Source organism: Choloepus didactylus, chromosome 17 (genome assembly GCF_015220235.1).
Source record: "Choloepus didactylus isolate mChoDid1 chromosome 17, mChoDid1.pri, whole genome shotgun sequence".
In the NCBI taxonomy this organism is placed as follows: domain Eukaryota; kingdom Metazoa; phylum Chordata; class Mammalia; order Pilosa; family Megalonychidae; genus Choloepus; species Choloepus didactylus.
Window position 1 is genome coordinate 66583785 of NC_051323.1, and position 543665 is coordinate 67127449.

Sequence of the window (543665 nt, forward strand, 5' to 3'; positions counted from 1 at the left end):
TCATCGTTTCATGTGTTCCTTTGGGCTAGACCAGAGGTTGCCAAACTACAGCCCTGCAGCCAAATTCCACACCTCCCCCCCACTCCCACTGCATCCCAGTTTTGGTAAATTTTAATCGGAACAGAGCACACCTGATCACTAACGTATTGTCTCTGGCTGTTTTCACACTACAGCAGCAGGGATGAGTAGTTCCCACACAGACCTCCTGGCCCCAAAGCCTAATATATTTACCGTCTGGTCCTTTCCAGAGAAAGTTCACCAACCTATGGTCTAGACTCTTAACTATCAATGATGTGCAAACATCCGTGACCTGCCCAAGGTGAAATTCAATCCTCACAGCCATAGAGCTGTCAAGGGCCCCCCAGGTTCAGAGTTTCAATAGTTTCCATCAAGGACATTGAAAAGGCTTTGCATTTAAAACTCAGTATGACATTCATAAAAACAAACAAACAAATGAAAACCGCTTTTGAATTCAGCTCATTTTTCCTTAAAATCTGGTACTACTGTTTGGCACTGGTACCCTTACTTTAATCTGGTGCTTTATCTCCATTAGAATAGAAGAGGTAAAATTTCATAAATGTGAGACTTACTTCTCTCTAGTTACCTACAGAGCAATCAATCATTCTGTCAACTCAACATTTAATTGCTACATTCCTAACTGCTAATTGTTTAAGTAGCTGCAAAACAGAATTATACATTACTGAAGGAAATGTAAGAACCAATTTGTAAACATCACAGTCAAGTGTGTTGAAAAAATTCAAACTTTTTTCTACTTCCCCAAAGGACTACACCTTTCAATTTATTACATTTCAGATTATTGGAATAGAATGTAAAATATTTGACTTATTCAAGTCTGCAAAAGATCAACTGAGCATACATAGATCTCCCCAGCAATGTCTGGCATCCCCTATAAAATCTCTCTGAACTTTTCTGGCAGACAGGATTTAGAATAGTTTATCAGCATGGAAAGCCTTGGAAAACATCCTGGAGAGACCATGGAAAGAGTCAATTCGCTCCAATAACTTGACTTGTCCTTTCACCCATCAGATCCCCGGGCATCTGCTGCTTGTCAAAACACGCGCCGGGTGCTAGAGATGCCCCCAAACGAGTCCGCACCTCCCTTCTAGAAGCTCATAGAGGCTTTATAAAGTCAAATCCATGGTACTACAGAGTAGATGGTCAGTGGTGCTCGTGGAGTAGATCGGTTTAGGAATGACAGTCCCTGGAAACAACGTTCCCCCATTTACCGAGGGAAGGAGTTGGCCAGAAAGGGCTGTTATGTGACAAGTGCTACATTATTTCCTCAGTCTACAGGATAGGCCAACTCTAAACCTTGGTCTTATTAGAGGGCCGTGACCACACAAGACATGGTTTTAACTCTTCAGATTTCGGGACATGGGGACAAAATCATCTTTGTTTTTTGGAGGCGGTAGTCTTCAGCTCCAGTGAGCTCTTGCTGGCATTACATTATTGTCTGGAGTTTCAAAGCACTTTAAATCAGGTGCTGTCTCAGCCCACCCAATAAAGCCGTGATAAAGAAAGGAAGGCTTGGGAAGTTTCAGTGGTTTGCCCATGTGCAGCTGGTGAGATGCAGATCAGGGACGGGAACCCGAGCCTCCTGCCCAGGCCCGTCGGCCTCGCTGCCCTGTCCACAAGGAGCCACAGAGCCAAGGAGGGGTCCAAGCTGCTTCCAGATTATTATTAAAAAGTCCAAGCTTCCTCTCTTACTTTTAACATTTGAGACCAATACTTAAAAAGGCAAGTAAAATGAGATCTTGTGATCCCACAGCAAAGCCCCTGCCATCCTAGCCAGTGGGTGCTGGAAGCCAGGAGAGAATGAAAAGGAAATAAACCAGTTAAGTAGCATCCAAAGCTCCAACGCTGGGTTCCTTTAAGAAAGAACTTCAGAAGGGGCTGAAGTTGGGGCCCCAGGAAATGCTGGCTGGAGAGCCATGAGCAGGAGGCCTTTCAGCTCTTCCTCACGCCAGGGACTCCAGGGGCAGCTCGGGCAGCCCCCCAGAAAACCAGCGCCAGGCCAAGCAGACATCAACACCTTCCTCTCAGCTCTCCGCTCCCTCTCTCCCCAGTCCCAACCACTGCCCTGGAACCCCACCTCTGTCTGACTTCCTCCTGCAAAATAGAGAATCCTCCAGAAATTAGAGAATCCCGGAGCCCTGCCCACCTTACTCCAGCCATAACCCCCCAAAGGGGGGACCACAAATGACTGACCCTCACACATAAACTAGGACATTTTCTTGGAAGAGGGAAACAACATCATCAAATATAAATAAGGAAAACCCAAATCTTGTCTCCGTGTCCCCCACCTCCAGCAGAGGAGGGAAGGGCAGGGGAGCGGTGAGCACAGCAGCCTCTCGCCTACCAAGATGTGGCCAGCGCCACGGGAGGGTGGCCTGGAGTTCCTGTGCGTGCAAATAAGAAGACTGCTCAGCGGACTGGTCACTTTAGCAGGTTTTTCCATGCATGGGGTTTCCATTTAAAGCCTCCACGAAACCATCTCTGGAAAAATGTTCTCTTCTATTTATCCCATCCAATTTGCTGAAATTAATGAATATGCAATTGTCCTCGCAGCTGGATGATGGGAAAGAGTTTCTAAGAATTGAGTTTCTTCTAAGAACATGAGCTCATTTGCTTATTTGATTTGTCAAAAGCAGCAAGGGAGAATTTTCCCTACACTTTCCCAAAATTTATTACAAGTCTACTAATTTATTCTCTGTTAAACCGGGCGTCTCTAACCTGAGAAAGTTGTTAGAAAATGAGTAAGAAGAGAGAGGCATGTGATCAGACTGTGTGAATATAGAGTTTACTTGAATTGAATGAAACTTTCAATAAAGTCTTCCAGAATTTTAGAAACACCAGTAAAACAATGGGAGATGGAGCATGGGATAATCTGATACCAACACAGTGGTTTTTCCTTCTTCAGGAACATGCAGTTGGCAAGTTAATTCCACCTTACCCCACCCTTACCAAGCAGGCAAAGAAAAAAGCTCACTAAGTCATCTGTAAGGGGAAAAGAAGTTAAGGTCCTGGCTGAACACTACCAAGCCTGATCATAGGTTGTTTCTTAAGAATAGCAGCCCTGTCATCTCAAGACTCAGGCACAGTGGAGGTAAAGAATAGAGGCTTGGGAACCCGTGTGGCAGGGTTCAAATCCCAGCTCCACCACTTACCGAGAGGCCCTGGGCAGGTTAGTCCACCTCTCTGTGCCTCAGTTTCTTCACAGGTAAAATGAAAACGATAATGGTGTCCCTCATGGGATGCTGTCCTTGAGCTAATTTACCTGGGCTGTTTGAACAGTGCTGGTATGTGTTTGCTAGTATCCCACACCTCTGGTAACGGATCCCTAAAAAGGGGGACCCTGGGATCTCTACAAAGAGGGGCTCTGAGAGCACCTTCAATGAATAGGTCACGGAGAGGCCACTTGATATGCAGATGGGATATGCAGCAGTGGAGTTTGGAGGGGCTTTCTCTTAAGTATTTGGAAACTTCTTTTTTAAGTCGACTAGTCATCAAACTGGTTTAGGTATTAATTTCTTTGTAACCCCATTCTCTTCATAGAAGGTACAAAAATCATTGCAAATTTCAAATCACTAGGGTCTGAATTATGAAGATTTTGTAGGTTCCTATTTTGCCTGGTTTATACGTGAGAAGGATTTTAAAGTAGGGAAGAGACAACCATATACCCCAGAAATCACCATTGTATGGACTCTTTGTAAAAGATGCAGCTTATTGATTTTATTTACATTTTAAGAGCAAACATGTCTATTATAGAAAATGTGGGAAACTTGGAAAAGTCAGTAATACAAAAGAAGAAAAAGTACATTGAAGCATCAGCTTCTAAAACAATTACCAAAGACGTTGTGGCTGTGTTTCCTTCCAGTCTGTTTTCCATACATAGATTTTACAGCTTTTGTTGCTTTTATACCACAGAAGTCATATTAAATACACAATTTGCCATCTTAACCATATAGCATAAGTGGGTCTCCATATTAGTACAATTCTTCAAGTCTTGTCATAGAACTCAAGATTTAAAGGTAAGTGTCCTTTCTATTCCTGCACCAAGACCTCTTTCCATTAGAGACGACCACACAGCCCTGCTCCATCCTCCAGGTGCATGGGAGGAAAGAGTGTGGCTTAGGGCACAATAAACCGAGGTTAATAACACGTTGTCTTTAGAGTTCCCAGCTCTATCATGCATTCATTAACACCTCTCTTTATGAGCTAAATTTTACTTGCTAAATGCTGTTTTGAACTGAGTGTGGTGGTACTGGTGTCCAAGAGATCTGTCCTGGTGGAGCATCTATCACATGGTTATACCTGTGAGTTGATTTTGTTTTGTTTTAACAGAGGCAGAGAATTCTTTTCAGTGGCATCAACTGTGGATCTAGAGCAGCTGAGCACGGGAGCCGGGTGTTGGTTTGGGCATGCCTTCTCAGCTCGCGCATCACGTCTGGCACCTAATGGGCAACCAAAGAGAGAAGCAAAGGTGGGAGGGGATGGAGCCCACAGAGCAGCAAACTGTCTGCTCAGGCCCTCCAAGACCTGGGGAGGGAAGCTAAACACCCACTGGTTTGCTTTCTAATCCAGCTCCTAAATTTATCCTTAGCCATAAAGACGAGTAGTGACACATCTGTGCTGAGATGGGGGAAATAAAACACATTACTTCGTTTTTAGTCTGAGGGAATTTTTTTCCTCTCTGCCTTCAAAAACACTTTCTTGTGTGAGTTTAGTTTTAAGAAGAAGGAGGAGGAGGAAAAAGAGAAGGAGGAGGAGGGAAAAAGGAAAAAGAAAAGGAAAAAAAAAACAGAAGTCATTGTCTTCTGTGTCTTCCCACCTTTCAGGCTATTAGGAGCATAATGGGGTTCACACACATCATTTCACTTAATCCACCCATCACCCCAGTAGGGTAGGTGTCATCATCAACGTTTTTCACTGGAGGAAAGCAAGACTCAAAAAGGTGAAGGGATTTGAACAAATCACACAGTCAGTGGCACCATCAGAGCCTGAGCAGCTGTCTTTCAAACCCAGTGCGCTGTTTATCTCAACACTTGGATCTCCCCACCAATAAGAGATTCACATGTCAGGCTCCTCATGACTTTTGCACCTTGAAAGAGAACAGTGGTGAATTGGGGGAGAACCATAAACCAAAGGTTGTGAGAGTTGGGCTCTACCTCAAACTAACTGTGTGATTCCAGGCATATTACTTTCTAATTATCCTGGGTTCTCATCTGGAAGGTGCACAAGGTCATCTTTAACGCCCTGTTATTTCTGTGTGGTTCTATAAAGTGAACGTCCATGCGAGGTTATGTGATGTTCTACGACGGGCATAAAGGAAATCCACATACCCCTGAGAAGGTGACACCCTCCCAGAGGCGCTATTTGGCAGCACTCAATAGCACCTGCAGCTGAGTTCTGATAGGTGCGTGGGCCATTTTGCTACCAGCAAGACAGTCTCATTACTACCACAGCCTCAATGAGAGACGTGTCAAACATAAGCTTTGCCATTTCACACTTTTTTCTCCGTTTCACTAGGTCCCTTTGTCAGAGAACTCTGCCTAGTCTGTGGACAGAACTGTGCTTTCCTAGAATTTGTTCCAATGTTCATTTAGCAGGTGTTTATGGGCCACCTGCTACATGCCAGCACTAGATCAGGTAGAGAAGATGAAACCATGGGTTAGAATTGATTCTAGCCTTCACAGGGCTTGCATTTTGGTCCAGGAAACAGCCATGTAAAGAAATAACTGAGAGACTGGGCTTCTGGAATGGCAGATTAAGGATCTCTGTATATCCACCCCTCCATAGAAACAACTAAAACACTGGAAAAAAAATTGCCAAAATCAACTCTTTTTATAACTGTGGACTTTAACCAAAGGCTTGCAACAATCTGAGTAGCATTTATTCAGGAAAAATGGCTGAACTTCGATAAGAACGGCACAGTTTGTGCCACTGTAACTCAATCTACTCCCATTCTTCCCTCCCAGCTCCACAGTGGCCTTGAAAACCAGCAGCCTCATGAATGCAACGGTTTTGAAAACGAGCAGCATTGCAGCCTCCATGGGGGAAGACCAGGTTTGGAGCATCTCAAAAAGTCTGATTCCCAAAGCATTGTCACTTATCTTCTGTCTCAGCACCCCTGGAAGAGCCCCATTGACAGTCTTGTTATTTGACCTGACTCACAGCTTGCTCTATGGTAAAAGCCTATTCTCAAAGGATTTGTTGAAAAGTACCAGCAGCAATTATTAAACACTGCAACTGCCTGAAGTTTCTATACAATGTGGAGCAAACAAGAGCCTGACTAAACGTTTAAAAGGCAGATCTTCAGCAAGATGTCTATGGGGGTGGGAGAGGGGGGTTGAAAACCCCTGAGGAAGTCTATTTCTGTGGACCTAGAAGGCTGCACACATGTAAAGGACTGCACAGGCCTGGAAAATACCTGAAAGAGCCCCAGTCTCTCACTTCCTGCTGAAGTTACCCTGCACAAACAGGAATGAAGGCTAAGGCAGCGTAAAACAAACTGCAGGCTTGAGGGCTGCAGCACGCACCCAGATTTCCTTGGCAAAGGGTAGAAGACGTCTTGGTTCAAGGCATTTAATGAAATCTCTGACCAATCATTAGCTGATCACAAAGCTAACCAAACAGAGACTTCACAGGTCAAAAACTACAGGAAATACAGGTTTTAAATAATTATTCCAAGAAAATCACTGAAAATATAAATGGCAACAATAACAACAAATAACATAAACAACAACAGCAAATCCTGGGGAGGAGGCTAATCTGATTTCCAGCATTGCCATATTAGATTATCTAAAATGTCCAGTTTTCAACAAAAGCTTATGAAACATGAAAAGAAACAGGGAAGTATGGCCTATGCCTATGAAAAAAGAGAAGTCAATAGAAACTGACCCTATAAGTGGACAGATGTTGAACTTACTAGTCAAAGAATTTAAATCAGCTATTATAAATATGTTCAAAGAACTAAAGGAAACCATGTCTAAAGAACTAAAGGACAATGATGTCTTAGTAAATAGAGAATATCAATAAAAAGAAAGAAATTGTTTTTAAAAAGATCCATTTCTGGGGTTGAAAAGTACAATAACTGGAAATGATAAATTCAGTAGAGGGACACAATAGCACTTTTGAGCTGGCAGAATAAAGAATCAGTGAACTTAAAGAAAGGTCAATTGAAATTATCCAGTCTGAGTAACAGAAAAATAAAAGAAAGAAGAAAATGAGCAGAGCCTCAGAGATGTGTGGGGCATCCTCCAACATTCCCACATATGCATAATGGGAGTCCCAGAAGGAGATGAAAAAGAGAATGGGGCTGAAAAAAATATTTGAAGAAATAATGGCTGAAACTTTCCAAATTTAATGTAAGACATTAATATATATGTCTAAAAAGCTCATGAACTCCAAGTAGGATGAACTCAAAGAGACCCACACCCACACACCATAAACTGTTGAAAGACAAGGACAAAAAGAGAATTGTGAAAACAAGAGAAAAATGACTAATCATATACAAGTGAGCATCAATAAAATTAAGTCAACTTCTAATGAGAAATCATGAAGGCCAGAGACAGTGGGATGACATATTCAAAGTGCAGGAAAAAAGACTATCAGCCAAGAATCTATATACAGCAAAATTGCCCTTCAAAAATGTAGAAAATTAAGACATTGCCAAATGAACAAAAACAGAGCAAATTCATTGCTGGCAAAACTGTCCTATAAAAAATACTAAAGGGAGTCCTTCAGGCTGAAATGAAAGAATAGTAGATGGTAATTGTGGATCCAGATAAAGAAATAAAGAGCACCAGTAAGAATAACTACATAGGCAAATACAAAACAGAGTATAATTGTATTTTTGTACCTCTTTTCTCCTCCTATCTGGTTTAAAGGACAACTCCATAAAGCAGTATTTACTAACTGTATTGATGAGGTTATAATATATGAAATGTAATATGTATGATAATTATAGCACAAGAGGGGAGGAATGGAACAGAACTATATTGGAGCTAAGCCTCTGGAAACTATTAAAATTAATTTAGTCTTAATTTGAACTTAACTGTTTCAGGTTATGATGCTAATTGTGATCCCCAGGGAAGTCACTAAGAAAATAACTTTCTCTAAAAACAAAGAAAAAGAAACAATAACTGAATTTAAATATCACACTAGAAAACGTCTATTTAACACAAAAGAAGGAAGTAATGAAAGACTAGAGGAATAAAGACATAAGACATATAGAAAATGGGACATATATAAATCCTAATTATCAGTATTACAATAAATATAAATGGATTAAACACTCTTTAAAAAGGCAAATTGGCAGAAGGGATAACAAAACAAGATCCAAACTGTGTGCTATCAACAAGAGACACATTTTTGATTCAAAGACACAAATAGGTTAAAATAAAAGGATAGATAAAGGTATATCACCCAAACCATAACCAAAGATAGCTGAAAGAGCTGGAGTGCCTATACTAATATCAGAAAAAAATTGACTTAGACACAGAGAGGGATATTATATAATGATGAAAGGGCCAATCCATCAGGAAGATATAATAATTATAAACTCATATGCACCTAACAACAGAGGCTCAAAATGCATGAAGCAAAAACTGAGAATTTAAGAGAGAATTAGACAATTTAACAATAATACTTGGAGACATCAATACCTTTGTTTCAATAATGGATAGAACAACAAGTCAGTAGTCAACAAGGAAACAGAAGACTCAAAGAATGCTTTAAATCAATTAGACCTGGCAGATATTCAGAACACTCCACTCAACAACAGAATAATACATATTCTTCTTAAGGGCACACGGAACATTCTCCAGGATAGACCAGATCTTAGGCCATAAAACAAGCCTCAATAAAAGTAAAAGGACTGACCCCAAAAGAGCAGGATATACAGTCTTCTCAAAAGCACCTGGACTTTCTCCAGGATAGACCACATGTTGGGTCACAAAACAAGTCTTGATAAATACAAAAGATTGAAATTATACAAAGCATCTTCTCTGACCATATGGAATGGTACTGGAAATCAATAACAGGCAGAGAACTGGAAAATCAAAAAATATATGGAAGTTACATAACACACTCTTAAACAATCAGTGGGTCAAAGAAGAAATTGCAAAGGAAATCAGTAAATATCTTGAGATGAAGGAAAACAAGAACACAACATATCAAAACTTATGGGATGCAGTGAAGGCAGTACTGACGGCAATTTATAGCCTGAAACACTTATATTTAAAAAAAGAAAAAAGAACTAAAATCAAAGACCTGGAAGAACTAGAAAAAGAACAGCAAACTAAACCCAAAGCAAGCAGAAGAAAAGAAATAACAAAGATTAGAGCAGAAATAAATAAGATTGAGAATAAAAAAATATAGAGGGTATTAACAAAACCAGAAATTGGTTCTTCAAAAAGATCAGTAAAATTGACAAACCCTTAGCTAGATGGACAAAGGAAAAAAAAAAGAGAAGATAAAAATAAATGAAATCAGAAATGAGAGGAGGGACATTACTACTGACCCCACAGAAATAAAACAGATCATAAGAGGATACTATGAACAACTGTATGCCAACAAATTAGACAACCTAGACGAAATGGACAAATTCCTAGAAACACACAAACTACACTTACTCTAGAAGAAATAGACGATCTCAACAGACCAATTACAAGTAAAGAGTTTGAATCAGTCATCAAAAACCTCCCAAAAAAGAAAAGCCCAGGACCAGATGGCTTCACAGGGGAATTCTACTAGTCATTCCAAGAATTAATAACAATCCTGCTCAAACTTTTCCAAAAAATAAATGGGAGGGAACATTATATCACTCATTCTATGAGGCTAAGATCACCCTAATACCAAAGCCAGATAAAGATACTACAAGAAAAAAAAAACCACAGACCAATTTCTCTTTTGAATATAGATGCAAAAATCCTCAACAAAATACTTGCAAATCAAATCCCACAGCACAGTAAAAGAATCTACACTATGAACAAGTGGGTTTTAACCCAGGTATGCAAAGGTGGTTCAACACAAGAAAATCAATTAATGTAATACACCATATTAACAGTATGAAGAGGAAAAACAAATATCATCTTTACTGACACAGCAAAGGAATTTGACAAAATCCAGCACCCTTTCTTGATAAAAACACATAGAAAAATAGGATTAGAAGGAAAATGTCTCAACATGATAAAGGGCATTTATGAAAAACCTGCAACAAACATTATACTCGATGGTGAAAGACTGAAAGCTTTCCCTCTAAAATCTGAACCAAGACAAGGATGCCCACTGTCACTGCTGTTATTAAACATTGTACTGGAAGTCCTTGCCAGAGCAGTTAGGCAAGAAAAATAAATAAAAGGCATCCAAATTTGAAAGGAAGAAATAAAACTTTCCCTTTTTGCAGATGACATGATCCTTGTTCTAGTTTGCTAGTGCTGCCAGAATGCAAAACACCAGAGATGGATTGCTTTTATAAAGGGGGCTTATTTGGTTATACAGTTACAGTCTTAAGGCCATAAAGTGTCCAAGGCAATTAGCTTTGTTGCAATTGCAATCAGGTACCTTCACTGGAGGATGGCCAGTGGCGTCCGGAAAACCTCTGTTAGCTGGGAGGGCACGTGGCTGGTGCCTGCTCCAAAGTTCTGGTTTCATAATGGCTTTCTCCCAGGACATTCCTCTCTAGGCTGCAGTTCCTCAAAAATGTCACTCTTAGTTGCACTTGGGATATTTGTCCTCACTTAGCTTCTCTGGAGCAAGAGTCTGCTTCCAACGGCCGTCTTCAAAATGTCTCTCATCTCCAGCTCCTGTGTTTTCTTCAAAGTGCCCCTCTTGGCTGTAGCTCCTCTTCAAAATGTCACTCACAGCTGCACTGAGTTCCCTCTGCCTGTCACCTCATTTATATGGCTCCACTGATCAAGGCCCACCCTGAATGGGTGGGGCCACGCCTCCATGGGAATATCTCATCAGAGTTATCACCTGCAGTTGAGTGGGGTGCATTTCCATGCAAACAACCTAATCCAAACGTTCCAACTTAATCCCCACTAATATGTCTGCCCCACAAGCTTGCATCAAAGAATATGGCCTTTTCTGGGGGACATAATACATTCAAACTGGCACAATCCTATATAGAGAGAATCCTGAAAAACCCACAACAAAGCTAATAAACAAATTCAGCAAATTGGCAAGGTAAAAGATCAACATGTACAAGTCAGTAATGTTTCTATTCACTAGTAATGAACAATCCAAAAAGGAAATTAAGAAAAAAGCTCCATTTGCAATAGCAACTAAAGGAATCAAATATCAGGAATAAATTTAACCGAGGATGCAAAGGACTTGTACACAGAAAACAACAAAACATTGCTAAAAGAAATCAAAGAAGACCTAAATAAATGGAAGGACATCCTGTGTTCATGGACTGGAAGACTAAATATCATCACAATGTTGATTCTACCCAAAATGATTTACAAGCTCAACACAATCCCAATCAAAATTCCAAGAGCTTATTTCGCAGAAATAGATAAGCCAATTATCAAATTTATTTGAAATGGTAAGGGGCCCTGAATAGCCAAAAGCATCTTGAAAAAAGAAGAAAAAAGTTGAAGAACTCACACTTCTTGACTTTAAAGCATATTACAAAACCACAGTGGTCAAAACAGCATGGAACTGGTACAAGCATAGCTATATTGACCAATGGAATCAAATTGAGAGTTCAGAAATAGATTCTCACATCTATGGTTAATTGATTTTTGACAGGGGCCAAGTCCACTCAATTGGGAAAGAATATTCTCTTCAACAACTGGTGCTGTGAGAATTGGTTATCCATATGCAAAAGAATGAAATAGGACCCCTCTCTCACACCATATACAAAAGTGGCTCAAAACAGATCAAAGACCTAAATATAAGAACAAGAACTATGAAACTCCTAGAAGACAATGTAGGAAAGCATCTTCAAGATCTTGTGATAGGCAATGGTTTCTTAGATGTTACACCCAAAGTACAAGCAAAGATGAAAAAAAAAAAAAGAAATGGAAACTCAGCAAGATCAAAAACTTTTGTGTTTCAAAGGACTTTGTCAAGAAAGTAAGAAGGCAGCCTACTCCACGGGAGAAAATATTTGGAAACATCATATCTGATAAGTGTGTAATATCCAGAATATATAAAGAAGTCCTAAAACTCAACAATAAAAAGACAAACAACTCAATTAAAAAGGTGTAAAAGACTTGAATAGACATTTTTCCAAAGAGGATATACAAATGGCTTTAAAAATACATGGAAAAATGCTCAACATCACTAGCTATTAGGGAAACGCAAATCAAAACCATGATGAGATATCATTTCGCATCCACTAGAGTGGCCATTATTAATAAAACAGAAAACTACGACTGTTGGAGAGGATGTGAAGAAATAGGAATGTTCATTCTCTGCTGGTGGGAATGTAAAATGGAGCAGCCATTGTGGAAGACAGTTTGGCAGTTCCTTAGAAAGCTAAGCATTGAATTACAATATGACCAGGCAATCCCTCTACTAGGTGTATACCCAAAAAAATTGAAACAGGGACTCAAAGAGATATTTGCACACCAGTGTCCACAGCAGCATTATTCACAACTGCCCAAGGATGGAAGCAACCCAAGCCTCTATCAACCAACGATGGATAAACAAAATGTGGTATATATGTGCAATGTAATATTATTCAGCCTTAAAAAAGGATGAAGTCCTGATAGTGTGACAACATGCATGAAACTTGAAGACTCGGTTCATCATTACGCTGAGTGAAATAAGCCAGAAACCAAAGGGCAAATATTGTATGGCCTCACTGATATGAAATAATTAGAATAAGCAAACTCATGGAGTCAGAACCTAGAATATAGGTTACCAGGGACTAGGTTGGGGATTGAGAATGGGCAGTTAATGGTTAATTTGTACAGAAGTTCTGTTTAGGTTGATTGTAAAGTTTCGGAAATGGATAGTGGTGAGAGCAGCATATTATTGTGAGTGTAATTAACAGCACTGAGATATATATATGTGAATGTGGTTTAAAGGGGGAATTTTAGATCATATATATGTTCCTAGACTAAAAATCAAAAGATAATACATAGGTCTGTATAACACAGTGAGCCCTATTGTAAACAATAGACTATAGTTAATAGTACAAGTATAAAAATGTTCTTTCGTGATTTATAACAAATGTACAACACTAATACAAGATGTTAATAATAGGGAGGTATACGGGAATAAATGCACCTAATGTTAACTATGGACTATAGTTAATAGTACAATTTTAATATTCTTTCATTAATTCTATCAAAGTTACCACATTACTGCAAAGTGTCAACAATGGGGAGGGTTATATAGGAGCATTGCATTTTTTACATGATTTATCTGTAAACCTACAACTTCTCTAACTGAAAAAAAATTTTAAGTAAAAGGATTAAAATCAAAAAAGATATATTCTCCCACCACAGTAGAATTAAATTAGAAACAAATACAGGAAATTTGAGAAATTCACAGAAGTGGGGATTAAACAATGCATTACTAGATACATACCCAAGAGAAACAAAAACATATGTCCACACAAAAATTAAACATGAATGTTCAGTGCAGCATTATTCATAATAGCCACAAGGTGGAAACAACCTTGATGAACACATCAATTGATGAATGGATAAGGAAACCATGGCAAATCCATACAATGGAATATTAGTTAGCAACAAAAAGAAATGAAGTCCTGATTCCTGTACTGCATGGATGACCCTGGAAAACATTGTGCTAAGTAAAGAAGCCAGCATAAAAGACCACTTACTGACCATTCCATTTATAGGAAATGTCTTAAATATACAAATCTATAGAGACAAAAAGTAGATTGGTAGTTTCCTAGAGCTGAGGAGGGGCAAGGATGGGGAATGACTGCTAATGGGTATGAGTTTATCCGGGGTTTTCTGTGTGTAATGGAAATATCCTAAAATTGGATTGTAGTGATGGTTGTGCAACTCTGTGAATATACTAAACACCATGAAATGGCACACTTCGAGTGGGTGAATGTTACGGCATATAAATTGTATTTCAACAAAGCTGTATAAAAGTGGGGGGGGGGTACTAATACCGAGCTCTGTGATAAGACAGTAAAGGAGAAGAGCAGCTAGTGACAGTATTTGCCTTTCTTCCCACTTTGCCTTGGGCCAGCCCTGTCCATGCTTCTCTATTCCCCTACCCCCAGCGAGATGAGTGCCACGGAGAGAAGATGAAAACCATGCCGCAGGGCAAAGGGGACGAAGGATGTGACTTTGGAGTTGGAATGTAAGGACTGACTGATCTGAGAGGCGGAGAACAGCAAGAAAGGCTTTCCGCACAAAGAAAGGAGCCCCTCCTGAGAATGGAGGCTGGCAGGGGCGAGGCACGCCTGGGGAAGGGGGGAGGCGGGGGGTGGCTGGAAGGAAGGATGAGCATCAAGGGACACGGAAGGAGCCCTGGAGACCTGGCAAGACACTCAAAGGAGGCTGCATTTCCTCCTGGCCAGGCAGAAGTCAGCCCTGGCTCTTAACAAGAGCACCCAGTGTGGCTTCCGAAGGCTCCTGCTGGCTTCAGAGTAGAAGCTAATTTGGAGGGGTGGAGGGGTCAGGAGACAGGCAGCAGGGGGACCTGACACCACAGGCCAGGAGAAAGCAGAAGGCAGCAAGAGAAAAATACATTCTTTGGAAGTCATTCATTTATAACCTAAAATACTTTATTTTGGGCCCACGATTCCATGATCCAAAGGGTGCATCACTACTTTGATAAGAAGTTTTGGAAGGAGAAGCTGTAATAAGAACATAATAAGCTGAGAGAAAATGCACTTCTCCAAATCCCCCAGAGTCTTATTTTGTTGGATACATTTAGAAGTTCTGTCATTAAAATAAGTTTAGATTCTGCGATGGAAAGAAATGTCGTTTCATCGCTGCTTTAATGGAAAAGCTCATCTTTGATGCAAGGAGTTGCTCTGACAAATGGAGGAGGCTCAGTGGCTGTAACTTGGGGGAAGATGGTGTGGATTTTTGCAGGCCCAGTGGCTCTGGAAGACAATGGTCTTTATTTTTCTAATTGCTAAATAGATCATGGAAATTTGTCACACGTAATTAAATATCCTTGTGAGAATTAATAAACTTCCACTGGTCAAAAAAAAAAGTGTTGGGGCCCATAAAAACAAGGTGATAGCAGATTATTGCCATCTTTTATGGAGACTCAGATTCCCAGAGAAACTAAAATTCACCAAAGAGACTGTATGGAGGCTAAAGGAAGCAGTTCCACTGCAGTTAAACCCAGAAATAGAATTCTGGAAGCTTTGAAAGAGAGGAAATCAGCTGTCAGAAAAACACTGCTAAGCAGCTGTGTGCATTCTTCACAGGTGAGGCGGCAAAATCCTGGAAGCAGAAGCACCAGGAACTATCATGTCCCTATAAGAATTTCTCTAAAGAGAAGATCAGCATCATACCCTTGTTTTGATTTGTTATGGCTGGGAACAGAGTGCTGTTTGAATGACCTCCAGAAATAGAGGAAATTTGATATTTTATTATGTCGAATGTTTTTATGCACTTACCAGGTGGCAGGAACCGTTCTAAGCCCTTTAATTTCTCATTTCAGCCTCACCAAGCCCCTATGAGGTTGGCAATATTGTTCCTCCTATAAAACAGCTGACGAGACTGAAGTTCAGAAAGGGTAAGGGCCTTGCCTGAGGTCACACAGCTTACGTGTGGCACAGTCTCTATTCAAGTCCAAGTGTTTGAGACACTGAGACCAACTCTTCAAACAGCATTGTCTATTTGATGACCTCGGCAGACAGTGAGACAAGATGGTTAGGAGCAAGGACTCACAAGGACAGGTCAAAATTATCAACATCAGTCCTCACCTGTTCTGGTTTGCTAATGCTACTGTTATGCAAAATATCAGAAATGCATTGGCTTTTATAAAGGGGGTTTATTTGGTTACAAAATTACAGTCTTATGGCCTTGAAAATGTCCAAACAAAGGCATCAACAGTAGGGTACCTTCACTGAAGAACATTGGTGGTGTCTGGAAAAACCTCTGTTAGCTCAGAAACACGTGGCTGGCATCTGCTGATCCTGGGTTGTGTTCCAGCTCCTCTCTCAGCTCCCGTGCATTCTTCAAAATGTTGCCCTTGGGGTGTTTTGTCCTCTCTTAGCCTCTGCAAAGCGTCAGCAAAAGTCTGCTTTCAATGGCCATCACCAAAATGTCTCTCTTGGCTGCAGCTGCTCCAAGGTTCTTATGTTTGTGAGCTCTTTTATAGGACTCCAGTGATTAAATCAAGACCCAACATGAATGGGCAGGGTCCATGTCTCCATGGAAATTATCCAATCAAACATTTCACCCACAGGTGATTGAGTCATATCTCCATGGAAACACTCAGAGGATTCCAACCTAATCAACACTAATACCTCTGCCCCCACAAGACTGCATTAAAGAACGATGGCATTTGGGGGACATAATACATCCAAACCAGCACATTCACCCCACACTCAATGACTACATTTGTGTTGGTATCTTTTCTTCCAATCCCTCCAACCTAAAACTTCAGTTCTTACTCTACTCCTTCCTGGGTTTCTAAGACTAATTAGGGGCTTTTTGTTTGTGTGCTTTTTCAGTTCTCCCTAAAAATATCTCTAGAATCCATACCTGGTTTCCATATCTTTAGTACTGAGTACAGGCCCGTTTCTCAGATTACTTCCACTGCACAAGTAATAATAACCCAACAAGAACAACAACTATGCAGTAGGCCTAATTTTACTCCCTTGAGCCCAGAGAGGTTAAGTAGCTTGCCCAAAGTCACACATCACAGAAGTAGTGGGCAAGGGCTCAGACACCAACAGGCTGTCTCCAGAGCTTATGCTCTTAACGCCTCTGCCTGAGAGCCTAGCTCCTGCCAAGTGGTGACCCTAGCAGATAGGGGTCTGCCCTCCCAGAGCATACAGTCTAGTGCACAAAACAGATCACAAGCAAAGAGACACAGAGATAAAGTTCTAATAACAAACCATGCAGAAGAGAGGTACCCGTGCAGGCTTTGCGAATGCTATCCCAAGAGGACTGTGGCAAGATGGTGGAGGGGGGGACTCCAGGACTCAGTCCTTCCACCAAAACAATTATGAAACAGGCAAGAACTGTCTGAAACAACCATTTTTAAACCCCAGAGGCCAGAAGAACACTGTATGGCATCCAGGGAAGAATGAAAGAGACTGATAAATTACAGTAAAGAACTAGAAATTTCTCTCTCCGCACAGCAGCTCCAGTGCCCGTCCCCCACTCTCAAATTTATATGGAAGAGTAAGGGGCTCCAAATAGTTAAAGCCATCTTGTAAAAGAAGAATGAAGTTGGAGGACTCATATTTCCTGATCTTAAAACTTATTACAAAGGCACAATAAGCAAACCAGCAAGGTGGTGGCACAGGGAACAGAATTGAAAGCTCAGAAATCAACCCCCAATTTTACAGCCAACTGATTTTTGACAAGGGACAAAGACCACTCAATTGGGAAAGCATATTCTCTTCAACAACTGGTGCTGTGAAAACTGCATCTCCATTAGCAAAAATAAAATGAGGACCCCTACCTCACACCATATACAAAAAAAAAAAACAACTGAAAATGGGTCAAAGACTTAAATACAAGAGCTAGAACTATCAAACTCCTAGAAGAAAACATAGGGAAGCATCTTCAGGACTTTGTTTAAGCAATGGTTTCTTAGACTTTACACTCAAAGCACAAGCAACGAAAGAAAAAAATAAATAAATGGTATCTTATCAAAATGTAAAACTTCTGTGCCTCAAAGGACTTTATCATGAAACTAAAATGACAACCTACACAATGGGAGAAAACATTTGGAAATCACATATCTGGTAAAGTTTTAATATTCAAAATACATTTAAAAAATCCTTCAATTTAACAACAAAAAGACAAGCAACCTGATTAAAAAAAAAAAAAAAGGTTCAAAGACCTGAACAGACATCTCTCCTAAGAAGACATACAGAAGGCCATGAAGCACATGGAAAGATGCTCAACATCACTGGCCATCAGGGAAATGCAAATCAAACCACAGTGAGATACCATTTCACGCTCATAGAATGGCTGCTATCAAAACAAACAAAAACAGAAAATAACAAGTGTTGGAGAGGAGTGGAGAAATAAGAACACCCATTCACTGCTGGTGGCAGTGTAAAATGGTGCAGCCACTGTAGAAGACAGTCCAGCAGTTCCTCAGAAAGCTAATTATAGAACTACCACACGACCTGGCAGTCTCACTATTTGGTATATACCCAAAAGAATTGAAAGCAGGGAGTCAAGCAGATATTTGCACAATGATGTTCATAGTGGCGTTAGTCACAGTTGTCAAAAGATGGAAGCAACCAAGTGTCTATTAACAGATGAATGGATAAACAAAATGTGGTATACAAATACAATCAAATATTATTCATCTGTAAAAAGGAATGAAGTACTGACACACACAACACAGATAAACCTTGAAGACATCATGTTGAGAGAAATAAGCCATACACAAAAGAACAAATACTCTATGATATCACTGATTTGAAACAATTAGAATAAGCAAACCCATAAAGTCAGAATCTAAACTATAGGTTACCAGGGGACATGGGGGGATAGGGGATGGGAAGTTAAGACTTAAAATGTCCAGGATTCCTATTTGGAATGACAGAAATATTTTGGTAGTGGATGGTGGTGATGGTAGCACAACTTTGTGAATGCAATTAACAGCACTGAGATACATATCTGAATATGATTAAAAGAAAAAATGTTAAAGATTGCATATATGGTAACAGAATAAACATTTTTTAAAAAGAATAAAAGAAAACATAAAGTCCTTTTTGCAAGTCTGGCCCTTGGCTGGCGTCTGGGAACTTGGCTCTCCGTGTCCCAGTCAGCAGTTACCTGATGAGGCTGGTTTGCTATGCCTGGACCGGGCAAAGAGTGTGCTTTATGCTGAGCACCTGCTTTCTTTCAGGGTGTCTGGAATTTGGGGACTGGCTGGGCAGAGGGTGCCTGCATGACCTGCTCTCGGTAAAATCCCTGGGCACTGAGTCCCAGACGGACTTCTCTGGGCAGAAGCATCACGCCCCTGGTGCAGCATTTTCCTCACTGTGGAAGCATGTGCCCCATGTGTCCCTCCTGGCAGGCAGGGGGCATGAGAAAGCACATGTGGGTCCCTCCGGACTCTGCCTCTTTTTCCTTACGATCCGGCCATGTGTCCTGACTGGGTTACTGTAATAAATCTTACCCGAGTTCAGCTACACGCAGAGTCCTGGGTCCTTCTAGCAAATCTCTGGAGGTGGAGATGCTCTGGGGGACCCTCGACAAACAGACCATGACAAATGCTTGAAGGAAGGACACAGTGACATGAGGGAAAACAGCAGGAGCCTAATGGATGTTGGGGCTCCAGAGAGGCCCTCTCTGGAAGTCCTAGTTCAGCCGGGACCTGCAGGATGAGGACAGTTAACGAGTGAAGGGTGGGAGGGACGGGGCTCACTGGGGGAACTGAAATGGGCCAGGAGGGGCTGTGGGGGCAGAGGATCCCTGAGCCCCAGTCGTGGAGTTGAATGTTATTCTAAGCCCACTGGCAAGCCACTGAAGGATGCCAGCAGTGGAGAAACACCATCGACTTGCTCTTTAAATAATATCATCCGGCTGCCATGCAGAGAGTAGATTATACTGAGAGGTGGAAGCTGGGAGGAAGCTGGAGGCCACTTCCTGGCCAGATGAGAGGTGAGATGCTGTTGCTTCCCAGCTGCTAAAATCAATAACCATCCAGCGAGTGGGCTGAAACCATGGCCGTGTGTTAGCTCACGGTTTTGAGTCTGGGAGCCCAAAACCGAGTGGTCAGCTAGGCAGTGCTTGCTCCCAGAGGACTGTGATGTTCCGGGACAGCCAGGCCCGAGAGCCCTGGTCCCCCACTTTTCTGTCACATGGCGAAGCACGTGGCACCCCTCTCCTTTCTCTTCCAGTTCCCTTGGCTTCTGGCTCCTGGCTGGGCCCAGAGCTTCTCTCCGTCCGATCCTCACTCTGCTCATAAAGGACTCCAAAAATCCAGATTAAAACCCAATCTGCTAAAAAAGAAAAAACAAAACCAACCTGCTGCAGCGGGGCTGCCCTTAGCTGAGGTGACATCCTGAAGCCATCTGATCTTCAGTGGGTGCCCACGTACCAGAACGAGGACCAAGGCCAAGGAGGGGTCCAAACCGAGGCCGGCGATTCTGCCCCATCAGGTGATTCGGGAGGCGACGGGGGATGGGGGGTGGGTCCAAGAAGCATGTTGGGAGAAGAGGGTCAGACGCCCAGGGCTCATCCCATCCCCACCTCCTGCCTCCCCCAGACGCTGCCTCCTAGGCTCCCCGCCATCCCCCCGTCCCCACCCCCTACCCGCACCCCCAAACCCCAAACCCCCATTGTCCATGCCAGTGCTGGTCTGCATGCCGTGCCTCTCTGTGATGATGTTCTCTGTCTTTGGCAAACATTTGGTCTCAAGTTGCCAGCTGTCCTTTCTCAGAAGTATTGACCTTTATTTTGACATTTGTTTCTCCCTATTTTTTTTCTGAAGGGTGTTAAAATATACTTTCATTTATGAAAGCAGGTGATAACAGATGGGAGTGAGGTGTGTGTGTGTGTGTGTGTGTGTGTGTGTGTGTGTGTGTGTGTCCTTAACCAACAAAATAAAGTTGGTAACCCACTTACCTCTCTTCCCACCTTAGCCCTCAATTTTTTTTTTTTTTAATCAGTGATCTGTGGACTCCTGAGGTCTGGTGACCACTTATCTCAGGGTAAAGTCCGAGCTCCCGAGCCCGGCCAGGGGCTCTGCAGCCTGACCCCCACACACACACCTTTCCAGCCTTCTCTCTCCCCACTCCACCCCCTGCTCCTGCCAAGGGAAGCTCAGGGGCCGCAGACCACCCCTCCTGGGTGTCCACCTCCTTCCCACATCGCCACAGCCCAGGGCAGTTTCTTCCTCTTCTCCATCAACTCCCCCCTCCTCCCACGCCGACCACCCGTTCCTCCTCCTGACTGGCAGATTTAATCTTTGCTGCCTTCCTGCCTGGGTCCCAAACCCTGCCCTCCTGGGGGCTATAAGCCCCCAGCCCTGAGCTGCCCTTCCTGCCCAGCACCTGCCCGCGCACCCCACACAGTAGGTTTGTGGGGTGTAGATGTGTAGGGCTGTAGGTGCTGTTTCCATTCCATTTGAAGCATCACCTTCTTCTCCCCCTGCAGGGAGAGCCAGGAGAGGAAATGATTTCAAGCCTTGAAAGGAAGTATCCACAATCCTTGAGAGGGAAGGCAATCAACAGTCACTCCCCCTTGTTCTCCAGTGCCACCACCTCAGAACAGGGGTCCCTCCCAGGAACTACAGGGACATCAACTTACACACAACTAACGAAGGGAGAACACAGTTTATAGACCCCACCTATCAGGGAGGTCTTGGAGCACAGTTTAGATGATTCTAGGGCTGTGGAAATAGTTCTATGACATAATTGAAGTTATGCAAGCTAGAATCATGATACATTTCCTTAAAAATGCAGATTTCAGGTTATAAACAAGTGCATTCAAGAGATCAGAAAGGAGCTTCCTACATAGGCCTATGTGCTCCCCCAGCAAAGCCTCATTTGGGAGTCTGGGAAGCATCGTTTTTCTCAAGGGCCAATGACATTGTCTGCTGCCACTACGCAAAATAGCAGAAATGGATTGGTTTTTATAAAGGGGGTTTATTAGGTGACAAATTTACAGTTCTGAGGCCATAAAAGTGTCCAAATTAAGACATCAACAAGAGGATATCTTCACTGAAGAATGGCCGATGGCATCTGGAACACCTGTGCCAGCTGGGAAGGTAGGTGGCTGGTGTCTGCCTGTCCTGCGCTCCCAAACTCTGGGTTTCATCTCTTAGCTCAGCATCTCCAAACATCCTTCTGTCCACAACTCCAAGCATCTCTAAGCATCTGGAATCATCAGCAAGCATCTGGGCCTGTGTTGGCTCTTGAGCTCTCTTAAATACTCCAGTGAACTAATCAAGACCCACCCTGAATGGGCGGGGCCACACCTCCATGGAAATAATCTAATCAAGAGAGCTGGGTAAGTCACATCTCCCAGGGAAACACTCAATCAAAAGGTTTCACCCTAATCAAAAGACTAATAAATCTGCCCCCACAAGATTGCATTAAAGAACATGGCTTTTGGGGGGAGGTAATATATCCAAACCATAACATATCCACATTGTCCTAAGAAAAAAGTAAAAATAAATAATTAAAAATAAAAAATCAATTTGGGAACAAGCCAACCCTATAAGGAGCTCTAGTCTATACGTGATTAGAAATATAGGTTTAGTTTTAGTGGGGGAGATATGAAAACAATATTAAAAATGTCAAACTGCATAAACTTAAATTTTTCTGCAAAACTGATAATGAAGGCATTGTCCCTTGTGTAACTCAATGCCGTTTACATGAAGATTTAGTGATAATTCTGCTTCAAATATAGAGCCAAGAAAATTTTCTAAAAAAGAAAATAAACAAACCTTCCCCAAATGATGACCCTTTGACCAGGCCAGCTCTTGCCCCTCAGCAGGGCCACGCAGGCTGCTCCTGGCCCGGGGCTGGTTCCGAGTGGTGGAGCCTCCTCCGGTGTAGCAACCCTCCCAGGGGTCACCCTTCCCCGGCCCCCTTTGGAATCTAATGCTTCTGGCTTCTCCTCTGCCTTGGTTCTGTCTTTGCTCCTTTTGGCTCTTTGGCCACGTGGCTGACAGCAGAGGTGAGCCGAAGCCGCAGGGCCTTTGCTCGTCCACGACGGCAGATGTGTAGTTGGTTGAGGCACAGGTAAAGGTAATTTTCAACCCCTTAAGTGTTCAAACAAAGGTTTCTTTTCCTTCCTCCCTTCCTCCCTCCTTCCCTTCCTCTCTCCTTTTTACTATTTTATTGTTAAATTAAAAAAAGAAAACACAGAAAACTGCACAAAACAAATGTTCTGCTAAATGCATTAATGTAATGTAAGGTGAACCCCTGGCAAGCAGCCCTGCAACCCTACTTCTTTCCAGTCTCCAGACCTCAGGATATAGCAGCTCCACTTTTTCTTGAGAAACTTGGGTGCCTTCTCCACTCTGCTGTTTCTGCATCGCCCACATCCGGCCCAGCCCCACCGCCTCCATCTTTGAGGTTGATCCTCCAGCCAATCTTCCAGCCAGGTCCTCCACCTGGTCCTCCATCTGGGTCCTCCCCCGGGTCCTCCATCCAGGCCCTCCCCCGGGTGCTGTGCCCGGGCTGAGCCCCCGCCACCCCTCCCGTGGGGAGCAGACTCTTTCCTGGGCTACAAGGTCAGTGTTTTCCTGCTGGGTTCATGATTCCAAAATTATCCTGGCTGGGATGAGTAATCCACACTTCATTCTCCACACGGCAGCCAGAGGGATCCTTTAAAACCACACAGCCGATCACGTCACTCCTCTGCTCAAAACCCTCTGAAAGCTTTCCAGCAAATTTAGAATAAAATCTGGAACTAAACCTAGGTCTTAAAGAGACTCTGTGGCTGCCCCTCCTGCCTCTCCCACCACCCCCACCCCACCTCCACACCTCCTTCTCGCTCCCCCAGCTGCCTCCCATGGCGGGCACTGGGCTTGGTCTGCGTCCTCCCCCTGGAGCCTCATTGGCCCTTCCCATGGCTGGGCTGCTGCTGAAATCGACTTCCTCCGAGAGGCCTTCTCTGATGGACCCATCTTGAACAGTTTCTCTGCTCTGTCCAACTCTACTTCTTACTGAGTGGTGTGAATTAAAACCACACGTGGTCAAGGAGTTGGGGGTGGGTGGGTGGAGGACAGCTAAGTCAGCCAGGGGAGTGGGGAAGATGGAGAAGATGGGCTGAGCTTCATCAACGTGGGCCATCAAAAGGAAAGGCAAAATGACAAGCAGGAGCCATGCAGATGGCGGCAAAAGTGGCTGGGAGGTTCGCGGGCCTCCGTGGCATCTATAAAAATTACTCAGAACATTGCAGATGCCGCTTTTGATTTGTCTGACCTTCAGATCCAATTTCTCCACATAGTCTATGTCACATTCCCAAATATGGTTCCACGGCTGAAAATGCCCTCCCAGGAGAGTGTGCTTCCTCTCTTAGACATGCTTGTGGGAAGGAAGGAGGGGGCAGAAACCCTGCAGAGAAGGAATCTGGGTTGTCAGACCAGGAAACGATGGAAGGTTCTGGATCTCAGAGCAGTCCATGGCTCCAGGGGAAGATGTGAGATGTGATTTCCGGTCAATCCAGCCCATCTTCTCTGAGTTACTTCTCAACCCCTAGAAAAACAGATTCTGATCAACTCCCAGCTGAGATCCGTCAGCATGGCTCTCCAGGGGTGGTTTCTCACCAGACAGAATGACAAATTCAGAACATAAAGAAAACAAGAGGGAAAACCTGGTCCAACTTTGTACTGAGCCATGTAATCCTTCCTTAATATTTAAAGGAGGAAGCAATTTGACTACCAGAATCCAAACGCCTAACTGAAAAACCGTAAGAACAACCAACGTTGTTAAGCTTCTATCATGCACCAGTCGCTTTACATCCATTTCCTCTGGATCTCACGAAAACCTTGCATGGTGAGTATAATCGACTTTGTTCTTCAGAACAGAAAACCAAGGCTCCGAGGGGCTCAAGAACCTGCCCGTGTTCTGACTGTAGAGCCCGTTCTCCTTGTTCTTGGCCATCAGCAGGTCCCAGGACAAAGGCCTCCCTGTGAAACCCTATGCACAATCCAAGTTGGCACTTGAAATACAACATCAACCAGCATAGCTGACTATTTTGCTGGGTTTATAATTTACAATGTGAACTGTCTGTCACAAGGCTGACGCATAGCTACCTATGAGGCCTGGGAATAGATTCGTTACTAGAGAAGATATTCGTGGAGCATCTCCGTGCAAGGAAGACCCTGCTAGAAGTTGTGAAACCTGTGAGAAAATTCAAGCCATAATTCTTGCCCTCAATCTGGCTCTCCCATCTTGGTGTACTGGATGTTTCCACCACCCTCCACAGCCAGGTTGTCAGTCTTGCCCTGTGGCCCAGACCTCATCAATCACGGGTCCACAGACACCTGCCCTGGGTCGCGTCTTCCCCGCGGCACCAGCGACATCCTGGCGAACTCGGCCTAAGCCTTAGCTGCTTTATCCATAAACTGGGCTGACGCTCTTCGCACTACCTCTCCCATGGGGTTGCAGAAAGAGAAAATGAGGGAATAGGGGCAATAGCACTACGAAGTAAAAAGCATCATATACGCCTGAGATGCTGTTTATTGTCATTTTCCAGAAACTGGCAAACTTTGTTATTTGCTTAATTGCCAGACTCACGTGATTCTGATTTAAGCCGATGCGGTTAGTACAGAGCAGATTCCCCTATGCGAGCTCCTGGTTGGTGCCAGACTGGGTTATGTCATCTCACCTCGCAGCAGCTGCACCATGTGAGTATGGCTGTTTCTCTCCCCATTGAGCCAACAAGGAGGTGAGGACCCAAGGAGCTGAAGTAACTTTCTGAAGGTCCAGGAGCCACCGAAGGGCAGAGCTGCAATGTGGCTGCAGGTCTGGCTGATTCCAGAGCCCACGTCGAGCAACCAGGCCGTGTGGCTGGAGCAGAAGCAGCTGCCTGGGGACTGGGGCATTTTAACCCCCTAAACACAGGCAAGCCAGAGCCCCCTTGCTGTGGGTGCTTGCTCAAGGGGGTGCCTCCCTGGCATGGATGATTCTTCAAATACAATCCTACAGACAAACAAGGATGCCAGATTTAGACTAGCAGAGGTCACCTGAAGTATATCACTGCTCAAACACCAGTGACTCACACTTCAAAACACACACGTCAGGCGTGAGCAGCTGGCATAATCTCACCAGGATACTCAGAACCTATTCTGTCTGTTCGGTCTGTATCTCCTTAGAGGTTTGATTTTGCTTACAAGGTGGGTAGCGTTGTTGGGATGAATTATTTTTTGGCACTCACAGGTAATGATGCTTTCCCATTATTAAAGGCACTCTCCTGTCATCACTATATGGCAAGGCTTGTCCCTGTGCACTTGATCCCTTCATCCTAACTGAGACTGTTCAGCTGTAGAAAGATTCATCCTCAACTTCCAAAAAAATCTAGTTGCTATTTTGCCAAATATGCACAGCAACCAGAAAAGAAGGTCAAATTTTAAAAGAAGCAACACAGGATGGGACTGTAATTAAATCCTCTTTGGGCTGGGCAGGGATGATTCATTTCAAGTCCATAACATTCTGGAAAGCATGTGACCAAAGGTATTTTTCTAAATAATCTCAAGTGTTAGTCAAGTTGTTCTTTAAATTGTTTGCCAGCAACATTTCCCAACTGGTCCTTCACTTGGCAGGCCCTGAGCTACCTGCACACCCGGGTTTCCCTGCTGGCAGGGCCTGGCCTCGTTCTGACAGTTGTGCCTGCTGCTCTCTGCTCTTGCTGGGAAGGACTGCACAGCTGCAGGGGCCCGGGGAGGGATGCACGTGGTGGGCTTCACACTGGCAAAGGAAATTCTGCTTGGGTAAGGGGTCTCCTCTGTGGCCTGTGGAGCTGGAATGACCAGGGTCGTTCTGTGATCAACTCAAAGCCTTTGGGTTTTCTCCATGTCTGGCACTGCTAAAATGCTACCTAGGCCAGGAAGCTGTCATCCCAAACAACCACAAGACCCCAGGGGGTTCTCTGTCCCCAACCCCCTCTTCTTATAGTAACAGTGCCCCACCCCACCATGCCATGCCCATTGTGCAGATGGTTACCACGCTTCTCAGCCAGGGCTCTCCAGAGGAACAGAACCAATTTAGAGATAGATAGATGATAGGACAGTCGGTAGGTAGATAGATAGGTAGATGATTGACAGATAGATAGATGATAGATAGAAGATGATAGATAGATAGATGGATGGATAGATAGATGATGGATAGATAGAAGATAGATGATGAATGGATATACAGATAGATGATGGATGGATAGAAGATAGATGATATAAAATGGATGGATAGATGATAGGTAGATAGATGATGGATGGATGGATGGATGGATGGATGGATAGATGGGTACATGGATGGATGGATAGATAGATAGATAGATAGATAGATAGATAGATAGACAGATAGATAAATAGATAGATTATATAAGGGATTGGCTCACACAACCATGGAATCTGACAAGTCTGACCCCCTCAGGGCAGGCTGCAAGCTGGAAACTCTGATAAAGGTGATGCTGAACTCCTTCATCTGAATTCCCCAGGGGAAGCTGACTGACTGGAAATTCTGGCAAGAGCCAATGCTGATGTTGAGTCTGAACTCCTCTTATGACTCTTGAAATCCTCAGTTCTGGTTTTTAAGTCCTCCAACTGATTGGTTGAAGAGACTCTCCACCTCACTGAAGGCAATCTCTTTGTTGACAGTAGATGTGATCAACTGACGATAGATGCAAATCTAAATGCTCTCACATTAACAATCAGGCCAGTGCTTGACCAAACAACTGGACAGTTGCGCAGTTGATACTTGAAAGTAACCATCACACTAAGTTTGCAGTCATGTGGTACATGGCGGCTCTGCTCTCTGGATTCATTGGTTGGTCCCAGCATGCCGACCTGATCGAAGCTGAGCCAATCAGAGTTCTTCCAAAACCAGGCTCCCTATTTTGTGAGCCAGAAAAGTGGAGGGCACTGATCTCAGGAAGAGAGGGAGAAATAACAGATAGGCAGAGAGGAGCAGGGCTAAAAGTCAGAGGGAGAGAGTCCTCATGGTGCCTAGGCCTGGTGGTCCCAATTTTCCCTGGAACCAAGCTATCCTTAGGTTCTGCAGACACCGGAGGGTCCTTAAAAATAGGTGTTTTTCTCCCTTAAGCTAGTTCAAGTGTAGTTTCTTGCAGCACAAAGATTCCTAATCTCTTTCCCTCACCACCTCACCATGAGTATTTCATTTGGAATCCCTCACTGCACATTGTCCACGTGGGCAGCCATCTTATTTATAGGAGGGTCTCACCCTAAGCCTGATGTATTAAAATGCAAACACTCAAATCTGAAAAATAAATGTGTAAGTATTCACACCCCAAAAGAATTGTTTGTTCTATGAAAAGAATTTACTAGAAGGGGTACTTTCAATTACAGATTCCCACTGTTTTAAAGATATTCTTTTGAAACCAAAGTTTCAAAATTATTAAATTATGAAATTAAGTAAAATTAATCATGACATACCCATACAAAAAATATTACGCAGCCAAGACAAAAAATGCAGTGAGGCTGCATGTGCTGAGAGTAAAAATCTGCAGGAATATTAAGTGAAAAAAGCAGACTTTTTACCTGTATATTTTGTCCCCCTGTAAATTATATGTGTGTGTGAGTGTGGGTGCATGGGCATCAGCTGTTATACTTAAAGGTGTATTTTTTTTTTTAATTTCTGGAAGGAATCAAGAAAGTTCACAATAGCTGCCATTTTGAAGAGGGGCTTAGGGGAAGAAGGAAGGAGGGTTTCAGTTTGCTTTTGTCCTTTTTTGACTTTCTATGTCTACATTGCTTGTCTCTCATGTATATATGAGTGTGTACATGGGTGCAGGTACTTCTTTTCTTCCTTATGCTTTTCTGTATTCTACGTAAAATGTCAACTCTGTATTGTCTTAAGGAGATGAGTGGATTTGTACATAAGTTTTCAGGGACTGATTTTATGTGCTAAGCTCAGTCCGCAGCCTGGGTGTCTGTCTGTACCTGGAAGCTCTTCAAAGGTTTAGTTTGCATCTCTCCCACACATAGGGTGTCTGTCATGATCTGCCAGGAAATTAGGTCCCTTCTTTGTGTTGGGGGTACAGTGATTGGGGCGGTGGTGAGGGGGGTGATGGTGATGACAATAATGAAGAAAACAAGGTTGTTGATAATGTGGAGGCCCGCTGGAGCTGCTTCCTGTGATGAGGACACAGAGCCTTTCTCTTCTCTACCAGATGGGCTTGATCCAAAGCTCAGGCAGACCATCAGCTATGGCTCCATTCTGATACTTGTGGGGTTTTGAAGGTCCCTGTAAGGAATGAGGAGGTTAGGATTCAGTGCATACTTTCTTACTTTTAAAAGCCTTCTCTTTAGACCAGTCTTTCTCAACCCCACTTCTGGAAAAAAGTAAGCCTAAGGACTGAAGACATCTATTGAACATAATAAATTCGCTTTTCTCTTAGGCACCTAGAATGTTCCTAGCTATGTGCTTCTTTGAGGAATATTGAGAAAATAGTCACTTAGATTACGTCCTGACCCCCATGACCCCTCCCTACCTAGTCAAACATCTTCTACTTCTAAGAAGGAGTCAGAGCTCACTGCAGCCAACATAACAGATAACGGCCAAGCAAGAACCATCCAGAGAGTTCCAGGCAACATCTGGAAGACATGCACTTCCCGGCTCACCCGCTCTGGGCACTGTCCAAAACGGTGGGCACTAGCCACGTGGCTGTTCAAACTTAAATTTAAATAAAATTTGAATGCAGTTCTTTGGTCACACCTCAGGTATTCAGTATCACCATATCATACGGCACAGATTAGAGAACACTTCCCTCAACACAGAAAGTTTTACTGGACAGCCCTGAGAGGCTGTGAGGGTGAGATGGGCGCAGATAATGGCCTACATGTTATCAAGAAGGGGTCCTAGCACCAGGCTTCATAAAGTCGATGGAGAGAACGCTTAAGAATGTCGAAGCCCACGCCGTGGGATGCGAACTATGCACAGCTTGTGAAATAGGTATAATAGTGAATAATCACATAACAACACAATACATAGCTAACTTAAGCCTAGACCCAAAGGCTAGAAACTATAAATTCTAAGCAAGAGAAATCACCTGATGTTCATTTCCTGTCTCTGCAGTGTGATGTGGGGAAAGGGCCTGTGCTATTTGGGGTCCACTCCAGTCTCCCCTTGTCCTTCTGCCCCTGATCTGGCTGCTCCTTTTGTTCTACTCCAGCTATGCTGGATGACCGCTTTTTACACACACGGCAGAAAGTTCTCAGGCTCTCTTTCTGCAATGGCTCAAGGTTACGTTTTTCTCTTCTTAGCCTGTTAAAGAAACCTGGAAAAGGTTTCATAGAAATGTGGATACTCCAGCTCTTACAATAAAAGTTACCTTTTTTAAAAGTAAGGCTTATTTACAGATTCATGAATAAGCAATGTGTAAATGCCAGAATGTCAGAGGCCTCTACTTGCTGATTCCCACCAAAAGACCCAGCTCCTTCAGGGGTTGGAGGAGCTGAGCTGGGCAGGGAGTGGCCCAGGGGAGGGGACCGGTCCCCAAGGCCTGCAGCAAGCTCTGGGACATCTCAAGACTAAATTTAAGATGAGTGAGGGGCTTTCTCTGCCCCTGCCTTCCTGGACACTATGGAACCTCGGCCTTTTGTCCGTCCTTGGGGGGCCCTCAGCTCCTCAGGGTTTCAAGAGCTCTGAAGCCTGGGCAGATCCCTGCCCCGCTGGAATTTAAGAGCCTTTGTTTTCATCTGCACAGACCTGAGTGCCAGCCATACCCACGGAGCCAGGAATGGCACTTCCGCCTGGTTCTCCTGACCCATGCCACCCGCGGCCTCTCTCTGAGTCTCACAGAGGGGGAAGCATGGGGGTCCTGGCATTTTAACAGAAAGAGACCCACTCCCAAGCGGAGTTTGCCCCTGCATCAAAAAGTAGTGCCCCACCCCCCCGCAGCAGGGAAATTGAGGGTTCTGTAGATTCCTGGTTGATGTGTCTGTTTAGTTTCCTGGGCTGCTCATGCAAATACCATGAAAGGGATCAGATGAACAACGGGAATTTATTTGCCTACGGTTTTGAAGTTAAAAGAAAGTCCAAATCAGAGCATCGTCAAGGCGATGCTTTCTCCCTGGAGACCAGCATTCCAGGGCTGGCTGCCGATGATCCTTTGCTCCTCTATCACACGGCAAGGCCATGGTGCCTTCTCCTGGCCTCTCCCTTCTCTTCCAGTTTCCATCGATGTCCAGCTGCTTGCTCCCTGTGGCTTTCTCACTCTCTCTGTCTGAATTTCACTCCCTTTTAAAGGCCTCCAGTAAAAGGATGAAGATCCACCATGACTGAAGTGAGCTACACCTTAACTGCAGTAGTCTCCTCAAATGGTCCACACCCGCAGGAATGGATTAGATATGAGAACATGCCTTTCTGGGGCACATACAGCTTCAAACCACCTCAGGGTCCAAAGTTGATAATCTGTTGTGATGTCATCTTCCCTCTGTCACTGGTGTCACCCTCCACCACCTACAGCCAGCATCACAGAGGCATCCTTTCTCTCTTGCCTCCCTGTTTATTCTCCTCTTGCAGCATCTCTGGCTCCACCCCTCTTCTCCACCTCCAGGACCATTGTCTGATGTCAGGCCCTTGTGTTCATCTCAGATTGTGGCCACAAATACGACTGAGCAGCAACTGTGCAGCTGATGCTGGCCATGGCCTGTGGATTGCCTCGGGAACAAGACACCATCTTTCTCTCGAGAAACAGATCGATACAGTATGACAAAGGCCACCCAGGGAGACCTGCCCCACCTGGCCAGGGAGATGGAGGAGGTGGCAGCCAAGCCGAGATCAGAGGGACAATGAGGAGTCCTCCTGGCAGAGTGAGGTTTGGGGAGGGCAGGTTGGGAGAGGGATGGGGAAGCACATCCCAGGCTCAGGGAACAGCCAAGCCCTGGAGGTAAGGAGGAGCCTGCTGGGAGACTGAGCACAGCTGTGAGACGAGAGCAAGGGGAGGGCATGTGGGGACGGGAAGGGACAGTGAATGGTGCCCAGAAGCAGGAACTTATCCTACCGACAAAGGGGAACTCCTGAGTGATATGCCTCCAGGAGTGACATGTTAACATTTTATTTTGGAAAGCTCCCTCAAACAGCAATGCTGAGAAATAAACTGCACGTGGAGTCAAGTCCCTCCCTGGCTTGAGCCTTCCGGGGGCCCCCCACATCTTTCAGAATATGGCTCAAGTTTTTGACTTGGCTTTCAGGGCTCCTGGGGATCTGGTTGGGATACTTGGCCAGTCCCACACCTGCCCTCTGCTCTCAACTACCAAGCCCCTCATCTGGCACTAAATGCTCTATGCTGTCACAGGCTCGTGGCTTCTCACATGCTCCACACCTACGTCCTGGAGAATGATGCCTCCTTCAGAAGGTTCCAGACTGCTCCCCCGGCCTCCCTGCCAAGGGCATATACATTTTGTCCCCCTGTATTAGTTAGGGTTCTCTAGGGAAACAGAATCAATGAGAGGTGTCTATGACTATAAAGTTTATAAAAGTGACTCACGCAACTGTGGGTTTGCACGAGTTCAAATTCTGTAGAGCAGTCAGCAAACTGTCAACTCCAAGGAAGATGTCTGATGAACTCCTCAGGAAACGAACTGGCAACTTCGACAAACTCCTCAGGAAATGCTTCACTGGGCAGCTGAAGAAGAAGTGAAGGTCCTCTATCTGTCTTGCTTATAACTGTTCAACTGATTAATTGGATTAAATCCAGCCAATTGCATTCTCTCATTGTGGAAGACACACCCTTTGCTGAGTCATCAGTCACAGCTGCAGTCAATTGACTGATGATTTAATAAACCAGCCTGTTGGTTTATTAACCAGCCACAAACCTCCTCGCAGCAATTGTTAGGCCAGTGTTTGCTTGACCAGACAGCTGGGTACTATCACCTGGCTGAGTTGACACATGAACCTAACCATCACACCCCCCAAAGCCTCCTGATTTCCCAATCCATAACAGAAGAGGAAGACCTAGTCAGTTTAGATAACCCAAAGGAAGAAACTCTGGAAACCAAGAAACAAAAGCAATTTCATTCATCTAGTCCAAAATCCTCATGGGGCCTCTCCGTCTACTCCATGCCTGGCCCACTGCCGGGTCCTGAGTGATGATGGTGAGCAAGGGGCATCCGGAGCTGCCCTCAGGGCTCTGATGGTCAATAATCACACTGACCACCGCGAGATCACAACCCTGACATGGGCGATGAGCCCATGAGGAAGGCCAGAAAGGCTTCTGGAAGGCCGGGCTCGAGTCCTGGAGGCTGAGCAGAGCCAAGCAGGCAAAGAGGGACGGGAAGAGGGTTCTGGTGGGAGGAACAGCATGTGCGAAGGCTCTGAGCCCAAAGGAGCGGAGAGAGTGGGAGGGTGGGTGTGGGCGGGGTCTGTGTGCTGGGGGGTTGGGGGGGGAGCTGCTGGGAGAGGAGCAGAGGGGGCGGTGGAGGCTGGGGAGGGGGCTTTACTCATCCAAGGAGATATGTCTGTGTCCTGAGGGTTCTCAGATTTTCAAGGCTTCAAGCAGGGAAGGACTTTAAGCAGGAGTATAAATGACCTCATTTATGCTTCTCAAAGGTCGCCCTGGCTGCCGTGGGGGTGCAGGGAGAGACCAGGGACCCAGGAGAGACTGCAGTTGCCCAGTTGGGAGATTAAGGGGACAGCAGTGGAGGGAGTGGGAAAGAGGCAGCTGAGAAAGGTGCTCAGGTGGCAAAATCAACAGAAGTCGGCGATGACCTCAGTGTCGGGGAGAATGTATCCCAAAGCCCAGCCTCCGGCCCTGATGCTACCCTAAGAAATGGAGAGAAAGCTGATATCCGTATTCAGCTGCTTTGGAGTGTGGATCAGGTAATTCTGATCTACTGAGCCACCATACCCCACCCTCACCGTCTCTCTCTAAAGGGGAGGATAACACAGTCATATAAAAAGATGCAGCGGGATCCGTAGGTCATGCAATTTCTTCTTCGGGGAAAGCTGCAGTACAGACCCAGATCAAGATCCTCGTTGGTGTGTTGGGTTGGTTAGGATACTTGATCACAGGGGTCGTTTTCCCACTTGAGAAGAAGGTCAGAGATCGGGCACAGCTTAGTTCAGCTGCTCAACAAAGTCACCAGGGCACAAGCTCTTTCTGCCTCTTGAAACTGCCACACTGTGTACTGACTTGTTTCTAGGCTCGTTGCTTCATGGTCACAAAAGAGGGTTCCATGGCAACGCATGCAGTTCCAACAACATCCAGCCCAAGCCAAGGGGCATGCTCCTCTGTGGTTATCCAGTCGCTTGCGAATCTTTGCAGCAGCCCAGCACACACACCTTGGCAGTGGCACTGGCTTGTCTGGATCTCAGGGGAGTTTGAGGAGCCAGGGCTGGGGGTGCTGAGGGCAGGCCATCAGTGGGGCTGGCACTTTTTGACCTTCAGAGGGTGATCTGAATTCTTCAGAGCAAGCAGTGTTTTACAGGGAGTGATTGACTCAGAATTCTCTCTCCTCTTTTCTCTCTCTCTTCCTCTCTCTCTCCCTCTCACAAATTTTCACAGAAAGGCCTGCTCAGGATGGACTTTCTAACAGATCCCTTTACCGAGTCCAATAGAAGAGAGGTCCCTTAGCTATCCTGACCCTGGAGTGCTCTAAACAGGTTGAAGTTTGTTCCCAAATCCTCCTAGCATTTCAAGTTGCTGGTTTGGAACAGAGTGAAATGCAGCAAATAACCCAAGAGCAGAAAACAATCACCTTACAGGCTGAATAACACTTCATCATTGGTGAGCTCCTGGAAACGCCCTGATCCCTGAGTCCTGGGAGCATGGCATTGGGCGAAACATGTTGTCTTCAGCCACCTTTGGACTGTGATTATTCTCTCTATGAAACCCTCAGGGCTCCTCTTGAGTTTCATTGGCCTGGAAGCTCCAGAAGGGCTGAGCCTGTTTGGGTCATTGCTGTATGCATTCAACCAACATCTGCTGAATGAATGGATGAATGAATGAATGGATGATGGATGGATGAATGAGTGAATGGGTGAATGAATGAATGGATGAATGGATGGATGGATGGATGGATGGGTGGGTGGATGAATGAATGAATGGATGAATACGCCTCCCCAGTGGTATCCATCCCTGCCCACCCCTCCCCTGGCCTAACTTCTTTTGGGTTTCCTCAGAAACAGCCCCTGAGATAAGGATTCATAGTTCGAGTGGTTTATCTGGGAGGTGATCCCAGGAAACCCAAGGAGCACAGTGTGGAGGGGCACAGAAGGAAAGGCAGACCACAAAGGGACATCTGGTTACTCCTATGGGCAACTTAATCCCGCTGGAGAACTAGGGGCAGCCCCACCACAGAATTATCCCACCTGAGGGTCAGGAGCAGGGGTATTTATGAACCAACTTCCATCCACCATTGGTTGAGCCCTGATCCCAGAGCCTTAACTGTCTGATGCTTCTGTCCTGCACATGGGCGGAGAGAGGTCAGTCCCTGGACAGCCCCAGCCTCTGCCACACACCTGAGCAGCAGAGAAAGAGGGGCTGCAGCCCCTTCCTAGACTCTCCAAACCTTTACCAAAGCCTCCCCAGCAGCAGACGTCGAGGATAGGCCCAGGCTAGCATTTGCCAAGAGGCTGAGTTGCCTCTGCAGGGTTTCAGTCTCTGCACAAACCTCAGCCAGTGATGGAGGCCGAGTCAGCTGAAGTCAAAGACAGCAACAGGGAGCCTGGTGTGTGTGAGTCAGCCAGTGGGTCTAGAGTTATTCTGGAGCAGCTCCCATATGCTGGGTCTGTGCGTCAGTTAACAAAGCTAGATGAAGTTGGAGGCCAAAGCAGAAGCAAAAATAATTAAAACAAATAAACAGTCGCCCACCAAGTCTTTGAAGCTCCAAGATCTTTTTGGTGAAACTCTTAATACTTTCAGAAAGGATGGGTACAAAACAAAGATATCCATTCACTCACTCATTCATTCATCCTGGAACCAGGTGCAAAGGGTGGTGTTGATTGTATTCCTCAGCCCGTGGAGCACTGCTGTCACCAGCCAGGGTAGGGCACCCTCCTGTTGTTTTTATTGATGCCCTTTTCTCCCTCTTCACCCTCCTGTCCTTCTCTCCCTCCTGATGTCACACACCCATTCTGCTTTAATTGTGCACATTCTATGTGGGCATCTGGAGGCCAGGCATGTTTGGATGTTATGTGAGCATGCATTTGGATTTGGAGTTGTCTATCTTATTCTGTTCCTTTTCTCACACATCACTCTACAATGGAAGATACGAGCTAGGACTGAATCAAGGCAGGAAGGTAAGGCCAGTAAAGGATGGAACTTCCCTCAGGAAGTGAGGCTGAATCCAAGAGAATATGTGGTGCCCAAGATGCACATCTTCCCTGGTCCTCTCCACTAGGGACCCGGCCCCCCGGCACCCACAGTGTACATCCAAACCTGCCACTGAACACCTGTGGGGTGCTGGGCCAGTGACTGTCCAGGTCGGGTTACTGTGTAACTTATAGCAATGCTCCCTTCTCCATTTGGGGGTGACTCAGGCTTGACATCCTGGTTTTCCTTCTTCCTGGATGGGGTCGTCTCGGCCTCCCCCCTGCCTGCCCCTTTCTCCTCTTCTTTCATCTCAAGCTCCCATCATCCCAGGCTCAGAAACGACCCTGCTGACCCTGCACCGAGTCTGTGTCCTGGGCCTGACAACCCCATTACTGATTTACCCAGGTGGCTGAGCCCCCAGCCAGCACCACAGTTCCACTATCCTCAAGCTATCCTAGAGGATCGTTCCCTCTATCCTCAACTGAATCACTGTCACACTACCTGGGAGAAGAAGACACCTCCCTCTTCTGAACTCAGGTTTGGCCATGAGACTGAATGCAGCCAATGACATGTGAGCAGAAATGGTGTGTTACTTTAGGATAGAAACTTTAAAAGCTGTCATGCTTTTTGCTATGCTCTCTTTTCCCTCTGCCACAATGACCACCAGACAGAGGCTTGACTTCCAGAAGCAAGATGACAGGGATCAGAGTCATAGCCAACACAGCGGGCATGCCACAGGAGTGAGAATTGGGCCTTCGTCACTGTAAGTCACTGAGATTGGGGGCTATTTGTTACTGCACAGTTTGCTGTTCTAGCCTGACTGATACACCCTCCAAACCTGAGCTGCCGCTTCACAGTCACACCTCTCCCATTTCTGTTGCTGATAACACATTCATTGGGCATCTACATGCCCTACACACTTTACTTCATTCTCATGGTCAGTGAAAGTTCAGATCTTAATTCATTCTGCGAATCTATATCTTTTAATTGGGGAGTTTAATCCATTTACATTCAACATTATAACCGTGAAGGCATTTCTTGAATCAGCCATCTTATCCTTTGGTTTATGTTTGTCATATTTTTCCCCTCTCTCTATTAATATCCTTTATTGTACCCATACTGAATCTCTTTAGTACTGAACCTTTCTCCATGTCTCTCTGTCCTTTCTTTGTTTCTCTGTCTGTAGGGCTCCCTTTAGTATCTCCAGTAGGGCAGGTCTCTTGTTAGCAAATTCTCTCAGCATTTGTTTGTGAAAAATTTAAGCTCTCCCTCAAATTTGAAGGGGAGCTTTGCTGGATAAAGTATTCTTGGTTGGAAATTTTTCTCACTCAGAATTTTAAATATATCGTGCCACTGCCTTCTCGCATCCATGGTGGCTGCTGAGTAGTCACTACTTAGTCTTATGCTGTTTCCTTTGTATGTGGTGAATTGCTTTTCTCTTGCTGCTTTCAGAACTTGCTCCTTCTCTTCTGTGTTTGACAGTGTGATCAGAATATGTCTTGGAGTGGGTTTATTTGGATTTATTCTATTTGGAGTTCGCTGGGCTTTTATGATTTGTGTATTTATGTTGTTTAGAAGATTTGGGAAGTTTTCCCCAACAATTTCTTTGAATACTCTTCCTAGACCTTTACCCTTTTCTTCTCCTTCTGGAACACCCATGAGTCTTATATTTGGACATTTTATATTATCTATCATATCCCTGAGGTCTGTTTCGATTTTTTCAATTTTTTTCCCCATTCTTTCTTTTGTGCTTTCATTTTCCATTTTGTCATCTTCCGGGTCACTGACTCGTTGTTCATCTTCCTCTAGTCTTGTACTATGAGTATCCAGAATCTTTTTAATTTGGTCAACAGTTTCTTTAATTTCCATAAGATCATCTATTTTTTTTATTTAGTTTTGCAATGTCTTCTTTGTGCTCTTCTAGGGTCTTCTTGATATCCTTTGTATCCTGTACTATGGTCTCATTGTTCATCTTTAGTTCTTTGATTAGTTGCTCTAGGTACTGTGTCTCTTCTGATCTTTTGATTTGGGTGGTTGGGCTTGGGTTATCCACATCGCCTGGTTTTTTCATATGCTTTATAATTTTCTGTTGTTTTTGGCCTCTTGGCATTTGCTGAACTTGATAGGGTTCTTTTAGGATTTGTAGACCAATTGAAGTCCTTATCTCTAATTTATCAGATCTACAGCTTTGTGGAGTACACTTTCTCTAACTAACCAACAGGTGGCGTCCACGAGCCACCTGTTCTCCACAAGCCAGCTCTCCCAATTTGCCTTTGTGGTGAGTGGGGGAGTGAGTCTTGTGGGGTCTGTCCAATTGCTGTACCAAGCTTGCGTGTGTAGTTGGTGTTCCCCGCCCTGTATATGGGGTGTGTGTCTGGGTGGTCAGGGAGAGGGGGTGGCTCTAACAATCAAATCTCCCTGGTGTTCCTGGAGTTTTAAAGCTGCTGGAATAGTCTAATCCTTCATTTCAGTCCTGCCACAGTTTGTCTCTGCCACTGACCCACAAGTCCTTGGTATTGGTGTGTGGCCCCTGAGACTTGCGAGTGGGTCCCTCTTCCAGGCTGTACACCCCCTGGTCCTTTGTTGAGGGATGACTGTGCTATGTCACAGGTGAGTGACATCCTCCCAGGGCGATTCCGGGCTGCTGGGCTGTGTAGGGAGGCTCCCAGTCTGCTGAAATGATGGCTGAATGGGGCTTTGTTAATTCCCACTGCTCCACCTTCCCAACTCTGGGACAACCAGCTGAGGGTTCAGGGAAGGCTAATGTCCACACCCAGTTTAGTGGTGTATGCGTGTTATTTGAAGCACTTCCGTCACACTGGATTGTCTGGGGCAGCTCTGGGCTATGGGGCTGGCAATGGGCAGGAGTGTTTCCTGTCCAGCAGGATGATGGCTGTGAGTGGACACCCCCCTTTTCTTGGAAAGTTGTGGTGTTTAGTGAATTTTCTCAGCCACTGGATTATTGCCTTTTGTCTCAGAGCTCTCTTAGTTCTGCTCTTGTCTTGACCTGCCCAAATTGCAAGTCTTTGAGGCTTTCTGTATTGGGCTTCTTAGAGTAATTGTTTTAGAAACAGGAAAAAAAAAGAAAAAAAGAAAAAAAAGTCCTCCTCCTAGATCTAATGGGTTATTGAAATGCTAAGAGAGAAAGCAATTAGGGCCATTAAGGAAAGATCCAGGGGCAGAGAGATCAGTTTTTCTTCAGGATTTGCATATGAGCCTCAGGGCCTGAGCTCTGCCCTTCCCTTTTCTATGTTCACCAGAACTCCAAAAAGCCTCCGCTTTTATTTTGGAGTTTTTCTTGCTGTTTTTTGCTATGCCTGTCTCCTCTCTGCTGGGCTGGCTGCTCTCAGATTCTCTGGTGTCTGGTCTCAGTCTATCTATGGTTGGAGTTTGGATCAGTAGAATGAGTTTCCGATAAGAGCTGCAACTGCAGTTCTCCCTTCTCCTTCCTGGAGCTGACAGCCCCTCCTCCCACGGGACTGAGCCTGGCAGGGAGGGGCGCGGGTCCCCTGGCCGCAAAAACTTACAGATTTCGCTGATCTCAGCAGTTCCACGTTTTCATGAGTGTTGTATGAAGTATGCCCAAAGTCGGATTGCTCTGCGGTGTCCAGTCCACGCAGTTCCTGGCTTTCTACCTACTTTCCTGGAGGAGTAACTAAAACATACAGCTCACCAATCCGCCATCTTGCCCCGCCTCCCACTCAGATCTTCTTGACATTTTGCAGATGAGGAAACTAAAACCAGCTAACTTGAGTGAATTTCCCAAGGTCACAAAACTATCAGGACTGGAATTGGAAGAACTGCCTGACTCTAGTGCCCAAGGTCTTAAAACCGTGAGGCTCTGCAACTTGAATTTCTTCCAAGATTGACCATAGGCCTTTCTCTCACAATTCTCCATCATGACACCCTGCACCATCATTCTAGGGCATGATTCTTGACCTCCCAATGGCAGCCTCATGTCTTAAGGTCTCCCCTGCTGCTCTAACTCTGCTAGGACCCCCACCCCTTGTTTATTCTGGTGGAACTTCAGGATACTGAGAACCTTCTGCTCAGCCAGACCCTGTCCTCCTGACCTTCCTTAGCTGGATCCATCCCCAAGCCCCAGCCCCTAACTGGGGCTATGTCTGGTCCCCAGGACTTGGACAACCTCAGCTGGCTTGCCCTGCCACCAACTGAGCTCTAATGCAGACATCAACCCTCATACAACTCCATCTCATTCTTCTCTGGCTGTCCTTCTTCTGCCATCCCCTAAATGTGGACATTTCCCACTGTTCTGTGCTCTCAGTATACAGTCCCTGTCAACAATTCCATCAGCCCCCAAACTTCAGCTATCATCTCCATGCAGATGCCTCTGAAAACTGGTACTCCCACTCTGACCTCACTCTTGAGCCCTGGTTTTGCCGTTCACCTTCTGATGCCACCATCTTTCTGGCTCCTTGAGTTCAGTATCTCAAAAACAAAGCTTGTCATCTTCTATCCCACTCCTGCTCCAATCAGTTTCTCCTGTTTTCTACATTTCTAGAGGGCACCACGATTCTCTCCTTTACTGTTCATTCATTCATCTAACGTCTATTGAGCTACATTCTATGAGCCCAAAGAATAACTCCGCTTTCCTCTCCTCCCATCCTCACATCCAATCTATCGCCAAGTCCTATGAGTCTAGCTCAGAACTAGCTCCTCTGTTCATTCCTTCCATCTCTCTCTATCAGTACCCCTTGTCCCAGCCCTTTTCACTGAACCTATTTCCATGACCTTCCATCCAGTCTCCCAAGTTCAGACTTCCCTCTTTAATTCTGTTTCAGTCTAGTCCCACTGGATTATCCATTGTTTCCATTATACACCTCCTGGTCCTTCATCATTCTGCTCCTTTAAAAGGAATGAGCTTGTGTAAACAGAATAATTTGGGCTCACTCTTCCAAAAAGGAAAATACAAAATCAGAATTATGAGTCCCCATCAAAGAAGGAAATCAGTTCTAAACTGAAGGGAAATTATGAAACAAATCACTTAAACTGAAAAGCACTTCATTTATTTGGATGCTGTACTCTAAAGCTTCTTTGTATTACTTTTAAGGAAGTAGAATATATAACCTAGTGAATCAAAGAGCTTTATTTCGCCAAGTAAGCTGTTTGAAACGCAGGACTTTATATCAGATTAAATTTTCTATTTGTTATCATAAGTTCAGGTTTTTTTCTCTGTTGTGTTTTTCTTTCCGCTCAATATGAAGTGATAAGGACAGGACTTTCTTGCTAGAAAATTGTCTTTTACAAGACATTTCTTTGCCTGAATTAAGAATCATATTGCTATAGAGTCAAGATTCATGAGATATGCTTTATGTAACTGGGGGAAGTCATAAAACATAATTTATAAATTTTTGTTTATCATCACTTCACATGAATCTAAACTTAATATGAACTTACCAGATATATTTTTATTTTTCCTGGCTAAGGTGAGCTCCTTTGTCCTTTAGTTCACTAAAAACTAGTGTGATTTCCAACAGTTGAAACTGCCTCTTTGCTTCATTGTGCTTGAACACTAGTAGGTTTTCGTTGTTTCCTGAGAGTCTCGAAACTTAAAATACAACATGGAAGGTTTGTCTTTTTTTTTTTAATACTTTTTTTTAATACTTCAACATACCCCACTCTACCTCTCCCAATCCCACCTGACCTTTCAGGCTTGGCCTAGAGTCTACCGTTTTCCTGACAATTGTTACAGTTTGCTTTATATCCTGGAGGGCTGGGAACTTAACATCTTCAACCATTCCCCGGAGCCTGAAAGTATGAAGAGAACAGCGACCTCCATCTCCTGTGTCACTTTTCCTTTAGGGGGAAGAGGCGCTCACCCCTCATCATCCTCAGGGGGAGGGAGCTGCGGGCTGAGACCTGGCCCTCCTGCTGACCTGCCCCCCAGATGCCCACAGAGCCCAGGGACGCGACATCTGTGACCACCCAGGCTCACTCCCACGGCTTCCTCGCCAGGCCCTAGATGCCCACAGAGCCCAGGGACGCAACATCTGTGACCACCCAGGCTCACTCCCACGGCTTCCTCACCAGGCCCACACTGAGAATACAGGTGGAGCAGAAAGCAGGTAGAGAATCCTGGCAGGAGGGTGGGGACGGCGTGACACAACGAAGCCACCTGCTGGTGGACAGTGTGCCACGGTCCTGCCCACAGGCCATCCACAAAGTGGGCCAGGAAGGCATGCCATGTGCCACATCAGGTTGCAGAACTGGGGGAGAGTAGGCTTTGGGTAACTGCTGGGAAAAATAAAATTAAAACTAAAACAACTATGTCTCGCCTACTCTGCTTTTCTTTTCCTCCCATTAATCTAATCTTGCTCTGGTTGGAAACCATCAGCTACTAAAGGAATCGAGAGTGCTGGGGCACAGAGCAGAAAGAATATGGTTGCGTCTAGCCCCTCCGAGCGTTCAAGATTCTCCGTAGGAAGTGATTATCCGCCTGCCTTTTCTGCCTCCAGAAATTGTTGTGCAGACCAAACCAAGTTCCGCAAGTGAAAAATGCTTTGTGGGTTGTAGAACGCTACACCAATGTGAGCTGTTATTTCCTATACTTGTTATCATCCAAATCACAGTCCCTAGAGCTCCTCAAGTGCAGGCATAGTTTGGCAAGGGTGGAAAGCATGGGCTGGATGCTGCACGAACGTATGATCCTCCTAAAGTATCTGCTGCCCCATCTCCTCCCTCCACAACCTCTCATGGCACCCGCTGGGCCTTTGGTTCCGACTCTTGGCCCCTTTCCTTGGGGACCAGCCCTTCTCAGGAACCTTTGCCACTGACTGAAGGTGCCACCCCTGTGAGGACTGAAACACAGGAAAACGCTGCTGGGGCCCCACAGGGTTCACTCCAGACCCGGCCAGGCCCCTCACTCACCAAGTGACCTTGGGCAAGTCACGCAGAACTCTTCTTCATTTAATTCACTGGTGACACGTCCAGGGTGAGGGGTGGCGCAGAAAAGTCAGGGAATATTCATTTTCCAGACAGATCTCCAGAGCCTCTGACCTCATCCTGGGCGGATCAGCATTTTCCAGCTGCCTGGAGTGTCAATTCCCTCCGGGCATTGTGCAATTGGCCCCATGCGGCAAATAAAAGGCACGTGTCCCATCCTGTCCTGATTCCTTCCACTACCTTTGTGTCGTCATGGTAGAGCAGTGGAATAACGATGGTATAACTTGGCAAGTTGTAAGATCTCAATTGAAAATGCAGTATTCTACTTTCTAGGTTAACATGTGGACATTTCTGTAACATGTTTGTGAGTAACTTTTCAAAGTCACTTGAGAAAATATTCTATTTAATTCATGAAATCTGCATGAGCCCTTCGCACAGACAGACAAACACATGCATCCCTCAGCCCAACACCACACCTCCGCTTCTGTTGTTCACATTATCAAGCCGAGAGAGTAAGCTAGGTGGGAAAAGGTCCTCCAGCTCGGAAGGCGCCAGAGGAGTGCTGGGTTACCACAAACAACTCACTTCATCTCTCTGAGCTTCCGTTTTCCCATATACGAATAGAGGACAGTTAAACCTAGCCCTTGGGATCATTGTATATGCAAAAATATTACAGAGATAAAAGCATAGCAAAAATATAATGTTATCACCACTGTTACTTGCCTCATTCAAAAATATCCATACTTCTCCTAAAACCTGGTGATTTTTATGAAAATCCAAATAAAGAGATAAGCAAAGAAAGCAGAGAAGGCCTAGCAACACCATCATGGGATGGCTTTCTCAGGCTACACATGGAAATAAACAAGCCTGATCTCCATTCCACTTTAGACTCTGAGGCAGCTCCTACCGGGCTCCAGCTTGGAGGAGAAGCGGCTGCCAACTTCCAAGAGCCAAGGCCACATGGAGTCCTGCGCATAGGGGAGGAAGAAAAGGTGGGAAAGGGGGATCCAGAGGCCTCTGGATCCCTTTAAAGGAGGAGAAGAAGCCACATGCCTCTCCAGGCAGAAGCCCGAGTGGTAACAATGGTCTCTTCCGGCCACTCGGCCTGCTGGGGGGCCTGGAGAGGTGCCAAGTGGACCCTGAGCTGGTTAGACCCCTTCCGATGTCATTACCAGGGAGCAACCCTGGCTTCTCCACCAAGTGGACCCCTCTGTGCTCTCCATACCAGGGGCCATGCACTGCCAAATTCTTCAAAAGAAGGGTGTCTTTCCTTTGACCAGCACGGAGCTGCCTGTTGATTCCCCCTCCCTCCCACTCACCCCACCACATGTGGGGCCGTTTCCTGCATCCCCATCACCTGCCCAACTGTCAGAGGCAAGGGAGAGACATGGATTGACTTCTGCAGCCCCGTTCTATCCTGTATTCACATGCCTTCCGATCCTGAAGGAGCTGAAATTTATATCTCCCAGACATCCTTGCAGCTAGGCTTCTGGGCAACACTTAGCAACCACAGACCAGGTGCAGTGGCAGGTGAGCTCGATTCCAAACCGATGGACAGCTTTGCCTGGAGATACCAAAGGGGCAGAGATGGCATGGCTGGCGGGTTCCCGGTCATGACAGAGGCAGCCACTTCCTCGGCAGTCTGACTCTGTGGGATGATTTTGGAAATCGTTCCTGTAAGTTTACTGTAGAGACTTTTCATCCTTCCCAATAATTCCGAAGGCTAGTTACATCCCTTCACAGAGCTCATTCTGCTTAAAGAGTTGGAGTGAATTCAGTTAGCTGCAACTAGGAACCTGGACCAATACGGTGACATTTTAAAGATCCCTGAGGAAAAACAGCACATCCTTAGTGTACGAAGGAAGCTGTTGCTTAGAGAAACATTCTAGGAATGTTTCTGTGAAGTATTTTTTTTTTAAATTGTAACCTGACATCAGCAGGTTCATATACTACCATTTAGTGTCCAAGGTAAGGAAATGCAACCAAGACTTCAAAAGAACATCACTTGGCCTCAGCCCTCAAGTTGAAATAGTTTACCTTACAGAGGCAATAAGAAAAAAGCCGCAAAAGCCACGGGCACAATTACATTTGAAAGGGCTGGTTTTCATTTACCTTTTACATGAAGTAGCCAGTCGGGCCAGACATGTAAATTCCCTGCCTTTTACGAATGAAAATTCACAGTTCTAGTTGGGCGGGCGGGCACGGGTGGGGCAGCGGAGGGAGTGCCAACCATCTCACAGGTTCTGGAGCACCAGGCTGACAGTCTGCTTTCACGTCAGGCATTGTACACACTTGAGTCATTTCTGGAGCTCGTATTCTCCTCGTGATCGTCTTTGTTGTCCCTACAAAGCATGTAGATGTCATCTCCTCTGCAGTGAACATCACGCATGGGGGGAAACCTGTGCTACTAAACAAGGTTTTAAGATTCTTCTTTGACATCTTTAGGAATAAGGCATTTTGGACTTCTGTCAGGGAGCAGCCCTGCTTGAATGAGAGTCATTCTCTGCATGGAAAAAAAGGGTTTCTTTCTGGGGCCTGGCTGCCTCTGCTCTGGCAACACCAACAGACAGAATATTTCTGGAACTGGCAAAAGTAACCTGTGGAGATTCAGTATCTAAGTCCCTAAACCACCAGGATGGCGTGCCCAGTGTTGTCCTTTGCCTGGATTCCGTCCCTCTTTCAACGCCTTAACACTGCACATGAAAAGATGAGACAACTGTGGGACTGGGGACAGAGATGCCTTTTCAAGATGAGTAACGGAGAAAAAATAATGACTTCCTCTCTGAATTTTACAGATTGAAAGCTGGATGAAGTTCTCCTTACCATTAGGAATTTAACATTAAAAGTTGCCAAGCCACTAACGATTGTAGCAGAAACTACCATATGGAAAAGTTATCAACATGTCCTTTTAGAAGCAGAAAATCACTGCAATGTTTTTAAGTAGCAAAAAAGAAAAAAAAATCCATTAAACCTGTTTCTGGGTATTTTTCCTCCCTTTTGGGTGAGAACAGCCTTCCCATTAGCGAGGGCCTGAGTTATTCTTGTGCTCAGAGGGACATCGGGCTAATTGCAGATGGCGAGTGCCGGAGACGACAGGCGCTGCTCCCACGCCACCCCGAGGCCCGTTCCTTTCGGGGCCTTCCCACGGTAGCGCTCCTGCTTTATTCGGGAAACTCCACGGAGCAGTGCGGGCTGCAGCCACGAAGGGGCGGGAGATGGAAGGTACCCTCCTTCCCTCCCCTCCACCATCTACCGAGAGCGGGGGGGATGGTGGGTGTTTGGGGTTCTCGGGGTGAACCTGGCCATGAGAGCCAGTGGTTACCGGGCAAACAATGGGCTGTATGTGCAGCCGGGAGAGTCAGTTGTTTGGAAAGCCTTTGGAAGGCAGGAAGAGGGCCACGGCGGGCGATCCGAGCGGAAAAGTCTTCACTGGGGGCTCAGAACACACTGCAAATAATTGACTCCCCCTGCCCAAGTCCCACTCCAAGAGCGAGGTCCCAGCCCCAGGTCCCATGCGGGGTGCTAAGGACAGTGCCTGGGGCTGCGAGTCACCCAGGAAGACATCTTCCCAAGGCGGAGGCCCCGGGCGTCCTGGCTGCCCACACAGACCTCTGGCTTTTCACGACAGATTCCTTACCCACCTGCACAAGGATTCTCCGAGCTAAATACAGGCTGCTCTTGGTTCCTTTATTTTTCCTGGTGAGAATCCAGCATTGATTTCTTTAAAAAGATAAAAAGAAAAAGGGAAGGAAAATGAAGGGAGGGAGGGAGGGAGGAAGGAAGAAGGAAGGAAGGAAGGAAGGAAAGAAGGACCAGCTCTAGGTTGCCAATGATTGCTTCAGAGGAAAGAGTAATCATTTCTTGGGAATGGGAAACAAAAGTGTGCTAGATCAAAAAAGCTGGAAAACACATGTTGCATCCTGGGGATATTGAACACACATCTGCAGGACGAAACCGTCACCTTCTGGGGTGGGAGCCGGAAGCCCCTCTCTTCTCAGAGTGGTACTTGCTGCTTCACTCCCGAGGACTGTCTGACCCTAACTGGTGCCTCCCCAGCTTCAGCAGAGAGCGTGAGGCCTTTTGTTCCCATCTCCTCTGAGCAGACAAAGGAATTTCCATCTCTTTGCCCACAACAATCTAGAGAAGCTGCCACAAAGGAACCAAGGGAACCAAGAGAAGATGTTCATGATTAATTTTAAAAATACAGGTGCAGCTGCAGGAAGCCCTTTGCACTTGGCTTGGGATGGTTAGGAATCTTCTGGCTGGTCCTTCCCTGCTGAGGATGGAGTGGGATGATGCAGGAAGTCAGATGCCTGACACCCAGAGCCAATGGGCCGCCCAGAGAGGATAAAGGCAGGGCTAGCCCACATGATGTGCTGTGAAGAGCTCCCAAAAGCCCATTTTAAGAAAAGGGACGTGCATTTACTGCTGGACTCTGCTGGGTTCCTCACCCATATTTTCTCATTATCTCCTTGAATCCTCACCGCTTGCACCACAACCCTGAAAAATCTTCCCAGCTTCCCTTTTACAGACTCCAAGAAGTTAAGAAACCAAATGGGATGATCCAGCTGATATGGGGACAAAAGGACAAGTCCATGTGAATACAGCTGCCGAGTTGTGCAGTGCACAGCCTGCACAGCTGAATGGGAAAACTTGGTGAAGATTTTATGTTACTTAAGAAAGCTAAGATAGTAGCTCGCCAACACGTTAACAGGGTCCTTTTTTGCAGATACTTTTTAACCACGTTATTTTCCCTGGTAGAGAACAGGGTTTGCCTTAAAGAACAAGGACATGGGACAGGCAAGTGCAGAAAACAAAGTTCAGGAGAAGGCATGAAGCAATGCACCAACTAGCCACACTACTTCGTGCATCTGCATAGGTTCCCTGCATGGTGATGGAACTCTCCGTGCATCCGCACCTGCGTTCAGACCAGACGTGAAATGCCCCAAGTGGCCTCTTGCCCCCCTTTGCCCAACCCACCCCCCACCTTGCTTTTCTTTCATTCAGTAATAAATACAGTATTGAAGCGCCGCTTCAGTGATTTCTCAATTCACTCATTCGATTTCAACAGAATTTCCAAAAGTTCATGAACCGTCTCTGCCAAAACCTTTGCATTAGCAAAGCTGAAGCTGGACAACCCAATGAGTCCAGAGCTGACCTGAGTGGAATTAAAAACAAAGTGGATGTGGCTGGACTATGGTTCTACGAGACAAATGAGGGGATGGATGTGTGGAACGAAAGGCGGAAGATGTTCACAGACCCGGAGGACCAGGTGGGCTGTGAGCCCAGGCCTCCCGATCCCAGGGGCTCGAGAAGGAGCGAGGGAGGCTGCGAGGAAGGAATCCTCTGAAGGACTCACTGACGGGAAGGCAGAGGGAGGCTGAGGGCCCAGGGCCGGTTCCACTTGAGACACCCCCAGGGCTGCAGCTTGCATGGAGCAAGACATCGGAAGAGCACAGAACCTCTCCACACCACAGTTTCCTCATCGTTAAAACAGGAAAATACCTGCCTTGAGAGCATTAATGGAGAACATACGTAACACCCCGCACAGAAAGAACTCAGTAATTTTTTAAGGTCTCTGGATCTTCACACAACCAAAGAGACATGTGTGTAGTGCCAGGCCCCGAGACTGCACTGAGAGGAAACGAATCACGGGCAAGTAGCACGCTCCGGGCCCGAGAATGCCAGAAGAGGTCATTTGAGCGGAACAGACTTTAAAGTCCTCTGCTCTGTTTCTGTGATATAAAATGGGGGCTTTTTAGTCTCTTTGGAAGCCCCCGTGGGAGCCCGCTGATTTGTTTTTTCTTCTTCTAACTGGGCAACGACTTTATACATGGAACATCCTTTCTGCTAATCCAGTTCAGGAAAGGTGGGACAGCCACTACTTTTAAAAAATAGAAGCTGTTAAAATGTTTTGCACACAGACATATTACAACGTACAACCCAAAGCGCATGAGGTTTAACTAGAGAGAAGATATTTAACCATGAAGCTCAGCAGGGAAAGACTATGAATTTGTACCTGTTGGATCTGTTCTTGCTGCCTGAGTTAGTTCAGGAGGTTTGCTGGCTAAATTCAAGTTTACAAGCCTATGAGTGAGCAGTCACTAGAGCTGTGCCCAGGGTGGGGCAGGAGTTTATAGCCAGGGCCCTGGTGCGAGGGAAGCATGTTGTGGAACGAATATCATCACAAATTCGTGCAACCATTACCAAGGTCAGTTTTAGAACATTTTCATCGCCCTAAGAAGACACCATGTAGCCTTTAGCCATCACCCCCCAATCTCTCATCCCTCCACCCCAGACGCTGGCAACCACTAATCTACTTTCTGTCTCTATGGATTTGCTATTCTGCACCTTTCATATGTATGCAACCCTACAATATGTGGCCTTCTGTGACTAGCTTCTTTCACTTAGCATAATGTTTTCAAGGCTCATCCATGTGGTAGCAGGTAGCAGGACTTCATTTCTTTTCATGGCCAAATAATACTCCGTTATATGACTATATCACATTTTATTTATCCATTCATGAGCTGATGGACATTTGTGTGGTTTCCTCCTCTTGGCTACTATGAATAATGCTGCTATGAACATTTGTGCACAAGTTTTCGTGTGTACATATGTTTTCATTTCTCTTGGGTATACGTCTGGCAGTGGAATTTCTGGGTCAAATGGTAACTCCATGTTTAATTATTTTTGAAGAACTGCCAGACTGTTTTCCACACACCAGCAGTGTATGAGGTTGCCAATTTCTTCACATCCTTGTCAACACTTGTTATTATCTATTCTTTTGATTGTAGCCATCCTGGTGGGTGTGAAGTACTATCTCATTGTGCTTTTGGTTTGCATTTCCTTAATGGCTAATGATATTGAGCATTTTTTCATGTGCTTATTGGACATTTGTATTCTTCTTTGGAGAAATGGGTATGCAGATCCTTTTGCCTATTTTTTTAATTGGGTCATTTTTCTTTCTATTATTGAGTTGTAAGTGTTCTCTATGTATTTCTGGATACAATTCTCTTACCAGATATATGATTTGCAAATATTTTAGCTGATTCTGTGGCTGTCTTTTCACTTTCTGAATGGTGTCTTTTGAAGCACAGAATTTTTAATTATGATGAAGTCCAGTTTATCAATTTATTTTTCTTTTGTTATTTGTGCTTCGGGTGTCATAGCTAAGAAACCATTGCCAAATCCAGGGTCTGAAAATTTCCCCCTATATTTTCTTCTAAGAGTTTTACAGTTTTAGCTCTTGGTTGGTTCATTTTGAATTAACGTTTGTATATGGTGTGAGGTAGGGGGTCCACCTTCGTTATTTTGCCTATGGTTATCTGTTTTAGTTTCTTGGCTGCTAAAATCAATACCATACAATGGGTTGGCTGAACAACAGGAATTTATTGGCTCATGGTTTCAGAGGCTGGAGGGTTTGTTTTTCCCGGGGTCAGAATCTTCTGCTGATGGCCAGTTTTGGGGTTCCTTGGCTCTTCCACCACATGGCAATGCAAATGACGTATCTTCTCCCTTCTCCTCTGGGCTCTGTTAACTCCCAGCCTCAGGCTGTTCCCCATGGCTTCTTTTTCTGTGTCCAATTTCCTTTGCTGATAAGGACTTTAGCCTTGTGGGACTCAGGCCCAACCTCATTTGGTTTGTGCACAGCTTAACTGGTAACATTTTCAAAGGTCCTATTTAAAATGAGTTCCCATCCTCAGGACCAGGGGTTGGAACCTAAACTTGCTTTTTCTGGGGGACGTGATTCAATCCCCAGTGCTATCCATATTCTTTCCCCATTGAATTATCTTGGCACCTTTGTCGAAATTCAATTGACTGCAAATCTGGAAGTTTATTTCTGAATTTTCCATTCCATGCCCTCGATATTTTATACTTGCTGCCTGTTGTGGACTGAACTGTGTCCCCCCAAAAGATCTGTTAAATTCCTAACCCCAGGACCTCGGAATGTGACCTTCTCCTGAAATAGGGTCATTGCAAGTGGAAGTAAAGTTCAGATGACATCATACACGGGAAGGGTGGGCCCTGACTCCAAGATCTGTGGTGTTCTCATAAGAATAAGGAATTCAGACACCGGCAGACAGAAGAGAGGAGAAAGCCAAGGGACAACTGAGGAAGAAAACCTCACGGGTTGCCAGCAAGCCACTACCAGAAGCCAGGACAGAGGCATGGGACGGATTCTTCTGTACAGGCTTAAATTAAGTATGGACCTGCTGGCACCTTGACTTCAGATTTTTATCCTCCAGAACCAAGAGACAATACCTGTAGTTTGAAGCTATCCAGTTTTAGCACTTTGTTAGATGCAGCCCTGGGAATGAAGATACCCATGCACCATGTCAACTTTCTAATTTTTATGTGAGAGTGTAAATGCCTACTTCCAGGCTCACATCATTTCTCCTAGGTGACCAGCTAGCTCCTTCTGCAGCCCAGCAAGCCTGTGAACCTGCCTTACGCCGTGCAGGGACAGCCCACCGGGCTCAGTAACTCTCCGTGGTGATAGGCCTTTCCACTTCAGGTCCCTCCCTGCCAGCTTTCCCTTGTCTAAAAGCCACAATCATGCCGACTGGCTCTGCACACAACTCAGAGTCACCAGGTCTTGTCTCAGCTATGATTTAGGTTTGGATGAACTGGACTCTGAGGAAGAGCTAAATAAGAAAGGATGATGATATTTCAAGGCAGCTTGTTTCCATGGAGAGGGGAGAGTTGGGAGCGAGGACGTGAGCGTGAGAGCAAGAGAGAGAAGAAATGACTAGGGGCTCCTGAGAGAAACGAGAGGAATAAGGCAGGTGAAATAGGAAAATGGGGGGAGAATTGCAGAAAGGAGCTCCTTAAAACCCTCGACACTCACTTGCCTTGGTGTCCTGTAAACTACCACAACTGCACAGTGTTCAAAGCGTGGGACTGGGTGGCAGAGAGACCCGTGTCACTGCCCTGGCTCTGTTCTCTGCTAGCAACATTACCCCTGTGCAAGCAGCTCAACACTCCTCAGCCTCAGTTTCATCATCTGCCAAATGGGATCATTTCTAACAAATTCCTGGGTGACACTGATGCTGCTGATGTGAGGAACACATTTTGGGAAACACTGGCCTGAACTATTAGGGGACAAGAAAACAAAACGCCACCCAGTGGCGTCTTAAATTCTGAAGTGAAAAGTCTTTGAGTAAAGGCCCTAGGACTCAATCAATCCTGGACTGACTCAGTCTGCACCATCTGAACCTAATGAATATAATAAAAAGGAAAGGTGACTTTAATTATGAATTTCTGGCATGTAAAAATGCAATCAAAGTGACATCATCAAGATGGCAGTATAACACATGCCCTATGAGCATTCCCCCTTTGAGACAGCTCCATGAAAGGGCAGATTCAACTCTCTTGGAATTGTGGAGAGTGATCGAGACTGGAGAATGATGCAACAAATGCTGAATGAAAAGAAAGAATCTAAAATTGGCAGAGAGCTGCAGGACAAATTTACCAGTCCAGACCCCTCCCCCACCATCAGACCTGCAGGGTTGGTGGGCTCAGGACAGCGACTCCCCAGCCCACGCACCTGCACCACAGTCTTTAACTCTGATCCACCCACGGCACTGGTTTAATAACCCACGCACATTCAAACACAGGGACCCAAGGCCACGCAGACCCACGGCGGCGCCTTACCGGTCTGCGTGTACACGGTCGAAGTGACTCCCTGAAGCTGGAGTGACCCTTGGAGGAACTTTGGCAGGCTGTTCCCACTCCCAGTCCAGACCCTAATTGCTGACACACCTAACAAAACTACTGGGTGTCTTGGTCCATTGATCTCTCCCCATTCCAAGGAGGACAGACTCAGATCAGGGCGCAGGTTAGTTTCCCCTTATGTGGAAGTTACAAGAGGCAGCAGAGCCATGTGGGAAGGACGAGCAGAGCCCCTGAACAGCAGTGTAGACTCAGGGCTGAAAGCTGGAGTGAAAGGTTGATCCTGAGCACGGAAGTGGAGCTGAGCAAACTGCAGCCAGAGGGGAGGAAAAGTCGTATAAAAACGAAGGCAATGGCTTCTGACTCCCAGAGGAGGAACGGGGGGAAGGAGATCCTCTCCTGGAGGAGAAACAGTCACACATACCGGTTTCTGCACATGCCCAGGGCAAGATATGGACTCAGAAAGACCTGAGGAAAACCACACTGTTAACCACACCCTGTGGATAGAAAAGGATGGCCCAACAATGTGCTGTTTACAAGAGACTCACTCATCTTAGACCCAAAGACACAAACAGGTTGAAAGTGAAAGGATGGGAAAAAATATTCCATGCAAATAGTAATCAAAGAGAGCTGGGGTGGCTATATTAATATTGGATAGACTGTAAGTCATAAAATGTTACAAGAGACAAAGAAGGACACTATATATTAATAAAAGGTTCAATACACCAAGAAAATATAACAGTTATAAGCTTATGTGTACCTAATCACAGAGCCCCAAAATACATTAGGTAAACAATGACAAAACCGAGGGAAGAAATAGATAATTTAACAATAATAGTTGGAGACTTCAATACACCACTTTCATAAAAGGGTAGAACGTCTAGACAGAAGAAAAATAAGGAAACAGAGGATAGGATTTGAACTATAGAATAAACAAACTAGACCTAACAGACATACACAGAACACTACACCCAACACAGCCGAGTACACATTCATCTTGAGGACACATGGATTGTTCCCAGGATAGACCACACACTAGGTCACAAGAAAGGCTCAGTATATTTTAAAAGATTGAAATTATACAATGTATCTTCTCCAACCACAATGGAATCAATAAAAGCCAGAAATCAATAACAGAAGGAAAATTGGTAAATTCACAAATAGGTGGACGTTAAACAACACACTCTTAAACAACTAAGGGGTCAAAGAAGATATTACAAGGGAAATCAGGAAATATCTTGAGGTGAATGAAAACAAAAACACAACACACCAAAACTGAGATGCAGTGAAGGAAGTGCTCAGAGGGCAATTTATAGCTATGTATGCCTACATTAAAAAAGAATAAAAATCTAACTTTACTTCTGGAGGAATTAGGAAAAGAAGAGCAAATTAAACCTGAAGTAAGTAGAAGGAAAGAAACAATAAAGACTAGAGTAGAGATAAATAAAATAGAGAATAAATAGAAAAACAATAAAGAGAATAAATAGAACAAAAGTTGGTTCTTGCAAAGATCAACAAAATTGAGAAAACTTTAGCTAGACTGACAAAGGAAAAAAGAGAGAGGACACAAATGACTAAAATCCAAAGTGAAAGGAGGGACATTACAACCAATCCTACAGAAATTAAAAGGATTATAAAAGAATACTATGAAAAAGTGTATGGTAACAAATCAGGTAATCTAGAGGAAATGGACAAATTCCTAGAAACACACAATTTAACTAAACTGACTCTAGTAGAAATAGAAGATCTCAACAGACCTATAGCACATAAAGAGATTGAATCAATAATCAAGAATCTCAAAAGCGTAGCGGAATGAATTCTTCCTAACTCATTTTAGGAAGCCAACATTACCCTAATACCAAAGCCAGAGACATTACAAGAAAAGAAAACTACAGACCAGTTTCCCTATGAGCATAAATGAAAAAAAAAAAAAAAATCCTTAGTAAAATACCAACAAATCCAATCCAATAGCATATCAAAAGAATTATACGCCAGGACTAGGTGGAATTTATTCCAGGAATACAAGGGTGGTTCAACATAAGAAAATCAATTAATATAATATACCACATTAACAGAATGAAAGAAAATATTCATATGATCATCTCAACTGCTGCAGAAAAGGCCTCTGACAAAATACATCACCATTTAATGATAAAAACCTGCAGAAAAATAGGAATAGAAGGTAACTTCCACAACATGATAAAGAGCAAAAATGAACAAGCCACTGCTAACTTCATACTCAATGTTGAAAACTGAAATCCTGGCCCCTGAGATCGGGAGAAAGATAAGGCTGCCTGCTTTCATCACCCTGTTCAACACTGTACTGAAAGTTCTTTCCAGAGCAATTGAAAGGAGGAAGTAAAATTATCTCTATTTAGAGATGATGTGATCCTTTATGTAGCAGATCCAAAAGAATCCACAAGAAAAATTCTAGAACCTATAAATGAGTTCAGCAAAGTTGCAGGCTACAAGAATAACATGCAAAAATCTGTTGTGTTTCTATATTCCACTGAAGAATATTCTGAAATGGAAATTCTAAAAAGTGTCCCACTCATATTAGCTCAAAAAGAATAAAATATCTAGGAATAAATTTAACTAAGAAGGTGAATGACTTGTATACTTAAAACTACAAGACATTGCTGAAAGAAATAAAAAAGATCTAAATAAATGACAAGTGTTCATGATAGAAAGATGGCATTATTGAGACATCAATATTACCCAAAGCTATCTACAGATCCAGCAAATACCTTTCAAAAATGCAGCAGCTTTTTTTTTTTCTTTTTGGGGGGGGGCAGAAATGGAATAGCCAATCATTAAATTTATATGGAATCACAAGGAGCCCTAAATTGCCATATCAATATTGCAAAAGAAGAACAAATCTGGAGGTCTCAAACATCTTGATTTCAAAACTTCCTACAAAGCCACAGTAATCAAAACAGTGTGGTACTGGCATAAAGATAGATATATAGACAAATGGAATGGAACCGGGAGTTTAGAAGTAAACCCACACATCTATGGCCAACTGATTTTTTCCCCCACAGCTTCAGCTATTTCCATTATTGTAAAATTTTTATACATATAAAAGGTGCTAACTTTTGATGTACAGCTTGACAAGCAGTTATATAGGTAATTTCAAAAATTGTTATGGGTTACAGTTCCACAGTCTCAGTTTTTTCCCCATTATGCAATATAAGGTATCCACAGAAAGGTGAAGACTTTCAGAGCACAATTCAATGAGTAGTTATAGAGCAAATTCCAAAGCTTTTATAGGTTTGAGTTCCACCACGTCATTTACCTTCTCCCAGCTATTCCAACACTCTAGCATCTAAATATATTGACTATTCCTAGACGTTTGTTAAATCTTACCTTGTTTGTTGCTACCCCTTCCTCTCACTTAATCTCTTTCTCCATCTTCAGGGGTGTTTAGGCAGTGAGCACCCTAACTTATTCATAATGAAAGTGGGTGTCAACAGTATGGGGAAGGGAGCTGGATCTGATTGCTGTTCTTAACGAGGTTGCTGCCTCTGGGTTTTCGGACTTGTCTGGCATAGGAATACTCGCGGATTTAAGTTTCTGAGAGATAAAACTTAGTGAGTGAATCTTTTATAGAGTCTCAGGTAGGGACCTAAGTATTTGGGAACTATTTTTGGGAAGGGCATGGCATACTGTGGCCATCTGGGATGTCTAGCTAGAGCTTGCATAAGAATAACCTCCAGGATAGCCTCTTGACTCTATTTGAGATCTCGCAGCCACTGTGACCTCAGCTTGTTACCTTTCTTTTTTCCTCTTTTGGTCAAGGCATTTTTAGTCCCTCGCTGTCAGGGACAGGCTCATTCCTGGGAGTCGTGTCCCACATCGCCAGGGAGATTCATTCCCCTGGGAGTCATGTCCCTTATGATGGTGGTGGTGGCGGTGAGGGGCTAATGAATTTACTTGCCGAGTTGGGCTTAGAGAGAGAAATGGCCAACTGATTTTTGACAAAGGTGCCAAGTACATTAATTTGGGGAAAGAATAGCCTCATAAACAAATGGTGTTGGATATCCACATGCAAAAGAGTAAAGTTAGACCTCTACTTCACACTGTATACAAAAATTAACTTTAAATGACTCAGGAACCTAAACATAAAAGCTAAAATCATAAAACTCCTAGAAGAAAACATATCCTTGGTAGTGATTTCTGAGATATGATACCAAAATCACAGGCAACAAGAGAAAAAATAGATAAAATGGATTTTGCCAAAATTAAAATCTTCTGTACATCAAAGGACACTATCAGGAAAGTGAAAAGACAATCACAAAATGAGAGAAAATAATAGTGAACCATATATTTGATAATGGTTTAAAAACAATATATAAAGAACTTTGCAACGCAACAACAAAAATACAAATAATACAATTAAAAAGTGGGTACAGGACTTGAAAAGCATTTCTGTAAAGATACACAAATGGCCAATAAACACATGAAAAGATGTTCAACATCGGTTGCTCATCAAGAAAATGCAAATCAAAAGCACAATGAGATACCATTTCACACCCACTGGGATGGCTACTATTAAAGAAAAAAATCATTGACAAGCCTATGGAGAAATAGGAACCCTTATAGATTGCTGGTTGCACTGTAGAATGGTGCAGACATTTCGGAAATCAGTTTGGAGGATCCTCAGAAAATTTTAAAATGAATTAGCATATGATGTGGCACTCCCACTTCTTGGTATATAACCCCAAATAATCGAAAGCAGAGACTCCAACAGATATTTGCACATCAATGTTTATAGCAGCGTCATCCACCACCAAAAGGTGGAAGCAACCCAAGTTTCCATCACTGGATAAGTGGATAAATAAAAGGTGGTGTATACATACAATGGAATATTTTTGGTCGTAAAAAGGAATGTCGTTTTAATGTATGCTGTAACATGGATAAACCTTGAAGACATGCTGATTGAAATACGCCAGACACTAAAGGACAGATATTATATGATCTCATGTACACGATATATCCAGTAGAAGCAAACTTCATATAGACAGATGGTAGCTTATAGGAACCAAGGGGTGGGGGAGAGGCAGGGGGTCAGAAAGAAGGACTTAGAGCTTAATGGGTGAGTGGTTTCTGTTTCAGGTGGTGAAAAAGGAATGAAGGAATGTAGCACAACTAAATGTTCACATTGAAAAAAATGCAGTAAAGCCTAGTTGCCATGATGAAAGCATTTTTGAAGCCTTTGTTTGCAAATAAAGGAAGAAACTTGGAGTAACATGCAGAACGTGTGCATATTAAAAACACTGAATGAGGGCGTCTTTATTATCGAATCATGTTCGCTGTCAACTCAAGTGTTAGACTGAGGCCATTGATAAAACCGCCTTTCTCACCCAAATCCTGCAAAATAGCATACAGATAAAATAATCCTTGCCCATATAGGAAATGCTTATCTGCTGCCTATGTGGAAGGGGCTATAAATAGTTCCCTGGAGAACATTTTTCTATAATTAGTTTTTCACTTCAAGTGAACTCCCCGCAATATATTTCATATCACTAAACATTCTTCCTGGGCAAAGTACAGGGCAGATTATGCATTTGTTAGTGTAGCAGCTTAAATACAGTAACTAATCAAACAGTGTTGCTGGAAAGTTGGAGCATTTAAAAAGGAAACAAAAATGGAAACCATTCTGGGCAACTAACTGGCAGTGCACATTTAGTGTCGATATGCTGTTACAAACCGACACATGTAAACACATTAAATTACCTCTTCTTCCCTGATGTTGAGCTAAATGGGACAAGAACTGAGAACAGCTAAAGACAATGGCCATTTGTGTGTCAACACAGCTGTTTTTCTACCCTTTGGTTAAAGGGTGTTTCAGGGACTTGATGGAAAAGTGTTATCGTCATAGCTTGGCTGCACCTCCACAAATGCAGGCAAGAAGCAAACGCCTTACTGAGTCGAAGTGGTTTCTTCCGTGTTGTATGTGATTTATCTCCAACTCTACAATTATTTCTGAAATCCTCTTGGCTAATTGCAGGAGCTGAAAAGCACCTCGTCTCCCTCTGGTACATTTATAGTTCACCCACATTGGCTTCTCCTGGACCTTCCCTTTCCCAATTCCCAGCACTCGCTACACAAGATTTCTTTTCCATTCTATTTTGCACATGCCTTGAGGCCAGTGTGTCTTCCACATCTCTCAGGCTCCTTCAAGATGGCTGGAAGCTTAAGGTGGGGTAGTTTAAGAACCTTGGAGCACTCACAATTTTAACCGAGCATTTTCCCAAGAACGCACTCCTGCTCCGGTGAGAACAGCCACATCCCCTCCCAGTGCATGAATCAGGATGACCAGAGGGAACAAAGCTTCCTCCTTGGGCTGCTTTGCACTGTCCCCACCCGGGGGCCAAGAGACGGAGCTTGGCCTGCACCAACATGAACTCCCTTTATCAACATGAACTTGGTCCGAAGACCGCATGTTGACAAAAGGACACTTGCATCCAGCCCATAATCCAACAGAACCAAACCCCTGGAGAGATGCCAACAGCACACACATTGCCCCACTGACTTTATTCATCAGGACCACGTGCCGTTCTTTTGCCACCCCCAACCCTTCAACCTGAAATTCTATTTCAAGTACTTGGAAGACAGCCACTTCAGGGACAGAATGAAGATATTATTAACTGATGTGTTGAAGGGAAAACAAAAGATGCAGGGACAGTCTGTGCAGCGACGTATGTGGCACATGTCTGCTTTGGCGTCAGTTCATTACACAAGATCTCGTGGAAATCGTGAATGAGGCCATGAGTAGCTTTGCGTGGGCACCCGAAGAAGCTGAGTGGTGGGCCGGGCAGGAGGGGAGCAAGGGCTCAAGAGTCATCTGAGCCGGGTTCAAACCCTGCTCCGCCAACTAGTTGCAATTACACCGAGGGCACCTTGAACCTCTCCCAATCAGACTCTTTATTTGTAAATGGGAAATAAGAAATCACTTCCTTATGGGACCTTGTGGAGATGAAATGAAATAATGTAAATCCTTGGCACATAACTATTAGACAAACATTACCATTTATTACTGCAAATGCTATTTACTAAAATATCATTTTAAAAAATCCTCTTAGAAGACAAAGAAAAATGGGACCTACAATGAAACTTTATTACTAGAGAAAACATACATGTAGGAACGTCCTCAGGGGTGTTAACTATAGTGAAAGCTTATTCTCAAGCACATATGTGGTCAACAGTCTCACCGCCTGTTTTGCAGATTTGGGCATGTGTGTGCTTGCACACACACACACACACACACACACACACACACACACACACACACAATTTCTCCCAGTGGCCCTCGGAAGCCCTGCAATTAGCCAGAGGGATTAGCTGAGTGAGGCTTTGGGGCTTCAGCACCTCTAGTATTCTCCACTCAGGTTTCCCTCCCTGGACCCTCCACGTTGACTTTGAAAGGAAATCTTACTTCATTCTTCGGTTTGCCAACCACATGATCTAATCGGCACAAATGCCAAGGCAAGTGTTAACTCTACCAGCAGGCTGCACAAGGCTGTACAAGGCGTTGATTTTCTCCTCGGGCCCACGAGTCACCATCCTCCACTTTCCATAGCTAGGAAGCTTCTGCAGAATGAACACGTCTAATTCCAACCCTGATCCTTCAAACCCAAGGTGGATATTCTTGGATTTTTCCTCTGTAGGCACTCATTCAAGCTCAGGTTACTGGATTCTGAGGCCTCTGCTTAGACTGACCCAACCTTCCCCACTGCCTCAGTTGCTACATTTTGCTGCCCTAGCATAATGCTATCCTACTTAATGATGCGTGATACTGTGTTTTTTTTTTCTTTTCAATTTTGAAGTGCAAACTGATACAGAGGTAAGAATCCACAAGTCCTTCCCATCTTGTGACTTGTTAGAAAAACTGTGATAATATTGTCTGGCAGAGAACCCTGTCTTTGTTGTCTTATCTTGAGTTTGCATTGAAATCACTGGCTGTATGCACCTTTTGTGGATCCCAAGCCCTGGGCTAGCCCCGTAGTTACTGAAGTAGCTCCCACATTGCAGTTGCTTGTGGATAGCACAGCAAATGGGCACCCATAGTCTCTTAATACATATTTTGAGAATTTAATTGGATAGAGTTTTAACTAGGATTAAGGCACAAATTCAACCTCTATGATGGTAAAGACTAGCCAACTAAACTGCAAAAGCTGTGAGTTAACTCACTAATATCTTCAAAGATTGATATAAATAACTATAATTAAACATTTTCCTCCTCCCCTCCATAAACGTTGATTCTTTGAAAATTACCTGTGTTTTCTGGATCCATCACTGCAGCATCCAGTCAATAAAGTCATGCTGTTTTCAAGCACGGACCACATGAGAATTTCCCAATGGGCAAGGCACTTTTGAAAGAGTTCTTTTTCTCTGTGCTGCTCATTTTGAATAATGCATGGATTACAATCTAGCTTGGCTTTGCTATCTGGTTAATGAAAAAATCCTGGCACCAATGCCCTTTCCTCCAGGAAGTCCATCCTGATTCCTTCCTTTGAGCCCTGTGGCATTTCGTCTTTTGGTACAACCCTACTTGACCTCTGCCTCTACACTCTAAACCCTTCAAGGACAAAAACAAAAACAAGTACAAAAACAAAAAAACAAAAAAAACCACAACTGCCCAACTGGTTCCTCTGATCCCTCACATGCTAAGCCCAGCCTTGATCACGGTCAGCCTCCTGAAAAATGGCAGTAAAAGAAACTGAATTATCAAATGCATAGAATAAAACAAAGGCAAACTTTCCTCTTCAATTCTCCTCTCAATTTGGAGGGTGTGGGAGGGGGGATATTCTTCTGGGAACTCTTGTCCTCCAGCCTGATTGGGTTCAGAGCTGCAAATTCAACTCCTTATGATCAGAAAACCACCCTACCCTGGTGGGATTAAATAGGAGATGGGATGGAGTTTACAAGAAGTAAACAAGAAATAAACTCCATGATTACAAAGCAGAAACTACCCAAACGGACCACCACAAAATACTTGTTGCCCTGTGGAATTCTGAGATACATCATTCTTGCAGGCTGTTTCAGTTTCCTCAAAGATCACTCAAGCATTGTTCAACTTGTTCCCAAAAGGGCGTATAGAGGGAGGGAGCTGGAACCTCTTTCAAAGCAAGAAAGGAAGGGAGGTGGCTTTAAATTCTGCGTGAAATCCGGTTAAAAGTACACAGCTTTATCATCTAGTAGATATTAGTCATGGGCACCCTTGAAGGGCAGGGTGAAACCTACTTGCCTGAGGGAAAAAGAGGAGGTGGAAAAACAACAAAGCAAAACAAAACAAACAAAAAAAATTTTTTTCCCTCTTTTTGGAAAAAGGAGGGACTTCAAAACTCTCATGTGCCAAATGCCTCCTTTTTGAAAAACCCCTTAAATCAAAAGCAAGCTTAAGAATAAAAGCTCTTAGGATGCTCAAAGCTCCTTGCAGCTGATTATTTTTCAGGAAGAGAATTAGACAAAAATAATACAAATGGGAAATAAAGAGAATGACCTAGTTTACAGGGGGGAAAAAGGAGCTCTGTGTGAGCGTTCTGATCTAATTGACGTGTGGGATTGCATGACCAAATAAGGCGCCGCTGGCCCTGCCTAAGCCAGAGAGGGCCTGTCTTGAATTCAAGAACCGAGAGGAGAGACCGAGGGCCCAGGAATCGGGTGGGGGGGACCCACGGCTGCCGCGGGGTGGGGGTGGGGGGGATCCGAGGAGACTCCTTGCCACAAAATCGGAAAAGACAGAAAAGAACAAGCGGCACCGCTTTCCTTCCCAGGGCCACTGGCCGGCAGGGCGCGGGAAGGAGGGACATCTGGAGAAAGCTGCTGCGTCAGGCACTGTACCTAAGTGACGTCAGGGAGCGGGTGACCTCCAGGTGCGGGGCACCTCTCCCGTCCTTCGGGCTTCTCCCGGGGCGCCTCCGCGCGGTGAGGGGAGGCTGCGGGCTAGGTGAACCCCGCCAGCGTTGCGGGCCTCGGCCGGGCGCGGGTCTCCCCTTTTCCCCGGGACTTCGTCTCGGGAGCACTCAGCGGGAAGCAGCAGCGCCAGGCTCCCGGGGGCTATTTGTGTGCGCGTGTCTGCGTTCGCTGTTTGCGGGAGCCTTTGTAAAACCTCCCTGTGTGCTCGCGCGCCTCTCCAGCTTCTCCTTTTCTTGGATTCTCGCCTGTCTCCTCCCAGAGAGAGAGAGAGAGAGAGAGAGAGAGAAGGTCACGTATGTTTGGAAAAATATGTAGGTCAGTGGAACATTTCCTGCACTGGTGCAAAAGGAGAGGAGGGCAGCGGGGGAGGGGCGGGGAGGCGCGCGCGCTCGGCGCCTCTGGCAGCAGCCCCGCACCCCCGCACCCCCGCGGGGAGGGGGCAGCCAGCGGGTTCCCTGCCACCCTTGACCCATTTTCCGGACCTTCGCTTTAGAAGAGACGCCCATCGTTTCTCCCCAGCAGCCGCTGCTGCTCTCCCCCGAACGGCGCTCACCCGGCGCCTTGCGGCCCCCTGCCATCCCCTCCGCCCCCCACCCGCAATCGGAAATCGTGGTGGCCCCTGCCCAGCCATGCCCCGAGCCAGGGGTCGGGCCCCGCTTGCAGACTCGCCCCGCCTGCTGACTCTCCCTCCGCGCGCGGGACAGTGGGGTGGCGGCGGGCATGGCGGGGGTCGGCCCGGGGCGGGGGAGGAAGAGTCCTTCCCATCCCCCGGGTGGCAACTTTCACGGGACCTTGGCTGGCCGCCCCCGCATCTCCTTGCCTCCCCTCTTCACCGGGTCTCTTCGAAGCACGACACCTGCACCCCCACCCCACCCCCAGCCCCGACCCCAGGCCCGACCCCGCCGCAGGGCCTTCCTAGGCGGCAGAGGCGGCGGCGGCCTCGGGGCGCGCGAGGGTCTGCGCCGCACGGGGAAGTCAGGGGTCCCGCTGCCCGCCGAGCGGAGGCCAGGAGAAACAGGAGGAGGAGGAGGAGGAGGAGGAGGAGGCGACGAGAGAGGAGGAGGGGTGGAGAAGGGCGGCGAGCGGGGAGGAGGAAGAGGCGGCGGCGCTCCCCGCCGGCTCTGCGTGCGCCCAGAGTTTGCCGCGCGAGCAGCCGGCCTCCCGCAGGAGCCGAGGGACCCGCACGCCAGCGGCCCCGGAGCGGCGGCCGCGCAGCTTGGAGACCCGCGGCGGCGGCGGCGGCCGCGAGAGCAGCGCCTCCTGCCGCCGCCCGGGAGGAGCTCGCCGCGCCCGCTCGCCGCCTCGGCTCCCAGTGGCGGCGGCGGCGGCGGCGGCGGCGGGCGGGAGGCGCGGTCTCCCCGGCCCATTCCTCGCCCGGCCCCGCGGGGGCCGCCCCGGCCCACTCGAGGTAAGGGGCCGCGACCCGAGACGCGGGGGTCGCCCGGGGTGGGCGTCCGTGGGCGCTGGGGGGCGCGGGGCTCTGTCACCTGCTCGCCGCGCTGAGGACGCGCAGGGCCGGGGAGGGGCGCTGGGGGCGGCGAGACTGCGCGGCGGCCGGGACCCGGGTTGCGGGGCCGCGGAGGTGCGGGGAGGTGGGTCGGAGCCCCGGTGGCTCCCACCGCCGGGGACATCACGTCCTGCGGGACCCTCGCAACGGTGGGGCTGGTGAGGTCCGTGCGCGTCTCGCCTGGGAAGGCGGAGGAAGAGGCACCCCGAATCTCGAGATTTGGGGTTACCGTCGGGGCGGATGGGGGTCGTGCCCCCAGACAGCAGCCTTGGGGGTACCCGCTGCACTTTTTCGGGCCCCATCGCGCGCTCTCCTGAAGCGTGGGGAGCCCGGGACCCCAGGAGAGTGCGGCGTGCGCGCCCTGGCTCCGCGGGCCCCCCGGGTTCCGGGCCGGGTGGGGGGCTCAGCCTGGCCCCCGGCCGTGTCGCCTGGCTCCGCGCGCTGCGTGACAGCACGTTGTTCTGTTGGGCCGAGGGGGGGGGGGGTACACCTTTGACCTTTCCAAAGAGCCGCGCTGGATGGGTAAGCCCCGGGGAAGAAGCAGGTCGAGGAGCGAAATTCCAAGCCTCCCGCCTGACAAACAAACCCCCACTCCTCTACCTGCCACTCCTTAACTGCTCAAGGTAAGAAAGTTTGTTTTCAGCACTGTGATTCATAAATAATTAGTAACCAGTATGGTTGATTAGGTAAGATGGAAACCTTAAAAACACACGCACTTCCAGAAAGTCTGAAAACTCCCAAGGATGTATCCGGAAGACTTTGCTTCTAAAAGTTGAACGCCCTCGAGTTCAACAGGTTTTTCAACAGGTTTGTTTAGAAGGGGCCGAGAGGGCAAAGTGCCAAGTGTTTCTCTAGTATTTACTACCCGCCGTTTTGGTATCCAGCCCCGAATTCAGTAAGTTGCTTAGTCTGTTTCTTTAGAGGTGAGAAATAATATTGAGTAGTTTTAAAATGAACTTATAAGCAGAGACAACCGAAGCCAGTCTTGATCATTTAGAACCAAGACCTCGTTTCTCTCAGAGGAGGGTTTTTCCTGTTTGGACTTCCCAGTTAATTGGTCCTAAACTAAAGCAGTTCCCGGCAGAGGCTCAGCTCACACGTCCGCCCCTCTCCCAGTAACTCGTCCCCACCCCGTGAGCTGACCAGAGGCTTTCACGGCGTGCATTAAAAACAGGAGCGTCCCTGCTTGGGAACCGCGTTCAAAATTCAAGGGCAAGTACTAGCATTCTCTTTCTGTCAATCATTTCTTTATAGGTAAACACTTGCCAAAAATAACCCCCAAATTAATTTTTTAAAAATAATTCCCAAAGAAATATAAATATAATATTTAAGAGTTATTCCTAATTGGGCCTCTATTTTACAAAAAAAAAAAAAAAAAAAAAAAATCCAGTGTTTCATTACGCAGCCAAGCTAGGGACCGTACAAGTATTGACATTTTCTCAGCAGTCTGCTTTAAAGATTTAGTTAAAAATAAAGTGTGCAACATAAAGACATTCAATAATTATCTTCCATCTCACAGAGAGATGTGGAGTGTGGCTTAGAAGAATGGTAAATGGGCTGCTTTTAGCTATTTCCTTTTTGGAAATTGATGTCTCCATTTATTTGCTGATCTGTCCCACTGCGTTCAAATGTAGAATTGGTTTTATTCTCATTACTCCCCAGAGTGACTCCTGTGGAGGAAAAAGAAGGGGATACATTCTAGAGGAAATATGTTATTAATAAAATGTTACCCCCCCAAAGAGTTAAACATTGCAAGAAAGGAACCAAGTGAGGCCTGAATAATTAGTGTAATGAAAAAACTTCCCTGGTCTGATGGGAGAGTGTTCAGATGGCACTAAAGAATTCATCAAAGAGTTCTTCATGGAGAAAATAACAATTGTTTTAAAGATCATTCCGTTCTTTTAAAAGCATTTGGACCCTTTTTGCTATTTCTGGCTATTTAATAATGAAAATGGTAAAAAACAAAATTCATCTGATATGCATTGTTAAGTTGAATTCATCTTTTTTTTTTTGAGCAATCTCTCTTAAGTCTTTATAGCTGGCTCTTAACAGTGTTATTTGATTTGAGGTAAAAGATTCAGAATTAAAGATTTTTTTTTTCAGATGCAAATAGTAATGCCTGCGTATACCTTTTATATCACTATCTTTACATATTTTTTTTTCAGTCTTCCTTTTCACACCTTAAGAACCAAAAGTGCTTAAATCCTTCTTCTTAACTTTTAAGACATTTATATGTCTTGGTCCTTAAATGAGCTATTAGTTCCTCCTTCATGCTCATGACACTGGCTGCTAATTCCATGCACAGATTGACATCTCTTTCCCAAGAGAGGTCAGACTAGGAGGTGTTGAAAATAGCCCAGTGACTCAGGATTTGTGGCTGCTTTATGCCAACGGTTTAATTGACTGCATCATAGCAAGCATCTAATTGAGTTTCACATTTAAATAGTGGAAATGATACTTGATGCATTATTTGCATCTGGAAGTATTTGATTAGCACGTCCCCCGTCTTTGTTCTAGTTGTAGCAAAGACTGGAGGTCAGGGCTTGTCATATTCATATTCTCCATAGCATCTCATCCCCATGGGGTCTTGTTCAGGATAGATGCTTGATAAGGAGGTATGGGGAATGAAAGGAAGTCTCAGTGATACTTACCCAAAGGCTAGAAATTTCTAACTGGTAATGGGGCACTTTGAGTAATTCTGTGGAAAATCTGGTGATGACTAATGGTACCTTAAAGAACGAAATAAACAGTTATTAAATATGAATGTGTGCTTTTTTAAAAAAGGATAGGTGGATTTTTATGCAGTCTTTAGCTAAGACACTGCTATTTTTTTACCTTAATTGTTCGACAGAGATTGGGGCCCACTTGGCACTTTAAGTGAAGTAATTTCTTGGATAAAGCTCCCCCAGAGACGTCTGAAACTTCTGCAACTCGTAAAGCAGTGGTGTGGTTCCATTTGGTGATTCAGGTAGAAAGGAGAGAGTTTATCGTCTACACTAGTGTGAGAAAACAGTGTCTATAGGCAGTTGGAGGGCACCGCCCAGAGCTTCTCAAACTTTCCAGCACCTCTGAGGCTTGGGGACCTTGCTAAGGTGGGCTCTGGTTCAGTGGGTCTGGGCTGAGGCTGGAGATTCTGCATTTCTCACATGCTCCTGGAAGCTCCTGAAGTGGCCACACGCTTTGGGAAGCAAAGTTCTGGAACACTCTTAATTCAATTCTGCATACGTATACTGGGCATCCAATGTCGGGTAGGCCCAGATGATGCAAAAATAAAAGGTCAACCCTGCCCTTGATGAGGAGGAGAGAGAGTGAGATTCTTTCCAGACTGGAATTGGGGTCTGGAGGTCCCACACTCTACAGTGTGATAGTCAGCAGGAGAGCATGTGTCCCAGGAAAGGGACTTTTCTGGTAGAGCTTTCACCTTGACCTTAGTCTGATTTGGATGGAGGGCTTTGTGACTTGGCAGGAAAGAAAACACAGATTTTGAAGTCACACAGACCTGGGGTACTGCTGTGTGACTTGGAGCAGCAACTTGACCTCTCTGAGCTTCAGTGTTCTCGTCAGAAAAGCAGTGCAAATAATGTGTACCTTGCCAGGTTGTTCCTGGGATTGGAAATAAAGGACACATGTTTGGCATAACACAAATGGTACCTTTCATTACTGTCCATGGGGGAGAGGAGGCTGGAAGGAGAGGAGGAAGGGGAGGTCCCTAAAGTAGTTCTCCATGTGGCTCACCTGTTGGAGATCCAGCTTGGTTAACCAACAAACCCAAGGCCTGCAGTAGGGAACCAGGCTAGAGCTGGGGGGCGGGCAGCTGTGGGAGTTATTCCCACAAAATGGAATTATCACGGGCATGCCACTCTGCAGCCTTCCCAGCTGCCTTTGCCTATATCTCTTGCTGAAGTTTTGGTACCTGCGCTCCTCCTGGTATCTACCCCCGAGGTTCTGTTGACCAGGATGGATTGGTGTTGGTCAGTAATCAGGCACCTCTTAAAAACAGCGCAGAGGGCAGGGCACGCGCCCCTTCTCCTTGGCGGGCACTTTTTACGAATTAAACCCATCAATCTGTCCTTCGCGGTTCAGTATGAGATACCTGAAATTAGTGCAGGATGTGTCAGACTCACCTGGCACACTTTTTATGCTGCACACCCAGAGTTGTGCTTGACAGCGGCTTAACACACAAAAATGACTGCTGCTTCCAGCATTGGGGGAGGACGGATGTTTTGTGGTGGTGGCTTTCTTCACCCTGATCTTAGGAGGGGTAACCTGTATGATTCTCAAAATGTTTTCCCCAAAGTTACTCTGCTTTTCTTTTTTGTATTTTGGGGTGCTGCTTACTATTGGAAAAGGAGATTTATCTGCTACCCTACTCCCCAATAAACATGAAAAATCAAGTTCTAAGAGAATGGCAATGGCAGTTGGATATTTGGGGGAGGGAAAAGGAGAGGAGGGCAGCCCCATCCAGGGTACCCCAAGATGGAGTTGGAACAGTGGTGATGCTAGAGGGTGGGAGGTGGGATACCCAGAGGGACCCCTGGGACCCGGCCATGTAGGTGAGGTTTCCAGGTCACTCCACATCCTCCAGGCCTGCAGTAGACACAGCGCAACGTAAAGAGAAGCAGGGGACAATGCGATCCTTCCAGCTTTTTCTGAGCCAGAAATGACACACAATTTTACAAAGGATATTTGTGCTCCTTGAAGATCAAAATAGCAAGTCCTGGAGAATATGTTTAAAATAATTGTTTTCCTGCTTATTAAAATGCATTACATAATTTTTGGAAAATATAGAAAAGAATGAAGACAATGAGGATTACCACAATATCAAGGTTATATCTCCTTTCAGTCATTTTTTTTCTATGCATCAAAATGTTTTAGTATTAGATTTTTTAAACAACCACATGGATATAATCTTGTCAGTGTCTTAAATACTACAGAATGGTTCTAGTAAAAAGAACAAGATTCTCTTCCTTCCCCCTGTATCCTGGTCACTCGCCAGCAGAAACCTGAGTTGTTGGGGAGCCTTCCCCGCCCCCACTCCTGGGGTAGCTCCCGATTGGTCGAGCAACCCTGGTGGGTCTGCTGCCCTTGCCAGTGATTGGCTTGGGGTCAGCAGGTGGACCCTGCCCTGGTCAGTAGAACATGAGGGGCAGGTTCCTGGGAGCCTTCTGGGAAAGTTTCCCCGGCTCTTAAACAGGCGAGGGGAGCCCCATAGGCCCCTTCCTTTGCCTGCAATCTGGTTCTTGCGTGGGGCGCCTGAGAATGGGACAGCAGGCGGCGGCCAGAGCAGGTGAGGCCGAATCACGCCTGAGTTGCTGGGGAATGCAGAGGGCCGGGATGGGGTCTCCATGGTGCCCGTCCCTTCTGGAGTATCCAAACAGGAGTGCCTGCTTCACAAGGCAGGTGAGATCCTGAATCTGCCTCGCCACTGAAAGCAGGTGCTTAGGTTTTTCTGTTACTGCAGCAGAAGCGCCTCACTTGTGCACTGCCCAGCTCTCCTTCCCACTTAGGAAGGAGCCACAGTTAATCGTAGGAGTGTGTTTTTCTAGTCCTTTCTTTGTGCATTTATGTAGATATACCCCTACATGTACATTTTCTTTTTAAACAAGCACGACTCATTTTATGCATGTTGTTTAGTGCCTTTTTAAAAAAAAAAATAGAATAATATGGCACAGAGACTTTGCCTATTGCTATTATTTTTATCAACTTCATTCTCCTTTAAGGCTCCCTACCATTATTGAGGAGAATGGATGAGCCATCCTTTATTTAACCCCTCCCTGTTGATAACCATTTACTTGTTTTTGTGTCCACTTCTTCACGATCACAGCCTGTGCTTGGGTTAGCTTCCTTGTACATATATCTCTATGTACATGTTCAAGTTTGTCTCTGTTAGAGACTTCTAGAAGGTGATTCCTGGGTGAAAAGGTACATCTGTTTGAAATATTGATAGATGCAGCCAAATAGACAACTAAAAAAAGCTGTGCCTTTGTACCTTCCCTCCCGCTGTGTAAGGCTGCCCTGCCTCCATGGCTTTACCAACACTACATATTATTAGTCTTTTAAATCCTTTTTATACATTTTCACATCATGAGTTAATACTATTTTCAGTTTTCTGTTCTGGTTCTTTGCCTTAACCCGAACATAAGCGTTTTCCCATGTCATTTAAAATTCCCTGTGAACATCATGTTCATGGCTACACAGTAGTCCATGATAGTGGTTTTGGGGATGTTTCATTGGGTTTTGAGGACACAGAAGGGAATACTTGAAATTGAGACTCTTGATGAAAATTAAGTAGACATGATCAACCTTGCAGTACCTGGGAAAGACTTTCTACAAATGGTGTTAGGAGACCCGCCCCTCCCAGCCATGTGTTTCCGAGAAGACCCTGAGGAGGCAGCCTTCCAGAGACTTCTCGATCCAGTCACATGGCTGGCAGATGGGTGGACTCTTTGCCCCAAGTGTTTCTAAGCAGCTTTCTTGCTTCCCATCTCTGTAGAGTCTACAGTCTGACACACGTTCTTTGTCTGAATGTACAGTGGTCACTTAAATACTTTGTGCATTGCACATACCTGACATGCAAGTCTGCTGTATTATTTGCAATCTTTCAATTCTGCAATAGAAGACAGGGAAGCAAATGGGATGGACAATACCCAGAAGAAACGTGAATCACCATTCTGGGAAGTCCACATTTGAAAAACACCACTTACATTCATGGGCCTTCTGTTCGTCCCCCTACTTCTGTACTCCTAAATATTAGTGTGTGGTGCAGAACTTGTCATTTGATGAAGTTCTTGATATAGAAAAAAAGGTGAAACCGCAAAAGAAAACAGCTTCCTGGAGGAAATAGAGACCATGCAAGAAAAAGATACTTAAAAACAAACAAAATTATCAGGGCCTCAGGAGGCACACAATATAGCTCTTTGGTCCTTGCCGTGTTCACCAAAGCATCCCAAACATCCGGACAAAATTAGACTTATTAGCCATTAAACTATGTACAAAAACATGGCAGGTCACGGAGGAAACTAAGAGACCACACAAAAAAATATATACTTCCACAAAATTTTATTAGTGTCTGTATTGTTGGCATACAAACACAAACGTATTTTTCTCCCTAACGCAGAGAAGGAAATCTAAAGTTTCATGGAAGTTCCCCAGGACAGGTGAATCCTGTTTCAAATCTGGTTCTGAATCACTGGTTGTCCGTGTGGGCTTACAGTCCCTTTGGGGTCAGTTTACAAAGCGTCCGGTTCAGTGGAATTCAGATTTTTCTCTAGTGTTATGTAGAGAGGTCCAGGATTTCTTCAGTTTCTGGACTTGGGTCAGTTTTCCCCTGGTCCACCTCACAAGTTAGAAACAGGCAGCAGCAGAGGTCTACACGTCCCATGCGGTTGGTTCTGATCCACCTGCCTGTTGGCAGGATGAGGCAGGGGTAGAAATTCCTCGCTAGGGACACCAGCCTGTGTCCTTGTAGCTGGGGAAGGTTGCTTTTGCAGAGGAGGGTTGGAGTGAGAATTGGGAAATCATGGATTTGCCACGTCACCACGTTCATTTTTGCTGCCTGCCTTTGTCATCACTGGTTACTGCATTAAAATGTCTGTTTCCTTGGAGACCTCCACGATCCTATAAAAACATGGGGAAAAATGTAAAATCCGAGCTTGGGTGTGTGTTTGTGGTGGGGGTGGCAGACAGATGTGTTGAGTGGAAAGTTGCCAGAGACTGACTCCTCTGTAGCTCTGTTAACATCAGGTTAAAAACCAAAGAGGTCACTCTTTATGGCCTCTCCAAAGCCTTCGTAATGGCCAGGGAGGATTTTATTTTTATGACTTCTCCTCCCTTCCCCTTCAGTAATTGTCAAGAGAGAGAGAGCGATTCATTCACAGCAAATTTGCATGGTAATTTTGTAGAGGTTTTATGATCTTTCAAAGAAGAAAACTTGCCCCTGTTTGTAATCATATGTATCCCTTCACTAATAAAAATCTCTGGGGCTTATGGCTTAAGACAGACTGATTTCTTTCCAGTCTAGGTAAGAGAGCTTCTTATGTTTTCACTGCTTCTGAGACTTTCTGGCAACTTCTCCACCCTGGGCCTCTGCCTCTCAGTTCTCTGTGTAGAGAGTGGGGAGGGGGCTGGGTTCCACCTGGTCCTAGGATAACGGAAGCACCTGTCGCCTGTCACTTCCCCTCTTCCAGGATCTGCCACTCACTCCCATAAATCAGGTTTGCCAACAGGGCTGGCAACTCATAAAAAAGCCTCCCCCCGTATCTTCCTTTCATCTGATCTGAAATGTACTGCTGTTTGGAGCTTGTGTTCAGGGGAAGGATGGGGCTCCTCAATTTGGGGGTCCCACTGACAGCCACAGATGGCCTTGTTGAGAGCAGCCCCTGTCCTCCATTGCCTTCTCATTCCTGACTTTTCTGGAATCTCAGGCTTGCAAGCTTCAGCTCCTTTTCCACCCTCTTTTGCTGTCGCTCATCCCTCATCATGCTGACTCTCGGAGCCCCCAGATCCTTGAGTCCTTCTTTTACTCTCCAGTTTTTCCTGGGATGCTTCCAGGCAGGGCTTCCGCTCTCTTCTGGTTCAGCCTTGAAATCATCTCCCTGGTCAACACGTGTGCATGTTACTCTCGTATCAAGCCTGGGCTCCGGCCAGCTCTGTGAGCCCTATGGTACCCTCAGCACCTGGTGCAGGACAGGCAAGTGGACGCCCCAAAACATTTTGCGGAGAGAAGGAAAGAACTTATCCTCGTTCCTGGTTGCCAGACAACAGGCGTGGTCCGTTCAGCCGCGTGTCTGAGGAGACGGCCCCAGCACCCTGACTTCTCTGCAGAGACCTCTTGCCCACACAACTAAGCAGCTTGCTTCTGCCTTCACACCCTGAGTAGGTTCATTGGTCATCCTTGTCCCCTGATTTCTTTAGACTCCTGCTCAAAACACTTATCAGCGAGCTACCTAGACTTTATTTGACCTGGTAATTGTTCACTCCTCCTCAACCAGGACTTGCTGCTATTGCTGCACAACTGCAGGGGGCACTATTTCCTTTATGTTCTATAAAAATAGCAATGTCTTGTGCAGCAAAGCTATGTATCCTTAATATTTTTCTTGAGTTTGTGCACCATTTATTTGGACTTGTGCTGTTTGGCGTGTCTATGTGCATTTTACATGGAAGTATAGACTGTGGGTGTCTTGTGTTTCTCTTCCCAACTTATGATGGGTTTTCTCCTCCTTTCTCCCCTCCTTGCTTGGACTCATGGCCCCCTCTAAGCCTTCTGTTGGCCAGCTCAAGAGACCCTAATTGGTGCCTCACAGGCAAAGACCTGGGAAACAGCAGTGGTGCCTGGTGAAGGAGCGGTCATGCTTACATTTAAAAAAGAATCATTCATTAGGGACTCCTAATTTAATAAGTCAAGCCCTCAGTCTTGGGGCTTGCCCTTATGAAACTTATTCCTGCAAAGGAGAAGCTGAGCCTACTTACAATTGTGCCTAAGAGTCTCCCCCGGAGAACCTCTTTTGTTGCTCAGATGTGGCTTCTCTCTCTTAGCCAACTCTGCAGATAAACTCACTGCCCTCCCCCCTACATGGGACATGACTCCCAGGGGTGTAATTCTCCTGGCAACGTGGGACATGACTCCCAGGGATGAGCTTGGTCCTGGCATCATGGGATTGAGAAAGCCTTCTTGACCAAAAGGGGAAAAAGAAACAAAATAAAGCTTCAGTGGCTAAGAGGTCTATCTGGAGGTTATTTTTATGCATTATATAGATATTCCTTTTTAGTTTCTAGTGTATTAGAATAGCTAGAAGCAAGTACCTGAACCTGTTGAATGGTAATCCAGTAGACTTGATTCTTGATGATAATTGTATAACTATATATAGCTTTTGTTGTGTGACCATGTGATAGTGGAAACCTGGTGACTGACACTTCCTTTACCTAGTGTATGGGCAGATGAGTAATAAAATGATGACAAAAAGTATGTAAATAATAGGGGGGTAAGGGGTATGGGATGGTTTAGGTATTCTTTTTTCTTTTTTTATATATTTTTTTCTTTATTTTGGAGTAATGAAAATGAAAATTGTGATGCATTCACAACTATATGATGATATTGTGAGCCATTGATTGTATACTTTGGATGGATTATATGGTGTGTGAGTATATCTCAATAAAAATTGCATTTAAAAAAGAGAACCGTTCTATTTATATTCCCAATTTCTATGAAGTTGTGTTGTGTTTGCCCAAATTAGGTATTCAGAGTTGTCGGCTGTCTAACCTCTATGTCAAAAAGTCTCCTTGTGTTTCAGCCTGAAGTTGGGTCTAAGGACCCATCTCAGAGAAGCAGCAGCCCCTTGTTGCCCATTCTCGCTGCTTTGGGTGGGCTAATTAGGATGTACTTAACTGAGGCTATGTTTGTGTTTTCCAACAATTCAGGCTTTGGGAGCCCTTGAGTACATTGCCACCTTCTTATCTGAGTTACCCATTTGAAAAAAACTCACCTGTTCCTCAGGTGTGCCCGCATTGACCTATGACCTGAAGTTAAAGCCCAGCCTGTGGGGTCCATCTCTCTGTGGGTCAGCAGCATCCTCAAATGGTTTAATGACGACAGCTTGTGGCCAGTGGAGAAAGCCTTGTGACCCAGTGACCTTTGCAGTCACATACGCTCCGAGACTCAGTTTCTTCGTCTGTAAAAGAGAGATACTAATGCTGAAGCCTGAAGATCAAGAGGAGAGAGTGTTTTTAAAGAATTTCATAAAAATAAAAAATAGTGTTATGATTACTCACTGCTGTGATGAGTTCATCACCAAGCACCCAGCTGGGAAAATGCTGGCCAAGAGGAAGTTTTTTTTTTTTTTAATGAGTTGTTCTTGTTTTTTTCAGATAAGATACATGCTAGCAATTAAAAGCACACTATACCCGGTGTTCTTTTGAAAGCAGAAGTAGTGGGAGAAGGTGAAATACTTAAACCAAAGAAGCCAAGTCCTTAGAATCTTGTCTTGGCAGTTGCTAGGTTGGGCGGTTTGCTTTCTGAATTTTTTTGCCGTTTATAAGAGCAAAGTACCCTGATAACCTTTTGTGTCTGGGAATTCAATCCAAATCACCGATATTCCTGTGGATTCTGAGATTTTTTGACATGTGTGGGGCCATTTTGTCATGATAAACTTGACGTGCTATTTCGTGTGACCTTTCATTTTTTTCTAGGGAGGCTTGGCCTGCAGAATCGGGGCTCAGCTCCCACCACCCTGAAAGGACCCCATTCCTTTCTTCCTGTGTCAGAATCTCCTACAGAGCAGGGAGCACCTGTTTTCCAGTGGAACCTGGAATTTATCATTGGATTGGAGAATTAAAACACCACCACCAAACCCAAACAAACAGAGCCTGTTTAACACATTTGTTTTGAGATGGAAGGAAAGGGTCTCAGGGATCACCTGGCAAAACTGTGGCTCACGTTTTCCAGATAAAGAATTAGATGTCCAGAAAGCAAAGGGCCCCTTCCCTGGCCATGGGGCTCACAGGTGGCCCACCCAGGCAGTTTAATACTTCCGTTCTCTGCCAACACCTGCAGATATTTCTTCACCTGTAAAATCAGCAGCTTCTCAGGCTGAAATCTCACCAGAACAACACGCTCATCACCGAGCGGTACTCGAATACGCTGCAGACAGAACCGCCAACTTGACCCTGAATTGTGTTCTCTCTCTGCCTGTGTTCCACAATCTGCTCTTCCGACACGAGTCAGATAAGGAGGCTACGTAGGGGACTGGAGGCAGCCCGGGACAGGGCGAAATTGGTCCAAGGTTGGACACAGATAGTCCATTTCACTCTTTTCAGCTTTCGCATCTGACTTCCTTCAAATAAACAGTTCACTCTTTTCGACTTTCGCGTCTAACTCCCCTCAGATAAACAGAATAAACACACAAACTCACTCATGCCTGTGCTTAAGAATAAAACACCTGTTTATTTGGACACCTTTTAATAGTGCTTCTCCTTCTTATCTGTATGGGTCAAGATCAACAGGAGGACTTTCCCACGTGCAGTTTTGTTTTTTTACTCTGTGAGCTTGTTACTGTCATTCCTTAGCCATCGTTTATCATTTTCCCTGATAAATTAGGCAAGGTAAAATCCCATCAGGTATTCTAATAAGGGGTTAATTTGGGGGCAGAGGGGAGTCTGTGTACCACTGTCACATATGCTTGCTCAGTTGATTTGATGACAATTTCTGGAGAGAAACACTAGTTTATTCCCATTTTCCCGCAAGATAACTGAGGCTCAGAGAAGTTAAGCGACTTAGCTGAGGACAGTCAGCGCCAGAATGTGAGTTTAGCCCTTTAAAGAAGAACCAAAAATAGAACAGCCAGTTTTTTTTTCTTTTTATGAAATGCCACTTGCAAGAAAATAGAATGTGTACAAAGTAAATTAAGCACCACTCTTTTCGTTGAAATGTTAAATGGTTCTCTTGAGCTCAAGGTGGTGGTGAGGCCGTTGGGTTCACGCTGGGGTAGAAAACAACTCCAATTTGGTATTCATTTTCAACCCAGCCCTTAGGAGGAGAAGGCTGGTTGTGAAAGGGTACAAATGAGGAAAGCTGGCAGAAAGATCTTTTTTAGAGCAAAATCATTATTCTGTTCCTTGCCATCTTTTAGTAGCTAACCTGCTTTTCAAAATTGTTTCTTTTGCTGTAATAAAGACTGTTAAATCAGGACACTTGTTATGTCTTTCCTTATTTTCTCTGGAGCCAGGCACATTTTTCTGTGGCTGAGTTCACCTGAGACGTCAGTATGAAAAGCTGGGGCCACTCGGTTACCACATTTGGAAACTGCCAGTTCACCTGTGTGTCATCCGTTCCAGGGCCTGGAAAGACCAGAGATGGGCTTACTATATTTATAGAGAAACCTCTTAGGAGTCACCCAGGGCTTAAACTGTAACTTATCCCCCACTTCCCTCACTGACATCCTCCCCAATACCCCAGCTTGTATTATGCGTGAACCTCAGTGGCCAACATTATAAAGGAAAATATATGCTAGCAAAGTATTAAAGGCTTTTAGTAACAGGGTTTTCTAAAGTCGTGGCTGCTCAGTGTGACTCACTGGCGATGTCTACACAGTGGCCCTCTTAACTTAGTGGGGACTGCTGAGGAAAACCCAAACCCTCCTCTCCCTTCCTCTCTCCCAGCTTTGGAGTCCCTTGGAGCCCTGAAAGAGCAATCATCTTTGTCTGACTTTCTGCCCCCACCATTTATAAAAACAAAAACAAAACCCCCAAATAAACATCAGTAAGATGAGTTGGTTTGTCCTATGACGGACATACGCATGCACACAGAAAATCGAATTTGTTCTCACGACCTCGTTTAGATTTGCACCCCGCCACATCCAAGGGGCATGGTTAGTGGGCCAGTGCCTTCTCAAGGGGATGTATTGCCCTGACCTGAGCAATCTCTGTTGCTTGTTTAGAGTCCTTTGAGGACTTCTATCTGAATTGTTCCGGTCTCTGTAATAGGTTCATTGAGTTCTAGGAAACAGACTCTCAAAACGATGTAGGTAGGTATTCCAGCTTGAAGTAATGGCGAGTGAAAACTGGTGTCTTGGTGCTGGAATGGCAGGGGATGGTGGGATTAGGGTTCCTTGTTGCAGAGGCCACCTGTGGAATCAATCCGGTTGGGAGTTAACAGTGATTCAAGAGGGACCTCACAGTTCTGGGTGAAATCCCTTCTTCAGCAGTTACAGATGCACAGGACTTTTCTCATCCTTGTTGCAACACCTCCTTGGTTTGGCAGTGTGCTGGTTTGGATGTGTTATGTCCCCCAAAACGCCATGCTCTTTGATGCAATCTTGTGGACCAGAGGTATTAGTGTTGATTAGGTTGGAATCCTTTAATTGAGTGATTCCATGGAGACTGGATAATTTCCATGGAGGTGTTACCCCACCCATTCAGGGTGGGTCTTAATTGAATCACTGGAGTCCTATAAAAGAGTTCACAGACAGAAGGAGGTGCTGCAGCCAAGAGAGACACTTTGAAGAACATGCAGGAGCTGAGAGTGGAGCTGGAACACAACCTGGGCTCAGCAGACACCAGCCACGTGCCTTCCCAGCTAACAGAGGTTTTCCGGATGCCACTGGCCTTCCTTCAGTGAAGCTATGCTTGTGTTGATGCCTTCATTTAGACATTTTCAAGGCCTTCAGACTGTAACTTTGTAACCAAATAAACCCCTTTTATAAAAGCCAATCCATTTCTGGTGTTTTGCCAAATGGCAGCATTAGCAAACCGGAACAGGCTTTGCTTCCATCGTGAAGGCGAGTCCCCGGCCACAGCTGTAGTCGGGGGAGAGAATTACACAGGGCTTAGTAGGAAGGTCCTTTTCCGGCTTCCCAGGTGGGGCAAGGTTCTGGTCAGAAATATGAAAGAACTTCGAAAGAAACTTGAGATGTGGTCTGGATGTTTTGAAACATGGTGATTCTGTTGGTTCTGGGGCAGGTTTTGCAGGGTCAAGAATTAAACCCAAAAATTCCTTTTGGCCCTGTGGTGTAACTCAACTGGTGGCCACATTTGCATCACCATTTCCTGTAAACTGTGGCACTGCCAGACACCTGACTGGTACAGCAGCGAGGCCCCATCCTTCCAGGGTTTATTAAAGGTCTCTGGCAAATCTAGTGTGCAAAGGAGATGTTTTTTAGCCAGAGTGAATTCAGGTAGAATAGCTCATTCATTCAGGTAACTGGACCCCCAAAGTGAATCTACCTTTACTCTAAAAGTTAGATTGCAAAATGTCATATTTATCTGAATGTCCTGTTTTCTTCATTCTACCTAACCATGGACTGCCATTTTTTTGGACAAGCACTTTACATTTACACTTTCGTCTTTTGGTAACTATCAAGAAACTTCTGGCAGTGTTTGGGGTTAGCTTTCAAAGTGATTGAAGATTAATCGAATATTCTTCCAATCAGTCTTTTTCGTCAAACCGTAGCATACGTGGAGAGGAGGCAACATAGAAGAGAGAATCTGTCATCCTGGACTTCAATTCTTATGACAGAGTCTCCCCCAGGAGGGTGTCCTCTAGAGAGGACAGTCGGGGCCCCTCGACTGGAAGATCTTAGAGGTCAGGTAGCCAGAACCAGCATTTTACAGATGGGGAAACTGAGGCTGGGACTTGACCATGGCAGAGCCCAGTGCGGAAACAGGTCTGCAGCCGCTATAGGGGGATTATCCTCTGCCTCTTCCCTTCTTTCTCCACCTCTTGTCTGTCCATCTGCATCAGTGTGGGTGCTCATCCACTTTAGGAACAGGAACAGGGTCGTTGCTGTGAATATCTTAAGTTGTAACCCTAAGATGGGCATCACCGGTGCAGCTCATTGTTATGATTGCCATAAATCGGATGGCTAACAATAGGGATGCTTGTTTGCTTTTCTTGATTGCATGGACTGAATTTAATTTATATTCTCTGAAAATTAATTTATACAGTCAGTGAATTGAGGTGGAGAGAGCTCTGAGGCCAGAGCCAGAAGCCCCCTGGTCTAGCCCCTTTTAGCCCCAGGGAAGTATTTTACTTCCCTGTATCCACTGAGAAATTCAGATAACAGGCCTTCAGCCAAATGGGGATGATCAGCTGAAGTGATGAAGGGGAAATCAGTTTGAACGCTTTGCAGTGCTTGAGAAGTGTGAGGGGTGCCTCAGTACCTTGCTTTGGAGAGTAACTTTTTAATATGCAAAAAAAAATTCAGATTGAATTTTTGAATTACAGGTATTATTTACTACAAATCAGTGTCCCTTCAGACTTTTTCTCCTTTCATTTTTTTTTTCTATCTTGTCAAAAATCAGTACCAGACCTGTCTAGAATTTTTGTTTCATATTGGTTAAGAATATTTGTGCTTGACTTTTTAAGTCCATCTTCTTCTATAGATTCACTTTGAGCAGTCATTAAAACAGCTAGTATATATTTAAATAACAAGTTTTTTATTCTTGACAGAATTTAAGATTAATTAAAAACTGTTTCATGACTAGTAAATAGAAAATGTGTTAAGGCATACTTTTCTCACGTACATCCAGAGAGCTTATCTTGTGATGTAGTCCATGAAGAACGAATGTTAATGGTGTTACTTAGTTCACCTCCCCGGGCCTCTGGGCCTTAGTCCATTCTGTTCCCTGTTACTGGAACACCCTTCCAGCCATCGTTGCCTGCTGATACCTGATCACTCTTTTAGACTCAGCTCTGGTTTCTAAGAGCCTTCCCTAGGGAATTTAAAAAATATCTGTTCTCTGGTTCCTACAGAACCTCTTGCATGCTTTTTTCCTGGCAATATCTGAATTTTACAGTTGCAAAATGATCATCTTGTGTGGCTTTCTCCCAGTGGACTGTAGGTTCTCTGGAGTGGAGATCAGATCTTTTGCTCTCTGTTTTACAGGAGCTGCTGTGTAGGAGATGTGCTCCATCTCTGTTGAACTGAATTAAAGGACATTGTTCGTTTAAACTGGGACCCATTTTTAAAAAGTTACGTCAATCAGCCATTTTTAGGGCCTTGAGATGTTCCATTTTACTAGTGCTCTTCCCAGCCGAGAGCCAATCCACTTGTGTTCACAGGCCCCAGTTCCTTAAATTAAATTAGGGGTAATGCTACCTTCTGTTGGCCGCTTTATATCACAGGCAACCTTCTTTTTCGGGTTTTCTTCTTGTTCTTAATTCTCTGCAGCCTGATGGTTCTGACACTTTGGGGTTTAAAATCTGGAGTTTCAGATTCAGTATCTCAAAGAACATCAGATGCTGTGAAATCGCAGGGCCCAGAGTGATGGGGGAAGGAACACCGAGAACCACAGCTATCAGAGAAGGTCACATATGCTGAGGGGAAAGAGCAAGGACAGACGGCAGCCGGATTCCATTTTAGTTAAAAAAAGAAAACCGGCAGGAACGGTCTGTCAAAATGTAAGCCTGGGGAGATGGTGGAGTGCAGATAGTGCTTAGTTGTCAGGGATTGGAAGTCCGGCTGTCCAAGTGCTAATCTCAGCTCTAGTCCTCACCAGCTGTACCACGTGGGCAAGTTGCTTAAACCCAGGGCCCCCGTCTCGCCTCTCCAGTGGGGATGGCAGTAGTCCCTACTTCCTAATGGGTTCTAAGGGATAACCGAGGCCCAGCCCCTGGTGTGTGCCTGGCATACAGGAAACCAGCTGTGACTCTCAGCTGCCCCTCTTAAATTGGCTGCAGCGAACATGTATATTCATGCCAAAAATACCTTTAAAAATTTTGGAGAAAGTATTTAAGGCTAAAAGAAAGAAATAAACACAATCCCTACCTGTGTGACATCATCCTGATGTAGGGTTGTGTAGGGGAATGGCCACAGGAGCCAATGACTTACACACATGCACACACACACACACACTCACAGACACAGTTAAGCCTCAGGTGTCAAAAAGAAGGCTGGAGAACTCTTTTCCTTGGTATTTACATGTCATAAGGGATGAATCCAGATCTTTGAGATTTCTCTGGGATCTAGGGCACATAGGGCTCTCTGACCCCTGGAGATATTTAATTTCCATTCAGAAGGTCAAGGTAAGAATCCAGGATCCTTTCCACCCAATTTCCAGGGAGCAAAGGTTTCTCTCCCTCCTTTCTAGAGGGTGCGGGAGGCGGCCGCTCCTCTCCTGCATGGAAGTAGCAGCCACCCACTGTTTCCATCCATGTCTGGAGTGTCATCTTCCATCCATGTAGAAAGTTTCCATCGGCTCGCATCACATTGCCTGCGGTTCTAGGTGTGAGGGACTGACTCTTTATTGTGACTTGGGCTAGGGAAACCTGTGTCCTGGATCCCAGCATGCGTTGGAGGAACTGTAAAGGTAACCCGGCACAGCCCACATGGACATCGTTGGCCAGGATGCCCAGGTGGCCTCACCTGAGCTCCTCCTTCTAGCAAAGGGACCCAGTACAGTAAAACAGCCATAATTTTTACAAACTGAAGCTGGATTCTTGTTCCAGAAAAGTACAGTCCTAAAGAAATGATCCTGTCCCAAGCTGTTCCTGAAAGGAGCGGAAAGTGCTGGCATCTCCTGGTGTTTCCCCTTGTGATCAGCCACATCTGGGGATTTCGTGCATTCTCTGATCAAAGTCCAAAGTCTCTGCTTTCTCGAGCTTTAATCATTGGCCATAAAGCCTCCCTACTATTGCACACGCACATTAAAATCAGGTTACAGCCAAACAGTGCTTTATTGGGGGTGGGGTGGGAAAAGTGCCCATATTTAGATAAACAGGGAATCAGAGTGTTCATTCAGGGAAGAGTTTTGACTGCCTCAGGTAAAGGTTACCTTAAAAATTTTTTTTCAATGTGAGTTTTCAGTATGCCTGAAATATTTTATCCTATATACTGATTTTAGCTACTCATTGAAATAGTCCCGACCTGTGTCTTCTGTTATTTTTTATTGCTTATTTCAAACAAAAGAGAAAAATAATTTAAGTTGAAATGTTTTCCAAACTCCAGTATTAACTTTAACTTCTTTTAATATTTTATTTTGAAATAATTTCAAACTTGTAGGACAGTTGCAAAAATAATACAAACCCCATACAGAGAACTCTAACATACACCAGATACCCAGATTTACCAATTTTTAACTATTGCCACCTTTGCAATATAATTCTATTTATCATCTTCCAACCTGTCTATCTGTCCATCTTTCTATTTTCTGAACATCTGCAAGCAGGTTGCACACATCATACTCTTTGAACACATAATACTTCCATGTGAAGTTCTTATGAACAAGGATATTCACTTACGTAAGTGCAGTTATCAAGTTCAAGAAAATTAATGTTGCTATAAAGCTTACATTCTACATTCCAATTTTTTCTTATGTCCCAATAATGTCTTTTTGAGCCTTTTGTCCTCCATTCTAGATCCCATCCAGTATCATGTTGCATTTAATTGTCATTATCTCTTTAGTTTCTCTTTCTTTTTTTAAAAAAATTGTGGAAACATATACAACATAAATCTCCCCATCCCACCCCCTCCCAAGCTTATTCAGTGGGATTGATCACATTTGCAGTGTTACAGTGCCCTTATCACCATCCTCTGCTAGAACTTTCCCTTCACCCCAAACAGAAACCCTACACTCTTTTGCATTAACTCCCCATTCCTGGTAACCTGTTCTCTACTTTCTGTCTCTGTGAGCTTGCATATTCTCTGATACTTTCTTTGTGGCTACCATGGGGCTTAAATTTAACTTCTTAAATCTATAAAAATCTGGTTTACTTTGGTACCAACTTAATAACTTTAATAGCATATGTAAACTATGTTCCCCCACCCAAGTTTTATGTAGTTCTTGTCACAAAATTACATATTTATACATTATGAGTCCAAAACCATTGAATTTTCATTAAATTTTATGCATTTGCCTTTTAGATCCTACAGGAAGTCAAAGTGGAGTTAGGAGTCAAAATACAGTAGTACTGGTATTAATAGTTACCCATGTCGTTATCTCTACTAGAGACCTTTATTTCTTTTTGTGGCTTCAGTCAATTGTCTAGTGTCCTTTCAACCTGCAGACTCCCTTAAGCATTTATTATAAGCCAGTCTTGTGGAGATGAAGTCCCTCAGCTTTTGTTTATCTGGGAATGTCTTATTCTTCTGTTAATTTTGAAAGACAGTTTTGCCAGATATATGATTCCTGTGACAGTTTTTGCTTTCAGCACTTTAAATAAATTTTCCCACTGCCTTCTTGCCTCCATAGTTTCCAGTGAGAAATCAGTACTTAATCTTATTGAGGTATCCTTGTGTGTGACATGTTCTTCTCTCTTGTGACTTTCTGAATCCTCTCCTTATCTTTGGCACGTGATAGTTTGATTTTACCATGATGTGGTGTGGGTCTGTTTGGATTTATCCTGTTTAAAGTTCACTGAGCAGACTTGGATGTGTATATTCATGCCTTTCATTAAATTAGGGGAGTTTTCAGCCATTATTTCTTTGAATATTCTCCCTGCCCCCTTTTGTCATCTCCTTCTGGGTCTCCCACAATGTGTTTATTGATACACTTGATGGTCACCCACAGGTTCCTCGGGCTCTGTTCACTTTCCCTCATTCTTTCCTCTTTCTGCTCCTCAGACTGGATGATTTCAGGTTTTTATTTTCAAGTTCACTGATTCTTTCTTCTGCCAGCTCCAATCAGCTGTTGATCTCCTCTAGGGCATTTTAGATGTCTGTATTGTGGTTTGCAGCTCTGTTTGGTTTCTTTTCAGAATTTGCATCTCTCTATTGGTACCCTGTGACCACTTATCGCTTTTCTGATTTCCTTTAGTTCTTTGTCCATATTTTCCTTTAGCTCTTTGAGCATATTTAGGACCATTTTTTAAAGTCTTTGTCTGAAAGTTCCCAGATCTGAGCCTCGTCATTGATGGTTTTTAATGCTTCAATCTTTTTCTTTGCCTGGGCCATTGCTTCTTGTTTCTTTGTGTGTTTTGTAATCTTTGTTGAAACCTGGATATTTCAGTATTTTAGTGTGTTATTGTTAGAATTTGGACTCTATGTCATTGCTGAAGTTCTTAAGCTTATATCCAGCTAGTTTTATGACAGAGCTTTCCTTGAGTGGCAAGAGTTAACAAAAAAAAAAAAAAAAAAAAAAAAAAAGAAGAAGAAGAAGAAGAAGAAAGAAAGAAAGAAAGAAAGAAAGACAGCACCTTTCCCAGTCTTGGCAGACTTACCTGTGGGAGTGTTCTCCTTTAGGGCTTATCCATACGATGAGTTTAGAGAACAGCTCCAGGCCAAAGCTTGGGGGCCTCCTGACCCTTCCTGTTCATGCCTCTTGTCTTGGGCATGAATGTGTGGCCCTAGGAATCCCCTTATTTACACAGATAACCAATGTCTCTTCTTCCCTAGGAAACAATTTCTTCACAGCCACAGGCACTGCACTGTGTGTCCAGCAGCCAGCAATCTCTTGCCCAGGCAGCACGACTTGACTGCCATCCCACAGGGTTCTGTTGGAGAGCTCGGCAAGCCGCTTTCTACATGCAGGGCAAATTCTGGGACAGTGAGTCCCTCAGGCCACCACCCGACAGATTGGACCAGACATACAAGCTCCCAGTACATGCATAAGGGTTACCCTGCTCCCTCCAGAACCAGAACCAAAGATCCAGGCTGGTAGTGCAGGCCAGTTCCACACTGAGCTGGTGAGGGGTGGCAGAGGGGCCAGCGAGGAGGCCAGGAGATCCTACTGTTCTCAAGTGTCTTTTCCTTGACTTAGCAGTCACCCTATTACTGCAATCCTTTAACTGTTTTCTGGAACTTTTAGAAAAATGCTTCTGCTAGTCCTTGCTGGTTGCTCAAAGCTTCTTTGCGGGAACAGGGCCCTGGAGTGTTGTACTCTGTGCTGTTTTGATCAGGGTGGGGCCACTTTAACTTCCTTTTTAGGAAAAATTTTTTTTTTCCATTACCTTTAAGATGATAGGTGACACACATAAAGATGAATAAGGACCCCTTAATAAAGAAAAGTGGATGAAGTTTGCAAAGGATTCCTGTAGAAAGGAGGCTGTCCTCTCAGAACTTCCTTTCTCTTGCCCATTAATTGTTCAGATAGTTTGGAAAATGGGAAGAAGTTGTCCTGAGAACCCTAACAAAGGAATTCTCACCCTAAAGCCTTACATTCACCCAGAAGAAAACAGAAATGGAAGATTCTGGAAGGTAGATATTTCAGGAGGAGATGAGAAAAGAGAAACTGCCACAGATGTGCCAGGCCTGGCTTGGAGTCCATGGCACACAGACTAGGCCTTGCTGTCTGTGTTTTTTTTTTTTAATTTTCAATACTGAACTAATTAATGTATAGTTTGTGTCATTAACCCCCTAGGTAATGAAGTTGCTTAATTACCCAGCATTGACCCACCATGGACCCGACGTGGACGTCGCTCCCACCGTGCTGAACCCAGTGCTGGGCGTGGGAAAGCAGCCGAGGGGGCCATGGGGAGCTGGGGGTCCGTCACCTGCCCTTCGCCCAAGGAGTTCAGAGGGTGAAGGGCCTGATCAACCAAGCATTTGATCATTCTCCTTAACCAGCTATTCCTTCCTCTCAGAACACCACGGACTCTCCTGAAGGGTTCGCCTTTCTCTGCACGGGGCCGAGGAGCCCGTGGTGAAGAGCGCGTTCCGCTGGAGTTGCCATTGGCACTGCAGGAATAAAAGCAGAAGGGTGCAGCATCGATGCAGCCGCAGATCCCGAAGCGTGCACTTGAAACAAGTCCTTCCTGTTTATTCAATTCCTTTCCCTTAAGATCTTCCATCATTGAGTCTAGGGGAACTTCCGGTTGTTGGAATTCTCGATTCCTGTGCATTTCCTTCTGATGCTCTCCAGGCAGGTTATATACATTGCTTGAAAGTGAGAAGAGAGTTTTTTGTGGTGGTTTGTATCGGTTTTGTGTGTTGCACTCTTTTCCAGAGCAATAGTTGACCCTGTCATTAAAATAATTAATTTTCCTTACGTCACTTTGGTTAGAGAAGAGGAGAGGCGAGGTGATGGGGCAGGAGGGAGCCTGTGTCGTTCTGGCTGAAAATAAATGGCAGCCCCAGCCCACTGTTGGCCTGGGGAGGTCCTCAGGCCATTTAGCGCACAGTGAGGGGCTGAGTGCCCACTGCTCTGGGTGGCTGGGGCCCACGCCGTGACCTTCCGACACCTGCCCTGGTGGGCGGCCGTGTCCTTGGTCATGAGGTTCATAGACACCGCAGTGTTCGTATGCTGTTGGCAGACTGCTTCTTGGAGGAACACGCCATTTTATGGGCCTGGGTAGCCCCATCCCAGTTTCAGTCCGTATTCGGTAGTGACCTGCTGTCTTCCCCATCAAAGGGCTCCCCTGACAATAAGTGGTTCTAGGAAGTGTCATTTCACTCCTGCTGTCATCATAGGGGTGCAGCCAAATTCCTTGACATGGTGGTCTGCTATGGCAGAGCATTTTCTGGCCCAGAATGGGTTATTCCGAGCAGCTCTGGAATTCCCATCTTCTCCTTCTTCAGTCTCTTGACACCCCCACCCCCTTGAAAGGTTGGTCTGGTGGTTTCCCAGCCCTGTGCCCAGTGTCAGGCCTGAGGGGAGTGAAGCCGCACTGAAATGACTTAGCAGTGTCTTTCCAGCTAAGAAAGAAAATGATGGCTCTTGGTCCAGGACTGGCAGGGAAGGTTCACAGTGGGCCTCTGAGGTGGGTTCCCGTGCTCCTGTGATTGTGTGTGTGTGTGTTTGCTCGGTGTTTCTGGAAAATTCTTGGTTGGCCACATGATTGACAGTCAAAGGAGACACTGGCAGCTTTTACTTTCCTAGAACTTGAGAAAAAAAGTTTGCAGAGTTTAAAGCATGAAGTTTTCCATAAAGTAAATGTAAAGTATTTAAGTTTTATAAATAAACTTTAATACTATTATGTAGGATCTTGAAAGACATCTGCAATATTTGAAAGAGGGATGGTTTATAAAAGGCGTTTATTCTCTTGCCTTTGTCTGTGTGTGCTCTTTTAAATGAAATGACTTCCCTCCGAGTGTAGGCGCTAAGTCGGAGCTGTCAAGATTTTTTTCCTCCTAATGACAACTCTTGTACCATTGACTACCAAGAATAACAATACGCCTTTTTTAAGTTAAAAAAGAGTATTTATTTTTGTCACTAAAAGAACAATTATTCATGTTCTTATTTAAAGTATTTTTATGAATTCTAAGAATAAGTCATTGTGAGGTTCAGCTACACAAAACAAAAATGCTTTTTTAGTAGGTACATCCCCTAACATATTTTTGGTTGGTGAGTCTTGGACTTTCAGTAATCACCAGCTATCATCTAGCGAGGACTTACATGTGCCATACACTGTTGAAAGTGTTTTAAACATTTTAACTCATTGAATTCTCACCCTATCCTCACCTTATAGCTTGGAGGTTGAAGCTCAGAAAGGTTCAGCCACTTACCCCAGGTCACACAGCACAATTTGGAGCTGTGCCATCAGGCCCCAAAGCCTGTGCTCTTCCCACTCTGCCATAGAAGTTCAAGTGTTAACTTCACTCTTGTCCCCAAAACATAAACTTGGGAAGGAATAGAACCCTATGCGGTGCCCACTCTTACCTCGGCTCAGAACACTTGGAGTTTTGCAGTATACGGAAATAATAGTGAGTCATGAGATTCTTTCCTGGAATTCGATCTAAACTGTTACAGGTGTGGTGGCTGCTGCTGATTTGCTAAACAGACAGGTAAGCATGGGGGTAACGAGAATTTGTGATTATCGTCTTACATTGCAGTTCTTAAGGAGGTTATTTATGAAAGAGGAAAATTGTTTTTCCTGGTAGTTTGATCCCCATAACAATACACTTTAACCCAAGCCCTCTCTGCTGCCGTTGGGCCAGGCTTGGGGTGGGGAGTGGGCTGGAAAGCTGACTCCTGGTGCGTGGGGCTGGGGGAGAGAAGGGGCCTGCTGCCCGCCGGAACCCGCCTCCAGCCAGCCTGAGTGCCCAGATCTCCCAGGAACCAAGAAGATTCCACAGCACAGGGCCCAGGACACCTGCAGTGGAGAACCGCTTAGGTGAAGGAGCTGTTCCAGAAAGCCCAGGTTTCCATGTGGGAAAAGCCCATCGCGCTGCAAGGCCTGCTGCTTCACCGCCCGTCAGCTCTCTGGCGACTGTTCAGTGGGGCCTGGTGGCGCAGGTTTGTGGGTTCAAGAGTGAGGCTCCCCCAACATGTCACCGCTTTGCACTCATGAGGGGCTGGCTCTCTCACCAGTAAAGAGAAAGCCTTAGCGATACATGAAGGCCTTTAGAAGAAAGCCCAGAATGGCATCCAAGTGCCTTCTTCAGGTGCAAACTGGCTGTTTAGTGCATTCCAGAACCATTTGAGTTTCTATTGTTTGGGGCGGCTATGAGTGCAGCTAAAGACCCGGTGAGGATATTTCCTCCTGTGCTTAAAAAAGTACAACACAAAAGGATTGATAAAGAATGGATCCCTGGACTGTATTTTCAGTTTTAATGAATCTGTTCTTCTAGGAGTGAACATCTTCAAGGACTTTCCCCTCAAATGGGGACGCGCGAGCCCCAGGGACGAAAGCTTCACTATGGAGCTCTGTAACACCGTGGACTGGGCCAGGGGCAGCTTGGCTGTACTTGTCTTTAGTAGGCCTGTTAACTGATTTCCTCTCAGGGACTGAGCTAGAGGTAGGTGATCCCGAGGATCCCTTCAGCTTTGAAACCTCTGTCTCAGCTACATTCTCATCATGACATTCTTATAAAGCGGTAAACGTGATTCTGTCATACTTATTAAAAGCCATAATGCAGATCCTAACCATCTGTAGGAAGAGATTAAGATTGGTAATCTTTACTTTGCTGTAAAGCAAGGTGGTGAAAGATTCAGGCACCAGGAGCTCTGCCAGGGCTTGAGTTTGTAGCAGAGAGGCTTTGAAAAATCAGGGAGAGGTAGAAGGGAGAGAGAAGAGAGGATACAGCCAGGTTCTGGCTCATCAGAAGCCCTGTTGATTTGGGCTAGAAGAGGTATCATTCTGTAATGGTTGGGAAAATGGTTAGGCAACTTGAAAACCAAAATCTAAAATTTTACACCTCACTTTACTCTCTATAACCAACTTCAATACCGGATAGATTTAAAGGTGATTGCAGAGTGACCTGGGAAAATGCATGTAATGCCCAGTGAGAAAAGACCTGTGCAAAAGTTAAATCTACCTGATCTCAGCTGTGTAAGATCCTCCCGGGCCCAGGAAAGAAAGTCAAAATGGTAATAGTGATTGTCCTGGTGAGAAGTCCATGGAAGGTTTTTAAATTTTATTTTTTACCTTTTTGTGTTTGCCAGATTTTTGAATGAGACTGCATTCTTATTTATATGGGGGTGGGGGAAAGACATGCTAAAAAATGAACTTCAGTACAATGAAGGAAAATGAAGGAAAGAAATCAACGGCCTGCTGTAGATAGACTCCAGTGGAGCAGGCAGTTCATGGAGGCCTGTGTTGGCTTGGGTGGTTCTGGCAATAACCAAACAGGGTAGATGTGGGTGTTTCCCCCTTTTTAGAGAAGAGGGAGTGAGGCTCAGGCAGGTTAAATAAGTTGTCTTGGGTCACTCAGCAAGTAAAATTTTGGGGGAGCCCCTGGGAATGGCCATTTTTAAAAATTATTTATTTATTTTTATTGTGGTAACATATATAAGCCATAAACTTCACTTAAACCATTTTTAATTCAATGGCATTGATTGCATTTTCTGTGTGCTACCATCACCACCATCCATTTCTAAAACGTTTTCATCATCCAAAACAGAAACTCTGCACCCCTCAAGCAATAGCTCCCCCTTCCCCTCTCCCCCAGCTCCTGGAAACCTCTAATCTGCTTTTCATCTCTATGAATTTGCTTGTTCTAGATATTTCACATAAATGAAATCACAATATTTGTGCTTGTGTCTGGCTTAGCATAATGTCTTCAGGGTTCATCCATGTTGTCTCACGTATCAGAATTCCATTCCTTTTATGGTTGAATAATACTCCATTGTCTGAATATACCATATCATGTTTATCCATTCATCTGCTGGTTATTTCCACCTTTTGGCTATTGTGAATAATGTGGCTATGAAAAGTAGTGGACAAGCGTCTGTTTGAATCACGGCTTTCAAAGCTATTGGATACATACCTAGAAGTGGGATTGCCTGGTCATATGGTAGTTCTGTGTTCAACTTTCTGAGGAACCACTAAACTGTTTTCCACAGCAGCTGTACCATGTTGCATCCCCACTAGTAGCATACAAGGGGTCCAGTTTCCCCACATCCTCACCGACCCTTGTTATTTTCCATTTCTTGTCATAATAATCGCCTTAGTGGGTGTGAGGTGCACCCTGGCTGTTTTGCGGGAAGGATTTTCCCTTCTGGAACTCTACTTACCCGTGTAAGGACGGGGCCTAAATTCCCAGATGCCCACCTCATCCAGCATTGGGGGGCACAGAGCAACCCATTCAGACCCGCAATCCTGTCCCTCTCCAGCTAAAGGGAAGAGGGGAGAGCTGGGACGGGGCCACGGGAAGGGGTAACTACCTTTATATGCTGTGGTAAGAGACGGAAGACACCTTCCTTTCTGGACGTCTGCCATGTTCAAGGCTAATGAGAATAAGGAGCGAAACAGGATGAGTCAGCCTTCGTGGGATGTGCTCTTTCAGGCGGCTCGGGTGGGTTAGCACGAGCTCCCGGCAGTGGAGTTCAGCAGGAATAAAAGCCACTAATGGCTCAATATGGATTTCACTCATTATTTTTCCATCCCTCTTAAAAAATTAAGCATGTTGAAACATTCGTTAGTGCACTGAACTTCATAAGAGGTGCAGGGATAATTTGAAACGTGCATTTTAATTACGCTGCCTTGTAATCTCCTTCTTTCACTGGGGGGCCAAGTGAACAAGCCCACCTACCCCACGGGGACCCTCGGGGAGGCTGTTTAATATTTCATACAATTATCCATTCTCACCAGAGTGAATAAATTGTTGTTATGGGACTATGTTGATCAAGAACTTGAAGAGAAAAAAACTCTCAACTTCTGTCTGAAACTTGCTGAGAAGAGAACAAGATCTAAACTGGAGGGCGAGTTGATAAGTACTTAGCTGAACCATGAATCTTCCATTTGTTTTTTAAAACATAGTATTGTGTGTAAATTTAAATGTATATTTATTAGAATTCGCTCAGTAGCTCCTCCTCTAGAATGGGGTCAAGGCCAAATTGGGGCGTTCTTCCCCCAGCCCCTCTGAGGGGTGACCCCCGGGCTCCGTGGAGCCCTTTCCCGGGGAGGATAGTTCATGCCTGCCGGCTGCTGGGCACATCACTGAACAGCTCATGCGTTCGCGAGGACGCGATTGTCATCTTTGTGTTGAAAACCTCGGGCCGAGACAGGCTCCTTTTACGTTCAGTTGATTCTAAAAGGTCAGCGTTTCAGAACAGGCCCTTCATACGGGTCACGAGGAGGCCCGTTGGATCCTGCGGTGGAAAGGAGCTCACTGCCCCGTCGGCTTCTCGAGGTGGATGCTTGAAGGGGATAAAAGCAGCGAGTGGATGTGGAGGAGCACAGAGGGAGCACCGGGGCTTCCTGCCTCACGCCCATCCCCTGGTGGGAGGGTGGGTCAAAGAGATGGAAACAACGGGGCAACATGGGGAGGGGACAGGAGCTTCACAGCAGAGGGGTCATTTCCCTGCTGGACGTCCTGCCTCTTGAGTCCAGCCAGCGTCCATCTGCGGCTGGTCAGATCCGAGGCCTGCAGGGTAATCTGGGCCCGGGCCGGGGCTTTGCCTTTGCCCTGACGCAGTCCAGCAGGTGACTGCCACCCAGGTCAGATGCCCAGGAGAAAATCCTTGAAGGACGAAGGGTGGCTGCAGAATCCACGGAGGGGAGACCCAGAGCAGGGCCCCGGGGCTGGGAGCTGGGACTGCCCTTTGCCTCTCCATCGGGACAGGCTCTCCACGAGAGCCCCCGAAGCCCACCCCAGTGGCCCCAGGGGAAAGACAGAGCCTTTCCGTGGCCTCCATGGACTGACCCTCCTCCCGGATGACTGCAGTGGTGGCGGTTATCCTTGGTTATCCTTGGAGGGGCGGGATAGTGCGCTCGCCCCGGGGTAGACCCAAATGTCAAGCCACAAAGGGGGTGCCCTCCCAACCAGCCGCTGCCTTTCCCGAGGCTCCTCGTAGGTGCTCATCTAACGTTCTAGACCTGCGCCTCCCGGGTGATGGCCACGGACGACGCGGGCTAATGAGCTCCTGGGGTGTGTAAGTGTGAAACACAACTGGGGTTTCAAAGATTTGGTAGGGAAAAACGGGACACTATCTCATTAATCTTTTTTGTTGTTGATTATATGTTGAAATGATAAAATTTTGCATATTTGGGTTAAATATAATATATTATCAAAGTTACTTCCACCTGTATCTTTTTCACTTTTTTTTTTTTTTTAACAGGGCTGCTTGACATTTTAAATTACACATGTGGCTCTCACATTTGTGGCTCAAATGATATATTTCTTGTGTTAGCGCTGTTCTAGACCATGTTAGTATTTTCATTTGTGCTTCCACCTGGAGTAACGAAACCCTTGGGTTTGCTGTCCTTTGGGTCATATGCTTTAATTTTCCTTTAAGTTGTCTCCTTGAACTTTAGGGTGTGCTCTCTGGTTGGTTGGGGACTGTTCTAGTTTGCTAATGCTGCTGGAATGCAAAACACCAGAGATGGATTGGCTTTTATAAAAAGGGGGTTTATTTGGCTACACAGTTACAGTCTTAAGGCCATAAAGTGTCCAAGGTAACATATCAGTAATCGGGTACCTTCACCGGAGGATGGCCAATGGCATCCGGAAAACCTCTGTTAGCTGGGAAGGCACGTGGCTGGCGTCTGCTCCAAAGTTCTGGTTTCAAAATGGCTCTCTCCCAGGATGTTCCTCTCTAGCAAGCTTGCTCCTCTTCAAAACGTCACTCATAGCTGCACTGAGTTCCTTTTCTTTGAGTCAGCTCATTTATGTGGCTCCACTGATCAAGGCCCACCCTGAATGGGTGGGGCCATGCCTCCATGGGAATATCTCATCAGAGTCATCACCCACAGCTGGGTGGGGCACATTCCAAGCAAATCTAATCAGCACCAAAATGTCTGCCCCACAAAACTACATCAAAGAATATGGCTTTTTCTGGGGGACATAATACATTCAAACTGGCACAGGGACTTTAGTAAATAAGTTGCTGTTTAACACTTCATGCTTCCCAGACACAAGTTTCCTCAGTCGTTCAGCCTGACTCACAAAGGCCTGCTCTGTGGGTAAAGTTGGGGCCACATCACATCCAGGGGGAAAACAGTGCCTGGCAAGTGTCACAGCTTATGGATTGGTGTTCTCAGATGCCATCAGGGAAGGTGTGCACATCTCTACTAAAACCACCAGCATTCTGAGTTTCTCTGTGTTTAGCTCTTACAGAGATAGATGGATGGATGGAGGATGGATGGATGGATGGATGGGTGATAAATACATTTATATTTTGCATCTGTTGACTTCATCAAACGTTTGATCTGCAGTCCAGATGTGGGAAAGCATTTCAGAGCATAATCAAAATGGGAGCTATCTCCCCACTTGTAGGTGTCACTTTAGCCTCTGTCTGTCCATCCTCCCGTCACCCAACAAGTAGTCAGGAGCCCTGGTGTGGGTGCTGGGAGCACAGCGATGAGCCACCCCAGCTGGGTCTCCAAGCTTATGGAGCCAGCGGAGGGTAGCAGCCAGCCTCCACATACTCCACACCTGATGGCTCAGAGGTTCTAAACCAGTTTTCCTCAGAGCCCTTGCTGGGATGGAAGGTCTCAGAACAGCTCAGCCTGAAGGGGGAAGGTTAGGCTGGGGTGGGGGTCCATGCTGCCCCTCCCAAAGACCGGATCTGAGCATCCCTGTTCTAAGTCATCCTTCTCCTTCTGAACACGCTTTTGTTATTATGACTTTCCATAGTACATTTTGAGTAGATCGATTAGAGCTCAGATCCCATTTAATCAAGCAAAATTAAGACACTTTTCCTGAAAATTGACATATTGGGAGAGACACATCCAAAAACAAAACAAAAAACAATGAAAATACATCTAGGTCTGCCTGGCTTTTTAGGTATGTTTTCTCTAGGACAGGCAATAAGTTTCACAAAGCTTTCCCTGTGGCACCTACGTTTTCAGTAAGAATCAGTCCAGATCATAAATTAGGATTTCTTTTAAGTGTCACATACTTATTTTGTTTGCTAATTACTAATCTTTCTTCTCCTGAATTAAACACAGTGTTAATTTGGTTGAGTGCCTGAGAACTGTTTTCATTAAGCCAAGCAGCAGCTCCCAGAGCTGTTTGCTCTTACGCTCCTGTCTTGGTGGCACGATGGCCCTGCTCGGTGGGCTCACCCAGTTAGAGGGCACCCGCTTTACCTGCCAGTGCAAGGTGGAAGGTGAGTTCTTCGATGAACATTTGAATACCTTCCATTTAGACTTTAATGGCACTAAATTAGGGAAGTCTCAGGATGAAGACAAAAAGGAAGCGTTTCCCCCAAGCCTATCTGAAGTTGATTTTTAATTGATTTTTTTAAAGAAAGAAATTGAAAATAATAATGCTCATGGAATTAAAACCACTTAGCATGCTGTAATTGAGTGGAACTCAGTGTGTTATGTCTGCTTAACAACTAGGAAATCGGAAGCAATGTGGAAGGAATGGGTGCCTGTGTCTGGGGAGGGCTCTTCCACAGATCATAATTAACGGGAATCAAAACGAAGCATCCGCTGGGTCAGGTGAAGATGGGGTGATAAGAAGAGGAAACTTGTCTTCTGTTTTGCAGTTGGACTACTGCATCCTGAACTTTTTGGTTTAGTTGAGTCATCCACGCACTCAGAAGACACCTGGGTGCATTTTTGCTGGGATTAAGAGTATATTTATGAATGGGGTGGAGTGGAAAGGCCAGGTCTTCCAAGAATGGCTTTAAGATGTTGTCGTTCCCTGAAATCTCCCTGAGCTTTCATTCACTGGAAGCTTCCATTGAGCCCCACTGTAGTAGGTGCAAAGATACAGCAATAAAGGCTCAGTCTGTGTTCTCGGTAAGAAGCTGGCTCATGGGAGAGCTGGCCGAGGGGACGGTCACCGTGAGTTGGCTGCTTCCGTCCCCACTGCCCAGGATGCCCTCGGACACGGCTGTCTCACCAGATGACTTGACTTTGTCTCTCTGAAATCACCACTTGCATGTATTTTGTGTGTATAAAACTTGGTCTTCCTCTTTTTTTTTTGAGAATTCAAGCTGCCTCCTTGCCTTAAAGAACAATCATGTTTCCCTGACATTTTGTATTTTGCCATTATTGATTACAGGCCAGAGGGAAATCTGACTCTCAGACATGCTCTTCTTTAGGAGTTGGGGGAAAAGTTGGTACGCAAGAGGAAGAAATAATGCATTTAGAAAACAGCAACAACAAAAACAACATGATTTATTCTATGCCAACCAATCATTCTATGACTGATGGGCCCAGTCAAAGAGGCAGTGAAGTTATGTCAAGGGGGAAGGGGACTTATTTGCTTTCTTTTGCTTCCTATAAAGACTCCGGCTGTAACTCAGTTTTTCTCACCATAAAAGTCTCCATCCAGCCCCTCCCCCAGTAACCTAGATTCTAGATTCTGACTTGATGAGTTTGCTTATTCTAAATTTTTCAGATCAGTGAGATCATACAATATTTGTCCTTTTGTGTCTGGCTTATTTCCCTCACCATGATGTTCTTCACGGTTCATCCGTGTTGTCGCGTGGATCAGAACGTCACTCCTTTTGGGCTGAATAATGTTCTGTTGTGTGTATCACCATTTCACAGTGGGACAATGGAGAAGTTTTGGTAATGGATGGTGGTGATGGTAGCACAATGTTGTGGACATAATTACCACTGATTCATGTATTTGAAGGTAAAAGGGGGGGAATTTTAGGTTGTATATATGTTCCTAGAGTAAAATTTTTTTTTGAAAAATTCCATGGAGTGCTTCTGGGGGTGTGACCTGGGGTGCACGGGCTGGAGCACTTTGGACATGGTGGAGTTTTCTGGCTCCTGGCTCTGGACACACAGGAGCAGGCCAAGTTGCAGAAGCAGGTGGCACAGGCCGCCGGGGAGTGTGAAAAACTTACTCCTGGAGCACATCCCCCGAAGCCTTTCAGACCCCTGCTTCATGCATATTTCTCCCAGTTTGGGGCTGTCAGGACCTTCCAGAAGTAAAAAGACTGGAAATGGCTATACCTTTGTGGAGTTTGAGGCTGATGAGGTTGACCAGGTAGTTGCTGAAACATGAGCAACTACCTTTTCGGGGAAACGCTCTTGGAGTATGAGTTCATGGCATCTGAGAAAGTACACGGAAAACTTTCCAGAGACTGGGATGTTCCATCTGCAAAGCCATCTCATCCAGCAGTGAACTAGTATAATAAGAAACGGACACTTATGGAAAAGCTACAGATGGAGAAGCGATTTAAAAACAAAGAATGACTCAGGAGGAAATTAGCTCAAAAAGGAATAAAGTTTAATTTTCCTTGATTTTGCAGAAATAGAAAAAAAGAAATGCTTCAAACATTGCTCTTTGGAATTCTACAAATAGCCAGGTTTTCCTAAACAGAAGAAGCAAGAGGTTTCAATAACTCCTGACACTTCTAAGAGCACTGGGGATAGCCAGGGCCCCACACCAACATTTCTGGAGAGGCAAAAATCTGCAGTGGCTGCAATGAATGATGATGATGAAGATAATGAAATAGTTTTCAAACAGCCCATAGCGGGTACAAAAGAAGAAACGCAACAGATCCAAACTCCTACATGTTCAGGAAAAAAAAAAAAAGACCAAGAAAAAGCAAACAGTGATTCTGAATGTATTATGTATAATGTTTCTTCTGAAAAATGTGATTGTGTTATTAAGGCTGATTCTTTAAATTTTACCAGGTGCAATGAACTGCAACCTTTGCCAAGATTTTCAGAGGAAAAAATTACTCTTGGTTCAAGTAAATAAGAAAAGCAATCAGTAATGTTGGCTTGCCTACCCTTGGTGAAATACAAGGTGCATCCCAACTGAGAGCAGCTCAGCTCACACAGCCTCTTTGTCCTGTTGGATGTCTCTGTCCTTAGTTATTCTGCTCGATAGAATGGTCACTGTTAACTGCTGGTTTATGTATAAACTGTATCTTTTGTTGTAACCACCAAATGAAGACCACCAATCTTGCTTCCCACCTACACAGATCTCTGTGTTAGGAAGAGCACATTTAACCAGTAAGGTTCAACATCAGATGGTTGAAATTGAAAGCTAAATTAACCTTCAGAGTGAGAGCATAATCCAAGTGGTAATACAGATTCATTACTCATTTATTGCAAATATATTACTCATTTTTACCAGTAATGTTAAATTAGGTTTTGAAGGTCTAGTGTGGATTAATAACTGACATTTTGTATCTGTTATCAGTGTGGAATTATATTCCAAGATTCAAACAGTGGCCAACAAATGTTTCTATAATTTATTTGTATGTAAGTGGGACTTGGGAGTCTTGAAATAAAATGACAGGTTTCCACTGTCTCAAAAAAAAAAAAAAAAAAAAAAATCCATGGAACTACACAGCACGAGCAGTGAACCCTAAGTTAAACCAGGGACTCTAGTTAATGGTACAATTATAAGAATGTGCTTTCATCAACTGTAACAAATGTACCACATAATGGGAATCCCATATGTTATGTCTGATTGTTCTGTAAACCCGCAACTTCTCAAATTAATTATCCAAACAAAGCCAAACAAAATAAGGCCAAGGTCCTCTGATTCAGCTTCTGCCTTCAAAGGAAAACTGTGACAAGCGAGACCTAGAGAAAGAACATGATTGGCCAGGCTAGTAAATGGTAGCTGCGGTTACACTTGAACTCGGCTCTCTCGCTTCCCCTTTCCCTGCCCTGTATTTGGTGCATGCCGTCTTTCACCCTTTTGTCCTCAGATTTACATCTTTAAAATTGCAGGGAAAAGTACAGCACTTCCAAAATGCGTGCTTGCTTGTATTGATTATTTAATTTCCTCTCTGAGCAAGGAAAGCCTCGTCAAATTAAAGTTTAGCTTCGTGGTATCTGTTTGCCGTTCTCTATGTTTTCCTTTCTTTTCGGAGAAGGCTGGGCTGGTATAGGTGGGGCTGGAAGAGTCAGGTGTGCTGATCAAGGAGCAGTTCAGAAGAAGCTGCTGGGACGCCCCCAGGATGGCACATAAAAATTAATTACAGAAAAGAAATACATCGTTCGCATCAGGTCTTATAATAAGTCCCAGTGTGACTATTATGTGAAATTAATTACTCCTTACTTAACTTTTTTTTTTTTTAATCACCTCCTCAGTACTCTGAAAATAGTCCTAATTACCGACATCAGTTGTTTTAAGCTGTTCAGGATCATCATTTTGAATGTCAGTGTACTCATTTGGTTCTGCTTATTTGGACTCAAATATAGCGACCCCTTGCTCCCATGAGGACATTTACTGGCAGAGTGACATATTTGGTAAAACTAAGGTTGTCAAGATCAAGGTCTCAGAATAAAATAACATAAATCCATTTATTTGTTTTTGAGTGGCTCCTTTTTTCCAGAAACTGAATAGAAGGTTAGGAAAAGTAGGAGCTTATTGACAACCAGCAGGGACAGATGCGAAACTGATAATCACACCGGTCAATGGAGAACGTCACGTCGTGGCGCCTGTTGAAGGCAGACCTCCAGGAGAGAGGGTGACGGGGAATTTGGTCCGGTCTAGGGGACAGAAATGGCCTTGGTGAAGAGGGGACATTTACACCCAGGCCTGATGGAGTGGGGAATAGGCTTCAGTGGGGCAAAGGGGAGGCGGAGCTCTCCAAGCCGAGGGGACAGCAGGTGTAAAGGCTCTGAGATTGGAAAGAGCTAAATGGGGCTTCAGGTGGAGTAGGGGGAAGGGTGGCACCCGTTACAAGGGGTCTGGTGTGGCGCTCTGCTCTAGGTGCATAGAAAACGGTGACAGCAGTTTGTTTGTTTTTTAACTTTTTGTTTTGAATAATTTCAAACAAGGAAAAGTTGCAAAAAGAACTAGCTTCTTTACACCCATCACTAAGAATTCCTGTTCAGATTTCATCACACTTGCCTTATCATACTCTGTCTTTGTATATTACTATTTTTTACTGAATCCCTTAAGAGCAGGTTGTAGATATGATGCCCTTCTGTCCCTACGCTCTCCTATGTATGTATCCACAGAACGGTCATCAGAATGAAGCACGTGGCACTGATACCACCTCCTAATCTTCAGACCCCACTGACGTGTCACAGATGGTCCCAGTAGCAAACTCTGCTGGGTCCAGGACCCAGTCCAGGATCACATGGGCCTCTGGTGGTTCGTGGCTTGGTCTCATCAGCGTGGGACAGGTTCTTAGTCTTCATGTGCCTTTCATGAGCCAGACGCTTTTGAAGCTTGCAGGTCATTTCCTTTCTAGAAAGACCCTCCTTCTGGGTCTGTCCGATGTGTCCTCATGACGAGGTTCAGGTTCTGCGTTTTTGTCAGGACTGTCACAGAAGCAGTGGCATGCCGTTCTCTAATGTCAATTTGTCCCATTACTGATAATCGCTTGATTAAGGTGGTATCTACCAGCTTTCTCCAATGTCAAGTTACTCTCTTTCCTTTGTAATTAATAAGTATCTTGTGGAGATATTTTGAGACTATATTAATACACTGTTTGCGGTCGCAGTTGATTCGTCTGGGGGGGGGGGGGTGGCGGCCGGTTGCTAAATCCTAGGCTCCCAGGCTTGCTCTGAGGGTACCGGCGGCGGGGGCTCTTTCCCGGAGGCGAGGGCGAGGCGGGGGACTTGGCCAGGTCCCCGGCGGGGGGGCGTGCAAGGTGTGGAGGGCGGCGAGAAGGAACAGGCAGGACACGGTTCTTTTAGGGTCATAGAAGAAAACTAAGAGAGCTTTATTAGGCGAGAGCACAAGCTTATATTGGGCGATTAGAGGGCGGGGTAGCTGTAGAGGTCAAAGGCTTGGATTGGTTCGGAGAGGGCGCGGAGGTTGATGGACAAGGGGCGGGAGTTGTTCTGGTAACTGCGCATGCGCACTGACGGTGGGGGAGTTGCTCTGGCAATGGGGAGTGTCAGGGGCAAGATAAGGGGGTGGGGAAAAGGCGGTTCCCTCCGGCAAGCCTCCCCTACGGTGGTATTTTGGGTGAGGAAATGGGGCCTGCCTCCGGCTCCACTTTCCCAGGCCTGGGGGGCTGTGGAGGGCGCTGTCGCCCGTGCCCACCACCCTCCCCAGGGGCTGATCAGGTCCCCCAGCCCAGGCCCGCCAAGTCAAAGCACGTAATCAGTGTCCCGCATTTCCCCCTTCTTTTCAAATTAAAGGAAGAAGCTTACCGGAGAGGTCCGCTAAGGGATGAGGGAAGGGGAAGGTTGGGGAGGGGAAAAAGGGTTGACGGTAGCTCAGCAAGGCTGGAGCTCAGCGTTGGTGTGGCACCCGGGTGCTCGACAGGAGCCTTGTTGCTTGCGGGATGGACGAGGATGGGAGGTTTAAAGTTGGAGGTTCAGATAAACTGGAGCTCAAGGTTGGTGTGATGTCCAGGCGATCGAGAAGGGCCTCGCGGTCGGCGGGTTGACCGGTGGCGGTGAGGTTGCGGAGGGTTGGTTGTCATCTCGGAGTAGGGAGCGTCAGAGGTGGCAAGTCGCTGGTACTGGACTTGCACGAACGAGGAAAAAATAGCATCCGTTTGTTTCCTTACAAGCTGGACAATTCTGCGGATAATGCAGGGTCCTAAAGTGAGAGCTAGAATAATCATTAGTAGGGGGCCGAGGAGAGGGAGAAGGTAAGGAAGGAGGGGAGTAAAGATGTGGGACCAATAGCTGGTGGCTTCACGGTCTCTTCTACGTTGTTCCAGTCCCTCTCGGACCTTCTTTAGGCTGTCCTCGGCGAGACCTGTGGAATTGGCATAAACACAACACTCTTCTCCTAGGGCGGCGCAGAGGCCTCCTTCTTTGAGGAGGAGAAGGTCGAGACCTCGGCGGTTTTGGAGCACTACCTCAGAGAGGGAATTGACAGAATTTTTAAGATGGGAAATAGCGTTCTGTAGGTGACGAATGTCTTCGTCAACCGCTGCTCGGAGGTGAGTTAGGGCGGAGCTTTGACTGGCTAATGCAGCGATTCCGGTACCAGCGCCTGCAAGACCTAGGAGGGAGGCAATTGTGAGGGCGGTGATGGGCTCTCGCTTTTGTAGAAGGGCAGGATCTGCAGTTCTTTCCAGGCGGAGGAAGAAGTCTTCCTCACTGTGGTATAGGACCCTAGGGATGAGGACAATCAAGAGGCAAGTTTCATGAGTTGTATTGAGGGTTTGTACATTAAGGCAGGGGGGTAAGTCCTGTAGAGGAGCAGAGCCATTGGGAGGAGTTGTGGGGAATAAGAAACTTGGCAGAGCTGCTGGGAGAGGAGTAGTTGGCACAAGCTGTGAGGCTGGGAGAGTTACTCGAGCGAGGGCGGATGCACTTTCCTGTAAAGGAGACTGAATGAAAGGTTAAGGGGACGGCAGAGGTATTCCAATTGCATTCCGAAGGGCTGTCCTCTGTGTTTTCTGAAAAGGAGAGGTTGGAGGCAACTGGCTCATACAGGGGAAAGGAGGTGGAGAGGCAAAGCCAACAAGAGGAGGTAAGATTGGGGTTGGAGGAATTCACTGAGGTGAAGGCCGCTTGGATAAGGCCGAGGAGGGGAGAGGAGTAACGAGAGGGGGGTAGGAAAGGTTGGGGTGGTGGGGTTGGCGATGCGTTGTTTGCAGCTGAGGTGCGGCTGGTTGGAGCTGAGGTGCGGCTGGAGGGCTGTGGAAAAAGGGGGTTCACTCGGACTGGGGTCCAGGCCCAGGTGTACTGTTGTCATCTGGTGCACCAGGTTGCGGAGACGACGGCGTTCTCATCTCGTTAGACGCGTGGTTGCTGGTGGCGGGCCGGATTGCCCTTCCTGGGATCCAGATTGGTTGTGCTGCATCATCTGGAAAAACACAAGCAAACCCGCGCCCCTGGGCGAGGAGTGGGGAGGGACCCTTCCAGGCATTAGTCTCTGGGTCCTTCCAGTAAACCCTCGGGGCCTGGGTGGGCCTATACGAGGGCCCCCAATGTTTATGTAGGGGCGAAAGCCCTTCTTTATTGAATGTGAGTAGATTAAGGTGAATAAGGGCTGCTATGATAAGGTCCCCTGGAGTTGCCTGGGGGAGCATAGCCCTCTCTTTTTCAATTTGTATTTTTAAGCGGCGATGGACTGCTTCCACAATGGCTTGCCCCTGAGGATTATAGGGGATGCCGAAATGATGGGTGATGTTATATAACTGAAGAAAGGCCGCAAAGGAGGCACTGCGATAGGCAGGCCCATTGTCTGTTTTTAGGTCCCAGGGGACTCCCATGAAGAGAATTCCTTGTCTCAGGGCCTTGATACAGTGTTTGGCCGTTTCCCCGGCAAGGGGGACTGCATAACACATAGTGGAGAAGGTGTTAATTATTACATGTACATACTTGAGGTGTCTAAAGGACAGAACGTGAGTTACGTCCATTTGCCATTTAGAATTGGGTTTTAGGCCTTATGGGTTGACTCCCTGAGGTTGCAGGGGGCCAAGCGGCGCGAAGGGCGCACAAGTTGTACAATTGCGGACAAGATGTTTACAGGTATCTAGGGGGAGGTCACATAAATGATGCAATGACGTAGCCGAAAAGTGAAACCTGGAATGCAATAACTTGGCCTGGTTAACAGCATCCCCCGGAGGGGCTGCCGTGTGGGTTAGCATAGCTTGGGTATTCTGAGCTGAGACCGCTTGGTCTACTATACTATTGCCATTAGCCAGGGGCCCCGGAAGGCCTGAATGACTACGAATGTGGCTAATGAACCAAGGATCCTGTCGATGCTCCAGGATGCTTCTGAGGTCAGAAAGCGTTTTATCAATGGCCGAGTCTCCCGGGAAAAAGGTGGAAAACGCGAGGACTCGGCAGACCTGATACGTGTAGAGGCTGTCTGTGAAAATGTTTACTGGGTGGTTGCAGTGGGCGTTTAGCGCGTATGACACTGCCAGAATTTCCCCCACTTGGACTGAATGAAGGTTAACATAACTGAATACGCGGGGTTCAGGGTGGTCCTGGGAATAAGAGAGGAAGGCAAAACGGGTTTTGGAGGCGTCAGTGAAGACGGTAGTGGCACCCGGGATGGGTGCAGAGGAGGGGAAAGGATGGAAGGGGCTGCGGAAGGGAAGCTTGGCGAGCCCCTGTAACAGTCAATGGCTAGGATAGTGGCAGCTGAATTCCCCCTGAAATCCTTTTAAGAGGATTTGCATGTCACGTATAAGCAGGCGGGTTTGGCCTGCGTTCAGGGGCTAAACAATTTTTTCCGGCGGCTCTCCAAATACATGAACAGCCAGGGTGACTAGATCTGAAGCTAGGCTGATCCAGAGCCGCACTGCGGGGCAAATTTTCCTAAGCCGGCTTTTAGCAGGGTGCATCAAAGTAGAGGGCCTGGCACGGGAGTGGGGGTAGGGGCAGCGCTGTTCTAAGGGTTGCCTTGAGGTGTAGAAGGCAGCCAGGGGTTGTTAGTCGGCGGGGTGGGAGGGGCGGCGGCAGCTGCCGGTAGCGGCTCCGAGGGGGAGCTTGTCGAAGGGGGAGGCGGAAGTGGGAGGCCCCAAGCGTCGCAAGATGGCGGCATGGTGGGCGTGGCTAAGACACAAGATGGCGGACCAGCCCCGCCCTGTGAAAGGGCGGGGTCTAAGGCACAAGATGGCGGACTAACTCCACCCTGTGAAAGGGCGGGGCTTAAGGCATAAGATGGCGGACTAACTCCGCCCTGTGAAAGGGCAGGGCCTAAGGCATAAGATGGCGGACTAACTCCGCCCTGTGAAAGGGCGGGGTCTAAGGCATAAGATGGCGGACTAACTCCGCCCTGTGAAAGGGCAGGGCCTAAGGCATAAGATGGCGGACTAGCTCCACCCTGTGAAAGGGCGGGGCCTAAGGCATAAGATGGTGGACTAGCTCCGCCCTGTGAAAGGGCGGGGTAAAGCGCATGCGGTTTCCAGCCCAGCTTAGGGCTGACGTCATCACTAGAGCACTTCCTCCCCTCAGTAGAAGAAGAAGGAGGAAGTTCGCCATTTTGGAGCAGTCTGGGGGGGGCAGTTGCAAAGAGGTACACGGCGCCAAACAAAGAAAGAAACACACAAAGGACTACAGCAAAGTAATGGAGGGGAAGAGGGAGAGCGTTAGGAGGAATGGGGGTCATAGAAGAAAAGGACGAGAGGCAGACGGAAGAATGGGTAGTGGGGAAGGGAGGAGCGGCTCCAGAGCGGCGAGGGAGAGGCGGCCCCTGACGCGGAGCGGCGAGGGAGAGGCGGCTCCGGGAGCGGCGAGGGAGAGGCGGCCCTTACCTTGCAGGCGAGGAGAAGGAGAGCTGGAGAGGCGTCCGGGCGAGCGGGTGGTGTACTGGATCGCTGCGTGGAGAGGTCGCGCCCCACGTTGGGCGCCAGTTGCGGTCGCAGTTGACTCGACTGGGGGGGGGGGGGTGGCGGCCGGTAGCTAAATCCTAGGCTCCCAGGCTTGCTCTGAGGGTACCGGCGGCGGGGGCTCTTTCCCGGAGGCGAGGGCGAGGCGGGGGACTTGGCCAGGTCCCCGGCGGGGGGGGCGTGCAAGGTGTGGAGGGCGGCGAGAAGGAACAGGCAGGACACGGTTCTTTTAGGGTCATAGAAGAAAACTAAGAGAGCTTTATTAGGCGAGAGCACAAGCTTATATTGGGCGATTAGAGGGCGGGGTAGCTGTAGAGGTCAAAGGCTTGGATTGGTTCGGAGAGGGCGCGGAGGTTGATGGACAAGGGGCGGGAGTTGTTCTGGTAACTGCGCATGCGCACTGACGGTGGGGGAGTTGCTCTGGCAATGGGGAGTGTCAGGGGCAAGATAAGGGGGTGGGGAAAAGGCGGTTCCCTCCGGCAAGCCTCCCCTACGGTGGTATTTTGGGTGAGGAAATGGGGCCTGCCTCCGGCTCCACTTTCCCAGGCCTGGGGGGCTGTGGAGGGCGCTGTCGCCCGTGCCCACCACCCTCCCCAGGGGCTGATCAGGTCCCCCAGCCCAGGCCCGCCAAGTCAAAGCACGTAATCAGTGTCCCGCACTGTTTTCATCAGACTTCCACCCCCTAGTTTTAGTATCCAGTGATGCTTCTTGCTTGCAGCAGTCATTAATGGTGGTTGCCAAATTCCATCATCTAATTCCTTCATCCCTTCTATGTCTGCTAGTTTAGAATCTACTGTGAAGAAGAGCTTTCTTTCTCACCTATTCATTCATTCATTCATTCTTTTGTATCAGTAGGTTCATGGATTCCCATTTTATTCTATGGGTTATAATCGGTTGCTATTGTTATGTATTTTGATGCTCAAATTGCACCAGATTTGGCCAGTGGGACCCCTTTTAAGCAGGCTTTTGACATGTCCCCATCATTTGTTGAACACTTCTTATTTCTAGCAAAATCAGATATTCCAGGCTGATCTTGTACTTGCCCTGCTCCATCCCTAGAACAGCCTGGCTCTTTTCAATGAAGAGCAGTACACTGAAGGGTTTTGAGCTGGAGATTGGCCTGATCTGACCTGATTTGCATTTTAAAATATTACTCTGGCTGCCCTTGAGGATTGTATTTAAAGGAGAGGTGAGACTGGAATCAGGGAGGCCACTTGGAAAACTTTTTGCTGTAGTTCGGTATGGTGGCAATGCTGACAGGGAGAAAGAGGGGTGGACTTAGGTAGATTTTGAAGATAGAATTGACACATTGGTGATGGGTGGGATGTGGGGCAGTGGCAGAGGGGGAGGTGTAGGGAAGGGAGAGTGAGTCTCCTTTCCTGAGATAGGAAGCAGATTTTGGCAGGGAAGATCAGAATTTCCATTTTGGACCTGTGATACTTGAGATTTCTGTGCCAGCCAAGCGGTGAGGGGGAGAAGGCAGGTGGTTGTGAGAGCGGAGAACTCAGGAGAGAGGCTTGGGCCAGAGATGTGTATCTGATAATTGGGAGATCCTACCACACTTTGAGGACTTCTTTGAAAAAAAGCACTTCCCCTTGACTGCCTCCCCTGGTGGACTGGGGAAAAGGTCAATAGCAGTTGTCACATTTTTTTGAATTAAGGGATCTGGACTGAACTATGCATGTGTTAAAGAAATAATAACATATATACATATATATACAAACATATATACATGCATATTTATTATATGTAGTATTTTAAAGGCTGGGCATCAGAAAAGGTATTATCTCAAAATTAAGATCGAAATTAAGATCGGCAAGAGGCTGTGGAAAACTGAATGTAATTAAAGCATCCATGACAAGGAGACTATTAACAGTGGCATTCCCACAACCCATCAGATGGGTAAAACGAATTTTTAAAGGAGAATGCATACCAACCAAGGAATGCCAGAGCCAGAGCTGCTACAAAGTAGCTGCACGGTTTGGAAACACACAGTGGTTTTGTCACCAAAGACTTGCTCGTCAGGCAGCCCTTAAGAGAGGGGTCAGTCTTTCACGCCTTAAACACAGTCATCTCAATAGAGATGGAGGCTGTTTGTTTTGGCATTTCGGTCATGTTTACTAAGTTATTTTTGCCTCTAAGAAGCAGCTGGTTTTGCGGATGTCTGTGGGACTGCTTTTCATTTTGACTCTTGTTTGAAAAGCTAAGTTGGGCGATTTCACTGCCTCTTCTTTTAAATCAAGGACTGAAGTTGACGGTAGCCTGGCAGTGAGGGACGTGGCTAGGAGGCCAGTGCGGTGCCACGGCCGGTGCCGTCGGTGGGCTGCAGGCCACGTGGGACCTATGGTGGTGGCGTGGGTCGTGGTGATGTAACCCACGGCCCAGCTCTGCTGTCCCCAGGTTTTCCTTGCTGAATCTTTGGCATCCTTGGCAGACTGAAGAGGAGATTCTCAGCCCCCTTTTGCGCAGACATTTCACATTTACCGTAGGCCTGTTTTTTTTCCAGCAAGTCAGCAAACTTGCCTCTCCATTTTGCACAACGCCTAAAATAAATATTGGGTCTGGTTTTCACATAGAGTCATTTTGGCTGGAGGTTCTGTGGAGAAAGGGGCAGTCGGCGCTTAGTCCCTCTTAGTCCTCCTCCTTTGAAGGGTGTCACCATGTGTGGCTCCCGTGTTGGCCTCCTCACCATACTGGAAATGGCAGCTGTTTGCAACCCACGTGACTGTCGCCTCACAGTAGTAGCGTTAGTAGGAGCTGCTCTTAGCCTTGGCAGTGAGATGGTGTGGTGGGTCCTAAAGGAGCCAGTTGGCCTTGAAAAACGTTGGCATCGTATCCAACGAGAAAGGGTGTGTATCCATCTCTCTACCGGGGACCATGGCTAAATCAGAGCAGCGGATCATGGCAGCTGCTGATTCATCTGGTGGTTCTGATGCCTCTGAAAGCTGACAGAGAGGGAGAGCAGAAGGGACCAGCTTCACACCTGGTAGGCACTTAGGACCACAAGCGTTTCTCCCAGGTGACTGTGCCAGCCTGCCCCTCTGGTCGCTTTCCAGCAGCGCCCGCACCTTGCTCCCTTTCCCCACACGTGGGTGGTTTGTCCATCTGTGTGATGAGAAGCCCACGTGGTTACCCAGGAGACCCTTCCTGAGTTACTGATTGTGTCTCAGAGCAGGTGGATCAGGGAGGCAGCAGGAAGCTCGCATCAGTGGCCGTGCTGCACGTGGCACCCAAACATCCTTATCCCATGTTCAGTTGGTTTGCTTTATTTATTCAACATCCCGGTGGGATGTGAAACTCAGCCCTCGCTTCTTATGGGGGGCAGGATGTCTAATGGATCAGAGAGGTACTGTGAATGTTACACTGTCAGAAAGCTATTCTTTAAATAGCTTTTCCATCCCTCCTCCTACTAGCCTGAACACAGAAATGGGAGATTGTGGAGCTTAAAGAGTTGCATATTTAAATACAGCTGGACCGTTTTCCCACAAATGGTGAATTTTTTTTGCGTGCAGAAATTTTATAGCTTTGCCATTTTTGACCGCTCTTATTTTAATCTCTTCTTCTGTGAACTCTAATAACTCCTATTACCTATATAATTCATATAGAACTCCCTAAAATTCCATTTTGTAGTGTGATTATCGCTGTATATCACTTTCTTTCACAGACTGTGCCCTCCATGAAGGAAAGCTTTGGACGAAAAGCATATTTTAATTTGTAACACTGCCTAATCTGAGCCGAATACAACTTCAGTACTCGGGAATTGCCTCAGTGGAATGAATGAAAACATTGCTTTCATCTCAATATCAGTCTACCTGTACAGGCTGTGCTGAGATTTTGTCAAAATGGGATGTGTATTGTGCGTGAGATATTGGTAGCTAGATGCTTAGTGGGGATCTGGTTTACTTAGATTATTATGTTTTAGTACCCTATTTCTTTGTAAGTTATAAATAATTCAGAGCACATATGGGATAGCTTTTATCTTTTCTGGCTTGTTGATTTATATGTAGTTATTGTGCTCAATAAAATATGAAAAGAGGAAAGAGAAGGCTCCTCTGAGTGTCAGCACATTTTGTGGTTATTGCTTTAGTCGTTTTTCAATTTTCTTGCATTCTAGACCTGGTAATCCATCAAGGTAAAATACTAGGAGTATGTCTAAATTGCTCATAAATTTCCTTGCTATTTTCCGAAATATTGTGGTGAAATAAGGTTCTGTGCTTTTTAAGAGGGTGGAGATAAAGCCTTCACAGCATATAAAGGTGATGAGTTGAGAGGTAGATCCAATTTGATCATCCAGTAAGTCTCAGAATAAATAACTCAATGAGAATCCTGCTTTGTGTCCGGCTTCGAAGCCACAGAGCCATTTCTGAGGCATAAGGAAAATGACCTTTTCTGAAAAATGGTTGCTGAGTCATTTATATTGCTCGTCCACTTACATAACCAAAAAAAAAAATGTGGCAGACAACCACCTTATTCTCTCAAGTGACAACAAAAGAATAAGAAGAGGGTCTCAGGCTGGTATTAAGGCTTGTGATGGAGGGTTTATGGTGAAAACATAGAGCAACAGTTCTCAAACTTGTTGCTCTCAGAACCCCCTTAACATTCTTAAAAGTGATCGAGAATCCCAAGGAGTTTTTGTTTATCTGGATTATATCTATCATTATTTATTATGGTGGAAATTAAAACTGAGAAAAACATTTTAAATCTTTATTAATTCATTTAAATATAGCAATAATTATTCCATTGCATTTGGATGTAAAAATAACTCTGTTTTCCAAAACAATATAATTTAGTGAGGAGAGTGGCATTGTTTTCATTTTTTGCAAATGCCTGTAATGTCTGGTTTAACAGAAGGCAGATACCACATGTTACTAGCCCCTAGAAAACTCTCCTATACACTCATGAGAAAAAGAGATTGGAAAAGACAAATCATGCCTTTAGTATTATTATGAAATAGTTTTGACTGTGCAGACCCTTGGAAGGAGTCTCGAGGACTCCCAGGGATCCCTGGGCCACACTTTGAAAAGCACCAATATTGAGTAGCTGAACCAAGGGTATTTGTGGACAGGAAGAACCCAGAACCCAGTTAAAAATCTGTTATCTGTACCCAGATGGTGGGCGTCCCTGGCGAGGAAACCTGCTCTTCTGCCTCCCCAAGCCTGCGTTTTAGCCTTTCCTCTTGACCTCCACTCGGGGGGCACAGCCTGGCCTCCTGACTGCTTACGACAGTGCCAGGGTCCTACGTACCTGACACTGGATTCTTTTGCCATTCTTTTCCACCCACTGTTGTCCTCTGGGGAGCTCACGTGAGTCACCTGCTGTCCTGACTAGTGACCGCTGACAGGCTCTACTTTGTACGTATACTACATATGGAGTTGAGACCTTGACTCAGCTCGGGAAACCTGGTCACACAAATCACCACCATGGCACAAATTAAAATAGGAAGGTGAGCTGTTGAACAGCCAGAGCCCTCATCAAACAACCAACCCTTTTGGCCTTGTCTTGAGAAGACTTTAGAAAGGGGGCAGTTCAGTTATTCAGTTATTCACTGATCTTCAACTTGCCTTCAAAAGGTCATGCTTCATCTGACTTAGAAACCAAAGGCATGCTGTCCAGGAAAGATAACTGCTGACTTAGGAAAACTACGAGAATTCTGTTTGGACCAATACTCTCTGTGTTCCAGAAAGCCAGCCCTGGAGGAGGGCTGTAGAGGGGGACCTTGAGCTCTCTCCAGCTGAAATTGTTAACAATCCCCGGTGCTTGCCTGGCCTCTGGACTGATACCTGCTCATCCATCCCTCTTCAGCCTCCCCCTTCCTCCTCACAGATTTTGAATCTAGCCTCTGACCCACCACTCAGCCTGACTGCCCAGGGTGACCCTCCCAGCCCCCATCAGTGCTCACACCCAGCTTTTGCCCCCATGAATGGACAGCAGCATCTTTCCTCATTGCCTGGTGTTGATCTCGGCCCTCTCGCCTTGCCCTCTGCCGGAACCCAGTTATGCCATCAGTTAAGGCAGGAAGGTTAGAACAGGAGTGAGTGTGTGACAGAGAAGTCAAGGCCAGAGAGGAGAAAAGGAGAACAATTAATCAGTGCAAAGGACTCCTGTCCATCTGCTGCTTTTCTCCTCTGGGCACTGCGGACATAGTTTGTCAAGAGTAAGCACCTCATGAGTTACTTGTTTGCTATATGATCTCATTCCCCACCTGTAAGAAAAATACTAGGGAAGGAGAGCTGAGTTCCTTTGCATTTTATCAAGTCACCTTCTGCTTTTCCCAGCAGGCTTTGCCCCCGTCAGCAGGCCAGGGTGTTTCCATTGAGGCATCCCTCTGTCCGGCTGTCTCAGATACTCAGCCTCCCCGTGGTATGTGGAGCACAAGAAAGCAATGCAGATGCTGTGTGCTTTCTTTCTGAAATAGCATGTCTGAACCTGAATGCAGCCTGGTTTGATTAGTCACTTGCCAAAGAGAAAATATGTCACACACTATTTGGAATTATCCCAGTGCCCCAAGGAAAGGCAAGGGAACATCTGGTAGATGTTCATTCATTTATCTACCCAAGTGTTTACAGCGATTCATTGAGTACTTAGGTGCCAGGCGCTTGCTCTCATTTGCTTGCATGCCAGACAATAACAAATCATCATCCATCCTCAAAATTTTGAATCAAGTGAATCTTTCCCCCAGATTCTCAGTGGCCTTTTTGGTTGTAGTTTCTAAACTGTTTCTTACTTTGGAAAGATATCCAGGGAGCTGAGAGTAAATAAAGAAAACAGCGTTTCTTCTCTTTGTTGGTATAAGGCACACCATTCTAAAGGCAACCATTTACAGGTTAATTCATTTACTTTGGGGTCAGTGCAATATCTTACTATCAACAAGTAGTTGAATTTGAAACGGTTGCCCCAAATCCTCTGTTAGAAGGACAGAAATATAGTCTCCCTTGACCTAAAAAAGCATCTTTTTGGATGGCCAATATTTGTTCATTTTGTACTTGAAAAGAATGTGTATGCTCCCCTTTGCTTGGATAAAAACACACATTATTGGGAGAATATGTGTCCTTGGAGCGGCGTTCAGGGTTTATCTAACTAATTGCTGGGTTGCCTGATATTTCAGTTATGAAATGAGATGTGTAAAAATTTCTGACTTTTTTTGGAGGATTGTCGGTTTCTCCTTGTGGTTCCGTCCATTTTTGCTTTATGTATTTTGAGGCTTTATTGTTAGGTGCATACAGGTTTAGAATTATCTTCTCCTCCAGGTGAATTGAAGTTTTTATCCCTATTTTGTGACCTCTTATCTCTAGTTATGTTTATTGCTTTACTGTCTGTTTGTCTGATATTAGTAGAGCTCCATCAGATTTCTTCTGTTGCTATTTACCTGGTATTTGTTTTTTTCTCCTTTTACTCTCAAGTTTTCTGTCCTTACATTTCAGATATGTTTCTTATAAACAGCATTTACTGGATTGAAAAAAATCTACTCTGATGATCTTTTTAAAAAAATTGGAGGTAGTCAGAAGGAGATGGAGGCCTAGAGAGGAGTGGAAGCTAGTTAGTCCCCCTGGAACTACTAATAAACAACCAGGAACAACTAGTAAATAATCTGGAATAACTTCTGGGGACAAACGTGATTGTCCACACATCATACACCAACCTGGATTAGGAGGAATGCCCGAGATCACAGCATAAAATCTGTAAGTAAAAACTGTGGGCCTGAGCCAAGAGCCTCTCTCCCATGGCAGCCCAAACTGCAAAGCCTCACTGTGCTAAAGAGCAGCACTCTCTGAACAAGCGAATATCCCTCAGCCCAGCTCCAACTGAGGTTTTACTTAACAAATGTTGACTGCTCAATACAAGTTATGAATCCCCAACAAGCAGACAGAGGCTTTTCGTGATGACTGACCTTGGAGAGCTGGAGGACCTCTCTGGGAGGGAGGGAGAGCCCAGAGGACCAGGTGCTATCTCTGGCCAACGGGTGAAACTGAGAGTGGCCATGGATTGGCCCTGAAAGGGGGCTTTCTGTCCCTTTTTCAGCTGAGTGGAGACAGCCTCAGCTATTTTCAGTTCCCAGTGTTCTGACCCAGACAGGGGTGGAGATAGCAGAGTCAGAGACTATTCAAATGCAAATGATATCTCCCCAGGTGGTGTATCTTCCCTAAGAGTAAAGAGGTGCTGCCAAGCTCTACTACCCGCCTTCCATTCAGAACCAGACCCCAGAGCCTGGGGGAAAACAGCCACGGGCCACACCTCCTTACACCAGTCTGGAGCTACAGGCTGACAGGCGCCATCTGCTGGACAGAAAAGCACAGTGACTTGAGGCCTCACAGGGTGCAACAATCTTCTAAGACACACCCTCAGGGAAACCTGATACTATTGCCTCCTTCTGAAACCTGAGCCCCTTCTGGTCTGAGAAAACCTGATTGGGGTAACCAAGGAAACCAGATGCCTAGACAACAGAAAACTACAACCTACACTAAGAAAAACAAAGTTATGGCCCAGTCAAAGGAGAAAACTTACACTTCAACTGAGATACAGGAATTCAAACAACTAATGCTAAATCAATTCAAAAACTTTAGGGAAGATATGGCAAAAGAGATGAAGTGTATAATGAAAACACTGGGCGTACATAAGGTAGAAATTGAAAATTTGAAAGAACAACTGACAGAATCTATGGAAATGAAAGGTACATCACAAGAGATGAAAGACACAATGGAAACATACAGCAGATCTCAAGAGGCAGAAGAAAACACTCAGGAACTGGAGAACAAGACACCTGAAAGCCTACACACAAAAGAACAGATAGAGAAAAGAATGGAAAAATATGAGCAACATCTCTGGGAATTGAATGACAACACAAAATGCAGGAATGTACATGTCATCGGTGTCCCAGAAGGAGAAGAGGAGGTTAAAGGGGCAGAAGCAATAATAGAGAAAATAATCAATGAAAATTTCCCATCTCTTATGAAAGACATAAAACTATAGATCCAAGAAGCACAGCATACCCCAAACAGAATAGATCTGAATAGGCCTATGCCAAGACACTTAATAATCAGATTATCAAACGTCAGAGACAAAGAGCTAATCCTGAAAGCAGCAAGAGAAAAGCAATCCATTGCATACAAAGGAGGCTTGATAAGGCTATGTGCAGATTTCTCAATAGAAACCATGGAGGCAAGAAGGAAGTGGGGTGATATATTTAAGATACTGAAAGAGAAAAACCACCAACCAAGTATCCTATATCTGGCAAAACTGTCCTTGAAATATGAGGGAGAGCTTAAAATAGTCTCTGACAAACAGACAATGACAGAGTTTGTGAACAAGATACCTGCTCTACAGGAAACACTAAAGGAGCACTACAGACAGGAAAAGATGGGAGTGAGAGGTTTGGAACACAATTTTGGGAGATGGCAGCATAGCAATGTAAGTACACTGAACAAAGATGACTGTGAGTATGGTTGAAAGGCGAAGGTTAGGAGCATGTGGGACACCAGAAGGAAAGAGGAAAGTTAGACACTGGGACTGTATAACTCAGTGAAACCTAGAGTGCTCAACAATTGTGATAAAAGGTACAAATATGTTTTTACATGAGGGAGAACAAATGACTGTCAAAATTGCAAGGTATTAAAAATAGGGTGGGATTGGGGGGAAAAGACAGTCAGTGCAAACTAGAGACCATAATTAACAGAAACATTGTATTATGTTCCCTTTAATGTAACAAAGGCAATATTCCAAAGCTAAATGCATATGGGGGTGGGGACATGAGGGAAGGGGGGAAGGGTGTGGGACTCTTGGCATTGGTGATGTTGTCTGACTCTTTATTCTACTTTGGTTTAATGCTATCTTTCCTTTTGTTGCTTCCTAGCTGCCATGCTTTTCTTTTCTCTTTTGTCTCTCTACCTTCTTTGACTCTTTCCTCCTCCTTTGTGGAAGAAATGGAGATGTCCTTATATAGATAGTGGTGAAGGTGGTGAATACATAAATACATGACTATACAGGGAGCCAACGATTGTTTACTTAGGATAGAATGTATGGTGTGGGAACAAAACCACCTTAAAAAAATGGATTGATGAAGAAATCTTGAGGGCACTATATTGAGTGAAATAAGACAGACACATACGGACAAATATTGCAGGGTTACACTGATGTGAATTAATTATATTATGTAAACACATAGACATGAAATATAAGTCAACAGGATAGAGAATGGGGCTAAAGAATATCACTTAGGCCCGAGAGCAGTGGCTCTGTCTCTGCTCTCCTGGGTCTGGGGGTATCCACCACCCACACAGCACCGGGCACCCCATTGCCCCATGCTCCAGCAAACCTCAGCCTGTGGAGCCACATCTCAGCTGCAGCCAGTTTTGCAAATAAAGTTTTATTGTAACTAAACCACACCCCTTGGTATTGGCTTTGGCTGGTTTAGCTCTACAGTGACCCAGAAGGTCAGAAATATTCACTGTTTGAGCCTTTACAGAAAAGTTTGCCAGCCCTGCCTGGCAGCTCCTAACCCAACCCTGGAGCGTCTTCTACCCAGACTTTTCTCTCTTCCTTAACCGCGCTGTGATCCTCCATCTCCGGCCCTCTCCACTGAAGGCTCCCTCCTCTCGGCAGCCTGGTCATAATTGCCCTTTGAAACACTAGACCTGCACCACTGCCTGTTAAAAGACAGATAGTAGCTTGCCCTGGGGAACCTTTGCTTGATTTAGTGAGACACTAAATTAGATCAGGAGCCTTCCTCCATCCTGGAGTTGACCTTCAACTTCAGGCCCCTTTGGGGAAGGCAGATAGTTTGCCTCCATCCCATTTACTCATTTGCTAGAAATACACCTTCCAAACAGCAGACAGAGTCTTGGAAATAAATCATCAACAGACATGTGAAACAACATTTTAGTGAAGTTAAATAGCACTTAGTAGTGCTAAAGAAGCTCTCCTTTTAAAGTAGTATTCTGAGAAGTAATGAATTAATTGGTACCAGAAAACAATCGCCACCACATATGTCGGTTTTGTATAAGAGACTCATCAATGAAGCTTTATATAACTGAGAGAGCGTGGGCCTTTGATCACGACTGGTGGGGAGTGTGGAATGTGGAGCCAGACTGCCAAGATGGGGCTCCCGGCTCTGCTTTGCCCACCCTGTGATCTTGGCCAGTGACAGCCTCCCTCTACCTCAGTTTTCCCATCCCCACAAAGGGCTCATAGGATTGTTGAGATGATGAAGTGAGATAAAATATTGAATAGTACCTAGAACAGTGGGGAGCCTTCTGAGTTAGCTATTACCTCCATACGTTGTTTGATCTGTGTGTCCTCGTCTGCAGGATGGAAATCACAGTAACAAACTTCCATTTGAGGAGTAACCACATGGATTTATAGCACGTAGAACAGGACAAATCGTAGAAGCCGCGTAAAGACAGATAGATGTCACTTTCTGGGGTTTCATTACTATCTCCCTTTCCTTGCTGAGGCTTGAAATTCCTTTTTTAGAAAGAAGTGACCACTAGAAATTTCTGGAACCTGGTGGCAGTCCTCGGTGTCGTGGGCCTTTGCTTGTTCCTTCAGTGAACACCAGGACAACCAGAAATCCTGAAGCAAAGCATGTGGCTGGTTCCACGTGTGGGATCAAATTCGTCGTGTCAGAGAATGCACGCATTCGGCGGCTTCCATGACCCAGCGATGTGTGTGCCGCACTTTCTCATTTCTGCTAAGCTCTCGAGAAAATGAAGTCAGGTGTCTGCCTTCCTGGCGTGGTCATCTCCAATTGCTGGGAGGGCCCAGGAATCTGTATTTTAGTGACTCTCTAAGTAATGCCCGGCCAGATTTGGGAACCATCGCCTCAGTTATCTTCCATCAGTGGAAATAATTATGAGTGAGCGATCCTGGTGTGTGTATGGCAAGGAGGGGAGTCGTTCACATCTGGGCTGTTGGTTACTGTTGGCAGTGTTGTAGGTTGCTTGACGTAGTCCTGGGTTTTTTGGAAAGCCTCACTGAGCTGAAGTTCATCTCTTTGGTCATCTTACCTGTCTGGAAAACACAGCAAAACAGAACTGTCCAGCTGAGCTCATAAAGAATTCAGGAGAGCCTCTCAGGCCCACCTTGCCTGCAGAGACCCTTGCCTCGGATGTGACTCTGTGGAGGTGGTTATCTGCCCTCCAAGTGCACCGAGAGAGGTGATGCAAGGGCAGGAACTGCAGCAGCCGACGGAGGCAGTTGGCCATCCAATGACCAGAGAAAGGACAGGAAAAGGATAGAAAGTGGAAAGAATAATTAGTAGGTTTGGTGTTCCAGTGGCATTGGCCTCAGAGGCCCCGGCCCACCCACCTCAGGTCCCCCACCCCCACCCCAGAACAGCACTGACCCATGCCCGTCTTAATGACACTGCTCCGTCAGGAAAGTGATAGCTCCGTTCAGTGTACTCTGCTAAGGAAGACAGGGAGGGGTGGTACCTATATGGGAAGTGCTTCATCCAAAATGGCTGATAAGAGAACTTTCTAGAACAGTTGGTTATTGACTGGGATTTGTTTTCTTATACCGCTGAGCCTCACAAAGATTGTTTGATCAGCGACGTCTGATGTTCACTGGCCTCTCCTCCGTTCACTGTGGTGTCCCCAGCACCCCGGAGTTTTGCAGGATGTTATCACACCCATTTTACACAACCCACACACTTATTTTCTGATATTTGTGCACTCTGTATTTACTGTGCAAACCTGCCATGGTAAATTAAATGTGCTGTGAATCTTGGCTCAAGCGGCTCATTCCGGCATTATCCTCTCAGGGACCCCCAACATTTTGCCACAATGCAGTGATATATCATCAACACATCATTTTGATTTTATTCCCGTGAACCTCCTTGTAGGACGCATACAGTACCAAGAACCAAATAATGCTAAATTGCCAAAACACTAACTGGAATGTGTTAGAAACACCTTGAGTTTGGGGGCTTCAGAATGTATGAATTACTTAGTATTTCTGAGCCCCAGAAGCTGTATGTTTGTAGGGCCTCCAGACTCCCACATGGGTTGCAAAGAGTGGTGACGAGTCAGAGTGAACGTCTGCGGAAGGTTCTTTGGCAGCGGCTGAGACAGGCTGCCTGTGGCAGAGGGCAGCCTGCAGGAACCGGGTCAGTGCGGGAGGACGAGCGAGGTCCAGAAAGAAGTTAGGGAACGGCCAGGAAGGGGAAAGAAGGGTTTAGAGACGTGTCGCCAGAGCCCAGTATTCCACAGCATTTATGCCTAATCAAGAGTTATGCAGGCCAAGACAGGACTTCCAGCTCTCACGTAAGAGCATGGGCACACTTTGCGAGTAGCTGAGAACATGGGAACCCAGCAGCCCAGCTCTCCAGCGACAAGCTAGAGGAGAAAGGCCATCTCTGTAAAACTTCAGGAATAACACCTGGTTTTAGCCATCACCTGAAATGTCCCCGGGTGGAACGTTAGGCTCCGTAAGAATGAACACCTTCAGTTATCTACCAACAGAAGCAAGGTAACGTAGTGGTTTTATTTGCAAGAAAGATTTTCTAATTGTGTTAATGTTTTGATTTTGTAGGTTCTCATTGATACCCAACTTTACAGGTCTGGTGTTTACCTGTTTGAGCTCAAATAATGTGACTTATGTTTTAACTGTTAGCCACAAATTAAAAAAAAAAATAGTAAGTGCTATAAATTCTTTAGGAGAAAGTGCCTTCTAAATATTTTCTTGAAGGTGCAGCAGAAAGTATCTCCAGGGCATATGCTGGTGGGCATGGATACTTTGCTTTATTTCTTGATAATATTTAAATGTTTGAGATTTGGTGAGTCATATTTTTCCCTCCAAATCTGTGGTCACAGTCTCTGTTTAGGAAAAAAAAATTAATCACATCTTCAATATTTTACTTGTAGCCATGAAATGCCATAAATTAAGTGTAAGAACTAAGGGCTGCACTTGATTTAATGTTGAGGTGGTGCTGTGTGCTGGGCAGACTCAGTGATTCTTCAGAACAGCTGAGACGGCCATTCGAAGGTGTCTGCGTAGCCAGGGCTGTCCTCACGTCTTTGGAATCAGCTTCCCTGTCCCCTCACTTCTTTCCCTGTGATGCTTCTCCCATCCAGGAGCCCCCCACTCACCCCTGCCCTGTCTTGGGAGCTGCTGACTTCTCCCCAGCTCGCTCAGACCCAGCTGCAGTGAGTGCCTGTTTGCGGGGTACCAGCGGCCAAGCCAATCAGTTAATAATATCTTGCTTTATCTGGCACAAAAGCCTGTCACTTTTTTTAGGCTAGAAAACCCGTGTTCACCAGGAGCCAGGTGGGGTAGAGCATCCTTGGATCTGAGCCTGGGAGTGACTTGGCCCTGGGTGGTGGCTGCCCTCGAGCCCACGTTGACAAAGGCTGGTGTGCCCGCAGCTGGGGAACTGAGGATGTGCTGAGAAAGGGGAACCTCGGGGACACGGTCGCCCTTCTCTGTCTGCTCTCTGAGGGCTGTCACTCTATGCAATCACTGGGCACGGAGCGAGAAGAAATGAGAAGCCCCAGGGAGGAGAGGGGACGGTGGTATTTTCACTCAATAGGAAGAACTTTCTAGTAAGTACAGCTAGCAGGAAATAGGAAAGGGCGCCAGAAGAAGCAGGCAGTGCCCCCTCTGAGGAAGGGGCTTCGGAGCACTCCCGGGAATGCCATGCACGGGGCTCGAGCTTTGAGCGAGTGGCCCTCAGCCCCGGACGCTGCCGGAATCACCTGGGGAGCATCCCCAGAAGGGCACTGGGTCCCAGGCCCCCAGGTCACATCTGCCTTGGGAGGAAGCAGGTGGCCGTTGGTGTCCACACCCCGGGGGTCTCTGTTGGAGTGACGGTGGCACTTGCTGGGCTGGAGAGCCACACTGAGCGCTGGCCAGAGAGGCAGACCCGCAGCCCCGTCCCGCCCACCGGGTCAGAATCCGCACTTGAACAAGCCCCTGGGTGATTGTGTGCCCGCTGGCGTTTGAGAAGCACTGCTCTGGACCTTGAGCACTTTGGCCTGCTTTTTCTCATTTTCTCTTCTGAGCAGTCATGAAGGAGGCACTGTGGGTGACAAGATGTTGCTGGCCGAGGGATGAGGAAGTCGAGGCACGAAGGGCTTCCCCCTGGCCCCGGCTCTCCCTGTGAGGCCCTGGAGGCTGTTTCATTTGTCTTTGGTTCCCACCCTCCTCGCTGGTGCCTGAGAGCCCAGGCCAAGTAAATATTTGATGTGTGAGGGGGAAGAAGCTGACAAAAGAATGGGGATGAAACTTGGGCAAAGTGCTCCTGAGCTGAGCCGGAGCTGAGCCCCTGTTTCAAGGCCTCGGCTCAGTAGACCCCTCAGCTGTGATGTTGGGTGTGGGCTGAGGGTACGACTTGGGTGAGAACGAGGGTGACACGTTGGCTCCCCCAGAGGTGGGAACGGGGGTCTCTCCCCTCAGATTCACTGAGGACTCCTTCCAAGCTTCACTCCTGGTTGGGGAGGTACAGTGGCTGCTACTACCACCGGCTCATGTTTCTGTCACAGTGTCATGCTCCCCCTTTGCCCCAGGTCCCAGCTGGAATGGGAGAGCTCCCCCTGACCTTGGTCGACAGGGAGAGCAGGGTCTTCGGTCATCAAACCAGTTCCTTTCCCCGAGGCTCAGGTCAGAGCTCCCCCAGAGGACTGCTCCCCGGGCCTGGACTCCCCATTTTATCAAGGAGATTGAGAAAGCCGCACAACCAGGCAGCCACCAGCCATGGCGTTGCACGCTAGCCCCATGTGCCATCGTGTGAGGTCAGGAGAGGGGAGACAGAAGTCCTCAGGGATGCCGCAGTGGCCCCTGATGTCCATGTGCTTTTTTTTTTTTTAATTAACTCCTTACCATTAAACTACTTGCCCCCAAAAATGCAGCCTTGCAGCAAAGCTCATTTGCCAAGCACCCTTTGGCATTCTGCAGACACTGGGAGTGTTTTCAGTACTTAGTAAAACTTGGAGTCTGAAGATGAATCAATAGATTATGAGCAATGAACAACAGGCGGTGCTCAAGCCTCCGGGCCTTGTCCCAGCAGTGTTCACGGTTCCCAGGCCGCCCGCAGCCCGAGGAAGCAGATGGATGGCTGCGGGGTCGGTGTGCGCAAAATCTCGTTCTCCACACCCAAGACCCAGGGGGTGTCAGGCACCCTCGGGGCTGCAGGCTGGATCCCGGCTGGAGGGAGGAGAATGAGTGGAAAGATCCATCTCCCAGCCCTGGTGCTGGAAGCTTGCACAGCACTCTTCCTGCCACTGGCCGGGCCCTTCATTTTTTTTTTAACTTTTATTTTGAAATAATTATAGCTCCACATCAGGTTCCAAAGTTAGGCTAGAAAGGCCCATGTAGCCTTCCCCGTTTCTCCCAGTGGTTCCATCTTACATCCTGTGATACAATGTCACAATCAGGACTTTGACATTGTTCCCGTGTGAACGTGTAGGTAGGTGGTATTTAATCACGTGTGGATTCCTGTAACCACCACCACCCTTTCCCTTGATTAAAAAAATAATCATTGTGGGTTCCTCACAAATGCACCACATAAAAACTAATGTTAGCGTGCTTTCTTGGTGGCACGAGGGAGCTGCTGGGTGTCACAAGTAAGGACAAAATCAAATTATATTCTAGAGTTTTGTAACACAGTGACCCTATATCTTATTTTGCCTATAATGAAGTCATTCTCATATTTGCATATATATACATAAAGATGGAGAGAGGAAGAGGAGAAGGGGGAGGGGAGGGAGAGAGAGAGAGGGATCCAAAAGAATACCAAAGTCGAGAGTGGATTGGTTGAGAAAAGGCTAGGAAATACGGTATCCAGAAACCACAGTAGCAGAAGGCCCACAAAAAATGCTACTTTACCTCTTTAATAATAAATAACCGACCCCAGCCCCCCAAAACGAAGGCCTGGCTGGCATCCACCCAGGCCAGATGTTTCCGCTAGCACCTGCACGTGTGCCCCGGCCGTCAGCAAACCCTGTCTGAGTGGTGCCAGCCAGATCCTGGAGTCAGATGGGTTCACTGGCCCGTCGTTCCCAACTGAGAATGTCAGCACCTGATGGAGGGTGGAATCAGGTCCCCGACCTGCATCTGACCCGTCCACAGAGAGGCGTGTCACAGGCACACGCAGTCACAGCATAAACCTGAACTTCAGGTAGCCACCTGCTGCAGGATGTTGAGGATTTAGGTGCCCTGTGTTAAGACGGGGAGACCTGTCCCAAATGATTTATCATCATGACATAGTCATGGACGGGGAATGCTGTGCTGCAACCAGGGCTTCTGCTCTCCAGTGGTTCCTAACACGCATTCTCAGCCCACCTCCTTGTTCACCTGTGTGCACACCTGTATGCAGGTAATTCTTACCCATTAGAGTACAGGGGCTAAACGGCCCATCTTCAAATAGTTATAATACTTCAGGTGTGTATACAGTTCACAATTCACAAAGTTACTTCATATTCCACACAGTGAAGAAACCAAAGTCCAGAGAAGGTAGGTAATTTCCCCAAGGTCACACAGCTGAGCAGGGATGGAACAGAAGCCATAATTCACACCTTCTGATCACACCTGCCCACTGATTTAGGCCTTGTCACATGGAAAACAGTCTTTCCATTTCATGCCTGGAGTGGCATGTGCTGCCCTGAGCGTTTTGGGAGTTTGTGGAAAGAAGGGAAAGGAGCAGCCTGTGCGTCCACAGGGGAGCTCAGGTGCTGTGCTCCTCTCAGGTGCCGTGCTCCTCTCAGGTGCCGTCCTCCTCTCAGGTGCCATGCTCCTCTCAGGTGTAGTGCTCCTCTCTTGCCCTCCTCCTTCAAAGTGCCCCAAGGGCGGAGGGCAAGTGCTGGAGAGAACTTGACTAGACTGTGGGGTTTTCCAAACCCAGTGCTATAGCTACGGTCCCATGGGGCATTTTGCAAGCTGTTTGCTTTATGTATTTGTGTAAAACCACTGGATTTTTTGATATTTTAAGTTTCTGTGAGCCTGTTCTTCCTGAATTCAGATCCTCCTTCTGTGTCTAAATCCAAGACTCACTTTCATCTTCTTCCTGTGGTCTTCCAGGAGATTGCAAGGATACTTAGGAACTTACTAGAAAGCAGACAGTACCTTCTAAAGATAGAAAGCTTATTGCATTTGTTTTTCTGTGACCAAGGGATAAGAGAAAACAAAAAAGGGAAAGCACATGCTCTTTACAACTCATCGCAATTCCATCTTTAATATTTACGAGTTCTTCCTGTCTCTTGGATTCTTGGCCCTGTGATTGTGTGACTTGTGTTACCACTTGACACAGACAGACACATAAATTAAGATTTCACTTATGATCATGACGAAGGAAGGTCTTTTGTTCTTGTTTTTAATATAAGTTTTCATGACCTAAAAAGGTTGGGCAGACAAGACAACTCCTCAGATGGAGTCTGGGCCTTCCTTACACAGGCGGGAACTTGGTTTCTACTCTGCAGCAAGGCCGGTTATGCAGCATAAGAGCCATGCAGAGGAGGACAGAATAATTTCAAAGGAATAATTTAGTGAGAATTGGGTAAAGAAGGGAGAAAACATTTCTAGATGAAAGAGCTAGAGAGAACTTAGTTCTTACTGCTGTATGATTTTATTTTTTAAAAGGATGTCATAGAGAACTTGACTTTAATGAAAATTGGCCTAAGATTTTTTACCTTTTTGTTCTTAATGAAAGAAGGAATGAATTACAGTGAATATATATTGCTTTGCCCACAGAAAACAATGAGAAAGATTTAGAATGTTTTCTTTTTATTTAAACCAGAATATTTCCTTTGTTTCATTTTATTTATTGGCTGGTTCTTTTTTTCTGAACAGTTTGCAAAAAAATGAAATTTATTTCTCATAATGTTTGTAACATCTAAGATTGTGTGTATGGTCTTGGAATGATGAATTCTAAATGATTAATTGTGTTCTAAAGAATTGGACCCTTTTTATCCTCCAATACTTGAAAATTGAGCACATCATGGGGATTGAAAACAATATGGCTTTCTTCAGATAAAGAATATAACATAAGATGAGACTATAACACCACATTAAATATGCTGAATGGCTTACTTAAGTCAATCAGCCATTCTTTGAGATAATGCTGTTATATGAATAAATGTGTCGACTATTTCTGGTAGTAGATTAGACTAATGTGTAGCCCATGTAGTTTAGTAGTGCTTCACTTTCAACTTTGTTAAGTTTAGCTAATAATGTAAAATTAATTACTTAAAATAAAAAATTAAAAAAATTAGTCTCTTGGAATCAAGCTACAGGATACTCTGTTATGCAGATAACTGGTGGTGATTAGTTTTGCATTGCAAATGATCATTAGTGATGGCGGGATTCGTGGCTGCCCCCTCAAATTAGTGGCCCCTGAGCCCCTATTACATGTAAAATATGATTCAGTTCTCAGATATCTTTTTGCTCTCCAGCACTTCAGAAAAATGCTGTTACGCAAGTTGAGGACCCCCGTACAGGAACCTTAGTCTCCCTGGGTGCACTTGCAGGATCACCGGTAGCTGGTAAATATCTTTGGAGTTTAAAGATTAATATAATTGATGTCCATGGGTAGGATCTGTTGGGGTTGTTAAATGTAGAACTAGACCTTTGGAATTGCTCCTGGTTGAAGATAAGGACAACAACAAAGGGTGAATATTTATTGGGCTTTTGCCCTGTGCCCCTCCTTTGAGGTACTAAAGAGGTTTGTTGTCTTCAAGTCTCATAGCCACCCATGAAGGCGAGAAACTGAGGCAGAGAGACTGTAAAACCTGCCAGAGGTCACTCAGCTAGTTAAATGTCAGCGTTGGCATTTGAATTCAGGGTCTTCCTGGAGTGTTGCCCCTTTGCCAGCGGATCCTCATTTATCTTGGCCAGTGGTGGGGCTCCCGCGACAGAACTAGGATGATGGAGGATGGGGCGGGGGGAGGGAGGGGGGGTGCTGTAGAGGCAGGGGAGGGGATGATATGGCCTCTGACCTTCAGCTCTTGAAAGTGCTGGAGAGAAAAGTTCTCAGTGATTTTCTGAAAGAGATTGGGTGAGGGGTCCATGAGTCATGGGTTTTCAGGTGTGAATGTATTGTAAATGATTGCATGAGAAAGCTCCTAATACATCGTTAGAGAAAGAATGTAAAGAGGAACCAGTGTGAATCATTTTAGAAGAACGGCCTGTAAACATTGCATTTACAGATTCCATCACCGCGGCCTTGGCCTGTGCTACAGGCCCCCGCTAGCCCACCGTCTAATGCTCACCCGCCCCTGCGCCAGGGGCTCCCCTCGGGCTTTTGGGGGTGGGTGCGAGGCCCTGCCTCTCCTAGGAGCCCTGGGGAGCAGGAGTTGGCCCCAGAGGCATCTGTGTTGGGACCCCCTGGAGCAGCTGGATGGGCAGGGGCCTGGGCCAGGGGGATTTTCCACTAAGTATCTGGGGCCTTGTCCAGCCTCCTTGCCCAGGCCTCCTTCCCCGTGGAGGCTGCTGGCCGCTCCCTGGCCTTCCTGGCTCCCTTCCATCCCCATGAGGGCCAGTGAGGAACCAGTCCCCCTGGGGGGTTGAGGGGAGAGGGGAGGAGGCTGGGTGCTGGGAGGCGGCCCCACTCCCCCCAGCAGCGTAGAGGCGACTCGTGAGGCCCCTGCACCTGTGCAGGTGAATCGGGTCACCTCCTTGCAGTGAAAACAAATCGATTTGTCTGTCATTTCAGGGACACGGCAGGGGCTGTTGGTTGAGTCTGGTCTTTCTCGGCTGTCTTTTCTTTGAAGAGCCTTTTCCTCAAGCTTTCTTCGGGTTTTCCTCGTTAACCAGGTCCTCTCCCCTCCAGGCCGAGTCGGCACTGCCCCTCTCCTCCGCATGGGTGACCGTGAACCAGCCCTGTGTCTTCATCATTAGTTCATCGCCCCATTGAGAAGAGGGATGCGGAGCTGGCTCACCTTCCCTGTTAGCTCCCAGCAGGCCAGACCCCTCAGCCTCATCCGAAGGGGAGGGCAGGGCAAGGAGCTTTCTGAATTGTGCAGATGGTGGTATTCAGAGTGAACGCTGGTTTAATCTGTTTGCTGTTTCCTGTTAGTCTAAAGGGTTAGGGCCCAGTGCCAGAGGCGATACCAGGGCCTGGCGGGAGCACAGGGGCATCCCAGGTCCCACATTCAGACGTTTTTCACTGGAGATGATAGTTATTGCTGCAAATCAAAGGCCTGAGGTTCTCTCCAAACTTTAAAGACAGGCGCCTAAGGGGAAACTCTTCTGCCGTGCTTATTCCACACTGCAAACCTGTCCTGGGCCCTGAAACCACCTGCTGCGGCTGGGGTGCAGGGAGCCGGGGAGCTGGACCTGCCCTGGGGGTGGTTGCCATCTGGTGGGAGGAGCTGTGAACAGCTCAGGCTGAGGATAGGCAGAAATGGATGGATGTCACTCAGGTCCCTGACGGCCGAGGTGAGTGGGGGCAGGAGGAGCCCTTCCCTGAAGCGTGGAGGGGAGGGGGCTGGGAGGCGGAGGGATGACATGGCTGGGGTGGGGCTGAAATCCTAGATGGGCAGCACGTCTTCCAGGGCTTGGGAATTTGGGCTCCGACCTCTGACCAGCGGGAAGTGCTCATTAGCAAGTGGACATGTTATCCCCACCCCACACAAGCTGACACTCAGGTCCACTGCTTTTGTTCTTTGCCAAAATATCACTGTATTGCTGCTCGTGGGTGTAAGATAATATCCATTAGAGGCGTTCAGGGGAGAATGTTATGATCAGATAGATGTGATTAAAAATGCTGATATATAAGAAAACCATAAGCTGTAGCTTTATTTGTAGTACAGTTTCACCAACTCATCTATTTTGTGAATAGTGAAATGCTGTGGGAAGGGTCTTCGAGCCTCACTTTTCTGATTCTGGATCAACGAAGGGACCGTCTGGCTGCAGGGCCCACGTCCTGGACCCCCCTCAGCAGCCCGAGCCCACCACCCGGGGCTTCGGAGCTGGTGGTTAAAGGGGATTCGGGCCAGTGGGTGAACTGTGCATTTATTGGAGCTGCTTCACTAGACATTTTTACATGGAGAGAACTCAGACTTTATTTTAAAAAGAGGAAATCACACCTCTCATTACTCTTGCAGTTTCTTCAGCATTATCCCAGGGCAGAGTGAAAGACACGAGTCAGCAGAGATCTTAGATATCTTTAATTTAATTAAAACACGAATATCTGAAGGTACAAAACCAGGAAACTGGGTTTCTAGCTCTGCTGGGGCAAAACCCAATTTGCCTTTGAAATGTGTAAAAATCAGCTGTTTCTAGAACTAATGACCTCCTTCTGCTTGATGCACACTGCCGCGGCCAGGGGTTTTCTGTGCCCGCCATTGGGGTCTTCCTGGTTTCATGCTTCGAGTTTGCTCCTCTGGCGCTTGAGAGCTGTCTCACCCCTTACCTGCTCTCAGGCATGTCTTGTCTTTCTCTTGGCTTCAGAAGACCACTAAGGACAGGCGTTTCTTTAGACTTTGTATGTGGCAGGGCCTGGACCCAGCGGGAGAAATCTCCCAGTACCTTTCAGCCCTGGTTTTCTGAGATCCCAATAGTTCCCACAGACCATGATGTGAATTTCTGAGTGGAAGCAGGGAATTAAATAAGAGGATATGTAGAAAGCTCCTGGAAAACTGTGAAGCACTAGACATATTCAAGTCGGTGTTGTTAATGCTGCTGGAAGAGGGGTTGGGGTGTTTCTGGTAAGAGGAGGAAGGACGTGCCCCTGTACTGGAGATCCTTCTGTCTTCCAGAGTGGGTGGGGCTCCTGGCAAAGCAGTCGTTTCCGTGGGCCCTTCCTGGGTGGGTGTCTTAGGTCCCACGGCTTTGCTCTGGGTGGGACTTCTTACCTCAGTGCTTAAAACACACCTCCCCTCTCTCTGGACTTCCAGCCAACACCTGCTGATCGCTCACACGCATCCCTGAGTCTCAGTGCTCTAGAATCGAGGAGGGGTAACAACAGCAGGCTCTCGACTGGGTCCCCACAGCCTCATCAAGAGAATCGCAGGCTGTTGGTGAAGGGCCTGCATTGGGGGCATTCGGCGATTTCAGTTCCACCTTCATTGGGTGGCTTTCGCGTGTCGAGCAGATGCGTGCCCAGCAGATGCGTGCCCCTTCTCGTCACCACAGCCTTCCTCTGCCACTCACTGTTTCTTCCCAGGCCTTGAATCCCTGCCCACGTCTCCACCAAACTCTGAACATCCTGAAGTCGGGCCGGTTGTTGGGCAGTGGGGTGGGGGCCCGGCAGACATTGTTTGCCCTGTGGGTTGGGGTCTGGTTGTCCAAGCCCAGGCGAGAATGGACGGATCCCAATTCCCCCTTGCAGTAACCACCAGGCAGCCAGGCCTGTAGCAAACCAAAACAACCCATCTTTTTGGCTAATCAGATTGGAAAAAAAAAAAAAAAAAAAAGCCCGTCAGTTGAGTGACCCATCAGATATATCTCAGTGCTTTATTTCAGACTTAACTTTTTAACAAATGGTGACTTGTGCCCTCTCCCCTATTGCGTGTTGCTCCTTGGTTGCTCTAGGCTGATATATTGATGTACATTGGGATCTCCAGTGAGGTTTAGGACTTAGGGTGGCCACGCCCTGATCGGGTGCTAATGCCGAATAACCAGACGAGTTGAAGTTTTCCTTGTCTGCATACCCCCCTCTCAGGGTGGTGCTGGGCTCTTGGCTTGAGTGGCGTGAGACGAGGCAGTGAGATTGCCGGAGAAATCCTCCATGTCTGCATCTGTCTGTGTGTTGCATGGGGTGGGAGGCTCTTGCCGGGTCCCAGTGTGACAGACACCCTTGGATGACTGCAACGAGCTCACACTCCCCGAGGTTGTCAGAAGGGCCCCGTGTGGTTATGAAGCAGCCTCAAGGCATGCTGGGGCCACAGCAGGGGGCCAGCCCGAGCGGGGGGAGCAGGCTAGACGCAGAGGCAGCAGTGGAGGGCTCCGCTGGCCGTGTGTGGCTGTAGCAACAGGTGAGCTGGGGGAGAGGGACAGCCAAGGAGGGATCAGGGACATCCTTGACAAGCTCTACCCCTGAGTGCATCTCCACATGGAACCCCGAGGGCCTGGCTGTGGACCTGGGCCTAAGGGGTGTCCCATGGAGGGGCATGGCAGAGGAGGTCTGGGCAGAGATGCAGCCACTAGACCAGTCATCAGAAGGGTTTGCAAGCCCCCAAACGGGCCCTGTCTTCCATGACCCAGGGCCTTTGAACAGACAGTCCCTTCTGCATAGATGCCTCTTCACCCATCTGCCCGTCCCTGCTCCAGCCCCAAACCCTCCTGCTCCTCCTGCTGAAAGCAAACATTCATTGCACCCTCCCTGTGTGCCAGGTTCAGTGCTAAGTGCTTTACATGTATTAACTCATTTCAGTCTCATAATCTTGTGAGTCGGGTGCTTTACTGCTTGTCTTGTATGTATGAGGAAACTGAGGCACCAAGAGGGGAGGTCTGTGGACCCAGATCCTCTGGCTCCAGCAGCTGTGCCTCACCCCGGCACTCCGCACCCAGCCCCGTGTCAGCGTTCCCGGGAGCCTTGTCGGCACCTGGCGTGGAGCGTACTGGAAGCAGCCTGCGCCCAGCCCTCCCCCAGCCCTGTCACCTTGTGTCCTTGTCTGGGATTAATTGGCCTGGCTCCTCCCCCAGCCCCCGAGCTCCTCAGGGAGGGGGGCCCGGCCCCCCCAAGAGCCGATCAGGGTACGTGGCTGTTGTAAGAAATCGATGGTGTGAAGGCGCCAGTGAACAGACGCTGTCTGGCCTCGGCACACGGGCTGCCCGGCCCTGCCGTGGACAGGGTCCCTGATGGACCACCAGGTGGATCCGGGTGGGGCAGGGGTCAGGCAGGGGCGACTCTATGTCAAGACCCAAGTGGCAAGTCGAAGTGTCCTGGATCCACCGTTCGGGGGACCCCTCCCCGAGGCAGCGTCCACCTCTCTGCTGGTCCCGAAGGGGATAGATCTTCAGGTGAATTGTATCTTAAGACCCAGCAGGAGAATCTAGGTTTCATGGATAACTTTTGAAAGTGAATAGGGTCGTGCCCTGTGAAGGGAGAGAGCACCTTGCTGTCAGGGGTGTTCCAGAAGCTTCTGGGCCTCTTGCAGCTCATGCACTGTGGTCATGGAGGTGGTGGGCAGGGGCTGCCAGCATTGCAGGGAGGACAGACAGTGCACCTCCTACTTAGACAGGAAAAGAAGTGATGACAGCAGAAGAAGAGGGACGGTAATACACAGTAAGGCAGTTGCCTACCCAGGAAGGGTGTGGTAGAAGGTGGCTGCAGAGTCCCTGGCCGGTTCTCATTTTAAATACATGATTTCTGACCACTGGACTGCAGACGAGAAGGTGACCGACCTCCCTTGCCCAGAATGTTATTGTGTTACATACATTCCTCCATGAGTGATTAATTCTCATGGATTCTCCTATCGCTTGCGGAAATGTCCGCTTCATTTTCTAGTTGGAGGCTAACGGTTCCTGAGGCCACCACACTACAGGAGGAAAAGAGGGTGGAGGACGCTGAGCCCTAGGTCTGCTAGCACCCAAACTAATTTTGCTGCCTCCCGCAGATCACAGTTCACATGAAACATCCCATATTTTTATTAAACATTATTTGAAACTCTGCTGTTAAACCCCAAATTTCACAGCCTGAGTATCCAAAACTAATTTGACTTCTTATTTCAAGGACATCTCTTGATTTTGCTCTCCTTTTCAAACTAGAGTGTAATTAGATGCAGGTTGAGCATTTGGTTGAACAATGGAAGGGATGGAGCGGCGTTTGCAGGATTCACTTTGGTTTGTCTGTGGCAGCTGAAGAGCTCCCAACCCAGGCTATTTACTGACTCAGCTCCGGGATGACTCATAAATCTCCTTTTCCCTCTTGCTGATTTTTATAGGCATCTATTGTCCACACCCTGACCACACACTATCACCACTGGATTTCTCTCTTTGGCTCAGGTTTTTACACCGGGTGGTCGGAAGTCTTTACAAAGGGGCCCCCCGCCCCCCCTTCCCCAAAGGAATCTGAAGTAGTTGGAGCATAAGTTTCAAAGGTTTGGGAGAATTACTTGTAATGCTAAGATTACCTTTCGTTCCGGATCTCATTATAATCTCTATTTTGAAAATTCTTGGCTGACCAAACTATGTCCTTGTAAGTTTATTTAATAACAAGTTGTCTAACTTTCTCCATCCGTTCCTTCATTGCATATGTCACCGTTTCCCTGAACAGTGACTCATCAGACCCTTGGGAAAAGGAAAGCCTGGAGCAGGGCTCATGTCCCGAGGCAGATAAAGCCTCAGCGTTGGGTTCTTGTAGAACGAGCTCGTGGTGTTGTCTGTTTATGGCTGCAGAAGCCCCATGAGGTGGGGGCCTTGCCTTGGTTTCCACTGGGAATCCAGCACCCCGCCTTGCCCTGTGCCTCCCAGGGGCCCGTCTCGGTTCTTCCCACAGGAGTCCCCAGGATCTGGTGCAGACCCCCTGCCATTTCCCGTCACTCCCTGGGCTGCACCTCCGGCCCTAGCTCTACTTGCGGGTTTGGTTCTCCTAGGCTGGGTCTTTGTTCTGCTCTTCAGGCTTGTCTAACCCCATACTCCCCATTTCCTGGTCCTAGCTGTGGCTCCTCCTGGCTTATCCTCCTTTGACTTAGCTCCACCGCCTCAGCCTGATGGGGTTTTCCTGCGTCCAGCCGTGCCCCTAGGATTGGCTCTGCTTCTTTTGGCTTTTCCCAGCCTACTTATACTACTCATCTTATCATGGGTCCTGAAGACCCCCTGTGGTCTCCTTCATCCAGCCAAGGGAGGGGCTCCTCCCGACTCTCCAGGCCCAAGATGGCGCCCCTCCCTCTTCTCCAAGCCAAGATGATGCTCTAGGCCCAAAAGCACCCTTGGCCCACTCTCCAAATACAAGATGGTGCCCCACCCACTCCCCAGGCTGAAAGTGGCCCCCTTTGTCACTCGGGGCCCACTACAGCCCCACCTTGATGCTCTCAGCACATGACACCATTTTGCAGATGAGAACCACATTCGTGGTGTCCACTGGGGAGGCCCCTGGGTGTTAAAAGGACTTGGGGTTCTGTTTCTGCTCAGAAGCTAGGGTAAGCAGCCTCTTCCTGCTCCTACTAATCTCCTCCCTCTCCTGGCCCCGTTCACATCCCCCCTCCTGGCCTTGTGCACCCCCTCTTTGATCCTGAAGCTAAGACTTGAGCCCCCATGTTGGAGACATGGGAAAGAGGGCTCTGTGGTAGAGACTTAAATCCCGGAGCACTGAACTGCTGAGCTCGCGCTCAGGCTGCACCCACCCATGCTGCACCCACCCACCCCTGCTTTTCCCGGGCGCAGAAGTGGGGAGCAGGGCGAGATCGCCTTGGCCGGCGGGGAATTGGGATTTCAGGCGCCAGCAGCTCTCAGGTTTTCATTGTCCGTTTCCTTTAGAAAAACTATTTTTTTTCCCAATGAATGAATCATTGCAACCGAAAAGATGTTCCTTGGAGAGGAAGAATGAAAATAGGGAAGTTATTTCCTGGCCTCCTCCACCTGACAAAAGGAGAAAAGTAAGCCTTGTGGCTCATCAGGGACTGTTTTTATTTCTTGAATGTAATGAGGAAAAATCATCATCAGGCTCCCACATGGAAGATAGAGACGCTAATGTGAAATGACATGGGGTCCCCTCCCCAGAGCCTGGCTGAGAGGACATAGGGCCGACACGCTGTGGGCAATAAACAAACCCCAGTGGATTGAATAAATGTGGGTGTCGTTTTTACCTCTTTTGATTTCAACTTGTTCTTGTTCTTGTTTTCAATCATTTTTCTTTTTTATGAAATGAACCCACCAGGTTTGATTAGCATGGTGGAGGAGGGTTGGGGTTTTCCAGCTAACTTGGGATCTGTAACTCAAATGATTTTTCAGCCCATGTGAAAACATCATGCTTTTATCCTGGAAATGCATTGGCCTTCCAACACGTCATTTCAGGGAAGATTGATGATGTACAAAGTGACCCAGTGGGCCCACAAAGACTGAATGAAAAATTCAAAATTAAAAAGCACTGAAGAGGTAGACTGAGTCATCATTCTCATGATTCTTTAACTTGGCCTGGCACACCACAGCCTGTAGGTCAAATCCGGCCCACGGCCTGTTTTTGTAAATAAAGTTTTATGGTCAGTCAGCCATGCCCCTTCATTTACATATCGCTTTGGCTGCTTTTGCCACGCAATCTCAGAGTTGAGTGGTTGCAGCAGAGACTGTGTGGTCCGCGTTGAAAAGATTTACTACGTGGCTCCTTACAGAAGAACCTTTGGGAACCCCTGCTTTAGCAGAACGCAGTGCCTCTTTGGGAAACTGCGGAGCTCCCAGCCCCAGTCCCCGACACCTGGGTGATTCATCACTCTCCCGTCTCCGCTGACACCATGTGGGGCCTGGGGCAGACGTGGCACCAGAGAATAGTCGCACTGCTGTTTGCCGAGGGTGGCGTTCCCGTCAGTCGTCTCGTGGGTGTCTGCAGGAAGGAATGTCCTGGAGCCCTGGAGCGGAGCTTTACCTGGGCAGCATCCGTGTCCTTGGCAGGTGTCGTGTTTGTTCTTCGGTTCAATTAAAATCAGAAGATACTTGTTGAGTGCTCCTAGGGGAGGATGGCGTCAGTCCTTGCCACCTGGGTTTGTTTCATTCTCTTCTCTCCTTTTTAACCTCACAACCTGGATCAACCTGCTGAGTGTCTGTTTAGTTATCGCAGGGCCCTGTGGGGCAGCCCCACCCCTCCAGGCAGCTCCACAGTGTGTGTGTGTCTTTCCACCATGCTTGCACACGTGTGTCTGTACACACGTACACACACATGTACACACAGACATTTCAACACTGATAGATGGGAACCAAAATCCTGCTCCAATCATAGACATTTTATGGGCTTCAGTATCTCCATACAATACTCATTATCATTACTGACTGCTCTGCTTTGCTAATGCTGCCCTTTTGCAAAACACCAGAAATGGACTGGCTTTTATAAAGGGGGATTATTTGGTTACAAAGTTACAGTCTTAAGGCCATAAAGTGTCCAAGGTAAGGCATCAACAAAGGGTACCTTCACTGAAGGATGGCCATTGGTGTCTGGAAAACCTCTGTTAGCTGGGAAGGCATGTGGCTGGTGTCTGCTGATCCCAGGTTGCATTTCAAAATGGCGTTCTCCAAAGTGTTGTTGCTCTTGGGGTGTTTTGTTCTCTCTTAGCTGCAGCTGCTCTGCATCTGGGCTTGTGTGGCTCTTTTTAAAGTACTCCAGTGATCCAATAAAGACCCACCCTGAATGGGTGGGGCAGTACCTCCATGGAAATTATCCAATGAAAGGTCTAGCCCTTTCACATCTCCATGGAAACACTGAACCGATAGGCTCCAACCTAATCAACACTAATAAGCCTTCCCCCACAAGACTGCATCAAAGATAATGGTGTTTTGGGGGACATAATACATTCAAACCGGCACACTGATATTGGTGTTAAAGGAACTGAGATGTCCTGACGACTTCGTTGTGCCAGGGCCTGTGCAGGGTTTCTCACCTGTTCCTCCCACAAGCACATGACAAGGGAGGCCTTTCTGCCACCTGTGCTTCATGGACGGGGGCCTCAGGGTGGGAGGAAGCCCCCACCCAGGGCCACACGGAGCCATTAAATGGCAGCTCAGTCCCCCAACTCGGGGCCACCACTCCCGTTCCCCTTCCTGGAGGTGGCGCCACCTGGTTCAAAGGGGAGGAACTGCAGCCCAGTCCAGTCGGGAACCAGATGGAGGGCAGGGAGGATTAGGCTTTTTAAGGGCCCTGGAAACCCTGAAGCCACCGAAACAAAGGGAGCCAGGGGACCCCCTCCCGTGGAGCTCTGGTTTTCGCTTCCAGCTGAGTGGATTTTCCCTTTAAGTCAGTAGCTGCACACACAGCAATTTTTGTTTAAATTTTCAGTCATCAGCATATAATTGTACCTTCCAATATCCTTAGTAAGTGCTGTAACCCCGGCTCAGTCGTGACCACGGAGAGATTTGTGGGAGTAGGTGCTGGGCCAGCAAGCGTGCAGCCAGACAGGGTTCCGTCCTGGCCGTGTCCCTCCTCTCACCCCCACCGCCCTCCCTTCTTCATCCCTCTTCCATTTATTGAGCACCTAATATGAGTGAGGAACTCGGCCAGGCGTCATGAAATGGTGCAGACGTGTTACACCTAATCCTGGCCATCAGGATAGAGACGCTTTCTCGAGGGGCTGCTGTGGGCCCAACTTGTGCTGGGCACGTCCATGTATGTTGACTTCCTTACGTTCATCTTAGAGCCGCAGCTGTCCCGTGAGGGGGTAACCCACTTCACCTGGTTATTCCGTCTCCTCCTTGGTCTCTCCGGCTCAGGGCACCTTCGGCTCTGAGCCGGGGCCCTGCAGCCACCTCCTAGCCAGGGTCTCGGCTTCCACCCCCATCCCCTCTATTCTCAACACAGAGCGACTGTGTTGAAATCAAATTCGGCTCACAGCCCTCCTCTGTCCAGACCCCCAGGGCCTGCCCAGCTTACAGCTCGCAAAAGCCACAGCTCTACAGGCTCCCCGATGGACCCCCAGCCCCAGCCTCCTTGACCGCGGTTCCAGCTGTCTCCCACCCGCTCCCTCCACCACACTCGCCCCGTGGCTGCTGCGTGCTCTTCTTGCTGTCCAGAGAGCTCTTCCCAGGGGTAGCTCCTGGCTCACTTCCCCCCATCTCCAGGTCACCGCGCAACTGTCTTATTGACAAGGCCTTCCTTGACCCCTAAAATGCAAGAGCAAGGCTGCCTGAGCCCAGCACAGCACTTGCCCTTTCCCTTACTGTGCTTTATTTTTCTCCACTGAGTGACGGGCTCTATGTTTACATATTTACTTGCTTTCTGTTCACCCCCACGTCAGCCCCCCGGGAGAAGAGCTTTGTTGCTGGGGACCCTCATTGCCCAGTGGACGTCTGTGGGTTCTCTGGATGTCCCACAGTGATGTCACGTTTCATGCTTTGGGGTTGACACTTCAGTGCCTCTTCATAGAGCTGGAAGTTTTGAAGGAGAGGCAGAGAGAGAGAGGGAGGGCCAGGTGCCTGGAGCAGTTCTCCCCCACACAGTCCCCGTCAAAATCCCAGCAGCATTTTCATAAGAATTGACAAGCTGATTATTTACTTGACGTGAACATGCAAAGATCTAGAACAGCCAAGACCGTTGTGACTAAGTACAGAGTTGGAAAGCCACACTGCACTGATAGCAAGAATTCCTACAGAACGTGCAGGAGTTAAGATATTGGCATAAAAACAGACAGATACAGGGTGCCCCAGAGGTGGGAAACAAAGAATAAATTTATTCAAACAGCACATGAGCTATATTTTCAAGTAAAAAGCTCTTCGTTTTCAGGTAAAGTACTTCTAAATTTAAAGCAGTGGGTCCAATTGTTAATCTGATAAAAATTTGATAATTAAATATCAGAGTGTGAAACACACAGGGAAAGTAGTATGCTTTTGTGTGTTTTTTTTTCCAGATTAATAATTTGATCCATGGCTTTAAATTTAGAGATTCTTCACCTGAAAGGGGTCTGGAAGTTGAAGAAAAACATACTGCACAAATTATTTGTAAATGTAAAAGTAACATGGTTTAGAACTAAGCTGACAGCACCTCCGCCTGGTGGTCAAGGCCCGCATCAGTGGGGAGCGGTCGTGGGGTCCCCTTGATGTCACATGAAAACGGCACTTTGCCCCTGTGGCTTCCTCTCAAAAACCCAAATCTCCAATCGGACCATGAGAAAAGCGTTAGACAAATGCCAACTGGGGGACATTCTGCAGAATACCTGGCCAGTCCTCCTCAAAGCTGTCAAAGTCATTAGAAACAAGGGAAGTCCGAGAAACTGCCACCTCAAAGAGGAGTCTCAGGGGACTTGACGACTGGATGTCACAGATCCTGGATGGGCTTGTGGCAAAGACAGAGGACACTGGGGGGAAACAAAGGAGCTCCGAATAAAGCATGGCCTCTAGTAATAATGTATCAATAATGCTTCACTAATTGTAATAGGTTCCCATACTCCTATACGATGTTAATAGTTGGGGAACCTGGGTGCAGGATATATGGAGACTTCCTGTGCTATTTTCACATTTTTTTGTGTGTGTGTGAATCTAAAACTGTTCAAAAAAATAAGGTTTTTTTAAAAAATAAGTTTATGTACATGTCCCAACTCCACAAACTTGCTGTGGATAAATGAAACTGAATAGAGTTCGTAAATACACATGTAGGATCATTCAATATCAGATAAAAGTGTGAGTGCAATTCAATGTGGAAAGGGCCATCGGATTAATAAGTGCTAATGGAGTAACTGATAAGCATGTGGGAAAAAATACGACCGTTGACCCCTCCTCCATACCTTACAATATACGTTAATTTGCAATGGCCTGTAGATCTAAATGTGAAAGCTAAAATGATAAAGCTTCTAGAAGAAAACATAGGGTAATATTTTCATGACAGGCTGACAAAGATTTCTTACAACATACAAAAAAACCGCTAATCATAAAAGAAACAATCGGATAAATCAGACTTAATCAAAATTATAAACTGCTCATCAAAGCACACCATCAAGAAAGCAGAAGGGCCAGCCACAGACTGGGAGAAAATATCCACAGTACAAATGTCTGACGAAGTACGTGTATTTAAAAGAGAGAAACTTCTACAAATCAGTAAGAAGACAAATGGCCTAATTTAAAAAAAAAAAAAAAAAAAAAAGGAAAGGAAAGGAAAAAAATGAGCAAACACTTGAGAAGACCCCTCAGAATGAAGATTTATAAATGGTCAATAAACATGAAAATCTGCTTAATATTATTAGTCATTAGAGAAATGCTAATTAAAATCCCAGTGAGATCCCGAATCTATCCATTGGAATGACTAAAATTCAGAAGACAGACAATACTGACTGTTTGTGAGAATACGAAGCTACTGGAACTCTCACACCCTATTACTGCAAATGTAAAACTGCACAGCCATTTGAAAAACAGTTTAGCAGCTTCTAATAAAGGAACCTCCACCAAACTGCTTAGAGTATGTGTCCATGAGAAACAAGTGTTTATTTCTACTTGTACTAGTCACTGGTGAGACTTTGATCACTTGGTTAAGGTGGTATCTTCCAGAGTTCTCCAGTGCAAAATCATTCTCTTCTCTGTAATTAATATCTTGAAGGAGATACTTTGAGACTAGGCAAATATCCTGTTTTTCCTCAAACTTTTCCCCAGTAATTTTAGCGTCCATTGGCGGATCTTACCTGCAAAAATTTTCACCGTGGTGCACTGATGGTGATTTTCTATTTCCCTCATTCCTTCTACATTTATTAAGTGGAATTCTTATGTAAAGGACAGCTGTCTTCTCCCCACAACATGCTACTTATTTGTTTAATCAGTTATTTGTCTCCATATGGACTCATGAATTTTTTTTATACTATGAGTTATAATCAATACTCTCATTATTCTTTCTTTGGCTCAAATAGTTTCAGAATCCCCCCCTTGGGCTTTCTGATCTACCAGGCTCTCGTTGTTATTGCTGATCATTATTTCTCCAGTGATTAGTTACTAGATGCAGATTCCAATATTCAAACTCGGGGAGGTGCAACAAGGTTTAACAAGACTCCAAGTGGTCTGTGTTCTGAGAAAACCCAAGAAACCAAGACCTGGAAGAGCCCCTCGGAAATGAGCCCTGCTGGGTGTGCTGGGCAACTTCTGTTTGCCCCTCACACTCTTCACCTGCCCTTCGCCCCCAGCAGCTCACCTGTGCGGAAGCTATAACTAGGTTCCCTGCCTCTGCCTTGGGAGTGACAGGGTTAATAGGAGACACAAGTGGGAGATGAGGGGTGGATGAAGACACTGCCTTCCCCTGAGTGTCCTCGGGCTGGCTGTGTCCCCACACCGAAGGCCACCTCTCCTGTATGACCTGCTCCTGCCAGGTCTGGGTGATTTCCCTCCTGGTCCCTTCACACTTGGCGGTGTTGAAAGCTCTGCTGCTCTCAGCCCCAGCTCACTGACTAGCCCTCTTGGTTCTCCTACACCCCACCCAAGCTTCGCAGAGAGCCCCTGAGTAAATAAGCCCCTCTCACCCCATCTGTTTCCTGGTGGCACCCGGAGTAGTTTACTTCGTAAGTGTCCACCCGTCTAGAATGCAGGGTGCCCTGGAGTACAGGGTCTGCTGCTTCTCTCCATTGGTCACTCCTGGGACTGGTCACAGCGATACTTCATTTCTCAGATTCAAGCGGATCCCCTGTCTTCATTTAAGCCCTTTTCCTCCTCTCTGGCACTCTGTGGTCATAAAAAAATAGCTGTTCAAAATCCTCCTCGTTGGAAACTCTTCATTTAACTGAGAAGAGTCGCTTTCGCCCCATTCAGCCTGCCCGTTGTTCCTTTACCTTGTCGTCAGAGGACTGGTTTTCTTTCCTCGGGACTCTCAGATGTTGGTTTTAGGACCCTCTCCAGCTCCTCCACTTTGTGAAGTAAGTAAAAGGGAGACTCAAAAACACATGGGTGTGGCATCGAGGACTTGAAAATGCCTTCTAGACCAAAAGAGGGGAAAGAAAAGTAACAAAATAAGGTTACAGTGGCTAAGAGTTTTCAAATAGAGTCGAGAGGCTGTCCTGGAGGTTTCTTTTATGCAGGCTCTAGCTAGACATCCCAAATGGCCACAGCATGCCACGCTCTTACCAAAAGTAGTCCCCAAATACCTAGGTCCCTATCGGAGATTCTGTAAAAGATTCACTCATTAAGTTTATTTTTCAGAAACTTAAATCCTCTCGAGTGTTCTTATGCCAGATAAGTCCCAAAACCCTGAGGCAACAGCCTCTTCAAGAACAATAATCAGATGCAGCCCCTTCCCCATAACGTTGACACCCCCTTTTCAATATGAACAAGTTAGGGCCATCACTGCCTAGACACCTCTGAAGATCGAGAAAGTGATTAAACAAGAGGAAGGCGCAGCAACAGACAAGATAGGATTTAACAAAGGATTATGAATACGGAATCTTTAAATTATTTTTTTTAGATGCTAGAGTATTAGAATAGCTAGAAAGAAATAACTGAAATGGTGGAACTGTAACCCGTAACATTCTTTGAAATTTGCTCTCTACTTGTTAAATCGTACTTTGAAAGTTATCACTGTTCTGTATATGTGTTATATTTCACAATAAAAAATGTAAAAACAAAACAAAAAACGCATGGGCGATGCTACGAGAGACAGCGAGGGACATGAGGGGCGTGACGGGACACTCAGGACCCCGTGTGCACCTCCTTGCGGCACTAGCCACGGGAACACCGCGTGGGAACTCTCTCAGAGGATGGGGTCACGTGCCAGGAGTGGGCCAGGAAATGGGAAAGATGAGGAAACCAAGGAAGTAGGGGTAAATCATGGAGGCTTCATGACTTCAGGAAATGTTTAAGGATGAACAGGTAGAAATCAGAGATGATGTGGTTGAGAAAGAAGAGCTCTTAATCACGTTTGATGTTTATTTTATGACTAAGCAGCGCTAGTCCTTCAAAGAGGATTCCAGAACCTCAGGAAAGCAGACTGAGTGGCAGAGCTGTCCTCTGAGCATCCTCTAGCTGGGGGCATCGGGTAAAGGACTGAGGGGCTGGACCCTTGCTCCTGGCCTGGAGCCCATTTGCAGCCTCTTCCTCTTAATGTGCATCATTAAATGAATTCACACTGCATTTTTCGTGTCATAAAGCTTTGAACAGATTCCATCTGGAAGACATTAAACACATGCCTTGCAGATGCATTAACCCCATTTGAATCATGACAGAGTCTTCAGCTACTGAATGGCGTGTCTTGTGAATCCCATCGCTGAATGTTTGCTATTTACTGAATGGGACGTGCACGAAAACGGGAGCTGTGGCTACAGAATTCCTCTCCCCGTCCCTGTGCACGTGGGAGACCGAAATAGCAAAACTGAATTATCTCGGAGAAGGATTCATTTGCCACATTAACATATTTTTTTATTTAAAGCTTAACATTTTGAAGCTCATTGTTTTCCTGCGTTTGCAGAGTACGGTTTTGGAGTTCTAACTTTAGGCCCTCTGTTTGGGGAACAGACGAGTGTGGGCCGTGGTGACTCAGCCCCTCAGTGGCCCCAACCTCCTCGCCATCCCACTCTGCCTCCTCAGCCCTGCACCCGGCCCTAGACACCCTGAAAATGTTTGTGCTTGGGGGGCTGGCTAATGGGGGAGCACCTCCAGACAGGCGGGACTCTGGGGAATGTGTAAATGAAGGAAGGAATCGTGGATGTGGGTCCGAGGGTTGTAGGAATCACAAGTCTGGATGTGGCCAAAGAGGCCCCTGGGCCAAAGGGGGCTGAGAGGCACCAAGCCAGGGCCTGGGAGGGCAGGGGCTCAAGGTGGTCGCCAGCGACTTGGGCCTGAGAGCATTCCTGGATTGTTGCTTAATTTTTTGCAGCTGGGTCCCTTGACTCTGTAGGGGAGTGCAAGTGCCTTAAGAGAAGAACTGTGGCTTATACTCCTTTGGGCCTGGATTGCTCTGTTCTGCATGGAAGAGGACTTTGTATGTTTCAATGAGCAAGTGAACAAATACGTGCTGCCCTTTGGAATGTCAGGGGCAGCTGGCTTCAGGCAGAGGAGTGAATGAGGCTGAGGCCGGGTATGATGTTACTAACGGATCAAAGCCACAGGAAGTGCTGTTAGGTTTAAGGCTTGAGATAAACAGATGCCTTGCTGAGTTGGGTCAAAGCAGCACTTCTCAAAGTATGGCCTGGGGACCTCCAGGGCCTGCAAATAATGTGTTTACTAACACATTATTTGCCTTGTGACTCTCATTCTCCTATTGTCCGACGCTATATGACATGTAATGACTTCATCCCTCTGATTGCAAATGGAATAGGAGCTTGTGTGTGTAAATGTCTCCGTTTTGACCCACATAAACCAAAGCTCTTTACAGTCCTCCGTGGATTTTTAAGAGTGTAAAGGGGTGCCAAGACCAAAAAGTTTGAGAACTGCTGAGCTAAGGTCTGTGGGATGGGTTAAGACCACAATGGCTGCAGCCAGAAAGTTCTGTAAGAAAGGTCTAGGAGCAGGTGGTAATCATCTGTTCTTTTTTGCAGGAAAGACTGCATCGAAAATCTAATGGATGAAGATGAGAAAGACAGAGCAAAGAGGTAAGAAGGGCCACTGTCCCGGCACTAGAAGCTTCTGTGAGGGTCCTTCAGTCTGAATCTTGCTTGTCCTCAGTATAACTGGAAGCACCAGCAAAACAGTCAGCCATGGGATATTCTCTAGGTTCACACTCTCCTCAAACTATGGCAATGCTAATGTTAAAAAAGTTTTACCATCTCCCTCAACTTTGTTCCTTACCCTAAAATTACTCATTGTCTGGAATTTGCTGGGTGGTTTATAATTTTAATACAGTTACGTCTCAACCCTGTTAACCCCAGGCTTCTCTCCGAGACCTCGGGTTACTGTTTTTCCAGGACAGGCACTGCCAGGCAAGGCAGCCTGATTGGAGCCAAACAGGCCTGGGTTGAAATCCTGCTTCCATTGTTGAAGCGTGTTGGGGGTTCGATCATGTCTCCCACAAAACGCATGTTCGCATCTCCACCACTGGTCCCGTGGGCGTGAACCCATTTGTAAATAGGACCTTTGAAGATATTAGTAGTCAAGATGAGACTAAATTGAATGAGAATGGGCCTTAACCCAATATGGCTGAAGCCCTAATAAGCAATGGGAATTGGGCATGCAAGGAGAAGCCACAGGAAGTGGCCAGAAGTCAATGGAACCCAGAAGAGAAAGGAGAAGATGCCACCATGTGCATCACTGTGTGATGGAAAAGTTGAAGAACTGCACAGAATGCCAGCCAGTCAGAAGATCCGACCTTGGGAGGCCTCTGAAACTGTAAGCCAATAAAATCCCGTTGTTTAAGCCAAAGCATTGTATGATATTTCTTCTAGCAGCCAAGAAACCAACACGAAGAGCTATCTGACTTTGGACACTAATAGTCATAAAAATTACCACACATTGAGCACAGAATAATCATCAGACACTGAACTAAGCACTTTCATGTACAGTTTCTCAGTTTCCTCATCTGTAAGTGGGAAATCCCATTTGTACCCACCTTGCACTGTTGTTGGGTCAACGAAAAATGCTGATGTGGAAACTGGCAAATAAGGCACTGTTATAATCCTTTCACTGCTCATTCCATCATTGGACATTTGTTGACCGCCTACTCTACTAAGGTGGAGTCCTAAAATTGACATTTGGAAAGGTAGTGGACTGTCATCAATTTCACATTTGCTTGGAATCGCGGGATTTGTGGAAACTCTGAGGAAATGAAGAGGAGTGAGCAGTGTCCTGTTCCTGAGGAGCTCACAGGTGAATGCAGGAGATGGGTGGCGACCAGTCGTCCCAGTGCAGGATGACAGGCCCACCATCAGAGGCTGTGAGCACACAGAGAGTCCTCGATCAGGAAAGCCTTTGTTGTGGGCCTGCAGGACCAGCCTCCTTCCCCCAGTCTTGTTGCTTTCTGCTTCTGCCACCATTTGTACATGGTAGGTGTCATAGTTTGCCAGGCTGCAATTAATAAATGCCACACAATGGGTTCACTGAATGGGAATTTATTGGCTCACAGTTTTGAGACTAGATGAATTCAAACAGCAAGATTTCGGCAAGGCTTGCCTTCTCCTGGAGTCTAGAGCATTCCTTGTAGGCGTTCCTTACAGGCGCTCCTTGCCCTGGCACATGATGATGTCTCTCTCTCCCGTTCCTGCTTCCGGCTTCTTCCAGTGTGGACTTCTTCAATTTCTGGTTTCCAGTTTCTTTTCTTTTTAAGGCCTCTTCTCTTATGGATTAAGACCCACCCTCATTCACTTGGGCCACACCTTAACTAAAAACATCTCCAAGAGGGCCTACTTATGATGGGCTCACACCCACAGGAATGCGGGTGAGGATTAAGAGCATGTCTGAATTGGGGTATGTAATTCAGTCTGGCACAGTGGGTAGCTCCATCCTCCGTTACAGCCACATGTCAGCCTTCGTACGGAAGGGTTTGCCCATTTCCCTTCAGCAGAACCCACTGCTGGGTTCGTCCCTTACAGAATCCTCGACTTGCACATGGCAGGCCCTCCGAGCTTACGCTGTTCATCGATTCCTGGGATCTGGGATCTTCACCCGAGGAACAGTGGGTCCCAGCGCCCCCAGACCTGCTAGAGAGGAATCTGTGGACCATAGGAGGGAAATCTGTATTTCTTGAACCCCCTAAGTATTTCCTTTAATCAAAAATTCAGGAGCAGGGGGAAGTGGCCGGAGGGGCAGCTGGAGTAAGAGTGGCATGTGATGCTGATGGTTGACACTGGGAGATCAGCACTGAGGGCTCATCATACTCTTATCTTACTTTTACGTGTGTGTGAAAATTTCTGTAATAAAAATGTAAACAAACAGCAACACAAAAGAAAATTCCTCAAGTTATTCTGAAGTAACAGGTCCCTCCCTTGGCATTTGCCAACCACAGCTCCCTCCAGCAGTGGTTTTCACACCGTAGGTCACAGCCTATGCAGATTGCAAAATCAGTTTGGGTCCCAAGCAGTGTTTAAATGAATAGACTAGACCAGACGAGGATAGGATAGAATCTTGTCCTTGTTTTGTGGGTAGGCTGCCTTCCAGTTCTTTCCTCTTTGGTGTTTTGCCTTTTGTTTTCCTACTGGGTACCTGCAGGCAGAGCGCTGTGTAACGGCATAACAGGTCCTCCTGAGTCACCAACTGGAGGCAGAGCGCTGTGTAACAGCATAACTGGTCCTGCTGGGGAACTAACTTCAGGCAGAGCGCTGTGTAACGGCATAACAGGTCCTCCTGGGTAACCAACTGCAGGGAAAGTTCTGTGTAACAGCATAACAGGTCCTCCTGGGGAACTAACTGCAGGCAGAGCGCTGTGTAGCAGCATAACAGGTCCTACTGGGGAACTAACTGCAGGGAAAGTTCTGTGTAACAGCATAACAGGTCCTCCTGGGTACCTGTGGGCAGAGTGCTGTGTAACAGCATAACAGGTCCTCCTGGGTAACCAACTGCAGGCAGAGCGCTGTGTAACAGGATAACAGGTCCTGCTGGGGAGCTAACTGCAGGCAGAGTGTAACAGCATAATGGGTCCTACTGGGGAACTAACTGGAGAGAGAGTGCTGTATAACAGGGTAACAGGTCCTACTGGGTAACCAACTGGAGATAGAGTGCTGTGTAACAGCATAACAGGTCGTACGGGGTAACCAACTGCAGGCAGAGTGCTGTGTAACATACAACAGATCCTGCTGGGGAACTGTGGAAAGAGCCTTGGAGCCAGAGACTGGAGCTGCCTTCCTGGCTTCCCCTTTGCCAGCTAATGAATTCTGACAACCACCTTAATCTCTCTAAGCCTCAGTTTTCTCACCTGCAACACAAGGCTAACAATTTCTGTCCTGCCTTTCTCTTGGGTTGTTTTAGGGATCAGCCCATAAAATATGTTAAGAAGCAGTTTTTCATTATTAATTGCTTCATGTATGTGAAAATGCATGACGCTTTACATTAATGCATTCCTAACTTATTCTTATTAATAGTGGAGAGAACGGCAGTCCTACCCAGCATTCCCTGGGCTACCTCCTTTCATGTGTATTATCATGTCTCAACATTCCTTTGAGGTGTGTCCCTTTGTTAACTCCCATTTTACAGATGAGGAAACTAAGGCTCAAAGAGGCTAAATAACTTGTCAAAGATCACAAAGCTATGAAGTGGCGGAACTGGAAGATAAATACAGGCTTCCTTAACTTTGGATTCTGCTCTTAACCACCGGACCAAAGAGAATCTCTTCACATAAAAACGAATTTAAACTATGTGCCCAGCCCAGACTGCGAGCTGCCTTCCAACGTGACTTTGGGGTCCACAGGAGTTTTACCTTTGCCATTATCTTCTTCACTGTCACCCTCCCAGTCCCCTGTAGTCTCTCTCTTGTACCCCTTACCTCTAAATCAAGAAGAAATAAAAATGGATGTTTCGGCTTTACAGTACTCAGAGATCAGCAGATATAGACATTCCCAAAAAATCTTGGCGGAAAGCTCTTCCAAATAGATTGTGTGCAGTTTCTTTTCCTTCATTCCCCATTTCTGTTTGTTTTGGGCTGTGGGCATGCACACCCCCCAAACTTTTCCTCTTGGAAACCTCTGCACAGAAAGTTGGTGTCCCATGCCATGGGCTGCTGGCCCTTCGTCTTCCTTTGGTCCTCAGATGGGGAAGCAGGTTTGGAAGGTTTGGTAATTCCAGATCTCCTGGCAGGAAGAGCAGCTAAATGCAATACCTTTCATGACATGCAGGAAGCTCAAAAACAAAACAAACGCAAACGCACCGTTGTATCAGTTTCAGAGCCCCTGGTTTTGCAGGTTTTGTAGCTGCAACATTGCCAGAGGCTCTGCCTGAGTCTCTCCTGGAGACCTGAAGTGAATTGTTTTCACTCACAAGATATTTTTTGATGAGATTGAAATGTTTAGCTTGAGATCAAAACTCTCGCTGCCCCCAGAAAACAAGCTCTGTGTTAGGCAAGGCCTTCAGAGCTTTAGGGAATTGATGGTTTGTTGGTATTGTTTTATCAAGTGTTCCGAATCAGGCACGCTTTCATTCTTCTTTGAATTTCCATAAATCCAATGAGCTTGAGCCACCTATTGTGTGTTCAAAACTAAAGCTGCTTTCTTTAGGGAAGATGCAAAAACATGGCCTTGTATTCAAGAAGGAAACAATTTGATTGAGAGACATTTGGAATTCTTTGGTAATAAGGTTCACAGCGTATCATTTTATGTTCTAGTCATACTCAGGTCTTTCTAATTCCTATGTGACCTACTTTTGTGGGTTGTTGGGGTGCGTGTGACCATCCAGGAAGTGGTTATATGTGGGGGGGGTGGGGTACACAGGCTTAGAATCAGGCAGGCCTGGTGCGATCCTTGCCACTTTTACTTTCTGTCCTTGGCCAAGTTACTAAATCTCTCTTAGCCTCAGTTTCTTCTTCTGTAAAATGGGGATAATAACAGCTGCACCTTCTTCCCAAGGTTAGTGCAGGAATTAAATGTGGCTGTGTCTAAGCATCTGGCACGGTGAAGAGCTAAAACTCAGGGAAATTTTGGATATGGTTTGTTAATTTTCTTGGGGTAGGGTAGGAACATGTTGGAAGCAATATAGTTATTTTAAGTTGTTTTTCTTATGCCTTTGTTTTGGTTTTCTTTGAAATGTCGTTTTTTTGTTTGTTTGTTTTTTAATCTTTTGATAAATAGAGTTAAAAAAAAAAAACGTAGGGAGCACTCACTCTGTGACAGGGGCAATTTACAGGCATTACCTGTTTAATCTTTACAGCACCCCCTCGAGGTAGGAACTGCTATTATCCCCATTTTATAGTTGAGGAAATTGAGGCTCAGGGATCACACAGCAGTAGGCAGAGCTGGGATTCGTATTCACACATAATTTCTAGAGTGCAGGCTCCTGAGGACCATGTTATGTTGCTTCTCGTGATGTTTAGTAAAAGGAGGCTGCTCCTTTTGATTCACAACAAAGTGTCCGAGGCATTGGGAAATAAATACTGCTGGGAATCCCTGTTTTCCAATGAAAGCCAGTTTCCATCACTTTAAGGTATTGTAAAATACGGCTTCCTCCACTTCTGGATAGCAGTAAACACCTGTGGTCGAAAGTGCTGCATATTAACTCCTCCTTTAATCTGATATAAAGGAGCTAATCAGCATTAGGTAAAATTACCGTGATGTTCTGTTTCTACCCCATGCGCTTTAGTTGAGGCTGGTGAGATTCTGGCTGCACTGCTTGTGTTAACAAGAATCAAGAGTAGGAATCAGGCAAGATAAGCTGCTTCCTGGAATTCTCGATAGAGGAATGCTTATTCTGAAACACAAACCAAACAATTTTATTATTCATTGACCCTAATCCTTATTCTTAACTACCAATAAACCAGTTCAGGCAAAAGGGAGGAGTTGAAATACTACAAACAAGAAGTCTATACATGCTAATTTTAAAAATTTTATTAATTACAATACTTATAAAATTTGCCATTTTAACCATTTTTAAGTGTACGATTCAGTGGCATTAATTGCATTTGTCCTGTTGTGCAAGCATCACAACTATTTCCAAAACTTGTTCATCACCCCAAACGGAACCTCTGTCTGACCCATTAAGCAGTAACTCCCCATACCTTCCCCCAGCCCCTGGTAACCTCTCATCAACTTTCTGTCTCTATGAATTTGCCTTTTCTAGATATTTCATATAAGTGGAATCATATAGTCCATGTGCTTTGTGCCTGGCTTATTTCAGTTAGCTTATTGTTCTCAAGATTCATCCATGTTGTTACATGTATCAGAACTTCATTCCTTCTTATGGCCGAATAATATTCCATTGTAGGTATGTACCACATTTTGTTTATCTGTTCATTTGTTGATGGACACTTGGGTTGTTTCCACCTTTTGGCTATTGTGAATAATGCCACTATGAACGTTGGTGTACAACTATCTGTTGGAATCCCTGTTTTCAATTCTAGGAGTAGAACTGCTGGGTTATTTTGCAATTCTGTGTTTATCTTTTTGAGGAACTGTATACATGCAGTTTTTTCAGAAGGAAGAGCATTAGCCATTTGGAGGCTGGTTATTTCTTCTATGGATAGTTTGCTGATGTGGATCAATGACTAAGACTATTCCCATCTGTATTTAACTAAGTCATGCAGTAAGCAGGTGGAGGATACAGCCGAGGGTGTATAGCATCGCCCTACCCTCAGAGAGCTTGGCAAGTTAGCGAGACATTTGCAAAAAGAAACATAACAGAAGAAAGACTATCATTGATTGCAGAAACTGCACGCTTCAGCTGTATCCTGCAGGGTCTGTGCTAGGCGAAGCCACGTTGCTGAGCAGAATCTATGAGCTCTTCGTAATCAGCTAACTGCTTCCAGGCCTCTTTGGTGGAAGGTAAGATGATTAAAGGAGAGAGTGCAGTCTTTTCCCTGTTGCGTTTCTTTGGATGTAAATTCCAGAGTTCTGAAAGGAAAGGATGGTAACTGAAGATGGTTCCCAGCTTCAAGGACCTCAGCCCCATGCACACTTGGGGCGCAGCCCCTGCTTGCCCTCCCGCATCGTACGGACACGTCCCCAGCTGGAGCCTGCCTGGCTATTTTTGTTGTGATTTTCTTCGATGGGCTTCCGATTGGGTTTTATGTACATCATCATAAGCTCCAGCACAGGGAAAAAATGGCAGAAAGCATTTTGGGGGCTTCCCTTTGGTTCATTTTGTTTAGTGATGAAGCTGATCATTGGGGTGAGTACAAGAGGTGACAGGATTCTTGTTTCGTTTATATTACATTGTAATTTTCAGATGAGTGATCCCGTATTCAAAACAAAGGGGAAAGGAGCTGCCCTTGCAGGCAGAAAGCTGTTCTCACCAGGGCCCAGTAAACAGCAGCGTGGAAAAGGGGCTTCGCTGTCTAGAGCTTTGGACTTTTATCCAAGGCTTGCTCATTTGGCTGCCAAAGAGGAATCGTCACCCTGGGAAATGTATGCCTGGGAGGCTTGGAAATTTGGGGAGGTTTAGCCCAGGGGAACACTGAACCCCTCTAGGGCATCCAGGGCAAAGGGCAGTTTACTAAGAGCCCTCTCAATAAATTTTAAGTGGAGAAGGAAAGTCAGAAGAGCACCATCTTGAAAATGCTGCCTTTCTTCAGAAAAAGTTAAACGGCCCCTTTAGAATTTGGGTGAGAAGTTCCCAAGGATTGTGCTCCAGGTGAATTCTCTCTGGGTGACCGGTAAGTAAGACTCTGAAATTAAGTCTGGGGGCTGCGGTTGAGAGTGGAGGTGGCCTGGTGAGGTCTCAGGAGAACAGCACAGCCCCTGCTGATCTCAGAGGTTCCCAGGTGACTACCCCATGTCTCCACTGTGGATAACAGATGGGGTTTCCTGAGTCCTCCGTGGAGCCTGGAGATGACAGTGGTGCCAGTCGGGCCCATCCTGCCCCCCATGGGGTGGCTTTTCTCCGCACACACGCAGGTGACACCCTCTCCTTGAGCTGAGTTCCTCAGGGCTCCTGAGCTGAAACCCCGCTGCACACGTGTGTGGACATGCTACCTGCTCTTAGGAATGGGACGTAAGTGCCTCTTCCCCAGGACACGCCTGGCATGGCAGGGCATTGGCTACCCTTATATGAACCTTGCTTGATGCCAGATATCTCAAAACATATTCCAGGGAATGCTAGCCCCACAAAATGCCTCCAAAAACAAGTTTAGGTGATGCCATGTACCAATTCCAAGCCTTCTGGGGAGTTCCAGGGCTCGTTAGCACATTGAATGTGCTAAGATTGCAATTAAGAAATAAACAAAAATCAATTCAGTTTTGTTTTAAAAAAGTATCTGGAGAAAAAATAGCAACAACAAAATAACCTTCTCTGGCAGAGTCCTTCCCTTTTCTCCAGGTAATTCTTCTGTGATTTTCCAGGGATCCTTTGATGAACATGGTCCTATCCAACAGATGCATCAGTTTTTCTCAACATTTTTGTGTATCCCCTCATACATACAAAAAATGCCAAAACAACATTGGGAAACCCCAGGAAAGTTTAGAAAAGCAAAGAAAGATTATCTATAATCATAGCACCTAGAGAAAGCCACTCTTAGTATTTCCCAGCAGTCTTTTTCCCTACTTTTCCATCAAATTTTAGCAATACTCTTATAAGATCTTTCTCAATTGACTAGTCAGACTCTGATTTATTATTTGTGAAAGTTCAACTCTCATGGACAAGATCTTGTACCTGTAAGGTGGAGAACGTATTTCATGCTTAGGGGCGTTACCTGCCACAGTTGGCTCACAGTTGTTGACTGTGAGCTCCTATTTGGTACATTTCAATTCTACAAGAAATTCGAGTGCCCTCAAAATGCCCCCCAGCCCTGTTTCAGACACTAGAGATGACAAAAGATGGATAAGCTCTAGTCCCAGTTAGCCTTTTCATACAGGTTCAGTTTGTTTGGTTGATAAAACTTAAGATTTGGAAGTTCTGGTCCTGCACCCTTAATGGTTTCTGTTTTATTCTGTAATATGAAACTAGTTACCCATTTAAGATATGCCAAAATTCCCACTCTGGAAGGGGCCTTAGGCATCAGAGAGTCTTTATTTTTAAGCATCAACTATTTTACTTATCTATTGCTGTGTACCCGAAAGTGGATGAAAGCAATGACACTTATTTTGCTCGTGCTTCTGTAATACGGGTCAGGCTTGGCAGGGACGATTTGTCTCGGTTCCATGTGGTACCAGCTAGAATGGCTCAAAGTCTGTGGGCTGGATCATCTGAAGACATGCTCACGGCATAACTAGTGGTTGATGCTGGCCATTGGCTAGTAGCTCCATGGTGGCTGCAGCCAGGAAACCTGCCTGTGGACTTTCTTTGCGGGATTGTGGCTTCTTCACAACATCGTGGCTGGGCCCAAGGGCAAGTGTCACAAAAGATAGTGCCATCTGGGAGCTGTATCTTCTCTTAGGACCTGGCCTTGGACATCAAGCATTCTACTCATCAGAAGCTTGTCACTAAAGCCAGCCCATATTCAAGGGGAGGGAAACTAGAATCCACCTTTTGATTCTGGGGAGTTTCAGAGAATTTTTAATTCTCTGGTTTCAAATTGCCATATTGATTTTCTCTCTTTATAGGAAGACACTGGGGCCTGTGGAGGTGGGAGTGACCTACCTACTCTCTCTGGGCTTTGGGTGCAGGACTAGGATGAAAACTCACGTATTCTGATTCCTGGTCTAACACTCTTTCAATTAGGGTGCACCATCCCAATTCTCCTGCAACCCCCAGCCACTTTTCAACTGCCAGTGATGATCACGAATGTGAAAATAACATGCCTTATAAAGTGCCTTTAGCTCCTCACCATGGAGACCCTCTAAGGGCAAAAGGCCACTTTTCATAGAACCACATCCTCCTAATCATTATACTTGCTATTCAGAACTTGACGCAGCTGGATTGAGAACATCTTCTTGACCAAAAGGGGGATGCAAAATGAAACGAAATAAAGCTTCAGTGGCTGAGAGATTTCAAATGGGGTCGAGAGGTCACTCTGGTGGACATTCTTACACACCATATAGATAACACTTTTTAGGTTTTAATGTATTGGAATAGCTAGAAGTAAATACCTGAAACTACCAAACTCCAATCCGTAGCCTTGCCTCTTGAAGATGATTGTATAACAATGTAGCTTACAAGGGGTGATAGTGTGATTGTGAAAACCCTGTGGATCGCACTTCCTTTATCCAGTGTATGGATGGATGAGTAGAGAAATGGGGACAAAAACTAAATGAAAAATAGGGTGGGATGGAAGGGTGATTTGGGTGCTCTTTTTTTATTTGTATTTTTTATTCTGATTCTGATTCTTTCTGGTGTAAGGAAAATGTTCAAAACTAGATTGGGGTGATGAATGCACAACTGTAAGATGGTACTGTGAACAGTTGATTGTACACCATGGATGGTTGTGTGGTATGTGAATATATCGCAATAAAATTGAATGAAAAATAAAAAAATAAAAAACTTGACCCAGCTGCTCTTGGCAGCAAGGGGAAGCCCATGTCCATCCCCAGTTCTGGCAATAGCTTTCCACTTTATTGGGAAGCATTTGATTTTATTAGCCTTCTCTACATTTGACCAGGTGAATTTGATTCAGAGAGCATCTTCTATTTTCCCTCATCAAGATGTCCTGTTTGCTCCATCTATTACAACTGGATTTATTGGGGCCAGTTTATAAGATGGCAGCTGCGAAATTAGATATCCAGAAAAACGTCCCAATATTTAAGTCTGTTAGGTGTTATGGACATTTCCCAGTGGATGTTAGGGAGGCTGAAGCCAAAGACATTGATGGCCAGACCAACCTGCACACAAAAGGGATTAAAAGGACGATGGTTATTTTTCCTCTTTTCACTGACTTGAGTTTCATTCTGGTCAGGCTCACATATCTGAAGGAGTTCTGGTACTGTGATTTTTAATTTTTTTCCTTTGGGGTGATCTACCACTGTCCATGGGTCCTTGTGAATTTCTGGAAGAGAGAGGACCAAGGACACAAATCTGGAGGTGCAGGTTCACACTTTCCCATCTGCTCACACTCCCCTTTCCTGCTGTGGGGCCTTTCCTGCTGTGGGGCCTCTCCAGCCAGAGTGGGAGACCAGCCTCTCCCATCCTCATCTGTGCCTGCAGGCCCCTCAGAAGGAACTGATCCCCCTTCTACCTACGGCCACCCCTCCTGGGCACTGGGTGTGAAGCCCAGTCTTGCACGCTAAGTGAGCACACCAACGATCATCTTCCCACCATAAAAGAAAGGAGAGAAACCCTGAGCATGGTTTGCACAATGTTGGTTTGAAATCTCCCAAGAGAAAGACCTTCAAGTTTCCACCTCTTAGAGAAACCCCAGGGTTGTTGTGTGTGTGCACACTCTGACATGTGTGCATGTTTGCCCTCCATGATGCTTTATCTCGCAACCATGATCCTCACTTGGCTTGCTCTTTTCAGTGTCTTTCCTTCCTCGAGTCCTCTTGATATGCCATAAGAACAGTTACCTTGTCAGGGGGCTGGTCTGCTGGGTTAAGTCTCACTTACCTGAGCTACAAGCACAACCCTTCTCTGGAATTCCAGAGCTCTGGGGTCTACCCCTCTGCCCCACTCACACCCTAGCTAGGCCATTGTGGGAACCCAAATCAACCGAAGTGTGTAGGGAAGCATGGAGCAGTACAGTTTTGTTGGCTAATAGAGCTCTTAATATGACATCGCAGTTTCCTTCGGATGCTTTTTCAATGCTGGATCACACCTGAGTGTTGCAGGGAAGAGGGGCCTGCCTAAATAATCTGTTGACTTCCTTCTCCAGGAGCCACCCGGAAATATGTTTCCTCAGAAGTCTCTTGTACAATTAAGCATCAATTCCCCATTCTCTACCCTCATTCTGTCTCCTGGCAACTTGTATTCTAGATTTTAACTCCATGAGTTTGTTTATTATAATTAGTTCTTATCACTGAGATCATACAATATTTGTTCTTTTGTGTCTGACATATTGCACTCAACAAATGTCCTCAAGGTTCATCGATGTTGTCACATGCATCAGGACTTCATTCCTTCTTACAGCTGAATAATATTCCATTGTATGTGTACACCACAGTTTGTTTATCCATTCATCAGTTGGTGGACACTTGGGTTGCTTCCATCTTTTGACAATTGTGAATAATGCCGCAGTGAACATTGGTGTGCAAATATCCGTTTGCTTCCCTGCTTTCGGTTCTTCTGGGTTTATACATAGTAGCAGGATTGCCAGATCATATAGAAATTTTCTACTTAGCTTCCTGAGGAACCGCCAAACTGTCTTCCACAGTGGCTGCACCATTTTACATACCCACCAGCAGTGAATGAGCGTTCCTGTTTCTTTACATCCTCTCCGACACCTGTGGTTTTCTGTTTTAATAGTGGCCGTTCTAGTAGGTGTGAAATGATACATCATTGTGGTTTTGATTTGCATTTCCCTAATAGCTAGGGAAATGTAGAGCATCTTTTCTTCAGCCTTTTAGACATTTGTATTTCCTCTTTGGAAAAATGTCTATTCAAGTCTTTTGCCCACTTTTTAGTTGGGTTGTTTGCCTTTTTATTGTTGAGTTGTAGGATTTTTTTAATACATTCTGGATATTAAACCCTTATCAATATGTGTTTTCCAAATATTTTCTGCCTTCTTACTTTCTGAACAAAGTCCTTTGAAGCAAAAAGTCCTGTACTTTGAGGAAGTCCCATTTATCTATTTTTTTCTTTCATTGCTTGGGTTTGGGGTGTGAAGTCTAAGAAACCATTGCCTACCACAAGATCTTGAAGATGTTTCCCTATATTTACTTCCAGGAGTTTTATGGTCCTGGCTCTTATATTGAGGTCTTTGATCCATTTTGAATTCATTTTTGTATATGGTGTGAGAAGGGGTACTCTTTCATTCTTTTGGATATGGGTATCTAGTTCTCCCAGCACCATTTGTTAAAGAGGCTATTCTGTCCCTGTTGAGTGAACAAATCAGTTGACTACAGACGTGAGAGTCTATTTCTGAACTCTCAATTCAATTCCATTGGTCAATATATCTGTCTTTATGCCAGTACTATGCTGTTTTGACCACTATAGCTTTGTAATATGGGTTTTTTTTTTATTTTTTAATTGAAATATATTCACATACTATAGTGTAAAACAGTTGTTCACAGTTTCATCATATAGTTGTGCATTCATCACCACAATTTCATTACTCCGAAAAATAAAAATAAGAATAAAAATAAAAGTAAAAAGAGCACCCAAATCATCCCATAGTCTTCCTCCCCTGTAATATTCATTTACTTTTTGTCTCCATTTTTCTACTTATTTGTTCATACATGGGGTGAAGGGAGTGTGAGCCATAAGGTTTTCATAATCACGTGGTCACACCGTATAAGCTATATAGTTATACTCTTGCCTTCAAGAATCAAGGATACTGGATTACAGTTTAACAGTTTCAGATATTTCCTTCCAACTATTCTAATAAACTAAAAACTTAAATGTGATACCCATATAATACATAAGAGTTACCTCCAGAATGACCTCTTGACTCCATTTGAAATCTCTCAGCCACTGAAACTTTATTTTGTTACATTTCTCTTCCCCCTTTTGATCCAGAAGGCTTTTTCAATCACATGACGCAGGGTCCAGTATCATCCCGGGAATCACATACTATGTTGCCAGGGAGATTTACACCTCTGGGAGTCATGTCCCACGTAGTGGGGAGAACAGTGAGTTAACCTGCTGAGTTGGCTGATATTTCTTCTCTTTCTTCAATTCAGCATTTGAAGGGTCTTTCTCCAGTCTATATCCTCCTCCAGAGTTTCAAACAATTCAGAATTATCCTTTTGATCATTGAATCTCTGGAAAGAAGTTTTCAGTAGCTGTTTTCATTGCCATGTTGATGATGTCACCCTGTAATATGCTTTAACGTCAGCAAGTGTGAGTCCTCCAACTTCTTTCTTCTTTACCAAGATGTTTTTAGCTATTTGGGGCCCATTACTGTTCCAAATAAGTTTGATAATTGGCTTTTCCATTTCTGCAAAATAGGCTATTGGAATTTTGATTGGAATTGCATTGAATATGTAAATCAATTTTGGTGAAATTGACATCTTAATGATATTTAATCTTCCAATCCATGAACATGGAATGTCCTTCCATTTATTTAGGTCTTCTTTTATTTCTTTTAGTAATGTTTAATTTGTGCCAAATTTTTAATTAGGTTGATTGTCAATGTTTGAAGATGGATAGAGGTGATGGTAGCAGATTATTGTGAGTGTAATTAATAGCACTGAATTATGTGTGTGAATGTGATTGAAAGGGGAAGTTTAGGGTCGTGTATGTCGCTGGAAGAAAAGCTAGAAGATGAGACATGGGACTTTATAACAGTGAACCCTGTTGAGGACGATGACTGAGTTTAATAGTACAAATATAATAAAGTTATTTATTTCATGAACTAGAACAAATGTACATCACTATTACCAGTGTAAACAATAGGGTGGTAGATGGGGAATATATACCTAATACAGACTATGGACTATAGTCAACAGTAATATTTTCATATCCTTTCACTGATTGTAGCAAAGTACCACACCAAGGCTAAGTGTCAATAATAGGTGTATAAGGGGTATAGGGGTTTTCTTTTTGGAGCAATGAGAATGTTCTAATATTGATTGTGATGATGAAAGCAGAACTCTGTGAGCACTCTGAGAGCACCTTCAATGGATTATACGGTGTGTGAACATTTCTCAATAAAACTGCTTTTAAAAAAAGAGTCTCTTGGAGCCATTGTCCAGCTCACCCCCAGATGCTTTCTTGAAAAAGCCATTGTTTACATTCCCTGCCATGAGGCTTTCATAATTCCTGTCCCTGCCTTTCCATTCCTGTAGGTCTTTCACAAACTCGTTTTTGAAAGCATGTAAAGATATGGGGTGGGGTAGTTCTGCTATGCTAGAGGAAGCCCGTTCCACCCTCTGCGTCACACAGAGAGCAGTTACAAAACCTGGGCAGAAGGCATGGGGCAAGCTATTTGCAGACCCTGAAAAGTAAATAGGTAGGGAGCAGACTGGAGGAAGAAACCAGAGTTTGAAGTCCCAGCAAACCCACCCGTGATCTCACCATCTTCCCTCTGGTATCCACTCGCAGAGGCTCAGGGCAGCCCCTCACCCAGAAGCGGGCATCAGCCCCAACGGAGAGGGCCAGCAGGAGCCCTCCAGCCCTGGTTTGAGAAGCAGGAAAGGCGTCTCTTAATGCTCAGATTGAATGCAGAGAAATCTGTGCTTTTTGTTGTTTTTTTTTTCCCCCCGTTCTTTCCAAGCAATCCCCTGGCAGTGGCAGTGGTGACAGCAACAGCAGCAGTGGGGTCCACGGGAACCTGAAATGCTAAAATGAGGGGAAATGTTCTCTGCAGTCAGAGGAGCTGTGGTCCCAAGAGGGTGAGATAAAACACCTTTTCCTGCTTCCCCCTGTCCCCTTCTCTCTCCTTCTCCCTCCCCCTCTCTCCCTCTCTCCCTCTCTTCCTAATGCTTGTCCCCAGCCACAGGCTCAGTCGTGGGATTGTGAAGCAGAAAGAATAAATAAAGAGCCAGCTTTCTGGCCAGAGGAATGGAAAGGGGAGCCCTCGGGTACTAGAAAGTACCAGGGATTGCTCAGAGAGGGGAGAGCTCCGGAGAGGAACCCTAAGAGGTTGTTTGTGAATTCCTGGGCTCATCTCTGAGCTGAGCATATGTAGATCGGACCTCAAACAGCATACCGTAAACTTTCAGATTGAACTTCAGGATAGAACCAACACCAAATCCAAGACTGTCCGTGTTGGACAGATCTGAACAGCACTCTGGATTTCTCATCAGCAGCTATGGAAATCTTCTGAAAGTGACATAGTGTTTTTTAAGTGATGAAAGAAAAGAACCGTCAACCCAAGATTCTATATCCTGTGAACAACTTCCTCAGGAATGAAGGTGAAATGAAGGCATTCTCAGATGAAGGAAAACTAAGAAGAATTCTCATCAGGACTGCTCTGAAAGAATGGCTAAAGGAAAATTTTCCAGCAGAAGGGAAATGATGCCAGAAGGAAACTTGGAACATGAGGAGTAAAAGAAGAGTAACAAAAATGGTAAATATCTGGGAAAATATAATAGGTAGTTTATAGTTGAAAAAAATTATAATATAGTCTGATAGGTTTTCAATGTGTATAGATATAATACACAAGATAAGAGGCATATTGATTGAAAGAAAGAAAAAACTACGTTTATTCACATATGACATAATTGGACATGTAGAAAATCTCAAGAAACATGCCAAAAAATGAAGCCTCCTAGAATTAATAAGTGAGTTTAGCAAGGTCATTGACTGCAAAGCAATCGTCTTTCTATATTCTAGCAATGAACTTTAGAAATTCAGTATTGAAACACAATACCATTTATAATCACTCCTAAAGAATGAAATACTTAGATATAAATCTAACAAAACATGTACGTAATATGCATGCAAAAACTACAAACTGCTCATAACAGAAATCAAGGAAGACCTAAAACAAAATGGAGAGAAATACTGTGTTAATGGATTGGAAGATTCAAGATAGTAAAGACGTCAGTTTTCCCCAGATTGAAATATAGATTTCGTGCAATTCCAACCAGAGTCCCAGAGTGACTTTTTGTAGATACAAACAAGCTGACTGCAAAATTTAATGGAAAACAGAAAAACAAGGATAGCCAAAATAAATTTGAAAAAAAGAAAGTTGGAGGAATCACATTATCTGATTGTAAGACTTACCATAAAGCTATAATAATCAAGATAGTATAGTATTGATGGAGGGACAGATCTATAGATCAATGGAACAAAATAGAGAACCCAGAATTAGACCTACATAAATATGGTCAATTAATTTTTTACAAAATTGTGAAGGCAATTCAATGGAGAAAGAATAGTCCTTTTCAACCAATAAATTGGAACAACTGGATAACTATATACCAAAAAATGACCTTCAGCCTAAACCTTAAATATGATTTTTTTAATAAACAAAATGGATCATAAATATAAATGTAAAATGTGCAACTCTAAATCTCCTAGAAGAAAACACAGGAGAAAATCTCCACGGCCTGAGGTTGAGCAGAGAGTTTTCAGACCTGACACCAAAAACATGATCCATAAAACAAAAACTGTTAACGTGGACTTCATCAGAATAAAAAACTTTTATTCCATGAAAGACACCATTAAAAGAATGAAAGGCGAACAGTAGTCTATATGGTGATTTAGAATTATATGTACCCCAGAAAATCATATTCTTAAAGCTAATGCATTCCTGTGAGTGTAAACCTATTTTAAGTAGGTTTTCATGAGGTTACTTCAGTTAAGATGTGGCCTGGGATGGGTTGTAATCTTCCTATTGGAGTCCTTTATAAATGGGATGAGTACAAAGAGAGAAATCCATGGAAGCCAGAACCTGAAAGCAATGAAACCCGGAGGAGAAGGGGGAGACAAGCAGACACCACTGTGTGTCTTGTCATGTGGCAGAGGCCCCAAGGATCGCCGGTAGCCAGTCTTTGGGAAGAAAGCATCACCTTGATGATGCCTTGATTTGGGTAATTTTTTATCAGCCTCAAAACTGTAAGCTAATAAATCCCCATTTTTATTCAAAGCTAACCCATTTTTTGGTATATGCTTTTAGCAGCCTAGCAAACAAGTACAGTCTAGGAGAAGATATCGATAAATCACCTATCTGACAAAATATTTGCACCCGAAATACAATAAAGAACTCTTAAAACTCAGCAATAAGGAAACAATCCAATTTAAAAAGGGCGAAGGACGTAGGCAGATGCTTTGCCAAAGGGGATATACAGATGGCAGACAAGTGCATGAACGGGCTTCAGCATCATTCACCATTGGAGAAATGCAAAGTAAAACCCTGATGAGCTACTACTACAAGACTTCTTGGTTTAGCTAAAATAAAAAATACTGACAGTACTAAATTCCCAGGAAGATGTGGAACAAAACTGGTTCATTCATACATTACTGATGGGAAGGTAAAATGGTACAGCCTTTGTGAAAAACAGTTCAGCAGTTTTTTATAAAGTTAAACAGACTTTCCAAATGACCCAGCCATCCCACGTCTTTGTTTTTACTTCAGAGAACTGATAACCTTCTTTCATGCAAAAACCTGTACATAAATGTTTATATCTGCTTTATTCATAATTGCCAAAAACTGATTCAACCCAAATTTCCTTCAGTGGGTCAAGAGATAAGCCAACTGTGGTACATCCATACAATAGATTATTACTCAGCAATAAAAAGGAAGAAGGTTTTGATAGATACAAGAATTTGGATGGATCTCAAAGGCATTATGCGGAACAAAAAAGTGAGGATCACAGTGTTATCTCCTGTACGAATGTGCCCGTTTGCTAGAGCTGCCATTATGCAAAATACCAGAAATGGATTGGCTTTTTTAAAGGGATTTATTAGGTTATAAGTTTACAGTTCTAAGGTCATAAAAGTGTCCAAACTAAGGCATCAACAAGAGGATACCTTCACTGAAGAATGGCTGATGGTGTCCAGAATACCCCTGTCAGCTGGGAAGGCACATGGCTGGTGTCTGCTGGTCCTTTGCTCCCGGGTTGTGTTTCAAAATGACTTTCTCCAAAATGTCTCTGGGCTCTTGTCTTAGCACATCTCTCATAGCTCCAGGGCATCCTTTCTTCTTTCTCCCATGGCATTTCTCTCTAAGCATCTGGGGATCCTCTCCTAGCTTCTCCGGGGAAAACTCTGGGCTTCATCTCTTAGCTTAGTATCTCCTATCTGCATCTCCAAATGCCTCCAAACATCAGCATCTGTGTTGGCTCTCAGCTTCTCTTAAGTAGTCCAGTGAACTAATCAAGACCCACCCTGAATGGACAGGGTTCACACCTCCATGGAAATAACCCAACCAAAGGTCTCACCCTAATCAAAAAGATTAATAAGTCTGTCCTCACAAGATTGCATTAAAGAACATGTCTTTTCTGGGGGACATAATAAATCTAAACCAGCACAATGACATTCTTGAAAAGACCAGAAGTATAGTGATGGAGTTGCCAAGAGTTGTGAGTAGTGGGGGCTGATGGAACTATTCTATGCCCCGACTGTGATGGTAGTTACATGAACTTTACTTATGTGTTAAAATTTATAAAATGGTGCCTCCAAAAGAAAAACTCACATTTACTGCATTTTAATTTTAAGAATGAAATTTTTAAAAGACATGTGTCATTGGCATTACTTTTTCAAGACAAAGGAAAATGGACTGAAACTCATTTGCCTCTGACTCCCTTCATCCTTTCTGCAACTACTAGTACTGTTGTACTAGGGTTTTGTTAGTGGAGAAACTGGGCCTCAGAGGACCCAGAAGCACAGGGTACTGATGCACCGTTGGGTGGAGAAGCCTCGTCTATCCTTCTGGTCTCTGCTCTCTCCCTACAGTGGATCCCTCTTTCCCTTCTCCTCATGTCCTAATCGGTTTTCCTATTTCAGACCTTCCATCAAGACCTTGTCCCAGGTTCATCCAGAAGCTCAGACCAGACTGCTTGGTCTGAGATTTAAGACTCCATGACTCGCCTCACTCTTCTTGTCCGTGCTCATCTTATTTGCTTTCCCACATTGTCCCCAACTCTCCTGCCACACTTGACTGCTCAGCTTCCCCTTGGGCCATGCTGTCCACCACCTGCTCCTTCTCCCCTCAAGACCAACTTCTCCCTTAGGACTTCCCCGACCCCTGACACGGCCGGTCTCCTTCCTTTGTGACCACCCTCGGCAATCCCCGTTTAAACTGCTCACCTAGCCCATATCACATTCTACCCCATGTAATAGCTATTGATGCACAAATTCTCTCTCTTCCTCTAGGCGCTCAGCTTCTTTTAGATAGAGGTCAAGTCATATTCATGTTTGCCTCCTCCATAACAACCATATATATATGGTGCCTTGTCCACAGGAGGAGCTGACCAAAGAACGGAGAATGAAGGATATTCTTTCCTGTTTCTGTTGGCCAAAATCTGGGGGGCAGAGAGGTGACCTGCCCCTACCCTCCCTGGAGGTCTGTCCATATTGCACTTAAGAAAGGGACCCTTAGGTTCTCCACTGTGGATCACTTTTGGCCTCAGACCGCCACTGTGTTTATCCAGATAGGCTTCTGCCTACGGGGAACAACCCCCAAATCTAAGTCCTATGTGGCCAGCACAGGTGTGTGGGGCTTTTGCTGTAAGGTATCCTCACTCAGGAAGCCAGGCAGAGAGACGCTGCACCCCTGTCCTCACCCTGTAGGAAAAAGGAATGTGGCAAATTTTACACTGACTCTTTAAGCTTCTTCCTGGAACTGACACGCACACATGTGTGTACATGCACACGTGCTTGCATTTCATTGGCCAACGCAAGTCACATGACCGGCAAGGGACCAGGAAGTGCCATCCTACTGAGTGTCCAGAAGGAAAACCAGAAATAGTTGGTAAACAGCAATACTGACAGATATGGTCATCATGCTTTTTTTTTTTTTTTTTTTTTTTATCATATTATGGCCACAGTAACAGGAAGGCAGCTCCTCCTAGGCGGTGGGGCTTGGGTCGCAGTCTTTTCCCTTCATTTTTTGCAGTATCCTTGCCCCCAGGGGCTCCTGGCAGAACCCACACACACACAGTCATCCTGTTAGAGCACGATGGTGTTTTTCTACAGGGTGTATTAACTTTCTGTGCTATAAACTCAAGCAGCTGGAATTAGTCATTCTAAATTCTGTGCTCCCAGAACACTAAGTACAGGGCTCCGTAGCAGGTCACGGCACAGCGATTTTGGAGAGAGATGGAGGCCGAGGCAGTCGCATGTAGTGTTTGACAGGGCGGGCATGGGAGCCAGCCACCAGACTGCAACCCACCACCACCTCCCAGTTGGGTGACGTTGGCAAGTTCGCGGCCCCTCAGTGTCTCGGCTGCTTCACCAAACAGGGACAGAACAGAATCTACCTTTAAAGGTTGTCATGGGGGTTAAAGGAGTATATCCAAGGTGTTCCGGTTTGCTAATGCTGTCATTATGCAAAATACCAGAAATGGATTGGCTTTTATAAAGGGGGTTTATTTGGTTACAACATTACAGTCTGAGGGCCATGAAGTGTCCAAGGTAAGGCATCAACAATTGGGCACCTTCACTGAAGGATGGCCGTTGGCGTCTGGAAAATCTCTGTCAGCTGGGAAGGCACGTGGCTGGCGTTTGCTTGTTCCCAGGTGGCATTTCAAAATGGTAGTCTCCAAAATGTTGCTCTTGGGGCGTTTTGTCCTCTCTTAGCTGCAGCTGCTCTGAAGTCCTTCTATTTGTGAGCCCCTTTGTAAGACTCCAGTGAACTACTCAAGGCCCATGCTGAATGGGTGGGGCCACCCCTCATGGAAACATTCAATCAGAGGTCACACCCTGACCAAAGGTGTCACTCACAGTTGGATGGGTCACATCTCCACGGAAACAACCTAATCCAAAGGTTCCAACCTAATCAAGACTAAATGCATCTGCCCCCACAAGATTGCATCAAAGAACATGGCGTTTTGGGGGAACATAATATATCCAAATCAGCACACAAGGCATTAAAATAGTGCCTTTAATTGTTCTTATAAAGAATTGGTTTCTGGAGAGAGGCAGGCAAGATGTTTTGTCTGTGTGTTAGGAAAGATGCAAAATGGTTTCTGTAACCATTGTTTTAATTGGAAATATGGAGGTGAGCACTGGGCCATAGTGTTAATCCAGCAAACCCTACATTACATTCTCCGTGATCGTTCTTGTGCTGTTTTGTGAACCTGTGGAAAACAATTGCTTTTTATCTTGAAATGTCGACAAACGGAGAGTGTGTATAGAATAATGCATCCTACGTAGCCATGTCACTGCTAATAGCAGTTTCTTGCGTATTTAGCCATTTTGGTTCCTGTGTTTCCTTGTTCACTTCTCTGTTGCTGCACAAAACCAATCAAAAAAAAGTAAACTTCAGTTTTACTATCTGTGTGCCTAAAAGCAGGTACTACCATTTATTTTGCTGACTTGTTGAAATGATTGGCTTTATGTAAGAATCAGATGGCATTATACTTGTACAATGCCATTTGGTATATGACGTAACAGGAAACCGTATTATATATTTATAAATACTACAAAGAAATTATTGTGCTTTGTGCACTCAGGAGTGGTTGTTAAAATTCTCCCAACTGGTTCGTCCTTTGCAGATACTTACATTTGAGCCTTGCTTATCAGCACAGAATATTTTTAGTGTGGATATCTAATTCTAAACTCTGTTCCATTGGAAGCAATTGGCAAATCCTTACAGTACTGACTTTTCTCCAGTAATACGTGTTTACTCTTAAATTTTATTGTTGTAATAAAGAAAAATTTAACCATGGAATATGGAAATAATGTATTTATTTTACATATGTTATGATGGAATTAATGTGTTTTTAAAATGCACATTTATCACTATAATTCTAAAACAAATTTTAAAATATGCCATCAATTTGCCGGAAGAAGGAATTTTATTTACCATTATTTTAGTATGTGGTATAGCAGTAATTTCAAATTTAAGACTTATTTTAGCAGTTATAAACTGTTGCCTTCTCCATAATATCTGAAAATAGATGCAATTTATTATTATAAGTTTCTACAGGTATTAATTTTTAAATAGAGTGATGAGGTTGAATTTAACATATGAATAACCCCAGCAATTTTCACTTTGTATTTTGCTTTGGTTGAACTTTGGTTCATCATCCATCAGTTATTTGTAAGGGTGTTTCTTCTATATGAATATTGTTTCATGTTTGTATGAGAAAAATTGGTAGCTAAATGTTTCATTGTACCCAGTCCACAAAAGAAGCACGACTGTATTGCTTTGTCTTCCTTAGAGTCATTAAATCATTACTTTCGCGTTTAAAAAAATAACACATTTACGTGGTGAGTGCCTAGCATTTTACCTATTATTACATGTTCCAAAACCCAAACTTTCCAAGGTGTCCAATGACAGACACTTCAGAAAAGAAAACTGTGGCTCTTTGACCCTTACATTTATTGTATTCACAATGTATATATTCTTGTATTCACAATGTATATATTCTCTCTCTCTCTCTCTCTCTTGCTTTCTTCACCTCTTTCTCTCCTTCTCCCTCTATTTCTTTTAAGCTCAATGATAAGAAGACAAATAACCCAATTAAAACGTGAGCAGAAGATGAGAATAGACACTTCTCCAAAAAAGACATGTGAATGGCTATTAAGCATGTAAAAAGATGTCCCACATCTCTGGCCTTCAGAAAAATGAAAATTAAAACCACAGTGAAATAACATGACACTCCCACTAGAATGACTAAAGTGAAAAGATTGACATAACCACGTGCTGACAAGGGTGTGGAGCAACTGGAACTCTCAGACGGTTCTGGTAGGAATGCAGAACTATACAGCCACTTTGCATAACAGTATGGCAGTATCTTCTAAAGTTAAACGTACATTTATCATATCACCCAGCAGTTTTACCCCTATGTATTGACCCAAGAGAAATGAATGCATGTATCTGCACAAAGCCTTGTACATGAATATTCAAAACAGTACATGAATATTCAGAACAGCATTATTCTTAATGTCCCCAAAGTGGAAGCCACCCAAATGTTCATAAACGTAACTGGATAAACAGATTGTGGTATATTCATACAGTGGAATGCTACTTGGCAGGAAAAAGGAATGAAATATTAATACATGCAACGACATGGATAAATCTCCCAAACTCTGTACTCAATAAAAGTTCAAAGATGATAGACTGTATGATTCTATTTATGTGAAGTTCTAGAAAAGGCAAAATTGAAGAGACAGCCGAGCAGTGGTTGCCTGTGGCCGTCTTGGAGGGGGACCACCAGGAAAGAGGCCTGAGAAAACTTTTTAAGTCAAGAGGACTGTTGTTCACCCTGAACTTGGCGATGGTTACAACAATTACCAAAACTCATCAAACTGTGCATGTAAAATGGGTAAATGTTATTCCACATAAATAACACCTTAAAAAGGAAAAAGCACACACAAAAAACCCGAAGGCGGCTGCAGTGTCTTTCAGACACTCGTCCTGAGGGGCCTGCGCGCGGTGGCCTCGGCGCTGCTGGACAGGCCTCCTCCTGGGTAGCCAGGTCATCCCAGGCTTGTTTTCTTTCTCTTGCCCCAGAGCTGTGAATGCAGCGGGTGGTGACCGATTTCCAGCGGGCCTCCTGGTGTGTCCCGGCAGAGCCTGACGGCAGCAAGCTTGTATTTCTGGCACTAGTGATATGAGTCTTCATCGTGTTCCTTGCCAGGCGATGGTTGTCATTGCACCCATCGAGGGAGAGACCAGAGCAATAACGAGCTGGGTGTTATCGGCTCACAAATAATTTATAATGGGCAAACTAGGACAGGAACGGAGCTTTTTTTGGCTAGGAGGCTGCACGTCACTGTTTAAATCTAGGCCAAAAAATTATTTATAATGCATAGGCAGTCATTCGGAACGTTAAAAGGTTGCTTTCTTCTCTACTGTGTGTTTGAGCACTCTGCTTTTCACCCTGGGCTAGCAGAAAGGCGCATCAGCATCTTATTCCTATCCTGCAGTCAGTGGGTGATTGTGTGAGGACGTATGGCTAGGAAGGAGGCCTTTCTAGAATCCCTTTAAAGATTTGAGGTCCTCCCAAAATGCAGAACAGGTAGGAGTGAGGGAAAAAAACAGGACAAGGATAGGGCCCTTACATCAGGTTAGTGGCCATGCCTTTTAGATGAGATTTGAGGAATTGCTGCTGGTATTATAAGGAAATAGTATAAACTAAGATCCAACCAAAATGGAAAAGGTTGTCAACATATGCATTGAAGTAAAGAGAGGTTGTATGTAGCAAGGCAATCTAGGAAAAGGATGTCGGGAGGTGTCCAGAGGTTTCCAAAGGCCGTCTGGGGAAGCAGAACTTCTGTTGATCCTGATACCTAAGCCGAGGAGAATCCTACCTGGCCCTCACCAAGTTGTCAGAAAACACCAGCACCCTCTCTGCTGCTTGCCCGCTGTCCACTGGCCTCCTGATGACTGATGAGCTTTCCCAGGAGCCTCGATGCTGGTCCCAGAAGTGCCTGGAATGGCAGGTGGACATAGGGACCCTTGAGACGCACTGGGCCCTGGACCTCCTCAGAGCGGAGGACGTGGTCCTTGTTTTGTTGTCTGTTAGAGGGGCCCCTGTAGCCGTGATTTCCTAGGAAAAGTTCCCAGGGACCTGGGGTTCCTCAGGGATGCCCTCGTGGCCCCACAGGGTTGGTAGGACTCAGGGGAAATCCCTGTCTGCCAAACCGAGCAGCATCACGTTTGTCTGTTCTCTAGACGCGCTCCGTGTATTAGGTTGTTTTAAAAGGGTTCCGTTGTTCTTAGCCACTCGACAGCCACTTGCAGTTCCTGTCATGAGTTGGCTTTTGGTTGGGTGTGGCTTGTCCCCTGACAGGAGACTCCTCAGCAGTGGCCAGGACATTCTCAAGGGGACACCGCCTCCCGCAAGATGCTCCAGACACGCGGCTACCCGTTGTGACGTGGCTCCAGAGGGCAGGGTGCCCGGAATGGAGGGCATGTGGCTTGGTTGTGCCATTAGCCAGGGAGGGGTCTCAGGGAATCTGCCTGGGCTGCAGGCACCTTTATAAACACCGTGTGTTCACCCTCCGAAGGTGAACTCTGCAAGAAACCTGAGGGAGCGGCATCTGGCAACGGGGCCAATCTGTGAAAGATTTTTCATCCGAGTCAGAACTTACTAATGCCATCTCTCTTTGTGGCCAAGAGTCTAACAAAACATTTTTCTGTCCCCATTACTCAGCTCTAAAGTGCAGCTAATGTGACCTTCCCTGAAAGAAATTTGAGAGAATATTTGCAACGGAACACACTTGGGTAGAAAGTACCTCAGCTTCATAGCAAAGCTTTTGTGGAGTGGAATGTTCTGGTAACCTGTGTGTTTTCTGTTTACAGAGCCTCTCGAAACAAGTCTGAGAAGAAGCGTCGGGACCAGTTCAATGTTCTCATCAAAGAGCTCAGTTCCATGCTCCCTGGCAACGCGCGGAAGATGGACAAAACCACTGTGCTGGAAAAGGTCATTGGATTTTTGCAGAAACACAATGGTAAAGCGTATGCTTCGCTCCGATTTTCTTCCATTCCTGCCCTTTCCATCGCATGATGACTTCATCTGTCAGGTCTCCCTGGTTCTTTCTCCCGCCCTGCCAAGGCCTGATCCCACCCATCGTAGCTAAGGAGGCACCCACCCTCTAAAACAGCCCCACCTCCAGCAGGTGTGGGAGAGGACACTTGCCTCCCAAGTTGCTTTTATTAGCCAGAGGAGAGAATTCGGAGCCACCTTACAGGTAGCACCCAGCTCAAGCAGCGTGGAATGAACTGTGGGAGCATCTTGATTTAAAATGTCTGGAGCAAGCGTTTTTCACTGTGCCCTGAACAGATGCCACATCTCAAATTCTCATGTTCCCACTGGACCAACCTGTACTGGTTTCTCCATCCATCTCTGCCACCACCTCCCAAATTTTATGAACTTCTGAGCTACACCATGAAAAAAAATATATTGAAAATAAATAATTAACTTAATAACAAGTCGTTCTCTTAAAATTTAGATTAATTCAAGTACCATAAATTTCACCATTTTAAAGTGTCTAATTTGGCAGTTTTTAGTATATTCACAAGGTTGTGTGGCCAGCGCCACTCTCTAATTTCATCACCCCCAAAAGAAACCCCGTAGCCATTCCCCACTCCCCTGGGATCCTGGCAACCACTCATCTACGTTCTGTCTCTTTGGATTTGCCCAATCTGGACATTCCAGATAAACAGAATCATTCTGTTTTGTGCATGGATCTTCCATTTAGCTTTCCTCTTGTAGCACGTGTCAGTACTTCATTTCTTTTTATGGCTGCATGATATTTCACTGTATGTATATACATTTTTTTAATCCATTCATCAGTTGATGGACATTTGGGTTGTTTCCACTTTTTAGCTTTATGAATATTACTGCTATGAGCACTATGTTTTGGTGTGAACATGTTTTCAGTTCTCGTGGGTATATACTTCGGAGTGGAAGTGCTGAGGCGTGTGGTAACTCTGGGTCTAACGATCTGAGGAACCACCTGCCTGTTTTCCACAGAGGCTGCACCATTTGATGTCCCCTCCAGCAATGTGTGAGGGTTCCCATTTCTCCACATCCTCACCAAATTGTTATTGTCCCCTTTTAAATTATTATTATAGCATTCCTACTGGGCGTAAAGTGGTAACTCATCATGCTATCGATTTGCATTTCCTCTAATGATGTTGAGCTTTTCAGGCTCTTTTCATGTGCTTGTTGGCCACTTGTGTATCTTCTTTGAAGAAATGTCTATTCAAATCCTTTGCCCCCTTTTTAATTGGGTTAGTTGTCTTTTTTATTGTTGAGTTATAAATGTTCTTTATATATTCTGGATACTAGACCCTTATCAGATACATGATTTGCAAATATTTTCTTCCATTCTATGGAATGTCTTTTTACTTTCTTAATGGTACCCAGTGCACGAAAGTTCTTTATTTTGATGAAGTCCAATTTATCTATTTTTTCCTTTGGTTCTTGTGGTTTTGGTGTCCTGTCTACAAAACTGTTGCCTAATCCAAGGTCAAAAAATTTTACATACATTTTTTCTTCTAAAAGTTTTATAGTTTTAGCTCTTAGATTTAGGTGTTTGATCCATTTTGAGTTAATTTTTGTATGTAGTATGAGACAGGGGTCCAAATTCATCCTTTTACGGGTGGATATCCAGTTGTCCCAGCACTGTAGTCCTTTTTTTTTATTTTATTTTTAATACCGTAAATTAAGTTACCACAAAGCAAAAACAGCTAGGGAACCATCAGCCAAGCCAAGAAACAGATGTCTCCCTGGTAGCCGTCCCTCTGCTTTTCCCTGTTCCAGCTTCTGATACCAGGGGTTGGTGTGGCCTGTTTGGGGACTTACTCGGGTGGCGTCCAGCGGCACACTCATGATTTTGTGAGATTCCCCATGTGGTTCCAGTGTCATGGCTAGTTCATTCTCATTGCCATTTAGTGTTGCACCATAGGAATTTACCACTCGAGTCTATCCTTGAACATATGTCTCCCTCAAATCATCCTTTCTTCCTTTATCTCTCTTTCAAACCCTGTACCTCTGAGCCCCAGCCTCGCCTACTGGCCACACACGTGTGGATGGTACCAAAAAAAACAAAACAAAACAAAAAAATCAGAGAGTAGTTATGAGGATTTGGAGCCATTAACAAGCAGGAAAAGCAGAATTCTTTTTTTCTTAACCACAGCACCAAACATAATAAAGTCAGAAATGTCAGAATTATTGAGGAAATAATTATAGCTCCTGTCTGCCTACGGTGTTGCTTTCCTTTCACTGAACATTTCCCTCGACAAGATGATTTCATGGAAGAGGGCACGGCTAGGACATCGAAAGTTTATTATACTTGTTATTCTTTTATTATTTCTTTGATAATTGTACATATCTATTAAAAATGTGACAGTAATGATATATCCTCCCTTCCCCACCCCACCCCCAAGCTGCCCAGGAGAGAGGAAAGAACATGCTAATTGCTTTTGTGAGAAGTCAGGGAAGAACAGTCTAGTGGGATTACAATAAAGTGTTGCAGTTGTGTTCGAGTGCCCCAACAATTTGATTGGAATGGTTATATTTCCTAAATGATGAGTTAGCCAAGTGAAATAGGAGATTGGTTTGATTGCCATATATTTTGCACAAATTACTCAAACTAGGTCAGGGCCACTAAGAAGCAGGACAGCTGTTAAATAGGACAGCTGGGATCAAGTTCATCAGCGTGACATTTACGCTCATCTCTGTCCGCTGTGAAATTACAGAATTGTCAACCCTGGGACCAGGAAAGGATCAGTCGGCAGAAACCCCAGGGGTGCCTGTCTCCTCCTCACCTTCTTCCTGGGACTCCTCTGCACAACCCACTTAAATGCCACCAGGATGGCTCCGGCATCTCACCCATTCCTTGAGTCCATGTTCAAAAGAAGGCAGAAAACCCGTGGCAGATTTTATGGAGAAATATAGTGGTTGGACCAAATTTGGATTAGAGCAAGAAAAAAAAATCCCTCTTCCTTTACTTGTAACACAAATGGGTATGGATTCTTTGGGCATCTGGAGTAGAGAGTAATGATGCTCAGCATCTGTTCGGGGCTCGTTGGGAGCCAGGCACTGTTCTGAGGGCTCTAGATAGAGTAACTCGTCTGAGCTTCACAGCAGCCCTTCGTGTTGGTTCCATTTCACAGATGAGGCATACCGAGGCATAAGATACAGAATCTAAAGCCAGTCTGTCTCTAGAACCCAAGTTTTTAGCCACAACAGCATACTGCTTCTCCACAAGAGGTGGCTGATGAAGCCTTTATAGGTATTTATGTTCTAGCGACACTCTATGCCCCTTTGGTTCTCAGCATTGGCTGCACCGTTAGACTTGCCTGAGGAACTTTTTAAAACTACCTGGAACCGGGATGCTCACAGAGCCCAGACCAACACATCAGCGCTCCTGGGGGTGGGAGCCTGTCAGACTCCCAGGAGTTCGGAAAGCCAGTTGACATCATGTTGGTAGCTTGAAATCAGCTACGGTGGCAGTATTTGCCACAGAAATGAGCCTCCACTGCAGGTGAGGTCTTTTTAAACTGGGTGAGGCCTAGGCATCAGTAGTTTTAAAGCTCCAGGGGATTCTGGTGAGCCACTAGGGTCTAGAGCTGTGGATTTAGAGTGTTAAAGGGAGACCACATGACAGATGAAGACAGACGGTCAGGTCCAGGCGATGGTTATAATTACTTAGCTCTTTCCTCAGTACTTCTCCAAGCACCCCTAAATCTTGATCGTAGGATGCATAGGTATTCTCTCTGAAGTATTCAAGTCAAAATAATGATCTGACCGTGTTTCTTTGTAGAGGAATTTTGTGTTGACAGCATCTTTTACGAGAGAGAAACCCCTAAATTATGTCACGAGCGGGATGTGTTGGACAGCCTTTTCTTGGTCCATCTAGATGTTACTTCTGCAGACCAGCCTGGCCTGTGTGTTCAGCTCATCCTGTGGGAGCCTCAGGCTGATTCGATGTTGTTCTCTCCCAGCGCCAAATCCCAGTCTTCATTCTTGCCCCTTTAACACAAGGATAAAGAAGTCTGCAGAACCAGGAGAAATGAGCATCCCTGTTGGATGAGGGAATATTTACCCAGCCTGGCAGCAGAGTTCCTGCCCCATTTTCCAGACTTTTCTTTAACCACGTTGAAGAAACAGCCCAGAGATGCACTGCTCCTTGTTCAGGCATCGCGGTAGTGATTGGGGCGGGGGGCACTCAGGGACACAACTACAGTGTGTTGTCTGGTCCAGTATTTGGGGTTAGCTGTTAACTGAAATGCTTTCCTGTACAAATGACTCCCAGGTGGTTTTGTTTCCTTCGCTGTTTAGAACCCTGCCCTGTTACCCATGGCTTGTGATGTCAGTCACGTCAAACGTTAGTGAAGACATGATTAGAACACTGCATTTTATTCCCTACATCCCGTGTTTCATTTTGACTTGCTTTGAGACTTTTTATTATGTATTTATTAAAAAAAAAATTTAATGCTATGAATTGAGCCTTAACTTCTAAGGACTCAAATTGTTGAAATACAAAGTGAATGAAATGGCTGCTTTCAGTGGACAGTATCCAGAAAAACCAAAGAACTTACAAGATACTTCGGTAAAAGAAATGGGTCTTTCATTTCCTCCACCACTAAGTCAAACAAACCTCTATCTCCATGACATTTGGGCTGTCAGAAAGGCTGTTCAGTTTGATCCTAGTGATCAAAAAGAATCTTACAGATGAATGTATGTGTCGGGAAGAAGCGGGAGGGTGTGGTGGGGTTAAATCATATCCTGGGACCGTCTCTTTTCTCGCTGGTCAAACTGGCAGCCGTCTGTTTGAGGCACTGGGGGTCTCGCCCTCTTTTCCTCGCCTTGGCTGCCACGCCAGAAGGAGCTGCGGCCACGGCTGGGGTGGTGCCCGCTTCTGCTCCCACGACACCCTTCCCCGCCCCCTCTGGCGGCGCGTGGCTCTGGAACTTCCCACACACAGGTCCTCGACAGCAGGTGCTCAGGCTGTGCAGTTCACACGTCTCCTCTCTGGGTTTCTTCTGTGTCCAGTCACCAAAGGCTCCTAGTGGCTCTTTTGTGCTCCTTTAAAATCATGGAAAACAAAACCCAACGTCGTCTGAGAACAGAAGCACCTTGTTCTTTCTGAAATTTCCGAGGAGGAAACCCCCATGGACCTGAGCATCGGAGGGAGCTCTGGGTGACTGCACAGGTGAAGGCTTACAGAGCCCCGTGTCTAACACAAACCCTTCACGTCGTCTTCCTTCACCAGTAACCGCCGAATGGCAGAGCACACGCTCCAGACTCCGTGTAAGAGGATGACCAAATACACAGGCTCAAAGGAGAAAGCTGTTAAATTTTCCTCTGGTTTAAAGCTTATAGATTTTCTGCCTGGACAATTTGCATTCCCTAGGAAGTTAAACAGGTGAATTTTGTTTCCCGAGCTATAAGTCACATGGACTTAGTTTTTCCTAGCACTAAGAAAAGCCTCCTTAAAGAAACCTCTTACTGCACAAAGTAGAACAAAGTGGTGGTTTAAGACAGAGGAAGGAGAAACTGAAGGGAAAACATATATTCAGTATCACATTTGAGCTATCTGTAATAATCCTGTCAAAGATAATTTAGTAACATAACAAATCATTCTTGCAAAAATGCAGAAGTACTGGAGTATCTGGAGAGCCCATTAGGCCAATGACTATTGAATTTATGAAGCTGGATCTTGTCTTCACTACCAGGCAGTCATGTGAGATAGGTAAACTACACATTAACCCATGAAAGTTATGAGAAGAATAGGTTCTGACCTTAACAACAGCCAGGTAACCTGTATTTGCATAGCGCTTTATACCTCAGCAACTGAAATGCTGGAAAAATACAGGTGGGTGGTTTAGCACCAGCCTAAGATGTTTCTGGAAAGTCCCGGATCTCTGAAGTGCTCTGCTTTGCCTTGATCGTGAAGAAGCAGCTGAAGAAGTTCTCCTGCCATCCCAGGTCTTCCTTCCTGTTGCCTTGGCAGGTGGCTGGCGATGGGGCTCTGTCTTGGAGAAGTTTGCACGGGGTGGGACATCTCCCCACAGCCTCCTGAAAGGGGTGTGAGAGCATCACAAGTGTTTTTAAGCACACAAAAGTTCCCAGTCCTCAGAAATCAGGGCACTGTGTTTCCTCAGATTGGCTTCTTTAGTTAAACTATACAGTCATTTATATGAAATTGCATAGAAAAGAGGTTTACTTCATTTGTTAATTCCATTTTCTTGGTACCATTGAATATAAGCTTATTTGTTTTTGTTTTTGTTTTTCTTTTTTAGAGGTCTCAGCACAAACGGAAATCTGTGACATCCAACAAGACTGGAAGCCTTCGTTCCTCAGTAACGAAGAATTCACCCAGCTGATGTTGGAGGTGAAAACGCGCTCTCAAATGAGCTGATGCGGATGCAAATTAAAATGCAGCTCCTTGTCCCAGATAAGATCTGTTCCCACCCGGGAAAGAGGTCTTGGAATTGATGCCCTATTGAGCCTCTGCTACTCTTACTTATGTTTTTTTTTATTGAGTTGGGTGATAGAAGACCCCACAAAGTGGACACAATGGTGTGCTGTCGCCACTGCCACTGCAGGGAGACCCCACCAGCCAGAGGACCCCTAAGAGGGGTGCTGGAGGAGGGTGTAGTTGGAGGTTTGCTGGAGGAAGGGCAGATTACGTAGCCCACACGGTCCTGCAGCTCAGTCTCTTCTTTAGAATGCAGTGATTCTATTTTTCCCTGTAGCAGAAACATGTTTTGAAAGCAAAAGTCTTCTTTTAAAGTGCACTTCTAACTTGAGCTCATATTACATCAATGTGGCATCTGTGGGTTGACCCTAAGGAAACCCTGTGCCTCTCCATCCCACACCACCCTCTCAGAGCCAGGGAGGGTGCCCACGTCTCTTCCCGTGGAAGGTCACGTGCCCATGCTCATCTTGAGGGCCATTTTTATGAAAACCTTGCTGACCTGACATCATATATTTATGCAGGGGTGAGGCTGTTGTGCCACAGACGAGGGCAAGTCTCTAGGAAAATACCTAGCTGGGTGTTCTGCCATCTAAACTGGGGACAGGGCCGGCAAAGCACCTTGACTTGGGGTACAGCAATGACAGTGGGTGGGGTGGGGTTGGGGAGAAAGCCCCAGAAGGTCCAAGGCTGCACCCTTGACCCAGAAGAGGAGAACCGGGGCAATTTAGTTCAGGTAAAGGAAGTTGAATGCTAGCCTTATGCCAGTGATTATCTCAGGGTTTTGGAGAGTGTCTTCTTGGGATAAATCTTTCTATATCTAGTCTTATGTGCCTATGTAAGACTGATGTAAACTTCCATTTACATAGATTAACTATGCAGAAAACAGAAAGTACTTGAGTAAGAAAATGCCAGAATGAAGATGTCCAAATATTATGAAATGCAAAAGCATTAATGAACATTTGCATAAAATGAAAGATACTTAAATCTACATGGGAACTATATTTAAAGAAAATACAGAACTTTCTCCAGAAGCAATGCATTTTAAGTACGTTAAATTTAGAGCAGCCTGTGAAATACAATGTTGAATTAATGTATCAATATGCTACTTTACATGAATCATTCCATCTCTAAATTATTACGGAAAAGTAGTTAAATCGCATAACCCTGTAGCATCCAGCCTCTTTTTAAGAGCCTGTAGCACAGGCTGAGGAACCCAGGCTTTTATAAAGTTAAAAATGGATGGATACTTGAGCAGGAAGGCAGGACTAAGATTCAAGAGACTGGAATCTCTAGAAAAAGAGGGTTTTAGATTTGTATGGCTCTTCTTTATGTGCTCTCCCTGTTCCCGGTGTAGACTCCTTGAAGGCTCTCTGAGGAGAACTATGCAGGGTGAGTGGAATGGATCTGAAATTAAGCCTGTACAACTAGACTGGCCTTCTCGGGGAAGTGAAGCTTTGAGTAGTCTGGGAAGTCCACTAACGAGAACTTTTGATTTACTTCTGACGTATGGGGCTTCCGGTCCAACATTGGGTTCTTCAGTAGACAGAGACCCAGTGCCAAGTAACTGGAGGGTCTTCTGGTGGTCTGAGCCCCAGCAGTGCTGCCGTCTCTGTGGGATGAGGTTGTCATATTCCTTTATGGGACTTCTTTTTGGTGTGTTTTCCCTTCCGGCTGCACGTCCTTCTGTTTTTTCAGAGCATCTAAGGAATCCAGACAACATCTCTTGGAAGACCAGAGTGTTCTTTTGAAATGAGGGCAGAACCCAGAAGAGAACCTATCCCACCCCAGGAAACTGCTGGTGGCTCTAGGTGTGAAACCGTCCTTCATCCCTTAGAAAGCATAAAACCAGACTCCAGGAGAACACATCCTGTTGGGAAACTTGGAAGAACAAACATGACTTTGCTGCAGACCAGCCAAGCTGGTAAAGTACCAGCTCCTCAGCATAAGCTGGTGAAGATCGTGGCAACCAGCCTTTGAACAAGTAGATTCAAAAGGAGAGGAAGCTCTTGTAGAATGGGGATTCGGGAGCTTGTGGAATTTCTGAATTTTCTGCAGAAAAGCTACAGCGATCTTTTCTGTTAGTCCAGATACTGTTCTGGAGAACATAAGAAACATTCCATCAGATTCAGGAATTTGATGGAAAGGGTGTGGTTTCATTTTCCCTCTGGTGTGTGACGTATGTAAAATTATGCACTATTATGGCTTCTTTGGTGGAGAGTTCCTGAAGCTCCTGTCAAAATCACCTCTTTGCAGAGACAGGGACACATCACTTTGCAGTCACATGCCACTGAATTGCTCTCACGGATGCTGATGGGGATTCTAAAACCGTGGCAAGCATTCTTGCAGGAGTGACTCATGCAATCCAAGTACATTTTGATGGAAAATGCCAATGCACTGATGAAAAGTTATTTTCCATCTATAAATATCTTCGGCTTTTTAACACCCACTTGCTTTAAGAATTCAAGAGAGGGACGCAGGCTGACTGCGAGAAGATAATTTGTGTGACTCCTGTTTTCCTAGCCTTCCAATCTGCTTTTTCCAGAAAGGGCCAGATAATGCCATCTCCAGGAGGGCTGTAAATCTGGTTTTAAAAACAATTTAGAAAAATACTTTGGGGAAAAAAGAAAGAACAGGTACTAGAGTGTACCTCTTTGTTGACCATGACCCATAAATCTAACCTAGGTCTGCACTGTTGACATTTTGGCCCAGAAAATTCTTTGTTGTGGGAGCCCTCCTGTGCAGTGTAGGATGTTTAGCAGCATCCCTGGTCTCTACCCACTAGATGCCAGGGGCATCCTCCCCCCAGTAATGACAACCCATAATGTCTTCAGATATTGCCAAATATTCTCTGCTGGAGCAAAAATGTTCCCAACTGAGAACCACTGATGTAATCCAAAAGGATGAGGTCAGTTTAGGAAATGTGCTTTAAGATGTTTTTTCAGTCTTAAATCCTGCAAATAAATGAGCCTCGCATTAATTTTCTTGGTGGAAAGAATTCTCTCTCGTTTTGGTGCTTTGTAATGGGTGCCCCCACATACACCTAGCAGACCATTTCCAGTTCCTGCTGAGATCCCCTTGGCCACATCCTCCGAACTTGAGTTATTGCCCTTTTGGCCTCACAGATTCTCAGTCACACCCTGGAAGCATCCAGTTGAGTGCATACAAAAGGTTTCCAGAGCGTTTTAAGTACATATTCCAGTGTTTTCTCTCAAAGCAGAAAAATTCCCAGATTTGGGGAAGATAGAATTTCAAAGATACAGGCAGTAAGATGACAGCGATAGATTTCCCTTAAAGATTGATATTCTGGGGAGGTGGACTTCGGTTTTCATCTCATCCGTCTCACCAGGAAGGCTGGTTGCTAACATGGCCCCATTCTTGCTGAATTATTTAGTCTGAATTGTAGAAATTCGACATTCAGCTGTGCCTTATGATGAGCCTCACTAAGGTAAATCTCAAGGATTCTAAAGACAAAACCAAATGGCCTAAACATCTACTTTATGAGAAAATGTTGACTGTCCTCAACGTTTTATATGCGAAGCACCTAGAACAGCCCGTCTTGCTTGTCGTGTGAACACCTAGTAAGCTAAATGCTTGTGGCAGTTTAGCAACCCAAGCCCCTCCTAAGCCCTTTCTTTTGACTTCTGTGGAGATAATGGGAATGTTCTTTAAGGATGGTTCCTTTCTAGTTGTTTTTCCTCCTGTGATGAAGGTAGACAGAAATCTCTCCTGGCCAGCAGACAAGCAGGTGCTCTGTTTTTAATGCATCTACACGGGTTGGATAGTGTCAGTAAATATTTACTGATGAGCTCAGAGTGGTCTCGGGAGGTGGGGTAGGAGGGAGGGAGCGGGGTCACATGGCTGATGTCTTTTAACAGCAATGGTGGGTATTCCTGATTCGGCCCAATAGCCTGCTCCTCACTAGAACTACATAGGTCATTTCCATGGCTAGCTCTTGCTGTCTGGTCCCAACAGATAAAACGTTTCGTGAGCCTTTAGTGTTTTTATGGGCACGTAACCCAGGCTAGGCGAATCCTAGGTAAGAAACTCTGCCATGTGGAAGTCAGAAGAAGCCTGAAGGTTATCTGGGGAAACGTTCTGAGATACGGAACAGAGTCAGTGTCATAAAGCGGGGTCCTCTGCTTCCGGGACCTGCTCCCCCATTCCAGCATTATTCAAGAGCATGCCGTGTTCCGTTCTCTGCAGGCGCTGGATGGCTTCCTCATCGCCGTGACGACGGACGGCAGCATCGTCTACGTCTCGGACAGCATCACGCCGCTCCTTGGGCACTTGCCGGTGAGTGCCCCTGCGACGGCCTGGCCTGCACGCGTGGCCAGCTCCTTCTTGGGGCTCTCAGATTGGGGTGGTGCAGGGGCAAGTGGGGGGATCGAAGCACGCACGTGGCCTGGGGGACAGGACGGGTCTGAGGTCAAGCTTCTAGAAGCACGTGTCAGACCTGGAACCAGCAGGGCGACTCGGGGTGGGGGTGCTGGTCGAGGCTCAGGTCCTGGGTCGGAAGGAGAGCAGGAGCTGGGGACCGGCCAGGGACTCGCAGCCCCGCTGGTGGAGCTCAGGGCCGTGATGGAGTCTGACCGAGTCCCACCAAAGGAAAACCCTCTGTCCTCGGGTCAAGTTCGGGCTGACTGTGCAAGGAGAACCAGATGGCTGGAGTCAGGGTGTGGTTTGGGGCCCACTGGAAGGCGTTGGAGATTGCAAGTGGGTTTTGACACTTGATCCAGGGTTGAAATACTCTGGGAAGGCGCTGTTGGACTGTGGAGGCCTTGTGAGTGAGGGGGACTCGGACAGGCAGAGGGGAGGGCAAGCCCTGGCATCTAAGGGGGGAGGCAGAGGAATGGGGGCACGGCAAGTGCAGCCCATCCAGAGGCCATGAAAATATCCCCTCTGCCTCTCTAGCCTCCTTCCTCCCTCCCTCCCTCCTCCTTTCCCCTCCCTCTGTCCTCCCTCCTTCGTTCCTCCTCTCTCCCTCCATCCTCCCTCCCCTCCCTCCTCCCCCCTCCCTCTGTCCTCCCTCCTTCATTCCTCCTCTCTCCCTCCATCCTCCCTCCCCTCCCTCCTCCCCCCTCCCTCTGTCCTCCCTCCTTCGTTCCTCCTCTCTCCCTCCATCCTCCCTCCACTCCCTCCTCCCCCCCCTTCCTCCTCCTTCGTTCCTCCTCTCTCCTCCATCCTCCTCCCTCCTCCTCCCCCTCCTCTGTCCTCCTCCTTCTTCCTCCTCTCTCCCTCCATCCTCCCTCCCCTCCCTCCTCCCCCCTCCCTCTGTCCTCCCTCCTTCATTCCTCCTCTCTCCCTCCATCCTCCCTCCCTCCCTCCTCCTCCCTCCCTCTGTCCTCCCTCCTCCCTCCTTTGTTCCTCTTCTCTCCCTCCATCCTTCCTCCCCCTCCTTCCTCCTCCCTCCCTCTGTCCTCCCTCCCTCCCTCCCTTCCTCCTCCATTCTCCCTCCCCCCTCCCTCCCCCTCCCCTCCCCTCCCTTCCTCCTCCTCCCTTCCTCCGTCCTCCCCCTCCTCCTCCTTCCCTCCTTCCTCCATTCTCCCTCCCCCCTCCCTTTCCCCTTCCTTCCACCTGCCCCACCTCCCTCCTTCCTTCTGCCTAGTCCCTCCATCTCTCTACATAAGCCACGCTAGGTCCCTGGTGACCCCCTGAGTCTGGGTGAATTAACTCACGGGTCTGCCCCCATCCAGTGGAGGCTCCACCTTTGGGGGCTGGCCCCCCATGTGCTGCTGTTCCGTGATTGATTCCCACAGAGCCCTGACCTTCGCTAGCAGCTCCGCCAGGAGGACTGTGTGCAGGTGATTGGGGTAAAATGTCCTCTCTTCTCCCTCCTCCCAGCAAACCCTGCCTGACCTCAATTCCTGCCACCCCCACCTCCGCCCCAGCACCCAGCGGGTGGGCGGCCGGTTTGTGCCGTGGAAGGGAACAGCGTGCCCCGTGCTCCCGTGCACAGGAAACCCTGGGGTGGGAAGATGCTCTCAGGGTCTGTGGGTCCCACCCCTCGGCCAGACCTGCCGGAGGTGCAGCGAGGCCTCGCTCTGTGGGCAGCTTCTGCCCCGGCTGGTGTGACCTGCCCAGCTCTGCCAGCGGCCCAGAGTGCCACCTCACCCCAGGTCAGGTCGGGCTCCACAGTTTCCCTGTGCCAGTCACAGCCCGGTTTCCCTGCGCCCGGCCGCGCTGCTCTGGGGTCTGTCTGAGGATCTGGTGGCAGCCTAGGAGCTCTGCTTTCCCTTTAGAGCAGCTTGTTAGTATTTCTGCACTGCTCCGTGTGTTCTCAGCTCCCGTCGCGGATGCCGCAGGGATTCAGACGGCCCACAGGTTGTCCTCCCTTCAGGGTCTGCAGTTTCGATGAGAGATTTCGCCTGGTGAGCCATTAGTGTGTAACAGAGAAATGGCCACCTTTACTGAGCACATAAGGGCACAGTTGAGAGTCCCTTCCATGCGTTAAGATGAGGAAAGCCTGTCGAACAGTGCCTGGCACCGAGCACAGGTGGAGCCTTGTTGCTGTCATTATTATTGATCCTGGCAACCATGCTGGGAGGTTGGTACTAACCCCAGCTCACAGATGAGGAAACTGAGGCACAGAGAGGTTAAGTAATTTACCCAAGGACACACAGCCAGCAAGCGGTAGAGCTGGGACTTAGACTCAGGCACTTGGACCCCAGAGCCAGGTGTTCAACCACCACTCAGAACTTTGTATGGGACAGGGTAAAGGTGAATGTTTGCAACATGCATCGGGGGGTTAGGAAGGGAGAGAAGGTGTAACTGCAGTGAAGGGCAGTGGTCAGCCTCCACAGGGGAGGTGGTGATGGAGACGCTGAGCGAGGTCAGGTGGGGACGGGACGGAGAGGCCACAGTCCCCAGCAGCAGTGACCCCTCGGGACTGTCAGCGTCATGTCCAATCACCGCCTGGTGCTCCAGGGGCCTTGTCCCACTGTCCCCGGTGTGTCCTGGGAATTCGGGGGCAGTTGTTGATGGGGGAGAAAGAGCATCAGGCATTCCTTTCCTCTTCTGAGACATCAGGCTTGGTCTCTCTCCATTTCCTTCGTACTTCTACAAACCCAGACATGACGAATTCACACGATAGGCTTTTGTATAGCAGTTTCCTGATGAGGTATCCTGGAGCCTTCTTTTCCAGTTCGACACAGAAAAGAAACAAGAAAAAAACTCTAGGCAGCAGAAAGTGATTTTAAGACAAAGGGATAAAGTCAAAACTTTAAGGTGGTGGCAATGCTGGCACATTGTAACCTTCCGAGGTGTCTAGAATCGAAGGCAGAAGAGGAAGAATTGTGAGCACGACTAGGTGAGAGTGTCAAAGGAATAAGGTCAAGGGTCAAAGGGGGCTTCTGGAACAAAGCCCAGTTGGGGGTTCCAGGGACGTGTGCCCCAGTGCCTTGGAGCGAAGTGAGAAAGAGCATGAATGAGGCAGAATCAAATGAGACACCAAAAGTGGGCATCATCTGTGTTTCCTGTCTGGACCTTTGTTTGATTTTTTTAAAAGATTAGCTTCCTGGAATGTTTTTCTGATTTGTTAATGAATATGATGTTTGCCCTATGAGCCAAACCATGATGAGCTCTTAAAGCATAAATTATATCCCCAGCCCTGAGCACGGTGCCCGCGTGCCTGAAGGAGGGACTGAGCTCATAAATGGGAATTCAGTTGCAAACAGCTTGGCAGGGGTGGGGTGGGGGGCTCAGAAGGGAGAACTGTGGGCACGCAACACAACCTCCTAAAGGGAAAGAATCCCAACAAGAAGTGTTTACAGAATTGGAGAATTATCTTTGCTGCTGGTTCTGCAGGTGAAAACTCCAGCAAGAAGAAAGTGCACGATATGAAGTGAAATATGGGTCCAGGCTCCTTGGCAGGGGTCATGGCAGGGAGCAGGGGTCCCAGGGGAAGGACAGCAGGGCCTCCGGCTCACGTTAGCACGAGAGGCAGCAGCAAGGCCAAGGCCGTGGAACACATTTTCCAGGAGACAACCTTCCCCTTCCCTTCCCAGCCCTGCCCTCGCCTGCTGGAAGAACCAGGTCAACATTTCAGAAGTGGCCCCAGGTTAGGGCAGAGCTAGGGGGCAGCTCTGTGTAGGAGAGACCACGGATTCAAAGGATCTCAGTCTCCAGTGAGGTTTTTTTATTTTTATGTGCTTTTTTATTTTTATGACTCATCCATCCAGAAGCACATTGAAAAATAGTGAGTGAATGTGAACACACAGGTAGCTGTCACTGGCCTCTGAAATAGAAAATTGACAGGACCGTAGAAGCCCCTCCCTGTTCCTGCCCTATCACACCCCGCCTTCCACCTGGCAGCCACCGTTTTCCTGACTTGAAAGTCATTTCCTTCCTTTTCTTTACGGTTCTGCCAACTCAGAATTCATCACTAAATACCGTAATTTCGTATTGCCTTTTCTTTAACTTCATGTAAATGGAATCATAGAAGATGAACTTTGGGGAGCTTTTTTTGCTCAAATGATGTTTTTGAGATGCACCCATCGCACGCTATTAGGTGTAGCTGTCACCGGCTCATTTTCTTTGCTCTGTAGAACTCCATTACAATTCCTACATCCATTACAGTTTGGAGCTTTTTAGAAAGAACTTCAGGAACATTCTGTATGTGTTTCCCAGCACCCGTTTGCAAGCATCCCTTAGAGAATTGACTAGATGTAGAATTACTGGATTGTAGAACATGCACATCATCGCCTTCGCTAGAGAGCACCAGACTGTGTCTGTTGCGGTTGCACCAGTTTACTCTCCACCAGCCAGCAGGGTGGAGAGTTCGGGAGCTCTGCGTCATCACAGCTTGGCATTGTCAGACTTCTTAGTTTTTGTTATTCTTGTGTGTGAAGGTATCCTGGGGGAGTATGATTTGCTTTTGGCCCAATTACTTGTGAGACTGATTGTCTTGTCATGTGTTCATTGGCCATTTGGGTCTCTTCTTTTGGTGAAGTGCCTGTTCGTTTTACTACTGGATTGTTTTGTTTTGTTTTGTTTTCTTGTCATGATGGGTAGGCATTCTCTCCACGAATTGGATGCTAGTCCTCTGTGTATGCGCTGTGTACATACATTTGTATATGTGTTGCAAATATTTTCTCTCATTTTGTGGCTTGCCTTGACCCTCTTTGTAGGGTCTTTGATGAACACAGATATTCTTTCTTTATCTTTGGTGCTTTTTTATAGCTTAAGTGACTCTTTCCTACTCCAAGGTTGTGAAACTGTTCTCTGTAATATCTTCTGAAAGCTTTATTGTTTGGCTACCAGCTTCGTTCTGCATCTAAATGTACCAAATGTATCTCCAGCTTCCTGGTTCTTTAGGGGACCAAGGCCCCGACTTGGCCCATTCCTGCCTCTTCTCGAGGTGAGACTTCTCCAGAACTTCCCCCCATTCCCCCTTCTAACCTGGGTCCGACACAGCCTCCAGCCAGACCTGCCGCACCCCTCCGGAACATTCCGGAACATTCCAGTCCCTTCCTGCAATCCCGGCCAGCCCATATCCATGTTCTCCTTGGCGGGCTCAAAGTTAACTGGAAGGAATGAAACCTGTTCTGCTGGTTCAAAGAGAGAGAGGGAAATGGTTGCCTATATCCTGCAGCACTTGCAAGTAATCCCCAACCTCGTGCGATTCCTTGGGGGAAAATGTGAGCGATGAGCGGTTTAGAACGGAGGACACATGCCCACAGTTAAACTCAGAAAAGGACCAGCTGCCTGGCAAAGCAGCCAAGGGCCTCGGACGTAGAAGTAGTGTTCTTAATGACTTGACTCCGTTGTGAAAATGGCTGCAGATGGCACATTCCCTCTCGTCTCCGTAATTGCTATTATTTTCATAAACAGGTCAGCTCGTTCAAGGGGCAGTTCCATTGTGGATATAATTTACTCTGCTAAGCACTAGGGTTTAAATTTTCAAATTATCATTGTTTGTGTTTGTTTTCCACATGTGGGAATGCCTTAAATAGAAATAGAATAGCAAATACAGGCAAAGGGCTTACTCTTGGCTCTGAGCCCTTCCCATATAGTAACTCATCCCCCTCACAACCTTCCAGTCCTACCACACCCACTTCCATCCACTGCCCTGAGTCTGTGTAGGGCCTGCAGATGAGGGTCTGCCGTTGCCTTCCAGACCTCCCAGTTCTTCCACAGGAGGGACGAGGCCAGGGGCCCCTCACAGCCTGCTGTCTGCCACACCCCACCATGGAGGGGAAGTGGGCGTCCCACCAGGCCCTCCAAGTAAAGGCCATGGAGTGACTTAGTGTTTTCAAGTATCCAAAAGATTTTTAAGAAGACTACTATCTTCTGTGAACATTTGTCATTTTCAAAGTGCTAGAGGCTTAAAGTAAAATAAAAAATCTATTATTTGGGTGTGAGAACGAACTTGGAGAAAGCCAGAATAGTAAAATGGTAGCACCACCTACTGAGAGTGTTTGTAGAGTCTTTGCCCATAGGGATTAAAACTGGTGTGTCCAAGCCAGGAGCCTGAGCCCCTCCTTCCCCTCCTCCTCTCTGTCACCCAGTCCCCAAGCAGGCCCAGTCTCCTCACACCCACCAAAATGGTGGCTCTTGGAGGGAAGAGCCTCTTGCTTGTTTTATTTGCCATCTCTCCCCAGTGCCTACATCAGCAGCTGGTGCACAGTAGCCCTCGGTCAAGATTGGCTGAATTTTTAATGGTGTCGAATGAAATGCCCTGGAATCTGTCTCCCTGCTCCCCATCTCCCCTGCCCCGTCTGGCTCTGAGTCTTGCCTTCTTTCCGCTGGCCTCCTGTACCCCCTCCCTTCTCGGGCCTTCGGAGGGATCTCTTAAAAGTGCAAGCACAAAACTGCTTCTCCTTGCCTTAAAACGCTCCAGTGGCTCCTCCTGGCACACTTCTTTGAGGTCTTCTGTAATCTGGACCCTACTTTCCTTTGCAACCTCCCCTCCCACTGCTTCTCCCCTCCCTGCTACCCCCTCCTCCATTCGGGGAGCTGCCATCCTCACTCCCCGCTCCACATCTTCATGGGTGTTGTCCCCCCTGCCTGGAGCGCTTGGCAGACCCCATCTCACTCCACACCCCTCCTGAGATCTGTTCCCCAGGACCGTTCCCGTGGGTAGGTTGGACTGTGTGCCAAGGACAGGGTTGTTTCCCGTGTGTGTCTGTCTGGCTTGACCCTTAGCTCTCTCTTGGGCCCTGGACCATAGCACGTACCCATGGGGCAGGGAAAACATTTTCGATTGCAGTTCAAGATCCCAGAGGGATACCTATTGAGCATTTTCACAGAAATCAGATCGTGAACTTCTCATTTGAGAAACAGGCTCTGAATTGTCCTGAACATTCAGTTGTTTTTAATCTTGGTGAGTGTGGACCTTTGTTCTTTATTTTCTTTTTCAGTCAGATGTCATGGATCAGAATTTGTTAAATTTCCTTCCAGAGCAAGAACATTCAGACGTTTATAAAATGCTTTCTTCCCATATGCTGGTGACAGATTCTTCCTCCCCAGAATACTTAAAATGTAAGTTTAACTTTACTGGTTTTACAAGAGGGAACAATAATAATTTTGCTTTCGAAAAGAGGTTAGAATGAATTAAGAAGGGAGGACTAATTTTAAGAATAATTTCCTTGTGACTCAGAACCAAGATCCTCAGAGGTATATTTTAAGTTTAAAGCTAAAACTGGAGCTTGGAATATGTAAGACATTTAGCTTTTATGTTGAAAAATTTGAAAGCATAGAGTTTAATAATTAGTTTTGCATATATGACAAGAGAGTTCTTTTTTTTTTAACATGAGAGTCTCATTGTAATAATAGTGCAAAAATCAGTGAATAATCTGCTTATCTGGTAGGACACTAGAATGCTAGATTTGTCTAATACCAACTAATTAACTGAAAACAGAATAATTAGGCCAGAAATCCAAATTCTGAGCTCCTGAGGCTGTTATCTGGTTATTTATATACATTTGCATTTTTATGGAATTTTTAAGTTTTTATCAAAATCTTTGGCAGCCTGGATAAAAGGCAGGTTTTAGTACCTAATGGCATAAGTGTCACTTAATGGAGCCCATAAAATTACATTTATAGAGGCAGCAAAAGCGTCTTGCACTATCAACCCTCATTCCATTTTCCACAATTAACTCATCTTGTCGTACATCTCATTTTATTTTAAAGCAAAGCAAAAAGATGAAATTAAAGAGAGAAGCTCTATGGGCATAGCTTTATTTTAATATAACGTAGGAAAACAACCAGAACTAATCAATGCTGACATAACCAACCATAGACATCTGTGAGCAAATTAAGGCTAATTGGGTCCAAATACAGGATGTAAAATGTCTGTGAACTTTGGAAAGAAAACGCTGTGCTCCAAAGGTGATAAACTGGGTCCCGACGTCAGTCTTAATGAGAGAAATATCCTGGCCATCTGCAGATCACATCCCCAAAAAGAGTTTTCAGAAAAATGTTACTTGTTGAGTCTAGTGTGTGTAATGTTTACATTCCCTCATTCTCCTCTTTTTCTCTAATGGTCCAGCTGACAACGATCTAGAATTTTATTGCCATCTTCTGAGAGGCAGTTTGAACCCAAAGGAGTTCCCAACTTATGAATACATAAAATTCGTAGGAAATTTTCGCTCTTACAACAATGGTAAGCTTTAATTGTCCTATAATTGCTTTTATCGTGCAGACGTGCTCATGGGGGCTTAAGAATCGCTATGGGAAGAGGTGGGAAATGTGTGGTGTTCCTATTTGCGTTTGGATTTTCGAGTTCCCGAGATGCGTTTTTGTGCTCATCAATGTTATCTCCCACTCTAGAAGAACACGCTCCCACACCTGTTTGTGCCAGTGCACTGAGTCCCACTGTAATGCACGTTATTCATTTATTTATCTTCAGGCTGATGACATAATCCTGTACTGGTGAGAAACGGTTTACAGTTAATACAGAACAGGTTCAGCCTACACATTCAGCCAAACTGGCCTTTATTGTGGCGTGGTTTCTGCGTTTTTTTATCCTCCTTTTTACAGTGCTGCAGTTGACGTGTTTAAAAAATCCGGTACATAGGAATTCTGCTGCTGAGGTTCTGTCTGTACAATTAAGTGGCTGTTTTATAATCGGCCAGCAATCCACACTGGATGATTTACCAGCTGGGATAATCCAAGCAGTAGCATCTTGGAAATTACCCAGATAACTAATTGCTCTGGCTGTAGAGACACCAACTCTAGATTAGACCTAAAAACTCATTTTTATTTTCAACCCCTCAAAAATGGAGACACAGGCCACAGGCCCGAAATTCAGAATAAAAGATCCCGGTGCACGTGTCTGTGGTGTGGTCCTCAGTGCACAAAGGCCTGGTTTTTGTTTGCTTCACTCCTCAAAACTCAACGCAAAACAAATACCTTGGAAAGAGCTAACATTTCACCAAACACCAGAGATGGGAGAAAATAGAAGAAAGTGTTGACAGGGAAGGGTGGAGAGGAGAGAAGGAAAATACCAAAGGAAAACAAATACCAAAAGATGAGCCATGGGAACAAGGGGGTGGGAAGGTGGGAGCCACGTGGGAGGAGAGGGTGGCAGTGCCCATTTGTGCGGCCTTTGTCCCTCGGTTCAACTCTGGACCCACGGTCGGGTCTGTTACTCCAGTCACGTAGGCCCCAAGTTTCCATTAGAACCATCAAACTGTTGGTACTGAGTCCTAAAGCTGAGACTGAGCAGGATTTTCCTTCAGCCTCAGATGCTCCCCTGCTGTACATTATTTGTGTGACTCTCCATGTGTGATGGTTAGGTTCATGTGTCACTTGGCCATGTGATGGTGTTAATAGACCAGAGGGCTGGTTTATTAAATCATCAGTCAGTTGACTGCATCTGTGGCTGATTACATCAATGAAGGGCATGTCTTCTGCAATGAAAGAATTCAATCAACTGGATTTAATCCAATCAGTTGAAGACTTTTAAGGGAGAAGAGAGAGAACTTTCCTTCCTCTTCAGCCAGCCAGCCTGTCCTGGGAGTTCATCAGACACCTTCATGAGAGTTGCCAGTTCACTGTCTGCCCTACAGAATTTGGACTTGTGCGTCCTGCCCTATAGAATTTGGACTCGTGCATCCCCACGGTTGCGTGAGACAGTTATAAAATCTCATATTTACAGATATCTCCTGTTGGTTCTGTTTCCCTAGAGAACCCTAACTAATACACCATGCTTTGTGTAAAGGGCTCCAGCTACACAGTGAACAGGTCCAGTTTTCAGAGCTTATGCGTACATAGTGGGCACCGTGGCCGTCATGGAGGGCTTACTGAGAATAACCCTCTCCAGGGTTCACAGTGCCCCAGGAGTTGGAATTAGTAGGAGGTCAGCTTACCCAAGTGGACCCCTAAACCTGGGCCAAGCCAGCTGAAGCCAAGGCCTGACCATCTGAGTGGCTTGTCCCAGCTTCTTGTGACGGATGCTTAATGGGCTAGATAGCGAAGCCAGTGGCTACACGTTGAGCTGCCCAGTTCAAGAAACTGCCTACGCAGCCCCTTACAGGGTCTTTTATCGTGCATGTCACTGAGTGTGACAGCAGGTTAAAACACAGATTCTCAGTCTTGCCCTCAAGATCCTAGTTCAGGAGCTCTGAGGGTGCAATTGGGCAGGGATCCCAGGATTCTGTTGCCAGGGGTCACGGACTTTGAGAAACACTGCCCCGTTCTAACACACGGTGCCATTCCGTAGGAATTTTAATGGCACTCCTCTCACTTGTGACTGCTCTCTCCAGACCAGCTTGATCTTGGAACTAATAAAAGCAGTGGTTTGGAATTTGCTTAAAATGCATGCCCTGTGGCCATAAAGCCAGCTGCTGAAAGAGCAGTACGTCCAAAGTGACCACTGGCCAGAGGGAGAGGCGCCTACAGGGCCAAGATGGTGGGACATAAGGTACCCTGTCCCTGTGGCCACAGGCCAACAGTGCCTGCGCTGAATCACAGGGAACAGACCTGACATTGGCTGGTAAACAGCATTCAGATCTTTTACGAATTTGCATTTCCAAAAATCTCATTATGACGCTGCTGAATATCACTTTGAAGTTTCCTGTCATTTATCACGTGTTGGAAAATGTCAAGGAAATTGGCAGCCTTAATTCAGAATACCTGGGATTTTTTTTTTTTTTTTAAACTAGCCAGGGTTTATTTTCTCTTCAAATTGAGACAGTGTTTGTTTGCCTGAAAGAATGTGCAGAAATTATGTGTGATTTTTTTTTTTTTTTCTTTTGGGAAACTGTTACTGCTATAAGCGAGCAGCATTAAAAGTGGAAAATTTAAAACCAAGAGTGCAGACTTCTTTCCAAAGACTGTCATATAAACCAAAGTTAGGGTGGCTTTCTTTAGACAAAAGTTCCCAAATGTAGTTGTGGAACACATGAAATATAATTCTAACTTGGATTAAAATAGATGGAAAAAAAAATGCCTGAGACAAATGAGTTTCTAAGATTGAGCCATCTGAAGTTGCCAACATTCAACCATTTTTGCTCTCTGAAATATGGTTTAACTTAATAAAAGAAATAATTCTAATTTGAGCCATATTTTTACTTCTCGGTGAACACTGAGCGATGAGATAATACAAATATCTCACTGAGTGCTTGATTCTAAGTAACAGGCACAGGGCTCAGTCGTCAGTCACCTCCCAACAACCTAGTGATGGGTGTTATCAGTACCTTCCCACCTTTCCAGAGGAGGAAATCGATGCGTAAAAGGGTTAAGACCACAAGCAGGAAGTGGGGGACACGAATTCATAACCAGACCTCCAACCCCTGAACCTGCACCGTTAAACCCCAATGCTTTGCTTCCTCCCCAAACCTATGCACATGTCAGTCATCTAAATGTATGCCACAGCCCAGCACCTGTCGCCTGGCACACCTGATGCCTGGCACACCTGATGCCCACACCTGTGTACCTTAGACATTCTGCACCCACGCCACCCCATGCAACTCCCCTGAGGCCTGGGCCTGGCACTGATTTTTAAAATCACATGTAAATAAATGCAGAAGAAAAATGACCATGAACACCAGTTTTGTTTTCCTGGAATACCTGCTCACACCTCTGAAGAACTAAGTAGGAAACATTACACTGGTCCATTGCAGGGGAAATTTCCAACATTTGGCTTGGGCTGTAGAGTTTCTGGAGCATTGCCTAGTTGTGTTTTTATTTGACGCCTGTGAAGCAAATATTCAGCTCCCAGTTTTGTAAATAGTGGAACAGAAAGGGCAGGGACACTTACTGCTCTGTGTGCTCACCCCACCCCTAGCACAGTCCATGCCCCACAAATAATAAGCACCTGAGAGAAGTGTGTTCCCCTAAACTGTGGCCGGAGGTCTCGGCCCCGGGGAACACAGCTGGTCGGGGACCAAGCCAAGATGCAGATCAAAGACGTGATTCCTCGGGAAAGCAGCGCTCCTTCTCGGGAGCTAATGTCAGCTCTCCTTGACTGAACCCAGAGCATGCTCCAGGGAGAGCGGGCCAGCTTCCAAGGGGGCTCCTGCTACTTCTTGGGCCTTGAATCTGAAATGAAGGTTAAATACTCTGGGCACACGCCTGGTAACCTGGTGTGTAACTCCTGGTGCCCGTGACCTCTCTCTCTGGTCTATGCTTGGGGCTCTCCCAAGCAGCAGTGCATACGCACGGCCATTCGTCTTTGACCCCCATCCACTTCCCACTCTGGGCCCCCCTCCCCACCATGTTTCACGCCCAGCAAGATTTCTCCACACTTGGCTCTCTGGGGTGCTTGGAGGCCAGAGGTTCCCTTCCCCAATGTCCTTTCCTAGGCCCCCCACTTTGGGGGAGCCCCTCCAGGAACCCTCCTGACACGCTCTCTTCCTATCCTGAGCTCATCTCATCAGCAGATTAGGCCCAAAGCTGATAAAGGCGCTGGATTACTCCTCAAAAATCATATTTATTGGGATTTTCAGGACTTTGGCCAGAGGACACGAAGTGAAATGTAGCTCCAGAGTGGAGAGGAGAGGGTGAGAGAGCCGGAGAGGGCTCTTGATGGCCCTTAAGAACTATAATGAGGGCCCACCTGCCTGCCCGCTGACACAAATGGTCGCTCAGGCTTCATCCAGCTCTGCCGACCAACGTCAGTAGCTCAGGTGGTGGGAATCAGTGGGGAGCAGAGGGACAAAAGCTAAGCCCTTGTTAACTGGATTAACCATCTAGTGGGACCGTTCTAGACTCTCCAGCCGATTATGCCCCCACCCCTCCTCCGTGGCCCCTGCTCATTTGGCTTGAGTAAACACAGTGACTGTTGCACAAATAACTGGAGCAAAATGGAATTTTCTCCGACTTCAATGTGTGCACAGATCTGCCACTTCTTAGGACATCATCATTCGCCACAGATGCCCCAGGGTGTGGGGGGGATGACCGTGCTTGCCGTTTCTAACTTTGATTTTTACTAAATGCAGAGAAATGTGTCATCTGTCAGTAAATGGGACAAGCAAGTAGCCTTTCTTTGACGCATTTCACTTTTGGGCAGTTTCTAACCCAGCCCGTGAACCCAGCTGCGGGAGGCATCTGAGCTGGGATCCGTGGGCACCTTCCTCACCCTCTCCCCGTTGGAAGCAGACGCTCTGATCCGTCAGACGTCGGGGTGAACGCCGGCCAGCTGGGGGAGCAGCCACTTCTGCTCTGCACCTCAGCTAGTTCCAGAATCGAGTTGAGATGAAATTACTTTATTCAGGGCTATGTCTGTCCCACAACAGATATTTTTTTAAAAAAAAGAAAAAAAGAAGATGATGCTTTCAAACAAATAGACCAGGCCATCTTTTTCCTCTCTACTTAGAAAGAGGAGCCCTTCGAGTCTCAAATCACACACACTGAGTCCAGTGTCCCCACCCCAGGCCTGTACCAGCCACCACACCACACTCTTATTGGGAAGTTTCTGGCTGGATGACTTTCAAAGGCCAACAGTCTGATTGATGGGGTCCTAATGGACAGATTCCGTGCCTGAAAGAAAACTTACTGCCGGGAACCATGCCGTCCTTGATTTTAGCTTTGGCTCCAGCCCCAGACTTGGATTTCAGTGTGTCTGACGGAAATCCAGAAAGCAGTATTTCAAAAGTCACTGGTGTGGTTCCAAATAGGTCACCCTCAGCAAACATTCCGCTCTAGGCTTTCCAGAAACCACACACCAGAGTATAAAAGTTTCCCTGCCCTCATTTTACCCACTCGCCTCTAACCACACAACCAGATTGGAAAAACTGGCAGAAGTGGAGGCTTTTCAGCTTACAACCCTTAATTCCGTATGTTCTGTGGGATTTTTGTAGGTTGCCTCATTTTATGGGTTCGGTTGTTTTTTTCTTCTTTTCCTTTTTTCCCCTGAGCTGAATTTATCGAGACGTCTCAGTTAACAGAACAAAGCATATGCATGCCAGACCTCCCTGGGAATGGTGACCCGGATTTGGCACAGCAAGGATGGCTTTGTGGAAGGAGTGCCTGATCTGTCCATCCAGAGAGCACCCTCCCCCTGAACAAGAAGCACCACGTCCCCTCCCCAGCAGTGGCCATCGCTGCCAGGTTAGATTGCAGAGGAGTTAGGACCATGATAAAGAACAAATGGTTTCAAAGGACATCATCCTGAATGAGCATCTTGGGTGTTGTTAAAATGGAGCCATGAGGAATGGCTCAGACATTTGTCAACCACATCTTTCAGCTTGTTTCAGAAGAGGCTGGGGGATAATTGTGATAAAAATGTGAACAAGGTATCTACTAGCAGGACAGGGGCCAAGGGCCTTGGGCAGGTTCATTTCCTTGAGCATATACAGAATTTGGCCCCGTCCACACCAGCCTGCTAGCAGACAGCTTGTTGATGCCATTGCCATCTTCCAGCTTGGCCATTAAAACTACTCATTTTAACTAATGAATGCTAGGGAAAAAAGAAATATTTAAATAATATGCATATTTTCCCATTAGAGTAAGTTTTTTTTTTAATCTAGCAAACCTCCAGCTTTCTCATGTAGCTCTCGGCTTCTCTCCAACATCATTCGTCCCTGGGCTAAACAGAACTGACAGGAAGAAGAGAACCAGGCCTGACCCAAGCAATTAGGCCACACCCCAGGCCAAAAAATGGACAGGATGCATTCAGTAAAGCACACCTTGCAGGGAAAAGTCTGAACATAGTGATTCATCTGTTTCTCATGCTTTTCCCTCCACATTCCAAAACGTGGAGCTGAAATGTTTTGGACATTTATCACAAATGGGATTCAGGCACTTGGTTCTTCCTTTAGCAAGCCATACCGTTCATCATTTCACACCCAGACACCCCGCCAGCTTTGCTTTTTGTTTGCTGCAAGAAGTGCTGAGAAAATGATTTGTCACTTTCCTCATGGACTTCAGTGTTTCCCTGCCACTGTTGCAACTGGTTTCTCATCAGAGGCCATCTCTGAGAGCTGAGTTCATTGTCTCAGCCTGATGGCTGAACTGAGACTGAGTGGCATGGAGAGCCTCTTTCTCCGTTTCTTTCTCCTCTCCTGCTGTTAACTGACATTGCTGACCACCATCTCTGGTCCTTCCTTGCTCTTTACTAACTAATGCTTTTGGAACAAGTTCTCCCGCCGCCTGAGCTCCCCTTTGCACCTCTGCTCATCCTTATCTCCTTGTCATGACTGATCTGGGGACTCATCTTCGTCATCGGGCACTTAGAAGCCTGACCTCGAGTGCCAGAGAGGCAGACAGTCGTTCTTCATTTCCAGAGAACGTCAGGATTCTCTGGGTTTGGGAATCCCAGGAATGCCAGCTCAAGGCAAAACTTCAGAGACTCTGACGTTAGAAGGTTCCAGAGCAAAGAGTGGGCTCAATGTCTCTGCTGATGGTTTTAACACGAAGCCAAAAAATAGAGCATGTCTCCAGGCATGAGACCAGCAACGAGCACTTGAGCTGTTTTCCGTGGAGTGGTGATGGCCGTGTGTCTGTTTGCCGCTGTTTTCTGGCCCGGGGCCCCCCTCCAACCAGTGGCGAGGCATCCATTAGGCAGTGAGCTCGCCGGGGGAACAGAACCCAGAATCATGTGTTCTGGGCTCCGTCCTGTGGCTGTGGCCGCCGTCCTGCGGCTGTCAGTGTGAACCAGCCCTGAGCAGCACCAGGCCGAGCTGCAGCTAGGGAGCCACCCAGGCGGGCTCTGGGTCTGCACATGAGTTACCGCCCAGGATCAGTCTTTTCCCAAACGGGACCTTAAGCAGTGGTTTCGATGTGAGATGGAAGTCATCTCACAAGAGGCCCTTTCGTAAAGAGACCTTGAGCCCTGCACCTGCCGTATGCAATACACCTGCTCAGAGCTGGTGGCAGGGACAGCAAGACCTGTCCCCTGCTGTGGAAAAGCCCGTGTGCAAGATGGAGATCAATTTTGAGTAAAGTGACTCTAGGGAAAAGAATGTAGCAAGACAGCATTACTTTCATGTCCTTCGGGAGTGCCGTGTCTGTGTGTGCATGTGTGTATGTGTGGGCACACGTGTGTTTTGGACTGACATGGGGGTGAGGAGAGGTTTGAGAGTCGTCAGAGATCTGCTGAAACAGGGCCGCTTCTGCACTGAGTGGTTAATCCTTTCAAGAGGTTCCGGCAGCCAGTTGTAATTAGATACATTTTTTTTCTATTACTTAAATTGGAACAACTAATTAAATCCTTAATTAATGTTTTTAAACTACCTCGGGATAAGAAGTGCCAGAGAAGTTATTCTAAGTGCTAAGTATCACTCCAAGTCCCCGGGAGCCTCTTCACATTTAAAGCCCTGGAAGCTGTGGAAAGTCTGCAGAAAGGACCAGTAAACCTCTGTCGGCAGGGGCCGGCCCACGCGGAGCTCTGCACATCTGCCGAATTCCCCGGTCCCAGGCTCTGCCCCAGTGGAAGAAATCACAAGAGGCAGGAAGTCTCCGGCAGGTTTTTCCTACTTCAGGTCCCTGCTCCACCCATCCCTCACCCTCACCCTAAATCACCGAGGAAGGTGCTTGTCCACAGAGCGGATGAATTTAATCATCCAGAGGCTCATTCAGACAAGGTGAAGCATTTAGAGATGAAGAAGCTTTCTCTTAAACTCCTGGGAAGTCCTAGGAAATTTGGTGGTGAGATCTCCTCATTCTGGAAGCAAAGAGAGAATCTTATTAGGTCATTATCTGGCTGGTGATGTTTCTTAGATTCAAGCAGAGGATATTTCACATCTGGAGAAATTTTAAATGCATCTGGGGAAATTTTAAATGCTTTTTTTTTTAATTTTGCAGATGTTCACCTCTGCAGACCTCTCTCCCTCATATGAAATTGTTTTCCTTTCCCTTGCTAAGTGTCTTGACTCACCCTGTAAATTAATCTTCAGTGGTCTAAGCCAATTCATAACAGATGTGAACCCTCTGCAGGCTGCTATTTTTGTATTTTACCCACTTTACATTTATGTTTGGAAACAATAATTATTAGTATTTATGTGGATGAATTCAGAGAAGATGTTTTGTAAAATACATTTATTTGTCTTAGTGAATAGAAGACCACAGTGTAAAATCATTTAGAAACCTATAAATGTATCAAATTAAATTATTGGAAAGCTAAACTCCAAAGGAAATCTTGCAAATGTCATTTTATGAGGCCTGTCGGTTCTGGTGTTCAGTGTGCTCATAGTTAAATTGGAAAACTTAACTATGTTGAAACCTAGAAGTTCAGAAAAGTTCAGGATATCATCAATTACATTTTAAAAAGAAAACACAAATGTTTATCTACCAGTCTACCAAAGGTAAGATTATCTACCGTTGTGAATTTCAGCCCCGGCTGCATGTCAGTAAACCTGGAAATTTTTAAAATAATTCCCGGGCTACGTCCCCAACATTTTTGAATAGTTTGATATGGGCTGGGGCCTAAGTAACTAAATAAAAAGGTCCCAGGGGACTCCAATGTGTAGCCAAGTTTGAGAATTCCATGTACATGGTAAGCTGACTTTTCTCATATTTAAGAGTTTTTTTTCCCCACCTGGCAAACTCCACCTAAAACAGCAGAACTTTTCTCTGGCCGAAAGGCCGGTGTGTTCTCCAGAGTCACCCGAAGACAGGTCTGTAGCCTCCCAAGCAGACAGCTGCTGCTGCTCACTGGTACCCCCACCCCCAAGACCCCTGGGCGCCTGGCCTCAGCGTGGTGGCAGGTGTGAACCTAGAGCAGTCCCCTCTTCCCTGTTAGAAGCCGGCACTGGAGTCAGAAGACACCTAGACAGAGTCCCTGCTCCACCATTTATCCACCGAGCAACCCGGGTTAGTTATATAACCTTTCTGGGCCTCAGTTTCCTCGTCTGTGAAATGAGAGAATCAGTGTCTCTGCAGACCTGTGAGAATAAAGAAGGTGGCCCAGGGGAGCAGGCCTCGTCACGGTGCCACATGCTGAACTAGCAAGCTTTGTCTTGGACCCCGTGGATCACTGGGGATGACCCTAAATCTTGAGGCCATGTCCATAGTGTTCCAAACCGAGCCCCCTGCATCGGCCTGGGCTCCTAAGAGGGGGTTCAGGGCAAAAGCTCTTGAATCCCAGGTGTGCCAAAACTGGGCCGGGGGCCTGGGGAACGGGGATTAGTGGATGCCAAGATGCCACTCCTCTCCCTGGGGATCACCAGCTTCAGAAACGCCACCTGACTAGGAAACATTCTTAACCCACTGGTAGAAGTGAATATTCAGACCCTTAATGCAGAATGAGGCTGACTTTTCATTTTGCAGGATAGATTTTCTGCTCACGATCATTGCCATGGGACTAGTGGGTGGGAGAGGAGAGGGAGGATGTTGACTACAAACACAGACTCAGATCCCAGTTTGGCCACTAGCTTGCTGTTTGGCCTTGTGCAAGTTCCTTAACCTCTCTGTGCCTCGGTTTTCCCATCTGTGCAATGGCGATAATAGCAGCACAGGGTTGTTGTAAGAATTCACAGGGTTTACAGGCAGACCTGGCTTCCAGGACATGCTGGGTGAGGGTGACTGTTGCCATCGGACAGGCTGACCTGTGGCCCCTCTTCTCCCAGGGCCTAGCCCCTCCTGTAATGGTTTCGACAGCATCCTTTCACGGCCCTGCCGGATGCCACTGGGAAAGGAGGTCTGCTTCATCGCCACTGTCCGTCTGGCAACACCACAGTTTTTAAAGGTAAGTACCTGAGGAGAAGGCATCACGCAGAGCAATTAAGATTGAGTCGCATTTAGTTATATTTAATTACTTGTCTTTATCAGAAAGAATAAAATTACAAGGAAGTTGTCACTGACTAAAAATCTGAAATGTCTGCCTTCTGTTCCTAATAAACTGCCACACATGCTTTTCCCCTAACTCCAATTTCCTAAGTTATTTTGTTGGAAGGCAGCCTCCGCTGCTGTTCCGGCTGCAGAGCGGCTCCCCTTAAATCTAAGTTTCCGACCCTTCGCCAACTTTAATGTCACTCAGGGCGGGCCTGGATGAGAATTGAGCGCCAAAAAATCGAGAGTCTGTCTGTGTTCTCTCCTCTGTGATTGCTTTCACATCCGGGGCCCAAATGCTGCCTTCAATTAGCAAGTCAGATTCAGATGACAAGCCAGTTTCCATGTGTTTACCACACTGGCAGCTAATGGGAAGGGAGTGGTGTGACATTTTGGCCCCTAGGTATTTTTCCCCAGCTTGTGAAATAAATTTAGTATCAGCTAATACCGAAATTAGCCACAGATGAGGCGTCTTGGCCCAACACTACTTGGAGACTGGTTCTAAATGACTTTTACTTCTGTTACCCACCCTGGATTTCTCTTGAACAAACCAAGCCTGAGCATCCAGCATCCCAGCAGCAATTTTTTTTTTCCTTCTAATACAGGAAATGTGCATAGTTGAAGAACCTTTAGAGGAATTCACTTCAAGGCATAGCTTGGAATGGAAATTTTTATTTCTGGATCACAGGTTTGTAAAAAGAAAAACACATTTGGGTTGGGACTTTTGCAAGTGCTGATTGTGGGAGCCGGGCTTTCCTCAGGCCCCCGAAAGTAGGAAGAGTCAGTCTCAGCAAAGGGGAGGCAGTGGTCCTTTGACTGCATTTGTCCCATTCATGGACCCCGTTCTGCGTTTGGGTCTGACATTTCTGGAGGCCTCGGCCTGGGGGGCGTCCTTGGGCTGCACCCCTCCTACCCAGAACCCTCCCAGCTCCGAGCAAGGTGGGAGCAGACGTCAGCAAAAGCTCTCAGCTTATGTCTCCAAAACCCTTTGGATCCTTTAGCCCAGTCTTTTTTCTTCTTGTCGTAACATTATTCGTGGTTTAAAACCTGGAAACCCCTCTTTCCAACCCTTTATATTTTAATTACACTTTGGCATTTGGCCAAATTGATCTATAGTTGGTTTTAGTTATTTGGTTGTGATAAAGTGTATTATTATTGGGGCCAGAGTATGCCAAGGGAACAGAATGTGTAAATACTAAAAAACCATTTGAGCACTTTGGAGAATCCCACCTCACTGGTTTTGACCCTTGCACAGTTGTTTTCCTCTTCTTGTTCTCGAGAAACGAGGCCTCCGTGGAGGGGGGGGCGGTCCCTGGATGTGCAGACGGGGTCTCTGTGTTCAAAGGCGCAGCCCGTTTTCTAACTGAAGACCCCCTTGTCCCTGTGCAGAGCCCCTCCCATCATAGGATACCTGCCTTTTGAAGTCCTGGGAACCTCGGGCTACGACTACTACCACATAGATGACCTGGAGCTCCTGGCCAGATGTCACCAGCACCGTGAGTACCACGTGCCCAGACCCCAGACCCGGGGGGCACTGACCACAGGCCCCCGTCTCCCCCATCTGCTCCTTCCCTGGTGTCTTTCTGAGGCCGGTGACTTCGTTTCCTCCAAATTGATCTAGCCATGTGGTGGGGGTCCTGGGGTAGAGTGCCCCCCCACCCTGCATTGTTTTCACCTGAAATTGGTTGGGTTGCTCTGTGCACCCCCACCCACCCCCCCCGGTACCTGCCCAACACCCCCCAGAAATGCACAGTGTTTAATCTTAATGAAGAAAGTTGTGATGTCAGTAAGAATGAAAAAACGTTATGCAATTCCTTTTACAGACAGATAACCAAATTCACATAACTTTGTTCTTTAGTCACCAGACATGTGTTGATCAGAAACTGTAGGCCAGACGCTGAGCTGTGCCTGTGACATAAGGACAATTAGCATCTCTTGCTGCTGGGCAGGAGCTTATGGTCTGATAAATAGATGATTGTATAGGGGTTGGGGGGTGCGGTGAAGGAGATGTACTCAGGATATCCGGGGCCCCCAGGGAGGACCCTCACCCAGTTGAGGGTAGGGGGCAGGGAAGGCTCTCTCTCTGCCCCAGAAGAGGGGACCACACTGGCTACCATGTGGGGGGAGAAACAATTATAAGCATCCCCAGTGTCTTCTTTTTCCAAGCTGCTAAGGCAAACACCACCCAATGGGGTGGCTTAAACAATGGGAACTTGTTGCCTCCAGTTTCAGAGGCTGGAGGGTTGGCTTCCTCCCTGTCGGTAGCCTTTGGCTGGCTGGCAATCTTTGGGTTCCTTGGCTTTCCCATCACACGGTGATGTCCTCTCCTTTCTCTCCAGGGTTCCATTGACTTCTGACTCCCTGCCCTTCCTCGTGGCCTTTTAAATAGGATTAAGACCCATCCTGATTCAGTTGGCTGCAGCTTAACTAAAAATAACATTTTCAAAAGGTCCTATTTACAATGGGTTCATGCCCACAGGAATGGGATTAAGATGATGTTTTTTTCCCAGGGTGCATAATTCAACCAACACATCCAGGTTCTCGCTTAGCAGGAGGACTCAAGAACGAACCTTTTAAGCCATATTTTTTGGTGCCATCTCCTTGCTCTGAACAGCCACATTTGTGCTAACACTTACCGTAGGATCCTGACACCCGAATTGACTGCCAACGTTATGCTTTAATAAATGTCTGTGTCTGGCACCCATTCTGACTTCCTTCGCAACACTGTTCTTGTTGAAGGAGGAACAAGCTTGGTTCCATCAGGATCTGCTGTTAGAGTTGGAGACTAACCTTTAAAAGTGTATCGCCCTGGTCCCCTAAGTGAGGTCTTAGGGCCGGCAGCCTAGAGATCATGGGGGAGTTAGAGCTGTAGCATCCCAGTGCCAGGCCTCCTGAATCATAAGAGTCATTTCAACAAGTGAGTTGTGTGCACGTTACAATTTGAGAAGCAAATTCTTTATACCTTTATCTGCTCTGACTCTGTGAGTGCAGGAAGTTCGTGGCTTGAAGAGTCACTGTCAGTAGCAGAAGGACTGTTCGTGTGGGTGGTTGGGCGTTTTCCCCGTTCACAGCCTGGACTTTTTGATCTCATGTCCTTTCTCTCCTGGGCTTCTCTCCTCTTCAGAGTCCATTGTCCAAGTCAGTAGCTCCTTTTGCCATGTTCGTCTCCTAGCTATGATTCCTCTTGACTGTTTGCATGAAGAGGTGCTAAATTCCAGGCACTGTGAAAATAAAATCAACATTTTTCTACTTCCTTGGACCTCAAGTCCAGCTTCCTGCCCTGCCCGGGCTAACGAATCACCAGTTTCCATTTCATTCTGGATGTGCCCAGCGAAAGCCCACCAGCAGGCAGCCCGGGGGTGGTGGGAGGGCGGATGGAAGGCGTCTGTAGAAGACTGTCTGTATTTTAGAACTGTGTAGACTAAGTTTAAACTGCTGACTGACAGCCTCAGAATCAGAATCATTCCAAAGGTTGCTGGCTGGCAGTTCTATTTTCGGCCCAATTCTCCCAGAGTCTGGGAAGCTTTCCTGTGCTGACTCCCAGCAGCTCCAAACCCAGTTTCACCTGCCGTGGAAAGATGACCATCAGAAAAGGCTGGGCCTCCTTTTCATTAAACCTCTACTTTGAAAATATGTTCACATCTGCTCTGAGTTGAGGATCTTTTTAAGTTTCTGAGCATTTGGGAAAGTATGTTGATGATATTTCCATCATTCAAGAACTCATTAGAGTTTACCATTAGACTGATACTCACTTAAAACACAGCACCACTGGGGAAATAAACCATGAACGCTAGTGTTCCAGTTTGCTAATGCTGCCATTTTGTGAAACACCAGAAATGGATTGGCTTTTATAAAGGGAGTTTATTCAGTTACAAAGTTACAGTCTTAAGGCCAAAAAGTGTCCAAGGTAAGTAATCAGCAATCGGGTACCTTCACTGGAGGATGGCCCATGGCGTCCAGAAAACCTCTGTTAGCTCAGAAGGCACGTGGCTGGTGTCCACTTGCTCCCAAGTTATGTTTCAAATGGTATTCTCCAAAATGTTGCTTCTGGGGCATTTTTTCCTCTCTTAGCTGCAGCTCCTCTTCAAAATATCACTCCCAGTTGCTCTGAGGTCCTTCTGTCTGTGAACTCCTTTGTACGACGGCAGCGATCCAATTAAAACCCACCCTGAAGGGGCGTGGTAACACCTCCTTGGAAATTATCCAATCAGACGTTTCAGTCACAGTTGATTGAGTCACGTCTCCATGGAAACACTCAAAGAATTCCAATCTAATCAACACTGATACGTCTGCCCACAAGATTGCATCGAAGAACATGGCATTTTCTGGGGGACATAATATGTATAAACCAGTACAGCTAGTATCTTTTTTTAAATGTATTTTAATAGTAACTTTAGGAAGAGATCATTTTATATCAACATGCATAATATATAGAATACATTGTCTACTCGCAGTGATGCAGTTCGGCAAGGGGAAGTCGTGCTGCTACCGGTTTCTGACCAAAGGCCAGCAGTGGATATGGCTGCAGACCCATTACTACATCACCTACCACCAGTGGAACTCCAAGCCCGAGTTCATTGTGTGCACACACTCGGTCGTCAGGTACAGTGGGCAGCGGGCGGCGAGGGCTTCGTTCGTAGGGCGAGGCTGGCGGTAGTTGCGGGGTGGGGGGCCTGGTGACTGAGTCAGGTCTGCAGATGCATCTGGTATCCCCAGCCTCTGAGGGGCAGCCCCGGGACTCAAGTTCTTCAGCTGGGCTCGCGTCCTGCTGTCCGCATCAGCGAGTAATGACCGGAGCCCGTCTCCCTGTCAGAGACATGGCTGGCACTGTTTTCCCAGGGCTGAGGACTCATCTGAGTTTTAAATCAGTCTGCTTCAGAAGCCTTGGGAAGGCTTTCGGGCTGCCAGGCTATCGCTTAGTAAATTACTGCTTTATTGACCTACTTAGGTATTTTCCCCTCCTCTAGAGCCATCGTCCTCCAGCCTTCCCTTACTGCTGTTTTGAGCAGAAAATTAAAATTTTGCCTCAAAATAACTCAAACACATACTCTCCTTTATTTTTAACGCTTCAGAAACCCCTCCTGGCACCTGAGGCACCTTTGGGAAAGCAGCCAGGCTGCCAGTGGGAGAGGGCTCCTGGTGGGCTCAGGGACCCCCGAGTCCCAGTGTGGGGGAGCAGGGTCTCAGAGGAGGCCGCACATCCCAGCATTCTAGATGCACGTCCCCTGTAGGGTCACAATTCCCAAAGGTAATGGAGAAACATCATCTTTGTCCTTTGTGATTTTTGTTTGTTCGTTGACTACAGAGATTTTCAGAGCATAAATCAGTTTCAGACTAGTCTAGAGAAGAGATTTGAGGAGAGCATGAAAAGGAAAGACCACATTCTACAGATGTGCATTACACCCACGCGTGCACACGCATCCTGAGTAAATTGCTCTTCTTTACTGAATGGCGAGGGGAGAGAGGAGAAATGCTTATTTTTCTCAGCAGTTACCCTGCTCAGTCCACATTTCATGCCCACTCTCGGGATTGGATCTTCGACTCCCAGCCCACCCTCGGGAGCCCCAGCAGCCGGTGGTTCCTGATTCCACAGCCAGACCTGCCCAGGGCCACGGCAGCCTGCACCTTTGCCAGAGGGCCCCTCGGCCCCCAAGGAAAGGCTGGACATTAGTAACAACTCGATCCCTCCGCCCTCCACCTCCCAGGTCCCAGAAATCCCCAAGAAAATAGGGAGTGAGCCAAGAGAGTACGTAAGGCAACGAGTATTCTGCCGGCCCAAGAGTCTGGCCACTTGCCAAGGCCACCAACCTGGCCCTCGTCACCAGAGACGAGGCAGAGGAGAGCTGGGGCCAGCCGCACCACGGTGAATGATTGGCACAAGCTGTTTAACAAGGGGACCCACAACGCATCAGTGGTCTGGGTCTGCTGGTTCTGGGTTTGCTTGAGAGAAAACTTTCTTAGAAATATAATTACTAAATCAGTTAAGTGCCACACCTCCATATGCACAGGCCAGACAGAGCAGGTTCTATGACCGGCTTCTAATTATCTAAAGATGAAGCTTATCCTCTAGATGAAAATAGATTTTTAAAGACAGTTGTGTCCAGAGATGTCGAGGGTGGGGGAAAGGAATAAATAAATAAGGAAAAGCAAATAAAAACAGAAGAGAAAGAAAATATTTCCAACACAATATTAGAAACCACTCCAGTAGAGTTTAGACATGGAAGGAAACACATTCCTTCAAACAAGGAACAGAGTCCAGGCCCTCTCAGTGGTGGGAGCGGGGAGTGGGCACTGTGGAAGGAACCCCGCTTTCCCTTGCAAGCCCGCGTTCCGTGGTGCCCCAGCTCCCGCTGAGCTCTCTCGATTTCCTCATCAGTTACGCGGACGTCCGGGTGGAAAGGCGGCAGGAGCTGGCCTTGGAAGACCCTCCTGAGGCCACCCAGCCCTCGGCACTGAAGGTACGCTTCGGGGGGCTCTCGGGGGGCTGGGGGACAGAGGCAGAGTGGGCCCCGTAGAATCTTCCATGTATTGTTAGAATAAAAATCCTAACGACAGAAACAGAACCTCTTCTGTTACTGAGCCCTTGCCGTGCTCCCAGAGCCATTCCAAGTGTTTTTCAGGCATTTGCTCATTTCCTCTCACCACGTTCCCCTGACATGGGGGTCGTCGTTGGCCGCCTCCTTCACACGAGGTCACACAGGACACACAAGTCAGTCGAGGGTTTGAGGCCACACACCTGGCTAGGAATAATCTCGGGGCTCCAAGTGTGGTTGTATGAGAAGGGCAAAAAGTCCACTTACCTTCTTCCCCCAGATAAAAAGCCTCTGTGAAGTGGGGCAGTTATTCCATCACTGGGGCCTGGAATCAGCTGAGCCCCCTGTCTGTCCCTCCGCCTGCCCTAACTGCCGTCATCCTGCCCCGGGACATCCTAAGGGGCCTCGCAGGCCTCCTGCATCAGCATGGGCGTTTGTGTTTCTGGGTCTGGGGGCCTTACCTGGCAGCCGTGTTGGAGCCGGCTCCAAGCAGGCAGCTCTGTGTCAGAACGGCATTTATTTCCCTTCAGAGAGCCCGTCACACCCCCTTTCCGCCACCCTGAGCTCACAGTGCCCCTTTCCCAGGCTCCCTCCCACTCAGCTCCTGGTTTGTCAGACAATACACAAGGGAACCTTTGGGACTTCTCAGTGTCCCGGCTGCTAAAACAAACACCACCCAGTGGGTTGGCTTGAACAGCAGGAATCTATTGGCTCGTGGCTTCAAGGGCTGGACGACCGGCTTCCGTCCAGGGTCTGACTTCCAGCTGGCTGACAGGCTTGGGGTTCCTTGGCTTTTCCATCACTTGGTGATGCACATGGCAGCATCTTCTCCTTTCTCTCCCGGGTTTGTTGACTTCTGGCTTCTGGCTGCTCGTGCCTTCTCTGTCCATCTGACTCTCATTCTGCTTATAAACGCTCCGGTAACCCAGAGGAGACCTGACCCCGTGGGGCCACACCTTGACTGAAGTCACATCTTGGTCTACGGTGGGACTGTACCCACTAGAATGCGGACCAAGACCAAGGCCGTGTCCAAACTGGGGTGCACAGGCCAGCCCCCGACAGTGACCTCCTGCAAGTGGACGAGAACCCCGTTCCTCAGTGGTCATGCTGAACGCACACACAGATGTCGGAAGAAAAGGAAGGCACTAAAGCAAGAAAGGGCGAGAGTGTCCTGTATCTCCTCAAAGATCGGAAGCCATGGATTCTAAGCTCCACCATTATTTTACATCCCGCTGAGAAAGAAAAAATGCTGTCAATTAATCTGTGGGATAACGATTTCTTACATCAGTTGTAAGACACATCCCCATTTCAGATATGTCAAGATGTGAAAAAAACAAAAGTGCCTCTGAGAATCGGTGGGGTGTGGTTACAATTCCAGGGCACCAGCAACCAGGATTTCAGAACCCAGGGCCAGAGGCTGGCACCGCAGCCACGGAACCACCTTCCCGTCCAGGGCTGGGTTGGGAGGAAGGAGAAATCCCCTTTTCCAGTCGGAGGACAGCTGCGCGTCTGTGCAGAGCCTCGCTGCTGGCAGCCACGAGGGGAAGCATCAGGTGGTGACTCATCCGCAGCTCGGAGAGGACACACCTGCTGTGGTTTGAGGACGTGTTTATTACCCGGCGCTGTCACTTAATGCATCATGTGTCCTGACAGAGAATGGAATTAAGCCGTTGACAGGCAGGCCTTAGACACACCATTCATCATTGCTAAGGGACAGGCATGTTTATCATCCCTTCGGAAATTCCTCATGGAGGTTTCTGGTCCTTCGGGAATCCTAGAGCCCAAAGGAACTGTCGCTTATAAATATGCTCTATGTTCAAACACATAAATACAATCTCAGGGTGCCAAGTTAGCAAGCCCTTTTTAAAGTAAAGGCTCTAAGAGAGGGCTCTTCAGAGTCATGATTAACCAGCTTTTCTTTCCTTTTTTTTTTTTTAATTTAAAATTTCATTGAACAATTCTTTTGTAAAATGCAAAATCCTGTGCTTGGATATGCAGCAATGTCAAATGGCTACAATAGGGTTTTAAGGCTTCCTCTGGCTTTCACGCTTCCTCCTCCATTGACCGTTATGCAGCTCACAAGCAGCCACGAGCCAGGACCCCACTCGGAGTGGCCCTGACGTGGGGGAGACTCAGGTCTGGGAAGCAGAGCCTCAAACTTGACATTTACCAGGATAAACCCAAGCACATCCGGGAATTCCGTGTTGTACAGAGGCCTGTAGGCCACACGTCAGTCATTTCGGCCCTACCCGTACACCTTCTCTGGGGCCATGACTCGCAAGACCCAATGATGACATAGACTCACCCCCCACCTGTATTTAAGACCCAGGGGCCTGGGACACAGCACAGCCTGCCCGATGCTGGGCATTTCGCCATCCTCTCAAGGCTAGGAAAGCATGTGCACGGGGTAGCCAACCCTGTTTTTCCCTTTGGCTTAGAAATGAGCCCAGCCCCTGTTCTCATAAGCCCAGGGCCCCCGAGCCATGGAGGACAGGGAGATGGTTTGTGAGTGTTGACCTCACAGTGACATGACCAGCACCCTCTGCTTGAGTTCGGAGCATCCTGAGAGCCATGATCAGAGGAACCAGGGGTCAGAAGATGGGAGGGCACCGGTGCTTTCCCCATTCTCTACTCAGGGGGCACCGAGACGGCAGAGAAGCCACGCTGGGGAGCAGCGAGGCAAAGTGCCCCGAGAGGGTTCCCAGGCATTTGTTCCATTAAATGTGCTAACAGTCCAGGGCCACCGGCCACATTACCTCAGACCTGTCCCTTCCTCTCATCTGGGAGAGCCGCCAAGATTCTACACGATGAGGTGACAATTGTAAAGAAAAACTAAAATGCAAAGTTAGCAATGAAAATCTGAGAAATGAAAGTAGAAGGTGGGAAAGTAATAAATCCTGCTTCTGGCCTCTCCAGGACTCACCTGCCCCCTTTTTTCTTCTCTTTTCTCTTCTTTTCTCTTTCCTCTTATGCGCGCGCACACACACACACACACACACACACACACACGTGTGTGTATTTATATATAGACTTTAAACATGCAAATGTGTTTGGAATTATCTTCAAACAACTACAGTATTTCTCTCAACACCCTCCAAACTTTTTACACATTCAGCAGAATTAAAGTCACGTAGTTCGCGCCCGTCCTCTTGCGGCTGAGTGCAGGCTCTTGGTGTCTTCCAGGACAAGGGCCCGACCTTGGACCCTCGGCCGCACTTTAATGCCCTCGACATGGGTGCCTCGGGCCTGAGCACCAGCCACTCACCGTCAGCGTCCTCAAGAAGTTCCCATAAATCCTCGCACACCGCCATGTCGGAGCCCACCTGTGAGTGCCACGCCGTCGTGGGGAGTGGGCGTGGGGCTCCCCGCCAGCCCCTGGGGTGGGGGCAGCGTCTGCCCAAGGACTGCAGGCCTGAGCGGGGATCAGTGGAGTCCAGACTTCCGGCATCGCAGGGGTCCTTCCAGCTGCCGCTCCTGGCGTCCTTCCCCCTGGACTTCCTGCCTTCAGATCCCCTCACCCCACTTTAGCATCTCCACAGGAGCATGGAGCAAAGACACAAAGTACATGCAGTACACATCAGGCCATTTGGCTCGTTTTTGGGTAACTTGGTAAGACGTTTGATCGGGGAGGTGGTTGAGCCATGTCATGAACGTGGAGCTGGGGAAGCCCTCACGGTGTCTTCTCCCTGACCCCAGGGTGGGCTGGGAGCTGGCAGAGGGGCTGGACCTCTGCTGAGCCACTTCGCTCGCAGCAGATCTCCCTTCTCAGAGATGGCAGCCGAGCTCTTGTTCATGCAGCCACAGTTCCTCTCTTTACTAAGAAAGCTGTTCCGTGCGTGCGAGGCAGGAAGCTGAGTCGGTGCTTTCTTGCAGCCACTCCAAGCAAGCTGATGGCCGAGGCCAGCACCGCACCTCTGCCGAGGTCGAGCGTCCTGCCCCAGGAGCTGCCCGTGCCCGGGCTCAGCCAGGCCACCACGATGCCGGTATGTGCGTCAGCCCCGGGGTGCACCGCCCTGGGGCTGCAAAGCCAAGGGACAGCATCTTTCTAGAGAATCAGTTTCACTTAAAGATTGGGAGTGTGGGTGGCAGGTAGGGGTGGGAGCTCAGGAACTAATTGGCAGGTAATTTTGAACAAATTTATACCAAAATTAACATGGATATATAGAGAGGCATATATCCACAGAATACAAAATTCAAATGAATTTTAAATAAAAACCTCAAAACTTCAAATCTGGGGCCACCTCCCACCCCCACCGAGCACCCCTAGAGTACATGTATAGGACCCTCCCCATTAGAGGTGCTCCAGCAAAAACATTTGAGAAGCTTGGTGTCGACAGTGTGCATCTGCGTTTACCAGGCAGTGTCCTTAACGTGCCGTCCCCCTCCAGAACACCCGGGAGTAGCCTCGGAGAAAGTTCATGGCCAGACACAAAGTCATTGACTAGTATGCCTGGTTATCTACTGCTGCGTAACAAACCGCCCAAGCTTAGTGGCATAAAACCATCATTTTTTCATGTTCATGGGTTCTCTGGGTCAGGAATTCAGAAAGGGCAGAGTAGGGGTCAGTTCCTCTCTGCCCCACAATGGCTGAGGTGGCTGGAGTGGCCGGGGCTGGGGGAGCCACGTCCCAGGTGGCACCTTCCCACACACACCTGGCACCCGGGCTGGGACGGCTGAAGGCTGTCGGCCCCGAGCACCTGCACCGGCCTCTCCAGGGCTTCGACTCCTCCCGTCGGAGCAGCTGGGTTCCCAGGGGCAATATCAGGGGAGTGAGCTGTCCACGAGAGCCAGGCAGAAGCTGCATGGCCTCCTGTGATCCAGCCTTGGGGGTCACGTAGTGCTGCTCTGCTGTGGTCCATCACTCAAAGCAGCCGCAAGCTCAGCCAGAGTCAAGGGGAGGACCCGAGACTGACCTCCCCTTTTAGGATAGTCAGGCAGTTGCCCAATGCCTTATACATAGCCCTCACTGACATTTCAGGGACAGGAGTAACTGTGCCACTCTACTGCTTGCCCTCATTATAAAAGTTATGCCCAAAGTGATCAAAAAGCTTGGGTTACAAACATTATCTTCAAATAGAGCATTGCAAAGACCACTTGCCATCTTGGCCACCTTTGCACGCTCTAGTAAGTGATGACTGTCACTATCCAGTTATGCTGCTGTCCAGTGTGGCTCATTCTACCACTGATGGTCACTCAGAATTCTGCAGGTCCCTCTGAGTTGTGCAGGGGCACATAATTAGGAGTTTCTGGGTGAGCCCTCTGCCTGGGGTTTCTCAGAACAAAGATCTCCTGTTCTCATGTCCCCCTACTCCCATCCACCCCACCCTGAGGTTGTCCTGGGTGATGCTTCCCATTTTGGCTGTTTTTAAATAGTCCCTAGGGACTGGTGAAAGTCTTGGAATAAATTCGGAAGATTCCTTTTACTATTCTTTTAAAAACAAAATAGCCCCTGAAGTTGAGGATGTCATTTCTGGTTTCTCCATTTTGCCCTCACAAGCCACCACCCACCTGAGTGATCAGGGAACAGGCACTGTGACTCAGCTCACTTCTCAGGAGGCTTTCCAGAAGATTCCAGGCAGAGCGGTGAAATCACATGGATATTTATGGCTTGGATGAGTTAGCGGATACATGCACGCATGGCAGGTCTGTCCATCTTTGTCAGCGTTGAGCAGGAAGCCGACTCTGATTATTAACATGACCCCGTTCATTTGTCCATGTGGGGGAAGAGCAACCACATCCTTCAAGGGTGGGGTCTCGGATGGGGGCACAGAAAGGGGACTGGAGCAGACCTGTCAGGATGGGGCAGGCGGCAGCTGCTTTGCAGGACTCACCGTTGTAAGAAGGAATCTTAGGTCCCCAAGTGACCCAGGAGCTCACTCCAGGGCTCCCTGCACCCAGTACCAGCCGTGCATCCTCACTGACTCCGACTCCTGCATGGAGAGCAGTGCGGCCTGCTACCCTGGCTTCTCCCCAGGAACAGATGCCCATACCTTCCAGAAGTCCTGCAGAAATGCAAGTGCAGATGTGCTTCCTCCTTGGGGCCTCACACGCCAGCAGCCGCCCGGAAGCAGTGCTTGCTAACAAATCCTCTCTCTCTTCCCCAGGCTCCGCTGCCCTCCCAGTCGTCCCGCGACCTTGCACAGCAGCTACTCCCTCAGACCATTTTGCAGAGCCCACCTGTCCCCATGACACAGGTGAATCTGGGACTCAGGGAAAGGGACAACCTGGTGATGACAGCACTTCCCCGAGACAGTGTGCATGATCTCCTCTTGGGCCCAGGGGGACATCGGTGCTGATGTGTGCTTGCTCATTTAGCCTCAAAGCAAGGCCGACAATGGGGAGCGGGTCTCCCAGGGCGCAAGTGGGTCGTGTCAGGCTGGGACCTTCTGAACACCGGTGGCCCTAGACCCATCTCCCCATCTCCCCGTCATTCTTGTCTTCTCCAGATAAATTCTCAAGTTCTTTTCTCGTGCCTGTTTTCCAATCACTTTAATGAACTGTGTTCTTTCCTCTGCCTCTTTTCCATGCGCCTCTCATTTTTCACTACCCCAATTTGGCTGTAATATTTTAGGAAAGGGCTGAATTAGACCTAATGTTGTAGGGACTCTCCAAGGATCTATAAGCTGTGAACTGACTGCTATAAATATCACATTTGTTTAAAAAAGAAATCACCACCTTGCTGAGTAATTCATTCATTGTTTCAGCAACATGTGTTGAGTTACTATTTGGGTCAGTCCATTTGCCAGGTATTGGGGATGCGAAGATGATTGTGAGCCAGCCCTTGCCTTTTTGGACTCAGAATTAAAGGGAGAGATGCATTTAAACATGCATGGCCAGACATGTGTTTTTACAGAAACAAAAAGGAGCTATTCCACCCTGCAAAGTCCGACCTGGCTTCCGAGAGGTGCCCCCCGAGCTGAGCCCGGAAGGATGGGTGGGGAGAAGACACCTGCTGGCACACGCTTCTTGCTAGAGTTAGCCCTGGTTGACGATGTAAAAGCTACTCATCCCGACTCTACTAATTAAAATAGTCTATATTCAACCTCATTAGGCAAAAAAATAAATCAGAATCATCTTTTTCTCTTCAAACTTCCAAAGCACGTTTGGTATTAAATTAGTAACATTTTCAATCCAAAGGCTCATGAAATGAGACTTCCTTTCTCTTCTGAGTCTTGTGTAATAAAGAACATCCATGTTTATGAGACACTAAATGAGGTGACTAAGGCCTTTCGGGAATTCGAATGTTTCATACTTAATGGAAACCACTCTTAGTTTGCTAGATGTACTAGATCCAATGATAAGTTCACTCCTTAAGACATTCTTGTATAAAACAGGGTTTTCAAGTCAGACATTTCTTCCCATCCCCACCCCATATGAAACAGTGAGATTCTCTGCGGTTTTCCTTCCCTATAACACCCTGTCAGGGAACAGGGAAACAAAATAAAATCTCACGCCTGGAAAATGGTTCTCTGGGCAACTGGTGCCTTTCCAAAAAGCTTCTTTTGCTATTCACTGTGTTTCTAAAATGTTTCCAAGTTAGGGTAGATCCCTTTTCTCTGTCAAAAAGGCCACGATAAAGAATATAACGAGGGACTAATGATGGTGACCTAGAATGCCTTGCAAAAATAGGAAAAACCCTAGAAGTCTCTAATACTCCTTCAGCGTGGCGCTAGCTCCGTTGGACGTGGAGCCCCAGGGTTCCTTGCGGACTCCCACCCAGTAACTCGCCAGATGTTCCCACGCGGAGCAGACCCTGCAGCCTGGAACCTTCCCCACTAGATGTGGGAGATGTAGCCCCCGGGCCCCACTGTTCCCTGACTTCATAGAACCCACCGCAGAATCGTTTGTGCTTTGTTTTCTTCACTAAATACCTCATTACAGCCTGTTTTCTTTCCTTCTCGATCTAATTATCTTAAAATCCCAGCTGAGTGCCTTAGTTACACTCTGATTGAGATCTCTGGGACGCGGTCTGGTATATGACAGGTGCTTGTGAACTCGTGTCTGGCAGCAGAACCTTCCTTTTCAGTGAAATCTGATGCCCACCGATCGGGTGGGGTGGGAGGGGAGGGCTGCTGGCAACACCTTGTGACTCCACCCAGCTCCTGAGAGGCTGGATTCACGTTTGGGTCCTACCACCCTGTAGCTGTGTCACCTGGAGCGAGCAGCCACCTGTCTGCGGGGAGGGCTGTGCGGGGCGGAGCGCAGGGGCTCACCTCCACCTGCCTGGTAGTGGGGTCTCGGCCAACGACAGCACCTGCCGTGATTATCGTGGTGTGTTATTGTTATTATGATCCTGCTGTTCCAAAAAGTGCGATCAGCTATTCCATCCTCAGGGTATTCTGTGTGTTCCAAACTCTCCCAGTCTCCTTTTTCCACCCCCGTGCATGGGAGATGAAAGGGCGGAAGGAGGGAGAGCCTCTGGAAGCATGTGGAAAGAGGAGACCAGGGGACTGTTGGGATGGAGATTGAGGGAATGGGAGGAAGTAGCATGAAGAAAATACAACAGGAGCCACTAATCTGGCAAACTCATTTTCCTCCAGAAATGGGGGTGCAGGGAGTCGCAGACACTCCGGAGCAGGGGAGGGCCGGCCCGGGGCGGGTGCCTCTGCCCTGGCACAGTTCCTGCGAGGCGAGTGCCCTGCTGAGAGGGGGCAGGTGACCCAGGCAAGGGGTTGTCCTGAGGCCGGCATCTGCTGCAGGCTGAGGGCCACAGCAGCAGGGGTGCCCCTCCTATGAGGCCACACCCTGCCAGCGTTATCCTGGGACCAGGGTTAGATGGCGTCCTCGCTCCTCTCCACGGTTCTGTAGCAGCGGGCCTGGGGGAAGGCCCCAGGGGGTGTGGAGGACAGGGCCTGCATGAAACATACGACACACTAAGGCGCACGCGCATTCCTGAGCTGTTACTAACGAGCCCTTCTCACCGGAGTCACGTTTAGGATAACGGTTCACTCAGATACAGCCATGCCCCTCAGGAGGGAACAAAAAGGATTCTGTGTGCCCTGCTTCTGACATGCATCTCCCACACCATTTGTCTGACTGCCCGAGTCTGAAATATTGGTTTGTAGATACTGCTTGTGAAATTGAGCCCCGATTCTGTAGCCTTCACGGTGTGCAGTGGACTCGTTAGACCTGCAGGCTCAGACGGGCCTGTTGGAAGAACCCGCTCATGGGGTTTCTTTGCCTCCACCTTGCAGTTTTCTGCGCAGTTCAGCATGTTCCAGACCATCAAAGACCAGCTGGAGCGGCGGACGCGGGTCCTGCAGGCCAACATCCGGTGGCAGCAGGAGGAGCTCCACAAGATCCAGGAGCAACTCTGCGTGGTCCAGGATTCCCACCTCCAGGTGAGACCCCGCCTGGCCGCCGGCTCGGACCACCTCTCCGAGTCCCTGCACATTTCCTCTACAAGCAGATTTACTCTGTCTGTGTTCTAGTAATGGACAAAGGGCAGAAGAAACTATCCCACCTCCTCCAACCCCAGCCTCAGGCCCAACACAGCCTTCCCCATGACGGCCTTCCCCATGACGTCCCTTCCCGTGACGGCCTTCCCCGAGACGGCTTCCCCGTGACGGCCTTCCCCATGACGTCCCTTCCCGTGACGGCCTTCCCCGTGACGGCCTTCCCTGTGATGTCCTTCCCCGTGACGGCCTTCCCCAGGACAGCCCTCCCCGTGATGCCTTCCCCCTGACGTCCTTCCCCGTGACGTCCTTCCCCGAGACGGCCTTCCCCGAGATGTCCCTCCCCGTGACGTCCTTCCCCAAGATGTCCTTCCCCGTGACAGCCCTCCCCATGACAGCCCTCCCCGTGGCAGCCCTCCCCCTGACGTCCTTCCCCCTGACGTCCTTTCCTGAGACGGCCTTCCCTGTGACGTCCTCTCCACTCCCCGTGCTCTGGTGTCTGTCTGGCATCTGTCCTGCTGCCACCTCTGCCCTGTCTCCTTGTAACTTGGCCCCGGCTCCCACCGGAGGGTCGTGGAAGCAGCTCGGGGCTCTCTTTCCTCTCAGCAAAAGCACGAAGGGAGGGAGACGTGGGGAGTGAGGCTATCTGTGCTGCCCCCCACCACCCAGGGAACAGCGGTGGCAGCCGGGCCAGCCTGGCACCCCTGTACCCCGCTTCAGCACACCAGTTGGGACACGGCATATGCTCTCACTCTACCTTCACAGATACCCTCAGGTCTCAAGTCTCTTTTGAGAGATTCATTTTGGAGGAAAAACTTGATATATTGTGTCTCTCAAGGATAATTTTTTTTTTACCATGTTATCAGTTACTTCAATCCAAGACTATTTTTCTTAGGGAAAAAAGGAAAGGGCATGATTTTGACCCAGCTTTTAATTGTAAATGGAGCTCCAGCTGAAACTGGAGTCTGCCTCAATTGCACTATGATGCACTTCCCCTTCGGACAGAGCAGAAGGGAGCAGAAGAGGCGCCTTGGGATGTGGCCGCAGCGTCGTCCCTGCCGCCTTCTGCCCCCACACTGTCCACACAGGCCCCCCCTGGACAGGGCGTCCTGACACACAGTGACGCCCACGCAGGCCAGAACCCTCCTGGGCGTGGGTGCCAGGGCAGGTGCCTGCTGCAGAGGAGCGTGTGCTGGGGAGCTCTGGGGGGGCAGCCTGGCCTCCCCGGGTTCTCCGCATCCCAGAGTCGCTCCCCTGGACCTTCCGGACACCCCCTGTCCCCCCCAACGTTTCACACCCAGAGCACCCCCTCTCCTCCCCTAAAGGGAGAAGGCCCGAGACCCACTGAAGGGTGACTTAGTGCAGCGTCCCTGCTCCCGCCCCTTCAGTGACCCCCAGGAGACTGGCGAGGGGGGAGCCTGCAGGTTTTAAGTGGAAAGAAATGGAGTCTCTTTTCCCTACTGTCACCCGGCTGTAACCGCCCCTCCCGAGCTGGGGCCTGGTGGGAGCCCAGCACCCGCTCACCTCCACTGACTTTAATGGAATTTTTATGCTAACAGGAAGGGGAAAATCATCCAGAAACTGCTAAAAGGAAAGTAGGCGTATTAACATCCTCCTTTTATATTTCCTGCCTTTTCAACATTAAGGCTGAATTTTAAAGTAACAGGAGACATATACAGTTATCTTTTCACTCGTTTTCAAGAATTATTTTTCCTTGTTGTGTCCACTCCACTTTGTTAACCCCACAAGCATCTGAGTTCATATGGGATGGGAGTGGAGATAAAGTCCTGAAACTGTCTTCTGGTGCATCCTTCCATATTTTCAACCCTGAGACCTTATCTTTGCAGTGGAATTTTCCAGAGAGCATGGAAATCCACAGCAAGTGAAACCGGAGAACATTCCCTCCAGCTGTCTACCTTCTTGCTTTTTTGTGAGTTGAAAGACTTAAAGAAATACATTGCAAAGTGTTTACCAAAAAAAAAAAAAAAAGATATTTGTTAAAAGCAAAACAAAAACCCCATATGGCAATTATAAAAATAAACAGGTATAAATCACTCCCGCCAAAAAAGCAAGTGGGGGAATAGATTAAATAAGGATGCCAAAATGCAGGTAATGTTGATAATTGTTAAATGATGACCATGGAGCTTTATTATACTATTTCACTACTTTTGTGTACTTCTGAAATGTTCTGTAATAAGTATTTTTAAAAGTAAGCAGATAATGAAAAATCACATGACTTAGGAATGGTTTATTCTTGAGTAGAAGTATTTTTTTCTCTGATAACTTTTCCCACTTGAATGAGGGAACTGTTTTTTTCTCGTACTTTCTATAAAATTCACTCCAGCACCCTCTTAAGAAATCATCTTCATAAGCCATAAAATTCTACTTTCTTGTCGCTAAGACACAGGTGTGGCGTGCATGGCAGCACTCCATGGTACCCCGACATGGAGGCCTTTATCTGAACTTGGTGGCCTTTTCTACTTTACTTCATGGTTTGAAACTTTTGCTGAGACTGTGTGTGCTTGTGATGCTTGCTAAGCATAAGTTTTCGAAAAAGCTTGGGTTGTGAGGGAGCGGTCCTCTAGGGAGGTTGCTGTTTGCACCTAGATGGGGTCACAAAGGGCACTACGTGGGTGAGAGCTGTTCTGCTGAAAGGCTTTGTCACCCATAGGGATAGTGGGTGGGCTGCAGGGTGCTGCTTCTTGCCCTCTTTTTTTAAGACTATGTGCTCCCTCTGCTGGTGTTCTAGTTTGCTAATGCTGCAGAATGCAAAACACCAGAGATGGATAGGCTTTTATAAAACAGGGGTTTATTTCGCTACACAGTTACAGTCTTAAGGCCACAAAGCATCCAAGGTAACACCTCAGCAATCGGGCACCCTCACCAGAGGATGGCCAATGGCATCCAGAAAACCTCTGCTAGCTGGGAAGGCAGCCGGTGTCTGGTCCAAAGCTCCAGCCTCAAAACGGCTTTCTCCCAGGACGTTCCTCTCTAGCAAGCTTGCTCCTCTTCAAAACATTACTCCCAGCTGCACTCAGTTCCTCTCTTTGCGTCAGCTCATTTATATAGCTCCACTGATCAAGGCCCACCCTGAATGGGCAGGGCCACGCCTCCATGGGAACATCCCATCAGAATCACTACCCACAGCTGGGTGGGGCACATTCCAAGCAAATCTAACCAGCACCAAATGTCTGCCCTGACAAGACTACAAAGATAATGGCATTTGGGGGACACAATACATTCAAACTGGCACAGCTGGCTTCTCAAAGGAATGCCCACAAGGACACCTGTAGCAGTGGAAAACGACACGATACTAGATTGGTCCTTCCTTCCTTCCTTCCTTCCTTCCTTCCTTCCTTCCTTCCTTCCATCCATCCACCCATCCTGTCCTTCCATCCATCCTTCCTTCCTTCCTTTTATCTATCCATCTTCCTTCTGTCCATCCATCCATCCATCCACCCACCCGTCTTTCCATCCATCCACCCATCCATCGACCCACACATCCTCCCATGCATCCATCCATTCATCCATCCATCCATCCCGTCCATCCATCTAACACCAGTATGTACCAGGCACTTAGCTAGGCCCCGTGGGGATACAAAGATAAATATGACAAGATTTTTACCTTTGGAGTATGTACTCATAGGGCATACTAGCAGATAAAGCAGGTCTGCTTAACCAACACAACACAACCTAACAAAATGCAAACAGAAACAGTTTGCCCTTCTTTGAGTAGAGGGCTCATTTACTTGTTCTTTCATTAGTTTATTTATTACATTAATTCATTTATCAAATAGTATTTATATGCCCAAAGAGACAAAAGAGCAAAAATCTCCTTTTTAAATTTAAATAGAAGTTAGAATCTGACATGTTTAAAATTGAACACTTACTTTGTTTCAGGGACTTTATATGCATTCATCTCACTTAATCCTTTATGAAGTATGTGCTATTAATGTCACTGTTTTATTAACAAGGAAATCAAGACCTTAAGGTGTTATAAAAGCTGCCCAACATCATACCACTGGTAGATAGAAGAGTTGTAATTTGAAGTAAGCTGTATCTGATTTAAGATAGATTGTACTGCCTCTCATAAATGAAGGTTGTGTTTATTTGCACTCTAATCAGAGGTAAATGGTATCCTACCAAAAAAAAATATGTGATGAAGTGCATGCCACTCTGAGTGCTATAAGCCATATTATAATAGAGCTGCTGAAACGGCAAAACACTGATCCTCAAACATGAGGGTACTGGATTTGAGGCACTCGATGCCAGAAAGTTCTTAACATCTGAGGTTAACTTCTAAAGTGACAAAGAGCCCTCATTTCAAAAATGCAGGATTCTCTGTTGGGGGCGGGGGGCCAGAGAGGAGGGAGATGAAGGGGTGATGTGGCGGGACACGAAGGAGGTTGGTCTAGTCCCAGCTCGGCTACCCCCCGGCCTCGGGCCTCTGGGGGACAGCTTGACCCCATCCGTGAGTTAGACTTTTCACCTAAGTCTCCAACGCGTTCCTGCAGGGCATGTTCTAGCCTGTCTTTCCAAAGCCCCTGTCGTTTGGCAACTGTTGGTGTGTCAGTTCCGTACTCCTGTACTAGGTGTGCTGTCATACAGTACTGAGAACATGAAGAATTGGGGTTACAATGCCGGAGTGCATCCCTCCTGGAGAACTCAAAGCTAAAGGTCTGGAACGGAGAGGAACACTGCGTGTCAGCCATCGGGATACAGACAATGTCAGCTGAAGTTTTAATGTCCAAGAGGGGCTTTTGTTAGAAGACCTAGTTACAGGTCTTTAAAGTTATTATTACAATTATTAACATTGTTTTTCTTAAACCTGTAGAGTCAACTTATAGATCATATTTTATTTATCTATCTACTAACTTGGCCTAGAAATAACAGTGCTTTTGCTTGTCTTTTTAGTGTTCAATTAGTTTATAAATTTAACAAATTATAAATAAACGTTATCTACAAAAGTCATTACTTTACAGAGGTAATTTATATGAATCTTTAAAACATTTCAAGTACCTAACAAGGCAGACTTTTAAACCTAAGAGGTAAAATGTTGGAGGACTTAAGGATTCATTTAAATCAAATAAATCAAACGTATAAACAAAGTAACTCAGAGTTCTCACAGACACTTAAATGTGCTTTACTGACTTCATCAAATTCTTAAACCTTTCCAATTAAAATCAGCACACTTATCCATCACAGCCTCTTAAATGTTTACAACATTTTAAATAACAAAACACATGGAGGTTATAATGATCGTGTAAGACTCCCTCTTAAACAGAATATTAAAGTGTGCCGATTTGATGTTGCATCATCTCGGTACCCATTTGCCTTCCCGGGATGGCAGGGGTACTTACCCGGCTAACGGGCACAGACTTGCTGCCTCAGGCTGGGAGCACTGGGTGGCAGCTTCCCAGCCACGGTGTGGGTGCAGAACCTGGTCACTGCCAGAGGCCAGCCTGTGCCACACATCAGTCAGCACTCTGCCCACCGAGTCCTTTTGGTCACAAGATAGTTCTCCCTGTGAATGAGAAGCAGATAAGCCAACTGGACTCGATCTGCATAGATGAAACGATTTATAGAGCAGTGGGGTCTATGCTTGATTCACACTGTTGAAAGCTCAGTCCCTGCTGTGATCTCCCTGAAGGTGGGATCCTGCCTCTCGGGGCCTGGCCCCATGCTGGCTTCATCACAGGTGCGCGGGTCCCCCTTGGGGAGTGAACGAACTGTCCCCTGACAGGTCGGAGGAAACTAGAAAGTTGACCTCTCCACACGGGCAGGGAACTCAAAGAAGGCGTCTGTCTTCTTCCAGATGTTTCTGCAGCAGCCGGCTGTATCCCTGAGCTTCAGCAGCGCCCCGCGGCCCGAGGCCCAGCAGCAGTTGCAGCAGAGGCCAGCGGCAGGGTCCCAGCCCCAGCTGGTGGGCAGCCCCCAGCTCCCGGGGCAGGTGGCCTCTGCCCAGCTTGCAAACCAGCACCTGCTCAGAGAGTCGAGCGCGATCTCCAGCCAGGCGAGTACCTCTCTCCTGGAGTGTGTTAGGGCAACGTTTTTTGTATTTTGTTTTTGTTTTTGTTTTTGTTTAATTCAATTTGAAGCCCCGGGATGTATTAGGTTTTACTTTAAAATGCACCCTTTCAATTCTAAAGTTCATCAGAAAAATTAACAGGTTTTGGTTATGGAAAAAAACTGATGCAGGATTTATACTACCTGACAATTTTCAAACATTTCATAAAAGCTATAAGAATTCAAAACACCATATGAGGAATACTCAGGGATGTTTATGGTTTGTGAATTTTCTTAGGTATGGTAGGAACATGTTGGAAGCAATGTAGTTATTTTAGGTTATTTGTTTTTCTTATTCCTTTGTTTTGTTTGAAATGTTTTTTTTTTTAATTTTTTGATAAATAAAGTTTAAAAAAACACTACATGAATGGACAGTGAAACAGAATGGAAAATACAAAGGCAAACCTAAGCCCATTCCCTCATTCGTTTATTATTTCAACAAATACATTTTAAGCTCTCACTGCATGCCAGGCACTAAATTGTAGGCACCAAGGTACAGCACTGAACCAAACAGGAAGGAAAAAAAAAAAGAATCTGATCCAAGTAGGGAGAAAAACAAACCAGTAAAAACTAGAGTACGTGAAATGCAATGTGCGGATGCAGTAGAGGCAGGCAGTGGGCTGCAATTTTAAATAGAGTGGCCAGGAAGGCCTCACTGAGAGGGTAGCATTTGGGCAGAGACCTGGGGGGGTAAGAACATTCCAGAGAGAGCCTCCAGCGAGGACAAAGGCCCTGGGGCAGGAGTAGGCTGGTGAGTTGGAGAAGCAGCCAGGAGTCAATGTGTCAGTAAGGCACGGAGCCGAGAAGAAAGTAGTTCAGTTTGACAACATTTGTTACCTGCCTGCTGGGAGCCAGGCACTGTCCTTGTCCCAAGGGAATCAAAGCTCCCAGTGGGGGCAAAAGTCACAAGATCAAACTAATTCAATAAATATTCAATAGGCCCTAAGTTAGAGGAAAGGCCAAGGTGGGTAGAAGAAGGAGGTTCTGGGAAGTTTGCCCCAGGAGATGACACCTGAGTTGAGTCTAAGTTTCACCTTCTCACTAAAATGATGCTCCAGGGTCCCAAGCCGATGAGAAGCCCGCAGATCATGCCGGGAAGCGGCCACTCGGCCAGCGGCTTGACCCCCCAGTTCAGCAACACCGCAGCCGTGCTCCCGCTGTCTTTGAACCTGACCACGCCTGCTTCTGCCACCCAGGATGCCAGTCCTTGCCAGCCCAGCCCGGACTTCAGCCATGATCGGCAGCTCAGGTATGGAGACTGGCCTTGCTCACGAGAAAACCCAGGCTTCATTTCACATTCTTCGTTTCAGCTCTCCTTCCTGCCATGGTTGGAGGCGGAACTCAGACATGCAGATCCCAAAGCCTCTGCAGTTTGTCTCAGCTGATGAAACAGCAGGAGAGGGTCATGGGCCCAGGAAGTCCTAGTGGCCAGAGGAGGTGACCCGCGTGTCCATCCTCTGAGAACAGAGCAGGGGGAACGGGGATTCGGATCAGCCGTACACACACCCAGCCAGGCTGGCACAGGCTGCCTATATTTCAGGTGCTGAGAAAAGCTCCTCATTTCTCTCTTCCTTCAAGGCTGTTGCTGAGCCAGCCCATCCAGCCCATGATGCCTGGGTCCTGTGACGCGAGGCCACCCGCGGAGGTCGCCAGGACCGGACGGCAAGTCAAGTAGGTGGCCTGGCGAGCAGGGAGGACACGGAACAGCCACAGGCTGCCAGGGCTCTGCAGCAGCCCCGAGGTCCTCGCTGGGAGCCCTGCACCCCACGCAGGGTCCAAGCGGCTCCAGCGCCCCTAGAGAACTCTTCCCATTATAAAGCTCTTCTTTCTCCACTCCCATCCCAATCTGGTTAAGCAGATGAAACTTTGCAACAAGTCGTCATGCTCCCAGTGTGTCGTCATCTTCAGATTACCTCTTGGGTCTAAAAGCCTCCACCCTTGGGGCCATGCCCTGGTAAATGTAACTTCACCCCACCCTCCACCCCCACAGGGCCCTCCCCCAGCTCCATCAGGTGCAGCTGCGAATCCCACAGGTACACTGTGATCTCACTGCTCTGAGGCTCTGGCACTAAGCCACAGGACTTGGAAACCCCACAAATGCATGGCCCCCCTCCCATCGCAGGCACACAGCTTCTCTCCCCCACTTCTCCAGCCCCATCTCCACTTGCTTTCCCCACCCCCACCCCAGACCCCAAGCAGCTTTGCTCAACTCTTTAGTTACTAGGGACAAAGGTTACTGGAGACATGGGGGTGGGTACTTTAGAAGCCACTGGAAAACAGTTTCTAGCCCTTTGAAGTAAGGCAGAAATAGAAGTATCCCCAGGCTTTTTTTTTTTTTTTGGTAAGAGCACTGCTTTAATTTGTGTCAGAAGTTCACCCTTGGAGTGCCTGCTGTGCGAGCCAGTCAAGCCGGCTTGCCCTCCAGTGGGGTTCTCCAGGCGTCCCCCTGGGGTACCCCTAGAAGCACCTCCTCCCGTGTTCTCCTTCAGCAGATATTGAGCATTTCTGAGGGCCAGGGCCTGCGTGTACCTCATTTTGCCAAACCCCGAGGAAATCTCTGTGATGTAGGAACGCTCTCCATGCTTACCAGTGAGCAGACCGAGTGTTAGAGGGGTTAAGTTGCCTTCGCAAGCCCCAGACACTGCAGGTGGCAGGGTGGGGGGTCCTCTGTCTCCAGGGCCCGGGCCCCCTTTGGCTTTCTGAATCAGCAAAGTCTCCGTTAATGACCATCTGGGGTCTCCCCGCAGCCCCTTGGCTGAAATTTGGGTAACCTCAGCCCCCCGATAATTTCCGGCCCTCTTTTTTGGTCGTGGGGGCGTGCGGGATGCATACTGCGGGGCACCTTCTCTAACACTCTCTGACTGTCTGAATTGGGCAGGGTTTTTTGGTTGTTGTCTGTGCCTGTTCTTCCAAAAGACATGGAAACAGAGATCCCTGTTAGATCCCTTTCCAGAGATGCTAAAACTGTAGTGAACTAGGCAAAGAAATGGAAATTCTTCACTCTGGGAACCCTGACTGCTACTTCTGGTCAACCCAATAACTTATACCCTTGCCATGCCCCTACCAGCCTCTCCCACGGTGCGTCAGGGTCTGCCTCCCCCTCAAAGGCCCTTCTGGAACTCCCGATCTGTTACAGGTGACCCCACAGAGAGAAAACACATCTCTAAAGCTATAATGCAAAATGGACTTTTCTGTGGTGTCTCTACAGCTCTGATCCTTGTCTATAACCTTCCAGAGCTTTCCTAACCAGCCTTGCTCCCACTCCTCGCTTGTGGACCACTCTTGTCAGCTCTTTCTGAAAGGTCTGCTTTCTCCTTCCCACACGGAACCAAACAGGTACCCACAGAGCCAGGCCGTGTTCCCAGCTCCGGACGTGCCCACCTCCAGCAGCAGCGTCCCCACGCCTGTCCTGCTGATGGGACAAGCCGTGCTTCCGCCCAGCTTCTCCGCCTCCCAGCCGGCCTCCCTGCCGCCCGCGCAGGCCCAGCCGCCGCCGCCGCCGCACTACCTGCAGGTGGGCGCCAGGGCCGCGGGGACCCGGGCGGCAGGGCCACACTCTCCCACTCCCAAAAGGCCTTGCAGCCCTGGCTGGCGTCCCCAGGGCAGAGACGAGCCCCAGGCGCAGTCCCGTCCGCTGCTCCTCAGTGCTTAAGTCTGCGGAGTCGGTATATGTCATGTGAGAAATTAAGAATTGACGATTATGCCTCATATGGTTATGGACTTAAAAGCTCCATGTTTTTTTAAAGTAATTTTTAATCAAGATTCTGCATCTTATGATTTCCATATTTTTTTAGAGCAAGTCAGACGTTGATTATGATGTTGGACTTTGTGTGTTTATAGACAGTCGCATACAAATATAAAATGAGATCACATTTAGTCAAAGATTTATCCATCTGTTTTAATGAATACAGTAATGCTCCCTGAATTGGGGCTTTCCAGGAAAATTTGGGGTGTGCTCACATATGGCCACTACTTACAAGGCAGAAGTGACTCCAAGCAGGTGCCAGATGCACTGGAAGGAGGGGGCGGGCTGCTAGTTTGGTGGTTCAGATGGATGGACATGTCTGCTCAGCTCTGGGGGGGTGGTCAGCCTCCCCTCGCACTCTCCCCAGGGGGCCCCTTTCCATCCCAGCTTCCCCGGCCTTCCCTCCCGCCACCACTGGGTGAACACCCAGCTTTCCCCTCAGCCTCACCTGCCAAGCTTGGACACCTCCAAAACCACGGGAGAGTGTGTGTGACTAGGATATACTGAGAACAGTGGGACAGGGATGGAAAGACTTGTCCTTGAAGCTCTAGAATGTAATTGGGTGCCACAGTTGCTACACCACCTGTGGTATAATCTCGAAATCTCCTTGACCCAAGCATAGTGGGAGTCAACTCAAGATTTTTGCCTCGCAGCTCTTGTCAGTTCTCAGGACCCAGGCATGGTTTTGGATGGGACGGGAGAAGGCAGTGGTGGCGTGGGGGAGTATCAGAGGCCTGGCACACCTGCCTTCAGCAGTAGCTGCCATCATGTTTGCAGGCACCTCTTCTGTGCCAGGTGCAGCGTGAAGGATGCAAGGAGCTCTTGGGCCTGCTGGCTGCTCCCAAGGACCTCCCAGTCTGGGGGGGGGGGGCAGACATGGGATAGCAGAGAGCGAGGTCATGTAGCAAGAGCCGGCCGTGTGTGTGACGCACCCAGGGGGGCGGGCAGGACAGGCTGGGCATTAGCACAGAGTGAGAGCACTGGGCTGGATGGACACCTGGATGGGAAGGAAGGCTCAGGAAGCGACCCCCTCAGCAAACGCCTGAAGGGTGGGTGGACGGAGGTGAAGGGACAGTGTCCCGACAAGAGGGACAGCCCGAGCCTCGGGGCTGGGGCAGGTGGGCCTGGGGCAGCTTTGAAGATGGAGGGTGGCCTGGGTTATTTGGAGAGGCAATCCCATGGACAAGAATAATGGGAGATAAGATCAGAAGTTCCAAAGTCAGGGTTTAACCATTCGAAGCTTCTGAACTTCAGATGAGGATGTTTCCTAGATACTGGTGGAAGGCAGTGTTTGGAAGTTGCGATGGGGACAGGAGCCATCAGTGAAAAGTACGCAGCCTAGATGTGCATTTGTATCCCACCCTACTGATCATCTGCATGTGGCCCCAGTGCTGTCATTCAAAAATATATGGGCTACACGGAGAGCACCTTCTTATGTCCAGGAAACCATTTCCCATAGTTTCAGCCCCAGTCCCACTGGGCCAATAGGAACCCCCAGTGTTGGTGAAGGCGGACTTCAGATTTCACCCCCATCTGGAAATCCTTAGCCTCGCAGCATCACGTGGAATTGAGGGTCTGTCCCATCCCATCCCCTGGCCGACCAGAGCCATCTCTCCCCACGTGACCCCCCAGCCATTTTAAGGAGGAATCCTATAGCCGGCCACATTTGCCACTGCCCCCTCTGGACCCCTTCTTTTTTTCTTTCCAGGTACAGACGCCCACGTCTCTGCACAGCGAGCAGCAGGACTCACTACTCCTGCCCACCTACTCGCAGCAGCAAGGGACCCTGGGCTACCCCCCTCCGCCCCCGGCGCAGCCCCAGCCCCGGCCCCCATCACGAAGGGTCAGCAGCCGGTCTGAGGCAGCCAGCCTCCAGCAGCCGCCCCGGTAGTGCCGTGCCAGGGTCAGGGCGCAGTCAGCTTTAACCGTCGGACCAGGCCGGTGGCCCCAGGAGCTGGGGACAGGAGTTGAAACTACCCCCTTGACTTTTGTGCGCACAGCATACATTTCAGAACTCCCCAACAGGTACCGAGTCCAGTGGCGGCGGCTGGCACAGTGGGAAATGGTCGGGAATGCCCACCTCCCTGGCCACCCCAGGGCTGGGCACACTCTACAGCCATACTTGGACCTGAGCCCAGTTCCCCACGCAGTGTCGTTACTCAGTTTACCTTTGGAGACAGCACTTCTTGCTGCATCCTCCCCAGAGTGCCCTGGTGATTCGGGCAGACAGTGGCCCGTCCCCAGGAGCCCCCCCTCTCCTGACCATCTTTAGCCTCTGCGTTTGAGAAGCGCTGGGTCAGAGATCTTTTGGAGAGAGAGAATAGATTATTTTTCATTATTTTTAAATGGTGGTTTTTGTTTTAATTTGCACAGCTGCACAGAGGAAATAACTTAGGCACTTTTCTGTTTTAAAAAAATAATAATGTGTCCTGGCTTCCTTTGGAGACCATGGTGACAGCGGCCCCCAGCCCCAATCACATGTCATTGCTAATCCGAGCTGCAGGACCACACCCTTTGCCTAAACCGTCTGGAACTAGGCTTTCCCCCACGCTGTTCTTTTTTTTTTTTTCTCTCTCCCTAAATGTAACACTGGACTATTTCCTGTTTACTTCATTAATTGCAACTTCAAAGGCCGATTCAAAGCAAAGCACAATCATGCAGCCACTATTCCGGAATTCTGCTGGGGACTCTTGTAATATGAAGGGAGAGGTTTCACAAGCCAAAGCAGGCCTGGGGGGACGCCAGGTCCCCAAGGAAGTCCCACCGCGTGTTGGCCCTCCGAATGAGAATGCTGCATCTTTTTACATATCTTTCATGAGGATACCGAGGATTGGATTTTCCTTTTAAAAATGCACTTTGCTTTTTTTGTATGTTTTGTTATGTTGAGATGTTTCTAAAGAAAAGATTTTATGTAATTATAAGACGAAGTGTAGTGAATTGTACAGCTGTTGTAATAATGACCTATTTCTATATAAAATAAAATTGTATGGATTATGTGTAAATTATTTTGTATCTGAGACACCAGTTCCTTTCCCAAATATAAAAGTATAAGTTTTCTTGTGTTTTTCTGTGAGTGGACATTTTGTAATAAATTAACTGATTTGTACAATTTCCTCTGGAGGCAGTCTCTGTCCCTTGTTATATTTGCATACATACATCTTTTCTTCAGTATACACATTTTCATTTCATGGTGTTTCTAAGGCTCATCAAAGGTGTGGGAAATGTGGAAGTAAGCCATAAATAAGCCAGGTGATAGTGTTAGATTTTAAGGGGCAACATGTGCCTCAACCTGTGGGGTCCCTGATCTTTATCTTCAAGGTGGAATTGGAAAAGTAATGGTTGACTATAGAAATTACAGCCCCTCCCACCCCACAAAAAAGAAAACAGAGAAAGGAAAGTTCCTAGAAACATCTCAACCTTGTAGATAGAGCTAATCCGTGGAGACAAAACATTCTCAACCAAACCATTCACAGCCCATAATTAAACTCATCTGAGCTGGAATTCTGTAGGCTCCAGCAAGGTATGAGGGCTTTGGAAAGAGTATATGTGAGAAATTTGCGTGCACCTGTTAGGGGGTTGGGAGGAAGGGAGGCTACGCAGCCAGGGGAACGGATCAGCGTCCTGCAGGAGGCGGCTGCCAACCACAGACATCCCCGCACTTTCCCGTTTGTCTTGAGGCTGCCCTGGGGTGCTGGGAATGGAGGATTACTTGGATGGCAATAGTCAGCAGTGCCCTTTCCAAAAGTCCCAGAGACCTAAGTTCCTTTCCTGGCCCTAGTGCTACAGTTCTGTGCCTCCATCTCCTGCTCCATAAAACACAGACGTTCTTCTCACTTCTATGAGTAAGCCCAGTTTTGGACAGCATAAAAGAGTGCTTTATAAATGCATCAAAACAGTTCTGTTAGTCATGTGATTGCCATATTTCTGAAAAACAGGTAAGTCAAAGTATTTTGTAGGCACTAGGAACATTTACTCTTTTAACTGAAGGAACCAGAAATGAACTCCTCTTTAAAAAAAGTGTATGCGAGATTGGATTAACTATTTTTTTCTAATCTGAGTCTGTCATAAATTCAAATGTTTGTATGTATGATTTTTCTGAAAAAGAATGTGTACTTTATTTTGGCTGTCAGTATCCTCACTTCTAAGTAGAATGTGATTTTTAATGGAAACAGCTTATTTATTATCCTAGAATCTTCTAGCCAGAAGCCATTAGAAGTGTGGAGTAGGCCATGCTACTAATTTAATTTAGCTTTGCTTAAATCTTACCCATGGTCAGAATCTGGATAAACTCAAGAAACTTATTGCATAGTATTTATTTAAACCAACAAACATGGGGAGTTTAAGCTTTTGATTCATTTAATTTTGTTCATTAAAAGTCTATTTTGCAACCCTGACCTATTTTCTGAAAAAACCATGACTTTTCTGTTTGGAAAACTGTAAAGTCAGCTCATGAGAAGTGACTGAACTGTGAACTTTGGAATACACCAAGTTTTAGAATATTTTCTCAACAACTAAAAAACTCAACTCAAAAAACAAAAAACCTCAACTAAAATTTAGTATTTTCTGTCTCTAATGGCAACTGAAGTTCATTAGATAAATTTTTTTCTTTATATATGCAAAATGGCAAATTGGCCAATTATCCAAAAGTGCCAAACCATGACATTTTGTACCCTTGACTAACTATGTGGTAAAATTTGGGTGTTTGGGACAAAATTGCTTCAGTTTCTCTCTTCACTTCGTTTGGGTGGGCACAGCCTGAAGGTTTCAAAGTCAGCATTAGCATACTAGAGAAATAACTGATTTAGATCTTCTCGGAAAAATGCAGTATGTTGCTTTTGGACAGATGTACATGAATTTCACACTATAGGGATGTGCGACACAAACAACAGCATTCTATAAGCATAACATACAGCATTCATGGAAGAGCTGAAATATATAGCCTTATGGACCTGCAAAACAGCTTTTTTTCTCTGGGAAAAGGCTCATTAGAAATAAAAAATCCCTTTCAGGATTTTTACCTAACTAGCCAATGTCCACATTTACGGAGGAGAAAGAGGGTATGTACACCGTCAGCACACTCACTAAATTAACATGTGCCACTTCATAGTTAAAATGTCCTGAATTTAAGTCTGTTTCCTTTAAAACCATCTGCCTCTCCCGACGGCCGCATCTCCTCCGGTAGTGCCACAACCCACCCGTGTAAGCAAACTGAAACTCCATCCTCCATGGCGGATTTCTTTCCCTCGGAGGGAGCTGCGTGCGTGGAGAGTGCCATTCCTTCCTGCGCCCCCGACCTATCCATGCACCTGGCCGAACACGACCCTCCTGGGGCTCTCACGCTCAGGACTTCCAGTCACGCGTCTCCTCACTCGCTACGGGCACCTCAAGGGCAGGGGCTGGGACTTAGTCACTTCTAGGACCCCGCTGCGGTAAACAGGGACGGAATGAATGAGTGCGGGAAACGAGGGCGATTTCTTCCATCCAGCTGTGGGCCTGGAACGAGATTCCCCAGCCCAGCCCGGGCACAACGGAAGGCTGTAGGAGCAGGAGCCCCTATGCGCGGTTCGCAAACACACCCGGGAGACGCACACCCCGGACCCCGGGTCAGCGCCGATCTGAATGGGCCCGGGCGGAAGCCACGGCGCGAGGAAAGCGCGCGAGACTAGAGAGCGCGGCCGTACTGCGCAGCCGCGGCCCGCCCAGACCCCGCCCCCAAGGCCAGGTTTGCCCCTCCCGTTGGCGCGCGCCGCTGACACCACAGCCCCGCCTCTCCTTCTGCTAACCACACCTCCTCCCCGCCTCCAGGCGACCCGGAAGTTGTACGTTGCGACAGGCGCTTTCCTTCTCCCAGACTCCCTCGCGCTCTTTCTTTCCGACCTGGTCCAGGCAGAGTGAGTATGGGTGGCGGGCCTCGGCTTTAGGGATCCGGCTTCATCCTCCCCCGGCATTATGCTGGTCGGGGCAGCGGGATCCTTCCTGGACCGTCCCCGGGTTCCGTGTTCCGGGGAGATGGGAGTTCGCGTTGCGCTTCAGGGTTCCCGCAGACTGGCAGGGAGGGTGTCCGGGCTTAGGGGAGCCAAGGACTCAGGGGTTTCTGGGGCGGAGCACTGAGGGGCGCCAGCTCTCGGGCCGCGGGGTGGCCCGGTTGGCTTTGACCAGACTCGGGTCCGCAGGGGTCCAGTCGTACCCTCCGCACCCTGAGGCGCCCCGGGCTGCAGCCTGAGGCCGGACCCGGGCGAGGAGACCTGGCTTGTCCCACTCTGAGCCTCCTTGTTGGCTGGGTTTTAGATGGCTCCCGCAAAGAAGGGTGGCGAGAAGAAGAAGGGCCGTTCTGCCATCAACGAGGTGGTGACCAGAGAGTACACCATCAACATTCACAAGCGCATCCACGGAGTGTGAGTATCCCCGCGGTCGGTCCCCTGCCTCGCTGGCTGGGGGCTCCGGTTTCTGCTTGCCACCCTCAAGGGTCTGCCTAATCGTTCAGAGGCTGGGTGGTCTAGAAATTACGCACTTCTTGAAAAGTTCTAGGATCTTACTTCAGGTTTATAAGGTTCAAAGTGTACTGCTTTGAGGTTAATGCCTGAAAACTTGAGATTGACATGTAAAGTTTCCGAGAAAGGTGATAAAACTGGTGATAAAACGTGAACATCATTTCTCACTAGTGCTTAGTATTTTAATTAAACTTAGGCAGGCTAAAAGGTAAGGGATGTGTATATGAGCAAAAACAAACTTTTTAAAATGTGTTTAGACTCGTAAAGTTGACCAGTTAATTTGAAAAGCTTTGCTGTGTGCTGCCCAGAATGTGAAGTCTTAAACGGGCTTATTGTAATTATTTGACCCTCACAGGTGTGTGTGTACTCATGTTGGTTGAGTTGTGTTACAGATGTGGGAGTGCTGAAGAGATGTGGGCAGTATCGTGAAGAATATATCTATTGTATTAGAGGGCAGTGTTTAAAGTAAGGATAGGTGGGTGTTGTGGATTTGTGGTGTACAGGAATGTAGGAAATGGTCTTAAATGTAATCATTCTGGTTCTTATTTTTGTGTGGGGTTACTTTTTAGTTCATCAGTGTAGCAAATTTTTCCATTTCTGCACATGGTGCTTATTGCTGATAGTGGAGACCATATCTCTTGTTGAATGTTGTTATTTGAGATAGTTTTAACAGGAAAACATTCTGCAACGAAATATTCTATTCAGGCACCAATCTGGGAACAGAATTTCTTGCACTTGATTGGGACTGCCATTTCAGCACTGCATTTACAGCCAAATGTTGGCTCTTTGTAAGCCTAGGAGCATAATGTGCTCCTAAATGGCTTCTCATTCTAAAACCCAGTGCCTTTTTTGTGCATTAGTGCTGCTTGTAAATAGTCTCTTTCCTCACCTCCCCTTTATTTGGCACCTGTGTAATTCTTTTTGGGGGTATATAAAGCACTGCCCTAGACTCTGCTGATACAGTAATGAAACCAAAGATCCTGCCTTTCTCACTTCGTGGTAAGGGAAGGTAGGCAAGTATTTTGCTTTAAGATGATAAGTGCCAAGTGGAAAGCAAAGCACTGGCTGGAAAGAGGGCTATTTTAAAAACCACTTAATGTGACATTTGAAAAGGGCAGGTGTGAGCCACTGCTCTTATCTGATGGGTGAGTTTTTCAGACATTTTGTGCTTGCAAAAGTCCTGTGTGAGGACCTCCATAATACTGAACCCTCTGGTTGGTCTCATTTCCTCACTTGATCAGCCACAACTGACAGTTCGTCATTCCTTCTTCTGTTCTGTTTTGTTTGCTATCCAAAGCCCCCACAGTTGTGTTTTTCCTTCGTACTTCACTGGTCACCACCTCAGACGTTTTTGTCGATTTCTCCACACATCTCATCCTCCTAAGGTTGAGGATCCCAAGGCTCTGCCCTTCTTTTCTGCACTTGATAATGGCTTCAGTGTTTGTCTCAAATACATTCTTTGTGCTCCTCTGAATTCTAGACCCATGTATCCAACTGCCTCTTTGACATCATTGGGTTTTTGGTAAACATCTCAAACTTCATGTGGCCAAAACCAAACTCCTGGCGTCCATCTCAACCCCCAACTTTTTCCTTTTGTGGTCTTCCCTAATTCATTCATTTGGAACCTTAGCAAATCCTTTTGGCTCCACTTTTAGAATACATCCAGAATCTGACCATTTCTCTCACTTGGGTAGTTAGAATAGCAGCCCCCTGCACCTGCTTGCCTCTTCCACCCTCATACATGGGGTCTACTTTTAAACCCACCATTGGCTTCCCGTTTCGGTCAGTTAGCAGCCAGAGTTGTTTCAGGTGTGAAATACAAAGTGGAGTCGAGTTAAGAATCGACAGCATTTTATTCGAGGCACCAAAGTTTTGATGCGGCAAAAAAAGCCAGAATGGAAGTTACTTCAGGGTTCTAGGGATGGCAATTTTTATAGACATAAAAAGGAAGTTAGCTTGACTCATATTGATTTGATGAGAGTTTGTCCTACAGAGGTAGATTTAAGGCTGGTGGGCTTTATTTTGTATTTAGTTACATGTAATGAACTAAGGGCTTGATTGGCTATCTGGGTCAGCTGCCTTGGTGGGGATTTCAGATTTCAAAAGAGGAGGAGGAAACTCTGGGGGATTAAAAGAAGAAATGTAGGGCATGGGTTTTGGGGCTCTGAGGGGTCCCCACTGTCTTTATATAATTTTATCAGTTTCCCCTTTTTAATCATTCCCTCAGTTATGAGGACTCTTGACCAAAGATTTTAGTCTCTCATTTACCACTAACAGTCTCATATTTCAGCACTGATATTATGGGTTAGCTGAAGTTCGAGATTTTCATCGTCCCATTCACACTGGTTTTGTATCTCAGTTGTATCCTTTCTCGAGTTGGTGGCTGTGTAATAGCATTTAAAGTAGAGAGGAGAACAAGTGAACCTATTAGGACATGTAAGCCAAGGTCTCCATGACCCTAGAAGCCAAACTAAGAAGAGACTCAGAACAATCAGATTAGGGAGGTATATAGGCTGATTTGGCTGCTTCTCTAGCATGGGCTTCTGCTTCCTCTTGACTGTCATTTACAGATAAACACAGCACTGGGTCACCACTGGTGCACACATACCTCCTTGGGAAGCCAGAATATAGTCTAATGCTAATCAACTTCATAGAGTCATTTTGGAAAGTTTCAATACTTTGGCAGCTAGTGCGCTGATGGCCTGGCCCAGAGGTGGGGGATAGAGTTCTCTTAACTCTAAAGCTGCCTTTTCTGGTGTCATCTGTGATCTTACAGTGTATCCCCCAACACAGGAGATACCTGCCCCAATGACAAGGGGAACAGCAGCAAGAACAGACACCCCATGTGTGTAGCCTGGGTTATGGGTTTTTCCATAATCCATTCAGAGCTGTCTCTAGTCTGGCAACAGTGTCTTCACAAGTTTCTATAAGATGGGAAGAGGTCATAAGAGCTCTCAGGTGTCTTAATTTTTACCTTTTGGAAGCTTATCATAAATAGGCATTTGGGGAGCAGCATAAACCATATATGTAACAGGAGCTAATCCAGTTTATAGGTAACACTTTGCATGTCTTCTGTCCACATACAAAATAATGTCTGGGAAGAGCTTAATAAATAAGGTTATCTATTGCCTTTAAGGAATGGGATATTGATGTGTTGAGTTAATTGGTGTAAACTCCAAAAGGAGAATCATAACCATCATTATCTTCATTGTCATTTGATATCTTAGTCCCATTTAACCAACCATTTCCTCTGCCTGACCTTTATCAGCCCACCAGAAATTTGTGCCTTGAGTGGAATAAGTTTTTATGTTATTAAAGTGCTAGAAAGACTGAAGAATTGTGTTCAGGGTAAGAGTATGTAGGGCAGAGCAGAAATAGGGTAAAGAGATAAAAGAAAATCATGGTGATGATAGGGTATTTTTGGAGATGGAAATTGGGTACTGTAAGGGGTATAAGGTGAAAGGCAGAGTTTAGACGGTACAGAAATTCAGGCATGTTTTGATCAGTGATCTTGGGCGGAAGCTGTCTATACCAGATGCCCTCAGTTTGGGGAATCCTCATGTCTGTATTTGAGATACCAAATGGGAGTAACCTCAAGGGCTTGGAGCATATTTCATTGTGGCGGGTGGGCCCAGGTGACTGTCCCCTGTAGTTTTAGCGCATCATGGGGTGGTCTGTAGGACTTGGTCAGGTCCTTCCATGCAGGTGCTAAAGCAGTCGGATCAGCAATTTCACACTGATAGGTTGGAGTCGGTAAAGTAGGAGAAATAATAAGCCTCATGGGTCTTCCCATTATGATTTCGTGGGGGTTAGCCCGTGTCTTCCCAGTGGCCATCAAGGCTAAGGGAAGACCCCTAGGCCAAGGGAGAGAAGGGGGCTCAAATAATTCAGCTAATTTAAGTTATAAGAGGTATAACTTGTCTTGTCCACCTTTCCTGGCAGTGGAGAATGGTAGGGACGTGAAGCTTTTCATGATAGGTGAGACCTTGCAAAGTTCCTTCATTACAGTTCAGTAAATTGGGAGCCTCTGTCATTTGAGAGAATGGCAGGAATTCCCCAGGTGAGGAAAACAAAGTCTAATCTTTTTTTAGCTACTCTCAGGGCAGTGACAAGGAAAACCCTTTATCCATCCAGAAAACAGGCGGTCTTAATAACAGGGACCTAGTCATATCCCATAGAAGGGGGTAGCTGTAGGAAGTCCATTTGGAGATGTCCAAAAGGGCCTTGTCAGTTGAGGTGTTTGACCCTGTCCCACCATTACAAGTTTTACCAGGGTTATGTTAATTGACAGGTAGAATTTATGTATTAACCTTGTTTCTTGTTTAAAGTCCCCCCTCTTTTTTAATTGGTAAGGTGAAGCTCTGACCTAAAGCTGATTGTAAGCACTTTCAGAGAAGCATCAGAATAATACAGTGTAACTGACAAGGAAATTTGGCTGTTTTTGTGACATTGGCTTTTTCTTTGTTCTAAAGAACAACTAAAATTGTGACCTAACACTATACTGTTGTCTAATATGCAAATCAGTATCAGTACAAATCATGAACACTGAGTACATTGTCAAATCTGTAGGAATTTTATATAATCTATTTGTATGAATAACATTTTACCCATACATATTTAACCAACAGAAGGTTAGAAATGCTTTTTTACTTCATTTTCCATGCAATTTATAACATATCAAATGAACCTAACTATGTCTAGCACCTCTCTTTTTTAGGGTGGAAGAACATATCCTTTGAGATTTTCCAGGAGCCTTGTAAAATCCCAAAAAGTTTGAAATAGAAAAGATATCCTTTAGGGTTTAATTTTGAGAAGACAAAATGTCAAAAGTTGTCAGATTTGAACCCTTGGCTAAATAGGATTGTAGATCACTGATAAACAATAGTTGGTTGCCTACTTAATCCAAGTGACAATAAAAGATTTTCAAAGTAAATATAGTAGGTTACGTAACTATAAACAAAGATAAAAAGTAACTCTGTTCTTTTAAAATTGAGAAAACTTGTTCTCTTAAAAATAATAAAGTATAATGAGGCCAATATTTAAATATCAACAAGGGTATAATTCTGATAAAACAGAATCTTTGCCTTCTAGGCAGATTACTCAGGTGCTTAAGAAAAACCTTTTATAGCAACTCAGACTAATAATCCAAGAAAATTTCATCATTTTAACAGAGAACTAAATTCTAGTTTTGTATGAATTTACTGTTTGATATGAAAGTTCTTTTAAAAATCTTATAAATAGGCCTATCAAATGTTAGCATGACAAAATTCATTTCCACAAACTACAACTTTCTATATCCATTAGGTTTTGTCCTACACTTTCCCATTTCCCATTCTGCAACACCCAGTCAAATTACTTTAGGATAAAACTACTCATTTTCCTAAACAAAATCACATCCTGCATAGCTTGTTTACTTAAGTTTCCAAAAAGATTTTGGAAATTGTCTTCAAGCTGACATCCTACAAAACACAGTAACTTTTGAAATAAAATTTGTCAGAATAACAACTCAGTTTCGTTAAACACAAATTTTTCCATCATTTTAAAACCCTAGTAGATATATGCTAGCATATTTGATCCATAAACCTGTTTAAATTTAGGAAGAACATACCCAATAGACTAAAATTGTATGCTTGTATTGTACTTAAACATTGGTAACTCAGAAGACATAGCTGTTTTTATTTAACTACCAATATTAAACTAGTGCTATTTGCCAAAGATTTACCTAGATTATGTGCACTTGAATTTTTAAAACATTTGTATTGAATTCTGCAAATATTCTTTACATTGGCAGTATTAAAGGTTCAGTTTTGTTAATTTCTGGGACTGTAGTAGGAGTATTAATTTTTATATAAGCATTTATCTTTAAGCAACTTGAATAGATTTTTAAAGGAGGTTAGTCCTATTGATTGGATGAAGGTTTGTTCTTACAAGGCGTATTTATTTGGTATTGGGTCAAGGGTAATGAACTAGGGGCTTGATTGGCTATCTGGGTCAGCTGCCTTGGTGGTTATTTCAAAAGATAGAGAGGGAATACAAAGAGGAAATGTAGGGCCAGGGTTTATCACGGGGTAGCTTTTTTTGTTTTTACTTTTTCCTCTGCCTGAATGCTTTTCTCACAGATACCAGAATGGCTGCTCTCATCTCCCTCAGATCTTAACTCCAGTTTCTTCTTGCTGAATTTTCCTTGCTCATCTTATTTAAACTTGGCAGTTTCTCCACAACACATTATTTTTTCCCTGGCTTACTTTCCTCTCCAGTACTTGAGACCATCTGATGTGTGTGTGTGTATGTGTATAAAGATAAACCACATGAAGAATGTGGAATTTTTTTTTTTCTATTTTACCTACTGTTATTTCTAGCACCTTTTTCTTGATGGTGCTGTTTCTGTTGAATGAAGTGAGCTTGCCTGATGGGTTCTAGATACAGCAAGGTGAGGCTGGAGAAAGGGAGCAAGGTAAGAGGTCAGAGTGAAGTGGGTGGGAGCAAGATCTCTGGCAATGGAGAGGCTCTAAAGAAATTACTGAAGGGTTTCAAGCAGAATCAAGTCACTGGCATGTCCCACGTGTTATTTTTTTTCGAGTCGCAAAGTTACCATCATCTAACAAAATTGTTAAGCACTGTGCTTTGGGGTTACAAAGTAACTCACATGGCCCCTGCTCTGAAGAGGTCTATGGACTTGTAGGGTGGTGGGGCTGTCCGGTTTCTATCTCCCTTGGAATGGACTTCACTTCTCCAAGTGCATGACCATGTACTGTAGTAAAGTTGTGCTTTTTCACTTTTTATTACTTAACTGAAAGCATGAGATTTGAATAAATCCATGTACCCTCATCTGAATGAAGAGTTATGAATAGACATCAGTTAATGAATGCACAGTAAAGCTGGGACAGTACCCAACACTTACAGGAGCTCCATAGAATTAGCTCTTATCCCCAGCACACTTCTGGGGGCCTGCTCTTTAAGCATAGTCAGTCCTTGAGGGCTTTTTGCCACTTGCTTACTAGGGAAGGGATAAAAAAGGCCTACTGCCCAAATAAGTTCCTGGTTTTGCAGGGAAGTAGTTGTTCCTATTTTGTATATTGCTTTCAGAACAAATGTCAAATGACAGTTAATGTACTAATGAGCCTGTAAATTAGTAGCGTTTGAATGGTGTCCTTCACAAACATGCCATGTTCTTAAGCTGTAACCATCATCAAATTCCATTGTAATCTGAGGTCATTTAGGGGTATTCAGTGTTGTATTCTTTATGTTTGAGTGTATTCTAACATCATTCTCTTGATTATGTTCTCCTTAGGTGGTGTCATTAAGGCTTGGGGGTTAGTTTTATCAGGAAAAGGACTGACCATTGTCTGTATTAGCATCTTTTAAAAATCATAGTTCAGAGCCCTTATCCTATGTCATTGCAAATGTGTCATGCACCGGTTATTATGTTGGTTGCAGGGTATTACACACTGGTGGGGGAAAAGATTTTTCCTTGGTTGTTGGTGTAGTTTATGTTTGTTTTACGAAGGCAGAACATATTATATCATTTAATTTTGTGCTCATTTAATGAAGTTTATTTATGTTTGAATAATAGGGGCTTCAAGAAACGTGCCCCTCGGGCACTCAAAGAGATCCGGAAATTTGCCATGAAGGAGATGGGAACTCCAGATGTGCGCATCGACACAAGGCTCAACAAGGCTGTCTGGGCCAAAGGGATAAGGTAGGAGAGGTATCTGTGCTACAAGATGAACTTGTACAAATGACCCCAGTTTGACCAACTCATTCTTTGCACAGTCCCCTTATTTAGCTAATGCATATCACAGTACAGAGAAAAGAAAAACAATGTGGTGGGGTGGTGTCCACAGGGAAGTCCTTTGATGTGGAATCTGAACCAAGACCAAATGATGACGAAGCCAGCAGTCAGGTCAGGGGGGAGAGTGCTGCACAAAGAGAAAAAACTTGGTGTGCTCTGGGAACAGGGAGGTGGGCTTACCTGGAGCGGAATCAGTGACTTGAACAGTGAATGAGGATAGAGAGGTCAGCATGGGTCAGGCCATGTGGGGTCTTGTATGTCATGGTGAAGAATTTGAATTTATAATGGGAAGCCATTAAAGGAGTGGTTCTTAGCCGGGAGCAATTTTATACCATCACCCACTACAGGAGACATTTTCTGGTTGGTGCTCTGGCATCCACTAGGTGGAGGCCAGGGATGCTGCGAACATTCTACAAAGCACCCCCACCACCCACTCTGATAAATAACTGTCAAGCCCAAATAGTGCCTTTGAGAAACCATGATAATTGCTGAGGGTTGTATCATTTTCCCTGACCACGGTTCTGTTGGTTGCTGTATTTACATGCCCAGTTCGTAAAGGATACTCAGCAGAAGGGTGTTTTTTGGTGTGGAAGATGCTGTGAGGTGTCCGAGTAGAAGTGGGGACCAGTTAGACGAATGGTGGTGGCGTGGATTAGATGACTGGAAGATCCTGGGGCTCAGGAGGCTGGGTGTGGACTTCTCTGTGTTTCAGTGCAATTTAAAGCCTTTGGGGTCAGGTGAGAAAAGACCTAAGATTAAGCACTGGTGGGCCAGCATTTAGAAGTCTGGCAGAGAAGGGTCCAATACAGGACCCTCCAGTGACTTTCCAGAACCTCGCTGTCCTTGGATCAGTAAAGGAAGGGCAATCAGCTGTGGTGCTGCTGAGAGGTAGATGAGCTAGGATAAGAGAATTGTGTGGATAGTATAGAGAAAATGAAATTTTAATATTCTAATGGGTTCAGTGTGGCCTGCGGAGTCCTTAACGATATTTCCCCAAATTTAAATTTAGCATAGAAAAAGATTTCCTATAACGAGATTTCTTTGGTCCCACATTTCTGCATAGGTGTGATTGGTTGAATGGAAGTGGTGGATGCCAGCTAAGTCAAGGGTGAATCCCAAGAGGACAGTATTTGCCGTCTGCCCGTGGAGTGTGTTTTATTTTCCAGGGAACTGACAGACATCTAATGGCTGCTGGTGGAAGGACAAAGCTTTAGGAACATGTTAGTGCTACAGTTGGGGAAGATGGGAAGTGTAAATACAACTGGTGGCTGTTTCTTGAAAGGAGGCATTGCCTTCAGCAACACCTTTGTATTTTCACAGGAATGTCCCATATCGTATCCGTGTACGGTTGTCTAGAAAACGTAATGAGGATGAAGATTCCCCAAACAAGCTCTATACGCTGGTTACCTATGTACCTGTCACTACGTTCAAAAGTAAGTTTTATTCAACCCTCAAAGCTGTTTAAAGTCCTTAGCCCTTTTGTAGCCTGGATTCAGCTGTTCATCAAATAGTCATTGTATATATATATGCTTGGCAGACTTCCCAAAGGGATCTAAGTTACAGGCGTAATACTTACCTTTTTAAAAATGTCTAATGGCATTGGAAAATAAAGGATATGAACCTGGTCCATTTAAACCCATGGAGAAAAGATAGATAAACATTAAAATTTAAATCTTGATTATATCTAGGTTATTGAAAGGTCAAACCTTCAAGAAAAGGATTTACATTTTTAGAAGTATGAAATACCGATGAGGGGTATGAGTATGAAAATTGACTGGCTGTTACTTCTTTTGCAGACCTACAGACAGTCAATGTGGATGAAAACTAACCGCTGATTATCAAATAAAATTATAAAATAACTGCCTTCACGTGTTTTCGTTTTCCTTTTCCAAGTGCCACACAATATACTTATGCATGTCAGTATCCTAATGGAGCTCCCAGTGTTGGAATCATGGACAGATGTCTTTGCCCCTACGTCCTCCTGTCCTCCTGGAGGTTCTGATTATTAGGAAGGCATCTAAGCTCAGGTTTCTAAAGGTGGTTTTGAAGTGCAGCCTGGCTTAAGAACCACTGTCCCGGGCAGTTGGGAAATTATGATGTTACTGAGTTTTACTTACATGTTTCATTAATTCTAAGATAACACATTTTTCTACCCACTGGCATACAGAATTCATTTGCCATTGGCCCTTTTTCACATTTTAATGAACAACTCCAAAACTGTATCATCAGTAGCACCTTAGGCTCCTGCCTGGGTCTGTATTGAGACACTGTGGTATAACACGAACTTTTTAAATAACTGATTTGATGGGGTAACTATAACATGTTTAACTTACATGTGCAGTACTTAGTTCATTATTTAGCTCATTTATTTGTAAGATTCATGAGGTATTTTTCATCCCATTTTACCTGAAACCTAATAGGTCTCAGAGGTCAAGTTTAAGGTTACAGTAACAAAAAATTGCTGTTGAGGGTGAATTTAAAACAAGAAGCCCTCCTGGTGGTCACCTACAGTGTTTTGCCTCATTCACTGAGAGCACAGGTGGGAGTACCCGAGCGGCCTCATCCATTCACTGGCACAGTGCACACCTTCAGACACGGAAACACAAAGTGAAGGAAAGGAGCAAGTCAATATAAAAGTTTCTTAAAAAACTCGAAGGCCAACATTTAAAGCATGTTTGTACACAGTTTTGGAAGGACATACAAGTGAATAGAACCAAACAGATTAAATGGTTTCAATTACCAGCATTGAAACAAAATTAGTGCAAAAAAAAAAAAAAGGCCAAATACAATTGCACAGATAGTGGCTCTTAGATCTTTAAAGTGAACTTGACTCTTTAAAACCTCTCCCATTGTCATTTCCTGTGAAAAGTGGGGTTTGTTTCTTGGTTAGTGTGACATACATCTCTTATTCCATCTGAGGAACAAAATGAGCGTCACAAAAGAAGCACCCATTTCAGCAGCTCTGAAGAAGTGAAATTGCAATCAGTGTCAAGAGAACAATAGTATGGCTCTGATAATTTGTACTTGATCATTTTCTTAGAACAGAAATGCTAAGGGTTGCATCCATTTCCCTGGCTACAATTCTGGCTGTCGACTGAGCTATCCAGATACCGGTTTGTAAAGTGTACTCCAAATGAATCAGTGGAAACCTGGACTTGTGGGCTAAGAAGCCAAGAACCCACCTGCCGCTGGCCGTGTTCTGGCATGGTCGATTCCAGTGTGTGCCACAGTGAGCTGCGCGCTTGCTACACGCTCTGCAGCTTGAGCTCGGACTGGGATTGGCGGCCCATTTCAAAGGTTTTGAGGCTGTACTGATTGATCTTGGCATTTTCAAGTTTGGATTTAATGTCGAGTGGCTTTTCAAAGAAGTTTACTAATGACTGTTCAGTCAGAAGTGATGCTAAAATATGTTCAAGGGAGACGGTCCATTCCCCTTCTGCCGCCTCAGGAAATGCCTGGGGGTCCTGGGCGAACACAGAGTCCTGGTCCAGAGAAGTGGCTGCGGCCTGCAGCTCCTCCCCACCGTCCTGGGAGCCGCTTCCCGAGCTGCTGCTCCGCTGCCCCACCTCCCCGATCTGCAGCAGCAGGGTGGTTACTGTGGCAATGGCTTGATACAGGTTATTTTCTTCTGGATCTTCATGGAACATACTGTACAAAGTTTTACAGAACTGGATAAATTCTCTCTGGAATTAAAATAAAAAGTCCACAAATGGCAGCACAACCAGGCTGGATATATAACGTATTTTTAAAAACTACTTAGTTCTTTGGAAAAACCACCTAATACTTTTTTGAAGAAACGCAATACAAGAAAAGGTGGTCTCTGCCCTTTCACTGTGAAAACACCACTGACAGCGATCCCAGGGGATTACAGCACACACTGGGAAGTGCCATCTGTCAAAAGCAACTAAGTAGTAAATGGACAGGCATACCTTATTAGAGTTAGCAGGTTCGGTTCAAGATGACTGCAGGAAAGTAAATACTGCCATGAGTCACAAAGTTTGTGGCTTCCCAGTGCAGATAAAAGTTACATTTGTACTACACTGTGGTCTAGTAAACATTAAAAACAATGTGCATACCTTATTTAAAATGTGAAATAGACATGAAGTGTGCTTATACTGCTGGACACAGGGTTGCCCCAAACCTTTATTTGTAAAACCACAGCATCTGCAAAGCACAACCAAGCAAGGTGTGCACCCCCTTGAAATGAAAGCAAGAATTAATGAGACCCCATTTTTAAAACATACAGTTAATTAAAAAAACAAACGATTTCAAGTGTACCAGAATGTTAATACTGATGGCTTTGGGTGATGATAATTAACTGACTTGATCATAGATGGAAGGAGTGGAATGAAAATCTGGAAGCAGAAGCTACATTTCTCAAATATGCCTTGAAATATTAAATTCCACAAGGTGTTTTGTGATTTAAAAAGACTGAGAAATATTACATGCTAAAAGCCCCTCCTGGAAGAGTCGCCATAGTCATTAGCACTGAAAAGTCCTTTTAATAAGTTTTCAACTTGAAGCCTGCATTGCCCAAACATTGGGAGGAACCCTCTCCAATAAAAACTTAAAACTACCACCCACAGGGCCATAAGGTCCTGCAACCTCATTATGGGGTATGTACTTGGAAGATCTGAGAGCAGAGACATGAATGGACATTTGCACAGTGGTGTTCATGGAGGCAGTATTAATGATTTGCAATGGGTGGAGGTGGCCTAAGGGTACACTGAGTGAGGACCAGAATGGTGAACTGTGGTGTACGCATACAATGGAATACTGAGCAACTACAAGGAGTGAAGCTGTGAGACATGCAACGAGGTGAATGGATCCTGTACACAGCATTTTGAGTGAAGTACACCAGAAATAAAGGCAAACACCATAATGCCTCACCAATATAGACTAACTACAATGTGTAAACTCAGAATTGAATCTTAGAACAGTCTAAGAGGGGAATGATTATTGTAATGGTCCCTAGATTGTAAGCTCTTCCAGCAGTCAAATCTATTCCTGAATTGTAATAGCTATCTCCAAACTCTGAGATGTTGATCCCTTAGTGTATATATAACCTGATTGGTCTCTGGAACACTGGGTATCTCTGTGACACCTGGAACTCAGAGATAGAGCTCGGTAGATATGAATGTCGGTATTAGCGCATACAGCAACTGTTTAAAAAAAAAAAACTGAAAAAGAGCTCAGACTTCAATTAGTGATACAAATGAAGCAGATCTAGTTAAGACTAGGGCAAACTGGGCCAAAGGGGTAAAGGTCGAAACTGACTGTGTTTTAAAACTTCAACTTCCATGTGAGACCAAGGGAAGAGATGTCTATTTGGTGCAGGATCTATATTTTCTAAACAGTTTAACTCTCCAGTTGGTTTGTTCAAACACCACAATTACATGGAACTTTGAATAGGAAGTGAGATACAGTAGGTTAGTATAGGTTAGAATGAAATAGTGATACCTCCCAAAGTAATTTGGGCAGAGAATAAAAATATATTTACAAGGCCCCCCTGAGGAGCTGGTGGAAAGTGCAGAAGTGTTGGACTTCTCATCTGGACTGATGCTGATGTTGTCACAAACATTAGGACTGGTGGTTTGATGTGCTGAGCCCTCTATCATGGGACTTGCCCATATGAAGCTCGTTACTGCAAAGGAGAGGCTAAACTTGCATGTAATTGTGCCTAAGAGTCTCCCCTGAGTACCTCTGTTGCTCAGATGTGGTTCTCTCTCTCTAACCAAGCCACCTTAGCAGGTGAACTCACTGCCCTCCCCCCTACGTGGGACCCAACTCCCAGGGGTGTAAATCTCCCTGGCAACGCAGGATATGACTCCCGGGGATGAATCTGGACCCGTGAGATTGAGAATATCTTCTTGACCAAAAGGGGGATGCAAAATGAAACGAAATAAAGTTTCAGTGGCTGAGAGATTTCAGATGGCGTTGAGAGGTCACTCTGGTGGACATTCTTATGCACTATATAGATAACACCTCTTAGGTTTTAATGTATTGGAATAGCTAGAAGTAAATACCTGAAACTATCAGACTCCAAGCCAGTAGTTTGGACTCCTGGAGACTATTGTATAACAATGTAGATTACAAGGGGTGACAGTGTGATTGTGAAAGCCTGTGGATCACATTCATTTTATCTGGTGTATGGATGGATAAGTAGAAAAATGGGGACAAAAACTAAATGAAAAATAGGGTGAGATGGGGGGATGATTTGGATGTTCTTTTTTACTTTTATTTTTTATTCTTATTCTGATTCTTTCTGATGTGAAGAAAATGTTCAGAAATAGATTGGGGTGATGATGATGGTACTGTGAACAATTGATTGTACACCAGGGATGATTGTATGGTATGTGAATATATTTCAATAAAACTGAATTTAAAACAACTACCACCCACAGCTATCACATGGCACTTGAGGGCAATAGCCCTTTTCTGGAAAATGCTCAGAGGTTTTAGGAGAGTCATCAGGTGTATATCATCGAATTGGTGATTTTCAAGAAAATGGAGAGTGCACCTATTTAATGGAAGAATGCTGTGTTCACGGGCCCCAGGTCCCCCTAGGGAAGAAATCAACTGGGCAAATGAATCTGATAAAGTCAAAGACACAAACTGCAGCAGCCTCCTGTTACAAGAACTTTGAATATCTGGATGTATATATCTAGGATGTCTTTGAATATTTGAATTGATCAAAGTTTAAATATTTCCTATTTAATCCCCACAATGTTCAGCTCGCAGAATTTACAAGACCCTTTAATTACGGCTCAGAGATGAAGGGGCCTAGGCCTAATTATCAAAGCCTTACACTTAAGCAAATCATTTGGCACAACGGTTAATTCTCTGCACAGAATAAATCCCATACCTGGCTCATTTTGGGCAACTCTTTGTCGGTTTTATCTTTTTCTTTGGCTAAATCCTTAATCATCTGCTTCAGCTGTTTCTGATAATCAGCTACATCACCTTGAGACAAAGATACAATATATAATTCAGTGTCAATTCAGTGAAAGTACAAAGGAAACTAGAAGGGCGGGAAGGAGTGAGGCATGGCCCTCAGCCAGCTGGGAAGCAGGAGACCCCACTGGAGGGACCGTGGGTCCTACTGACCACTGACCAGATGGGCGCGGGAGCCGAGCAGCTGTGCTTTGTGAGGACCTGCGAGACACGAGACACGAAGCAGGAAGAGTAAACAACAGGGAGGGCCCAGGGGCAGTCACCTCGGCCCCCTGGAGGAGCAGTGGCTCGATTTTAATTCGCAGGAGAGAGGGAAGGACAAGCCTGCCGCTAGGAAGAGCTATGGGGTCAACCGAGCACCTTCCCACAACTGCAGTGGCGTTCTTAATGGGAATAACGAGAGGTAATACATGCCGTTTGATTTCCCAAAAACCAGAGGTCTTGACGTCGACAACAGAGGATTCTTTAATGGTGACTGACTGTCTTGGTCATTTTCAGTGAGTGCTTAAAAAAGAAAGATTTAAAATGAACAAGTTTTCCTTTCCAATCAAAACTGACAGTAACTTAGTTTTTTTAGTCGAGGGAGAGCTAAAGGTTAAGCCAACGGCTCCCAACCTGGTAGGCTGCATTGTCTTAGGAGAGTCTACAAACCCAAATGCACACCAGACATTGGACACACCAGTAAATAAAATTTCTTACTCAGCCTGGTAAGCCTTTTCCAAATGTAGGTAGGTACTGTTAATATACAGATTCATAGGAGGAGACCACTGATGTTGACATGGGAAAATATACATAGAAAAATCCCATTTTGTACAACTAAAATATCTGTATATACACACACATAAAAATTACTAGAACTACATTAAATCCCTGGGTGGCAGGATTACAGTAATTATTTTAAATTTTTCATGGGATTATTTTTCTATAGTGAAGTATGTACTGCTATATACTTACATAATTTCTAAAACAATTGAAAAACTTGACTGAATTCAAAGGAGCATTTATCATTAGGCATTTTCTTGAAGGTTATTAAATGTAGTTATGTCAGAACCCTCACAAACTCCCAGTGGGAATGTACCATGGTGCAGACACTTTGGAAAAAGTCTGGCAGTTCTTCAAAACATTAGAGTTACCATTTGATCCAGAAATTCCACTCAAGAGAAATGAAAACATATGTCCACCTAAATCCTTGTACCCAAATGTTCATAGCACCATTATTCATAGCCACCAAAAGGTGGCAACAACCTAAATGTCCGTCAAGTGACGAATGGATGGATGTGTCATATCCATATAATGGAACATAATTCCTCATAAAAAGGAATGACGTACTGATGTGTGCTACAACATGGGCAAACCTTGAAAGGAGCCACAGAATGGCACATATGGTAGGATTCCATTTACATGAAACGTCAAGAATAGGCTTATGGAGACAGAATGTAAATTACCACCCCCCTCACACACACACCTCCCTAAGGGCTGGGGGAATGGATGGATTGAAGCAACAGCTAAGGATACAGGGTTTCTTTTTGGGCTGATGAAAACTCTAAAATTGTGCTGATGGTTGTACAACCATATGAATATACTATAAAGCCACTGAACTGTACACTCTAAATGGGTAAATTGTATGGTATGTGAATTATAACTCAATAAACCTGTTACCAAAAAAAAAAAAAACATTATAAGGAGGATGACACATGAAAGGATCCTCATAGTTTCAAAAGTATGGAACTTGGTCATTTATTGAATAAATCAAATGCAAAATAAGTTGTGGTTCAACAAGTGTCCACAAGATGGCACCCAAGCCTTGATAAACCACCCTCTCCTACTTGGGAGGTTTCTGGGTTGGTTTATTCTGTTGGTTAATTTTTTCTATAATGAAGATACTGAGTCTCCCCCCAGCCCCAACTTTGCCTCAAACGAGTTATAAGCAGAAAGTAAACAGAAGGAAAATTACAAACCCTGAATAGCACTTGGGGCAGTCACAATGGGAATGGGTTTCCTTGGAAAGAGCCACCTGGATGCCAATAGAAGACAGTACCCCCCTCAAAGCCCCACATGCCGAGGAAGGGAAATGTGTCCACAAGTCACCAACAGAACACTGCAGTGGAAGAACCGAGACACAAATGCCATGGGAGTACGCAGAAGAGAGCAACTGCTTCAGGGTGTGTGTGTGTCCAGAAAGGAGGCAGGTGAAATATCCAACAGTGACAAGGAGCTGGGAAAGCCACACCCCACAGAGAAAACATTCCATTATAAGTGGGTGATGGAAACATAAAACAGTGCATTAGGGAAAATATTACATGCAGGGTTTACATAAAATCAACCTTCTAAAATGAGATATTTGACGTTTTATAAACATTACTTTTTTTACATTCTTATTTATATGTAGCTTGGAAACTCATGACTGTGGATGGATTAACAGGCAATTTCTATTAAAGTTTTCATTGTGTGTCACTTCAAGTACAGCACTCAGTAAAATCTGATTTACATTTGGTTATCTGAAACTCCATCATGCAGACCTTTGACTTAAGGTTGTGGGTAACTTCATCACTTCAATAACCACTACAGAAGGACGGCTCTCCTCGAGGGCTTCAAGGACTTTCATGAGACAGTGTGCACACAGATTTTACTTCCTGTATCACTGTCATTATCATCACTGTCTCCGTCACTAACAGGGTGCCTTCCCAACCCATTAAAGAGGGAAAAGCCTAGTTCGCTCAGGGTCTTGTCTCTGGTAGAAAAGGACATACACTGCTCTGGACACAATTTGGCCTTCAGATGCAGTGGAAACAATACTTTCATCAGAGCAATACCATTCTCCGTCATATCTGTTTCCTGTGGAAGCAGTATGGTGCCCTCCCAGCCTCCGCTGCAGATGGAAACAACAGTCAAATTGCTGGCAAGGCCTGCATTTGGATTCATTACAAATTCCAATATATCCACGTCATTGAGAAGAAAGTCAATGAAGGTATCCAACTAGTTTTCATTTATCAACTAAGAAAGTCACTTGAACTATAACAAGTACTAGAAGCAGAGATCACAATTCCAGTTTCTTAGTGGCTTCTTGATAATTTGGACAATGCCAGGGATCTACAGCACCTCGGTTTTCTTTTGTTGTAAAAAATCCACAGCAATCTTTTAAATTCACTAAAGTATTTTAGGAAGTTTATATTCTACACTTACATGTTTTTCAAAATCCTCAGTGGCATTTGGTACTCAGAATCCCAAATCCAAAGCAAGAAAAAGATCTCCCAGCTAGCCTAGCTGCCCCTCAGCAGTCGACTATGCCTGCTACCACGGCTATGGGTGATGAGTGTCCGACGGAGTTCCCGTCAGTACTGCTGAAGTCGTCGAACTGGAATGGAAACGATTGTTTCTGTATCCCGTGAGAAGCCGACCCTTGCAAGTTTCCTCAGCACAGCTCAAGTACATTTTTAGAATCATCTTCTACGGCTGGAAGTTCAGACTGATGGCTTCCAGGGCGTGAGGGAGTTCCTTCCCAGCTGCTCCACCGCTCATCTGTTTCACTCACCAGGGAGCCTGCTTTCTGCAGGCTGGTGGAGCCATCCCCCTTAACATCTCAGTGCACACAGCAGGATAGGGGTCCTTCAGTTTCTCAGGTTTCAGTAGATATTGACACACTGGCCCATTCTCAAAAGCAGAGATTACAGAGTTCATCTTCAGTATCATTTCTCAATACAGCCCTAAGAAAAGGCTCACCAAAAAGTGAAGAGGCAAGTATGGTGGGTGTAACACGAATGTCGAACTTGTCTTGGGCAAAGAGGAGTAATTGCTCTATCTCAGCCCTGCCGATGCTAACTTCCAACTCATAACAATACTAACGTTTTCAGCTACAGTAAATAGTCAAATAATTGGTGAAATCTGATTGCATAGATCGTCTAACTGTAGGGCCTCTTGACAAAGCAGACCGTGAGGTGCAAAGACCGAGCATGTTTCCGAGTGTACCTCCTAGGTTCAGAAAAGGGATCCATTCTAACTAAGTCACTTCCAAGGGATATTCTTTTATCACAGGCAATGCAAGTGCCAAGTAACAAAAAAAAGGATCAAACATTAATGAAATAAGCACACTCGGGACAAATAACGACTTTCACCTATCAGTTTTCCTTCTTGAAATGGCTCTGTGCAGTTCCTGAGAAGGACCCTTAAGAGATGTCATCTTTAAACAGTCACCAGCAAAGAGACACTGCCTGGACATGAGGGTGGCCCTTTTTCCTCTACTTGATGAAAACTCCTTCCTTGCCATTATGGAGAAGGCGAATGCCTCAGTGGTTTTGATTGTACTTCCAGAGCATGAGGCCCTCCCTGCCTTTCACTGGCAAATGTAATGTTGAGTTTTTTTGGATAACGTGACTGGATTTGGAATCCAATCCAAACTTTTTCAAATTCATATTCAATATGATGACTCCCTCATTCATACACAGGTAATGCTGTAACTAGCCTATAGTTTTAGGACACAAGTTATAACATGAATGAAACATTTGTAACCTCTTTTTCTACAAGATGAATTTTTGCTTTGACTCCATACTTGATCAGTACATGTTAATATATTTTCATGTGCTCCTTTAATTTTTGATTAAATCATTCTGGTTTCAACATTATCAGTTCTTTTTAAAACCATTAACTTTCCTTAACCAAATTGCAAAGTGAGATTATTTATGTGATTTTCCTTTTAACTCAGTTTATTGACAAAATTCTTCCTTTGGACAGCAAATCCACTTCGGGTATAAAACCTTAGAAAGAAACTTCTGTTTCTTCATAGAAAACTGAAAACAAAGACTGAAGCAGCTCAGATTTTGTTAGAGGCAACATTTTAAGAACAATATTTAATGTGGATCCAGACTGATAGGCAAAACTTTTGGAGAGCTTCTTGGAAAATTAAACAATGTTTTCCTTGAAACTCAGAGTTTTCGGAGGGAACTATGGATGACAGTGTCACTGCAGCCCCACTCTCCGGACACAAAACAACAGAAAGCCTCCCACTGTCTTGTGGCTGTATGTCAATATATCATTCTCAGTAGGGTTTTTTTTCTTGTTTTTTGTTGTTTTCTTTTGTTTTGTTTTTGATGCTTCCTTGTAATGAAAATAATGTTCTAGGAAGTTCTCTTCTGGAAATCCAATTAGTTTAATTAGCTGAGCAGAATTAAACTATTTATAGATTTGTCAATATGCAATGAAAACTTTTGACTAAACAACCTTCTGGAATACTGTTTGACTCTCCCTCACCTGACACGGTATCAAGTCATCTCTAATACTGCTTTTTGATTTCCTTTGCCAAACTGTTGCAATCACCCCGGATCAAATAAAATGAGCTCTCCAGTGACTGTGTGAGGCCTTGGGCTTTGGCTCTTTACTGCTTCCTGGGTTGCATCAGATACCTTTGTACCCAAGCACACAAAAGGCCTTTGCTGGGCATACACCCCTGCAGAGGTCAAATCCTTCTGGGCAGAAGATGGGTGTTTTGTGGCAAGCTGCTCATGTGCTTTGCTTGGGATCACTGCTTCTTTGTCAGGTAAATAAGACACTTAGGCTGAAGCAAATTCTTTGGGAGCACAAACCGAAATTTGAGGTACTCCTTATTATACTTGCTAGATAGTGACATTTTTTTCCAACTAATATGTCTGTCCCCCCCCTTAATCAAAAAGTTATCCATTATAGTGGAAAGTAACTAATTGTTCAAATTAAATCTATTTAAATGAAAAAGTACCTAAAGGTATCACAGGCCTTCATGGCCTCAGGAAATTAATGTTTTTAAATAGGGGTTTGAGGTTGTCTGCTTTCTTAAGTCTAAAAAAAACTATCAAAAATTCAAATAGTAACCATAGGTAAGCAAAATAACATACCAAGTCTTAATTTTAATTTCACAATTTAAATTCTGAGTCATACTATATAAGTATTACAATCCTATGTTCAAAAAGACTTTGAAAACCTGACTTTATGAAGCCATGAAAGCCTACAAATGCCTTTAATGAATTAAATTATTTTTTAGAAATACATTTACAATTTAGAAGCAAACGGTATAAGCCATTATGAAGTCAGATCGAAAATCAAATATCAACCTCAGCTGGTAATACCAAAAGCCAATAATAAATGTAAAAATATGTCAAAAATTCGAACTCCATCTGTACTACCTTTGAAACTTTTCTATAAATCTAAAATTATTCCAAAATAAAAAGTTTATTTAAAAATTCAAGATACAGTAATTGAAGAGTAACAAAATCAATTGTGTCCTATTTAAGAATACCTAATACCAGATAAAATGATTGTGAAAAGACGACGACAATGATGATAAAGGAATAATTATGCATTATCTTCTATGTTAGTAGTAAAATTTACTACTAGTAAAATTTTACTAGTAAAAAAAAATTGTGAAAAATAAGAACAAATTAGATAAAAAAAAAATAAGAACAAATTAGATAAAAAATAAAATTCAGTAGCTTATTTTGGCATAAAAGGTAAGAACTTCACTGAGGCTGACCAATTTGTGCCTAAGTAATAACGAGTCCGTGGCAGGCCTGTGTGGCCACTCCTGAACGCTCTCCGGGATGAAGCACACAAGGACTGGACGGCCGTTCAGTAACGGCTGCGTTCAGGAAGAGAGAAAAGCCACCAATCTCGTTCACATACACTCCAATGTTTTAAAAGCCACCAGGATCTCGTGGCACTAGAAAGCAACTCCGCCCACCGCCCCCCCCGAGGCTCCCTTGTTGGGAAGTGCTGTCAGAGGCCCCAGTCACATACTGGGGTCCCCGAGACCCTCTGGGATTCCTACCTCATCTCATTCAGTTTCAAGGGCCCAAGGAGCATCTTAAGGTTGCCTTGTTCTTTTTACTGTTAACACCGAGTCTGATCTCACAGCTCTGAGAACTGCTTCCTCTGTTCCTGGTGACCTCGGCTTAAATTTGAAGGAAGCATGGGTGTATGTGCTGGAAAAATGAAATGGTCCTTCAAAAGCAGTAGCCTAAGTTCACCATCTACTAAAGTACCACACTCTGGCTCCCAGCACATTCCACAGGCTGGTGGCTCTCAAGTTTGAAAGCCACTGTGGGCCAGGTAGTACAGGACTTAAAATTTTGTGATCAGCAACCCCCAAAAGAGAAACATCTATGGCCTTGAGTCTGAATGAAATTTAAAAGTACTTTGGTCTCAGGGTCATACACAAAGCTGGCCTTGTGTTAAGGTGGAGCAGAGCCATGCTTTCTCCACATGGAATGTCTTACCTGGAGGGATATGAAGTCTATATAATAGTTTAATTTTTTCATTCATTTCTCCATTATACATAATATCTGCAAAATAGAGAGAGAGACTAAGCAGACACAAATGCTTTAAGAACATTTCTAATGGCACAAATGCACTGTGGAGGCAGAACTTTGTTGACCTCAATAACGCAGCCCCCAACATTTCCTCTGCGCCCTACCCCCGGCCCACATCAGGTCTGAAATCATCCCATTGGAAATCAACATTTTAAAGGCGGTGATTGGTGATGCTTGAGGAACTCAGTAACCTGGAGGATCTCGCGGAGCTCATTCCTTTTGAAAGATTTTAATTCTATGTAAAAGGGTTAGGAATGAGGCTCCTAACTAAACCACCCCACTGGTGCCAAGGACAAGGTCAGTGACCTACCTGAGAGCCCACAGGGCTTCACCCCGCGCCCCAATCCCCACCACCCTCCCCCCACACAGGGAACCATAAAGGTGGGCATGAGAGAAGCCTGCAGAGCATATTTTTAAATCATGAAATCATGTCAGGCCGGTCACAAATGCATTTCGTCGTGTGCATCTGCCTCCTACACGACCCACTGTCTTCTGTTCGCAGACCCACCCCCAAATGAACTCATCGCAATAATGGCCCACAAAGTCCTACCCAGGCAGCCAACGACTGCTCTGAATTCGATGAGACAGTCCATGTTGTCGTCCAGGAGTCTGAAGGTCCTTTCGGCGAGGACCTCGGTGTGGGCCCCACAGGTCCACGGGGAGACCAGCTTAAAGAGGCTGGCGAACTGCTGGGGGTCGATGCGGTACTGCTCGGCGTAGGGCCGGCTGGGGTCGTGGCGCTGGACCGCGGGGCCCAGCTGCTCCCAGTAGCGGCTCAGCATGTGCTCTCTCTAGGGCCAGAGGCAAAGGAGAGCCCAGGAGACAGGTCAAGGCTTACCACGGGGCCCTCTCGCGTGGCTTGCCTTCTGCCTCTTAAAACTATTGATTATTGCACAATGTTATAACAAAATTTTTAAAAAAATCAAATTCCTTATAATTTCATCACTCTAACCAGATATGTAAGAAGAGGTTTTGTTAACTTTAGTCCTTGCCCACATGAATACTAATTTTGACATAGTTTTAATCCTAGAAGAGAGACCATTTTTATTCTGCTCTTTTCACTTAAAATCATATTATTTGAAAGTCAAAAAAGTACTTGAAAGTAAAAAGCATTTGAAAGTAAAAAAATCTCTAGGATCCCAAAGGAACTAGTAATGCTAGTTACCCATGGGAGTGACCGTGGCGGGCAGGGGCCCAGGGTGGAAGGGAGACGTACTCCTGTGTGCTCTTTTATACTTTGTGAATTTGGAACCATGTGAATACTGTACCAATTCAAACAATTAAAAGGAAAGGGGGGAAAAGGGTGATTTGAAGTTTTAGGAACAGGCTGAAAACCGAAGAAGTAAAACTGCCCCATCACTGAGGACCAAGCCGGGCTCTTCGGAAAGTGTGGTTTAGACCAGCACTAGATCATCTCTGGGCACCTCAATCTGCAAAAGCCTGAAACAGGTCCCAGTGACTACGGAGTCTTCACAATTTCAATTCCCTCCACCTAGAAGGACAGGACAGATGTGCAGACGCTGTGCTATGCAAGCACATACCGTTGGATGGAAGCCAAGATGCCATTTATAAGTGTGTCATATTCTTTAAACAGCCTTTGCAGACTCATGAAAAGTTTCAAGTATGAAACAAAGATCTAATACATTCCCATTCTTAAAAACCCAAGGCACACTAAGAATTTTCACATATATTTGTGCACACTGTGATGCTAAAGTCCAGAAGAAAATGGTTATAACATAAATGCAAAAATCTAAGAGAGCTCATATTAGAAAAACAAGCAATAGAAAAATAGGCAAAGGATATGAACAGGTGGTTGAAAGAAGTATACAATTGGCCAATATACTTATGAAATGGTACTCAATGTCACTAATAAGTACACAAAACTAAATTAAATTGAAATGCAGTTTTCTACCAGACAAGCAAATGTTTAAATGCTGCGTGGGGAAATGAGCATTCATAGATACCATGAGTGGAATTGTAACTTGCAAAATCAAAAATCTGGAAGATACTTTAGCAGTAATAACTAAAATTTTTATGTACATCTCCCCTGGCCCTGAATCGCCACCTCAAGAAACCCATGCTACTGAAACAGCAGCACAAGTGTGCAGATAAATGCACAGGTTGCTCAGTCCAGCACTGTCTATAAAACAGCAAAAAATTGGTAACATGAATGCCCTTTGATAGGTGAATGACTACATAAATTATTTTGCAGCCACACAATGAAATTGTATAGTCATTACAAATGGAAAAATGATCTAAAGATACTGATCTAGAAAAAATTCCTTGTTATATGGTTAATTGGGGGGGGAAATACAGGCCATTGTGTAGTACCATCCCATAATTATGTGGGAAAAAGTGGGTACCTTGTGTGTGTGACCGCAGATAGAGAGAGGTATACGGGAAACTCCAGGGGAGAGAGTCACCACATTGTGAAAAGTAATTTCCTGTACAAGGTGGGACTGAAGGGACAGCCGGGATGAGCCCCTTCATCCTCATTTGTTGCTTAAAATAAATTTTGTTTTTTTTAATCATGAGAGTGGATATAATTCTATTATTTCATGTTTTTCAAGTAAATTTGGATATCAAAAGTCTTACCCAGAACACGGAAGCAAGCAAAATAATATTAAAATGCTCTATCGGGCATAAAAACCCAGCAATAGTAAGTGAATTTAACCCATCATTAAAAACATGTTTATGGAGTCGGTAAGGCACTGTTTCAGGTTCTGGGTGTTTACAGAGATAGTTTATGACACACAGTCTGATTTTATTCTATTCACATCCTACTTGGAGACGTAAGACCAATGAAGCTGCTCTCAAGTTGAGGGAACAGGAAATATCACAAATCTGAATTTATGTAATTTAAAGGAATACTTTAAAATGACATTAAAATGAATTTCATTAAGCACCACCATATAGTTCATTTTTAATAGGAAAGAGTATTTAAAAGAAGACAATCAGAGCTGACGATCTCCTGGTGACATATAGAATGTTTGAGGTTGTACATGGCAGGTTTGGGGTCAGACAGAATGAAGGTAAGATGTGGGCTCCATCCTAAGAACCTACCACATGTTTATAAAACATTGTCAGGGTATTTCTACTTGACCCTCTCTCTTGAGAAAATAAAATGCTTCAAAGAGGAGAAGTGCATGTGAAGCCCAACTAGAGACGACCATATACCACGGTACTTGAGTAAGTATCAAGTCAGACTACTGAAGGTCAGGCCTGCGGGGACCTGGGAGAGTCCGAGAAGGTGCTGTGTGGGACACACTGCTGGGACGGGCCGGCAGGGAGGCACCTCTGCACATCCAAACGGAGTAAGACACCTTGACTGATGCTATTAACCTGGATTTCCTTTTGAAGTGCATTTTGAAAAATAACATATTTATAGGTTTTTGCTTTTTGTTTTTTGTTTTTGTATTCATCTGTATTTAGCAGTAAAGCCCTAAATAAATAAAAGACTTTTTAAACTTAAAAAACACATCATTTGTTCCCCTGCTTTTGTGTTTCTCCCAGTCTCTGTTCTTCCTCTTGAAGCCAAAGAGAGCTGCGGGAACAGGGACAGCCAGGGACCTGTGACTTCCCGTTTCATCTCCTGCCACAAAGGAAACTGTACAATTTGTAAACAGGTAATTCAACGGGAGCCCTGGGCCTCCACTGCTCTCGCCACATGAGCTGCTTTTTCTGCACGGGGGGTGCCAGGACGGTCCCAACCAGACAGCCCAGGCGCTGCCTCCTACACACCCACACTGCCAGTTACTACTATTTCCATTATTTTGGCAATTTGAGTTGAGAAGTGACGGGGGCGCAGTTCCCACCACAGACAGCTCTGGAGGCCGGACGCCTGTCAACACCGTCCTGGCCTTCTGCAGTGATCTACCCGGATCCACGGGTCTGCCTCTTCTCTCTCATTGTTAGCTACTGTTTCAGGCAAGAAAACTTCCAGAAAGATGCTCAAACAAGTTCTTTGAGGGATGATTTAAGTAGCAAAAAATTGGAACCCACCTAAATATCCAAATATTAGAAATATGGCTTATATATATATGAAGTATTCCAAGATGGAAAAATGATAAAGACTATGTGGCCACATGGAAAAGTGCAAGACCAGCACCTGGGGAAAAGAGAATATACCCTGGCATGAACACCAGCTACACAAACATAAAAATAGGCCCACAAGTATTGTGGGGTGCAGTTATGAGAAGTTAAAAATTATATTAGGTGACAAGCTCACTGCCCCGTCTACCCTGGACTGGGCACCTGGGCCGTGTCTGTTAGAACAGCGCAGGGGCGCAGCTCGCAGGCTCCGGCTCACAGCCGAGTTGGAGCTCCAGTGCACGGGCCGTGCAGCGTCCACGTGGCCCAGAGGTCACCCCAGCTTCCTCCTCCCAGGTGCCTGGCTGTGCTCTGGGTTCCAGGTAGGATGTCAGAGCCATCTGAGGGGAGGGCTACCGATGGAGGGGTGAGGGTCAGGGCAAGGTTTCCCGGTAGAGCCAGTAGAGACGGCAGGCGTGGGCAGCTTCGGCCTCTGCACCGAACACTGGACACACGGCACCCTCCCTCCGGGGTCCACGCCCCCGCACCCCCAGGCAGGCTGGCAGCAGCCGCTCTCGCCTGGACCAAGGCCTCCGACACCCTCATCCTCCCAGATTTCCATACCTTGAATAAGTCATAGAGTTCTTCTAAGTCTTCAGGAAGAATTGAGACTTCTGGAATAACAACGCGAAGCTTAAGGAAAGAAAACACAGTGATGCAGAGAATTCTCCACCTGCCCCTGGACAGACCCGAAGGAGGGGGCTGTTCTCTTGGTTTGGAGCACCAGCCCGCTGCAAGGCTGACGTCCCCACGGGAATGGCTCCTGCTCCCCCAAAGCCGCTTCCACTCCTTTCTGACAGATGGCTTTACAGTATCTTTCTCAGGTGTTTTATTCTCAGCCTCTTTCTAATTTACCCATCGGTGCCCAGGACAAATGTGTTCAATTAAAATGGAAGCTTAATAGCAAGCAAAGATATAGCTCGGACAGAAATTCCTTCTAATTGTAGACCACCTGGGCTAGACATTTTACCAACTGCCCCTCATTTAATCCTATATGGTAGGTATTATTATCCTCATTTTACAAATGGGAAACTGAGGCTCGGAGTAGTTAACTTGCTCACAATATGTTGGACTCTGAAACCCACGCTGTTTCCACACCAAGTCACCCCTAAGAAGTTTTTAATTCAATGCAAAAAAACCTGGCGTGCTCACCATACGTGACCAAAAGGGACACACGTTCCTCTTGCGGGTTAACCCCCGACCATGCCAAGCAGCCATCCTGAAAAGTTCTCTACTTACCACGTTCTGCTTGGTGGTGTCTTCGTGGCCTTGGAGAACCCGGATCCTGTGCTTACAGCGCAGGTGCTCAATCTGCTCCACAGACTGGTCTCCGAATTTCTGCAGGAAAACAAGGGACCACAAGCTGATAGAATCTTCTTCCTTCAAAGGAAGCAAGAAGTAACCCAGAGAACTGCCCTCAAAGTCCAACTCCCCAGCAAGCTACCTTCCTAGGGATGGGGGTGGGGAAGGTGGAGGGGTGCAGGGGTGCAGGGGTGCGGGTGGGGCCTGTTACCTCGTAGGCGTCCCGGATCAAGTCGGCAATGTCAGTGGCAGGGCAGGGCTCCTGGTCGTCAGAGAAGGCCGCATGGTGGCTGCCAACAGGGGGCCCTGGGCTCTCCTCGTTCTTAATGTGATCTAGAAACCTGAGCACACAGCCCCCAGTTAAAGCACAGGTGGACGGACACCTCCTACATCCACAAAGCACCTTCATCGCTGCTCGTGTGCTCCAACAACGTGAGGAAGGCAACAACTGCTGTCCTCCTTTTAGAGAAACAGAAAGACGCCCACGAAGCCACCACATTATCAACCTGGGCTCCGTGGCTAGATTTCTGGGGGCCTGTGCCTCGCCGGTGGGGTAATGGACAAAGTTCTGGCGTGTGTACAACTGTAAGCAAGCATCATATTCTTAAAGGGAACTACCCTTTTAAACATCACTCAAATCACCCTCAGCTCCAAGAAAACCAGGTTCCAATCAAAGACTAGTACACATTTTCTTTCACTGCAGCACGCCAGCTCCTACACATAAAATGTTTGAAACATCCAGTCGTCTGCTTGAGGCCAACATTTCCCAGTGTGCCTTAACTCCACCCCAATTTCATTCCCCCCAGACTCACACAACACCTGCAACTTCTTACAGAAAGACAATCATCACTGCTGTCTTCCTGGACTGCCTCGCTTGGTGCAGAGGAGTAAGGGAACGTGGCGCTCTTCACCACCGAGCAGTGACAGGGCCACGTGACGGACTGGCTCTGGGGAGCCCAAGGGTGGCGGAGCCGAACTGAGAAAGTTCCAGAGTGGCGGCCCTGCTCCCTGCTGGGGCCCTCCAGAAAGCTGCTGCCCACCCAGGAAGCGGCCGGAACCCACCTGCCGAGGATCACCAGGGCCTGGCTGTCATCCTTGCTGCTGCACAGGTCCTCGGCATTGGCATCGAGCACTGCCAGCCCCAGCTGGAAGACGGCTTTGATCCCATCGTAGAAGAAGCAGTCGACGACGTTGACCGCGCTCTCCAGCGGCATGATGCTGAGGAAGAGGGTGAGGAACCACGAGAGGGAGACGGACGCCAGGGCATTGAGGTCGCGCATGTGCTCCGCCAGCTCCGGGAGCTGCTCCCGGATGAGCTCCTCAAAGACAGACTGGTCCACCTGAGCCCCTGGGGGAGAGCGGGCAGGGGGCTCGGCTCAGGGGCTCACACCCTGCCACGTCAGCCCGAAAGCAAAATGCAGTGAAAAGACGCCAAGTTCAGAACAGGACCCAACCACATTTAGTTAACTGGTTTTTGACATTTTGACCAAGGTAAATCAATGGGGAAAGGAGAGTTTTTTCAGAAAAATAGTACTGGATCAACTGGATACGTGTATGGAGAAAAAAATCCCAACCCTGCTTCACACCGTACAGAAAAATATATATAGGCCTAAATATAAAAGCTAATGCTATAAAAGTTCTACAAGAAAATACATAAACAGGCAAAATTTCTTAGGACACAAACGGTACAAACTATAGAAAAAATTGTAAATTGGACTCCATCAAAACTAAAGATGCTGATCTTCAAAAGGCATCATTAATAAAATGAAAATGCAAGCTTCAAAGTCAGAGGAAAAACTTGCATTACATGTATTTGAGAAAGGTCTTGTATCCAAAATAAAGAACTCCTACGACTTTGTGAAAAGGCAGCAACCCAACTCTTAAAAACTAGGCAAAAGATTTTAACAAGCACTTCCAAAGAGAAGATATATAAATAGTCAATCAGCTTGGAAAAACATACTCAACATCCTTAATCATCAGAGAAATGAAAAGTTAAACCACAGTGAAAGACCACGTCTCACCCACAAGAATGGCTAAAATTCAAAGGACAGACAACCACCTGGCCCAAGACGCAGGAAGACGGTCATCACCTGGGGAAACTGACAGTCTCTTACTTCCACGGTTAAACCTTCATCTGATAACCGCTGACCCAGCAATTCTACTTCTAGGTACTTACCCAAGAGAAATGATTGTATATGTTCACAAAAAGAATTCTACATGAATATTCATAGCAACTTTATTAATAGCCCCAAACTGGAAACAACTCAAATGTCCATCAACAGTGAACAGATAAACAAATGACCGTGACTACAAAGGAGAAAATTACTCAGCAACGAAAAGGAACAAATTTCTGATGCAGCAACACCAATGCCTGACACTGACTCAGAGGAATACTTCATTACGGCATTTATGTCAAGTTCGGCAACAAGCCTCATCTGCAGCGACAGAAACTGGATCTGTGTTTGCCTGTGGCAGGAGGGGGACAGGGACTGACGGGGAAGGGACAGAAGACAATGCTCTGGGGTCATGGAGAGGCTCTGACTGCTCCATCCCGTATCACGGTGCTGGCCGGGCAGGTGAGCCCAGTCACAGAGGGGCTGGTTGGTCCTTGGTCCCCCCAGGAGTCCCACCCCAGCTCTCAGGGCCTTGAGCCAGGTCCCCCCCACCCCCGCCACCCCGACCTTCTCCTCCACCTGCAGGCACCTGCCAGATTCCGTCCCACACCTGCTCTTGTGCTTCTGTCCTCACTGCCATCACCCTAACCTCAGGCCACCTCAACTCTCATCTGGGATACTAAAAATGTCCTGAAGAGCATCAACAACCAGCAACAATTTTTATACAGCTCTCTCCACTAGGAGGTGCTAGACCACACAGGCAGAGCGAATACAAATCCCATCAGAAGAGAGACTTGGAGGCGTGGGGGTGTGGTGAGTGCCCAGGTGGACACAAACGAGCTTTCCCACTCTCTTCATGCAGCTGGCGGGGGGGGACACTGAGTCTGCCCTTGACCCTCATCTGCCACCCCCTCCTAGAGGAAGCAGCAGCACTGCCTTCTCCATAAGCTTCCTGGGTTACCTCCCCCCAGGCCATAGCAGCAATGCAAAGCCACCCAGGGTTCCACTTTTCTACTTGTTTGGTAGGTCTGGGGACTTTGCTCTCCTTCTTATAGGTTCTGTAATCCATCTAAAGCAACTTGCTTTATTTTATCCAAAACTTGTAGATGTGTGTAACAGGAGAATATTCAGTTTATTTTATCCCACTCTTTTGTCAAAACTGTGCAGGGAACCACGAGTTAGTTTTGCAGACTCACAAGTCAAACGGTGTTTGTGCAGAGACTAGCTAAATGGCACAGAGACTCCATAAAGCGGACTGGTGACAAATGTCTTCTCCCAGGCTTTGTCACCGCCCACCAGGTACAGAGAAGGACGTAGGGGCACAGCTTACCTATCACCCGGTGGTTGAAGTAATCGGGCAGCATCCGCTCACACACAGCAACCAGCAGCCAGAAGGCTTCCTCCTCTTTGGCGTACAGCAGCAACACGGAGGTCAGGATGTTCATGGACTGGTCAGGGGTGGGCACAGAAGAGGGGACAGTTACTGAGCAGCTCACAGGAAGCCACAGAGGGACGGAAAAGCACACTCACAAGCCAAGACTGGAGCGGGGAAAACCCAGTGTGCACCAGCCACCCCGACGCTGGTGCAACAGAAAGACGCTGTCAGCACAGGTCCTCGCACGGCCAAGTGAGCCGCACGGCCACTGTTCCTGGCCGCCCCCATCCAGTCGCGCTGGCGTGGGCAGGGGCACACACCTCAGCTCTGGATCCGATGCAGCTCGTGTGTACGTAACACACACCTGCATCGCCCACCGATTTTACTTTCACGGCTGAGCAAAGTTTGAAATCTTGTTTTTAAATGTCAGCAGCTTCTCTAATCCAGTCTCGTGTTGGGTTTTTTGGTTGTTTAAATTTACTAGTTTTTATCTGGTGCTTGCTGACTACATCCCTAAACTCAGGAACTATTCAGAGGACATCTTAGCTCCACTCGTGTTTCTTAACGGAAAGCGATCTGTCCTAAATATCTTTTTCTTCCCCAAGCAGCACTGCCGTTTTTAAAGCATTCCCTGTATTTCCTGCAGAGGTCTGGAGAAAAATTAAGCTCCACGGAAGGAACCTGAATCCCGTCCTGCAGTGGAAGTTCGAGAGGGGCCAGGAGCCACAGCCCAGGCGCAGGCAGCAGCTCAGCGTGTGCACAGCCCTTTTCAGACCCTAGGTAATGTTCTCATCTTAAATTATCAGCCTGTCTGACCGCGTGAAGATGGTGTCCAGACCTCATAGACACACTCTTTGAGGGACAGGAGCACTTTGCCCACAGCCCCCAGCACAGTGCAGGTCCCAGCTCTGGACGGGGAACGGGACAGAGAGCCAAGGCCCCAAGTGCAGAAATCCCTGGCCCGGCCCCTCGCCCAAGGACCCCGCACCTGGGGCACAGCCTCACCTGGCAGTACCCGATGCGAGGGTTCCGGTGGGCATAGGCGGTCAGCACTCTCCTCAGGGCGGCGATCCCCGTCTCGTTCTGGAAGGCAGGGTGCTCCGGGAGCGAGCGGTGCAGGTCCCGCTCGATCTCCTCCGTCACCAGGCAGCTCCTCCCCATGGACTCTGCCACCAGGTTCCCGTAGTAGCCAGGATGTGCAGCAAGATCCGTGACCGCATCTGTGGATGGCACGAGGCACTGTGAAGGGGGGCGATCGCCAGGACGGGGTCAGCACAGGGAGGGGCTCGCCCATCCAGGGACCGCAGTGGGACCTGGTTCTGTGAAGGACGCACACACCGAGAGACCAGCCCCAGCCAGAAGGACCTCGCTCCCACCACGCGGCCCACCCCAAAATCAGAACAAAGCCAAGAGAAAAGCAGTGCAGCTCTTCTAAGAATATCCTTATAGGGAGGGGAAAAAGCTCACACTAGAAATGATTCTACTAACATGCCTTTCGTAAGTATTTCCCAGCAACAGACAGAATGTATGTGACGTATATGCAATTTTCACACACTAATTCAACAAGAAATTGTCAAGCACCTACATGTAGGGCAAACAAGAGGTGCCGCCGTGTTCGAATAAATCTGCCAACACGAAACCCCGAAGGCTGGGTTCCCGACGAGTGAACCTAAGCAGGAGACCCAGCACACAGAGCTCCCTGCGCCAGCCCACCCACTGCGCCAGCCAGAGCCGAGGCCCTGGGGGGCTCTGTGGTGTGTGCAGCAGCCACCCAGCATCGGGGTGGAGACTGTATTCATTCATCAACCAGCATCAGGGGCACCTGTGGGCTCAGCCAGGGTCAAATCCCCGGACGAGGCTGGCGGGCAGGGAGGGGCACCAGGAGGGCAGGGGGGCACGCGGCCCGCTTCCACCCCACGCATCATAAACTCTGAACTCCCCCTCAGCTCCCCCGTCTGTGATAACTGGCTGCAATTCCCTGTCGCATCTGTCAAATAAGCACTATGATGGTCACGTGATAATCAGCATTTACACTAAAATCCGCCACTCCTTTAGCAACAGCTTCAACAGCTGTCAACAAAGTAAACCTTCAGTCACTGGAGAGAGCAGGATATGAAGCGACTAAGCCGGTTATGAACAGTCTGTGTGTGTCTATGTGCATTGAGGAGCCCTAGAAGAAGGGACAAATAGCACTCTATCTGCCAGAGAACAATTTAGGAAGATTTCTCTGTTTAGTCTATTTCCGAGCTCACTGCACTTCCGGAGGTTAGTAACAGTCATAGTCATTTTTAAATGCAAGGAGGTCATCTGGCCCAGGCCTCTCCATTTGAGCAGGGAGACCCCACAGCCCAGAGACCTCAAGCAGCCAGCCCCAGGTCCCACAGCACAGCCAGGTTTCTGCGGGGGATTTCACAGCAGTGACCCAAGCAGGTGACTCAGAGCCACCTACACACTCACAAAGCTCAGGTCCGGGCCTCTGTTCCTGGGCCAGTTTCAAAAGCAACGTTTCACCTAAAGACACCAGAAACACTTACCTGAGAAAAGGAGCCAGAGTTTGCCACGTAGAGATTCAGGGATCCCCATGGCTACGAGCTTCCGGATCTTTTCTGTGCGAAACATGCACACAGTTCTGCCGTATTCCGCGAAGTGGTCATTCCACAGGCTAATTTTTATCTGTTCTCTGGACTGGAGAGGGAAACGTTCTTAATGTACAAAGATGCCCACACCCTCACCCCCACCCCACCACAATCCATAACAGGGAGGCGCTGCCTTTCACAACTCAGAAGCCAGCAGCCAGGGCCCCGAGACCCGCATTCATTCAACAGGTGTCTGCGCACCCCTACTCGGCACAGGGGATGCAAAGACGGAGCCAGCCCGCGAGGGGTCCAGGGCCCAGAGGGCCACTTACACAAACAAAATGCAATTTTCTCAACAAGGCCGATAACAAGAATATGTACATAACAAACACAAACATAGCAAAGAGGAGATGGGAGGGGAGGGACAGTGGAGGGTACGCTGGGAAAGACTTCCTGAGGATGCTGACACTGAGCCGGCTGTTGAAACATGAGTCCGCTCAGAGGGCAAAGAGGACTGAGGGGACTTCAATCTACCCTGAGCTTCCGGACAGCCAGAGGAAAAACTGAAACCTGAAAACAGTTACATAGTCTCATTTTTCAGAAATGAGGAGACCATTTCCCCAGGCAATTGAAAATACTTTAAATTACCCAAGTGGCAGGGATTTTTACATTTCCTTTCAAACAGGATATTAATATGTGCTTTTAATTATTTGTAGTCTCCTGTAATGGGAGAAATGTTCGATACTTTCAGAAAAACCGCGCACACAGGAGCCTCTTCAGGCCAGGCAGCCGTGCACCGCATCCAAGAACCACTTGAGGGGCACCTAAGGGGAGCCACCCACCCTCCATCACTCCGACCACAGCCCCAGCTCACCCAGACCTGCTCGAGCAAGGGGCATCAGCTGCCCCCTTCTCTTTCGGCCAGCAAGGGAAAGGGGAGGAGGTGCAGCAGCTGCTCGAGATTGCCTGGCAACCTGGAGCCACACCTGCTCCCCGGAGGCCCTGACAGAGCTGGCACTCACAGATGCCATCTTCCATGACCAGCCAGACAACTGGGACTCCACAGAGCCAGGCCCCTGCTCCAGCCCACACCCCTCCAAAGGCCGCAGCTTTGCAAGTGCCCAGAGAGGACAAAGCCCCTTCACCCACCACGCGGAAGTCAGGGCTCTGGCTGCCAGACTGCTGGAAGACGGCAGTCAGGGCCTCGGGGTGGAGCAGCGGGCTCTTCTCTCTTTCGCTTTCCTTGCTATTTTGAGAAGACACCAGTTCAAGATCTCCAAACTTGTGGTCACTGCACATGCTTGTTGAATGAAACACAGGTGACGTCTGCATGGCACACACACAAACACACACAAAAAACAACAAAGTGAGAGAGAAGAAAGTCTTTGCTCTTAATTACAGGACGATCTTTGTTTCACATTTGGCTGACTAACAGATCCAACAGGATCAGGGCCTTAGAAGTAAACAGTCCCGGGGGGTTTCCCCAGGGAGGCTGTGCTGCCTAACACACAGGGAGGGGACCCCAGCAGTGGCCAGAAAGACAGGGGGTCACATTCAACCTCAGTCTCCCCCTCCCCTTGGTGAACTGGGGATGACCATCTCTGGGAAACCACTCTAAAGCACAGAGCAGACCTTCACCCCCTTGCTCCCTGCCACTGCCCCAGGAGGGAGAGATGTGGGCCCCGGCCAACCCAGGTCCGTGTCTGCAGCTGCTCAAGCTTAAGACAACAAAGGGCCAGTCTTGCAGCAAGTTCTATGTGCCCCCAAATAACACCATCCCCTCCAACCTGGGGGGATCAGCCCCCTCACCCATGAGGAGGTGTCCCACTGCCCCGTCAATCCTCCAGGCCTGTAAGAGGGCCCGACCAACCCCCCTAATCTCTGAAAGAGAGATGACCCATCAACCAACAATCTGCGGGGGACAACGCCCCAATCTGTGAGAGAGGAGCTCCATCAAGCCCTCCAACCACTGGGGTGATTCTCCATCAAACCCTCCAACCCATCAACCCTCCAAAATATGGGGGTGGGGTGCCTGTCAACCCTCCCAAACTGTGAGGGGTTGCCCTGTCAATCCCTCTAACCTGTGGAAGGTTGTGCCCTGTTAACCTCTCTGACCTCCTGGGTGGGGGGTGGGGGTGGCATGGCCTAACCCCTGAAACCTGGGGTGTGTGGCCCAGCAACCCCTCTAACCTGTGGGGGGTGTGGCCCAGCAACTCCTCTAACCTGGGAGTCATGGCCCAGCAACTCCTCTAACGTACAAACGTCCCCTCAGGACACCCAGCCTAGCAGAGGTGACACCAACCATCTGATGCACAGACCCAGTAACCTGTGTCGTATTTTTCTCACTCCCCAGTGGATCATCTTCAGGTGTGCCCCCCTAAGGGTGGTGAGAAAGGGGTTCTCAATTGGTGGCCTCTTAGTATCTTGAAGCCACATACCATGTCTTCGTCTCTCGAGGTGTCGTACCGCGCTGGGTGTCTGGCCTGGACCTGCTTCAGCCTGGCGAGCAGGCTTTCCACCAGGGCGTCCCTGTCCGGGAGCTCGATGAACTGGAAGGCCATCTTGCTCCGGATGCTGACGATGATGGGGGTGGGCAGCAGGCTCGTGTCCTCCATTTTCTCAATGCTCACCACCTGTTTCCCAAATTACCCACACACAGTGAGGGAGAGAGAAAGACGGCCTTGAATTGCATACTCAGGAGATATTCCAAGACAGAGGCAAAATCAAACTACTGCAGTAAGGAACTGCACAACAGTCAGAAAGCATATAAGGCAGCAAGCCACAGGGTTTCTTGCTCAACTCTCCAGTAGAAGGAATTGTCAAATGAAGACATCTACTGCAGAAGATGACACATCTGAAAGTTTCAGGTTTTTCCAAACAATATTGCTCCGTCAACATACAGACGCTACAAGTAGCAAGAGCATAGTGGTCCTGATGTTGAACAGAGCTGCCAGGCACTTCCCAGCCAGAGGGGCCCTGCAGCCAAGGGACCGGGCTTCTTAGATCTGGACGCAAGCTCAGGTGGCCCCTCAATCCCAAAAAGACAAAGATGGAATGTGACAGAAGGACCGATGTGGCGGTCCAGGGTCACTTAGCTTCTCGGCCTTCGCATCCTCCCTTCCACGCCCCCTCCCGGCAGTGAGGCCTCCCGGGAGAACCCCGACAGGAGAGGACAGCCGCTCTCTCCCAGCAGGGCCGGCACCCGATTAAGGCTCACGTCCCCAGCAATGACCAAAAGGCATCCACTTCCCTTTAGAGCATGCTTATGCTTTAATTTTTGTTTTCCCCTCCACAGCTCTCCACGAAACTGCTGGAGAACCACCCTTCAGCCTCTGCCTGCTGCCCCCTCTTGGGGCTGGCAACACCCACCTCCCACTGAGGCTCGGGATGAGACCGACCCCTGGGCTAGCCTGTCTCTCGGCCCCTGACTTGGCCGTGGCTGCAGGCTGGGCCCGGCTGCACCCACCGCCCTGGGCCCAGCAGGGGAGGCCACAGAGCCCCTGCCTCCGTACGGGGTGGTGGGACAGCACAGCTGCCTACTGTTGTCACTGTTCATTGCTGTTTGGGGCTTTGCTGTTGTTGTTAGCTAACTTTTTTCCCAAAGCACATTTTAAAAGTGTTTTTCCAAATAAACAATTTTTAACTAACTAAAATTCTAAGACTATAAAAGCCAAGCAGTTTGCCATTAATTTTCAAAAGGTGATTTTTTTTTTTCTTTTTAGGTTGACTTCTTTTCTCTTTAAGTAGGTGAAAGTGGAAGGATTCATTCCCAAGAACTTTTGGAAAAGCTTTAACTATTAGGCACGTACTTTTTAAAAACAGCTTTATCAATATTGTGGGTGTTCGAGTACCCCGTTTCCACCAATCACATCCATGCCAATTTCAGGCTGCCATAGCAACAACAGAAAACGCGGAGGCCAAATGAGTCATGATCAAATCCAGGCCATGCTTCCCTCGAGCAGCCCGGTCACCCAGACACCCGTCTTCAGAGGGCAGAGCCTGGCTGCGTAAGCTCTCCCCGTGCTCCGAGTCACACACGCTTTCTCTCACACACACACACACGCACACACACACCCGCGCACACACACACACCCGCGCACACACACCCGCCGCCTGGAGCGCCCACAGGCTGGCTCGGGAAGCAGGCGCGGGCGCCTGGGGTGGAACCTGCAGCAGGGGAGGCCGCACTACCTCTCCGAGGGGCAGGACCACGTTACAGCAGCCGTCCTCTCTGCTGGCGAAGCAGACGTAGCTGTCAGAGGTGAACATCCGCCCCGCGGTGTGGCAGCGGCTGAAAGGCGTCCAGAGCGAGCAGTCCACCACCGCGTGCAGCCTCTCCCTCCGCGGCAGCCTGAAGAGCGCCCGGAAGAACTCGTTCCGTGCTCTGGCCTCCAGGTCCCTGGCGCAGGAAGGAGAGAAAGCAAGAAGTGGCAGGACGGTGACTGACACACTAGATCACAAAGGAAAACACTTGAACCGGCAGACACGCCACCCCTGTGCAGCCCCTCCATCCACCTCACACCCCGAGCTCACAGGCAACCTTCGCAACAAGTACTAAAGGCAGAACTCACTGCCTCTGCACAGAAGGTATGTAACGAACTTCTCATGGACCAAAATAAGCATTCCTTCCCGGATCGGCAACACCAGGAATTGCCACAAAAACAACCATGTATAGGGATCCGAGCACCAACAGGCAGGCAATGACAAGTGTTGGTGGGGAGGTGGGGAAATTAGAACCTCACCCTGCTGGTGGGGATGTAAAACGGTGCAGACACTTTGGGAAACAGTCTGGCAATTCTCCCAAAGGTTAAACACAGAGTTACCATATGGCCCAACAATTCCACTCCTACCTATATCCATGAGAAATGAAAACATACATCCAGACAAAAAACTCGTGCACAGATGTTCATAGTAGCACCATTCCTAACAACCCAAAAGTGGAAACAACCCAAATGCCCATCAACTGATGAATGGCATGATGCTGTGAAGCTGTAGGTACCCCAGAAAAGATCATGTTCTTAAACCTAATCCATTCCTGAAGGTGTAGACCTATTGTGGGTGGGGCCTTTTGAGATTATTTCAGTTGAGGCCTGCCCCAGATGGGTCTTAATCCTTTTACCAGAGTCTTTATTTTAAGAGATGACATTCAGAGAAGGATACAGAGAGGTTTGAGAGAAAAGACAGAGAAGCTGAGAGAGGAAGCCACTGAGGCCAGAAGCTGGAAGCAACAAAACCCAGAGGAGACCGGCAGTCACCGCCACGTGCCTCGCTACCCGACAGAGGAGCCCAGGGTCGCCGGCAGCTGGTCTTCAGGGAGAAAGCGTCGCCTGTGGATGCCTGGACTTGGACAATTTCACAGCTTCAGAAGCTAAGTTAGTAAATCCCCATTGTAAAAGCCAACCCATTGCTGGTATGTTGCATTTCGGCAACTTTAGCAAACGAGAACAAATGGAGAGACACCCCCCACAATGCATTGCTATTTGGCCATACGAAGGGATGGAGTGCTGACACATGCACAACACAGATGAACCGTGAGGACATTATGCTGCGTGAGAGCAGCCAGCCACACAGGACCACACACTGTATGATTCCACTTATACGGAACGTCCACGATGGGCAAATCCATAGAGACGGAAAGTGGATTAGGGGCCGCCTAGGGCTGGGGGAAATGAGAGGAAATGCAGAGTGCCGACTCATGGGTATAGGGTTTCTTCAAAGGGTGACAGCTGCACAAGTAGTAAACATACCAAAAACCACTGAACTATGTGCTTTATATGGGTGAACTGCATGGTATAGGAAGTGTATCTTAATAAAGCTATTTAAAAAAACATTTAGATCTGTGCCTGGCATACCAGAAAGTGCTCAATAAACATTAGCTATTATGATTCTTTAAAAAAAAGGACCCAAGTAAAGTCTTGCTTGAGCCCCATCAGCATCACATCAGTTCTGGCAATAGGGAATGGAGGTGAGATGAGGGATCCTGACCCCAGAGGACCCCTTAAACCCTGATCCTTGGCTCTGAAAAATCAGTATAGCAAGAAAGAAGCCAAATCACATGTTTGAAATGCGGGCGAATTTGTCATAACCCAAAACACTATTAGAGGATCAATTCTAACTGACAGAAGGGAAAAAAAAAATCAGAGTATCAAACAAGAGTTTTTTATAATTATATAGTAGAATCAGCACTTTGCTCAAAGTCAGAATATGAACTCGGCTTCCTTATAGCTGTGTGACCCTGGAGGAAATTTCTCTGTATCCCATTTTGACATTTATAAAATGGAAATAACCCCCTTTCTGCTTCAAGGGAGCTCAGTGAACATCAAATGTTGTCCACAGTATTATGAAAGAGAAAAAGCAGATTAGAAACAGCATGTACAGTATGATCCCATTCATATAAAATTTGCAGAAAATAACATGGGAACAAGCATTCTCTAAACTGTTAACCATGGCTCTCTCAGCAGTGGGATTTCCACTTTCTACTTTCATTTAGCTCAAATTTTCTAGACGAGCACATATTATCTTTTTAAAATGATTAAACCAATTTCTTTTGGAGAAAGAAAAACTTTAAAACATTACATAAATGCAAGATACCAAACTCCACACCCTGGGCTAAGCTGCAGCACAAGTAACCGTTTCAAACCCGATCTGACGCAGAAGCTCCTGCAACACGGCCTTCCCAGGTGCCACTTCTGCAGCTGTCTTCATTTCCACACGCCCAGCCTGTCACCGTCACACACTCACCTGCCAGGAGCCATCGTACAGCAACGGGACAGTCAACGGAATTTAATATCAAACCCTCTCAAAGCAAAAACACAAGCTCAGAAAGTACTCTGGGCGCAGAGAGAAATTACACAGGTTTCACATATCATCAGGGTTCCAGAGCGTGGGCCAGAGCAGCGGCCCCGAAATGCCTGACACAACAGGGACTGCTGCTGACGAAGCGGCCTCAGCTGCTTCCAGACAGAGGAGCTGGGAGAAATTCTCCGGAAGATCACACACTGCAGGAATGGAAGGCACAGTCCCTCAAGACTACCCCAATTCTCTGAGAGCTGGCCTATGTCTAGCGCATTTAAACCCTGGAAAGCTTATGTCCTTGTCCCCACAGTACACCTGCCATGTTGGTTTTGGTGAAAGCAAAACCAGTGATTATCACCTGTACACATCCTACAAATACGGTTCTAGACGCCACTGAATTCCACTCTTTTCCTTCCTTTTCCTGAAGGACATCCTTTAGGAGATGACTGAAGCCGAACGGAATACATGGCAAGAAACAGGAACCACTGTGGCTGGTAAGAGAGCACACTTATCTCGCACCCCACTCCTCTGATATAGAATAAGGTGTTCAGTTCTCTGAGGCAGGTAAAAAACATTTTTGTTTTTGCTTCCAATGCATCTGCTGCTGCAGCCAGTAACTCAGTTCAGCTGCTCCCCTGTGGGCTTCAGGGCGGCCCAGTGTCAGGGCTCCTTGTATTTGCCTTCCAGGGCCATTCTCTCTTTCTACGCAGAGGTCTGTCTCCTGCACATTTAGTAGTCACAGACAAGAAACCTCCAGTTAGAAAAAAGCAGCAGGAGGGGCTTTCCAAAGATCAGAGTTATTTTCCTTCTTCCCTTCTAGAAAGTCCCCTCCCTGTTCGGCCTTTAAACATGTGGTATGCTCTAACATAACAATGCATGTGTTATGTTCTAACATAACAAAGGTGAAGCTACAGTGACTCGAGCGAGAGAAACGCAAGCCCTTCATGAAACTCAGAGTAAGACCACCTTATCCATCCTGCACATCTGTTCTGAAGCCACTGGGAGTCTTGGTGTTAGATAGTCCAACTCCTTTTTCTGAACAGCATCCGAATCCAGCCCACATGTCCCAATCTGCCTTTCAGACCCTGACCCACAGCGTCACAGTAATTACTGAATGTCTCCACTTCCTCTGTAAAGAAGACAGGAGACATCACACATAACCCAGCCTCCAGGGAGCGGCAGCTCATGACCGGCCTGCAGAAGGGCCGCCTGGGGATGTGCGGAGAAGGGCCCGAGCCTCCCCAGTCCTTAGGACCCACTGCCTGAAGCAACGGCTCCAAGAGAAAGCCAAGGCTGCAAACAGAGGGAATGGCTGCCACGAATCATCCTAGCTTAATATATCCTGTTTCATGAACCTGTAATTACACAGAGAATAAATGTGGGTTGACCAGAATATAGAGCACACATCGAGTTTGTTGCTGACACTGAAATAAATACGTGCAATCATGTGTGATAATTATGCAGAAAGTTCCAGAGTACATGCATACACTTTTAAAGTTCAGGTTTAATCCCCAAGGCCTAGGACTCAAGAAATTTAGGGGTAGGTAGTATTTTTGTGTCTCCACAAACCCCAAATTAAACATCTCTCTCCTAGATTAGATAAAGAATCAGAAACAGGTTTTCCCCTCTTTCTTCTCCATCAACTCTCAGAATGCTGTTGCAAAGAATCCTGCCCGGGCCTTACACACCACCTGTGACTCCATCTAACCACCCACCCACATGCACTAGCCCACCATGTGCCGGGCTTTTGGAAACACCAGCTTTGAGGCCAGATGCTTCTCCAAACTCAGGCTCTGTGCCAGGTAGGGCAGGTCCGCTGCGTCACTAAGCCATGCGGCTCGGGCCCGGCCTCCCCATCAGCTCAGCCTGGAGGATTTCCCACTTGTACCCACAACAGAAAGCCCCAAGCCACCTCTCCTGGCCTCCTGGAGTCAGGCAGGCAGACCTGGTTCTCTGCTTCCCATTCTCCTCATAAAGTAAACAGAGATTTCCAGTGGCTGCCAGTTATGTGCCCACCCAAAGACCTGATGCATTTAAACTCTGGAAAATGCCAAGAATCAGCAATCTAGGGAACAAATCAGAAAGGCCAGATATGTATGCTTTTCTTCAAAGCCCAAGTCGGCACCCAAAGCAGTTCAGCCCTCAAACACAGGTTTCCATCCATCTTCCTCTGTGATTCCTCGGTGATGCCCCTAAGAGCCCTGAGGAAACGGAAGGACAAAGTTCTGAGACAGCAGCTTGCACAGGGCATAGGGCCAGCTGGGACCACTTGGGACAGGCCTCAGGCTGCCACGGTCCCATCATTGCCCCCAACCCCAAAAATAGCTGTATATGCTTTTCTCACCCCTCCATCCGTAACTTCAGGATAGATATTTCCCGTTCGGAAACCTCAGGACCAATCACCTTATCCCCTCCCTCCCTCTGTGTCTTCCTGGGGAGCCCTCTCCCTGCCCGCAGCCACTCTGCCCTCCCCTGGATTTCCTTTGTGGGGCTCCATCACCACACACTGAAGACGCCCCTTGTCCTCATCCAGGAAACAGGAGGGCTGGACCAGACCTCTTCCCAACTCCTTCTGGCTCTCACGCCTCTGGCTCGGATCTCGTGGAAACAACACACCGCCCTGTGCCCCCCGCTCCCAAGGAAATACAAATTGTGCTCCTTCTGCGACAGTGAGCTCCAGTGGGGTGAACACAGGCAGCAATTAGGGCTAATCAGGACTCAGCTCGCTGCACCTCTGACCCCAAAGGAACCTTTCTGAAGCCCTTATCTGGGAAGGGAAGTGAATATGCATCAACAAAAGAAAGCCCGAGGGACATTCCGGCACCCCTGGCGTGCCCTTAGCGTGAAGAGACTGTTTTCCCAAACTTTAAAACCTGGGCTCTCCTGGCGGGATGTCAAGTTGACTGAGTCATTACCTGTTTATATCCACAGGCCTACATCTCCAGGACAGAAACCACAAACGAGAGCCAGCCTTTAACTGGCAGGCAACGCCACGCCCTTCTCTTTCGGAGGAAGGGCTCAGTGCAGCTCCAGGGAAACGCGAGGACCGGGGCTCAGCTGCCTGCCCGGGCCAGCCCGGCCCCCACGGCCCCGCAGCCCCCGCTAGCTCGGCCCCTGGCCCGTTGGCTCTGATGGTTCCCAGCCAGGCAGCCCGGGAGAGTTCGCCTGAATTCTGAAATGCAAATGGAGGTAGCCAACGGTGGTGTCTTTTCTTCCAAAACACATGCTCTCACCAGGAGTGTCTTAAGTGGATCCTTCTCTTCTTTCCTCATTTCTGCCGCAAACCAAAAATGCCTCATCCAGAAGTGAAGGCTGAGAGGACGCTAGGAAACATGGGAGGGCTGGCCTGAAATCCCAGCGCCACGAGGCCTACCAGTTCTCCCACTCCTACGGCGATGCGGCTGCAGCGCACACACGCACACGTGTGCACACATATGTAATCACACACAGCTAAGTCATTAAAGCTTTAACTGGTGGCTTATATGGGCCCTTTATCAACTCAAACAACTGAGGCTTGTTTCTTCAGTGCTCTGTATCTGTGGCTTTTTCATTTTTAACAGGTTTTTATAAGCTGAACTAAAAGGACTCAGGTACCAACCTATTGTACAGATATTTGAATATGGGAGGGTGTGGCTCCCACTGTACTGGGTTGTTTTCCTTATAAAACAGGTGCCTGGCCTCCTAAGCCCAAGACATTTACTTTGACTCAGCTGTCCCATGTTCTGAGGGATTTAATACCAGCAGGCGTTTCTGGAGGGAGAAAAAAGATGCACTGGTGGGTGGTCCTCAGGTGTGTATAAAGAATCTGTCCCCAGAAATGCTATTACATCACCAAACAATGGTGATACGGGATGCAGAACAAGGCATACAGATTGCCTTTTTTTCTGGACTATGAATTGGGGGAGGTTTTGTTTTATAACAAGAATAACAGGTCACAGTTGTATAATTCAATGATGTTTATAGAAAAACTTATGTATTACTTCTTTATTGGACCTTATTCAAATCTCTCATCTTCAGTAAGTCATAGATGAATGATGAATTACTGAAAGACTATTTTGTAAGATATATTTTCTTCCTAAGTTCTTGGAGGGTTCTTCCAATAAAGAGTGTGACTCAAAAAAAAATTTTTTTTAATTAAAACTAAACGAAGCAGGTGCCCACAAGACTGAACCAGAGGGCTTCACCGGCAGCCTGGTGCTGCGAGTGGCACGAACGTGGCTAGGATGTGATGGAGGAAACCACAGATGGCACCCAAGCCCCGTTACAAAAGGAATGATGAGCAGGTAACTGTCAGATTATCAGGGAGACACAAAACCATTAGAAATTCTTCGGAACTTTACAAAAACCAGAGTGTTTGTTTTTGTTAACTTACCCTCTCTGTGACTACACATGATTGGTTTAGAATTTGTGCATACAGTAGAGTTGTTTAATGCTTTTAAGTACATGAAAACTCTAAACATACAGCCATTTGGGAACCACTAATTTGAGAGACACACATTTCCCAAGAAGTTCACAGAGAAGACAAAGAAAACAGTACAAGCATTTAAAGAATAATAGATCATTCTTATAAAAAAAAAACAAAAAACTATTTTTGCACAGTTACTGAACACTGGAAACTTTAGAGCTTCAAAGGAACTTAGCAGTAGGTCATCCCACCCAAATACACGAAACCAAAGCTCAAAAACATTACCGATGGCCATGCAAAGAATGTCTGACCCTGCAGTATTAAACTCTCAAGAAAAAGCCTGTATCTGTGTTTTTTAATCTCTTTAGCATAATTTCAAGAAAATTCAACCCAAACTCAGGCAACTAGGGACATTAAAATAGATAAACAGTAAAATTTTTAAAAATAAGTGACCAGGCATATTGAAATAGCAGTGGGTGATTCTGTTGACTACATCTAAAAACATCCAGCAAGGGTAGCAGATGATCAGTAACTTGTTTTCAAAGGCAACCTTTGTATTGTTCACCTCTGTGCCCAGCGCTGCAGTTACCCAGCTGCAGGTAATGAACCACACGGCCAGAAACCACCGTCAAGCTCCCGCACCTCAGTTTGAACTTCAGACAAGAAAGCTCAACTTTACTTCCTTAGAGCGACAAACAATTCAAGCAACCACTTCAGACTTTCTAGGATCAATTTGGGGCAGACAAAAAATAAAGAATATTGACTTACGCTACAGTGAGGCGTATTTCAGATGTCAAATTGGTACCAAAAATAAGTCCAGTTCTCCTGAAAACTTTTTCTACAAATTGATTTAATCTGAAAACACATAATTTCTTCCCATTTCCTAGCAAAGCACACTGCTTACCAGATTTCCATCATGAGGCTACCCAAATTCCATTTTCTACAGGTATTTATGAAAATCAATCTTTAAATAAAATCTGAAAAAAAGGGGAACTGAATCCAGAAATCAAAGTCTACTGTATAAGGGAAATGAGTAATAACATTTTTAACTAAGTAGAAAATTTTGGATTATGCCACGGGGAAATGTAAATCTAGCACCACTAAGGTGAATGAAAGCACCTGCAAACGGAGGCAGAACACAAACCCGAGTCCCCTGCGCAGGTGAGGGGCACCCTGGAACGGCAACTCTCACCTCTTGGTGATCTGGCTTGGCTCCTGCAGCCCTGGGTCCAGGTCAAAGACCTCGTTGTCCAGCAGCCTGCGGAGCGTCACGTCCGCCAGCTGCTCCATTATCCGGAAGACCTCCTCGAGGTTCAGGAACATGGAGAAGTCACGCTCCTTGTTCTGCGTGGTGATTCGGATGGTATCCGTCAGAAAGACATTGGATGTTCTCTCTAACCTCTGGATGTCAACCCAAGGAACTACAAGCTTGACTAGAAGAGAAAAAAGGCAAATGCATACTTGACCTTGAAATCTGAACCAAACTTGAGTGCATCAGCCAACCACAGTCCAAGGCTCTCCTTAAACCAAAATGCAGGAAAAGGGCAGCACAGAAATTGCTTAGCAGTTGTCCATTGAAACCCAACTCATTTCCTAATGATTTTATTAACAATTTACATACAACTTTCTAAGCTGCTGGCTACTGCACATTTACAGGGAACATCGTCTGAAACAGCAACTTAATTCATAAACTTTCTCAAGAGTATTTAAACTTAAACAGAGAGATTCTGGGAAGATGGCAGCATAGAGAGAAGTGGAAGACTTAGTCTCCCCCAGAACAATTCATAAATGAACAAAAAACCAGTAAATAACCTGGAATAACAGCGGGGAGACAAACGTGACTGACCACTCAATATCCACCAGCCTGAATTGGGAGGAATGCCCAAGATCACAGCATAAAATCTGTAAGTAAAACTGCGGACCCGCGCTGAGAGCCGAGAGCCTAGAGCCGAGAGCCCCTCCCTCACGGAAGCTGCGCCGTGCACTCTCTCAGCCCAGCTCCAAGTGAGGTTTTAATATTAACTGCTCAATACAGACACAGAATCCTCAACAAGCAGACAGAGGCTTTTGGTGACAACTGACCTTGAGAGAATCAAGAGACATATCTGTCTCAGGATAGGGAGCCCAGAGAATCGGGTGCTATCTCTGGCTGACGGGTGAACCTGGGAGTTTTTCTGTCCCTCACTCTCTCTCTCTGTGGAGAAAACCTCAGCTGTTCTCAGCCCACAAGGCATTGCAGTAAAGACAGCCTCAGACATTCTGCATTCTGAAACGAGCTGAGAGCGCACCACGGCACAGCCCGGCAGCCCAGGGCTTCCCTTGAGGGACGGCATGCTCTGGTGACATAGCACGGCATTCCCTCGGCTGAGTGCCTGGAGGATCGCGACTGGGAGGGGGGACCTGCTCGGAGAACCCAGGGGCGCTACGCCAAGTCTGGTGGTTTGTGGGACAGCGAGAGAGAGGGTCTGGGGCTGAAATGAAGTGAAGGCTTAGACTCTTGCGGCGGCCTTGAATCTCCCGGAACCTGGGAGATTTGAACAGTAGAACTGCCCTTCCTCCCTGGCCACCCGTACACATACCCCACATTCAGGGCGGACGGCTCCAGCAACACACCCAAAGAGTTCTCCAACTGAACCCCGCAAGAATCATTTTCCCACACACCGTGGGGAAAAGGTGGAGAACTGACTTGAGGGGTATAAGTGACTCACAGACGCCATTTGCGGGTTAGAGAAAGTGTACGCCACCAAACTGTGTCTCTGAAAAATTAGATTGATATCCTTTTTTTTTGTTACAACTTGAAAGAACCCTATCAAGCAAAACAAATGCCAAGAGGCCAAAAACAACAGAAAATCTTAATGCATATGATAAAACCAGACGATACGGAGAATCCATCTCCAAATACACAAATCAAGATTTCGGAAGAAACACTGTACCTCACACAATTAATCAAAGGACTACAATTGAAGAACAAAAACATGGCAAAGGATTTAAAGGACATCAAGAAGACCATGACCCAGGATATAAGTGACATAAAGAAGACCCTAGAAGAGCATAAAGAAGACACTGCAAGAGTAAATAAAAAAAATAGAAGATCTTATGGAAATAAAAGAAACTGCTGGCCAAATTAAAGACTCTGGATACTCACAATACAAGACTAGAGGAAGCTGAACAACACCTCAGTGTCCTAAAAGTCCACAGAATAGAAAATGAAAGAACAAAAGAAAGAATGGAGAAAAAAATAAAAAAAATTGAAATGGATCTCAGGGATACGATAGGTAAAATAAAACATCCAAATTTAAGACTCATTGGTGTCCCAGAAGGGGAAGAGAAGGGTAAAGGTCTAGAAAAAGTATTCAAAGAAATTGTTGGGGAAAACTTCCCCAACCTTCTACACAATATATATACACAAAGCATAAATGCCCAGCGAACTCCAAATAGAATAAATCCAAATAAACCCACTCCAAGACATATTCTGATCAGACTGTCAAATGCTGAAGAGAAGGAGCAAGTTCTGAAAGCAGCAAGAGAAAAGCAATTCACCACATACAAAGGAAACAACATAAGACTAAGTAGTGACTACTCAGCGGCCACCATGGAGGCAAGAAGGCAGTGGCATGACATATTTAAAATTATGAGAGAGAAAAATTTCCAGCCAAGAATACTTTATCCAGCAAAACTCTCCTTCAAATCTGAGGGAGAACTTAAATTTTTCACAGACAAACAAATGCTGAGAGACTTTGCCAATAAAAGACCTGCCCTACTTCAGATTCTAAAGGGAGCCCTACCAACAGAGAGACAAAGAAAGGAGAAAGAGGTATAGAGAATTTTAACAGACATATACAGCATCTTACATCCCAAATCACCAGGACACTCATTTTTCTCTAGTGATCACAGATCTTTCTCCAGAAGGGACCATAAGCTGGGACATAAAACAAGCCTCAAGAAATTATTAAAAAAAAAAAAAAAAATTGAATATACTCACAGCACATTCTCCAACCACAATGGAATACAAATACAAGTCAATAACTTTTGAACTATAACTCCACTATTTACTTCCTACATGATAAAAAATACACAAACTCTAAGGACAAATCAGTGGTTTTGAACTCAATGTAAAATATGTAATTTTAGACAACGATATAAAGGTGGGGGAATGGAGGAGTATAGGAACATAGTTTATGTGCCCTATTGAAGTGAAGGTGGTATCAAAGAAAAACAAGATTGATAGGGATTTAAGAGGTTCATTTTAAGCCCCACAGTAAACACAAAGAAATTATCAGAGAATATAACCATAGAGATGAAAAGTAGAGTTTGGGTTAAGAGAAATGGGGGAAGGGGCAATGGGGAGTTAAGAAATGAGTGTAGGGTTGCTGTTTGAGGTGAAGGGAAATTTCTAGTAACGGATGGTGGGAAAGAGCATTACAACATTCTAAATTTGATTAATCTCACTAATGGAAGGCTAGAGAGGGGGTGGAATGGGAAGATTTAGGCTGTATATATGTTTCCACAACTGAAAAAAGAAAAAAAAGAAAAAAAAAGACAGTCTAACTAGACGACAATTGAATGCTAAGGATGAACTTGGATGGGATTAGAGGATAGAGGACAGGTGGCTCAAAGGGACACAGTTGAGACATAAGGAAAAGGAAATATAGAATGTAAGCATTGTATCGTTGAATCTCTTATACTTCTTAGCTGCACTTAATGGAATTACATAAAAGAATGTTCTTGTTCATGGGAAGTATATACGTGAATTATAGTGTATGTTCAAGGATGTGTGCAGCTAACTCTCATATGTTCAGAAGACAGAGCAATAGATGATGGATGATAGATAGGGAGGGAGGGAGAGAAAGAAATAGTGATGTGACAGCATGTTAAAGCTGGTGGATTGAGCTATCGGGGGAGGGGGGTCAGGGTATGATGGAATTCTGTGTATGGGGCTAGTATTGTTTTTGCAACTATTCATGTAACTTTGAATTTATTTCCAAAAAAAAAAAAAAAAAAAAACTTAAACAGTCATGGAAAAGTTTTTCAATCCACACAAGTTCTGGTTTCAAGAGCAGGATTCATGTTGTAACAAACTAAGGAAGGGGGAAAAAGGAAAAGATCTTTCATGATCGCACTTAGAAGAAGGGGCTTAACGTTTAGACACTGTCAAATAACGGTTGTTAACAGAGTCTTAGAAGACAGTACAAGTAGTTTTTATGAAACTCTTTTTATGCTAATGCAGAACAGTACATTTTTAAAACAGGTGTTCTCTTCTCCAGAAACGTTTTCAATATAGCAGTAATGTGTTAATCATAGAGAATGTGAAGCCTTGCATTTGACTAGCTGTTTTTATCAGACATATATAAGTATGTATATCAGAGATATAAAACAATTTTAAATGCTAAATGCTATCCAATATTAGGAATCATTTATTTTTTCCAAGTTTTATCATCCTAACAAGTTTGGTTTAGTGAAGTTAATTTTCCTCTTCGAATAAAGTAGGAGACTAAGTGATTTTATTTCTGCCATTTCCACTCACTGTTTCTGTAATAAAACATATCTATATTTTCAATGCTCTAAATAATCTTAAAGGCCACATTTCTACATCAGGCTTGAGAAAAAGCTTTCTCAGTGACTTCTAGTTATTTTCACAAAAAAATCTCTTTCACACACATACGTGTGCTCTGTACACTCTGTCAACATTCAGTTGTTAAGTTTCTACTTTGTGAAGAGCCCTGCACCTTTGGGAGCTGGTTCAAACAGAGAGGACTTAAGAAGACCCAAAACAGAAACACAAATATGTACAAATTAAATGGGAACCAGGAAAACTTCCGGGAGGTGATAACATCTGAACTGGGTTTTGAATGATAAACAGGAATTTTCCAACATGTCTCAGTGTAGCGGATGGGAGCAAAGACGGGGATCATTCGGGGGAACACTTCAGGAAGACAAACAAGGAAGGCAGAGGGTGGGTATAGGACGGGACCGTGTTCCCCACGACGACATGCTCAGGCCCTAGCCCCGGGCCCTGCAGGCGTGAACCCCTCTGTAAAGGGGCTCTCTGACCTGCTGCTTGTTGAGGTGGGCCAGGGAGGCCGCGAACCCATTCACCACGGGGGCCTCCGGGGAGCTCATCAGTCAGGGTGAGAACAAAGGGACGTGGGCCTCAACCCGCATGACCGGGGTCCCTCCAAGCTGAGGAAATGTGGGCGCAGAGAGCAGGAGAGCCCCGAGGAGAGACAGAAGCTTGTCGCCCCAGGGCGGGGGCAGCGAGGGAGCAGACTGCGGGAGAGGGACACGGCCTGCCTGATGGAGTCTTCCAGCCACCACCCTGTGAGCCATGGGGTCCCAGTGTTTAAACCCCCCAGTGCTGGCCTTTGTGATGGGGGCCCTGGCAAAATCAGGTCAGTGCACATTTCAAAGTGGAAAGGGCTGGGCCTGTGCTGGTGAGACAGGGAGAGGGGAGGGGGCACGTGCAAGGAGCTGGCTACAGCAGGCACTCCCAGGGAGCCCCTGCCACTGTTCAGTGTGAAATATAAACATAAGTGCAGGGAAAAAACATATACAAATTCAACATCTGCACCACCAAGCATGAGCACTTGAAACAATATTTGGTCCCAGAAGAAGTGTCGATGGGACTGACTTTTTAAAATTTCAGTATACAATGCAATCGACATCTGTGGCTTTTCCTTTTTATCTCGGAATCCCAGGGCCCAGCTGGGTGCGTGCCTGGATAAATGTTTGAAAAGTCAATCAGTGCCGGAACCTCAAGTCAGTCCAAGTGAAGAATTCCCTTTCTAGAAGCAACTGCTTCTCTAGCCACTCTTCCGAGGGGCAGAAGTGACCTTCAGGGTTGGGAAATTTAAAAATGGTTCCTCTTGTGTTAACAAGCAGGACTACATTCGACTCCTTTAGCAATAACTGGTCGTCGGTTATGACGCTGTATTCTCAAAGCAATCTGCAGTAGTGAAAACCCTTTAGTAGCTATATGGAACCACACAGATATGTTTTTAAAAGCAGTTAAAAAAAAAAAATTCCCAGATATTCAAAACCCCTAATAGTAAATATAATTAAATATAATTGCCGGGTCATTTGGAAATCAGCACAGTATCACCTGCTGTCCTCTCAGCCGTTTTTTTACACCTTCTGCTAACCATTCAGGTGCATGACCTTTCCCGGAGCCAGAAGCTGGTCATCTGGAGGCTGATGGATCTGGGCAGGACCGGTCGCCCCGAGGTCGTGGGAGCCCCCACTTACGCTCCTTGCCCAGGAAGAAGGAGTAGAAGCACAGGTGGTTGACGCTGAGGTACAGCCAGCCCTGGCGGGGCACACGGCCCTTCCAGCAGCAGCAGGAGTAGAAGGTGACCAGCTTCTCCGCCTCCGGGAAGTTAAACCTGGATGCAAACTTCACCAGGGCCTCTCGAAACTTCTCGGGCTCCTCCTCCTGCTCGGCGAGCTTGCTGCTCGTCTCCTCCGCGATCAGCGCCTGGCGAGCCAGAAAGACAGCAGTGAGGAGGGAGGACAGAGACCAAGGAGGACAGCAGGCACCAGCACGCGGAGGTGCCTTCACAGCTTAAAAACAGGCACACACACAAAAAAAAAACAAAAACAGGTGCACATAATAGATGATATACTCGCCTATATCGTCTGCCCATCCGGAAACACCACCACAGTGGATAAGAAACAAACCGGAAGTCAGAAAACACAAGAACAATTCTCTCGCTCAGCCATGAGACAGTGGGCATGTCACCTGACTTCTAAACCCTCGTTGTCAAACAAATTATCATTCTATAAAACTTCCTGGCTCTTCCCTGGGGGGTGGAGGTGGGAGGTGAGGGTCAGATGGTGGTCTGTGAATGAACACACCATGTTAACCTGAAGAACTCTCCAGGTATAACAGTCTTTTTAAAAAACTGATGGTGTCTTCCTCATTAGGCTTAAAAATTTTGGCATAAAGCAAACAACTGCCTGACAGTGTGATGCCTGAAGCATTTTGTCACCACCATTTGTCTACAGTCATCTAAAGTAGAAAAGGATCACATTGGCCAAGGTCCCAAGGAAGTCACAAATACCTCCAAAGCACTCCAGGCTTATGGAGAGGCAGAAGAGGAAAGAGTATCTGAATCTACAACCGTTCTGCTAATAACAATAATACTAAGGGTCTGTGATGGTTAATTTCATGTGTCAACTTGGCCAGGTCATGGTGTCCAGATGGTTGGTCAAGCAAGCGTTGGCCTGACAGTTGCTGAGACAGTATTTCCTAGATGGATTTGCATGTGTGGTCAGTTGATTGTGTCTGCAGCTGACTGCATCTACGATAAACAAAGGAGACTGCTCTTAGCAACGAAGGGACCCTTATCCAATCAGCTGGAAGTCGTAAAGCCAGAACTGAGGGTTTCTGTAGTCAGAAGGAATTTCTGCCTCTACTTCAGCAACCCAGATTCTCCTAGAGAATTCAACCTCACCTTCACTGGAGCTGCCAGCTAGCAGCCTGCCCTATGAAGTTCAAACATGCCAGATTTCAGAATCACCCTTATCAGAGTTTCCAGTTTTTGGCCTGCCCTATGGATTCAGACTTGCCAATCCTCAAGGTCCCAAGAGCCAATTCCTATAATAAGTCTCTTAAAGTGTGTATTCATATATCTATCTGTCGGTTCTCTCTCTCTGGAGAAACCTGATAACTAACACAGGGTCCTTTCTAACACTGGCGCGAAGTGGTAGAAGAGCCTAGAATTTAAGCTTGTGGCCGGCTTCTTGGGGTGGGAACCAGTTGACATGACCAGAATACTAAGAGGCTGTCCTTATGTGCTCACTGCAAAGTTCTTCACTGAGAATTTCCTCTCGGTCCCCTACATGAGCAGCTGTTTAAGAAGGGGGCTCACGTATGCTGCTCAATGTTTGAAATACATTTCTAATTCTATCCCGCTGCTTACCTTCATTAACATCTCCCTTCCTTTTGATTGTTGTAGGTATGTGTCTTGAAAGGCCAGGGGCCATGTCCCTTAAGACAATGCTATTTTCTGCAGGCTGCTACCAAAGCCTGCACTGCATCAGCTATTCTAGAAATTAAACCTGGGTGTCCCCTTAAAGTAAAAATGGAATTGAAAATTATTTTTTAAATAAATCTCAAGGCTGCTGAAATTCCAAGTGATTTTCATTTTCTTCATTCATATTGTTATTTTCCAAATTTTATATAACAAGATATTATTAAATTATAGAAGTTATAATTAGCAAAAATCAGTATATTTAAAAACACATCTAATACATTAATGCATTTTTGGTTCTCTTAGCTCTGGGAAGTGAAGGGTGAAGGGAGTTCTTTATAAAGCTCTAGGAGCAAAGAGGTCCTGGCTGTAGGCTAGGATTAGGGGTTCCGGGCCCAGCCGCAAATGGTGGCCCCCCACGGCCTCGATTTCCAGGGAAACGCCGTGTCTGGTTACAGGGACAGCTCAACACAGGTTTGTTTGTTTTAAAGCTCTGCAGAGTGTTCAGATGTGCAGAATGGGAGTAAGAAAGTGCCGATTCCCGGACCTTGAGCACTGGGCCAGAAGAAAGGGAAAGCAAACCCCCATGTGAGCCCACAGGTGCTGACGACCCAGACGATGCGACCCGCAGGTTCTAAGCAGGACCACCCCCCGGGCCACCCCCCGGGCCACCCACCAGGCCCCGCCCCAGGCCCACTGCATCCTCAGAGCTGTTTTTTAAAGGTATTTTAGCTTGGAAGCTTTTCTAAAACCATTTGTAAAAGAAATGAATTTCCTTCCTCCCATTTAAGAAGAGAAACACCCTCACAACCTACATTAGACAAGAACTGGGTAAGTGTGAAAAATACCAGAGAAACGGGCATTTTGACAGGCGAGTCCCGTGCGCCATCCCACCCAGGGAGCCGAGCCAGAGTCAGTCCCCCCGGCAGACGTGACCCCAGAGCGGGCATGTCTAGCGCTGTCCCACTCAACTGGGCCCCAGCGGCCCTCCCAGGGCGGGGATGAAGTCAGAGGCCTTTGCTTTCCACCTGGCTTCACAACATCCCCCAACCCCTATTTTGTTCCTTCTGTTATGTTCCTTTGAAGGGGAGGATTCTGCCTGGGCACCCTTCACTGAAAGCAGAACACTGAGGTACTAGAAAGGCAAGCTTCCGAATAAACAAACAAAATCAATGGTCTGGGAAGTTTTACCCTAAGGAAGGAAAACACAGTACCAGCTAATGAGTTAACATGTTTAACGAGAGCGTTCAATCAGAATCTCCCCCCATAGGGTGTTTAAAGCCCTGGTTACCAACCCTGTGATCACGAGGAGACCAAGTGGTGAAGACCGGAGCCCACGGGAGGGATCCACTGATATTCCGAGCCTCCCCCTTCTCAAAATTTAATTGGCTTAAATACCATCAAATCAACACATTTTAAACATAACCGTCCACATAGCAGCTTAGAGGAGGAAAGTGCTGAATCGGACAACATGACGAGGGACAAGATGTCCCAAATGCAAAGACGTTGGGAATAACTGATTTAAGCAGTCAAATAAGTTGTTGCTCTGGAAAAACATAAACCTTAACAGTATGGTTTTTTCTTGAGACAAATAGGGGCCTTCACTTCTGATAAAGCGTAACAAAAACTATGGCCCAGGAACGAAGCCACTTTTTAATTTCAGGTATGTTCTGGAGGACTGACTCTGCAAATCTGACAGCCAAAAAGTATAGTTTAGTGGAGAAAACCATTACTAAACAATCAAAAATGCTGCACTGTTCAAAATGTTATAAGGAAGTTATAAGAAAGACAGGAAAATGGACAGAAATATCCAAATCAAGGGACATACCTTGACTTTCCCTTTGACAAAGCTAGCAATGTCTTCTTTATTATCAAAGACAGACAAAGTATGGAGGAGGTTTTGTTCCAGCCAGTCCCAGTGCAGGTTTATTTCCTCTAACGTCGCACCTAGAACAGAACAGGAAAAGATACAGAGATTAAAAAACAAAACAAAAAAATAATTCCTAGAACACGACCTCATTTTCCAAACATCATGTGTCTTCTTATTTATGCTAACAGAACATCTGGGTCCCCCACATCCGGGGCCACGGCTGACCAGCTGAAGAAGTCTCCCTGCACTGGAGCCCAGCCCGAGGCCTTGGAGGACAACGGCCCCGTCGCCAGGTGGCTGGACCAGTTGGCCAAGCAGGTCACATGTGGTCCTCTTCTGTGAACCTCCTGCCAGGCTGGCTAAGACACGGAATTCTGACCATCTCCACTCGAGTGACAGGAACATCTGCAATTACACGGACACTCCAACACGCAGCAAGCCCTGAATCACAGACACATTCCGAACTGTTCCTCAGAGTTTTGCTGTCAGGACAAGGCTCCCCAAGACAGAATGGGGGTCATGTTGAAAAGGCAAGAGTGCCTCGAGGAGGCTCTGCAGGCGCCCAAGGATGAGAAGCAGCCATTTGTGCTTCAAGCCATTTACAACATCTTTTAAAAACATAAATAAAAGAGGTCTTATGGCACAAGTTACAACAAAACCCCAAAAACGGTAAGTCATATAAGTAAGTTAATTTCTTTCAAAGGCAAAACAAAATCACCATATTAGTGAAGCATTAATCAGCCCAAGTGCCAAAAAGTTTGGTCGTTTTAGTTGCATTTTGTCTCACGGAGCCCCCAGTTGTCTCCATTCGACATTGAACCACATCCCACAGAGCAGACGCTCAGTAAATTACCTGACTTCAAGCAAGCCTGGTCCCAGACGAGAGAGGGCTGGTCTGTGTCCAGTGTGTCTAGTGTGGAAACAGACACCCAGCTGGGTGGCGGGTTTCCACAAAGGGAAGCAGAGGCTGTTCTAACCCCAAAGAAATTTAGGGCTACCAGACAACAGTGCAGAATAACCTAGCTGCTAGGAGTGGCACAACAGAGCCAGAATCAGAGCCCCCTTACACTAAAGCCAGCTACACCTTCGGGTAAAGCTCTCTGTAAGGGAGCCTTCCTCCAGCTGCATGGAAATTTCCCTCTGCCTTATGGACTTGCAGATTTGGAGTCAGTGAGTCTGAAGAACCCCTGTGTTAGGACTCTTGTTCTGAGTGGGAAGTGCGGAAAGGAATAAACAGATTTATCTAAGAGAATACTTACTTAATAAGGAAAAATGATAATTTAAGCAGCAGTGTGTATCTCCCTTGCACACTCCCAACTATTAAGCATGGCATTGCCAAAGCACTGTCCTTCTGTCCTCTGGAAAGCCCCTTTCCTCGCAGAGCTGGAAGGGCCACCTCAAGCTCTCTCCACCCAGCACCTGTGTCCACAGATCGGGAGTCCCAGACTCGGCCAGTCACTCCCTTGGCCAGTGACCCTGACCACTTAGTTACCCTCGGTTTCCCCTCTCTGGTCCTATGTCTGGATTTGGGGTTCAGGACAAGCTAGTCCTGATGTGATCACAATCCTCCCACTTTGGGAGAGCCCTAGGGTTTTCCATTTGTTTGTTTAATTTACAATTTTAAAACAAAATCAAACCAAGCAATGCCAGTCTCCACATCTTGGTTCCCTAGAGGCTTCCAACCTTTCTCGGTGTAAGCCCAGGATTCGCAGGGCTGGGCTGTGACACATGCAGAGCAGACGAGGCCCCGGAGGACATCTGGTTTACCCGCCTGTGTGTCAAGTCTCCCTGCTCTGTTCAGTGTCCTGGAGTGGCAGCTGTGCAGGTGCTGATCACAGGAACGCACCCCAAATCTGGGGTCAGCAATGGTGCCTTGTAACGGGAGGACAGCACGTCCCACAGTTAATCTGCCACTATATGATGGTACTGTGAACGGCTGATTGTACACCATGGATGATTGTATGGTATGTGAATATATTTCAATAAAACTTAATTAAAAAAAAAAAAAGAGAGAGAGCACTGCTGGGCCTCTGCTGAAGCTGATAAACTCACACAGGCACCTGGGGTTGACCAGGACTCCACTCTTCCCTGGCACTTCAAGGTGTTCTCTTCCTGGGTCTTTATCCTTTATCATCCATCATAAAACAAACCAGGCAGATTATTAAAAACAAGTGGGTATCTATATCTAAAAGAATAAAAGAGGACTTCTACCTCACACCCTATACAAAAATTAATTCAGCATGGATCAAAGATCTCAATATAAGAGACTGCACCATAAAACTCCTAGAAGACAATGCAGGGAAGCATCTTCATGACCTATTATTAGGAGGTCACTTCTTAGAACTCACACCTAAAGCACAAGCAACGAAAGAAAAAATAAATAAATGAGAACTCCTCAGAATTAAAAGCTTCTGTACCTCAAAGAAATTAAAGAAACAGCCAACTCAATGGGAGAAAATAACTGGAAACCATCTATCTGATAACAGACTGATATCTTGTATATATAAAGAAATCTTTCAACTCAATTACATTAGTACAAATAGCTAGATTATAAAATAGGCAAAAGATATGAAAAGACATTTATCCAAAGAGGAAATACAAATGGATAAAAAACACATGAAAAACTGTTCATCTTCACTAACTACTAGGGAGATGCAAATCAAGACCACAATGAGGTATCATCTCACACCAATAAGAATGGCTACCATTAAAAAAACACGAAACTACAAATACTGGAGAGGATGTAGAGAAATTGGAACTCTTATTCATTGCTGGTGGGACTATATGATGGTTCAGCTACTCTGCAAGACAGTTTGGCAGTTGCTCAGAAAACTAGGTATTGAGTCACCCTATGATCCAGCAATTTCACTTCTCAGCATTTACCCAGAGGACCTGAAAGCAAGACACAAACAGATATTTGCACCCCAATGTTCATAGCAGCATTGTTCACAATTGCCAAGAGATGGAAACAACCTAAATGCCCTACATCAGACGAGTGGATAAACAAAATGTGGTACATACATACAATGGAATACTATGTAGCAGTGAGAAAGAACAAGGTTGTGAAACATATGACAACATGGATGAGCCCTGAGGACATAATGTTGAGTGAAATAAGTCAGATACAAAAGGAGAGACACTGTATGCTACCACTAATGTGAACTCTGTAAAAAATGTAAAACACGTGTCTTTATATAGAATATAGGGGACCTAGAAATAGACAGCAGCTAGTGAAGGGGGAATGATAATCTAATAAGAACAGATAAGATAAGAGGGTAATCTTAATGATACAGGAATGCACATGAATCTTATGGTAGGAGCATACTGGAAGCAATGAAGTTATTTCAGGATATGTGTTTTTCTTATTCCTTTGCTTTGTTTTTGGAAAAAAAAAATTTTTTTTATAAAGTTAATTTATAAAAAAGTCAATACCAAATGCAGGTATGAATGCAAAGCAACAGGAACTCTCATTCATTGCTGGTGGGATTGCAAAATGGTACAGCCACTTTCTAAGACAGTTTAGCAACTTCTTATAAAACTAAACATAGATTTCCCTATAACCCTAACAATCATATTCCCACCCAATTGAAAAAAGAAAAAAAAAGTGGGAAATAAAGAGGGGGGACCTACCATCCTTGTCTAAATGTTTTCATGTACTTCCTCATTTACCAAAAAGAGAGTGAGCCAGAGGAGAGACGACCCCTGGATGTGGTCCTGTTCTGTTCCAGGAACTCGCACTGCTTCATAATCAAGACAACAGGAGGAAACGAGGCTCGGATACCTGTCCAAGGACATGCATCGAATGAAAGGTAAACCAGGTCATGAACTCATTCCCCACAATCTTGAAGTCCTCTGAAGTCTTCCCACAATAAACGACATTTCCCTTTTCATCTATCTTTTTCCTTTTTATATGTTCTACAGCTTGACACTGAAAAAGCTACGTTGTGCTTGAACTTAGGGGAGACCCCATCCCTGCAATCCCATTTTCCTCAGTGGATCTTCCTGGACAATATGAAACAGGTTTTCATTTATCCTGATACTAAACTCCAAGAGTCAACACCAATAACTACAGACAGACCTTCCCACGTGTGTCTTCCTCAATTGATAACTTTAGAGGATGTTATCCTCTAAATAGATAGAATTATAATCCATGGATAGAATTATAATCAAGCCCCAACCCAGTATATCACTGTGGAATTAATATTTGAGACAAATTCATCAAAAATTAAACTTTCATTCTTTAAACAATCCTACCCACTGAGGAGGAATTTATCATAAGGAAAGAGAATTTTTAAATAAAACCAAGCCCACACCTGGAAAGACAATATAAACACACATATAAAAATCTATCACTGAGCCACATTAGATTTTGTTAAAATCTACCATGCTCCTGAATATAAGACATAATTTTATGCTTCTCCCAACAAAGACAATCAATACAGCAAAACTTTTCCACCCTACTGTCTCTGATTTCCTATAAAAGTTGCCAAATGGCAGGGAAATTTTCCAAACACTAATTTCCTCTACAGGAAAGTCTTTATGATGGGCTTCACAAAAACCGTAAATCAAGGCAAGCAGACTGCACATTGGTGACCTCAAAGGATTAAAAAGGAAAGGCACTTAACATACGTAACACACCAAAGCTCTGAATCTACACTCCAGCAGTGTTTTTCAAATACACAAAGTATCCCATCAGAAAACAGCTTTTTAAAAAAAGTAAAATAAAATAGAAAATAGAGAACATGCCACTTGTAAGGGTAAATTCTGCTTTGTGAAGTATTTGTTTCAATTATGCACACACCTGTGAACATATCTCCTTCTGTATATCACGATCAAAAAAAGCCTGAAAGCTACTGCATTACAGACATACCAGTGGTGGGAAAGTAAAGAGGAGAAAAGAAGGTAGTGAGAATTTGTCATCCATTGAAGAGGCAGGCTGATAAAGAAAAGGCTAAAAATTAACTCAACGCTACAGCAATGTTTCAACCACTTCTGCTGGCCTTCCAAAGGGCAAACAAGAGGTGTCCTAAAAAAAACAAAATCTACAGGAGTACTTTGGCTTGCTGAACAGAGGCCCAGCTAGTTAAATTACACCCCACTTTATTAAGCCCTCTTATGTTGCAGAAAAAGACTTTTTCGTTTTCTAAGAAAATTAGGGTCCAGTATCTTAATCCTTACCTCACACAAGAAGCCAGAAATCAGATTTATAAATGCCTGTGCAAAACCAAAATGCAGTGTTATATTAGAAATGTCAATTAAGACAATAAAACAAACATTGATAACTTATGAATAACCAACTCTATGTTGCTGGAAGAAAGAACAGCCAGGACAGAGGACAATTTTTAAATGCTTAGCATGTGCCACGCATTTTGTTAGGGACATCATATACTTAGCGTCACTTTATCTTCATAAAAATAACCCAAGGTAGGTATCGTTATATAGGTCTCCCGGGTGATAAAACTAAAGTGCAGGAAAGGGTCAGCCCCGGAGCCCACCCAGCTGGCCCTAAGGACCACGTTCCATCCGGGACACCAGGGTCCCGTGGCAGTCCGGGGAACTGGGAATCAGCGCTCGGCACTGAGTCACCCTGAGACACACACACAATGTGTATTCTCTTAGCTCTTCCCAAAGGAATTTTCAGGAAGTAAAACAAGCATCTTATTGTCGGTACCTACAGCTTCTGCACGAACACAAGCCACGAATAACTTGATCCAAGCTTCATTTTTCAAAAGCAAATGCTTCTCTCTACTATTATAATAAATATCCAACTGAATTAAGCGTCTTCTCCAGTAACCTAAGATCTGATTTACAAGAAAATGCGAATCTACATGCACTGTTCAGATCTGTTCCTTCGAAACGGCAAAACCTTTATCTACCGTCCAACACACTAAACCTCTGCTGTCCAAATACCTGGACTAGAGGCTGCTCGGACCATAAAGGGAATCGTGTAAAAGGATAACTCTGAGAGCACCACCACCCCAAAATTCTACTCAACACTCATCCTACACCCTGTAGCTCAACAGCAAAGAATCTGAGTACAGAATGCAAATGAGGGGAGGAGAAGGTTGAGCCAAAAGCCTTTAATTTTCAGAAACTTTACATTCTTAAAATGGATACTGTAACATCTCATCTATACATCTAAAGCAATATCTTCGCATGTGCATGTAAAAGTTTAATATCAACATCACATCAATCATCACCAAGGGGACTTTTACCCATGTGTATTTCTCACTATATAGTTCAATAAAATGTTTCTTTTTACATAATTCCTTTGCCCCTTTTTGCCTTCAAATTAAATGATTCCCTAAAAATATTTACTATAAGAGAAAAATAAACTCAATATCCTTGACACTGAATGTAAAATAGATTTTAAATCTGCAATTGTATATAGTGAAAAAAATGTCCTCCTGTTGTAACAAACACACCTCAAAAACAGGCACAAGTACAGGGAAAATTTAACACATCATAAAAGCTAGCATCTCAAATCAGGAGAGAAATGGAGCTTCTAATAAATGATGTTAGGATAAACCGAGCCACTTAGACAAAGATGAAAGCTGATCCGTACCTCACTCCACACACCAAGAAAAAAATCCAAATGGATCCAAGTCACAGACATGGAGAAGGCAGCACTGCAAGGGCTTGGAGACTTCCCCTTCCGGCCAGGACAGAACAACAGGAACTGGATCTGACCTCTTGCCCTGAGCAAGTAGAAAACCACACAAAACATACGAAACAACAGTTTGAAGAGCACTAACCAGGCAGTGCAGGACACGGTCCCTGAGAGAGGGGAAACAAATGAGGGGCACCCTACGAGTCTCCTGCTCAGTTCCTGGAGTTTTCAGGCTGTGAAGCAAAGAGAAAGATGTCAACGGAGCCTGGGGGTCTCCCAGAGCTGAGGAGACAAGAGTTTGGAGTTCCAGGAGGTGAACAGAGCCGGAATTTGTGGGACTGAGTGCCAGAGAAGAGACCAGCTCTGGACCTCTGCAGGGGGCCCTCACATCTTTTTGGTTAAGTAATGACATGCACAAGCATGTGAGGAAATCTCCGAGGCCAGAGGAAGAACCCTCAGAAGGAGCAAGGAGAACATCTTTAGAGCTCTCATGAAGCTGGGAACAATTAGTGTTCTCAAAGGCTGGAGTAGAAAGACATCCTAATACATGGGCATTGAGTAGAGTCCCCAGGAAGGACACTGCCTCAGTAGTGACACCAAATTAGTCCTAAAAAAGCCTAAAAGCAAGCCTCAAAATAACTGACGTGATTCCAAGTAACTTAACTACATTCCAGAACAAATCCCCAAAAACATGTAAAGGAATAATAAAAATTTAGTTTAAAGAAAAAAAAAAAAAACAAAACAGCACCCAACAATGGAAAACTCAAAATGTCTAGCATCCACTCAAAAATTACCAGGCACACAAAGAAGCAGGAAAATCTGACCTATAGCCAAAAGAAAAATGAATCAATAGAAACAGACCCAGAATTGACAGATCAGTCGACAAGGACATTAAAACAGCTATTATAAATACACTCCACATGTTCAAAAAAGGTAAAAGAAAGCAGGCGCATGGTGAAGAGATAAATGAAAGATATAAAAAAGACCCAATTCAAACTTTTAAAGATGAAAAATATAGTATCTGAAATGAAAAATACATTGGATTAGATTAAAAATAGATTAGGGCTCTCGGGCAAGATGGCGGCATAGAGAGGAGTGGAAGCTAAGTAGTCCCCCTGGAACAACTACAAAAAACCAGAAACAACTAGTAAATAATCCAGAATAACTGCAGGGGGAACAAACGAGACCATCCATTCATCATACACCAACCTGAATTGGGAGGAATGCCCGAGAACACAGCATAAAATCTGTAAGTAAAACCTGCAGAACCAGGTCGGGAGACCCCCTCCCCCATAGCCCGAGCTGCAGAGCCGTGTGGTGTCAGAGAAAAGCTCTCTCCCAGCAAGCGAATACAGCTCAGCTGAGCTCCAACTGGGGTTTTAAGTAGAGAGTGTGAACTGCTCACTACAGGTACGCAGCCCCAAAAAACAGACAGAGGCTTTGGGTGACGACTGACCTGGGAGAGCCGGAGGGTTGCCTTGGACTGGGTCTGAAGGGGACTATCTGTTTCTTTTCTGGCTCAGTGGAGAAAGCCCCAGTCATTTTCAGTTTCCAGGGCTGTGACTCTGGGAAGGGTGGAGACAGCAAAAGCAGAGAGCGAGACCATTGAAATGCTAATGACCTCCACCTGAGGGGTCTGTCTTCTCTAGGAGGAAAGGGGTGGGGCCCTTTCCATTCAGAACCAGACCCCAGAGCCTGGCGGAACATGGCCATACCTCCTCACACCAGTCAAGAATTATAGGCTAACAGGCGTCACCTGCTGGGCAGAAAAGCACAGTGACCCGAGACATCAAAGGGTGGAGCAATTTTCTAAGACACACCCACAGGGAAACCAGATACTGAATATTTCTTCCCTCTGGGACCTGAGCCTGTTCTGGTCTGGGAAAACCTGATTTGGATAACCAAGGAAACCATGCCTAGACAACAGAAAATTACAACCTACACTAAGAAAAACAAAGTTATGGCCCAGTCAAAGGAACAAACATACACTTCAACTGAGATACAGGAATTAAAACAACTAACGCTAAATCAATTCAAAAAGTTTAGAGAAGATATTGCAAAAGAGATAGAGGCTGTAAAGGAAGCACTGGACATGTATACGGCAGAAATCAAAAGTTCAAAAAACCTACTAGTAGAATCTATGGAAATGAAAGGCACAACACAAGAGACAAAAGACACAATGGAAACATACAACAGCAGATCTCAAGAGGCAGAAGAAAACACTCAGGAACTGGAGAACAAAACACCTGAAAGCCTACACGCAAAGGAGCAGATGGAGAAAAGAATGAAAAAATATGAGCAACATCTCCGGGAACTCAAGGATGAAACAAAGTACAATAAAGTACATATCATTGGTGTCCCAGAAGGAGAAGAGAAGGGAAAGGGGGCAGAAGCAATAATAAAGGAAATAATTAATGAAAATTTCCCATCTCTTATGAAAGACATAAAATTACAGATCCAAGAAGCGCAGCGTACTCCAAACAGGATAGATCTGAATAGGCCTACGCCAAGACACTTAATAATCAGATTATCAAATGTCAAAGACAAAGAGAGAATCCTGAAAGCAGCAAGAGAAAAGTGATCCATTACATACAAAGGAAGCTTCATAAGACTATGTGCGGATCTCTCAGCAGAAACCATGGAGGCAAGAAGGAAGTGGTATGATATATTTAAGATACTGAAAGAGAAAAACCACCAACCAAGAATCCTGTATCCAGCAAAGCTGTCCTTCAAATATGAGGGAGAGCTCAAAATATTTTCTGACAAACAGACAATGAGAGACTTTGTGAACAAGACACCTGCCCTACAGGAAATACTAAAGGGAGCACTACAGGGTGATAGAAGACAGGAGTGTGTGGTTTGGAACACAATTTTGGGAGATGGTAGCACAACAATGTAAGTACACTGAACAAAGGTAACTATGAATACAGTTGAGAGAGAAAGATGGGGAGCATGTGAGACACCACAAGAAAGGAGGAAAGATAACTACTGGGACTGTGTAACTTGGTGAAATCTAGAGTATTCAACAATTGTGATAAAATGTACAAATATGTTCTTTTATGAGGGAGAACAAGCAAATGTCAACCTTGCAAGGTGTTAAAAATGGGGAGGCATTGGGGGAGGGATGCAATCAACATAAACTAGAGACCGTAACTAACAGAATCATTGTATTATGCTTCCTTTAATGTAGCAAAGGTGATATACCAAGGTGAATGCAGATAAGAGGGGGGGATAGGGGAGGCATGTTAGACACTTGACATTGGTGGTACTGTCTGATTCTTTATTCTACTTTGATTTAAGGTTATTTTTCCTTTTGCTGCTTCCTAGCTGTCATTTTTTTGCTTCCTCTTTCTTTTGCCTCTCTACCTTCTTTGACTCTCCCTCCTGCCTTTGGAAGAAATGTAGATGCTCTTGCTTAGTATGAGCAGAATGTTCAATCAGGATGAACTTAAATGTTTGGAAATGAACAGGGGTGTTGGTAGCAAGATGTGAGAATAACTAACAGCGCCGAATGGTGTGTGAATGAGGTGGAAAGGGGAAGCTCAGAGTCATATATGTCACCAGAAGGAAAGTTGGAGGTCAAAAGATGGGAATGTATAAAACTGAATCCTATGGTGGGCAATGTCCATGATCAACTGTACAAATACTAGAAATCACTTCATGAACCAGAACAAATGTATGACAATACAATTAGAAGTTAATAATAGAAGGGCATTTGGGAAGAACTATATACCTATTGCAAACTATATACTACAGTTAGTAGTATTTCAACATTTTTTCATAAACAGTAACAAACGTACTATATCAATACTAGGAGTCAACAATTGAGGGGGGTTGGTTAGGGATAGGGGAGGTTTAGAGTTTCCTTTTCTTTTTTTCTTTTTTCATCTTTCACTTTATTTCTTGTCTGGAGTAATGAAAAGTTTCTAAAAATTGAACAAAAATTAACTGTGATGGATGCACAGCTGTATGAGGGTACCCAGGGGCAAGTGATTGTACACTTTGGATCTTTGGATAATTGTATGGTATCTGAACAATCTCAATAAAAATGAAAAAAAAAAAAAAAAAAGACTAAAGGAACATGACAACTGAAAAAAAAAATAGATTAGACAGTGCAGAGAAAAGATGAGTGAATTCAAAGACAAAACAAACTATCTAAAACAAGAAACACAGATATAAAAGGATCAGTAGAAACAAAGAACACAGCATCAGTGAGCTCTGGAACAGTAACCAGTGGCCTAAAATGTGTATAACTGAGTCCCAGAAAAAAATGGGGCAGCAAGAGAACAGAAAAAAAGTATTTGAAGAACTAATGGCTGAATTTTTTTTTCAAATTTGATAAAAACTATAAACACACATGCAAGAAGGTCAGTAAACCACAAGGAGAAAAGCTATGAAGAAAAACCACACTAATGCAGCACATCATAATTAAATTGGTGAAAACCAGTGCTAAAGAGATGAGACAGTATTTGCAGAGGAATAAAAATAAGAATAACAGCAGCCTTCTCATTAGAAACCATGGAAGCCTGAAGATATGGTGACATCTTTAAAATACTGAAAGAAAAAAAAAAATGAATTTATAAGTGCTTGAAGAAAAGATGGATGACCTTGAGAATGGGGAAACCTTCCCAACTATGATTCAAAATCAGAAACCATAGAAGAAAGTGTTCCAAATCCTACAACATAAAATAAACTTTAAAACTTTGCACACACACACATGCAAAAAGCAAAGTCACCAAAAGACAAACTGGGAAAAAAACTATAATTTCAAATCTCAGATTCTTCAGATATAATATATAGCAGACATTCCTAATTTATAAAGAGTATCTGAAAATTAAGGGGGGAAAAAGTAAACACTTTTTTTTTTAAAACAGCCAAAGGACATGAACAAAGAGTTTCTGAAACCAGCCCTTAAATACGACAGATGCACAACTCCCTCACAATAAAAGGAATGCAAATTAAAACTATGCAGACACACCACATCTTATCTAACAGATTGGCAAAAAATCCAAAAATTCAACAACATATCTAATGGAAAATCTGAGCAAAGAGGCATTTCCAAAAATGCTAACAGGAATTTTAAAAAATATGACCCCAATGAAGGGAGAGGAATTTAGGAATATCTAAAAAAAAAAAAAAACTTCATATGCATTTCCCTTTGATCTATAGAACCCCACTTCTAGAAATCTATCCCAAGGACTCACCAGTAAAAGCACAAACTGATGCAAGTATCAGGCTATTCATGGAGACACTATGTGTCATGGTGACAGGTGGAAAGCAACACAAATGTCCATCAATGGAGGATGGCTGGATAAACGAGGGCACTTCTATGCAATGAAAGCCAAAATAAGAACATAATCTCTACACTCTGAGATGGAGTGATTTCAGGCTCTAATGAAAAGTTAAAAAGGCAAAACACAGAAAAGAATATATGCAACCTTTGTGAAAGAAAAGTGGGGAGAATATATATATATATATATACACACACCTATTATATATTTTTTGATATTTGCAAAATAAAACAGGGGAAGGGTAAGCCAAAAAAAAGAAACAGTTATGGTAGGGGGAAGTAACAGAGGGAAGGGAGAAGGGACGGAAGTATGGCTTCTCTACAATTATCTCATTTTAAAGGTTTTACAGATTTAGTGATGAATGTGTTTTACATTTTTTGAATATTAAGTTAAAACAGTAAGAGAAAAAAAATCAATCCCCAACAAATTCTTAATTGAGTAAACCTATTTATCAGGTTATTGAAATAACTACACAGAGAAAAATATTTATTTTAAACAGTATATTGACTATACATCCTTAGCTAATTATAGTCTAAGGACAAAAACTTAAATTCAGTACTCCTACTGTTAGTAACAATATTGGTATTATTTTGAAACAATGTGTGTGTGTGTATTATTGTCATATAATAGCTACGTTTATATATGTAAAAATACATAATTATGTGAATGCTGTTAGAAACTAAGATTTTCAGTGCAAGAGACTACAGACATAAAATCACAGTTTAAGTGAAAACCCTGTGGTTTTACAGTTGAATGGGAGGCTTTCTCAAAGCTCTCGTTCCAAGTAGCTCCGAGGCACTCCCTAGCTCAGCAGCAGTGACAGGGCAGCCCACCGCCCAGGCCCTGGTGCCACTCCCCACAGAAGGGCCGGGGCTCCTCCAGGAATGGCTGGCTACAGACAGGACGCAGGAAACGTGTGAGATAAGCGTTTTATACCTCGTCTGCCGGAAGCACTTGAAGATTAATGGGGTGAGACAAAAACTCACACGAGTCACAGGAAGGGAACCCAATGGGCAGAAGACGGCACGATTTGATTATCAGCAAGAACAGCTATCAGTGGAAACACATTGAATATATAAAAACCCTTGGCTTATGGTGCTCACTGTGTAATTATTTCAACGTTCTGTATGTTTGAAGGTTTTCATAATAAAATGATGGGAGGAAAAACTTTTACTTTAAAATGACACTAAAAGATGGAAAGGGAGATGAAGGGAAAGAGAGCAAGCAGCCAAAAGCAAGTGAAAATGTAAGTCACCCTCCCGCCACGCTTCTCATTCCCACCACGACCCGGGCCGCCCGGTCCCTTCCTACAGGGCTTGTTTGTGCTTCATCTGAAGCTGGAACCCCAGGGCAGCGGCCATGTCTCAGTGCTCACGACACAGTGAAATACTACACTCAGCAGAGGCAACGGCACAGGGCCAAGATGCCAGAGAAACTCCCAGAAGAGGCTTCAGCATCCAAATCAATACCACGGGCTCGAGACAGAAATATCCTCGCCCTTCTCTCTTCCTTAATGAAAGAAAACCTGCATGAAAAGAAGAACACCTTACTCTAAGGACCTTCTGGGGACAAGGTGACAGAAGGAGGTAAAGCGCCTGTAGACCTGACAGGGTCAGGCCCGAGGCGAAACTCCAACGGAGTGGAGACAAAGGCAAGCAGATCTTGGCTCAAAAGAAGGAAGCGTCCAGGAGTGAAACCTGCTCAGGCCTCTGCTACCTGCAGGGGTGGGAGCTGGGGTAAGGTGGCACACACTTCACAGGGGGCAATCTGGCAGTGTATTTAGAAGGCATTATAAACGCAGATCCCTTTGCTCTAGCAGCTCCACCTCATTATGTGCTCTTGCAGCGTCCCATCCGTCTTGCCTTCCTAGCCCTCGTCACCCTTTGTTTCCCGGAAGGGCCCAGTGGAGGGAGACCGTCTCTCCCCCACTCGACAAGAATCCCGGACACCAAGCAGGCGTCTGGCACACGCAGGCCACAGACATCTCAAATGAGTGCACTGTGAGGACTGAGAAGTGTGCAGAAAAATTTAAGGGCAAGGGTGCTCACTTAAGTTTTTTAAATATTGAAAAGTCAGAATCAATTATCTAAGAAAGGGCTATTGGTGTAATCAGTGACAGAGCCACAGGATCGAAGGCTGCATAGCCATCGTGAACCACGCTGCTCACCGAGGTCTCCAAGTCTCCGTGGAGCCCTGAGTGGCCACTGTAGACTTCTGGGGAGGAGCAGATTCGGGAACAGAGGGGCAATGTGCTCCCACGCCCCCACCCTGCCGGCTCCCCAGAAGACAGACCAGTGAGGAGACAAAACCCAAATATTCTCAATAAGAGCCCAAATCTAGAGCGAGACGACTCTCTGGTCTGGGGAAAGTGGAGCAGGGAAAGGGGAGGAAGGGAATATGATCCTCCCTCTCATACCCCACGTCCAGTCCAGCAGGAAGACAGTCGTGTTTCTCTGTCTGCAAATCAGAAGCCAAACCTGACCTCACCCTCCACCGTCACCACCCAAATCCAAGCCCCATCACCCCAGGCCATGACCACCTCCCCGTTCCCACACTTGCTGCCCAGCGTCTGTCACCCATGCAGCTGTGACCGGAGCCGTCATCTCCTGCTCAAACCCTCCAACCGCGGCCGCTTACCGCGGCCCCCAAGGCCCAGCGTGCTCCGGCCACAGCAGCCTGGGTGGACTCAGGGCCTACAGCCCCCCCTCTCGCACTGGACCCCACAAAGCAGACTTTTCCTCACCCCTCCACCACCGCACTATTCCTCAAATGTACCAACCTCATTCCCACCTCAGGGCTTTCCCCTTGCTGTTTCCGCTGCTTAAAAAAGCTCTTCTACTCCTCTGCACCAACTAGTCCTGCATGTCATTCAGGCCTCTGCTAGAACGCCAACTTCTTGGAGAAGCTTGGCTCACGGGCTTACCTGAGTCAGCACTCTCCCCTCCACCCCTACTCTCCAATCCCTTACCTGCTATATTTGTCCCCAAAACTCTCACTCTGACCTTAAATCACCCGTGCTGACTTGTATCTGGTCTCTCTGACTAGGATGTAAGTTCCATGACAGCTGGAATGTGTCAGTCTTGCTCACCACCATGTCCCCAGTGCTTAGAAGAGGGCCTAGAACGCAGTAGGTGTTCAATTAGTACTGGGTGATGATACAAAGGCTAGAGGGTGACATATGGAATCGAGGTGCCATCTGAAGCCCAAGGGGTCACCCTCACGAACAGAATATACATCCCCTCTCCAACTCGGAGGGGTGAACCCTCAGAACAGAACACTTACGTTCTCAGGAGAGAGAAAAGAGCCCAGGGATTCCAACCAAGAATAAGCGTGTCCCCCTCGCCCCCACCCCCAGCCATTTCCCCAGGTTATAGGAAATGGACTAAAGGAAAAATACTCACCCCTCAAACTACAGATTAGTGAGAATAATAAACTAGTCATGGATAAGATAGGAATTAAGAAAAAAAAGTCACCCTGACTACGTTAGTGCAAACGAACGTCGAGGAAAATGATGCCCAGCAGGAGGAGACGAGAGAAAGCGCCCGGCATCCAAGCAAGTGCTCGGCAGCAAGAGAGGAAGAACCGAGGAACGAAGTGTTCAAAGACACTTCAGTCTTAGAAAACAGAGCACTCAAAGAAGGAAAGGAAAATCTCACAAATGCTCAGGCTCCAAAACAATAATATGAACCCAAAAAAGACAAGAGCTCAAAGGAGACCTGATGAAATAACAGAGTGAGATGAAAAGGGAGATTGGAGACCTAAGAAAATGAATCAAAACAACATCACAGCTGAATCAATAAATAATTAAAAACAGCAAGGTACAGAACATACTACTGAAAACTCAATTACTGACTAAGAGAAAAGGGTGGTGAACATGATGGAGCCTAAACACAAAACAGACAGACGACAACAGGCAGACAACAATGAAAAGCAGACAACGATACAACCTAAAGATCACTGGTGACTTTAACGTGGAAAATTCAACAAATGGAACATAAGATGAACTTTTAAAATATAATACATACCAAAAACTGATGTAATAAGAAAATTTCCTGAAACAATGAAAGAAATCTATCTGCAAACTGAGAGCACATCATGTTCTAGAAAAATTTAACACAGCATGCTCAAGGCTACAGTAGATTCTAATCAAGTTATTAAACTTCAATGATAAAATCAGAATTATATGCAGAAAAAGCAAACCCCTTAACACAGGAAAAAGTCAGACTCACTTTAGATGTCTCCTAGTGCTGCGATTAACGCAAAATAAAAGATCCCGGAGTAACTGCCATCAAGCTCTAGTCGGTGGCCCAGGACTCATACACAGCCCAGGGGTCACTCAAGTCCAAAAGCAAGAGGCAAACATGAAACCAATCAGAGAAGACCACACTCAGGAGACATGACTGGGGGAAAACAGGAAGTCCAGCCAATTAAGAGATGAACCAAAATAACGATTCTGGAGTGGAAAAGTCATATGAAGCATTAAATCTGTTTAAGTAAATAACTGAGCCCGACGATGTCATAAAAGCTGGTTATAGAACAGAATGGGAATTATAATGTAAACTTAATAATAAAACTTTAAAAAATGAGAGACGGAGAAGGAAGGGAGAGAGCAGGGCACTGCTTGTCCTTGTCAATTAACTGTCAGAACTGAAACATTGTTTTTAAGAAGCCACAGTTCTAACCTTGTAATGTTTTCAAAATCTCTTAACCTTGAATGAACCCTTTAGAAAGAAATGCCTCTTGTATTACAGAAACACTTATTTGCAGTATAACATTTCTTTGACTTTACTTCAGCTTCTTTCCTTTTACTGAAATCAAGTAAACTTAATACTCCTATTATAAAACAGCAATGGTAGAGGAGTTCGTTTTTATAAAGTATTTCTATCCACCTTCCTAACTATCCTGTGCCTTAGAAAGTTGTCTGAAACAACATTCACCTAACATGAAAAGAGATTACTTGGGTGACTAGGATTTGGGGCAACAGATATTTTCTTCTTGGTTTTGTGTTAACCAATTTCCTTTTATCGAGCATGCAACATCTTTGTCATTCTATACAAACCCAGAATGATGTATCTAAATTTTAAAAAAGCAAAAGAAAACAAACATGCCAAGATGTTAACAATGGTTAATACTGGACAGTGGGATATAGATGAGAACTTTTGTCTTTTGCACCTTTCTGTTATTTTTCTGGGGGGAAGGAGGTAAAATCCAACATTACAAACTGTGAGGTAATGCTGAAAGTTCACGGTCACTAATAAAAGGTTAAGAGAAAAAAACAAATCTAAAAAACCTCTCTGTGTACATGGGAAAAATGATTAGCACCAGATATGGAGTTACAGGTGATTTCTACTCCTTAACTATTTTTTGTTTTTGGAAGGTGAGCATTTATCACTTGTGTGATTGAAAAGACACATTTCGGATGTGTTTCATGGTGGAAGGGGCCTCTCTGGATGTCAGGATTCCCGGCCCCAGCAGTGTCCAAGCCACAGGAAGCGCACGGGGGTGCCCCGCAGGGGGGACGGAAACCCCAATGGAGAGGCTGACCTGTGGCTGCTGAGCTCCCCCAGGGCCTCACAAGCCAATCCCCTCTCAGTCCAAAGGGGGAGCAGGGGTGAGGCCCACCCTTGTTCAAACAGCGCCCACCACCGTGACAACGTGTGCACACCAGGAACACATTTGTCATGTCAGGAACAGGACGAAGAAGGAAATGCCTCATCTCGTTCTTAACAGTAAACAAGTCCCCAGGAACCCACACGAGACAGAAGCCTGATGTGCACAATCTAAGTTGCCCGAAACGTCAGCCTTTAAGTGCTTTTAATGTTTGTTTGTTTTTTAAAGAACAAAAACAGCTCACAAAAGCAGATGAGGTCCTAAAAGGGGTTACCTTCAGCTTCAAGGACATGCAGGTGCGCAGCATGCTTAGACCTTGAGGTCTGGAATGTTCCGACTGGAACAAGACTCACCAGTGGCTACGGCCCAGTACACGTCTGATCCAGTCAGTAACTCACCACATGCAATGGGAGAATAAACCTGGGAGCCGGGAACTTGAAGCAGAATTCGGAACGGAGCAACCCGGGCGTTGGAATCCAGCACTGCGTCCAGCGCTCCCACCAGGCGACCTGCAAAAGCAGAGAGACATGCACTGAGCAGGGGCTCCGGCCAGGTGCCTGGGCAGTGGGCAGCCACCCGCTCCCCGGCTCCGAGGCAGCGCAGTCTGCACCTCACGGCCAGCTCTTCCACTCACTGCCACAAGACTCAGGTGCCACGAGGCCAAGTGCTCTGGCTGCCCATGCCCATTTCCCCAACACCTCCGCCAGGGCCTGGCATTTACGGGCACTCAGCACGGACATATTGAATCAATGAATACGTGAACCAATGGCCATGGACAAAATCACTTAACCCAGCTTCGTGTTTTTATTTCTCAGCGGCTCAACACGGGGCCAGCAAACATGAGCAAGGCTCTCTCGAGTTTGAATCTAGCTGCAACACTTTTGAGCTGTGTGACCTTGGGCAAGTACTTAACGTCTCTGTGCCCTGGTTTCCTCATCTGTAAAACGGAATCCTCGCAGCATAGCTATGTCACAGGGTAATCAGGGGTACTCAAGTCAATTACTGCCTGGCCCGCAGGACGTTCCATGTAAGTGGTGACCATTATTATGAGTTTGGTCATCATGATACCATCACAAATATGGGAAGTATAACCCCTGCCTCCTCCAGAAGGAGGAACAAACAGGAAAACATATCAAAGTCCTTCACAAACCATAAAGCACATCGTGTAAAGAATTGTCATCCTGCTGTGATGGAGAACATCATAAATCAATGGCAGGCAAAAAAAAAAAAAAAAAAAAAAAAAAGCAGCATTTGCTCCAATCTTCTATTGCCACGGAATGTACATTGAGCCCCTCACTTCTTAACTTTACACACATTCCTTAACCAACAGACACCAAATAAGGACCAAAGGTGGACTCAGAAAGTAGTATATATGCATTTGTGGGTTTTTTGTTTTTAACAATCTCAAACTTAAAACAAAGTTGAAGGTTCAAGGCAAAGAATCATCAGGGAGTAAGTTACTGACCTAAAACCCACCCCACCCAAATACTGTCTTGTATTTTTCCTATGAACAAGGACATCCTCCTACATAATCACAGTACAAACATCAAAATCAGAAAATTAACATCAATACATTCTTACCACCTGATCCTCAAATCCCATTCAAATGTTGACAAGCACCCCAATAAGGCTTTTTGCTACAACGGATTCAGCTCAGAATCACACGTTGCGTTTAGTTAACAGGCCTCTTTATTTTGTATCAGTCTAGAGTCATTTCTCAGTTTTCCTTTGACTTTTGTGACCTTGACACTTTTGAAGATGACAGCCCTGTTATTCTGCAGAACGTCCCTCAGTTTGGGTTTGTCCGCTGTTTGCTTCTGGTTAGAGTCAGGTTACAAGTCTTTGGCAAGGACCACAGAAGCGATGCGTGTTCCTTTCGCCGCAGCCTATCGCGTGCCAGACAACTTCGATTTCTCCCGTCAGTTTCTGTTAATTTCACTTCGGTCATGTGGGCTTCAGTACTGCAAAGTTACTCCTTTTTCCCTTTGTTAATTCTTTTTCCCTTTGCAAAGTGCTTTGAGAAGTACTGTGAAACCGCAAATATCCCCTTCCTCGTCAACCGTTCAATTTATTCCTTTAATTGTATCAGTTTGGTCTCGTGGTCTCCTACTTCACTCACTAGGTTACCATCCTTTACTGATCTGTATCACTATTTATTTTGATTGTCAAATTGTCCCAGATTTGACCAGAGGGAGCCCCCTTCAAGCTGGTTTCGGTGTCCTTTGACCTTCTCCATCATTCTTTTTGCTTTCTGGCACCATAAGTTATTCCAAGCTCCACTTGTACTTTTCTTGCCTCAGCCCCGGGACCAACCATTTCTCCAAAGAGTCCTGGTTCCTTTCAATGGGAAATGGTTTTCAGAAGCCAAGATCTGAAAACTGTGTGTGCTTATTGCTACTAGGGTGCTCCCAGGCCCTCCCAGTGAGCAGAGCCAAGGAATATATGTCTGGGTATATGTATGAAGACATACACACACGTATACTCGCGTCTCTATAGAAACAAATTGAGTCCACACCAATACTTCTGTTTTAGTTTCCCAGGCTGTTTAAGCAAATATCATAAAATGGGCTGAGTTTAAAAAAAAAAGGGGGAATTTATTCGCTCACGGTTCGAGGCTGGGAAAAGAGTCCACATCAGGCATCACAAGGCAACACTTTCTTCCCGGAGACTGTGGCGTCTGGTGCCGGCTGCCGGCGATCTTGGTGCTGAGCCTGTCAGATGGCAGCATCTCATGGTCTCTCTCTTCTCCTCTGGGTTCTGTTGATGTTCAGCGTCTTGCTTCCACGGCTCTCTCTCCCTCTCTGTCTGATTTTCATTCCACCTATAAAGGACTCCAGTAATAGGAACAAGATCCATCCTGAAGTTGTTGGGCCACACCTTAACTGAAGGAGCCTCCTCAAAAATTCCTACTTACAATGGGTTCACACCCACAGGAATGGTTCAGATATAAGAACATGCTTTTCTGGGGGTACATACAGCTTCAAACCACCACAATCTCCAATTACAATCCAAAACCAGTGTTCATTCCACTTTCTTTCCACATTTGCAATTATCTTCTCCAACACTGACAAGCCCGGCTTCCATTATTCCTAATATATTTACTCACCTGACCAACTGTCCTGTTGCTACCACTGCCCGCTCCCCGCCCCCCAGATGCCCTCCTCCCCCTACCTAGGTGCCAACTGCTCCCAGCCCAAGAAACACCTTGATCTACCCCACTTAGTGGCATCAGGAGAAGAAGGGAGAGAGGTTGTATGAGTTTTTATAGCAATTACTCTTTTGGCTAGCTCAAAACTCTTGCTTCCTTAGGGGTTTGCTTTTGAATTCCAGACGACAGACGGGGCCTGAAATCTGTATCCTGGATAAAGGAGGTGCCACCAAGCAGCAGCTTAGGGGAGCCGAATGATTAAGCACACAGACTGGGGCGGGAGGGGGGTGATTTGATTTGCACTGGGGAACATTTTGCATAAGATTGAGAAAACATCAGGTCTGCCTACCTAAGAATAAGGAGAGGCCACAAGACAGTGATGGAGATTAGGAAGGGGCTCGAGACCCCCATCCATCCCATACACATACACTTGACACTTTCAAAGTTAAGAGCTAAACTACAGAATCCATATCTAGTTTGTTAAGAAGAAAAGGCTGAGGGACATCAGAGAACCACAACGTCATGTTACAACAGAGAAGTAGTGTTGCTGATTGAAAAGATCTGTGATTTTTCTCTTCAAGTCTCAGTTTTTGAAATTATCTGGACATTTGATGACAACGTGACTAAACCAGCCCCTTCAATTGGCGGCAGGATAGGAGAGCAATTAAAAAGTGACAATTTTTCTTGGACCATCAGAGAACTGAGGTCTCAGGGCAAACCAGGACCCTGAAATATGGAGACCCAGGTGAGCACAGAGGATCACCGCCGTGATCTGCTGAGCTGGAGCAGAAGCGCTGGAGCCTGTAACTGGTGGGAACACTTAAAGAGTAATTCTGACAAATGGTTGGAGGCTGCATGTGGACTAGCTTGAGAGTGAGAAACTCCTGGGGGCTGCGGTCTTAGGGGAGCCCTCCCACTTTCATGTGTAGTTCACCAGGTTCTCAGGGTGAAGAGCCAAGAATGACCTCGTCTTGGCATTGTGAAATGCTCTCAGAGCATTCTAGTTCTCCAAAACAAAGGCTCATTCTCCAAGGCCTTAGCCCACAGGTGGAGAAGCCCATCCCGCCCACTCCAGCTCCCTCTGCCCCTCCTGTCCCGCCTACCAGAGGAGAAACCCAAGAAACCTTTAGGAAGGTCATAAGCCCAAGGACACAAGCCAACTGAAAGACTGAGCCTTAATCATATCATTATCGAATCCTTTCCCTTCCCCACACCAACCGGGCATCGGTATAATAGAAGTGCATTACAGCCTCTTTACCGCATCTAGAGCAAGGACACCGTTCTCAGCAACCAGACTGTTGACATTCCAGAAAACATGGACGTCACACTGAAGGGACGCAGTTACTGTGAAGGGCCCCGAGGAACCCTGCGGAGGAACTTCAATCACATCAGCGTAGAACTGGTCTACTGGGGAAGAAAAAGAAGAGGCTTCGGGTTGACAATGATGGGGAAATGAAAGGAGCTGGCTGCAACCGGCACTGTCTGTTGTCACGTACAGAACGTGACCACTGGCTTCCATTACCAGAGGAGGCCTGTAGATGCTCACCTCCCCTTCAGCGTTGTTATTCGGGACAGTGGGTCTCTGGTTGAAATCCGAAATTTCCAGGGTGAAAAATACATCCGCAGGGCTCGGATGAGGCCACATGTTGCTTGTTCAATATCTCAAGCCCAGAAAGATGAGTTAATTCTTGAAGGAAATGACACTGACTGTATCAAATTCAGCTGCTCTGATTCCACAACCACAACAGTAAAAACAAGGATATCAGAATAACTGGGGATGGTGTCCATGTCCCTGAAAAAGGAAGAGTTCCGCAGGCTGATGAAGAAGATCTGAGAGTCGGGCAGCAAGGGAAACAAGATGCCAGACCTATTTGTGATTTTAAAGATTCAAAAAAATTAATCAGTTAATTTGTGGGGGGGGGGGGAGTGGATTACAACAAAAAGAGCCACAAAACACAGCCTCTGAGGAGGCGTTCTTAAGGAAGCCCAAAGACGAAGGTGGGGAGAAACCAAGGTCACTCAAAGAACTTGCAGCCTCCAGTAGCCCCACAGCTACAGAAAACGTTAGGCACAGCCCAACTCCTGGCCAGATGAACCTAAAAACTCACATTAACGAACGGCCTATTTACTGAGTCCCCATTAACCAATACACCATGCCTGGCTATCAACAAAAAAGTACAAGGCGTGCTAAAAGGCAAGAAAAGCAGTCTGAAGAGACAAAGCAAGCAACAGAATCAGACTGAGATACCACAGATGTTCAAATTGTCAGGCAGGGAATTTAAAATAACTGATTAATAGGTTACGGGGAAAAGTAGAAAACATGCCAGTAAAGAAAGTAATGTAAGCAGAGAGATGGAAATGCTAGGAAAAAAATAAGAAAGAAATGCTAGAAATCAAAAATACCGTAATAGAAATAAAGAGCGCCTTTGACAGGTTCGTCAGCCGACAGGACGCAGCTGAGGGAATGATCAGTGAGCTGAGAGAGGTCAATGGAAGCATCCCAAACAGAAATGCAAAGAACAATGAAAAAAAAAGACCTAGAAGAGAACAGAATATCCAAGAGTGGTGGGACAATTTCAAGAGGTATCATATACATGTAACTGGAACACCAGATAGAAGAAAGAGAGAACAAATACTTGAAGTAATAATGACCAAGGATTTTCCAAAATTAGTAACATACACCAAGTCACAGATCCAAGAAGCTCAGAGAACACCAAGCATGAGAAATACCCAAAAATCACACCTAGGTGTATCATATTCAAACTGAAGAAAATCAAAGATATAGAAAATCTTAAAAGAAGCCAGAGGGGGGAAAAGAACAAAAACATAAAAAACCCACCTTACCTACCAAGGACTAAAGATAAGAATTACACTGGACTTGTCGTCAGAAACTATGACAGCAAGAGAGTGGAGTGAAATATTTAAAGCGTTGAAAGACAAAACCGTCAACCTAGAATAGTCAATGAAACTATTTTTCAAAAGGAAAGGATTGATACAGACTTTCTCAGACAAACAAAAACTGACAGAATTCATCACCAGCATGACTTCCCAGCAAGAAATGCTAAAAGAAGTTCTTCAGAAAGAACAAAAATGATATAGGTCAGAAACTCGGACCTACATAAAGAAAGAAAGGGAGCTGGAGAAGGAATAAATGGAGGTAAATAAAATCTTTTATTTGTCCTATTCTTAACTGATCTAAAAGAAAACTGTTTAAAGTAATAGTATTAATGTATTGGACGCTTATATAACAAGGACAAGGGAAATAAATGACAGTAACGACAGAAGGCCTGGGAGGGGAGAATCAGGAATATTCTGTTCTAAGGAACCTGCACCCAACATGAAGTCCATCATGCCTTTTGAAAGTGGACTCAGTTAAAAACGTACACTGCAAACTCTAAGGAAACCACTAAAAAATTTTAAAGTATACTTGATATAAGAAAGGAGATACAGCTGAATCACATAAGATATTCTATCAAAACCATAAAAGGCAGAAAAAGAGGGATAAAAAAAGAATAAATGCAAAGAATAAAAAACAGTTACAAACAGGGTAAATACTCATCCAAATATATTAATAACCACTTTAAATATGAATGTTCCAGACATACCAATTAAAACACAGACATTGGGCAGAGTGGATCAGAAAAACAAGGCCCAACTCCACACTGTCCACAAGAAACCCATCTTATGAAGACTCAGATAGGTTAAACTAATGGGATGGAAAAGGATACACCACACTAACATGAAACAAAGGAAAACTGGAGTTGCTATATTAACTTCAGAACAAGGAAAAATTGTCAGGGATAAAGAGGGGCATTATATGATGATAACCAGGTCAATTCTCCAAGAAGACCTAGCAATCCTTAACATGTGTGCATCTAACAAAATAGATGAGGCAAAAACTGATAGAACTGCAAGGAGAAGTAGAAATATTCACTACTGCAGCTGGAGATCCCAGCACCCCTCTTTCAGTAACTGATAGATCAAGCAAGTAGAAACCATCACGCACGCAGCCGACCAGAACAGCACTGTCGGTCAGCGATCCGCCATCCAACAGCAGGTAAAACAAATGCCCAAACAACTGCATGATGCTGCTGTGAACAGTTGATTGTGCGCTGTGGGTGACTGTAGGTGTGTGAATATTTCTCAGCTAAACTGTATTTAAAAAAAAAAAGTGAATGAACGATGGGGGGAGGAGGGGAATGGGATGTTTTGGATATTCTTTTTTATTTTAATTTTCATTTTATTTTTGGAATAATGAAAATGTTCAAAGTTTGACTGTGGTGATGAAAGTAAAACTATACAACGATGCTGTGAACAGCTGATTGTACACTTTGAATGATTGTATGTTATGTGATTATCTCTCAAAAAAATTGCATTAAAAAAAAAAGAAAAAAAAAGAAATGCCCCAAAAGCTCCCATGGAACATTCACTAAAATAAACCAATTCTGGGCCATAAAACACACCATAATAAATCTGAAAGAACAGAAATCATACAAAGTAAGCTCAGACCACAATGGATTTAAACTAGAAACCAACAATAACACTTCTAAATAAGAGACGGGTCAAAGAAATTTTAAAATACCCAACACAATTCTGAAGAAGAACAAAGTTGTGGGAATCACACTATTCAACTTCAAGACTTACTGTAAATCTACAGTAATCAAGAAAGCACACTGACATCGGTGATAGAACAGCCACACAGACCAGCAGAACAAAACCGAGAGCCTGAAACAGATGCACAGGAATATAATCAACCTACCTTTGACAAAGGAACAAATGCAATCGAATGGAGAAAAGGTAATCTTATTAACAAATGGTGCCAGAACAACATGGCACTCATATGTAAATAAATGACTCTAGACACAAACCTTACATCTTTCACAGAAATTAACTCACAATGGATTTAGTCCTAAATGTAAAATACAAAACTACAAAACTTCTAGAAGAGAAAATCCAGGTGACCTTGAGTGACATTAAAACACAACTGATGAAAGAAAAAAGCTGGTAAATTAGACTTTATTAAAATTAAAAACTTTTGCTCTGCAAAAGACACCTAAAAGAATCAAAAGCCAGAGACTTGGAAAAAATATTCCCAAAACACATGATGATAAAGAACTTGTAACCAAAATATACAAAGAATTGATAAAACTCAAAAATTAAGAAAAACAAAAAATAACTTTAAAATGGGTTTACAAAAAAAAAAAAAGGAGGGCAAATGATCTGAATTGAATTGACACCTTACTAAGGAAGAGAGGTAGAGCAAATAAGCATGAGACGTTCAACATCATTTGTCACTCAGTGATTACAAATTAAAGCAACACAACTTCACTAAAAACCTATCCAAATGGCTAAAATCCAAAACTCTGACACAACCAATGCTGGTAAGCACGTGGAACTATAGGAATTCTCGTAATTGCTGATGGGAATGCAAAACAGTAGAGTCACTTCGGAAGACAGTTTAACAGTTTATTACAATGCTAAATATAATCTTACTGTACAATGCAGAAATCATGCTCTTAGGTATTTCCCCAAATGATTTGAAAACTTATGTTTATGCAAAAAACTGCTCATTGATCACTGATGTCTGTAGCAGCTTTATTCATAATCACCAAATTCTGCAAGCAATATGTTCCTCAATAGATGAACAAATAAACACACTGTGGTACATCCATACAATGGAGTATTATTCTGTGCTAAAAAGAAACGAGCAACTTTCCGTCAACCACCATGGTGGTATTAGATGCACCAGGGTGTCATCTCCCATGGAATCTTTGAACAAACTGCAAAAACTGGCAGAGCCACTTCCTCAAAACTACAGAAAACAGTTAAAAGAGCTGCAGTAACTCTATAAGGCCAAATCAAGAAAACACCGCTTTATTACTGGTGGGAGAAGCTCGTGGCATCCTTGGAGGCCCGACCACATTCCCCGCCCCCAGCAAGGTGTGCAGCCAGCCTGTGCTCTCGTGTGGGCCCCTGGCTGAGTTCCAGAGGGAGCAGAGTAACTCCCATCCACATGATGGAGGGCCTGTGTGTGGCTGCCAACCTAGCTTCACTCCCAGAAACTGCCCTGCAGGCAGCAGCAGGTTGAGGACAGCTAAACAGTGTAAGAAATGAGTAACTGAAGGCAGGCTGGGGCAAAGAATTACTTTCTTTAAAACACATAATAGAACAACCAAGAAGAGTGGAAAGTTTATTTCATAGGAAGTAGAGAGGACATTCGGATTCCTAAGCCCACAAGCTACTACAAGCCCAGGACACATGGAGAGGACCTTCTACTTCACTTTCACTTTGGGTAGAATGAAGGAATAAAATCACATGATTATCTAAATTGACACAGAAAAGGCATTTGTCAAAATATAGCACCCCTTCTTGATAAGAACTTTCAGAAAACTAGGAATAGAAAGAAACTTCCTCAACATGATAAAGGGCATATATGAAAATCCCACAGCTAACATCATACTTGATGGTGAAAGACTGAAACCTTCCCCCAAAGACCAGGAACAAGACAAGGATGCCCACTGTCACCACTGCTATTCAACACTGTACTGGAAATTCCAGCCAGAGCAGTTAGGCAAGAAAAAGAAATAAATGGCATCCAAAGGGAAAGGAAGAAGTAGAGCTTTCTCTATTTGCAAATGACAAGATATCCTACATATAGAAAATTCTGAAAAATCCACAACAAAGCTCCTAGAGCTAATAAATGAATTCAGCAAAGTGGCAGGGTAAAAGAACAACACCCCAAAGTCAGTAGTGTTTCTATACACTAATAATGAACAATCTGAGGAGGAAATTGAGAAAAAAAAATCCACTTACAATAGCAACTAAAATAACCAAGTATCTAGGAATAAATCTAAGCAAAGATGTAAAGGACTTGTACATAGAAAACTAAAAAAACATTGCTAAAAAAATCAAAGAAGAGCTAAATAAATGGAAGGACATTCCATGCTCATGGATTGGAAAACTAAATATTGTTGAGATATCAAGTCTACTCAAAGCAATGCACAGATTCAATGTAAAACTTATTTATAGATCCACCATAATCAAAACAGCATGGTCCTGGCACCAGGACAGACATAAGTACAAACGGAATTGAATTGAGAGTTTAAAAATCAACGCTCATGTTTATGGCCAACTGATCTTTAACAAGGGGACAAAGGCCACTCAATTGGGAAACAGTCCCTTCAACAAAAAGTACTGGGAAAACTGGATCTCCATCAGCAAAAGAATGAAGATGGACCCCAGCTCACACCACATACGAGCCAGAACCATAAAACTCCTAGAAGAAAAAGTAGGGAAGCATCTTCAGGACCTTGTGTTAGGCAGTGGTTTCTTAAACTTTACACCCAAAGCACAAGCAATGGAAGACAAAAAAATAGATAAATCAGATCTCATCAAAATCAAAAACTTTTATGCCTCAAAGGACTTTATCATGAAAGTAAAACTACAGTCTACACAATAGGAGAAAATATTTGGAAACCACATATCCGATAAGGTTTAATATCCAGAATATATAAAGAAAATCCTTCAACTCAACAACAAAAAGACAAATAACCCAACTTAAAAATGGTCAAAAGACTTGAATTGACATTTCTCCAAAGATATACAAATGGCCAAAAAGTATATGAAAAGATGCTCAACACCATTAGCTACTTGGGAAATGCACATCAAAACCATAAGGAGACACCATTTCACACCCATTAGAATAGCCACTATTTTTTGAAAAATGGAAAATTACCAGTGTTGGAGAGGACATGGAGAAATAGGAACACTCATTGATTGTTGATGGGAAGGTAAAATAGTGTAGCTATTGTAGAAGACCGTTTGGCAGTTCCTCAGACAGCTAAGTATAGAATTACCATATGACCTGGAAATCCCACTATTAGGTATATTCCCAAAAGAACTGAAAGCAGGGACTCAAACAGGTATTTGCACACCGATGTTTATCACGGCATCATTCACAACTGCCAAAAGACGGGAACAACCCAAGTGTCCATCAACCCAAGTATCCATTAATGGATAAACAAATGTAGTAGATACGCACAATGGAATATTGTGGAGAGCCGTCTCCCGGGACGGGCATAGCGCATGCGCTGTAAACCTGCTCCAAAGTCCCCCCGCCCATCGAATGAGCCAAGATGGCGCCCATATCCTGCTTCCGCTTATGACGTGCACACTCACTATTCCTATCTGCCAATTGAGTGCATATGCGCGGCGCTAGATCATTGGTTATGAGTAGAGTACTTAAGAGTTTGCCCAAGCGAACCTCGGGGAGACAGCCCACTAGGAGCCGTACCTGACGGCCACATCGAGGCTGCTCTCCCGCGAGGCACTCTGCCCCGCGTGGAAACCTGTAACAGAGAATGCTTATCTAGCTTCAGTAAAAGACTTGCTCTCGCAACCGCCGTGTGGCTCGAGTCGTGACTTCCAGCCAGGTCAGTTTGCGTGGTCTGCATCTCTCTCTCTCTCATCCCTTGTTTCTCCCCTCGCCGGCCGGGGAACAGGGGTCGAGCGGGGCGGCGCCGGACAAGTGGTGGCCCGTACGGGGAACGCTCCTCCTCCTGCCTCGCTCTCGACGGTCCCTCTGTGAGGAGAGCAGCGCTGCGCATCGAGCTTACGGCGGACTTCCCGCGCCTGATCAACGCGAGAAGGTGAGTGCGTCTTATTACATGATAGTTAGGGCCCGTGGGTTTTCAGGTGACCCCGGGGGACTCGGAAGAGCTCTCCGAGTGACTGAAGTATAGTGCCGACTGCAATCATGGGGCAGTCCGGAAGTTCACCTCTCTTAGCTCCCTTAAAGAACCTTTTGAAACAACGGGGTATCTCGGTCAGGAAAAGCTCCCTTCAGCGTTTTCTTGATGATGTTGATACTTTTGCCCCTTGGTTTGCCTGCACCGGCAGCCTTAGCCTACCCTCTTGGATGAAGCTCGGTCGCGACATAGACCGAGCGCGCCAGACGGGCGTGTGTATGGACCCGATTCTAGTACCCATATGGGAGACCGTCCGTGCGGTCCTTGAACTAGAATCGGCTGCCGGCCTAAGCCCGTCCTCTGCCTTGCAAGAAGCACGGTGCGCGCTCCAAGAAACCCAGTCAGTTTCGTCAGCGGACGGCTCCTATAAGGGCAAACCGCCGGAGTCCAGTGACTCTGACTCAGAGTCAGATAGCGATACTGACGAGGAGGCGGAAGCATCCCCGCTAATTGAGTGGGAGGAGCCTCCCGCCACACCCGTGCGGCCTTCCGCCCCGCCAATGTCTACCGCTGCACCCCCAGGGACACCCCCAGCTCCCAACTGACGCCTTGGGCGGTCCCACCAAAGGACCTCGCCGAGAGCTCCCTCTAGTGGCCATGCCCAGTAAATGTAATTATCCTTTGCTGCCAGACCCGGAAACCCCGATGGGCCGGTCAGGGGAGGGGCAACCTTTGCCGTACCCCCCGCCCGAGTACAAAGGCCCTGACCCGGTGCTCAGCTGGGCCAGAGGCTCTGTTTGTGTTTTTCCCCAGGAACCAGGACGTCAACCAGTGTGGGTTCCGGAAAGACTGGTGAGAACCGTGACATCACCTGAAGAAGCCAAGGAACAGCTGTCAGAAACGCCAACGAATATACAACCTGAACCATTAGACCAAGCCTCCGACCCTGCTGATGATGGCGACGACCGACAAGACGATAATAGTAGGACTGACCACCCCGCGGTTGCCCAAAAAGAGGATCGGTAACTCTGTTCTTTGCTCTCCTATAGCAATCCTTCTAATCTGCCTTTTTCTTTTTTTAGTGGAACTGTGGTAGCGCAGGAGAGTGGTCTTTGGGGCCTGTGGCATCATCCCCCGACCCTGGCCCCATTCTCTGCTGGGTCTCCCGCCTCTCCTGTGTTTTTCACTCGTACCCTGTCTCTAGGTCTCCACCACCTGCCTTCTGACAGAAATATTTCCTCCACAAGCTTCAACGAGTCCTTCCCCCTCACCAATGACACACTGATCCTCTCTTTTGCTAACCTCTCTGTCAAGGTTGTCAACACCACAGTTGCGGCGAATGCTACTTGTGAAACTGGTAATGGCGAGTTAAGTAAGGGAGTCTTGCTTGAATTTCTTAACGTTACAGGGAAGAGCCGCCAGTCTTGTGAAGGGATCTTGAGTAAAAATGAGACTCAAAGGTGCCTTTTCCTTCCGGGGTTTGCTCCTACAGTCTGCAACCGTTCCAAAGACCCGGATGCCTCGCCGCCCCGCTATCCTAGTGTATCGCCCAAGTTATGTCTGGCTCCCCGTCAAGGCAACCGACTGGGTTGGCCCTGTTTCTCAAGTTGTTTCACTTAACAATATCCCCTTCTCTAAGTCTAGGCGTCCAAGAGGCATACCTTACCCGAGACGTGCTACGCCGCCACAATCAGATGCTGAACTTAAATTTCCAGGCCATTCAGAAACTCCTAGCGGAGATAGATGAACTTGGACTAGAAATAGATGGACTCTGGAGAGTTCTCCAGCAGACGTGTGATACCCGATGGTTATTCGGGAGGCTTTGTGTCACCCCGGTTAGGGTGAACTTGACAGAGGAGCAGCAAGATGTCGCCGAGTGGCTCAAGGACACTTATCTCCCCAACTTCACCAATCTCTCCGACCAAGTGAAATCCGACCTTCAGGGACTTGAGAACATTAGGAAATTGAAGCCTGTTAGTTTCGACCTTTCCACACTGGGCGAGACTGTAAAAAATCTGTGGGACCAAGTCACCTCTTGGTTCTCTTGGCCCAATTTGACTAATTGGATTCTCTTGATGGTGGGACCATTGGTGGGATTAGTCATTGTTAAATCTTTGCTAGAACGCCTGTTTCAAGCGCGGCAGTACCGTGTTACCACTATGATGGCTATGTCCTCCACCTTTGATACCCCCAACAGCGACCATTCTGATGGCCATACCCCATCCTGGCCGCCTCGGGCGGGGCACTCGGGAGCGAGGTTTGTAGCTAAGCGCGCAGCTGTGTCCCGGGTATAACGGGCGACGCCAGCAGTCATAATTTTTGTCTCAGGTAGGTCCCTAAGGCAGAGTCATAGTTGTGGCCAGACTTGACTCTAGCCAATGCATAGGGACGCCTAGTGACGCCTCCGACTCTGGTTAATGCTATCCCTGCCCCCGCCTTTGTCCCCCAGTTGCAAGGCAAAGCACTGCAGGGAGAGTCATGTTGTTTCCAGCTCACGGACTCTCCTGTCTCCATATGAGGTGAGCATTCTGGTCGGTGCTAGAGGCTCCGCCGCTAAATGGCTGAGACCTAGTCCAGACTCCCCAAAGCACCGGAACAAATTGTGAGCCATCTGGGTTCACGGGAGCACACTCATCACTGGGGACACTGGGTCGATATAAATAATAAAGGGGGAGATGTGGAGAGCCGTCTCCCGGGACGGGCATAGCGCATGCGCTGTAAACCTGCTCCAAAGTCCCCCCGCCCATCGAATGAGCCAAGATGGCGCCCATATCCTGCTTCCGCTTATGACGTGCACACTCACTATTCCTATCTGCCAATTGAGTGCATATGCGCGGCGCTAGATCATTGGTTATGAGTAGAGTACTTAAGAGTTTGCCCAAGCGAACCTCGGGGAGACAGCCCACTAGGAGCCGTACCTGACGGCCACATCGAGGCTGCTCTCCCGCGAGGCACTCTGCCCCGCGTGGAAACCTGTAACAGAGAATGCTTATCTAGCTTCAGTAAAAGACTTGCTCTCGCAACCGCCGTGTGGCTCGAGTCGTGACTTCCAGCCAGGTCAGTTTGCGTGGTCTGCATCTCTCTCTCTCTCTCATCCCTTGTTTCTCCCCTCGCCGGCCGGGGAACAGGGGTCGAGCGGGGCGGCGCCGGACAGAATATTATTCTGCCATAAAAGGAATGAGGTTCTGATACATGAGACAACATGGATGAACCTTGAAGACATCATGTTGAGTGAAATAAGCCAAACACAAATGGATATTGTATGATCTCACTGACATGAAATAATTAGAATAAGCAAACTCATAGAGCCAGAATCAGAATACTGATTACCAGGGATGGGATAAGGAAAGGGGATGGGGAATTAAGGCTTAAAAGGTACAGAGTTTCAGTAATGGCTGATGGTGATGGTAGCACAATACTGTGACTATAATTAACAGGACTGCATTATGTATTTAAATTGGTTAAAGGGGAAATTTTAGGTTCTATATATGTTACTAGAATAAAATTTTTTTTAATCCATGGAACTGCACAATACAGTGAAGTTAAACCATGGACTATAGTTAATAGCACAATTATAAACATGTGCTTCCATCACTGTAGCAAGTATACCACACCAATGCAAGGTGTTAACAATAGGATGCTATACTGCAGCCCTGTATTTTATGCATATTTTTCTGTAAACTGATAAATAAAATTTAGTGGACCCAATATAACGGCACCCACGCTAAGCCCCACATCAGCCAAACTAAAAACCTAAGCTACTTTCTAGTTCCTATAAATGACCAGCTTACCTAGAAAACCAAATTTAAATACAGTCCATGAGTTATCATCAGCTAACTTCCTGGTTCCAAAGCAACCACCACTTTGTAAGACACCCCCCACCCACCCACACACACACTAAATAAAATGGAAACTTAATATCAGCCAATCAGGACATTTCTCACTCGCTTTTGCACTCGCCCTATACGAGCTCCCCCTTTCCAGCCCTCGGTGGAGCTCCCTTCTGCTTTCCAAATGCGATGCTGCCAGATTCATGAATCACTCAGTTAGGTGGTGAGATCCTACATTTTATGAAAAGTTCTTTTACCAAAACCCACACTTCTCTAAGAAAAAAGGGGGTGGGGGGAGCTGAAGATAACTCACATGGATGTCATTCAGGCAGTATTTATTTGACAGTCGCATGTTTTTAAAAATGAACTGAATGAAGTTAACATCGTGTTTTCTCATTTAATTCTCACAACCACTTCGAGGGAGGTAATCTTGTCTTGCCATTTTACAGATGAAGCAACTGAGGCTCTGAACAGAACTGAGGACACCTGGACCTGCCTCAGATCTGTCTCCAAAGCTCATGTTCTCCTCCACCAGGCTAAGGTCAGAGCAACAATTACTTCCAGCCAAGCTGCCGCCTCCACAGACCTACGTTTCCACCTACATTCAGGGTGACTTGCCTCCCAAGGTGCCCTTGGAAGGCGCCCTGGGGGGGCTGGGGGCAGCTGGGATGAAGCGCGCTCAGCTCCCCTTCCGCAGGCAGCTCGGCAGGCTCGTCTGGCGCCGCAGGAAACCCTGCCAGCCCTCCGTGAGCACGGAGCTCCTATTTTTAGGCTATCCGAATAACAACTCGGGCGGAGATAGATGTTGGGTGAGTTTTATAACTAGGGCCCAAAGAGGGGCCTACTGCTAATTTGCTTCTAAGAGGCAGCACCACATACAGTTCTTTCCCTCTGCCAGGACTTGGGGCACAGTGACGGGGCCAAGCAGAAAGTGACAGCCATGGTCACGGGACAGACAAGGACGCACAGAGCAGCCTTCCCACTGCTTCGTGCTTCTACAACCTGTGTTGGGCCTCGCCCTCCCACAGGCAACAGTGGCAAAGGGTTCTGCTCTTCCCAGGAAGCTCGCCATAGCTAGTAATGCCCATATCAATAACAGCAACACCCACTACCCACCCCCCAGGGGCAGAAAGCATTTTAACGACAATCAGAAAACCTAAAGTCTTTTTTTTTTCTTTTAATGCATTAAAGAAAGCCACAATCACATGGCTTTCGGCTCAGAAACAATATATCTCATCAGTTCCATGACAAAAACTTCTATTACTTGAGCAAAGAGCTTCTCATTACACACAAGCCATGGAAATGTCACGGGGCCCCATGACCCAGCATCATAAGCCACAGCTGGAGAGCCAGTGTGGTCTAGACCTCTTGGTTCACGTCAGGCAGTTTGGTTGGGTTATTGTCACTGTTTTTGAAGCTTAGGGAAAAAAAAGCAAATAAAGAGCCAGAACAGAGGAAAACCCTGTAATAATGAAAAGCAATAAATAACCGGAAGGGGTCCCATTAAGTCCTTTCTACTGACTATTAAAAAGATAAGATAAATGTTAGGGTCATTTGCAATCTCAGCATGACAGACCCGTCTATTCAAAATAAAATTAGTAATCCAAATTACTGAACTTTGAAGTTTATTTCAAAGCATTTTGTATAACTCAATACACCTTTTAGCGTGAACCCCTAACAATGTCCAGAAACCTCCGCATAAACCAAGACTTTACGCTGCTATTTTCAGAGAGTGCTGCAGATCCAGTGGACAAAGCTTCAAGGTGGGCACCAGCCAGTGATCACCTGTTCTAACTAACTGGCTAACCCAGGTGACGTGCCAACCACGCCTGACGGAGCGAGCCTGCCAAATCCACAATGCAAGGGCACGACTGCGTGCGTGCCTGAATGGCCAGGGCATCCTCAGGGAATGCCTCTGGCCCCGTTCTCTCGGGACCAGGACAGGCCATCACCAGCCCATCACCTGCACACCGCGGCCCAGATACGCAGGAACGATGGCACTCACACAGCGGCCCTCTGCTTTCTCAGGAAACCGCGGGAGGCTGGACATGAGGCTGCTGGCCAGGACCTGAGCAGCCAGGAGGGAGTCACCGGACTAACTGGTCTATTCATGCTAGAATTAGAAGAGAGAGAATTTTTCTTGTCTTCACTCAAAAACTGAAAATGTAATGGCCAGAGCTTTTCACCGCTGGGCTCCTGAAGTAGATACTCCTCAAGTGATGCATCAGAAATAACGTCTGCGCGCACATGTACTCTCAGTCCGTCACTGAACCCTGACATTGTCTTCTGGTCTCTCCCTAAATAAAACCCCAGGATGGAACGGAACAGCCCTGCTGTGCCCCATACACGGAACGCAGCAGGTCCTGTCATAGCAAACCTCCAAACAGGGGGACGTAACGGCTCAAAATGCATGACAGCGAGAGCCCTCCCCCCAAAAACAGTGACGACAGCCAGTTCCAAACGGGCATTTCCAGCCCTCACCGACAGGCTCTTCAAACACTTATTGCTGTGGATACAAGCAACAATATTTTGTGGAAAATTCCCTGGAGTTTCCACTGGGTTAGCCAGTCACTTTATCTAAGCCAGTCTTTAGGTGAGATGATTATGTTCAGCAATTATATTTAAGTTCTTATAGTGATGGGATAATTGAAGGCTATAAAACGAAAGGCTGCGGAGGCTGCTGAGGGACACAGCTGGAGAGAGAAAGCCAAGATTTAGAGAGCTTGGCTCCGAAACCTCACCCAGCCTCCAGATGACGTGCCAGCTGCCAGCGGCAGGACAGCCAGGGGCAATGCCCGCTCCGCGCCCACGGACCTCCCAGCACAGCCGGGACCACCCCCAGGTCTCCCGGGGGGGCTGGTGGGGAATCCTCGGCCCTTTCCCTTCTGTTTGACTCTACCCACACTCCTCACTGTCTCCCAATTGAATCCTGAACCTCCTCCCTTGGTAACCTTGAGTCATGAAGCCTATAACCAATACCTGTTCCATGAAGCCTTGGGAAAAAAGTCCCCAAATTATAATGACACTATGTTGCCATCAAATGTATCAGCAGAGGCAGCATTACCTTGCCAGTTTCTGCTACTCCAAAATAAACAAAATCCTTTGGCAAAACATTTCTGATCTCGCAACTTTTGGTGAGAAAGCACCTGCCTTGGGTCGTGTTTTCACAGCCTGTTGCACCCTGGTACCTGTGCAGGCTGTTAACTTCCCATGCAACTTCCCAAGCAACTCTGAATAATTTATCATTTTTGATGTCCCATCTTTAACAAAATCGCATTAAGAGAAACAGTTAATAAAGATTATCTTTTTCAAAAATCTCTCCTAAAAAAAATTTGGTGTCGTCTTGATTTTTCCCCTAAATGAATCTTTTTAGTTGATTACAACTGTAGATGTAACACACTTTTATTACAGGAACTTTGGAAAGCAAATAAAAGTACAAAGAAAATTAAACTTATCTCACATCCTGCCACCTAGCAAATAGCCACTGGAAATGTATCCTTCTGGTCCCTTTTCTCACTTGTCACAGATTTAGACTATTCCATTCCCACACTGCGGACATGGAGATTGGAGATTAAAAAAAAAAAAAGAAAAAAAAAAACAAGACTGAACATGAGAAACAAAGAATTCTCCTTTTGTGATTAGAGACAGTTGCAAAAGGCTGTTAAACTTGCTCATCAAGACTCACAGTTCATGGTGCACAAATCGATTTACCAGCCAAATTTAATTACAAATGCAGCCTGCCGCCTGATGACACCTTGTGTTGTTAAGGACACAATTCCACCTCTACTTCACAAACTACACTCTTAACAACCCCAGTACATAATTAAAGGCAGGAAACGGCGCTGGCGCTAGGAGGCATTTCAAATACAGGAACTCTTGTGTAACTTTTAAAACAAATATCTACTGAAGCCCCTTATGTGCCAGGCACACTTCAGTTGATTAATCCTTCTGGGGCATGAAGATGTCATCACCAAGTGCACACCGAAGCTCTGAGGACACAGTGGGTCCATTTGTCCTGAAAGCGTGCAGGTATACCGAAGGAGCTTAGCACACCAGGGTTTGGCATAATTGTTTACAATATCCTTTACATCTTTGCAATCAAGCCCATACTTACTTCTGACTTCCATTTCAACGTTTCCATCCTCTATAACAGAGTATTTTCAGACATCAAATTTTATCTAATTTGCAATAACTAAATGTGAAATGTTTACAACCTATGGAAGCTTTCTTATTATAAGCGCATGTGTAAGGGAACACAAGGGCAAGAGCAGGGATTCTTTATTGGTTCCCAATATCTGACATATCTTGCTCATGGTGTGCCCTTCTTAAACACTTGTTTAATGAATCCTCCAAATAAAATAAAAGAACACAGTTCTTGAACTCACTTGAAGGAAACCTGGTTTTCATATGCTACAAGGAGGTGGAGTTTTGTTCACTGTGGCTTCCAATCTTGACGTGATTACTCAAAGCCAGCCATCTGTCAACTCTCCTTCAGGGACATGCAACATATCAACAGTTGCCTGGTTCTGTTACAGTACTCCACTAATCTTATCTGAGACTGGGCAGAAGATAAGTGTTTCAGAAACTAAATTTATCTCAGGGATTAAGTAGAGTTTTTTGGTTTGTTTTTTGTTTTGCTTTTAGAAGGAAGAAAGCACTTAGCACAGAGGTCTCAGTTGAGATGTGTGCTCAGAGACACTGAGCCTTCTCTTCTCTAGGGCCATACAGATAAGAAGTTAACCATTAATTCTGACAGCAGAAAAAGCAGAACGAGCCCAGCAAACTGGAGGGTAAAGAAAACACACTATCTCCCCCAAACAGGTGTAACAGCCCATGGAAATGAAGAAGCAAATTTCCTGCCATGTGCCATTGTCTGACTTCCCCAAGATGTGACATTGTTGGAGACCAAGTCTGCAGAATGGTTCCGATCAGCGTGTCTCACAGAAACTGTTACCGCCTTCAGGTCCCCAGAGAGCCTTGGACCAGGGCTGAGCCATGTGTGGATCACGACGGGGTCGAGGCCGAGTCAGAGAAGAAAGGGGGAGAATATAATGACAGCTTGCACCTGTCTCTAAGGCCAGCAGCAGAGAGATCCGTCACGCATCGCGGGGACAGTCGTCACCCACCCCATCTTTAGGAAATCTGTTCTTTTGAACTTAAGTATGCATATCAGCCAACATCCAAGGGCAGAGAGTTTGTAAGAAAAAAGCAAACTTGGAGCCAGTAATTTAGAGAAAATCAAATAAAATTCAGATTTAATAAGCTGGAATTGAGAAGCCTGGGCAGCAACTTACTTCCTCAGACTCACGGACAGATTGTTTTTGCAAGTTTTCCACTGGGAATCACTATCTTGAAACTTGAATGTGCAAAGCCTTCCATTTAGGAAAAATTGTTGCAGCTCTTAAGACCCTGACTCCATATGAGAAGCCAGTGCACAGCACTTGTTTGTAAAATGCTTCTGATATTTATTCTGATATTTATCCTGCAGATATTAGCACACTGATAATGATGGAAGCAGGCCCTTAAAACTCACCTCATTACCTGTCTCATAAGCTCAAAGCATTTCCGGGCTGGAGAGGCCAGCAACCAAAAGCAGCCGAGTTAAGTCCTTCATCAAGAAAGACTTATGAAATAAAAGGATCCCAAGGGACAAGCATCTCTCAGCAGGATGTTGATTAGCCAAGCTCTCAGAAACTTCTCTTTATGCCATCAAATTAATGAGCAATAAAAATGGAAATAATAATAAATATAAGAAAACCCCCAACTCAATCCCACTACTTAAACAAATCTGACTAATTTTGTGTCTCCATATTTCCTTCTGGTAAACGCATGATGTTTATTTCATCAAGACAGTTCAGGAGGCAGGAAAGTAGGATCTTAGTATTTAACTGGTTTCCAAGAGCTGGGTCAAAGTCTCCCAATGCCCTGAGAAGGACCAAAAAACTAAACAGCCTTAGTTCCACAGAAAGCCCAAAAGGGCCTGCAGTTAGTCTAAACTAAAGAAATAGCATGCTGCCCTGGACGCACGTTCTGGGTCGAATCCAGCTGTTGGAATCTGGCTGTGGGGCGTTACACAATCACCTCTACCTCCACAGCCTCACCTTCCCCATCAACACCCATCACACAGGTCTGCCTTGGGGTCAAGCAGAAACATCTGTAAAGCATCCGGGCCAACCACTGCCCATCGCGGAGGCTGCCTGACCCACCAGCTCCTGTCCACCCACAACACAGTCGGGGAGAGAGCTGCAAACCTTCCAAGAAAGGCTCTCCAAGACTTCCCACAATACACTGGCAACATCACCCAAGTGATCTTTCCAGACCCAAGGGGGATTTCATATTTACTAGTCATTCGGGTTGTCATTTAGTTTACCTATTGCCTTAATCTGTCAATAATCCAAGTGCACAAAAGACAAATTCAGAGAGGAGCACCCCCACATCCAAAATCCATGTCAGCAGTTCAGGTGAGAAAACATTGGCTTAACCTTTGGAAAGACAGAAGTCCTTAGAATTTCTCTGCATGGAGGGGGCTGGGAGATCGGTCTCTCCCACAGAAGCTGGATAAAGTCAACTCTTGAAAACTTCCTTATACTCGACACAAACACAATACATATTTGCTGAAGTCCCTGAAACAGCCAATGGCGCGCTGATCATTTGCTTCAGCCGCTGCAGAGTCACTGCAATGGTGAGGGCTGGGCGCAGGGCACTGTCAGGGAGACCCTCAGGGCTGCCGGGCAGCACTGCCTCCCACACCTCCCTCGGGCAGGGCGCGTCCCCTGCTGCACCTCAGGACCCCCAGGCCCCACCGTCTGGCTGCAGCCCGGGCCTAGCATTTTTAAGGCTCCTTGGATAACTGCAACATGCAGCGGGGTCCAGAATTGCTGGCAATCCATTCTCCAGCAGCTATGCCAAACCGTCTGCTCACTGCAGAAGCCCACACCCTCCCGGGCTCTAGGCACCTCCCCCCCCAGTGAAGCCATCTCCAGCCGATGGGCCCTGCAGGAGAGGGGAACAAACCACACCATTAGCTGACCCACGGCTCCTCTCCTCCTCAGGCGTCCTGCTCCACCGCCTCCCGCCAGCCTCAAGGACAACGCGGGCCCCTCCAGCTCCTCCTGGGCCTTGTTGCAGTGACACCTGCTCTCCCTCCAGGAACTGGTTCTCAACCTTTGGCTACAAGGTCGAGTCACTTGGGGAACTTTCCAAGTAGAGATGCACACCTGGGCCCCACGCCCAGAGTCTGACACACCTGGTCTGGGGCGCTGCCTGGGCACGGGCTTTGTTTAAGCCCCCATGATGCCTCTATGCAGCCAAGACCAACAACTGCTGTTTCAGGATCTTCTCTTGCTCCCTCTTCCCTGGCGCTCTTGACCCTGCTATGTTTGCCCTTGGGCTGCTCTTTCCTTTCACCTTGAAGGGTACAAAAAGGTAACCTGTGGCCCCATTTCTTCGTCTGTTCCCTCTTGGCTCCAGGCACACAAGTCTTCCGAAGCAGGTCCTTAGAAGGAGACCCACCACTTCCTTGGAAACATCACTCATTCCATGAGGTCCTTTGCGTTCTTAGTAAGACAGGGATTACAGTCCCTCCCACTGGTCGTGGTAAGGCACAGATAAAACAAGGTGACATGGGTGAAGATGCCTCTCTTCAGAACAGGCAAAAATGACCCAAGTTAGCTAAGGACTGGTGAGGAACCAGTCCACCCCACGGGCTCCCGGCCCAGCAGCACCAGCTCAGATGTGGGAGAGGACGCGGCCGGTCTGCTCTGTCCTCCTCGGCCAGGCCACTCCCAGAGGCTCACCCCAGCAGGCTGGAGGGTCAGCCCGGCCCCTGCTGCCTCCTCTTCGCAGCCCCCAGGAAAGGGCCTCCCCGGTTCCCGGACTTAGGAGACACGTGGTCTGCACCTCCCCCACCCACATTTACGATGAGCTGCAGGTTCCTCCACCAGTTCTCAACCCTGGCCGAGCACTGGAATCACCTGGGGGGCTCCTACAAACTTGATGCTGGGCCACCCCACCCCCCCAGCAGCTTTTTTTGAAGAGAAAGAAAGAGAGAAAAAGAATTGCAAAAGGCTTTACTTAAAAAAACATAAAGCAACACATTGTTTTATCCTTTGTAACACTGTTATCAGCTTGTGCCTATTTCAACCTGGCCATTCCATCTCTGCCCACCCCATCCCAGTGGCGGATATTATCACCAGCTGACACGTCTCACAATTAAAGCAGGTGCCAGAGATGCCACAAGTTCTTTCCCACTCATTCCTTCCCTTTAACCCTCGTGCCCTTAGAAATGGGCGCAGGTGTGTGTGTTTTTTCATTTTACTAGTGTAGTTGAGGTTTACCGAAAAATCATGCAGAAGATAGAGTTCCCATATATCCACCCCCCCACACACACATTTTTTCCTATTCTCAACATTTAGCATTAGTGAACCTTTGTTACAAATGATGAAGCAATATTATAATTATACTATTAACTATAAGTCATAGTTTACATTAGGCTTCACTCTATTGTACAGGTCTAGGGATTTTTTTAATCTTTATTTTGGTAATATATATACAACTTAAAGTTTCCCCTTTTAACTGCTTTCAAATATAAAATACAGTGTTGTTAATTATATTTTCAATATTGTGCTACCATCGCCACCATCCATTACCAAAATTTTCCATCACCCCAAACAGAAACTCTGTACAATTTAAGCATTAACTCCCCATTCCCCATCCCCACCCAGGCCTGGTAACCTGCATTCTAGTTGCTAAGTCTAAGAATCTGCATATTCTAATTATTTCACATAAGTGAGATCATATAATATTTGTCCTTCTGTGTCTGGCTTATTTCACACATGTTGTCGTCAAGGTTCATCCATGTGATGCACGTATCAGAACTTCATTCCTTTTTACGGCAATAATATTCCGTCATATGTCTATTCCACATCGAGTTTATCCATTCAAGAGGGCACAGTTTTATCCGTTTCATAGACACGGACACAGAGGTTTGGGGAGGTCACGTAACTGATACAAGGCCACACAGCAAATGAGTGGAGGAGGAGCTGGGACTCGCATCCAAAACACACTCACCCCCATGCTATTTGCTGCCTCCCCAAACGCCGGCAGGTGCTTCCAAGCAGACTGGCTGGGCTCCCAGGAGGGAGGCCAGAGCGCGACAGGGGCCCTCAGGGCCTCACACCCAGCTCTACATGGCACCTCGCACAGCAGGACGCCCGCCAAAGAAGAAACCCTTTATGGTGGCCCTCGCAGGAAGATGGTGGTCCTACAGAGCCCACCCTGCGCCCTCATGACTGTGTGACCTGATCCTGGGGGAGTCGCTTTACCTGACGGGGACTGAAGTCTCCCTCCAAAAATGTCAACAATCCCCCCCAACCAGTGCCATCACAGAGGTCCCTGAACCCAGGGAGGGTCCCTGGGGAGCCACCCCCTACACTCCAGATCCTCGGGGAATGAAAGGTCTCCTGAGAAGAGCCCAAACCCAGCACCTACTCCGACAGGCCGCCACCCTGCTGGCCAGGCAGCGCCAGCCAAATTCCCGCAACTGGGCCCTGAGCCCAGGAAAAAGTGTGTGTAGGGGGGTGGATATATGACTCTCATATCCAACCAAGAGAGCCCATCCCATATCCCACAAGAAGGGATGGGGAGAAAATACGGGGTAAGTGGAAATACACTTTCCTGACAAAACATAATTTTTAAATGGGACCATCCACTAATCCACTACAAGTCACCTGCAGCAAGGGAGACACTCTTCCAGCTCTGTCACCACCAAGTAGACAATTACTAGTGACGTCATTTGCACTCAACAAAGCTAAAATCACTGTCTCCAACATCCTACAGTTGGAAAAAATGTGAGAAGATGGGCACTATACATGCTTAGGACCACCCAACAGAGACAAGGGGCCCAAACTCATCGATACGTAAATGCCTCTAAGCACTGACCCTCAGAAACAGTCTAAACGACCTTTAACCATCCCTTCTTGGAGGGCTGATGATGCCGTGGAAAAAACCTCAGTCCGTTACTCCTTTACTTACCAGCTATAGGACTGTGAGTGTCATGTTTTTTTATAGCTTGGGCAGAGTTTATCTCTAAGTGTCAAGAAAAGTCAAAATACAGAGTGGCACAAACAACCTCTCCCAGTCTCAGTTCTCCTCATCCAAAACATGAGGCTCTAACCCACTCACAAGACAGGAGGCTCCGCGTCAGGAACCAGCACGTGCTTTAGGGACAACAAAGACAACCAGGGGCCACCGGACCAGCTTCTCCCAGCAGCCCCAACAGGGGCAAAGCACAGCAAGGCGGTGTCCATGGAGAACGCACCCGGCATTCATCAGAGTGAATGGCCAAGAAATTATGGCACAAACACACAAAATATGTTTGAGAAGCATTTTCCAATGGTACTAGTCCGTTAAGTGAAAATCATTATGCAAAACTGCAGACACCGAATTGGCTCAATTATATAAATAATATCCATGGATAAAGCGGGGAAATCCATACAAAAAAAGTTAACTGGGGATTATGGGTCATTTGTCTTTTTTTTTCCCCCTACATTTTACCAATTTTCTGTAATTAGCACTTATTTATAAAATCATGGGAGAAAGCGTCAGTATATTCGTTGTCTAATTTAAAGAACCAAATGATCTCTGGAAACATTTTTTAATCATACTATACTATTTTGTTACATTTAATTCTCAAGGGTAACAGCTCTTATGATAATATATTACATAATCCTGTACATGAAACCAAGACGAACTGGATTCTTCAAGATTTTCACTGTTAAATTTTAAAACAAAACAGTACCCCCAAATATTGACGTCCCCCTGATTTTTTTACACCAGTCTGTGGCTCACACTGGCATGCCACAAGCCCCTCAAAGCTGTGCCAAATTTTGGTCAATGTGTAAAATGCATTTCTCTACAGCCAGAAATGTATACTTGCGTGGTGGTATTTGTTGAACTAGCCACAAGGCTGAGCAGGTCATGCAGCAATGCAATGCAGGTGTGAAAACTACGGCAAAGAAAAGGTGAGCAGTGCAGGGTGACAGCCACCAGAACAGACAAGCTAAGGCCTTGTGAACACACAACACGGAGCAGGAGAATCAGGAATAAAGGATGTGAAAACCACGAGACTCTGTTAGATCGCAGGAGCCATCGGGCTGCAATTGTTGCTAACTTGCTTAGCTCAAATTCTAGCAGTACTCAAAGTACGCCGTGACCAAAAAAGAACCGGGGAGTCGCTGCTTTGCACACAGCATCTCGAGCACACATTTGCTAAACCAGTGCACATGGCTGGGTAAATTATAAACCTCATTTTCCACTTGACCCGCAACAGTCTGTGAAAATGTTGCATTTTGAACTTTCTTCAACCAGTAATTCTAAACCCAACTTCCACACAGAGAAACCTGTACCCTTCCTACATAGGATAAAATGCCTTACAGGCCAGTGCACTGTCCTGCTGGAGGGCTACCTAAAAGGAGAGGAGAATTTGCTACTGCAGCAGACAGCGCGGCATGGTACGCATGAAATCAGAACTGAAGCCGTGACCCCTCAGCAAGCTGGGGTCACCCTCCTTCCACAGCCCCCGGTGGCCTCCCCAAGACTCAGGAGCACAAGGCAACCGGAAACAGCAGGAGAGAGAAGCTGGAAAACTCACCGTAAAGCAATCTCCCATGACAGAGAAACAATTCAAACCTTCTTCCTTTCTTCATATACAGTTATGAAAGTATTTTCATCTTTACCTAAATAAGGCATCTCAGTGCTATTTGTCTAGGAAAAGTTCATTTGATATTTCAAGGCTCTACAATAAATGCTTTCATTCCTAGAGAGTCCCATGGGGTTTGTCTGCTGACTAACCGATATAAAAATGACCACGTTTTAGTCAAGAAATCCCAAAATACTAAAACTAGGAAACCAAACCCTTCAAACTTAAGGGAAAACTGCATGTTAACGCAATATGTATTCAGATGGCTGAAATGAGCAAATAGATTTGGCATGGGTTTCAAGTCAATCCTTGGTTAGAGTGAGGTGAGTTAGGATTACTCTCCAAAAGCAGAAAACATCACCCCTGTAGACCTCACCACAAGCCAAGACTGAATTTGTGAGTCAGCCCCAATGTGACTTTTTGGTCAACTTTCTTGAGGACTTGGTCCCTTTGTCGGTACAACACAGACACAGAATTGGCTCAATTATATAAATAATATCCATGAATAAAGCAGGTACAGGAGGGCACACACAGATTATTTCTTGGGAAGCTGTGGGGAAAAAAATAATAAAACCAGAGAGTCCCAAAGGAGCCGAGTGGGCAAGTATCCTCTTTGAAGCATGTGGGGACACGTTAGGGCTCTCCCACAGTACCAGGGCAAGACGCCAGGTAATCCCCACAAAGGCTGTGAACAAAGAGTCGGAGCTCCTGCCTTCTCCAGGACCCCAGAACTCAGCTCTTCAATAACCAAACTGTCTCTCAGATAAACAGTCCAAGATCACCAAGGAACGGGTTCATGACATTTGTGTGGGAATTAATTTCCTCTGAGCAAATGGTATTTTTATGCCTGTTTAAAAAAACAAGCAGTCGCCAATGACAAATGCATTCATCATCCAAACAATCGCCTGGCCTTCCGGCCGCACCTCTGCCAACATCTCTCCCAGCCAACAAATGCAATCCAGCAAAATAGCACCCACCGAGCTCACAGGCCACCAGTGCCAGAGTTCAGATGCTGAAAACACGGCCCCACATTCCTGAACCTGCTATTCACAACCACACCTTTCTTAGAGTATGCGAGATGAGCAACTGAAGACAAACCGTAGAAAATCTCACATTTTCCATGTCTTGTGCACCCAGATTTATCACAAATCTGCAAGGGCTGAACTTGAGAAAATATCCACATGGACCTTCACTACCACCCGCCCCCAAAAAGCATCCTTCCCAGAAACTATTTCTGTGAAGCATGGTATGTTGTAATCCATTAAGACAGACTGTCCACGTGTCATTTTATTTCTCTTCTGAAACAAGTCCTGGGTCAGTCCAATGTCTCTACTCCCAGTGATCCTCTGCAAAAACCAACCCCAAAACCACAGCCTCAAGATCAGAAATAACTCATGTTAGGCCATCTTTCCTGTCTTTTTACATAACAGTGTGAAATTGCCTGCAGAGATTAGGTACAGAAAGCAGCTTTTCTGGTGCACCATTATGATGTACAGCCTGGAGGACGTGGGGTACCTAAATGCATTGTTTAGAGATCAGTCCTCTTTCCTTAATTCCAGAGTAAGGCAAGGTAACCAACATGCATATATTAAATTCAGAGACATCCCAAACCTCACTTTATTTCACAGCTCCTCCATCAACCCCCCAGGCATTTTAATGACTGGAATTACCAACAGGTGGCAAAGGTGAACACCATCCTCTTCTCCCGCAGACACTGTCAGTTACAATGTAAGAATTCCCTACCAGAAGCATCCATCCTATGCACATATGGATCTTCCGTAAAATATTTGTTGATCTATGCTGACTGATCAGCTTCATAAAAAGAAAAGATATGGTGCTCTGCCAGGGCTCTGCCACCAGCAGCGTGGCAAATCAGATGGGCACAGTGGACCTCAGCTTGCAACACCAAGTGACCTGGACACACCTTTATATGCAGACTAAATGAGGTCAAGTAGGGGAAAGCATTGCTGAGAATTGCAAAGCAATATGCAAAAAGACTGAACTATTATTACTAAGTTAATAAGCAATAAATGTTTTGTTTTGTTTTTAAATAGGGAGGTTGGAAGAAAAAGTCATTACAGCCTGGATGTACTTCCTTGGAGACAATGAAGATTGATAACACTAAGTAAGAAAGACAGACAAGGTCAACTGCAGACAACGGCCAAGTCTTCAGGTAAGCAGAGCAAGAGGAGACAGCTTCGGTCTATATTTCTGAACAAGTGAAAATCACATCCTCCCATCTTCTCCTTCCTCTCTCCTCTCCCTCTCCTCCCCCAGCTGAGACAGACCCTCCCCGTTTCCCTGCTAGATGTGGGTGGCCCCCAGGACACGGACGGTTGAGTTGTTGCTCTTCAGACGTACCAGGAATTCTGGCTAGAGCCAGGGACTTGGACCCCAAGCTGGTAATAGGGAATTCTGAACCCCCCTCCCTGAAGAAGTGACCTGAAAGTGTCAGAAGTTCCATTTCTGGGCTTTTTAATCTCTCAGCTCACCTCATCTACCACCTGAAGACAGGAGTCCTGAATCTGGAGAAAATGAAGTCCTGAGCAGTCAGAAAAAGACTAGGCATAAACATAATCCTTTGGAAGCACTGAAGACCACTGAGGTGAGAGGCTCCCACCTCCTCATTTTACAGAGGAGAAGCCTGTGTCTCAGGGAGGCTCAGCGGACGACACAGGGCACACAGCACCAGGCAACTGTGTATCCGTGAGATCCCAGCTCCCGACTCCTACTCCAAGTGCCTCCCACGACTGCCAGTCTCACCTTTCAGAAGTTGAGGACCACCACACACATCCTCACACCCACTTCCAGTCACTCTGTAAGAAACGGGGGAAGGAGAGGTGAACATTAACCAAGCATGGTGGCTCTCAGCACGGCCCTAGGTTCTTCAGGTTCATTTTATTTTCCAATTACTGCTCCTGAGATTCTTATCAGTTAGGTAGTAGTAGCTCCATTTTACAGAATAGGAAACTAAGACCCAAGGTCAAACGGGTAAGAGAACACGAGCTCTTTCCTTTCCTCCCCCTGAAGTCCTATTCTTTTCCTGGCAACACTTAAAGAAATTAGACAGAGATCTAATCCACCAAAGCCAAATTAACTTTGTTCAAGCCTTTCACCACATATGTTAGGAAAAGCAAAACTGCATGAAATCCAAAACAAACAACTCAACCGTACATCTGAAATGCCCCCAAATCAAATCTAATTCGTTTTTGAATGAACTTTGCAGTGTACCTCTAAACAAGCTTCTCTTTTAATTCTCCAGACAACCTTAATGGGAAAAGAAGAGGGTCTCAAGGCTAGGCGGAGGCTATGAAGGAAGCTGGGGGCTCAGGGCTGGGGCTACAGTCTCAGCAAAGTGAGTCCACTGTGGCTGAACTGTCAGTCAAGGCCACAGAGGCCAGGAGAGACGAAGAATCAGTGTCAAATCAAGGGTCTCAGCAGACGCCAGCCCAGAACAAGGGGTGTGGGAGCAGGTCTAGTGGGGCTGGGCTGGGCTGCGGGGAGGCAGGCAAACCAGAGCAGATGGAGAGCAGCCGTTTTTCCTGCTACAAAGGGCTAAACCCAGGCAAGTAAGTGAAAATAAGGGTGCCTCTGCCCTCGGCTCAGTCACTGACCCTCTTCCTGGGCGCCAGGTTCCTCAGCTATAAAACAAAGGGCCGATGCTTTCCTAAATCCCAGCTCCAGCATTCACCCTGTGGACCCCAGGGACACGAGGAGCGGGGGTGCTAGCTCGCCACCGGAAGACTTGAACCCACAGCTGCTGAGGTTATTTTTAATCGTGAATATGAGTCCACTTCATGCCAGCCCGCCTCAGGACGGCTGCTGGGCTGGCTCATGAAAGGGAGAGGGCAGGGAGGCCCGGGGAGCGTGGGCCGGAGCAGGGCTCTGCCAAGGCTTCGCAGACCTCAGCAGGGCCTGTGCCAAGCCGGGAAGGCCGTGTCCACCCCGAAGCCCAGCGAAGAGCCCCAAGGGCCCGAGCCAAGGTGTGAGCCTCTGTCCCTGAGGACAAGATGGAGTCAGGAAGGCTTCAAGGGAGCAGACACTACTTATTTCAATCCCTGAGGTTCTGCCACAGAACTCACAGGTAACACGCCCAAAGCAGGCAAGAACCCTAACAAATACAGCCCAGAGGTCCCAACTCCCTAGACTGAATATTCCCATATCTATGGGCAAAGACTAGAAAAGCCAACTTACAGTATGGTAAAAACACCGCAAGATGTTTTAATGAAATAAGTTTTAAATGAGGCCCAAGGTGGGCACATTAAAAGGGATTCCTGGGGCAGACTTGAAAATTCCAGCCCCAGGTTACACTAGAGTCATTTTCAAGCTCCATGTGGACAGGGATTTATTTTGTCCTTCTGCCTCCCTAGTGCCTACAAGAGAGCTAGGCACGCAGCAAATCCCTACTGCATGACCTCTTTTTCCCACATCTCCATTCTCTTACAATTCACCTGTTGATGGACTACACTGTAACACGTACACAAAATATTAAAAAGTCCTCGGCTGATGCTGTTGATAACTTGGAGGGGGAAGAGAGGGTGTGGTCAGGATAAGACACACACATACACACAAAAAACAGATCACAGGTCCTGCTGGATGTGGCAACTGCGAACCCAAATCTTCAAACACCAACTGGGTTATAAAAACAGTTGTTTCAATGAGAAAAGCCTGGTGGCTGGCATCAGTCTCAGGATCAAGTTCCTTACATAAAGCTCACCGACAGTTAGGACCAGCAGCTGGGCTGGCACGGCAGACAAACCACAGCCAGGCCTTACAGCAGGAGAAATGGCCACGGCAGCCCTCTTTATATGATTCACTCCTGTTTTCTGCATAATTTCCATCTTCAAGACTGTGAAAAACGTTTCTCGACCAGGTCAGCTCACATCAATTCTGCTTGGACATCTGTTTATCCAACAAATCTTTATCCACAGTGGTCTAGTAACTAGAGCCTTTGTGGAGCTGGAGTTACGGTGGTGAGCAGGACGAACCTGGGACCCCCCTCCTGGAGCTGTCTGGCTCCCTGTGAACAGATAATGTCACAAAGAGGTGCCTAACTGCAAGCAGTCACTGGTGCCCTAGAGGAAAAGCAAAGGACGGTACGAGAGGATCCGCGTGGCTGGAATTTGGATTGGGCAGGGGCCAGATAAAACATCTCCAGTTCAGGCTGAGTCCTGGAGGTGAAAAGACTCAGCCAGGCAGGAGGGGAGGCGAGAGCAGCCGTGCAAAGGCCCTGGGACAGTGAAGAGCCAGGCCGTGGCGAGTCCACGGTTAAGGGTAGATGGTGGAGGTGGTGGTGGGGCCAGGGCAGGCAACACTCCAAACGCTGTTAAAATATGCTCAGCTGCGGACAGTGGATTGTATATCATGGATGATTGTATGGTGTGTGAATGTATTTCAATAAAACTGAATTTAATAAAAAAAAATATATATATGCTCAGCTGCTTCCTAACACAAGGGATTCAAGTTAAAAAGTTAAGGGGAAAATCTGTGCTGGAAATAGTATCAGATTTACTATTTTCATTTTAAATAAATTCCCCCTTTATCCAATGCTGTCAGAATGTGGAGAGATTAGAAAATCCTTATCTATTTGCTTCTAGTAAATGAATTCTTTAAAAAGCTACAAACCTCTCAATCACTTTCAGCTATTCCTAAGGAGTTCTAATTATTCTGAAAAGGCCAGCCTCCACCCCCTCACCACCCACATATTTGCACCTCGTATTATTTCCTGGAGTGACACAGCCAGCGCCTTGTCTGATTCTCTAATTACAAATATATTGCCGTTATTATGCTCTCATTAAATGCAACTTTTAGAAATACCTAAGATTTTACTAAGTTTATCAACCCTTGAAAATGTTTTTATCCTTGTAATCTGAGTATTGCTATTTCTTCCGGTTTCTGCTCCTGAATTGTAAACACACCAAGAAAAATCAAACAACACCTTTGTTTATGGAAAACTCCTTTATTGTGTTTTTGGAAAACAAGACTGCAGCACATCAGATGCTAGAGCCGGCACGTGGGGAACGCTACACAATGCACCCGCTGTCCTGCCAAAGATTTTCACTGCTGACAGAAGTGAAATCCACCGAGTTCAGCTACCTGAGAGGACAACAGCAACGCAACACCTGTGCTGGGCTTTGCCCGTCTCCAACCCCACCACAAAGTGACATTCTCAGCAAGCCTCCTGACCCACAGGGATCCCTGCAGCGTCGGTCTCGCCGCCCGCTCCTGGTGACACTTGAAGAGGCCGTGGACAATCGCTCTATGCAGTGTGAAATTCCCTTTTCGCTAGGATTTCATCTGCTCAAAGAAGTCCCATCCCAAATCCCACAAAATGACTTTCCTTGGGCAATTCTTAGCACAAGCTTCCTATTTAAATATTTGACCTTTTTAATTAGTTATCGAAAATGCATTTTCTGAGAGATAAACGAATGTTCCTTCCATCCTTCTCTACAATGCAAACTACCTTACAATGTCTTTGTGTGTGTGTGTGTGAAGTCTTCTCGTTATCCCATTTTTGAAGGGCAATTTGCTTTTCTTTTTCAAACATACCAGGTGCCAAGCCCTTAATGTGTACCATTTATTTTAATTCTAACAACCCTCTAAGGTAAGCTTCATTTTTGCCCCTAACTTAAGGATGAGTGAAACTAAGGCTCAAAGACACAGAATGAACTAGCCCCAGATCACTCAGCTGGTTTTACCCGACAGGCTGATCGTCCTCCAAAGCCCCTAATTCCCACCACACCACACTTCCTCCCTTGACCCAAAAGGTTTAGGGAATTGGTCAGCCCGTTACCATGGAAAACACAATGACGTGGACAAAGGCTTAAGGTAAGTATTTTGAGACGCAGAAAACACCGATGTTTTTGTTCAGATTACAACTTTTTAGCTGCCAGCCTTTTGGGGAGAATAACTGCAAGGTTATACAGACATGTACATAAAACGCTGGAAAATAAAATCCTGGTGCTGATATTTGGTCTTTAAAGTTAAGTTTCAGTGACTCACTTTTAAGCGCTTCAGAGAAATGTGGGAGAAGGTGGGGTGGGGGGTGGTAGCGAGGTGGTGAGCTGTGAGTTCCTTCTGGCCGCTGCCTGCCTAGCCCTAACTTCTACTCTTTGTTCTCCCAGAACAGACTGAACTTTTGTAACATATATTCCCACAGGCTAGAGACTGTATCCAAGTGAACACTGTATAACTTTACTTCCTTTCCTGGGTAGCAAGATTACTTCTGTCAGCAGAGCTTTAGAAACATCTTATAACACTGAGTGAATTCAGCCACACCGTGTTCTACTGGGAGGAAAGGGTTGCCACCTTCCAGTACTGCCCCAGATCCCAGGATTTCCTTCTCCAGATCCCAGGATTTCCTTCTCCAGACAGATCCCAGGGGGTGGTTACGGTGGCCACGTCAAGTACGGCTTTGGCCCACCACTGGAAAAAAGGACCCAAAAAGACAGGAGGAGGAAGAGGTCTCCATTTCCCAGGCACCCACCCCCCCTTCCAGCTTTCCACGGTGGTCAGACTGCCAGGTAAACAAGAAAGCCCAGGAGAGAGACAGGAAGTTCCTGTTTCATGTTTCAGGAAACTGAGGCTCTACTCCCACCTGGATTTTAAGAAAAAAGTGGGGTCGCTCTCTCATTGTCCCAGAATTCACTCAACAAATGTTTTCTGGCCACACACTATGTGACAAGCACCATGAAGGGTAAAAAGCTTGCCCTCATACACTCTAGAAGGAGAAACAATGAACAAAATAAATAAGTAATTATATTGTATATTAGAAAGTGAGAAAGAATTCTGGAGAAAAATAAAGCTGGCAAGATATATAGGGAATGTGTGTGTATCTGTGTGTGTGTACAGAAAGGCAAATTATAGTCCTCAATGAAACAAAACAAAGGCTTATATTTCTGAGAATGGGCAATTTTTAAATATATCAAATTACTTTAAATGCCAATAGAGGCCTCATGTGTTTAAGCTCCTACAATCTAATAACAAATTCAGCATCACAATAAAAGGAGACACACTGCATTTCCAATCCCTCTTAACCACCTCTACCCACTTCCCTCAACTCCAAACTAAAAACTTACAAGCCGCCAGAATATCTACCACTTTAGCCCCCATTATTGCATGGTTTTCAGACACAAAACTCATTCTAAGTTTTAAGTCCTTAAAATAAAGTGCTAAAAATCTGGCTTATTAGAATCCTCCAACTTCCACAAACCGTCACCAACATGGACCGCCTCGTGTCACTCGGTCTTACTTTACAACATTCACAAGTAGCCCACTAAGACAGACCAACGGCAGATGTGGTAACTCGGGGTTGCTCCACCGCAGGCAACGCTGTGCTTCCTGGACGGAGCCCCATGGTGAAGAGCCTGGCTACAGAGAAGGCGGTTTTTTCCCATCTACAGCAGGGTGAGTCTCTCCAGGAAATCAAGCAGTGTCTTCTTTCTTTTTGGGGGGAAAGGGGGTGATTTCCCCTTTTCTGTCTGACTGTGTTGCCTTTAAGAATAAGAAATTTGTATATATTTGCTGTAAGCCCAAATCAAAGTAAACAACAATTAAGTCTCAAGCTACAGGTAGGGATGACGATAGGAGACCTGTGCGATTTGGGAATGTCACAGGAGAGGGCTGCATCATTTTAAGTTCGTCGCAGACAGAGTCTGGACCACAGAGCCAGAAACTCTCTGGAAGGGAGGCTAGCCTAAACCTCTAACAGGCATCAAGTGTGCGACTTTGTCTTCTTGGTCTGGACCCATCTCCCCTGCTGGATGGTGAATAACGCCAAGGCAGCAAGGCCTTCCTCAACCTGCCTCTCAGGAGCCTTCCCCAAAGCAGCCGCACAGAGCATTCCACAGATCCAGTGTGCAGTGAACTAAATAAATGAATGAAAATGTTTGCTAGACAAATTTTCCTTTTATTTCCCATTTCAAATCGTCAAGCCCTGTCCCCATTCTCTCCAAAGGACGACCATTTATAGGCCAGATACCAGGTACACTGCCCTCAAAGAACTGGGGGACAAACCCCCTCCTCTGGTCTCTTTGCCTCTGATGTACCTGGCAGGTGCCACGAACCTCCACTTCCCAAGGGACCGGGCATCAACCGCTGCTGGGGACCTACCAAGGCATCAACGTCTCCTGCCTCGTACATTAACTCCCTCTCAGAGCTCACAGGGGCTCCCCCGAGCAGGCACAGCTGGTGCCCACCTGCTCCCACCACTCCCTGACACTGTCACCCACTACTCTGCCGCCCCTTCCATCAGGAAGTTGGCAACTCCTGCCCACTGGCTGAGACTCTAACCAACCCAGCTGCCACCTTTCTCACCATGGGAATCTCAAATTCACTGAGGGCAACTCCCCTTGTCCTTGGTTCCGCTCTTCTGTATCGACCCTGTTTCCCCACCAGGCCCTACACCACAAGGACACAGATGGGATTTCCCCAGAATCGAGTCACCAACAACGAGCCCAGCGACCCAAACACAAGTCCATGAACTTTCCGGCTTCTCCTCCGTGTAACAGGGGATGTGATGGGAAGATCTAAGGCCCCTTTGATTTCATGTTCCAAAATGGGAAAATTCCATACAGATCTCCTAAATAAGAATGAAAAGGGCTCAATACATTTTTCCTTCCTTGACCTGTTTAAACAGGTGTCCTAGCTGATTCAGGCTGGCCTCGATGTTTCCAAAAGCTTGATTTTCAGAGTGTGTGGGATCATAACTTTTTAAAACACTGCTTTGTTTTTGAGAAACTTCACAAGTCGGAGTTTTTTCCTCATATCATCCCTTGGAAGAAACTGAAGGGAGGTTAAAAAAATGCTGACCTTGCTCAATTTTCCTACCAAGATCGGGAGCTTCCGGATTCTCAGTGCCTCGGTTTCCCCGCCGGCCACGGGGGCGGTTCCCGGCCCGCGCTGCGCTCACGCCCCAGCCCGTCCCGGATCGCCGGGGCCTCGGGAGCTGCATCCCGCGTCAGGTGGCCGCGCTCCCCAGCCGCGACGCCACCTGGGGCCCCCGCGCGTCCAGACGGCCGAGCCAGAGAGCCGGACGCAGCCCGCTGCCACCTGGCACCTGCCGGACTGCCCCGCGGCTCCTCGCCCTCCCCGGGGCCCGCTCCGGCCGGATTCTCCCGTCGAGCCCCTCCGAAGCGGGGCCTCCAGGCGCCCATCGGGCCGGCGGCGCAGGCACCTGCCTCGGCCGCGAGCGCCTCTGGCCGCAGCCCGGACGGAGGGCGGCGGGAGCCGGGCGGAGAGGGGAGGCCGGCCCGGTCCTCGCCCGCGTTTCCACGCAGCCGCCCCCGCGGCCCCGGCGCCCCGCGCCCCTTACCCGTGAGGCGGCCGCCCCCCTCGCCGTGCCCGCGGCGCCGCTGCAGGACGAAGTAGCAGTTGCTCTTCTGGGTCACCCAGAGCTTCAGGGCGTTCTTCAGCAGCACCTCCTCCGGCTTCAGCCACATCGCGGCGGTCCGGCCGCAGCCCGCGCGCCGCCCGCGGGCCCCCGCTCACATCGCCCCGGCCGCCGGCCTGGCGCGACCCGCGCGGGGGCAGGAGGCGGCGGCGGCGGCGCGTGGGGACCGCAGCCCGCGCCCGAGCCCGGCGCCCGCGAGAGCCGCACCGCGCCGCTGGGGTCCCGCGAGCGCAACGGCCGCCGCAAGCCCCGCGCCCCCTGCGCGCCCCCGAGCACCGCCCCGCCCCCGGCTCCGCCCCCACCGGCCGCCCCGCCCCCGGCTCCGCCCACCAAGCTGCACCGCCCGCAGGCCCCGCCCACCTGGCCGCCCCGGCCCCGCCCCGCCCGCTACCCACCGCCACCCCCCGCCGCCCCCGCGCCCAGTTCCGGAACCGCGGGAGGAAGTCCAGTCCGGGCGGCCCGGCCCCCGGCTCTCCGCGGCCTGCTCCTTGCTCCCGGGAGGAAGCTGGGGATGGAGCGGGGATCGGGAAAGAGCATCTTTTTCTCCTGGCTGCGGATTTTGCCCAACTTAGGGTGTTGGTGTGCCAGGGGCGAAAACGCACCTCAGCAGCCCCGGGTGGATTTGGAATAATATAGCATGTAAAATAGCAGAAACATCGTAAAAATAACAAGAGGCCGTAGCGTTGAAAGTCAAACGATTCTTTCCCCTTGTTTTAACTCCTCGCACATGTTTTGGATGTTCTCACGAGGGAGCCGCCTGAGCTGCCCAAGCAGCAGCGGAGCCGGGGGCCGGGATCAGGCCGAACGCCACAGCGGGGAGGAGCCTCTGGGGCCCAGTCGGTGGGGATATTAGGGCCACCCTGGGGGTCCCCTACCCAGGAGTGAAACCAGTCACGTTTGTTTTGGGAAAATTGCAAAGCTGGAAAAATATGGAGTAGATGATAGCCAAGAGAAGCTAGGTGAAGTGGGGAGTTAGGGTATTAGGATTTCAAAAATGAGTATTTCCTCCAGGCTGTTGTGGAAATAGACCCGTAATGGTCGGCCCTGAACAGGCGCACGAGCCTCTGAGCCATCTCTACAGGGAGGCAGTTAAATCTGACACTAGCAAAAGAGCAAAAGAAAAACCTCCATCAAATACTTCCCCCCAGGGTTGCGACAAAGGGCTTCCTTGATAAAATGTGACCGTTAATTAGGACAGAACTGAAAAGAAGAAGTAAAATAAATCCACCATAGGACACCTGGGAACTGAGTGAAACCCCTTCACTGGAAGAACCCATTCACAGAGGATCCTAAGGGATCAGCTCAGAAGTCTGGCCCGACCTGGCACAGTAAGAGGCTGAGGCAAGCGCCGGGGGCAAAGGCACTTCTGGGTTGCCCCAGGGGAACAAACAGGGACACCCACCAAGGTGGGCAGGGAAGTAGAGGAGAAGTCCATAGTTCCGAGGCTGGAAGACCCCTGGCAAATGTCTGCTCAGTAAAACAGAGGGAAGAAGTCAGCTATAATCAGGGGGATTTGGGTACACCAGAGCACATGGAACAGAGATGACAAGTTAAGATTCCTTCCAGAAACATTCGCAGGGCACTGCCTCTTACTCGCAGTCACACGGCCAAGCCCTGGAATTGCAGAGGTGAGTGGGAGATGGGTCCTGTCCTAAAGGATTCATAGGTAAGGAAACGGGCTCGGAACAGTGTAGTGGGCATCAGGGTGGGAATGCACAAGGGGACAGCGGGGATGCACAGAATGAAGGGTCAGTTCCTAGGGAAGTGCTGTTTCACGGGGGCTTGAAAAATGAATCTGAGTTTGCCACCACATCAAGTGGGAGGAAGCATGCCTGGTAAATGGTTCAGCATGTAAGACACTGTGATTTAGGCACACGTCTGGAGGCAGACTGCCCGAGGTCAAAGCCCATCCCCACTCCTGCTACTAGCTAGCTGTGTGACCTTGACCTTGGGCAAGATACAAATCTCAGTGAGCCACAGTTTACTCATCTATAAAACTGGGAGGGCTATAGTACCTCCTCTATGAGTACTAACCATTATATAATGTAGTTAAACACTTGTAACATGGAGTAAGTACTCAATGTCAGCTATTATTATTAAATGCAAAAAAGTTCCAGGAGGTGAAGCAACACACACATACATACACATACACCTATATTTTATTCATTATTGAGCTCTTACTATCAGCCAGATATTAAATATGACAAGGGGTATTAAACATGGAAAGGGTATGAACGCAGTTGGGAGGAGATGGGAAGGGGGCTGTGCCTGACCTCTCTCTGCCTCCACTCTCCAAGCTCCTGCCTGAGCCTCCCGTTAGCCAAAACTAAGGGAGCCCATGGGACCCGATCTGCCGAGGCCAGCCTACTGGGCACAGAGCAGGGTGGGAAAGTTGGAGAGTGGATCTAGAGGGGCAAATGGAGAGGTGGTCACAACTTCCTACTGTCACTCATCTCTGGAGGCTCAGAAATCTCCAGTCTGAAACTTGTAGACCTATGGCAAGAAAGAAATCATGGAACAACCATCTTAATTTCCTGGATGCTGAAACAAATACATATGATGGTTGGCTTAAACGATGGAAATTTATTGACTCAGGGTTTTGAAGCCAGGAAGTCCGAAATCAAGGTGTCAGCAAGGTGATGCTTTCACCCCAAAGACTGTGACATTCTGGGGCTGGCTGCCAGCAATCCTTGGTCCTTGTTTTTCTGTCATGTGGCAATATTGGCACATGGTGGCATCTTCTCCTCTCTCTTCCAGGTTCCATTGACTTCCGGCTTCTGCTCCTCCATGTGGCTTTCTCTTACTACTACTGAATTTCTTTTGCTATAAAGGACTCCAATATCTGGATTAAGACCCATCACACCCACAGGAATGGATTACGACTAAGAACAGGTTTTTTTCCTAGAACACATAATTCAACCCAACACATTTCTGGTTTCCCTTCACGATTAATAGTCTTTAATTCTTAATAGAATTATCACTTGTGTTATCTGTAAGCTTCCATTAGTCGCCATTGCCTACTAAATATAGTTGTTTTCAGGTTTTCATTCATTTAATTTTTTAATCATTAAAGCAATATACACTTGTTGAAATGAATGCTTTCCTTTTGAAAACTACTTTGAAATTCTCCTAGTTGGTTTGACTTTCCAGCTTTATTACTTCTCCAAATCATAGCATTGTGTCTCCTCTTACATAGAATATGAAATCCATGAAGGGCAGATGTGTGTCCTGAGGTGCAGATTTTAGTCCCATTCCTGACAGCCTACCTGTAATGTGACATGCAAGCAAAGGAACCCTTTGTGTGTGTTCACGCATCCTTATCATGGGTTGTTCATCCTTCAGGCTCAAGGCCCTGCTCAAAATCCAGTCACAAAATGCCCAGGAATAAGCTAGCAATTTATAAGAGATTAGTTAAGCCAAAACACATTCCTTGAGTATGGTCAACAGACCAGCACTGTATGGAGTTCATGGAACACAAAGTTGAATAAATTCTGGTTCCTGCCTTCAAGTTGCTCATATCTTACTCAGGAAGGCAGTCTCCCAGAGGAAAAGGACATTGAGAGGGGACTCCTTTGCACTAAGTGCTATGTTTTTTATATTTTCAAAGAGTTTTCACATTTCTCACGATAAATTTAAAGTGAAAATAAAGTTAGTCCCATTTGACGAATGAGAAAACTCAGGCACACCAAAAGTTTTCTTAAACTTGCCAATATCACACACCTGGTAGGTGGCAGAACCAGGATTTTTCCCAGGCTTCTCTGAATCCCCAACTGTATTAGTTAGGGTTCTCTAGGGAAACAGAGTCAACAAGAGATATCTATAAATATAAGATTTTATAAAAGTGTCTCACGCAACTGTGGGGATGCACAAGTCCAAATTCCATAGGGCAGGCAGCAAACTGGCAACTCCAATGAAGACGTGCGGTGAACCCCCCAGGCAGCGAACTGGCAACTTCAATGAACGTGTTCGAAGAACTCCTCAGGAATGAACTGGCAACTTCGATGAACTCCTCAGGAAACGCTTTGCTGGTCAGCCGAAGAAGTGAAGGTCCCCTATCTGTCTCGCCTAAAAGTCTTCAACTGATGGGATTAAATCCAGCTGATTGCTTTCTCTCATTGAGGAAGACACGCCCCTTTGTTGATGTAATCAGTCACAGCTGCAGCCAATTGACTGATGATTTAATAAACCAGCCTCCTGGTTTATTAACCAGCCACAGATGTCCTTGCAGTAATGGTTAGGCCAGTGCTTGCTTGACCAGACACCTGGGTACTATCACCTGGCCAAGTGGACACATGAATCTAACCATCACACCAACCAACAGTTTTTCCATTAATGCACACTTGAAGTAGTTTTCCATCTTATTCCTGAAAGTGGAGTGAAATTTTTTTTTTTTTAAGCATTACTTTCAATAAAGATTAGAGCCACCTAATCCAGGAAGACACACCTGGATACAAAATTCTGCTTTACCCACTTCCCAGTTGTGTGACCTTGGACAAGTTCCCTAACCTCTTACAATTTCAGTTTCTTTGCTAGGATATATGTGACTCACTGAGATTTTATAAGGCTTAAAGGAGGTAACCTATGTCACGCACCTACTACGCCCCATGTACATCTTCTAAATGACAACTGCTATAATCACCTCTGGGATTTTATGATCACCTCTGACCCTAGTTCCAGGCACACCCATGACACTTCTCTCCTCTGCTGGCCATCCTGAAATTTCCTTCAGTTGTGGAGACTAAGGAATTACCCCAGCCTTCTCCCAAGCACAGTGAAGACGAGAGCATACAAGAGCAGAGGCTACTGGGCTAATTTTCCACTACTAAGCCCAGGAAAGGAGAATAAAGCCATGAGTAATAACCTATCTTCATTTAACCACTCTTGCAAACCTTGGAACTTGAGTCAATTTGGTTTTGCACAAGTTGGTTTATTTTTTTTTAATCAATATTGATAGCCACCACTAGTTTGAGAAAGGTGAGGGCTGTAGATCTTTCCCCTTATGTACTCAAGAAAGATAATTTCCCCATTCAGCATAGCCTTATGCCCCCAGTGGGGGTAGTCTTAGATGTTTGGAAATGAACAGAAGCGATTACTGGGTGTTCTTTCAGTGCCGTGTGCTAGGCTTGGCATTTCATTGTCAGGGATATTTTACAAGTCTGTAGGGACCAAGGATAAATTGTAGATTTTTGTCTGGTGGAAATGCAAATTAACCTCTGTTCTCCAAGGGAACAGATAATCCCAAAGGTTATGTTTATGGCTCTGTTGAACATTAACCAGTTTCATATCCAACCCACCCAGCAATCTATTAAATTGTCTCTATATACCTAGATTCTCAAATGCTTGTTAAATCCTATTTTTCCCGACATTTATTTGTTCCCTAATGATCATTAATTACTGAGTCAAATCAAGTTTTGACATGTTTTCAATTTATATATGCATGAGAGTCACAGTTTTACCTTTTTGAAAATTATCCTTTAACAAAGACTAAGATGAACTCGATAGAAACTTTTTAAAAACTCCTATTCTTGGAACTACCCTTTCAATTAAGACATTTCTTTTTTAACCAAAGCAACTTAGAAGTTCCACCTTCTTACACTCAATCATTCAACCAAAAAAATGTATCCAAGGACAGCCTGCTGGACTCATGGGATGGGCCCAGCTTTCAGAGTTTATTAAAAAGTCTTTGTTAAATGAGGCTTTGTTAAAATGAGGCTCAGAGGCAGAGATTCTCTAAGACTTCAGAGGAAAGTAAGATCACTTCTTTCCTGGTTGGTGGGAAAGTCTGCCACCCCAAGCAAGGACCAGCTGGAGCTGAGTTCTGAAAGGTAGAACGAGGGAAAGGGGGGGAGACAGGAGCAAAACAAGAGAGGCCAAGCTGAGAAAGCCCCCCCCCCCCGAGGATGGCGCTCTAGAGAGAGGGTAAAAGGAAACTGTCACTCCGCCCATTTCATTCATTTGATAATTAACAATATATTACCTCATTTCATTCTTACCTTTTCTTGTTTTAAATTAGATTGTTAAGTTCTCCCATGTTACTGTGGTTATTATTATTATTATTATTATTATTATTATGGGAAAAAACACATGGACACATGGTAAAACCTCAAACAGTGTGAAGTGATGCGCATTTTAAAAGTCTCCCACTCCCCCTTCCCCAATCCCGTCTCTTCAAATACATGTTATCCTCAAAATTTTACATGCCTCAAAATATACATTCTTTGAAGGCTGAGACCATGTGGTATAACCTCTGCCAAGGGTGTGGTGGCCCCCGTGGTGAACTCCAGACCTTGAGAACCAGCATTTCCTTGACCTCTGACAAACTCAGAACAGAATGGAGTTGGCGAGGGAGGAGGGTCGGAGCTTGCCATCCGGGTACAGCTCTCCATGGGGAAGGAAATGGGAAGGATTCCAAGAACTCATCATACAGGGAAGAGGAAGAAAGACAGGGGAAGCAAAATAATAAGGAAAAAAAAATCAAAAAGCAAATTCAGTGGCTTGGGGTTTTCCAAAGTTTGTTTATATATATATATAAAATTCTATATGACGTATGCAACCTAACATTTCCCCTTTTTACCACACTCAGATACATACTTCACTGCTGTTGATTACGTTCACAGTGTTGTGCTACCATCTCCACCCTCCATTATGTATTTTAACATAGTGAACAAAATAATATGTTGGCTACCATATTTATATTTTGAAAGTCCCTTTAATTTATATGTCTGTGTTTTAGTTTCCCAGCTGCTAAAACAAATGCCATACAATGGGTTGGCTTAAACAACAGGAATTTGTTGGCTTACAGTTTTGAGGCTCGGAGAAGTCCAAAATTAAGGCATCAGTGAGGCGATGCTTACTCCCGGAAGACTGAGGCATTCTAGGGCTGGCTGCCGGCGATCCTTGGTCCTTGGCTCTTCTGTCACATGGAGATGTCCTCTCCTTTCTCTTCTGGATTTCGTTGACCTCCAGCTTCTTTCTTTAGACTTTTTTTTTCATAGAGTCTCTAGTTACAGGATTAAGGCCCAACCTCATTCAGTTGGGTCACACCTTAGTTTAAAATGACATCTTCAAAGGGTCCTGTTTACGATGGGTTCACACCCACAGGAACGGATTAAGATTAAGAACATGTTTTTCTGGGGTACACAATTCAAACTACCATAGTCCGCATAAACATTTCTTTGAGTTTTTTCTAAATAATAGCTTTACTGAGATATAATTCACATAACATAAAATTCACCCTTTCAGTGGCTTTTAGTATATTCACAAGGTTCTGCAACCATCACTACTCTCCAATTCCAGAACATTTTCATCAAATATTCTAACAGAAACCCTGTACCCACTGGCAGTCTCTCTCCAATCCCCCTTCCACCCAACCCCTGGCAGCCACCAATCTACTTACTCTGTCTATAGATTTGCCTGTTCTGGACAGTCCATATAAATGGAACCATCTAATATGTGGCTGGCTACTTTCACTTAGCATAATATTTTCAAGGTTCTTGCATGCTGTAGCATGTATCAGTACCTCATTCCTTTTTATTGCTGAATAAGATTCCATTGTTTAGATATACCACATTTTGTTTATCTATTCTTCTATTCCTGAATACTTGGATTGTCCCCACTTTTGGGCTACTATGAATAATGCTGCTTCCAACACTTCTGTACAAATTTTTGCAAAGACATATGTTTTATTTCTCTTGGGTGTATACTTAGGAGTGGGACTGCTGGGTCATATGGTAACTCTATGTTTAACTTTATGAGGAACCACCAAACTATCTTCCAAATCAGATGCACTGTTTTCCATAGCAATGTTGGAGATTCCCAATTCCTCCACATCCTTGCTGTTCTAGTTTGCTAATGCTTCCAGAATGCAAAACACCAGAGACGGATTGGCTTTTATAAAAGGGGGTTTATTTGGTTACACATTTACAGTCTTAAGGCCATAAAGTGTCCAAGGTAACACATCAGCAATTGGGTACCTTCACTGGAGGATGGCCAATGGCATCTGGAAAACCTCTGTTAGCTGGGAAGACACGTGGCTGGCATCTGCTCCAACGTTCTGGTTTCAAAATGGCTTTCTCCCAGGACATTCCTCTCTAGGCTGCAGTTCCTCAAAAATGTCACTCTCAGTTGCTCTTGGGGAGCTTGTCCTCTCTTAGCTTCTCCGAAGCAAAAGTCTGCTCTCAAAGGCCGTCTCCAAAATGTCTCTGTAAACTGCAGCTCCTCTCTTGGCTCCTGTGCGTTCTTCAAAGTGTCCCTCTTGGCTGTAGCAAGCTTGCTCCTTCTGTCTGAACTTATATAGTGCTCTAGTAAACTAATCAAGGCCCAGGCTGAATGGGCGGGGCCACATCTCCATGGAAATTATCCAATCAGAGTTATCACCTACAGTTGGGTGGGGTGCATTTCCATGGAAACAACCTAATCCAAAATTCCAACTTAATCCCCACTAATATGTCTGCCCCCACAAGACTGCATGGCTTTTTCTGGGGGACATAATATATACAAACTGGTACACTTGCTAACCCTTGTTTAGTGTCTGTCTTTTTTAATACAGCCATCCTAATTGGGGTGCAGTGGAATCTCATAGTGGTTTTGATTTGCACTTCCCTGTTGGCTAATGGTGTTCAGCATCTTTTTCATGGGCTTATAGGCCATTTGTATATCTTCTTTGGAGAAATGTCTATTTAAATGCTTTGTCCATTTTTAAATTAGGTTGTCTTTTTATTACTAGATTGTGGTAGTTCTCTTTATATATACTAAATACAAGTCTCTTGTTAGATATATGATTTGCAAAAACATTCTTCCATTTGTGGGTTGTCTTTTCACTTTCTTTATGGCGTCCTTTGAAGCCAAAAATTTTGAACTTTGTTGAGGTCCAATGTATCTAGTTCTTTTTGTTATCACCTGTGCTTTCGATGTCACATCTGTGAAACCATTGTCTAGTCCAAGGTCAAAAGAGTCGTGCCTATGTTTTCTTCCAACAGTTTTTTAGTGTTAACTATAAAATTTATGTCTTTGATCAATTTTTAGTTAATTTTTGTATGTACGTAGTATGAAATAAAACTCCAACTTCATTCTTTTACATTCAGATATCCAATTGTCCCATCACTATTTGTCGAAAAGACTATTCTTTCCCTATTGAATTGTACTGGCACGCTTGTTGATAATTAATAGACCATAAATGTAAGGTTTTATTTCTGGACTCTCAGTTCTGTTTAACTGATCTATATGTCTACCTTTATGTATCAGTACCACATAGTGTTGATTATTGTAGCTTTATAGGAAATTTTGAAATCAGGAAGTGTAAGTCCTCCAACTTTGTTCTTTTTCAAGGTTGTTTCCACTACTCTGGGTTCCTTATATTTCCATATGAATTTAGATTAGCCTGTCAATTATGCAAAAAGCCAGTGGGTTTTTGATAGAAGTTATACTGAATCTATAGACCAACTTGGGGAGCATTGCCTTCTTAGCAATATTAAATCTTCCAATTCATGAGCACAGGATGTCTTTCCATTTATTTAGGTCCTCTTTAGTTTCTTTCAACAGTGTTTTGTAGTTTTCAGGGTACAAGGCTTGCACCTGTTCAGTGAAACCTATTCCTAAGAATTTTATTATTCTTGATGTTATTGTAAATGGAATTTGCATAAATATTTTTAAATGGAATTGTACTGATGAATGTTTATAGGAAATATAGTTATGGTTTTAAAAGAAAAAAAAATGTTTTCTCTATGGTGGCGATCATTAAAATTTCCCTATTGGCTTTTCATTATTTTGCCCTTGTTTTCCTTTCTTTTTGCCCTTGTTTTCGTTTCCTTTCTGCCCATCCTTTGCCTGAATTAGCTCTTTAAGACATGTATAAACAAGCCGTAACCAGCCTCTCTAAGGTGAACAAAAGAAAAAGGAGGTGGAACGAAGAAGCAAGAGCTCCATTGTTTCTGTTTTTCTGTTTGCTTACAGGCTGGCAATGGAGGCCTTTTTTTTTCCCCCTTGGGAAAAAAAATCATGGAAACAAGCTGTCTAAATGAAGATACATGCCTGCAGAAGTCAAGGGCTTTCATGCAATTTGCATTAACGCTGGATTGTCCTGGTGCTTACTAATTATGACTCCAGCTGCCCTCCGGTGTGGGCAGAGAGGGCTGCCAACTGTACGGCCCGTTTCAGGGACTTACGGGACTCCCTGCCCAGTAACTTACAGCCTTACCTGATAGAGCTTCTGACGTACAGCCCCCAGCTTCTGGAATTAGAAATTGATTCCTTTGGTTTGAGGCCTTAGGGCTAAAAAGCAATCACCTCTGGGAGAGGTAAGCCTCAGAAGTCCTTTACACCTGGTTGTCTTCATCTCTCAGATTATGTTTCTAGGGCAGGAGGGTATCTGACCAAGAGGAAGGCATAGGGCATGCCACCATGGAGCAAAAACACTCATTCCACCTGAAACGCAATTGGATCTGGGTCAGGTGGTGATTAGGTACAGAGGATAGCACGAGGGCTTGATTCAGACATGTAGATCGGGCTTCATCCTTACATGTGGCTGTTAACGAGCAACACGTCTAGCCGGAATGAGTTTCCACAGTCTTGCCTTTGTGTGTGTGCCAACTATAAAAAAACCCACAAAATGTCTAACGAGGAGAAAGAAGGGAAACAAAGTAAGATAAATCCATACCCAGATTACTTGTCTCTTGATATGTAGAAACCGATTACTTTAAAAGAGACAAGACTGGGGTTTTATTGGGGTGCTATATATCGAGCCACCTCTTACCCATATTCTAAACCAAGGAGTCACAAGCCCCCTAAATAATGTGTGTTCTGGAACTCGCCCAAAGTTGTCCGTCTTCTGCTATATTCACCAAAACTCCAACACCCCAAAATTAATCTCCAACCACTAATACAACTCCTGGAAACGGTCAGGCAAACTTGAAGGTAAGGGAAAAGCAGAAACCCCCCAAAAATACCCTGGCTCTGGATCTTCTGGTTATTTCCAGCACTACCTCAGATGAGATATGCATAAGAGTTTGTCCACTTGCATTGTGTAAGGCTGTGTGCCATTCAGGATATTCCTGAGAGCTCTCTTTTAATTTGTAGTTTTCATTACCATCAGGCTGGGCTTTATCTTCCTTGACAATTACACAACACTCTCTTATTGCTCCTGGGAAAGCCATTTCTTGGTGCACTTTCTTTAACTAGACATCTAGCACGATTGACCCCAATACTCTCCCTGAAGAAGTACCTGGCCATAAGATGCCCATAGAGAGCTGCAAGATGCTCAGACCTGAGCCAAAGAAATAAACCCCTGATGGTGATATATTCCCAGGCACTGCAGCCCCAGGCTTCTGATTCACTGCTCTAGAATCCCCAGGATAGGGGGGCAGAGGACAGTGGTCAGAGTTAAAGGCTGGCCTTCTAAGGGAGGCTTGGGGAGTTCTGAGGGGTCCTAGATATGTAGGGGTGAGCTGAACTCTGGAGCATAGTTCCCCATTCAGATGTCCTCATTTTGATTAAAGCTATCATTATCCACACAGGCAGAGGCTGCTGGCTGTTCATCCAAATCCAATCCTCCCTTCTTCCTGGACTTGAATCCAGGGTATATTTCCCAGCCTCTCTTGCAGCCAGGAGTAGCTGTGAGACCAAAGGCTTGCCAGTGAAAGTTAGAACGGGGGGGTGCCACTTCCAGGCCTGAGCTGTCAAGCCTTCCCCGGGCCCCCTCCAGGCCCTCGGCCCCCTTTCTTCTACCTGGGATGGTACCAACGGAGGCATCTTCAGAAGCCAGGTGTGGGATGTGGCACGGTTACCACTAGCCTAGGCCCCCGAGAGACTCTGCAGGCGGAGCCTCTGCCATCCTGGAACCCCTGTAGGGCCAGTTAGTGAGAGAAACAAGTTCTATCTTGAGCTAGTGCACGTTACAGCCTCTTGGTTACGGCAGTTTAGCCTCTTGCACAAATCAGCATGATCCCATTAGGCACTGCCATCTGACGTGTACCCTCCTCCATGTGTCTTACCTGCATCCCCTCCCCACCTCCATCTCTCCTACAGGCTGTGCAGTCCAGGGCCTCATCACCTCCTACCTGGACGGTGACGACAGCCTCTGCAGCACGGCCCCGGCCCACCTCTGCTGCCTCTTCCCCACAGTCCAGGCCACTCCTGACTCACCCAGCAGGGGCTTCCTTCAGCCCCTGAAGTGAATGGTGGCAGTTTCCCAGCACCGGGTGTCTCCCTCTGCCCCATTCGATGCCACCATCTGAAAAGTCAGGGCTGCCCCTCAAAGGCTCCCCTCTGGCTTCCACCCCTCCCCTCTGTTTTTGCCAAAGCACCAGAAATTCTGTCACTTCAGGTGCCCCAGCATCCAGGGCACACACTGTAGACACGTTATTGCTCCAGGGGCCGAGACGTTGCCCTGCGGGGTCAGTGACCCTGGCTTCCCCTCCAGTCTCAGTTCCCTCGGCCGCCGGCGCACTCAGAAAAGAGGAAAAGCGGTCCTCACTTCACCCAAGGCCTAGGGCGTGGGGCGCTTCCGGCAGGGTCCCTTCCAGGCAGAGTGTTTGCCCCTCTGCGGGGAGCCGGCAACCCCCAGGTTTTCCCTGCTCAGCAGGGCGGGGGCTCCCCAGCAGCTGCTCCGGAAGCTCCTGCAAGGAGTTGCCCCCATCGCAGGCCGCGGGCCGCCAAGTCCAGCCAGGGGGCCTGGGTGCACCGCGGGGAGGCCGAGCCCACCGTCTGGGTCGGGGCCACAACTTGTGGCCACTCATCCCAAGAGGCCCGAGGCCGAGGGCGGACAGGGACCATCTTATCCTGACGAGTCCCGCGCTGAGCAGGCAGCCCTGCCACCTGGTGCTGAGGGCACCTGGGGGGCGAAGGTGCACAGCGGGGCTGCCCCGCAGGGAGAGAACGGAGACCCGGGGCCCTTCCACACGGCGCGGCCTGCACCCCGCCGGTTCCCGCCCGTCTCTCCCCTTCTTTGAGATCACAGGCATTTTGTGTTCAGCAAATAGCAAAAGGTTTCCCTGAGGTGAAACTACCTTGAGCCCCCTCCCTGCAATCAGGGCCCAGCGCCCATCAGCCAGCGGTGGGCCCACTACAAACAACCAGAAAGAAGCAGCTCGTGCAAACAGAACCCGCCGAGCAGAAACTCGACTTTTATTTAAAAGGGATACAGAGACATTTAAGAGCTATTTTCCAAATTACCAGTGTCAGCAAATCACTTGGAGACATTTTTTAGATTTTAGAAATGACATCGTTTTCCCCGTCGGGTCAACTGAGGTCTGTGCGGCGGGGGGGTAATGGGAAACCCAGGGCTGGGAAGCAGGAAGCAGGCCCCAGCTTGGCTCTGCCACTGGTTCTGGGATTGTGAAGACTTTGCAAACTCTCGGGCGGGCTGTTTGCGTCCCCGTTTATCTTTAAGGTCCTTTGTGGCTCTGACACCTGTGGTTCTCCCAGGCCCCTTGTGGGAGATGCTGGGCCCTGGCCCAGCTGGGTGGGGACAAGGGCATGTCCTGCAACCCGGTGATGGTGTTAAAATAGCTATCGAGGCCCAAACAGGGAGACCATTAAATTCTCTGGGGGAAGAAACTAATGCCAAGCCTTGGCTGTTTTCCCCTCACTCTCCCTGATTTGTTTCGACGCATTCTTGGACCTCGTCCCCCCACCTCTGACCTTTAAAGAATTTCAGTGTTGACCCGAGTTCTCCTTCCCTCGTGAATCTCTCTTAAAAGTCATAAATGTCAAATTTCACAGTCAATCTAAGGTTAAGGGCTGGGCTCGTTTGCTGCCTTTCTTTTCTGGTGCTTATTCTGTTTCAGACGAAAACTACACTTTCCTGCTTCCCCCACCACACACAAGACGGCAGACAAAAAGACATTTCCCGTCTCATCAACTTTTAATGATTCTGCTGAAATCGGCCTCCTCAGCGGTGGGCTAATGGAGAACGGGAGTCTGCTTGGAGAGTCACGGCCCCTCCCAAGGCGGCTCGGGTTCTTACCTGGCTCCTTTATCAAATCTGGCCATCCGATATCAGGGTGGATTTCAACGGGGCGCCTTTCCGCAGAAGGAAGCCACCAGAAGGGGTTGACGGAGGGTTTAAGGCGCGCTGAGCTCTCTGGGGGCGACCACTGAAGTCTCAGGGCGGAGGGGTGGGTCCGGAGGGGCGAGCCCTGGGCCGGAGGCTGCCCACCTTGCAAGGCCCTCGGGAATGCTGGAGTCCTGGACAGACTATGCATCGGCTTCAAATTATGAAGACAGAATGGCAAAATCAAAGTTGATGTTTATTTCTAGCAACAAATTGTTCGATCTTTCACATTTCTCATAGCAAATTGCATTTAATCTGGAATATCAGTACTTGAATGTGTGGAGGAAGCCAGGTCTCGGGGAGAGGGACCACACCCAGGCTCAAGACAGGTGTGCAGGTGCTTTCAGCCCCCCATGTAGCCAGAGCCAGGGCCGACTAGGGTGTGGCAAGCAAGGCACTCGGGACCCAAAATTGAAGGAGACGCCTCTTCTCAGGGGCAACCCTGCTCTTGTACAAACCTCAGATCCTAGGTACTGGGTCCAGCTTTGGGTGCTGTAAACACACCCCTGGATCCTTAGCACAAATTTTCCTTTTTTTGCTTAATCTAGCTTGAATTGGTTCTGTTACTTGCAAACAAAACTCTTCACTAAAGTGAGAATCCAGGTCTCTTGGCCACTCCTCTTCCCCTTTCCATAACAGGACAATCTAGGTTATTTCACTAAAGAAAGCAATAAAACATTCACAGCATAAAGATTTCACTCTTTGGTAAGATCTGCATAGTAGGTTTTGGGGGGCATATCTACTTGGATAGACATTTCAGCTGCAATTATCCCAATATAACAAGCAGGTGATTCATTGCCCATTATATAAATTTGCATTTATTATGCTTATTGTTTTGTGTCAATCTCTTTCTGCGAGAATATAAGTTCCCTGTCAGGTAGGGATCTTCGTTTTTGTCACTGTGACATCAGGTGCCTAGCAGGTGCTCAATAACTATGTCTTGGAAGAATAAGTCTAGCCTTTCCAGAAACACCCAGGCCTGATATCAATCCTACTAAGGTCCTTAGTATTTTATTGCGTTAGGTCACTATCAATTAGACTCCTTACATTGCTTTCAAAGTGATTGATGAGCAAAGAGCTAGACTCAGAAGGGGCTCCATGTGTCCGTTTGATCTGGGCCCCTTCTTTCACAAATGAGGAAACAGGCCCAAAGAAGGGAAGTGACTCCTCCAAAGTCTCGCAACCTGAGAACGGCCACCCCTGGCCAGGACGCAGGTCTCCCAGCTGACACATCTGCTTGGATAGCACGCAACTCCTTGTTGTTAGTCCTTGGGGGTGAGACACTGGGAGGGGCTGCTGGTTTTCCCTCTGCTACCTGATGACACAGACTTGCCACAGCAGGCAGGCAGGGGACTGGACGGGGGAGGGTTTCACTTTCCTGCCCCCAAAGCCCCAGCAAAGCAGAAGCTGCGGACGGGAGGACTTGGGGGTAATCAGTTTTCCTTCCACTCTGGTCATTAGAACAGCTGTTATCAGATGACACCTGCAGCTGTATCCTGTATCCCCTAAGACGGGGGACCCTGGGCATTTTCCAACTGGAATCACACTTTTTCCTTAGCCCCAATTTTCCAGATTCAATGGCTTCTTTGATGAAGTAGTCAACCTCCAAATCACTTTGCTACAGCCTCTGAGGTCTTGCCCAGGACAAAATCAGACCTCCTTTTGACAGGTAACTGAAGAAATTACCATAGATATTCAATAATGCAGCATTTTGGTATTTCCAAAATCCCCAAGGCTCAGCATTGGGGAAAATCAAATCAAATCTGGCAAACCCTGATGGCTCCCCCACTGAGGCTGTCCTGCAGAGTCAGTGAAGGGTCTGGGAATGGAGCCGCTAACTATCATTAGTACTTATTTCTAACACCAAACTGTAAAATCTTTAACAATGCCTTCTTAATAGGCAAAAGGAGTGAATCTGTTCACCGTTTCTCCTCTTGGAAAGTTAAATGTGCTATCAAATCGTCATCTCAGAGTATTTCCATTTTATTTGCCATCCATGATTTATAACAGCCATAAACCTAACAACAGACAAATGATGGTCAGTGTATAAAGAGGAGTTAGAAATAAGATGTAGCAATAATCTGGAAAATGTGATAATCTGGCAGGAAACTAGTTCTGTACGTATTTTTCCCCCTTAATATCCAAAGAACTGCACAAAGCTTGGCAATTGGAGAGCTCAGGGAAGGAAGCAAACTAGCCCTACACGCTGGGATATGGCTGGTTACTAGAGAAATGTGAAATTGTGGTGCACTGGAGAGGCTTTGCTTCAAAAACAACAACAAAAACTCCCCTGATTTGTCCCCACGGCGGGGTGGGTGCGAATTTTTTTTCAAAAGATGTCTGCTCCAGAGTCTTTACTTGAGATGTCTGGTCCGGATCAACTCCGGCCGGGACATATGGGCATCCCAGGCAGCGAATAATCTGGCATCCCTTCAAACTGACATTCTTCAAATATTTTTCAACATTTCCTTAGTAGGGAGCAGAAAGAATGGATTGTCTACTAAGAAAAATTATACACCTCTTTCTTCATGTTCAAAAGAAGGGATTCTCTATACACCCGTGAAGGACAAAACGCACCGGACCCTTAAGGAAATTATTTTATTCAGGCTTTGGCGAGAGGGAGACTGTTTAATAATGTGGAACATAGCAAAGAAAAGGATGGGGAGTCCTGTGAGCCTTATGAAGCCCTGAGAAGGAGTAGACAGCGCGTCTCTTCTAGGTCCTATGGCGAAGCGTGGTTCCTGCATGTAGGGTTCGCTGCTTCTCAGTACTGGAAAGGGTGGAGAGAGTTAAGAAAACAAGAAAGTCTGAGGACTTCTTGACTGCCAGTCTCCTGGGAGCACAGGGCGCAGGTCAGCTGCAACGTCGTCCAGCCCTAAGTGACGGCATTTTGATTTGTTTTAGATTTGCCTTTCAGGTCACAGCTTGTCTCCAATTTACTACTGGGCAGCGTAAGTCAGCCAGATGCCGTGCACCTGCTGCAACGCAGTCAGTTGTTCTTTCCCCCGGCTGGCACGCGGGCCCACCCTTCCCTACTTCTCTGTAGTCCTTTGTTCTCCAGTTTTCTTTTGCTATTTTCTCAATCTGGCAATTTTATGACTGAAATATTAAAGTGTTTAAAATTTTGATCCTAAAACAAATCACTCATTTCCAGTTACCGACACCAACCCAGGCATGATTTGGTGCTAGGATCTGGGTGACGCCGGTGGGTTGTCTGGGGCTCAGGGCTGGGCCTGTGGTCACACAGGACCGTTATCTGCACACCGTCACCAACGTGCACAACAGAAATGTGTACGTGCTACTGAGGAATGGGGTTTTATTGACTTTTTTGTTTTTTCCCCAAGAGGATATTTTACGTTTTTCTGGTTATGTGGGAAATCCCTTGGAAGAGCAGGTGTGTTAACTGGCAACTACTTCCATTTATCCTAATTATTATTTATTATTGAGATATAATTCACATAGCATTAAACTCACCCTTTTAAATTGTACAACTCAATGGATTTTAGTATGTCCATGAAGTTGCGCAACCATTACCACTGTTTAACTCCGGAACATTTTTAGCACCCCAAAATGAAACCCCATACCCATTAGCATCAACCCTTCCCTTTCCCCCCAGTCCCTGGCATGTATTTATTAGCCACTGTGTACCTTCTTTGGAGAAAGAAGATTCTCATTGTTAAATCAGGTGATTTGTCTTCTGTTGTTGACTTTGTAAGAGTTCTTTTTGTATTCTGGATACTAGTCCCTTAGCAGATTTATGATTTGCAAGTAATTTCTCCCAAGCTGTGGGATGCCTTTTCAGTTTCCTGATGGTGTCCTTCAAAGCGCACAAGTTTTTAACTTTGATCACGTCCAACGTATGCATTTCTTCGATTCTTTTGCCTCTAATGATATTCTAGTACTGCTTAGAGTTGAGTGCCCCAGGCAGCAGCTACCTGACCCATGTCTTGTCCTGGTCCAGGATGGGTTCCTGAAGGCTTTGTAGAACACCATGATGCCGTGCGTATCGCTCTAATTACAGTCTCTGTCCTTCTCCTCCGAGACGGAAACGATGGTAATGTCCAAATCCTGAGGCTCTGTCCGAGATCCCTCCGGTCAAAGAGATGCTCGTAGAGCAAAGCACTAGCACCTTTTCCTGTTTGAAGTTTCTGAAGACCTTAACCATTTTTCAAGTCCCTAATGCAGCGTGTCCCCAACTGAAGTCCTCCTAATGTTGTTTCAGTGAGACACCTGCAGACAAAGGGCTCCAGGGTCAAATAAAGAGGAACAGTGGCTCCCAGTTCCCACAAAAGACTCACAATGCATGGCGGAATAACACAGTCTCTGAGAAGTTCTACAATAAGTAAACATATTTAACCCAAAGCTTCTAAAATTATTTGAGTGAGGGGCTATTGCAGGCACAGAACAAAACACTCTTTTGAACGAGTATACACTTGAATAGTTGGGACAGGAAAGGCTAATTTGGTGAGCTCTTAGTGACCTAACATGATGAACGTTTACCCATCACCAAGGTCAGAGTCCAGTGGCCGTTCCATGGCCCCCCTGCCTCTGAGAGCCAGACAATCTGAGACTTGTGTCTTCCAAGAAGCTGGGGATGGGAAAGAGAGGATGGAGGGTCCTGGGTGGGAGACCACCGTGGCCTGGACCTGGGCATGTCCCACACATTTATGCCCACACCCCAAGACCAGACCGACCCTCTTCACCCTAGATGCGACGTGCTCTCTCTGTGGACTTAGGAGGAACAGGTTGGGTGACCCCTGGCATGGTACTCGCCACACAGGCTCGACTCCTCCAAATGGCTTCAGCACAGATGTCCCTGCTGGTGGACGGCACAGGAAGAAGCCCCCAGGAGCACTGCCCTGGGCGGCCTCCTGACACTGCTGTCCCATTCTGGCCCAGAGTCGGGCCCTCTTTGTGAGGCCAGGGAGAGCACCACTTATTCTGCCCATCACTTATACAGCCAGCAGGGATGTGGCTTCCCTTAAAAAACAGAGGAACAACAGGTTGGCGGTGCCTCAGAAAGTTAAATTTAGACTTACCATGTGACCTGACAATTCCAGTCTTAGATATATATCCAAGGAATTGAAAGTAGGGACTCAAACGGATCCTTGTACACCAATGTTCATAGCAGACTCATTCACAATTGCCCAAAGGTTGAAGCAACTCAAGTGTCCATCAATGGATAAATGGATAATCAAAACATGTGAAATATCCATATAGTGGGATATTACTCGGCTGTAAAAAAAAAAGGAATGAAGTTTTGATACATGCAACATGGATGAACCCTGAAAACGTTAGGCTAAGTGCAACAGACAGACACAAAAGGACAAATATTGTATGATTCCTCTTGTATGAAATATCTAAATCAAAGAGATAGAAAGTCAATTAGAGGCTACCAGGCACTGGACAGGAATGTGGTAGACTGAATTATGTATCCTCTCAAAAAACATGTTCTCAATCTTAATCTGCATTCCTGTAGGTATGAATTTATTTGGAAACAGGACCTTTTGAAGATGTTAATATTAGTTGAGGTGTTTCCAGCTGAATGTGGGTGGGTGTTAATCCATATAACTGGGGGCCTTATAAAAAGAAGAAACTGGAAGCAAGAAGTCAGAAAAGGTCACACAGGAAGAAGCCAGAAGTCAGCAGAAACTAGAAGAGCAGACCCAACGAAAAAGAGGGAGATAGATAGAGATAGAGATAGAGATAGAGATAGAGAGAGATAGAGAGAGATAGAGAGAGATAGAGAGAGAGAGAGAGAGAGAGAGAGAGAGAGAGAGAGAGAGAGGTCTCCATGTATCAGAATAGAGGTTAAAGCCCAGGAATCCCAGGATTGCAGCAAGCCCGTACTGGAAGACTACAGACTCTGGAGAAAAAGCATGGCCTTGCCAACACCTTGATTTTGGACTTCTAGCCATTGGAACTATGAGCCAATAAATACCTGTTGTTAAGCTGTGCTGGTTTGAAATTTATGGGCCCCAGAAGAGCCATGATCTTTTAATCTAATCTTGTCGGGTAGAACTTTTTGATTGAGTGTTTCCATGGAGATGTGACTCACCCAACTGTGGTTGAGAACTTTGATTAAATTATTTCCATGGAGGTGTGGACTCCGCCCATTCAAGGGGGGTCTTCATTAGTTCACTGGAGTACTTAAGAGAGCTCAAGAGCCGACACAGACATTGACACTTGGGATGCTTGGGGATGCAGACAGAAGGATGTTTGGAGATGCTAAGCTAAGAGATGAAACCCAGAGTTTGCGCTGGAGAAGCTAAGGGAGGACCCCCAGATGCTTAGAGAGAAACATCCTGGGAGAACAATCAAGGATGCACAGGCACTGAGAGAGAGAAGCCAAGAAAGACAGAAACCCAGAGACATTTTGGAGAAAGCCATTTTGAAATACAACCCAGGAGCAAAGGACCAGCAGACGCCAGCTCCATGCCTTCCCAGCTGACAGGGGTGTTCCAGACACCATCAGCCATTCTTCAGAGACGTTATCTTCTTGCTGATGCTTTAGTCTGGACATATCTATGGCCTTAGAACTGTAAATTTGTAACCTAGTGAATCCCCTTAATAAAAGCCAATCCATTTCTGGTATTTTGCATAATGGCAGCTTTAGCAGACCAGAGCATAAGCCAACCCATCATGTGGTATTTGACATCGCAGCCTGGCAAACTAAGACAGGGAGCTATTGCTTAAGGAATATAAAGTTTCTGTTTGGAGTGATGAAAAACTTTTGGTAATGGGTGGTGGTGACAATAGCACGACATTGTGAATGCAATTAATACCACTGAGTATACACTTAAAATGGCTAAAATGGGAAATTTCATGTTACAAATATGTTTCTAGAGATAGAAAAAATTTAAAAACCGAGAGGAACATTGGGAAGATCACATGCCAACTTGCATTTTTATTTCAATAGAGACAAAATTTAACAGGTGCAATTACAGAGATGACGTTAGATTGTGTCACTGAAAATTAGGGCCATGATAATAATGTAAGAATTTGGCTCTCCGTATGTGCAGACCAGAAAGGATTCCTGAAAATTTTAAACAGTCAAAACATTAACAGGGCCAGCTTATACCCATTAGTATTTAGTGTCTGGGCATGCAAAAAAAAAAAAAAAAAGTCATGCTAATGGTAAATACTTTACGTTTTCCCAGAAAGAAAAATGGGTCCTGGCGCCTCAGGAGACGCGGTTTGCTCTGCAGTCGAACTACATCAATAGCCCTAAAAGACACATTAATATTTTACACAAAAAAATCAATAACTCCCTACTGAGCTCATACGATCGTTACTATGTGTTGTTAAAGTGTAGTTAAAGTCTTTTTAATGGCCGGAGACATCACAGAGGAGGATGACAGCCCTGAGCACAGGGTGATGGAAACGAAAGCCAGGGGCAGCCGTCAAAAGGCTTGGGAAGGGCCTTGGGGGCCTGCGGAACACGGGGTGCTCAGGAGCGCCCCCGGGTGGGGAGCAGCCGCCAGCCGCCAGGCCGAGGCCAGGCCAGCTCTCCGCAAACCCGACGGGAGGCAAAGCTCGCCTGGGGCACAGCGTCGTGTCAGGAAAGGAAGCCACCTTGGAGCCACCCCTGGCTCTGCTGCGTGCTAACCCTGTGGCTCTATCCGGGTCACTGGACCTCCCAGGGCCTGTTCACTCCGCTGTGGCCTGGGGCTGCCACCACACACCCCCCAGGGCTGCAGGCAGGCCTAGGACTCCTCGGTGCCCAGCCCCAGGCCCAGGGGGCCCAGGAAGGTGGCTACCCCTGTTGCTTTCTGTCTGCCAGCATTTCTTTCTCTCTCTTAGCACCTGCATCCCTCCCGGGCCCTGAAGTCCGAGAGCCCACTGTCTCCATCCCGGCCCCTCCTCAGAGCCACTGGAGACGTCCCTTAACCTCTCCAAGGCACTGATGACTCATCTGCAAATGAGAACGACTTTATCCTCTATCGACCTGGGCTGTTAGGAAGGGGAAATGTGGCAACACACATAAAGTCCTTCACACGTGTCCACACACGAGCAGGTGTTCACAAGATGCCATGTCATGGAGGTCCCAAAAGAAGGGAGGGTCTCCAAGAGGTGGTGTTTGGTGATTAAGCATGTTCAACGTTGCCAGAAAGGTGAGAAGAATTAAGGTGTGTGTGTGTGAGGGGTGGGATAAACAAGGAACACAAGGGCGCCCACGTTTGGTCCAACAGAGAGTAGCTATGAGGACAGAGGATGACAGGTCTTCCAGAGGCTTCTCTTTCCTCTTATAAATATTTCCCAAACAGCCCCTCATTTCGGGGGAGCTGGAGATGATTATGTTTCATGACCAGAGGCTTGGGACTGGGTAATTTCCCTAACACTGCACGAGTTAACCAGCAGGATTCTTTTGGAGGTTAAAAAGGAATGTAACCCAATCTGACTGGGCTCTCTAGGCAGGGTTTATTGTCACCATCCGGAGGCCGAGGCTGTATAGCTATACCTTTTAAAAAAAAACTCCAAATACAAGGAAGTTCTGGTGCATGCTACAATGTGGACGAACCCTGAACACATCATGCTGACAGAAAAAAGCCAGACACAAAAGGACAGATACTATATGATTCCTTTTCTATGAAATATCTAGAATAAGCAAATTCATAGGGACAAAAAGTAGATTCGAGGTGACCAGGGCCTGGAGGAAAGGGGATGGGGATTTATTGCTTAATGGGGACAGAGTGTCTGGGGTGATGGAGAAGTTTTGGTAATGGGTGGTAGCAGTGGTAGCACAACATTGGAAATGCAATGAATGCCACTCATTGGACACTTAAAAATGGTTAAAATGGGAAATTTTAAGTTATATATCAGTTACCACAACACAATAAAATGAAAAGGAAAAAAAAAAATCTCCAAACCCACTGAGAAGCATCCCCAAATAATGTGGATCATGTTTCACGGATAAGAAAAGGAAGAGGTTACGATGCTATCACTCAAGAAGACATCATAAAAGTCTTCTGCAGCAAATCTCCCCCCAAGACGGCACAAATGTTGATCTTCCGCCGACTGCTGTTGCTGTGATCAGCAAAACCTCGTTCATCTCTGAGCCCAGGAGGCTCCTTTTCTACCAGCATCCACGGAACCGTGGGCGGCTCGCGGGTTAGCTTGCCAACAGGGTAAATCTCAGACCCTTCACAGCTCTTGAGGAGGTGACGCCCTCCCAAGGGAAAAGAAAGAGCTTCATCGTTCATCAGGTTCACCAGCTGGCAGTGGTGGGTTCCAAGGGCTCACTCTCACCCGAAGGCAGGAGCTGGGTCTTGGCTGGACACCAAGTCAGTGGCCACCAACCCCGACCTGACTGTGGTGCTCTCAGCCCTGCATTGATATCAGTGACTTTAATGGAAGTTGACACTCGTCCTGCTTTAGTTTACCATATTCTGAAAGCTGGTGGACTGGTATCTGTTGCATTTGGTACCCTCTTCTGTTAAAGGGAATTCTGTGACTAAAATTTTTCTCTACTTGAAAGCTGCAACCCCCATCATCATTTGCAAATGAGTCAGGAAAAAAGAAGGCTTCATCTTCAGAGAGGAAGGAGAAAGGGGAGTGGGGGGACAGGGTCAAACCCTTCCTGATGGAGGAAAGCTCCCACCCAGGGCTTGCTTGTTAACTAGAATATCTAAGCCCCTACCAGCAGCCCACAGTTTGCTGGCTGCCCCATCAGTCTTTTCCCTTTGTGTATTTGAGAAGGGAGGATAATATACATATATATGTAAGAGGAGGATACTGATGGCTTGTAAAGGAAAGCCACGGAAGCCAGTGGGTGCTACAAGCATGAGCTGCGTGGAGAGTGTCCGAGCAGCTCGTTGAAGGAGAAGAATCCAGAGTCCATTCCAGAAAGCAGATCCTAAAGAGGATGCCACCCTAGCACCCGCTGAATTGTATACTTTAAAAGGGTGACCCCTATGCTTTGTGAATTAATATCTCAATAAAACTTTATACATAAATTTCCCAACAAAGTTAGGTTGAAGTTAGTAAAAACCCAGATATAGGCTTATATTTTTAAAAGTTTACATATTTTTTACTTTGAATAGGAGATACAAAAACACACGGAAAAAATTTAAATAGTACAAGAGAGAATACAGTGAAAAGAGACCCCCCCCCCCCCATTTCTGTCCCCAAGTCCAGAGGCAACATCTGTACGGGGTTCCTGGTGTATCTGTGGCATCTATCCGGGGTTCCATGGGTATACAAGTGCAGATGTAGATTTTGACTTTTTAAAATAGGAAAGATGGGGTCAGGAGGAGAGATATCTGAGAGGGAAAACATACCCAGGGGATCACAATGGCATTTGCATTTTTGACTTTTTAGCCTGGGTGATGGACAAGTGAGTGTTTGAGATGGTAATGGTTATCCTGTTTTGTAAGCCTAAAATCTTTTATTCTTTCTAAAGGGGAAGGGATTAGAAATTGATAAAATTCATTCCAAAAAATACTTTCACATCCTTAGATTTGTATTTGTTTCATCAGGTTTACTCAAAGGAGTATTATATTGGGGTTTTTGTTTATACTTAAAGTAGCTGCATAACTGTTACAGTTGATATTCTGATTTTGCTTAGTTTTATAACAAAAGGAAATAACAGGTTTATCATTTGTTAAGGGCTTGGACCGTGAGGCCCTGGTTGGTTTCCATCGCCATCTAGTGGTAAGGACGTGCACAACTCTTGGGAGCAGCCTCCAGGACTTGCCCTTGGAAACACCCAATAAACTTTTAAAAAATACTGATTCTTGGGTCCCACCTCCAGAGATTCTGATTTAATTAGTCTTGGGTGTGGCCTGGGCTTCTGGACTGTTCAAAAAGCTCTTCAGGTGATTCTAGTGCCAAGTGAAGATTGAAAACCAGCCTCCTAAAGAGTGAAACTTCTAACTCCTCAAGTGCTGTAATGGCAAATCATTTATTGAATCGTTCATTCGGCAAATATTTATTGGGCTCATATCCCCTGCGAGGCACTCTTCTAGATATTTCTGGGTGCTAGAAATATCAAGGAATTAAGACACACAAGGTCCCTATTCACATGGAACTTACATTCTACTGAGAGGAGAAAGAAAAAAAAATCAAGAAATAAAAATCAAGAAAGCTATCAGGTCATGATGAGTTGACTATGCAGGGAGTTAAAAGAGGGTGAGGCCCTGGAGACTGGCAGGGTGGCCACTTTCGTGGTGAGAGGATCTCTGGGGAGAAGCAGAGAATGAAGGACAAGAAGGAGCCAGCTATTCCGACAGAGGAAGCCGCGGTGCCAAGGTCCTCGGGCTGGAATGAGTCTGGCGTGTCCGGAGCACGGAGGAAGAGACCTGATTCAATGTGAGGTCAAGAGTGAGTCAGGTGCCCAAACACCTCAACTCTGTAACCTCGGGAGAGGGGTTGGGATTTTATTCTGACACAACCAGAAGCCACTGGATTTTTAGGCAGGCTACTAACATGATCGTAAGCCTCAAATACTAGGAACACTAACACTCCGAGACGCAAAAAACTTCCACGTCTCTTAAAACTGAAGCTTTCTCAGCAGATTTTCCTAAAGGGTATCATATTCAAGATTGTTTCTATAGGTAGTGGTTAGATACATGTCAATTGCTTAGTAATGCTGGGCATTCTGTCTTTGTTAAAATTGACTTAAAAGAAGCAGTGCAGTTCAGGGGTCCCCAAGACCTCCTTCGGTTTTAAAGGACTCACAGAATTCAGAAATGCCATTATATTCATGGCCATGTAACTGAGAAATTAAGAATTAACAAATGATGATGACTACCAATTCATTATATAGATGATTTTTTTCTTTCTGTATTGTAGAATAGCCAAACATTAATACCTGAAATTACTGAAACTCAACTAATGTCAGCCCTGTTCATACTATTGTAATGGTCATTCTAGCCTAGTCCCAGCCCTGCTTATATTTGATTTTGTAATGGTAACAATTCCATCTCCCCTTGTTTGAATCCATAAAACCCTGAACTGCTTAGACTCGAGGAGACAGTTTTTGGCAGTACACTCTTTCTTTCTTTGAAACCCCGGTGTCATAGATTGGCTGTTAGGCTCATCCAGCAGAGAACCCCGCATTTTGTTCAGCATCAGTTGCAGTTTATCACAATGAAAGGATACAGGTTTAAATCAGCAAAGGGAAGAGACACACAGGGCAGTGTCCAGGAGAGACTAGGGGCAAGTTTCCCGGTGCCTCTCCCAGTGACCCCGTGGAGTCACGTAGATTCCACTTACTTCTCCCAGTAAGAGTCATCTCAACCAAGGACACTCATCTGAGCCTTGGAGTCCAGGGTTTTTACTGGGGGTGGGTCATGGAGCCCTGGCTGACCTTAGTCTCCAGTCCCTCCAGAGGTCAAGCTGATACCCTTGGCCCAAGGCTGCCCCACCATAAATCGCATTGTTAATACAGACTCGGGCCTGGCCCAAGTCCAAGGCCTTAAGAGGTCCCCTCCCAAGAGCTGGGCAAGGGCCAAAACTTTCTTTGGGCAAGGGTTATCCTTTACCGCACAAGTATTATCATAAATTTTAAGTTAAAGAAGCTTTATCATTTGCCTGATTTTTAAAGGTCGGACACTCACTGTTACGTGGAAAACAGACTACAGGGGAGTAAGGGTTGAATCTGGGACACCATTTAGGAAATCTGGGATGATCCACAAGAGAACGGCTACTGATGCTGTCCTTTTAGGTGCTATAATTAGATATTTATTGTTTATTGTGTACCAGACACTGTGGCAAGTGCTTTACATGGAATGTCTCATTTGAGAGCTGCATGGCTCCTTGGAGGACGTGTCATCTAACGTTCTCACCTCAGAGAGACAAGCCAGAACTTTAGGGAAGACTTGCCCAAGGCAACACCGTTAGTTGAGGGCAGAGGCAACCCTAGAACCCAAGCCTCTCACCTCCTGCCACCCACTCAACAAAGATGACGGTGTCTCCAGTAAGACCCTTGGGTCCACTGAAGAGAAGGCACGTGCCTGAGGTCTGGAGCAGCCCAGTCCTGGGGACTCACACTTAAGACAGGGAAACCCACCTCTGAGCAACTGAGGCCTTTGATGGTCTTGCTGAACTGCTAGTTTATCATGATGTTTAGCATTTCTCAGAAGTGCTAATAAGCATTTATCACTTTGTGCATCATATTTTGAGCCAAGGCTGTTATTTAGAGCAATGATCTCCAAATGGGTACAAGCATCTCAGAAGGGTCCAAAATGACCCCATGGGATTCAGGGCAATGGAGGGAAACTAATTAGTGGAGAGGAGAAAATTTACAGCCCAGGTGCCCATGGAGGGGGACACGTGTGAAGCAAACAAATTTGCTCAGAAGAGCCCTCAGAATCTTAGCACTTGGAGGCCCCAGGAAGGCGCTGAGAGAGTCAACCAAGACTGAAGAACACAAGGGATTAAGAAATGGGATTCAGAGCTCAAGAACAGCAAACAGGAGGTCACAGGGAAATAGCTAACTAACAGGCCTAGAGAGCATACAGTGCAGATTGTGCTCTGCAGGGGAATAGGGGGCTGGTGGACAGAACTGCCAGTTACTGACAACTGGGAAAATTAGACTTATCTGCTGGAGCATTTGGACCAATATTAGTCATAAGTACACAGAAAGTAGCAAATGAAGAAATATGTAATTATGAACTCTAGGGAAAAAAACATATGGTTATTAAAAAAAAGGCAAGCATAATTCTGGCACATCATCTGGCTCAGAAGTCATATTGTGCAAATGCTGATTATCAGTTTAACTAAAAATTGTGGTACAACCTCATTTGGAAGATGGAGAGGGAACGTCAGGCAAGGAGGAGCCACGTGAAGGTGCTAAAATCCCAACTACCAAAAACTAAGTCAGCAGATAATACCTAAAAGTAATAAATCAAGAAAAGGCAGCATAAACATATTACCTAGATAATATGGAGGTTACTAAATACCAGAAGAAACAACTGAAAGAGTTGAAAGTGGTCGTCTCTGGGATGACGGACAACATCCGGGGAGGAGCAGGCCAGGGGCTTCCTGTTTCTTCATCATGAGCCTGTTACAACTATTTGATCTGTTGTGCATATATCAGTTTGGTAAAACAAAAATCAATTAATGTTTTAGCAAATTAAAAAGAGAATGGTAAAAATAAAAGTTAATTAAGGTTTTTAAAAATGTAAGAAAGCATCTTCTTGACCAAAAGGGGGATGTGAAAGGAAATGAAATAAGCTTCAGTGGCAGAGAGATTCCAAAAGGAGCCAAGAGGTCACTCTGGTGGGCACTCTAAAGCACAACATAGACAACCCTTTTTAGGTTCTAGTGAATTGGAGTAGCTAGCAATAAATACCTGAAACTATCAAACTACAACCCAGAACCCATGAATCTCGAAGACAGTTGTATAAAAATGTAGCTTATGAGGGGTGACAATGTGTCTAGTTTATGGATGGATGAGTAGAAAAATAGGGGAAGGAAACAAACAAACAAAGGTACCCAGTGTTCTTTTTTACTTCAATTGCTCTTTTTCACTTTAATTATTATTCTTGTTATTTTTGTGTGTGTGCTAATGAAGGTGTCAGGAATTGATTTAGGTGATGAATGTACAACTATGTAATGGTACTGTGAACAATCGAATGTACAATTTGTTTTGTATGACTGCATGGTATGTGAATGTATCTCAATAAAATGAAGATAAAAAAAAAAAAAAAAGAAGAAGAAAGATAATTATCCAGAAAATTTTCCAGGATAGATGTGCCAGTTTGAATGTATTATGTCCCCCCAAATGCCATTATCTTTGATGTAATCTCGTGTGGGCAGACCTATCAGTGTTGATTAGATTGCAATTCTTTGAGCGTTTCCAGGGAGATGTGCCCCACCCAACTGTGGGTGATGACTCTGATTGGATAATTTCCATGGAGGTGTTGGCCCGCCCATTCAGGGTGGGTCTGAATTAAATTACTGGAGCACCATATAAGATCAGACAGAAGGAGCAAATTGCTACAGCCAAGAGGGACACTTTGAAGAAAGCACAGGAGCTGCAGACGAGAGACAGTTTGAAGACGGCTGTTGAAAGCAGACTCTTGCTCTGGAAAAGCTGAGAGGGGACAAATATTCCAAGTGCAACTAAGAGTGATATTTTTGAGGAACTGCAGCCTAGAAAGGAACATCCTGGGAGAAAGCCATTTTGAAACCAGAAGTCTGGAGCAGGCGCCAGCCACGTGCCTTCCCAGCTAACAGAGGTCTCCTGGACACCATTGGCCATCCTCCAGTGAAGGTACTAGATTGCTGATGTGTTACCTTGGACACTTTATGGCCTTAAGACTGTAACTGTGTAACCAAATAAACCCCCTTTATAAAAGCCAATCCATCTCTGGTGTTTTGCATTCTGGCAGCATTAGCAAACTAGAACAATAGATATATCCAGAAAATTTTCCAGTCATTAAGATATGACTATTATAAGTCATATCTTAATATATAATAGTCATATCTTAATGACTTATTAACATATGCATGGAAAAATGGTGAAAAGCTGAAGAAAGGCAAATTTCATGGAATAACTCCAATGCTATTTTGGATTTTTTGAGCAGCCCAAGAGAAGATAGTTCTGAAAATGAGTGACAAGACACTAGCAAAATTCTTTATACATTTTCTTACATTACCTTTGCTAACCCATCTACTTTTGTGTGTATTCGAGCTATTTTCCTCTATTATAACAGCAGGTGATCTACAGATTTTATTCTGTAAAAATAGAAAGATAGATAACAGAAGAGGAAAAATAGTACCAATTCATTGTGATGTCGACCCTGAAATGTACTTTCAATGAATAATTACTAATGATGTGGTATCATTATTCCTTTTTTCATAAAGATGTGCTGCTGCTTGTTCACATTCATTGCTACCTTAATCTACCTTCATCTACTCCCAACTTCTGTTTATGCCTTTTTTTTTTTTGAAGTTTTTTGGCACTGAAGATTGGATTACCTTATTTTTTTCCAGTTTAAAAATAAGAATTATATCTTTGTAAATAGATTTTGTACAGTCTACCCTGTTGTTTTTTTTTTCCTAGGATCAAGAATAGAATAATTTCCATTCTTTTTCGGCATTTTTTTTTTCTTTCCTATTTTTATGTTCTTGTTCAGGGCTTTGTTGCTTTCATTTTTTAGATGGAAATGAAGGGTGACTTCTGTGTTTTGTGCATTTATCTTGGCAGCCACAATAATATGAGTAGTAATTTACAGAATGTTTACAAAATTGTTTAAACATTGTTTTAAACCTCTACCAGACTTCTTTTTAGAAGTGCTTAGAAGTAGCAATACTGATGTAAACGTTACCTTTTTACCCTGCTCTTTCCTTTTAGAGGGGAGAGAGTAAGAAGCAGGGACTTATCCAAATGATGGTAAATGCAGAGAGGGAGAGAGGAGGCTTTTATAACTAACAAATGAAACAACCAGTCCTTACGTAATCTATAAGGCATCTGTACACATTTTCAGTATGAAATTAGTTTGTGGATTAGAGAATCAACTGACCTAAATTCATTTTACTTGTTCTCAACTCTTCTTACTTGTGACTACGTCAGTTGAACTCATCAATGATTTTCTCCTCTATAAAGTGAGGAAAGATTTTGCTCTTACAAATCAAGTTGTTCCCAATAGAGAGAAATACAGGAAAAAAAAAAAAAAAAAAAAAAAAGAAACAATTTTAAATGTTCCATAAAGCATTTGTTTTTTAATATTCCCTTCCCCAATAGGCCTATTTTACTTCATTCTTTATTTTCCCCCCTCCTTTCTACCTTATTTACTTGTCTCCTGCTTCCTTTCTACCTTCCTTCTCATCTGTCCAGAATTTGTTTGGTTTCTTTGTATTTCTTCTACTTCCTGCCTTTTTCACGATTCCACCTCCTATTTAACATGCTTTCTGTTCTCTTTATGGTCTATTTACCTGGATGTGTCTCCTTCCTAGTGTTCTCTCCAGCTCTGCTGTCGTTATCCCCTGTGGCTCTGCTCTGTCATCTCCAGTTCCCACCACTCTACCTGTCACCTCCTGTCCACTTCGAGGCCACCCTCATTGGCTGTCGGTGGCACTCCTTTCTCTCCCACCCCCTTGAGCCCCTTCTTTCTGTCCAGCTTGCTGACCTACCGTGTGTTCCATCTAGCTCTCATTCTTACCAGCTCTGAGTTTGTGTTGTTCCCTCCTGAACATTTCGGTCACTGTGTTTTGCTCCTGGAGCTCAGTTCCACTTTCCTTGTCCCTGGGGGGTAGGTGGTAATAGATGAGCTGTTTGCCATATTGCACAGAACACAGATCCTTGCTGTGTATTTCCTGGGTAGCAGGGATAAACCAATTATTATTAACTCTTCCTTGAATGTCGAGCTCCCTGTGCTTTCTACTTCTGAGAAATAAATTGGTATTCTAAAAGACTAATTGTCCTTTAAATAGAGTCAAGATTGTCATATGATACTATCTTTTAAACTCTCTATTCAAGAACAGTTAATAAGTTAGTGACATTTGAATTCACTGCCTTATTTGGAAAGAGGGGGAGGGGGGGGTACGTGAGAATTAGATTAAGTTTAGCTTTCACACAGGGCAGGGGCAGCTCGGAGGGGCTGGCAGAGGGTCAAGAAGCCAAGCTGTAATCGGTGGCCAGGCCAGTCCTCCTGTTTCTCTGCCCACTATCCTTGCAAGGTGGATACTCATTATAGAGGTTCCTAAAATAGCCTCATAACCTGTTACCAAAACTAGCTTAGACTGGCTCTGCAGTTAAAGAACAAAGGAAAGGGAGAGAACCTAAGATGGCGGCTAGGTGAGACAGGGCAAAAAAACACCTCTGTGAAAAATACTGGATAAAAACCAGAAAGTGACCCAGAACACCAGTTCCAGAGTAGCACCAGCCAGACAAGGTCTGCTAAATCTACAGGGACCGTGCACTTGGTGAAACCGGGAGTCTGCATTCTGAAACGAGTGAGTAAGCCGGCTGAAAGTCCCTCAGCCACACTGCGGTGTGGGGAAATGGTGGGTTGGTGTTTGGAGACAGACTGGTTCTTTAAAAAAAAAAAAACCCGGGAGCGGCTGCAGCTATGACAGGGAGAACTGCACAGTGAAGCATGGCAGAAGAGGGCGGGGCCAATGCCTCAGTGTCTGGCATGGAGGATAGCCCTTCCCACACCCACTGCTGATTGTCTTGGGGCCAGGGGTGCAGAGGGGAGAGCCAAAAGGAGAAAGAAACTGCACCCCTTGCAGCCATCTCCCCAGCGGGCTAGGGACACTCCTGCCCGGGGCTGGACCCCACAGCCCAGAGCTGCGCCAAGAAATGCAATGTGATGGGGAGTCTTTCCCGCAGCACCGTGCACACACCACAATACCAGCCATAGACAGCAGCCTTTAGTGCACCCACAGCTAATTGTCCCGGAGCTGGGAAGGCGGAGCTGTGTGAAAAGGGGGAAATTAACACGTCCCATTCAGCCATCTTTACAGCAGGCTGGGAATGCCCCTGCACGGCCCGGCAGCCCAGGGCTTCCCTGGAGGGCCAGCACGCACTTGTGACGTGGCACGGCCTTCCCTCGGCAGAGGTCCTGGAAGAGCACGGCTGGGAAGGGGGACCCGCTTGGAAATCCCAGGGACCCTACACCAATACCAAGGATTTGTGGGTCAGGAGCAGAGACAATCTGTGGCAAGACTGAAATGAAGGCTTAGGCTCTCGCAATAGCCTTAAATTTCCAGGAACACCTGGAAGGTTTGATTATTAAAGCTATCCTGCCTCCCTAACCACCCAGACACATGTCTCACATTCAGGGTGGACAGCATCAACATCACACCCAAATTTAGTGCACCAATTGAACCCCACAAGAATCAGAACCCCACACATCACAAAGACAAAGTTGGGGAGAACTGACTTGAGGGGAATAGGTGACTCACAGATACCATCTGCTGGTTAGTTAGAGACAGTGTACGCCACTAACCTATAGTTCTGACAAATTAGAGATCAAGTAAAGCAAATGCCAAGGGGCCAAAAACAACAGAAAATCTTAAAGCGTATGATAAAACCAGACAATATGGAGAACCCAAACCCAAACACCCAAATCAAAAGATCAGAAGAGACACAGTACTTGGTGCAATTAATCAAAGAACTAAAGACAGACAACGAGCTCATGGCACAGGATATAAAGGACATGAAGAAGACCCTAGAAGAGCATAAAGAAGAAATTGCAAGAGTAAATACAAAAATAGAAGATCTTATGGAAATAAAAGAAACTGTTGGCCAAATTAAAAAGACTGGATACTCATAATACAAGACTAGAGGAAGTAGAACAATGACTCAGCCTCCTCAAGGACCAAAGAATGGAAAATGAAAGAACAAAAGAAAGAATGGGGAAAAAAATCGAAAAAATCGAAATGGATCTCAGGGATACGACAGATAAAATAAAACGTACAAATTTAAGACTCATTGGTGTCCCAGAAGGGGAAGAGAAGGGTAAAGGTCTAGAAAGAGTATTCAAAGAAATTGTTGGGGAAAACTTCCCCAAACCTTCTACACAATATAAATACACAAAGCATAAATGCCCAGCGAACTCCAAATAGAATAAATCCAAATAAACCCACTCCAAGACATATTCTAATCAGACTGTCAAATACTGAAGAAAAGGAACAAGTTCTGAAAGCAGCAAGAGAAAAGCAATTCACCACATACAAAGGGAACAGCATAAGACTAAGTAGTGACTACTCAGCAGCCACCATGGAGGCGAAAAGGCAGTGGCATGACATATTTAAAATTCTGAGAGAGAAAAATTTCCAACCAAGAATACTTTATCCAGCAAAACTCTCCTTCAAATTTGAGGGAGAGCTTAAATTTTTCACAAACAAACAAATGCTGAGAGATTTTGCTAATAAAAGACCTGCGCTACTTCAGATACTAAAGGGAGCTCTACCGACAGAGAAACAAAGAAAGGAGAGAGAGAGATAAATAATTTTAACAGACATATATAGAACATTACATCCCAGGTCACCGGGACACACATTCTTCTCTAGTGATCACAGATCTTTCTCCAGAACGGACTGTATGCTAGGACATAAAACAAGCCTCAATAAATTAAAAAAAAAAATTGAATTTGTTAAAAGCACATTCTCTGACCACAATGGAATACAAATAGAAGTCAATAACCATCAGAGACGTGGAGAATTCACAAACACCTGGAGGGTAAAAATGAGGGGGAGATGAAAACATTCCCAGATAATCAAAAGCTGAGGGACTTCATCACCAGTAGATCAGTCCTATAAGAAATGCTAAAGGGAGTTGAACAGGCTGAAAGGAAGGGACACTAAACAATTGACCGAAACTACACAAAGAAATAAAGATTTCCAGTAAAGATCACATGGTAATTATAAATACCAATACTACTGTATTTTTGATTTGTAACTCCACTATTTACTTCCTACAGGATCTAAAATACATAAACTGTAATGATAAATCAGTGGTTTTGGACTCAATGTAAAATATGTAGTTTTTGACAAAAACTACATAAAGGTGGGGGAATGATAGAGTATAGGAACATAGTTTGTGTGTCATATTGAAGTTAAGTTGGTATCAAAGAAAAACAAGATTGTTATAGATTTAAGAGGTTCAATTTAAGCCCCACGGTAAACACAAAGAAAGTGTCAGAAAATATGACCATAGAGATGAATAGTATGGGTTAAGAGAAGAGAGGGAAGGGGCAATGGGGAGTTAAGAAATGAGTGTAGGGTTTCTGTTTGGGGTGAAGGGAAATTTCTAGTAATGGATGGTGGGAAGGTGATAGCATTGCAACATTCTAAATGTGATTAATCCCACTAATGGAATGCTAGGGAGGGGGTGGAATGGGAAGATTTAGGCTGTATATATGTTTCCACAATTGAAAAAAAAAAAAGACAGTCTAAACAGATGACAATTGAAGGCCAAGGATGATCCTGGATGGGATCTGAGGATGGAGAAGAGGAGGCTCAAAGAGACACAGATGGGACATAAGAAAAAAAAAGGAAATATAGAATGTAAGCTTTGTATCAATGTTGAATTTCTTGAACTTCTTAGCTGCGCTTAATGGGAGTGCATAAAAGAATGTTCTTGTTCATGGGAAATGTATATGTGAATTATATTGTTTGTTCAAAGGTGTGTGCAGCTTGCTCTCATATGTTCAGAGGACAGAGCAATAGATGATGGATGATAGGGAGGGAGGGAGAGAGGGAAAAAAAGAAATGGTGGTGTGACAGGATGTTAAAGTTGGGGGATCGGGGTATTGGGGGAGGGGGGTTGAGGTATGCTGGAGTTCTGTGTATGGGGTTTGTATTGCTTTTGCAACTGTTACTGTGAGTTTGAATTTATTTCAAAAAAAAAAAAAAAAAAAGAACAAAGGAAAGAGGCCACGTAAGCATAGAAGTGGTGTCAGTGCCTTATACAAGCATAACAGTTATAGTCAGGGGTGGAGACTTGTTTCAAATATTTCAATTTTACCCGGGCTAAATGTTTCAAATTTGAGCAGGTTGGTTAGGCCTGTCGAATAAGCTGTAATCTCTGGAGTATCCAGCCAATGGAGAAACAGGGGAGGGACTTGCACATTAGGCTTAGGGCATAAACAGTGCTGTGTTCTATTGTTCTGGGTGCCAACCACCACATTTTGGTCGCATGCTGTTCTTGCAAGATAGTGAATAAATTCTTTTCTTCTCCACAATTGGGTGAGTGTTTATTCCTTTTTAGGTATAGTGCTTGTTTCTCACAGGTAGGAAAGGTAAGTACTAGAAAAGGATGCAGAGTCAATTTCTAGAAAGGAAAGAAAACTGAAACCACATGCTTCAACATTTATTTAAAGTGATAAAACGTATGAGTCATTCTGTTATCTGGTTTTAGTATTGGGGCATCTGTGTTTCTGCACTTCCCGTTAAGTTCCAAAATATTTGTTTAATAGAACAGAGACTTAATCTTGTAAATATTCATTCTGAGAGAATTGATGTCTGCTGAAATATTAGCCTATGTATCATTTTATAACTATACTGTAGTATTCTCAAAATGTCATCAACAACTGACCCTGTTAGTTTCTTGTGTTGGAAAGCATATAAATTGTCTGGTCTTGCCCCTTCTGGATGCTTTGCAGTTGTATTGTAATGGGAAGATAGTTTTTTGGCAAAACCTTGTTATTTTATGCTGTTGATGATTTACATTGTCTTATATTTTTCCATTATTCTTGTATATTCTATGAATGTGGTACTACCCTGTAACTAAGTTTTCTATATCAACTATGGAGGTAGGCTGTGTGTGCAGATGCAAACTTTTTTAAATTAAAAAAAAAAAAACAAAAAACCTATACTCCACATATCATGGTGTTTAAATAAGATTTTTAAGAACAATCCTAAAAATAAAATAAAATAAAAGAAGAGCCACAATTATCTAAAAACACTATTAAACACTTCCTTCCTTTTCTGATTACATATCTGTGTAAGGCTGATTTTGCTCATATACATCAATCAAAACAACATTTTGACACAGATTAAACACAGAAGCAGATACAAGAACTCATCTGCTTCAATTAAGCCAGACATTAAAAACATTTGCAAAAACATCAAACAATGCTACTCTTCTCACGAAGTGTGTTCTGTTTGAGAAAACATAGCTATTTTCATTGCTATTCTTTTTAAATAAATACATGTATTTTTTAACATTTTTCCATTTTAATTTTTAACACGGTAATTACTGATAGATTTAATCCATATAAACAAGAGCTCTTTGGGGTCCTCAACAAGTTTTAAGAGTATAAATGGGTCCTGAGACCAAAAACATTGAGAACTGTTGGTCTAAGTTGGGGCATCTTGAAGTCCTCCAGGCGGCACAGGCCCTTACTGGGTACTCTTCCAGGGCCTGGATGGATGATTTTACCTACCACGAAAGCCAGTGTTTTATGTGCTCAGCACTTTGCCAAGCACTTGACAGTTACTGTCTCATTGATACTGTCAGACTGTCATTTACAAATGAGGAAACGAGACACGGCTCCCAGTTCATGAAGCTGGTAAATGGCAGATTGGAGACCAAGGCGACTGGCTTCAGGTCTGTGCCCTTGACCGTGACTCCGTGCTGTCCTGGACACAGCTCTGTTTTCCTTAATGTTCCTTTCCCAATAAACTTAGACGGTTCAAGAAGATCCTTTCTCACTATTTATCACCCTACACATGCCAAAGGACCTGCCTGGTAGCTCTCACTAAATTATCTGTGGTCGTGCTGAGTGCGTTTCAACACAATTAAATGAAAACAAGGGCCTCAAAGAGTTCAGGATTATCTTCAACAGGGAAATGAAAACAAGAATTGTTTAGTTCTTTGTCTCCCCTTATGAGTTCATAACTCATCATTTACGATTTATAGCTATTTTTAGTTCTGTTCACTGCCACAGGGAGCTAAAATGGCATCATTCCTCCGGCAGGCTCCTTTATCGCCGCACAGATGAAAGATGGGTGATCAAAAGTAGCTACATTCATAGGTTTGGTCTTTGACCTCAAAAAGATACAGAGATACTTGAAGCTTATTTTGTGCCAGTGTGTGTTCTGCTGGAGTAATCTAAAAACTAAAGTAATAGTTTTATTGAAGAAAGTGAAGGGTCGAGTCAGTTTTTAATGTTTAAAAATCCACAAAGACAGAGCAATTTTTTTTTAATTAATAGACTTTTTTTTTTTAGAGCAGACTTAGGTTTTCAGAAACTTGAGCAGCTAGTGCAGAGACCCCTCACACACACACCCCTCCTCCCATTTCCCTCTTAATAACATCCTGCATCAGGGGGCCCATTTGTTACAATTAATGAACCAATACTGACATGTTATTATCAACTAAAGTCCACAGTTCACATTAGGGTTCTCTCTTTGTGTTGTACGGTTCTACGGGTTTTGACAGACGCATGATGTCGTGTGCCCACCGTTCCAGGATCTACAGACTATGTCACTGCCCTAAAAATCCCCTATTCCTCCTGCTCCCCTTTCTCCTGAGCCCCTGGCAACCACTGATCTTTACTGTCTGTAGTTTTGCTTTTCCAGAATGCCACCTAGTTGGAATCATATAGTATGTAGCCTTTCCAGACTGACCCACCTGGCTGAATTCTTTTACTAAGTAACATGAGTTTAAAGTTCCTCTGTTTCTTTTCATGGTTTGATGGCTCATTTCTTTTTCTCGCTGACTAATAACTCCATTTGTACAGATGGACCAGTTTATGTTTTGTTGGACATCCTGGTTGCTTCCAGTCTGGGGCAATGATGAACAAAGTAATCAATCTAATGAATAAAGAAGTAATCTAAAGGCTAAAATAAAAGTTTTATTGCAGAAGGTGAAAGGTAGAGCCGGTTTTTGTTTGTTTGTTTTTTTTTTTTTTACAATTGATGGCTTTTAGTATAATCAGAGAGTTGTGCATTCATCACCACAATCGATTGGTAGAGCCAGTGTGGGAGCCCTGGGCCCAGGGCCTTCCCCAAGTGCCTTGAAAACTGTGCACACGGCAGCTTGCCTTAAGTTTTGACCTACTCTCCTTGTAGGATCAGGCCTTCGGCACTAAATGTAATCTATAGCTTACCTCCTCCCTGAAACTCCCTGAGATTCTTTATCTACAAGATAACCTACAATCCTCCCCTCTTCCCTGTTGACTACAATCGATCCTCCTCTAGTCACGAGATACCCCCCACCCTTGTTTTCATACCCGTTGGAATGTCTTTGTTTCGAGTCCCTATAACCAGCCTGATCAGCACCCCCAAAAGTGCGGAGAACCTACACACTGAGCTCTGAACTCGCCGCCATTAGGAGCAGCTCCTGATTCATTCAGAGCAGCATAACTGGCCTCCATTGCTTTGTAAGTAAGCCCCGAATAAAAGCTCATGTCGCAATCCTTGCCCAGTGCCTTCTTCAGTCCTTCGGTCCCAAAAGCCCCTTTGGGCCGTGACAGCCAGTTTTTATGTTTAAAAATCCACAAAGGGCATTGATTCTTTAAAAAAACACACACACAAAAAAACCAAACTCTTTCTCCCCTTCTCAAAATAGGTAAGAACGCAGGGGAGCCCAAGAGAAAGCTCCCTTACCCTCTGTCATCAAACCCTCCATCCCTTGGAGGATTTTCCCTTTAATCCAGATGAGGAAACTGGGGCTTAGAGGTTCCAGTGCTGGGAAAACAGTGAGCTCCTCCCCAAGACCCCCAGCAGGCCCTTGTGTAGACCCAGAACTGGTGAGCACCCAGCTCGTGGGAGGGGCCCAGCAGGTGTTTGCTGAGCTGCACCCAAGTGGCAGATCCCACCGAGGTGCACGTGAATCTGAGTCACCAGCTCACCTCGCTGGCTGACTTCTATTTCTGACAAGATGGGTCAAGTCGCTTGAATGCCCTGAACCGAGAAGTCATAAAAATCCCAAATGACTTCTGACTGCATGTGGAACGTACAAGTGCCCTGGAGATGGAAACAGCTTTCTAATGCTAGCGTGTTCACAGAAGACGATTAATTTAACGGGCAGAAAACCAAACGTTTCCACTGAAGCCACCTCATTCCTTTTTGCCTCTCCCAGTTTATTCTGAAAGAATCCCTTGGGAGGGATAAGAAATGAACCAACCCCAAAACCGATGAGGCAGCACCACAGGGAGCCTGAGGCTGTTTTGTCCCGTATTTCACTGTGTTCCCTGTGAAAAGGGGACTGACGCTGCTGCCAACAAGCCAGAAAGGGGGGGCCCGAGCCTCAGGAAACAGGACAGGGAAAACACCCCGCATTCCTTTCAGTTTGGGAAGCTGGGAGATGTCAGGAAAAAAACTATAGGCAGAACTCTGAGTAAAACAGAACAGAATCCAATTATACACTTCAAATAGAGGTTTTCCCTCTTTTAATAAATGTTTTTTTCCATCCTAAAAATATTACTTGCTAGAGAAAATTTGGAAGCTACATGAAAATAAAAAGAAAAGTATCTGTCTAAAGACAACCAGTCTTTTCAACGTTAAGCACATTTATAAATACATGTTGTAAACATATAAATATATATGTATAAACATATATATACACAACATTTATTTTGCTTTTTGTATTTAGCATTATGCCATAGGAACGTTGCCATATGTTTTTTTTTCCTTGTTTTTCTTTTTTTTTTTTTAACTTTCCCTTCTTTTTTAAATCAACTGTATGAAAAAAAAAAGTTAAAAAGAAAACAAACATACAATAAAAGAACATTTCAAAGAGACCATAACAAGGGAGTAAGAAAAAGACAACTAACCTAAGATAACTGCTTAACTTCCAACATGTTCCTACTTTACCCCAAGAAAGTTACCTAATATAGCAACATTCCTGTGAACTTGCTCCTACTATATCCATCAGAAATTAACAGACCATAGTCATTCCTGGGCATCCCCAGAACGTTAAATAGCTTATCTGTTCTTCTTGGATTATTGTTCCCCCTTCCTTAATTGCTCTCTATTGCTAGTTCCCCTACATTCTACATTATAAACCATTTGTTTTACATTTTTCAAAGTTCACATTAGTGGTAGCATATAATATTTCTCTTTTTGTGCCTGGCTTATTTCGCTCAGCATTATGTCTTCAAGGTTCATCCATGTTGTCATATGTTTCACGAGATCGTTCCTTCTTACTGCCGCGTAGTATTCCATCGTGTGTATATACCACATTTTATTTATCCACTCATCTGTTGAAGGACATTTGGGTTGTTTCCATCTCTTGGCAATTGTGAATAATGCTGCTATGAACATTGGCGTGCAGATATCTGTTCGTGTCACTGCTTTCCGATCTTCCGGGTATATACCGAGAAGTGCAATCGCCGGATCGAATGGTAGCTCTATATCTAGTTTTCTAAGGAACTGCCAGACTGACTTCCAGAGTGGCTGAACCATTATACAGTCCCACCAACAATGAATAAGAGTTCCAATTTCTCCACATCCCCTCCAGCATTTGTAGTTTCCTGTTTGTTTAATGGCAGCCACTCTAATCGGTGTTAGATGGTATCTCATTGTGGTCTTAATTTGCATCTCTCTAATAGCTAGTGAAGCCGAATATTTTTTCATGTGTTTCTTGGCCATTTGTATTTCCTCTTCAGAGAACTGTCTTTTCATATCTTTTGCCCATTTTATAATTGGGCTGTCTGTACTATTGTCATTGAGTTGTAGGATTTCTTTATATATGCAAGATATCAGTCTTTTGTCAGATACATGGTTTCCAAAAATTTTTCCCATTGAGTTGGCTGCCTCTTTACCTTTTTGAGAAATTCCTTTGAGGTGCAGAAACTTCTAAGCTTGAGGAGTTCCCATTTATCTATTTTCTCTTTTGTTGCTTGTGCTTTGGGTGTAAAGTCTACGAAGTGCCCGCCTAATACAAGGTCTTGAAGATGTTTTCCTACATTATCTTCTAGGAGTTTTATGGTACTTTCTTTTATATTGAGATCTTTGGTCCATTTTGAGTTAATTTTTGTGTAGGGTGTGAGGTAGGGGTCCTCTTTCATTCTTTTGGATATGGATATCCAACTCTCCCAGCCCCATTTGTTGAAAAGACCATTATGACTCAGTTCAGTGACTTTGGGGGCCTTATCAAAGATCAGTCGGCCGTAGATCTGAGGGTTTATCTCTGAATTCTCAATTCGATTCCATTGATCTATATGTCTATCTTTGTGCCAGTACCATGCTGTTTTGGCAACTGTGGCTTTATAATAAGCTTCAAAGTCAGGGAGTGTAAGTCCTCCCACTTCGTTTTTCTTTTTTAGAGTGTCTTTAGCAATTCGAGGCATCTTCCCTTTCCAAATAAATTTGATAACTAGCTTTTCCAAGTCTGCAAAGTAGGTTGTTGGAATTTTGATTGGGATTGCATTGAATCTGTAGATGAGTTTGGGTAGAATTGACATCTTAATGACATTTAGTCTTCCTATCCATGAACATGGAATATTTTTCCATCTTTTAAGGTCCCCTTCTATTTCTTTTAGTAGAGTTATGTAGTTTTCTTTGTATAGGTCTTTTACATCTTTGGTTAAGTTTATTCCTAGGTACTTGATTTTTTTAGTTGCTATTGAAAATGGTATCCTTTTCTTGAGTGTCTCTTCAGTTTGTTCATTTCTAGCATATAGAAACATTACTGACTTATGTGCATTAACCTTGTATCCCGCTACTTTGCTAAATTTGTTTATTAGCTCTAGTAGCTGTATTGTCGATTTCTCAGGGTTTTCTAGATATAAGATCATATCATCTGCAAACAATGACTGTTTTACTTCTTCTTTTCCAATTTGGATGCCTTTTATTTCTTTGTCTTGCCGGATTGCCCTGGCTAGCACTTCCAGCACAATGTTGAATAACAGTGGTGACAGCGGGCATCCTTGTCTTGTTCCTGATCTTAGAGGGAAGGCTTTCAGTCTCTCACCATTGAGTACTATGCTGGCTGTGGGTTTTTCATATATGCTCTTTATCATGTTGAGGAAGTTTCCTTCAATTCCTACCTTTTGAAGTGTTTTTATCAAAAACGGATGTTGGATTTTGTCAAATGCTTTTTCAGCATCTATTGAGATGATCAATTGATTCTTCCCTTTTGACTTGTTAATGTGTTGTAATACATTGATTGATTTTCTTATGTTGAACCATCCTTGCATGCCTGGAATAAACCCCACTTGGTCATGGTGTATGATTTTTTTAATGTGTCTTTGGATTCGATTTGCAAGTATTTTGTTGAGGATTTTTGCATCTATATTCATTAGGGAGATTGGCCGGTAGTTTTCCTTTTTTATAGCATCTTTGCCTGGTTTGGGTATTAGATTGATGTTAGCTTCATAGAATGAGTTAGGTAGTGTTCCATTTTCTTCAATGTTTTGAAAGAGTTTGAGTAAGACTGGTGTCAGTTCTTTCTGGAAAGTTTGGTAGAATTCCCCTGTGAAGCCATCTGGCCCTGGGCATTTATTTGTGGGAAGATTTTTGATGACTGATTGGATCTCTTTGCTTGTGATGGGTTGGTTGAGGTCTTCTATTTCTTCTCTGGTCAGTCTAGGTTGTTCATATGTTTCCAGGAAATTGTCCATTTCCTCTACATTATCCAGTTTGTTGCCATACAGTTGTTCATAGTATCCTCTTATAATTTTTTTAATTTCTTCAGGATCTGCAGTTATGTCACCTTTTTCATTCATTATTTTGTTTATATGGGTCTTCTCTCTTTTTGATTTTGTCAGTCTAGCTAGGGGCTTGTCAATCTTGTTGATCTTCTCAAAGAACCAACTTTTGGTGAAATTTATCCTCTCTATTGTTTTTTGTTCTCTATGTCATTTATTTCTGCTTTAATCCTTGTTATTTCTTTTCTTGTACTTGGTTTAGGATTGGTTTGCTGTTCATTTTCTAGCTTCTTCAGTTGATCCATTAGTTCTTTGATTTTGGCTCTTTCTTCCTTTTTAATATATGCGTTTAGTGCTATAAATTTCCCCCTTAGCACTGCTTTTGCTGCATCCCATAGGTTTTGGTATGTTGTGTTCTCATTTTCATTTGTCTCTATATATTTAGCAATTTCTCTTGCTATTTCTTCTTTAACCCACTGATTGTTTAGGAGCGTGTTGTTTAACCTGCAGGTATTTGTGAATTTTCTAAGTCTCTGATGGTTATTGACTTCTAATTGTATTCCATTGTGGTCAGAGAATGTGCTTTGAATAATTTCAATCTTTTTAAATTTATTGAGGCTTGTTTTATGTCCCAGCATATGATCTATTCTGGAGAAAGTTCCATGAGCACTAGAAAAGTATGTGTATCCTGGTGATTTGGGATGTAATGTCCTGTATATGTCTGTTAAATCTAATTCATTTATCAGATTGTTTAAGTTTTCAATTTCCTTATTGGTCTTCTGTCTGGTTGATCTATCTATAGGAGAGAGTGATGTGTTGAAGTCTCCCACAATTATTGTGGAAGCATCAATTGCTTCCTTTAGTTTTGCCAGTGTTTCTCTCATGTATTTTGTGGCACCTTGATTGGGTGCATAGACATTTACGATTGTTATTTCTTCTTGCTGAATTGCCCCTTTTATTAGTATGTAGTGGCCTTCTTTGTCTCTCAAAACATCCCTGCATTTGAAGTCTATTTTATCTGAGATTAATATTGCTACACCTGCTTTCTTTTGGCTGTAGCTTGCATGAAATATTTTTTTCCATCCTTTCACTTTCAGTTTCTTCGTGTCCCTGTGTCTAAGATGAGTCTCTTGTATGCAACATATTGATGGTTCATTTTTTTTGATCCATTCTGCGAATCTATATCTTTTAATTGGGGAGTTTAATCCATTTACATTCAACGTTATAACCGTGAAGGCATTTCTTGAATCAGCCATCTTATCCTTTGGTTTATGTTTGTCATATTTTTCCCCTCTGTCTATTAATATCCTTTATTGTACCCATACCGAATCTCTTTAGTACTGAACCTTTCTCCAAGTCTCTCTGTCCTTTCTTTGTTTCTCTGTCTGTAGGGCTCCCTTTAGTATCTCCAGTAGGGCAGGTCTCTTGTTAGCAAATTCTCTCAGCATTTGTTTGTCTGTGAAAAATTTAAGCTCTCCCTCAAATTTGAAGGAGAGCTTTGCTGGATAAAGTATTCTTGGCTGGAAATTTTTCTCACTCAGAATTTTAAATATATCGTGCCACTGCCTTCTCGCCTCCATGGTGGCTGCTGAGTAGTCACTACTTAGTCTTATGCTGTTTCCTTTGTATGTGGTGAATTGCTTTTCTCTTGCTGCTTTCAGAACTTGCCCCTTCTCTTCTGTGTTTGACAGTGTGATCAGTATATGTCTCGGAGTGGGTTTATTTGGATTTATTCTATTTGGGGTTCGCTGAGCATTTATGATTTGTGTATTTATGTTGTTTAGAAGATTTGGGAAGTTTTCCCCAACAATTTCTTTGAATACTCTTCCTAGACCTTTACCCTTTTCTTCCACTTCTGGGACACCAATGAGTCTTATATTTGGACGTTTCATATTATCTATCATATCCCTGAGGTCCGTTTCGATTTTTTCAATTTTTTTCCCCATTCTTTCTTTTATGCTTTCATTTTCCATTCTGTCATCTTCCAGGTCACTGATTCGTTGTTCAACTTCCTCTAGTCTTGTACTATGAGTGTCCAGAATCTTTTTAATTTGGTCAACAGTTTCTTTAATTTCCATAAGATCATCCATTTTTTTATTTAGTCTTGCAATGTCTTCTTTATGCTCTTCTAGGGTCTTCTTGATTTCCTTTGTCTCCCGTACTATGGTCTCATTGTTCATCTTTAGTTCTTTGAGTAGCTGCTCTAGGTGCTGTGTCTCTTCTGGTCTTTTGATTTGGGTGCTTGGGCTTGGGTTATCCATATCGTCTGGTTTTTTCATATGCTTTATAATTTTCTGTTGTTTTTGGCCTCGTGGCATTTGCTGAACTTGATAGGATTCTTTTAGGATTTGTAGACCAATTGAAGTCCTTATCTCTAATTTATCAGATCTACAGCTTCGTGGAGTACACTTTCTCTAACTAACCAGCAGGTGGCGTCCACGAGCCACCTGTTCTCCACCAGCAAGTTCTCCCCTGCTTAGCCTTTTTGGTGAGTGGGGGAGTGAGTCTTGTGGGGTCCAATTGGTGTACCAAACTTGCGTGTGTAGTTGGTGTTGCCTGCCCTGTATATGGGGTGTGTTTCTGGGCAGTCAGGAAGGGGGGAGTGGCTCTAACAATCAAATCTCCCTGGTGATCCTAGAGTTTTAAGGCTGCTGCAATAGTCTAATCCTTCAGTTCAGTCCTGCCACAGTTTGTCTCTGCCACTGACCCACAAGTCCTTGGTATTGGCGTATGGCTCCTGAGACTTGCAAGTGGGCCCCTCTTCCAGGCCGTGCACCCCCTGGTCCTCTGTTGAGGGATGACTGTGCTATGTCACAGGTGAGTGCCGTCCCCCCAGGGCAGTTCTGGGCTGCTGGGCTGTGTAGGGAGGCTCCCAGTCTGCTGAAATGATGGCTGAATGGGGCTTTGTTAATTCACACTGCTCTACCTTCCCAACTCTGGGACAATCAGCTGAGGTTGCAGGGAAGGCTAATGTCCACGCCCAGTTTTGTGGTGTGTGCCTGTTATTTGAAGCCCTTCCGTCACACTGGGTTGTCTGGGGCAGTTCTGGGCTATGGGGCTGGCGATGGGCAGGAGTGTTTCCTGTCCACCAGGATGGTGGCTGTGAGCGGACACCCCCCTTTTCTTGGGAAGTTGTGGTGTTTAGTGAATTTTCTCAGCCACTGGATTACTGCGTTTTGTCTCAGAGCTCTCCTAGTTCCGCTCTTGACTTGACCTGCCCAAACTGCAGGTCTTTGAAGCTTTCTGTATTGGGCTTCTTAGAGTAATTGTTTTAGAAAAAGAAGAAAGGATTAAAAAAAAAAAGGGCCCTCCTCAGAGATCTAATGGGTTATTGAAATGCTAAGAGACAAAGCAACCAGGGCCATTAAGGAAAGGTCCACAGGGCAGAGAGATCAGCTTTTCTTCGGGATTTGCATATGCGCCTCAGGGCCTGAGCTGGGGCCTGGGCTCTGCCCTTCCCCCTTCTATGTTCACCAGAACTCCAAAAATCCTCCGCTTTTATTTTGGAGTTTTTCGTGTTGGTTTTTTTTCTATGCCTGTCTCCTCTCTGCTGGGCTGGCTGCTCTCAGATTCTCTGGTGTCTGGTCTCCGTCTATCTATGGTTGGAGTTTGGATCAGTAGAATGAGTTTCCGATAAGGGCTGCCACTGCAGTTCTCCCTTCTCCTTCCCGGAGCTGACAGCCCCTCCTCCCACGGGACTGAGCCTGGCAGGGAGGGGCGCGGGTCCCCTGGCCGCAAAAACTTACAGATTTCGCTGATCTCAGCAGTTCCACGTTTTCATGAGTGTTGTATGAAGTATGCCCAAAGTCAGATTGCTCTGTGGTGTCCAGTCCACGCAGTTCCTGGCTTTCTACCTACTTTCCTGGAGGAGTAACTAAAACATACAGCTCACCAGTCTGCCATCTTGCCCCGCCTCTGCCATATGTTTTTTAACATTTTGATTTGAAATAATCATAAATTCACAAGAAGTTGTAAAAAAAAAAAAGTGTACAGAGAGGTCCCATGTACCCTTCACCCAGTTTCTCCCAGTGGTTGCCTCTTACATAATTAGAGTACACTCTCACAATCAGGAACCTGGCCTTGGTACAACCTGTGGTTACAGTCCTATGCAATTCTGTCACGTATGCTATAGATTTGTGTAGCTACATGATGAACCACAATCATGATGTCCTTTCACCACAAAGCTCCCCCTGCCACCCCTTGAGAGCCATGTCCACTCCCCAGCCCTCCATCCCTAACCCCGGGCAACCACCATTCTGTTCTCCATCTCTAATTCTGTTCTTTCAAGAATGTCATATAAATAGAATCATACAGCATGTGACCTTTTGAAATTGACTTTTTCACTCTGCATAATTCCTTTGAGATCCATTCAAGGTGTCACATATACACATAATTCGTTCCCCTTTAATTAATCCTCAGTATGATTTACCATATTATTTTACATGCTTGTTAGACAACATTTTTAATGACTGCATAATATTCTCACTGGTGGAGAGGCTAGAGATTTCCTAAGTATTCCCCTGCTGTTGGCCATTTAGGTTGTTATTGACAAAAATAAGTGCTACTGAATATCTTGTACACAAAGGGTTTTCTGATTCTGATTTCTTTAAGATAGATCAGCAGTGGAATTACTTAGATGGGCGATGCTAACATTTTTGAGGCTCTTAATGCATATCACCCAATTACTTTTCCAAAAGACTCTACTAATATACATAGCACCATCAGCAATGTAGGATTGAGTTAAGATATTTTCCTAAATTACAAACTGAATAAAAGCGAACCTTGCTTTCTGCAAAAGGTGTATTCTAAAAAGTCACTGTATTCCTTTCCTTGGGCTGTGGTGACAAACTGGGTGGCTTCAAACAACAGAAATGTGTTGTTTCACGGTGGCGGGGTCTGCAAGTCTGAAATGGAGGTGTCAGCAGCCCCCCCCCCCCCGAAGGCTCCGGGGAAGAAGCCTGTCCTGCCTCTGCCAGCCCCCGGTGTCTGCCCACCGCCCACCCGGCCCCGGTGTCTGCCCGCTGTCCTCGGCGTTCCATGGCTTGCAGATCCACCACTGCAATCTCTGCCTCTGCCTCTACATGGTGTCCGCCCTCAGTGTCTCCCTCTCCTTATGAGGCCACAATCCGGATGTCGGGTCCACCTTAGTCCAGCAGGACCTCATCTTCACTTGATTACACCTGTGAAGACCTTATTTCCAAACAAGGCCATTCCCAGGTCCTGGGGATCAGGACTTCAACACATCTTTTGGAAACACAATTGAACTCATGACAGTCATACACAACAACTTTTTGTAAATGAGATCATATTTTCATGTGTTCCATAGAGCATTTCCATTTGTACTGATAATCACACGTATCCTATGACCCAGCAGCTCCCCTTCTGGGTACACAGCCAAGAGGAATAAGTGCTTATGTCTCCGAGAGATACCTACTTGACTCTGCGCAGCAGTTCTATTCATTACAGTCCCAAACTGGAAACCATCCAAATGCCCATCAACAATAGAGCGAGTAAATAAATTCTTATATGCTCACACAATGGACTACTATACAGCACCGAGAAAGAATGAGCTACAAATTCCCACAGCATCATGGAGGCATCTCACAGACATAAGGTTGAGTGTAAAAAGCCAGACACAAAAGAGACCTCCTGTACCATCCCATTTATATAAAGTACAAGCAGGCAAAACCAATCTCGGCAGTTAGAAATCAGGACAGTCGTTTCCCTTGGAGGAGATTAGTGACAGGAAGGGGGTATAACGGGGGCCTCTAGGCCACTGGTAATGTTCTGTTTCTTGAGTTGGGTGATGATTACATGGGTGGGTTCAGCTTGGGAAAATGCACAGGCTGTTCAGTTATGATCTATGAACTTCCTTATATGTATATTCTACTTAAATAAAAAGTGGAAAGGAAGGAAGAGAGGAAGGCAGGGAAGGAAGGAAGGAGGGGGAGGAAGACGAGGAAGGCTAAGAAGTCCCCCCATTTTCCTACAGCTCCAATATTCTACTTCCTCGATCTTGAAACTTGCTAATAGTAAGTCACTACTGCTCAATGAACAACTATTTTGCTAATGAGAACATCCTTCCTAAACTAGGCAGGCCAAGACGAGTTTATGGCACGCAGGGTTTGACCATCACACCTAATACTGAGTTCCATATTTGTCACATACAAGTCTTATGTTAGAAAACTAAGAACCTATAACATTGTGACGAAAATCTCCCCATACAAGGTTGTGATGGGGATTAAATGAGAGAACTGAAGGAGTGGCGGGAGGTCACCGCAGCTACTGGGGAATGTAAAACCCTCCTCTGTCAACTTCAAATTTGGACGAGATAAGGCCTCAGTAAGCATCTGCTCTACTACTGATGGTAATACCTTGGTCCAACCCAGCCTTATCTTTGTCTTAATTTAAATGATTTCTAAGTACCATGAGTTCTTTTTTTTTTTAAGCTATATTCTGGCATTTCTGATACCACCCTTCTTCACAATGAAATTGGACTCTCATTACACAATTCTGTCCATTTCAGTATACAGCAAAGACTAAAGGAGAGGCAGAGGGAAGGCTGAAGAAATGGATTCTATTAGTTCCCTGGAACACTGAATGTCAATGATTTCATACCCAGGACACAGTAGAATACAACAGAGTTTGGTGATAACATGCTTTAGCTTCTGCGCAGCTGAAGTAGCACCTGTAGACCGAGATCTAGTCCTATCATAGTCCGTACATGGAGGTTCCCTTAGAATTAGGTGACAGGGTTACCCTCTGGAGTACAAATACAATAGACAAGGTCAGAAGCTCCCCCCAAAGCAAGGTGTTTTCTCAGGGTTGGAATCTAATTAAGAAAGCTAAGTAAATGCACTGTCACTCACTCACTGATTCATTCATTCATTCACGTAACAAAGCCGTCGATTGGCCCTCTGCTGTGCCTGGGGCCAGGCGTAGGGGAGCCAGGCAGGACCCACCGTCGTGGGCTGGCAGCCTGTCGGGCTGCATGAGAACCTCGAAGGCAGGCTGAGTGGGGCGGGGAGGGGGAAGGAACCAAGGGGAGATGCTGTGCGTGTCGCCTATAAAAATGGACTCGAACGTGTGGAGAGATTTCAAGAACCACGACTAGAGGGTGGGGAATAATCCATTTTGAGATGCCTCGAGGCCAGCCCACTTCCCTCCCATTTGAGCCCACGTTCGCCAGCAATGAAACCTTGTCATTAATGACTCAACTTCCCAATAGGCCACCTAATGGTGGATACCAAGTATCGCAGCGACTCTGAAAGGGGTACCCCCAGAAGGAGATTTGTAATGTGGCTCGACGTTCTAGTGGGGTGGGGGATGGGTCAGACAATAATGGAAATAAAGAAGTTAAATAAAGACTATGTTAGATGGTAATATGCACTGCGGAGAATAAAAACACAGGGCAGAGAAAAAGTGTTTGCTGGGCTGTCATCGTATAAAATAGGGTGTTCAGGGAAGGGTTCATGGAGAAGATGAAAGAGTGAGCCTCCTGGCAGAGAAAGCAGCAGAGCGGAGAGGGGAGTGTGCCCAGAATGTTCTAGCAACAAGGGGGTCAGTGTGGCTGGAGCAGAAGGGAGTGGTTACATGATCATTAGGAAAACTGACAAAGGGACTGTCTCCTTTTGAACAAGAAAGTTTTCAAAGTGGTGGAATTTATCCCATAATATAAATGAATATGTGCTAGAAAGAGAGTTGCAACTGAATAAATAAACTAGAAAATGAAAGAAAACACAAAAACGGCTCAGAGTATCTGATACACTGATCTGATCGACACACCCACTATCCTGAGGCCCTGAGACCCCTGCTCTAAATCCACAAACATGGCTGCAGGGTAAAATATCCTTGGAACTAAATAAACGGAAGAAGGCTACAGAAATTCTAGAAATCTTGTAACTGACAAATTAAGCTTTAACAAATAATTATGATGACTGAATCATTATACAGATGCCCTTTTCTTACTTTCTAGTACAGTGCAGAAGAGCCAAAAGGAAATACCTGAAATTACTGAAACCCACCAAACTGCAAATTATAAAAACCTTGCAATTGCCCCCCTGTTGTAGTCTCATAATTACAAAGGAAACCCCCTAATGTTAATGAAGGAACTCAAGTCAGCTCAGAACTAACCACTGACTTGTTCTGGTAATAGTTAGCTTTGTTCTGGAAGCTCTACTCTTTTACATTTGTAAACTGTAGCTGCTTACACTTGCTATTGTTAATGGTGACAACTCCATCTCCTCTTGTTTGAATCCACAAAAACCTTCAAGTCCTTAGACTCAGGGAGAGATTTTTAAGCTGTTAGGCCATCTGATTTCCTGCTTTGCATGTAGCAATAAACTCTCTCTTTGAAAGCCCACTCAGGAATTGGTCATTTGAGTGCATCGGGCAAAGAACCCCACGGTTTTGCTCGGCATCAATTTGGCGACTCTGGTAGGACATGGTGTCCATAAAGAACAAGGAGCCTGACTGCCTGAAATTCTGGAGCCCGGCAGGACAGGTAAGCACACTGTTTGAGCCTTTTGTGGCTGCTAGACTCCTACTCTAGAGGCCCAGGGTTTTTCTTCTGCCCTGCTGGCACTCCAGGCTCCCCGGCTTTAAAGCTTCAAGGGGAGAAACAGTTCCCAGTTCAGGTCAGGACATCTGCCTGGGGAAGAGGGTGGGAAGTCCGCGTGGGGCTCGCGTCCCTGGACCTGGGTTTGAGGCCCTGGGTCCCACTTCCAGAATGATGACCCTTGCTCTGATCTCTACACCTTTCTTTTTCTGGGTACCATTCTATACAGGGTTCAAGACTCTGACCTGAGTCTGTTTAGTGTACTCCAGAAATATATTGTAAAATAAGTAGTCTGGCAATTAATTGGTATTTAATGAAATGAAGTATTTAACATCTGTGTAACTGTTAATTAGTGTGTTACTTCTAGTAAATGTTTAGTGTCTGTTTAACTATTAATTGCTGTGTTACTTAAATACATGGTAATTGTCTGTTTAAATTGTTAGTTGGTGGGTTACTGTTACTGCCGCGCTATTGCTCAGGTGTTACTGATTACTGAATTCTTTAAAATGGAAAATTCTGATTCTAATAGCATTGCTGAATCTGGCCCTTTGGTGTCTATATTTTGAAAAATTGGAAAGATTTTAGTTAAGAGCCTATGGAAAAAAACAGTTCATTTCTGTAACACAGTCTGGCCTGAATATGACTTAGAATCAGGAGAAAAATGGCCTGAGAATGGCTCTGTAGAAAAGAATGCCGTATTAAAGTCAGAGTTGTTCTGCAAGAGAGAGCAGAAAAGAGATGGAATGACATATGCGCAATCCTTTGCCTCTCTCAGCAATCGTTGATGAGAAAATGTAAACTTTTACCCGTAAAGATTAGCGAAGGAAAGAAAAATGTCCTCCCTGATTCAAACCTGGAGGATCCAGTAGAAGCTTCACTAGCATCTTATCTGCTTCACCTGCTCCCTGTGACCGGGGGGCCAATGGATCGGGAAAGGAGGAAGCTCCCCTAGCTCCTTCTGCTCCTCCTCGTGTCCCCCTTTACTGGAGGTAAAAGACCCCGAGATAGAAACGGCCTCTGCTTCCCCAGCCCGCCAGGGCACTCAATTCGGCCAGGGCTGCTCTCTAAAACCGCAGCACTGCCACCGGCTAAACCGCCCTCCAACAAGCGCCTACAGGAGCGGACGACAGGGAGGCCTGGGGGATTCGCATATGTGCACACCCCATTCTCCACGTCGGATTCGTGTAATTGGAAAAATAATACCCCCCTCTATTGGGAGGACCCACAGAAAATGGAAAGCTTAGTTGCTTCGTGATCTGCACCCATAACCCAAATTGGGCCAACACTCAGGCCTTGTTAAATGCCTGATATCAAGAGAAGAACAGAGAATGATAATCGAAAAGGCAAAGCAGGAAGCAGACGAGAAACAAGGAAGAAATTCTGGCAACGCAGTGTATGCGGGAGCAAGTTTAGCAGCACCGGAAAGGGGCCCTGAATGGAGTCCAAATGCTGCAGTGACCCGGCTAAATTAGAGCACTACGGAGAGGTACTGCTGCGGGTCTGCGGAACGGGGTCCCTAAAGCTATAAACTTACAAAAGATAAACGAGTGAGACCAGGACCAAAGGAAAGGCCCTCAGCTTTCCGCCACCCAGGATGGCCAGTATGCCTAAGGGCTGTAGCAGCCACCTGCGACATTCTCAAACAAGCTGCAAAATTCACCCTAGGACAAGCTGGTGTGCGTTTGTCGCACTGTGTGCTGCCACTGTTGGAACAGAAAGGTGGGTATTGGCTCACCACTGGACGGTTAGGCAAATGTCAAGCTATTCTACTAGATAATCTTATCACTGTAAAACCTTCTTCTAGTTCAAACCCAGCTACCTTGCTCCCACATGGAGAAGGGGAACCTGTGCATGACGGTATATAAGTAACTGATAAAGTCTATCCAGCCATCCTGATCTAGTTGGCCAACATCTAGGATGTCCAGACATTGGGATGGACACTTGGAAAAGCCAGTTATGCACCGGTAACTCTATAAACAGTCTTGGAGAGTGGGGCCAGGTATGTCTGCACAATGGACAGAACTTATTGCACTCACCAGAGGTTTACATCAGGGAAAGGGACAGCAAATAAACATTTACAGACTCTAGGTTTGCTTTTAATATAGTTCATGCTCTTGGAAAGAAAGGGAATTTTAAACATCTGGTAAAAAAGAAATTGAACATGCAGACATAATCTTAGCCTTATTAGAAGCAGTGATGTTGCCTAAAGAGGTTGCCATAATAATTGCCACAGTCATCAGAAAGGAGAAATAGACTCTATTAAAGGCAGTCGAATAGCAGCTCCAAAAGCAAGAGCAGTGGCCAAATTAAAACCGCCATCCTTGTCATTAGTACTTTCTCAGATACCAGATTTAAGACTAAAGAATTTTTCTCCTCAGTATTCAGCCCATGATTTGTTGAGAGAAAGAGTGGGGCTTTGAGTTAAAAGAAACAGATTTTAGTTCTCAATCGAACATTCCATACAAAGGAACTAAGGAAGGATGGACTTATAATAAAGATGGAGTAATTCTTATTCCTAAACACTTAATGGAAAGAGTTCTTACCTATTTATATCAAAGCACTTACCATGGAAGAGATACCACATATCAGTGGCTGAAAAATTGTATTATAGGACCTAAGCTTCAAAGAACCATTCAGAAAATAACCAAAACTGTTTAACCTGTGCTAAAAACAATCCAAAACCCAGACCTCCACCTCTTGTAAAAGGAGTTCAAGCAAGTCACCAGGTGAGGACTGGCAAATAGATTTTTCTGATATGCCAAAAGCATGTGGAAATTGTAAATATCTTCTTGTTTTTGCAGACACGTTCACAGGATGGGAAGCAGCCTTTCCAGGCAGGGCACAGCGAGCCTCAGAAGTAGCTAAAGGGCTCCCAAAGGAAATAACCCCATGGTTTGGACCCTCATTTTCAATACAAAGTGATAATGGGGGAGGGGGCTTTTACAGCAAAGATTTCACAGGAACTGTCAGGGGCGCTAAACATACATTGGAAATTACATGCATCTTGGAGACCACAATCTACCGGGGAAATGGAGAAGATGAATCATACCCCAAAGAACATGGTAGCTCAACTCTGCCAAGAGACTAATCCCTCACGGGACAACGTACTCTCGGTGGCAGCGGCTTTGACGCAGGTAAGAGCAGCACTCGAAGAAGGCTCCTCGTGAGCCCAGTTGAAGTGGTATATGGGCGACGATTCCTGAAATAAGGTGGTAGGTACACCTGGACTGAACAAGCTCAAGAACTGAAACTAAGAACTGTGTTCAGTTCACTAGGGGCCAGATTAGACACAATTCACTGCTATGCCTCAAGGCAGCTCTCTTTTCTTACAGATGTTCCCTTACTTTAAGCCCAGAGACCAAGTTCTTTTAAAGAAATGAAAAAATCAGCATCCAATAGACCAGTTGCAACCAAAGTGGGAAGGTCCCTATGAAATTTTATTAACCACTCACTCCTCTGCCAAACTGATGGGAGTGAAACCATGGATACACTACAGTAGAACAAAAATAGCACCCCCTAACCTGTCTTTCTCTGCTAGATGCCTTCACAGGACAAACATCAAAAATCAAACGGCTGAAAACTTTGTAGGAGAGGAAGCTGACGAACTTTCAACAGAAGATATTGATATTAGTGTGAACCTTCAAAAGATTTAAAATATATCTTCAGAAAAACAGATAAGAGATGATAAATACTAGAGTATTCATTTTTGTTGAGAACTGTGAAGTACGTATAAAACTTTATAGACGTGTATTGCCTAAAGGGTGGAACACCTTCACTTGTAGCCAAATAGATAAATTTTTGTATAAAATAATTAGACCCCCCAACACGTATTTCTGGCTTATCCTTGTTTTGTATCCCTGCTATAGGATAGCCCAAGGAACTGACATTATTAAACACTCATATCTTTTTACAATGGGCATACTCCTACGCAAATTCTATGAATCAATCAGATTGCTGGGTATGTGGCCAATTACCTATATCTAGGGTTTCTGTGTTACCCTGGTGGATATCACCCTTCCAGGGAACTGAATGGAAAGAACTAAGAAAATTAATTTTTGAAAATATGAGCAGAAAAAGGGACCCTAAATTCCACAGACATAATTAATGCAGATCCAAAGAAATGGCGATTAATTTGGAAACCCCAGGACATTGAATTTCTTTTTTGTACAGTATAATAATAGAGCCATCCAACATGCAGGCAGTTTAGACAACAAGGCTGAACATTTAACTATTAGAGAAAAAGAGGGACTTTTACAACTTTGGGACAGCATAGTGTGGCCAACACCCAGATATGGTAGATTAAGCCAGACAGCCCGTCTCTGTTAGGACGAGAAAACCACTCCCAGCAACACAATCCCTTCAATACAAGGAAAATGGGTGGCTGCCTCCAGAGCAAGGTCTCCAAACCATAGTATTTCAGAAAAGTGACTGGTTTGGGATAGACTGGTTTAATAGTCCTAATGTTTGCTGGGAAGCCTCAAACAGAACTTAATGGTTATGCGAGACCAACTTATGGCCCTGGTGGCCTCCAGGTTGGTTAGGCAGGTGCACCTTAGGATTATCTGGACTCAGGGAAGTGTTCATAAAACATTACCAGCAGGACCAAATCCACCTTCATTAAAAGCTCAATGGGTCTGATCAGTTTTCACTGGTGATCACCGAGCTGCTCAATTTCTGCCTTCATTAGGCACAGAGGATGTCATACTTGGGATAGAAACAGTGAACATTTTACAGAACAAGCTTTAAGTGATAGCCTCAACAGTATATCTCTTTTAAATACTGAAATGTCTTCAATGCGTAAAGCAGTACTACAAAACCGGATGGCTCTAGATTTCTTGACAGCTTCACTAGGAGGGACGTGCTATAATAAAAACTGAATTTTGTACGTATATACCTGATGAATCTGGTACTGTAACTAAAGTGTTAGAACATATGAAAAGACAAATTAATGCAATAGACTCTGGCCCCCTCTCCTTCGGTGTATTTGATTCATTTATCCGGCTTCCCACAGGAGCAGGATCTTGGTTTTGTTCACTATTACAAGCAGGACTAATGGTATCACTACTAATAATTACTTGTCTTTAAAGCTTGTCTCTGTCTCTTATCCCAGCCTTGCTGTAACAGAACTACTGAAAAAGCATCAATACTCCAGCCAAAACCTGAAGTTAAGGAATATGTACAATTACAATCTAAGAAGTTCCATTCCCCAGCCCCTAGTGTCAGCGACCCTTTTCTGCCTGAAGAAGTCAGAGCAGTCTTTGCCGAGATATCCCTCAAGACTGGGGAATGAACAAACACGAGGGAGGAATCGTAACTGAGAACTTAAGAACTAACACAGGACTGATTACCGAATTATTTAGATATTTTTTTTCTTATTCTCTAGTATATTGTAGAGGAGCCAAAAGGAAATACCTGAAATTACTGAAACCCACTGAATTGCAAATTGTAAAATCCTCAGGACTGGCCCCACCTTGAACCCCTTATAGTTTTATAATCACCAAGGCAACACCGTGATGTTAAGGAAGGAACTTGCATCAACTCAGAACTAACTATTGAATTGTTCCTGTTTTACAACTTTAGAGTCTTATAATCACAAAGGCAACCCCAGATAGAACTTGAGTCAGCCCAGAACAAGCCCACTGACTTGTTCTTGTAATGGTTATTCTAGCTTAGTTCTAGTCCAGCTTCACATTTGTAAATTGTAGTTGCTTATACTTGTCATTGTAATGGTAACAACTCTATCTCCCCTTGTTTGACTCCGTAAAAAGTCCTAAACTGCTTGGATTCAGGGAGTCAGATATTTGGGCTGAGAGGCCATCTGATCTCCTGCTTTGTGCATATCAATAAACTCTTTCTCTCTTTGAAACCTGTTATGTGCATGGGGCACAGAACCTGTGTTTGGTATCAAATCCACAAAGCATAGCAGCCTGAGGCCATTTTGTATAGGGCAAGTTGTTCTCTATGCTGGATTGGCCCTGGATGTCTTTACTGTATTATGGCATAATATAGTTACAACGAAAATGAGGTTAAATGGTTTCTGTACAGTCAGTCTAAAAAGAAAGGGAAACTTATGATCCATTTGAGAAAGAATTAAAAATTTCAGTGCACTATTTCCACTCCTGGTAAACCCAATTATCAGATTGAGCTGATTCTCCAGTGGGTTCTAAACTGCAGTTAATGACAACACTGCATAAGAGGCCATCTGAGGCCACCGAGCAAGTGCCTCTGGGCAATATCAGGATTGTAAGAAAGGAATAAGTTTCGTTTTCACACAGAGACAGCATGGAATAAGGGAAATGGAGGCAAAACCAGTTTAAACAAGCCCCAGACAAAGAGAAGAGAGAATCTGCCTGCTCCTTATATGGAAAAGTAACCATAGTTACTGGAATGTAAAGAGATATGAGGTAATATCAGAGGAGGGAACTCACAGCAAAAAAAATAAAAATTTGGGGGGGATAGGCTGATCAGTTCAAAATCTCAATAATGAGCTAGTTGGCTCTCTAGGATTGGCTGTACAAATTAAAATCTCAAAAGATGAATTAGTTAGTGTTCTCGGATAGGCTGTAACCTCTGTAGTACCCAGACAATGGAGAAACAGGGGAGGGACTTGCGAATTAGAAGTAGGAGATTTAAAGATCGCCATTCTCTTCCTCTGGCGCGCCAGCCTTCCTTCCATATGTTTGGCTGGACGCCCTATCTTGCAAGATCGTAAATAAATTCTTTTCTCCTCCAGAACGGAGAGAGCGTTTATTCCCTTACAGGTACCGCTTTATTTCCGACAAGGATGAGGCTTGATCTATTTTGCTTACCACCTTTCAGCAATGCTGACAACACTGTCTGGCACTGTCTGCTAAAAACAGCAGCATTTCTTAAATGAATGACCGAAAGCCGGCAGAGATGAGGTGGGTGTGAAGGAGAACCACACAGAGGGGTGGGCAGGGCAGTTTAGGGCCTGAAAGTTGGTTTCAGGGAATATGTAGGAAACTCTGGATCATCTTAATCTTGAAAATGCACCCACAGGAAGAAATTAGTTTGTTTTTTTTTAACTGTTAACGTTCAAATATTTTGAAGCATCTTGGGGGGAAAAACAGTAAAGCCTATTTATTGTAGGTATGATGGCTCAAACACAATCAAGTTTACTATACTAATATAATAAAAAGTAAAATAAAATGAGTACTTTCAACTAATTTGAACCATTTTCTGAAGACTCGGGGCATGACCAATTTATATTTCCTGTTAAGATTTTAACTGGCAGGATATTTCTAGAAGGCAATTTAGCAGATTTAAGAAGCCTTCAAAATATGCACACCTTGTTGTCCCAGCAATTTCACTTCTGTAAATTTTCCTTAAGAATTAAAATTGAGGTTCTCAGCCACCTCATACTTGAGCTGCTCACACTGTTGAACGGAGACGGGATTTCCCAAAGTTGCTTGGTGGTAATCACCAGGCGAGCCAGCAAAAGAAACTTTCTGTGGGCTTCTGCGCCTCGAGGGAGGGGCCGGGCAAATCTGGGAAACGCCACCCGGAGGTTCTCAACTCAGCCCGCACTTTGGAGTCGCCTGGGGGGAGGTTTTTTGTCGCGTGGTGAATACCTGAATCAGTGGGTGGGGCCAGACGTTAGCGATTTTAAAGGCTCCCCAGGTGCTCTGCAGGCGCTGCCACGGTGCCAAATCAGCAGCATCGGACAAGCCAAGCAAAAAGTGGCAAGAACACAAATTTTGTAAATGAACGATTACTGGAAACGTTTTCCCGTAATATTGTTAAAAAACCATGTCCAAAATTTCATGGGCAGTATGCTTCCATTTCTGCAAAAAAAAAGAGGATACGACTGGAAATTAACTTCAGTTTTGAGAAACTGGGGGTGTCAGTTATTTGCGCTGAAATCTTTTTTACAGTCACCAGTCCTGGATGTTATATTAAGGAAACTATTTAGAATCTAAAATGTCTTTTCCCAAATAATAACGCAGCCAACATTTATCGGTACCTTCTTGAGCCAGGAATCGCCCCGGAGAGGTGGGGGCCCCGAAGCGCCCGCCTCCGCTAGCAGCAGCGCAAACCCCACCAGGTCCCCGGGTCCTCCGCCGGAAGAGACCCGGACCCCGCCCCTGACCCCGCCCCCTACAGGCCCCGCCCCCGTTCCCGCCCGCTTCGGTCCCTCCAACTCCCGCCTCCCGATCCGTTCCCTGGCGAAACTCCACCTGCCTGGTTTTCCCTTGGCGCTGCCCACTCAGCTCCGCGCCCATGGGGCTTTCCCGGCGTTCCTGTTTGCGACGCTGTCGTGCAGCGGCGCACTTTACGACCGCGAGGACGGAGCGAGCCGGCCCTAGGCCCGCTCCGGCCGGGAAGCAAGGCGGGTCACCGAGGTTGATGCCCGGTGGCGGGGCGACCGCGGCGTCTGGCCGGCTTCTCAGCGCCGCGGAGCAGAGGGGGATCCGGGAAGCGGCGGGGTCGGCGTTCAGAAGCGGCCCGGGAGGCCCCGGCAGCGGCAGAGGCAGCGCAGGCGGCCCGGGGTCGGGCGGCGGAGGCCCAGGGGGCCCCGCGGGCAGGATGAGCCTGACCCCGAAGGAGCTCTCCAGCCTGCTGAGCATCATCTCGGAGGAGGCGGGCGGCGGCAGCACCTTCGAGGGCCTTTCCACCGCCTTCCACCACTACTTCAGCAAGGCCGACCACTTCCGCCTGGGCTCGGTGCTCGTCATGCTGCTGCAGCAGCCGGATCTGCTGCCCAGCGCGGCGCAGCGCCTCACCGCGCTCTACCTGCTCTGGGAGATGTACCGCACCGAGCCGCTCGCCGCCAACCCCTTCGCCGCCAGCTTCGCGCACCTGCTCAACCCCGCGCCGCCCGCCCGCGGCGGCCAGGAGCCCGACCGGCCGCCGCTCTCAGGTAGGAGCCGGGGCTCCGCTGCTCTCCCGAAGCAGAATGCCTCGTGTGTAGTCGGATTCGGCAGTTTTCCACCTGCGCTTTTGGGATTCTTCACCTGCCAGGGAAATCGTCTCCTTTTAAAGTTTATTTCCCAATCCCGGCCTGCCCCTGTAGCTCTGATGCCTGGGGTGTGTGGTTTAATTACTAATTCATAGGACCGAAAATGATGCCTCCTAGCAGTACTGGGCTATCGGATCTGCAGCTCTGTGTGGAGCTTGACATTCTTAGTACCTCAAATACGGCTCGTTCTTCTAAAGCTCATTCGAGGTGTGTAAAGTATAACTCATGACACATCGGACCTGACCCCGCTTTTAAGTCTCAGATGAATAAATAGACGTCAATGTTAGGAACTCAAAGAAGTTGTTGGCGAAATACACATTAGGTAGCATTTAAGGAATTTTCTGCTGCCTTCCTGGGTCGCAGGTGTCCTTTGATCGTGAGATGGGGGCAGAGGATGGAAGGTGGTCTCAAATTCAGACTAGAAAATACATGCTAGTAAACATTGTATAAAATGTATACTTGCACAGCATTGGTGAGATCAGTGGGTTACCTGCAAGGTTTCTTTTTTTTTTTAAATAGTTCAACCTGGTAATTCTTTATGAGGATTTACTTATTTACTTTGAATGAAAACTTGCAGCCAAGAGAGGAGAAATGCACAGAGGAAAGGTTATGAATGGTAGGGGTATATGGGAGATGTAGATGAGGACAAGTGTAGTGCAGGAAGAGGTGGGAAACAGCTGGTTCTTTCAGTCCTTAACCAGTGTGAGAAGAGGCAATCACTCTGTAGCTAGGGCCAGCTATACATGGGATCAGAAAGTCAGGTGAAAATATCACAAGAAAAAAAAATTACAGACCAACATCCCTCAGAAATATAGATGCAGAAATTCTCAACAAAACACTGGCAAACTGAATCCATCAGCACATCAAAAAGATCATACACTGGTCAAGTGGGATTTATCCCAGGAGTGCAAGGGTGTTTTTTTAATTCAGTTTTATTGAGATATATTCACATACCATACAGTCATCCATGGGGTACAATCAGCTGTTCACAGTACCATCATATAGTTGTGCATTCATCACCCCAGTCTATTTTTGAACATTTTCCTTATACCAGAATGAGAATAAGAATAAAAAATAAAAATAACAAAGAACACCCAAATTATACCCCCCATCCCAACCTATTTTTCATTTAGTTTTTGTCCCCATTTTTCTACTCATCCATCCATACAATGGATAAAGGGATTGCCATGTCACCCCTTGTAATCTACATTGTTACACAATTGTCATGCAAGGATGTTTTTTTAACATGAGGAAATCAATGTAATACACCAGGTTAATAGCATGCTGGGGTGAAAAATATCATTTTGGTTGACACAGAAAAGGCATTTGGCAAAATCTGGCACCCTTTCTTGATTAAAAAAAAAACAAACAAAAATTAGGAATAGAAAGGAACTTCATCAGCATGATAAGTGGCATATATGAAAACCCACAGCTAACGTATTTAATGGTGAAAGACTGAAAGCTTTTCCCCTAAGATCATAATAAGACAAGGATGCCTGCTTTCATGTGAACCCTGCGATTCAATGTTGCACTGAACATTCTATCTAGCTAGAGCATTTAGGCAAAAAAAAGAAATAAAAGGCATTCAAACTGCAAAGGAGGAAATAAAACTCTTTTTTGTAGATGACATGATCCTGTAGATAGAAACTCCAAAAGAACCCTCAAGAAAGCTTCTATAGCAAATAAATGAATTTAGCAACGTGGTGGTGTTCTAGTTTGCTAATGCTGGAGAATGCAAAACACCAGAGATGGATAGGCTTTTATAAAATGGGGGTTTATTTCACTACACAGTTACAGTCTTAAGGCTACAAAGCGTCCAAGGTAACACCTCAGCAATTGGGTACCTTCACCGGAGGATGGCCAATGACGTCCGGAAAACCTCTGCTAGCTAGGAAGGAAGCTGGCATCTGCTCCAAAGCTCCGGCCTCAAAACGGCTTTCTCCCAGGATGTTCCTCTCTAGCAAGCTTGCTCCTCTTCAGAACATCACTCCCAGCTGCACTCAGTGAGTTCCCTCTCCTTGAGTCAGCCCATTTATATAGCTCCACTGATCAAGGCCCACCCTGAATGGGCGGGGCCATGCCTCCATGGGAATATCTCATTAGAATCATCTCCCACAGCTGGGTGGGGCACATTCCAAGCAAATCCAACCAACACCAAAACTTCTGCCCCACACAGGACCACAAAGATAATGGCATTTGGGGGACACAATACTGTCAAACCGGCACATTCCACCCCCTGGACCCCAAAATGACATTATCTTTCCATATACAAAATACAGTCATCCCATAACAATATCACAAAAACTCAAATCATTTCAGTAACAAAAGTTAAGCACAAAATCCCATCAAAATCAATTTAGGCGTGGTCAGTCCCAAGGCACAATCTTTCTTTAGCTGTGGATCTGTAAACTTAGAACAAGTTATGTGCTCCCAATATACAAAGGAGAGACATTCATAGGATAAACATTTCCATTGCCATAAGGAGAAATAGTAAGGAAAACAGGGTTAACAGGAGCAAAACAGTTCCTAAAACCCGCAGGACAAACTCCATTAGATTTCAAAGTCTGAGAGTCATTAACAGAACGATGTTGCATCCATGGGGCTTGAGAGAGCAGGAGCCTAACCCTTCTTAAGGGCCTTTTCGGCAGCCCTTTCCTTTCCAAATGCTTAGGTGAGTGCTCCAACATATTCACACATTGGGGAGACCACCTTCTCGGCCCCACCCTCCTCAAACCTTGGGGCAGCTCCCGGATTCCCTTCCATCTCCAGGGCACACGCTCAACCCCTTCAGAACAGTGTGGTGGCAGCCAGGCTCTCCCCAATTCCCTGGGAATGTGCTCCCACCTCTTTGGGACCTGAGGTGGCAAAACTCTTCCAGAGCATCGAGGCGGAAAGCCCGCCCTCGACCTCCAGGGCAAACTCACCCTTTCCATGCGTGTGGGCTGCTCCGCTCTCCCAGCCCCAAACCTCTTGACTCCAGACCTCAACCTCCATGGCTCTGTCTTTGAAGAAATTTTTCCTTTAATGTTTTCCTTGTCTGTCTCCTCCAGTCCAGACTGGCAATGGCTCCGTCTATAAAGATCTCGCAAAAATTCTGTTGGCTTTGCGTGAAGCACGCAGGGGTCAAAGCCATCAGACAATAGGACTTTCCACAAATCCTTTCTGCTTAACTCCTTTTCCAATCTTGGCTTGTACTGAAATGGTGGCTGTGTTCCATGTTTGGTTACATCCTCATGTTGGGCTGTAGCTTCTGGGATTCCGCCCCCTGGAAGCTCGTAATTTTCCAAGCGATCAGCTTCTGGTCTCTTTGAACCCAAGAGTTCAGTTCTAAGTTTATCTCTCTCTGCTCGCATTTTACTATAAGCTGCAAGGAGAAGCCAGGGTACGTCCTCCACACTTAGTCTGGAGATCTCAGCTAAGTATTCCAGGTTGTCGCTTTCAAATTCTTCCTTCCATCTGACACCAGGACTCAATTTTGCCAAATTCTGTGCCACTTTAAAACAAGGATCGCCTTTCTTCCAGTTTGCAACAACACATTCATCATTTCTGCTCAAGTCCTCATCAGAAGTATCTTTAGAGTCCATATTTCCACAAACAGTCTCTTTAAAGCAGTTTTGGCCTTTTCTATCAAGCACCTCACAGTTCTTCCAGAAACTTCTCCTTATCCATTTAAAAAGCCGTTCCAACATGTTTGGTATCTGCAAACTCAGCAGCAAAAGTGCCCCACTTCTCTGGTACCAAAATCTGTTCTAGTTTGCTAATGCTGGAGAATGCAAAACACCAGAGATGGATAGGCTTTTATAAAACAGGGGTTTATTTCACTACACAGTTACAGTCTTAAGGCCACAAAGCGTCCAAGGTAACACCTCAGCAATCGGGTACCTTCACCGGAGGATGGCCAATGACGTCCGGAAAACCTCTGCTAGCTAGGAAGGAAGCTGGCGTCTGCTCCAAAGCTCCGGCCTCAAAACGGCTTTCTCCCAGGACGTTCCTCTCTAGCAAGCTTGCTCCTCTTCAAAACATCACTCCCAGCTGCACTCAGTGAGTTCCCTCTCCTTGAGTCAGCCCATTTATGTGGCTCCACTGATCAAGGCCCACCCTGAATGGGCGGGGCCATGCCACCATGGGAACATCTCATCAGAGTCATCACCCACAGCTGGGTGGGGCACATTCCAAGCAAATCCAACCAGCACCAAAACTTCTGCCCCACACAAGACCACAAAGATAATGGCATTTGGGGGACACAATACTGTCAAACCAGCACAGGTGGGTTACAAGGTAGTATGAAAATCAGTTGTGTTTCTATACATCAGCAGTGAAGGTCCAAAAAGGAAATAATTAAAACAATTTGATTTAAAATAGCAACTAAAATAATAAAATATCTAGGAATAGATTTAACCAAGGATATACAAGATTTGTACAGTGAAACAAAGTTGGAGGACTCACACTTGCCGATTTCAAAACTTACTACAAATCTACAGTAACCAAAACAGTTTGGGATGGGGATAAGGCTAGACAAATAGACCAATGGAATAGAATTGAGAGTTCAGAAATAAACTCACATCTATGACCAGTTGGTTTTCGATAAGGGGGCTAAGTTCATTAAAAGAGGAATTATTTCTCGCTGACAAATTATGCCTGGGAAACTGGATAGTCACATGCAAAAGAATGAAATTGGACCCTTGCCCCATACCATATATCAAACAACTCAAAAACGGATCAGTGACATGAATATAAGACTAAAATATATTTAGAAGAAAACGAGAACATCTTCAGGACCTTGTTTTAGGCAATGGATTCTTAGATATGGGACACCAGAAGTATGAGCAGCCGAAGAGAAAATAAACTGGACTTCATCAAATTTGAAACTTGTGTCAAAGGACAGAATCAGGAACACAAAAAGACAACCTACAGAATAGCAGAAAATATTTAGCAATCTTATATTTGACACGGGTTTAATATCCAGAATATGTAGAACAGCTGCAACTCAGCACCAGAAAGCTTAATTAAAAATGGGCAAAGGACTTGAATAGACATCTCTCCAAAAAGATATGCAAATGGCTGACAAGCACATGAAAAGATTCTCAACATCATCAGCCATTAGAAAATGCAAATCAAAACCACAATGAGATACCAGTTCACACCCACAAGGATGGCTGTTATAAAAAAAAAAAAAAAAAAACAACAAAAATAAAAAGTAGAAAATAGCAAGTGTTAGCAAGGATGTGCAGAAATTGAACCCTTGTGCATTGGTGGTGGGAATGTAAAACGGTACAGCCGCTATGGACAAAACAGTTTGGTGGTTCCTCAAGAAGTTAAACAGAATTACCTTATGACCCAGCAGTTCTACTTGGAGGTACATAGCTGAAAGACTTGAAAGCAGGGACTTAGATACTTGTAAACCAATATTCATGGCAACATTATTCACAGTAGCCAAAAGGTAGAAACAGCCCCAGTGTCCATTGGCAGATGAGTGGATAAACAGAATGTGGTGTATGCTCTAAAATGGAAAGCCATAAGAAGGAATGAAATTCTGATACATGCAACCACATGGATGAATCTTGAATATGTGTTGAGTGGAATAAGCCAGACACAAAAGGATAAATATTGGATGATTTAGTTGGAAAGTAGATTACAGGATACCAGGGGCTGAGGAGGGGGAAAGGGGAGTCATTGCTGAATGGGTTCAGTTTCCATTTGGGATAAGGAAAAAGTTTTGGTAATGGATGGTGGTGATGGTGCAATATTGTGAATATAATTAATCCCACCGAATTTTACACACGATAGTGGCTAAAATGGGAAATTGTGTGTTGTATATATGTTACCACAGTAAAAAGAAATGTTAAGGTAGCAGATCCTGAGGTACTGTTACGGGAGGTTTTGGTGGTACGGGGGTGAGGGGTGAGGGGATTCTACTCCATTTGGAGCTACTCAGTTTTTCTGCAGGGCCACCCTCCTGGAGCCGAGCACCCTCTGATCGGTTTCCTGGACTGCCCTTCCTTGAGAAGGGTAGCCTATCTGTTGAGCTGAGATGCTCTTAGGATACAGTAGTTTGTGAACCTCTAGAAATTGAACGCATCATGTGTATGTGTAGTCAAAACCCACCACCTTAGGGTGCCCCTATTAGAGGATGGGGACAGTATAGGATTTAGATCAGAGGAGTATTTGAATTCTGAAGGGCTGGTTAGGCAAAGGAATACTGGGTTATCTAATGCTAAATTAGTACTGAAAGCAGTGACTGCCTGTGATGCAGTGATTCTAAATCGAGACCTAGTCCATAGATTGCACTGTAAACATAAATTTGCCAAAGCGGGGAGGCTGTTGGCAGGGAAGGACTCCTAGGATGGGTTATTTAACCTTTCTGTGCTTCAGTTTCCTCATCTGTAAAACGCAGATAATCCTGCCTCATAGGGTGGTTACGAAGAATAAATACTTAGGATGAGTGTTATTCGTTATCGTTAGCATTGTCTGAGTAGGTAGGGATGGTGCAGACATGACCAGAAGAGGTGTCTGTGCCGAGGCCCTGTTCCCAGCGCTTCCAGTACTGCACTTGGATGGGGAGCAGCTGATTGGTATGTTTTTAAAAAGCTTTAAAGATTATTCTGATGCAGTGCCAAGGTTGAGAACATCCCTGTAAGCAAGGAAGACGGCTTCCCTGCAGTCAGGCTGGCGGCATTGCTGTGATACAGTGTGGCCAGGGCTGTCCTGTACTAGAGGTTGTATACATGATCTTAGGTGGCACAGAGGAGGGAACAGCCACCTGCGGAGCTGGAGAGATTCTCAGAGGAAATGATATTTTTGCTGGATATTGATTAGAGAAGGGAGTGAGGAGGGAAGGGTGTGGCCCTGCCAGGTATTGTAAAAGAACCACTTGAATTCAGAGAAGCTGCAGGATTTTGTGTAACATGTAGGGTGTGTGAAGGGGAGGGAGTTCAAGAGTAGAAATTAAGAAAGTGGACTGGTTCCAGATTGTGAAGGATCTTGTAATGGTGCAGAATTTGGGTCTAAGTAATGTGATTGGATTTGTACTCTACAAATATAACCAAATAGTAGCTGGGAATGTGGATTGTGGGTGGGAGGTGGGCAGGAGAAAACCTCGGCGCTGGGGAGATCAGGAAGCTGCACAGGAGAGGAAGAGAGTGGGGATGGAGGTAGGGAATGGGGTCCCATGGCATTTCTGGAGTAGGATGGATGAGATGAGCAATTAAATACGGGCAAAAGGGAAGGGACATTGATCGTGGGAATTTTGTAGCAGTACTATGAATTGAAGCAGCAGGTACTTGAAGTGTATTTGCATTGCTACTGATTGCTTTGTTCTCTCTTTTCAACTTCTACACAATCACTGTGAGTAACAGAGAAGAAAGAAAAGTGTTTCTGAGTGCTAAGGTTTTTATTACCTATTTTTACTGGCTTACCTAAGCTTTAGCCTCTGCTGGAATTGAGGCACGTTAGAAAATAAAGTTCTTAATAATTTCCAAAACCCTTAAGTTCCTTTGGTATTGATACAAATCATAGAATTTTCAAGGATACATTTAATTACATAGGTCATAAACACATATTTAGTTAATTGAAGCTAATTACAAATTACGTCTTTCAGTCTGTAAGTTGAAGTGGCAAGTAGCAAATGCTTGTTTTACCAGAGTTAAGTCAATTTTGTAAAGTTATGTATTTTTGTTTACAGGCTTTTTACCTCCTATAACTCCACCAGAAAAGTTTTTTCTTTCCCAGCTGATGTTGGCACCACCAAGGGAACTCTTTAAGAAGACACCTCGCCAGATTGCATTGATGGACATCGGAAACATGGGCCAGTCGGTGGACATAAGCGGGCTTCAGCTGGCCCTGGCTGGTAAGGAGGGCCCCGTGGCCTGGTGGCAGGAGGCCTCTTTCCTTGCTGTACTCTCTTTAAAATGAGGGTCTCTGTGCTAAAAGATCAGTGTTTTCCATAAGAAAGGTATTTTCAGTACTGGATCCTTAATTGAAATGTTCGTTTTTGTTGGAAGAGACGAAAAGTTGAATTGATCGCTTTTCAAATTTTAGAAGAATGCTGGATAAAATTTAGTCTGTTTAAAAAAGTTTTCTTCCGAGAGTGGCGTTTCTTCAGTTACGAGGCACTGCTAAGTTACTGAAGGCAGGTTGTCAGGTGCTGCTTTGGTGGGCTGAGGGAACCGCTGCACCTCCCTGTGTCTGATCGTGCACTTTATTGCCAGTGAACCCAGGTAACTTCAGTTTCCAGGAATCAAGTGACTTGATACACTATAAGACTAAAGAAGGAAAATCATAAAATCTATAGATCATTGAGGCTAAAAGCTCATGAAAAGCTATCTAAGCATGTGAAATAACAAAAATATGTACATTGAAAGAGGGGAGCAAAATTATGAATAGTCTGAAAATAATTCATTCATAGTTGGTTGAGACCCTGGTTTGAGCATATTTGTGTTGAATATTGGATATTGTATGAAGTCACCTCAAATAGGACAATAAATAGCCCTTGCAAAGGTCTTGCCAGGGATAGGCAGTCACTCCTTTAGCAGTTTAGTAGAGCTGTTGGTCCTCTCCAAATCCTTCCCCCACATTTGGATCGTAGTTAAATTTTAGTTTCCAAGTAGTGTCAATATATTAAAGATAATAGTAGTCTGAGATTTAGAAAGCACATATTCTACTTGCTGTCTAACTTTCAAACTGTCTTGGCTTCCACTCCCAGCTCAGCAAGTAAAGGAGCTTGAGGCCCATGCAGAGTGTGTGTTGAATGACAGGGGTTGCTTAATCTTTAATCCAGAACTCTCTGTGGGGAGTTGACTGTATTCACCAAGGCATGGGTCATTCAAGCTCCCCATCTACCTTTTGCCTGCTGTGCATTCCACAGATACCTGCGCCCCTTCTGTGTTACAAGCCTAAGCACATGCCTCGGTGCTCTTGAAGCAAACTGGGTGTCCTGATTAAAAATAGAAAGGGGACCTTCTTGAACTGGGTGGCCAAGAGAGCCTTTCTGTGTTCTGAAGGATAAGAAGGGGGGCACCTTTTGCTTCCTAGCTCTAAGAAAAATATAGGTGCCTGGGTCTTATCTCTTGAGATTGATTCATTAGGAAAATTCAGAGGTATAGCCAGACTTGTGATCCCTTGACCAAGAACAGAGAACTTATGCTTAAGTGGACTGCAATATGAGGAATTAAGTTTGATAATGCCCCATCTTTCTTTGACTTCATGCACTTCTGATATAAGGTGATATCAAAACAGAAGTATTTTGATAAATTTCTTTTTTCTTGGAGCATTTTGAACGTCACTTTTAAACTATTGGGTATTAACAGTATAGCAGTGGTTATTTTATGAAATCAAGAGAAATTATTTTGAAGACTTTTTTTATTGTGAACTATAACATGGATACATAAAAGTGATTATTTTCAAAGTGCAATTTAATAAGTAGTTAGCAAATTTCAAAGAATGTTATGGGTTATAGTTCCACAGTTTCAGTTATTTCCTTATTGTGAAATATAACATCTGTAGAAAGGTGATAACTTTATTTTGAAGACTTTTTAAGACTTAAGATTGAAGGTACTCAAGTATGTATTAGTCACTAGTTGTAGATACAATCTAATAATGGAAATAAAATGATTATTTCCTTAACCAAAAATATTATGAAAACTGGGTTATAGAGGCAGTAGGCAGTTTCAGTCACCTTACCTTCAGAAGTGATGGCTCTAGTTTTCTGTTTCATAAACTGAAGATTCAATCTGACCTCCCTTTCAACTGCTGATGACTTGAGTCCGCCTATGAGAAATTTTTGAACTATATTAAGCTCAGAAATGAATATGTGACTAGAGTAAGGATTGAGAAGCTTGGCAAAGTGGCTAAGCCTTGCTGCTTGCTGTCTTCTACCCCAATTGAAGATGTCCAATTCATTCATTTTTACAAGTCAAAAAAAAAAGCAAGTACACCTCTTTGCCCTAGAGCTAGCTGCACAGATGACCTCGGACGAGGCCTGAAATTCAGATGACTTCCAGTGGGATCCACGGACCAAAGGTGTATTCAGTGATGATACGGTTTGCATTCTCTTAAGTTAAAAATCAAGCAGACAAGGACAACATAACCAACTACAAGGGGCAGCATTTTACTCTGTTAACAATGACATTTCAGAGGTTTTATTTAAAATTCCTGATAAACACCCACCTCTTACTATTTTACCACACAATTTGCCAATTTTTAAACTTTTTTCCACACATTGGTCAACAGTGTGTTGTACTTCATCAATCAGAGATGGAAAAAAATGGCATCTTGGGATAATTTTGATTAGCTTTTTCTTAAAATTAAATAAATGAGATTGAACATCTTTTCCTGTACCAAAGACATCTTTTCATATGTCTCTGGCCTTTTTCCATTGAGTTGATCTATTGACTTTTTTTTTCTATTGACTTTTGTAGCTCTTTAATCAGAAATTTAACCCTTTTTGTTTTATAATTACAAAATCTGAAGTATGTTACTTCATAAAACATGCACGTACATTTTAAGGAATTAAGATAAAGTGAACCCGGGGCAGTCCCATCCGTGTTAGGAAATCGAATAGTCAGAACCTAGAGGCTCCCTGTTGTTTATCTCAGTTGCCTCCCTCCTTCACTAACCTGACTCTTGTGATAATCATTTTTTATTTGCTCTGTAGCCCTTCTTTGTATGCCTCCATAAACAATGTAGCTTAATTTTGCATGTTCTTAAACTTTATATATATGGAATCATTCTATATTAATTCTTTTGTGCTTTCTTTCTGTTGTTATTTGGTATTATTTGTGAGGTGCGTCCATGTTGATGCATGTAACAGGCTGGTTGCTTTCCGTTGCTGTTGTGGTATCTTCATAAAGCAGAATACCAAGTTCTTTATCCATTCTGCTGTGGACAGACATATTGTTGCCGTGAATATTCTTGTACATTCTTCTGGTCCATATGTGAAAGTGTTTCTTCCAGGTAGAAGACGCACAGATCAAGTTTTACTAGGTAAAGTCACATTGCTATGCCATTTTCCATTCCTGTTAGCGGAGTGCGAGTTCCTGCTACTCTCATTTTTCTCTGTGTTTGACCATGTTGGTTTTGTTCACTTTGGCTAGTCTGGTAAGTGTGTATGTAATATTATCTGTTTTAATGGATTTTTCTCTGGTCTCTAATCAGATGGAGCATCTTTTCAGATGTTTATTAGCTATTCAAGCTTTTTTTTGTAAAATGCCTGTTGGATGTCATTTGCCCATTTCTTCCTATTCTCATTTAAAAAAAAAAATAGAGAGAGGGCCACATCTGAGCAACAAAGAGGTACTCAGGGGAGACTCTTAGGCACAATTACATGCAAGTTTAGACTCTCCTTTGCAGTAACAAGCTGCATAAGGGCATGTCCCATGATCAAGGGCTCAGCACATCAAACCGCCAGTCCCAATGTTTGTGACAACATCAACACCAGTCCAGGTGAGGATGTCCAACGCATCCGCACCTTCCCCCAGATTCTCGGGGCTGGGGAGAGGGAGGCTGTAAATATATTTTTTATTATCTGCCCAAATTACTCTGGGATGTGTCACTATTTCACTCCAGCCTATACTAACCTACCGTATCTCACTTCCTATTCAAAGTTCCATGCAATTGTGGTGTTTGAACAAATCAACTGTAGAGTTGTACCATTTAGAAAATTTAGATCCTGTACCAAATAGATAACTCTTCCCTTGGTCTCATATGGAAGTTGAAGTTTTAAAACAGTCAGTTTTGACCTTTACCCTTTGGCCTGGCTTGCCCTGGTCTTAACCAGACCTGCTTCATTCATATCACTAATTGAAGTCTGGGCTTTTATTCAGCTTTTTTTTTTTTTTTGACAGTGGCTGTATGCACTAATACTGATATTCATATCTGCCAAGCTCTAGCTCTGAGTTTCAGGTGTCTCAGAGATACGCATTGTTCCAGAGACCAATCAGGTTATACGCTAAGGGATCAGCATCTCAAAGTTTAGAGATAGGCATTACAATTCAGGGATAGAGTTAACTGCTGTAAGAGCTTACAATCTAGGGACTATTACAATAATTATGTCCATGTTAGGCTATGTTCTAAGATTCTGTTCTGAGTTTACACATTGTAGTTAGTCCATATTGGTGAGGCATTAAAGTGTTTGCCTTTATTTCTGGTGTACTTCACTCAAATACTGTGTACAGGATCCATTCACCTCGTTGTGTGTCTCACAGCTTCACTCCTTCACTCCTTCTTGTAGTTGCTCAATGTTCCACTGTATGTGTACACCACAGTACGCAGGTCATCTGCACCCTTTGCAAATCATGTTTACTGCCTCCGTGAACACCAGTTGGCAAATGTCCATTCATGTCTCTGCTCTCAGATCTTCAAATGACTGACCCCATAATGAGGTTGCAGGACCTTTTGGTTCCCACATACTTAACTTTTTGTGGAACAACCACACTGACCTTCAGAAAGGCTACACCATTCTACCTGCTCATCAACAGTAGATAGGTACATCCCTCTCACCATGTTTTCTCCAACACTTTTACTCCTATATATATATTTTCCTACAATTTTATAGAGTTATATTCACATACCACACATTTATCCACAGTGTACAATCAGTTGTTCATGGTATCATCAAGTTGTACATTTATCACCACAATGAACACTTGAACATATTGATTACTACAAGAAAGTTTTTTGTTTTTTGTTTTTTGTTTTTTTAGCAATAAGAAAAAAATCACAAAAAGAAAAATAACATGTCATACAATACAACAGTAAGGACAGCAAATAACACCACTACCAAGAATCCCATATTCCTCCCCCGTATCGCCCTCTCATATACATTTAGCATTGGCATATTGCCTTTGTTACATTTAATGGAGGTATATTACAATGTTACTGTTGACCATAGACTCCAGTTTGCTTTGATTATGTTTTTTCCTGAATACCTTCCCTTTTTCAACTCTCTACATGGTTGACATTCATTTGCTTTCCCACATGCAAAAACATTTTTATATTTGTATATTCAGTAACAGTCATTGGCCACTCCAGTTTTTGCCAAGTTATACAGTCCCAGTCATTATCATCTATCTTTACCTCTGGTGTCATACATTCTCCTATCCCACCTCTTTCAGCTTTACTCAGACATCTTTGTTCAGTGTACTTACAATACTGTGCTACCATCACACAGTATTTTGCTATTTCTGGATCTATGCGATCAATCCTAGACATTCTGTAGTCCTTCAGCATCAAATGCCTGGTCTCTGCCCTCTTTCTATCTCCTGGTCGCCTGTGTTGTCAGCTTTTAACTCCCAAAGTTTGTTCATTAATGTCTGTTCATATTAGTGAGACCATACAGAATCTGCCCTTTTGTTTCTGGCTAACTTCACTCAACATAATGTCCTCAAGGTTCATCCACATTATTACATGATCCATGTCTTTGTTCTGTCTTACAGCTGCATAATATTCCATCATGTGTATATACCAGTTTGTTTATCCACTTGTCCGTTGATGGACCTTTGGGCTGTTTCCATCTGTTGGCAATTGTGAATAATGCTGCAATAAACATCGGTTTACAAATGTCTCTCTCTAAAGAGCCACCTTGACAGGTGAACTCGCTGCCCTCCCCACTACGTGGGACCAGACTCCCAGGGTTGTAAATCTCCCTGGCAATTCAGAATATGACTCCCGGGGATGAATCTGGACCCAGCATCATCGTGGGACTGAGAGTATCTTCTTGACCAAAAGGGGGATGCAAAATGAAATGAAATAGTTTCAGTGGCTGAGAGATTTCAAATGGAGTCGAGAGGTCACTCTGGTGGACATTCTTATGCACTATATAGATAACACCTCTTAGGTTTTAATGTATTGGAATAGCTAGAAGTAAATACCTGAAACTACCAAACTCCAACCCAGCAGTCTGGACTCCTGAAGACAATTATATAATAATGTAGATTACAAGGGGTGACAGTGTGATTGTGAAGACCTTGTGGATCACACCCCCTTTATCTAGTGTATGGATGAGTGGAGGAATGGGGATAAAAACTAAAGGACAAATGGGGTGGGATGGGGGGATGATTTGGGTGTTCTTTTTTCACTTTTATTTTTTATTCTTGTTCTGGTTCTTTCTGATGTAAGGAAAATGTTCAGAGATAGATTGTGGTGATGAACGCATAACTATGTTATCATACAGTGGACAGTGGATTGTATATCATGGATGATTGTATGGTGTGTGAATGTATTTCAATAAAACTGAATTTAATAAAAAAAAAGATTAAAAAAATAGATTTGTAGAAGATATATACACCCACGTGTGTGTACACATATTAATCTGACCCATTGTTTATGTGTTACAGATCTCTTCCCCCAGTTTGTCTTGTCTTTTCACACCCTCATGGTTGCCTCTTCTAAAATGTGTCCTGTTGTGACCTGTTTCAGAACGCCAGTCAGAACTGCCGACCCAGAGTAAGGCCAGCTTCCCTAGTATCCTCAGCGACCCAGATCCGGATTCTTCCAATTCTGGGTTTGACAGCTCCGTTGCCTCTCAGATCACAGAAGCTTTAGTCAGTGGACCAAAGCCACCGATTGAAAGTAGGTATATAAAATTAATTTTAGACTCTTGGTTTTATTTTATCACTATTCCCTGAAACTCTTCTGTTTTCTGAGACATGTTATTTTCACTGCTACTTAAGCTTGAATTTAGTGTGAAACTTCTTAGCAATAGTGTTTAGAACAAAGTAGAGGTGTCAGTAAAAGTTAGCTTTTCTTACAAAAAAGTTACACACCAATGTTTTCATTGCATTCCTGTCAGCATACCTGAAGATAAAAATTCCCAGATTTTACTCAAATGGGTCTATTTTTGCAGCTTATTAACTTTTTGTTTTATATGTCTTTATTAATGTTACCACTATGATTACCTTCTCCTTTTAAAAATTTTTCTGATCTTATTAGTCTTGATTTACTTTAATCCAAAGAGTATACCGCATTTGAAGTAACAGCTGTATCTTTTGGTTTTATGGGTGTCTATAAGGTTTTAATGAAGAAGGCATGCTTTCTGTTTAGGGATAAGAACATGTTCTCCAGATTATAGTGTCACTGTTAATTTGAAATTTACAGTTACTTTTTATACCCCTTGGTTTACAGTAGATCAGTGGCATAAATGGGTTTCAAATTTGAAGTTTCAGCTGGTCACAAGGGTCCCTGGAGGTCATGGCATGTAGTGATTTTTATTTACTATTTGGTCAGGTACAACTTTGAATTGCATGGGCCACTAAACAGGTATGTGAAAAGCAAATCACTCAGAGAGTGAATGGGTCTACCCAAACACTGGGCACCCATCTCATGGAAACCTTCTCTTTATCACATAGTGATTCTTATGAAGTGTTAAAAACTTTGTTTCTTTTTGTAAATGGTCTGAAAAAAGATTCAGATGCTAGTCCTGGTGATACAAGTGAGGAGACAGCATAAATGTAAAAGAAAGTGATGATTCTTTGATGATTCTTAGCAGAAAGTGGAAGTTTTCGGTAAATTAAAGAGCATCATCTCGAATTTGTCAGGGCTCGGCTCCCCGTCGGGACTAAGCCACCTGTTGTGTCCAAGGTGGGGCCCAGAGTTATGAACTTGGTTCGGCACGGGTCGTAATTGGCATTTATTCCAGTACGTTTATAACTTCAGGATGAATCTTGTTTTATAAATTCAGTTAAGAGGTCTTAAGAAGTTGTGTCCCTTCATTTCTTGTTATACTTTACTGTTGTATAAAAAGAGTATGATGGTATTTGTGAATTCGGGAATTCATGAAAGTCTCCATGTAAATTTGAGAATGTCAGATGTCAGTCATACTTCTTTTTTTCTCCTCCTATTTCATCTCCATGTAATTTGCCACTTCAAGGTTTTAAGTAGTACAAATCATACTGGCCATGCAACAAAATAGAGGGCAACTAAGAAGAGGATGAGTGAGGACAAGAAGTAGTATTTCATTTTTCCCATCAAAAGGCTTTTACCAATCAAGTAGTAGTGTCCTTAATATTAAGTGGTGATCATCCTTGAATTAAAAGTTGTCATTTCATGGTGATGCTTTCCTCTCCTCTGTTCAAAAATTAATAGATTTGGTCTCTGTCATCATGATGTTATATTGGTGTTTAATTTTCTTGTTTATATTCTGAATGAAATCCTGTTTTTTTGTATCATTTCTCTTTCTAATTGTGAAGTTTGAGTTTATCGCATCATCCTTATCAAAAGAGGGGTTAGCATACTTCAGTAAAGTATGTGTGGGATGTATACTTATACAGATGTTCATTTGCTGATAAAAGCAGTCAAATATTACTGTCATCACAGGCCATTTTCGGCCAGAGTTTATTCGTCCGCCACCGCCTCTTCACATTTGTGAGGATGAACTGGCTTGGCTAAACCCAACGGAGCCGGAGCATGCCATTCAGTGGGATAAATCCATGTGTGTTAAGAATAGCACTGGTGTAGAGATCAAGCGAATAATGGCCAAAGCTTTCAAAAGCCCCTTATCTTCTCCCCAACAAACACAGGTATGTATTTATTGCAAACCTATTCTCTTTAATTCATCAAGAATTTATTGTTTTTTATGAAAAATGACCAATAGCCTAATATTCTCAACTTGAGCTAGCAGTAAGGAAGTTTCCAAGGTCTTTTGGATCTCTGAATTTTGTTCCCCGCGCTCCCTTTTGGTAACTGTACTCTGGTGGGGCAAGGAATCTGATGACCAAAAATGTTTCAGATTCTGCTTGTGGTCAGTTTGACTCTGGGAGGGTAGGAGGGGATGGCTGGGGACCAGCGAGGCACCTGTTCATACACTGTTATGTTCAGGCTGGAAGGTAAATCTTCTGAGTATAGGTACAGGAGGACAGTGAGGTGCAGGGAGTCGGCCTGCTCCAGCGTGCACAGCTGGTCAGTGGTCGACCTGAGATTAAAGCAGCCCTGAGGCTGACATGTCAGCCCGGCTCACCCCAGGGAGGGGCAAGCACAGGCTGGAGGAAATTTCTGTTGGTGCATTGTGTTCAGTCTCATGCTTTCAAATTAGAACTTAGTTGGAGACCCTGACATCTCCAATCCAGCATACCTCCAAAAATAGGATTCTCAAAGCTGAGTAATTAACAATGATGTTTGATGTTCAGTTCACTTTACTAGTGCATCCCAAAACACAGTTCACTCTGGTATGTACAAGTAAATAGGGGCAAGAGCATTTAAAAGAAAGAAAATTGAAAAGAAAAAGTACTGTCAGACAAAAAAAAATGTTTTTGAGGAAATCTATTTGAATGATGAAATGGGATTGGGATGTGAACTATAAAATACTGCAACTGACCACTCGGGCAGAAGTCGATCTCTCGCTTTTTATCCTGCTCTCTTGGCAGATACTTCTGTTCTCCACCCCGTGCTGGGTGGGGCTGTAGTTTTTTGACGTTCCTTACTTCTCTGTGGTATATGCCTTTCGAGGGGAACTAGTTGGTAATTAAGATTATTTGGTTATAACAGATGATCTGCAAAGGACAACAGTGGGTCTAGGTTATTGTCCAGGAGGACGTTAAACCTGGATGTCTGTAAATTGTCTGAGAGGTGTTTGCATGTTATTACCTTTACAATTCAAATGGAAATTTAAAAAATATCAAGACATGATGATCGTGGGCTTGAGGGACGAAGTTTATAAAGGGTCAGTGAATGTAATTTTCTAACTTTTTGTCTAAAATACATGATTTTACATACAGGAAAGAGAATGCTAATTTGAATCAAGAACTTCTAATGTGTTGTCTATTTGGTTGTATTTAGCTCCTTGGTGAGTTGGAAAAAGACCCCAAACTTGTTTATCACATTGGCCTCACTCCAGCCAAACTTCCTGACCTAGTGGAAAACAATCCTCTCGTCGCCATAGAAATGTTACTGAAGTTAATGCAGTCGAGCCAGATAACTGAGTATTTTTCAGTTCTGGTCAATATGGACATGTCCTTACATTCTATGGAAGTTGTAAATCGGTAAGTTGCCCTGTACTAGTTTTTATTTGATCAAATGTATGGGGTGTATAGATTCTAATAAACAGCCAGGAGGGAAAAACTAGCAATGAATTTTCTTTTTCCAATATTACTCATTAGTCTGAGAAAGCCTATTAAAGAAATCATCTCAGTGTCAGTTTGCACTCCATGTGAATTTAGCATCACCAGTAAGCTCTGAGAGGGGACCTGCAAACATACTTAGCATTAACAGAAGCAGAAATGAAACGTAACTGCTGAAATTCTTTTCCCCCTACATTGTTCTATCTTCTATGGATATGCCATATCACATCAGTCATATTTTCTCAGTGACTAACAGTTGTAGCACAGAAAAGTATGGATTTTAGGAGCTGTGAGGGATTGAGGGGAATGTCATCATAGAAATTCCTTGTGGTGGTCTTCCATTCTTGATTTCCAGTTTCCTTATCTTGCTGTCCTTTTTGGGCATTGAAACAGTGCATTCCCTTCTTAATGTGTTCATAATCTGTTTGCAGTTCACATTTATATTTCATTTTCCTTGCAAATATATTTTAGGTAAATTATGGATTAATAGGCTTGTAGGGGTTAGTTTGGGAGCCTCCTGTTTATTAAGGTATTTGAATATAGTAGCCATCTGTCCAGGTTTGCTCAAGATAACCCTGACTTAGGCTTATTATCCTGGGTTCCCTTTCATTTGGTGTCCTGCTTTGGATGATAAAGTATACAGGCTCTCTACTTTTTGGGGAAATCCATTCTGAGTACCAAGCAACTAAACTTCAATTAGAGCATATTTTTTGACATCATTTGTAAATTGGGTATTTCTTTTAACCTACTTGAAATAGCACTAAAGGATGTGTGTTTTAATTCAGTCAACTGGTGAAACAAGTGACTTGCTGTTTTCAAAAAAGCCTGGCTGGAACCTGAATGAGAAGTATGAGTCAGGAGACAGGGCATTCTTCTGGGGACGAGAGAGGAGACAACTTAAGTTTTAACTTGATTGCTGTCACAGGCAAAACTAGTTAGCTCCTAGTTGAAAACCTGCTTTTTCATTTCCACCTTCTCCTTGTTCAAGCCTTTCCCCCTTCTGTCAAGTTAACTGTCTTCTTTCAGGGGCTTAATTCTGTGTCAGGTCCTTTGGATTGGCCGAACTCTGAATGGTCATTTCCCTTTCACTGTATTCTTGTAGCAGTTCCGTCTTTACCAGTTATTTGGCACTTGAATCTTTTTATCAACATTTTTCTGTCCTTAGTATCTTTAAATTTCAAGGACAAGGTCCTGGTACTTTGTCTTCCCCCAGCACATATCACAGTGCCTTATCCATAAGTGTTAAGTACATTTTGCTACTGACAAGCACAAATCTCAAGTGACTTCCAGTGGTCTACTGCAGTGTTTCCTTAGAGCAGGAGTTCTCAGGACCTTAAGGAGAAAAGTTCCATGGCCAAATAGGTTTAGAAAACATGGCAGGTGTTCACCTCTTACAAATTCATGTGCTACATTAGCCTAGCAGAGGCTCTGCCACAAGGAATCCGTTTACTGTAACCCAGGTTAATTCGAGCATGGAATTCTCAACCCCACCCCACCCCTTAAAACAGTCCACAGAATCCTCTGGGAAATAAGGGCCTTTGCCTTGAAGACTCAAATCTGACTGCTGTGCCATGATGCCTTTTGTTACATGCCAGCCAGGTCTTTCCCTGTGCTCCTGAATACGCCATGCTAATTCCAGATTCCTGACCTTTCCTCAGAGTTCCCTAACATTAGAGAACACTTCGCAGGTTTCAGTCAGTTTCCCTTTTAAAGACTTTTCCAACTGTTCTAACCTGCATTACTCTCTTTGCAAACTCTTCATTGTAGCATTTAGTTCTGTTTTGTTTAGTTACTAAGTCTACAACTTCCCCACAGACACTGCCTTGCATAGCACCTACATGGAATAGGGGTTCAATAAATGTTACTTATGGTGACTGCCAAGATTAGAGCTTGGTAGATAAGAAACCATGACTCATGATTCATCCAAGAGCACACAGGGACATAGTGCGCAAAACATAAAATTGCTGAATGAGTAACTGCAATGTATAATGCTGAGTGTAGACTTTAAAACTGTCATTTATGATTAAGCGGGTGTGGCTCTTAGGTTTAAAACTGTCATTTATGATTAAGTGGGTGTGGCTCTTAGGTTTATTTGCCTAAGTATACTTAAAACTAGGTGGTTGGATCATGTATCAGAAATTCTCACTAAATGACCAAGGGAAATTTTATTTTTTTATGGTTAACAGTGATTTATTTTTTAAATATTAGCAAATAAAATTAACAGCCCTAATTTTGTAACTTTTATGAAACAGACTAACTACAGCTGTTGATCTACCTCCTGAATTTATTCATCTTTATATATCAAATTGCATCTCTACTTGTGAACAAATTAAGGATAAATATATGCAGGTGAGTTATAGAAATTTTTATACGTTCTGTAAATACCTGCCAGCAAAACAGGCACACTCAAAATTGTTTTTTCTTTTTCAGAATCGTTTGGTACGTCTCGTGTGTGTCTTTCTCCAATCCTTAATCCGTAACAAAATTATTAATGTGCAGGACTTGTTTATAGAAGTACAGGCATTCTGTATTGAATTCAGTAGGATACGAGAAGCTGCTGGCCTCTTCCGGTTGTTGAAGACATTGGATACTGGGGAAACACCTTCTGAGACCAAAATGTCAAAATAATAGCTTGTAAGAACCACCCCATTTATTGTTCAGCTGTACTGTGATTTAACTTTGAAAACTGTTAAAAACCTTGAGTGGTTTGCTTGGTCTAAACAATACTTTATCTACTTAACCTAAGTTATGCTTTTCTGGATGACTTTTTCCTTAAGATGAATTTTTGGTAAGAACTTGGAAAAATGTCTCTTTAGGTTTCTTGCTGATAATTAGCCACAGGAGGAATGGTTATCCCAAAAAAGCAGCTATTGCAAAAAAGTACTAAAGAGCAAAGTGCCTGTTTTTGTTAAAAAGTTGTTACAGGCTCCTGATAAATCATGAACCCAGTTTTCCTAAGGTTCCACTGTTCTAATATTTAGTGAGAGTAAACAAGACATTCTTTTATCATATTGTCTTTAAGGTGTAATCAGTTGAGTGTTTTTGAATCATCAAGAGGCAAACAAGTTTGATTCAGAACCGATTTGCACATGTATTTCTTAACTTCTCATTAAGTACAATTTGAACCAGGTTCAAAGTTACACTTCTAACTTTATTCTGTCTTGTGAGGACTTGCTAGACAACAATATAAATATTCCTTGGACTGTTAACAAACACAACTCTAGGCTAAAATAGCTGTATTTTCCTGTTTTTTTTTTTCTCAAGATGTTCCCTGGCTCTTTCTGTTTAATTAGTCTAAAATAGTGATATTTTTATTTTAAAGAAAAAAAGGAAACATCAATTAGAGTTTTGGGAGCTAGTCTCACTCTGGAGGAAATGCTATTTAAAATTGTTGACAGGGATCTGTCTGAGGAAGGGCAAGTGACATGTTTGAGAAGTATTAAAGCAAGGTAGCAAGTGTGTGGGCTTTTAGCCTTCATTTAACTGTAGGACTACAGTGCCTTAAAGTTCTTTTTTTAGCAACCTATTATCTGATGTAGTTTTCCTCATTTACTCAGGTGTATTCTTTATAGGGAATTAATCTGTTCAATAGGATTTACCCTCTAACCCAGCCTTCAAGAAAAGTTAAAGGAGACCACACCTAGTGGTTTCAAGATGAGTACAAATTCCAATCTTATGGTACTGGACAGAAAGCTGTATGTCTAAGTTTATAACAAATTGTGTATCTTAGCTACTGTAATGAGCATGGGAGATTTTTAAGGATGTTTGTACAGGGATCTAAACCCATTTAAAAGAGAAGTGTCAACATCTAGAATGAGGGTAATTCATTTCTCTCAGTATCTAAAAATGGGTATTGCAGGTTTTGTGTATTCGATTGGGAAAAGAAATAGTTCATTATTGCTGAGTCTCCACCCAACCTTAAGTTCCAGAACCTACTAATTCTCTGGCATTTAGCTAAATATATTTGTGCTTTTCATAGTGGATTGGCTCTTCCTACTCTTCAAAATAAATTTTGGGTGGTATACTGCCACATTTTAAGAAACTCAATGGACAACTGTATAACTGAAACAGAAGCTTATGACACCTGTACAAATTACTCACCTGATATGGGTAAAGAGAAAAGGGAACAACTGATTGGTCTCTTTTTTATTATGAGTAAAACAGGCCCAAAGATATTAACTTTCTGGGGATCACACACCAGGTTTGTGGTCTATGAATTGCTGAATGATCTAATACATGTTGACTGACCCCTCACACATGTAATAAATTTGTGTAAAACAGGATTTTAACTCTTAGTCTGTGGTTTGAAAGCAGGACTGTTTGTTATAAGTTTGGTCTTCATACTAAATATTTGCTTTGGTGTGACACCAAGTTTCAGCATTTTTAGGACAGAAAACTGTACAATTTGTGTAATGCTTTTTAAATAGCAAAGCCTATTCAGTGTGACTAGTCTAAACTGATTTCTAAGTGAATAGTTCATTTTTTCTAGCCACGAAATTGAATAACCTGGTAGTTCTACTACTAGAAATAAGACAAATACTTGTTGGATGGGACTGTCACCATGAAAAAATGCTTCTGAGGGGTAAGGGAGCTTTTAGGCGACAGTGATTATCATTTACGATTCCTCAAACTGGAGAAGGCAAGCTAGGGAGGATAAGAGCACTTAAATCAGCATCTCTGGGAACGTAGCTGGAAAAGAACACACCCTAGAAGCAAGTAACCTGCTGAGGAGGCACCTCGTTTGTCTCCATCACTGCAGTGTTGCTCGTAGGGAACTTCCATGCCCACAGACATACAAATGTAATGCCAACCTCAGGGTGTTAAGCTTTCTTTATTTACATTAGAACACTGCAGAAGCAGTGGTTCTCAAACTTGGGTGTATGTTGGAATCCCCCAGAGGTTTGTAAAAACTGCTGACTCCCACCTGTTTCTGATTCAGTAGGTTTGAGGTGGGGCCTAAGAATAGGGATTTCTAACAAGGTCCCAGGGGATGGCGATAAGGCTGACCCAGGTAAACCCTGAGAACCAGTGAACCAGGTGAATAGGATGAAGTCTGCCATAAGTTCAGTGGTGCGAGTTTTCTGTCAGATTATAAAAACTGTGTGATGACATTCATAACCAGGCAATGAGACAGTGTTGCTGAGGGAAGAGGGTACTGTCTGGAATTAGTAGACGGGCCTTCTGTCCTGTGGCCCCATTATTAGGCAAGCATAACTTCTTTGTTACTTCCCCACCAGAAGGCCGACGATACTCCACGTACCTGGCCCAGAGCAGATGCTAATTCTTGTTCCTCTGACCTCTCAGCACAGGCTCTGGGACTGAGTTCTAAATTGATAAACTTGCTTTCAGATTAGCAGTGTGCCAGGTAGTCTGAAGATTTTGTATGACATGAGTTAAAGTATGAAATTTTGTACAATTTTTAGTGAACCTCAACCAAATATGTTTAATTATGGACAAAGACAGTTCCATTTTACATCATATAAAGTGAAAAACTTTTCCATCAAACTTATCTGTTAGCACAATTCTAAAGGAGACTAGAGGTTCTCAAACTTAAGTGTGTACTGGAATTGTGTGGGGGGCAGGGTTGCATTAAAATGCATATTCTCAGGCCTCACTCATTCCATCCTCACCAGAACAACCACCCACCACCCCGAGCAATGTATTTTCACCCCCAATTACAAATAAACAGGCTCAGTGAGCTTGATCACAGGGTCACATTAAGTAAGCAGGGACCAACTGCTGTGCCAAGGAAAGAGCAGAATTAAATGAGGTGGGGAGCTGTCAGGTAAACATTTAATTGTAAAAAAGATTTAATTGTAAAAAAGTAAAACCACAAAAGATCTAGAAAACAAAGGGAAATTCCTTTATAACTCTGGAATAGAAAAGACCTAACATTCAGTTTTAAAGTAAAATCCAGAAGACACAAAACTTGTAGGGAAAAAACAAACAAAATCAGTAACAGCAAAAAAGATCCCTGTCCTAAATAAAGACAAATGAAACCCCAGAAAAACAAAACAAAACAAAAAAACTTAAAAGACCAACAATTCCAAAGGAACAGGAAAAGAATAAATGGTCCTAAAACATGAAAGATGCTCAATTAATTCACACTTGTCACACTGGCCAAAACTGAGACAGGCGAGAGCACACACAGGCATTTTTGTTGGGACCACAGAATGGCACAGCCCCTGTGGAGGAAATCTGGCGGGATCTCCCAAAAGTACAAATGAATTTACCCTCTGATTCTAATTCCACTTCTGGGATTCCAATCAACAGATGCAACAGTGTAGATATAAAATGATATCAGTAAAAGATTATTCATCACGGTAATGTCTGAAATCCCAGAAGACCGGAAACCTAAGGGTCAAACAATAGGGGATCTGTTGTATGACGGAATACTATGCAACTATGCAAAGGAGGAGCAATTTCCAAGGAGATACATTCAGGGTATACTGTTAAGGTGAAAAAAAGCAAAGCATCCCAGAGTGAATGTGGTTTGCTCTTTTCGTGTAAGAAAAGGAAGAAGACTGAACCAACTGGTGCCACAGGGACACTCTCCTGGGGGAAACCAACTTGAACAACTGTTACGAAGGACAGTTGGGCAATACCTGTCCAATGACTCTTTGATTTGACAATCCCATTTACTCTTCACATACACCTGAGCACTTAGGAAACAATACACAAATTACATTTGTCACTGAAACAATATTTCTCATGAACAATTTGAATGAGTCCAATGTCCAGTAATAGGAGATCAGTAAAGACATGTGATAACAGTGTCATCAAACCCCACGCAGCATGAGCGAGTAAGGAGAAGCCAACGGGACAGACTGATGAAGGGGAAAAAGGAGTGAAATAAAAAATGCATATTCATACCTGCATACAGACCTGGAAAAATTATATAATAAAAGTAGTTGCTTAAGTGTACATTTGGAGGGGGGGAGGATCCAGTAGGACATTTTCCTGTATACTTTTATACACTGTTTTGATTTTTGAACTAAGTAAAAGCACCACCAAAAAAAGTAAAAAAATTTACACAATGTTTTTTTATATTGAAACTCAATTACAGAATAGCTTATAGTGCAATATTTTAAAGATAAAAGGTATGTAACACAAACCTACTATAGAGTATAACATCTACTGAGTTTAGGGAAGCCATAAAACTAGACAAATGAACTTTAGTTAAATTCAACTTCTTAGATAATTAAATGACCACAAAGATAAACTGATTCCTTCTTTCATTTTAAAGTCAATCCTATACGATGAACGTGCAAATCAAAATGAGACTGCAAATCAAATCATGTTTGTGTATTTCTAAGCAGATACAAATGATCCCCACTTCAGTGATCATTTGGCAACAGAAGTAAATATAATATACTTCTAATCATTTCAAGATAACAGTAATGATGTTTTCTTCGAAAAAAGAACAATTTTCAAACTTATTTCAAATAAATAGTTACAGAGAATGGTAGTTTTATTTTTTAAGAAAATGTTCTCTAAATTTAACTGAGTCAAGACTTACATTTACTACACCAAAAAAAAGGTTCTTAAACATGTTTAAAACTAGAAGACAGCTTACCTAATGGGATTCAATAACTGTGCAACCAATCATCTGTAAAATGTAATCAAACCAGTTCAACTGTCATGTTAAAAAAAAAAAAAACCACCTCGAATTTCTGGATTTTCTAGTTCCAATTTCTAGCTTTAGTATCTTCAAATCATCTGTTAAAAAGACAGCAGTAAACAAATAATTCCCTTAATATTATTATTCATTTAAACAACTTTACAGAAATGCTATTCCTTTAAATTTTTATTCCTATGGTGTACATATACATTCACACACAATTTTAAGCGGCATGTGCCACTGTTTTATTGTTTAATGATTCACATTTCCATGGAGAATGATATATTAATCTCTCTTTTCTATTTATACAATCTACTATTGTTTTTAGTAGAAAAATCCTTAAGATGCTTTAAATCACTTATATCTTTGCTTGGAAGGGTGTCAAGTTCAACAGCCCATGAAACGTACTGGCCTTCCCAGGTTTGTTATTAACCCATAACACAAGCCTACATGCTCATCAAAAAGAATGGAATGGGGCTGACTTTTTATTCTAATATTAATTTTACATGAATACAATGCAAATACTTTTTTCAATTCACTATTTTATATGTTGCTATAGAACAGGGTATGGCTGATTATGATATCATGGAAATTTCACTTTTATAACTATTAACCTAAATACCAGTTTTCTTTTTTCTTTTTTTTTAAGTACTAGTATTTTTGCAAATGAAATGCTGACAAGTGTTCTTAAACAAAAACTAAACTGGCTGGGAAAGGCGTAGGTGGCTCTTCTAATTGGCTGCTGCTTCACGGAAGCACAACGTATGTCGTACCACAAAGCAAGCTGTGGTCCCAGCCAACATCCTGTGCTTTGTGAATCGCAAAGGAGGGTTCACACTTTTGACTAAATGTATAATTACCTCAAATTCTGGGTAGTAATACTTACGATTAGTGGACTTAATCTCATCCTTGATTAAGCTAATAAACTTCAATGTGCTCAGAGACTGCTGCCAAGCTAAGCTTCTTACTGGGGAGTGTGGTTACACTGGATATTTCAGCCAATGGGAACACAACTAATCTTGAGGTTTATGATTATGAATGACTATGATTCTGGCAATCCTTGAGTTGGCAAGTATATGTCAAGTTACACAGAGAGGTATTTACTACTCGTTTTTTCTTAAAAGTATTTCAGTACTTGGGAATGCCTTTCTTGGCCATTCCTGTTTGGAAAGTTTGTCTGAGACACACAGCTTAAATCCTGATGTTACTGAGGTCAGACCCATGGTTCGCTTCAGGAGATTTTGTCATCGTGCGTCCATACAGAGAGCAAACTGAAATTCGGAGGCACTGCAATTCGGCCTTTTATTGTCATCATTCCTCAGTAACAGTAGGAGCAATCTTTCAGACTGAGATCCCTACAAAAACAGCCTAGGAGAAGTTGTTATTACCTGCCAAACGGTTCCACGTTTTTCCACCCCTCCTCTGGGCCTTTGTGGTTTTCTATGGGGAAATCCAGAAGAGGCCAATCAAGATGATTCTGGGAGTGAATAAGCACAACAGCAGGCAGTGAGCTACGGCTATAAAGGACTTTATACACATGGATATTTTTCCTCTTTCAAACCACTGCCTGAAATTGTCAAAGCTAAAAAAGCCAAACTGTTTCTACATTATTTGTAAACAAATGCCTTTTATGACAATTGTCAGAAAAATGATTTTATAAAAATAAAAAATTGTATTTTAAAGAATATAGTTTTAGTAACTAAACTAAATCTATTAACTAAACTCTTCACCTACATTCCCCTTCTCCCAGCATCTTATCAACTTTTAAGTTTCAGCAGAAATTCTAGTAACATCTGACCCATTTTTATCATTTATTTCTATCTAAAATGACTTGTATCAAAGGAAGCTTTCTCCTTTCAAAATATTTGAGAGTTTTCTTATCTTCTCTTTCTGCTACTAAAGACTTGCATTTCTACAGATGAGACTACAATTATGCCAACCTCTTCTCCTTTATAATTTGGTATCCAAACTTTTTGAATTAAGAAAAAGTTATATTTAACAGCTGCTAAGAAATCACAGTTCCGTACTGTAGTTATCAAAAATAATTTACCTTGTGCTGTCAGTCTTCTTTATAAAAACTTCATTCACTATTGGAAAGAATTGTTAAAAGCATTTATTTCTAGAATAGTTCTTAAATTATAAAGAGCACACACGAACTACTTGGTACAGAATCAAGGACATATTTTCCTATGACACCGAGCCACAGAATGTAGATTTCAGAGACAAATGGCTGTTATGGAAACCTACTCTGAGGCAATCTGTTAAATAAAACAAAACTAGCACTCACAGTAAGATGGTTTCTATTCTGACAGCTCCTCATTGAATTTGGCCTAGAGTGTACTTTAGAAAAAGTACAGTTTACTTTTGAGTATTTTGTTATGAGTGGTTAGAATCAAAGTGTGGTGAAACAGTGTGAAAAAACAAGCTATTTACTTAATACTTTATAGTAGATATGGCTACTATAAGAATGAATTCTTTATTATTTCTAAATTACATTTTTTCCCTCAATAAACTCTTATTTTTATGTTACAAAACTATGAAAATAAATGTAAGGTATGCACAGTAACTAATTTAGAAGCAACAAAGGACTAAATTTTCATGCTGTAAAAAAATAACTCTCCCCATACTCCTTGACCTCAACTTCCAGGAATTGAGAGAAGAGCCGAGTATGCTTATATGACTGTTTCTTTATTTAATCACTTTATAAAACTTGGACAGCAATCTCCAAAAGTTTTATATTTGTTTGCTCCTTGGACCTGCAGGTAAGGAAAGCAAACAAGAAAAAAAAGGATTGAAGATTAAGCAAGGTCATAGTATTAGGGGTTTGCTTAAAAACAAATCAAAAAACATAACAAAACAAAAACAAACAAAAAACAAATCAAGCAAATTGGTTACTTGCTTATTTTGTTCCAACAACTGGAAATATAAAAATTCTCTATCTAGCACCCTTTTAATATTAAAGATTAAATTGCAGTTAGATGGTACTGTAAACGATTGTACACTGTGGATGACTGTATGGTATGTGAATATATCTCAATAAAACTGAATTTAAAAAAACTGCAGTTGGAACCAATATAAAAATTCATCATTTTTAAAAATCACAGTATACCTACTTGATTTCCTTAATGAGTCAATAAAGAAATAATGCTATATGCAATACAGAATCTTAGTTTTTTTATTTGCAGAAAAAATGGACAAATTCTCCTTCCCATCAAGGCATCACAAGACATTAGGTAATAAAAGGGGAAAGTGCAAATCTTAAAGTCTTCTAGTGATTTTCTCATAACTCCCCATAGAAAACAACAACGAAAAAGTACTCTAAGGTTTTGAAATCTCTATATACAGTACAGACGCACAAGAAAGGTACAGATTTCTCATCTTGTTTACAAGTTTAAAGTTCTGAAGTCTTTGGAGGAAACGCATATGATCAACTACTGAAATTAATTACACAATTCTGCTTCAAGTAGACCAAAACGCGGTGTGCTTAGTCTTAAAACATCCTCAAGAAATAGAATTAATCTTGTTTTTACAGTCCCACAGGAGCTATCCTAATATTCAGAAACCCCACCTTTACATTAGAATTTCTCTGTTAAGTCTGAGATGACATATTGTTTATCGTAAACGATATATTTTAGTAGGCAAATATATGAAGACTAATCAAAAAGTTTCTTTAAGAATAAAATATCTTAGCCCTTTTGTATATCAAACCAGAATCTGGACGGTAAAACAAAGTACATTATTTTCAAATATACAAACTGTGTGCGCTAAGGTAAAAAAAATATAATGTCCTTAAGTTCAAGCCAAAGCTCTGTCCACGACGCCAGCAGTGGGAACTTGCACTAGGCTACTGGTCCGCCACGCTGAGGGTCACTCCCGCCTGTTCCTACAACAAAGCAACAAAAGCCACCTCACATCAGTCAGCCAGCATACTCCGGACTTCACTACACACACACAGGTGTGCACGTGGTGATTACAGTTCAAGAAACACATGACAGAAACATTTAAATGGAACTTACATGCTAAATTACAATCCATTTCAGAGAAAGTCACCAAGAAAAATATATAAATATCGTACATACAGTATTTAGTAACCATAATTATTTAAGAAAAAAAGAGGAGTATATAAAAGGAACCATATGTTAAAATGCAGAAATAAGTATGAAAGGTTTTCTAGTATTAGCCTACCCAACATTGATTTGATCAGCATGTGCTATGAAAAAAGACGCAGTTTGAGTCGGTGGTATTAAAATGTTTTCAGAAGTAAAATAAGTAATCCTTAACAAAATACTAGCAAACTGGATCTGACAGCATATTAATGGGAGTATACACTATGACAAGTGGGATTTTCTCCAGGAATGCAATGGTGGTTCAACATAAGAATTAATAAAAGAAACATAAGAAAATCAATCAATGATTTTTATGATTCCTTAATAGACTGAAGGACAAAAAAAAACAGAATGCAGAAAACTCATTTCACAAAATCCTACACCCTTTCATGACAAAAACATTCAGAAAACTAGGAATAGAAGTAACTTACTCAACATGATAAAGGGCATATATGAAAAATCCACATTATACTCAATGGCAAAAGACTGAAACGCACCCCCCCCCCAAGATTAAGAACAAGACAAGGATGCCCACTTTCACCACTGCTATTCAACACTGTGATAGAAATTCTATCCAGAGCAATTAGGTAAGGAAAAGAAATAAAAGGCATCCAAATTGGAAAGGAAGAAGTAAAACTCTTCCTATTCATAAATGATGTAACCTTATAGATAGAAAATTCCTAAGAATCCACCAAAAAACTGCTAGAGCTAATAAACTAATTCAGTGAAGTTGCAGGCTACAAGAGCAACACACAAAAACACAGCTGTGTTTCTGTATACAAGGAAGAATTTGAAAAGGAAATTAAGAGAACAATTCCATTTCAACATCATCCCAAAGAATAAAATACAATGAAAACTACAAAACATGGCTGAATGAAATTAAAGACCTAAATAAATGAAAAGACTTCTTTTATTCATGGATTAGATGATACAATGTAGTTAAGACGGCAATACTACCCAAAGTAATCTACAAACTCAATGCAATCCCAATCAAAATTCCAATGGCCTTTCTAGTAAAAAAGGAAAAGCTGATCCTCATATTCAAATGGAATTGCTAAGAGGCCTAAGTAGGCAAGACAATACTGAAAAAGAAAAAGTTGGAAGACTCACACTTTCCAATTTCAAAATGTAATCTAAATTTCTCCAAAGAAGATATACAAAACTATAGTAATCAAAACAGTGCTATTGATACAAAGACAGACATACAGACCAAAGAACAGAACTGAGAATCCAGAAATAAAGCTATATATCTAGGGCCAATTGATTTTTGACAAGGGTGCCTAGACCGTTCAATGGGGGAAAGAATAGTCTCTTCAACAAATTTTACAAGGCAATTTGAGGAGAGACCATCGACAAACTGGAATGCACTAAAAGATGGTAACATGAAAAGGGAACAATCTGGAGACCACTTTATATAAAAGGCACATCTGAAGGACATTTACGTAGGGTAAGAATCTTTATCTGTGTTTAAACATCTCGAGGGCAGTCATATACTAAAGAAAGCAAATTTAGTTTTCCTTTCTAGAGGTAAAGCCAATGGCGGAAATTACATTGGTATGTGCTTTGGCTCAGTATAATGGCATTCCTAAAAACAGGAGCCATTTATAAATAGAACGCACGTCCTGTGAGGTGGGGCAGCCCAAGCCAGAGGTTGCAGAACTGATTAGGAAAATGCCAGCAACAGATCAGCCTTTTCAACTTTGTAATTCTCTGAAATTCATTTCCCCCTTTTCTTCCACAATGAACTCTCTCTTCCTCTGGGACTGCTTTAAAATCAAGTTTTAATATCTGTATCTATCTTTGCCTCACAGGTCCTAAATATGTTAAAAGACAGACAAAGTGATTCAGTGTGAATCTTACTGATTTGGAAAAAATGCTTCCTTCTAGGTTAGCAAATGTCAAAATTAGAAGCATCAATTCTTCCCAATTAAAATAATCTGTAAATTAATTCAATTCCAATCAAACTTCTGATGGGATTTTCTTTCACTTAGCAAAATGATTTTAGAATTAATCTCCAAAAATGCAGGATAGTGTGGACATTTTTTATTAAAGAATAATGATGAAGGCATTTGCCTTGCCTTATAAATAGCAAAATGTATTATTTCAAATAATTACTATTTACTAAACAATATCAGGACTAGTTAAATATGTGCAAAAAAAATGTTCATTAAATCCCCTTCTCAAACCTTAAATATGTAGATTAAAGATTTAAATGTAAAATATAAAACCACAAACAGTAGCAAAATATAGGTCTTTTATAATCCTGAGACAAGAAAGGCTTCTTAAATTGGCATGATAGGAAAGACAGAACCATGCATGAATGAGAAGTCTGACTACATAAAAATAAAAAGCTTCCATCAGGCAAAATACACGAAAAAAATCAAAGGATATAGAAATTGGGGGGGAAAGTTTACAATATATATGACAAGGGCCTAATATTTCCGATATATATAAAGAACTCTAAGAATCAACATGAAAAAATTAATATCGCCATAGAAAAATGAACCAAGGATGAAACAGTCAATTCAAAAAGGAAGAAATAAAAAAATATAATCCACTGTTTGTTTACCTATCAGAATGGTAGAGAACAATTAGATAAGAGGTAAATATATTCACTTAATGATTTGATAATAGGAAAAAAACCACAAGTCCATCAAGGGTATGGTTTAAATAAATTACTCAATCAAAAAGGTAATACTTACCATGTAGCTATAAAAATTATGTACATACTTATTGGATACAGAAAAAGCAGCAAATATTAAGTGAAAAGAGGTGGTTACCAAACAGCATAAAAATTATATTTCCCCAAGCTTTCTTTGAAAATCTATATACAGTTAACATGCAAACACAGAGAAACAGTTGAAAAGATATTTATCAAAATGTAAAAATAGTATTTCCAGATGTGGGATTATGAATGGTTTTCATTTTTTCCTTTATGTTTTTCTGTATTTTGTGTATTTCCTAATTCTCTTCCAAATACTGATAATCTGCAAGCTACTTACCTAATAACGCTATACTTTCAGCAGTGTCTTCTTTAAAACCGGCATTACGTTGAGGTACAGATTCATTAGAGGAAGATGATGGTAAGTTGTTTCTATCACTTCTGTCGTCGTCTTGTACACTACTACTCAAATTGACAGCTGGAACACTTCCAGGGGGAGATTCTGGAGCAGGCATCTCCTGCACATCCTCTGGCTCTCCCTTGAGAATTTAGAAGAAAATACCTTTTCTAAACAACATGATCAAAGTTTCATCTGTCATCTTTTGCATGTGAAATTATAAAAAATATTGCTAACTTTTATCAACTAGATTTGGTAACAAGCACATTGATGTGCTTTATCTAGCATCATCAGAAAATGAGTTACTTCTCAATAAGCAAGCTTTCCAAGACCTGAATGTTCATTCTAAAAACTGTTTTTCCCTTGATACAAGTCAACACCACCTTTTAAACCATTTATTGATGGAGAGTGACGCTTTCTTGCCTTCCTGAAGAGTCGGGCTATCTGCTGATCGCTTAGGGCTGTGGCACGAGCTCTACCTGCTGCCTGGCACTGTTCAGGGCCAGCCACTAGGGTTGGAGGAGCCCCAGGTTTCACCTGCATTTGGGTCCACTTGAAAAAATGTCAGTTTGCCTCCAATTTCCCTTCCTATCCCAAGCTGATGCTTTAAAGAAGAAATAAGATAATAAAAGCAAGGGCTGGAGACTCTATCAGCATTACTGTAATAAGCATCAAAATTTGGGCATATCCAGGAACCTATTTTGATTAATATCAGAGTCAAAGTTGTATTTTGAGTCTCCGAAATTGCTGGTCAAGTAATCTATTAAAGAGGGACCACTGTGTAGGTTTACTGTGAACTTGTGATGCAAATTCTTACCTTTGTTTCAAGTAAAAGTGCAGGGCACGGTCATCCCACCACCCCACCCCTGTCCTCAGCCACTCTTGGGGCTACGGGCACAGCAGGCCTGCTGCACCCCCTGCCCTGTGCACAGCCTGGCTGCAACGCTCCCTCCTCTGGGGCACACATCATGTGGTAGACTACCTTCTTGACATCTTAACTGAACACCCTCAGAGCCTGACAGAGCGCTCCCTTCCACCCTGACTCATGACGCAACAAGCAGCAGTTGAGATAATGCCCCAACTCCTGCTCAGCCGGATCCCTATCTGCTTTTCTAGGCTTATCTAAATACCCACCAAACTTAGCCACCTGCTAGTCTCAAACCCCACACACTTTCTTTCACATCCTTGTGAATACTCATTTGTGCAATATACAAATCTGTCTGAAAAATCCTTCATACTCAGCTCAGATGCCCTTCTAAAAACACCCACTCCCAGTATCTCCCCAACTTCCACTTGGCAGAGTAAACTACTCCTTTCTCTGTGCTCCCACAGCACTTCAGACACACCTCCTCCACCATATTCTGTTTGTGGGTGTGCTTCTGGCCCTCACGCCCCAGTGCCCAGCCCTCCTATCTCACCAGTCCAGAAAGTGAAACCCAGAAGGGTGGAGAACTAGTTATTACACGACAGCATGTCATGGCCATCAATGAAATCCAATGAGCTACCACCACACTGGCAGGAGGGGCCAATGGGTCTAAGAAAATGGCACACTTGTCTTAACGATTAAAAAAAAATTAAAGGCAAGATAAGTTAATACTTAGCTTGGCTTTAACATTATTATAGGTTTCTGTTCTTTAGAAAAGAAATTAGGCTTTCTGGGGATACATGTGCTATCTTTTTGAAGTTACATTCTAAGAAAGCATCTCAACCTTATATAAAATGAAGAATATTGACTTTTAGTATATGAAATATATAAATGTAGATGTTTTTCCAAAAACAAAACTAATGAAGATTAAAGTTCAGTGCTAAAATCAATGAAATTCTTTTAATGAAAATTTCTAGAAATGAAAAGCAGGATTAAAATTACCAACTAAGGAAGAAAACAAATTAATATGAGCTTCACAGTATATTTAAATAAAGGAAAAAGAGTCCTAAAACTTTGCCAAGAGAAAACCACTGCCAAGCTGCAAGTATTTTGCTATCTAAATATGCTGTCTCACAAAGTTTCACCCTCTCGTCTAAGCTAAAGCCATGCAGCAGAAAGGGGATGAGTCAAGTATATTAAGCAAGCATATGCCATGCTGAACAAAGCCGTAATTATGAAAAACTATGAATAAATGAATAACAGAAATTCTAGAGGAAAGAAAGTTTCTAGACATCAAAGTGGGATGAGGTTTTAGTTAGACAGTTCTTGAATGCTGGCCGTCCCTCTTCATGTCTGCTTATAGCTATAGCAATCTGGAACACACAAATGTAATTCAGAGAAAATCAGAGTCATTATTAAGGGAGCATCTTTTGAAGACACCAAGCTGCTAGCTTAGGCTAGAAGATGAGAGTGCATTTTAACAGACCTGCAGCTGGGAAGGAACTATCTTGTTTCAAGCATCAATTCTTCAGTGATGCTGGTACAGAAAGAAGCCTCTGACTCTCATGGCTTTAAGTTGCCTAAAATGATTACCACAAAAAGCCTCTTCGTACTAAGAACTCCAGAACGACATTTTAACAACAAGAAATACATACTCTTTATTTAAATTACTTTTTTCAAAAGATCATTAAACTATTTATTATTAAATCAAGAATGTTTTGACACTCTAATAACTTGTATGAAGATACTAAAAACAATAAAAAACATAACCTAGAAAAATCTATTTTTTCCTCAGCACCTTCTCTTTTTGGCAATATAGTACTGGAATTAAGCAAACTTGGGTTTCAAAGCTGGTTCTCCATTACCTAGCTGTGTGACCTTTGTTAAGCTTGAGTCTTGAGTTTCTAATTAGTAAAACAGGGATAATAACAGTATTGATACAGCAGTCAGAAGGATTGTGATAACGCATGCAAAGCATTTAGCAAAAAGTTGGTTATTGTTATCTCCCGTTCACTTTGCCTTAATTGTCTCTATTTTCTGAGGAAGGTCCCATGGCCATCTAAGTATCACAAACTGATGCAACAAACAATACAAGCCAGATTTCCCCAACACTGCATGCATCTGAGACCCAGGCACTGGGAGAACTGGTGTCAAGAAGTGTCAGATTCAGTTTCCTCACATGTAAAATATGCACCTTGGGCCAGAACAGCTCTAAAGCCCCTTCCATTTCAAACATTTTAAAATCCTTGCTTATATGAAATCGCCTAGTATATATACATTCTGCAGTGTGGTATACCAAAACATACTTCTCTAAGGAATCAAAACCTCTGTGGGAAACATCCTAGCGTAATATTCTATAATCACAAATTTACTTAATTTTTTGGAATGCCTTAAAATTCATTTTTAATAAAGAAGAAAATTTCTTCTGAGACCTAGAAAGAGGTTAAAGAAGAGTATTTAGTCCACTCCTCTTGCCTCTGGTCAATAATGAAATCAAGTAACTCAGTAAGAACTGGGGCAGAGATGGAATATAAACAAAAACGCAACAAACCCAATATCCCAGGGCTTTGATGACATCAAGTTTACACATTGGACAAGTTCGGTGATCCAAAAGCCATGGGTCAATGCATGTTCTATGAAAAATGTGCCTAAAAAAATTAAGTATGTGTTAATGTTTTAAAATAAATTGTTCTATCTTATAAAGGAACACAAACACTCTACCAACTCATTCCTCATCATCGCATCACAAGTTAACTAATGGTAAATCAACATTGTAGTCTACTCACTCACCCTCTGTAATTACGTATTCTGTGTTCTATGCTAGACAGAATTTGGCACTTAAAGGGAAAATTCCCTTTCATTCCATAAAAACAGCAGGATTTATTTTCAGAATAGAGTTTTATCTTAGCTTCATGCAAGGCGGTATATTTTTATGTGCCTTTTGTTAAGTTACTTGAAAACCTTTGGGGAATTAATACAGCTTAAGTAAACTAATGGTATCTTTATATAGGTGCATAAAATGACACGCATGGAAAACATGATACATTAGGAACAAGTCACCTGTGGGTCACAGGCTTAAAAAATTAACTTATTTTTTCTCTTACACACTTTTGTATGTTCCAATTTTTCAGTAGTGAACACCTATTACTTTCAGATTTAGGAAAAAAAAAAAAAAAGAAGACGTACCTATCTTCTTCGCTGATTTGTCTTAGTTGGCTCACTTTCCCTCACATGTTTTCTAAGAGTATGGCTTTGAAGCCAAACTATCCGGGCTCAAATATCAGCTCCACTACTTGAGAGCTGTGGCTCTGCAGCAGTGACTTAACCTCTCTGCACCTCATTTTCCTCATTTGTGAAACGGGGGACAGTACTAGGATCTATACCACAGGGCTCTGAAGAGGACACACAGAGCCTGCTCATACAGGTGCTGGGTGCACAAATACTCACATTTTTCACTATTATTATTGCTAATATCTGAAGATCTTTCCTCTGAACAGAAATTCGCTAGTGCAGTTAAAAATAACAATGATATAACAGTACAGTCCAGCTTATCTTTTGACTTTTCCATCCTCCGTCTGAAACTGACCCAAAGGAAAAATTTTTACAAAAACACAAAAGAAACGTTGTTGCCTTGCCTTGGGGGTTATAGAGAGCCCTGGGGAAGAGGAGGAGCCCAGGAGCGGGCTGTGGCGGTGAGACAGCCACACACGCACAAGTCTGCCTGTGAGGGTCAAGGACACGGCCGGCCCAGCAGCAGGACGGGACGCAGCGCGGCAGAAGGGAGCAAGCTCAGGCTACCCGCCCGCACAGCAGCTAGGCACCATTTTCAAGTCAGAAAGGCTTGCAACAAAGCAGCCTCAAGGTCAAATTCTTTTGTTTTAATAATTTTCTAGGGGACGTGATCAACCCATATTGACCGACCGTTAAGTATTCACTCCATCAACCCTATTTAAATGACTCTGGATTTAAGCAAACTACCCTTATTTAGGGAACTTTTATTTGAATTTGTTATTCTGGTGTTTATTCCTTCATTTTCTTCACAGAAATACTGAGAACTTAATCTAATCAAAGGTACTTATACATATATTCTAAAGTACCTTGCAAACATCAAGACATATATTAACTTGTAACTTGCTTCTAATAGGTATGAAGTATAACTAAAATTGATCAAAGAATTAAAACACCTTAATTTATGAACAAATAATAAGCCCTTGGTCTAACAAAGTAATTCTTTGAAAAAGTTACCAATTAAGGCATCCCATTATTAAAAATGAAATCTCAACTTCCTATTGCTAAAACAAAGCCCTTAGTGTCACCAGCAATATGGAAGAAATATTTATTTTACACAACCCCAAAGACAACCCAAACTCAGGGTGCAAATAATAGTAGCCCACTGCTTTCCCCTGACCTGTGTCCTGACGGCCATATCTGCCACTCTTCAAAGGCCCTTCCACTTTCGTGCTTCAGCCCCCTTGCTCCCAAGGCGGCACACTGTTCCACCACTAAACATATAATGACATTCTTAGGGTTCTAATGAAGCCCTGATTTTAACAGTAAAGCCAATCTCAAACAAAGATAAATAGTGGGTCTAAATGATCCCCTACAAGTGTCTTGAGCAAAGTATTTTGAGAATAATACAATACAGGAGCCTTAAAGACAATATTAAAATCCAAGCTTCTCTTCTGAAAGATGAGATGATCACAAGAGACCAAGATCTTCACATCATGAAAGACATGCAACTATCAAAAAACCTGAAATTTGTCAAGTAATTTGTCATCAGTAGTTCTCAGGAGGTGAAAAGAACATACTTGCATGGCAGAATTCTGATAATATCCTTTACTTTAAAATTTTCAATACACACTGCACAATTTTCAGCATCTATATCGATTCCCTATAAAAAGAAAAGAGGAAAGAGTTTATTATATCTTGATACATAGTCTATCATCATGGGTAAAACAATGATGACTTCTATGCTAAATTAGTACAACCTGAAACTAAACACATGTAACTATACTAGGCATTTTCTTTTTACCACTCTAGAGATTATCCAAAGAAGTTGGCCAAAAAGGAAAAAATTTCATTGTTTATTTAATCAGACATAAACATTTTAAATACTATGCTAGTATTCCTGTTTTAAGGGCTGTAGAAATGAAAATGTCTGCTTTACAACAATAAAATAAATTATGTTTCAAATATAAAACTTACAATATAAAGAGAATGAATACTCAATAAGCTACTTGTCTTCTGAAATCATTAATAAACAGCAAAACAAAACAAAACACCCAAGAGCACTTTTATTAGAATCTGTTGAAGAAAAGAGAAGCAACTTGCAAACAAGAAAAGGCAAATGGCTCAATATCTGAAAATATTTACCATCACTAGTGATAAAAGAATTATAAATTAAAATAAGTTACCGTTTTTCATCTACCAAACTTAAACAGGTGTAAAAAGAAGCAAAAACGCTGGAAAGCAGCAGTCTCATGACAAAATTTGCACTTCTAAGAATCTACCTATGATAGACCTTTCTGGAGGCGTCAGTGCCCCCCCTCTTGTACTTCTGAGTAGCCCCTAGGATTTATCCACCTGGCCCCATCCCATCGACTGAAAGCAGATGGGATCTGAACGGTCATCTGACCCAAGACAGGCCAATGGGACTCTCTTTCCTGGGATGCGACGATGGGGATTCAGAGACCAATCAGTGTCTACATGTAGCTAGAACTTTAGCAAGTTAATTTTGTGGAATATGGCTATTCCATCCTTATAAAATTGTTTTAAAATCTATTTAAGCATGTATATCACGTGGTAGCAAACAGTTAAAATATGAATTTGTATGTATATATTATCAAAGATTGTTTTAAATTTACTTTACATTTTAAACTATACATTTGTATAAAATAAAATATTATGACTTATTTATCATATGCCATGCAAAAATGATGAAATGACTTTTAAAATCCCCAACAGTTTGCAATGAGTAAAGAAAAATTACAAAGCAAATACCAGTCTCCAAACTGAATAAGGTGTAGATTTAAAAGTAAATATCACATTTTTCCATACAAGTTCAAAATGTAAAAAAGTCAGAAAATCCATGGATATACCTCATGGACCATTCAGGAATCCTTTCTTTTTAAACTATTATTTTGACAACTTTCAAAAAACAACCAGTGGAAACATATTTTCAAAAAGGAAATAATATAGGAAAAGGATAAAAATACCTATTCACGTTCTCAAAGACTCAATTCAGTAAATCACACATACGAATACACACCTTTTATTTAAGCACTGAGATAAAGCAGAAGTTTATGTTCCAACATAAAACTATATGCTTGTTAAGTAACTAGTTATGCTGAATGTTTGTAGAGTCTAACACAGCCACTAACTGGAAACTCCCTTAGGATTCCCTGGGATCTGTAAGTCAGACAACTGATCAAAAACCACAAGATATGAACAAAAAAAAAGTGTACTTTGTTTTCTGCTCAATGCCTTCACATGGAAATAAACTAGTACCTTCCAGAAACTATTAAAATTCAACTGCTACTACAATGTAAAAGTCATTAGGCCAAACAATCTAACTCCAATGTTGAAGACCATCGACAAGCATTATGTTCTTTCTGATATGCCTAATTTTCTCAATATTTATCCTAAATATTTTACTTTGAATACTTTTCAGTTTTCCTTTTCTTCCCCCAGTGAAAACTTAACTATTCCTAACATAACATTTATTTTATAAATGATGTAAAGCTTTCTGCTACGCATTACATGTTGTACCCAGAGTCTATTTTCAGCTGACTGTATTCAGTCAACTGGAGCACACAGGTGGAATTTGGGTACTGCTGACCACCACTGGCCAATCAGACGATTTACTCCTCCAACACTTCATTCGGGTGAAAATCCGGGAATTGACTGGAGTAAAAGTTCTGACACAAAGATTGTTGACTTTGGATCTTCCTATCTCTGATGATTTGTTACAATCTTTGCCCCATCTATATGTGGATGGAATACATTTGACAAAGTCAGTTTTTTTTAACTGCAAAATAAAATAAATTTTAGAAATTCTAAAAAGACCTTTACCTTCTAAACTCACTTTCCTCAATCCAAATTTTCCAACAATTTAACACAAGCCCAGCTACTTTCATCAACTGGGTTCAGAGGCTTCTCTATATCCTTAAACCACTTTTACTTAAACTAGCTTTGACAGTTCCCTGAAATAAAAATGTTCTAAGACATCTATTAGGTCATGGCATATTAATATATGGTTGGATTTAATTTATTAATACTTTATTTAGAATTTCTGCACATAGAACCGTAAGCAATATTGGTCCACAGATTCTTTTTATTGTTATACTTCGCAAGATTTTGGCATTAAAAATTTGCTGACTTTGTAAAACAATTTGAGACAGTTTCTATCTTTCTATGCCATGGAATACAGTGTAGAAGTTGATCCTTTAAGGTTTGACAGAGTTCACTGGTACTCTTAAGTGATAGACTATGGACAAACTAATTTCTTCTATGGATATTGATTTATTAAAGTTTTCTACATCTTTTTGAGGGAGTTGATGTGATAGTTTACATATTCCTAGAAAATCCATTTCTCTTATATGCAACATAAATACAGTGTATTTCTAATTATCTTGAGCACCTTGCAACTGTGTCCTAAAGTAATTTCTGCAATAAAAAAAATCTTGGCTAGTTTTGTAAAGAGAACTAATTCATGATTTTTTTTTTTTACCCATTCTCCTGGGAGTAAAACACCCATAGTGTTAACATTTGTTAACAGTAATATTTTAATATTCTTTCATCAACAGTAACAAATGTACCACACCAACACTATGGGTCAATAATATAGGGGGAGCAGGGGTATGGGAGGATTTGGGTTTTCTTTTTTACTTGTATTTCTTTTCTGAAGTAATGAAAATGTTCTAAAATTGATCATGGGGCTGTATGCACAACCATGTGATGATACTGTGAGCCAGTGATTGTATACTTCAGATGGTTTCTATGCTGTTTTGAATGTATCTTAATAAAATTGCATTAAAACAAACAAACAAACAAAACCCTCTGGTATGACTGTGAACTTTTAAGATATTGGCCATGTCAAAATGTTTCTTTTTTGCTAAAAGAAGTTTTTTTTTTTTTTTTTTTTTAAATTCAGTTTTATTGAGAAATATCCCATCTATGGTGTACAATCAACTGTTCACAGTTCCGCCATATAGTTGTGCATTCACCACCACAATCAATTTTTGAACATTTTCATTACTCCAAAAAGAATGAAAATAAGAATAAAAAATAAAAGTAAAAAAGAATACCCAAATCATTCTACCACCCCCACCCCCCCATCCCACCCTAAAAAAGCAGTTTTAAAAACACTTTTTCTCCCCTTTTCCACAAATCCCAATATTTTCACCTGGGAATTAAGAGACTCAGGAAGAAAGGGCACTTTGCCTCAGATTTAACAGAAATGAATTAAAAATATCAAAGGTCTATGGTACAGACTAAGTTCTTTATCTTCTCAGAGTCACCTGGGTCCAGCACTGACGAATAAAGAGAATTTTCTGTGATGATGGGAATGTTCTGCCATCAGGGCAGCAAGCGGCCACATGTGGCTATCGAGCATCTGAAATGTGCCAGTGTGACTGATGAACTTTATTTTAAATTACATTAAATTAATTTAAATTAAAATAGCCATATGTGGCCAATGGCTACCATAACTGGACAGCTCTTTGCATTATGTGACAGAATACTGCTTACAACTCTTCTTTAAAATGAACACATACATGAAAGTTAGTATTAACTTAAACTAGCCAAACCACCACAGTTCAATATGGTGAACTTAGCAGACTGGAAATGATTTCTTAGACACATAAACAGACACATTCTCTAGTCTAAACCAAAACACCCCACAAAAAGATTACCTTTTCTCCATGCTTCACAGTATGAAGTGGAAGCTGGCCAATAACTTTCTTAGTTTCTTTTCTATGGCTCTTGGATAGGAAAAATATTATTATTGAAAAATTAAAGTTCAACCTCTATTTAAAAAAGATCAGATTAAAATATATGCAACTATACAGAAAAAACAAAAAGCAAGTTAAATGACTACTCTGAAAATAACTAAAAAAGCAATAATAATTTATGTCTTAAGGTACAGAAAAGCCATATGCAACTTACTAGCTGTTTAAGAATACTTATTTTCAATTCCATGTTTGAAAAAGAAACCAATTCTCATGTTTAAATATTGACAAGAAAGTAGTAAGCTGAGGACGGGGGTAACACACACTCACCTGTGAACATCCCCGAAAGGAAAGAGCCCTTCCTGGTGGTCAGGTGGAAGACAATCCAGAAATGACTGTCTACTGCCTACAAAGTCAGGAAGGTCAACTTTTCAAGACTACAGTGGAATTTTCAAGACTACAGTTTGAAATTCCAAGGTCTGCCTTTGGAAGCCTCTGGCTCCTCAAATGCCCTCCTTGCTGTTACTTAGTATCTCTCTGCAGATAAAACGGCTTTGAAAGTGGCTCCACAATGGAGGCAGAGAAGCCGCCTTCCACAGCTCCTCGCCTTCGGGCCCAGTCAGAGAACAGGGTTACCAGAGGACAGCTCTATCTCACACCTTTCTGACATTCCTTCATGTCTGGAAAAGGACAAAGAGGGGATCTGCAGGAGCCAAACAAGCAGAACAGGACCCAGATTTAAAGGTACTTAATTTCCCAGAAAACAGAAAACTTACTAGATTCCAAACTAAAAATTATTTTCAAAAATTGTATTAATATTTAAATGTTATGAGTGAAAATGAAATTAAGAATATGGTCAGTACAACTCCAAGCAGTACACATGGGAAGTATTTATGAACTATCTTTAAGAAGCAGGTTAAAAAAGGAGTTATCCTTAATTACCTGATTTCCAAACTGTGAGCCAGTGTACAGGAAACGCTGTATATAGTAAAATATCAGCCAGGCCAGTGAGATGATCATCATGGTGATGAAGGCAATGGCCACAAACACCACTGACTGGCCACTGATGAACTCCTGCACATGGCGGGTGCCAAGCCCAATGGCCATTCTTACTGGAATTCCTTTTTGCACCAGATCCAAAATTTCTCTTCCTTTTGGGTAACTAACCATAATTACCACTGTATTTCCAGTTCCTGTGGGGAAGCACAAAGAAATCAATAAAGAACACAAAAGATCTATAGAAAGCTAGGAGAAATGTAAGTAAATGCTTATCTATGCATAAGTATTTGAAAACTTGGATAAATGGATAATTTTCAGTGAAAACATAAGCTACCAAAACTGGTCCCAAAAGAGAAAAACAAAACAGACTGATTGCTATGGAAGAATGTAGAATAAATCATTAAGAACTATACCCAAAAAACTCTGAAACAGTTTTTTTAAAAGCTGTGCTGGTTTGAATCTGTTATGTATCCCATAAAAAAGACCTGTTCTTTAATGTTGTTTTGTAGGGGCAGACCTATTGGGGTTAGGACCTTTTGATTAGGTTGTTTCCATGGAGATGTGACCTACCCAGTAGAGGGTGGGACCTTTCAATTACATTATTTCCATGGAGATGTGACCCCACCCATTCAGGATAGGTCCTGATTAGTTTACTGGAGTCCTTAAGAGAGCTCAGGGAGAGAGATAAGAGCCGACACAGACCCACATGCTTGGAGATGCAGACGTCTGGCGATGCAAAGCTAAGATATGAAGCCCAGAGTTTGCCCCAGAAAAGCTAAGAGAGGACTCCCAGATGCTTAGTGAGAAAGCCACTGGAATCAGAAGCTGAAAGCAATGCAACTAGGAAGCAAAGGACCAGCAGACGCCAACCATGTGCCTTCCCAGCTAACAGGGGTGTTTCAGACACCATCGGCCATTGTTCAGTGAAGGTATCCTCTTGCTGAAGCCTTACTATGGACACTTTTATGGCCTCAGAAATGTAAATTTGTAACCTAATGAATCCTTTTTATAAAAGCCAATCCATTTCTGGTATATTGCATTTCCGGTAGCTTTAGCAAACTGGAACAGAAGCCATAACTCAATTTGTTTATAAAAGGTTGAGTTTCTTTCCTGGATATAAATCCCTTAATTATTGAGGAGCTTATTATATTTCAAATTAGGTCCCTTCTGACCTTTGAAGGTGGTGTCGAATTAGACTGAGAGATTTTGCGCATTTTGTGAAATAATTATTGGTATGTTGTGAGAATAAAGTATATAAATGCCTGGCTGCATTTCAAACCCAAGCATAAATTTTTTCTTCTTCCATTATTTTGTAGTATCTGTCTCTTCTCCCCTTCATGAATACTATTATTGGAGGGTAGTATGCATGTTCAAAGTTTTGTAAATTTATTGTCAAATTTATTTCTAGTTGCAGGCAGTCTGGATCAATACTATTGGTGGGATGGATAGTGTTTTTATTATTCACCATACTAAGACGATCATATTTTTTGATTAAAGTGAATTCTGTTTTGTAGTCATTGCTGACTGCAAGCCCTGAGTGGATATGGAAAGTTGTAAAAGGTTTGTGAAAGTGAATATTGTTTGTAGTAGTCATTGGTGATTAAGATCCAATAAACATGTCTAACGGAGTATGGTTTTGTCCTAAAGTAAAATGAATGTAAAACAAGACCTGAATGGATATGGAAAGTTGTAGAAGGTCTGTGAAAGTGAAGTCTGTCATAGTCAATGCTGACCAAAAATTTGATAGGCCTGTTTATTCATACAAATCTGGAGTTTAGTTTTCTCTCTGTTAAAATTATGTGGATTGTTGATCTGCCTTTAATGAAAGTTACGAAGTATTTTCTTAACCATTTGGAAACTCTGTCTAGAAGACAAAGGTTTTAGATATCAGAATAGTATCCTTGTTGATATTTATATGTTGACCTTATCATCCTTTATTTTAGAAGACAAGTCTCACTTTTAAAAGAAAACTGTTACAAAAAATTTGTTCTTCCACTTTGTAAAGATGAGGTGCTAAAACAGTTTAACCTATTACACAGGAAGTTATTGGGAAGTGTTACAATAATTAAAAGGAATTTCCTATCCTTCTGTTAGCTAAATTTGTATGGGTGAAATGTTATTCATACATTTAGAGACTGTATAAAATTCTCAAGACTTGACAGTGCTCTCACTACCCATGTTATATCCTGAATCTGATCTGCATGTTGTTAGATATCAGTATGATGTTGTTAGTCATAGTTTTAATTATTCTTAGAAGAAGGTTATAGATCATGGAAACAACGAAATTTACTTGTCGGTCACACTACTTTGCTCTAATGCTTCTCTAAAAGTACATGTGGTCAGCTATGTCAGAATTTCATCTTCAACAAAAAGGGACTTTAAAAGAGAAGCAAGACAAGTGTATAAATTATGTTCTATGTGCTAATTAACATAACCGTGGTAAATGTGTAAAAGTGAAACAGGACAAAATTTCTGCTATGGTTTGTGGTTGATGACCCCAATATAAGTCAACTGTCATATGTTTTTATTTCTGAAAATAGCTTCAAAGCACTTAATAACAGAATACTTTTTAAAAATAAAAATAAGTTAAAAAAAACAAAGGTAAGGAAAGAAAGCACTTAACAATAGAGAATATTTATTAAAAATAAAAAGAAAATAGCTTCATTTAGAAAATGCTTATAAGAAAGTTCGGACCTAGATTGTAAGCTCTTAGGGCAGTCACATTTATTCCTGAGCCTTAACTTCTACATTCTGAGATGCTTTGCTTCTGTGCATAATCTGGTAGTTCCCTGGAACTCTGGTTATCTGTGTGACACCCAAAACTCAGAATTAGAGTTCTCTACCTCTGAAGGTCAGCATTACTCCATACAGCAACTGCTGAAGAAACTGAAAAAGAGATCAGACTTCAAATGGAGATGTGAATGAAGCTGAACCGGTTAGGACTAAGGTAAATCAGAATACAGGGTAAGAAATGATACTGTTCATATTTTAGGTCTTTAATTTCTACATGAGACCAAAGGAAGAGATGATTATTTTGTCCACAATTTAAATTTTCTGTAGCACGCTATCTAATTTAACTTGTCTGGTCAGTTTATTTAAACAATCGAATTCAGCTTTATTTGACATGGAACCTAAAATAGAGAATAAAATCTTGATATTCTATATAGGTTAATGTAATACTTTGATGCATTTCAGAGTACTTTGGCAGAAAATAAAAAAGCATTTGCAGTCTTTTGAGGGACTGGAGAAAAACGTGGAACTATCAAATGTCCCCAACTGGGGAATTCCTGCTATGCCCTTAAGAAATAGAGGCTTCCAATCTAATCAGCCAAACCCTTGATCTTGAGGCTTGCCCCTATGAAACTTATTTCTGTAATGGCAAAGCTTACCTTACTTATAATTAATGCCTAAAAGTCAGCCCCAGAGAACCTCTTTTGTTGCTCAGATGTGGCCTCTCTCTCTAAGCCAAACTCCACAAATAAACTCAACACCCTCCCCCCTATGTGGGACATGACTCCCCGGGATGAGTCCTGGCATTGTGGGATTGGGTGACAAAAAGTGGGAAAAGAAATAAAATAAAATAAAGTTTTAACATCTAAGAGATCTCAAATAGAGTTGAGAGATCATTATGGAGGTTACTCTTATGCACGTTTCAGCCAGGTATTGCATACTGTCATAGTATGCCAAGCTCCAACCAAGAGCATCCCTGAAAACCCTGAAGAATACCCTGGGCTCTATCTAAGACTCTATAAAAGCTTTACTTATTAAGTTTATTTTTCAGAGACTTAAAGCCTCCGGATTGTTCCTGTGCCAGAGAAGCCCTGAAACCCGGAAGTACCTGGCTCCAAATACAAGTAGTTTCATCCCTCTACCCCATAATGTCAAAGCCCTTTTCAGCATGAAGAAGCTAGAATGGTTATCACCCAGATATTCATCAAGATTGAGAAAGTCATCAAATCAGAGGGAGGAGTTGTAACAGAGAAGTTAGGATTTAAGGGATGATTATGATTACTGAATCATTATATAGATATTCCTTCTTTACTGTCTTGGTATATTAGAACAGACAGAGGGAAAATCCTGAAATCTCTGAACTGTAATCCAGCTGCCTTGATCTCCGATAATGTCTTGTGCCCTTGTGATTGTAAAACCTTGTGGTTAACCTTGTGACTAACCTTCACTTGCACTCATTTTATGTGATTTTGTAACTTTAGAGCCTTATGATCACTAAAGACTACCCCTAATGTTTATTAATGTTTATGTTTATATGTATATATTACATTGGTACATGGTATAGTGGCATAATTGGTATATGTTACATGTTTATATATTATATATATATATTTATATAATATGTTTATCATATTAAGCTGCCATTTTCTTACATATGCTCTGTGACTAAGCATGTAATCAGTCTGCACATGCTCAATATTTCGATCACCTCTCATTGCATCATCTGGAGCCACTATGCTCATTATCCTAAAACCTGCCCATCTTTTGATAAAACTGTCAGAGTTACTGCAGTTCAGGGAGACATACTTTTAGGCCAATAGGCCGTTGATATCCTGCTTTGCGCCTAGAAATAAACTTTCTCTCTTTGAAACCCTGCTGTCTTGGATTGGCTGTTCTGTGTATCCGGCAGAGAACCTACCACTTTTGTCTAGTATCAATATCAATACAAAATACCTAAAGCATGCCCATTAAAATCTGGGAGGCAAGACGATGACTATTATTTAACATTGCTCCAAAGGCATGAGCAGACCTAAGACCCCCAAAAAAGGAAAGAAAAATAGAAAAGACATAAACTAATCAATTTCATATAAATCTATAAATTAATGCAACCACCATAAAATATCAATAGGATTTTTAAGAAAACTAAAAATCCTGCTTCTAAAGTTCAATTAGGGAAAATATGTAAGAATGAACAGGAAAACTTTTTGTACAGTAATACCTGAATTACCCTTTATAGTTAAAGTAAGTTAAACAGTGTATTACTGGTACATGAAGACAATCTGAATAACGGGACAGAATAAAAAGTCCAAAAATAGACCCAAATGCATAAAAGATAAAAGTGGAATTGCAAATCAATGGTGTCAAGATGATTAAAAAAAAGGGGGGGGGGTACTGCATATCAACAGGGGGAAAAAGCTGCATCCTCTCCTCACAGCTTATGCCAACATAAATTCCTCCAAAAAAGGAAACATAAAAGGGACAGAAGAAACTTGGGAATTACAAATAAATAAATAAATAAATAAATAAATAAATAAAACTTGGGAGTTATAAATAAATAAATATATATATCTATATACACGTAATATTGAAGAAAATTCTCTCCAACTATGAAAAATCACCTCAGAAGTTCTAAAAAAATAAAAAGCAATAAAAAAAATTAGACACAAAAAAACGAAAATGTTCTGCATGGGCAAAAGAGAGCAAAAACAAAGTTAAAAGAACAGCTAACTGGGAAAAAATACATGTAACACAACAAAGATAAAAAATTAATTTCCTATTTTAAGAAAAGGCAATAGAATAACTGGTGAAGGAAACAAACAGTGAGTTTACAGAAGAGAAAATACAAATGCATTTTATAACACCTTTACTGAGATATAATTCTAATAGCATAAAATGCATCCTTTTAAAGTGTAGAATTCAGTGGTTTTCAGCTTATTTAGTATTTTAGCAACCATTATCCAATTCCAGAACATTTTCATCACCCCGAAAAGAAACCCTTGAAGCATTAACATTCCCTCCTCAACAAACAGATTTTGAACCTATGAAAAGTTGTGGTACAAACACAAACATTTTATCTATCAGATTACAAAGATCAAAAGGTTTGACATGGTGTATTAGCAAGAGTGAGCACAAGTCAGCACTCTCAGACACTGCTGGGGAGCAAATTATTACAATCCGCATGGAGGATAACAGCTATCAACAGTTATAAAATGCTCTTGTCACTGTGACCCAGTAATACCACACCTAGGAACGTCACTGCACAGATATACTTAACATATGTACACAATGAGGTAAATATAAAGATGTTTATTGCCAATGTTTTTTTCTTTTTTTTTTTCCACTATCACAATCTAAATGTCTATCATAAGGAAATAATTATATAAATTAGATTGAGGCAGCTCTATAGGGACTGATATAGAATAATGGAGACAGAAGAGGAACAAAGCAACATGAAAAACTGTGTGGCCAGCATATTATCATAAAATACATTCACCCTCTCTCTCATTCTCTCTCCCTTTCATATTACCATAGGCTAGCTCTGGAGTAAGATCCCAGAAAGTGTGAACTCTGGCTGCATCCAGGGAGAGGAACTGGGTGGCTGAACGACACAAGTGGTAGTCTTATTTCACGTAGTAAAAATTCTATACTCTGTGCATATATTACCTATTCAAAAAAATAACTTTAAAATGCATATAAAGAATGTTCTATGGTATTACACTAAAACCACTTTATAACACTTTTTATTGAAGAGAGAAATTTAAACTGTAGCAAATCCACTCTGGACCTCAGCCATTGGAATTCAGTTACTGAAACACCTTGTAAGGTGACTGCTCTCTAGAAGCTGACCCTTCACCTAAGACCTGTGTGCCAGCTTGAAACTGTTACGGACCCCAGAAGAGTCATCATCTTTTAATCCAATCTTGTTAGGTGGAACCTTTTGATTGAATGTTTCCATGGAGATGTGACCCACCCAACCACGGGCAAGACCTTTTGATTAGATCATTTCCATGGAGGCGTGACCCCCCATTCTGGGTGGGTCTCGATTAGATCACCAGAGTCGTTTAAGAAAGCTCACGGAGAGAAGAAGCTCAGTGAAGCTGAGAGAGACATTTTGGAGATAAGCTAAGATCTGTAATCCCCGATAGAAGCTAAGAGCCCACATAAACACAGATGCTTGGAGACACTGGGAGATGCAGACAGAATGTTTGGAGATGCTAAGCTAAGAGATGAAACCCAGAGTTTGCCCCAGAGAAGCTAAGAGAGGATTCTCAGATGCTTAGGGAGAAATGCCCCAGGAGAACCAAGCAGGGAGCTGAGAGAAGCTAAGAGAGACAGAAGCCCAGAGACATTTTGGAGAAAGCCATTTTGAAACCAGAACCCAGGAGCAAAGGACTAGCAGATGCCAGCCATGTGCCTTCTCAGCTGACAGAGGTGTCGTGAACGTTAGCCTTTCTTCAGTGAAGGTATCCTTGTGTTGATGCCTTAGTCTGGACGCGTCTATGGCCTTAGAACTGTAATCTGTCACCTAATAAATCTCCTTTATAGAAGCCAATCCATTTCTGGTATTTTGCATAACAGCAGCACTAGCAAACTGGAACAGCCTGTAAGTACCACTCAGCAAGACTGGAGTTCCTAATCCCATGTCATCCTTGGGGGAGACACAGTAATGAGTTATGCATTTCCTGTCATCAAGAAAATAAACATCTAGTATCTAAGGAGTATGGAAATAATTATGAGCATCATACCACTTACAATTATATGGCACTTTTCAAGCTAGAAGTCTTTTTTTATAAACCCTCTTTTGTGGAGAATTTCTAACACACATAAAAGTAGAAAGAATAGTATAATGGACCCCACAGGTACCCATTACTTAGAAGCTTTTATGTGGAAAACAAAACTGTTCCTATGCTATAAAATTTCTTTACCGATATAGCATTCTTTTGTGTGGTAATGGGGGAAAAACAACTTTGAAGTACTTTTAGATATATATATATCTTCCTTGAAGCAGAAAGAAGCTATATTATTCTACAATCAAGGGCTCAGAAATCTTAAGTGACCTGCTCACTGTCACAGTCTCCCTGGAAAAGCCAGTGCTCAGGTCAGAGGACCCCGCCCCTGGCAGCAGCCCTGGCCTGCCCACCTTCTCCACGACCTCAGGGCTGGATGGGAAAGGTCGCAGGCTTCAGGGCCGGATACACCTGGGCTCAAATCACACTGTTTCCCATTCTCTGGGTATGGGCAAATCAATTCTCTGTGAGACGGTTTCTTCGTCTATAAAATGGGGATGAGAATTATCCTCTTTTGGACTGTCTCTTATTTAGTAAGAAAGTGTAATAACAAAGAGTTATGGAAGTGAGGTAGTTTTCATCTGGGGTAAAAGGGAGATTGTCCCCTGGATGTGGCATTTGGGGTACACCCTGAAGAACAGGAAAACTTTACCAGGCAAATGAGGGGGAGGTTTTCCAGTGTGTGAAGCCATTATAAAAACTCGGAATGGTGACTAGTCCAGTTTGGCCAGTAACTAAAATATGTTACGTATCTTGTTCATTTCATCATCCCCAGAACCTAGGATACAACCTGGCACATAAAACTGAGTAATAGTTTTGAATAAATGAATGCATGAGAGCAGGAAGATTAAGAGAGATTAGAGAAAGCCTGAAGTCTCAAAACAGGTGGGGATGGGGATGCTATGGGCTCCAATGAATATCAGAAGGATGCCCTGAGAGCTGACAACATTTATCAACCTGAAATTTTTCACCTAGGAAATTAATTTCAGTCCACTAAGTTTTAAAAAATTACTGAAAAAAATAAAAATAGCATACAATGAGGGCTCAACAGTTTGCTACACTATACACCAAAGCAGCAAGATTGCTTCTGGGAACCCTTTTAAATTAGTAAATCTCAGAATGGAAACTCATTCTACCCCATGATTGGCTTTTCTGGGACATTTTTGGCAAGGAACTGGACGCAGGGCAGTTAGGTAAAATCACACAAACTGAGGGCCACTGTGTGTGCACCCGACCCTACCCTTCCCTCCTGAGGCATCCCATCCTCTCGGTCAATCCCCAAGTGAAGGCTGCTCAGGATATTTTGCACAACCATGCCATACTGGCATGTGAGAGCAAATCACAACTTATTTCAAAAGAAAATAGCTGAATTCTTCACAGAAGGCAGGAAAACTCTGAAGACGTGGGCTGTGGAGAGAGTCCTTGGCATTTTTTTCTTCCCTAGGCCTTAACACTGCTACTAATCTTGCACAATGTGTACCCCCATCCCAGCTCTCATTAGACGGCCAAACTCCTTGAAAGCAGTTTCTGCTTTATTTTTGTCTTCCACTTAGCACAATGTCTTTGCACATAATACATGGATCATAAACCCACTTGTTGAATAATAATAAATACCAAACACAGTATTTTTTTTAGCAAGACAAATTACCCATAACACAATCTAAAGTTCTTCTGTGGCAAAAAATAAAATTGTGTATATTTCCACTTCCTTTTGAATTTCTGTGTTCTTACCACCTTGTTAAATAAAAAAATTCTGTTTTGGTAAATAGCTTCAAAATTCTGGGATGGTTATATTCAAGTCTATTATACCATTTCCTTTTACAAACAGACTATTTAAAGTAAATTTCAACAGTCTCTTGAAGGGGATGGTAACTACTGAAATATTTAAACTAGTGGATTAGATTTCTGCTTTAGAAAATTAATTCAGGCAGCAACACATACATCTTTGTAAGTTCTAACAAGAGGATCCCACGAACTTTCAGGTTTTCTTTTTTCCAGTACTTTAACTTCATGCTCACGCTACCATTTTCCCCCCTCCCTGGAGAATTCCTGGTCCAATCTCTCAAGCTCAACTTGGCCCAATCAGCTCAGGCTCAACTTAAGGGTTTCCAGCAGCACCTGCCCTTTTGTGTACTCAAAGCATCAACGATTCTTTGAGCCACCTCTTTTACACACCTGCGACAGTTTCTTTACAGGTGTCTCTCTCTCTCTCATTAGATGAGTGCTAACTGTTCTTATGTATTGACCTTTGTAGCCACAGCAACCCACAGTGATGGCCCACGGAAGGGGTTCTACATGAGTGAATCAATTTGAAAAACTGGTTTATCTTCTAGTACCATGGTTCAAGTGACCTGATAAGGAGAACAACCAGCTCCTTAGCAGGGGAAACAGTACACCAACTAGGAAAGTAAATATTTCAGAAATCTGAAGCCATTAAGCAAAACAGAAACACTTTATGGTTGACAAGGATGTTAGGAGGACCCAGAAATAAATTCAGTTCTCTTTTTGGCACTGTAGAATTCTTGTGTGCGTGTATGTGTATATACATTTTTTTTTTCAAATTTATAAAACAGTTGCAAAAATAATACTAAACCCATACAAAGAACTCAAACATATTCCCCTTACATCATATATTGAGATCCACCAATTTTTAACATTTTGCCCCATTTACCATATAATTGTTTCTATCTACTTCAAACTTCTTAATTCCATTCATTCCATTTTAATTCTCTTCTGTTCTCAAGAAATCATAATACATTTGTATGCTTGTCCCCAAATAGGCCAAGTTCTGTGAGGGCATTCTTTTCCATTTCTACAGTCATCGCTACATACCAGCCCTTATATTTCTACTTGGACAAGCCCAACAGTCTAACTGGACTACATTTCTAGTTTCTTTCCATCCAATCCATCAGTAATACTCCTACCAAATGCAACTCCCTTTAAGTCAGTGGTTCAAAATGGGACAATTCTGCCCACCCCCTTGGACACCTGGCAACCTCCAGACACATTTTTGGATGTCACAGCTAAGAGGGGAAGGGGAGCGCTATTGACATTTAGTGAGTAGAGGCCAGGGGTCTTACTAAACACCATAAATTGCACAGGAATTAACCTGCCCAAAACGTCAACAGTGCTGAGGCTGAGAAACTCTAAGTCAGTATGCTGCTAAAAACCAAAACTAAAACTAAACAAAAACCACCTTCAACCAGAATACAGTTCAACATTTTATTCTAGCACTTAAGACATTCCACATGGTGGAAGATGCCTTTTTTAATCACGTTAGAGGAGATGTGGGTCAACTGTAATCTGTACCATATAAGAAGCCCTGATCACTTATTTCATTTTACCCTTACTTTATTCCCCTACTATACTGTATGCTCTTGGAGGTCAGAAAGTCTTTATTTCCATCTTTGACCCAGAGCAGGCACTTCACAAAATACCAGTCTAGTTCCCTCTTTATAAATTTCATCTCATTTGGTCACTCCTGTGAAATCCTGACTGGCTTTGGTGATAATTTTGTTTCCCACAATGAATGAAAATCAATGAGAGTCTTAATTTGGGTTACTGGACTGTAGGGAGTTCATCCATTCCCTTAAAATTATGTGCAAATGTTTGTGTATTTGGGCATATTTGCATCTGGGCAGGAGGGGGAATTGCAAGAGGAACACAGCCTTTTTTTTTTTTTAAACCAGATTCTTAAATACATCTATGACTCTCAAAAAAGGTTACAAAAGGCTAGAAAAGAGCATCTACTTGTCCGAAACTAATTTAAAACAACAGAGGAATTAAATGACCAAGAATAAAGGGACACTGGAGAAAAATTACAAGAATATTTATAAATAATAAGTTATAATTAAGATTATAATTCAAAAAAACTCATTAGGTACCACTCAGATCTGGAAGGAATCGATTCCTCAAGCAAGTTGGAGTCCTCAAAGCTTAACTGCAACAATAAAAAATATATCTACAGCCTCCCCCTCCCCAGCCCTGAGGATCTGGGGGAAGGTGCGGATGTGTTGGACATCCTCACCTGGACTGGTGTTGATGTTGTCACAAACATTGGGACTGGCGGTTTGATGTGCTGAGCCCTCGAGTATGGGACTTGCCCTTATGAGGCTCATTACCACAAAGGAGAGTCTAAAGTTGTATGTAATGGTGCCTAAGAGTCTCCCCTTGAGTACCTCTCTGTTGCTCAGATGTGGCCCTCTCTCTCTCTAACTGAGCCATCTCGACAGGTGAACTCGCTGCCCTCCCCTCTACGTGGGACCTGACCCCCAGGGGTGTAAATCTCCCTGGCAACGCAGAGTATGACTCCCAGGGATGAATGTGGACCCGGCATCGTGGGACTGAGAGTATCTTCTTGACCAAAAGGGGGATGCAAAATGAGACGAAATAGTTTCAGTGGCTGAGAGATTCCAAATGGAGTCAAGAGGTCACTCTGGTGGACATTCTTATGCACTATATAGATAACACCTCTTAGGCTTCAATGTATTGGAATAGCTAGAAGTAAATACCTGAAGCTACCAAACTCCAACCCAGCAGTCTGGACTCCTGAAGACAATTATATAATAATGTAGATTACAAGGGGTGACAGTGTGATTGTGAAGACCTTGTGGATCACACCCCCTTTAGCTAGTGTATGGATGAGTGGAGGAATGGGGATAAAAACTAAAGGACAAATGGGGTGGGATGGCGGGATGATTTGGGTGTTCTTTTTTCACTTTTATTTTTTATTCTTGTTCTGGTTCTTTCTGATGTAAGCAAAATGTTCAGAGATAGATTGTGGTGATGAATGCATAACTATGTTATACTGTGGACAGTGGATTGTATATCATGGATGATTGTATGGTGTGTGAATGTATTTCAATAAAACTGAATTTAATAAAAAAAAAAGCTTAACTGCAATTACAAAACAATCAAGTTGAGGAAGAAAAGATGCAAGTGAAATCTATGATGCTATGTAGGTAGCTTTCTGATGAACAGAGAACTTATTTCAAACAATCTGTATAAAACATGGAGGAAAAAAGGACAAGCGTTAATGATTTAGCATAAAAGTGGCACAGACTTTTTAAAAATTACTGGCTGGACCCACAAATGAATTGAGGCTTGCAAATGCTGAAACCTCCAAAATAATTTTTTTACACCTTTTTAAAACATTGCTAGCTTCCTCACTTTTATCTTTTCTCTCAGAGTTATTCTCAACTGAGAAAGCTACAATGGACACCGACAATGGAAACAGAAGTGGGGTTAAAATGAATGTGCATTAAATTTTCAGGGCCTAGATAAATTATACGTCAATAATACAAGCAAGCAATGTTAAACCATGGTTAGGTCAAGTACTTTTAATTTGGAAAGAGATTGATGTTTAAAAAAAAGAAAAAGGCAGTAAGATTTAGAAAACCTATGGCTTGATGAGCCCTTCCATTTAAAAGAAAATGCCTTTTCTTTGATGGAAGCACTAAATTTGGGGCTCACTGTGGCTAGGATGTATCTGCAAGGCTATGTGAAATGTGACAGGACCTCTGGTCGTCTTCAGGAGAAATGGCTTGGGTACAATGGGGTCATCTGTCATCGCACCACCTCTCCCTTCTCCCTCCTGCTGCAATTGAGGAGCTTCCCCTCTACTGGCTGAGGCCAACCCCTCCCCAGGTATTCCAGATCCCACCTTCTCTCCGGGATCTCTACCAGAGCACTCCCATCAGATAGCAAATATCCATTACTGTCTCCCACCCCACCCTCCCTGCCCCCTGCGATTTCTGCCTCTGTTTCTCTGCATCTCCCCCATTCTTCACTGCCAGGCGTCTCGAAAGTGCTGTTGGACAAACTCCACTTTCTCACCTCCCCACTAGTTCCCTTCTCATTCCGCCAAGGTCACTTTTCTGCCTCATTTTACCCAAAGCTGTTGAACTTCCATCCATGAAACCAAAAAACGTCAAGTTCAGGGAAAAGGATGCCTGACTTTAGGAGCAGCAGAAACTTTAAAAAGATTTTAATCACAGCAAGTTCGCAACGCTATGATACATAAATCTAATGTGACCTTGGAAGGCATCAATAGAAACACACTCATCCTACTGCGGACTGGTCACACCTCATCGTAGCTCAGTTCCAAGGATGATTTTTTTCAAAGTGAGAAAGACTTTCAAACTGCCCTTAAGCTTCAAGAAGCCCCGAGGCGCTCCGAGAATGTGTAGGAGGCACTGCCGAGCCAATGCAAGGCGTCCCCTTAAAGGAACAGAAAAACTTGTGTATTTTCACCTAAACGCGAGTCAATGAATAGGACCTGCAGGCAGAGGCGGTACCCTAAGCCCAGACTTAGCAAGTGAGGAAACACCCGAACTTCAATCCAGGTTTTCTCACTCAAAGTCTAGAATATTCTCACCATACAGGCTCTCTGAGCCACCAGGCCATTCCTTCACTTTGGGGAAGAGACGGTCTGACCCTGGAGTGCGCAGAGGAAGCGCTCCAATTCCTCCCCCAACCAACTGTGGGAAACGCGGAACCGAAAGAGTGGGCCCATCATGAACCAGGCGATTTTTCCCACCGCGCAGAGCCTGGGGGTTGCCTTCCTTTCATTCTCCCCGGCCCCTGTTCCAGGAGGCACCTTCCTTCAACTCAGCGATCACAGGAGACGATCCCACCGGGTCGGGAGACTTGTCCCCCTCCCCCGGCAGCACCCCAGGGGGCCGCGCGGAGCAAACCCAGGGCGGCCCCGAAGGTTCCTCCCGGCCGCGCCCCCCGCCCCGGCTCACCCGCGTGGGATATGGGCGCCGTGAGGTTCCCGTAGCGCTCCTCGTTGTAGACCACCACGGCCGAGGCGTTCCTCCGCGCCGCCACCGCCACCTTGTCCTTGAAGGGGCAGCCCCCGCGGGCCACCAGGGCGACCCAAGGCACTGCACCCCGGCCACCGGGCGCGGGCACGTGGAAGCGAGTGTCGGGCGCGCAGGCCTCGGCGTCCGGCCCGCGGGGGACGCCCACCAGGCCCTGCGCGCCCTCCTTGGGCGAACTGTCGCTGAAGCGGCCGTCCTCCGAGACGCTGCGCACCGTCCGGTTCGTCTGCGGGTCCACGTACGCGGTGCTCACCAGGGCCGAGTACCACTCGAGCGCCCCGCCGCGGGCCCCGGGCGCGCACAATGCCACGGCCAGCAGGGCCAGCGCGCCGCGAGCCCAGACGCGGGCGTCGGGCCGCCGCTGCCAGGCCATGGCCGCGCCGCGGGGCTGACGAGGACCGAGCGGGGAGCGCGGCGCGCGCGGGGCGCACCGGCCGGCTGGGACGCTGGGCGGGGGCGGGGCCGAGGTGCACGCGCTCCTCGCTGTGTGGGGGCGGGGAGAGGGGCGGGGCCAAATCTGGCCCCACCCCCAGGTGTGCTCAGGGCTGCAGACGATCGCGCTCGGGTCTTTCCGGGCGCTGACGGAGGGGAGGGCGGCACCGCGCGCGTGGAGGCTCACGCCCGCCGGGTCCCGGCGAAGAGAGACTGCGCTTGCGCAGGAAGCCGCCGAGCGTCCCCGAAGCCTCCGTGGTGACTGAGAAACCGCCAGAGAAACCGGAAGTGTCTCCGGGTCTCGGCAGGAGGGCGTGGGCGCGGAGGTTTATGAAGAATTCGCGGGGCAGAAGCCTGGCTTGTCCAAAACTTCTCAGTGCACACGTTTATACCACCCAGCTGCTTTAGTGACCAGTTTTGTAATGCCAGTTGATCCCTCCTCGCTTCTCTCAAGGATTACGTTCATAGCATTCATTTTTATTATGGCAGTTTATATACAGTCTATAATTTTGAAATAAATACCACGAAACAGTACCTGTTGAGATGAGCACGTAAACTGACTACAGCAAAAAGAGAGAGCGATAAGGATTTGTTTGAGAATGAATACCAGGTGATGTCGAGATCATGTGAGGCTGCCAAAGGTCTATAACGGTAGGAGGGAGGCTGCTGAGATCACATACCAGTGTTTTCGTTGGTCCTTAACCCTCTCATTTCCGTCTGACACCAGTCTTCCTGGACTGCGGTTTACAACTGGGCTCCAAATTGCAGCCATGTCCACAATCCATGAAATTTTCCTTGAAGTTGGATCTCCTCTCCCTTTTCCCACCGGGAAACTAAACTTAAAAAAAGGTCAAAAGAGTTAAGGCCTTCCCTTCCTCTCAGACCTGGAATGAGGGAGGTAAGCTATGGGGGTCCCTGTGGGCTCGACCCTGCAGTTCTAGGCTCCAGCAAAACCGAAATACTTGTAGTTCCCAGAACACGCGTTTGCAGTTTCAGGCTGTGACTTGCAAATTCATTTCCTCCTTCCTGATACGAACTCCTTGCTCTCATCTTTCCAAACACCATCTTGGTCTATAAGTTTCAGGGCAGAAGCTATTGGTTCTGTAAAACTGTCCCTGGTTCCTATATGCAGACTCAGGTGCGCCTTCTGTTTTCCACGTTGCTTGTGTAGATCATGCTTGCACATTTCTGTTGTACCAGAATACCTGTTTTCCAAATATGGCTTTTAGCCTTCTGACAATACTGTGAGTGTGGTGAAGTCTGGGACTGTGTCTTTGCTATTTTCATGACCTACCTCAACTAGCACAGCACCCTGTGTAGATAGTGTTTGTTAAATGAACAAAAAAGCTCCCTTTCCCTGTTCCAGAGTTCAGGACTCTCTGAGTGATTAAAAGCCGGTTGCTCAGAGAAACCCAACGGGCTAATAATAACAGGTCTTGCAGCTTTTGAGCTTCTAGAGCCAGCTTAGCTTCTTGAGCTTTATTTTTTTTTCATTATCTGCTCCTGCCCCCAGCTGGTTTTCCCTTGCTCCACAGCTGCCACCACTCCCTCAAACCCTCAGGGCCTTCTTCCCCCACACCACCTGCCAGGAGCCACTCAGTCTTTCAGTCTCCCTTTCCTACAGCCCCAGAAGAAAAGCAAATTGGCACTACCTCCCAACTCTTTTTAAGGGGGTGCGGGTAAGGGTCATTCTCTTTTATTTTAAATGTTTTTTATGGAAAATTTCAAAGACTTCCAAAAGTAGAGAGACTAGCATAACAAACCCCCTCTGCACCTATAACTTAGATTCAACAAATGTAAACTCATGGCCAATTTCAAGTACAATCCCCAACCACTTCCCTTATCCCCACTGAATTAAAATTGTGGGAGCCCAGGGCCCAGGCCCCCTCCCCTCCATAGTGAAAGTGAGGTATTTCATGTGGCTGCCTCCGTGACCAGGACAGATGTTAAAGGTCATCAGACCTCCCGGTGGGGGTGGGGGAGCACTAACTTCCATCTTTCCAGGCCGGCCGCCGCCATGGAACCATCTCTCCTGTCTGTAAGTCCTAATTAAACTCATGTCTAACTCCATGCCTGGAGTGTTCCTCGGTGTTGGGACTGAGCTGGGTTGGAACAATAATGAAGGAAATCCTAGATATATTTTATTTGTAAACATTTTATATGTATCTTTAAAAGATAGGGAAACTCATTAAAACATAAACCCAATATCATTATCATGCTTGAAAAAAATTGACCAATCCTTGAATATCATTGACTATCCAGTCAGGGCACAAATTTCCCCTGATTGCTGACTGAATGTTCTTTTTTTCTTAAACTTTTTGTTTTGAAATAATTTCAAACTTTCAGGATAGTTGCAAAAATAATATAAAACCCGTAAGAGATTATCCCCCCCCCACCTTGACACACAGTTCCACCAGTTTTAACATTTTGCCTTATCTTTTTGTAAACATTTGAGAGTAGGTAGTATACATCATGCTCCTTTGAACACATAATACTACCATCTACATTTCTTAAAAATAAGGATATTCACTTATATAACCACATTAAGTACACTTATCAAGTTCAAGAAATTTAACATTGATCTAAAGCTTTCAGTCTATATTTCAATTTTTTCATATGTCCCAGTAATGTCCACTTGAGTCTTTTCCTCCATTATTAGGTGCAGTCCAGAATCATGTATTGCATTCAATTATCATTGTCTCTTTAGTTCTTCTTTGTTTTTTTAAATAGTGGAAACATATACAACATAAACTTCCCCATCTCAACCATGCCAAGCATCCCATTCTGTTGCATTAATCACTTCACAATATTACGGTGCTCTCACCACCATCCATTACCAGAGCTTTCCCATCAACCCAAACAGAAACCCTGCTCCCACTACGCATTGACTCCCCCTTCCTCCTCCTGCTGGTAATCTATATTCTACTTTCTGTCTCTATGAGTTTGGATATTCTAGCTATTTCATGTAAATGGAATCATGTGTTACTTATCTGGTTTATTTCACTCCATGTGATATCTTCAAGATTTATCTATGTAATGGCATGTATCAGAATTTCATTCCTTTTTTGAGTCTGAGTAATATCCCATTGTATGTATACACCACATTTCGTTTATCCATTCATTTGCTGATGGACATTTGCATTGTTTTCACATTCTGGCAATTGTGAATAAAATGCTATAAATGTTGGAATACAAATATCTGTTCAGTATCCTTCAATTCTTCCATTACTGCCTATTTTTATATTTAGTTGATCTATTGTAATGAGTGCTCTAGTCTCTCTTCTCTTTTCCTTCTGTGCATATTTTCCTGACATTTTCCTTGTGGTTACCGTAAGGCTTAATTTTAACATCATAAAACTATTACAATCTTGTTTGGTTTGATACCAACTTAATTTTGATAGCATATACAAACTAGATTCTTATACCCTACACCCCACCCCACATCTGTATGTCATTCTTGTCACAAATTATATATTTATTCATTGAATCCAAAACCATTGATTTGTCATTACTTTTCATGCATTTACATTTTAGATCCTTGTGGTAGATTGAATCATATTCCCCAATTTAGATACATTCTTAATCTTAATCTACGTTTGTGCAGGTGTGAATCCATTGTAGATCGGGCCTCTTAAACACATCATTTTAGTAATGATGTGTCCTGGATGAATGAGGGTTGCCCTTGATCCAACTACTGGAGACTCCTAAAGAGAAAGTCACCAGGAGCAGCTGGAAGATGGAAGTCAGTGGGAACCCTGAAGAGAAAGGGGAGGCCACCAGCATGGGACAGGACAGCCAAAGAACACCAAGAACTCTGGCAGGCAGTGCTGGAATGCTACTGACTCCAGAGGGGAGCAAGCCTCAAAGCCTCTGACCCCACAAGACAATAAATTCCTATTGTTTAAGCCAACCCATCGTGTGGTATTTATCATGGCAGTCTGGAAAATCAAGACAATCCTGTGTGAAGTAAAAAGTGCAGTTACAACCAAAAATACAATAGTACAAACATTTCTATTTACCCATGTCTTTATTCTTACCGGATATTTTTATTTCTTCATGCAGCTTCAATCTGTTGTAAGTCCTACAGCCAGCAATCCTTTGCCCCAGGAAGCATGACTTGACTTGTGTCCCACAGGGTTCTGTGGGAGAGCTCTCCAAGCTCTCAGGGCAAGTTCTTGGACAGTGTGGTGGTTTGAAACTGTAGGTACCCCAGAAAAATCAGGTTCTTAAAGCTAATCCATTCCTGTGGGTGTAGACCCATTGTAAGTAGGATCTGTTGATCAAGCTACTTCATTTAAGGTGTGACCCATCTCATTCAGGATGGGTCTTTTTTTTTTTTTTTTAATAGAAAACACATATAATTTATTAGATGGACTTAAAAATCATCACAAATCAATTTTAGGCACTTCTTGAGTATAGACTGTAGGAATTTTCTACCAAAGAACAGTATAACTAGCAGGCAAAACCGTAAAGATTTAAAATTTAGTTTTTAGAATGATACACAGGGGCCAAACAACTGAAAATATTGCATAACTAACCCAACTGTATCCTGTTACATTTTTTAAAATGCATTTTTACTGAGATGTATTCAATCACCTAATATATAATCCACTAAAGTGTACAATCTGTTGTTCATAGTATCATCATATAGTTGTGCATTCATCATACAATCAATCTTTGAACATTTTCATTACTCCAAAAAATAAAATTAAAATAAAAAAGAACATCCAGAACATTCCATTCCCCACCTCCCCCCATTGTTCATTTACTTTTTTCTTTTTTTAACACTCATGCATTGTTTTTTTTAACTTTATCAAAAAATAAAAAAAAAAAACAATAAAAAAAAGCCATTTCAAACAAAGCCAAAACAAAGGAATAAGAAAAAACAGGTAACCTAAAACACCTACATTGCTTCCAACATGTTCCGACCATACTCCAAGAAAATTAACAAACCATAACCGAACAAAGGAATAAGAAAAGCAACTAACATAAAGTAACTACATTGCTTCCAATATGTTCCTACTAAGGATGGATCTTAATCCTCTTTCTGGAGTCCTTTATACAGAAAGAGACAGCCATGGAAGCAAGAAGCCGAAATCAACAAAACTGAGAAGAGAAGGGAGAGAGCAGCGTTCACTGCCATGTGCCTTGATGGGTGGCAGAGGAACCAAGGATCACTGGCAGCCCGTCTTTGGGAAAAAAGCATCATTTTGATGATGACTTGATTTGGACATTTCCCAGACTCTAACTGTAAGCAAACAAATTCCCATTGTTCAAGACAAACCATTTCATGGTATATTCTTTCAGCAACCTAGGAAACTAAAACAGACAGCGAGTGCCTCAGGCCACCACCAGACAGACAGACACACTCCCAGTATGTACATGAGGGCTCCTCTGCTCCCTCCAGGATTAGGGCCGGATCTGTGCTGGGAGCCTGGGCTGCCTCTGCACTGAGCCCATGCAGGGTGGGGAGGGGCACGGGCCAGCCAGGGCATTGGGAGAACCTACCCCTTGTAAGGAGCCTTTTTCTTGATTCACTGCTAGTCCTGTTACTGCAATCCTTTAACCATCTCCTGAAGCTTTGAGAAAGATGTGTCTACCAGTTCTTGCTCCTTGTTCAACGCTTCTGCGGGGGCCAGAGCCTGAAGCATCTCAGTCTGCCATCTTGATTGGTGCAGAGCCCTGGAACCTGAATTTTGACCTTGCCCCTTAAAAAGTGGTGACCTGCATTATGCATATGCATGGCTTACCTCACAAAAGCCATCATGTTGGCAATAATTTATTATTATCCTTAACACAATTCTAACTTTCAAAATTGTAATTAAGAACCACAATAAATGTATAATACACCAAATTTTACTTTATTCACACTGGAGACATTAAATGTGCTACCAAGGTAGCGTTTTTCTTTTTTCTTTTTTTTTCCCTATCTGGATAAATGTTCTATCACCTCTGCAGATATTCTAACTTCTTGAAAAATACTGTTAATTAGAAAGGTTGTAATTCTGCATCAGCCCACACTATTGATTAGTATGACTGAGCCTTGAGAGTGTACAGAAAACACCTAAGAAAGGAATGCCTTTGATAGTGGCATTTATGACTGAAATTGTCATTCCTATCCCCCAACTAAAAAAATGTATCCATCATTTATTGACTTTACAATACACATAGTGGGGAAGAATCTCAGTCTACAAATGCAGGTATGCAAGACATCTCCAGTTCTATGTCCTTTGGATGTTTTGTCTATTAAAAAATAAAAAGAAATCAGACCATGGGCTCCATCCCATGGTGGGCATCTTGTTCAGTGTAGGGGCCCCTCAGAAATGCAGTTGGCTCAGATCGAGTCCAGAATCCAGGGCGGGGGCTGAGGAAGGGCTTCTGATTTGTAGCCCATTGTGGGCACCGGTGACTCCCTTACTGGCAAGGTCTCTAACGGAGCCTTGAAGCTCGCTTCCACTCAGCCTTCCTGCCCATAGTGGGGTGCAGGAGGAAGCTCTGCTGGGGCTGGGGACCCCAGTGTCACCTCCCTGGGATCTCAGCATCCCGTGGGGTACAGTCCTGGAGACTTGCCTGTCCAGGACACCCCCTCTCCTTCTCCTTATCCCTAAAGACTCGATCCCTCACCCTTTTGCCCGTGGAATCCGTCCACTCACTCAGTGGTTCTCAGACTTCAAGGTGCATGATAACTGCCTGAAGAGTCCCAGAGATTCTGAGTCATGAGGGTGGGTGGGACACATTAATTGTCATTTCTAACAAACTCACAGGCTTCTTGAGTAACGCTGGCTGTAACCTCTTCAAAGGGTGGAAGAGCCATAGAACAGTTTCTGTTGTCCATTCTGCAAAACTTCCTGAAGCCAAGAAGCAAAACCAGGCACCTGCTGGAGATGGGGACACGTGCGGTTGGTGTGGACATTTGGGGGAAAATAAATAAATTAGTATTTCAAAGTGAATACAGTTATCCCTTCCACATTGCGGGGGTTAGGAGCATGGCACCCCCATGATCTGGAAAATGGGCGTAAAATTTTTTTTTCAGGGTTTCAGAAAATTCCCTAGCTGCCACTTGATCAGCAGATGTTGCTTCTCCCTGTTACTTTTACATTGCATAGGTTACACATTTAAAAAAGTTTTTCAAATCGTCCCTTGCTGGCCTGAAAATCCATATGGAGAGACCCTTCACCTTCATTTTCCTTTAGGGAATCATGTAAAGACAGCCTCTTCTCTACGATGCCAGAGTCTACGGAATGCCTTTTTTTAAAAGCAATTCTGCACCTAAAATAACGATGCACTTTCTACATGAGAGATGTGGATCTCATGGTTTATGCAAATGCTTTGCTGTTGGTGTAGATGCAGCAACAGCTTCTCAGATTTCCTTCTCTTTTTTCTTGATCTGCCTTACGGTCAACTCATTAAGTCCATTTTGCCTGAATGAAGCTTCTCTAACAACTCTACTTTTTCCTTCAAGTTCCTCACTTTCCTCTGTTTCTTGGGAACCCTTTCTGAACCACCAGGAGCACTATGCTTGAGACCCATGATTTTAATAGAGTTTATGGTATTTAGACGCCACTAGATAGAAGAAACTCAGCATGCAAAGCTCACTGTGAGATCACCATGAGATGTCACAGGAGAGATTGTCATAAATACGCCTGGCATCCCCAAACCAGAGCACAGAGCCACAGCTCTTTTACTACAAATTTAATTTTAAGAAAAAAAATTGTGTAGCTGTTCAGTTATGTTATTAAACAGTAAAATACATAGTGTACAGTGGCATCCCCAAACCAGAGCACAGAGCCACAGCTCTTTTACTACAAATTTAATTTTAAGAAAAAAAATTGTGTAGCTGTTCAGTTATGTTATTAAACAGTAAAATACATAGTGTACAGGTAATATTATCAATAACAGTACATACATTTTATGCAATTATGAATTACTAAACTTCTTAAGATATCTCTACATTTCTAGCCTTTGTGTGTCATCTGTTGGCCTTAGCATGTCGTCTGCGGTTTCCACAAAACTCCCCCCAAATTCCCATTCAATTTCTCATTCTGACCCATGATATATTAAAATCACAAGGGGGAAAGTCACGATGTGGAAGTGATAATTGTATTTCAAATTTGAAATTATGAAATTAGGTTTTACTAATCAAATATCACTTATCTAATTAACTGTGAACTACATACATATTAAAATTCTGTTGAGATTGTTTGGGGGGCAAGTTTCTAAGAAGTTTTAAACCGATTTTCCTGGACAGGAGAGCTTCATGATATCAGGAATGATGGCTTTTAGATTTGCATACCCAGATAAGCATAGTGATGGATGAATGAATGATAACTTACTAAAATTTAAAAACATACGCATTCACCTTCACCAAGCTATGCATATGGATGTCATGTAATTGTTAACTGCAGTTGGTTTTTTGGTGTTGGTACTATTCTGAGTGAATAAAATTTTTCTAAATTTAATTTTACTTCACTATGATTTTTTAAAAACTCTTTTCTCTATTTTAGACATCTTCTTTAATGCACTTGTATTATTTTATTGGCAAAAATTAATTATAACAAACCAAAGTAAAATCTGGATTGATAGGACTACAAAATCTTCCTAATTCTGGGTGGGAGTGTGTTTGGGGGTGAAATATGGGGCAGGAAACACCTGGAGGAAAAAAGAGCTCTTTGCTAGGCTCCCTGATGCTTTCCAACAGAGCCATCAATTTTCCCTCCCAGAAGGATTTTTGGAGAATCCCCAGAAACTGCCCAAAGGTGAACTGGGCCAGATTCAACCCAGAAAATCCAGGGTGGCACCTCAGAAGAAATTGGTCCAGGCCCATTTCAGCCTAGAATCTAAGCCTACAATTTTGTGGAAATTCCAGCGGTCCAGGGGTTCCAGAGCGAACCAGGCTCTACAATGGGTCAGCAGTGCCGAGAGGCTTCTCTTAACTTTTCCATCACTGATTGAAATAAGCACTTACGAAAGAGCCCGTAAATATGGCACTGAAGCATGGAAGGGGGTCATTTGATAATGATAGTCATTAAGCCAAAGACTGGCACATTATCTCCCCAGACATCTTTTCAAGGGGCTGAACCAAATAATTAGATCCAGACCTGGGTACAACAGCCTGTTTTTTACCTACTACCTCTGTAGTCTTCTGAGCACTGCCAGTGCTGAGAAATTATGGATAAAACCTGACTCCATTCTCCAAAAATTCTCCATGATGAATTTTTAGGAAGAAAGTTTCTGCAGCCATTCCTGGGGATTCCTCTTTGTCTGTGATGCCAACTCCAACATCCTCTCCTTGGATACATCAAGTTCTAATGGACTAGGTCAACACTGTTGAAGAGAAATATGTGAGCCACAAACGTAGATCCTACTTTTCTAGGAGCTACATTAAAAAATGTAAAAAACAAAAACACAAACAGCTGGAACTAATTTAAAGAATAAATTTTATTTGCAGTATATGCAAAAGATTATTTCTACATGTAACCAATATAAAAATAATTGAGATAGTTTGCATTTTTTGTTTTTCCTACGAAGTGTCTGAAACTCTGTGTATTTCACACTTACAGCACATCTCACTTAGAACTAGCCACCTTTCAAGTGCTCAATAGCTACATGTGGCCAGCGGCTATTTTATTGGAGTTTCCTGAGACAATGTTATTGTATCTAGCAAGAATATGTTATTTAATAACGGACTCAAAATACAGCTGTGTCTTGATGTCACACACAGGGTCTTAAAAGATCTTTCCTGGCATTTGGTTAAGTAAGAGTCAAGCTTCTTTCTCAAATACAGAGATCTTTGTTCTCAAGATTTTTTCTTTTTGTACCCAGAACCTCCTGCTTTCAAAAGGATTCTCTAACAAATAATTCTAAATGGATCATTGAAATATTTGCCTTACTACCGTCTGTAAATTTAGCTCCAGTGTATGAAAAAAAATTATCAGATGATGAAAAACTATGAGGGTGGATATTTTGCCAAAGCATTTGTAAAAAACCTTTATTTTTCTTGTGGAAACAAACAGGCTAGGACATTCAAAAATCCCCTAAATAAACTGATTGGTAAATGTCACTAAAAGCTCATAAGCAGGTGGTGTGGAGGGCTTTGCTTGCAGGTACAGGCTGTAATTTTTAAGTTCTTGAGTGCATTCCTAGCACTAGATCATCCAGTGTTCACAGCCTGTGTTATCAGAGCCCACTGGACAATGTAATTGCCCACTGTGGTAAGAAATTCCTTCGTTTCCTCAAGCTTGCTATTTGTACTGCCCTTTTGGAAACAGGCAATACCTTTCTTCACTTATATAATGAACAACTTTTCTGAAAGTTCTTTTCTTAAAAGAAAAGGCAATGATCTTCAACTGTATTTCGTTAATTCATTTTTTTTAAATTTTATTTTGAAATAAATTCAAAGTTACAGGAACAGTTGCAAAAACAATACAAACCCCATACACAGCATACCCTGACCCCCCTCCCCTGATACCCCGATCCACCAACTTTAACATGCTGTCACACTGCCATTTCTTTCTTTCCCTCGCTCCCTCCCACCCTCCCTCTCTATCATCCATCATCTATTACTGTCTTCTGAACATATGAGAGCAAGCTGCACACACATCTTTGAACAAACACTATAATTCACATATACACTTCCATGAACAAGAACATTCTTTCATGAAATCCCATTAAGCGCAGCTAAGTAGTTCAAGAAATTCAACATTGATACAAAGCTTACATTCTATATTTCCTTTTTTTTTTTTCTTATGTCCCAACTGTGTCCCTTTGAGCCTCCTGTCCTCCACCCTCAGATCCCATACAGGATCATCCTTGGCATTCAATTTTCATCTATTTAGACTGCCTTTTTTTTGTTTGTTTGTTTCCAGTTGTGGAAACATATATACAGCCTTAATCTTCCCATTCCACCCCCTCCCTAGCATTCCATTAGTAGGATTAATCATATTTATAATGTTTTAAGGCTATCACCTTCCCACCATCCATTACTAGAAATTTCCCTTCACCTCAAACAGCAACCCTACACTCATTTCTTAACTCCCCATTGCCCCTTCCCCCACTTCTCATAACCCATACTCTACTTTTCATTTCTATGGTCATATTCTCTGATAATTTCTTTGTGTTTACTATGGAGCTTAAATTTAACCTCTTAAATCCATAACAGTCTTGGTTTTCTTTGATGCCAACTTAACTTCAATAGGACATGTAAACTATGTTCCTATACTCCTCCATTCCCCTGCCTTTATATAGTTCTTGTCAAATATTTCATATTTTACATCAAGTCCAAAACCACTGATTTGTCATTAGAGTTTATGTATTTTATATCCTGTAGGAAGTGAATAGTGGAGTTAAAAATAAAAAATTATTGACTTCTATTTGTATTCCATTGTGGTCAGAGAATGTGCTTTGAATATATTCAATTGTTTTTTTTTTGTTTTTTTTTTAATTTATTGAAGCTTGTTTTATGTCCCAGCATATGGTCTATTCTGGAGAAAGATCCGTGATCACTAGAGAAAAATGTGTGTCCTGGTGATTTGGGATGTAAGGTTCTATATATGTCAGTTAAAATTCTCTATATCTCTTTCTCCTCTCTTTGTTTCTGTGTTGGTAGGGCTCCCTTTAGCATCTGAAGTAGGGCAGGTCTTTTATTGGCAAAATCTCTCAGCATTTGTTTGTCTGTGAAAAATTTAAGCTCTCCCTCAAATTTGAAGGAGAGTTTTGCTGGATAAAGTATTCTTGGTTGGAAATTTTTCTCTCTCAGAATTTTAAATATGTCATGCCACTGCCTTCTCGCCTCCATGGTGGCCACTGAGTAGTCACTACTTAGTCTTACGTTGTTTCCTTTGTATGTGGTGAATTGCTTTTCTCTTGCTGCTTTCAGAACTTGCTGCTTCTCTTCAGTATTTGACAGTCTGATCAGAATATGTCTTGGAGTGGGTTTATTTGGATTTATTCTATTTGGAGTTCTCTGGGCATTTATGCTTTGTGTATTTATATTGTGTAGAAGGTTTGGGAAGTTTTCCCCAACAATTTCTTTGAGTACTCTTCCTAGACCTTTACCCTTCTCTTCCCCTTCTGGGACACCAATGAGTCTTAAATGTGGATGTTTTATTTTATCTATCATATCCCTGAGATCCATTTCAATTTTTACGATTTTTTTCTCCATTCTTTCTTTTGTTCTTTCATTTTCTGTTCTGTGGTCCTCTAGGACACTGAGTCGTTGTTCTACTTCCTCTAATCTTGTATTATGAGTATCCAAAGTCTTTTTAATTTGGCCAACGGTTTCTTTTATTTCCATAAGATCTTCTATTTTTTTATTTACTCTTGCAATTTCTTTTTTATGCTCTTCTAGGGTCTTCTTTATGTCCTTTATATCCTGTGCCATGTTCTTATTCATGTCCTTTATGTCCTGTGCCATGCTCTCATTCTTTGGCTGTAGTTCTTTGATTAATTGCACCAAGTATTGTGTCTCTTCTGATCGTTTGATTTGGGTGTTTGGGATTGGGTTCTCCATATCGTCTGGTTTTATCGTATGCCTTAAGATTTTCTGTTGTTTTTGGCCTCTTGGCATTTGCTTTGCTTGATAGGGTTCTTTCAAGTTATAAAAAATGCCAATCTAATTTTTCAGATCTACAACTTGATGGCGTACACTTTCTCTAACCAACCGGCAGATGGTGTCTGCGAGTCACCTATTCCCCTCAAGTCAGTTCTCCACAACTTTGTCTTCATGGTGTGTGGGGAAATGATTCTTGTGGGGTTCAATTTGTGCACTCAGTTTGGGTGTATTGTTGGTGCTGTCCTCCCTGAATGTGGGGCGTGTGTCTGGGTGGTTAGGAAGGCAGGGCAGCTTTAATATTCAAACTTCCCAGGTGTTCCTGGAGATTCAAGGCTGTTGCAAGAGTCTAAGCCTTCATTTCAGTCTTGCCACAGAGTTTCTCTGCTGCTGACCCACAAGTCCCCGGCATTGATGTAGCGACTCTGGGTTTTCTGAGCGGGCCCCCCTTCTCAGCTGTGATCTTCCAGAACCTCTGCTGCGGGAAGGCTGTGCTATGTCACAAGTGCCCGCCGTCCCTCAAGGGAAGCCCTAGGCTGCCGGGCCATGCAAGGGCACCCCCAGCCTGATGCAAAAATGGCTGAATGGGGCGTCTCAACCCCCCCCTTTTCACACAGCTCCGCCTTCCCAGCTCTGGGACAACTAGCTGTGGGTGCACCCAAGGCCACTGTCCATGGCCAATATTGTGGCGTGTGCACGGTGTGGTGGGATACACTCCCCATCACACTGGGTTTCCTGGCACGGCTCTGGGCTGTGGGTCTGGCCCCGGGCAGGAGTGTTGCCAGCATGCCGGAGAGCCGGCTGCAAGTAGTGGGGTTTCTTTCTCCTTTTGGCTCTCCCCTCTGCCCTCCTTGGCCCTGAGGCAATCAGCAGCAGTCTATCCGCCACGTGAGACACCAAGAGATTGGCACAGCCCGCTCCTGCCATGCTTCACTGCACGGTTCTCACCATCATAACTGCAGCCACTCCTGTTTTTTTTTTTTTTTTTTTTTCTTTAAATAACTAGTCCATCTCCAAATGCCAACCCCTGGTTTCCCCACACCGCAGCGTGGCCGTGGGACTTTCATTAAGCTTACTCACTCGTTTCAGAATGCAGACTCCTGGTTTCACTAAGTGCACAGTCCCTGTGGTTTTAGCAGACCTTGTCCAGCTGATGCATCGCTGGAACTGGTGTTCTAGGTCACTTTCTGGTTTTTATCTAGTATTTTTCATGGAGGTGTTTTTTTGCCCTGTTTCACCTAGCTGCCATCTTAGGTTCTCCTCTTCATTAATTCTATTTAGATAATCAGTTGTAGTTTTAGAGGGGAAACTAAGAACAAGATAAAGACATAAAAGAAGGCATATGACAGATTCGTCTGCCAATATTCATAATGCTGCCGTCTCTTTCCTCAATTTCCAGTCAGTGTTTGTAAATTTGTGTTTATGAACAAACAAATAGTACAGCTCTATTGTTTAGGCACCTGTGTTATATTTGTCTATCCAGGCATATTCCTGTTCCACCTAGGTTATCTAATTTGTTGGCACACAGTTGTTCATAGCGTATCCTCATAATCCTTTTTATTTCTGTAAGGTCAGTAGTGATGCACCCTCTTCCAATCCTATTTTACTAAGTTGAGTCTTCTTGCTTTTCTTCTTGGTCAGTCTAGCTAAACGTTTGTCAATTTTGTTTATCTTTTCAAAGAACCAACTTTTGGTTGTGTTGATTTTCTCAGTTGCTTTCCTATTCTCCATTTGTGTCCACTTTATTATGTCTGAGGAACAGAAAGGGAAAATAATGAAGAAAAATTAACAGAGCCTCAGAGACCTAGGGGACAGCCTTCTAATGTATGCACAGTGGGAGTATCAGAAAGAAGGGTGAGAAGGAAAGGGAAAGGAAGACTATTTGAAGAAGTACTGAAAACTTCCCACATTTTATGAAAAACATTATTCTGCACTCCAAGAAGCTCAGTGTGCCGGTTTGAGTGTATTGTATCCCCCAAATGCCATTATCTTTGTGGTCTTGTGTGGGGCAGAAGTTTTGGTGCTGGTTGGATTTGCTTGGAGTGTGCCCCACCCAGCTGTGGGCAATGATTCTGATGAGATGTTGTCATGGAGGCGTGGTCCCACCCATTCAGGGTGGGCCTTGCTCGGTGGAGCTATATAAATGAGCTAACTTGGGGGGAGAAAAAAGAGTGCAGCTGGGAGTGATGTTTTGAAGAGGAGCAAGCTTGCTAGAGAGGAACGTCCTGGGAGAAAGCCGTTTTGAGGCTGGAGCTTTGGAGCTTTGGAGCAGACGTGGGAGGACTTACACTCCCTGACTTTGAAACTTATTATAAAGCCACAGTTGCCAAAACAGCATGGCACTGGCACAAAGATAGACATATAGATCAATGGAATTGAATTGAGAATTCAGAGATAGACCCTCAGATCTATGGCCGACTGATCTTTGATAAGGCCCCCAAAGTCACTGAACTGAGTCATAATGGTCTTTTCAACAAATGGGGCTGGGAGAGTTGGATATCCATATCCAAAAGAATGAAAGAGGACCCCTACCTCACCCCCTACACAAAAATTAACTCAAAATGGACCAAAGATCTCAATATAAAAGAAAGTACCATAAAACTCCTAGAAGATAATGTAGGAAAACATCTTCAAGACCTTGTATTAGGCGGCCACTTCCTAGACTTTACACCCAAAGCACAAGCAACAAAAGAAAAAATAGATAAATGGGAACTCCTCAAGCTTAGAAGTTTCTGCACCTCAAAGGAATTTCTCAAAAAGTTAAAGAGGCAGCCAACTCAATGGGAAAAAATTTTTGGAAACCATGTATCTGACAAAAGACTGATATCTTGCATATATAAAGAAATCCTACAACTCAATGACAATAGTACAGACAGCCCAATTATAAAATGGGCAAAAGATATGAAAAGACAGTTTTCTGAAGAGGAAATACAAATGGCCAAGAAGCACATGAAAAAATGTTCAGCTTCACTAGCTATTAGAGAGATGCAAATTAAGACCTCAATGAGATACCATCTAACACCGATTAGAATGGCTGCCATTAAACAAACAGGAAACTACAAATGCTGGAGGGGATGTGGAGAAATTGGAACTCTTATTCATTGTTGGTGGGACTGTATAATGGTTCAGCCACTCTGGAAGTCAGTCTGGCAGTTCCTTAGAAAACTAGATATAGAGTTACCATTCGATCCAGCAATTGCACTTCTCAGTATATACCCGGAAGGTTGGAAAGCAGTGACACGAACAGATATCTGCACTCCAGTGTTCATAGCAGCATTATTTACAATTGCCAAGAGATGGAAACAACCCAAATGTCCTTCAACAGATGAGTGGATAAATAAAATGTGGTATATACACACGATGGAATACTATGCGACAGTAAGAAGGAACGATCTCGTGAAACATATGACAACATGGATGAACCTTGAAGACATAATGCTGAGCGAAATAAGCCAGGCACAAAAAGAGAAATATTATATGCTACCACTAATGTGAACTTTGAAAAATGTAAAACAAATGGTTTATAATGTAGAATGTAGGGGAACTAGCAATAGAGAGCAATTAAGGAAGGGGGAACAATAATCCAAGAAGGACAGATAAGCTATTTAACGTTCTGGGGATGCCCAGGAATGACTATGGTCTGTTAATTTCTGATGGATGTAGTAGGAACAAGTTCACAGAAATGTTGCTATATTAGGTAACTTTCTTGGGGTAAAGTAGGAACATGTTGGAAGTTAAGCAGTTATCTTAGGTTAGTTGTCTTTTTCTTACTCCCTTGTTATGGTCTCTTTGAAATGTTCTTTTATTGTATGTTTGTTTTCTTTTTAACTTTTTTTTCATACAGGTGATTTAAAAAAGAAGGAAAAGTTAAAAAAAAAAAAAAGAAAAACAAGGAAAAAAATATGTAGAGCCCCCTTGAGGAGCCTGTGGAGAATGCAGGGGTATTGGCCTACCCCACCTCGATGGTTGCTAACATGACCACAGATATAGGGGACTGGTGGTTTGATGGCTTGAGTCCTCTACCATAGGTTTTACCCTTGGGAAGACGGTTGCTGCAAAGGAGAGGCTAGGCCTCCCTATAATTTTGCCTAAGAGCCTCCTCCCGAATGCCTCTTTGTTGCTCAGATGTGGCCCTCTCTCTCTAGCTAAGCCAACTTGAAAGGTGAAATCACTGCCCTCCCCCCTACGTGGGATCAGACACCCAGGGGAGTGAATCTCCCTGGCAACGTGGACTATGACTCCTGGGGAGGAATGTAGACCTGGCGTCGTGGGACGGAGAACATCTTCTTGACCAAAAGGGGGATGTGAAAGGAAATGAAATAAGCTTCAGTGGCAGAGAGATTCCAAAAGGAGCCGAGAGGTCACTCTGGTGGGCACTCTTACGCACAATTTAGACAACCCTTTTTAGGTTCTAAAGAATTGGGGTAGCTGGTGGTGGATACCTGAAACTATCAAACTACAACCCAGAACCCATGAATCTCGAAGACAGTTGTATAAAAATGTAGCTTATGAGGGGTGACAATGGGATTGGGAAAGCCATAAGGACCACACTCCACTTTGTCTAGTTTATGGATGGATGAGTAGAAAAATAGGGGAAGGAAACAAACAGACAAAGGTACCCAGTGTTCTTTTTTACTTCAATTGCTCTTTTTCACTCTAATTATTATTCTTGTTATTTTTGTGTGTGTGCTAATGAAGGTGTCAGGGATTGATTTAGGTGATGAATCTACAACTATGTAATGGTACTGTGAACAATCAAAAGTTTGATTTGTTTCGTATGACTGCGTGGTACGTGAATATATCTCAATTAAAAAAAAAAGTGTATTTAAGGATAAAGATGCCAGTAGTTGAAGGGGTGGGCTGTGCCAATTATTGACCAATTATCTCATATCCACAACTGCCCTGTTCTGCTTTGCTCTGAAATGTTAAGGCGGAAGTCTGCAAACTCTCTGGGAGTGTGGATGTGGGAGCCCCAGGGTCTCTTTCCAGCTGACCTCCTATTAGCTGCTGTTGAGAAGAGGCACTGGTGGGAGATCCACAGGTAGGAGAAGGAGAGAAATTTTACTTCTTCATCTCTCCATCTCTGTCTCTCTCACTCGGTGGCATCTCTGGAAGTAGCTACATCTCTTCCACATCATAGCTATGGTCACAATGCCCTCGTCTGCACTGCTGAGCTCTGGTGACACCACCTCTCTCGTTTGTTCCACTTACCGAGGAGTGGCAGGTGCTTCCTGCAGTTACTACTCTTTATGTTTCTTCAATCTACCCTCTTTGCTCTCTCTGGCCTTCCAACACCCTTTAAATCAACTTCTTATACTAAAAATCCTCTAGGTGTGAAACACCTAGAGTGGTTTTTAATTTCTTAACTGAAACTTACTGCTGGTCTCTAATCCTCCTTCTGGCTGTGGCTTTCCATATTTCCATGATTTACCCCACAGCCTTTTGTATTGGTTAGCTATTGCTGCATTCATGGTGTTTAACAAACATCAAAATCTCAGCGACACACAGCAATTACTTTAAAATGCACTTATTTCTAGCTCATGAGTTCGCTGGTTTGCTGAAGCAGCCCTGTTCCCTTGGCATGTTTTCAGGTCTGAATCTCTTCCATAAATCTCGCAACTTCCTTGGACCATCCAACTAGCTGGGGCATATTTTTCTCATGGCGATGGCAAAGGCGTGAAAGAGCAAGTCAATATTCAAGCACGTTTCAAGCCTTTACTGTGACACAAATACAACATCCCATTAGCCAAAGCAAGTCACATGGCTAAGTCCAAAGCCAACGGGGCAGAGAAGCACAGTTGGCCTCATTACAGGAGGAATTGCAAAGGCACGTGGCAAAGGCCATGCATAGAGGGAGGAGTGAAAAATTGGGGCCCATATTTCAATACGCCACCCCTTTAGAGTAAACTGTTACTGTCTGAAGAAACAGTGGTGCCTTGGCTGACACTGACAGCACTCTTATTAGAGACCCTGGGGCGAGAACCATCCAGCCCACCCACCCCTAGTTACCTGGCTCTCAGAAACCGTGTGAGAGAAGAAATGTTGTTTTAAGCTGCTAGGGTAACTTGTTACACAGCAATGGATAACTAGCACACTGAGACACAATCTAAATCAACTAAGAAGACTATATAGACATTGTTGGTTGCCATGGCAGTACATTCCACAACTTACGGAGTAGCTCTACTTAAATTAATTCATAATAAATTGTTGGAGACAGAATATCTCATGGCTTCTAGAAAAGTGTTTTGAAATACAGCTTCACCAGTGATATTAAGCATTTTCTCATCACTGTCTCTTCTGTGTCATTAGAGAAAGGTACTATATCTGGGTTATAAGAGCAATTGGGCTGTAGTCTCTATTGGGGAATAAGGACGATCTTATTTGCCTGTCTCTGAATTTAGGTCAATAACCCCTTTCAATCCATTCTACTTTTTTTTGTTGTTAATCTGTTTGTGTGCTCATTAAACAACTCTCTGAACAGTAATTCAGCTTCCGTGCTGGCTAAACAGGAAAGAGGATGGGGGCCCCAATTATGGAGTGGGAGCTTTGGGTCTGTGAACATGTTCCTAGCCTGATCAGACAGAACATCAGCACTAACCTGAAGTCAGGTTTATTGACTCCTTGCAGTGAGGGGGACGGTTTGCAAGGGGGCATTGCACCAAACAAACAGATAAGGTTATTCTTTGTGGGGAAGGGAGAAGTTGAGGTAAAATTGGAATGGAATCGCATCTTGCTAGCCTCAAGGCAGAGCAGGGCTGTGTGGAAAGGGCCAGTCTCAGATGAGGACAACAGGTTGGGCCCGGGGCCCTGTTCCCTTGGAATTCACAAAGTTAAGATGAGCCCCTGGTCTGGAGCTCTCCCTCCTGGCTGGAAAGCAAGGCAGCTTCTCTGTGAGAAAAGACTTAGAGCCTCCAGGCAAAAGTGGAATGTTTCATTCTCACCCACAGGATTTCAAACAGCAAAGTTTCTGATAGTCTAACGATTTTAGAGAACAGGGTTTCTCACTGAGAAAGAAAGCAGAAGCCTCTACAAAGGGGATTTTTTTAAATGACATTTTACAGTTACAGCATGACCTGGAAACTTATTGTTTCCAGTTACCTTTATAGCTGGCTCTATCTGTGTCTGTTATGCCAGCCTGTGATACCAGGGTAGGTTTTTACTTTCTCAGACTGAGTTGATTTTTACTTTCTCAATTTAGTGTCTGGAGAGAGAATTATTTGGGTCTTAAAAAAATCACTACTTACTCTGCAGACTATTTTACACCGTAGGTGGACACAATAAAAATAATTGCTATGTTAAAAACACACACACACACACAAACCCTTATACTGTTTCATGGTTCCCAAACACTTTGAGGTCAACTACATAAGACTTGCAAACATATAGGTAGGAAAAATGGTGTTTGTGTAACATAGATCCAGAGTGTAGTTTTAGAAGTAACAGATATTACACAACGTAGGAAATGTGAGATAACATTCATAATAGAATAAATGCCTCCACTCCATGAGAAACTAAGAAAGCAATGCTATAGAAATGTCTTTTATGTTACAAGGTGTATCAGTCAGGATCTAACCAGGAAAACAGAAACTGCAGATATTTCAAGTAAAGAGGGACTTAATGCAAGGAATTAGCTATGAGAAGGAAGGGCTGGTAGAGCTAAATGGGAAGAGGGACATGTAGGGACAGATCTGCCACCCTCAGGGTGGGAGTCCAGGAGCCCACTGTTTTTGTTTGTTTGTTTGTTTGTTTGTTTGTTTTGCAATCTTGAGATATAATCACATAACATACAACCATTCAGTGTACAATGAGCATTTCACAGAATCATCATATAGTTGTGCAATCACCACAATCAAACTTTGAACACTTTTTTTGTTCCAAAGTTTTTTTTTATTGCAAACTCATTGAAAGAAATAAAATTATATTTAAAAAAACAGAGTAATCTCACAAACTGAGGAAAGCCAGGAACAAAAAGAACGTTAGTATGTTTTCCTGAGAGGCAGCTCTAATAGCTACAGAATGGATTTTCTCCTTCCTAGCTTTTAATCAAAAGGAAAAACAAATTTCCCTATTTCTAAGGCATCAGAAAGCTCATTGAGTGATAAAGGTTAAGCACAGAGACCTGGTGTCTGCTCTCAAGGACCTTCAGCTCCATCAGAAGCACCCAGGGAATTAAAAAATATATAAATCAATCTAATAAGGGGGGGAACCTAAAATGGCGGCTAGGTGAGACAGGGCAAAAAAACACCTCTGTGAAAAATACTAGATAAAAACCAGAAAGTGACCCAGAACACCACTTCCAGTGATGCACCAGCCGGACAAGGTATGCAAAATCCACAGGGGCCATGCACTTGGTGAAACCAGGAGTCTGCATTCTGAAACGAGTGAGTAAGCTGGCTGAAAGTCACGTGGCCATGCTGTGGTGTGGGGCCCGGGAGCGGATGCAGATATGGCAGTGAGAACTGCGCAGTGAAGCACTGCAGGAGCAGGCTGTAGCCAATGCCTCGGTGTCTGGCATGGAGGATAGCCTCCCCCCTACACCTGCTGCTGATTGTCCCGGGGCCAGAGGGACAGAGGGGAGAGCCAAAAGGAGAAAGAAACTGCACCCCTTGCAGCCAGCTTCCCGGTGTGCTGGTGACACTCCTGCCCGGGGGCATACCCACAGCCAAGAGCTGCGCCAGGAAACTCAGTTTGATGGGGAGTGTACCCCACAGCACCCCACACATGCCACAATATCGGCTGTGGACAGTGGCCTTGGGTGCATCCACAGCTAGTTGTCCCAGAGCTGGGAAGGCGGAGCTGTGAGAAAAGAAGTGAGTTGAGATGCCCCATTCAGCCATTTTTGCATCAGGCTGGGAGCACCCCTGCATGGCCTGGCAGCCTGGGGCTTCCCTTGAGGGAAGGCGTGCACTTGTGACATAGCACAGCCTTCCCTCAGCAGAGGTCCTGGAAGATCACAGCTATCAAGCAAAGCAAATGCCAAGAAGCCAAAAACAACAGAAAATCTTAAAGCATTTGCTATAACCAGACGATATGGAGAGCCCTATCCCAAAAACCCAAATCAAACGATTGGAGGAGACACAGTACTTGGCACAATTAATCAAAGGACTACAGTCAAAGAATGAGAGCATGGCACAGGATACAAAGGACATAAAGAAGACCCTAGAAGAGCATAAAGAAGAAATTGCAAGAGTAAATAAAAAAATAGAAGATCTTATGGAAATAAAAGAAACTGCTGGCCGAATTAAAAAGACTCTGGATACTCATAATGTAAGATTAGAGGAAGGTGAACAACAACTCAGCATCCTAGAAGACCACAGAACAGAAAATGAAAGAACAAAAGAAAGAATGGAGAAAAAAATAAAAAAAGTTGAAATGGATCTCAGGGGATATGATAGATAAAATAAAACATCCACATTTAAGACTCATTGATGTCCCAGAAGGGGAAGAGAAGGGTAAAGGTCTAGAAAGAGTATTCAAAGAAATTGTTGGGGAAAACTTCCCAAACCTTCTACACAATATAAATACACAAAGCATAAATGCCCAGAGAACTCCAAATAGAATAAATCCAAATAAACCCACTCCAAGACATATTCTGATCAGACTGTCAAATACTGAAGAGAAGCAGCAAGTTCTGAAAGCAGCAAGAGAAAAGCAATTCACCACAAAGGAAACAACGTAAGACTAAGTAGTGACTACTCAGTGGCCACCATGGAGGCGAGAAGGCAGTGGCATGACATATTTAAAATTCTGAGAGAGGAGGCGGGGCAAGATGGCGGACTGGCGAGCTGTATGTTTTAGTTACTCCTCCAGGAAAGTAGGTAGAAAGCCAGGAACTGCGTGGACTGGACACCACAGAGCAATCTGACTTTGGGCATACTTCATACAACACTCATGAACACGTCGAACTGCTGAGATCAGCGAAATCTGTAAGTTTTTGTGGCCAGGGGACCCGCACCCCTCCCTGCCAGGCTCAGTCCCGTGGGAGGAGGGGCTGTCAGCTCCAGGAAGGAGAAGGGAGAACTGCAGTGGCAGCCCTTATCGGAAACTCATTCTACTGATCCAAACTCCAACCATAGATAGACTGAGACCAGACACCAGAGAATCTGAGAGCAGCCAGCCCAGCAGAGAGGAGACAGACATAGAAAAAAAACAGCACAAAAAACTCCAAAATAAAAGCGGAGGATTTTTGGAGTTCTGGTGAACATAGAAAGAGGAAAGGCAGAGCTCAGGCTCTCAGGCTCATATGCAAATCCTGAAGAAAAGCTGATCTCTCTGCCCTGTGGAACTTTCCTTAATGGCCCTAATTGCTTTGTCTCTTAGCATTTCAATAACCCATTAGATCTGTGAGGAGGGCCCTTTTTTTTTTTATTTTTTTTTTAATCCTTTTTTCTTTTTCTAAAACAATTACTCTAAGAAGCCCAATACAGAAAGCTTCAAAGACTTGCAATTTGGGCAGGTCAAGACAAGAGCAGAACTAAGAGAGCTCTGAGACAAAAGGCAATAATCCTGTGGCTGAGAAATTTCACTAAACACCACAACTTCCCAAGAAAAGGGGGGGTGTCCGCTCACAGCCATCATCCTGGTGGACAGGAAACACTCCTGCCCATCGCCAGCCCCATAGCCCAGAGCTGCCCCACACAACCCAGTGTGATGGAAGTGCTTCAAATAACAGGCACACTCCACAAAACTGGGCGTGGACATTAGCCTTCCCTGCAACCTCAGCTGATTGTCCCAGAGTTGGGAAGGTGGAGCAGTGTGAATTAACAAAGCCCCATTCAGCCATCATTTCAGCAGACTGGGAGCCTCCCTACACAGCCCAGCAGCCCAGAACCGCCCTGGGGGGATGGCATTCACCTGTGACATAGCACAGTCATCCCTCAACAGAGGACCAGGGGGTGCACGCCCTGGAAGAAGGACCCACTTGCAAGTCTCAGGAGCCATACACCAATACCAAGGACTTGTGGGTCAGTGGCAGAGACAAGCTGTGGCAGGACTGAACTGAAGGATTAGACTATTGCAGCAGCTTTAAAACTCCAGGATCACCAGGGAGATTTGATTGTTAGAGCCACCCCCCCTCCCTGACTGCCCAGAAACACACCCCATATACAGGGCAGGCAACACCAACTACACACGCAAGCTTGGTACACCAATTGGACCCCACAAGACTCACTCCCCCACTCACCCCAAAGGCAAAGCAGGGGAGAACTGGCTTGTGGAGAACAGGTGGCTCGTGGACACCACCTGCTGGTTAGTTAGAGAAAGTGTACTCCACGAAGCTGTAGATCTGATAAATTAGAGATAAGGACTTCAATTGGTCTACAAATCCTAAAAGAACCCTATCAAGTTCAGCAAATGCCAAGAGGCCAAAAACAACAGAAAATTATAAAGCATATGAAAAAACCAGACAATATGGGTAACCCAAGCCCAAGCACCCAAATCAAAAGATCAGAAGAGACACAGCACCTAGAGCAGCTACTCAAAGAACTAAAGATGAACAATGAGACCATAGTACAGAATACAAAATTCTGAGAGAGAAAAATTTCCAACCAAGAATACTTTATCCAGCAAAACTCTCCTTCAAAATTGAGGGAGAGCTTAAATTTTTCATAAACAAATGCTGAAAGATTTTGCTAATAAAAGACCTGCCCTACTTCAGATACTAAAGGGAGCCCTACCGACAGAGAAACAAAGAAAGGAGAGAGTGATATAAAGAATTTTAACAGACATATATAGAACCTTACATCCCAAATCACCAGGACACACATTTTTCTCTAGTGATCACGGATCTTTCTCCAGAATAGACCATATGCTGGGACATAAAACAAGCTTCAATAAATTAAAAAAAAAAATTGAATATATTCAAAGCACATTCTCTGACCACAATGGAATACAAATAGAAGTCAATAATTTTTGATTTGTAACTCCCCTATTCACTTCCTACAGGATATAAAATACATAAACTCTAATGACAAATCAGTGGTTTTGGACTCAATGTAAAATATGTAATATTTGACAAGAACTATATAAAGGTGGTGGAATGGAGGAGTATAGGAACATAGTTTATGTGTCTTATTGAAGTTAAGTTGGCATCAAAGAAAACCAAGATTGTTATGGATTTAAGAGGTTAAATTTAAGCCCCATAGTAAACACAAAGAAATTATCAGAGAATATGACCATAGAGATGAAAAGTAGAGTATGGGTTATGAGAAGTGGGGGGAAGGGGCAATGAGGAGTTAAGAAATGAGTGTACACTGGCTGTTTGAGGTGAAGGGAAATTTCTAGTAATGGATGGTGGGAAGGTGATAGCCTTACAACATTCTAAATGTGATTAATCCCACTAATGGAATGCTAGGGAGGGGGTGGAATGGGAAGATTAAGGCTGTATATATGTTTCCACAACTGGAAACAAACAAACAAACAAAAAAGGCAGTCTAAATAGATGAAAATTGAATGCCAGGGATGATCTTGGATGGGATCTGAGGATGGAGGACAGGAGGCTCAAAGGGAAACAGTTGGGGCATAAAGGAAAGAAAAAAGGAAATATAGAATGTAAGCTTTGTATCAATGTTGAATTTCTTGAACTCCTTAGCTGCGCTTAATGGGATTGCATAAAAGAATGTTCTTATTCATGGGAATTGTATACGTGAATTATAGTGTTTGTTCAAGGATGTGTGCAGCTAGCTCTCATATATTCAGAAGACAGAGCAATAGATGATGGATGATAGGGAGGGTGGGAAGGAGGGAGGTAAAGAAAGAAATTGCGGTATGACAGCATGTTAAAGTTGATGGATTGGGGTATCAGGGGAGGGGAGTCAGGGTATGCTGTGTATGGGGTTTGTATTATTTTTGCAACTGTACCTGTAACTTTGAATTTATTTCAAAATAAAATTAAAAAAAAAAGGTTAAGTACAAGGTTTCAAGCCCTCTAATGGGGATTAAGAAATATCAAAAGCTGCTAGTTTCCTTTCTTTCAGTATCAACTATTAAATTGCACATATAGCTAACAATATAAATTTGAGAATTTCACACTCATGACCTGAATTTCAAAAATCTGGTCATATTTTATTTAGTAAAATTTTATTTTATTTATTTTATTTTATTTTATTAATTTAATTTATTTTATTTAATAAAATAAAATCTTAGTACTTCTTGATAAGAAAGTCTAAAGTATCTGAGCTTAATGTACAACTATGTAATGGTACTGTAAACAATCGAAAGTACAATTTGTTTTGTATGACTGCGTGGTATGTGAATATATCTCAATAAAATGATGATTAAAAAAAAAAAAAAAAAAAAAAAAAAAACCAGCTCTGACTCGGTTATTTTGGTTGTGTCAATAAATTGATTCCAATAAATCCAGCTTTGACTCAGTTATTGTGGTCAAGAGTCAATAAATTGATTCCAAAACCAATTTTCTTCATATATAAAATAATTGAATAAAATGTCAAAACTGGGAATTTCAGTGGGTTCATATTCCTGCAGGTTGTTAGAATGTCATGTTAAAGAATTTACTTGCCCTTTTACGTTTCTCACCTGATGTGACCGTATAAATAAATACCCCTCCCAAAGCACAAATAGCAACAGCAAAGACAACCAAGAATAACAAATAATTACTCCAGTAATTATTCCAGGCAAGGGTAGGTATGATTTTAACAGCTTCACTTGAGATTTTTAAATTTACTTTAGTTTAGGTAATGAAATTTTTAGCTTAAAATCAGTTTAAATTTGTGGAATTTTGTGCAGTAGCACAAATACTCAAAGATACCATATTGAGAATCCTTTTTAATTTTTTAATGTCTGCTCTAGTATTTTCTAATGTGTCTACCATGCATATATCCTATTAGTATATATTTTTTAGCAATTCCTATAGCCAGGCACTGGGCATACAGAAGTGAGAAAAATGGATATATTCTATACTTTGGCAGTTTACAGTCTAGTGGCAGAAGTCATCCATGTAAATCCAAAATTACAAAATAGTGATAAATGTTATACAAAAAAACTACAAAATATTACTCATATAACATATAAAGATTACCTGACTAATTTGGAAGATAAGTAAGGTATCCTGAGAAAGTGATTTTTAAGCTGTAACATATAGAATTGTAAAATGCTAAATAGACTAACATTCTTGGTTTGGGAAAGTAGCAAATCTCTGCAGAAAGAATTCCTAGCAGAAGAACAGCATATATGAAAGTCATTATTGAAGAAAACAGCATTGAATGTTTGAGAAACCCACACCAATCAAGTGAGGCTGGAGCACAGCAAGCTGGGGAAGAAAAGGCATGAGAGAAAACTAAGTGCTGCAAAGAACAGAAAATATGTGATCTTTAGGGCCAAGTTGAAGATATCTGTTTTAGTCCTATGAATAATGAAAAGTAAAAAAAGATTTTACAAATTTAATGATATTATTAAACTTGCAGTCTAAAAAATAATTTTGCTTGCAATGTAAATAACCAATTGGATGTGTGGGACACAGTAAGCTATATGCTTTTAAAAGAGTTGTATTTCTCCTATAATAATCTGTATATCATCATGTAATAATTGCCGTAACATTATTATTGAGAACTTACTCATGAAAATCACTGTAACAGTAAAACCCATGTAGAATAGTAAAACATTTTGGACCCACTATGAAGGTTTTCCATCTGAATATAAATATGTACAAGTCTCTGAAAAGAGCAGGTCAGCAAATTGGAACCATTGTTTCCAATGTGATTTAAAATAAATAAAAAACTGCAAATTAGAAAAAGAACTACAATTGATAAAACATTTTGATTTCTCAGGAAGATACATACAGGTTTTTTTGTGTGTTTTTTTTTTTACTGTTTTGTTGTTGTTGCTGTTGTTTTATTGGGAACAGTATTTTGGAGCACTTTTATACTTACTATGGACCTGAAGCTTTGTGAAACTTAGAATATATGTTGTCTTCAAATTCATTGCTATATGTTATATTGTACTATGCTATGTTTCATGTTATACTTTGTTATGATAATCATACTACATAATGTTGCATTACATTATGTTATATTACATAAAGATTCATTTTCTTCTCTATAATAAAATGAATATTTTTGTATTAAAAGAGTAGAATCTAGTTGGCTCAATAATTACAAATGTACAAAAAGTTGTAGAAATAATAGAGGCTTATACTATCATTAAAATATTGTTAATAAGGAGATTAAAATCCAAAAATAAATTTCATCCTTGTCTATTTTGACATATTACTTCAACTAACATAAAAGTTAAAACATGAAAAAAAAAAAAATAAAAAAAAATAAAGTATCTGAGCTTGCATCACGATAACTGAAAGGGGCCAGACAGCAGGAAGAGCTGCTCTCATCTCACCATCTGTAGCCAAAACAGTCAAAAAGCACCAATCCCAGGAGACTCTGATGCAGCTGGAAATTTATAGCAAAAGCCTCATTCCTAAACCACTAGAACTGCCCACAAAGGCAGATCAAATCCTAAAGGTTCATAGATAACGCACACTATAAAAGCTATAAAAGTCATTTTACAATTCTCAAAGCTTTAAACTTACTCACTGGTCTCCCTCGATTTTATACTGATTAATCTACCAAACTAAAAACTTTGTTCTCAACCAGTTCAGTAAGTTAGTCAAGACAATGGCTAACATTTTTGTTCCATGTGTAACTAACTGATTGCTTATGCTGAAGTTTTGATTTGCATAGGTAATGGGAAAGCTTGAATCAATTTTTTCCAAAAAGTTCCAATCTTACATTTTGATTTGAAATATTGAGTACAAGCTTCTCTAAAGCTTCCTTTTTAAGATAATTGACTCAATCTATATCATTGGTAACCATAAATTCCATAAAGCATCAATTCCTCAAAGTTTTTAGTAAATACAAGAATAAAATGTCACTAACACATCTGTGGGTGCGTCCTAGTTAAGCTATTGAAACACCTGCCAACCTTTAAAGTAGATCAATACTCCCCCCCAAAGTAAACTGGTGTTGGATCCTAGCAGAAACCCCACCCTGTTTCCTGGCTCTGTAGGGAATCAGCCCTCCTAGGCAGCTTGTCCTACAGGACTACCCTGGGCTCCTGTCCCCCAGTCAGAAGAGGCCCCCTTGGCCCTCACAATGGCTTTGCTGAGTTACAGGAACTGCCAGGGTGTCTTCTACCTACGGGAACAGCACAGTTAGCACCCTGCCACCCATCCAAGGGCGCAACGTGAGTGACACTGAGTTACATTCTGGTTAGTGTCCCAAGTCCTGGATGACACAGCAACGTGGCCCAAAATGACCATATGCAAAAGAGAGACCTAGTAACACAAACTTCTAAAGTAAATGTAACTGAGTCTTTTATCACCAACCAGGCACAAGAAAAAATAAGAAAAAGCTAACAAATATGAGCTAGAACTGCACTTCAAAAACATCAAAAACACACAGTTAATAAGGACAATCAAAACCAACACTGATATAAGCCAACATCTAGAGATTCCCAACTTTAGTAATTGGCATTTTTTGTCTCAACAAAAATGTTCATATCCTGAGTTTTATCAGTACTTTCTTTCTTAAATAATTTATGAGACATATAAGCATACAAATGACAAAACAGAAGCAGGGTACAAAAAGCCTGGAAGAACAGCCACTAGAAAAAGAAGAGTCAAAAACAATACAAAAAGATGCATTTAAGTGAAATAAATTAAAGGTTTAACACTTTCAAGTTTTTTTTTTTTTACACACCCATTTTGGGAGATGGCATAGAGTAAATGATACATTTTTATAATCATCAATTGGTTAAGATCAAATACCAAAATCATCCTTTAGAAAAAATATTCACCTTTAGAAATCATGGCCCTATGACAGTTAATTTGAACACCGTAGAAACTATCTGCTGAATTAATTCTCTAAATCCTAATCAGTAGCTTGTCTGGTCAAACTGTTAAGACATTTTGTTTACTGATTTGGTTGTGAAATGATATTGAAAAAATGCTCACTTTACTGGCATCTGCAGAAACTAAAATTTTGGACGTAAGTTTATCTGAACCACCGAGATTTTTTTCGGGAAACAAAATAATGCCAATCCAATAACCCAAAGTTACCCTAAAAGTGTAATTCTAACAGGCTACACTTTTATGAAAACAAAAAATATAATCTATTTGCTTCCTAAATGTTATTTTTATCTTTAAGCCAACTGGCTGCATATGCCTTTAAAATGCAATGGGATCTCATTCCTTAACCAGGCATCATTATTAAAAATCACCTGGTAATTGTTGGGGAAAATTGTACTCGTATACAAAAATAGGTGTTATGCTATATATAAAATCTTTCCAAATAACAAAGCAATTGGTTTCTATCACCCTAGGATTTTTAATACGTAGTTTAGGGACAAAATCACAAGTATGTTAATATAGATGACATTCAACTTTTCTTAATCCAATTAACCATATCCATTAAAAACCAGGAACCTTCTACATAACCTGCCAGCTCCCCATTCCTTTTGTCCACCTAAAAAAGCATTTATTGGGAAGCCAAGATTTATCAAGAATATCAAGGTTCAGGATATTTTTTTTACCAAAAATCTTTAAAGTGTTTGTTTTTTGATCCCCACAAAAATCCATATCATTTAAAACCACATATTCGATTTACACAGCTAGGAGTTTTAGCAAATCAACTCTTCAGTGCTGATCCTAGAAAACAATTTTCAGTGGTTCTTTGAATAATGGAACAAGACAATGTCACCATTGTTAAGAGTGGTGTAAGAGGTCACACCTTTAAGGTTCAAGCCACAAGTTGTGAAGTTTGGAAAAAGTGAGGTCTACTGTCCTGCATTATCAGAATTTGTTGTATTTTCGGTGCTCATGGGTTGCATGTTGTCTGTAAGGCTGTGTGCGTGCTCAAGAAACAAATCTTTAAGTACACTTAATTCCTTTTTCAGCAATTTAATTTTTGCTTCCAACCGTTCGCTCTCTTCTTTCAGCTGATTTACTTTCTGTAGCGTGTCCTGTGCTTTCTGCTTGCTTTGCAACCGGCTCTTCTTCACTGCCACGTTGTTCCTCTCTGCGCTGACGATACTCGTCGCTGTTTCGATCCATGGGTGAACTCTTTTTGCTCTGCTTGCTGGAGGCACAGCTGTGCCTCCTCCGCCAGCGCCAGCAGGCACCAGCTGAGGAACCTGCTGTGAGCCACTGCCTGTGCCTGAGAACGGATCACACTTACTCCGTTTACTCCCGGAGGACTGGGTTGCTGTGTTATCTTGCTCATTTGGGCACTCTCCCTTGCCAACACAGAACAAGTAGAAATGAGAGCAAGGTGATCAATGGTTTCCACACTGAATTGCCAAGAAATCTTCACATGCACCGCTTGCTGTTTAATTCCCCAGGGATGAAGCACCTCTCCAAGATCAGAAAGCCTTCCTGGGAGTCATGATGTGCTCCTGCGCCTCCAGCCCGTCCACCCCCCGGAGGCCTCCATCCATCCCACTGCCACCAATCTGAACACTTTCATTACTCCAAAAAATAAAATGAAAATTAAAATAAAAAAGAACATCCAAAACATCCCATTGCCCTCCTCTTCCCATTGTTCATTTACTTTTTTAACACAGTTTAATTGAGATATATTCACACACCCTACAGTCATCCAGTGTATGATCAATTATTCACAGCACCATCATACAGTTGTGTATTCATCACCAGAATCAATTTTTGAAGCTTTTCCTTACTCCAAAATAAAAATAAAAGCAAAAAAGAACACCTAGATCTTTCCATCTCCTCCATTCCACTCAATTCTTCATCTAATTTTTGTCCCCATTTTTCCACTCATCTGTCCATACACTGGATAAAGGGTGTGCGAGCCACAAGGTTTTCACAGTCCAACAGCCACACAGTGCAAGCTACGTAGTTATACAATCGTCTTCAAGAATCAAGGTCACTGGGTTGCAGTTTCAGGTATTTCCTTCTAGCCGCTCCAACACACTAAAAACTAAAAGGTGATATCTATATAGCACATAAGAATACCCTCCAGAGTGACCTCTCGACTCCATTTGAAATCTCTCAGCCACTGGAACCCCATTTTGTTTCATCTCTCTTCCCCCTTTTGGTCAAGAAGATTTTCTCAATCCCACAGTGCTGGGTCCAGGCTCATCTCCAGGAGTCATTTCTGCATTGCCAGGGGGATTTACTCCCCTGGGAGTCATGTCCCACGTAGGGGGGAGGGCAGTGAGTTCACCTGCCAAGTGGGCTTAGCTAGAGAGGGGCCACATCTGAGCAAAAAGAGGCTCTCAGGAGGGGACTCCTAGGCACAATTACAAGTGGGCTTAGCCTCTCCCCCGCAGCAACTAGCCTCACTGGGGAGAGCCCTCTGGTCAAGCAGGAGCCCACTGTTGAGCTATTGTTCTTTTAAGAATTATTGAATCAAAATAAAAATTTGAGTCAAAATTTAATACTGAAAAATACACATACATGCTTGGGTAAAACTAATGGTGGTGGGTCTGCGGGTGAACTTTGGAATCCAGGCTCAAATTGCAGCTCCACCATCCGCTGTGGGACCCTGGGCAGGTTTCCTCAAGGGCTGTCGGAGTGAGCGGACCCAGGGCCTGGCACTGGTGACAGCCCAGCAGACTCGCCTTCTCACGGTCGGCCGGAAGCAGCTGCTTGGGGGCCTGAGCCGCCAGTTCAGGACCAAGACTCACCAGGACCACAGACCCAAGGAGAGAAGACAAGCCCGAGGATAGAAAGATAGATCTCACCGGGTTCTCCTTGAGAATCCAAAACAGTGAGAGGAGGGAGAGGAGGTTGGAGTCTAGGGTCCTGGGTCTCCTACCTGGGCCTCCTACCTGGGCCTCCTACCTGGAGCTCACTGGGCCTCAGACATCCCAGGTGAACAGAGAAGCATTTACTTCCTTGTGGGGCTGATGAAGGGATAAGTGAGGTAATGTATGTAAAATACCTAGCTCAGAGCAGGAGTTCAATTAGAGTAACTGCTAGAAACAGAAAAAAAAAGTCATTAAAATGTCCTGTCATAAACTGTGTGTCTGTCCTGTCTATCGTGTGCAGGAAAATGTTTACCTCAGCGTAATTTCAAAGGGGAGGCTTGGATGTGCATGTACGCCCCCACTGTTCCTTGTCGTTCCCAGGGAGGGCCTCAGGATGGCACAGCGATTCTTTGTCACAGTTGTGAAAAGATGCCGGGTTTGGAAGCCCCCAGATTTGTCAGCAACCCTGGGCAGTTTACCTCAGCGAGGTGGCAGAAGGCCAGGGAGGAGAGCACAGTGAAAGGGGAGAGAAGGGAGTGTCAAGTGAAGGGAGGCCTCTGAGACCTGGGGGAAAGGGGGTCCTCTGGCCCCCAGGCTCACGGTTGACTCTCCCCTTCTCTCCACAGCCGTCTGTTGAGCATTTACCTCAGGCAGGCTGGGGCCTCCCCGTGCCACCAGCCTCCCCAAACAGCTCACAGTCCTGCTGGCAAGACTGAACTGAGGGCAGATTACTACCATACAATATGAAAACAAGAATTTGCATAATTATGCCCCTTACTTATCCCTCACTGTGTGTCAAACACTGTATTATAATTATCCTAGGAAACCAAGATTCAGAGGGTTAACAAATTTGCCCAAATTCCCAAAGCTGAGAAACTGGGTTCCAGCTAAGCCAGCCTATTCTGAAAGGCTGTTAGTGTTTACAGACGGTGGCTCCTCCAGGAAAACAAAACAAAACAGAACGACCCTGCTCCCAGTGCTTCCCAACAGGGATGGGGGGGGGCAGCCCCCAGTGAGCTCGGCTGCCCCATATCAGCCTCTTCCCCAGTTCCTTGCTGCCATGTCACCATCCTCTGGTCACCCTTCACCCGCTGACCATGGTATTGGGCCCACCCCGGCCTCCACTTCCTGGTGACCACAGCTGTCCTTCCCCACAGCCACAGACTGGCCGCCTTTATCACTGCTCCGCTCGGGACATGGCCAGATCACATGTCTCCCTCTGCTTACGGCCACTGGCCGGGCCCTCCAGCTTGTGGGCTCAAGGACTCCCAAACACAGTTGCACCTTCGCTCCTCTAGGCCCTTGGCCCACAGCTTTGCCCTGCGTCAGCCTCCTCTTGCTTCCATTCTTCCTTCCCCGGCTTAATGCCCACAATGCAGCATATCCGTCCCTTTTCAAAGAGCACCCCAGGCTCTCCCAAGTCTTGCCCTTCTTCTGCCTCGGACATGCCTGGACTGGCCCATGTCTGCCCTGGGCAAGAACGTCACCCAAGAGGAGAGTGCAGCGAGCAGGGCCGCTGCTGCGGGCACCCTGCCGGGGGCTGTGGGAATGCTCACTGAAGACCCCACAGTTCCTTGGGAAACGGCTTTGCTGCTGAGAGTGAGATGTGGGGGCCCTGCATGTGGGGGTCCAAGGATGAGGGGGGTGGAGAGTGCTAGAAATGGCCACTGGGGAGAATGGGAGAGGGCTGACTGGAGAGCTGGCCCAGTGGACAGTGTTGACCATGGATTTGTAGAGGGGGCAGTCCTCATGGTTGTGAGGTTTTCTCTGTTCACCTCCAGCTGTAGAGAGGAATGCCAAACTCACCCCAGGCTGGGATTTTGCCATGTGGTTCTGACGGAAACCAGTGGAGATGCTGAGGATCCTGGCTGAAGCGACAGACTGCTGAATCTACAGAAGGATAACCTGGAGTCGCGCAGAAGGAGACACCTGAAGAGATGCCAGCCCACTCCAATTCAGGTGTCAGGGTAGCCAGTGAAAGCACGCCACACACGGGCTCCAGTGGTGTGCCAGTTTGAAAGTATTATGTCCCCCAAAACGCCAGTATCTTTGATGCAATCTTGTGTGGACAGATGTATTAGTGTTGATTAGATTGTAATTCTTTGAGTGTTTCTGTGGAGATGTGTCCCACCCAACTGTGGGTGATGACTCTGATTAGATAATCTCCATGGAGGTGTGGCCCTGTCCATTCAGCCTGGGCCTTGATTAGTTTACTGGAGCACTATATAAGCTCAGACAGAAGGAGCAAGCTTGCTACAGCCAATATGGACACTTTGAAGAACGCACAGGAGCTGAGAGAGGAACTGCAGTTTACAGAGACATTTTGGAGATGGCCTTTGAAAGCAGACTTTTGCTCCAGAGAAGCTAAGAGAGGAAAAATGCCCCAAGAGCAGCTAAGAGTGACACTTGTGAGAAGCTGCAGCCTAGAGAGGAACGTCCTGGGAGAAAGCTGTTTTGAAACCAGAACTTGGAGCAGACACCAGTCACATGCCTTCCCAGCTAACAGAGGTTTTCTGGACGACATTGGCCATCCTCCAGTGAAGATTGTTGATACCACACCTTGGACACTTTATGGCCTTAAGACTGTAACTGTGTAACCAAATAAACCCCCTTTTACAAAAGCCAACCCATTTCTGGTGTTTTGCAAATGGCAGCATTAGCAAACTGGAACAGGTGGGAAGATGTTTTACTCCATAGAGGAGAGACAGAGCAGGGTCCCCTCACCAGTGGGCGTCACTTCCCCCTAGCCCACGGGTCTCCATCAGAGGCGAGGCGGGGCACCCCTCTCTCGCGCCCCTGTGCCACAGTGGGGGAGCCCTGCTCCCCCCACTAAGGACAGACATACCACCAGGGTGTGAGCTGAAGGTGAAACGCGCCCACTGGGCTGAGGCTGTGTCCATGAATGTTTCCTTGGGCTCGGGGCCACAGGGGAAGGAACGTCCCGCAGTCCCCCTACCTACTAGGGCCTTGTTTTCTCCTGAGGCCCACACCCCTCGTCCTGAGCAGAGGGTGGACTGTGAGTCCCAGGGGAAGGTGGCAGGCTGTGCTAGAGCTGTCCCCCACCACACCTGGCGATGTGTGCTGACATGTGATTAATGATCTTGAATCCCCAAGACACTGCAAACATGTTGACCACAATTAGAACGTGAACAAATAGAGTAAAATGTGTTTTTGCAACAAGTGCTAACTAGACATTCCTGCCTGGATCTGACATGACCTGGCCTGAGGATGCTGGAGGGATGCTCCCTAGCAAAGGACCTCTGCGAACAGACCTCAGAGGCATAAAAACCCAGGGCAGATGTCACTCCAGTGAGCATCACGTCGGGGCAGACGGACCCCCGGCTTCCATGCGGGCACTGTGCTTCCAGGCTGGGCACCGTCCTCACGGCCGCCCCACGACCAGCACCTCCTGCGACGGACCCAGACCCCCACTGCTGCCGTGTCAGACCAGCTCCCCAGACCTCTCATAAAGATCCCCGCCCGCCTTGGGCCAATGGGCTTTAGAGACCTCAGGATCCCCCACCTTTAAACATGTCGTGTGTGCTTGCCAGCGTTACTGCCTGTTGGTTGTGTTGGCAGCTTACGAATAAGCAAGTAAATAAACTGCACTGAGCATCCAAACTATCGTTGTGCCAAATCTGCTTTCGATTTGCAATCACCTCCCAGATCCAAATAAGACAATGTTGTGACAATCCCATGACACCTGGCTTAAAACTGTTAACTTCTTGGTTACAAAACATACGCTTTGTGAGGGTGGGGGCTTGGCCTTGTTCTCTATAGTAATCCCATCATGTTGTCTTCACTTTCTTGACCAGTGAGTCAGATGATGAGGCTAAAGAACCTCCGGGCTGGAAGCAGCTGGAGGAGGTGCCTGAATTGCTGGTTTCCGAGATGGGTCAGCTCTGAGATGACCTGGAATGCAGGGGGTGACGTCTTGGGTGGCCCGGGACTTTCCTGGTTTTAGCACTGCAAGTCCCATGTCCTGGGGAACCCTCAGTCCTGGGCAAATGGGGCCGACTGCTCACCCTAAGTGGAGGACGAGAACATCACCGAGAGGTCAGTGTGTGGCTGGGTGGTGGGTGGAGGCTGTAGTCACCCAGGGCGGATCTCTCTCCCGGGCATGTGTCATTTTTTGCCACACTCTGTGTGTGACCCCTTGGGTATGTTTTCTATTCAGTGAAACAGAGCTTTTTCAGAGACCCAAGTTCTAGATAAAATTATGCTAAAATAGGCAAATAACTCAAGGGTGGAAACATCAAAGTGTGACCACATTAACATTTTGAAGTCTGCAAATTAAAGTACATTTTATTTAGAGCCTTAAAGAACCATAGCAACAAAAACTGCCAAACTGATTCTTTTGTTCCTACTTAAATTTAACTGTGATGCCCTCTAATGGCATCTATTTTCCTGGAAATCTAATAATGACAATTTGTAATATAATGTGAAGGGGCCAACATGTCTACATATGGCTATCATGAGGATTAAATTAATTAATACACAGCAAGCACTGGCCAGCTCTGGTACATAGTGAGTCCTCACTACATGTTCATTCTTTTAATAGAAAACATTCTTATGCTGTTGAAACCACACTCATCTCTCCCAAAGAGAGATTTTTTAGCCTCTAAATTGATGTGATTTTCTAAACATGATCTTTCAATAAAGCCTTTCCAGGAAATCATTTTGGGAAGCAACCTTTTAATTGATTTATTTATTTTTAGGATCACAAGTAAAGTTTTCAGGTGATGTGTGTTGCCTGTTTTGCTTTAAATATGCCCCAAAGTCACGATGCCAAGAAAAATGAAAACCTAACTCTGTTTGGTATCTTAACATTGGCCTAATTCACTGTTTACTTTTGGTGTCTCAAGGCCATAAAAGACTCCTGTACAGGTAGCAGGGGACTGTGCGTGTATGATCACCCTCTGACTTACAAATAGGTGATTTGGGCAAACATGATGAAATGCCTGGAAAATGTCCAAGGAAGTACCTGGAGAAGGACATAATCCAAAGTTATTTCTGATGCCAACGTCAGGGGAGAGATCAGCAACATTTGACTTTATCCCCTGTGCCAGGCTCGTGTACCTTCAGCTCCAGGCAATCATGGAACCCTGGAACCCTGGAACTTGGAAAGGAAATCAGCCTCTGGAAATGAAAGTAGGATCAGGCAGCCCCAGAAGGAGGAGCACATCTGGAGAGACATTCCTCGGGAGCGTGAGGGACACTCAAAATAAATCGATGGTCAACATTTTCTCATTTTCATAGCCCTTACCACCTGCCAATATACTATATAATTTATTATGTTTATTGTCAGTTTTCCCCAGCTAGAATACAAACTCCACGAGGGTAGGGGCTCATGTTTTGTTCACTGCTGTCTTTTCAGTTCCTAGAATGGTGCCTGGCCTTTAATCAGTTCTCAACAGATAATTTTTAATGAATGAGTGAATGAATGAATGAATGAATAAACGAACATGGTTAGGAAGCCCTGAGAGAGGGTTCCCTGCACTCACTTAGCAGGTGAACCCCTGAGTGGAGAGCTTTTGCTTAGTGCTGAACTCCAGGAGGAACAAGTATGTCCAAAATGGGGACACCAGAGTGTGATCCCTTCCACATTTTGAAAGTCTGCAAATTAGGTTCAAATTGCTCAGTTGGACCTCAAAAAATTGTATCGACAAAATTACAAAGCTAATTCTTTTCTTCCTATTTGAAATTTAACTGTTGATTCATTGTAATAGCATCTATTTTGCTTAGAAATCTAATAATGACATTTTGTAATATTACATGAAAAGACTATACAGAAAGTTCATAATTTTATTTAATTGAAATCATAGCAATAACGAAACAGTCTTTGGTTAAACATACATATCTAGCATTGAAAACAGACTTTATACTCCACATGCATTACAGCGCATAGACAAACCGTAAGTTCCTCACAATTCAAATTTTAAAACAATTTGTTTTTATAGCACTCAAATGAGCATAAGTAAATTATGCTAGAGAAATTTTATTTTCAGGATGGTACTTGAAAGTTAAATTATTAAAAGCAAAATGCAGATTTTCTGGAAAAAATAGTAGAAATACATTTCAACCAAGAAAACAACTCTTTTATAAAAAGCCAATATTTACAAGGCATTCTAAAGCAACCAACATCAGAATTACACTACATGTCAACTTTATGGATATGTAATTACTGTAAATAATAACAAGGGACTGGGACATATTTAATTAGCTTTTTTGCAGAAACAAAAGATGGATTATTTCCAAGAATACTTAGAGAAGGATGACTGGAAATTTAATTCTTTACTATCAACATCAGTGGTGAATTATTATGTACAGTCCTGGATACCTATACACATCTAAGGCTAACTCAACATATTTATGTTAGAATTTAAAGATGCCCTCCCCTCCTAAGTGCCCTCATGAAATCTATACAGTGTATTTGTGAATTCTTAATTTGTATTCAACATTAAATTGGAAACATTTAAAAAACTTTAAAAAAAGTCTTATATCTCTTCCACAAATGCATGCATTAAGGGTTAACAAAAGAAAACTAACATTGTCATCCTCATTTCTGCCATGTTTTGGCACATAGCACCACTCCTCATTCTTGTAGGGACCAACGAGAGAGAAACCACATATTCCTTCTTCACACAAAGCCTTACTTTTAAAATTAAGCTTTTTATTCTTAGATAATTGTAAATTCACATGCAGATGCAAGAAAACATAGAGAGATCCTGTGTACCCTTTACCCAGCTTGCCCAAAGGTAGCATTTGCAGAACTGCACTGCACTATCGCTACAGGACACCCACATTGCCGCGCTCAGCACGGAGCATTTCCAACACCCCACAGGTGCCTTCTGTTGCCCTTTCATAGTCACACCCAACCCCATCCCTCACCTCACCTCCCAGCCTCCCTTGCATCCCCTAATCTGTTCTCTGTTCCTATAATTTTGCCATTTCAAAATTGTTACATAAGTGGAATCACACAGAATATACCCTTTGGGGATTGGCTTTTCTCACGTTTGTTCCTTTTTATGGCCGAGTAATATTCCACAGCATGGAGGCACTAGATTTGTTTCACTATTCACTCATTAAAGGACATCTGGGTTATTGTCAGTTTTTGACCATTATGAATAAAGCTGCTATGGATAGTCATGTACAGGTTTTTGTGTGAAAATCAGTTTTCCTTTCTCTGGGATAAATGTCCATGAGTGCAACTGTTGGGTCACATGGTGGTTACATGGTAAGTTTTATAAGAAACTGCCAAATTGTTTTCCAGAGCCGCTATTCCATTTTACATTCCCACTGGCAATGCAAGAGTGATCCAGTTTCTCTGCATCCTTGCCAGCATTTGGTGCTGTCACTATTATTTATTTTAGCAATTTGGGTAGGTGCACAGTGGTATCTTACTGGGGTTTTAGTTTGCATTTTCCTAATGGCTAATAATGTTAAATATTTTTTCATGTGCTTATTTGCCATTTTTATATTCTCTCCAGTGAAAGACCTGTTCATGTTCTCTGTTTTCTGATTGAATTGTGTGTTTTTTACTGTTGAGATTTAAATGTCTTTGTATATTTTAGATGCCACTCCTTTGTCAGATACGTGGTTTGCAATATTTTCTCCCAGTCTGTAGCTTGTCTTTTAGTCCTTTTAATAGAGTCTTTTGTAGAGCAAAACTTTTAGGTTTTGATGAAGTCATATTTTTATCACATCTTCCTTTTATAGATTGTGTTTTTGGTGTCAATTTAAGAACTCTTTGCTTAGTTCTAGGTCCTGAAGATTTTCTCCTATTTTTTTCCTAACAGTTTTGATTTACATTTTGAGTTAATTTTTGGTTAAGGTATGGGATGCAAGTCAAAGTTCATTTTATTTGCCTGTGGACCTCCACTGCTCCAGCACCATTTATTGAAAATACAATCCTTCCCCCAATGGATTACTTTTGCTCTTTTGTAAACTATCAGTGGTTTATTTGCGTGGGTTTCTCTCTGGGTTCTCTATTCGGTTCAGTTGATCTGTATGTCTATGTCTCTGCCAAAACCACACTGTCTAGATTACTTAGCTATACAATAAAACTTAATATTTGGTAGAGGGATTTATTCTACTTGATTCTTCTTTTTCAAGATAGTTTTAGCTATTCTATGGCCTGTGACTTTCCATGTAACTTACAGAATAAGCTTGGCTTGTGTCTACAAAAATCTTGCTGGGGTTTCAATAGGACATTGCATTGAAACTATAAATCAATTTGGAGAGAATTGACAACTCTACCATGTTGAGTTTTCTAGTCTATTAAAATAGTATGTCTCTTCATTTACTTAGGTCTTTGATTTCTTTCATTAGCATTTTGTAATTTGCAGCATATAGATCCTGTACATGTTTTGTTAAGTTTTTACTTAAGTATTTCATATTCTTTGGAGTGATTTTAAGTAGTGTTGTGTTTTAAATTTTGGTTTCCACATATTCATTTTGAGTATGTAGAAATGCAATGGAATTTTGTGTGTTGACCTTGTATCCTGTGACTTTGCTATACACACATATTACACATATTAGTTCTATAAGTTGTTTTTTTTTTTAAAAATACATTCTTTGGGATTTTCTACATAGGCAACCATGTCATCTGAAAATAGGGATAATTTTCTTTTGTCCTTTCCAATACATTTGCTTTTCATTTTCTTTTCTTGTCATTTTTTTTTTTGTGTCTAGAACTTCTAGTTCAGCCGTTAATATGTTAGTCAATGTAAATTTCTAGAGATTTCCTGAAGTTTACAGGCCTGGATGGGGTCCAGCAGACTTGAACCTATGCATTTCCATCACTATTCTTGTCACATCTGACCTGTTCAGATTTTATTTCCTTTAATTTGGATGAACAGCGGATAACATTTGCCAATAGTTATAAATGACAACCACACTGCAAAGCCCCTTGCTGGGAGAGCTTTGACGAGGTAAGTGGAGTGTGATTACGAAGGCAGGCCTAGCACAGGGATGTTACCTGTAAGACAGGACTAGGAGGCGGCGGGACTCAGCAAATTGAGGTTTGAGGTTTCTTGGGGTGTATTTTTGAGCACATGTGGTTTGTTCCTCCAGTCCCCCTCCATCTCTAAATTGGGGGTAGCAATAATTTTAAACTCTGAAAATATGAAACATCTTTAATGGTAATCTACTCTTATGTATTAGAAATTGCCATTGTTAGGAGCTTTTTATAGAATTGGCTCATGATAAGTCAAGCATTCAGTGCATTTTAGTTTGTGTATACAACAGGCACTTGAAAATGGATTTTGACAACTCGAAACTCTCTTCACATTGTCATATTTTAAACAAAAATGTAACTTAATAATAGTTTATTTATTTTAAGAATGTATATTTCTTATGTATAGTGATGTGTTTTTATATTATACAACATAACTAACCCAACAAAGAGGGTTTATGGCCATTATAGAAAGAAAACTCGGGTTCTGCTAGACCCTTACTGACTTCATTTATAAGAGGTCTCGGACATGCATAGACATTAGATGTGTACACAACTGCCTTCCAGGTTCTTGCAAACACTGGCAGAAATCCTGCATATAATTTGTAGAAAATATTAAGTCTCGTAAGAATCAAATTACAGAGACCTATTTTTTTTTCTTTTTTTTTTTTTGTCAAAAGCAGTGGCAAATCATCTCCAGGCAGGTTAATCATTCTCTTTCACAATCACTCTGCTGATTCTCCTGGTTCAATGGCTACCTGTGCATTTGAGTACCTCTTTTGTCTTGTTATGAAAACTGGACCTCTTCTAGGTCCCACTTCCCCCATTATGTGCAGTGAGTGGTGAAGTCAGCCCTTGGGAAGTTGGCTTCCCCTCTCTGAGCCTCAGTGTCCTCGTCTGTAAGTGGCACTGATGCTGACATCTCCTTGGATGTAAGGCTCTGATGAGATGACTTCTGTAAAGGGCCGGGCTTGGAGTGAGCCCTCAGTCGCACCTGCTGTCTCCCCTTCCTTGTCTTATTTGTTGCCTCTGCTTCCTTCCCAGCTTTCCCCTCTGCCCTCTCCTGGAAGTCTCCTCTGCACAGGTCAGAATGAGTTCCTTCTTATTTTGGATGCAACTCCTCATGCCTGAGATAGGAGAACCCTCTGTCAGAAGCATGAGCACAGGGGACCGAGGAAACCTGATGTGGAAGTCACCTTCCTCTTTAATGCACCACCATGGCTTACGCAGGGCAGGGCTGTGTACAAACTCTGTATTTTCTCATGCTATCCATCATGAGACAGTGGGAAAAAGCTTCCTAAGTGATCTATACATTCCAGCGAACGTGACTTAATATATTTGTAATCCAGCAGCACGATGAGTAAACAATAGACAAATTGCCCTCCACCCTCTCCCTAAACACAGCATTCTAGCTGCATGATGCATAGTTAGTTCTTTTGTGGTCACAATGAGGTGAGAACCCAGACACTGCTTTTGGCACAAGTAAGAAAAATACTCTCACAATACAAAACAATCACATTGTACTCACAGGCATAATTTGTTTTCCTAAAGAATGGAACAGCAAGTTTTCAACATGTTATTTTGACAACCAGTGATGACTCCCAAATAGGTGAGTCTGGACTGGATACAACACAAACACAGACTTTATATGTGAACTCCCCATGTGAACTGAGGATTTGCAAATGACCACTTCCATCTCAAGCCCGGCCCAGGGCCCCCTGTTCACCCCCTCTAGTTCCGCCATGAGGACGATAGGGCTGCTATGACCCCTTTGACAAGGAGACAGCCGACAGTGGCTGCCCGGCAGCGTCACTTAAAGGGTTTTCATTTTAAAACAAACATGGAGGACTTTCTTCCTTACTCCATCAGGCCTTTCTTGGAACTGCTTTGAAATACTCCTCCCTTGAGATGTCGGATATTCCTCCAAACCACTTCTGAAGCCAGATGTGTTCTATCCGCATCTTCATGAAGAACCATTCATACTGGCGAGGCCACTTCCTCATAACTGGGTGCCTGCAGGGATAAAAGAGACATCATGACAAGACTTTCTCATCAGAGGGGTACAGCTTCAGACCCCACGTTTCCTCTGCCAGCTCCTGTAACCTTCAGACCCCGGGCCTCATCTGGGCTGCAAGCTGCTCACACCAGCCAGGGCTGAGGCCCGGTTGCTGGGGACGGGAGCCTGGGGGAACCTCAGGGGGCAGGAAACTGTGGTCCCCACGCCGGGTGGCTCAAAGCTCAAGTTAAGAGCCAGGCTCTTGGTTTGGATCCCAGCCCCAATGCAGATGAGCTGTGACATCTCGGGTGTGCTGTTTGCTGTCTCAAGCCTCATCTCTGCCTGTTACATGCGATGACTCATTGGCACTCAGATCACAAGGTTGTGTGGGGGGCAAGTTAATGAGTAAGCATGAAGCACCTGCGGAGAGTAAGTGCTTAGTGCATGTTGTTTTTTGTTATCAATAAACATAAAGAAAGGTTTTGTAGATGTCTGAATGAAATGCTAAAAAAAAAAATTGTGAGTCGGTGCAGGGAAGATTTCCATTCCGGCCATAGGTGTAGAGTTGTTGAATGAAGATGAGAGCCAGCCAGAATGGACAAAGAGCTCCCTTCTGCCTTCTCCTATTTACTGACCTGTCTCTCCCCAGTGCGTGCCTCCTAACACACAGTAGCATCCTCCAGGGTAGGGGCTGTGGCCCACTTTTTTTTTTTTAACTTCCTAAAAGTAAATTTTTTCCCTTGTATCTGAAAACATTATAGACAAAATTCCAAGACCAAGTACAACTTCAAGGAGCTGCCCACCGAGACTGGGCTCATCGCAATGCTATCAGCGGTTGGTGTTCTTTTTTTAAAAAAAAATTATTTATTTTGATACAATCATACATGTACAGAGCAGTGGAAAGTACAGCAGAAAGAACTTTTTTTCCTGAACCATTTGAAAGTAAGTTGTTGCCCTGATGCCCACAAATACTCAGGCAGCTGAGATGAGGAGGTGATTGCAGTTATTTTAAGCCACTCAGTTTTGTAATGACAACTGGAACAGATTTTGGTACCTGGAAGGGGGGTGCAGGTGCAACAAAACCTAAACCATATGACACTGGCTTTGGGACCAAACAGCGGCCAGAAGATGGAAGGGCCATGAAGAGACTGTCAGTGAGAGTGTCAAAGAAAGGAAAGAAAATGGTAGAAGAGGGGACCCTTGTTAGGTCGTGGTGGAAAATTTGGCAACACTATTGTGTGTGGTAGCGTGGAAAATAGGAAACGTTTCCACTGAGCTCAATGATCTAGCTAAGAGTTGCAGGCAGAATAATAAAGCACCACACTGGTTCTTCACATTGTGTGTCATAGAGGGTGAAAGGAGAGAGAGGAACTAAGGAGCAACTGGCTGGGTATGAAAATAACAGACATGTCCACCCACACACCTGAGCTAATTTCTTCTATATGGAAAATCATGAGTTCACCTTGATACATCCAATTCCAGTCCAATGCCACAAAGTTCGTTTCTCCCTTCATATATTTGTAACTCTTACCTTCCATGGCAGTGAGTCACCTGGCTCCCATTATTCTTCTCATGTCTACTTTGATTACTCCCCCAAGTGTGGAATCTTCCATCTCTGTGGGGCTGTGCATGGCTCATCCAACTTAACATCTGCCTTTGTGCTGCTTTTCCACAGATCTGCCTGTTTGCATCCCCGTGCTCCTCGGTGGGCACCTGGTTCCTCGCTGCAGCTGTGACTCTCCATCCCTCCTCATGACAGTCCACCCCTCCATGCACACACTCTGCTCATCTTGCACAAGTTCTGACACCTGCATTGGGCTGTCCCTCTTCCTTGTCTCCTGCTTCCCCCTCCCCCTAAGAACCCTCTCACTCTTTTGACCCCTACTGCAGCAGCATGCTTTATTATTATCATTACTAATTTTTTAAATTAAAGAAGTTGGAAATTTGCAGGAAAATCATGTGAAGAATACAGCATTCCCATTCCCAGTATGGGAATACTGTATTCAGCCCCCTAATATTGACACTTTGCGTTAGTGGGGTACCTTTGTTACAACTGATGAAAGACTGTTATAATTGTACTATTAACTATAGTCCATAGTTTACATTAGGGTGCATTTTCTCCCAATATACCACCCTATTATTAACACCTTGCATTAGTGTAGTACATTTGTTATAATTCATGAAAGAACACTTTTATAATTGTACTATTAACTATAGTCCATTGTTTACAATAGTGCTCAGTGTGTTGTACAGTCCTATGTTTTATCTTTTAATTTTTGTTCTAGTAACATGTAAATGACCTAAAATTTCCCCTTTTAACCACTTTCACCTATATAATTCAGTGCTGTTAATTACACTCACAATGAGGGGAACGCTTTTTAAAATTTAGATTATTGCACTTTATCTCCAGAGGCTCTGATTCAGTAAAGAGGTCAGGGGTGGGCCCTGAAAGCTGCATCTGTAATCATCCTAAGTGACTCTGTCCCCGCAGACGAGGGTTAGAGACAATGCTCCGCCACCCGGCTCTATCACTCTGGCGCTATTCTCTGCATTTGGTGGGAATTGGAAATGTTTGTTGGGTAGACTTGACTGTGAGGGCTCAGCGATTTCCCTTTCGAGGTGGAACACTGGAAAGGGCTGGCAGCACACAGAGGACCATGCCCGGAACCTTCGACACGGGGTGCTCTCCAAAGGCCCTCCGTCTGCCTGGCCTCCGCTGCCACTCGCGGGGTGTGTGGCTCCGGCCAGCTGTGGTCATCACATCCGAGGGACAGGCACTGACAGCCCTGACTCGGCTCTTTGTGACTGTACATCTCTGGGCAAATCGCCTTCGAAGCATAGACCCACCTTGAGAACACGGCTTGCTTGGCAAATTCTACCTCTTCCGGAGGCACCACAGCCATCTGGCCAGTGAGGGTTAGTCGGGCGCATCGGGGGTCCTCCGGGTCGACGGTGTTTTTTCTATGTGCCAAGAACATTTTTCAATTGTTAAAACAGTACATAACACCAGCCTGAAATACTAAGGATCTCATTAAGGTGTTAAAGACCGTGGGCGCGCTGCTGGCTCTGTCATTCGGATTTCACGCTGTTTGTGGTTCACTTTAAAACACTTCGGCAGGGACGCTGTGCTAGGGAGGCTCGTGTACATTAGCTGTCAGTGGACACCTGAGGGGCAGCTCGAGCACATTCGAAGGCCCCTGATAAAGCAAGCACAGCCAGGGCGGGCACTTGCAGGACCCTGATCAGGATCGTCCAGGATCATTTTGCAGCTCCGAGCAACTCCAGGGGGTGCCACTCACATAGAGGACACTCTGGACGGCCCCCCCCAGCCCCGGGTAATGCAAGGACGACCCTGCCCGTGACAGAGGGAAAGGCTTTCAGATGTTGCCTTCAGATTCTGCACTTGATGTTCTTCAGTCAGCAGAGGGGGTATTAGAACTAGCAAGAACAGTGGTGTGACCGTATGTCCCTGTTCACTGATAAATGTTTCCATGGTAGCTGAATCCTTCAAGACCTGCTTTCACGGAGAAAGCCACCAGGTGGTGAGGATGTAGGGAAGGGAACTTAGAGCGCTGACCTACCTCTAACCGTGTGAGGCTACCTATGTCTGGAAGAAAGAGAGAAAGACAAGACAAGAACCCCAAACACCAACATTCATGAACTGCCAAATTGACCTGGGTTAACTCAAATCTAAACAAGAAGCTCTGTGTCTCCCAATATCGTGCACCCAGTGGCTTCAACCAAATCCTTGGCTGCAAATGCTCCACCATCACAGCCCGTGCCGTCTGCATTTTGCCAGCTCTCTCCATGACTGGGAATGTGGTTCGAGGATGAGTAAACACCACAATAGAGCTTTTGGCATTTCTAAGATGCTTCTGAGCATGCTCTGTTCTTTGCCCCTATAATAAGATCTGTAAATGTTTATTGATCTCTCTGTGCCAAGCAGTTTGTGCATCACCTCATTTTGTTGGAGACTCATGATGACCCCAGGAGGTAGGGATTATTATTAAACCCATTTTAGAGATAAGGAAAATGAGATTCAGGTGGGTTAAGCCATTCATCCAGGGCTGGTAGAGCAACCAGGAGTGCAGTCTGCCCCACTGGACCTGTATCCCAGACCTACCCTCTCCCCCATCTCCCAGATCCAATTACTCCTTAAAGTTTATGCATTTGCTCTCCTATTATCTGATTGTGGACCTTTTGCTATCATGCCAGAACACTTTCTCATAAGCTTGCCTTGGGGGTCAAAGAAACTACTAGCAGAGGGGAGAAAAAAAAGAGCATGTGCAAGGCTGTGATGGCAAAAAACTGGAAATAACCAAAATGTTTAGTGATGGGAAACACAGATAAAGGTATATCCAAATCATGTGTTCCGCTTTGCTAATACTGCTGTTATGCAAAATACCAGAAATGGATTAGCTTTTATAAAGGGGATTTATTAGGTTACAAATTTACAGTTCTAAGGCCATAGAAGTGTCCAAACTAAGGCATCAACAAGAGGATACCTTTGCTGAAGAATGGCCGATGGCGTCTGGAACACCCCTGTCAGCTGGGAAGGCACGTGGCTGGCATCTGCTGGTCCTTTGTTCCCAGATTCTGATTTCAAAATGGCTTTCTCCAAAACGTCTCTGTGTCTCTCTTTCAGCTCCTCTCTCTCAGCTCCTGTGCGTCCTTGCTTCTGTCTCCCAGGGCATTCCTCTCTAAGCACCTGGGGGTCCTCTCTTGGCTTCTCCGGGGCAAATTCTGGGCTTCATCTCTTAGCTTAGCATCTCCAAACATCCTTCTGTCTGCATCTCCCAGCATGTCCAAGCGTCTGGATCTGCGTTGCCTCTTAGCTTCTCTCCAAACTCTCTCTCTCTTCTTCTCTGAGCTCCTTCTCTCCGTGAGCTCTCTTACAGGACTCCAGTGATCTAACCAAGAACCGTCTGGAATGGGCAGGGTCACAATTCCATGGAAAGGATCTAATCAAAAGGTCTCACCCACAGTTGGGTGAGTCATATATTTCCATGGAAACATTCAATCAAAAGGTTCTAGCCTAATTAAAAGACTAATTAGTCTGCCCCCACAAGATTGCATTAAAGAGCAAGGCTTTTGTGGGGGACATAATAGATTCAAATCAGAACACCATGAAATACAGCCTTTAAAAAGAACAAGATATAGCTATAGGTGTCCATGCTAGGATATGAGTAAACATCATTAGCCAAAGCAGAAGACATACAGTATGACCCCATTAAAAAAAGAAAAGAAAGAAAGAAATCCTAAAATGACCTATATATTTATATGTGCTTAGACAAGTTCTGGAAGGATCTACCCCAATGATGTACTGGTTATTTGGGAAGAAAGAGATTTGAGGGGCTTTAGGTGTGAGGTAAGGAGAGAACACTCTTTTTTGTTTTATATAATTCCATATTCTTTGAATATTACAATGACTATGTACTTCTTCCATTATTCAAAGGGGGAAAAAAAAACCCCAAACAATAACCAACCCCTGGTGCCCTTAAGAAGGTGACTTCTTTGTATCAGAGATGAAGGGAAAAGGGGCACTTTTGGAAATTTGAAAATTCGGAAGGTTTAAGTGACTTACTTAACCAAGTCACTGCAGAGTTGATGTGGGGGCTGGGTCCCCCCAGGTCTGTGGGCTGCAGGCTGCACAATTGCCATGCCCTTCTCTCCTCACCCTCTCTGGGACTCACTCACCTCATGCATAGTCATTCAGCCTTCCAGGGGCTTCCCAGCTCCACGATCTCTAAAGCCCGGTTAAGCACACCCTGGGTTTCTCAGCTCTGCCACGGCATCCTCAACGTCACAGAATAAACGTCGCATGGCTTTCAAGACTGTCAGTTTTACTCAGTGGTACGTAATTTAAAGCATTATTTTTCAATAAAAGTAACAAGGATATATTAGAGAGCAGAATGGAAAATGCATATTTGTTTTTAAGTAAAATCCTAGACTTAAAAGGAATGCCATACTTCATTCCCCCCACCCCTGCCCCACAGGGCTTCAGGTTTTCTGCTGGAAGGGACGCTTTGATGGAGAAATTTACAAAGCACTATTCTATGGGTATTTCCCAATCATTTAAAGATGAAATCTAAAATTTTAAAGGCATTTAATAAATTACTCTAGACATTCAAATCAATGTAAGAGAGGAAAAAAAAATTTCCTAAACAGTAAGCCAAGTTTTTATTTTTCTTATACGTGGTTCTCCGGTAGTCCCTCAGATTTCCTTTTCTCTGTAACCAGATGTCAAGCTGAGAGCTGAGGGTTTCCGATCTCCATGCCTTTAATTCGGCTCTCAAGTGCTTTGACATTGTCACACTCACTAGATGTCCTGGAGAGCGGGACAGCTGCTCTAGTCCCACCTGCTGGGTCCCCTCCGGGAACTGTGGATAAAGGGGGTGACCGTGCTTCTTTTAAGTGAATGAATATCAATTAGTTTTATTATCAGAAAAAGCCATGTAAAACAACCTGCATTAAAAACTGTGATTATGAGAATCTCAGAGGTTTATGGATGGGAGAGGGTTTATTAAAAATGCAAAGCATGATTTCTTTAATGAAACCCAAATCTCTCTTGATAATTCAGAAATATAATTTTATGCATAGAAATGATTCCCTTTTGTAAAATTGTGTGTGTCTTAATGAGAAATGACAGGAAAAATTTTTTTTAATTGCCAAAAGTGCAAATATCTGTCAATTGATGAATAGAGAAACAAAACGTGGTATATTCACAGGATGAAATATTATTTTGTATTTACAAATAAGGCTGCTATGAACATTTGTGTACATATGCTTTTGTGTGGACATACGTTTTCATTTCTCTTGGGTAACATATCTAGGCAGGGAACCGCTGAGTAATGTGGTAACTCTATGTTTAACCTTTTGAGAAACTACCAAATTGTTTTCCAAAGTGGTTGCACCATTTTACATTCCCACCAGCAATGCACAACGGTACTAATTCTTTTGTGTCCTTGTCATCACTTGTTACTGTCTGCTTTTTTTATTTTTGCCATCCTTGTGAGTCCAAAGTGGTACCTCGCTGTGGTTTTGATCTGCATTTCCTTAATGACTAATGATGTTAAGCATCTTTTTTTTTGTACATCATCATTGGAGGAGTGTTTATTCAAATCCTTTGCTTGTCTTTTAATTGGGTTATTTGCCTTTTTATTATTGAGTGGTAGGTGTCTTTATATATTCTGGATACAAGACCCTTGCCAATATATGATTTAAAAATATTTTCTCTCATTCTCTGGGTTGTCTTTTTCACTTCCCTGATGGTGTTCTTTGTTGCACCATCAACAAAGAATAGATAATTTGAAGGCCAAATTATCTATTTTTTTTCTTTTGTTGCTTATGCTTTTTCCTATTGTATCTAAAAAACTCATTGCCTGGCCAAGGTCGGGAAGTTTACAACTGTGTTTTATTCTAAGAGTTATGTAGTTTTAGCTCTTCGTTTAGGACTATGTTCCATTTTATGTTAAAACTACGAGGTAGGGATCCAACTTGATCATTTATATATGAATATCCAATTGTTCCAGAATCATTTGTTGAAAAGAATATTCTTTGCCCGTTGAATTGTCTTTGTCAAAAATCAGTTGACTACAGATGAGAGGGTTTATTTCTAGACTCTCAATTTCATTGATCCGTATGTCTATCCTAAGCCAGTACCACACTGTCTTGATTACTGTAGTTCTGTAGTACTTTTTAAATTGGGAAGGGTGAGTCCTCCTACTTTGTTCTTCTTTTTCAAGATGGTTCTGGCTATTTTGGGTTCCTTGCATTTCCAGGTGAATTTTAGGATCAGTTGTCAGCTGCTGAAGAAAAGCCAGTTGGGATTTTGATAGGAATTGTGTTGAGTCCTTAGATCAATTTGGAGAGTATTGCCATCTTAAAAATGTTAAGTGTTCATATAAGGATATCTATCTATCTATCGATGTATCTATAGATTGATAGATAGATGTAAATACTAAGAGATTTATTATAGGAATTGGCTTATGCGACCATGGGGATTGGCAGGTCCAAATTCCGAAGGGCAGGTTCCAAGTTGGAAATCTGATGAGGTTTAATTCCCCAGAAGAAGTAGGTGGCTGAAGTAGAGATAAAAATTCTTCTGTCTGACAGCTGAAATCCTCAGTTCTTACTTTAAGGCCTCCAACTGATTGGATGAGGAAATTTGTCTCATTGCTGAAGGCAATCTCCTTTGTTGATTGTAGATGCGCTCGACCATAGATGCAATCAACTGACTATAGATGCAAATCCATCTATGAAGGACCCTCATAGTAACACTGAGGCCAGTGACTGCTTGACCAAACTGGACACCATCACCCAGCCAAACTGACATGTGAATTTAACCATCACAGTGGCCATGAGATGTTCAGAGGTAATTGAGGAGAGGGGAAGGGACTTGAAAAACCCAACCCACCATTTATAGGAGGCCTTCTCGAGCCCTCTGAGGCTGATTTACCTGCTTGAGGACACATGGCAGAGAGGGGCAGAACCTGTTTTGGAGGCCAGATTTGCTTTCCTCTGGGTCCTTGGCTGTGCTCCCAACATCACGCCGGCTTGGCCACTCACCCACATCTGCACGTGTTGCCTGGGCTGAGGGGATTGCTTGCATTTCCATCCAGGAACTTCTTTTTAAACTTTTAAGTTTTCCTATAACACATCCTAATTTAATCCAAGGGAATCAGGGACCAAAATACTAAAAGGGTTTGTTCCTGGGGAGTGGGTGGTCCATGCCTGTAGGGACAATACTGTTCCAAACTGTGGACCCCATTAAACTGGGGCTCCAGAATGCTGCGAAAACAGCACTCTGTGTGCATAAAAACTGTTAGATGAGCTGGGGAATTACAAAAAGGATTAATAAGACACTGATTTTGCACTCAGATTGTTTTCAATTAAATGAGAAGACTGCCTTCCAAATATTTAACTTCCTTTGAGATGAGTAATCATCCTTATGCTAAAACATTTTCTTTTATACTCATATTTTTATGGACTACAGTTTTCTAAGATCTTCACAAGGGATGTGTTTTCTAATAAATACAGAAGCAACCTTCCCAAATAGTGTATTTTATTGATTGGAGTAGTTAAAGGTCTGTCTTGTTTTTGTATATTTGTGTTCAGTGGTAAAGAAAAATAATAGAGAAAAGAATACATTATGTTCTTTGAGGATTTAGGAAGTTAGATAATACGCATAAGCACACTGAGCAGTTGACACTGAAATATTTTTTCAGACTTTATTCTAATTCTTTAAATTATAAGAAAAAGAACTGCTTCATGCATTCCCTGAAACATCTGGAGAATGGCAGGGATATGATTTCAATACATTGGATCAGCGTGGATGGTTCTCCACCAGGAGAGCTCTCTTTCCTGTAAAAGGTGATTGGAACTCTGTGGAGCATCTTTGGTTGTCACAGCAACAGGGGGGATGGAGGAGGTGTGGGGTGGGGGTGGGGGTGTCTCTACTTGCATTTAGCGGGCAGGGGTCAGGAATTTTAAATGTCCTTCAATGCCCAGGACTGTCCTGCACAGTGAACTCTCTCATGTCACTAGAACCCCACTGAGACCTGCTGCTAGGGTGTTGCCTCTCCCTGATGTGTCCAGCCAGGTACCAAATGAAGCAGGTGGGTGCAGATCAGGGTTTCTCAGCTTCAGTACCATTGACATGTGGGGCTGGATGATTCTTCTTTGTGGGGGGCTATCCTGGGCATTGTAGGGTGTGTGCAGCATCTCTGGCCTCAACCCACTAGTTGCCAATAGCAGCCCCACAAGCAGTTGTGATCATCAAAAATGCCTCCAGATATTGCCACATAGATGTCTCCTGGGGGCAGAATTGCCCCTGGTTGTGAACCACTGGAGTAAACGTAGCTAATTTTGCAGACTTGGTGGAGGGAGATGAGAGAGTTCCTTTGAAATAGTTTTGTACTTTGTCAAACAAGTATGGATGTCATCTGCCATTAACAGAGAATAGAGGGCAGTGAGTAGGTTTGGTCTGAAATATGGGGGAGAAGGTGTGGAACTGAGAGTGGGAAAGAGGGAAATAAATTAGCATTTCTGGTAGTGTTGAGAACACATGGAAGATGTTGTTCATAAATGAAAAGTGGAAGCATCAGCCTGGCCACGTGGTTTGTCCCAGCAATGCTGAGCCATCTGCGTTCAGGAACAGAGGAGGATGAGCCAGGGTTTCATGGGATCGGGGTGTGGCTAGGTGGGAATTCCAGAGGGGAAGGGGCACAGGAGGTGCAGATGGTCTCAGGGTGATTATAAAGGTAGATCATGGAATCTAACTTTGACAGAGAAGAAGGTGGAACTGGGAGGCTCTGATGAGTGGTAGGAACAAAGGATTGGCAGACTCCGTGTGGTCAAAACAAGTAGTCGACTGGTTACTCAAGCAAGTGACCCAGACGGATATGGGCAGGATGCTTGGAGTTAAGACACTGGATCTGGGGCGTGTGCTACAAAATTTGGAGTGTGGCCAGGGGAGTGGGTGGTGAAGGCTGTGAAGGAAAACTTGGCTGGAGAGGCCAGGCTGTGGGATAGGCCATTCACAGGAAGCTGAAGGCAAGAGTAAGAGGGACGGCAGTCGAGAGGAAAACCTTGAGGGCTCTGTCGCTTCTACCCACCAGTATTACTTTTGCTCTCAAGGGCAACCCCAGAAAAAGTATAATTTGTCATAATTCCCCCTCTCTGTGCCAGCCTTTCAGACATCTGCAGAAAGCACTTAAGTTTTCCTCAGATTTTCTTTTCCAGGATGGTTGCTTTTAGACATCCTACTTTGTCAATATCGCTCTCCAAATAAGGTATCTGGAATCAAAGTCAGTGCCCCAACAGTGCAGCCCAGCAGAAGCTATGCAGAGTGGAGGAGGTACATCACAGCCACCATGCTCTGCTTCACCTTCCTAAGGAAGCACTGAAGTTCAGGTGCCTCCTTTCCTTTCCTCTCCTTTCATTCTATTCTATTCTATCCCATCCCATCCCAATCCTACCCCATCCCATCCCTATCTCATCCCTTCCCATTCCATGGCATGCCAGCGTAATGTCTCACACCATCCTAGTAAACTTTTTTTCCATTTTTATTCTCATTTCTTGGCACGATTTTCCTGGTTATGGCTCTGACTTCTGACAATTTTTCTGTCTCCCAGACAGGATTCACTGCAGCAAATCCCCAATTAAACCTCTGAACCCTTCCACTGGCCCCCAGGTTCCCACCATTCTCCAGCAGATTTCGAATGGTCAAGGCACCAGAAGCATCTTAAGAGTTTAGATTAAACCCCAAGCTTTGGATGTTTATCCATCCAAAGCTTCACATTCTTTGTGAAATTAAATGTAGGAGAAACAAACAAATATAAGTCTACCAGCTATATTGTCCTACAATTCATATTATCTCATGAGAACATCACACAGGGTTTCTGTCAAATGCCTCAGTGAAATCCACATGCAGTGAGTAGACAATAGCTTCCTGATTTGTCATCTTACTCTAAAGCTTTCAAAGAAAGAGAGAGCATTTCTGACATGACGTTCTCCCTAACCACATGGCCACAAGGTGGTCATGTTGTCTCATTCTAAGGGCACCCAAACTATCTTTAAAATAGTCTGCTCTGGAATCACTATGAAAGGTATTTGTGTTTGTCCACAGACCATCCCAGGCTCTGGTTTTTGAGAATCTGAACAACATTCGTACATTTTCAGGCTGTGCATGCCTTTTCCACTCCTCAGTTCAATGTTCTTATCCATGAATTCTCTGAGTTGCTTGGAATGAAATTTGTAGAGTTCAGCATCCTTGGATGTACATATTTAAAGGAAAGAGTGCTCCGTTTACATTTCCTTACTCATCTTGGACTAGAATTTTTTTTCTTTCCCTGTGTCAAATCTCGTGATTCAACAGATGTCAGTGGACCAAACACAACAGGACAGGACAGATGAAGAGGGGAATTAGATCTACTTCCTGGCTAGGAGAGGAGTAGGGATGCCAAAAAAGAGCCCACTGCGATGGGCAAGTCACTATTTAACACAATGGTTCAATTGATAACCCTTTCCTCTACAGTTTTTACACTTCCCTATCATTTTGATCTGCTGAGAATATATTAAAATCGCATTTACCAAATGAATAGCATGTGATTGAGCCATTTTAATTTCTATATCTTCAAACATCTATACTATAAATAATGCTATCATGACACCCCATAAATACCAAAGAGAGGCTTATCATACATTAGAATAAATTACCATGTTTCTGCATACATTTGCAAATACATTTAAACTCACATTCATCGGTGGCAAGGAGCTTGAGATCGTGAGAATGTCGTGGATTATCCAAGTATTGTCCCGATGTAATCATAGGAGGGGCACCAGAGATCAGATTGAATAGTAGGAGATGTGACAACAAAAGCAAGACGTTGGGGTGATCCAAGGAAGGGGCCATGAGCCAAGGAATATAGGAGGCCTCTAGCAGCTGGAAAAGGCAACCCAATCTCCCCAGAGCCTTCAGAGGGAACCAGCCCAGCCACCACCTGATTTTAGCCTCCTAAAACTCATTTGGACTTCTGATCTCCAGAACTTTAACAGGAAAAATGTGTGCAGTTCTAAGTCAAAAAATTTGTAAATGGAAGAAATGGAATGAATAATCAAACTGTGCTTCAGAGTCTCCATCTCTGGGGATCCTTAACAAAAAATAAAAGTAAATGGAAATGGCTGGTTTCAGTGCAGTGCTATCTAAGGGCAAGGAAAGGACCTGTTGGCTTCTGGAACTCCTTTCCATCCCTGTGAGTCTAAGACTAGGTCAGTAGTTCTCAGGCCTGGCTGCACACTGGAATTTCCTAGCAAGTTTTTAAAAAATACTGCTGCCTCTGGTCCCACCCCAGACCTCTGATTTCATTAGTCTGAGGCGCGCTTGGGCAATTGGGGAAGGAGGTAAAGGTGCCCCAGGTGATTCTCATGGGCAGGTGAGAGTGATAACCACTGATCTAAATCTTATAATCCACCCTCCAGGTAATTTGGGTCAATAAAAGTCCCAGGATGTCTGGAGGAAAGCCTGAGGGGTCGATGGGTTTACAACTGCAGGCCCTCTGGCTGTACAGCTCTCTGTGTTCAAACTCGCCTTTTATCAGGACCTGCCCAGGGCGAACAGTGGAAATAGAAATGAGAAGATGTTTAGATCAATAACTATTGAGATTCCCAAGAATACCACCATGCACAAAAGGAAGAGAAGGGGGACTAGCAAAGAAGAAATTAGCAGAGAATGTGACAGAGAATTAACCATTTTCGAGAAGGCTTACTATAGCCCTTAAACAAGGCTTCTCCAGACCGGGTCCTTGAATCAACAACTCTGGGGGTGGAGCCCGGGACTGTTTTAACAAGCCGCTCAAGGTGGAGAATCACTGCACTCAAGAACTGTAACGAGCCAAGAAAGCACAGGGAAAAAAGACATTTCAAGCTGAGACGGGGTGGGAAGAGGCAGTCAGACTGAAAGAAGGGATCAAGTAAGGACAAAAGAATTGGAAATATTAGTGGATTCATGAAATGAATGGGAACCACGAAGGCAAAACTTCCTGGGGCTGAAACAAAATTAGGGAGAGAGAAGTGGCTGCAGAAAGGAGCAGAAGATGGAAGAGAATGCTTGGAATGCCGGCTGTCAAACTTCCTCTCTGCAGAGTTCTCTGCCTCTTTGCAGACAGCTCTTTTAATAATGTCAGCTCCAGGATTACGGACCATGGGGGGACAAAGGAGATGAAGAGAGAACTTGAATCCGGACAGAGAGCCATTTATTTAGAAGATTTATATGTTGCCTTCAAGGAGAATGAACAAGATCCGGTGAAGAGAAATTGAATTCCACTTCTGTATCTGATCAGGGCTGGGCCTTGTGCTTTGACACGCACGTCACAGCTCAGGAGGACAGACTCCAGACAGAGACACTGCATGGCTATTAGGGAGCAAGCTGCTGCAGACAGGCCCCTTTTCTGTGTGCACACTTGATTGAGTTCATCTGCAGAATGAGTGAAAATAGTACCAGCCAAACTGTTCTAGGGGAACAAATGCCAGAGCCTGCATTTGGAATTAGTCAGGGCTGAGGTTTCCATCTGTCATTCAAAAATCTTTTCTTCCTACAAGAACAGTTAAAGGATGGAGGTGGAGGTGGGGAGTGGCTACAGGGCCTTTATACTTCCCGAATTGATTTTTATTTTCTGCACTGAAGAAAGGACTGAACTGAGCACATGCTGATTTAGGTGTCTGCACTCTGGACTTGAAGTGTTATCCTGTGCTTGTGGCATGAAGACATGCCAACCCCCTCTTCAGTGATCCTGACTCCCAAGGAGCTCCTCCTCCTGTCGATGCACCCACAAAATGAAGGGGTGCTCATGGGGTATGGCAAGCATTACATCCACGTCCAAGCAAATTGTCCTAAATGGTCTAGTGTGAGTGATACCTTTCTGATGTGTGGTTCTTCAGTGATGAATTGCCTCCAAGCAAGTCATCTTGAGGGCGCCTTGTTTTGGAAAGGCTTTCATTCCTCGTTTACACACCCACTTGGCTTTAATCCATTCAGCTCCAGCATCCCCTTCACAACTGAGATTCCTTTGCCATCTAGACTCTTAGCATCTCCTCTGATGCTAAACCACAGCAAGCCCTGGTCAGTCACCAGCTCTGACAAGCTGGTTACTGTCAGGGCAGGGCTGCCTCCAACCAGGGGGAACAGGAGGGGCTGTGACCCCCACAAAGCCCAGGACAATCTTTCATTTAAAGCCTTTTTGGGAGGAGGGCCGTGTTCTTTTGCCCTCCTTTCCTGATAATCGACTCTACTACTTAGAAACCTTGCATTTGTCCAAATAACAATTAGCTTTTTTTTTTTTTAATTTTCAAGAAAAGCATCTGATAAACCTCTTTTGGTTCCATTTATATCATGATCTCAAAATGAAAACTGACCTATTGCCATCAAGCGGAAAGTGGATCAAATGGAAGATCCCCAGGGCTTGCCCTGCTTGACTGCCTAAGAAGATGCAAACCTAAAACCCACGGCGTCCAAGCCTGCGTTCTCCACAAGGATAGGTTTTACAGCAGAAGATAAATTTCCCGTGTAGGTTTTCTTAGTCAACCCATATTTATTGAATTTCCAGACAACTGGTCTCTGGCCAGCACATAAATTCCCTGTCGCAGGGGCAGCCGTGCAGCCCTATGTGTGTTGAACGGAGAGAATGAAGAGAGGAGGGATTGCTATTTGCTCTTAAACTGAAATCTCATTCTCAATTTGTCAACTTACCCTGAGCTGGGAAATAGATCTCCACGCCTGATTCATCAATTATTTAATGAAGAAATCACCCTTTAACGGAGAAAGAAGTCACTTTCTCCCTTTCTACAGCACCGAGGAGTAAACAGAATAATAGAATAAAATGATTTTAAGTAAACTGACACTTACCAGGCAAGACACATTGAAAGGTCCTGGTTTGGCCTGAGGATGTGGATGGAGTGTGACGTCTGACAAGATGGAAAAGTCACCGCCTTTCCGTGTCTCTCAGATGAGTTATGGGCTGAGCTGTGACTCCCCGAAAGATACGGTCAAGGCAAGGCCTGACTCCCAGTTCTGGGTTCGGGACTCTATTTGGAAATAGTACCTTTGAAGATGTGATTAAGATGATGCCAAACTGGGTTGGGTGGGCCCAAATCCAGGATGACTGGTGTCCTTAGAAGAAGAAAAATATTGGACACACAGACAGACAGACAGGGGAGATGGATGCCGTGTGGTGATGGAGACGCAGATGGAAGTGCTGCAGCCGCAAGCCAAGGAGTGCCAGAGAGCCCAGCACAACCGGAAGCTAGGAAGAGGGGCAGAAGGATTCTCACCTACAGGTTTCAAAGGCGTGTGGCCCTGCTGAGAACTTGACTTTGGGCTCCCAGCCTCCAGCTCTGTGAGGGCAAGTTTCTATTGCTTTAAACCACCTGGTCTGTGACACTGCGTTACATTAGCCCTAGGAAACCAACACAAGCTGTCATCTTGACTTCATTTAGACGTGACACAAGCCATAGCTCTTACTGACGTCTCTGAAGATCTTATTGTAGACCTGGAAAAGGTGTGTAAGACCCTCTAAACGTTTGCACCTCCTGCAAACTACGAACCCTTGTCCTAGAGAGCTTCTGGGTCCTTGTGTTGGGGAAGGGACAAGGCAGTCCAGGCCACCATGACACGTGCCACCCCTGCCCTCCCAGGAGATGACGTCACTCTAACTCGGGGAGTTCACGCTTCCTAACCTTCCCACGGGCAATCTAGACGCACTGTCCTCACCGCTTCCATCTTTACCACTCCATCCTACCTTTCAGGAAATCCTGGAGCCAGAGGGTCCTCAGATCTTCCCCTCTGCTTTCCCTCCTCCCCACTCCCTCTCCCACATGCCATGGGAAAAGTGAGGTTCTGAAAGGTTAAGATACTTCATTCTACTCAAGCAATTTTTCTTGGCTATTTTGTCCCCTAGATACTACCAACCTAGTATTACGCCTGTCCTCCTGAAAGTCACTTTCTACTTATTTTTGGGTCAGATTCATTTCCCGAATGATCTCCTCTGGGAAGAAGGGTGGAGTAATAGCACTCAATTCACATATGTTCGGGGTGGGAAGTCAGGAGAACTGCCTCCAAGGAAATCGAGCAACTTTACTGTGAAGCTTTAGGGAAGGTTCAGGAACCAGAGGATCAGGGTGATGAAAATTTGGGGAAAAATCCATAACTAAATGGCGTGGAGGATCCTGGGCTGGATTTATAGATTCCCTAAAAAATCTTTAAGGCCCTGTAAGTCTGTAAAATAGGAGAAAATATCCATTCCTTTCTTCATTCTCATTAAATTGGCTTCTCCTGGCTTCAGTTACAAAAATTCTATCTGCTGTGTATTTTCTTCATCATTAAACTTGCTGAGATCTTTTGGAGCCCCAGATGCTCAATGTCCTTCATTCTATATCCTTTCTGTTTGTATCTAACTTTCTCTTAGATACACAGGCCAGTTAATGGACCTTGATATTCTCAAGTGACTTGATATTTGTCATCACACATATGGGGATTACCAAGTGTAAAACAATTCTTAGCTATATGCCAAGCACATATAGCAGCTTTGATGACAACCAGCTTTCAGGGTTATTGCATTTAATTTGCTAAATCTAGGGCATAACTCAAATATTAGATCAATCAGCAAAGGCTCAGACACTATTAACTATTCTGAGAGGGAGGCCATTTTGAGAATTTTGTTATATTGTATTTCCTAATGAAGGGATCTAAGCCAGGATCTGATTTGGGTTTTGAAAGATTATCTGGCTGCTGGATTGAGAATGAACTAAAGATGATAAAGCGTGGATTGGGGAGACCAATCGGGGGTGACTGTAGTAGATACTGTCAGAGTAGATAATAGTTAAAAATGGGAAGAGATCTGTCTTCTGACCATCTGTATCTAGCTCTTTATCGCTCTCCCGCTCTTTTTGTCTCTACCTACCTATGATCAGTCGTCTCTCTCTTTCTATCATCTACCTATAGCTATCTATCTATCTATCTATCTATCTATCTATCTAATCTCATCAATTATCTATCTAATCTCATCAATCATCTATCTGTATCTATCACCTATCACCTACATCTATCTATCTATCTATCTATCTATATCTGTCTCATCAATTATCTATCATCTACCTATATTTATCTATCTCTATCCACCTACCTACCTATCATACACCTATCATTTATCTTTACTTATTAGCTTATAGCATTATACATACACTTGTCTTTTTATCAAATCGACTTCCCTTGGAGTACTACCAGCTGCTCCCTCAGGTGGGCTGCATCCTTCTTAACCTTTACCGCCTAAACTCGGTTTTGCCCTTGGTTGTTGGGGCTTCCTGTGCCTGGGCTGCTCTTGCCGGTGCAGTTGGAGTGCCCCAGCCTGTCCCGGCCCCGTCTGCAGGAAGCAGGGCTAACACTTGTAACTGAAAGGGCCCCTTTCCAGGGGAGGCCAGGGGAGCCCTACAGGACATGGCTGTGAAGGCACCCCCTTTCCTTCCCTTGAGCATAGTGGCCACATGGTTTCCTCTCTGTCCGATCCTGTTGAGGGGGCTGTACAGGGAACTTCTGTCAATCGGGTTAATTGTTCAGCTCCTGGGGGCTCCCGGGGATGCATCATGGAGAAAGACCCAGTCCTGGCTTTGTCTCCCACCTAGGATGAAAGAGGGAAGACCCAGCCTCTTCCCCACGTGCACGTGAATACACAGGTGTTCATGTGAACAGGGTACCTGCTTCGTAGAATGAAAGCAAGTCTCATTTTTTTGAGTATGAGCCTGATGTCCAAAGGTGAAAGGATCAGGTGGTCTTAATTTATCATCAGCATCATGACAAATGGGCATTTTCTGAATCCCCCTGCTCTGTGGGAAACACTTTGAAACACTCCAACAGGAACCCTGGCCTCACTGGTGGCTCTCTTCAGGCCCTGGGATTGGGTAGGTGGGGCGGATATTGGTACTTTGCAGGCTTTCCCACAAAACTTCACAACGGGTCTTGCCAGCTTAGTTCTTAGGCTTGGGCACTTCTGCCCGAGGCCTTGTTATGCTCCAGTGGTCCGAGGAGCCCCTCACTTTTCTTGTTTATTCAGGGCCCTGTTGTCTGTCTGTCATACAATGCCAAGAACGTGGCTTTGACTTGTTAAAGCCCTGAGCCTGACAGTACCAAGACTGTGAAGGCAAAACCTAAAATGTGATGCTGAACAAGAAATGTGAGCTCACACAGATGACTCACGTTTGGGCTTATTCCATCAAAAAGTTCATGGGAAGTAGTAGACCCTGAGTGATAGCAGAAGTCCCATTGCTCAGCGTGCCAGTTTGGATGTATTATGTCCCCCCAAACCCCATGTTCTCTGATGCAATCTTGTGAGGGCAGACATATTAGTGTTGGTTAGGTTGGAATCCTTTGATCGAGTGTTTCCATGGAGATATGATTCAATCAACTTTGGGTGAGATGTTTGATTGGACAATTTCCATGGAGGTGTTACCCCACTCATTCAGGGTGGGTCTTAATTGAATCACTGGAGTCCTGTGAAAGTGTTCACAGACAGAAGGAGGTGCTGCAGCCAAGAGAGACACTTTGAAGAATGCACAAGAGCTGAGAATAGAGTTGCAACACAACCTGGGATCAGCAGTCGCCAGCCACGTGCCTTCCCAGAAAACAGGTTTTCCAGACATCATTGGCCATCGTTCAGTGAAAGTACCCTATGGTTGATGCCTTACCTTGGACACTTTATGGCCTTCAGACTGTAACTTTGTAATCAAATAAACCCCCTTTATAAAAAGCCAATCCATTTCTGGTATTTTGCATTTGCTTTGAAGCAAAATGCCTACTGAGGCTAACCTTAGTTTTGCAGGTATTTATTCAAGTTACATTTTAATACTATACTTCAGGAGCTTAAACCCTGCAAGGAGGAAAGGAAATTTTACAAGAAGATCTAGATGTAGAGGTACCCATGGTGGCAGCCCATCGTTCCTGGCCCAGGCCAGAGTCACAGATGTGTCCTCAGTCTGCAGAGGCCGGGTAGGGGCCCAGTGCCATCCCTTGTGGCCATGAGTGGCCCATCTACTCACCCCATGTGCTGCACAGTGGTTTGCACTTCCAACCTGTCAGCTCCCGTGAAGAAGGCCCACACAGGGCTCAAGGCTGCACAGGGGAGCCTGCCAGTTCTCACACGGGCTGAAGGAAGGACCCCTGCAGCCTGCTCCCCACTGGTGAGGGGCTCTCCTAAGCTGACTTTCCACCACTCTCAGCTCTCAGCTCCTGCCTGTCAGTGCTGACATCTGCCTGGCACCTGCCAACACACAATTCCTTCCACACCTCGAAGTGCTGCTGCAGCTTCGTTCGTTTGTCTATGTCTGGTGGCCTGTCTCCTAGAGCAGGTGCACTCTGGGTTCTGGGAACTCCGTGCCACAGTGCGATGACTGCTCTCAGTCCTTGAGTATCCTGGGAATATACTTCTAGTAACACAAAGCTGGACTGACCGAGAACGGTGAAAATATTCCATCAAAAGGAAACATGACTTTTCCTGGCTTCTGCCATAGCCTGACAGGAAACTGGGCCTGCTGAAGGGCCTCTAGCCTGACTCAGCCAGGGCTCGTGTTGCCAGCGTCTGCCAGTGCCCTGAGGGTCAGCAACCTGTGGGTTGACCAGGTCTTACCCAGGCCCCAGCAGACAGTTTATTGTTGCTTTGATTATCCTCTGTAAGAACTAATAAATTTGATTAGTCAGGTTTTTCATGCCATGCATGAAGAACAATAGAATTTCGGAGCATGGATGAATCTTCAATTTTCTGAAGAATCCCCACGTTTTCTGCATGAAGCTACCGAGGCCCCAGAGGTTAAGTGACTCACCCAAGGCCACCTGGTGGCATTTCTGCTCCCTGGGGCCGGTCCCTGTCATGCAGCCCCACACCAGCTTGGTGCAGGCGTCTCACTGGCGGGATTTGCATTTTGCATTCAGTTCAAGTGGTCTGGATCAAATTTCCATTTATGCTTAAATGTCTTTAGGAGTCTTTTCTTTAAGAGAGAGTTTGAGAAAGTGTATTAAAGGAGTCAGGGATTTTATTGCATGCATCTCTCAAGGTGTGATAGAAATTAATTTGGAAAACCAATATCTTTCCATGCTGCATCTGCCGTGGAGATGAGCATGACTGACTCTTTCTTCACCAAACCCCCTTCTCTGCCCGTTTCCATAATAACACGAGCCTCTATTTACCTGCCCAAATATTGTACAAGGCACTTTGCACATATGTCCAACCTCCACAATAACCCTATAAGGTAGAAATTATTATTCCCATTTTATGGATGAGGAAACTGAGGCTCAGAGAGGTTAAATAATTTGCCCCAAGTCACACAGCTTGGTGAGCAGTGGAATTGTATTTATCTGAAAGCAAGGCCACATTCCTTCCCCTTTGAGTTAGTGAAGACAGGAATTTACATCTCAGTCTTGGAAACCATGGGGTTCTGCCAAAGCCCCTTGATCCAGAGAGAAACCCACCCTCCTGACCCTCCACCCCAAGTTCCCCAGGGCCGGTGCGGGTGAGGCCAAAGCCCGTCTACCTGCAGAAGTCCCCTTCGGATTCCGGAAGCATCAGCGAGGCTGTGGGGTTCTTCATCAGATCGGCCACAGCGGGGTCCTTGAGGGTCACGTAGAAGAAAGGAACCCCTGTGCTGTTGTTGAAGGGGCCATCGCTGATGGGCAGGCAGTTTCCAAACGGCAGTCCTTGGATCTAACAAACACCGAAGAAGTCTTTCTTAATGCAGAGGTCGGCATTGGCCTGAGCTGACAGCTTAACTTGTGTCTCCAGCCAGGGGATACAACCCCAGGGACGGAACGGAGCAGGACATGGCGGTGAGTTTGACCACCTGCTCCTTTTAGTCAATCTAATGTTATTTTGGGGAGAGGCAACGAATTGTATGGGGGAGTGATAAAGCCTTTCCCACAGGGTATCCCTTGGTGCCCCATGGCTTTTACTGCTGCCCCCAAGTCTTCAGCCACTTTGGGGACAGAATTTAAAGTCTTAACTTTACCAGCCTACCTTGCATTTGGACTATAGGAACTTTCTTTTATTGCTTCTTTCAGGGCCTCATGACTTTCTCATTTATTAGTTACATTTTATAATTGTAATCAATTTCTTTATTGATTACAATGTGTAAGTTATGGGAATATGACTTGTTACACTTTTAACTGGTTCGTGATCATCCAGAAGAGTGGGTGAAGTTCTCAGACTTAAACAAAAATATTCGCCTTGGGTTTTCCCACTCTCTGCTAGATAAAGCATTCCAATCTTGCTTGAGCTTTATCCCTTACAGACCTCAAGGCCTGGCTTTGTCTTTGTGGGGCGGCAGGACAAAGGTGTGTGGGATTGTGATAAGGGATGGCTTTAATCTTTTTTTAATCTTTTAAGGAGTCCTCCAGAACGGTCATATAACTTTGTTCCTAACTTCTGTTTTTCAACTTGTAAACTGCCCAGAGTCATGGTTTGCACACACAGTAGGCATTCGGCAAATGTTTTCTGAATTTATTGAATTTGGAGTAAATGTCAATATTGGAAAGGAAGACTCTTAACAAAGCTAAGAAGAGTGATGTCAAAAGTCAAAATGAATGTCTTTACTACACTTTTAATCACTTGAAAATATTTGTGTTTTAACCCAAGATTGGCTTGACATTTAAATTTCATGACTTCTTAGGATGTCTTGGGAGCATAAGCTAGACTGTGAAAAACCATTTATGTGCTGTGAATATCCAACTGGCAAGGAATCTGAAACTAAAGAAGTTAAGATCATTGTCATAATTGGTATAAAGTTATCACTTAGACAATTATTTTAAGTGAAAAAGACCCTCAAAACCATCTGGTCAACCTCTTGATTTTATAGATAAAGGAAGCAAAATGGAGAAAGCCAGTAGCTTGACCACAGTCTTGGAGCTGGTTAAAAAAAAACAAAACACCTCAGAGCTGGGAACAAGAAACTGCTACCTGGCCAATGTCCTAAAGATGCTATAAAATAGTTTTTTTTTGGCATGAAGTCAATAGTTAATAGAACCCTTAGATCTACCTTAACAACCCTAAAAGATTTCTGGAGGATGTATATTTATGAGAGTTTTGCCCTCATCATTTATTCATGTCTTTTTAGCTGCAGATAGAATCATATCTAACAGGTGAGTAAAACGTCTGTGAACTTCAGGATAAAAATTGCAGCTAACAACTCATTCAGGCATTTGCACACTTTCCATAATAAACCTCCTTTCAAGAAAAATTCTCTAGCTCAGGTTTTAAAAAAAATGTAAATGTCCACAAAGGCCCCCGGCGCGCCTTTCACCCTGTCTCTGATGTGTCAGTAGGGGGTGGGGAAGAAGTTTGGGGTGGGGGGACAGTGCTGCGAGCTGGGTGGGGCGCTCGGTGCGCCTCTCGCCAATGCCCAAGGCAGCCCTGGCTGCTCCTGTCCAGGACGCCGGCCCGGCGCTGCGCATCTCTTCCGCTGACAGCCCTTCAGTCCCCAACCTCCTGGCAAGTCCCCCACCCTCTTCTTTGTCAGGCTAACGGAAGCCACTCTGGTCCCATTGTCTCCCTGGTGCACACGGTCCAATCCGGCCCACTGGGCACGTCGCCCCGACCTGGATTCGAGCGCGGGAGTGATCCCAGCCTCTCCCGGTCTGCCGTCCCCGCGCCTGATTCCCAGGCCACCGCGGGGCGCACACCTGCAGCCCTCCCTCCGGCGGGTGGCGGCCCACGCCGTCAGCCGGGCCTGGCCAAGGAAGCCCCTCCCGGCCCGATGGGGCGCCTCACCTTCTCCTGGGCGGACACGGTGGCCAGGCAGCCCCAGCTGTTGGCGTGGGCCAGGAAGCGCGCGGTCCCCGGGCTCAGCCTCCGGGCCGCGGGGCCGCCGGGCGCCGGGCCGCCCTCCCGCCGGTAGGAGAACATGCCCGGCGGGGCTGGGGGCGGCCTGGCGCGGCCGGCGCCGGCCCGGGGCCGCAGGTGCGCGCCGTCCTTGTGAGCCGAGGCCGGGAAGCTGCGCTGCCAGATGCTGCCCGAGTCCTCCAGCAGCGCGGGCAGCGCCTCCTCGGTGGAGGCGCTGTCCAGCTCCTCGTCCACCTCGTCGGTGACGGCCCAGGACACGGAGCTCACGATCACGTACCCCGCGGCGGGGCCCAGCAGGACGCTGCAGCACAGCAGCCAGGACAGGCCGGTCCCGGCCCGCGCCCGCCGCTGGCCGCCGCGCACGGACATCTTGCAGCCGGGGTGGCCCCGCCGCGGGGACCGCCAGCAGCGCGCCAGCGGCCGGGCCGGGCGGCAGCGCCCTCCTGCGGCGGCGCCCGGGAGCCGCCACTCCTTGCCGACGCGCGCAGGGTCCCTGGGTGGGGGCTCCGGGGAGGGCCTTACGCGTCACAGCCCGGGGATGTCCAGGTTCTAGGAACAGCGGGAACGGGTCCCCAGCGCCCGGCGTCCTGCAGCCCCCGCGGGCAGAGCGCTCGTCCTGCGCCAGGTCCCGAGATGGGCTCCCTCCACGCGGGGCGTTCAAACCCCGGCGCAATGGCAGACTTCCGCTCCCCGGCCGGGGGACCCTGACAAGTCACCTAACCGCTCTGTTATTCCTGCGTTAGGAAATGAAGATGATAATGGTGTTAGGGGATGAATTTTTTTTTAAATTTAAAATTACTTCATCACATTAAAAAAAAAATTGCAAACAAAACAAAGCAATTGGAAAAACAAATATCCCGAAAAACAAAGCAATTGGAAAAACAAATATCCCGAAATAACTCCATTCCTTCCAATATACTCCTACCACACCAAAAGAAAATTAACGAACCAATTTTGTTCCCCTCAAAAGACATGTGCGGGTCCTAACTCCGGGTCTGTGACTGTGACCTAATTTGGAAACAGGTTCTTTGAACCTATAGGTGGTTAGGTAAGGTGTGGTCCTAATCCCATAGGACGGGCGTCCTTATAAAAAGAGAGAAACTTGACAGAGCCAGGCCCAAGACAGCCGTGTGGCAGAGGGGGCTGGGATGGAGGGCTGTGGGTGCTGGCCGTGGAGCACCAAGGGCCAGGCGACCACTGGAAGGGAGAGGAGCCAAGAAAGGGATCTCTGTCGGGGTTCAGAGGGAGCTCAGCCTCTCCACTGGTTTCTGACTTCTGGTCTCCAGAACCGTGAGAGGATGCATTTCCACTGTTTGAAACCACCAGTTTTGTGGTTGCTTGTTAGGGCCCCCCCCAGGAAAGAAGAAACAGGCTCTACCTCCTGGGGGCGTTGGGAGGATTGAATGAGCTGAGATTTGAAGAGGCTTGCAGCAGGGCATGGTATGGAGTGAGCACTATATTTTGTCAAATAAGTACAAGGTAAGGATTGTCAGCACCATTTTCCAGAGAAAAAAAGTGAGTAAACATGGAAGATAAGGTAAGAACCAAGTCTGATGTCAAAGCCCAGGTTCTTTCTCGGCAAGGAGAGGAACTCCGTCTTACCTTTGCTAAGACAGGAGGGAGCTGCCATCAGCTCCCTAAAAGCAAAACCAAGTTATTTATGTAGGTGCTAAAATACAAGGGAGCCAGCACCCAGAAAGAGGATTGTATGAACATATCACAATTTACCATAATTTTAAAGCATTCTCTGATGGATGAGAATTGTATTGTTTTCAGTGTGATGTTTTACAGATATAAAAATAATTCAAAATTATTTACACTCTATTACCTTTACTTACAGAATCCACAATTTGCCCTTCCCAGAGATGTTGTCTACTCTAGATTTTCTACTTAGAATCCAATCATCCTGCTTCAAATTTCTTCTGGATGAAAAGCACTGGAAATCACTGGACTTTTTTCAAGGTATTTTGACAAATGTTACATTGCTCGGTAACTAAAGGATCCACTGTCTATCCCACCCCCACTCAGGCCCCTTGTCCTTCCCTCTTCCATTCAAAGTCATTTTTCTTAGGAAAGTCTGCTCAATCTCCTCAGCACACTCCAAGATGCCCCCCACCGTACCCCAACTGCCCTTTCCCAGAACGCTGATGACCTCTTTCGACTCTTCATCTTACTTGAGCTCCCTGTAGCCTTCGACACTGCTGAACTCTCTCCTCCTTCCAGTCTTTTCTTATCTCTCTGGCTGTGTCTTCTCAGCCTCCTGTCTGGATTCCTTCTTCTGTCCACCCGTGACCTTCGGTTTTCTATAGGGAGTTCTGTCCTTGGCCTTCCCCTCTTGTTCTCTATACTCTCCGTTCATGATCTCCCATCTGACTTCTGCCACCCTCTGTGTGCTGCTGTCTTGCCAACCTAAATCTCCAGCTTGCCGCACTCACTCTCGCTCTCTCCCTCTGTCACCCTCACCCCCAGAGTGATGTATCCAATGGGCTTGGAGAGGCAGTACAGCAAGTCATCAAAAACATGGTGTCTGGATTCAAATGGATCCAAATTCTGCTCTATCACCTACTAGCTGTGTGACTCTTCTGATTCTTCATTTCCTTGTTTGCAAAATGTGGATCGTTGCATCTACCTCACTGGATTGTTCTGATTAAAGAATGGGCTATTGGAGGTGAAGGACTTCGTGATGGGGATGTGTGACTATTATTCACTCTTTACATCTCCCCAGGGGAGCTGGAACATCCGTTCCCATCCCTGGAGGCATCCTACCTACTCCTGCCACCTCCTGGGAGGAGGAGGGATTCATCTGATTCTGCGTGCTTGCCTCAGTCCCTGCAGGGTTATTCTTTATTGAATGGTTTCTTCATCCTTCTCTTCTGTGGTGCCTGCACTGGCCTGGCCCCTGGAGGAGCTGTGTGGTTGCCCTGCTCTGTCTGTGACTGAGGGACAATGTTCAGTTGCAGAAGCTAATAGGCTCCCTATTTGATAAAAAAAAAAAAAAAAAAAAAAAAAATTCCCAGTTAGCTTTATCTCTACTAAGCTTTTTGTGATAGGTCATAGTAAGTGGTCAATAAATGATAGTATTATTTACCTTCTGGCCATTTCCCCCTCAATGTCCAACAGGTCGCTCACTCTCAACTTCTGGGAGGCAATTCTCCATGGATTTCTTTCATTCCTACAGAGTCTGGGCCTTGTTTAAATAGCCCTGGAAGCTAGAAATAGTGTATCCTCCTGGAGAGACTTGGAGATCTATTTCCCCACAGACATTCCTGGGTAATAAAGATAAAGCGTTTCCTTCCCATTCCCCAGAGACATTTGCTTACACTCCAGGATAATAAAACTAGCAACACCCCCTCTCCTCCCTGGAGATTTGCTTACATAGAGTAATCTCTCTCTCTGGAAGAGAGAATGGGTAGGTCGCCAGCAGCTCTGATAAAAGCTCAAGAGTCTCAAACTCTCAGGGTTCCTCTCCAGTGGTACATATGCAGGTAACATCCAGCCTTCGTCACAGCGCCCTGTGAGGACTGGGGTGTGGGGAACTGATGCAAGGTATTGCTCTGGCTGCTATTTTTGCTTTGAGTAATAAATGTTCTATTTCTCTGACTGAGGGGGTCTTGTTTTCTTCTACACACACACACACACACACACACAAGTATACACAAAACTGTGGCAGACTAACTTGTTAGTTTGCAGTTTGAGGAAAAGTTCAGCCCCTTCACAGTTTTTGAATTGACATAAACTTATCCTCCTTGCAAAGTCACTGCTGCTCCTACATTTATCATCTCAGCATATGACAACAGCATCCATCACTGAAACCAGGAACCCAGGTATCACCTCATGTTTGAAAGAGACAAAATCCCACTCACCATGACCTGAGTATTTTATCTCTTTAATATTTTTGAACTTATTATCTGTTCTCTTCTTTCCATGCTTTCTCCCATTAAAATTTTTCATTGGATTTCTCACCATTCCTTGCTACAAATCCTTCCGTGGTTTCTCACTGCCAATGTGATAAAGTACAACCTCCTTAACCCAACATGTAGGCGCTTCATAACCAGTCCTTGATTATGCCCTCTCTTCATCTCTCACCCCTGCCTCTCCCTCCCAGACCCTGTGCTGCAGATATAATGGCTTACTTGCAGCTCCCTATGCAGGGACACCCATAAAGTCTACCATGTAGATTCCACAATGAACGTTTTCCTGTATTTGCCATATCATCACTCTGTCTCTCTATTTATCCATCAATCTACATGATAATTTTAAAACATTTTGGTTGAGAGATATGACAATATGACAGAAAATGCACAAAATTATTAACAAGAAAAACTTTGTTCGCTTCATACAGGTGAAGAAATGTTCTCCAGAAAGTCCTTGAAGTTCTCTCCTTGTTCACAATCTCCTGCTTCCTTCTCTAGAGGTAATTACTATCTTGGCTTTTGCGATGAATGTTTCTTTGCCTTTTCTTTCTAGTTTCACCTCTTATTTATGCATTTATGAATATATTATAGCTTACTTTATCTCTTTTGAACTTTAAATGAACAGAATCTACTTATGTAGTTTTTTGTATTTTGCTACTTTCATTCAAAATTATGTTTGTGAGAAACATCCCTGTTTTGTTGTTTATGGATAGCTATAGTTTATTCATTTTCACTGCTGTATAGTATTCCACTGTGTACCTCTATGACTGTTCATCCAACTGCTCTATTATGGATGGACACTTGGGTTTCCAGGTTTTTTCCATTACAAACTACAGGGTTTATGAACACTCTTATTCTGGTTTGTTTACTTTTTATGCCCTATCTTCCTCTCAACTCATCTGTTTTCTCCAGGTGTTGCTAAGGGAGCTAACTAAATGCAGGCATACTCTGGCAGCAGCTCACCTCAACTATAGTGTATATCCCTTGCTTTCTGCCTCAGGGCTCCTCCGCCAACTACTGTATGGGACGTCTGTAGGGCTCCACTCTGCCATGTGAAGATCTGGAAATGTAGGGAGTTAACATGCCTAGGAGCAACCTTTCCAAGTTACAAATGGATGATTCTGAAAGTCATTCGATACAGTTCCTTGGACAGTGTCAAGCAGAATTGATCCCTGTTGCCCAGATGTTAACCAACTCAGTGATGCACCCTTGGGATGGCTTCTTTTCCTCTGTGTTCTGATCATTCTAGTCCTCCCACTCCTGTTCTTTAGGAAAGTTCCCAAAATAAGCTACCTGCATGCAAGCCCTTGCCTAGGGCTCTGCTTTTTGGAGGAACCCAAGCTAAGGCACTGGTACATGTGTGCAAGAGTTTTTCTAGAGTATGTACCTCATAAAATCGTGGGTCATAAGTATCTTTAATTTTATTATATAATGTTAAACTCATTTCCAAAATGAAAATGATTGTGCCAACTTATGCTGCTACTGTCATTGTCTGAGAGTTTCTGTTGCTCCACATTCTTAGCAACACAAATTATCGGTAGGGTTTTTGTTTTTATTTTTTCCCCCTGATCTGGTGGATGAATAATGGTATTTCATTGCTATTTTAATTTACATTTCCCTGATGACTAATGTGGTTGATTACCATGCCAAATATTGGTTAGTTGGATATGTTCTTGTGAAATTCCTGTCAATATCTTTTGCCCATTTTTTATTGGGTTGTCTGTCTTTTTTGTATCCGTTTTTAAGAATCAATTATATTTTTTCTATTCTAGTCTTTTGGTGTTTAAATGTGTCTCAAATGGTCTTTGGCTTTGGTCTTTTTACTCTTTTAATGGAGTCTTTTAATGAACAGAAGCTCTGAAGTTTATATTAAACTTCTGGTTTGCTAATGCTGCCATTATGCAAAATACCAGAAATGGATTGGCTTTCATAAAGGGGATTTATTAGGTTGCAAATTTACAGTTCTAAGGCCATAAAAGTGTCCAAACTAAGGCATCGACAAGAGGATTACTTCACTGAAGAAAGGCCATTGGCATCTGGAGCACCTCTGTCAGCTGGGAAGGCAAGTGGCTGGTGTCTGCTTGTCCTTTGCTCCCAGGTTGCATTTCAAAATGGCATTCTCCAAAATGTCTCTGGGCTTCTGTCTCTCTTAGCTTCTCTTTCTCAGTCTCTGTGCATTCTTGCTTGGGCTTCTGGTCCTCTCTTAGCATCTATCTCTTAGCTCAGTGCATCCTTGCTTGTTCTCCCAGGGCATTTCTCTCTAAGTGTCTTGCTTCTCCAGGGCAAACTCTGGGCTTCATCTCTTAGCTTAGCATCTCCAAACATCCTTCTGTCTGCATCTTCAAGCATCTCCAAGCATCAGCATCTGTGTCGGCTCTTGAGCTCTCTTAAGTACTCCAGTGAACTAATCAAGACCCACCCTGAATGGGCGGGGTCCACACCTCTATGGAAATAACCTAATCAAAGGTCTCACCCACAGTTGGGTGACTCACATCTCCATGGAAACACTTAATCAAAACTTTCCACCCTACTCAAAACACTAATAAGTCTGCCCCCACAAGATTGTGTCGAAGAGCATGACTTTTCTAGGGGACAAAATATATCCAAACTGGCACAACTTCCAATTTGTTAGTCTTTTCATTTATGTTAAGGCTATTTGAGTCTTGTTTAGCTATTTTCTATGATTTTTGTCTTCCACATTTAGGTCTTTAATATATACAGAATTAATTTTGTTGTATGGTATTAAATAGGAGTCCAATTTTACTTTTCCCATGTAGATACTCAATTGTCTGAGCACCATTTTTTAAAAAATCCTTATTTTCCCACTGCTCTGCAGTGTCACTTCTTTCATATATCAAAGATTATATATATTTGGTTCTGTTTCTGGTCATTTCTAATCTCTCTGTTATGTTCCATTAGTTTATCTATTCCTTCACTAATACCACATTGTCTTAATTACCATGGCTTTATAAGTCTTTATATTTGGGAGGCCATGCCCCTTCCCCTGTGAATTCTACTTCTTGGTCCTTTGCATTTCAATATTTAAAAAAAATACCTGTTGGAATTTTTATTGCAAAATAAAAACAAAACAAAACAAAAGAACAATAGGAGGAGAATACTGAGTCTTGCAAAATATAAACAGGGAATGTTGCTTCATTTATTTAGATATTTTTCAATGTCTCTCAACACAGTTGTGTAATTTTCTCTGTAGAAGTCTTTCACATATTTTGTTAGGTTTATTTTTAAGCACTTCAGTTTTTTTGATGGAATTATAAATGGCATCCTCTTTAAAATTTCACAGATAAAATTGCGATCAATAGAAGTATAATTGATCTTTATTTTTATTGAGGTGTAATTTACACACCATAAAATTCACCAATTGTAAGTTAAAACTTTATGGGTTTTGACAAATATGTTGTTGTGTAATCAACTTTACAATCAAGATATAGAACATTTCTACCACTCCAAAAAGTTCCCTCAGGCCTCTTTCCAGCATATCCCACTTCCCACAACCTGCCCCTGGCAATCTTCACATAGTTTTCAAATTAGTCTTTTGTACCTGGGTCATTTCACTTAACACATGCTGCTGAGATTCAACCATGCTGTTCAGTGTATTTATCGGTGGTGTATTCCCTTTTATATAGGTGAGTAATATTTCTTTGCATGGATACACCACAATTTTCTTATTCATTTACCAGTTAATAGACATTTGGTTTGTTTCCAGTTTGGGGCCATTATAAATAAAATTGTTGTGAACATTCACATGTAAGTACTTGTAGGGACACATGTTTTCATTTCTCTTGGGTGAATGCTTAGAAGTGGGATTGCTGGGTTGTATGGTAAGTTAATTTTTACTTTTATAAGAAAATTTCAAGCATTTTCCTAAAGTGGCTGTACCATTTTGTATCACCACTGACACTATATGACAATCTCACTTGTTGCATATCCTTGTTGACACTTGGTTTTCAGTGACTGTTTGAATTTTAGCCTTTCTAGTTGCTGTGTAGCAATATCTCATGGTGGATTTAGCCATTTTAGTGGTGCATAGTGGTATTTCATTGTGGTTTTAATTTGCATTTCCCTAATGACCAATGTTGTTGAGCATCTTTTCATGCATGTACTTCCCTTTTGTATATCTTCTTTGGTGAAATATTTTTCCTATTTTAAAATCTGGTTGTTTGTCTTCTTCTTATTGAGTTGTGAGAGTTACTTTATATATTGTCCATACAAGTCCCTTATCAGATATATATTTTGCATTTTCATTTTCTTAACACTGCTTTTTTTTTTTTTCCTTAAACAACACGAATTTAATGGCTCATGGTTCTGTAGCCAGCAAAGTCCAAATTAAGTCTAAATTAAGGCCTCATCAAGGCAATGCCTTCTTCCCAAAGACGCATTCTGAGGCTGGCTGCTGCTGATCCTCCGTCACATGGCAATGCGCATGGCGGCCTCTCCTGGCCTTTCCCTTCTCTTCCAGCTTCCATTGACCTTCAGCTTCTTTCCTTGCATGGCTTTTTCTCTGATTTTCATTCTGCTTAAAAGGACTCCAGTAATAGGATTAAGACCCATCCTGATTAGGTTGGGTGACACTGTAACTGAAGTACTTACAATGGGTTCATACCTCAGGAATTGATTAAGTTTAAGAACCTGTTTTTCTGGGGTACATAGCTCCAAACCACCATAAAAACCAGCAGTGGTCACAGTCCAGAGCAATATACTATTTCCTGTTGGGCAGGGTTTATGAAGACCCCTTTCCCTGGGAGTGGGCTGATTTTCTTGGTCTGCTACCTGACTATAACCATGCTCACTGATGGAAGGATTTTCTTGTCCACTTTTCCCATGGCCATATGTGAAATTAGTATTGGAGAGAATCTTTATTGGTGCATTCAGAGGGCCTGGGGATTCCCTTAGGATTTGAACAACCACAGGTCTCTTTTTACAAGGATCTTAGTTTCTCTGATAGTATGTTTCCCTTAAAACTCTAGTCAACTGCCTATCAGGGTTTTACATTAAACAGTAACCAATGCCAGAAAATTTATCAAGTCATGGTCCCTGAATCTGGATCTTCTTGCAATTTCTATCTTTGGTAACAGACCTGGGGTTGCAGGTCTCATCTTAACAGCTTTCATGCAATTTCTCCCTCAGAGTAAAGTGATACAATTGACTGGTGTAGTGGATACTGTGGTATGCCATGCAGATTCTCCCATTTATTTCCTCAGCTTCTGGGAGTGTTGGCAGTTCCTAGCTCTCAGCTGGAGTTTTTCTCCAGGAATTGCCCTCAGCCTCACCTGGCTCAAGACCATGCTTCCTCCCTGAGGGCAGGTCATTGAGGGCTTGTAACAATGTCTTTTGAAGAACGAATGTTTTCAATTTTGATGATGTCCAATTTATCAATTCTTTTATTTTATGGCTTTTCTTTTTATAGTTTTATGAAAGGAAACTTCCTTTCATTTTTCTTAGGATTTGTTGGGATCTTGAATCTGTGGAATGATGTCTTTCACCAGTTCTGAGTAATTCTCAGCAATTACTTCCTTAAATATTGTCTCCTTCCCGTTTTTATAAACAGAATTTAGACCTCCTCTATGGTCAGTGTTTCCAACCTATCTTTCATATCTTTTGTCTCTTTGTGCCATATTTTAGATAATTTCTCTTGATCTATCTTCCAATACAGAAATTCTTTCTTCAGCTATGTAAAATCTGCTCCTAAACTCATGAATTGTTTGTTTTTTATTTTAATATTTATAATTTGAGGTAAAATTTTGATACATTAAAATGCACATACTTGAGTGTACAATTTGATAAGTTTTAATAAATATATATACCTATATAACCACTAATTCAACCAGAGTATATGGTTTTTTCATAATCCCAGAAAGCTCCCACATGTCCCCTTCTAGTCAATCTCCAAGGACCGCTGTTACGGTTTCTTTTATTTTTGCACCTTTTATAAATGGAACCAAACAATATGTATTTTTTGTGTCTGATATGAATATACTAAATTGGTTTATCCATTATCCCATTGATGCATATTAATGTTTCCCCCCACTTTTTTGGCTATTATGAATAAAGCTGCTTATTTTGTAAGTCTTTTTATGGATATATTTCTTTCTTTCTTTTGTGTAAATACCCAGGACTAGAATTGCCGGATTATAGAATAGTTATATGTTTAACTGTGTAAGAAACCATCAAACTGTTTTCCAAAATGATTTACCACTTTATAGCCCTACCAGCAATATCTGAGTGCCACATGAAGTCTCTCGACGATGTGTGAGATCACATCACTCACACAGAAAGAGCCATTTGAGTAGGAAGTTGGTTACATGGCTTAGTAACATTTCCTGGAGAGGCATGCCTGTAAATCCATAGATTTCATGTTTGTTTGCTATAAGCAAATCTAAACAATTGAATAAGTGAGGCTAAAGCATTCCTTAGATAGAGACTCTCCCACCAGCATATACTAATAGGTTAGTTGCTAGGATACTGCTTATTAGCCTATTTGTAAGATCTGACTAGTAATCGGAGGAAGTGGGTTGCAGGCCTGCAGCCTAAGCATTACTTCCCACTCTCAAATAACCAAACGGTTTCAAATCTCGGCTGGAAATCCACAAGAGGAGCCTGATATCTCTTTTTGAGCCAGAACAAAAAGGAAACTAGAAAAGACTAAAGGAACCATTACAACACAGGAGGCAACTTGTAAGGTCTCCCACTGGCCAGAGATGGAATGATTTAAGAATCAAAAAGAAAAATGATGACAGTTTCTCAAAAGAAAACTAAATATACTTTTGGGCATTATCCCAGAGAAATGAAAATTTACATCCCAAACACAAACCTGTACATGATTGTTTATAGCAGCTTTATTTGTAACAACCCCAAATGGGGCACAACCAAAATGTCTCTCAGTAAGTGAATGGTTAAACAAACTGTGGTACATCCACACCGTGGAATACTACTCAACAATGAAAAGGAGCAAGCTATTGATACATACAACTTGGTTGGAACTCAAGGGCGTTATGCTGAGTGAAAAAAAATTTCAAAAGATCATATGCTGTATGATTTCATTTATTTAACATTCTCAAAATGACAAAATTATAGAGATGGAAAACATATTAGTGTACTTTCTAGGGGTTAGGGACAATGGGTGTGTGACTATAAAAGGGTAGCAAGAGGGAGATAATTGTGGTGATAGAACAATTCTGTATCTTGATTGCAGTGGGATTTACACAGACCTACACATGTGATAAAATGACATAGAACTATACACACATATCAATGTCACATCCCTGGTTTTGATATTGTACTATAATTATGTAAGATACAACCATTGGGGGAAATTGGGTAAAGGGTACACGAGATCTCTTGGAGTTAATGAAGATTAAAAACAAAAACAAAAAAACAAATCCTCCTTGGTCATCATTGGAAGTTGTTAGGGCAACTAATACATTCTGAAAACTAAATTTGTTTAAAAAGCAAAATAATTCAAGTGTTTCTTTTGTCTTCCCTTTGTGAACTATTTTTGAAGGTAACCAAGTAGTTGATAAGGGAGATAATTGCTTTACAAAAAAATCCCAGCTAATATGTTCGGAAGGAATTATAAAATTAGAAAAATTATATCATTTTTGCAATGTCTAATAAAACAATCAGTTAGACAATGACCATCAATATAAAAAATCACTATGTGAAATATTGATGTGGGATCTTATGGTGGATGGATCAGCCTGGGAACACTTGAGCCCACTGGATCATCTTGATTTCACCAAAAGTAGCATGAAGAGACCATAGGTATGTCCTGACGTGATGCAGAAGGATGCATCAGACACTACATAGCACTGTCTATGAAGTGGTTTACCAAAAAAAAAAAAAAAAAAAAGAGCCTGAGTCTACTCAAGCCTCCAGATTTAACTACCAGTTTCTAGAAATACAGACAGCAATGGAATATGTACTGTGATTCAGAATATGGAAAAGTCCATAGAACAATAACCAAATTTCTTCAACAAACAAATGGCATAAAAATAGGAGTATACAATTACAGAAATGAAAAGATTTAGGAGACATAAAACAAAATGCAACACATGAAACAACTGTAAAAGGCCATTATTGAGGTCAGTAGAAATATCTGAATATGAACAAATATTAGATGACATTAAGGAAAAATCATTAATTTTGTTAGGTGTGATAAAGGTTTTGTTAGGCAAAAATTTCTGTTACAGAGCATATTGAAGAATTTACTGCTGCAAAATTTGCATCATCTATCTGACAAGAGACATGTATCCAGGATATATAAAGAACAGCTCAATAATGGGGAAACAAATAACCAATTATTTGAGAAAAAGATTTGAATAAACACTTATTTTTAAAAGACATACAAAGAGCCAATAAGCTTGTGAAAAGATGCTGAACATCGTTAGTCACTGGGGAACTGCAGAACAAAACCACAATGAGATACCATTTCACGCCCACTGGGATGGTGTTTTAGTCCACCAGCTGTTGAAGGAAATGCCCTTACAATGGGTTGGCTGAACAATTAGAATTGGGCTTGCAGTTTCCAAGGCTAGAAGGCTTGCTTCCTTGGGGTGGCTGCCTTCTGGCTGGTTGGCAATCTTTGGGTTCCTTGGCAGAAAAGTCACATGGCAATGCTCACGGCAGTGTCTTCTTTCTCTTCTGGATTCTGTTGATTTCCAGCTTCTTGCTTCTCCTCGTGCCTTTTCTTTCTGTGCCCGATTTCCTTTGCTTACAAGGACTTTGGCCATTTTAGATGAAGGCCCACCACCTTAACTGATACCATCTTCAAAGGTCCGATTTACACATCGGTTCACACCATGGGACTAGGGGTTGGGGCCTGAACGTGCTTTTTTGTAGGGGATATGAGTCAATCCCCAAACAGATGGCTGTCATCCAACAGGCAGGTAATAAGCGTGGGAGAGCATGTGGAGAGACTGGAACCCTCATACATTGCTGGTGGGTATATAAAATGGTGTAGCCACTTTGGAAAACAGTCTGACAGTCCCTCAAGTGGTTAAACACAGAGTTACCACATGACCCAGCAAAACCATTACTAGGTAAATACCCAAGAGAAAAGAAAACATAGGTCCACTCAGCAACTTACATGCAAATATTCATTGCAGCACTATTCCTCGTAGCCAAAAAGTGGAAACCTAAATGTCCCTTAACTGAGGACTGGAATAATAAAATGTGGTATATCCATACAATGGAATATCACTGGGCAATAAAAAGAATGAAGTACTGATACATGTTACAACACGGGTGGACCTTGAAAATATTATGGAAGAAGCCAGTCACAAAAGAACCATATAGTCTATGATTTCATTTATATGAAATGTTCACAATAGGCAGATTCTTAGAGACGGAAAGACAAGGTGTTTCCTTGGGCTGGGAGTAGAGAGCAAACGGAGTGACTAATGGGTATAGAGTTTCTTTTTGGCAGGAATACAAATGTTCTAAGATTAGATCATGCTCATGGGTGCGTACCTCTGTAAATATACTAAAAATAATTGAATCATACACTTTAAGTGGGAGAAGTTTATGATATTTAAATTATACCTCAATAAAGTTGTTTTAAAAAAATCTGCTCTGTGGCAAGCTTGTGGTTACAATTTCACAGGATGGGCTTTTTCTACCTTGTTCTATTCAGCAACATTCTTTGCCATCTTCTTGGGGAGGGAAGAGGGAGATTTGCTTCCGGCTCACTCTTACCCAAGAATGTGCAGTCCTCTGAATGTTCCAATTAATGAGGGAGGGTCTGCTGTGAGAATCCCCACCGTGGGTGGGTTCAGGCATTTCACTACTGCTCTCTTCACCCTTCAGGTTATCAAAGCTGAAGCTCAAGTTTTTGCAAATTGGAAAAGAGTAGCCTTGGCGCTCTGTGTAGCTCTCCATGTCCTACTGATTTTTAGATTTTGACCTGGAGATTCTCTTCTATCTTCTCAGGTTTTTGATGTCTTTGAAATGCTTTACATTTTTTCTAGCACTTTTAGTTTTCTTCTGGAAGATGAGTTAGTTCAAGTAAAGTAGCTTGCCATATTTCTGGCAACCAATCATGATTTTGAATTCCTTTCTCACTTTAGTTTCAAGGCCATTAAATTCAAGGGGGCATTGGAGCTACCTGATACTGCTTGATTCTCCTACCCTTTTAGATGGCTCTGCATCATCTCCTTCCTCCTTAAACACACAACACCTTTACTGTTGTCCCTTCCAACTGATGAAATGGCTTCTTGTCTCCCTGAGAAAACAGAAGCAAACAGGAGAGAACTTCCAAGTCCTCACCATCTCCATAGATCTACCTGTCTGTGCCCCTTATCCTCTCCCTTCCCTCCCCTTACCAAGATTATGATATCTGTAATCCTTTCCAAGGCTACCCCTCCTCTTGTGCACTGGACCCCACACCCTCTCTTCTCTGCCAGGACATTATTTCTACAATTGTGTTCTCTCTTCTGCTAAATTTCACCCTCTGTATTAGAATTATTATACCCAGCCTAAAACATCTCCCATCTTTAAAAAAACTCCCCCTTTGACCTCATGTCAGCCCTCCCCCATTTACCATTTCTGTTCCCTTTACAGCCAAATTGTTCTGACGAGTTCTCTCCACTCCTTGCCTCTACTTCCTTTCATCTATTCTCTCATGAGCTCACTCTAATCAGGCTTTGGTCCCCTCATCTTCAAAGCAACTGCCGGAGTCAAGCTCACCATCTTTGGTGTGTAATGAGAAAGCAACTTCATTTTTGATTCCTATTATCCCTGTAAGTTTTTATTCCTATGGGAGTAATTCTCCTACTCCTGAATAAAAACTTGGATCATTGTATGGCTTTTCTAATTACCTTCAGGTGCCAAGAGGTCCTATGGTCACATTTAGTCACAGAGTCTCAATTCATATTTTAAAGTGTCTGGTCCCACATAATAATCATAACTTCAAACTTCATTTAAAGTTGAAATGTCCCCTTCTTGCAGCTATGCCGCCAGCAGGAACCTTGGAGGGGTTGGTTCTCCTTCACTCCTTTCCACCTGGCATTGCTCGCCGTCCTCCCCATCCTGCTCAGTGCTCACCCATCCAGTGGTAAAAGGGAGGAGATGTAAGTGGAGCAGGAAAGCTCCTTCTTGACAGGTGTTATCTGAAGGTTGGGCAGGCTGACTTTTCCTCTTGGGAGCTGTCATGGGTTCTTGAGACATATACCTTCTCCTCTCCGCCCCACTGCCACCATTATTAGGGTCCTCTTATCTGCATTTCCCTTGAATGTGAGCAATGCACTATCATCTGGCTTGTTAGTTATTCCTCCCACAACTCGGAGGCACCTTCAGCTTTTCTCTGCTGTGGCGTTTTCTCTTCTGCCAGTGCCACCATTGGATGGGACTCAGGCAGCCCCGGCCAGCTCTCTTCCCACGTATGGCCCACATCTGGTCCATGGAAAGCCTTCCCATATCCTTTGCTCCCACAAGATCTGGGATGAGGCCCCTAACTGCTCCCTTGCCTTTGCTCCTGCAGTGGGAGCCGCAGCCTTTTAGATTTCCCAGGTGGGAGGTAGCTGTACCCCCCTAACTTCAGGGTTCCCCTAGCAAGCTCTCTGAGGGTCCTGCCAAAGCCCTTCTGTTCTGACTCAACATTAAGGTGTAAGCAACCCTCGCCCCATCCCCCAGAGTGAGGGGTGGGACTCACTGCACTAACAGCTCTCCAGAGAATCCTCCTTCAAAACCTTCCTTGCCTTTAAAGCCCGCACTTCCAGTGCCTTCTCAACTTAAAAGCTCTTAATGCAGGTGAGGGGTTCAAGAGTCATATAATTATTTCCACCCTGAAGGCCTTGACTTGTGTTCCCACGCCACTGCTAGGTAGTTCCCAAAGCTAAATGAAAGCAAACATCTTGAAAAAGCTTGTACACAAATGATCACGCAGGTTTATTTGTAATTGCCTCAAACTGGACACCACCCAATTGTCCACCAACAGGTGACAGGTTAAACAAACAGCGCTATACCTGCACAATGGAATATGACTCAGCAAATAAAGGGAGTGAACTCTTGATACGACATGCAACAACATGGAAAAATCTCAAAATAATTATGCTGAGTGAAAGAAGCCCAACAAAAAATAGTATATACCTCATGATTCCGTTTCTAGAAAATTCTAGAAAATGCAAACCAATTTATAGTGAGAAAGCAGATCAGTGTTTGACTGGGAATGGGGGCGGGTGGAGAGGGGCAGGAGGACAAGTGGAAACTTTGGGGGGTGATGAACATGTGTGCTATTTTGATTGTGGTGATGTGCAATTTATGGTAGGTCAATTATTCCTCAAACAAGCTGTTATTAAATGACCATTGAAAAGAGAGAGAGAAAAAACGAGATCCTCCTATGCTTTCAGCATTTGGCATGACGATACCTGTTTTTGATAGTCCTTGTTCTCTGTTGGCTGCTCCGTCTCAGTCTGCTTTGCAAGCTCCCCCTTCTCTCCTTGCCCTTTAGGCACCGGCGAGCTCATGCACTTTTTCTTTCTCGCCATATGCACACCCCAGGTCACGTGCCCCAGTCCCATGCCTTTAAATATTGTCTCCATATACTGACCTTTTCCCTGTAGTCCACACCTATTATACAGTCTAATAGCTATCTAAAGTCTGGCATTTCTAAGGCCAAACTCTCATTGTCCCCAAATTTGCTCTGCCCAATCTTCCTGGGATCATAAACTGGCAACTTTGTTTTTCCAGTTGGACAGGCCCAACCGCCTAGAGTTACCCTTGCCTCCTCGTGCTCTCCTATCCTACATTCAACCCAGCAGCACACTCGACAGCTTTTTCTGCAGGACATAACTGGAATCAGCTCACTTCTCACCAGCCTACTGCTTTCACCCTGGTCCCAACCTCCATCTCCTCTCTTGGACTATTGCCATCATCTCCTAACTTAGATCCATCTCCCCGCTGCCACTCTATTTATTGACTCTACAGTGGCAGATCATTTTATTTTTAATTAAAATATTTTTGGATTTAAGAGACACAGAATGGGTGAGTCACAGTCTTTTATTCATGACACGCTCTCCACGCATGGCCTTCTTTCATCTGTTTTTGGTAAGAATGATCGTTTAGAAATGTCACTCGGATCAAGTCACTTTCATGCTCAAAACCTTCAATAATTTCTCATTTAGAGTAAAATCCTGCATCGGGACCAGCGTCACGGGTGTTTGACCTGCGCAGACGCAGAGGCCACATGCTCAGAGGCCGGCTTTTAAGCTCTGCCGTCACTGTCATGAAATTCTTAGTGCGTTTTGAACAAGGGGCTCTGCATTTTCATTTTGCACAGGGCCCTGCAACTTACGTAACCGGCCCTGCCATGTATACTTCTGTTTTCTTCAGGTCTGTTATCATCTGGCGGCCAGCAACTTCTCTCCCTTGTCTCCAAGCTCCTACCTCTCCCCTTCCTGCTCTCCTCTCCACTCTTGCTAGAACA

The 543665-nt window shown here is 44.5% G+C and overlaps 7 protein-coding genes, 2 long non-coding RNA genes, 1 other non-coding gene and 2 pseudogenes across 19 annotated transcripts; 5 read left to right on the forward strand and 7 right to left on the reverse strand.

Moving 5' to 3' along the window:
- Nucleotides 1-62362: 62362 nt before the first annotated feature.
- NPAS2 (neuronal PAS domain protein 2) lies at nt 62363-226499 on the forward strand. 3 transcript variants are annotated; one of them, XM_037806901.1, is made up of 21 exons: nt 62363-62521; nt 141960-142013; nt 167879-168027; nt 174332-174423; nt 178714-178803; nt 185868-185988; nt 186998-187111; nt 197460-197578; nt 198267-198349; nt 199051-199157; nt 202116-202263; nt 204038-204119; nt 207378-207519; nt 208068-208177; nt 210299-210388; nt 213389-213535; nt 219405-219602; nt 220714-220904; nt 221234-221326; nt 222992-223169; nt 225109-226499. In XM_037806901.1, exons 2-21 carry the CDS (start codon nt 141982-141984, stop codon nt 225289-225291), a joined length of 2469 nt encoding a protein of 822 aa, XP_037662829.1. In that variant the 5' UTR covers nt 62363-62521; nt 141960-141981; the 3' UTR covers nt 225292-226499. The 3 variants fall into 3 exon arrangements, with proteins under 3 accessions (XP_037662829.1, XP_037662827.1, XP_037662828.1); XM_037806899.1 differs by lacking the exon at nt 62363-62521 and adding an exon at nt 63865-63972; XM_037806900.1 differs by lacking the exon at nt 62363-62521 and adding an exon at nt 64627-64694.
- Nucleotides 63347-69418, reverse strand: LOC119512134 (basic salivary proline-rich protein 2-like). The gene is made up of 3 exons (XM_037806633.1): nt 69298-69418; nt 63649-64585; nt 63347-63551 (listed from the first exon to the last, which is right to left on the reverse strand). Exons 1-3 carry the CDS (start codon nt 69416-69418, stop codon nt 63347-63349), a joined length of 1263 nt encoding a protein of 420 aa, XP_037662561.1.
- LOC119512135 lies at nt 94863-97319 on the forward strand (annotated as a pseudogene).
- A 2696-nt stretch (nt 226500-229195) lies between the features above and the next one.
- Nucleotides 229196-239547, forward strand: RPL31 (ribosomal protein L31). Its single transcript, XM_037806421.1, has 5 exons — nt 229196-229291; nt 229689-229795; nt 237465-237590; nt 239004-239116; nt 239480-239547. The coding sequence occupies exons 2-5, from the start codon at nt 229689-229691 to the stop codon at nt 239509-239511; spliced, it is 378 nt and encodes a 125-aa protein (XP_037662349.1). The 5' UTR covers nt 229196-229291; the 3' UTR covers nt 239512-239547.
- A 319-nt stretch (nt 239548-239866) lies between these two features.
- On the reverse strand, nt 239867-340934 carry TBC1D8 (TBC1 domain family member 8). 3 transcript variants are annotated; one of them, XM_037806419.1, is made up of 20 exons: nt 340650-340934; nt 303373-303483; nt 285422-285540; nt 281867-282095; nt 275817-276057; nt 267616-267823; nt 265863-266057; nt 264574-264750; nt 263383-263533; nt 261854-262068; nt 260804-260921; nt 258422-258707; nt 257571-257700; nt 257297-257395; nt 256622-256690; nt 252519-252759; nt 251876-251941; nt 245052-245141; nt 244549-244646; nt 239867-241366 (listed from the first exon to the last, which is right to left on the reverse strand). In XM_037806419.1, exons 1-20 carry the CDS (start codon nt 340774-340776, stop codon nt 240929-240931), a joined length of 3408 nt encoding a protein of 1135 aa, XP_037662347.1. In that variant the 5' UTR covers nt 340777-340934; the 3' UTR covers nt 239867-240928. The 3 variants fall into 3 exon arrangements, 2 of the variants coding, with proteins under 2 accessions (XP_037662347.1, XP_037662348.1); XR_005212295.1 differs by lacking the exons at nt 239867-241366; nt 251876-251941; nt 252519-252759; XM_037806420.1 differs by lacking the exons at nt 239867-241366; nt 244549-244646; nt 245052-245141; nt 251876-251941; nt 252519-252759 and adding an exon at nt 252765-256076.
- On the forward strand, nt 249823-274671 carry LOC119511966. Of its 3 annotated transcripts, none has more exons than XR_005212297.1 (5): nt 249823-250167; nt 255482-255594; nt 261495-261628; nt 270647-270713; nt 273151-274671. It is a non-coding gene; the product is annotated as an uncharacterized LOC119511966 (long non-coding RNA). The 3 variants fall into 3 exon arrangements; XR_005212296.1 differs by lacking the exon at nt 273151-274671 and adding an exon at nt 271302-271544; XR_005212298.1 differs by lacking the exons at nt 270647-270713; nt 273151-274671 and adding an exon at nt 266720-267023.
- Nucleotides 340935-354714: 13780 nt separating the features above from the next.
- On the reverse strand, nt 354715-400407 carry LOC119512868. The gene is made up of 5 exons (XR_005212457.1): nt 400313-400407; nt 399921-400133; nt 361925-362001; nt 359814-360009; nt 354715-354928 (listed from the first exon to the last, which is right to left on the reverse strand). It is a non-coding gene; the product is annotated as an uncharacterized LOC119512868 (long non-coding RNA).
- Nucleotides 400408-400480: 73 nt separating this feature from the next.
- Nucleotides 400481-427042, forward strand: CNOT11 (CCR4-NOT transcription complex subunit 11). The gene is made up of 7 exons (XM_037806456.1): nt 400481-401209; nt 408990-409154; nt 415721-415873; nt 417617-417819; nt 419075-419277; nt 421608-421704; nt 421786-427042. Exons 1-7 carry the CDS (start codon nt 400570-400572, stop codon nt 421981-421983), a joined length of 1659 nt encoding a protein of 552 aa, XP_037662384.1. The 5' UTR covers nt 400481-400569; the 3' UTR covers nt 421984-427042.
- A 1140-nt stretch (nt 427043-428182) lies between these two features.
- LOC119513026 lies at nt 428183-428299 on the reverse strand. The gene has a single exon (XR_005212533.1). It is a non-coding gene; the product is annotated as a small nucleolar RNA SNORD89 (small nucleolar RNA).
- Nucleotides 428300-430133: 1834 nt separating this feature from the next.
- On the reverse strand, nt 430134-459735 carry RNF149 (ring finger protein 149). 3 transcript variants are annotated; one of them, XM_037806457.1, is made up of 7 exons: nt 459217-459735; nt 444897-445147; nt 443919-443987; nt 439815-439897; nt 437558-437654; nt 434085-434283; nt 430134-430859 (listed from the first exon to the last, which is right to left on the reverse strand). In XM_037806457.1, exons 1-7 carry the CDS (start codon nt 459665-459667, stop codon nt 430816-430818), a joined length of 1194 nt encoding a protein of 397 aa, XP_037662385.1. In that variant the 5' UTR covers nt 459668-459735; the 3' UTR covers nt 430134-430815. The 3 variants fall into 3 exon arrangements, with proteins under 3 accessions (XP_037662385.1, XP_037662386.1, XP_037662387.1); XM_037806458.1 differs by lacking the exon at nt 443919-443987; XM_037806459.1 differs by lacking the exons at nt 430134-430859; nt 434085-434283; nt 437558-437654; nt 439815-439897; nt 443919-443987 and adding an exon at nt 444010-444634.
- Nucleotides 459736-490054: 30319 nt separating this feature from the next.
- Nucleotides 490055-490590, reverse strand: LOC119512922 (annotated as a pseudogene).
- Nucleotides 490591-497780: 7190 nt separating this feature from the next.
- CREG2 (cellular repressor of E1A stimulated genes 2) lies at nt 497781-526690 on the reverse strand. Of its 2 annotated transcripts, XM_037807018.1 has the most exons (4): nt 526242-526690; nt 524014-524183; nt 505789-505902; nt 497781-502958 (listed from the first exon to the last, which is right to left on the reverse strand). In XM_037807018.1, the coding sequence occupies exons 1-4, from the start codon at nt 526680-526682 to the stop codon at nt 502811-502813; spliced, it is 873 nt and encodes a 290-aa protein (XP_037662946.1). In that variant the 5' UTR covers nt 526683-526690; the 3' UTR covers nt 497781-502810. The 2 variants fall into 2 exon arrangements, with proteins under 2 accessions (XP_037662946.1, XP_037662947.1); XM_037807019.1 differs by lacking the exon at nt 505789-505902.
- Nucleotides 526691-543665: the final 16975 nt, after the last annotated feature.

Coding starts and splice junctions, on each gene's coding strand:
- RNF149 (XM_037806457.1), bottom strand. CDS start 459,667: ATGGCCTGGCAGCGGCGGCCCGACGCCCGCGTCTGGGCTCGCGGCGCG. Junction 434,284..437,557: donor TCAAAGCCCTGGGATATTGG/GTTTGTTGCGTT, acceptor TAAATTCTCAAG/GGAGAGCCAGAGGATGTGCA. Junction 430,860..434,084: donor TGAAAGTATAGCGTTATTAG/GTAAGTAGCTTG, acceptor GCTTTGTTGTAG/GAACAGGCGGGAGTGACCCT.
- CNOT11 (XM_037806456.1), top strand. CDS start 400,570: ATGGGGCTTTCCCGGCGTTCCTGTTTGCGACGCTGTCGTGCAGCGGCG. Junction 419,278..421,607: donor TCTATGGAAGTTGTAAATCG/GTAAGTTGCCCT, acceptor TTTATGAAACAG/ACTAACTACAGCTGTTGATC. Junction 421,705..421,785: donor TTAAGGATAAATATATGCAG/GTGAGTTATAGA, acceptor TTTCTTTTTCAG/AATCGTTTGGTACGTCTCGT.
- LOC119512134 (XM_037806633.1), bottom strand. CDS start 69,418: ATGGAGACCCCATCCCGGCCCTCTGCATTCCCCAGCAACTCAGGCGTG. Junction 64,586..69,297: donor ACGCAAGAACCAGATTGCAG/GCAAAGGAAGGG, acceptor TTACCCATCCAG/CGCGGCTCTTTGGAAAGGTC. Junction 63,552..63,648: donor GCCGCCTCTTCCTCCTCCCC/GCTCGCCGCCCT, acceptor CTCGGCGGGCAG/CGGGACCCCTGACTTCCCCG.
- CREG2 (XM_037807018.1), bottom strand. CDS start 526,682: ATGTCCGTGCGCGGCGGCCAGCGGCGGGCGCGGGCCGGGACCGGCCTG. Junction 505,903..524,013: donor TCCGAAGGGGACTTCTGCAG/GTAGACGGGCTT, acceptor CTTGGCACATAG/AAAAAACACCGTCGACCCGG. Junction 502,959..505,788: donor AAGCAAGCCGTGTTCTCAAG/GTGGGTCTATGC, acceptor TTATCCCTGCAG/GCACCCAGTTATGAGGAAGT.
- TBC1D8 (XM_037806419.1), bottom strand. CDS start 340,776: ATGTGGCTGAAGCCGGAGGAGGTGCTGCTGAAGAACGCCCTGAAGCTC. Junction 303,484..340,649: donor GGGGGGCGGCCGCCTCACGG/GTAAGGGGCGCG, acceptor CTGCTTTTGCAG/GTCGCCTGGTGGGAGCGCTG. Junction 257,701..258,421: donor GCCCTGGTGATCCTCGGCAG/GTGGGTTCCGGC, acceptor CTGTGTGCTCAG/GTTTCTAGATCACATTAAGA.
- RPL31 (XM_037806421.1), top strand. CDS start 229,689: ATGGCTCCCGCAAAGAAGGGTGGCGAGAAGAAGAAGGGCCGTTCTGCC. Junction 237,591..239,003: donor GTCTGGGCCAAAGGGATAAG/GTAGGAGAGGTA, acceptor GTATTTTCACAG/GAATGTCCCATATCGTATCC. Junction 239,117..239,479: donor ACCTGTCACTACGTTCAAAA/GTAAGTTTTATT, acceptor CTTCTTTTGCAG/ACCTACAGACAGTCAATGTG.
- NPAS2 (XM_037806901.1), top strand. CDS start 141,982: ATGGATGAAGATGAGAAAGACAGAGCAAAGAG. Junction 142,014..167,878: donor GAGAAAGACAGAGCAAAGAG/GTAAGAAGGGCC, acceptor TTCTGTTTACAG/AGCCTCTCGAAACAAGTCTG. Junction 185,989..186,997: donor CTCCCCAGAATACTTAAAAT/GTAAGTTTAACT, acceptor CTAATGGTCCAG/CTGACAACGATCTAGAATTT.